We start from the raw sequence: 514692 nt of genomic DNA, 5'->3' as shown, positions 1-514692 counted from the left end.
GAAAACTCCTTTGCGTTTCCTAGGAGTGTTACTAGTCAAGATGTTTAAAAGATGGCAAGGACTCTTTGGGAATTGGGGTGGAGAGTGGTAGGATGGAAAGTTACACTCCAAGAAAGGTTCATGGATTGAGAAAGACTGCTTTTATGGATGAAAGTCTTGCATTCACTCTTCTTTCTGGGAAACGGAATTGTGAAGAATGGAAGTCAGGTTTGTTTTTTTTTTTTTTTTTCTGAATTTTAAAATCTGTTGATTTTAATAAGCACCTCCTATTAGTTACATGGTACTAATCTCAGAAGTATGACCTATCGCTTTCAGGTCTTTTTCTATGGCTGTTCCATCAATAAAGATAATCCTTTGTTTACTGTATACGCACCTGTGAATTTAACACTGCTGATGTAAACTTCACACTTGATGTTTTTCAGAGATTTGACAGTAGGGAATAACAGGTGTATTATATACTGAAACAGGTGTATTATGTATTGAGAACAGTGGTTCTCAAGCTTCAGTGTGTATTGGAATCACCTTGAGGGTTTGTTAAAATATAATTGTTCCTGCCAGTCTCTGTTCTGAGTGAAATTCCTCCCCTTCACAAACACAGCTTTTCAGTATAACCCTCCCTTCTTTATGGTTCCCTTTATCCTTTACCCATGCCTATCGAGTTTCTTACAGAGTACATTTATTTCCATCTCCTCTTAGCTGTGAATTCAGATAATGACCATTTTTCCACATTTCTGAGTGTTTTCTATTTGTATTAGATCATCTTTAGTGGTAGGAATAGAACCCAAAGCATACTAACAGAAAAAGCAGTCCAGGACGACAATTGAGATCAGGGATTCAAGTTTGTGTAAGCAGGGACTCAGTATCATTAGAATTCTGTCTCTACCTTTTCTTCTCTCTGGTTTGCCTCGTTAGGCTTGACTTGATTCTTCAGGTAAGATTGTCAGGGCATATTGTGCTCTATGGCTTTGATATGGCTTTTTTGATTGAAAAAAAAAAAAATCAATCAGTAGTTCAACAACTGTAGTAAAAAAAAAAAAAAGGTGGGGAGGGGGCGGGGTGGGGGGGAGCTGTGTTGGCAACTAGTGCCCTGAGTTTCTTGGGTTTATGTAGTAGCTCAGAAAATTAAGGAAGGGCTGCTTCAGCTCTTTGATCTACACTGATGACTGCCTACTTCAGGTGCTGGTGTGCCCAAGTTCCAGAGGTTGATTCAAAGGTGAACAGCTCTGTAGGTCAAACCCAAGCCACTGACACCTTGACTAGGCCCTCCAGCTTTGCAGCCAAATGCTCAATATCCACTCCATTCCTTGCTTTCCACCCTACTCCCCACCTTCCACCCTCCACTTCCCAGCTTTTTCCACTCCTCTCCCCACCTTCCACCCTCTCCCCACATTCCATCCCCCTACCCCCACGTTTCCACACCCCCTCTACCTTCACCCCCATCCCTGACTTCCATCCACTCCCCACCTTCTACCCTAGCCCAGCAGTCCCACAGCCATCCCAGCCTCAAACTTTCTGTTCACAGGGTATTTGGCAGAGGATTCCTGATTCTCTAGTCTGCAACAACTCCATTTGCACACCCCTCTTTTCGTTACTCCTTAGGCTAGTATCTCTCCAGAACTCCCACCCCAGTCCCTGCCCATTCCAGGGGGCAAAAATCCCCCAACCCAGAACAAGAACAAGTCTTTCTTTCCCTTCCCCTTTTCCTGACAATGGGTCCTCGTGGCTTGTGGGAAAATGCAGAAAAGCTGTTTTAATAGGCTCCACATCACAGAAGAGTCTGCTTTTCCTATAATATCAAGAAATATAGCCATTTAGAAATGCATTTAGAATGGCAAAACAGAGTACTATACTTTTTCTAATTGAAAGCAGTTTGGTTGATTTTTCCAACTATGTTGCACTCAATTCTCAGCAGATCACTCTGTTACCCTTGAACCATGCCCAGACAATGGTAAGCCCCCCAAAGTTTTAAAAAGTGTAACACAGAATTAACTTCTCTAGAAGACATCCATTACCTTTGGGCTACAGTAGGGGAGCCAGAGGGCACTGGTGGTATCAGTATCAGATGGAAGGTCGTTAAAATAGTTCTAAAGAGAGATGTCAGGGATGAAGGAGGATTGAATCAAGTTGAGTAGCAGAAAGAATTAAAAGGAGAGTTTAGATTCAGAAATCATATCGAGAAAGAATTAAAGGCAATAGGATTGTAATGAGGTTAGGTGGAGAGACTAGGGGATGAGATGATGAAGACATCAAGGTTTCTGGCTTGGGCCATGGGTGGATCTGAAATTGAAACAGGAAGCTGAGCAAGTTTGGGGAAGGGTATGCATGTGGCAGGAGAATAAAGGGGTTGTTTAGAACATGAGTTAAAGATAAGATTCAGGATCTGGAACCCAACATGACAATTAGCTATTGATCCACTGAAATAATTTACCAAAAATATCACTGAGATTAGAATCTTCTTTAGAAGCAATATGTAAATTATGTTGATTTTATTTCACAGTTATAGTTTGCTTAGGTTTTCTATTTCTTGCTGTGTCAATTTTAATAATCCTTCATTAAATGTTAATTCCTATGTATTGAAATTTATTAGCAATTTGAGCATGATTTTATAATTTCAAACTCTATTCACTTCATATATTCCTCTCCTTATCACATTTTTTCTCATTTCTTGATTGGATTTGTTTCTGATCCTTAACTTGGACTTACTTATCACCTTCATTAATTTTCACAGGTGTCATGGCTGAAGAAATAAAAAGAAAAACAATGCTCTCTACATTTAATTCTCCCCTTCCTAAACCACATGAAATATGAGGCTTTTTTTTTTCTCTTAATCCCAGAAAAGTACACTCTAAGATATAAATCCATGGAAATATTCATTAGTTTCCAAAAGGTATCACTATCTTGCAAATAGCAATATGGAGATAAAGGAAAAGTCACACTCCTATCTCCAACATGCTTAACTATTTCAAAACATCAAAGATACTCTTCTATTTCTAAAACCATGCCACAGAACTAGCTCTTTGGCAGAAAGCTGCACATTAGCTCAGGTTACACAGAGAGAGAGCTGACATGTTCTGTTGGATGAACTTGTAATACTGGAATAGCCGTTCAAGGAGCTATCTCTTGAACTTAAAAAAAAAAAAATTTAAGAAAGTCACCAGTATAGTACAGTGAAAGGAATATTATTTTCTGGTCACTACAGGAGGCCATATTTTTTTCAGGGAAGTTGAGTATAGATATACTGGAAGGTTGTCTGGTGAGAAGAAATCAAAATGTAAATGTGGCTTTCCAGGGAAACTGACCCTGGCCCCTGTTCCTGTCCTGACTGTTATTTACTGTGATCACAGCCCCTCTAAAGTCTTGCTCTTCAATTCTATTTGAGAATAATACTGTCCACTTCAGAGAGGGGTTATGAGATTTAAATAAATTATGTAAACAAGTGGCATATGGACAGTGTTCAGTTGATGTAAGCTCTTTCTCCCCCATTTCTCCTGAATTAGAAATAAAATGATACTCAGTTAATCACAGCACCATGAGTGACTATTTTCTTGCTCACCCCCTAGCACAATACGTCGCTTGATCTTATTGATGTTTTCCTTCTAAACAACTCAAATCCCTATCTCTGTTCTACCAATAGATTCGCTATGACTTCAGTTCTGATTTCCAACACTGGGAGCCGCACAACGTTAAGCCTGCTCTAACTCTAACATGATGAGAAGAAACCATTTGGGATTATAAAGCCAGGGCAGAGGAGTAATTCCCTCACCTGGTAGAGGTGGACTTCCTTGGGTATTGATGTGGACCAAGTTTTGGGGCTCCTCTCTACTGAAGGCTATCTTCCTCCATATCCTCTGAACGTGTTGGATACATTCCTGAGGAATTAAGGGACCACTTTAGAGCTGCATTCCTTGACTCTGTATCTTTTGCACTGTTTCCTATGCTAATTCTTCAGCAAACCCAAGCAAAGCCCACTTAAAACTAAGTCCAAATCTTTATTCTCTTCTTTCCTCTAACTTTGGAGATGGCAATGGCACCCCACTCCAGCACTCTTGCCTGGAGAATCCCGTGGACGAAGGGCCTGGTAGGCTGCAGTCCATGGGGTCGCGAAGAGTCGGACATGACTGAGCAACTTCTCTTTCACTTTTCATTTTTATGCATCAGAGAAGGAAATGGCAACCCACTCCAGTGTTCTTGCCTGGAGAATCCCAGAGATGGGGTCGCACACAGTCGGACACGACTGAAGTGACTTAGCAGTCCTCTAACTTAGACCCAAACTTTGTGGACTGACCAAAAAGACAATATAAAAAGATCATATAGTTCTCACTTGTCTCTTTGCCTCCCATATTAATTACATCATTCTGAAAATGAACCTCTCTTTAAGTTCATTTTCAGCTCCCACTGTCCTGTGGGAGCGATCTACTTCTGCCAGACTAACCATCTGCAGAGGGCTTTTGCTTCCTTGCAGTTGAACATTCCAGTTTAACTGCCTGGTCTGTCCTTGACCTTACTCAAGATGATGCTCAGAATCATATGCTATGGGAAGTTTTCTGTTTCCATAAGGCTACATTGGAGGTCCCTCCTCTGCTCTACCCCTCTATGCTAATCCACTTGCCCCTGCCATAGCCTCGTTGCCTGCACTGGAGTTGCTTTCTTTGCTCTGTTTTTCACACCAGTGTGGAAGCGCCCTGACCGCAGTGACTTTATGCAGGGCTTACAATTTAATGCGCACTTAGGCCTGGCGTGCTGCGATTCACAGGGTCACAAAGAGTTGGACACGACTGAGCAACTGAACTGAACTGAACTGAAGGTTGCTGAATGTCTGATTAAATGAAGTGAATGATAAGCAAAAGAACTGATTTGTTTTTTATCTTATGAACCCTATGGACCATGTAAATTGTTTTGCATTTAACCTTGACTGATAGGTACTATTAGGAATATATGGTGGACATTCTAAGTACCCACCTAAAATCTAAGGGATTTTCACATCCTTTCTCTTTCCCACTTTACTCCATTCTGACTTCTTCACTGATACTATGGTATCAGTACATTTTTGAACTAAATGAGAGTGCTGAGTTATTTTTAAAATTAACAAATTTCTTTGTTATTGTGAAACAGCATCTGCCATCAATGCCTTATCTTGTCAAGTATCTAAGGACCAAGTGTCTCCCAAATCCATGCTCTTATACAAACTTTATGAGTGAGAAAATGTTATGTAAACATTACAGATGGCTTTTCCCAACTGGCAAATTTTGCTCTTTATGACACAGCTTAAAAGACAGCTTCTTTGTGAAACTCCTCTGACATCCCATTGCCAAACCATTGCAGCCCTCCCATCTTTTTTCTTGGCCCATGGCATTGTTATATATTTGATTTCCCAATTAGATTGAGTAATTGATGTAATCAGTTTCTTATCTCCAGTGGCTTATCTTAGTCGTGAGCAGATAAAAGGTTTCAATACAGGATTTTTGAATGAGATAATTAATAAGTTATATAAAGGGGAAGTCTGCTGATGACAGGAGAATGGATGAAGTTATAGGCATGGAACTTTGTTAGGACCAGAGCTTCCTGACGGGTGATTTGGTTTACCACTAACAACTACAACTAATGGTAACAACTACACAGTAATGATATGAATAAGATGTTTCTTATATGTTTGAATTCTTTAGGCCAAACCTACAATAACTACCCTTTCGCATCAGTAATTTAGTCTCCTTCATACTAATCGCTAGGCTATAATTATTTGAAGAAGGGGTCATTTAATAAGTGGTTATTGGTTATTATATCTCTAATACTTTGGCTTCCATGCTGGCTCAGCAGTAAAGAATCCACCTGCAATGCAGCAGACACAGGTTCCATCCCTGGGTCAGGAACATCCCTTGGGGAAGGAAATGGGAACTCGCTCCAGTATTCTTGCCTGGGAAATCCCAAGGATAAAGAAGCCTGGAGGGCTACAGTCTATGGGGCACAAAAGAGTTTGACACAACTTAGCAACTAAACAACAACAAATATAAATAAGAAGACTCATGAACAAGGGGAGGAAGCAGAGAATAGCGAGGGAGGATGATTGTGGCTGGGGAGCTGGGCAAAGGCACCCTCCTTAAATATATTTTTAAAATGTCAACCCCAGCGATATAACACCCAAGCTCTGTGCCAGAAGCCATTTTGGGGGTGAGCGTGGAGGGGCAGCCCTGGAGCTCCAGCCCACTCTGATTGAGGGTGACAGAGTTAGGGTGAAAAGCTCAAATCCAAAAGCAAAAGGAGCCAGTGTTTAGTTAGGTGCCAAAGTATTTGCTTAAGAAATTAGTCACCCCCTTGGCCAAGCCCAGGCACCGGCTGTTATCTTAACCGCGCTTTAAATGCTTCTCGGTGGCTTTTGTTCTTTGAGGATTATTGAACATTTCGGTCCCACAGGTGCCCTCTGTTTTGAGAAAACTGTGTCGAAAAATACACAAATGGAAGCAGATCCTCATTTGTTGTTAAACCTGCAGTCTTTCGAGAGGTTCTTTTCTAAGACGTAAGACAGAGGGCTGACATAATCCCAGGATCCTAAGTGAAGGGGAGTTTCCTGCTTAACCTGAGTCACACCAAATTCAGGTGCAGACCAACTAAAGAAATCTTGACTCCACCCGCCTGCCTTCCTCTCCTCGTTCCCTCTTTCCTCTCTTCGGGTCCCCTCTCGTCCAGTCAATATAACTGTCATTGTGACTTAGGTCTTACCTTTTGGAAGTTCTCCAATTTCACCATTATTTGGTGAGGAGTGTCTTGGGAAAAAAAAATAATGTAACCTGAACGTATTTTCTATTAATAGTTTAAAAAAGATCTTTCGTCCTTATTTTGACTTCAGTGTTATCAAACGCCAATCAGAGCGAACTGAAGACTGACTGGCTAGGATCTCGTCAGCTCTCTGCGGTTCAGGAGCGAAGCAAGGTGGATCTCCCCCTGGGCGCGAAGCAACCCCCTCCCACCAGGCAATGCGCTCCTCGCCCTCACGTGAGACCCAGCCCCAGAAGGCAACGCGCGCCTCGCCCTCACGTGGAGACCCCGCCCCACCGGGCAATTGGTTCCTAGCTCACCTCACGTGGAGACCCTGTCTCACAAGGCAGCGAGCACCTCTACCCCCCCGCGGAGGTTATATTTGAGCGGTGCGTGCCTTGCCCGCGAGAGGGTGTGTGAAACTGCAGGATGTGTGTTTTCTCTGACAGAGGCTCCCTCGTGTGGCTCCTGTCGACAATGACGTCTGTGACTTGAACGTTTACTTCATTCTCTTTAGAGAAGGGAAGAAGTCTTGGATCCTGCCCTCAGGAGCCGAGATGATGCTTTTTTTTTTTTCCTTAAGCACATTATCGTCTCCCTCAGAATAGAAAACTTTGTTTTTCTTAGACTAACGTGGGCTCTGGCGGAGTAATTGAACTGCCTGGGAAACAATTTGGGATAGAGTTATTGCAGGATACTCCAACTCTGCTCTTGTCACATAGATGAGAGAAAGGAGTCGCTGAGACCTCTGAATACCCACTAGATTTAAGGCTTTTTATGTCATTATTTAATCTTAGAGTATCTCAAGTAGGAATTGCCACTCCCACTTTTATAATTGAAGTATAGTTGATTTACAGTTTTAGTTTCAGGTGTGCAGCATTGTGATTCAGTATTTTTACAGATTATACTCCCATTAAAAGTTATTACAAGATAATGGCTACAATTCCCTGTGCTGTACAATATATCCTTGTTGCTTATCTATTTTCCAAATAGAAGAATATGTTTTCCTGACATCCTTGCACAGGGGCCTTGCTAATCTCTGTATTGGTCCAGTTTCAGTGTATGTGCTACCAAAGTGAGCACTGTCATCCCCTTTTTATAGAAGAGGAAACTGAAGTTCTCAGAGGTCCAGGGTCTCAAAATGGTGTAATGGGGGTGCGGGGCGGTTCAAGAACTTTGTCCAGAGCTAAGTCCAGAGCTTTGCACTAATGAGACCACCTACAAAAAGGTAAAATTTTATACTCAATTTCCTCTCCCTAGAGATGTTAACATTCCAGAGAAATTTCCTTATGTTTCAAATCCAATAACCTCACATCTGAATATGTCACTTTTGGCTTTTGTAAAGTGTGCTACATTTGCACATTTAGTCTCAAGAATAGTTATGAGATTTTTTTTAAATTTCAGTTTTACTGATGTATAATTGACAACTAAAATTGCAAGATATTTCAAATGTACTAGATTGTGATGATGTAATCAACATTGTGAAGGAATTCTCCCTAACTAGTTAATTGTGCTGTGCAATTCTGTGCTTATCCGCTCAGTCAAGTCCCACTCTTTGCAACCCCATGGACTGTAGCCCACGAGGCTCCTCTGTCCATGAGGAGTCTCCAGGCAAGAATACTGGAATGGGTTGCCATGCCCTCCTCCAGGGCATATTCCCAACTCAGGCATCAAACCCAGGTCTCCTGCTTGCAGGTGTATTCTTTATCATCTGAGCCAACAAGAAAGCCCGTAGTTAACTAATACATCTGTTATTAGTAGTATTAGTATTGTTGAGACTTAACTTATAAAATGAGAACGAGGGAGATGAAGTGGTATGCTTAAAGTTATTACAATTAGCAAATAAATTTCTTTCTCAAGTCTAGTGATGTGAAAGCCATTTTGATTCTCATAGCAGGCTGTCTTACATCTTCTTTTAGAGTAGATCTTTTTTTTTTTTTTTTAGTTTGTCAAGTAAGAAGATCACTAAATTCCTTCCTAGCCCTCCAGTTCTGAGGCTTCTGATCATTAAGGGCTTTCACGTCTTGTCTCCCCTTGTCTTCAGTGCTTTGGTCTGGTGATGTTAAGGCCACAGAGAGGTTTAATGATTTACCCTTGATTACAGAAGTGGTCTCTGAACCACCCAAGCCTGGCATGCAGGCTCCCTGGCTTGTAGCCTTGCACTGTGGAGTAGGCATTAGCATTTGGCCTCACTCTGCCCCTTTTATTTGATGAGAGTTTATAGTTTCTTTCCTGTCTTATCTTGTTTTGGTGGGACTAACCCGCCTGAGGCTTTTGAGTTGGACACCTGACTCTGGCCTACCTAGTCAAAGTGTTAGTTACAAAAACAAGCTTATGGTCGAAATTGGGCCAAGGATAGGCAGTCATAGGGTTTGCTAACCCCTTGGGGGAAAAGTGTGCTTTTCACCTAGACTTGAAAAAGGAGTTTTTATGGACTGGATGCCTATGCCTCCCCCAAAATTCGTACGATGAAGTGCTAACTTCTAATGTATTTGAAGATTGGGCCTTTTGGAACGTAACTAAGGTTAAATAAGATGGACCTCAAATCCTGTAGGATTAGAGTCCTTATGAGAAGAGGAAGAGACATCAGAATGTGTTCTTCTCCAAACCCCCAACATATTCGCACACCAGAGAGTCCTTACTTGGAACTGAATCCTGTTGAAACTTTTCTCTTTGACTTCCCAACTTCTAGAACCATGAGAAATAAATTTTTGTGTTTAAGCCACCCAGTCCATCATGTTTTGTTATGGCAGCCTGAACTGGGAAAGGAAGTGGTAAAAGCCCAGCTGGGAGCCACTAGTCGTCATCTCTGCTGCCAAGTAAAGAAGCCGACAGATGGAGGAAGAGCTGTGAATGGCTGAGAGTGGGCCTGGACACTCGACTGATCAGTACATAAGCTACTATTTTTGTTTAAACAGCTATAGTGAGGCATAATTCAGATACCTTACAATTCACCCATTTAGAGTGTATAATTCAGTGTACACTGAGAGATATGTACAACCATCACCACAGTCAATTTTAGGATATTTTCATCACCTCAAAAAGAAACCCTATCCCCTTTAGTTATCACTCCCCTTTCTCCCCTTCTCTCCAGTCCTAAGCAACCATGCTTAGCAACCATCTTTCTGTCTCTACAGAGCTGCCTATTCTGGTTATTTCATATATATGGAATCATATAATTAATATATGGTATTCTGTGTCTTCTCACTCAGCCTAATGTTTTCAAGGTTAATTCATAATATGACATGTATAATTTCTTTCTATGGTGAAATAATATTCCATTGTACACAAAAACCACATTTTATTGACCCACTCGTCAACTGATAGATATTTGAGTTGTTCTCACTTTTGCTTATTGTTAGTTACACTTCTATAAAATTCATATACATGCTTGGGGTAGATTTGTGCTTTTATTTATTTTGTGTATATAAATATATAACGGGGTGGAACTTCTGGATCATGTGATAATTCTGTTTAATTGAATAACTGCCAAACTGTTTTCCAAAGTGGCCACACTGTTTTACATTCTCACCAGCAGCAAGTGTTCTCATTTCTTTGCCAGCACTTACTATTATTTGACATTGAAATTCTAGCCATGCTAGTGGGTGTGAAGTAATGTCTTATTGTGGTTTTGATTTGCATTTCTCCGGTGAATAATGATGTCAAGCATCTTTCCTTGTGCTTATTGGCTGCTTTCTTGGAGATATATCTACTTAGATCCTTTGCCCATTTTTAAATTGAGATGTTTGTCATTTTATTATTGAGTTGTAAGAGTGTTTATAGCGTCACTAACTCAATGAACATGAATTTGAACAAACTCCGGGAGACAGTGGAGGACAGAGGAGTCTGACATGCTGCAGTCCATGGGGTCGCAGAGTTGGGCACAACTTAGTGACTGAACAACAAAAAAGAGGGTTTATGTATCTCAGATACAAGTCCCTTATCCGATATAATAATAATGAAGTTTGAAATATTCAGTTCAGTTTAGTTCAGTCACTCAGTCGTGTCCAACTCTTTGCAACCCCATGAATCGCAGCATGCCAGGCCTCCCTGTCCATCACCAACTCCCGGGGTTTACTCAAACTCATGTCCATCGAGTCGGTGATGCCATCCAGCCATCTCATCCTCTGTCGTCCTCCCCTTCTCCTGCCCCCAATCCCTCCAAGCATCAGGGTGTTTTCCAATGAGTCAACTCTTCGCATGAGGTGGCCAAAGTATTGGAGTTTCAGTTACCAAATTATAGCACAGAGTCCCAAAGTGAGCAAATGCTGTTAGAAAAATGGCACTAATAGACTTGCTCAATTCAGTGTTGCCACAAACCTTCAATTTGTAAAAAGTCCAGAATCTACGAAGTACAATGAGGTGAAGCAGAATAAGACAAAGTATGCCTGTATTTGAAATTCAGTTCATTTTTGCCTGTTGAGCCAATATATTTTTGTTAGTCTTAATCCTGTTTATACTTTAAGTACTTGGAACTGAAAGAGCGCTAACCAATATTTTTCTCTAGACTACAACATAACTGGCTTCCCCAAAGATTGAGATTTAGAAATATATTTTAGTGTTTACAAAGCTATCACATGGTCTTATTTGATCCTTGCTCACCTTGGGAGGTGTGAAGTGGATATTTTCATCTGCATCTTAAAGGTGAAGAAACTTGAGGCTTGAGAGGCTACATGACCCAGGCTTTGACTTCGTAAGGGGCATATCTGGAACAGAACCCAGGTCTTCTGATCCCTAGTTCAAAGCCCTTCATATAGTGTTGTCCTGAGAAGCTCACTGGGCTTCACAGATGTACCATCCTGATGTGCCTGCGAGAAGCATGTGCAGGATAAAGAAATATTGCCCCAAACGATGACATAGAAGCAGGGTCTCAGAGAATGAGTCATGACTGAGTTAAAAACCAAGAAACTAAATTCTGGTGCCCACTCTAAGGGAAAACCACAGAAACTTTTTTTTAAGTCATAATTCTAAACCGTATGAAAAGTAAAACCTCATACGCCTGTCCCCCTCCAAATGGTTTGGGATATTTGTGGTAGATAATTTACACTATCTTAGGAACTATACAAACTCTTTAAACTGCAAGGCCAACATCTAAGGAAGCCAATTTGGCATTGATTTTTAAGATAAACATAATTATAATGAGAGTTGAAGCAAAGGAAATTAAGTAGAGTGTGTGCTGTACTTGGCATGTATCTAAAGGCTCAGTTAGGGCCAGTGAGGAAGGTCCATTACTTGGCTTGAGTGCTGAAAAATTTTTTTGTAATTGCTCTCCGCTGTAGGTCATTATGTTTTTATTTAAAAACTGTTTCAACCACATTTTCACATTTCAGTAGGGCGCTGACAAACATAATTGTGCACATTAATAGTGTCAACTTAAAAGGAAGAATGGTTACAAAATTCTCCATCTTTCTCCAAACTGAGTCAAATTCAAATTGCTCCACTTAAAAGATAAATGCATTTCTTTTTCATTTCTTATTCATCTGTGCATGATAGACAGTGATGGAGAATGAATAGTCAGTGCCAGCAGCACTCTGTTTCAGTCATCAAATCGCCTGTTAAGGGCACGGTTCACAACTGGAATGCAAGTTTCCTTGTGACTCAGCTGAAGGAGGAGTGGTAGTGATGAAGGTGGAGGGCTGTAATCTGTTTTATAGTAATTTGTAGTAGGGAGGGGTTAGGAAATTTCTCATTCATTAACGTCCTCCCCTGTTACAACTAAAAGCATTTTCTAATGACTCCATGTCTATTTGAGAACCAAAAATCCTATTTAGATTATGAATTATTGCATATGAAGATTATAAAAAAGAAAGCTTTTTGTATTATTTAGAAACATGTGCACATAGACATTAATCTATGAACCATTTATAATGACAGCAGAGATAAAAGTGTTAAACCCAAGTTGAAAGCCAAGCTGGTGTTCAGAGGGGCTATCTGCTAAGTGAAGAGGTCCAGAGATCAAAGCAGAAAGTTGAGGTAGGAAAAATAGCCCACACTTAGTCCACGAGCTGGCAAATACGGTAAATACTCCTTACCATCACCAATCTATGTCACACAGACACTCAACCAAGTGGGTGCAAAGCTTCTAGGAAGGCCCCCAGACTGAAGTGCTTTCTTACAGCTTGCTGCCATCTGAAACTTCGGTGGAGGACAGCTCTACTGCTGGGTGTGGGTCAGAACAGCTCAGACCCAAGTTACCAGCACTGCGGAATTCCCTTCTTCACTGGTTGTTAGGAGAGGCATCTAGCCCCCTCAGAGCAATAGTCGGTCTCCCTTTTACATTTCTATTGTCCTTCTGTCTTACGGGGCTGGGCAAAGAACCAGAAAGCAGTGTCTGTCTTTATTTTCCTTAGGCCATCCTCCTTTTTCTCCAGCCATACACTGAAGACTAAGCTCCTTATCTCCTCCTTGCCTCAGGACAGATGGTTCCTGCCCAAAATTGATTCTCAATGGATTTTGTTAAATTGAATTAAACCTGCAATCTGTTTTATTTCATTTGTGGCTCTGTTTACTTTACCTCAACAGTAATGACAATGCAGGGTGGTTTTGTAGTAGTTCTTTCTACTGAAGGGTCCCCCTCTGTTTTTTGCTTTTGAAGGTCGAGAAGTTATTTCTTGCTGCTTCTAGCTGAAGCCCTAAGTGTCTATTTGGCCATTGAGAAATAGTCAATTCAAGTAGAAGTGGCTGTTTTCTAGAAAGAGCACAAAAGGCTGAGCCAATATAAAGATCTCTTAAGAAATTTTAAATATCTGTTTATAACAAGAAAGGAAATGCAAATATTTATCCAGGAAAAATGTTCCTTCCAGTGCAAATTCCCAGTGCAAATTCAAAGAAATACAAATTAAAGCAAGTTTGAAGTGCCATTTAAAACTACTTAAATTAGAAAATATCTGAACATGATAATCAAATATGCTAATGTGTTTGTAGTGAGTCAGATTTATTTTTACAACTGTCTTAGAAAGCTATATGACAATATTAATCAAAATCTACCAAAAGGATCTTAGTGAACACAATTCTACAATGGAAATGGTGGCCCTGAACATAAAAATGTTTATCTTGTAAACTTTGCTCCTGGGTTTTTTTTTCCTCTGAAAGCATAATGGAAAAGAAATTAAAAACTGTATATGAAGATGCTGAGAACTTTTATTGCTAGTAGTATTACAGATTTGGTTACCTGAAAATCTTCTCACTATAGACATCTTGAAATGATAGGTAAAATATAAATCTAAGTTAAAATAAATGAATTAGAGTTACATGTATCAACATGACTAAATTTCAAAACTACAATATTATCAGAAAAGCTCACATACAGTATGATGACATTTAGGAAAAAATTTAAAAGCTAAATAACGTTGCATACTGCTTTTTGATGCATGCATCTATTTTTTAAAGTGTACATTCAGGAATAATATCAAATTCACATTACTGATCATCTTTTGGAGGGAGCTGGGAGTATTTTATCAAGAATGGGTCTGTTACCACATCTTTAAATTTTCTTTTTCTTAAAAGCAAAAGATCTGAAACAATGTCAAAAACTGTTAAGATTTGACAGAGGAACATTCATGTTAGAAATGAATGTTATAATAAAAAAATAGATGTTCACTCCAATATTTTAACAATTACAAACATTCTAAATGTTCAGTAAATTTTGGAATTATTAGATAAATTATGCTATTTGAATTTTATATATTATTTTGTCATTAAAAATGAACACTTGTCAGGCACATGACATAATCAGAGTAAACCCAGGTAGTTTTGTAAAACAGATTAAATGGAGAGAGTCATTTGAAGGAATATCACTCTGAAATCTAATTAATTTTTGGAGAAACAATCTAATTCTCTTCTAAGAGCTCTCAAGACTTTATTAGGAGCTCCTTCATTCTGAAAACACAGTAAAAGCTTTTAAGATTATCTTTCTGTATATCTTTTTACTATCTCAGAGGCTAGTTAGCTACCTGGGAAGCCTTTATTCCCCCTTTCTCTGTATGTTTAACTTGACTCCAAGACCAATCCCAGAAACTATATTTTCATCCCTTCTTTCTCAGATTCTGAATTTTTTTCTATTGCTAGTAACTCTGAGCCCTTTCCAATGTAAACCACTCAAACATGTTTCAAAGCCTTTCATTCTTCCTTATTCATTGTCTCAATTTTGCAAATTTAAAGGTCCTAGAACTGAATTGGCAAAGAAGAAATTCTTAGCCAGTGGAGGAAAGGGAGTGGCTTTACATACACTGCATTAATAATTTATTTTTCCTGCTAGTTAAAGCAAGTGAAACATTTGTATCTATTGTTGAGCAAAGAAACTTACCCTATAAAATTCATATTTACTATAACAACTATTGATTCGAACTGAAATGGTCCCTATTTCAATGAATAAGGTGAGCTAGGTATTTAAATCCACCTTTCCAGTGGAAAAAAAGTAAAGATACACGATGAAATATTAAAAAGTATTTATGAATGCAGCAAGATGCTGAATAGTAAGGAATTACTGGGCCAATATCTAAAAGAAGGTGGAGAATAAAAATGTTGAAACCACAGTGCCCAGAAGGCATTTTTAGTATATTTTCAATATGCATTTCAGTTGTAGGACCTCTAAAGTCACATGGGACAGCAGACAAAGTTCATGGCACACTCAAGGTGTGAGCAGAAACTCTTAGAAAATGTTGACAATCTTAGAGAGCTTCCCACTGTGAAGGAGATCTGGAAGTTGATCTGTCCAAACTCCTGACTCCAGGTGAATATACTGACATAATGAATAAAGGAAAACAAACAAAAAACAACCTATAACCAGAATTTGCAACTGGAATTGCTTTGGAGTCTAAAAAACTCTATCTATGAGCCTAATTTATAATTACCCCAGGATAGTAATACATAGAGTCTAAAGAAAACAAACCAAAACAAGACAAAAAACCCAAAAAAACAAACAACAACAAAAAAAAAAACCAACAAACTCATAGATACAGAGATCATTTATTAGCGGTTGCCCAAGGTGGAGGGTGGGCTAAGTGTGTTAGTCGCTCAGTTGTGTCCAACTCTTTGAGATCCCATGGACTGTAGCCCATCAGGCTCCTCTGTCCATGAAATTCTCCAGGCAAGAATACTGGAGTGGGTTGCCATTTCCTTCTCCAGGAGGGTGGGTTAAGGGGTGGGATAAATGAGATAAGGGAGTCAAAACATAAGAAAAAATCTATGTTGTGTTTTTAATTCCATTTGAACCAGAATCAGAGACGCTGAGGTGAGGCTTCTGTGGCTTCGTGTGTTGAGGGACTATAGAAGTGGAGGTTACCTAGGCTGTTTGGGCTCCAAAATCACTGCAGATGGTGACTGCAGCCATGAAATTAAAAGACGCTTACTTCTTGAAAGGAAAGTTATGACCAACCTAGATAGCATATTAAAAAGCAGAGACATTACATTGCCAACAAAGGTCCGTCTAGTCAAGGCTATGATTTTTCCAGTGGTCATATATGGATGTGAGAGTTGGACTGTGAAGAAAGCTGAGCGCCAAAGAATTGATGCTTCTGAACTGTGGTGTTGGAGAAGACTCTTGAGAATCCCTTGGACTGCAAGGAGATCCAACCAGTCCATCCTAAAGGAGATCAGTCCTGGGTGTTCATTAGAAGGACTGATGCTGAAACTGAGACTCCAGTACTTTGGCCACCTCATGCGTAGAGTCGACTCATTGGAAAAGACCCTGATGCTGGGAGGGATTGAGGGCAGGAGGAGAAGGGGACGACAGAGAATGAGATGGCTGGATGGCATCACCGACTTGATGGACATGAATCTGAGTAAACTCCGGGAGTTGGTGATGGACAGGGAGGCCTGGTGTGCTGCGATTCATGGTGTCGCAAAGAGTTGGACACGACTGAGCGACTGAAATGACTGACTAACTGAGGCTGTTCCTAAACATCTGTGAGTAACTGTGAGCAGCAGGGGAGGAGCTGGGGGAGAAGTGCACATCAGGTGTTAACAGCATTTTTTCTGAATGCTCTCCCTCCTGCTTTTCCCAGTAACTTTAGTTTTGGAAAACCCCTTGCCTGCTCTAAAGTAAACCCAGCCACCTCCCCCAGGGGTGTACCCTGGCCAGGCCATGAGTTGTGTCTACTTTGATCCCAATTCCAGGAGGGAAACGACCCCAAAAAGAGCTGAAATCTGAGGGCTGGAATCCAGGCTGGCGGTGAAGATGAACATACTTCCAAAGATGAGAAAAACCTCACTTGTTCTAAATCATCTTGCTTCCTGCCCAGCATGCAAACTGGGGTCCTTGTTTTTTGTGAGGGGTGTGCAGTTTATCCTGGTAGGAGGTAAAGGCACTTTATGTTTTATTGTTTGTGGAAAATTAACTGTCCCTTCCCACATTATTACACAGGAATCTTGCAGTCTTGGTGTCTGAGGAACACACCCAGGGGCAGAAACAGTTCACCAGAAACTGAACTAACACCAAAGTGTGGAAGAGAGCCATTCCAAGACAAAAGATGTTTCCCAGGGCCAAGTGAGGTGATGGAAAAATAAAATGCTAGACCAGTACATACATAAATGTAGAAAGGGTACCTCTTTTCCAGCTTCACGCAGTACTTAGGGCTTGATTTTGCAACGTGCCTTTCATACAAACTGTTTCCAAAACCACTTTACAGTTAATAAAAAGCTCTGTATTAGCCATTTGTTGGTATGCAGTAATAAATCATGGTAGAAGCACAGGAAAAAATGACATCCAGGAGATGACAGGGCTGTCGGCTGTCTGTGGGGTGGGACAGGTTGAGGGTCTGGGGTTGGGATACCACAGAGCTGATCTACATAGCTGACTCCACTTTTCCCAGGTCTTAAGTAGCTCTGTCAAGCAAGGATAACTATTTTTTGAGCAGTAACCACAGGATTGGCTTCTCAAAATTTCTCCGGCTTCTCCCACCTCCCAGTCCAATTTTCAAGGCAGAGGTATCAAACCACACATGATTTGCCACTTATTAGTCAGTTTTAAGTATAACTAAGTTGAGGGTGAAGGCTTGAAGACAGAGACACGTGGTACAAAATTCGAGAGAAGAAATTTAAATTTTTAGCCAAGATCCGCTGTCAACATCGAGCCACCGTTAGGCCCCAACAAAAGATTTTCAAACAGTGAATCTCGGGGAAATGGAGTTTATTCTGGAAATTGAAATAGAAACTGCTTTATTATTTTTATAAGGTAGAGAAGTTTTCCCAGCTTTACATTGTGGAGAGCAATTTCTCTTCAGTGATTGTGAAATGGAAACAGTAGATGGCGATGTTGCCCTTATTTTGGGGGAAGAAACGGCATTAGGGACTCAATGGACAGGAGTTTGAGCAAACTCTGGGCGACGGTGAAGGACAGGGAAGCCTGGTGTACTCCAGTCCGTGGGGTCGCAAAGAGTTGGGGTACGACTGAGCGACTGAATGACGACAACAAAGAGGGGCTTGTTAGAAGCTGGTGAAATGTGAGGTGCTGTGTGCTACGTCGCTTCAGACCTGTCGTTCTCTTTGCGGCCCCATGGACTGCAGTCCACTAGGCACCTCTGTCCATGGGATTCTCCAGGCAAGAATACTGGAGTGGGTTTCCATTTCCTTCCCTAGAGGATCTTCACAACCCAGGGACTGAACCCAGGGCTCCCTCACCTCCTGCATTGCAGGCAGATTCTTTACTGCTGAGCCACTAGGGAAAGCATTTAAAATCTGGAGTTAAAATGTTTCAGTTGTGTTAGAAATGCACACATTGTCCCACTAGAAGTTGAGAGCTTCTCTCAACTTCATATGAGCCTTTTATAGCTCTCTGTTGTTTTGAGGGTGTGCTTTTATATTCTAAGTTGTAGCCAGAAGAATAGGTATAGGCAAGGAACTTACACTAACCCTGGGCCATTTGTTCTGACCTCATCAGAGGAAGCAGTCAGAAGCTGACAAAAATCTATCAAATTACCAGTTTTGAAATAAAGTACTCCAGATACTCATTTGGAAGAAACTGGTAGACAATTTGCAGAATTGATATACTTCTATAAAAGTGAATTTCAGGAACTAATTAAAAAAAGCAATGGTAATAATTATATTACAAATACATCCATCATTTATTGAGTGTTTGCTATGAGTCAGGTAGTAGGTCAAGTATTCTATGTGTCTGCTGTTATGTAGTTCTCAGAATAATCTATAAGGTAGTAATAATCATTACTCCCATTTTACAGATGAGGTTTTCAGCAAATTGAAGGATTTTTCCTGAGGCTTTATAGTTAGTCACTGGATTGGTCAGAATTCAGTTTTAAGCTTGTCTGACATTTTACCAGTTTCTCTGAACTATAAAATGAATATGTCTCACTGTGTCTAAAGCTGGTCAAGATTAAGGCAAGTTTCCTGTTTTCAGGATGAACCTTCAAAGCATATATATAATATATATAAATATGTACATTTCATGAATGGGAAATAAAGAAGCCTGTGGGGTTGGAGAAAACACTTTTTTCTTAATTGTTAGATCTTTGAGTATCCTACCCAAAACACTCAGATCAAATCTGTGCATGGGTATAGGTGTGAATAAGTACTTTATATATATGACATTTAAGGAGAAGGAAATAGTAACCTACTCTAGTATTCTTGCCTGGGAAATCCCATGGACAGAGGAGCCTGGTGGGCTACAGTCCATAGGGTTGCACAGAGTTGGCCACAACTGAAGCAACTTAGCATGCGTGTGGACTGAAAAGTCAGCCTGCTTATTTTTTAATGGCACTGTTGCCAACTTAAAAAAGCTATGTGGTGCAAAGTTTTTACAAACCGCCATCTCATAAATCAATAAAAATATTTCTTAACCATTCTACTCAAGTATAAATTCGTGTCAAGGAAACACTTTTCCCACAGTGACACTGGACAGTAACCTTTTCATATTATCAAACTGCTCTTTATTGTGAGTCCATCATGACGACTTAGCATTAGAGCTTAGCAAGTTCCACTTCCAGTATGGGGTTAAAGGCAACAGTGGATAAGCTCACAACCAGTACAGGGAAGTTCATTCAGAGTCTCCACAGTACAGAATATATGTACCTCCTTTGTGAAGTCAAGGAATTCGTCAGAACCAATCAAATCTTCCTGAAATACCGACATGATAGTAAAGAATTCCTTAAGCGCGTCCTTGTGAAGTTAGTAGCACTTCAGATAAGCACAGTGAGCAAAATATTAAAAAGCCCTTTAAAATCTGCCTTTGGAATATCTTGACTTTGAGGGCTCAGGTTGGAAGAATTGAAGAGGCAGAAAAAAAAAAGGTGCCAATCTAATTCCAAGCTGGGATTTGCTCATGCCTCTTACTGTGTCATCGAGGCCAACCTAACCACTCCGCATATCTTTCACTTACTTCAAGGCAGTTTATGAGTCTTCATAGGAAAGGAGATAAATCTGAGTGAATACAAACCCCACACATGATACTAGAGTCCAGGCCCACCCCCTCATATTTACAAGGTTGGGGGCAAGAGAACAAATAGATTTGTTCCATATTATCTTATTTTAGTTTTATACATCAAGCTAAAAGCTGTTGAATAAAATATGTTCTATCATCCTAAGTTGATAAGTATACCTTCCTAATGTCTTGGAAGGAGTCTGGATTCTCAGAGTCCCCGAGATCCTGCCCTAGAACACAAATACACAGGGAGAGCCAACTCCTGGCTGCTTAAGAGACCCTCTGGGCAAGTGTGTGAACACCTCAGTCCACATGTCCATGTTCTGTCCATTCTTCTCACAAACACCTTCCCCTTGCCCTCTACCCCCAGGGCCTCATGAAGTTTGGAGGAAAGACACAGGGAAGCAGCTAGTGTGGGTTCTAGAAGCTGTCTGCCGCTAATGGAGTGGAAAATCCAGGGACCATGTTTGCGGTTGGCGGTTTGAGGGCTCTGGGTCATCATGCTCTCTTGACCCAGCAGACTGCCCGCTGCATGGAGAAAAGCACAGCAGAGGATGGCCAGGGCAGGACCCTCAAAATGCAGGGCCTGACTGGGGCTCTCTGCTGTGGATCAAAATGCACCAAGTGCTAAGATGCTCCATAATTAAGTATGTGTAAAGGTGGGCATGCCAGGTGGCTCCGTGGGTAAAGAACCTGCCTGCAATGAGACAAGTGCTCGAACCTGGTGCACTGGGAAGACCCAGAGGAATCAGGTGGAGAGGGAGGTGGGAGGGGGGATCGGGATTGGGAATACATGTAAATCTATTGCTGATTCATGTCAATGTATGACAAAACCCACTGAAAAAATAAATAAATAAATTAAAAAAAAAAAAAAAAGAACCTGCCTGCAATGCAGGAGTCGCGAGAGATAAGGGTTCGATTCCTGAGTCAGGAAAATCCCCTGGAGGAGGGCATGGCAACCCACTCTAGTATTCTTGCCTGGATAATCCCATGGACAGAGGAGCCTGGTGAACTGCAGTCCACTGGTTGCAAAGAGTCAGACATGATTCAAGCAACTGAACACACACAGCACATTTGTGAAGGTGGGCTTCCCAGGCGGCGCTAGTGGTGAAGGACCCTCCTGCCAATGCAGGAGATGAACGAGACGCAGGTTCGATCCCTGGGTTGGGAAGATCCCCTGGAGAAGGACATGGCAACCTGTTCCAGTATTCTGGCCTGAAAAATCCCATGGACAGAGGAGCCTGGCAGGCTACGGTCCATAGGGTCACAGAGTCGGACACAACTGAAGTGACTTAGCATGCATATGTAAAGGTAAGCTTCCTCTGTAGAAAAAAAGGTCACGAGAGAGGACAGAAGACAAAGAGTAGGAAAACAGGCAGGAAGCAGAGGCAGGAGACTGGCAAGGTGATGAGTGTGCATGCTCAAGCAGAGGAGAGCAGAGATGAGCCAAGTGAAGTGGTTTGAGGAATAGTGTCATTTTAGAATTTGTCCCAGCGGCCTCCTTTGGGGGTGCACATTTCTGTGACTTGATTTCACACCCTGGCTTCAGGTTTGCCCCGTGGAGGTGAACACTGCGCACTCGCTGATGCTGCCGTAGCACTGTTCCCATGCGGTAACAGCCTGCTCCGCTTTCATAACCCCCTTGGAGCGAGGCGTCACCTCCCTGTCCTCTTTCCTCTAAGAACTCAGTTGTTTGCCAGACCTCAGGAGGTCATTTTCAAAATCCACATCTCAGGAAAAACACAGTCCTTTGGTGACCACAGTGTTGAGGGAGCCCGGCAGAGGCTTTGCCAGGAGGCAGGCTGTTGATCCTGGCAGGGTTTCCGCCCTGATGTGGACAGGGCACGGGAGACCAGCCTCCCCTTACTCTTGCTCCCCCTTCCTGCTCCCCTGCTGTGCCGTAGGCTTGGGTTTCTGAGACTCCCAGTGGGTGCCAAACAGCTTGTCTCAGGCCCGGGGTTTGTGGTCTGTGCCCGTGGCCTTAATGTGCTCAGATGAACTTGACCACAGACCCACAGCTGGAAGATGACTCAGGGCCAGCTGCCATGGGACACTGAGCCATTCAGGTCTTAATGAAAACTGGAATATTGCAGATCACACCTAAGGTGTACGTCATATAAAATGAATGTGGTAAGAGGACGTGAAGTATTAACTGGGGTTTCCCACCTCTTTCCACCCTGATGCTTTTGCCAGCTGGCCTCAGGCCAGAGCCTGGCATTGTCCCTCAGACCCGGGAGAAACGTCAGGAGGGATCTGGAGAACAAAGACTGCAAAGTCTCAGCTCTTACTTTCAAAAGCCTTGGGTTCAGTTCTTTAAGGAGCTTGAGAAAACCAACCACAGCTAGTACCAACTCATCTCTGACTATGGTTGAGAAGATTCTGAACCCAAGCCTATCCTTGCATTTTCTGGGTCAGACCTGGAGAGGAAATACCAATATCTCCAGTGGGTTTGGTGATCCCAGAGAAAAGAGACTCTGTGAGTTGATTCCCAGAGTTCAGACTTGGAAAGAACCTCCATGTCCAGGGTGTGCTCTGTGAGGCCAACAGACCTGGGGAAATTCATGGGGCCTCCAGCAGACCCAGCCTCATCCCTCAAAATACTATGAGAGAGCACCCCAAAGTTTCAGGGGCTCTCTGATTAGGGTGTGGAAGAGAGCGGACAGACAGCCTACGGTCCCTGGGGACCATGGCTGTCAGGTTAGACAGCCACAGAGTAACTCCCATGGACCTGACAGATGGAGGCCAGGGGTCCCTGGAGATGTAGGTATCAGTGGGACAGCCAATCAGGCGGACTATTTTCCTCTGCATGCCATGGCCTTAGGTACCTTCCCCAGCTCTTCCCTCTCTTAGTGCCAGGGTTTTAGTGGTGAGTTTGTGTGGGTAGTCTTGTACTTATATGTGGATAATCTTGTACTTCGTTTGCTTTATAACTTTTTGAAAATTATACTTTATTATCCCTCTCCCAGACCTAATAACTCACTTGGCATAAACAAATAGGCAAACTTGTCTGCATCTGTCTAGCCTCTCTTATTAGACCGTGTTTGTTGGGGAGGGGGGTACTTGCTGCCACCTCTCCTTGGTTGCAGTTCCAAGAGAAAAACATCCCATTTTAATATCCTGTTTCAAGTAGGTGTTATTACTACCATAATACACACGAAGAAAGTGAGATTCAGAGAAGTAAGTTACCTTGCCCGAGGCCACTCAACCAGTGGTAGTAGAGAAGTAATTCACACTTCATGCTTTCATGTTTCCCATCTTTGCTTTTCCATCACACCACACAAAGTTCTCTACTGCTAGCCTGACTCAAACATCAATTTTTATAGAAAGAAATAGTCCAACATAAAGTAAACATTCACTGTACCCATGTATGCATGCTCGCTCACACACACACACATACACAAAGAAAAGAGAATAGAAAGAAAAATCTCCACCCAATCCAAACCAAAACAAAACAAACTCAAACCTTGTAAAATAATAACTGCTTCTTTCCATGCTTTTATCCAAAGGCATAATCCGCATTGAGCTCTTGCCCTTTCTTCCACCCCTGTCTGCTCTTCCTCTTGTGTTTCTGAACTTGGTTCATGGCAATACCACTGCGCAAACAAAAGCCCCCTCAACTTAGAAACCAGGTTGTCATTTTATTTTTTACTTCTTTCTTTCTAACTCTCCTCTGCTAGTGTCAAACTGTGAACTTTCAGAGTTGGAGTATTCCTCAGTAAAACCTTCCCTCTCTTTATTTCTTCTGCTGATACTTAAGAGAGGTCTTCAGAACTTTTTTTTCTTCTTCAATATTCTCTAAAATAATTTTGGAAAACTATGTAACCTCCACATATTATCACTCTTCCCTCTAAAATGTTTTTCATGATCTCAAATATTTGAGAAAAATCTAATCCAACATATTATGAATACTGACACGTGAAAAGAAAAGCATTTAATTCTTCATTATTACTCTTTAAATGTATCCAATAAAATCTAAATGCTAATGATTGATACTTGCCATCATTTATATTAAATAATATATATTTCAACAAATGGTGTTGCTACACTTGAATGTCCATATTAAAAAATCCAAAACTCAACCCATACCTCCTCATGTTTACATAAGAATTAACTCAAAATTATCATAGGCCTAAATTTAAAACCTAAGACCACAAAACTTTTAGGAGAAAACATAGGACCATTGTAACACTAAAGCTGGGTTAGTAAAGTGATTTCAGATGTCACAACAAAGCATAATGCATACAAGAAAAAAATTGATAAAGTAGACCTTACCAAATTAAAATTTTTTGCTCTGTGAAAGACACTCCAAAGAGGATGAAGAGACAAGTCGCTGACTGGGAAAAAAATATTTGCAAATCACATGTCTGGCAAAGGACTTGTACCTCTCCAAATAATAATAAAACAATCAATCCAATAACATTATGACAAACTATTTGGATACCATTAAATATATATATGTATATATATATTTGATAATATATTTGATATACATAAATTTGATATAAATATATTTGATATAAATAAATATATATATATGACAAGTACATGAAAAAATGCTCAATGTCTTTAAAAATGCAAACTAAAACTCTAATGTGATACCACTGAACACCTATTAAAATGGCTGAAACTAAAAAGCAAAACGCAGAAAACAATACCAAGCACTGGTGAGGATGCATTGTTGGTAGGAATAGAAAATGGTACATTTTTCCATTGTGTTGGCTGGCCGCAATGGGAAATGGACAGCCAAAAGTGTGACAGTTTCTTTAAAGTTAATTACATACTTGCTGCTTGATCCAACAACCCACTTCTAAGTATTTACCCAAGTGAGATGAAAACCTATGCTCACACAAATGTTTATAGCACCTTTATTCTAGTGACCAGAAACTGGAAAAAACTCAAATGTCTTTCAACTGGTGATGTATAAGCTATGATATATCCACATGATGGAATACTACTGAGCAATGAAAAGGAATGAACTATTGGTGAGCATAGTAAAATAGTTGAAGTCAGACCTCCAAAGGTTGCATTATTTCATTTATATGATATTTTGGAAATGATTCTAATACTGTGTCAACAATTACTGATCAGTAGTTACTGATGCTTGAAACTGGGGGAAGGATAGACTACAAAGGGTCAGTGTATGAGAATCTCGGTGGGGGGGCAGCTGTTCTGCATTTTGGTTGTGATAGTGAATACATTTGCCAAAAATCAGTAGAACAGTAAACTCCAGAGAGGAAATTTTATTGTATGTGAATTTCTAAAATTTATATATACATATACATGTATGAACTATATCTTCTTTAATAATTACAGATTTCTACACCATTTCTTTTTATTTTTAAATTTACATTTCCATATTACCTCCTCAAGAATTTTATCCTAATGCAGTATATCTTTATACTTGAAAGTCTGTTATTGATAACCCCATTATACTTCTCTTCTGCAAAGTATATATAAGTTGAAAATTAAGACATCAAAAGATTCCTTTTGATCATAAGTCTATAAGAAATTCTAAAATGCTGATTAGATAGAGTTATTTCTGTCATTTATAGCAGTTCAAAATGTACCAAAACAACAAAAATATATCTTAAATTTTGGTAATTAATGTATATAAATTTATATTAAATGACTTACATAAAAAGTAAAATTTAGGGGAACATGTATTTGTTAATCAGATGGATATTTATATTTTGAATTGTCCCTTTGTTTTCAACTTCTCTGTCCCCACCCCAAGTCTTTTTACTCTGGGACATTACACCATAGTAAGATTCCTGGTGGTGAGAGAGGCCTTTCTTTCATTAAGCAAGAGAAGGGTGTGTTCTTGAAGAAGCAGCAGCCCAGACACCGCAGGCCTGCTTTCAGAATGACCAGTTTGAAGAAAGAAAATCTATGAGGGTGGAAGGTCTCCCTGGGTAGAACTTAGACTTGGAAACCTGCTGCCTTTGAGCTCAGACTTCCCCATCTCTGCCTTGGCCATTTCAGTAGCTTTAATCCCCCACCTCCCTTCTGTGCTGTTCCCCATTCAGTCATCAAGCTTATCTCTCAGAAGGACAAACTGGACCACTTTCCTCATTGGATTAGAAAGTTCACTGCCCAAATCTTCCCTCTCCCTTCCCACCCTCCAGAAACAGTACCCTCTTTATCTGTCTACCATATCCAAACTCTTGAGCTGCTCCCTCCATGATCTGGGTCATGAACACCCCCGTTGTATCCTTGTCTGGCCCCACCTTCTCTTATCCCCCTCTTTTCCGTCCAGTCTGAGTGTTTTGAGAGCACGTTCCCTGCAACTCGCAGCTCTGAGCTCCTGAGCCTTGCAGAGAGCCTGACATGTAACAGGCTCTGCAGGAGTAGCAGATCATTGAAATTCAGAGAAAGGCAAAGAAGCCTTCTGGTATTTCTTTCCAAACCACCATAAGATGTTGCAGTGTGGAATAGAAAGAGACAGAGAGAGCTTACACCTATCAGACATTAAGGTTTATAGGCCCATTTAAAAATGATTTGTTCATGCCTGTGTGGCATTTTAATATTTCTGTGAAAAGGACATGCCAGATGTGAGCCTTGCCTTTTTAGGCTGTAATATCTGATTGGGAAGGGCCACGTGTGTGTTCTCCCCATTTCTTCACTCAGGGTGGGCTCTAAATATATATTAAATGACAATGAATTGCCAGAGGGTTAGGCTGGTTTGTTAATCTTGGCACTGGGGTTAACCATGGTGATGTTAATAATGAAATTCCTGTTTTTGAACCCAGCCCCCTTTTATCCACAATATGACATAATGTGGCTTTGAAGTCATTTTATGAAGAGGAGAATGAAAAAAATGTTAGTGTTATAAAGTCCTAGTACTGTGTTTCTCCTGAATCCATCTTTTAGCTGGATTTCCATTAAAAATCGCTTGCTTTTGTAGCAGATGGGGGCCTCTTCTTTTCTTTCAAGAAGGAAACTTGAAAGTGGAGGGGGAAATTGAGTAGAAGGGAAAACTTATAGAGTGGAGATTCCACAGCAGATTAAGCCTGCATGGAAAGACAGGACTCTGAATGAAATTTGTGCCACCAGAAAGGGCCAGATGAGTCTCGGAGGTAGGGCAATGTCATAGAGTCAAGCGTCAGCATCAGTCATGACCCTTCACAGTGGGGCCAAGGTCCAACCGCAGAATGCCTGTGGGCTCCCATGAGAGGCTGACTGGCATCCTTACACTATTTCAATTCTACTTGTTGTAAAAATCCGTAAGTATTTATTCAGTTTGGCATCTCCATGGCCTTTCCAGATATGTGTAGTGGGCACATTTGATCCTTTTGGAAGCCCTGGGGCTTCCTGGCAAGGTGAGTAAAGAAAGCCATTAGCAGAAGCAGTGATAGGTCTGTGAGTTACTTACCATCCATTGTCAGCCTACTTTTTCCTATGGTTCCAGGCCAATAATTGCTCTACGACACACAGCTTTGTCAGATCGTCCCAATTACTAAGATTCCCAATAGCCTTAAAGAGTTCAATGAATAAAAGTATAAATTCTGTTGATGGAAAGGCTCTGAAAATTCAACACCCCCCATTGTGTGACTTCATTAAGATTCATTTCCTGAATGAGCAGGTGCAATCCATCAAAGAATTGGGTGATCTCAACCATCTTGTGCAAGAAGGTAGCCCCTGATTCTGGCATGGCAAGTATCTCTCTGACAAACGCACCAGGGAGATGGTGATAATCAGAGCTAAGTCTGAGGCTGGCTTCCATAGCCATGGGGTGAGTTCCCTGGTTACCAGAGCACACATGTTGGGGTTAACTTTACCTTTTTTAAGTTGTGTCAAAGCATCTACTTAGATACTTTCTTTTGTACCATTCTTTCAAATAATGTAATTTGGTCATCCTCCTAACCCCTCCAAAGTAGATCAACATGCTAAATTTTTAACTGAAAGAAGACAGTTCTATACACAGATGGGTAGAACCAGGAGAGATGGTAGGAGGGTCACAAAGAAATAGATGTGTTCAGCAATAGAAAAAAAATGGCCGCTTCCTTCTTTCCTGTAGCGAACTGGATATGGTGAAATCCTTAATTATTAAATGCCCTGAGAAGAAAGTGAAGGAAACTTGGAGACTTTCTAGTGTCCTACTTTGACCTGGTGGCAGCTGGGAAGAAAGAGGTGGATTTAAAGAATGGGGGGTGGGGTGAAGAAAGTGAGAAGGAATTCCCAAGGGTAGAATTGCTGATGTTTTAGCTATTTGGGGCCCGGGTTCCTGGAAGTAGGGAGGACACTGCTTTTCTGGGAGAGGAAGTGTGCTGAAAAGGGCAGACGGGCCTAAATGTATGCCTAGTGGCCCATTGCCATGGAGAGGAGAGTGTGGAGTGTTTATTCTGAGGAGCTGGGACAGGAAGAGAACTATGGCCCAGATCATATCTATGTCTTCTCTACAATTTCCATCTCTGACCACCAAGGTTTCCTTGACTAAAAATCGTGGCCCCTTGAAGAACCACAGCACTCTATGTATTGTATGTATTTCTTTAAGCTTCTTCCCTTATTCATTCTGAATATCATAATAAGAGCTGGCGTGGTGAAGGAAGCTCCAAGAAGTTGTAAGCTTCTGAGTTAAAGAGTAGAAGACAAAACATGAATTGGGATAAGAAATAAACTCAGGTCAAATTGGGAGGGACCACAGGAATGATCTGGATGCATCACTTTCACTGTAAGGAAAACAAAGCAACGGCAAAAAAGTTTCTTGCCTGGGTCACACAGCTAAAGTAGTAGGAAAATCAGAACAAGAATCCATGCTTAGCAACTGCTAATTCAGTACAATTTCTCCTCCACCAGGCTGTTTTAGCAATGGGTCCATACTAACCTCTGTGTGTGTGTGTCTGTGTGTGTGTGAGAGGGAGAGAGAGAAGGAAAGAGAAGTAGAGATCAGTACCCATGGGCCCACAGCATACTAACACATACTTTTATGCTGATCTATACTAATCCTCAGCAATGACACTCTTGGCCATTGGTGGGTTCTCTGATCTCATAGCATACACACACCCCTTTCCTGGCTCTGGTGATGGACACATACAGTGATGCCTGCTCTTTTGGCTTCTTTGGTGAGGCTGACTCACTGACTTCATAAGTTGATGGACTGGTAATACATTTTATGGCCACTGGACTGTTGATAGGAGAGACCCTCCCCAATCTGTGGCTAGGTGTTACATGGTCTTAGGGATGGGCAGCAATGCAAATTCCCCCTCTGAATAGGAGTGCATCTTTCTGAAGCCCTGTTAACCATCTTATTGCTCTGGCCCTACCAAATTTGTTGCAGCAACAGATCTCATTTAGCACCATTTTTAGGGTCTCATTATCCTCCATAGACAGACACCATAAAGAAAGATGTGAAATTAGCTTATTAGACACCAATTACCTATTTAAAAAGACAATTTTTAAAAATCTCCTATGAGCAGTTATTAGAGATATTAATGCCAAACCAGGTACAATTAGCATGTGCAGGATCTCACCACACTGCATCTTCATTTGTGCCAAGGGACTGAGTTTGATTCTTTCTAAACTCCGCTATTGGCTGACCTTGCTGGGATTAGGTCATTAAACACCAGTAATTTTTACCCAGATTCTCTGCAGATGCTACATATCAGACCAATCATTTATTTTACTGTCCCTCTTTGCTAAAGCATCTGTTGTAGATGGCATTGTTCCAATCCCACTAATCAACAATTAAGCTTTCCCAGGAACACAGAGTAGTCCTTAAAATTTCTTGAACTTCCTTGGCTTCCTCTGGGTGCACTATACTGGGAAACACAGCCTAGTAAAATCTGAAGGGTGTCTAATGCTACCAAAAATGGGTGTGCTGAATCTTGCATGGTGGTCTCCCTGGTTTGCACTGAGGGCAGCATCCCACATACCACAAACAATGTGATATACAGATGGGGAAGCGAGCATGTCATGAGAAGGGCCAATTTGTGGGTACAGTTTGATAATGCAAGAAATGCTAGGAAAGCGTAACTATTTAAACCTCACATTGTCCCACTGTTAATTGCTGGAATCCCATAGCAAGAACTTCTACTCCCTGCCAAAAAATCATTGTAGTTTCAATATTAACGAGTTAGCCATGATGTCTTTATAAAATATGCTTTTAAAATTAATCTCCCTTAGGCAATTTCTCTCCCTACTCTTTTTTTTTTTCTTTTTAACCTAGAGTGTTTTCTGACTCCAGTTCATTAATAAAGTTCATATGACTGGCTTCATTCAATGACACCTCACTTTCCAAGCTGATTATACTGCTCAGGTATTGTATAATACTTGGGCTTTTTATTGCATGTGCCTATTTCCCCCCACTGTATTAAGAGTGACAGGAAGAAAAATAACTCACAATTCTGAAAAGTTACCCAAAATGAACTTTTGGAGAAGAAAGCCCAGACAATTCCTGGATCAGGGTAAAGCCCACAGGCTCCCAAGACTTATACTTTGCTTTCCTTTGATCAAGGTATACTCTGGGTGTGTTCCTAAGAACTTTACTTTTCTAGAAGGTTTATGGAGGGAGGGGCTGGTATGGCTAGAAAAAAGAGCTGACATTTCTGGGTTGGCAGGGATTAAGTGCTCTTTGGCAGCTATCTGATGACTGAGGTGTACCAAAAAATCAGCCAAATCATTGAATAAATTAACTTTGACATGTAACACTACAGATAGTTTGAGGTCACACTGAAAGCATTTGTTCCACCTCTTCTAACCTAGACTTTCTCCATATGGAAAGAAGAGGAGAGACAAGCAGGCATTTGAGGTGGAGTGTTCATGGGGGAGTGTTACCTGCAGGAAAGCCAGCACCAAGCAGGGAATGGAGCTAGACAGATGCTAAGCACCTCCCCTGTGCTGACTCTGTGCTCAGAGTTCTAAACGTCTTACTTCCTTTAAGCCCTGTGGCACTTTGGGGTAGGTCAAGAGTAATCCCTACTTAGTCACTGAAGTGAGGCGGTTTGCAGAACCATGGAGATAGCACACATCAGAGCAGGACATCAAACTCTAGTCTTTTTCAAACTCCCTTCATCTTTGTTCTTACGCTGCCTGGGGAGAGCTCAGATAGGAAACAAGAAAGGTCTTTTCATGTTAGTTGATAGCAACTTTTTACTCAGGGATGAAGAACATTTGAAACTCTTTTTTTTTCCCCCTAGAATGTCCAGAATTCACTCACATGAAAACCACAAATCCAAATCAATCCCCCTCTCCATGAAACTGAAATAAACACTCGAAACAATCTCAAAAGCAGTTTTTATACTTAGAGATGATGATGAAATATTTCCTCAAGGGCACTACTGTAGACTGAATTTTTGTGTCTACCTAATCCCTCTATCTGATGGCATTTGGGAGTGGGGCCTTTGGGAGATGAGTAATAACCTTATAAAAAAGACCCCAGTGAGTTCCCTTGCCTCTCTGACCAAGTGAGGACAGAGCAACAAAACAGCCGTCAATGAACCAGAAAGTGGAATCTCTGCTTGTGCCTTGAACTTGACCTTCTCAGCCTTCAGAATTGTGAGAAGTAGATTCCTGCTGTTGATCAGCCACCCAGTCTGTGGTATTTTTCGTTTGTTGGTTTTTTTGGTTGTTGTGGGGGCTTTGGTTTTTTAAGTTTTTATTGGAGTATGGCTGACTTACAATGCTGTGTTAATTTCAGGTGTATAGCATAGGGTCGCACAGCGTCGGACACGACTGAGTGACTTAGCACACATGTACAGCAAAGTGAATCAGTTACACATACATATATATTCAGTCTTTTTTAGATTCTGTTCCCATGTAGCGCATTACAGAGTACTGAACAGAGTTCCCTGTGCTATATAATAGGTCCTTATTAGTTATCTGTTAGATATAGTTGTGTATACATGTCAGTCCCAGTCTTCCAATTTATCCCTGCCACCCCCCATCCTTACCTCTGGTAACTGTAAATTTGTTTCCTTACATCTGGAACTCTATTTCTGCTTTGTAGATAAGTTCATTCATATACTTTTTAAAGATTCTACATATAAGTGGTATCACATGATATTTGTCTCTCTCTGTCTGACTGACTTCACCCCCTATGACAATCTCTAGGTACATCCATGTTGAGGGTATTTTTGCTGTAGCTACTCCAACAAACTAAGACAGGCCACATCAAATAAATTTTACCTCCCTCTGCCAATCAGGAGATAACATTCTTTTAGACCTTGTGATGGCTAAAGGAGAGCTATTAATATATCTTATTTCAGTCTCACGGTGACTTCTCCCGAGTTGCTAGGGAATTGTGCATCATTTTAAAACTGTTAACTCTGGAGGAAGAAAGAAAACCATAAAACCATCTAGGAGTCTTATGGCAGGTGTTCCACCACCTTACTTAGGGATTACAATTTGCAAAGCTGACCTCTAACCAAGTCTTAACAGAAGGTCTTCCCCCTGACTGTCCCCCAAAGTGTCTTCCCATGCCTTTGGGGGAATCCTTCATCAATGAGTTTAGAATGCAGTCAAATTGCTATATTAGTACATCAATCAATTGTTTCTCTCAGAGTTTGATGGATGTTTTCTACTGTTTTACACAGATAGACTGCACAAAGAAGTGTGCAGAGCCCCATGTAAAATTCTTCCAGAACACAAAAACTCAAACCTTAAAAAAAAAAAAAGGCAATGCTACAACAGAAAATAACATTGTCATCTGTTTCTTGTTATTTTCTTATCTGTGTCTCATCCTTCATTTTGATAGGTGCGGTTTTGCTTTTAAACTCTTGTCTTTTGACTCGAGCACTTCTGCTGTGCTTTTCCATACCTTTTCACCACCATTTCCATCAGTAAGCTTTTAGCGGGGGATTGTTTGGATTATTCACCTGGCTGCTCGAGTCTAAGTGCCCCTGGCATTCACAGTGCTGAGTCTGTGCTTGAAGTACACGTGTGGAGAGTTCTGGGTTTGTAAGCAGAGTTTGGGGATTTGCTTGTTTCACTTAGCATTTCCCATGGGGAATGTTATTTGAATATTGTTAGTTTTTGAACCATCCTGTGGCAGGTCTGATTCATGACTATCAGAACCAGATTGAATTTTTCAACACCTCTTTTTGGAAGAGGTTACCTTTTTATTTGGGAGCAGGTTGGAGGAGGGGTTCATTGTGCTGCTGGTTTCAGACCAGGATTGGAGAAGAGACACAGAGGCTGTTAGGATGTCTATTAATTGCTTGCCAATGCATGTCCTTTCTCCTGAAGTTACCAGTATTGTTTCCCATAACTCATTCTGAATATTGTCAGATCTTTCTATTAGCTCTTTTCCTTTTCTTTTGTGAAAAGAAAACCACATGGTGGTGATGTTTTACTGATCCAGATTTCTTTTGAATCCAGATTTCTTTTTCCAGATTTCTTTTTTGAATGTCATTTTTTTTCCTCCTTGTACATATTTATAGGAGGATATGGGGAACCAGATGAGTTGTGGCACTGTTTCCAAGAGACTGGTTCATGCTCTGCATGTGGAATGGACGTGTAGAGCAGAGGAGGACTCAGAAAACAGAGTGATTCAGAAAAATCTTGTGTTTGGGTTAGCTTTTCTTTGCTCGACAAAGACCGCGTGACTTCTAAGTATTATGCATTTTCACTGGAGATGGAAATTAGGAGAAAATATATTTTTTTGGTCACTTTTTCAGATACTTTTGATGCCAAAGCAAGCCATACTCTGGGGCAATACTTTCTGAAGGGCAAATACATCCTAATGGGAGGACTTACATCAACCCGAGGAAAAGACAATGTAAACCTCTAGCTTGGAAGAAACACATGGTGGTTTAAAGAAATTCATTCCAACAAACTCTGTCTTTTATGGGGCTCCTACCAGAGCAATTAAAAAGGGATACACTGCAATTGTCTGGTATTTTCATGATGTCATTGGTTAAATGACAGCAAAGGCTATTCACCACCATGGAACCCGCCTGTCCTGGCACAGGACAGCAGTCTTTGTTAGGCTCACTCATCATTCAGGGATGTTCCTATTTCAACATGATCATTAACTCCTATATTTTCCCTTTAATTCCATACCTATCTTGTCAATAAACTGTGTGGGCAGTACCTCAGACATACCGAGAAGCACCTCTTTCCTACTCCCTCCACCACATCTTCCCTGGATTATGGCTGTGACCTACGTCCTCCAAAAGGCTGTCCATCATAACTGGTATTTTCCAAATATTCTATAGTGGATGTTTAAAATGATTGTTTATTTAGAAATTTTAAAATGCTATTTAAAAAATAAAAGATTCTCGGACTGAGCTTGAAAAATGAGCCATAAAAACCTCTTCCCATGAAACATGTAATATTAATAAGCACCAACCATGAAATTACTGTTTCTTTGTTGACTGATTAATGTATATGAACATTAATTTTAATTACAGTGTTTTGGTTTACTTATTCATGCACAGAAATGTTAAGGTTATGAGAGCTGGTTACTATATTTGGCCAGGCATGTATTGCAAGATGTTTACTCATGCTAATTTTATAAATTTTCTTTATTTTATGTGGTGTACATCCAATAACTTCATTATAAGTAAAATACAGGTTTGGAGAAGTTATATTATCTTGAAATGACTTCAATCAGTGATAACTTTGGTTTTTATAAAGGTCACCTAATAAATCTGTAGGTTTTTTTTAAGGAAAATAAATTTAACAGATTAATTATTCCTGCAGTATGATATCATAAATGGAAATTTCTCACAATCTTTTAAAGATGCTTTTTAAGAACCATTACAAAGGCAATATAATGAGTGATTTCTCTGTGAAGATCATGAATACACATCTATAGGATAGATGGAAATAATCAGGGGTCCTAACACCATGCAAATGAACACTTTTAGCTTGGGAAAAAATTTGCAGTAAAGTCTCACTTGAAAAGTGCCATATCCCAAAACAGTTTATGTGACCTATATGAGAAAAGAATCTAAAAAAGAATGATTATATGTATATGTATAACTGAATCACCCTGCCATACACCTGGAACTAACACAACATTGTAAATCAGCTATATGCCAATAAAATTTAAATAAAAAAGAAAACAAAGCAAAAACAGTTTAGGTGACATTGGAGATAGCACGTTTTGGAAATCTGTGTGGAATGATTTAAAAAGTGCAGAACATACACAGGTCAAAAATGCACGAAAGGAATGTAAATAAAAATGGTTTATAAAATGTGAATGTAGAGAAATAAAATGGACTAAATCAATATACTTAGTTATGATATAATTTTTAAATAGAGTGACTAAATTGGAAAAATAGAAGTAAATATTATTGTTTTATACAGTTCCTAACATTTATAAATTCAACTTGGCCCCACACTCACACTCTCATTTTAATAGTCTCAGTTTAGAAAATGGGAGCTCACACTTGGGGTTGCCTCTCATTCAGGCTCACAGGTCACACAGGAGACATGATTTGTTTGAGGATTTGTCAGGTGAAGCTGTTGGATAGAATCAGGGCCAGGGCTTGGAAACACAACTCCTCATCCCGGCTTTTTCTGATTCCAACACAATTTGTTTCCTCTTTTGCAAAAGATCAAGTAACTGGGCAACTAGATTCCTTGAAGCAGAATTGACTGCTAGTATTAGGAGCACCTTGGAGAGACGCTTGCATGTCACTGGCTTTCCCTTCATTCATTAGCCCTCAAAAGAGACTTGAAGAAGTGAGGAAAGTGGATGTTTATAGTTTATGGACAAAATCTATGCTATAAAACAGAATTGCTTTTATGATTAACAGGAAAAGGGAACTTACAGATATAGAAACCTTTGGGGACATGGTTGATATCTTTCCTCTATTTAGTTTTTGCTGTAAAACAAATACAAGGACAAAGTTAGAAACATAAAGTAGATCAAAACAAATTTAGAACAGACACCAGAAAGCATTTTTTTTTTCCTATTCTGAAAACCATTTGCATGTAGGATGGCCAAGCAGACCCAGGGTGAAGAATTAAATTGCTAGGTTGCTGGAGGAATAGTTAGCTGACATAACTGGTATATGGAGAAGATGGTCTTTTAAGATGTGAATTAGTTTTGTTAGGCCAAGTGCATTTACTCCTTCAAAAACATCTTGTGTAATTATTTATCCTACACAAAGCTTCACGTGCATGCACTCCTGCAGTTTAGCAGAATATTACAGGAAAAGCAAAGGATGACAGCTTGGAAAGAAACAATTAGAGTGGCTGACATAAAACTATGGCATTTGGTTTATCTCTTTTACTTAGCTGGGCTATTTTCACCCTTCTTGGGGCTGTTGGACATAATCCTTAGGGATGGTTAATGGTTCTTATTGCAGTTTTCCTTGGTCCTTTCTGAAATGTAAAAATCTACCTCCTGGGCAGAGGAGACCTCACCTTTCTCCAACATATGCTTCGGAAATAAAAAGGCCTGGCTGTGGTTTACCTCTCCTGGGACAGAGTCCAGTGCGCCCAACCCAACTTCACCCTGACCAAACTAAAGGAATGGAGAGGAAGCAAGATATAATGAATAAAAGTGGCAAAGCTCTGGTGAATGGCAGATCCGAGTTGACTTAGATATTCATGATCAGAGAGGGCACCAGGGGTGAGACTGAGGAAAAGGGTTCCTTCTTCTTGACATCATTGAAGCAGTTGTTGGTAAATTGTATGCCGTACATTCTAGGTCCTGTGCTTGGAGAGTCCCACACTTTATTTTAATCCTTATAATAACCCCAAAGTGAAAGTCGCTCAGTTATGTCTGACTTTTTGTGACCCCCTGGATGATACAGTCCATGGAATTCTCCAGGCCAGAATACTGGACTGGGTAGCCTTTCCCTTCTCCAGGGGATCTTCCCAACCCAGGGATTGAACCTGGGTCTTCTGCATTGGAGGCAGATTCTTTACCAGCTGAGCCACCAGGGAAGCCCAAGAATACTGGAGTGGGTAGCCTAAACATTCTCCAGCAGATTTTCCTGACCCAGGAATTGAACCAGGGTCTCCTGCATTGCAGGTAGATTCTTTACCTGCTGAGCTACTGGGGAAGCTCATAATAATCCTAACAGTAGTGTAAATATTAGCATTCTTAAAGTGCAAGCAACAACTTACTCTGACAATTAAACTAACTGGTTGAAAGGAGAGCTCAGAGAACTTTGGGAAAACTGAAGAATTTGGCTTAGAAAGAAGATAGAAAGTAATAGCTCCCAGGATCTAGATTGCAGGTCTTTTCCAATGAGTCAGTTCTTCACATCAGGTGGCCAAAGTATTGGAGTTTCAGCTTCAACATCAGTCCTTCCAATGAACACCCTGGACTGATCGCCTTTAGGATGGACAGGTTGGATCTCCTTGCAGGCCAAGGGACTCTCAAGAGTCTTCTCCAACACCACAGTTCAAAGGCATCAATTCTTTGATGCTCAGCTTTCTTTATAGTCCAACTCTCAAATCCATACATGACTACTGCAAAAACGATAGCCTTGACTAGACGGACTTTGTTGGCAAAGTAATGTCTCTGCTTTTTAATATGCGATCTAGGTTGGTCTGGAGAAGGAAATGGCAGCCCACTCCAGTAATCTTGCCTGGAGAATTCCATGAACAGAGGAGCCTGGCAGGCTATAGTCCATGGGGTTGCAAAGAGTCAGGCATGACTGAGTAACTATCACTCACTAGGTTGGTCATAACTTTCCTTCCAAGGAGCAAGTGTCTTTTAATTTTGTGGCTGCAGTCACCATCTGCAGTGATTTTGGAGCCCCCCAAAATAAAATCTGCCACTGTTTCCACTGTTTCCCTGTCTATTTCACTTCACTGCCATGAAGTGACGGGACTGGATGCCATGATCTTAGTTTTCTAAATGTTGAGCTTTAAGCCAACTTTTTCACTCTCCTCTTTCACTTCCATCAAGAGGCTCTTTAATTCTTCTCTGCTCTGCCATAAAGGTGGTATCATCTGCATATCTGAGGTTATTGATATTTCTCCCGGCAATCTTGATTCCAGCTTTTGCTTCATCCAGCCCAGCATTTCTCATGATGTACTCTGCATATAAGTTAAATAAGCAGGGTGACAATATACAGCCTTGACAGACTCCTTTTCCTATTTGGAACCAGTCTGTTGTTCCAGTTCTAACTGTTCTAACTGTTGCTTCCTGACCTGCATACAGATTTCTCAAGAGGCAGGTCAGGTGGTCTGGTATTCCCATCTCTTTCAGAATTTTCCATAGTTTGTTGTGATCCACACAGTCAAAGGCTTTGGCATAGTCAATAAAGCAGAAATAGATGTTTTTCTGGAACTCTCTTGCTTTTTCAATGATCCAGCAGATGTTGGCAATTTGATCTCTGGTTCCTCTGCCTTTTCTAAATCAGCTTGAACATCTGGAAGTTCATGGTTTACGTATTGTTGAAGCCTGGCTTGGAGAATTTTGAACATTACTAGCATGTGAGATGAATGCAATTGTGCGATAGTTTGAACATTCTTTGGCATTGCCTTTCTTTGGGATTGGAATGAAAACTGACCTTTTCCAGTCTTGTGGCCACTGCTGAGTTTTCCAAATTTACTGGCATCAGTTTGTTTCAAAAATAAGAACTGTGTAATCTCCCTCTAAGAGGAGAAGTTACTGGGCCTCTCCTCCTACCCACAGCACTAGAGAAGAAACAGCAAGTTCAGTTCAGGTTTGGATGGGTGGCATCAGTGTGACAAATCCAAATTATAGTCAGTCCTCCCAAGAGCCTTCAATATATATATATGCTCTTATCTTGGGTAAGACCTATGAGGCACCCTACAAAGGTGCAAAAAAGCAGCATGAGAAGAGAGATGAGAAGATACTGCCAGAGTGACCCACAGAAATCTGTTCAGAGGATTTCCAGTGATCGTTACTGTGAAACAACCCACTCCTTAGATGAGGCCCAGCTCCTCCTGGGAGGTCCATGGTGTTTGTTGGTAGCCCACCGCTACCCAAGGTGGCAGATCCTATGGGGAGGCTCAGAATCCTCTCACTCCTTTCACTTACTCACTGAATATTTTCTGCTCCTGACATGTGAGTTACTAGAACTATTAAGATACAGATTCATCTAGGTTGAGTTCCCAGGTGCTGATACATGACCATGGGTCTTAGGAGCCAGCCTCAGGCCTATTATCCATGAATGCACAGGCCTGAGGGGGTTTCCCAGTGGTGCTACTGGTAAAGAACCCACCTGCCAATGCAGGAGACCCAAGAGATCCATGGTCGGGAAGATCCCCTGGAAGAGGGCCTGGCAACCCACTCCAGTATTCTTGTCTGGAGAATCCCATGGACAGAGGAGCCTGGCGGGCTACAGTCCATAGGATCGCAAGTTGTTGAGCACAGCTGAAGTGACTTACACATGCATGCATAGGCCTGAGGCTCTAATTTCACCACAGCATGAATGCGTTCCCTCAGTACAGGGGTCCTGGGGTCCAATAGGTGAAAGGAAGGTGGTAAATGCAAGAGCAGAAACCTAGGCAGCTTGCACAGGCCAAGGGGCTGCTTTTTTGACACATTTTCCAGGAATTAGCCATTCACAGCCTCCACTGCTATTTCATTAAAGGAACTCACACATGTAGCAGTAGTTGTCTGGGGAAGGCTACTAACGCTAACTCTCCCTATGGTTTGCTCTAAAAAGTCATGTAAAGCATTTTCCTGTTTTCCTTTGGAAAATGTCTACACTACATCCTGACATTTAATCTGCAGCCCTAACGGGGGTGACTAATGTGAGCTGTTGGTTCTTGGCTCCTTCAAATGTAAGCCAGCTTAACCTAGTAATATCTTTTTTAGTCTCACAGGAAAAGGGAAAAAAATGACAATTAAGCAATACAAGCAACTAGCGTGCTTTCCCTAAGCGTTCTTCGTAAAACAAATGTGTATTTATTTTCTTTTTTGAAGTTTTGAAGGTCTGGTTTAAATAAAACATTTAACCCTTTGAAAGTCAGAGCTCTAGTATGCCTTTAAAGCAGTGTATGATTTAGGTGGGGTTTGTTCTGTGGCAGCCGGTATCTTGGCATTCCAGTACGTATCCAAACCTCTGGTCTACAGGAGGTTGGGAGCAGTTGCACAGAGGGTGGGGTAGACAAAACAAAAAGCAGTGCTTGAGTCGTGCTTGGAAAACACTTTTGGATTCAATGGGAGCCAAAACCATGGGAACTGGCCTACATCCTCAGGGTTTAAAAGAGATCCAAGTAGGCTTACCATGGAGTGGAAATATGAATAGCACCAGACTCCAACTGTGCACTCAGGGTTCTGGTCTCACTTCGGTGGAAACTAGCAGTGAATTAGCTCAGTTACGACTCTGGACCTGAGTTTCCTCACACATGCACATGAGTGGGTTTCCAAAGGCCTTTCCAGCTCTGACTTTCCATGACACTATATCATTCCAGAAAGGATTATCAGTGTCTGTCTGTGTTCTCCTTCACATTTGGTTTCCTAGGCATCTGTAGGTAAGAGGGCTCTAGCTGTTGGTGGCTTGAACTTCAAGGGCTGTAGCCAATGACTCCGATAAGTGAAGGGCAGGGTGGAGATTATAAACGCTCATGACCACGCCAGGACTTCTAAGGATACCCAAGGGGTACAGATCACTTATCCCATACAATTCAGGGGGAAGGTTGCAACTTCAGGGCCACACTTAGGAAGGAGATTTGTGTGAATATGGGGGTGCATTGTAGGAACAGTGGGAGGAGGAAGAGGAAGAGCAGGTGATAGCTACCAAGTGCTTGCTGTGTGCTGAGCTCTCCACCGGCAGCACTGCCTTGTACTATCTCACTCCATCCTCTCAGATACTCTGCAGGGGAATATCATTTCAGGAAAGAAACCAAAGCTCAGGGATGTGATGTTGCTGGTTGGAGTGAGTCTTTTCTTTTATCTTTTGTTTACAACGAATTGGACATTCATGACCGAACAAAAATGCCTTGCATGTCACACCAGGACACCCAGGAGACTTCTACCCTTCCGTCCATCCAAAAGTGGGGTGGACAGGATCTCAGAGGGGACATATCCAAGAGAGTCAGTGAGCTTGTCCCATTTCCCACTTGATAAACTCAGGTCTGCCTGATCTGAAGATCTTTTTACCTGCAAAGTGATACTGCCTTAGTGGCTGAAATGCTGAATTTAGTACGCTGTTCATTATGCTTCAGAACTCCTGCTCTGTACATCAAATAGATTTTCAAAGAGAACTAAGGTCAGAAACACATACTTCTTATTAAGCAAGAAAACCATGACTTTGTATTTATTTGAGAAAGCAATCATACTAAAAAAAATAAAATAGAACCATAAGCTAGATATCAAAGGCAGGCTGGCTGAGATTGCAGAACAGATGTCACCTTCACTTCCTGTGTGGTGTTAATGAATCACCATCTTTCCAGTCTCTTTAGAAGTAGGGATTTCTAAAGTTTCCCTCTTTTTTTAAAAAAGAAAAAACATTGGGCTATATTTAACTTTTCCCAATGGATTTGTCTCTGTCTTTAAACAGACTCCAGTAATGCCCTCAGGGTCCCAAAGACGTGTGATTCTTTCCAAAGTCTTTGGAGCATGGAAGAAAGTGGGTGTTTGAATAAATTATGTACATTCTCTTGTGGACTATTGTAAATTAGGAGCAGCATGGAAAGGAGTGAACAGACCTGATTCTTTCAAAGAGAAAGGAAGTTTTCAGATTTCCAGCCTATTCTTGAGAAACATGAGTACTTCTAAACTATTTATCAAACCATATGAAATTACCATTTTGTAGGTCAAACATGGCCCAATATTGGCAATTCCTCATGGTTCGGTTTAACATATAAATTAACTCATTTCTCTTGAAGCATCAAGGATATGAATCAAAAGTCTGTAGGTCTCAAATAGACGGATGCTCTGTAAACTTTGTGTTCCCCACCTTCCACCCTCAGCATTTACTCTTGAACCAAGAAGGCAAAAATAAAACCTCAGATGACACAGATTGTATGAATTATCCTGTTTGATGTCCCAAGATAATGAAAAAGGGCAGATGTTAGAATATAGAGTAAATCCTCATATATTACTCTAAGTTATTTTCAAAGTTCATGTGCAAATGTAACCAAATTTCATCTACTACAAGTAAGGAACAAAGTCAAAAAGTACTAATGTGGACTAAGGTTTTAAAAGCTCCAAATCTAAATGCTAGTGGAAAAGGAATTTATGTCAAGTGAAGACCAAATTATTGCTTATTGTATTACTATTACATGTACTTGCTGGATTTGGTTTAATATGTTTGGGCTTACATTATTGGTCTTGTGTGAAGTTTTCTGTAACTTAGCCAAGGTAATTTCTGAGGAGACAGTTAATGAGAAAGACAAAATGGTACAGGATATATCATTAGGATTTAGTTACCAGAGAGGCACAAACTAATCATAGCTAGAATCAGTGCTCAGAATCAGAGAGCTGCAATAAAGCTATCAGAGGTGCCCCAAAAGGTTCTTCCCAGAAGGATCATCTTTAGGTAATCATTTCCTTCTAGTACAATCCTCTGTGTAAAGCATCCAATGGTCTTTTTTTTTTTTTTTTTTTTTTTACCCCCTCTTTTGTGAGAAGCTCCCATTGGTGTGCATCTTGGAACTTCCTCAAGAGCAAGTTAAAGCTAAATTAAGAGTGCCGTTGTTGCTCAACATCCAGAGTCAAACTTGGTTCCAGGTAATTTCATATTACAGCGTTCACGCTGTACTAGTAACAGATGCCAGATAAAACTGAAGATGCATGTTAAGTTTTAAAGGATGCCCCAAGGCAAATACTTCCCTTATTCCATGCAGCTTAATTTCTGGTTGGCTAAGAACAGCATTAAAATCAGTCATAGTATTTCCTTGTTTTCTTATTCCTCAGATGAAGAATTTCAGCACACACATTCTCAAACTTTGTATTGAATTAACTTCGGGGAACTATCTGTGCTCATTTCAGCTGTGCTATCGGACGAGAGCCAAATGACTTCTCCTATCTAGACACTTGTCCACTGAGGACAGTATGCAAGACTGCAAGACAGAGAAAGCTCTGGGTTATTTGGGGTGAAGGTACCATTTGGCCTGAGGTATGCCTGCTGTATACTTTTGCTTAAAAACTCAAGTTCAGAAAAACCCTAAGAAGGGAGACTCTTCTGATGTTTCACTTCATCTTGGGTGCTTTAACACGATGGCAGTCAAAAGCACAGGTGAGGATGAAGTCAAGAGAGTCTGGGGTCTCTAGGATGATGAGTCCTGGGCAGCTTAGTGTCCACACAGAGGTGAACAATTAACTGCCGTGACTGTGTCCTTCTGTTTGAATATCGCCTCAACTCGTGAACTGTCAGCTGAACACTCCCGCTTGTTTTGTGTCACAGACTTGACAGCAGTCCCTTGTTCTCTTGTAAAACATGTGCCTGGCTCTCCTTCTGATACTTTCATACAGGTCCCTCTAAGCAGAGCCCCCAGCCCCTCCCACAAACACAACAGGGGTCGTGGTCTCACAGAACTCTCAGCCACAAAGCTACCCCAAAATAAGCTTTATTGCAAGAAAAGTGTCATATTTGATACACAGACCTACGAAAAACAAACAAAACCAAAAGCCGTAAGTTTTTCCTCACAAACACTTGATTACAAATTTACACTGTTTGTTTTGTCTTAGTTATCAGGAAACAAAACAAAGTCCCGAACTGGGTATGACCGGTGACTAATCTTTGGTCAGCTCAGGTGTGAGAGGAACAACCCAGAGCCTGCAGGTGCTTTGGCCGTTTCACAGATGAGGTTTGCTCACTGCTCCAGGGACAGGTTCCCGGGTTGAGAAGAATACGGGGACGTACGCTTACTAGCACGTCCTAGTACAATATCTCTTTAAATGACTAAAAGCAAACTAAACATCAATTCATTGTACAAACATCTTTCATACACAATAGGCTATGATAAAACGAGACATATGGTGTATAACTACAGTATTAATGAAAATTCTAAAAAAAAAAAAAATGGATTAAAAAAAAAAAAACAACATATATTCCTTGGCTGTACTGCATGGTTTGTTTGCACATATGGCAATCCTGAAATAGCTTGAATGTAATAAATGCACCATTAATCTAAGACAGCACCAAACACTACAGAATGCCAGGTGTTCCTTGCCGAAGGAACGGCAGTTCTTCAGCTGCCTACAGTACCACAAGTATGCAGCATGCCCTGGGTAAGAATGAGGTGTTGTGGGTAGCACATGTGCTTCCTTGAGGTTATGAGAAGGAAATACAGTACAGTCTGGCCTGCAACGCTACTGGTCTCACAAGCAGTCAAGGTATTTTGCTACAGTGGTTGTGCTTCATCCTCTGTTGCCTGGTGTGTCTGCTGATGTGGAGTATCATCACAGTGAGCTGCTCTGGCTTTGATCTCCTTTATAAAGGATCTAATGACACATTGATTACTGCCTATTCAGCTCTGTGAGGCTTCCTTTAAAATAATCAGATGTGTACCAGTTGGACGACTGGCAGAAAACCAAAGGAAACATCTCTTGGATCTACTGAATTTTTTTTTTTTTTTTTTAAAAAAAAGCACCTCTAAAAGAAATAGCTCAAATTTATAAATCTAAAGAAAAACAAGTGAGTTTCCCTTTTTGTTTACATAGTTTGTTCATTTCTCCATATATTACTGCATTAAAAATAAATAAACATCTATATTTTTTTAATTAGCAACTATAGCAAAATACCCAAAGTGTTACAGACTGCTAACAGGAAAAAAAAAAAAAGCTCACATTATTTTTGTGCATTTAGTGCCATATGCTGATCTCTTGAATATTTAGTTTTTTAATATACTTTAAAGTGAAGTTATATAAAAATACAGTAACCACGGTTGCCTTTGTACTCAAATCTTTGGCCACACCAGAGTCTACATTATCCCTCCCTGTGAGGGTCAACATTCTGAAGTCTGAGACAGGGAGGAAAGAAACAAAAGTCTTTTTTTCCTTTCCTCTTTAAAACTAGTCATTGATTTCTCAGAGGCTTCTAAAGGCTGGCTGTGCAGGGATTTGAGCCTGGAACCAAGTCTGCAAGGGGTTAATAGAGTTGAATCTGCAGCCTCATTTTGAGAGCCTCCCCCAGCTCCCCTAGGAGGTAGTCATCCTCATTGCTGTCTTCCAGTTTCTTAAGCTCCTTTTTCTTGTAGAGAGGGACGCTAGTGATTTCCAGTGTGTACATGCCAGGCACGAGCTTCCTCTTGGCTGTGTGCAAGTAGCTGAGCCCATTCCTTTGGTGAATGCGGAAGACACCATCGTCATTCCCCTGCGAGATGACATAGCGGATGTGGTTGTTGAGCGGCTCGATGGCGGGCATGAATTCTACAATGTGCTCCTTCGCACCAAGGCCAGAGACGTTAAACTTCATCATCACCGGGCTGTCCATGTCGACGCTCTCCAGGCTGATCTGTTTAACCTGGAAGAAGAGCAGGAAACCATGTGGGAAGAGCTTTGACAGCACAAACCGAGGATTTGCAGGAGCCGGCCATCAGGGGGTGCAGCCACAGTGACATACTGTCTCTGCCTGTAACTTACCCTCGGCTGGGAGAAAAGGTCACTTCCACCAAGTGTGCCCTGTAAATCTTTACGACTGTTCCCGCACCTTATCCAGGTAAAGTTACAGGGCTGAGCTGAAGGGGAGCACTCATATTTCAAGTTTTTTGGGGGGTTTATGAAATATCATGCTTATTAATAATAAACAAGAGACAACTTAGGAATAGATGGTCATTTTTTTGTTGTCAGAGTTGAACGAGAAGTGCAGTTGTTTTAACTGTGCTTAGAGGGATCTTCACTCTGAAAGCCCAGGTAGATTTTCTGGCCACAAACCACGTGTGAGTGTGTTTGCGGGGAGCTGTCAGTGCGGGGGGGGGGGGGGGGAACTCCAGAGTCATCAGGGTTCAGGTTTGAACCAGCTTTGGTTAAAAGCCAATGGGGCAGGGCCCAGATAAACGAAGTCTCCCTCGGTCAGACGTATGGGAGGTTTAAGAACGCTTATTTCAGTAAGACAGGGGCAAAAAAAAAATCAATGCTTTGAGTGGGTGCCTGCCAAGAACTTGGGGACTGTGGTACCAAGGTGCCCCCTTCAGCATGCAGCCCCCTAGAACCACAACAGGAGGGTTTTACAAGCAGAATTTCTGGATCTGTAGTTTGGCTTACTTAATGAATAGCTCAGCTGCCATATTTAAACATCAGCTAGGTACCTTAATCTATTTAAGGTAAATGTAATGCTGGCCTATGTACTATTATAAAACAGAACCAGAGATTTTGTGGCTAGAGAAGTCTCATCTTATACACTTCTGAGGCCCAGAAAACTGAAGCAAGTTGCCCAATGCACACAGCCAGTTAGTTGCTGACAAGGTGTTTTGATGGGGAATTCTGCAGTGACACTAAATGACGAGGATGGTCTCCCTGATCTCTGGGGGAAAGCACCTTCAGATACTGGGTATTATTTGGGGAACATGCGTCAATATTTATGCCAGGCACCGTTTCAGAAGCTTCACAGTAATCGCTCCATTAATCTTCTTGCCAGCCTTTGGAGGTAAATATTTTTATTTCCATTTTAACAGGTGAAGAAATTGAGGTAGAGAGAGGCTAAGAAAATATGCTCTGTGTAACATGGGTAGTAAGTACAGAGGGTCAGGGAATAAATTCAAAACCAAGAATCTGTGGCCCACCCATTTAACCACTCTGCTAAATACCACGAACAGAAAGAAATAGCAGCAGCAGGCAATTCAGATTTTCAGCTCCTTACAAAATACAAGTTATTTGGAGATAAAACTTTTATGGAAGGAACATCTGTCTTATAAATGTCACAAAATGTGACACATGGTTGGCTTACCTACAGAAAATTAAGATCAGCCCAGTATACTACATATGTATATAACAGAACTGCACAGATTCACAATAAATTCATTTTTTGAATCATTTCAAAGTAGTTATTTCCTAGAAGGACATCTTATTACCTCCTGGCACAAGTCAAAAATGCCAACATGTGATCTGAAACCATGAATCTTAAAGTCCCCCGGTCCTTTCTGTTAACTACTAAGTCGCTTCAGTTGTGTCCGACTCTGTGCGACCCCATAGACGGCAGCCCACCAGGCTCCCCCGTCCCTGGGATTCTCCAGGCAAGAACACTGGAGTGGGTTGCCATTGCCTTCTCCAATGCATGAAAGTGAAAAGTGAAAGGGAAGTCTCTTAGTCATGTCTGACCCTCAGTGACCCCATGGACCAGCCTTCTAGGCTCCTCCGTCCATGGGATTTTCCAGGCAAGAGTACTGGAGTCGGGTGTCATTGCCTTCTCCAGTTCTGAGTTAAAAACACCACTAATTTTAACTTACTTGTCTCTGCCATAGTTTGTCCATTAACTAAACTGATGAATTTCACGAGGTGGAGGTTTAGCTCCACTGAGGCTGAAATCTACATAAAAGTTTACTGCAATAGTATACATGACTCCATATGGAAAAAATCTGGTGACAAAATAAAGTGAAGTTACTCACAGCAATGTGTTTGGATTCATGAACACTTCTCTTCTGTCTGTTGTCCTTCTTAGAGTAGCCGTTGATTTTGCACTCATAGCACGCTTCCGGGGACAGAGCATTCTCTTCATCGACCTCTGTATCCATCGATAGGTACTGCCCTTTGTTAAATCCCATTCCTGAGACGCAGTGGCTATTTGCAACGAGATGCAAATTGATGTCAGACTTCATCATAACTCGATTGTTTTCCAGAGGTAGAGCAGAGGTTTTTCCCAAATAAGAAACCCACAAAGCAAACCATAAGATCATAAACATAAAAACCTAATAGCCTTGGTAACTTTTCTTCAGCACTTAATGCATGAGAGTCTCCTTTATTTTAAACAGCAAAATTCTTCCAAGAGTGAGCCCCAGGTTTCCTCAATTTTCAATCCTGATTAGACTGAAGCACTCTGTGTAGTTAAATCGAGATGGTAAAAGTCAAGTATGAATTTTCAGAGAGTGTTAGAAGTTCTGTTGATTCCAAAGCCTGAAGCCTACATTTGCTGCTTACCAACTGACACTGCTGAACTCCTATTTTGATTAGTGAAAGAGTCAGCGAGCTGACGCTAAATGACCCTTGTCTACACCAAGATTTCTGCTTCAAGCATTATTATGTACCCACTGTGGACATATTAGTCCACAACCCTCAGTGTCTGACTCACACACTGTTCCCTCTGAGGAAGATGACTCCTGAATTCCCATCTTCTATGCTGTGGAGCACTGGCTTCCTTGAAGGAAGGAGGCAGGTGGCCAGCACCTCAGCTGACAGGACTTGAGACGGCTGCACGTGGGAAAGTGGGACTAACTGAGGGGACCCAGCCTTGAAGAGACAGTGTCACTCCAACCTGGCAAGTCCTCTCTGTGCAGCAAAAGGCCAGATGAGCGAAGAGAGGGACAGCTCCTTCCTCATGGAGCACGGGGCTGTGCTTCGTCACTCGGTCGTGTTCCACTCTTTGCGACCCCATGGACTGCACCCCGCCAGGCTCCTCTGTCCGTGGGATTCTCCAGGCAAGAACACTGGAGTGGGCTGCCATTTCCTTCTCCAATGCGTGAAAGTGAAGTCGCTCAGTCATGTCCGACTCTTAGCGACCCCATGGACTGCAGCCCACCAGGCTCCTCCGTCCACGGGATTCTCCAGGCAAGAACACTGGAGTGGGTTGCCATTTCCTTCTCCAATGCATGAAAGTGAAAAGTGAAAAGCGAAGTCGCTCAGTCGTGTCTGACTCTTAGTGACATCATGGACTGCAGCCCACCAGGCTCCTCCGTCCATGGGATTTTCCAGGCAAGAGTATTGGAGTGGGGTGCCATTGCCTTCTCTGAGCACAGGGCTAGTACCTGCCAAAATTCATGTAAGAATCTGGGCGAAGCCATTTCCATTTGTATCTCTTAGCCCAGGTGTCTGTGATTAACACAGGAGCCACAGTATTTTTAAACATCTGTTGTCTCTGGCCTTAAGGGATTTATTCAGGCCATTTTTTTTTTTTAATTTCTTTTTTTTTCCATTTATTTTTATTAGTTGGAGGCTAATTACTTTACAATATTGTAGTGGTTTCTGTCATGCATTAACATGAATCAGCCATGGATTTACATGTATTCCCCATCCCGATCCCCCCTCCCACCTCCCTCTCCACCCAATTCCTCTGAGTCTTCCCAGTGCACCAGGCCCGAGCACTTGTCTCATGCATCCAGCCTGGGCTGGTGATCTATTTCACCCTAGATAATATACATGTTTCGATACTGTTCTCTCGAAACATCCCACCCTCGCCGTCTCCCACAGAGTCCAAAAGTCTGTTCTGTACATCTGTGTCTCTTTTTCTGTTTTGCATATAGGGTTATCGTTACCATCTTTCTAAATTCCATGTATATGCGTTAGTATACTGTATTGGTCTTTATCTTCCTGGCTTACTTCACTCTGTCTAATGGGCTCCAGTTTCATCCATCTCATTAGAACTGATTCAAATGAATTCTTTTTAATGGCTGAGTAATATTCCATGGTGTATATGTACCACAGCTTCCTTATCCATTCGTCTACTGATGGGCATCTAGGTTGCTTCCATGTCCTGGTTATTATAAACAGTGCTATTCAGGCCATTTTAAAAGGCCAGAGAATGATACCCGTATACAAGTTCGAGTTCTATGCTCACCACAAAGCAGGGAATCCACACGCCTTCCTGGAGCTTCTTCCTTCCACACCTAAATGCTCTGATCAATGCTTTTCCCTAGTCAACTTTTAATCACCATTTACCTTCCCCAAGTGCCAGGCGGCCAGGCACTGGACCCCGCTCACTTTCCCGTGTGTGGGGAGGTGGAGGGCCTTACCCCTGTCCCACTCTGTAGTACCCAGGTGGGCAGCCGCAGAGGTAGCCCCCTTCTGTGTTGGAGCAGCCGTAATTGCACGGGTTCTTGGAAGATGAGCACTCATTCACATCGTGGCAGGCACTGGAGAACTGGTCGAAGGAGAACCCAGAGGGGCAGGCGCACTTGTAGCTCCCCAGGGTGTTGTAGCAGGAAGCGGAGCCACAGGCATTGGGATTGGAGCATTCATTCTCATCTAAGAACATAAAGCAAGAGACTTTTACAAGTGGAGGGGAGGGAAGTTGGGCAAAGAAGAGCTCCAGTATCAGATATCTATGATTTTACAGGGGAAGTCGCTTTAGACCCATATTTTTAAATGTTTACATTGATGTTTGATTTGCAAAGCGTATGAAATTAAAAAAAAACAAAAACAAGACCCGACAAATTCCCCTAAAATTATGGCTTAAACAAAAGCTCCCCCACGCTTTTATACTCTATTTGTACTAGGTTTTTCTGAATACCCTGGCAGCCTTTGGGCACAGATATTTGCAGTCTGACTCCTGAGTAACTCTTCTATTCACTTTTCAGAAGGTTACCTCAAAAGTCTCTGCCTCAGACAGACTCACAAGGGCAGAAAGTAGATGACTAGTTGCCAGGGGCTGTGGGGGGGGAGAAACAGAGCATGACTTCCAAGGGGTACTGAGCTTCTTTTCAGGGTGAAGATGTTGTGTTGCTGATGCTTGTACACTGCTCTAAGAATATACTTAAAAACCACTGAACTGGACATTTTAAAAGGTGAACTTTATGGTATGTGAATTATATTTCAATGTTTAAAAAGCCTCAATTTATATCTGCACTTTTTATCCATTCTCCTAGCAATGTACCAAGCATTCATTATATACGTGGAGAGAAAAGTATATAAAAAAAAATCTAAATATTCTAAACGAAAATAACTGAAGTAAACATTAGTTGAACCTATTGAGCCAATAGCCTCATACACTTTTAAGCACTTGAGAACCTATGGTGTACATACTTTGCCTTCTGATGTGGGTTTGTGCCAAGCCATCAGCTGACGTGGGTTTTACTAGTTTAATGACGGACGCTACACCACAAATGCCTGACAGCAAGAGCATTTCAGGTTAATACTTTCAGCTACTCTTACCATTTTTACAAAATCAAAGTTTGACTGTGCTTTTAACTTTGGAGATGACAATTTTGCTCTTAACTGTCTGGTTGATACCTAGTCTGTGGCTTGACCCCTGTGGGCTTCATCATCATCCAGATTTCACCCTGGGCACCGGTCATGTCTGGTCCATGGAATTCTTTCAGATTCTTGTGACTGTACTAGAGCATGATGTGTTTGTTTACCAAATACATGACAAGTCCGTGTTTGGCTCACGTGGGGAAACAGGCCCATTTGCAATTAGGTGCCCTTGGGACACAGCAGCTAGAGCGAAGTGCTTATCTGCAGTAGCTCAGGGAGGTTACGGAGGATGCAGATGGAGTCCCGCTGGAAAGGCCTCTCACACAGGAAACTATGCTTCATTAACTACGATACAGAGGTTGTTGAAAAGGCCAATATTATTAGGCACATTTCTGTCTCATGAGTATAGTTTCGGAATTAAACCAAACTGCCAAATACAGCATTCTTAATCACTGGATATGAAACATACCACGATTACCTAATTTGCACAAATTCTCGGCCTTCATTTCACAGGGAGAAAGCATATGAATAAATTCTTAAGTAGTAAGCTCGCTGTTGTTGCTCAGTTGCTAAGTTGTGTCTGACTCTTTGCGACCCCGTGGATTGCAGCCTGCCAGGTTCCTCTGTCCATGGGGTTCTCCCAGCAAGAATACTGGAGTGGGTTGCCATTTCCTTCTTCAGGGGATCTTCCCAGACCAGGGATCAAACCTGCTATTTATGACATAGATATAACTACTATTTTATTTCTATATATCAAAGACTTGGAATTCTGCTTCAAAGGTTCATCTGCTTTTATAATTAAATCTGACATAATTTTTATATGTGCTGTTTCTCTCCTGATAGAGAATGTGAGTTAGATTATAGTTTAACAAAATGATCCTGATATGAACATAGTACTCAGTTCAGTTCAGTTCAGTCGCTCAGACATGTCCAACTCATTGCGACCCCATGAATCGCAGCACTCCAGGCCTCCCTGTCTATCACCAACTCCCAGAGTGCACCCAAACCCACATCCATTGAGTCGGTGATGCCATCCAACCATCTCATCCTCTGTCATCCCCTTCTCCTCCTGCCCACAATCTTTCCCAGCATCAGGGTCTTTTCAAATGAGTCAGCTCTTCACATGAGGTGGCCAAAGTACTGGAGTCTCAGCTTCAACATCAGTCCTTCCAATGAACACCCAGGACTGATCTCCTTTAGGATGGACAGGTTGGATCTCCTTGCAGTCCAAGGGACTCTCAAGAGTCTTCTCCAACACCACAGTTCAAAAGCATCTATTCTTTGGTGCTCAGCTTTCTTTATAGTCAACTGTCACATCCATACATGACCATTGGATAAACCATAGCCTTGACTAGACAGACCTTTGTTGACAAAGTAATGTCTCTGCTTTTTAGTATGCTGTCTAGGTTGGTCATAACTTTCCTTCCAAGGAGTAAGCGTCTTTTAATTTCATGGCTGCAATAACCATCTGCAGTGATTTTGGAGCCCCCCAAAATAAAGTCTGACACTGTTTCCCCATCTATTTCCCATGAAGTTATGGGACCGGATGCCATGATCTTAGTTTTCCGAATGTTGAGCTTTAAGCCAACTTTTTCACTTTCCTCTTTCACTTTCATCAAGAGGCTCTTTAGTTCCTCTTCACTTTCTGCCATAAGGGTGGTGTCATCTGCATATCTGAGGTTATTGATATTTCTCCCAGAAATCTTGATTCCAGCTTGTGCTTCTTCCAGCCCAGCGTTTCTCATGATGTACTCTGCATATAAGTTAAATAAGCAGGGTGACAATATACAGGCTTGACGTACTCCTTTTCCTATTTGGAACCAGTCTGTTGTTCCATGTCCAGTTCTAACTGTTGCTTCCTGACCTGCATACAGGTTTCTCAAGAGGCAGGTCAGGTGGTCTGGTATTCCCATCTCTTTCAGAATTTTCCACAGTTTATTGTGATCCACACAGTCGAAGGCTTTAGCATAGTCAATAAAGCAGAAATAGATGTTTTTCTGGAACTCTCTTGCTTTTCCGATGATCCAGCAGATATTGGCAATTAGATCTCTGGTTCCTCTGCCTTTTCTAAAACCAGCTTGAACATCTGGAAGTTCACGGTTCATGTATTGCTGAAGCCTGGCTTGGAGAATTTTAAGCATCACTTTACTAGCGTGTGAGATGAGTGCAGTTGTGTGGTAGTTTAAGCATTCTTTGGCATTGCCTTTCTTTGGGAATGGAATGAAAACTGACCTTTTCCAGTCCTGTGGCCACTGCTGAGTTTTCCAAATTTGCTGGCATATTGAGTGCAGCACTTTCACAGCGTCATCTTTCAGGATTTGAAATAGCTCAACTGGAATTCCATCACCTCCACTAGCTTTGTTCGTAGTGATGCTTCCTAAGGCCCACTTGGCTTCACATTCCAGGATGTCTGGCTCTAGGTGAGTGATCACACCATCGTGATTATCTGGGTCATGAAGATCTTTTTTTGTACAGTTCTTCTGTGTATTCTTGCCACCTCTTCTCAATATCTTCTGCTTCTGTTAGGTCCCTACCATTTCTGTCCTTTATTGTGCCCATCTTTGCATGAAATATTCCCCTGGTATCTCTAATTTTGTTGAAGAGATCTCTAGTCTTTCCCATTCTATTGTTTTCCTCTATTTCTTTGCACTGATCGCTGAGGAAGGCTTTCTTATCTCTCCTTGCCATTCTTTGGAACTCTGCATTCAAATGGGGATAGCTTTCCTTTTCTCCTTTGCTTTTCGCTTCTCCTCTTTTCACAGCTATTTGTAAGGCCTCCTCAGACAGCCATTTTGTTTTTTTGCATTTCTTTTTCTTGGGGATGGTCTTGATTCCTGTCTCCTGTACAATAAAACGAACTTCCATCCATAGTTCTTAGATATATGTATTAGATTCTTAGAAAATTGTATTAGATATTGTGCTAATGTGGAAAAATTACCAAGAAAGGCAACTAATTGAATAAACTGCATTTAAACATACCACTGACAAGAACATTTTCATACAGTTAAAACTTTTGGAGGCACCATGACAGACGTCATTTTTATATCCTATAAATGTACACCATAGCATAATTTTATAGGCATAGGTAATCTGAATGTGAAAATATGTTCCGGTTTGAAACCTACTTTGAGCTGACTCAAGTCTCACTAAGCTATGTTCAAATTATTTTGAAACGGACATAGAAGGAACTAGAAGTTGCTAACACCAAGTAAACCAAAGCTTCACATATTAAGATGTAATCATATGCAAATGTTAGTAATATTACCTTATTTTCAATTTAGAATATTTATAATGCTTGCATATTATTTAGGAACACATGGGAATGTTCCTAAATCTGTAAAATCTATGTATCAGAATGTTGTAAGTGTTCTGTGGTAACTGGCTGAACACTTCTTAAAGTATTCACTTGACTTTAAAATGTTTTTCAATCCTAACACTTCAAATGCTGTCATTTTTCTCACACTGGCAGCAGTATTAACATCACTGAAGGTTTACAACTTACTATTACTTAAGTTATCTGATGTACTGTTTGTGTCCATTTACAAGGGGACCCCAGTTACATGTGTCTGAGATACTTCATGGGATATTCCTTCTTCAATCATATGAATAACTGAAGATATTCATTCTCATAGTGACAGATAAAAATGATTTGTGGCCTTTCGATTTGCATTTTGTTATAATATTGCTATTTTGCTAACTTGTTGCTTTTATTAGTTCCTGATGGTTGTTTGATTCTATTGCTGAAATATATTTGAGTTATAATTATAATGTTCTGTGGGTTCAAAATTGCAAGAGAGTTAGAATTTATTAGTGATGAGCTGGATTGCTCAATCCTGCACAGAAGAATCTCTAATATTTCAAAATAAATCCCTGCTTCATCTTACTTACCCAGAGGCTTGCGGCTTAGAGGTGCCCATTTTAGCAGAGCAAGCTAACATTTATTCTTACAGTTGGGGTATCTGCTTATGTATCCTCAGCTTTTAATTCATCTCTGAAACCACTATCCCTATGTCGATGGGGGTCTCTGCTGATTAGAAGGCCCACTGGCTTCTGGCTGAATCCCAGCATGAGTTGCTCTGGGGTGACTGCCTTGCTTAAGTACCTACTCCAAGGATCCCACCAAGAACAACTTGGGTACACCACACAGCCCTCACTTTAAGTCAGACCGTATTCAGTGAAAACCTGTGTGTCTTATTTTCACACTAAATCCTTACAGGCAGAAATTCCAGGAAACTTAAAAACTCAGAAATTGAGTTGATCCTCCATGCACATTCCAATTTCTACTTATGATTACTTTAAAAACAAGGATTTTATTTAAAACTGATACATGTGAAATATTACAGATCATTCTTCTGCTTTAAGTCCTGTAGAAGTAACCAAGAAGTCCATGGTATTAACTGAATAGGGGGGTGAGCCTCTCATTTTATAAACAACACAATAAAAATCACTTTGCACGCTTAAATTAGTTACCTAAAAAAGGACCATTTCCTATGTTCTGAAGAGTGTCCCTATACTTTATCTGTTTATGAATCAATAAATTGGGGCATAATAACTTCTGCAACCTCTTTTTTCTATGAAGAGAAAAGAAGGAAACTGAACTTATAAAGTCATTTTGATCGACAGCCTAAGTCATCATTTTGATAATCCTTTCAAACTCAATATCCTTAACTTCCAGATCATCACTGGCTTTTGCATTTCCCCCATGAGAGTGTGTTGCTGGTATGGCCAAGCATCTGTCTTTGGCCTGGCACAAAGCCACAGCAGAGCTGCACCAACTTTCAGAGTTGCTTTCCCACCTCTGAAATTTGTCTTGATTTTCTCAATTTACTAAACTGTCGTTAAAAGTTTCTTTTGAGAAGATCATCAGGGATAAAATCAAATTAATTTACTTAGTGGCTCCCGTAGAGTAAAATACTTGAAATACACGTGGGGTAATTTCAATCACTACAGAGAGACAGGAGGCAACCTGCTGCTTCTCAGCAGGCCCACTGTTCCCCCTTCTGCTCAAGCTGTGCCCGTATCTACTGTCACACTGTTGGAATCTGCATCTAGGAAGGGCATTCAAATGGAGCCAAGAAATTGGGCGCATGCTAAGTCAGCTGGCCATTCAAGTAGAGCGTAATGTCCTCTTTGATCAAACTCTCCTTAAAAGAATTTCCATGACTCTATCAGTGCAAGAAAGAGAGTTGAGTGTCTACAGATTTTATTTTACAAACACTTTTTTTGTCTGGAGTTTTCAACAGTATTTGCTATAACTAGTTCCTTTTCCTACCTTAAAATCCTCTATATCCCCTTCATTAAATATGTGACTGGAGAGCACAGATGAATGATGCTCATTAATTTGATCTGATTCCTTTTAGATTTACATGAGCAGATGGATGGGCAACCCTTCAACCCCAAATCTAAAGATACTAAATTACTGATTAAAAAAAAAGCCTTTGACCTTAGCAAATGAAGATGATATAAATGAGTCCTGACATCATCTTCAGAAACTTAAAATTATCAGCTAGCAGAAAATTAAAATTATCAAAGCTCTAACTGAGTTACCTTTTAGGTACTTAACATTTTAAAGTATATTATGTATATTTTCAAATAGACACAAGTATACAAAGTAGTTTAATGAATTCCCATGCATCAGTCCTAAGTACTGGTTTTTTAAGTTCTAGGGTTTAAAGGCTACACTGAAAACGACAATCTTTATTGCTCATTTGTTTTAGTAAAAGATAGTTTAAGGCAAGAAAAGCAGATGCCAGGTAACAAGCGAGTGCTCACCAACACACTGATTCCACTGGTAATGCTGAATATATCCTTGCGGGCAGCCACACCTGTAGCCTCCCAGGATGTTCTGGCAGCCATGTTGGCACCTATGGTTTCCATCACATTCATCAACATCTGTAAAAACAATCCGGGCAAGATTTGTATGTCACCTTTCTTCTACTATTCTTAAATGTACTCCAAACACAACACGGGGTAATGATCACCAGAGGGACAAACAAATAAGACACCCCGAGGGGCTGTGATTTTTCCCAAGTCACATGGTTATTAAGTCAGTGGTCGTACAGAGAACGGCTCTGAGATAAGAAACCACATCATTCTTATGCTATCCACCAGCCATGCCACGTCAGTGCTTCAAATAATATCTTAATTTCAGCAAATCAACCATAGCAACCACAAATGTTGTGCATTTTGGATGGATTAACTACATATGGTATGATTTACTTGGTAAATGATATAAATATATTTGCATCACATATTCCAGTAAGTTCAAAGTGATTGACATGTTAATTCTCATTTTCGGGAAGATACAAGCATTACAGAAATACCTAAAGAAGTATAATGGTTGGGAATGCCAAAATATTTATTACTTTTTGAGATTAATTAGATGCAAATTTAAAGTATTTAAAAACATTATTTTTAGACATGATATAGTATTGTGACACATATGGAATAATTTCTTTGTTCATACACGCAAACTCTTCTGGAATGACAACTGAGGCTTTGAAATTTACCCATAAAAAGAGAAATGAAATTGGCATGTCTGATATATGTGTAACAAATTTATAGGGATAATTAATAAATTGTATCTTATGTAGATAGTCACAAGCTGAACTCACACATGGCAAGCAGCTGTATGGTCAGAATACATTCAAAGTCTCAATGACTTCAAATACAAAATATTAAAATAGAAATTTTTAAGTTGAATTTTTTTGTGGTTGAAGATTAGATACATGTAAAAGTCCTGTAGTTCTCAGACTATATTAAAACCTCTAAATCTATTTCTAGAGCTCAAAATCATGTATTTCTAAGAATAATTGATTCAAGGGTGACTAAAATCAATAAGGATGTAAACTGCACTAGTATATAAAAATATAAAGGGGAAGTACATGCTCTCAGAACCTCTGTCCTGAGTATTTTGTAAAAGCTACAAATCGTAGTATATTTATCTCATACGCTAGAACTTGCAATGAAAATACTGAAGAACATTTTATTGGCCACAGGCAAATTCCTATTTTATTCCCACTTAAATTTTCCCTCGGATTTAACAGGAAATATCTATTGTGATGAAGACTTTATAGGAAATGCCCTTTATAGAAAAGACACTGAATCGGGACTCTCAGACAAATAAAACCACCATCAGTTTTCCCCAGCGCTTTCTGTTCATCTGCCCAGTTCTCTATAACTGTTCTTCATCTTATACTTAACATTTATATATTTTACATTCAAGTATCATGGAACAGACATCCGATTTTTTTCTGGTTTACTGCAACTAAATTAGGTACAGAATTTGTTTTCAGTTCAATTCTTTTTTTAGATCAGTAACTAGGTAAACAGTTATTTCAGAAGCCCATGTGTACTCACAGAATTTTTGTTTCATCACATTAAGGTTTTCCTCTGTCCCCAAAATGATATGTGAAAATTTATAAGCAAAAAAAAAAATCAACTTCTGGATTTTACTTTGTTAATCTTTGTTGTTTGAGATGATCTCAATTTCTCATTGAAATTAACAGAAATTAGAAATTTAACAGAAATTTCTAATTAGAAATTTTCTAATTAACAGAAATTTCTCATTAGAAATTAACAGAAAACAGTTTGCTATGTTAGAATAAGAATATTTAAATAAATAAACTCACCTTCACAGTTCAGTCCAGTAGCATCAAGGGAGAACCCTCTTTGGCATTCGCAGCTAAAACTCCCAGGGGTGTTTTGACAGATTCCCTTTGCTCCACAAAGTGAAGGCTGCGACCCACATTCGTTGTTGTCTAGCAAAGGACAAAAGGGAAAGAGCATCAGGCTTTCCTATTATTACAGGATTTAAATCTTACTACATGAAGGAAAAAGTAAAGTATGAAAGCCTAAGTTTCACGATGTGAAAACAGAGTTTACAGAAAAGTATGCTACTATTCATGGCCATATTAAAGACAAAAATGGTCAGAAAGAAGTGTATTTCAAGAGGCTGGAAATCAGAGCATATTTTGGCTCAATTGAGGACATGGTTTCCGATAGCACAGACTGAAAGTTAAGGTTAAGACCTGTGTGTCTTCTGACATAAAAAAAATACCAGCATGTTCATTAGCATGTTCTAAATTATAATGAGTCTTTTACTCATATTTTATCCGAACACACACTATATTTAGAATGAAATGTAAAGGCACTGCTTGGAATACACCTACTGTGCACGTGCTTGGACTACACAGGACTACTATGCTTGGATATTGTTTTTATGAAAAAATAAATTATTAACAACATTTTTAAACGACTAATTATGAGGGACTGATTTTAATATTAAGTACTGGGCCATTATTCTATCATTTTTAACTACAGTTTTAGGCTTCTACCAGTAGTGTGCAGAACTTCCCTTTTGGAGTTTTGTCTTACCAATACAAGCAGTGTGATGCTGTGTGAAACCAGGTGGACATTTACAGGTAAAACCTCCCAGAGTGTTGACACACAGGAACTGGCAATTGTGCTGTTTGGTTTGACATTCATCAAGGTCTGCAACGAAAGAGAGGCCAATGAAAATCAGAGCAGAGTTATCTGGCTATGCTTCCCTTCCCATGAAGCCACGGAGAGGTGTGCATGTTCTACCAGGAGTATTCTGTCTAGATTTTTGTTGGAAGCTTTATAGATTTCCATATGCATAAGGCAAGGAGTTTCTTTTCACATACTTAAGCAGTGTAGATACTATGAACTACTAAGACAGGATGGCTAAGGTAATATATAACAAAAATTTTTTAAAAATAAAAAGCTGAAAGGATAAATTATAGTGATGTTCATGAACTGTTTTCAAAGCTAATATTCAAAGGTTATAATATTTGTATTTAATGCACAGTTGAGTACATGGCTGGTTACTTAATCCTATTAAGTGAAAATAAAAATTGCTCAGTTGTGTCTGACGCTTTGCAACCCCATGGACTATACAGTCCATGGAATTCTCCAGGTCAGAACACTGGAGTGGGTAGCCTTTCCCTTCTCCAAGGGATTTTCCTATCCCAGGGATCAAACCTGGGTATTCTGTATTGCAGGCAGATTCTTCACCATCTGAGTCACAAGGGAAGCCCCAGTAAAAGTGAGGCATGTGGTAAGATCCCCGATAAACTGATTTTCAATCTGAAAAAAAGGAGAGGGTCCCACATATAGACTCTTCATCACCTTTGCAGGTCTTCCCGTCCTCCTGCAGGACATAGCCCCGGGGACACGAGCACTGGTAACTCCCCTCCGCGTTCTTGCAGATGAAGTTGCAGGGTTTTGGGGACTGCGAACATTCATCGAGATCTGAGTAAAAGTGATGTGAGGATTAAATTACTGGTTAGAAGGAACGACCAGGCTCTTTCCTCCCTCCATATTCTCACTCATTGTTTTCCTCTTCAACTTAAAATGGAAAACAGCCAGAGAGAAATGAGGCACAGAACAATTTTCTCTAAGGTAATTTACTGGTTTAACTTTGTCAGGCGATTCTTGGGCAAATATTGAAAATATCCAGATAACTAGGTTCAAAAAAAGACACCAGATTTTTTAGATTGGTGTACTTCGGTTTACAGTTTGAGAATCATAAGCCTGAAGGTTAGACTTTCTTCTCTTTGACATGTGGATGTGGTGAATGTTCTCAGAGTCTCTGAGCTGACACTTCCCACAGATTGTGCTGGAGACCGTTACTTCCCCTTCCAGCTGCAGTCCTCACCTTGGTCCACCCTGTTCTTGGGCCCGGGAGGCTGAATTGCACACAGATTCCATTAGCAGGCCCTCCTGCCCTCTTTCTTCAGTCTGGTTCTCAGTTCCTCGATTCCCTTCTCGCAAGATGGGCTGAGGCTGACTGAGTCATGGGGTCAGAGGTCATGGATGCTCTAAAGGCAGGCCTCTGGGAACAACTTTCTCCATCTTCCAGATTTCAGTAATCCTTCCCTCTTATCTTTGGCCCAGAGGTGGAATAGCCCCAGAACTCAGCACTATTCCTAGTGTTTCCTGCACACTCTGCTCACACCTTTATACACTGTCCTTTTGTTAAAAAAACAAGTCTCCTTAAACTGTCCTCATTTCAATATGCCACCTCTTTTCTGCTAGGACTCTGACAGCGAACAATCTACATTTCCCCTCTAAAAGACATTGATTGATGCCCAAAGAATGTTAAAAGCTCATGACTGATAGCCTAGTTTCTATTATTATCTTGCCCAAACAAGTGAGTTGAATGCTTACTAAGATTTAGGTTGGTTCTTCTTACCCTTTTCATGCCAGATGTGCTTGTTATTAAAACAAGTTGATATTAAGCTGATGAACTATGAAGGAGAAAAGATTTTTTTCTTTAATGAAAACTAAATGTTTTGGAAAGACTCAATAAAGGCAAGCTACCACCGGCTCCATGGATGAGACAGTAAAATAAATTAGAAAAAGAGATATTAAAAACGTAGAAGGCTTTCTGTATTGAGACTGCTTTGCAACTGGAAATTTTAGATGATGCTTAATTGGTATATTTTATGCAAAAATAACTGCAACGAGAAATAAGCAAAAAGCATTCTCTCCATATGCAAAAACATACTTTCACAATCAAAAGTCCTGGTCTTTCATTAAAAAATGACAAAACAAACATGCCTCTATACATCTTAAACTAAATGTAAAATGTTGAAAGTATATTTTTTTATAATTTTAATGTTTCCCTAACTTTACAGACTTTTTGATAAATCTAATACTTCTGTGTCTCACATTACTAGACAAGGCCTTGGACAACTCCTATGATATTAAGGACCATACTAATGAAAGGAATGGCATCACTTTAGCAAAATGTACAATCCAAACACCGTAACAAAAGATATTCTACTGAGAGTAAAGGACTTGTAGAAAACAGCAGTTAACAACCACTCAGATGCAGAGATGCCTCATCTTTCCTTACCTACACACGAGGTTCCGCTGATGTCTGTGGTGTAGCCAACCTTACAGAAACACCGGAAGGAGCCCATGGTATTGATGCACTGACCGTTGGTGCAGAGATTTGGCATAACTTTACATTCGTCAATATCTGTGCACCAAAAACCCCAAGGCAAAAACAAACAGAAGTTAATACAGATGCAAGAATAAAACTGGTTAGAAGCTAAAAGAAATTAAGCAATTGAGAGATAACTAAAAACCAACGTTCATAACTGTGCTGGTGTACCTTTTCATCATTCAACAGAGTGGCAACAGAGAAGGAAGAGATAAAAAAAAAAAATCTGAAGTGATAGGAAGAGACAAACATAAGGAAGGCTATGTTGAAAGCCCCACTGGAGTCTACTTGTTCTGCAATCTAAGCATGAATTTTTGGGGGGACGCTATCAATAGAAAGCTACCCTTCTGAAGTTCCACTAATTTGGAATTTGTGATGGTATTCCATGGATTTGCTTTAAATTCAGTTGCATTAGACCCTAAGAAAGGGTTTCATTAACAATGTAATCAAGGGTAAGATCTAAAATCTTTATAGGAATAGAGGAAAATGTTATTTTTATGACATTAGCATATTGGTTGTACCAAAAAACCTGGAAACTATTAATCATTTGTGAGACTTGCTGGTTTGTAAATACGCTGCAAACAGAATGAGTTCCTGTGCACAAACAAATAAGCAACCTTAACTTAAATGAAGCACGTATAGCTTGTGGGTTGCAGACGGCCTCTGGGGTCAGACAGATACATTCCATTCCTTGTTCCATTCCAACCTTTAAAAAGGCTGTGATCTTGGGTACACTTATTTATTGTTACTTAAGCTTTGTGCTTCAGTTTCTATCTGCTAAAATAGGAATAATAAGAGATTCTACCTCTTAGATTTGATACGAAGATTATGCCTCTTAAAGCTACTGAAGCATTAGTGAAAAGCATATACGACCACACACATATATACATATATTTTAGCTATTATCCTATTTCCTTCAAATTAATGTGAATTAATGTGCACTGTGTTGATAACATGCATGGATTTCCTCAACTCCTTACCTCTTCCATCAGTGGTATAGCCTGGGCCATGAGGACATATCTTCTTGTACTGGGCAGTTCCAGGGAGTGGGCAGAGCTCACACTGATGACCCCAGCCTCGCCCCCCATCGCAGCAGCATTCTGACTTTGTGACAAGGTTACGGCTGCTGGATGCCATCTGACACATGGTCTGCAACACCTCTGCAAAGCAGAGGCCCTGTCGATTGTCTGAAATGACAATGCAGTTAAAAAGCACCAGTGTCAAGGGACTGACACTTCGTTATCTGGGTCTTCACATTACAAAGGACAATCAGTGTTTTCCTTCATAACAATACTTTTAAAATCTCAATTTATTCTGGTGGTGCGGGGTCTTAGTTGTAGCATACAGAATCTTTAGCTGCCACAGGCGGACTCTCGGTTGTGGCGTGTGGGATCTAGTTCCCCAGCCAGGGATTGAACCTGGGCCCCCTGCAATTGGGAGGGGGGAGTCTTAGCCACTGGACCACCAGGAAGTCCCATGGCAATACCTTTTTAAAAGTTAAATATTCTTTTATGTGAGGAGTCATATTGCTTAAGACAATGATTAGAATGTTCTGCTGGAGGTTCCTTTCACAGTGCTCTTTCGCAACAGTTTATTAAATTTAATAACTGATACTAAAGAAAGACAGGTGAGTTTTTTCTTCTTTTCCTCAGCAGCTAAGTGACAGTAAACTACCATTCCTATAGAATCCAACTGAAAGAAAAAATCAAAGAAAAATACTTCCCTTTAAATAAGCAAATGAGAACAGGATTTGTTTTTGAAAAGCATATTGGTACATATTCAATCTAATCTCCTGTATTTTAGACATCTAAAGGACTGTTTAAACATTGGATTAAGTAGTTTTTAAAATTATTATAAATAAAGGGATTTTACTGATATAAGTTGGCAAAGAGATCTTAAATGGGGTTTTAAGAACCATCCTAATGAACTGTTAGTAATATGGACAGAAAAGTACACTTTCTATGTAGGTCATCTTTTCTATTTCCAAAAAGACTGATGGTTAATGAAGATCCAGATTGAAGATAATAATAAACAAAATATGTTTTCATGACTAATAATTTCCAAGGATTTGAAGCAGATGACATCATTCTGAGAACAATCTGATGTAGCTGAAATGGGCTGTTTTTGCATCAAAACCCATGATGAGTGCTATTTCTTGGTTTGCATTAAATTTGACTACTTCATACTTTTACACCTGCTCATAATTAACTAAATGGTTTATGATATATGCATTTTATCATTAAAATGCCTGAGACTTATATTTTCCACAAGAAAATATTTTGTAAAACGCTTCTCTGTATCATAAAACAAAAATTAACTCTCACTGCATTTCTGAAATGTGGCATTTTCTTTAATATTATTAATACAGCAAAACTTACCTCACATAGCAAATATTTTCCTTTGGAATTAAATCATTCCCTGATGTAAGTTTTACTAGAGTCACATTTTCCACAGAGCTTAATTAATCTTAATTTTGGAAAGACTACTTAAGATGGTTATTTACATTAAGCATGGATGTATGTACTACACACACGTGTACAAATACATCATTTTAATAGATGTCTATCTTCAGGAAGAGGTACATGGATTACTCAGATTGGGGGATCTATTTTGCAGACAAGGATATATATATATAGAACTCTCTTGTGATTACATCACAAAACACATGCTTTATTCACCAAGTAAAATATACTCTGTTTATCAACTTACCAAGGCACTCAGTGCCAGAAGAGCTGGACTGAAAGCCTTCATTACACTCACATCTATAGCTCCCAATAGTGTTAACACAACGCCCGTTTTCACAGATTCCTGGTTTGGTCCTGCATTCATTTTCATCTTGAGAAAAGCAAATAATATGAGTCATGAATAGACTGTAAAGTTTATAATTTACAAACGTATCTTCTAATGGTTTATATCTTGCTTAAAACTTCTTCATCAAAATACTAATATGATAGAATATAAATTATATGAATTATATTTAAATTTATAGTATTATATTAAAAATATAACATTACCTTTAAATTTATCATGTTTAAATTTACCTCATCCTTCCAAGATGGGTTCTAGGTTAACAAAGTGTTCCCCCCCAACCTCTGTCGCTTTTCTTTCTCCCTTCCTCTTTTCAGGAAAGAGGTGATGCTTGATGGAAAATTGGAAAAGTGGCTCCAAAAAGGATTACCGACCAGGAGAAAGAACTTTGGGAAAGAAGATACCAATTCATGTGACAGGAGAGAAAGGCTGAGGGCAGAGCGGTGGCAGGTGTTAGGGAGAGGCGGAGAGCACTCAGGCCAGGGATAAAGGACAAGCTCCTCCACTGACTTGAGTAAAAATCACAGGAGCCATGCAGAGTGTTAGGGCAGCTAGAGGCAGAAGGAATTTAGATAGCACTGCTCTTTTAGTTTCTGACAAATAAATATATCAGAACAAAACTGTTACATTAAAATTCCTACATCTTTACTTACTGTGTTTATTTGACATTTTGTACATTTTGTTTGAGGTATGTTTCAAATCAATGTTGTCAGAGGCATGAGAGCTCATGACAAATCCCTTTGATGAATTTCTCCTTTCATCTTTATGCTTTTTAATCTTTAATTTATTAATATTTATTTTGCATGCGCTTGCTTTTTATCAACATTTGCCGTGGATATCTTGTTCCACCCCTTTATCTTCCATCTATCTCACATTTTGATTTGGTACATTTCTTGTAAAAAGTATGAAGCTGCACTTTTAAAAGAATATTTTAAAGTACATTTGCCTTTTAACCAGAAATTTAAACTATTTCTATCTATGGTGATTACTGATATGTTTGGAGTCTTGTCATTTTATGCTGTTTAATAGTTACCAGGCTACTTGTCCCCTTCTCTCAATATTTCTTAGATCAGTCTAATTTTTTCTCTGCCCTACTGTCATCCCCAACTCATGTCTAGAAGTTGTAATCTTCTATTCTTCCAGTGGTAGCGATGAGACAACTTCAACACACACTGCTAATAAACATTTTTCTATTAACATCAAGAAGTGTCTGTTTCAATAGCTTCTGGCCATAGCAAGTACCCTTGGTATGAGTTTACCCCTTTCTTCTCTCTCCTTGTGCTAACTGCCATGCTGACACAGTCTAGAAATTCTGATTTGTTATATTTCTTTTATGGAACACCAGCATTTATTTAAACCATATAACGAGGGTTACTGGTTTCTCGGCTTATTATTGCTTCCTCTCGAATTAACTTTAAAAAATATATTGGAGGATACAGTTTGGATATAAGATACAGAGGGTATGTGGGTGATAAGTGTTTAAAACACATTTCTGACAAGGTGATATTTTTGTTTTATCACTAGGTTGAATATAAAGTTTTAGTTCAAAATTGTTTTCTCTTAGAATGCCTTGAAAATATTGCTGCTCCATTGTTTTCTTCTACCCACTGTTAACTGTCACTTGTAGGAAATCTGGTTTTGCTCCCTGGGAAGCTTTAAGAATTCTCACTTTGCTCCTAGTGTTCTGACACATGGTTTTTCTTGTTAAAGGTATTTTTTTTTCTTTTAGGAAACTTTTTGCATAAATTTTAAAGTATATACAAAAGTATTAAACTAAGTTATGGATTTAAAAAATTGTATAGTGTTTCTTGTTTCTAGAATATGAAGGTTTAAGTCCGCCTTCTTGATCCAATCCTATCCTAACGCTGTTACCTTTGATTAGTTTTTCAGCTAACTGCTTTGACTTCAAAGTGCATAACAGAAACGTATCTAAAAAGATCTGATTGCTATAAATCTTACATTTATCTTCTTTCTTTTTTTAAAAACTTTTCCTGACAATGAAAACAAATGTTGGAAAATTTCTCTTGAGTGCAAGATTTTCCAAGTTGCTACAGAAACCAATTAACAATAGAAAAGATTAATAATATTTTACCTTTCGCATTATTGTGTTAGGAACTTAACAGATTCTTGTAGTTTTTTATTTCTTTGGCTATTTGCACAGAAAACAATACACAGTGTTTTCCACTGTGATAACTAAAATTCCTATGTTTCTGACTGGGAGTAGGAGTGTTAAGCAGGCAGCCATCATCCCGTACAGCCTTACCTACACAGCCTTCTCCGTCAGGCCTGCGGGCCATCCCAGGCGGGCAGATGCACATGAAGGTGCCAATCAGATTCTTGCACATCATGCCCCTAGATTCACAGTCATGCAGCCCTTCAGCACATTCATCCAGGTCTAGAAAATATTTTCAATAGGAAAAACAGGAAAATAAGACAAATTCATGAACAGGCTATCATTGAGTATTTCGAAGTCATACGTTTGGTCTTCTGGCTCTCAAAATGTGATCTTCTTATGTGACAGAGAAAGGAGGAGCCCAGTCTCAACCGTTGGCTATATTCTAGAGTTATAAAAATTTCAGCACTGGTCCTCAAGATAAGAAGTTTAGGAAAGGGCTATCTTTGCTTTAGTAAGAGCTCAAGAATGTGACATCTTTATTCTTTACTTGACTGGACAGACTATCAAGTATCTTGTTATTTAGAATGGAAATCTACCAGCAGTGCTGTAAAGAATACATTTCTGCACAGCTCTACAAGAAGACAGCTGAGAGCTACAAAATGATTAAAATATATTTCCAGCATTACGAATAATGAGCCTACTCCTCCCTGGTCTGGGGCCTTACCTTTGCACATCTTCTGGTCTTCCCTGAGAGCATAGCCAATCGGGCACGTGCATTCATAGGAGCCGAAGGTGTTCATGCAGCGGAAAGCACACAGCAGTGGGTTCTGGGCACACTCGTTGATATCTGATCAAGGAAACAGGCAGGTATGCACTCAGCCTGGAGTTCTAACTACTCGCTTAAATAAACACTGATGTATTTATTTGGCAGTCACACAGAAAGTAATAGGATAACAGAACTTCCACTTCTGGTAAGGAGAACTGGGCACCTAACTCATCCGCCAACAAATAACAACTATAAACTCTGAAATAAATACAAAAACAACACCTGAAGTGGTTTCTAGCGGTGAGTTAAAACTCAGTAAATACACGGCAAAGTAGAGGTGCTCAGTTTTGTTTTTTTTTCCCTGTGGATCGCATCAGTCCTGGCACAGTAGCACCTGGCAGCTAAATCTCCAATAGGAACTCTCCAAGCTTCTGTCCCGAGAAATCACGGGAGGGAGCCTTGGGGCGACCAAGGCTGCTGAGAAGTGTGGAGGAATCCCAGAAATGAGAGGGCCAGAGCGGGATAGATACCTTTTTCCTTTTTTTGCATAAACTCAGCACAAGTTGTTGACTTAACCATGCCATGTGTGGGCCAAAATCAAAGAAGCTAGCCACTAAGGTTTAAAGAGAATAATTTAAATGTGAACCACTGTCTTCCACAGACTTGACAGTCCACTTTATGTAAATTAACTGCCTGCTAAGACAAAGACATCAATATTCTCTGAAATAATATAACTGATTCCAGAAGATATCAGTCACAATACCCAGCACATAATCCAAAATTAACCAACAGACTGAGGAACCAGGAAAATGTGACCTAATCTCAAGGGAAAAAATAAGCAATAGATGCCAATTCTGGGAAGGCGGAGATGCTGAATTATCAGACAAGGGCTACAGAGTAGCTTTTGTAACTGTGCTCATTGTGGTAAAGGAAAATATGTTTGTGATGAATATAATCACCAGTAGAACATAAGAACAATATAAACAAAAGCTGAGGCATTAAAAACTCTTTCTATATCAAGAAGAAATGATACTAAAGTATCACTTGCCTTCACAATTCATCATGGGCCCTGGCTCAAAGCCCTCATTGCAGTTGCATTCAAAGCTCCCAATAACGTTGGTGCACGTCCCATTCCCACATGGGTTGCCAATTGAACATTCATCAGTATCTGAAAAAGAATAAGAAAGTGACACAAAATGTGGCAGTTTTAGTTTAATAAAAGTATGCCCAGGAATGGCCATCTGGCCCTCACATGTGTCCCAGATCTGTGCAGGACACACATGACTCTTGCACCCCCGCCCTTGGTCTTGGCTGGCCAGCCTTTATGCAGGGCAGAGAACCCTGAGGGTCAAGTGTGAAATTCTCTGAACTTTCAGACAGCTGTGCTTGCCCTAAAAAAAAAAAAAAAAAAATCACAAACCCAGGGAGGGACGTGATCTTCTGCTACAAGAGCAGAAGTGGAAAGTCATAAAGTAAAATAGACCTCTTTCCCAGTTAGTGGTTTTGGCAAGCTATAAAGCTCTAGACACATCAGAGTTTGTGTATCTGGTTGAAGGCAGAGATTGGGCAACTCACTCCATCTTCAAATAAACCCATGTTGCTGGAAAATGTAGAATGGGAGAAGAAAACGCAGTTATGGCTACTTATCTTGGCTTTGTAAATCCCACTGCCACCCAGAGTGCCTGAGAGACCTTTTGCTGAATATAAGAAAGAAAACAACCTTAAAAGTATGAAATGTGGCACTAACTCGGCACTTACCCACACAGCGCACTCCAGTGTAATCAAGGTTGTAACCCATTGGACATTCACAGCGAAAAGACCCATCTGTGTTGATACACTGACCATTTGAACAAATGCCTGGGCTCTCAAGACATTCATTAACATCTAAAATACAGAATCATCCATTAACTTTCTTATATAAAAAGATATGCCAAAACTGCATGTATCTATTCAAAAGAGGCTTAAAAGTGTTAAAACATATGAGCATTTCTTTTATCAGAGAAACATGTATTTCATATGCTGCAACATAGTCTTATGATATAGTGCGTATGATATACAATAAATATCATATATGTGCATTAAATGCAATACAAGATATGTTATACAGTGAAAACAGCATGATTATAAAACAAACGTACAATATTGTATTTATGTAAGACTATAAAAATAAAATATATCAAACCACACCTTCACGGGTATCATGAAGACTAGGAACAGTTCCATGGCCATAGGGACACAAATCCTGGAATGCCACTACAGAGAAAAAGACAAATTCCTGATTATCAGAGAGTCTCAACCACCAGAGAACTTAAGAACTGATTAATGATATACATAAAATTAGACTTATTTTTCCTCTACAAAGCTACTTTTAGTAAGAGTCTTTATTTTGTAATTTATTGCAAAAGCAACACTGAGCATATTTAGAGGTCACCTGAGCTTGGGGTGGCCACCGATGGGTACCACTCAGGGTGTCTGACCCTGTCTGCTTGCTCATTTAATTCTGGGCAGCCAAAGAGCCTTATTCACTCCAGTATTGTTGCCTGGACAATTCCACGGTCAGAAGAGCCTGGTGGAATACAGTCTACAGAGTCGCAAAGAGTTGGACATGACTGAACAACTAACAGAGCACTCTGCCCATCACACGCAGAAGCCACCTCTGACCTAGAGACCAGGCCAGTTCCGAGCCTGCTGGGAACAATCGTGCTGTTCGGCTATGCAAATAAAATCTGTGAGGCTCGTGGTCTTTTCTTGCAAATGGCTACTGTGTTGACTCAGCTTCCAAGAATTTGATATAAGATTCTGGGAGCCCCAGCCTGTGATACAATACCCACGTGGGACTCCTGCAGCCAGCTGGAATGTAATTTTCACCCCCTCCTTGGATCTACTGCCCTTCACCCTTCAAATTCATTCCTTTCAAAGCAAGTAATGCTAACCTTGGGGGAAGCAATGAAATAATGGGGTAACATTCTGCATTTACACATTCTGAATATGAAAGCTGAAAGAAGTTCCTGATGCTATGGAGCTCACTGAACCATGAAGGTCTGTAAGTGAGGGGATGCTTTCATCTTCAAAACATTCATAATTACTTGAGTTCTGCTAGACAGTCCAAAACTAGGACAAAGTGGCTTTTGTTTCACCACTCTTACCTTCATCATCCTTGGGACACAGCTCACAGGGGTCCCCCCAGCCCTCTCCTGGCATCTTACTGCAGCAGCATTTTGCCTTCGTGGTGTTGAAAGCTTTGGGTACAGAACACTTTCCATTTTCAAAGTTTGTGAAACAGAAGCTCTGGCGGGTATCTAATCAAGAAAGCAAACATCACAGACCTCCTTACTGGTCATTTAAAAAGATGGAATAATTTACGCATAATTCTGTTACTGATAGAACATTTCTCATGGGTTGAACATGTGGCGCAGATTATATTCGCAGTTAAAAGACAGGCCTGGAAATTCTTAATTGCTGATGTCATTTGCCAGTTTAAGTTGACCACTCTATAAAACTGCATTTAATTATATATCTTAATAATGTGCTTCAGAAATTTGAGAGATTGCGCTCAATATTAAAATGATTTCCATGTCTTCTTAACTCACCGTTACATTATAGGCTAACAAAATAAACCTAGGTAGCTTTCAGTAAGTTACGTCATATCAGAAGCAACTCATCATCAATGTACAGAAAATTTATGCCAACAACAAAATGAAAATGATGAAATAAGACAACCATTTTTCTTTTGGTGTGGACTTTTTTTTAAAAAATGTAGAAACAGAGCAGATAATTCAAAGCACCTTAAAAACTGTCCAGTGCCTATACACTCGGGACCTTATGTTTTAAACTTACAGATGATGTATCTGCCAGAGGCATATTTTTAGTGACAAGCACTACACATCATGGCTTCCTGCCTAGCTCTGAAGTTTGAGGGCTGATGATGACAGAGAAATCATTTCAAAACTTACCGAAGCACCTCCGTCCATTATCAGATAATACAAACCCAGGGGGACAGATGCACTGGAAGCCCCCAGGAGTATTGGTGCAGGAACCAAAAAGACAGATGTTGGGATCTTCATCACACTCATTTATATCTGCAGATCAGCAAGATAATTTACTGATTTAATAAAATCAATACACTGCTCAATATCTGAAAATAATTTGTCCATATTTTAACAGTTCACTAGCCATTGGATATTCAATGTGAAACAATATATTACACTGTCTATATGATTAGCTTATCTTTACAATAAACTGTTATTGCTTCAAATGTCAAAGGTTATATCCAGTTTCAATGATCCATGTGACCCAGACTTCTAAGTCAGTCTCCAGTTCTCTGGACTTAACTCCTAGGAGGTGTCTGTATGTCCTGCAGGCCTGAGTGGACCACTTCCATGTCTCAGGGGCATCACATCCTCAGCCCTGGTCCTCTTCTCTGATGCCCCTCGCCCTCAGCAACCCACAGTGGGGAGCTGGAGTCACAGTCTTTCCTCTCCTTAATCATTCAACTTTCACAATCAAGCAATATGTGGCCTTCTCATTACGTTCAAACTCAGCATCTGGATTATCTGCCACCTGGATTATCACGTCTCCCAACTGGACTGCTACACTTCCTTCTCCCCCCTCCACACCGCAACCAGGGTTTGCTTTCTAAAACACGATTTTCTAAAACACGATCTTTCTAAAACAGATTTGAGAATCTGTGCCTACAGAACCAGGGAGCTTAGACGTTGGGATGAGAATTTTATCACTTCCACATCACCCCCAGAATGATTCCTTGAAACAGACAAAGATTCCTTACCAGTGATATCTGGCCCCTTATTTAATGGGTGATTTTTAACTAAATGAATAAACACTGCACGATCCCAGGCACACGAGAACGTAAGTTCCACGAGGACATTATGCGTCTGTCTAGATCACTGCTGTACCCTCAGCATGGTCTAGCTCAGGGTCTGGCACATACCACGTTCTCAGTCTATACTGGCAGAATTTTAGTGAGTGAGTCACATCACTTCCTCTCTAATAGAGCCTGCACTGAGCTGTGCCATCTGCAGGACTAACGGCCATCTCCTGAGCTGGCCACCGACGCCCCTTACCACGTCTGTTCTGCCTCTGTTTGCAGGCTGCCTCCCTGTTCCATTTCCCTGTTTGATTAGTAAATTTATCAAATTCAGGGACACCTCAAATGTCGCCAATCCTTATGCTAGGCTTGCTGACCTGCTATCCTATCACCACCACCACCATTATTCACAGCCTCCTGCTGTGACCCACATCCTGAACAGAGCCCGCTGCAGGGTCTGTCACATTGGATTGTAAGGGCGGTTTTACAACATGGAGTCATTTACAAAATCTATCTTTTCTCTTAGGCAGTAAGTTACCTTACTTACTGACAAAAGCTGCATTTTTATATTTCCAGCATCTAAAAGATGCTGCATGTCCATAGTAATGTCCGTGGAATGTCAGAATGGATGTGTGTGTGTGTGTGTGTGTGTGTGTGCATAGAATTCGTGGTAGGAAGCATTTCATCTAGAAAAACTGGTAGAAGAGAGATTCTAGGCTGAAAGAAATAGTCTTACAGTGAAGTAAGTTAATTGAAAACACATTTTTAAGACATGAGAAATAGTGGTGGTGTTTATCAATGGATAAAGAAAATAAAATACTCCCGAGGTTAAAAAACATCTAATTGAATCACAGATTGTTTTTCACTAAGATAAAAGGTAGCCAAGTCTTTCTGATACAAAGAGGCACAAGTATTTTTCTCTCCTAATGGCTCACACACTGCTATTATGCTTATTCCATAAAGAGATGGATCACAGAGGTGATGAAGATTAAGTATAAACAAAGAAGATGAAAGAAAAGATCTTAAACTCTTCAAGAAAGTTTTTGTTAGGATGCTTCTAGTGTTATTATTATTTGTAAACATTAAACACTAGAAAATCTTACAATGAACTATACAAATCAGACAAAAATGGGGAAAGGATATAAACACCAAATTAGAATGACTAAGGAGACCCATTATTTGTAATTATATGATCTGAAAAATAATTAAATTTACTATGTAAACTGTTTCCTTAGGTTCTGTCTAAATAAGTCCTTTAAATGTGAACAGAAGAGCTATACAGAATTTAAGAAACAGTAATTCAAAGGCAAAAAACTCTCAGCAATCATTTCATGTTAGAAGAACCACACTAGGATGCTGGTGCTTCTGAATTTCAACAAGACTGTTAAAAATAATTTGTACAAAAGTGAAATAAAGTAACTGTAAAAAGGTCAGTCTTCATCATGCCCACCAGGCAAATCTGGGACTCACTTTTGATGTGGTTACAAGATTTCTTGTATGCTGGGAGGGTTTCCACAGAGAAACATCTGTTATGACAAATGGATTAATATTTTCTGTTTTGACATGCGGCTTTCCCAAGGAAAAAAATGTCTCAGCAGCATTGTCAAGATTTTCTGCTTCACATTTCTAGGACTCTAGACACCTTTAATAGCTGTTTTAAAATTGGTTGCCAAAGATTACAACTTTTGTAGACACTCTTTAAATTCAGTAGAAGGTCTCTATTGACATTTGGAAAAAAGATTAGCGTGCACTGAAAATTCTTTGACTAGTATAAGATTTCTGTTAATGAAAAAATCCCTCATCCTCAAATTCTTTATTCCTACCATTCCACCTTCAAATCATTTCTGATGGTTCAATAAAACAGATGTAGGCAGCTAGGCGTTTAACTCCCTGGGTCAGTATGCTTACAGTGGTCTAGGTTTAACATATACCCACAGAGTCTGTACCAGATCTCATCATACTCAACGGTTCATGGGCTCAAACATCAGCCTTACCGATGCAGTTCTCGCTTTTCACTTCATAACCTGGGGGACAGATACATCTGAAAGACCCCTCCAAATTCTGACAGGTGCCAGGAGAACAAGAGCCGGGCAGGGCAACACACTCATTCGTATCTTTAAAGAGAAACAAGAAAAAAAGATGACTTACAGATGACATCACTGTTGCCAAATGATAGTAACATGAATTCAACTCAAGCCCTCTGATCTGCCAGGTTACTATGGGGAAATACACCCTCAGAGATTTTTGACACCCTGAGTATTACTCATTTGGCAAGAGGTTAATTTTCCTTTGTCTACTTTAATTGAGACACAGATAGCCTCGAGCTCTGTCCCAGTCAAAACACTGCATACAATTCCAAATCTTTGGTTTATACCTTTTACCAAAATTTCCCAAGAAACTTATCTTGGCCCATGTACTCAGATGACCAAATGAAATGCAAATGAGTCCCAAAGTTGGCTGTGCTGGGGGTGGGGGGGAGTCACATCATTATTTTACAAAACAAAACAACACAAAGACTTTATTTTATTGTTTGTTGTTTAGATACTTACCTATACAGTTCTTGCCATCTGGAGTAAGTTCATAACCTTCATTACATAAACACTTGAAGGAGCCAACTTCATTAAAACACCGTCCATTTCTACACACCTGACCAAAAAAGGAACTGCACTCATCTATGTCTGTAAGTAAATAAGAGTTAGCTTTTCAGAGAGAGCTCTTACATATATTTTGTATCACAAGTTGCAACTTAAAAACATATTAATTGGTAGACATTTACAAAAACCCGACATTACAATCCCTCATCAACAGAGAAAAATGTCTTGTATCGTAAGGATCAGGTGACTAATAATGTCACATAGACCTCTCCTGCTGGTTTAAGCTTTCCATTCTTTCCAACCAAAAAATAGCTCTTTTCCTGGATTTAAGAGGACACATGGATTTAACTGGATTGTCCAGTTTGTAGAGAACTGTATCTGGAGATAAGCTGACTGTATTCAAAGGACAAATAAAAAAGCATATAAAATATAGAAAAATCAATTATATGAAAAACACTCTAGAATTGCTGACACGTTTTGCTTACACAAAACAGAATCTGAAAAAAAAATGTTCTTAACTGTTAGGTTTGCAGTTAAGCTCAGGGATGAGTAATTTTTTGTTTGTTTACAGATCATACTTCAATCAGAGCCATATCTGTATCTTTCCTTCTCCTCAGCTGTATAAAGGGTCTGAAAAACTATAGACAACAAGGTGGTAGTTGAATAAAATGTTCAATCAGGTCTGAATTTTTCACAGTTGAAGAATTTTGAAAAACAAGGAAAATTAAGGAATACGTATTGGAATAAATTGGGAGGTGGGTTTGACGGGTGATACTTTTCCATAAAAGCAGGAAGCCTGAGTTACTTTCACATTAACTCATGGGATTATGTGAATTAAGAGACTGTGAGAGAGATTAAGAGATTGTGAACTAAGAGATTAAGAGATATTGTGTTGGAAAGCACCCCTATAAAGTCTGTGTGCTATGCTTAGTCGCTCAGTAGTGTCTGACTCTTTGTGTCCCCATGGACTGTAGCCCACCAGGTTCCTCTGTCCATGGGATTCTCCAGGCAAGAATACAGGAGTGGGTCGCCATGCCCTCCTCCAGGGACTCTTTCCAACCCAGAGATCTAACCAAGGTCTTCTGCATTGCAGGTGGATTCTTTACCATCTGAGCCACCAGGAAAGCACTATAGAGTCTGGCATGTGGTAAATGAAATATCATTAATGCTTTTTGTCATGTCTATTACTAACTTCTCCACCAATGATAGGATCCTCTTCCTTCTCCTCCAGTCACTTTCAATTTTTATTTCAATCACTGCCTGTTAGAGGCAAAGACTAAAATTCTGTGCCATGGAGAGAAGACAGTTTTATCTTCCACTGAGAATTTACAGTCCTTCACAGAGATTAAATAGGCTTCTCAGGCTGGTTCAGAAACCTAGTCACCATGCTTTCTTCCTGTGGGAAAAGGCAGCCCTGGATTCAAGAACTGGCTGAAAATAGTTTCAAGACACAATATGTTTTCTAAGCTGGAGACTGTCAGTGTTTGAATATAAATCAAGAATGGATTATATGAAATACTTGTAATAAACCTGAAACCATAAGAGGTCTGCCTTTGATACCATCTAAGTGGTAAAAATAACCCCAAACCATAAATCAGTCCCAATAGTTTAAAGGCCATCTGCATGGCCTTTACCCTTGAATCGATTTGACTGACATAAGTACTAAACCCAGCAGACTGTCTCATGATTACTGGAGGCAATACTGTGACTTCAGTTAAGCAGAAGTTAGTCAATGATATTACATCTCTTATGGCACATGCTTGCAATTTGAATAATAAAAATTTATTCATTCTTCGCCTTTACTCTGTGTTTAGGATGTTCTGTAGACAAGAAACAGAAGCAATGAAGGACTGAGTACTTACCCATGCAATCATTATTATGAGTGAGTGCAAAGCCTGGGTAGCAGAGACAGTTATAGGATCCAACGGTGTTTTTACAGGTTCCATTTCCACATGGATGCCGCTCACACTCATCAACATCTAGGAAGAAAACATTGGCTCAAAGGAATTCAGTTTTTAAACCAGAAAAATGTAGCCTATCAAACTTTCAGATATATTTTTTTAAACTACTGGCTTACTTAGATTTTTCTCATTCAATACTAAGAACCCACATTTATTTGAGAAAAGTAAGTATGAGGTAGAGAAAACTCTAAAGTAGAAAATTATTAAGAAAAATTGGCACTTGATAACTTACAGGAACATATAAGACTCAGAAAAGAACTGGACTAATAAGCAAGTGAGATTAGTCTACATTTCCTTAGTGAGTTTTTTAAATGAATAAGTTTGCTTGTCAATTATGGGGAAATAAATCTTTTGAAACACTGAAACAATTTGTTCTATTAAGCATTATAAATGCTTCCACAGAAATTTTCATATCTTAATTTATCAGCACAACAAAGGTAAACTTTAACTTTCTAAATTTTATGAATCAGTGGACTCTAAATTGAAGAAGTCTACTAGAGTTCAATGTTATTAGCCTTCAAAAACATGGAATTAATATTTAGAAAGGTCACAGTCATATAAAGGAGGAGACTCCCTAGACTATGAATTTCAGGCTGCTAAAACTCTTCCATTGTGAAAAAAAGGGGGTATTATTGTTCCTTCAGAAAGCAGTTTTGTTTAAGAGAGATATTACCAAGGAATCTAGCTGATTTTCATCATGGGCGAATTGTTAAAACTGAGGACAGATTTTCTCTATATGAATCATAAATATCACAAATATATATATATATATTTAGCAAATCATATCTTCTTTCTCAGAGAGAACAGCCAGGAGAAACATATAAGCAAGCCATCTCAGACAGTTTATGCAAATAGGGCCACATCCTCCATGTGTCCTTTGCACAAGCATTCCCTAGAGAATTTTTCCTGCAACCACGGAAGATGTCTGCAGGGGATCTCTTAGGAGGCACTGGAAGAACGGAGACATTCTTCAGGGGGTGCTCCTGTACAGATATGCCATAAAGGAAACTAATTCTGCTGTTCTGCTGTACTGAAGTCCGTACAATTCAAAAAGATAGTGTATCCTGAATACCAAAAGAGTAGATGCACAACTTCAGCCTGTTCTACACTGAGAACATGCTAATTATAAATTGTCAACTTTTAAATTTAATTTTCCTCCTGCAAGTGCAGAGTGCTTCAGTGGAGATGAGCCAGTGGCTGACATCAGTTTAAGGAGTTAAGCTGAGTTCCAAGGTGAGTTCCGAAGTTAAGCTGAGTTCCAAAAGCCCATCTGCTTTGGAAATCTTATTAATCATCTGCTCAGCAAGTACTTACTGAATACAATTATTGCTTAACTAGCCATCACATTAGCTACTGTACTGGGGCTTTTCAAAGTTTCACCATCTTTGCTTCTAAAAACTGTTTTTAAGAGTTGAAACAGCCAAGCAAGCAGATATATCTCATATGTTCAGTGATCTGGGGGAAAGAAGCATATGTACATATGTGTGTGTGTATGTGTTCATTTCAACACTGTCACCGTTACTCTTCCCTTGCATGCTAGCATTCCCAAAGGCTTTTCTGAGTGGAACTGTGCCTGTGTGCTAAGTCACTTGAGTCACGCCCAACTCTTTGTGACCCTATGGACTGTGGCCTGCCAGGCTCCTCTGTCCATGGGGATTCTCCAGGCAAGAACACTGGAGTTGGTTGCCATACCCTCCTTCCAGGGAATCTTCCTGACCCAGGGATCAAACCTATGTCTCTTATATCTCCTGCATTGAGAGGTGGGTTCTTTACCACTAGCACCACCTGGGAAGCCCCTGGAGTTGGAACAAAGAGGGGTAAATGGAGACCTGGTACCACGGCGATTTCCATGTAACACCAAGTGTCTGAAAGCTCAGGTTAATAAGCATGTAAAAGCCATCTGGGGAAGAAAGCTGTGACCATTGAACCCAAGAACATATTGTGGTGCGTCCTGCTTACACATTTTACATTGACTAAAACCATAAACAGTTTCACATAGCTCATTTTTTGTTAAGACTCTTTCGGACAGAGACAGGGTAGTTACTTGTGGCGGGTGACCGAATGGTAATCTCTTCTGGAGTCTCAGCTCCATGACACCCCCTGGAAATAATGTTCCCCTTCTTACCCATGCACATCGTCTGGTCCTGAGAAGCCTTAAAGCCATTGTGGCAGATGCACTGGTAACTTCCTTGTAAATCCACACATAGGCCATGACTGCAAACATTAGGAATTTCTAAACACTCATTGCGATCTAACACAAAAAAAATAAAACACATGTTACACATATCTGATCTTTATTAAGATTCCTTCATTTTTTTCCCACAGGCATTGTTTCTATAGCCTGCTAGTAATTATTACAGATAGGCTGAAAATGAACCATAACAAGAGTTGAATAAAAATAAGGCAAGGCTTTAAAGTATACAGGCCTCTTTTTAAATCATGCAATCTTTTTACGTGTTGATTGGTATATCTCAAGGACATTATTTTATTTCAGTTCCAATTCTAGGAAAAATCCATTGAGAGTCTTCTTTTCCTAACAAAAGAATCTAAAAGATATGGTGAAATAGATTCAATATGAATGAGTAGTTTTTCTTGGAAAAATCTCCTCAAAATTATATTTGAAAATATCTTTTTTTTTTTTAATAGGAGAGCATAGGTAGTTCTTTAGTGCAGGAAGTAAGTATACAGAATGTGGTGAAAGTAGTGAAAGTGTTGGTCACTCAGTTGTGTCCAATTCTTTGCAATTTCATGGACTGTAGCCCGCCAGGCTTTGCTGGCCATGGAAGTCTCCAGGCAAGGATACTGGAGTGGGTTGCCATTCCCTCCTCCAAGAGATCCTCCCTACCTAGAGATTGAACCCAGGTCTCCTGCATTGCAGGCAGATTCTTTACCCATCTGAGCCACCACAGAGGCCTACAATGGTGCTCAGTATCAAAGAATGAGTCTTTCTCTTCTTACCCACACAGGCTCCGTTGGGCGAAAGTTTGAAGCCTGCAGCGCACTCGCACCGGTAGCTGCCCGGACTGTTGATGCAGTCTGCATTTCGCTGGCACAGGTTATCGCCATTGCTGCACTCATCGATATCTGAAAGAGCAACAATTCCATTTTTTACTTCATTATGGCATCAGTATTACATTCACCTAATCAATCTGGTGATCAACTCCTAAATGTTGTAGTAGAAACAGTAAGTCAGAAAACTAAAAACCAGCTATGTCTGCCGAACTCTCCTGATAAGGTCACTCATGGCTCGGATTACCTTCGCAGACCAGCAGCAGGTCATTGTAGCTGAACCCCGTAGGGCATTCACAGCGGAAACTGCCAATCTGGTTAATGCACACACCATTTGCACAAATGCCTGGAATCTCTTTACATTCATCAATGTCTGCAATTGAACAGATTTGATCAAATATATGGTTCTGCTTAATGTATTTATCATAAAACATTGAATAATGCTAAACACACACTCAGTCTCAAAAATCAATCCTATACTGGTATGAGTGATTTTGTGGTTTACGAAAGCAAATAGACTACAAAATATTATTTCCTTTGGACAGTAATGAAAGAATGGAAGCAGTTGATCAAATATACCAAGTGATCTAGTGTCAACAGAGCAAATGAACTTCCTAGGGAATCAAGCTTCCTCTTAAGTTACATGTCAGGCTTACCTAATTGCTATTACTCATTTGATAAAGCCAACTGTATTTTCCTAATTTTATGTCCTTTGCTATCTGTGCATTGATAATGGACATTTAAAATTATATTGTTCATTTAATCTTTGAGGAAGAAAAGAAGACTGTGCAAGGAAAGCACATTCAGAAGAAAGAAATTTATATAATTAATAATTCTGCAAATTCATAAGTAGATAGGGAGAAAAATACTGTAAAAATATATACAAAACTTAAACATATACTCATGAAAACAGACAATAAAGGTTAATAAAATAAAGTGGATTACTTAGAATCATGTATTGATAATACAATATTCATAATGAGAAAAACTAAAGCTTTAGCTTGATATGTATGAAATCTTGAGGTAGTCACACAACTATTGTATCATAACTCAACCACAAGGCTGGCAACCCACTCCAGGCTGATGGACTAATCCCACTATTAACACTTGGTAATCTGTAAACACGCTGCTTCTTTCTTGTCTAACTATATCAGATCCAAATCCAGAGTTTTATCTTTTATGATACTTTAAACTTAAAAAACACTGAACAAATTTTTACAAAATGCTATATATATGTATTAAAAGAAACATAATCTAGAAAAACTCACCAACAGCTTTTCCAGTGTGAATGTCAAAGGTGAATCCAGGGATATTTCCACATATGGTTTTAAAGTCAGCTTTAAAATATAAACAAAGCAGATACACTCTTAAAATTCTCATACTCCTTCAAAAAACCCTTTACATAGTATTACTTTAACTGACAAATATATTTTATATTATTCACAAGACACTTTAATTCAATCATATTTATTTGACCACAATATCAGTTTTTGCATGGAGTGAATGAGTCTAGGCATACTTTTATCATTATTATTATTGCTGTTATCATCATTAACATTTTACTGCTCAGATACTAGAAAATAAGTAAATCATTATGAGTTCAAAATATCTACTTAAGGCATTTAAACTCTTTTTATTTTGATATGCAAGGCCTTAAAAATGGTCCAACGTATGTAAATTGAAAAATTAGGTTAGTGTACAATTTAAAAAGGAATTAGAATTGCACAAAGGCATAGGCATGCAAAGATAATTTTGTAGTGGTGAAACATGTTCACAATGAGTAATGAATGAACCATAACTTTTTTTAACATAAACGTCTGTTTGTTGGAACGTGAAATTTGAGGCATCAAAAACAACGTCTCATGGAGTAAAACAGAGACTATGAGAGTCACTCGGAGAAGGCAATGGCACCCCACTCCAGTACTCTTGCCTGGAGAATCCTGTGGACGGAGGAGCCTGGTGGGCTGCAGTCCATGGGGTCGCTAAGAGTTGAACACGACTGAGCGACTTCACTTTCACTTTTCACTTTCATGCATTGGAGAAGGAAATGGCAACCCACTCCAGTGTTCTTGCCTGGAGAATCCCAGGGACGGGGGAGCCTGGTGGGCTGCCGTCTATGGGGTCTCACAGAGTCGGACACGACTGAAGCGACTTAGCAGCAGCAGCATGAGCGTCACTACTACACATAATTCACCAAACTAACAGGACCTTAAAAGAATTCTAATTTTTAAGTAGCATAATTCTTCGAATGCCCACTTCTACAAACAGGAATAAAACTCTGGAAAACAGTATCAGATAACATACAGAAGACTATAATCTAAGTGCCATCTGAGAGCCCAGACTGTTAAGTGGGGAAAACACAATCCCTTCAATAAATAGCGCTGGGAAAACTGAGAGCCACTTGCCTAAGGCTGCAACTGGCCACTTTCTTACACCATATAAAAAATAAAACTCTGAACAGATATAAGACTGAAAACCATAAAACTCCTAGTAGAAAACATAGGCAGGATGTTCTCCAACATTGGTCTTAGCAGTATTTTTTTGAATCTTTCTCCTCAGGCAAGGGGGGAAAAAGCAAAAATAAACAAACAGGACCATATCAAACTAGAAAGCTTTTGCACAGTGAAGGAAACCATCTACAAAAGGAAAAGGCAATCTATTGAATAGAATGAGACGTCTGCAAATGAATATCCAATAGGGATTAATGTCAAAATATAAAGAATACTCACAACTCAATGTAAAAAATACAAATAATCCAGTTAAAAATGGGCAGACCACTTGAATAGACATCTTCCTAAGGAAGAGATACAGATGGCCAACAGACACATGGAAACATGCTCAACATCACTGATTATCAGTGAAATGCAAATGAGGCATCACCTCATAGCTGTCAGAATGGCTGTTATCAAAAAGATCACACATAACAAGTGCTGGTGAAGGTGACAAGAAATGGCAACTCTTGTATACTACTGGTGGGAACGTAAATTGGTACAGTCACTATGGAAAACAGCATGGCGGTTTCTCAAAAATCAAAAATAAAGCTGTCATAGTTCGGCAATTCCATCTCTGAGCATTTATCTGAAGAAAACAAAACACTAATTCAAAAAGACATATACATTCCTATGTTCTCTGTAGCATTATTTACAAGGGCCAAGCTACGGAAGCAACCTAAGTGCCCATTGATATGCAAACAGATAAACAAGATGGTATACTGTATGTGTGCGTGTATATATATATATACACACACATATTATTATTCAGTCATGTTGTTGAAATCTTGCCACTTTCAACAACATGGATGAATCTAGAGGGCATTTTGCTAAGTGAAGTAAGTCAGACCGAGAAAGACGAGTGATGTATGATTTCACTTATATGTGGAATCTAAAAAGCAAAACGAATGAACAAACAAAACAGAAATAAGAATCTTTGTTATAAAGAAAAACCTGGTGGCTGCCAGAGGGGAGGGGAGTAGGGGGTAGGGCAAAATAGATGTGAGGGATTGAGAGGTACATATTTCCAGCTATAATATAAATAAATCACAGCAAAGTAATGTACAGCATAAGGAATACAGTCAATAAAATTGCAATAAAATTGTGCAAGGACATATGGTTACTAGACTTATCGTGGAGATAAATCCGTAACATATATAAATGTCAAACCACTATGCTGTAATCCTGAAAGTAATATGATATTATTTATCAATTATACTTCAATACAAAAGAGAAAATCCATTTGCCCATTGAATTTGAGCCACTGAAAAAGGCTCTGTATGTCACTTTTCACCATCTCTCCTTAATTTCATCTCATCATGTTAAATGAAATATTTTAATAACTTTACCCTAAATAATACTATATTTGGTAACAAATGCATAATCATTATTTCTTATTTGTCCTATTGGTTCAACTCTTAGTATCTACAGCTATTAAGAGTGACTACTTTTCAGGTCATAAAAGAACCTGAGTGGGCAACAATTTTAAGATGATTCTGTTGTCCTGGTCTCTATAACCTTTTAGTTTTTCTTTCAAGAGAATCTGTGTTTGGAAAAAAATTTTACTGTGTAAAGACCAGTTCTCTTTTCTGTCTAAAAATTTCATGTAAGTTTGAGGGAATGGATGCATAAGGAAAACTCTGATACTAAGTTGCTTTTACGTAAAGTTTACTCATCAAATCCATTTTTTTTTTTTTGCATGTTTTCCAAGACCAAACTTAATAAGCATGTTGGAATTTAAATAATCACAATTTATCAAAATGACACCTTCTAAGTATAACACAATGACACAAATAGATTCTCAATAAATACTTCTCTTATGAAGAGAAGAGTAATTGAAGCAGCATGTTTAAATGGACTGGTGTTATAAAATTCTAACTCTTCGGCAATGGGGCTTATTTTCAGGATCCAGACTTTACTCAAGGGACATCTCAGAAATTAGTGTTTGGGCCTTAAAGAGGACTGGCTGCCTGAGAAACAAACCAAGCACATGAGCTCTTGGATGCTTGCAGAACTGTGTCTGCTGTTAGTAGCCCTTGCGTTCACCCTAGTGTAGCGTACCCCCCTGCATCACCAGCTTGGCCGCCCGCGGAAGCGGGAGCTGTGTGCTTACCTGTCCCCGGCGTTGGGCATGGTTCACAAGGTTTGTTCCAGGCTTTGCCCACGTTGTATGTGCAGCAGCACATCCTCTTTGTCACATTAAAAGGCAACTCATTCTCACAAGTGGTTCCATTATAGCTCCGGTAGCAGAAGCTTTTTCTCATGTCTACATAGAGAAAAACAAAAATGCCAACCCATCCTGCCAGCAAGCAACTAATAATAAACCCCATACACCTGGAGACACTAAAATTCCTCGACTAACTCTGAAAAGTTTCATGGTCATGTGTAAGTATCTTAAAATAATTCTATAAGTTGAACACAAATCATTTTTAGTTAAGCGTCTTTCCTGTTTTTAAGTAAGGGATTTCACTTTCAGTTTTCTTGGGGGACAAAGTTAATAGACATTTCTCTATTCAAATGCATTTATTTAATTTAAAAAGCATTACATATTAGATTTTAATTGTTCTCTTATTTGTAAAACAATGTTCAATTTACATGAATGAAAATAAAAGTATTTAAGAATATATAATTATAATATTCGTTAAAATTTTCTATCTCGGACTCATGCTTTATAACATGTAACTATGTAGCCAAAATATATTAAAATATGATACACAGCCATAAGTTTATAAGACTTTGAAATACTTTACAATTCATAGAGATTTAACTTCCAAACTTTCTGAATAATTATGACGCGTTTGCCTCTGAGAGATAACTGATGACCAGGAAGCCAGCAACAGTGACCTCCTCAACTTCAGAGCTTTACCTACCCATGCAGTTGTGGCCTCCATTGACCTGCATGTATTCAGGTGGGCAAATGCAGGTGTAATTTCCCAGAGTGTTGTAGCAGGTCCCAGGTCCACACACACCAGGATGTGCAAAACACTCATCAATATCTACGGGATGCAAGAGTATCCATTAATTAGTAAATATTTTCCCCATGAATTTAAGTGACTTAAACAACTGAACAAAGCATATGGCTGAGCCCCCCAATTTTTATTTTTATAGAATTCATCCTACTTTTTATAAAATTTAGAATTTAAACCAATTACATACGAAACACCCCAAAAATACATTTATGTCACATACCAAGATGCCCTTCCTCAGAAAAATCAAAATCTAACATTTAAAAATAATGGTGATCAAAATAAATTATTCCAAAGTGGCAAAAAAATAACATCAATGGTGCCTATATTTTTAAACTGAAATTTCATACTCTTCAGATGGAACTGCTTTAAAGCTACTTTCCTCTTACGTCACTGAAATCAAATTTTAGTGCCAACTTTAAACTGAAGGCACTTAGAAAAGCCCTTTTCTTTATAGCTCCTTTCAAATTAACACCCATTCCGAGATTCTCGAAGTAGCACAGTTTCTGGTTATTCTCCTTATTAAAGCATATTTCTTCCAGATGCGCTTATCTAAAATGTTCCAATAGAAAAGTTATAATGGAAATAATTACACTACATGTTTAATGTTTATTTTTAGAAACATTCATTCATTCATTCCATAAACAAATACTGAGATTCTACTGTAAGTTAGAACTTATAGCTATAAAGATGAATTAGATGTGGCCCTTGTTTCAAGAAGCTTGCAGTCTAGTGGGAAGACCAGGCCCCTAAAGGATGATTACACTTTCACATGAGAAATGGGGGATGGAACCAAGAAAGGCATCTGCATAACCTTTGAACTGTTTCATGTGATGTTGTTCAACATTAAAAAGTTACTGAAAGTATTAACCTAACAGTCCCACTTCAAACATACGTATTTTTCTATATAAAATATAAAGTTAAAATATGAGTTAATTTGAGTTAAACTTATATTGACTGCTTTCATACTATTTCAGCTTTCTCCCTTTATCATCAACCCATTTACTCAGAGAAAAATAATGGTAAGTTACTGCAAATAATCTGTAAATTAATTTAGCTATCATCATACAGGGCTTCCCTGGTGGCTCAGATGGTAAAGAATCTGCCTGCAAGGCAGAAGACCCGGGTTCGATTCCTTGGTCAAGAAGAACCCTTGGAGGAGGGCATGGCAACCCACTCCAGTTTTCTTGTCTGGTGAATCCCCGTGGACAGAGGAGCCTGGCGGGCTACAGTCCATGGAGTCACAAAGAGTTGGGCACAACTGAAGTGATCTGGCATGCATGCATCATTATACAACTTAGAAGCACTGATGGAAAAGAAAAAAACTATGAACCAGTCTCATCATATCCCTTGATAAAACTTGAAGATGGACTCTTTTCTCCAGACTTGACCAGTAATTTTGTTTTAAATAGCACTAATAATTTTTAGGTATGAATTCATCTTACCTTCACAGATGCGGGTTTCCTCACTGAGGTAGTAGCCTTGAGGGCACTCACACTGGAAGCTACCGAAAGTGTTAATACAGTTTCCACCCTGGCAGAGTCCTGGTAACTCCTGGCATTCATCAATATCTGCAAAAGGGGAAACAGCTCAGATACTGTCATGAAAGACAAGAGTTACTATGACAGCTTTCAAATGCATGGTATTGTAAGACCTGCAGACTTCCATGCATCCAAGTGAATGCACACTTAAGACAGGAGGTTTATTGTGATCATGAATTCCCCTGGCTTAGTCATGGAACTCTGCTATAATCTGAAAAGAGGAATAACTAACAATGATGAAAGTTGGGGATAATTATAAAAAGAGTTTCCCTGCAGAACAATCACACACCACTGCAATGGATCAAGTCTTTCTGACTTACAAATGATTTGTCAGCAAACTGGCAACTGTCTACCTGTAATTTTGCAAAATCATCTTGTCTGGACTGTTGCACACTAACTTTTCTACCAGCTTTTCTCTAAAAGTAAGCTCTTGTTTAAATCTGGTGACCATCAGAGGTATACTCACCTTCTAAGATGATTGTAATGGGGTTAGGTCTGAAGCCTTCACCTCCAGGACACAAAGTGTAATATTCAGCTACAAAACGAGGGAAAGAAAAAGAAATTTGATAACCTGTGTGCAAGAGGCTGAGACAATGAATTAGTACTTAACAACTGCCAAGCTCAAAGCACATATCCTAAAGGATGTATCTATATTTTCCTAGGTGCCTTTTCAGACACTGTATCTTTAAAAGAATATTAACATCCTACTTGAAATAAGATCATTACTTCATAGATTACAAAGCGGAATAACAAAACCCACTTGTTTTTAATTAAAGAAAAAACTACTTTCAGACAATTTGTATCAACAACTTATTTTGGCTAGTAAATGAAAACTCAAAGATTCAACAATGTTAAGTTTCACCTATGCTCATATCAGGACACACATTTCAATTTAAGATATAACCTGGTTGGACTTGAGGAATACAATGCATCTATGATCCTGAACTAAAACAACTCTGGAAAAGAAGCAGGAAAGGCCTTTATCTGTGATACCAGGGGGAACTGATATTATCATCCTTCATAGTGGATTGTGGTTAAAAATTGTTTTCTCTTCTCATCATATCAAGAAAAAACAGTAAGAAGAGAGGAATTCAGATTCCTTTTCTATGAAGCCTTCTTGGCCGGTTTCAGCACAATCACTGAAAGCAGTCCGGATTCAAAGTTCGGACTCTCACTCCTCCCTCGTCCCCAGCACCAGAAGAATTCTGCAGCTAGTCTTCAGCTACCAGAGGGTCCCTGTCCTCTTCCTCGGCTTCATACTCACTGCTATTGACAGGGGGGCAGGTCTCGCAGGGGTTCCCCCAGGCCTTCCCCAGAGAGCAGCAGCAGGAGGAGCGGCTGACGCCCACCCCAATCTCAGTGTTGCAGGACAGGCTCCCGTCGCCCCGAGGACCGAACTTCAGGTAGCAGTTGCCCACGCGGTTGTCTGCAGGGCAACACAGGCGTTTACAATGGTCCTTACAGTAGTAAGAATGTCATTCTGGAGAAAGGTTACTCAAATGATGAAATTCAAATTCTGTACCTTAACTCCCTGCACGAGATCATCACGTGCTTTATAAAAGTTTTTCCAAGTTGTAGGAATTAAATCAACTACAACACTTTCCCATGTTTAGACAGCCATATAGATCATGGGCTAAAGAGAGCAAGCAATTACTCACCTGGGACATTCTATACCTTTAATAAAATGAATGCAAAAAATGTTTCCTAATAATCAATCAGTCTATACCATGAGGTTATCAACAAAGGAAATGAAATCCAGTATAAGTTAAAACAATGTATCCTATTACAGAAAATAGTGATAATGCAACCTCCTTCCTCTCCTTCCCATAATCTTTATTCTCCCAAAGTTTTGCTTCAATATGCACAACAAGTTTTGCAAGTTTTGGAAGAGTCAGTCTGTTACAAGTTTAGAAAGGATATTTAAGAGAATAAGTGACTCTCAAATTTTTTCTTGTCTCTGAGTATCATCTAGATCACCTCATTAGTTCCATCACTCTAAACATGATCAAATTTGTGGTTCCATCTTTCACCTCTCCCTTGATCTCCAGATCTTTCTGCCAAGTGCCTAGTATTTTATTTCTCCTCTTAGATATCTAAGAGCTATTTTAAAGTTACCGTGTCTAAAATCAAACACTTGATACTCTTGCTTCCACATAAAAAACCTGCTCCAATCCTCTCGCAGGCTTTTTTGCATTTTCAATAAACAGAAAACTCATTTTTTAAAAACTGCTCAGGCTCTAAACTTTGGAGTCAAACTTTGACTCCTTATTCAATCCAGTTAATAAGATTTGTCAACACTACCTTCAAAACATACCTGGAATCTGATGACTTACCACTGCTTTCAACATCACTGCAACCTGAGTTCAACCCACCATCACCCTCACCTGGACTACTGCAACCGTTTCCTAACTCATCCCCTGACCCACCTACAGTCTGTTTTTCCTTCCATAGCTTCCTTCAGAAGCATTACCTTGGGTCAGGCCACTTTCAAAGGCGTCCCATCTCACATCAGAGTACAAGCCAAAGTTCTTTACAGTCTACCAAGTAGTTTTCATCTCCAGCTGCACATTATAATCACTTGGGCAGCTTTTTATTCTTTTACTTTCTTTTCTCAATTCTTTTAAGTTTTATTTTTGTTGCCAAATCTCAGGTGCTAACACAAGTGTTAACTCGTGGTTCTGCTCTTACTAGGCTTGTATTCATTCATCCTTCCTTCTTTCCTCCCTACCACTCTTTCCCTTTTATCCCTGCTCTCCATTCTCCTTCCTCTCCCCCTACTCAAACATTGGAAAGTGCTTAATATTACTTTTTATGGTCTGTGCTGTAGCAAAATTAGTATTTTAGGGGGGTTTTTTGGTGCACATTTTAAATTTCTATGAATGGTATTTTGCCTCATTCTAGCTTTATAACATGCTGTCAACTCCACAGTGCCCAACTGCCATTCTTTTTAAATCAACCCACTCTCCAAAAATGGTTTCTAAATTCTTGCCACCACAAATAACAAGGCACTGAACATGTTTCCTTGTGTTTCTGGAAGGGTCTGTGATGATATTATTTTCTTTGATATAGAGAGCCTCAAGAGGAACTGCTGGTTCTCCTCTTAGGAAAAACAGTCACTGTTATCCGCCATCTGTATCCAACAAAGCTTTTTACTTTTCATATTTGTAAGTAATTTTGAAAATAATTTGCATAAGAAAAAGGCACAAGCAACATTAAAAACTTTAATGGGAATTTAATCATAGCTAACAAATTTTATTCCATATTTTCCTGGTTTTGAAGAAATATATACCTATATAAATAAAGGTTTTTCTTATACCTATAGAAAGACAGGTTTTTCTTATACCTATAGAAATACAGGTTTTTTCCCTTGGTTTTGAAGAATTATATAACTAATGGTATAAATACCATTAATTGCTTGCCTTGTCAACTGTCATGCATGAACCTGAAATATATTCATTTTGTAAAACTGAGTCCACATTTCAAAGGCATCTGTCCTGGTCAATGCACTGGACAGGGAGCCAGGCAGCCTGGGGACACTGCTTCAGCTCTGCCATTTGCAAGCTCTGCGACCTTAAAACAAGTGACTGCACCTCTAGGGCTCCGGTTCCCAAGTCTGTGAGAGGAGGATGTGGGAGCAGATGTCTCAAAAATTCCTGTTTCAAAATATGACTTGGAAGATTAGCAGGATAAAGTGACCATGTATTTTGGCAATCTAGTTCACTTAAGGTAAAGGAGTACTATTTTAAGTTAATTGTAGCAAATGCTCATATCACAGTTCATTACCAAGAGAGTGTGAGTATTTAACTCTATGTGCTTCTATGTGTTGGTTTCATATTGCTTTTACTTACCAACACACCCCACACCGGTGGGGTTCAGCTGGAAATCGGGTGGACAGTTACACTCATAGCGACCAGGAGTGTTGACACACAGGCCGTTCACACAGTTTATTGGATCTGCACACTCATCAATATCTAGGAAAAACATTTAGAATGCCCACATCAACTTTCCTTGTGCGTACTGCTGTTCCAAAGGATTTGGTGGAAATTCTGAAAGTCAGCAGACTAAAAATCTTTAGGAGGGACTCAGCACAATGAAATACTTGTACACACCTAAAGCCATTTCCATATATCAATCAGACAGTATTCATGATGGTATCATTTAATATCTTTAATAAATAAATAAATAAGTAAATTATATTGAAAAGTTGCAATTTTGAAGAAAATCATGGTATCATTTCTTGCTTGAATTAAACTTAAATATATGTATAACTGTACACATATGTGGACATCATAAATATATACAGAGATATTTTACTAATTTCATGTTGGATATTTAAAATTAAGCTGTTTATGTTACAATAAATCAATCTCACAGTTAGAAATAAATGTATCAGAATGTAATTTCCTTTTTCAATAACCTGAGGCATAGCAGTCTAGGCAGAAATTTGGGGAACTTTTATGTCTAGCACAAAAAGGTTCATTTCAATTAATAACAATACAATTAAGCCCTTAACTGGCATACCTGTACAGTTCCCTCCTGTTCTGTCCAATTCATAACCATCATCACAGATACAATGAAACATTCCAGGCAAATTATTACATGTTCCAAAGACACAAATATTTTGGAAGGAGCATTCATCAATATCTGGAGATTAAAAAAAAATAGTAATCTCTTGATTATAAAGATTTCAATTTACTGGATGACATTAATAAATTATTCCATCTCCTCAGATGTTTTTATGGAGCAAAAAATTTTCTTTTACTTTGACCAGAGATGTCACATAAACAGCAACCAACTAACATTCAGATGGAGCAGAGACATAAAAGGATATTATTTCATTTTATTGATGTATTTTAACTGTCTTGGGTTGCAAAAAAGTTACTTAAGAAAAAATGGGCCTGGGGCTTAAACATTTTTTTTTTAATTAAGTACAAACATGTGAAGGGAATAAGATTACAAAAAAATGAAAAATAAAAACAAATTCAAAGATTCCTATAAGGAAAACATCAGAGGTTTTAGAAATATCTACAAAATGAAAAATATATAACATTTTAAATATTAAATGTATCTTTTAAATTATTTAAGTTTAACTTATTTAAACTTTTTTATCCTGTAATCTGACCTGTTTTAATAAGGTCAGTTATAAACAGAAAAAGAATTTTTTCCCCAGTAGTATGTAATAAGATCATCATTGCCCCACATTCCTTCAATTTCATTAAAACATCTCTGTTGGCCTGAAGTCATAAATTCAGGTTATAAAAGTCTTCCATGAAGCTTTAACTCAAAATAAATGAGAAGTTATTACTCTTCATTCATATGAAAATGAAGGCATATGTATGCCTGTCCAGCTGTAGAAATAATCTGTATTTTTACTCATAGGAAGAGGATGGACATTTTTGTACACAAATAACCTCATATTCTGAGAATGCAGACCAGGCATGCCATTTCAGGCAAGACTAGACAAGTCATTCTAAAATGCTGTCTCAAGACAGCTATATCTTAAGTATAAAAGGGTCTTTCATGATAGTCAAAATAAAGCATTCAAATTATCTTATATTTAAAGTATGGTTCAAACTGTGTTTAGAAGTTCAACTGAAGTGTAAAGTTGTCTTTACTTGTGTTGGGGCAATAAAGTTATTCTTTTTATATAAATGAGTAAAGACTCATTAAGTTAGTTTATAACTGAGTTGCATCAAGCTGTAAATGTAAATGTATTATAAGCCCTATGTGTATCCATTTTACTTTTAAATGAATTTTATTACAAATAACTTCCATTGGAATAATGAAAAAGCTGTGTGAAATAAGGTTTTTTAAAAGAATATTGTCTTGTTTTTATAAAGTTGATGTATATTCACAAATTTGAACAATATAGAAAAGTATTGAACAAACAGAAAAGATAGGAAACAATACAGAAAATAAGACAGCAAAAACAAAAATCACTCAAAAATACTTCTATCCAGGCTTATCATAATTGGATGAACAATATTTCAAATACTGATTATTTCTCAATGCATATTCAGAGAGAGTGAACCATATTCAAGCATCAAATCAATTTTTCACTATGTCAGTAGCTTCTGAAATACTAACATAAAGAATTGATGAAAAATACTAAAAACTTATCACCTTTTGGATTTATGTTAAATTCAAATGATTTTAAGACAGTTTTAGTGGATTCTACACAATGATGATTAAAATTAGCATGAATATATATATGCTTCCAACTCATTTTTATTATTCATATTATTTTCACTTTTTAAATGTTCATGCCATTTACCATAATCTCTAAAGAATTTAGTACTAATTCTTTAAAATCAATAATGTTTTTATTGTCACTTCTCCAATTACTGCTTCCTCCCTACCCATTTATATTCCTTGATTTGGCCATTTCATTGCTGATAAGTTGTGTTGTTTTTTTCCCCCAAGACAAAAAAAGGAGAGCCCATAGGTGCTTTCTTTCTGAATTATTTCACATGTGAGGATATGTCTATTGTCTATATAATTAACTCTGAGGTATAATATTCTTGTCACATGTGTTCTTATAACTGGGAGGGCAGCATTCTAATGTGTATTGGGTTGTCTTGTTCAAGGCTTGTCTTTTCTATCTGGAGTTTGAAGCATCTCTACGACTTAAGCTGACAAATACAATAAAGCTAAAAATTTGTCTTATGATTTACCCCTTCCTGTATATTCAGTTCTCTCTTCTATTTTAGGAAAATGTTTAGTTGTTCAATATGTTTTTCTATTCAACTTTTAGGAACTCCTCACTTCAGAAACACCCATTATACTTAAGCTGACGGCCTTTGTCTTTTCTTATTTCCCCCTTTTTTTTCACTGTGATTATCTCACTGGTAATTACATTTTCATCTCCTCTATTCTTTGCTGGGTCTATTTAATAGTTCTCTTATTTTCCTCGATTGGCCCGTGTTTTTTGTTTCCGCTGATTCTGCAATGTCTTTTCTGTTCTTATAATTACTTTGAACTTGCGCAATCATATGCTTTTATTAAGGTTATCTATGGTACAACATACCTACATGGAGTCTGCTCTTGTTCCTTGACTAATTTTCTTCTACTCTGAATTGATTATGTTTTTTGTATGTTCTTCTGTTGTTATTTCTATAGCCATAACAGCATAGTAGCTGTTGTTTCAGCTTACATATACTTTACTTGGTCAGCTCTTATAAGAGTTTTTATATACAGTTGGTGCTTGAACAACAGAGGTTTGAACTGCATGTGTCTACTTAAACATGGCTTTTTTTCCCCCAGTAGTAAATATTGCAGTGTATGTAGTACAGCTACACTATCTGCGGTTGGTTAAATATGCGGATCCATGAAAACAGAGGAACGGGGAACACTGAGGACCAACTATAAATTGAACACAGATTGCCTACCACGCTGAGGGTAGGCATCACCAGCCCCCGCATTATTCAAGTGTCAACTGTACTCTGATACAGTTTCAATGGAACTTCTTGACATCTTCCCTTCTTTTTAAACCTTGGGATTTCTTTGGAAGATAGCCTGGGGTATGGGTTCACTAAAGCTTCTATTCTGTGGCCCAGAGCTTCACAAGGTGGGGGAAGGTGAGAAACACGGACGGGAAGACCTCTGCTGGGCTCTGTGTGGTCTTTGTTGATGAACCTGGCCCCTGATCTCTCCTCAGGCATCATGAGAAATGCTCTGTCTGGGTTCACTCCACCTGACGGGAGTCCTAACCTGTCCCTGAGGAGGTTCCTGCAGGTTTTGCACGCTTCCATTTCGGTGAAGAATACTGAGAAATGGCCAACTCTAGCAACATTTTCAACTCTATAGAAATTAGATGTAAATGCTGAGTGCACAATGTTGACCAGAGGATTAATTCATAGGGATATAAATTTATAGTAAGGTGGAAAAATGTCAAGAAACTAAAGTAGTAACTCAGGATAAACTGTCTAGATGTGCCAGGCCTCATAGAAAAAGACAAAACAAAGGAGAAACAGGCAGAATCACAGAATTACATTTTGGGGATCTCAAAAGTTGACATCTATCTAAATGGAGCAGAGGGTGAGCTATGTGTGTGCTACTCTCAGATGCCCTGGCAATTGGGATTTCTCTACATGGAAGTGACATATTTTGGGAAAGTCAACACAGGAAAGAAGTACAGTAAATAGAAACTATTTAGTATCACCTTGGGGGAGGTTCTGGGGAAAATTTTAGAAGGGCCTAGGCCACAGATACTGGAATAGAACTACGAAGGGCAAATGTTGTCTTAAGTATAAAGGATTAATTTTGAAATTTTATGTTGGCAAAAGTGTCTGGATACTGCTAACTTGTTCCTTTTCCCACCAATTCTTGTCTAGCTGACGTGCATAATAAATCTTGTAATTCCATGACCATACTGACTCACAGTTTCTACTAACTGGCTTCAATGCTTAGAAAGAAGCAAGACTAAGAGAAAAAAAAAATTCATTCTACAGCTGCTCTGTATAAAATGGTTTAGATTCTGCTCCACCTAGCAGGTCAAAGTAGAAGCACAAAGACTTTCAGTTTCTAGTATTTTCCCAGAGCCTACTACTTATTCTCTTGTTCTGATTCGATCCAAATTTGTAGATATTCATGGAAAATTCCATGATCTTTTAGGCACACTTTCTCTCTTGAGTGATACTTCTGGTGGTGGGGCCGAGTCAGGCTCTAGTTCAAGCTGCCCCAGATTGTATAATTTTCATTTGGTTGGTGAAGTGTATGCCTGTGTGTGTGTGTAAGCTGGCATTTACTATTTCTGTTCATTTGACTAGGGACTCACGTAGGGAAAGCCTATAATCTGGTTTCATTTAAAAAAATCTTTGCCTAGCAGCCAGCCTGAGTTATTTTTTTAAGGCTTTTTATGAATCACTAATTTCGTTAAAAACTTTATGGCATATGAATCGTTTTCAGTCCTCTCCTTTCTTTATTTACATTTTAATGTACTCTTGAGAACACAGTGATGACCCAAACTCGATGCAATGTGAATTGAGTCTCTAATGTAAAAGAAAATTCAACTTCTTTTACTTGGAAAGATATCACACTAGTTACAAAGTCCCATTTCCAGGAAAGGGGGTGAGGTCATAACTTAAGAGGAAGGCGACATGACTATTCAGCAAAAGGTGTAGTTCTTGATGAGTTCCTGAAGAGGACCTCCAGTCCCAGACATGCAGATAGTCGACTCAGGTTAAGAAGGTAACGCCAAAAATGAGCTACCTAGATTCTGACAAACACATTTACATAGCAGTGATTGAGGTACATAATATATCATATTTTAAAAGCTGAACAGTTTATCCACATGTCATTCATTTAGTGATTAAAAACAAAAGAAAAAGTAAAAAAAAAAAAGAAATAGTTAAAAAAAATTGAATAAGCCAAAGTTCCAACTATTGGCTCTTGGCCAGGAAAACTTCATAAGAGATGAAAGCCGCCTTCATCATTATTCATTCGGCAAAATAATCCATGCTTAAACAAATGACTTTTATATGTGCAGCATGTGCTATGTATTCTGCTTCCAGGTGGAGCCCGTTCCAGCCCTTTTTGTGGTTTCATTTGTTGCAGTTGATCCAACTTGGAAATGAGTTGGAATCCTGGTGACCCACCTTGGCAGGACCTGCTGTCTGAGGCTGGCGTGAAGCCCATCTCACACTCGCAGCGATATGCGCCTGGGACATTGAGGCATTGTCCGTTCTCACAGAGATTTATGTTTTCTGCACATTCATCAACATCTGTTGAAGGAGCAAATTACATCTCTATTAAAGTTCCAAATCTCCTGACACATTTTTTTTCTCTGTTCCATAACTAAACCAATCTCACTGGCCTGAGTTAGTGTTCATTAACATCAAACAATTATCCAGACACACCTAAATAAAGGTATGCCATTTGACAGAAAAGCTATTTAATCTATAACATGCAATTCTATCACGATAAACAGGAGGAATGAGATATGAGATGTTTCTCCCATCTGTCTCAGTTCTCTTTAAGGCTAATTTGATGCATCAGTGCTATAGCAACATCATCTAGAGATAGCCAAGAATGTTGGACTTAATCTTAAAATGGCATTAATTCATTTGAAAACATTAGAGTTAAAATGAACAACTCTTTCTTTCATTAATTCAAGCATTTTTAAGCAAAGCAGGGACACTCTATGGGAATGAGGAAAGTTTCTTTCATGCCATTACGATCTCATTAAATTTTAATTACACAAAGAAGAATCTCATTCTTATTTTAATTACACAAATGAGCATTATTCATAGATCTTAAAGACAATTCATTTGACTCTATCACATGGAAAAAGGGGTTAAGGGCAGAAACCAATGTTTATTGAGGGCCTAACACTTGCCAGGGAGTGTGCTAGTTCCCTGATATGCATGTTTTCATTTAGTTCACCAACCCTGTGAGGTTTAGAAGAGGAAGGACCCGAGGCTAAGAGTAGCCGACTGAGCCGTGGGAGTCACAGTGAGCTAATGTGCGGTTGAGCCAGGGTCTGAGTGCAGCTGTGTCTGACTCCAAGGCCAGGCCCTTGCCTTCACACCACAGTGCAGACATGCTGAGAAAGACGCAGCATCCAAGGCTTAAAAGGAAGAAAGCTTTACAACTGAATACACATCTTTTCTTAAAAGAGGCATTAGAGAATTTTAAGTCTGAGTTCTTTATGTCAATAACCATAGCAAAAAATTATCTTTTAATTTGGGGTTAAATGCATGTACATTAAACTGAGAAACACCTATCTTTCAAGCTGAGAAGTATTGTTCTTTATGTCCAGCAAGATGATTCTAGCCTTTTACATGAATATAATGAAAGGATGTTTTATCCTCAAAGAATGTAGTATGAATTTAGTCACATTTCTAAGCTCTTTACTTATATCATTCCATTGAATCCTTTCAAAACCATATGATAAACTGAGATTTTTATAAACACAATAAATAACCGTGATTGGGTAGGTCATAGATTTTAGGAAGCTGAATAGTTTTCCCACATGTTGTTCATTCGGTGATATAAAAAAAAAGGGGGGGAAATAGTATCATTATCGTTACTGCCACCGTGTCCACTCCAAAATGGAGAAACTAAGGACACACAGGTAAAGGAGCTTGCTTAAGGCTCACAGCCAGTAAGCAGCACAGGCAAGGTCTGAGTCCAAGTGGTCTGAATCAGAACCTGTGTTTCTGGCCATCGTGTTAACTAATGAATAAAAGGAAATGACAGTCATTAAGACCACATAGTAGTCATAAATGCCATTATTTTAAAAAATTTCCCGGTTTTTGTGTTTAATGTAAGCAAAAATACACATGCACCTATAAGTCAAGTGTAAAGACAGAGGTAGTGATTTCAACCTCCTTTAACTACAGTTTTCTTCCAATAAAAAAAACATATACAGTGCTCTGTGAAAATCAGGACCTCACCCACCTGAGCAGGTAAATCCATCTCCAGTGAACCCTTCGGAGCAGGCACATCGGTAGGAGCCTGGGGTATTAACACATTGAGCATTTATGCTGCACTGGTGGGTTCCATTAGAACATTCGTCCAGATCTGCATGTCAAGAGAACACAGCAGTGAAATTCAGAAATGAAGATGGAATATTTAAACACCCAGAAAGATTTTCATCTGTCTTAATTTAAATGTAAAGTGGCCAAATGGAATATGTTTTAGTTGATTGGTAAAGTCACAGTTCTAATTTTCTAAGACCTCTGATCTATGATCCAAAATGTTCATGCTACAAACATGGGCCAAAATAATTAGTTTAAGTGTCTTTTGAGCTATCTAATCAACTAGAATTATAATGTTTAAAAGAAAACCAGGGCTAGATTTCCTTCTGATTTCTACTTAGGGGGAATTTTATCATTGGCTACTTTGTCACTAAAAATGTGGGTAATTTTCAAGATAATATTGAACTTCAGAGCAGGACAACTACCATAGAGTTTTCAAGTTCATTTTATAGATGAGGAAACCAAGATAGGATTCTTGACCTCACAGAGCCCCTGGTTTAGTCACTAAGTTGTATCCGACTTCTTTGTGACCCCATGGACTGTAGCCTGCCAGGCTCCTCTCTCTATGGAATTTTCCTGGCAAGGTTACTGGGGTGGGTTGCCATTTCCTCCTCCAGGGGATCTTCCAGACCCAGGGAGGATGGAACCCACATCTCTTGGGTCTCCTGAATTGGCAGGCGGATTCTTTACAGACTGAGCTGCCAGGGAAGCTCATGGAGGCCCTAGTCTAATGGAAAAGACGCATGCTAAACACAGAAAATTAAATTAAACACTGTTATACACATACCATGAAGAAATATGAGGAAATAAGAAAAGGAGTCTAATTTGGAATGCAGGAATTAGGAAAGTCCCACTGACAAATTATTTTTAGTTAACTTTGCACCTGAAGGATGAGCAAGAGTTGACCTGCTAAAGAGAAGTAGGGATGGGTCTTCCCTGCAGAGGGAACAGCACATATAAAGACACTGAGAAGAAACAGCACTTGGTGTGACAATTAAAGGAGGTCAGAGTGATGAAGCACAATGTAGGAGACTCAGGAAAATGGAGGGTGAAGCAGGAGAGACGGCAGCAAGATGCCACAAGGTCTTCTAAACCACGTGAAGGAAGCTGAATTTTATCCGGAACTCAATGGGCTAAAATGACAATTATGAAGAAATCAGACCCATGGTTTAAAAAATTGGTCTGGCTGCTATGTGGAGAATGGATTGCAAGAGGACCAGAGAGGGAGCCAGCAAACATATGAGGAGGTCTTTTAGCAACTAACAGAGAGGAAGCGGCTGGGGAGACAGACAGAACAGCTGCAACCAGAGCAGGGGGATGGAGTTGGAAAGAAGTAGGTGGATCTGGTGCCTGCACGTGGTTAAATCTCTTGTACTGAAGGCAGGCTATTTTCCAATAGTTGGCCAAAGTGACAGATGGACAAGCAGCACCAAAAAAGGAGGCTAGAAAAGGAGAAAAACAGTGAACAAATGGTACTAGAATAACGGGAATGGGGATATGGCTGAAAAATCATTGGATTAATGATAGAAAGATGTCCGGACTAGGATAGGGAGCTAGTGGACTTAATGATGCCACGATAGAATGTTCCTTAGCAAAGTTATTTAGAAACTATGGTAATTCAAATTCTAGTCAGCTACAAACATATGACAAGTGTAAAACAATTGAGTGGATAAGAAAGTACATTCAAATAAACTAATATGTTTTTAATAAGAGATCTTAAAACTATCACCGAATCCTTACCTCAGGCTTATCAGGTTTTAATGAGGAATTGTGGGGAGGCCAGTTTCATCTGCTTTAACTGGTATTTTGAATTGAGCTGGATAATTTTTATATGTTGGAACACACTTTATTGTTAAGCAGCACTACGAATGACACCAACCAAAAGGAAAATCCAGTTCCCTGCCTCCCAGCTATAAAGGACTTAATAGCCTCTGGTCAAGAACCATAACACCTGGAGAATGGCAACTGTCTTCCCTAATCTGGCCTCTTGGAATCCAAACATTTAGGTTTCCCTGGAAGAAGAATCCTATTTTCTATTAAGAAGTTTGCTATCAATCAGTTATTACAGACTTAGGTTATCTGAAAAAAACAAAAAACCAAAAAACCCTTTACATTCCCTTCATTTATTTCACTGGGTTTTATATCTTATGATTACTCTAGAAAAAGACTGAAAAAATATATGAGTCATTTTTCATCCTACAGCTGTTTGGATTTCTGGCTGCACATCAAATAACTTAGTGAACAACAACACATTAAAATGCAGATGCCAAGGCATATTGTTGTAATTTGATCACTTATACAAAGGTTAAAGCAAACTCTTGGACAGGAATTATCTTACAATGAAATACAGCCTTTGATTTTCAAGAGACTAAATGAAAATAAGAGGCATGTTCCTATTCAAGTATGTGGGTTAACAACTGTGCAAAGAACAGCCTCTAGGAATTCTGTGTCTTGGCAAAGCTTATTTACATTTGCAAACTACTCACCAATACATTTGATGCCATTTCCAACCCAGCCTTCTCTGCAGCTACACTTGAAGCTTCCTGGGACGTTTAGACATGAGGCATGCATGTCACAGTTGTGGGCACCAATTTCACACTCATCCACATCTGAGAAACCACAGTCAATGTGGAGAAGATAAGAGACAACCTAATTAATTCTACTTTCAAGATATGTCTGTACAGGCAAAGTTTTAAAGCAAACACAGAGAAAATAACCTGACTTTTAATTTTTAATATGTTTAGACTCCAACAGAATCTGGAAGTGCATGATCCAAGTCAAACAAGGCCTTCCCTGAAAGAAATTGCCAGCCACAATATACAAAAATATTCCCTGGAAATGTTATCTGGAAAACAACCAGATGCTTATCAGTATATGTATACAGTGCCTTGTGTGTGTTGTGTGTGTACACATATACATTTATGAACATGCAGAGTTCTTTCCTTATTTGCTCTTTTCTGGAGGTGTAGGCTTAAGGAAGGTCTGGGCTACAGTCTAAGTCACTTACCACCTGGCTTGAGCAAAATACCCCTACAAGAACCTTGAGCAGTGATGGACATCTGGCCCAAAGAACTGACCCTGGGACTTCAAGCCCCATCCCCTCTTTTAGAAGACTGAAATTATTTAGTAGAGAGAGAGTAAGGGATAAAATGGGTGGGATGAACCAAGAACAAAGGCAAAAAGAGCAAATTTGGGTAGGGAGAAAAGAAGGCAAAAGCAAATGGAAAGAGAGAGAAAAGAAGAAAGGAAAAGATGAGCGAAAGAAAGGAAGAAAAAGAGTCTAAATACAACATTTAGATTAATTTCTGTTAGTTTAAACCGAGCTTCCTCCAGGTCCTTTGGTGCTCCTTCTTTACGGATATCTCCTGTTGGGGCAGCAGGTTAATTAGGAAAGTGAACGCTGCCCCGAGAGCACGTGAGAACCATGTGGGTCACACTCCACACCCACCCTCCCACTCTGCGTCCAAGCCCGTTCACAGTGAGGTCTGTGGCTCGGCGGCTCAGATCACGCCCATCTACCACAGAGCAGGACCAAACACATCACACGGGCTCTGGGCGTTTCTCACCACATTACTGCTACAACCCGACGTGGGTGAAAGCACAAGACATCCCAGGGAACAAGCGGTTTTGCAGGTTAACCTCTGAAATGCAACAAGCTGGAACCCAGGGGATACAAGCTTGACCCCTACCTGTGCATCCCGTGGTCCCTTTCTTCACCGAATACCCCAGCTGACAGTGGCAAATGAAGGAGCCCTTGGTGTTCTCACATTCCCCGAACATGCAGATGTTGGAATTTAAGTCACACTCATTCACGTCTAGAAAATTTTCAATACCATGGTTAATACGTATTCATTCCATAGATTAAAAAGCTATTTTAAAAAATGAATAGAATAATACAAACAAAATTTCAAATATAATGTCTAATATCTGCAGGACCCAGTACTGCAGATAAGTATTCTGTCTTTAAGGCTTTTCTTTCAAACAGTTCTTCCTTTTCCGCTTTTACACCTTCTAATACAATGGTTTGAATTTTAAAAATAACCAAAAAAGCCTCTTCTTCTTATGTGTATATATGTGTGTGTGCATACTGCACATAAATATTTATCCCGCTCGCATGATACCCACCAATGCACGTTTTCATGTCCATGGAAGCCATGAAGCCATCATAGCACAGACAACGGTACTCTCCGGGAATGTTGGTGCACTGCCCACCATCACAGATATCAGGATTATTTTCACATTCATCAATATCTGATGACACAAATTCAACATCAAATGAAAACAAGAACGGCTTTTATTAAGCTCACGTATCTTTTTTTCCATCCAGTTTCACTCAAAATATCTGGAGCCAGATTCGTAAGATAAAATTAACCAGACACACACACGCACACACAGTCTGAGTATTTTCCTTTCTGTACCTGCGCATGACCTCCCATCTGGCATCAGGGCATACCCTTCGCTGCAGCTACATTCGTAGCTTCCTTCCGCATTAGTGCACTGCGTGTCGCAGCCTCCATTCATTATCATGCACTCATCAATATCTGTGAAAACATTACCACCACGTTACTTGTCAGAGGTACTTCCCCTTTTTTTTTAAGGAGAGTTTTTCTTTTTAAACAGATAAAAGTTTAAATAGTTTTGGATTTTCTCTCCACACCCACCCCCCCATTCATTCATGCTGATGTATCACTGTACCATTAGTCTTTCTTAGTTCCTTTCATTTCCTTTTAGGCAGTGTTTCATTTGACATTTATTTAGCTCTACTAACCTATGATTAAAGAACTCAGAAACACAATGTAAGATGAAATATACATAGACAGAAATATAGGACGTTTTCTAGGCTAAAAGCAGAGGTTCCTCTGCAAGACCACCAAACCATGGCATCTTAGAGATCTGCCCCCATACTTAGATTCACTTTCAGGACAAAAGACTCCCATCGACTTCATTATATATTCAGTACCAGAAGCACTCCTAGGCTGACTTGAGGAATCCAAGCTCCAGACCCGCTTGGCCTCCTTACCTGTACAGCCCTGCCGGTCCGGCGTGGCCTGGTACCCAGGATTGCAGGAGCACTGGTAAGTTCCAATCATGTTTACACATTTCCCATTTCTACACAAATTGTCACTCAGAGAGCATTCATTAATATCTATAAAAAGATACACAGAATTAACGTTTATGAAATCACAACGTCATTTTAAACTATCAAGAATATGCTGCATTGGAGCAATGGGCTTTATCATTATCCAAAGGGTTTTATTTATTAATACTTCAGGGGGAAGTGAGATGATCTCCTGGGGAAATTTAAAGAAAATGCTGCAATAATCTATATTTCTCTTAGTTCTATCTACAACAGCGCTGTCTGCTGGAAGTTTCTATGTTAACAGAACGGTTTCAAATCCATGCTGCCCCATGTGTAGCTGTTACTGAGGGCTTGAAACGTGGAGAGCATGACTAAGGAACTGAATTTTTAATGTTATTCAATTTTAATAAAATTTAAATAGCCACATGTGGCTAGTGAGTACTGCATTAGACCCCCTTCACTTAGCACATGCCAGAAATAAAGCCGGATGATACTTAATGTATGAATTCGCATGCTCAGCTGGTCCTAACAGGATGGTCACTTGTCTAAATAACATGACGGCTCCGCAAAGACGGCTGGTTCCACAGAACAGAGGGGCTGGAAACAGGGCCCTCATTTTTCAAGTTTTCATGGCATTGTGTTTAGTGAGCCTGGACAGGTGGATTACAGATTATATTGACTGCTTTTAAATAAGCTAACTATTATAAGATGGGCAGATATCTTGAAAAAAAAAAAAAAACTCCTGAAAAGATCTGTGGAAGAAACTAGTAGTAATAATGCAAAAATAGAAGAGCAACAAAATGGTAGAGAGACATTCTTTACACAAGTTACCTGTCAAACACGATCTAGGAAAAAAATCAGATATAACAAGAAATTCACTTTGAATTCTCAAGATCACAAGGATGATGTGATAGATTTATGTTCATGGTCATGAAATATTTTATTGAACATGCAAAAATACATATCTTATAATGTACACTATAACACTGAGGGAAACTTTTTCAGCTATAAAATCCAGTCATAAAAAATTCATTAAAAATATGAAAATTAATTAGCAAAATAAATTTCTGAACTAAGAAACAGATCTGAGTCACTAGTATCACAAATATGAATAAATATTCTGCAATTATCTATGTGAAATACCTTTTTGTACTATTATTAATGTGGAATTTAAAATATTTAAAAGCTTTAAATTCACCTTTTTATAATGACTTTGAAAAATGAAGCAGACTCATAGATACAGAGAACAAACTAGTGGTTAGCAGTGGGGAGAAGAAAGATGGGAGGGGCAAAATAGGGGTGGGGTAAAAAAAAGAATTATTATGGGATTATATGAAAGCGCATATGCAAAACTTTTAAAAATTGTAAAGCTCTATAAAATTTAAAGACTCTTTCCTTCAGTAAAAACATTAAAAGTTTAAAAAGTAAATAAAATGCCTGGTCTGTGATTTAAGATTCACCTAATCATTAGCCCAGTGATATAAATATGGGTTATAAATAGACAGGTGTAGACAGGGATGTGTTCAAAAGCTTTTATTTGGGAGGGTGGGATCTGTTTTATTTTAAACTGTTTTATTTGCTTACACCTTCAAGAAAGATTTCCTGTGAAGAAAATGTTTCCTGGCTAAGGCAACGTTTTAAAGCCTGTGGACTGCTTCAGGACCAGCGGTGGTCTTCTCTTATCGCACCCCCTTCCCTGCTGAGCTCAGGGCCAGGGAAGCCTCAGGGCTTCTGTGAGGAGCGGGCAGGAGGGAGCGCACGTGCTCACACGCAGGTGAGCAGACCCTGGGATGAGAGACACAGGGCATGGGGTGGATTCTGTGCACAGGTGTGCTCCCAGGGGAACTGTCAGGGAGCTGCCGTCCCGTCCCAGCCGACCCGGAGGAGGGAACTACAAGGCCTGACGCAGGGCAGGGTCCCTTCCAGAAAGCTGGTAACAAAAAAGAGGGGAGCAGGGGTAATGCCGCTCATTTGAGTGCGTCACCAAAGCATTCTCTAAAGACACACAGCCTGACTCCAGAGGTGTGGACTCTGAACTCCCAAATTGTAATCAGCTAGATTTCATATGCCCCAAACAAGTTCACTAGAAAAAACCTCTGGTCTTTATGATCTTTCCAGGTTGAACTGGGAGGGTTTATGTGCCGAGGAGACAAGCTCACCCACACAGTCCTCACGTGACGGTGACAGCTCGTGTCCCAGTGGGCAGTCACACTGAAAGCTGCCCTCAGTGTTCACGCAGGTGCCACCCCTACAAAGGAGAGGGTTACGTTCACATTCGTCAATGTCTGAAAGGTAAAAACGTTGAGAGCCATTAAAGAACTCTGAGGAGACACTGCTCACGGACACAGACTGGGACAAAGATTCGTTATCTCAGTCACGGTGATTCCAATGGAGTTAACGCCAAATGGGGTCAGCTTCGCCTCACTTTCTCTATGTTTAGTAGATTTAAGTATCACGTTCTCCTTTGAAAGACAGTGAGCTCTCAAGGCATTTACTTGTATGGAATGACCAGGCTCACAAGAGGTAAAAAATAAACAGTGCTTGCATTTCATCAGTCTAAACTCCAGACATCATATGTCTCTATCTCTAATCAAAGTGATAGAAAAATCTTAAGACTGATCACTTTGTATATCCCATGAAATGAGTCCTAAAAGTTGCTAATAAATGCAACAACAGTGGGCTAAAAGGTGGGCAGTGCCAAGAGCTTGTGTAATAACACATAAGTCAGGAAAAGAAGATGGGATTCTCATAACAATACATAAATTTGGGGTCAACATCCAACGTCATACATTTAAAGTGAATCCCTGCTCAGTAGTTAGTCTGTGGTGATTTCAGATTCTATAAATAAACAGAACTCAGTCTCAATATCTTACTGCCATTAAGGTGCCAAGAGGCTGGGGCTCCCTAAGAGTTAGACAGGAGCAGATTTCCTGTCTGACATTTAGATCTGTGCTCTCTCGCCACAGCTCCTTGCCAAACACACTGTTACCAGCTCGGAGACAAGCCAAGGTCGCGCTAACGAGTCTGTGCTAGACCTGTTTCCAAAACGGAGCGGCTTACCCATGCAGTTCTTCATCATCATGAACCCGCTCTCATAGCCTTCGAAGCACTCACACTCAAAGCCGCCCGGCGTGTTGACACAGATCCCGCTCCCACAGAGGTCGGGAGAAATCCTGCACTCGTCAATGTCTAATCCACAGGGTTTAAAAGAAATTAAAAAAAACCAGAGTGAGATGAGAAGGTGTTAAGGAACAGAGAGATTTGGCCTTCTGAGTGAAGGTGCTAGAGGAATCGGGTGAGCAGGAGGAGGATGTGTTTTCAGGAGATCCCCTAGACGGGGACAGGGCTGCAGGCACATTCCTTTCCCCAACTGCCAAAACTGTCACAGCCAACGGGCAGGTGCTGTCTTTTTGCCTTTAAGAACTCTGAAATTGTGGACTTCTCTTTATGGTTTAGAAATGGTAACAGAAGGATGAAACAAGCAACTGTGGTATGAGAGGACCAAGGCAGGTGGCAAATGAGGAAGCAGTGGCCACATAGATGGAGTCCCATGCACAACCCAAAGGCCATGCTACTTCTGATGCACTAGCCATGTCCACTCCTGGTGGGGGCCTGTGGGGGCTGCTGCCTCTGAGCAGGGGTGGCTGGACTGGCCCCAGGGACAGCTTCAGAGGTGGATGCAACTACTGAGCCCTGAGCCAGAGAACACACATATATGGCAGGGTCATGGAACATGCTCTGTGCTTTTGTGTAATATTCAGGTGGAAGAGCCTACTGATCTGATTTTAAAATAGAAAACAAAGGACAATGATGGGCTGTTCTGTTTATCACATTTTATACAGCACAGTGAATAAGAATCTTTAATAGTAGCACATGTATTCTCAAAAATGGGATTCTCTGAGAAATCTCCCATTCCTAAAATCAATATTTTCAACAGAGTAGTCCTATCTGTAAAATATGATTAAGAAAATATGACTTGTTTAACCATTTTTGTCACAGTGGCGCAAAAATGTGACTGCCAGCATGTTTATTTTGGTGAATTTTAAAGTTTTTCTCTCACAGGATTTTATAAATGGCTAATTTGCACATGTTTCCTTGGGCAGAGGGTGGTCTCAGTCCCAGCTTTCTCCCGGCATTTGGTGTTTCTCTGTTGATTTTCCCAATTGCAGGACATATATCCTGAAAATCCAGGTATCTTCTTTTGAACAGAAGTCTTAACAAAATCAATTGATTCAATTAAGCAGGTAACTAATGTGCATGCTAATTACCTTATTTTTTATCTATCAGTATCTAGGAACTGGTAATGAGAACCATATGAAAACACAGAACAAGTTCAATGGCAGAGGAGGGACAAATTCTGGCTGCTGTGATGTGGTGGGAGCTGCACTGTGCAGATTTTGAGCTCTGGAACCAGAGAGCTGGACACAGATCCCACTACTATCATTTTCTGGGTGCAGGGTCTTGGGAAAATCATTTAATTTCTCTGGGCCTTAGTTTGTTTATCTGTAAAATGGGGCGCGTGTTAGAACCTGTCTCATAGGAGTAAGTGAATCGACATTTCTTTGTCTTATAAAGAGTGCTGTACATATAATAAGCTCTTCTCTGTTAATAATTAGTATTCTGAAGGGGGTGGTTTTTTAATTGATCCTGGAAGATCTGCACAGAAATTCTAACTTTAAAGATGTAGAACAAATAGAAAGTCAAGAGATAAAATGCCTAGGTAAAGAAAATTAATGCACTTCAGAGAACAGAGTTCTCTGAAGAGAGAACAGGGTTACAGAGAGGTTGATGATGAATGCAAGTATAGGCAAGACAGGTATGGATACTATGGTGACAATGTGGGGAGCAGTAGATGGGCCTTCTGTGCTATGAAGAAGGGCAGCCACCCATGTCCCACTGTCCTTTCACACTATAGCCCACAGCCCTGAAGTGATGTTAATAAACTTCTCTCTTGAACAATTTCAACAAGGCTAGTTTCAGAGTCATTAAATGATGTGGCTGATTTCACACCAAAAACAGAGCAGTCAGAACTGGAGAAGCTTCTTTATCCAGGTCTAGGGTGGTTTGAGTCAATGGAAGTTGCTCTGTGGGAAGTTACAAAGTCTAAGCCCTACTTTTTAGCATGAAAAACCTGGTGGCTGTGAAACTGAAGGATCCGACTGGGGGAAATTACGGGGTGGGGGGTGAAAGATGCTGGAGGAATCCGCAGTGTAGGAGAGACTATGATGTGCTGCCCAGATCCTGCTTCAGGAAGGAAGTATTCACACATCCTTGCCCTCTGCTTGTGGGACTGTGGCTGCCAGAAAGTCCCGAGGTGGGGGCTACCTTCAGGAGAAACCTCAGCTAATGGGACAGCTCCCCATTCACAATCACAGCCTCCTCTGGGTAGATGTACCCAAATATTCATCATGCAGCTACGTCAACGCCAAGCCCCTATGTCCTAATTCAAGACAATTCTGATGTGAAAGATCTTCCAGAAAGATGCAGAGCTTTGCCACTGGGGGTGCTGAGAACCACACTGGGACTGCATCACAGCCTAACTTTTCCTTCAGGCCCCTTCTGCTTCCTTTCCCTTCCTCCCCAGGTCGTTGACCCCAAAACCAATTCCTAATAAGATTCCAGCATGCTCATCTCTGCTCAGAGTCTGTGCCCTGAAAAGCTGAACCTGCATCAGGAATAGTGTAGAAGAAACACTTGCAACAGTCATTTTGATGGAAGAATATACAAAACCTTGTCACTTATCTGTTGGGAGAGGGAGGGGTCAAAATTAAGTCTTAGGCTGCAATCCTGAGTGAAATGGTAATATTAATACATGTAAAGAAGACAGAAGAAGCGGGGTGGGAGAAAGGGAGATGAAAAAAGAAACTGTCTAGATCAAAGTCAGAAATTTGAGAGTGGAACTCAGGAGGAACAGAGGGCTAGAGACAGCACCTCGGAGTCAGCTCGACAGAGGCCATCCAAAAAGACGTGGTGGCAGACGCAACTCTGAGAGGCAGAATGTGGAGAGAGCAGACGACTCTGGAAAATGCCAAAGGCAAGAGGAATCTGTGAAGATTAGAAAAGGAACATCACAATCATGATAGGACAATTGAGAGAGGAACACAGCATGAAAAGAAAGAGGGACGAAAATCACGGAGAAGGTTTGGCCGGAGATCAAGGAGAACAGGCACCAGGAGAAATAATTTTTTAACCTAGCAAAGGTGTCTTGCAAGAGTATATATATATATAAAACACACACACACACACACACACACACACTCAAGAAATTCTGATGTGCCTTCCAGATGCAGAGTGGTGAGGGGCACTGAGAACCACACTGGGACTGTGTGATACGTGTGTGTGTGTGTGTGTGATATGTGTGTGTGTGTGATATGTGTATGTGTGTGTATACATGTATATGCGGCAGAAGAAGGGAGAACAGCATTCAAAAGTGCACGAGGCTACAAAGCAAATGGGAAAGGAGAGAGTGGGATGAGTTCAGAGGGCAGCACTGGCATCTATACACTATCACGTGTGGAATAAATAGCTCGTGGGAAGTTGCTATATGGCACAGGAGCTCAGCTCGGGGCTCCGCGATGAACTAGAGAGGTGGGATGGGGCGGTGGGTGGGAGGGAGGCTTCAGAGGGAGGGGATGTACGTACGCATGTAGCGGTACTTTCAAAACAGCAAAAGAAAGAGAGCCAGGGTTTACCTAATACAACAGAAGAACAGGCTTACCTGTGCAGTTCCTTTCCTCCATGTCTAGAGCAAAGCCACTGTTGCAACGGCACTTGAAGCTGCCGATCGTATTCCTGCACTTCCCATAGGTGCACATCCCTGGAAATGCTTTGCACTCATTGATATCTACAAGCAGAACAGAGTGGGAATGAAGAGCTGGTCGAAACCAAAGAGGAGGTCCATCATTTTAAGTTAAGAACCTACCTTGATGGAAATTAATGTACTCAAGTGAAAATGGGGTGGTGGTGGTAAATTTTTAACTGATTACACGGATGCCACACAGAAAGTTTCAGTTGTGAAAAAGAGTCTGTATTTGTAATGAAGTGTTCTGATCCCTTTACTTCTGACCATTTCTTTTGTAAAGTTTAGGGGGGACAGAGAACTTTCGGCAACATCAGGGCTGCATCTCGTCAGGCTGTGCTGAGAAAAGCAGTGGTACAATAGAAGGATGTAAGAAAAGTGTTATCAGCTGTCCCAGTGTCTTCATTTCAGTACCAACTTGTACAGGGGATTTATGCTCCTGGGCCATAGGCTGGTTGTATGTTCTAACAGAGGAAATAAAGTGGGGAACCAAACGTTTAAAGCAAAATCAAGCCTCAGAGAACGTGGAAGGTGAGCTTTAGTGGAGGGACCCATGCGCTGCGGACGGTTACCTTTGTAAAATGGCCTCCCGGTCAGGACATCCCCTCTGTTGGCAAAGCCGGGCCCCCGCGGGCACAGGGTCTTGTACTCTTTGGTGCCAGGTCTGGGGCACTCCTCACACTCTGTGCCCCAAGCTGCCCCGACCGCACAGCAGCAGGCGTCCATGCGGAACTTCCCAGGCACAGGATGGATGCATTCGTCCTCATCCCACTTCAGGTAACACTGCTCCATGCGGATATCTATGGGGAGGGGGAACCATAGACTGAGGTTAAGCTGTGAAGAGTCACTGAACATTCACATACAGATCCCCTGCTTAGTCCCTCCCTGGCAGGACTGGTATCAGTTCTATCAGAGCAGTTTATCTCTTTTGTTAGCAGAACATTTCCCATTTGCCTATGCAAGTCTTTCCTTGAAACTATCTCACGTCCACAGCCACAGTGAATTGCTGTAGCAAAATTGAAGTAGTGACAAAATGTATTTAACCAAGGTATAAGGATGAAGAAAATCCAATACATCCTCTTAGAATGTTACAAAGGTATCATTTGCAGTGATATTACTACTAAGAATTTATTTTAGTAACTGAAAATCAATGATATAAATTCATACAGAGCATCATTTAGTTACGGAAGGCAATTTGATTTCATTAGTTATTTGATCATACGGTTGCTGTTGTTCAGTAGCTCGGTTGTATCAGACTATGCAACCCCATGGACTGCAGCACACCAGGCCTGCCTATCTCTCACCATCTCCCAGAGCTTGCTCAAACTCATGTCCATTGAGTCAGTGATGCCATCCAACCATCTTGTCCTCTGTCGTCCCCTTCCCCTCCTGCCCTCAATAGTTCCCGGCATCAGGGCCTTTTCTAATGAGTCAGCACCTTGCATCAGGAGGCCAAAGTACTGGAGCTTCAGCTTCAGCATCAGTCCTTCCAATTAATATTCAGGACAGATTCTCTTTAGGATTGACCCATTGGATCTCCCTGCAGTCCAAGGGACTCTCAAGAGTCTTCTCCAACACCACAGCTCAAAAGCATCGATTCTTTGGTGCTCAGCTTTCTTTATGGTCCAACTCTCACATCCATACATGACTACTGGAAAAACCAAAGCTTTGACTAAATGGATGCTTGTTGGCAAAGCGATGTCTCTGCTTTTAAATATGCTATCTAAGTTTGTCACAGCTTCTCTTTCAAGGAGTAAGTGTCTGTCTTTTAATTTCATGGCTGCAGTTACCAACTGCAGTGATTTTGCAGCCCAAGAAAATAGCCTGTCACTGTTTCCATTGTTTCCCTATCTATATGTCATGAAGTGATAGGACCGGATGCCACGATCTCAGTTTTTGAATGTTGAGTTTTAAGCCATACTGGTACTACTATATTGTCATCTTCAAAAGGTACTTTACTTTTTTCTAAACTTTGGAGATAATTTAAAATTTCAAAAATAACTTTTCTTTATTATTGGACTTTGAATATTTTTAAACAATTCCATATGATTTTACAGTCATACTTTGTATCAAATTTAAACATGCTGTCAAAAATTAACTTAAAATAAAATTTGTATTATTATAATAACTAAACTGTATGATATTGCAAACTTTTTACTTACTGCTAATTTTATTTTATTTTACTTTTTTTTACTGCCAATTTTAAAAACAACATATTAAAAAACAGAGACATTACTTTACCAACAAAAGTCTGTCTAGTCAAGGCTATGGTTTTTCCAGTGGTCATGTATGGATATGAGAGCTGGACTATAAAGAAAGCTGAGCACCAAAGAATTGATGCTTTTGAACTGTGGTGTTGGAGAAGACTCTTGAGAGTCCCTTGGACTGCAAGGAGATCCAACCAGTCCATCCTAAAGGAGATCAGTCATGGGTGTTCATTGGAAGGACTGATGTTGAAGCTGAAACTCCAATACTTTGGCCACCTCATGCGAAGAGCTGACTCGTTGGAAAAGACCCTGATGCTGGGAAAGATCAAGGGCAGGAGAAGAAGGTGACAACGGAGGATGAGACGGTTGGATGGCATCATCGATTTGATGGACATGGGTTTGGGTGGACTCCGGGAGTAGGTGATGGACAGGGAGGCCTGGCATGCTGCGGTTCATGGGGTCGCAAAGAGTTGGACACAACTGAGTGACTGAAGTGAACTGAATTTTAAAAATCTTCTTTTAAAATACTTTAAAGATCTTTGAATATAATAATTTAAAAATATTTACTATATAGCTTTTTGAATATTTTTAAATATATAATTATTTGAACACTTATTTAATTTTTAATTTTAAAATACCTACTTAAAGACCTTGAAGATCTTGGACTATAATATTACCATTGATCACAATTTGTCTACAAACTCAATCTCAATTATGAGCCTATGTAAAGCTATTTTACCAACTAAAAAGTTATTGTTTCATAACACGTTGGGAAAAAATTCCTTAGGTAAATAAAAAATTGTTCAGAGACAACATAGAATTATTAGAAGTTTCTTTTTCAATCATGAAGCTTAACTTTAGTCAAGGATGACATGGATAAAGTCAAGTAGGCATTACTATAATACAATGTTGATAGAAAGAGCTGCTTTATTTACAATCTTTTAAAAAATGGAGCATTAAGAAAATTTTAAACTCTGAAGATGGTAAAGGAAGGGACAGGATCAGTCAGTGTTTGCACACAGAAGCCACATAACTTTGCCACGACTTTCCCCACTGTCTTGTCTAGAAGCATAGCTGCAAGGGACTGGTGAATGTTAACTTCAAACATGAGTCTCCAATTTTTCTTCTATGTTTAACATATAAGTTCTCTTATTACGTTGACTCAGTATAAAAGATTAAACAGAACTAAAACATCTGATTAAAAAACTTAAAATTTTTTTTGTGTGCGTGTAAGTTTTTTTTTTAAATACACCAGGCTCACAGAAGTCACTCAGGAGTGAGCAGCTCACTGGATGTGTGCTGCATGTGCGCTCAGTCACTCAGTCGGGTCTGACTCTCTGTGACCCCAGGGACTGTATCCCACCAGGCTCCTCTGTCCATGGAATTTTCTAGGCAAGAATACTGGAGCGGGTCGCCATTGCCTCCTCAGCGGATTTTCCTGACCCAAGAATTGAACCCACATCTCCTTTATCCCCTGCACTGGCAGGTGGATTCTTTACCACTTGAGCCATCTGGCAAGGCCAGGTGTGTGAAAGTAGAAACTTGTAAATATATTGGTATTTGTACACCCATGCTCATAGATGCCTTATTCACAACAGCCAAAAGGTAGATGCCACCCAAGTATCCATCGATAGGTAAGTAGACAAAAAAAGTGTGGTACATACATAAAATGGAACACCACTCAGTCTGAGAAAGTAGAGAAATACTGATACATGCTACAACATGGATGGACTCTGGAGACACCTCACTAAGTCAAAGAAGCTAGTCACAGAAGGACAAACATCACATGATTCCTTTCATATGAGGCACTTAGAGCTGCCAAGCCCACAGAGACAGAAAGCAGAAGTACAGATACCAGGGGCTGGGAGAGGGGATAAATGGAAGTTAGTATTTAATAGGTTCAGAGTTCTCAGTTGGGAAAGAGGAATTTTTGAGACTAATTTCTGAGCAGTACCAATTTTCTGTATTACACAGAAACCATTTCATTGAAAAGTGAAAGTCACTCAGTCATGTCAGACTCTTTGTGACCCCATGGACTGTAGTCCATGGAATTCTCGAGGCCAGAATACCGGAGTGGGTAGCCCTTCCCTTCTGCAGGTTATCTTCCCAACCCAGGAATCGAATTGGGGTCTCCTGCATTGCAGGCAGATTCTTAACCAACTGAGCTATTGAGGAAGCCCATTTCATTTAAATTCATCTATTTGAAAAATATTCTCTACTGAGTTCCTCCAAAATATTTCATTTAAAGCAAGTTTTCCAGCTACCAACCTAATAGATTTGGTCAGGCCACTCCAAAATAAGAAAATGTATGCTTGGTTCATGAATCTTACCCAAACACACACGGCCAGTTCCATCCAATGTAAGGCCTTCAGGGCACTCACAATGAAAAGATCCTTTGCTGTTGACGCAGCGTCCATTTGGGCAAACGCCAGGAAACACCTCACACTCATTAACGTCTGCAGGGAAATGAAGCAAGCAGAGGAATAAAGATGTCACTGATAGAAAAAGCAGGTGTAATCTTACTTCCTGTATAGCATATTCATTCTGCAATAATGTGGATTATTACCTCAGTTAAGCAGATACGTTTGACAACGAAGCTACCGGGTCTCCTGGGTACCAGCTGTGAAAACTACCACAGCCTTGCTCGTCCATAAAACACAGCCAAGACAAGCTCTTTGCCAGCTGCTCTATGCCTTAAAGGCGAGGATTGAAAATTTACCCCAGTGCATAAAGAGGAGAAGTGGGAAACTCAAAGCTGTTTCCTAAGAGTATTATTCTAAAACATTTGTTGACAATATAAGAGTATTTTTATTGAAATTCCAAGGTTTTTGAGAATGATAACTATCTCCAAAGTATGGGAGAGAATGTCAATTTTAAATACTTTCCTAAAGATTCACGATGTTTTCAAAAACCTACTCACCTTCACAAGTAACACCTTTTATCCTGGCAAACCCTCTTGGGCAAGCTGTATCTGTGAGAACGAAGGACACATTTTTTTCCACATTACAAAAGAAAATACAACTGTCCTAAGCGCAACAAACAGAATAACGGAATCAAAATTGAACTAAATAAAAACCACAATCCAGGTTTCAGAGGCAAAGGACTCCAGCTGCCTTTGTTCAATTCAGTGGAGCTGTGGTAACTCTTATCAGTTTTGACCCATATTGAGATTCTCATAATTTTCCCTACAATTCCTTTTTTTTTTATTTTCATGCTGTCAACTGAATCATAAGTAAACAAAAGATTTAAAGGAACAAGATATCATTTTCTACTGGGACACACGCAAACAAGAATACTGGAGGATACGGATAGTCATCCAGCAGCTAAATTCTAGTTGACTTCCTTCTTTGTCTAAAATATTCAGAAGGTCTGCTTACAGGAAGAGGATAAACCCAGCACATATTTCAAGAGGTGAATACATTTTACCAGAAAAGATACCATATTAGGGAGGGTAATGATCTTATGGTCTTCCTCATCAGGTAAATATATAGAGAAAGAGGTGCTCATGAGGAGGAAGCTTTCCGACGCGAAGCCCAGAACCCTCCTGGGCAGGCTCCTACCTAGCTCACAGCGTTCGCAGGGGCTGCCCCAGGCGGCCCCGAGCGTGGCGCAGCATTCGGACTTCAGAGTAGCTCCATTGATGTTCACCTCACAGCGGTTGTCCTGGATGTTGAGCCAACAGGTCCCTTTCAGGCTGTCTGAAAAGGAATAACAAACAATGGGGAGTTCTCATCTCTGAAGAAAATATAACCCAGTTCTATACACCAAAAACATTATCTGATAGTATTAAACACCAAAACAGTTATCTTCCAAACTTTTATATATCCTAGACACATTTACATGTACATGCATTTAAATGCATATTACATACATGTAAAGTTCACATGATATGGGAATTAATGCAATTATATATCTGGGTATTCTAGGAGCAGCTGCTACTGCCCAAGACTTCATACTGGGATTTGCAAATAACAGCCCATGACTGTTATAAGATAATTACTCGTACAAAAAATACTCGTAAGATTTATTCTTTATGGCAAATACTCTGATATTTAAGGTTTTATCCAATGGCACTCTGCAAATAATCTCCTTCTCTCCCAATTCCCTACCAAATAAACCACACACAATGGTTCTTCTATTACAGAGAAGCCAGTTTTTCTCTGACTGAAGATAATCATTTGATGAATAATTTAAAAAAAAATAAATCTTAAAAAAGAAAATAAAACCTCTAAAACCACCATTAAGACACACCATGGATATATTTGATGTATTTTCTTTCAGGATTTTTTCTATGGTATATATGTAGTTTTATCTCTAGTTCGAAATGTAATACATATTTATGATAAACTACTTGAAGAAATAGCAGAGAAAATAAAAAAACTACCTGTAATGCTACCATCCAGATGCAACTACTCCTAACTTTTTAGACTATGTTTCCACACCAAATTTAAGTTCCTCCTTAAATGATGGTTAAAAAAAAAAAAAGATTTTGAAGCAGAGAAAAGGAATCCCAAGTTAACATAGCAAGTATTAACTGGGTAAAATAAGTCCTGTGATGATTTCCTTGCAGTACTGTGGATCTCAGTTTCTAGCGTGTAACATTACCAAGTTTCTTACTAAAATGCAGATTCATAAGCCTCCAGGTATGTGGCCTAGGAGTCAGCATGTGAAAAGCTCTGAGATGGTCTCTCTGCAGGTGATAAGTAAAATGATTGAACAAAATGCTTAATAGCATATTATAGTCATAGACTTGGAAAACAATAAAGTAAAAACATATTCCTACAGCATTTACTTTATTTAAAACTCATTTAATAATAAGGACAAATAAGGTTCTACAATAAAAACAATATAACCAGAAACACAGGAGGATTCTTTACCACAAGAGCCAGAGAAGCCCAATACTGGAGTGGGTAGCCGATTCCTTCTCTAGGGGATCCTCCCAACCAAGTAATCAACTTTCAAGGGTAAAACAAAGGAAACACCTCTGTCCTTGACTGAATACAAAAGCTATGGGGCAAGGATGCGAGAAGGGATGGGTAGTCTGTTTGCTTTTTTCTATTTTGAGATTTAATTTGGATAAAAACTGTGCACAAATGAAAGAGATTTGCTCATATGCATTTGTATCAGCTATCAAATTATAAGTTTTTATAGGTTTAAACCAGCAAATTCCACAGCATAGAGGAAACAGATGGTAGTTTAAGGCTATTGTGTATTTAAATGGTCTTTTAAGAACTGGGTTAATTACTGATTTATCACCTTGACTGTAGTCACCTTAAGATATACTGTGATTAAATATTTACTAATATTTACTGAGGCAGCAACAAGCACTATTAAAAGGCTTTCCATATGTTAGTTTATTTACCCGTTAAAACAACCCTATAAGATATAGACAACTTGCAGATGAGAAAAGTGAGGCACAGGGGTCAACTAATTTACCAGAAGAAGGTCACCCAGCCAGGAGAGGGTCAGCATCAAGATTCAGACTTGCACTGTATGATTTTAGAGGTCTCCTTCCACCACACAGTGCTTCTTTAGACTGGCATTGTATCAACACTGAAAACTCACAAAATCAATAGACATTCATACACACACAATCCATCTCTCCTTATTGCTTTTTCTTGTGTGTATGGGTATATATGTAACTACACACACATGCAGTCACAATATAGATGTAGTTATACAGTCAGAGGTTGGTTAAGCTCTCCAAAAAAATAAAGCAGGGTAAGCAGATAAGCTAGAGGCTATAGGAATAGTCAAAAAGAAAAATAATGGTGGCTTGGCTTGGGGGTTGTTGAAATTGATGGTGAGAAGGGGTTGAAACATGGAAAAACTTTGAGTACAATCAACAGGATTTAGATGGATTCAACCTGCCACTTGAGAGAAAGGCATCAAGAATGACTCTAATTATAAAAATAGAGTTACAATTTGTCAAGACAGAACTGCTTCTAGGAGACCCAGATTTAAGCTTAAAGATAGAAATTTGGTCTCAGACATGCTGTTTGATATGCCAATTAGACACCCCAGTGGAGATACCATGCAGATAATCAGAAAGACAAGTCTGAAACTGGTGGAGAGATTAAGGCTAGAGAGAGAACTGTGAGAGTTAATGTAGAGGCCATCTAAGCACGCATGTAAAACAGAGAAGCAAAAATATCCCAGGACCCCAGGACTGACCTGTGAGACATTTCCAATTGGATAGCAGGAGAAAATGAAAGATTTAACAAAGGAAACTGAGGAAAGAGGCCAGGAAAGTGAAAGGAGAAAAAGAGAATGCCAAAAGGAAAAACTTGAGAGGGGATGAGTGGTGAACTGTGTTAAATACTGTTAATAGACTAAGATGAGGGACAAGAATTGACCATTGGATTTTACAACAGAGAGGTCACTGCCCCTGTTGTGCCCATGAAATGTGAGGACGGAACTCAGATCCAAGCCAAAGATGAGGGAAATGGTATGGATTATGCAGAGCCATCAGATGGAAGCAGTGTAATGCAGGAAAAATTAATCAAATATATTGTTCTATTATATTTCATCACTTCAATCAGAAAATAACAGTCTCTTCAAGCAGTCTATAGAACAGTTGAAGAATGGTTTATATTTACAAAGCTTGCAGAATATGTTCTAAATCCTGAAATTCTTTGTATCTACAGACTTAATTTTTGGGGGCTCCAAAATCACTGCAGATGGCGATTATAGACATGAAATTAAAAGACGCTTACTCCTTGGAAGGAAAATTATGACCAACATAGATAACATATTAAAAAGCAGAGACCTTTGCCAACAAAGGTCCGTCTAGTCAAGGCTATGGTTTTTCCAGTGGTCATGTATGGATATGAGAGCTGGACGGTGAAGAAAGGTGAGTGCCGAAGAATTGATGCTTTTGAACTGTGGTGTTGGAGGAGGCTCTTGAGAGTCTCTTGGACTGCAAGGAGATCCAACCAGTCCATCCTGAAGGAGATCAGTCCTGGGTGTTCACTGGAAGGACTGATGCTGAAGCTGAAACTCCAATAGTTTGGCCACCTCATGCGAAGAGTTGACTCATTGGAAAAGACCCTGATGCTGGGAGTGATTGGGGGCAGGAGGAGAAGGGGATGACAGGGGATGAGATGGCTGGATGGCATCACCGACTCGATGGACATGAGTTTGAGTAAACCCCGGGAGTTGGTGATGGACAGGGAGACCTGGCGTGCTGCGATTCATGGGGTCGCAAAGAATTGGACACGACTGAGCGACTGAACTGAACTGAACTGAATTCATTTATGTTCTGATTAATTTTAAATTTGTAATCACATCAGGGGATTTTTATTCAGTTCTAAATTTAGAGATTTAGTTCCTACCAAGGGGCAATTTGCAGGCTAAACACTGATTAAAGCCATTTGACAGTCTTATTTAAAAAGTACATTCATAATATTTTTTATGTATATTTTACTATTTAGTTTATTTTTAAAACTTGAATTTTGAATGAAAAAAGCAGGTAAAATGAAGTCTAAAATGTAAACATATTAAGTAAATTTCTTTCAGAGCAGTTTTTGGCTGAGATGCTCAAATCTTATCACAACGAATGAACACACATAATACATTGGCTTAGAAAAATATTGTGGGGTTTAGGTGTCCAACATAATAACTTGGAAATAAAATGTCTTTTTTTTTTATTCATTAATAATTAACTATAAGAGTAAGAGGCCAAAATCCTAGAAGTGTTTATGTTGAAGCAAAAACTCTAAGGTATCTTTGACGCCCAAGTGGCATACAGATTTAGTTTTCTGAGACATTAATTGACTAATGCTGAGTTTATTTCCTTTGCATAATAAAATGATTCTATCTCAGTTGGAAACTGTGGCTTAGCAAAAATATTTCTGCCTTACCAGATCCAATCCATATGCCCTCCCCCCCACCCCCAACCAGGAATTCTGTGAGAAAAAAAGTAATGCCCTAGGCAGATGGCAGTCTATTTCCTAGTATGGAGAGCGGAGCAAGGCTCAAATTTCACCAGCTGTACCTCATTGGGAGATTGAGTGCTCGCATTTCCAAAGGGAAGGTTTTCATTGAAACTTTGGACTTCATCATTTCTCCTTCCTGTGACAAACAGGTACTCTAAGTATCCAGCTAAATACTGTTAGCATCAGATATAATATGGAAAATACTACTGTCTTTGGCAAATACTAAACTGAAAATTCATATTGAATAGATAACAAACAAAAACTGCCAATTTATTTGACACTATGTAAAACTGTAACACCTCCCTAACTATTTGGAAATATATATTTAGTTCACTTTGAGATCCCACGGACAGAGGAGCCTGGAAGCTTATAGTCCATAGGGTCTCAAGAGTTGGACATGACCTAGCAACTAAACCACCACCAAAAGTGGATACTAGGGAAAAATGTGAAGTATGTATATCTAGTCAGTGTAGCCGCAGACACTAGAAGCAGGAAAGAACTACTGAGATCGTTTTTTTCTCTTACATAAGCTGAAGAGTTGCTTATAGTAACATTATAATAGATCTGACTATTTCATTTTATTTATGTCCTACTGCCTTTATCAATGGAGAAGGAAATGGCAACCCACTCCAGTACTCTTGCCTGGAGAATCCCATGGATGGAGGAGCCTGGTAGGCTACATACAGTCCATGGGGCTGCAGAGAGTTGGACACAACAGAAGTGAGTGAGCACGCACGCCCGCCTTTAACAAGAACTGACCTATGTTTTGAGATACATTGAAACATGTTAGTCCTGGGGTTTTCAAATCTTTCTCTCTCAGAGATTTTCCAAAGCAAGAATTCTTTGGCATTCATAAAGTTATGATTGATAGAAGAAATTTAAAAAAAACCCAACAAATTCTATTTGTTTAAAGTTTCAACTCTTCAAGTTCTTGTCCTGTTAACTGAGTCCAAATGTGATCACATTTTTGTTTACCATTGAAGGTTGTTTATAAAAAGTATGCAGCAAGGATTTGATTGTATTGCTGCCTAAGGCATTCCTGGGGAATGAATATAAATATGTGTGTGGTATGGAAACGCTTATAACTTATGGTGTAATATATATATATATATATATATATATATATATATATACGTACACAAAAGGGATGCTTCCTAGAATCTAACAAAATTTAAGAGTCTGTCTAGTTTATACTATCATGTCTTACTCCTACCTGGATAACAAGAGAAAACAACTGAAGTAACTCCTAAATTATTAGCTTCCTGTGATCATGTACTGTTTACCCACAGTAAGTCCTGGAGTCTCTGCTTATCTTTGGAGTGAAACGCAAACATGAGCACCACGCACAGATCTTACCAATACAGATCAATCCTGTTGAGCTGAGTTTGCTGCCAGGAGAACATTCACAATTGAAAGATCCAAGGTTGTTCCTGCAGGCCCCATTGACACATGGGTTGCTTTCACATTCATTTATATCTACAATCCAGAAGGAAAAGATTCTGTTAGAGCTGCCATGTGTTTCTGGAAAATATTATTCCAACAAGCCATGCTATGCCAGAACGTCTGGTAAACTTGGCTCTTGTAATTTTAATATGGACCTATGAGGCATAAAGTGAATGGGGAATGGAGACGTGCATTTTACAGTGTGGATACACATGTGCACAGCTGGGGGACTCAGCAGGACTACAGGAATCAGCCTGTTTTGAAAGGGTTCAGTATCTTTACTGTTTCACTACAACTTTACATAAATTGGATTAATTTTCTCTGGTAATGAGATATAATTTTCCTGTGGGAAATTCGATCTGATTCCATGAAAGCAACATATTCCCAGGTGCAATGTGTGCTGTGCACGAAGGTGACTGTTTCCTTCATTGCTGATTCCATGAGGTTTTGGAAGAATTTAAAAAGCCTATAGTAGAGACAACACATCGCAATCCTGGTTTTAATTCCAAACTCCTGGATACAAATCAGGAAATAAGGGATGAAACCACTGGACCACCAGGAAGTCCTGGGGTGAGACATTTTAAAGCACAACTGATTGTGCTAAAATAAAAAAAGAGGAAAAATAAACTTTTAATTGTATTAAATAGATTTTTACTATCATTGATTTGAGTCTGAAGTCAAATTGCATATCATAATCTAAACAATTCCTGTCGATGGTCAGAAGTATGACAGAATTAGAGCAAGACTATGTTCTCAAGTAGTGACTAAACAGGATGTTAAACCAATAAAATTAAATAGTTTAACACAAGTTAATTAAAAATAAATATAAGATTTAGCTAAACTACTAAAAACAACATCAAAGACTGACTTTCAGTATAAATTAAACAACTCAATTTAAGGAAAAGATACTCAGATTTCTTTCTATAACTGGTTAATTATCTGAAACAGGTCAACATACTTTAAGACCCTTTTGTTGAACACTACAGTTTCTGAATTCACCACAGTATTTTTTTTTTTCTAAACACTTCTTTAAACAGGAATATTATATTGAGGAAAACATGCAAATAACTAGAAGATCATAACATTTACTCTTGAACACTTCAAGTCAAATATAAACTAAATTGGTTCTGAAAAGGAAGAGCTCATTGCTGATTTTCAAGTCTGTAGACTTGAAATGCAAACTTAAAAATCCATGTGGAAAACAGTTATGTTTCCTCTTTGCTATTTCAAAACTACTAAATAAATACACAGGTATTTAATGGATTCTTGAAATACAAATTGTTTTTAAGAAATATAAACGCATTTTTCTTTCAGGTCCTTTGTAGCAAGAAAGCCTCTTAAAAATACAAGAACAGGTTTTGTAAATACAGCACAGATTTGGAATAAAAACATCTACTCCAGAGTACTAAATTAAAAAAAAAAAAAAAAAACCACAAAGTAAAAAACAAATCAGATAGCCAAAAAAGAAGCAGATACCTAATCTGAAGACAGACTATATATCACCTATTAATTTCATCTGTTAAGAACCTCCCCCCAAAGAAAAATGTCAATATCATCAATGTGCAAAATCCCTACTTTATATTAAGCAATTATGAACTCAAAAGCTATAAACACATGCAATGACAGCTACAGATATCAACCGTTTGATTTTTCTTTAAATACATTGTTTTTATGTTATAAATGTCATGGAACCAGGAACTGAAACAGTTCACTGTACATTCCTGGAAATAAACTTCAAAGCACATCTGGTTTACATTTAACTAGTTATGTCACTGGAAACACAATCTAAACCACAGTGCTTGCTGTAAAAATTTTAACTTAGACTCTCAGGGCTCAAACAAAAAAAGTAAAATAAATTTTTGTAACTTTGGTTTGAAATATCAGAGAAATTTGATTACTGCTTTTTAATATATACTTAAAAATGACTGTTGACAATACGAATGACAAGTAAAATTAGTGCATATAGCAAATATATATACAGAAAGCTAGAATTGACAATGAATTGGCTAATAACTCCCTGCCTAGTCTTTGAAAATTAGTTTAGAAAGAATAGCATGCAGAGAACTGCTTCAGGCACACAAATTTATTGTGTGAATGCAAGGCTGGAAATAAGGAGGACACCCAAGGGAAAAAGATTTCCATGGCCTTCAGGTCTATTTCTTTTTTGCAAAACACTTAATAAAATGCAAATAACTTAATAGTGGGAAGAAAGTACAGAAATAACACTTACCTGGTTGAGTTTTTCACAATAAATAATTTTTATTTCCACCAATGTCATAGGGCTAGAACCCAAATATTTCTCTATCATTTCTCTTTTATTTACATAATATGAACTTCTTATGAATGACAGATATAAAATATCTTTCATATTAAAGAAAAGGCTAGCTTATCAGGAACAATTATTCTTTGGCAAAATAAGTAAAGACCACACTTTTAAACCATCACTGCTGCTTGATTTGGTATTACTATGCATTAATATTTATGTAATCATCTAACGTCACACTGGGGCTACGCTGGTAGCTCAGCTGGTAAAGAATCCACCTGCAATGCAGGAGACCCCAGTTTGATTCCTGGGTTGGGAAAATCCCCTGGAGAAGGGATAGGCTACTCACTCCAGTATTCTTGGGCTTCCCTGGTGGCTCAGATGGTAAAGAATCTGCCTGCAGAGTGGGAGACCTGGGTTTGATCCCTGGTTTAGGAAGATTCCCCTGAAGGAGGGCATGGCAACCCACTCCAGTATTCTTACTTGGAAAATCCCCATGGATAGAGGAGCCTGCAGGGCTACAGTCCATGGGGTCACAAAGAGTCAGACACAACTGAGCGATTAAACACAGTAATATCATACTATTAAACACCACGCTTCACTTTTTCACCTAAGTAGGTGAATCCCTTTTATTTATGCGTTGATATTTCACCTCTTAGTATGCTTCAACTTCATCTTACTTGTCAAAATGGAAGCAATATGCTATAAATATTGACAACCTGGTATTCAAACCAAACTGACCAAACTGAGTCAGACACTATCCATGTAGCTCCCTGTTGTGTCTTCCTCACAATGGCACAAAAGGGTACTGTCACGGTGGACAGGGAAACCAGTTCTAATAATCATCAGCTTCTCAGTTAAATGAAGATGATATCCTAAGTTATTATTGCTTTCAGAGCTTCCTGACATTTAACAATAGATAACTCCAATAGGCAATAGATAAAACTGAAAAAGGGCAGGGGGAAGGAGGTGTAGAAAGTCAGGAATAAAAACAAAAGGAAACACAATTGTTGAAATCCTTTCTCCTACCCTCCCAAAAAACTCACGGAGTAAACTCATGGCTTGGAATTTTTTTTCTTTTACAAAATGCATTTCTCATGGCAATTTTGAAGGATAAAAGGTGTTAGGGGAGGGGGCTCATGTTCAGTCACATTCTACTCTTTGCAACCCTTTGGATTGCAGCCCACTAGGCCCCTCTATTCATAGGATTTCTTAGGCTAAAGTACTGGAGTGGTTTGCCATTTCCTACTCCAGGGGATCTTCCTGACCCAGGAATAGAACCCGTATCTCCTGTGTCTCTTGTATTACAGGCAGATTCTTTACCACTAAGCCATTGGAGAAGCCCAAGGAGAATGGGTATGGGTGCTAAAAGATAAAAACTCTGGATGCATACACTTGGGAAACTTGGACTAATGAAAAATGATACTAAGAGAAAAAAAATACTAACAGATGTCTCTGTTCATCTATGGATAAGATGAATGAATCTTTAAGTACTTTAGTTAGGAATGGAAAGTATGCTTCTCTTTGAGGAGCTCCTGAAAAAGGTGTGGACAGGAGGGGAACTCAACAGTTATGAGAACTAAGTTTAGAAAAACTGCATTTTATACTGAGGCTTTCATTTTTCTTTCCTTTTTGTTTTTCTCTCTTCAGGCTAATTACCGTTTTTCACTGGTCCCTCAAATTCAATCCAAACTTAGACTTGCACTTTGTAATTGTATTTCATTGACTTCAGCTGAGTCGTTTGTATTTTGGCATCATGTTTGAGTCCTAACTTGTTTCTGTTCATAAGAATGCTTTGAAGTTAAACCATAAGAAGAGAATGTTAACATCTTTTTGCATAATATTACTATTGCAGTTTTCTTGGCTATGAAGTTACCAGGAAACAAATACTTTAATAGATAAAAAAGGGTTATTCCAAATAACTAAAGATGAAATTTTTTATTTTTAAGTTACTTTTCAGAAGTAGTTACTGGATTTGAGAATGTCAGGGGATACTTCTGTAGGCCCACATAGTGCAACTGAAAAGGAACAATGACCAGTAGCCATACACCAAATTATCCTGAAATACACAGTACTCTGGTCAAGGAACAAAAATATAATTGAAGATACTCATAGCTTAGCTAGTATCTCACTGAAAATGGGGCCTTTCTGAAGCATTTAACTTATTCATATAACTTCCACTGCAGAAAAATGAGCTTAAAAGAAAAGGAAGGTTTTTAAACAGCAATTCACGAGCCTTAAAATTCAAGCTGTCACTTAAAGTTTCAAAGGGAAAGGAGAATTTTCTTGGACTATAAATTTAATTTAGGTGACCATTTCTACTCAGGCCTCAAATATAGGTTGGCCTATTTTCTGGGCCAACCTCTGAGGTCTATCAGTCATTTCATAAATAAAATGCCTAAGAGCTGACTTTGTCGTGAGTTCAGGTTCTCCTAGGCTAATGCGTTACATTGGTTTTAAAAAGGGAAAACCAAACAAACAAAAATCTGATATTTTATCAGCAAGTGAAACAAACTGGCTTCTTTCACTTATTTTCTTTTTTTTTTTTTAATTTTTTTTTTTAATTATTATTTTTTTTTTCCAGTGGGTTTTGTCATACATTGATATGAATCAGCCATGGATTTACATGTATTCCCAATCCCGATCCCCCCTCCCACCTCCCTCTCCACCCGATTCCTCTGGGTCTCATTAACTTCAAAATGTGTGTTGATATTTCTCCTGAATGGAACAAAGCTGATGGTATTTATAAGCTGGGCTAGATGCATGCTACTTCTAAAACTGGCAGATTAGCTGAGATTGTAAAATTTAGAACATATTCAAACAACATTCTTTTTGCTCTGTTGCTTCATAATGTATTTAAGGTTCATGCATATTAAGATGCTTACTACTCACAGTGAAGAAAAGTGGCTCTTACCTTCACACGTCTCCGTCTCCGTCCTGAACACATAGCCAGGCGGGCAGGTGCAGCTGTAGCTCCCAGGTGTGTTCCGGCACAGACCATTGTCACACAGCAGTCTGTTTACCAGGCACTCGTCGATGTCTGGAAGCCACCGTTAGGAGACAGGAGACACACAGGGTGAAACGAACAGTACAGTGTTCAAAATGTTTTAATTTTGTTATTTGTTTTTCTTCCTCATCCCATACCTTACTCTGTCTCTTTGTACCCAAAGCACATTCTTTGACCCTAAGCAAAACACATTTTACTCAAATGGAACAATCTTGTGCTTACTTTTTTTTTTTTTTCATTTATTTTTATTAGTTGGAGGCTAATTACTTTACAATATTGTAGTGGTTTTTGTCATACATTGACATGAATCAGCCATGGATTTACATGTATTCCCCATCCTGATCCCCCCTCCCACCTCCCTCCCTACCCGATTCCTCTGGGTCTTCCCAGTGCACCAGGCCCGAGCACTTGTCTCATGCATCCAACCTGGGCTGGTGATCTGTTTCACCATAGATAATATACATGTTTCGATGCTCTTCTCTCAAAACATCCCACCCTCGCCTTCTCCCACAGGGTCCAAAAGTCTGTTCTGTACATCTGTGTCTCTTTTTCTGTTTTGCATATAGGGTTATCATTACCATCTTTCTAAATTCCATATATATGTGTTAGTATGCTGTAATGTTCTTTATCTTTCTGGCTTACTTCACTCTGTATAATAGGCTCCAGTTTCATCCATCTCATTAGAACTGATTCAAATGAATTCTTTTTAATGGCTGAGTAATATTCCATGGTGTATATGTACCACAGCTTCCTTATCCATTCGTCTGCTAATGGGCATCTAGGTTGCTTCATCGCAGCACTGTTTATAATAGCCAGGACATGGAAGCAACCTAGATGTGCTTACTTTTAAGATGTTCTAAAGTCCCTGGGACATGTGTTAATGCTTTGGAAAAGGCACATGACTACGTTGTTCTTCCATTTACTTGTTGACCTGCAGTAGTATTACATTTTAAGCATCACTGTAGTCTCCCCCAAGATTATACACTTAAACAAGAGGCCAAATCACAATTTATTTATGCATCAGTCCATGCTGTGGGTTGAAATGTGTCTCTCAAAAAAATATTTTGAAACCCTAACCCCCAGTACCTCAGAATGTGACCTAATTTAGAAACAGGATTCTTAAATAGAGTAATCGAGTTAAAATAAGATCCTTTGGGTAGGCTGTATTCCAGTATAGGTGTGGACACCAACGACTGCAATCAAGGGGAAATTATGACACAGGGACAGACACACACAGAGGGAAGCGGATGTGGAGATGCATGGGGGGAGACAGACGTGTGGCTCGAGTGACACACCGAAAAACTGAGCAATGCTCAAGACTGCCTGCAAACACCTGAGGCTGGAAGAGGAAGAGAAGGATTCTCCCACCGAGCCCTTCTCCCCTAGAAGAGGAAAGGAAGGATTCCCCCCGAGAGAGAGCATGGCCCCACTGACACCTCGACTTTGGACTTTCGACTCCCAAACTGTAACATCAATTCCCACTGTTTTAAGCAACCCCGTTTTGAGTACTTTGTTAGGGCAGACCTAAGTAAAGTTGAAATTTGGCTTTTTATTTTCAAAATCTAAGTTTTAATTTTATTAAAATTATGCATGTACCTACTTTAAAGAGTTGAGCATTGCCATGAACCATGTTCAGTGTGTGAATGTTCATTGAATTTCCTTGTTTTCAGTAGGGTACCCATGTGCTCAGCTGTACTTAGATGCTATACTGGAAATGACTTTGCTTTTAGGGAATAAAAGCTAGGTGGTTTGCATATTTTTATAAGTGTTCAACAATCTCTGGCTGGGGCCCTTGCCAGTAGGTATCAATATCTATTTTAAGTACATGGTATTTAATATAGTTTTATACATCCATTATATGTGTATCTTCAACCCAAGGTGAGATGGATATATAGTAACACATATCAATAATAAAACCCAAAACCATAGACATGGAAAAATATACTTTTTCTAATCATAATCATCAAGACTTGTATTTGAGTCATTAGTGGTAGATGTAAAAATTATAATATATAATGAAGGATCAATTAACATTCATTTTTATAAAAGTGGACTCAAGTGCTCAGCCGGAAAATCTAGATTTTTCACAAATTCTTGAATATATGAACTATGTACTTGAGGTTTTTCAAACATTTCCCTTATAAATTACAAAAGGAAGCACCCATCTCATTTATCATATTTGGATATGTTGCAGCAATTGATTGTTTCTTTCCAAGTCAACCTGTAATATTTAATTTTCTTAATGTAGTATTTTTCATACATACCACCTTGTTAATTTTTGAATCCCACTTCCTAGTAAAATATTATAGGATTAAGATATATGCAGATAAAGCAGGCCAATAATTGACTATATGTCCATTCATCTGGGGAAAAAACCTAATTTAAATATTAATACTAAATTGTGCCCCTAAAAAGTCTGTTACTGTGTAACAGTATTTGATTCCAACATTTTCATATCTCTATACTAAAAAGGAAACAAGAGAAACTGTAAGACCTCTAGTTTTACTCACTTACTTATAGTTTGACTCCTCCTATAATCCATGGGACTAAACTATACAAAAGTCTCCTGTATAATAAAACAAATAACTTACCAATACAATTTCTTCCAGAGGCATCTGGTTCATAGCCACTGTTGCAATTACACCGGTAACTACCACGTAGATTTTCACAAATTCCATTGGCACATATATCCGGATCCAGAGCACACTCATTGATATCTGCATTAAATATTAAAGTTTAATGCTCACAGTTGATACATGTATGACCAGTAAAGATCATTCAAAATACATAGTGTTTAACCCTGCAGCCCTCCAATTTGCTGTTGTTCAGAAAGAGAAAGGAAATAAAAAAAAGGAGTGAGAATAAAATCAAGAGATATGGGACACTTCTCTGGTAAAAATGAAAAGTGAAGGGAACTGGCAGAAATTCAAAGAATTAAGCCATGTAATGTGCTGGCATTTATGATAAAATTAATAAAGAAATTTATAGGCTGTTGGCTCAAAACCCAAAGGAAAACTCAACTTGATAGGTACTCTAACCATCTAATTAAAAGGCAAAGATTTATTAGGATTTCTATATAGTTTTATGGTTCCAAAGGCATGGAATATTTCTATTTTATTATCATTTTTTATAGTCAACTAAGTAATATGATACTTAGTAAATGTTTCTCCTTGTTGATAAGTTGAAATTGATGGGAGAGGTCAGTTCAAATGTGGATATTTGAGAACACAATGTTTTACAATAAGCCATGAACAGGACTACTCTCTGTCATGATAGGAAGTGGGACTTGAGGAATGATGTGATTGTATGAGAAGCTGCTAAGTTCCAACGGGGCAGCTGGCTCTTCTGGGGAGGGAATGATGAAAGAGAATAAAAAAAAATAATAAAAAAAAATAAAACAAAATTTTGGTCACTATGCTCAAATTTTAATAGTAACTATTATTTTCTAGAATTTAGGAAGCCTTAAATACTGCAGAAATGTCAGTCTTTTGGTTTTTGAGAGAAGTATCTTGGTAAAAGTTTGCTTTTTTACTCTGATTTCTGATGTTCTTTGCAAAGATGTGATATTTACTGTCAATTAATCTATAATTTTTCTAAAGTCTCATCAAATATGAATTTATGTAAACTAAAGGTGACTAGCACCCTACAGTTTATTTAAAAAAACAAAGGACACTATATTAACATATAAAAGAACTTTAAAATTATAAACACATATGTACTTAATATTCAAGTTCTATATTGGAATTTTGTTAATCATAGTACTAAATTTAAAAGAAAAAAACTTCATTGAAACTTTGTACTTCTGTAGATGGTTAGAAACATTTTAGCAAATTCCTAGCCATAAATAGTCAATTTCTTTTTAGGGCAGTATATCTCAAATATTTCTTAAAGATCCATATCAAATAACAGATTATTTTTGTTTTAACTATGTCAGTGCCATTATTTTACATTTTTCTTCAAACTGACTCCCTCTTTTTTTGACCAACTGCAGCTTCTTCTTAAGCAAGGTATCCATAAAATCATGGCAGTAGTTTGTTAGTGACATTTTTAACAACACATATTTAACAGATAATTATTTATCTACTAAGCATAAAAATGAACATCTACATACTACTTAATATCATCTAGCTTTTAACCACTCTTCTAGGAGAAAATTTATCTCACTACATTACACAGATATATTTTATAATATAAATATATCACATCTATAATATTATAATAGTTAAGATATGCAATTATATAATTATTATAAGATTGAGAATTGAATAGTTACCTCTTCCATCCACTGTGATACCTACTCCACTACTACAAAGGCCATGGAATTCAGCTGTAAGATAAAAACAAATAGAGAAATCAAAAACTCTAAATTACATCAGTTTCATACACAAGTCACTTTCATAACTTCAAAACTATCATTAAAAAGAATTACCTGAAATAACTTAAAATTGAAAACAAATCACAATTTTCTACCACATAATTATTTTAAGAGTTCCAAAATCAGAGAAAAGCATAAAAAAGTTAAAAAAAAAACCAAACAAAAAAAACTGTGATTATCACCTTAAATATCATTAATATATTGATAAACATTACAAATATTTTCTACTTATGGAAACTTCAAAAAAATCTAAATTGTATTACAGAGGTTGATTTTAAGCTTTTTTTTTCTTCTCTCAATAATAACAGGAAACATATGTAATAAGTAGCATTTACTATGTGATACGCCTGATACTGTTCTAGCATTTTGAATCTAATAATTTATTTAATCCTCCCAATACCACTAACTAGATACTGTTATTTTCCCTCTTTTATAGCCAAGAAAGCTGGAATAGAGATGGGAAGTAATATGCTCAGGTCACAGAGGTTATAAGTAGGGGAGTAGGCTTAGACCCTTTATATTCTAAAACAGACATTTCACATAATAGCCCATGTAATAGATTAATACTTTTTCTCAGTTATGTGGATGTACTACACTCATTCAATCTCTTATTGATGAGATTAGGTTTGTCCAACTTTTGGCTATTACTGATATCATAAATAATAAAAATTTCAAGATATCACTAGGTTAATCTCTTAGAAGTAAAACTGCTCAAAGTTTGTTTCTTTTAAGGTTTTTGATAGTCTTCCTCTCCCAAAACATCCCAGGTTACACTTTCAGCAGCAGTGTAAGAGAATACCCATATTGGTATAACCTTCCCAACACTGGGGAGAATCAATCATTTTTACCAATCTATAAACAAAATGACACTTTAAAAAATTTTCTTTTAATTTTAAACAGATTAGGCATCTTTTTATGTGGCACTCTTATCATTTGTACTTCTGCTTTGTGAAGTTTTGTGTACACTGTACTTTTTTCTATAGAGGATTTCAACTTTGCCTATTGATTAATGTAAATTCCTTGTAAATTAAGGAAAATATTTTTCTAATTCATACACGTATTTTAGTCTTTGGAGCCTGTTTTGAGAGTCCTTTATCATTACAAGATAACAAAAAGTTTGCATCTTCTACAAAAAAGTTATTTTGCAACATTTAATGTAGGGAGTTACCTTCATATTTTTTCCAATATTTGTCAACAATATTCATTACTTTTAGTTCAATTTGTTCTTACTGATCTAAATGTCACCTTTATTGTATTCTATAATCTCATTTATATTTACAATTGTTCCCAGACTCATTTTATTAGTTCACTGATCCTTTTATCTAGTCTAGCTATCAATTTTTATACTTCTTTCATAATATGCATAATTCACTTAGATACATTAAGATACTTCATTAACTCTTTTTTTTAAAAAAAGTCATACTCAGTAATTCTTCCAGAGGGATACTAACCAATTTTCTAAGGTTTGAACAGTCCATTTAGTATTTTTTAACAGAATTACTAGCCATTTCCTTTGCTAGAATGCATTTCTTCCATTTTCTACCTGGGAAATTCTAACTTTTTTTTTTGAGACCAAAGTAAGTATGCATTCTTCTTTGCAGTCTTTCCCAGTCTCCCCAGGAACTAACTGCTCCTTCCTTTGTGCTCTCCTGGCTCCTCAGGTTTCTTTTCAAGGCAGCAATCATACTAAATTGTAATTTATATATTTGCCTACCTATATTTTCAACTCTTCTTGACTTTAAAATGGGAAAAAAAAAAAAAAGATTGTGTTTGAGTCCCTGTTGTAGTTACATCTGTTCAATACAGTTTTCATGAAAGTATGAATAACAAGTCACAGAATAGTCAAATTAAACTGTTTAATGTGCCTGTAACATATGGTAACATTCAGAAAGAAATTTATTACTTTCTGGAACTACTGATAGATTCCTCATAGACCAAACTTCTGATAGAGTGCATTCTAATACCATTCTGCATAAAAATTAAAAATAAATAAATAAAATCAGGTTCTCATGAACTTATCATAACCTTGGAAATGGTAAGTAAATTTTATGCTATTTATCTTCAGAATGATGAGAGACGAAAGACTTTGACGCTAGCATATTCATGTAAAGAATATGGTTTAACGGTCATAATTGGACCATAAGATAAATTTTCCTATTCACTATGTGTTCTCTTTCCCTAGAGATCATAAGTAAATATAAGCCAGATCTTACTGTATGCCTCACATAACAAGACAGATTTGGATTTCTTTCCTTTCAATAAAGATAGACAAAACACTTCAGAGGCGAGGTACTCTTAGACCAGCTATCTGATGTTAGGTTAGATAGATTCCTTTTCAGGTACGGAACTGGCAAAGGTGTCTACCTGAATTTTTAGCAGGGCATGGCTGGCAGGGTTCTCCAAAACCATAGTCTGGATTGGCACAGCAGCATTCAGACTTGGTCACCGCACCGGGGAAGGGCCGGACACACACTCCCTTCTTGATCCCACCGTAGCATGTACTGCGCATGTGAGTATCTGGAGTGAGAACAATGACTTGAGATAGTGATACAGAGACAAAGAGATTTCAGAACAGCAGGCTTCTTGAAACTTAAGTGGCCACTTTTAGGGAAGCTTCTGGGTAGCATCTGCCACTTGTCTTTTTCTTTGTATCTTCAGCATCTCATAGCATTAGGAGATCAACAAACGTTTATTGTGAGAGGAAAAGAATAAATGCATACGAACAATTTTTTTCTCCAATAATTTTTATGTGTTACACAAGCATCAGTTATCCCACTTATCTTCACAGGCCCCTCATTGACCCAGGTATATTTCCACAGGTATAAACAAGACTTAGACCTCTAATCACTGACTATACTTATATTATTTCTATTCTAATATTATTCTAATACTATTTCTATTGTAATATTATTTCTGAAAGTTCTTATGAGCAATGAAATGCTGTGCAGTTAAACTATCTTGAGATGACACTGTTGGTTATGAAATTTCTCTCTTCAAATTTCTGAGATAGGAAGCCTATCTTTTCAACCCCCAGTTGACTGCTGCAGCTATGATTTATTTTCTTTTTTTGGCTATGCTAGGTCTTCCCTGCTGTGTGGGTTTTTCTCTAGTTATGGAGAGTGAGGGCTTCACGTTTGTAGAGGCTTCTCTTGTTGCGGAGCTCGGATTCCAGGGCACTCAGGCTTCAGGAGCTGCAACACAGAGGCTCAACAGCTGAGGCTCCTGGGCTTCAGAGAACAGACTCAGTAGCTGCGGTGTGTGCTTCGCTGTTCCAGGGCATGTGGGATCTTCACGGACCAGGGATCGAACCCGTGTCTCCTGCATTGGCAGGCGGCTTCTTTACCACTAAGCCACCAGGGAAGCCCTGTTATGACTATGTTTTAATCTCTGCCTCTCAACAAACCCAGTTCTATAAATAATTACTATGTGTCTGTGGTATTGTGCCTGTTGCTTTATAGACATTATGTCATTGAACATTCAACAACTCCATAGGGTAATGATCATTATCCACTTTTCATAGATGAGGAAGGTGAGGTTCAGAGGCATTACGTAAGTACCTCCAAGTCCTAGACTATCCACTGCCTGAGCTGAAATTCAGACACAGGCTTGCATGACCTCCAAAGCAATTCTTCTTTCTACTATGTCAGATTATACCCTGAAGACACATAACCTGCTTACTGTGCTCATCTAAATTCTCATAAAATACAACAGAACTTTATGAGATGGTAAATGGTGAACTATTAAAAAAAAACCCAACTCAGATCATCATACAGGCCAGAGAAGCAGTAGAGATTTTAAGCAGTCTGTTATATAGTAATTCCATCAAAGAGATAATCATTATTATAAATATTCATAATTATTCACTTGTTGTAAATAATTTATTTTATCTGCTTGCTATGCTAAGTACTTATGTCCTGTGATCTGGTGTTTTTTTCTGGTTAAAACAATGAGATGGATGTGTGGCTGCATGAAGCAGAGATGTGTGTATGCTCAAATGGAAGAGGTTTTACCACAATGACCCTGGGGAGTAGAGTTGCTGTTCCTTTCTGCTTTTGCTATGACCTAGTTTGGGAGGGTCAGCTCTGAGTTACAGACAAGTATAGGACTCAATACCATGGTGAATACATGCAAATACAACATAATTCATAACTTGCAGTAAAATTTTTGTGAGTTCTTAGGATGGTACCACTTATCTCAAAAGGCATCACAAGAATGGTCAAAGTTATTTCTGTTTTCATGCTGAGAAGGTAAGCCGGGGCCATTTTTAGAAGCAAGTCTATAAAAAGCCTATGTATTCACTTCTACCTTTGATAAAAACAGTTGAGTTTTCCCTTTTCAAAGACCCCAGATTGGATCCCTAGTTCATTTTATTCTCTTCCCTGTAACCAAGCCGCCGTTCACAGGAGATAAGATCAGAGACACCGATCGCAGCAGTACCATCAGCACGAGCTCACATGAATGTTTTGGTTGGTGATTGGACTTAAATCCTACACTATGCCTTTTCCACATGTTATCAAATTTCTCCATGCCTTTTCTTTCTTAAAGACTGGAATTGCTGAAGGATTTTCTCAGATAATTAGCATACTTTATATTTACCAAAGGTAAAGTATGTATGGACACAAATGCTAATTTTACTTTATTCTTCATTTCTCAGTATCAATTTTTCTTTATAGCTCAAAGCAGCAACTCTTAAGACTATGTTTAATGTAACACTACTATTCTGATTTAACAAAACAGTAATAATTGTAACAGTTTACTTATTGGGTATGTGTTATGTGCCAGACAGCATTCAAGATTTATACCAATAAATCTAATATTAACCTATTTAATCCTCAAAAACAACCAGTGAGGAAAGGATGCACAAAGAGATAATGTAATGTATCTTGCCTAAGGCCACACAGCTAATATAAAGGGCAGAACTAGGGTAAAGAAAAAAAATTAACCTTTTAGCTGACAGAACTGTCAAAGAGTGTTCATGAAGATGCTGAAATACTCTTAAGCTAACATAACAGGATGTTAGAAATGAAATTTAAGCTGAAATCTCATGGTGCTAAATAACATTTAACGAGGAGAATTTTGAGACTCCATCCTGAAGGAAGTAGAAATGGAAAATTCGTTGCCAGGTTCTTAAACCCCTCCCAATATCCAGGATACAATTTAGAGAGAGGCAATTAATGAGTTTTTGAGGAGGATTTTTTGGGGGGCAAGAGCCAGATTACAAATTGGGCATGCTTCCATCTTCACCCCTAGGCAAGAGAAAAGAGCTCCACAGGGAACAGCTTGAAGAATTGGTACCAAACTCTATCAGGGGCCCCTAGCGCACAGAGGAGAGTGGCTGCTATTCCCACCGCAGAATCAAAGGACACAGGCAAGAGCAATCTCTATTCACTCGGTTCACAGGGCAAAGGGTGGCATGTCGTGTGGAATAGATGACGGCCACACCAACTGGAGTCTCTAAAATGAACGTGCAGAGAGGAGATGAGACACCACGAGAGACAGTCTGTCTAAAGCGGACTGCAGAAAGACCTGGGGTTGGGCCAGGAACAGCCACCAGGAGAAAAATGCAGTGTCTGCATCTCGTCACGGGCAGGCCAAGGCTGTTGACACCCTCATGAAATCACTCACAAGGATGAAGTTGGCTTAAACTTGTGTCAAGCCCAGAAATCTTGAAGTAACCCTAGGAGAGTGTCAGTGCTTCTGGCTTCTTTCCTGTCCCCTTGTGCTTAGACGGCTCTGGTGGAGTCAGAAACATCCTGCTCATGAAGGTGTAAGCTTGGGAAGGGAAGTCATAACTTCAAATCAAGTTCAGAATATTGGCTATTATATATCACTGGACATTCTAACTGCTAAATCCAGATTATTTTCATTAGCTCAAGGAGTCTTATAAATTTCTGCCATCTAAAAACTGTAAAGTTGGGGGTGCCTAAGTTTTCTTCCTTATTAGATAAACTGCTCCCACTGAATAATTAAAAATATGTTTTGAAAGGATTGAGAAAAACAAAATACAGTTGCCTTTTGTTCATATCCTGTCTGTGAATCATGCTTCTTCAATATCCTGGTTACAACAGTAGTTTAATTTTCTGAAAATAAAAAACCCCATCTCAGTATATAGGTAAACAAAAATGAACAAACAAATGAAATCTAAAATTAAAGTGCTAACTCTAATAATAATTCACAGTAATGATTCATCTCTAACCTCAATAATCAATGCATCTAAAAGCATCTCAAAAGGCAGAAGACATGAAGAAAACATGTTAAAGGAATAGCTATATAATTTTACACACAGAACAAATGGTGTTTTTATTTTAAAAAGTTTAAGTAATTACAACTGTGAAAAACTGGAGAGGGTTTCCCAAAAAATTCTAATGCTTTTTCTGTATGTGGACAAGAGAATGAATATTTGTGTTTGAACACTGAATTCCTAACAACTATTCATATGTCAGTTACTTAAAAGAAAAATCATTTCTCCCTCCAAAACTGGTTTTGAACTAATCATAGATTTCAACAAAACCATTTAGATAAAGGAAAAAAGCAATGAAAATATTTTAGCTCTTTAAGCAGAAAGGAGCTACATTCTTCTAGTTACTGTATTTGAAATAGTCCTGAACGAAGTGCTGACAATCGTGTAAGCTGAAATAAATCCTAGCCTGGATAGAGTGGATGAAACTTTAAGTGGACAGATTATTTCCATCTGCTGTTGCTTCTTCCTTTTTTTTTTAACATAACCTTCAGAATCCAAATGTTTTGATTCCCATAGGTTAAGAATAAAGTATAACCAGCTATGTCTGAGAAAGAATTTCATTTCTCTCAAATAATACTTTTAAACCACTGAGTATGTCTGTCTCTTACTCTATGACCTGAGAAATAGATGGTGCACAATGGCTAATTCACTTTCATGGAAGTGCTTTGGAGAGAATATGGCATTCGATGTATTTTCACTACTCCCTCTGCTCTTGATATCATTAGGACATAGTGGTTGGGTTGTTGAATGCCAAAGATATTTTCGTTTTGCCTGCCTCTTTAAAGCTGATGCCTGCTAACTCAAAAGTAGGAATTATTCCCAAGAGGAATGATGAATGGTTTCAAATAAAACATACATTCTCTCTCATATTCTTTCCTTGTTTCTATCATTACACAGCACTGAATAACTATTTAGAAACATTTCCAACTTTTGATATAAGTTGAAGTTCTAACATATAAATTATTTACATTTAAAATTTTGTTTGGGAAAAGCAGCAGACTCACAGATATAGAGAACAACCTGGTGCTTACCAGTGGGGATGGGAGGAGGGGCAACATAGGGATGGGGGAGTGGGAGATACAAACTACCGGGTGTAAGACAGGCTTAAGGACGTGCTGTACAACATGAGGAATATAGCCAATATTCTGCAGTAACTGTAAATGAAAATCAACCTTTAAGATTGTATAAAAATAAAATTTAAAAGGCTTCCCTGGTGGCTCCAACAGTAAAGAACCTGCCTGCAATGCAGAAGACCCGGGTTCCATCCCTGGGTCGGGAAGATCCCCTGGAGAAGGGAATGGCAACCCACCCCAGTATTCTTGCCTGGAGAATTCCATGGACAGAGGACCCTGGTGGGTTACAGTCCATGGGGTCGCAAAGAGTCGACACGGCTAAGCAACTAACACACTAACATTTTTAAAAAATGTTAAAGCTCAGATGATAAAAATTAATATTGTTTGGGTAAAAATAAGAGTTTATTTAAATACAACTGCTGTCCCTGTTTCATGTCTCATTAATTATAAAATATACATCCATTGTATGTAGTGTGTTAGTCTCTCGGTTGTGTCCAACTCTTTGCGACCCTAGCAATTATAGCCTCCCAGGCTCCTCTATCCACGGAATTCTCCAAGCAAGAATACTGGAGTGGGCTGCCATTTCCTTCTCCAGGGGATCTTCCTGACCCAGGGATCGAACCCGGGTCTCCTGCATTACAGGCAGATTCTTTACTGTCAGAGCCATCAGAGAAACATGGTTATCTAACAATACGAAGGACACTGGTAAAGGACAATTTTTTTTTCCTTCTCTAGCATTTCTGTCTCATCAGAGGCTACTGAAGGGAGCTAGCTGGGCTCTTTGTCCCCTTTTTAAAACTGCCTTATTGAGATATAATTCACAAACAAAGAATGCACCCATTTAAAGTAAATAAATTCAATAGCTTTTAGCATATTCATAGAGTTGGACAATCGTTATTCTAGCTGATGTTAGAACATTTCATCATCTCATAAACACCTTTAACAATCACCTTCTTCTCCCACCACCCTCAAATTCTCTGCTCTAAGTAACCATTAATCTGTTCAGTCTCTACAAATTTGACCTTTACAGACATTTCATTTGGAATCATACACTATGTGGTCCTGTGTGGCTTCTTTCACTTAGCATGATGTTTTCAAGCTTATCCATGCTTTCACATATATTAGTATTTTGTCCCATTTTATGGCTGAATATTATTCTATTGTATAGATATACCTGTATCCCGTTTTCAAAGATCATTTGGTCACTAGGGCCATTACAGAATGTTTCACTTACCAACACACACGCGTCCGTCCACACCCACAGCCAGACCTGGGGGACAGTCACAGCGGAAGGACCCTTCATTGTTGATGCAATGCCCATTCATGCAGATTCCCGGGGTCTGGCACTCATCAACATCTGCCCAGAGAGGGGAACACAAGCCGGGCCATTACTCTGACTTCATTACAGAGTTGACCTACTGCCACCACTGTACATTATCAACATTTGGTTTTCAATTTTATAACTTGTGCAAGAATACACAGATGTGACAACAAATCTTTTACACAAATGCAACTCTTTCAAACACATTTTCAGAAAGATTGAGTGAAAGTAGATCATTTTACCCATTAGTATGATAAATTCATTTTTCATTATTTATTTGGCAATTCTGTTTAATATTACTCAACTCAAATTAGTTAAGTGAAACTAATTCTTGCAACCAAGGTAAATGTTTGTAATTAACTTTCATTTACACATACATAAAATTCTAAGATGCTGTTTTAATTCAGTCAGTTCACAGTAACAAAATAATTTGAAGTCTCTTGTAATTTTCAAAGTGCTTAAATTTATGAAATGTAACCCACCATTAAATGGCTTCCCCTTAAAGGGGAACAGCCTTCAAAACACAGAGCTGCCAAATCATGAGCATTTCAAAATTTATGGATTACAGCATTTGTAATAAAAAATTAATAAAAGTTTCAATAAAGCAGGAACTGGTGAGATTTAGGTCATCTTTTAATGTATATTTAAGTTTCTTAAGAAATGCTGAAAAAGTTACAGGCTGTAATGTAATGCTACACACTGGAACAGAATGCTAATCTCATATCCTGTGATTAATCCAAGTTAGCTAACCTTGAGATGACATTCCAGTCATGAGTTCAATCAGCAAAGCCACAATACTTCTATTTAATACTGAACTTCCTTTTCATGAATAGTCAAGAAACTACTTTCATTCAGAAATACAAGAATCAGGCTTGATTTTTCTCTGTCCACTGACCCTGGAATTTCACTGACATTATAGGGTTTGGGTATGAGTACTATTTGCTATTCAGATCAATTTGTGTGATCGAAGGCAGGAAGTATTCATGGAGTTAATTTTGTCCAAAAGGAGGAAACTGGAATAAAGCTTGTTTTTTTTAGTAGAACTACAAAATTTGTTCCATCTTATTAAATTCCAACTGTGAATATAAACATAATGTAGTCTTATTTATTTCCAAGAGTTATCTTTTGCTTAGTAAAACTACCACTAGAGCTTGGGCTTCAAAATGGTTTTATAAACAAAACAGTTGCTAGAAATATTCAAATTACTTCTTCCCAAAATCAGTGTAAGGCTTTTAGATATGGATATGGTAACAAATGATATATGAATTAGCTTATGGAAAAGATATAATGCAAAACCAGCAGTGAATGACAGTGGAAAATCTAGTTTTGAGAATACAATATTTTTCTTCCTCTTTTTTTATGTAAAAAGTTGAGAGAACTTATTTCTTCATTGTCTTTTCCACATTTGCTAGAACCAATCTGTCATTCCCTTAATTCTTCCTATGCCATTATTATTTTTGTAAAGACACTGGTGTTCCACAGACCACAAAGTATGTTTTTCTAGGAAGCTTTAGACACCTGCCGTACTGAATTAGTGAGAGATGTGAATAATACAAAATCCACATGAAGAAACTGAAGTAATTCTTGCATGATTCATTCAGATAAAAAAGATGGTTTCAATCATGGTTACTTTCCTATCTCAGAGCCATACATACCAGTGCAGTAACGCCCATTTGGAGCCAAGATAAATCCTGGTTTGCAGATGCACTTGAAGCTGCCATCTTCATTAATGCACATCCCATTCAAACACATGTTGGTAGTTGTACATTCATCATGGTCTACAGAAGGAGAGAGAGTGACTTACACAACTGGCCTTGAGGAAACCAGTTCCCCCTCTTCCTACAAACAACTGCCAGGCATATTCTATTGCATAAATCAGCCAAGTGGTCACAGACATTTTTTTTTTCTTACAAATGCCAACCAAGTGAGAGCAAATAGTGCGGAAAATGTGAAGGACCTTTAGTGTAAGGGACATAGAGGAAAAGCATTAAGGAAATTTTATGTGTAGTTTCTATTAAAATCACATGAATAGTGTTTTATTTTGATTACCAAAACGTTACTATTTATTTCATCAGATGTTTATATTGTATGAGAGAATAAAGCAATGACAAAGCTCACTGCACATGAAATGATCTGGACTTTGATTAGTGGGTGAAATATGTGTTTCTGTACAAATAGAATATTTCTGTGGCATATTGGTGTTTACTACACTGCTAGACATCACCAGGACCACAAATTTGGAGATCTGATTATCACATACATCAAATGTTTTTGTGCTTCCCTAGACTGGAGGTGGGCCTTTTCTGTATTATCAGTGTTGTAACCCCAACAGCCAAAATACAGTAGGTGCTAAAAATTACAAAGAATAATCATTGCTTTAATTAAACATACGCCACACAAGAAATTCCCAGAAGCAATGAACTATTCATTTATTATTATATTTCCAAGAATTCTGTCCCTTCATTTCAATAGTCTTTTGTTACATGTATTTATATTTTACCTAAGTCATCTGAATGATTCTCATATATGTACTGTATGAGCTTTCATGGTAGCAGTCTATATGGGTCTAAATAAAAGTGTATATATTCCTTAAAAAATCTTTTGCAAGGGAGCAGGCACTTTCCATACCAACACAGTTTTTTCCATCTGTAGTTAATTCAAAGCCAGCATTGCAAATGCACTGGAAACTTCCATCTGTGTTCACACATCGACCATTCTTACAAAGAACCCCATTCTGGATGCATTCATCAATATCTGGGGAAATTAACAATATTAGTCTTTTAAAATAATCACAAAAGCAATAAGACAATCCATGTAATATCCAGATCATGGTGCTTCTTTAGAAAAATGTTCATCTCTCACCAGGTTTTTTCCCTTGGATAGGTAGGTGTAAGCAGTTCTACAACCCTGACTTATAACAGCTGAAGGAGGGAGGAAAAAGAAAAATGAAATGGGGTGTACAGTGAATGTAGAAGAGGGTGGACACTGCAGCTAGAATGTAGCTGCTTCTGACACAGTGGTTGAGACCTTAAAAGTCAGAGCAAGTGAAACTGCTTATATGTGGAATCCAAAAACAAAAAAGGCACAAAAGAACTTATTTACAAAACAGATACAGAAAACAAACCTATGGTGACCAATGCGGTGAGGGGGGGAGGTATAAATTGGGGATTGGAATCGACACATACACACTACTACATATAAAACAACAAACTCACAAGGACCTATTGTGGGCTTCTCTGGTGGCTCAGCTGGCAAAGAATCTGCCTGCAACGCAGGAGACCCTGGTTCGATTCCTGGGTCGAGGCGATTCCCCTGGAGAAGGGAACAGCTACCCACTCCAGTATTCTTGCCCAGAGAATTCCTTGCACAGAGGAGCCTGGCAGGTTACAGTCCATGGGGTCGCAAAGAGCCGGACACAACTGAGCGACCTTCACTTCACTTCACTTCAAGGACATATGTATAGTATAGCATAGGGAACTCTACTCAATACTCTGTAATGACCTATATGAGAACAGAATCTAAAAAGAGTGGATAAACGTATGGTGGTGCTGGTTTAGTCACTAAGTGGTGTACAGCTCTTGTGACCCCACAGACTGTAGTCCGCCAGGTTCCTCTGTCCATGGGATTTCCCAGGCAAGAACGTTAGAGCGGGTTGCCATTTCCTTCCCCAGGGGATCTTCCTGACCCAGGAATCACACCTGTGTCTCCTGCACTGCAGGTGGACTCTTTACCACTGAGCCACCAGGGAAATCTGGATAGATGTAAAAGTGTAACTAAATCACTTTGCTGTACACTGAAATTAACACAACACTGAAAATCAACTATAGTCCATCAAAAATTAATTTTAAAAAAGACAAAGCAAGGAGCTGAATAAGAATGAAATAACTAAGGAATATCTGGATTAAGAGCAACATGACAAAAATTGCTGGAATAAAGTGATTCAAGCAACTGCCAGTGGATGAATAGGAAATGAAAAAAGGAAAAGAAGGATTATCTTCTAAAAGAATTCTGGGACGAATCAGCAGTGAGGTAGAGCATTTGGACGAGGATGGTGGGTGTAGCAATGGAACTGCATTAAGAGCAGTCATGATGTGGTATTGGACTACGTGTGAGGTTCAAAGAAAACAGTAGCTGAGAACAACAATAAATCTTAAACTCCGTTAACCAGAGAGCAGTAATGCTACTAATGTTACTTGGAGAAAGGAAGCTGTGATCTAGGGAAGGAAGATAAACCAGATTTTTTTGTGAGGCCAGATACCACACTGCCTGTGTTACATATGCAAAAAAGTATTTATGTTTGAAGAGAGCACTTTGAGGGTGACATACAGTAAATCTGTAATAATGTAACAGCACTTATTTCATTCCATGTCTCTCTTGAATAAATTCACTTTTAACCTCAACAGCCTGGGTCACTATATTTCATGGAACATTTTCATATGTGAAAGCAAGCTGCCTTACCAATGCATGCTTGCTTGGTAGGAGTCCGCTGGAATCCGGCGTGACATTTACAATAATAGGATCCAGGTGTGTTAACACAATCTCCATTAGTGCAGGGATTTGATGTGCATTCATCAACATCTGTGAGCAGCAAAAGAAACCATTACAGACTTCACTCCATTTCTAGAAATGTTTGTTTAAAATATATTTAGGCCTCCCAAATTTGAGAGAAGGCCAGTCAGTGCTAATAGTCTAAATAGCAGAGTATTTATAAATGAATAAAAATTCCTTTCTTCAACTACAGAGGCCCGTCTGGAGAGTTACAAAAATATCACCTATTGGAGAATACAAGAGAATTTGCTTTAACCAAGAAATAATGATTTTTCAATTTGAATAATGTACAATGATCAAAAGCATGAGCTTGGGGAAGACGCAGCCATGAGTCCCCAGAGGCTAGAAAATGTTTATTATCTAAGTAATCTGGGCAAGTTAATAGCCTCTTTAAGGCTTACTACAGAGTTAGAAGATTAACTAAAAGATTTTTAAAAGATATATATTTATATTATATGCTGTCACTTCTATTAGTTTTTAAAAAGACAGACAAATTATGGAATTTTTTGTTAACTATTTTTTGTGAACTCAACTATATATGTAACTATATATCAAGGCTTGGATAATTGAAGCAAAAAACATGGGAAGGGGTAAAAATGGAAATTAAGTGGGAAAACAGTCTATTATATTTTTCTGGTTTCTCTAGGATCTTAAAATCGGCACAGGGATTTTTTTTTTTATAAAACCAAGTTTTATGGAAATACTGATTCTGATCCTAAGGGTGAGAAACCTCACTGCTCTCTCTTTAAATTCTCCAAGTCTTGATCAAATACAAATTTATCACAGAATTCAAGGACTGTGCAACCAAATGACAAAGTGGACAGCAAGAATTAGTTAAATCCTAGAGAAATCATGTTTGTATTAGAAAAAGCAATGCCCACTAAGTATTATTTTGAATGCCGGTGAATTAAAAGCCTGGCTGACTGGTTAGGGCGAAATGATTTGCCCTTTCATAGACATAAAGAAGCCATTAACATATACAATTTCAGCTAAATTGGTGAACACAGCAATAAAATCAATTCACAGTTTAACCATTTTTGTAAACAGATTGCTTCTTTCACAGATATTCTTAAAAGAGTAACTGTACTCTACCGAACTCACCAACTTCATTAATATAAACACCTAGGCTGAAAGCAATTAAACTTTCTCTGGTAACAGAGTGGGGAAAAAACACTCATGGCAAATAAAATTAAAAACAACAAAGAAAAACAGGAGTAAATACTTTTTCAATTCATCCAAAGATGCGTGGCATCCAAAGATGCCTCCATTGAGACTCACATTTAAGCTTTTAGTTGGTAATAGCGATTCACTGAGCCAAAGGAATGAAGCAAAAAGAGAAAAGACAAGAGTTCAGAGTGTTAGTAAGCATATCAGGCATGACTAACGGTCTGTGCAACAGGCTGTATCACCTTCAGTAGACAGTGCTGCAGGTCGTGTCTGACTCTTTGCCTGACTATACAGTCCATGGAATTCTCCAGGCCAAAATATTGGAGTGGGTAGCCTTTCTCTTCTCCAGGGGATCTTCCCAACCCAGGGATCCAACCCAGGTCTCTGGCATTGCAGGCAGATTTTTTACCAGCTGAGTCACAAGGGAAGCCCCATGGTCCTAAATCTATCCTTAAAAGATCATCAAAACTCTCTTCATTGCCAAATACAGCAATGTTGTTCTCCTCTTTGTATTTCATTTTTTGGCTGTACTTAACACTCCTTTTCTCTTGAAGGCATAACTTTTCAAGGCTTCAGTGATACGTATTTTCTAGATTATTTTGCCATCTCACCAACATTATTACTAATGTTGCTAGTCCCTACGGTTCTAGCTGTACTACTCCAGCTATCTTTTAACTCTTCCTGTTGTTCAGCCTGGCTGCAATAATCACCTATATGTTGCTGACTCCTAAATTTTTAACTCAAGTCCTGAACACTCCTCTTAGCTTTAGACCTCTACAGGTCAATACCCAAGACACCTAAAACTCAACATGCCCCAGAGAGATTCATCAACCACTTCTTCCCAATCTCTGCCTCACAGCTCATGTTAATGATGCCACCGTATGTCCAGTGTGACTCAGCGAAGAAGGAAGAAAAGGGAGAGGCAGAGACAGAAATAACATTTAGAACCAGAAAGGACAGGGGATTCTTTTTTTTTCTTTTCCTTTCTGGCCATGTCACGCAGTATGTAGGGTCTTAGACCAGGGGACAGAACCTGCACCCCCTGCAGTGGAAGTGTATAGTCTTAACCACTGGACAGCCAGGGAAGTCCCGGGCAGGGATTCTTGAACTAGTCCAGCTCAGCAGTAGGTTAAGGAAGCACATGGACGCGTAAGCACACAGGGAAGATAACTTGGAAATTAGCTTTACTTCAAAATCATATTCAGCCCTACTTGTTCCTCTAATCTAAAAGCTATTTAAAAAATTAAGAATAATGAAAGACTCATGAACTTACCTATGCAATCCCCGTTTGCATCCTGCTTATAACCCATGTTGCATTCACATCGGTAGCTAGAAACAGTAGGTATGCAGCGTCCATTTAAACAGAGATTAGCATGGTGCTTACAGATATCTATTGTCTGGTTCAGAATAGCTATGAAAAATTAGAGCACAAATGATATTCCATCACTCCAACATGGATTACTTTCTTTAAAGTTGATTGTTAAAAGGATATTTAAGTACATTATTTAGGTGTACATATCAAAAGCCCACATTATTCTGTAGTTTACTAAAACTTTAATGTTGAAATTTAAAAACTATTCTTGAGACACATGGTTATAACTTGCATTTGTTAAGTTATATATCTGGAAACTTTGCCCATAATGTCGTCTTTTTAAAATGTCAGGAATGTTCTACTGTACATTTGAATGCTTCCCACTTTTTTTTTTTTGTAACCATGCTGAATATCCAGATATAGTAAACAGGCAATATGCCAAAAAGAACAAACATAACACTGTAAGACATCATTAAATATTATTAGCAAGAGCAGTTATTTTAAAAAAGAATGAACTTAAATGTCAAACACGCCAATGCCAATTCTGGCTAGAAGCCCACAGTTCTCAATTTCTTAAGTTATTCAACAAAAGAGGGCAAGGAAAAGAAAAGCTATTTCATTATAATATTTGTTTAGGCACAAGCAAGACATATTCAATTTATCTCAGTTGAGAAATGGTTCTGGAAAATAATTCAAGGAGTGTATGATTGAGACAGCTACAAGTAGCCAAATGAAATACTGGAACCAAAAAGAATGCTCTTTAATGGCATCATCTGGTCTTGGAATATTACCCCACTCTCACCTCTATTTTCAAAGAGAACCTGGGTCACTCAGTCTTTTCTCCAACTTAGAAAGTTTATGGAACATAAAAATAACACTTTACTAAGACTGTTTTACTATATTATGTTTTAGACCTCAAAGTAGGTTTCTGCACATACATACACATACCTTTTTGGGAAAAATGATTAGATATTATAATATTTTTTAAGGGGGAAAACTAGAGAGTCTACACACAAAGTGAACACTCACTTAGTCCAGTGATGATGGGCCCCTGCCCCCCGGCCCCTACGCCAGCTCCCCCAACACCAGGAGAAAAGCCGTTGCCTCCAGGAATGGGGATGAAGCCTGCTCCTCCGGGGCCATAGCCATTGCCATTGCCACTTGGGGCAAAGCCATTCCCCCCAGCGCCTCCAGGCCTGGAACCAGCACTCCCTGGAATCCCTCCTATTGGAAGTCCATCCAAGCAAAGTCTGCGATATTCCTCTAAAAGAGAAGAAAGTTCAGTTAAACACAAATGGATATATTTCTGTATAATAAAGGTAATTTGTGTACTGTAATAATCATTTTAGGTTATCTATGCTTCATGATATGAATGAGTCAGTTATTAGCTTGATAAATGTTTTCAATGCTAGCAGTAGCAGGAAAAATACAGGTGCTTCAGGAAAAAATTGAAATCTATAAGCCATATTTTAACTGAGTAGCATACCCAAAGAATTGTCTATACATACACTTTGATTTTATGTCTCTTAAGTGCAACTCATAAAATTCCAGATATAACTGTAAATGCAAGAAATTCACTTGAATGGATGGATATTAAACCTTTAAGTAATTCATTCTATATTTGTTTTTACTTAAATCTCCAGCAGTATCATACCTACACATTTTCCCTCTTTTCTTTTTTTAAGGGATTAATATGATTAGAATATTTTTTTTTCTAACGTGGACTCTTAACAGAATACAGCATTTAGTAAGCTTTTAAATCTGCTAATTGTTTGTCGAAGTATCAAAGTTGAGGGAAAAAAGTATAATTGCCTTATTTTCTTAACTGTTATCAGAATTAGGGCACTGTATAAAAAGAAATGAAAACTGTTTAACTCAAGTAATTGTTTGAGTATTAATATGACTAGGATGATGAGTTTTCAAAATTATACACTATGCATTATCTATGGTTTTAAAAAAATTTTACTACTCAATTTTGGAATTACAAGGATTAGAAACTTAGGAAGAAAGGCCCTTATTTTTTTTCCTCCATAAAAGAACATACAGATGCATATCTTTATAAGCATATTTCAAAAAGCTGAATTATTTTTCATACTTAGAACATGGAGGCAATATAATAACATATTATTGATATACTTTTATGTGATGAACACTACACTTTACTATGCATGTTATATTAACAAGAGGAACTACTTCTCGTTCATCTTAGAGTAATTTTCTGGTATAGCCTCAACTACACGGCAGTTAATATAGCAAAGTGAATGACAGTGAATTCTGAATACAAAATTCAGTGTATTCTGAATTTTCAAGGTCATTAGAAAAGGGAGGAAATATCTCTTAAGGACTGAAACACAATAAGCTGAGGGTATTCCTAAAATAAAATAAATGAAGGCCAAACTTTGTTATTACTCAAGCTTCAAATGGAAGATTAGGTTTTAAAACTGAACTTAAATACCGACATTCAAAATAATCATTAAAATTCTTGCTTAAAGTTAATACATGATCGGTGGTTAGGGTTTTTTCTAATATTAACAAAAAGAATATAATGAAGACTGATCCCAATAAACAATGTCATCCTAACCCCCTGTTAGTGAAGACACTAACAGGAATGCAAAGATGATCTGTCTTTAAGGAAAACACCAAAGCACATTATTGTTACTAATCTCCCTGACTCGGCGTGTCCTAAGCACATGAGCAGCCAACAGCTCACCGGAGCCCCTGACGGGACAGGCTTCAGGAATAGTCCCAAGGCCCCAGCAGCGGCCAGGCTCACAGCAGCACTGCATTCTGGTCATCCTGCCCGGAAGCTCTTGCGCACAGCGACCGTTCACCAGGCCTGAGAAACACGTGCCGGTTCTCTGATCTAAACACGGGAAAAGAAAATAGAAGACACGACAGAATCACCCTGAGTCCTCACATCATTTACGGCACACGTTAAGAGATGCTAAGTTAAGGGGATTATCTTACTTAATTTCTAGTACATCTCATTCTTTCAAGTTCTATCACATTTATTCATGCTTTTGTCTATTTAGAAGCAGATACTCACTGAGCACCGATGCCGTGCCATACCCCTGGTGTACAAAAACGAGAGGCATGAAGAGCTATGAGCCCACCATGCAGTAAGAAGTCATGCCGAGACAGACGCAGAGCTCAAACGAGGGAAAGCGACAAACCCATCTCAGCCTAGACTAGTCAGTCACCCAGCAGACCTGCAGATCTATACTGTTGTTCACTACAAAAATTTTATGGTTATTTATTACACAGCAACACAAAACTGACACAGGTACTATTTTAGAAAGACTGATCAGAACAGCTCCATTGAGGCAGTGACACCTGAGCAGACGTTAATAAGGTGACAGCATGAGCCACACAAGTAACCTGAAAGAAGGGAAGTCCAAAGAGAAAGAAGAAGATGTGCTTCACGTGCATGAAAAACAAGGCGTCAATGTGGCTGGAGAGGAGAAGGCAGGAGGGGGGTGGAAGATTCTGAGCTCAGAGGCGTACAGAGGGCAAGAGCACGAACAGCCCCCAAAACCACGAGGGAAGTACTTTCTGCTTTTATTTGGAGCACCAGAAAGAGCGAGTCCAGTTTCACTACATATTATTTAACTTTTAACAAGATGCTTCCAAGAAGTTCTCTCTGTGACCACAAGAAACACATACCACAACCATCAGGAGCTACATGTCACTGATGCAGATGAAACTATTAACTATAAATAATGCTATTGATAGGGAAGGCCTAATTTTTTACACTAGATACTGAGTTTATAAATAAATGTTAGTTCCTTGAATGGTCCAAAGCTTACCTCAGGTTGCTTCCACGCTATTGTTAAATAAAAGAATTGGCTTTAGTTAGGTATTATTCCATGCAAGAATCAGACTGCCTATCAGTCCCCAAAAGAAACCCAGTATGACCAAGAGAAAGTACAGAATTCAACACATGTAGGTTTACTTAAAGGCACTGCAGACACTTTATAAATGTCACTTTTTAAAAAATTTATTTAATTGGAGGCGAATTACTTTACAATATTGTAGTGGTTTTTGCCATACATTGACATGAATCAGCCATGGGTGTACATGTGTTCCCCATCCTGAACCCCCCTCCCACCTCCCTCCCCATCCCATCCCTCTGGGTCATCCCAGTGCAGCAGCCCTGAGCACCCTGTCTCATGCATCCAACCTGGACTGGTGATCAGTTTCACATATGATAATAGACATGTTTCAATGCTATTCTCTCAAGTCATCCCACCCTCGCCTTCTCCCACAGAGTCCAAAAGACTGTTCTATACATCTGTGTCTCTTTTGCTGTCTCACATATAAGGTCATCATTACCATCTTTCTAAATTCCATATATATGCGTTAGTGTACTGTATTGGTATTTTTCTTTCTGACTTACTTCACTCTGTATAATAGGCTCCAGTTTCATCCACCTCATTAGAACTGATTCAAATGTATTCTTTTTAATGGCTGAGTAATATTCCATTGTGTATATGTACCACAGCTTTTTTATTCATGCATCTGCCGATGGACATCTAGGTTGCTTCCATGTCCTAGCTATTATAAACAGTGCTATGATGAACACTGGGGTACACATGTCTCTTTCAATTCTGGTTTCCTTGGTGTGCATACCCAGCAGTGGGATTGCTGGGTCACCAGTTGAGTGTGGACAGGCTGCCTGTCGTTGGGAATAATTTCACAGGCAGATTTCAACTCCCAAAAATGATCCAGGAAAATCGTTTTTAGAATATTCATTTTAGAAACCTAAAGTATTATATTCTTAAATTTACTTGATTTACTCATCACAAATAGGATGAAAATTAAGATATGGAACTTCTAAACTCTTCACAGTAACCACTGTTACAAAATACATTCAGTGCTACATAGTATGCTGATCGTATTTGTCTCTTCAAGGATCTCTGAGGAGGAGCTTGAACCATAAGATTTGGGAAGAAAAAGAAAAGAGTCATGGCCTTGAGTCAGGATACCTAGGTTTACATCAAAATATTATTAATTGTTTTATTCTGTAACCATATCTACCTACTTCTTATTCATGAAATAGGGTTAATGGGAGGATTAAACAAAACAACATATGTTCTGTTTCTAGCAGAACGATGTATTAGATACCCTGAGTATCCCTCCCAATGGAAACATTCTTGATAAAACATGAAAAACGACTTTAAAAAATCATCTCACTGACATGAAAAAGGGGAAAAACTGAGTCTCAAAATGAAGTGAAAACAGGAATCTTTGGAGGTTAAGTGCACACACGTTTCAGCTTTTGCGCTTCTGTAAACTCTGAAGACTCTGGTTTTCAACTCTGATAGTTTTACAGGGGCCAGAACCTAAGAGATAAAAGCCCAGATTCACCTCTCTAATACAAAACATAACAGGACACTCCCTCATAAAGTAGGGGTCCCAAGCAACTATATCCTTGTTATATGACTAATGCAGAGAAAAGCAGCTAAGAGACTTGCCTGTTTCTACCTTCGTGCTGGATGGAGGAAAAAAAAAAAAAGACTCTTCCTAAGAATGTGAAACCACAAGCTCTTTCTCACATAGATGGCTTTGTTGTCAAAATATTAGGTTTGTGTTCTGAAAACTTCAAAGGAGGAATATTGCATAAAGAGGTCTCCAGGCAGGGATATTCAAAGTACCTTACAAAAACCAACACAACTAAGGACTTAATACTGACACAGGTTTCAAAGAATTTCCACATATAAAGTTCCAGGAAAAAAGGAGTAGATAACAATAAAGTAACTAAACAAGTAGGTAAATAAATAATAAACAGGGAAACAAAGCTCAATGAATGTTAGCTGAATAAATAGCAGGTTTCAGATACTGGAATGGTCAGATCAATTTTGAAAAATCATTAATAGTTTTTAATTAATGATAATTCATTATATATTAATAACTAGCCTTTAATCTATTTAAGCAATTAAAAAACTAAAAATGTGAACAGAGAAAACAAGTCCACAAACAATGAAAGAACAGACTTCAAAACATTCAATGATGTGTCTATAAATAAAACAATCATAACTGAAATAAATACTTAGTGACTATATTAAGCAGTGTACTACACATAGTACAGTTAATGGACATGAGTTTGAGTAAGCTCCAGGAGTTAGTGATGAAAAGCGAAGCCTGGTGTGCTGCAGTCCATGGGTCACAAAGAGCTGGACATGACTGAGCGACTAAACTAAATTAACTAACTAACTGCATGTAGATGAAGAGAGAATTCCTGAGCTGGAAGATATAGCTGAATATATCATGGTAGTGTAGTTCAGAGTCAAAGAGATGGAAACTCTTGGAAAGAGGTTAAGAACTATGGGGGTGAGTGTGAAAAGGTAATTTACATCTAATAAGGCTAATAAGAGTATTAGAAAGTGTCAAAAGCAGACAGTAGGGCAAGAGGCCATAGTGAACAGGCATTAGTTTACAACCTTCTAATGATGTTGCAAGATAAGTTCAGATCTAGGCAGTCCAATAAATCCAATAAATAGCTAAAGTAAGTAATAATACTTACTTTAAATAATAGTAAGAGTTAATAAATAAGTCCAGTAAATAGTTAAATAAATAAAAGTGGGAAAACTAAAAAGAAATCCAGAGTTTGCACCACATCACTCTGAAACTGCAGAACAACAAAGAAAAGGTGAAGATCTTAAAAATAGCTAGAAAAAAAAGATAGATTACCTGATAAGGAATTATATTTAAATCAATCACTGACTTCTTAATAGCACCAGTGGATGCTAGCACACAACAGAATATTTTCTTCATATGCTGTGATAAAATAACTGTCAACCTAAAATTCTGTACCCCAAGAAACCATCTTCCAGAGGGAAATAAATTGAGGCCATTTTCAGGAAAACATAAATTGAATTTTCTACAAAAAGGTTCTTGCCAAAGTAAATTTTAGAAGAGGTGTTTTAGGTAAAAGGGAAAACAATTCCAGGGGAAGGTTTAAAATATATAATAAATAAAGAGGGAAAACACTGTTAAGATACATGGACAAGTAATAAAATATCAAACAACAATAATAATAATGATTAATTTGTTGCAAATGGGGAGTGGAAATTGGTTGGACTTTTTTACCTTGGAAGGGAGAGATCAAAGTGTAACCATTCTAATATTCTTTTACTGTTTATATGTGGGTAAAAATACAGACAATTTTAGGCTTTAAGTTATTATATATGTATCCTCAAACAGCCAGGATAATCACTAAAGCCACAGAAATAAAGTACGTATTTCTAAACAACAGATGAAAAAGAATGGGCTGTGGAAGAATGAAAGGAGGGAATGAAAGGATGAAAGCCAGAATAAATCAAAAAAATAAAGTGATAAACAGAAAATAACAAAAAAGAGAAAGTACAGGAAAAGCACAATAAATGAGAAGCAAAAAATGATTATAACAAATAAAACAAATGCATCAGTTACTGTAACAAACACAAATGAATTTAAATATCAATTTAATAGATAAAGATTTTGAGACCATGTCCCCCAAAATTTAGAGTCAGGCTCTTTGAAGAAACATATTTAAAGTAAAAGGAAGCAGAAAGATTGAGAGAAAAAATATCCAAATAGCATATATTTAAATCTTCCTCTCCAATTCACAAAATGCGATGCAAAAAGACATTAGATAAAACATATCAAAAGAAAATATTTAGAAACATATCAAGAGGAAAAGAAAGAAAACTTTAGAGAGTCAATACATATCAAAAAAGGTGCAATTCACTATGAAAATATAACACTTTTAAGCAGTCATTACCTTATAACGTAGCATCAAAACATTAAAGCAAAAGCTTAAAAGGCCACATGGAGAAATTGAGAAATCTCCTACAAGGGTGGAACATTTATACACCTCTGTCGGTAACTGATAGACACAGCAGATAAAATCTAGTAGTTCTAGAGAACATTTGAACAGTACAGTTAACAAGTTTGATCTAACAGATATAGCTATCCAACAGGAAAACACAAAACTTTTTCAAGCCCACATAGAAGATTTTCAAATCAGGGGAACCCCTGACACTTCTAAACCACTCATGTGTCAAATATACCAACACACAGGAAATAAGGTAATATGTTTTAAAAAAAAAAGAGTAGGAGTGGAACAGGAATCTGTACTAGTCTCAGAATCTGGAAGTCTTCAATGATATTGTGAGAGGTCCACAAATGTGTACTTACACTGAATACTGCAATGCAAATAAAAATGCCTCGTAATATACAGGCACTATTACAATTCCCACTAATGGATATTCCACTGTGACTAGTAAAGTACAAATTCATTTAAAATTATTACTAAATATCCAGTAGTTTGTTTCATTATGTATTTTTCTCAAAGATATTGGGTTATCATCATGCATGGATCTGAAAACATTTTTGATGTTAAGGAGGAGGTCTTCAAATTCAGTAAACATAATTAACTACTATCCTATAGTTTGAAAACCTCTCATCAGCCCTGTAAGATATGCTGGAGGAAACCATGTCACTGTTGAAAGGACTGAGGGACAGAAAGAGAGGACTGGCAAGTAAATCATAACTAATTTTCATAAATTCTATAATTAGTCTCTTTGAGGAAGTCAAACCAGTCCATCCTAAAGGAAATCAACCCTGAATAGTCATTGGAAGGATGGTGCTGAATTTGAAGCTCAACACTCTGGCCACATGATGCAAAGAACTGACTTTCTGGAAAAGACCCTGATGCTGGGAAAGACTGAGGGCAAGAGGAGAAGGGGGCGATAGAGGATGAGACGATTGGATGGCATCACTGACTTAATGGACAAGAGCTTGAGCAAATTCAGGGAGACAGTGAAGGACAGGGAAGCCTTGCATGCTGCAGCTCATGGTGTCACAAAGTCGGACATGACTTAACAACTGAACAATAGCAATAACATCGGAGAGGTAAACAATCTACTTTCAATCTTTTGCATCAAAAACATGAAAATGTGATACAGACACAGTGTAGTGTGATGTCTCATAGTCAAGATCTTTCCAAAAATACAATACAAAAGGAAAACAGTGCCTGGGAGCTGGGTTATTTCCTTTGTCTCTCTGAACTGCAAGATCCTTAGAAAGTACTGTGTTGAAAATGTGCCATATGGAAGAATAAAAAGGAACATCCCTTACAACTAAAAGTTGTCAAGACAGGCCATCCCTTCAAATATGGAATTATTAGGGGCAAAGAAAGATGAAGGCTGTTTATAACACCATTAGAACAAATTCATCTAGTGCTTGTTATGTGTTTAACTGCAGAACTGATATGTTGTAAGTAATGAAAACATGTCTATTCCTCTAATAATCTCCTATCACCCTCGCTATACTCCCAGAAGGTTTACATCAAGTCTTATTTAAAGCCACACTGAGAAAGAGGAAGCAATCCATCTCCTTTGATTAAAACATAAATCTACCTTGAAACAAAATATGGTACTCTTATCAGAGTTTGTTTCATGGCTTGACATTTAGTCTAAACTTGATTTAAAAGAACTAATAGTTAATTACACAATGTGATGAAAACTTGGTAAAAGATGGGGGAGGTTGTACCTTGAAAAAACACATCTCTTGTTGAATGAGCTTTGCTCATTAAAAATGAAGGGGTCAACCAGAAAGCCATGATGAGGTGAGCTCAAGTCAGAAGACTAGTGATAGTATGTGTTCAGTAGATAAAAATCATGGCCTCAGACTTCATCCACTGATTCTGCAGGCCTGCACTTGCCCTCTGAGGGTCTGGCATCAACCTGAGTTCCATTTGACTAATTCTGCAAATTCTTGCTATTTCTAAAATACTTGCATGTTGCTTTTGTGTTTCCATCATACACGAAAAACTAGAACTAGGAAGAACGATTAAGAGAACCACTGTGGCTCCGTGGTTTACTTCTTCCTTTAAAGCAGAGAAGTTTTTCTTCCTCATTACCTAACTTTCTCTCTCAAGGACATTCTTTATTAATTAAAACTATGCCCCCTGACTCACCAGTCACTTTTATATGATTATTCTGATTAAAATTAAAATGCTATACAGTGTTTGGTTTCAGCCCTGTCTCCTCTACATCCTTTCAGTTCAGTTCAGTCACTCAGTCGTGTCAGACTCTTTGTGACCCCATGGACCACAGCACACCAGGCCTCCCTGTCCATCACCAACTCCTGGAGTTTACTCAAACTCATGTCCATTAAGTCAGCAATGTCATCCAACCATCTCATCCTCTGTTGATCCCTTCTCCTCCTTTGATCTTTCCCAACATCAGGGTCTTCAAATGAGTCAGTTCTTCGCATCAGGTAGCCAAAGTGTTGGAGTTGCAGCTTCAGCATCAGTCCTTCCAATGAATATTCAGGACTGATTTCCTTTAGGATGGACTGGTTGGCTCTCCTTGATGTCCAAGGGACTCGCAAGAATCTTCTCCAACTCCACAGTTCAAAAGCATTTATTCTTTGGCACTCAGCTTTCTTTATAGAGTCCAACTCTCACATCCATACATGACTACTGGAAAAACCACAGCTTTGACCAGTTGGACCTTTGTTGGCAAAGTAATGTCTCTGCTTTTTAATAAGCTGTCTAGGTTGGTCATAGCTCTTCTTCCAAGGAGCAAGCATCTTTTAATTTCATGACTGCAGTCACCATCTGCACTGATTTTGGAACCCCAAAAAATAAAGTTTCTCATTGTTTCCCCATCTATTTGCCATGAAGTGATGGGACCCAGATGCCATGATCTTAGTTTTCTGAATGTTGAGTTTTAAGCCAACTTTTTCACTCTCTTCTTTCACTTTCATCAAGAGGCTCTTTAGTTCTTCTTCGCTTTCTGCCATAAGGATGGTGTCATCTGCGTATCTGAGATTATTGATAATTCTCCTGGCAATCTTGATTCCAGCCTGTGCTTCATCCAGTCCAGCATTTCTCATTATGTATTCTGCATATAGGAGAAGGCAATGGCAACCCACTCCAGTACTCTTGCCTGGGAAATCCCATGGATGGAGGAGCCTGGTAGGCTGCAGTCTGTGGGGTCATGAAGAGTCAGACATGACTGAGCAACTTCTCTTTCACTTTTCTCTTTCCTGCATTGGAGAAGGAAATGGCAATCTACTCCAGTGTTCTTGCCTGGAGAATCCCAGGGATGACGAAGCCCAGTGGGTTGCCGTCTATGGGTTTGCACAGAGTTGGACACGACTGAAGCGACTTAGCAGCAGCAACAGCATTCTGCATATAAGTTAAATAAGCAGGGTGACAATATACAGCCTTGACGTACTTCCTTCCTGATTTGGAACCAGTCTGTCGTTCCATGCCCAGTTCTAACTGTTGCTTCTTGACCTGCATACAGATTTCTCAGGAGGCAGGTAAGGTGGTCTGGTATTCCCATCTCTTGAAGAATTTTCCACAGTTTGTTGTGATCCACACAGTCAAAGGCTTTGGCATAGTCAATAAAGCAGAAGTAGATATTTTTCTGGAACTCTCCAGCTTTTTCAATGACCCAGCGGATGTTGGCAATTTGATCTCTGGTCCCTCTGCTTTTTCCTAAAACCAGCTTGAACATCTGGAAGTTCATGGTTCATGTACTGTTGAAGCCTGGCTTGGAGAATTTTAAGCATTACTTTGCTAGCATGTGAAATGAGTGCAATTGTGTGGTAGTTTGAGCATTATTTGGCATTGTCTTTTTTGGGATTGGAATGAAAACTGACCTTTTCCAGTCCTGTGGCCACTGCCGAGTTTTCCAAATTGTTGGCATATTGAGTGCAGCACTTCTATAGCATCATCTTTTAGGATTTGAAATAGCTTAACTGGATCCATCACCTTCACTAGCTTTGTTCATAGTGATGCTTCCTAAGACCCACTTGACTTCGCATTCCAGAATGTCTGGCTGTAAGTGAGTGATCACACCATCATGATTATCTGTGTTGTGAGTAATTTTTTTGTACAGTTCTTCTGTGTATTCTTATCACCTCTTCTTAATATCTTCTACTTCTGTCAGGTCCATACCATTTCTGTTCTTTATTGTCCCATCTTTGCATGAAAAGTTCCCTTGGTATCTCTAATTTTCTTGAAGAGAGCTCTAGTCTTTCCAATTCTATTGTTTTCCTCTATTTTTTTTTGCTTTGATCACTGGGGAGGGCTTTTTATCTCTCCTTGCTATTTGGAACTCTGCATTCAAATGGTGTATCTTTCCTTTTCTCTTTTGTCTTTCGCTTCTCGTCTTTTCAGAGTTGTTTGTAAGGCCTCCTCAGACCATTTTGCCTTTTTGCATTTCTTTTTCTTGGGGATGGTCTTGATCACTGCCTCCTGTACAATGTCACGAACCTGCATCCATAGTTCTTCAGGCACTCTGTCTATTGGATCTAGTCCTGTAAATCTCTTTCTCACTTCCACTGTATAATTGTACTGAAGCTTCTGTAAAGCTCAAGGAAACGCACTAGGATATTGTGGCAACATCACATTACCTTAAGGACTTTTAAATGCTTACTCTCCATTTTCTGAACTTTGCTTGTTGCTGACTGGCAATTCTGCGTTACCCACGTTCCCTGCTAGTTCTGTGTGCCCAGCAGTAGCTGGCACATTAACTTGGATACAGAATCTGTTCACTGCTGCCTGTCAATCAGGCTTCCCTCGTGGCTCTGATGGTACAAAATCTGCCTGCAATGCATGAGACACAGATGTGGATTAGATAACTGGGTCGGGAAGATCTCCTGGAGAAGGGAATGGTACTCCAGTATTCTTGCCTGGAGAATTCCATAGACAGAGGAGCCTGGCAGGCTCCATGGGGTTGAAAAGAGTTGCAAAGAGCCTGTCAATCACTACTGACTCATTGTTGACTGCCAGTCACTCTTCTTGCCTCCAACGTGGAAATGAAGTATTAATAATGTCATGAACATTAAAATGATATAAGGGTAATTAAGTTGTGCTATGAAAAATGCTTCACTGTCTTCTTCCATCACATTTTAACATTATAAGTAATTTCAATTTCATTGACTAATAAATAGACAGCATGAAATTTTCAAAAAAAAAAAGAAAAAAATTATGTATGGGTCTACTTTTTTTAGAAATGATATCTCTTAGTAATCTTTGTTGAAAAAGAGGGCTGTTTCCCAGACATTTTTAAAAACTTGATGGAAAACATAAAATAAAAACAAATTAAGAATTTCATTTTTATACTTAGCATAAAACAAAATGAGAAAACTATCCCATTATAAATGACCATTAAACTCTCCTGCCATATGAAGCTATTTCTTATACATAAGAGAAAAAGGAAGCTTATTGTTGCCTTATAATGTTGTAAATATTCAGGGTGTTTTGAATAACTAAGGAATCAGGGCAGCATTCAGTATGTGCCACCCTTAGAATAAAGCTGCAGATAACATGCAGTTTCCTGCTCAAGAAAAGAATTTTGAGAGAATCCAGCTCATTATTGTTAGCATATATGTGGTTACAAAACAAATAGCATGGAAATACTTATGACATATATAATTCAATCATAAATAAATTCCATCTAACAAAATACAGACTCAGATTAAAAAAAAATCAAAATCAAAGATCTCTTACCTATTAAAATTCTAGGCTTATTTTTTTCTTATGTGGAAAACATATACTTATTCCAAATGAAACAGTTAAATTCAAAAAATTTTCAGCTGCTTACTTAATTTTAACATTGGTTTTGCAATTTTGGAATGTCATTCTCCCCTCCTTAGGGGCTTTCCTCTGTTTCTGGGTCAGGATATTGATACTGAAATGAGCAGAAACTCCTGGTTAGCATGGGACTCATGTGCCACAGCTCCTGGGGCTCAAGCAGGCTCTCCCACATTCAAAGCATTGGAGACCATAACTGAGTGCCATCCCATCATCTCCAGCAGTCAAAGGATGCAAAGCAGCTATTAATTAATATTAATGAAATTCTTATGTTCAATCCCATCTCATTCATTCATTTGCTGGTTTGCTTCTTCATTCAGAAAAAGATTTACTGAGCCCAAACTTCTGTGGAAAGGATGGTATCAGGTACCGAGGACAGAAAGCTGCGTAAGGCAGGACCTAATAGTGCTTACAGTCTGGCCAATGAGTAAAGCAAAAATACTTGCAACACTGTGATAAACCCAGAAATGAAAGAAAGTAAAAAATATTATGGGAAGGGCTGACTGACTTTGTCCAGGAAGTAAATGTGGGTTAAGCAGGGATGGGTGTAAAAACAGTGATGTCTAAGTGGGGATTTAAAGGATGAGCTGGGTTTTAATGAGCATAGTAGGGGGAAGTCAAGATGCTTCAGGCAGGGGAAATACCGTGAGCAGTGTACTTGTGTACCACAATAAGAGAAATGTGTGAGGTGGTAAGTGGTTAGAAATGAGTCCTGAATACAGGCTGGGTCAGGCTCTAAAGGGCTTTGAAAGTTCAGGTAATACAGGTTTAGAACTTTATATAAGAAACAAGAGATAAAGAAAGTTTATCATGATTTAATGGTAAACCAAATATCTGACACTGAAGAAAACAACCTCAGTAAATTGTTGGGGATCTTCATCATGATTATTTCAATATGATGAAGTTTATGACTAAAAAAATGACTTAGAAACTTAAGAAATAAGGGAGAAAGAAGTAACTTAGAAATCTGATCTAAAACACTAACACTTGTTACGGCAAATTCTGCCTTCTCACTAGTTGGTCTAGTTGTACAACTCATTCTCAAAGGCCCTCAATTACTCCACACTGTCTACCAAATAAATCACATGCATCTTATTTGGCATTTTCAGAACTTCACAGTAATAACCTCACTTATGTCTCCAGGCAAATTTCTTCTTGTCATTTCAAGAATATAGGTTTCCTAAAGTCAGAGTCTATGGCATCCAGCCAAGGATGTTCATTGATGACTCCTAAACTGACATTTTCCCTGTAGGGTTGAGTTCATGCCTGTTTCAAGTGGAAGACTGCATATGTGTGTGTGTGTGTGTGTGTGTGTGTGTGTGTGTGTGTTTGTGTGTGCGCGCGCGCGCACGCGTGCACATTCTTTTGCTATATAGTTTAAGAAAATTAAGCCAAGTGTAGGTGGTTCTGCTAATTTTCAATTCTGTTAAATTATGTTAAATGAATCAGACTTAGTATGCAGTGAGCCAACTGACAGCACTGACCCTAAAAACAGATAATTTGCTCAGTTTTACAGACTTAACATCTATAATGTATTACCAAGTGTAAGAAAGAACTCTGACTCATTCGTAAAGAACAAATAATCATCATTCAAATCTTTTCAAAGCCAACTGTCCATGTGTTGGGAGAGAAACTACTCATGCTGGAGGCCCTGAGATTTAGGCAGAGGGTCTCTGTTAACTTAAAGTATCTAAGGAGACAGTATAGAACCAGAGTAACACAGATGCACGGAGACCCGGATTTAAACCCTGGCTCCATGGATCAGCCCTGATACATCATATAAGTCACTTAACCTCTCTAAACCTCAATGTCTTCATCTACAAATCAGAATACTTATGCCTATCACACAGGGCTATTAGAAGCATGACATCCTCATTCTCCTATACCTCTTCCTCCCACTAATGATAATAAGTAGAAGGAATGAGGATTATTTTATTACGTATTTACTAAAGGAACTGAAGTACAGAGGTCAGTAGCTTACCCAAGGCCCCACCACTATGTGATGGTAAGGTGTAGATGGCCAGTGCCTTACACGTGGTGCGTGTTTGATAACTGGCAGCTGGCAATTTTAACACTGCCACCCCAGTCTCTTCTTTGACTGCTACTTTTGGACCACTGTCTATGATGACAACATAGTATTCTGAAGGCCGGATCTTCTCTCTCATCTCTTTGCTGTTGGATGCCACAGCATGGTGTTTGGTGTCTCAACAAGTCAACTCAAGCCTTTTTATTGGTAGCCTGTGACCTCTAGCTTACATCTTAAACTCTCTGTACCCTCCATCCCATCAACCCAGTTCATGCGTGCATCATTTGGATATACAAAGTCCCTGGTGCTTAGGGACTCACACACCCTCCCAATGGGGATGGGAGATGGTCACTGCCCAGGCAGTCATCCTCTAGTGAACCAAGCAACTACAGTCTTGGGGTGCTGGTTTGATTTCCCTAATTCAATTCCTGTGCTACATGAGTCTTTAGTGATCTTAAAGTCTAAAGCTTATTCAAAAACAGATGACCTACACATGACTGAGAGCACTGTTTTATCTTTCAAAATCAAAGAGAACATGCAAATATATCTGGCTTTAGTTAAAATATGCTTAAAACACACAATTAAAGGTACTGATTTCTTTTTTGTAATAATTATCTTCACCAGAATAAACACATGCTAAGTAAATAAGACACTGACTACATTCATGATTCCTAACAATGAAAGAACTGTTAATTACTACACTTTGTCTCCCAAAGCAGATTTTTAAAAATCTTTCTCGTGCCTTTGTGTCTGCAACACTCAGCAATGTTTTGAGGAACTCTTTCTTCATTTCAAAAATGACTCTGACAACATAAAGCAACTCAAATGACTTCTGATACTGAAGTTTGTGACATGAGCACCTGGCTGATCAATCCCTTGACAGCGGTACCATAAACAACTCTTTTTTTTTTTTTTTCATTTATTTTTATTAGTTGGAGGCTAATTACTTTACAATATTGTAGTGGTTTTTGTCATACACTGACATGAATCAGCCATGGATTTACATGTATTCCCCATCCCTCTTTCAGTCACTTTCCCAAAGGTTTTATAATTGTTGCCATCTCCATACCTGTTTGGGCTGTTCTGTCATTAGAAAGAAGCAGTGCATTGTGCTTCTCAAAACCAAGAGGCTTACCGATACACCGAGAGCCATCTGTTGAGGTTACATATCCCCGTGGACAAACGCAAAAATAGCTTCCCACGGTGTTGGAACATTCGCCAGTTTCACATATCCCAGGAATGATGCTGCACTCGTCAATGTCTAATCGGGAAGAAGGAGAAGATGACTGAGAAAAGCCTTCACTAAATAGCTTTTAAAAAGGATCTTTTAAAAAAAAAGTGTATGAGAGCACTTATGGGTGATTAGGTCGGATCGTATAACCTTGAAGATACTCTTGTTTCAGGCCCTAAAGAATTTCTCACACTATCTATGGGAACTGAGATGAAAGTAAACTCCCATGGCAGTAAAACAAGGCCAACGAAAGCAAAACTCCATATCCTCTTTTTCCTCCTCAAATGCAATTTAAATTGGAAATAAGTAAAGATGTAAATGTTTTAGTTTCCATTCTACATCATTTAGGGACTTATCCTACTAGAGACTTTAAAAACACACACACACACACACATGCAAGGGTTACATTTTTAAATATGAAATAAGTACATTTAAAATTTTATAGCTAATTTTCACATTAATTATCTGAACCAATGGAGGGTGGCAAACACCTTTTTTTTTCCTATTTGGCTTCAGGATATGTTTTTGTACTTACATCTGAATATGGGTATATCTGGCATTCTGGGAATTAACTTCAAACCTAAAATAATACAGTAAAATGGCAAAGGGCAAACGTGGGTGGCTTTGGGAGTTATCCAGTTTTCCCATTGTGCCTCCCTAAATTTATCCATTCAGCTTACTCAGAGCTGGGACTAGTCTACTCCCTTTCACATTAATGAAAGGTCTGCTTTCTTTTAAATTTTCCCAAAACCAGAAAACCTGGCCATCTATATAAGCTTTAATGTACTTTTCTTTTCAATAAGCACAGAGAGGTGGAAAGTCAAACAAAGCTACAATTAGGTACACTGGGAGCGACTTGCTAATATACTGAAAAGGAAATGAGCCAGTGTTAAGAGAATCCAGTCAGAGATGCCTGGGAATTAGCTGTCCTCTCTAAGCAACACAGTTAGCAAAGACCAAGTGAATACAGGGAACAATTATAAAAGCTATAAGCCTAGATGATTACTGAAAAGTAAACCTGAGCTTTCGGTTTTTTAAAAGATGTGTGTATAGATATATATTTATGTATATAAACATATATATGTATGTATATTCAGTCACTTCAGTTGAGTCTGATTCTTTGTGACCCCATGGACTGTAGCCCACCAGGCTCTTCCATACATGGGATTCTCTAGGCAAGAACACTGGAGTGGGTTGCCATGCCCTCCTCCAGGAGATCTTCCCCATCCAGGGATCGAACCCACGTTATCTCCTGCATCTCCTGCATTGCAGGCACGTTCTTTTACTGCTGAGCCAACAGGGAAGTCCCATATACATATGTGTATGTGTATACACACATATATACATACATGTACATATGTATATAAAAACACATACATTAAAGACATATATATGCTTAAATGCATTGATAAAAAGCACAGAAAAATTATATTCTAATTATAAATACAACGAAATAAATTTTAAAGCCCACAATTTAAAAATGGTTGACAATGCCTTAAATTTTTTTCCTCTATTGCTCTATGTGATCCAACCAGTCCATCCTAAAGGAAATCAGTCTTGAATATTCATTGGAACGACTGATGTTGAAGCTGAAACTCCAATACTTTGGCCACTTGATGCAAAGAGCTGACTCATTTGAAAAGGCCCTGATGCTGGGAAAGATTGAAGGTGGGAGGAGAAGGGGATGATAGAGGATGAGATGGTTGGATGGCATCACTGACTCAATGGACATGAGTTTGAGTAAACTCTGGGACTTGGTGATGGACAGGGAGGCCTGGTGTGCTTTAGTCCATGGGGTTGCAAAGAGTCGGACATGACTGAGTGACTGAACTGAACTGAACTGAATTGCTCTATTCATTCTTTTTTTCACCACCATTTATTCTAACAAGTCATTCATGCCTATAAACGGTATCATGAAATAACTACATGCCTATGTCTTCTTGGAATGTTCTAATTCAAAAATATTACCAGATTCAGACAGTCTCTAAAATAGTCTCTTCATTAGAGGCTTAACAGTTAGCCACTGAAGACACAGTGGTACAAATCATAATCTATCAATTCCCCTAGAGAATCCAGAATTCTAACATGAATTGGTATTAAGAGGACCAAACATACAATGTGGTGAAAGAGTTACCATCAGATTTAATCCAACAAAGTAAAACCACATGTGGAAAATTAGGGTCTGTTGCATCTTGTGTTGCATCTTAATAAAACTGAACGTAGATTCAGAAGAGAAAGGAAACTAGAAAGCTATACTGTGATAACCAGATAAATTGGTAATCACTTCTAGATAAGGAAGACAGAAAAAGCAAACCGCACACAGTAAAGCAGGAAGCACTACAGAAGTGAAGGACCAAAACTTTCTGATTCTCCTTCGTCTAAAGCTACGCCAACAGCCAAGGCACTTATGGAGCCTAGGACTGAGCCAAATTCTTAAAAATCAGGAAACTTAAAGTCTTCCATTTAAGCATTTACTCTTATTTTCAGGCATTTCCTTTCATAATAAAGTACTTCTTTGTGCAGTACTTCCAAATAGCCTTTTTGACAACAGAAAGAGTAGAAATTGAAAGATGTTTGACTTTTCTTTCAAGCAGAGAGAAAAAACCCTGGAACACAGAAGAACACATGGAATAAGATTAAATCTGTGAGTTTTGTGTTAAATATTTTATTTTACAGAAACATGTTTCTTCCTTAGAATTAAGTAAGAACCTTAAAAGGTCAGCTTCAAAATAATTATATGTAAAAAGGCTCTCAGTAAAGTAGTTAAGAGTTCTACGTGAAAAATAGATCTGCTCACCTACGCCCTCCTCTGGCTTTGACCACATCCTTAAGGCTGTCTTCCCTGATGGGAGCAAAACGGTTATAGCAGTTCTAGGCTAGATCTTTAACTAGGACATCTAGAGTAAGAGAAGTTATCTCTTCCAGTGGCTCACTCCCAAGAGGAAGCGAATTTTTCCCCAGGAGCCCTCAGCAAATCTTTCCTTTTCTCCTAATGTCCTGAATTGAGTCACATACTAACACTTTTTTTCATTTTTTATTTTTATTTTTTTCATTTATTTTTATTAGCTGGAGGCTAATTACGATACTAACACTTTTGAATTACTCCTATAGCCAGGAAAATGGGCTCACAAGGCCCAGAGTCCTGAACTAATTACTAGAGCAAGTGGAATATAGTTTTGGGTGTGTGTGGCTGCTCAGTTGCTCAATCATGTCCGACTCTTTGCAATCCCATGGACTGTAGCCTGCCAGGCTCCTCTGTCCATGGAATTCTCCAGGCAAGAATACTGGAGTGGGTTGCCATTTCCTACTCCAGGGGATCTTCCCAGCCCAGGGATTGAACCTGAGTCTCATGCACTGCAGGTGGATTCTTTACCACTGTGCCACCTGGGAAGCCCGGAATACACTTAGCCTTAGACTAATAAAAAGTAACAAAAATTTGAAAGTGCAGCACAGTCAAAGAATGGGAAGTGTACCAGTGTGATTGGGAAAATGACAAATACAAACTTTGCTAGTTAGCCATATGCTGAGCCCTGGAGAGCCTTCCCAAAAACTTAGGCTTTTTTTTCTGAAATAATTTATGATATTTATGAAGAGGTTTAAATTAAATAAGAACATTACATAAGCAAATTGATATATCAGAAAGACAATCCTCATGTTTAATGTATACAGATAATAAATAACCCAGTGATAAATGGTGAGAGCCTTAAGTAAGCTTTATGATGAGTGAGAGAACACATATTCAAGAGATTCTAGGAGAATTCAGCAGGACTTTGCCCCTGGATAAGTTTCTCAGACTTATAGCCTGATTGAGAACGGAGCTAATGGTAGTGCTATTAACAGAAAACAGGACACATTTTGAGGTTCAGTTGAGTTTGGGACACCCTGAATATGAAATGTTTGAGAGAAACAAGCAGAAATTCCAGCTATGCAGCTAAAAATTTGAAACTCGGTAAAAAAGGGGTCAATATGTATACTTGTGGTTTATCACCAAGTCTGAACATTGCTTTTGAAGTTGCAGCAATAAATGAGATTTCCAAAGAAGACACATATATGAAAAGAATTGCGTTTGAGGAGGGAACTCGGAGAGCCACCACCATCCAAGCGAAAGTCAAAAGAAGAGAAGCCAGCACAGGAGACCGGGAGCAAGGATCAGGGAGGTCACAGTGAGAGTATGATGATGGGAGGAGGGTAAGGAAGAACTCTGTCAAAAAGGAGAGGACTTGAAGTGTGTCATGGGAGGATAAATAAAAAGAAAGATTGGAAAGTGTTTGGTAATTTAAATGGAACACAGACTTCTTCTTCTTCTTCTTTTTTTTTTTTTTTAAGAAAATTAGATCTAAGCAAAACCATCTGACAGATTTCTGACTGCCAAGCCACATAACCTCGTATTTGTCAACCAACATTTACAACATTTACTGTAAATCTTACTCTGAGCAGAATATAATGAATAATTTGGTAAGTAGTGCTAAGTGTGATCTCAGATATCACTGAATTCTAAGAACACTGCCCTAGAGATTCTGTCAGTTCCAATATGTACATGTCACACATAAAAGCTGAATCCATGTAACAATTATGTTACAGAGAACTTAGAACAAATAAAACAATAAATTGTTTTTTAAAAGTGCTTAAACAATATTTTCTTTCCATCCATGCCAAGGAACCACATGTATTTGGCTTAACTCCATATAATTTTTGTTTTAGTATAGAAAAAAGGTAAATATTATTTCTCTTATGCATGCACTGAATTTTTATTTAACATACTATTTGAAACTAGGAAAGTGAAGTGAAAAGAGTCTCATCATGTACAGCTCTTTGTGACCCCATGGACTATACAGTCCATGGAATTCTCCAGGTCAGAATACTGAACTGGGTAGCCTTTCCCTTCTCTAGGGGATCTTCCCAATTCAGGGATCAAACCCAGGCCTCCCACATTGCAGGCAGATTCTTTACCATCTGATCCACCAGGGAAGCCCAAGAATACTGGAGTTGGTAGCCTATCCCCCTTCTCCGGCAGATCTTCCTGACCCAAGAATCAAACGGAGGTTTGATTGCAGGCAGATTCTTTACCAAATTTTACATAGAATAAATTGCTATTTCAAGTTTTTACAGGGACAAAGGGTGTTTTCAAAATGATAAAATATTTCTCCATCTGTTTGTGTCCTCTTTGATTTCTTTCATCAGTGTTTTATAGTTTTCTATGTATAGGTCTTTTGTTTCTTTAGGTAGATATACTCCTAAGTATTTTATTCTTTTTGTTGCAATGGTGAATGGTATTGTTTCCTTAATTTCTCTTTCTGTTTTTTCATTGTTAGTATATAGGAATGCAAGGGATTTCTGTATGTTAATTTTATATCCTGCAACTTTACTATATTCATTGATTAGCTCTAGTAATTTTCTGGTAGAGTCTTTAGGGTTTTCTATATAGAGGATCATGTCATCTGCAAACAGTGAGAGTTTTACTTCTTCTTTTCCTATCTGGATTCCTTTTACTTCTTTTTCTGCTCTGATTGCTGTGGCCAGAACTTCCAACACTATGTTGAATAGCAGTGGTGAGAGTGGGCACCCTTGTCTTGTTCCTGATTTTAGGGGAAATGCTTTCAATTTTTCACCATTGAGGGTGATGCTTGCTGTGGGGAGAAACATACCATGTTCATGGATTGGAAGAATCAATATTGTCAAAATGGCTATTCTACCCAAAGCAGTCTATAGATTCAATGCAATCCCTATCAAGCTACCAACGGTATTTTTCACAGAACTAGAACAAATAATTTCACAATTTGTATGGAAATACAAAAAACCTCGAATAGCCAAAGAAATCTTGAGAAAGAAGAATGGAACTGGAGGAATCAACCTGCCTGACTTCAGACTCTACTACAAAGCCACAGTCATCAAGACAGTATGGTACTGGCACAAAGACAGAAATATAGATCAATGGAACAGAATAGAAAGCCCAGAGATAAATCCACGAACCTATGGACACCTTATCTTTGACAAAGGAGGCAAGGATATACAATGGAAAAAAGACAACCTCTTTAACAAGTGGTGCTGGGAAAACTGGTCAACCACCTGTAAAAGAATGAAACTTGAACACTTTCTAACACCATACACAAAAATAAACTCAAAATGGATTAAAGATCTAAATGTAAGACCAGAAACTACAAAACTACTAGAGGAGAACATAGGCAAAACACTCTCCGACATAAATCACAGCAAGATCCTCTATGACCCACCTCCCAGAATATTGGAAATAAAAGCAAAAATAAACAAATGGGACCTAATGAAACTTAAAAGCTTTTGCACTACAAAGGAAACTATAAGTAAGGTGAAAAGACAGCCCTCAGATTGGGAGAAAATAATAGCAAATGAAGAAACAGACAAAGGATTAATCTCAAAAATATACAAGCAACTCCTGAAGCTCAATTCCAGAAAAATAAATGACCCAATCAAAAAATGGGCCAAAGAACTAAACAGACATTTCTCCAAAGAAGACATACAGATGGCTAACAAACACATGAAAAGATGCTCAACATCACTCATTATTAGAGAAATGCAAATCAAAACCACAATGAGGTACCATTACACGCCAGTCAGGATGGCTGCTATCCAAAAGTCTACAAGCAATAAATGCTGGAGAGGGTGTGGAGAAAAGGGAACCCTCTTACACTGTTGGTGGGAATGCAAACTAGTACAGCCGCTATGGAAAACAGTGTGGAGATTTCTTAAAAAACTGGAAATAGAACTGCCATATGACCCAGCAATCCCACTTCTGGGCATACACACTGAGGAAACCAGATCTGAAAGAGACACGTGCACCCCAATGTTCATCGCAGCACTGTTTATAATAGCCAGGACATGGAAGCAACCTAGATGCCCATCAGCAGATGAATGGATAAGGAAGCTGTGGTACATATACACCATGGAATATTACTCAGCCATTAAAAAGAATTCATTTGAACCAGTCCTAATGAGATGGATGAAGCTGGAGCCCATTATACAGAGTGAAGTAAGCCAGAAAGATAAAGAACATTACAGCATACTAACACATATATATGGAATTTAGAAAGGTGATAACGATAACCCTATATGCAAAACAGAAAAAGAGACACAGAAATACAGAACAGACTTTTGAACTCTGTGGGAGAAGGTGAGGGTGGGATATTTCAAAAGAACAGCATGTATACTATCTATGGTGAAACAGATCACCAGCCCAGGTGGGATGCATGAGACAAGTGCTCCGGCCTGGTGCACTGGGAAGACCCAGAGGAATCGGGTGGAGAGGGAGGTGGGAGGGGGGATCGGGATTGGGAATACATGTAAATCCATGGCTGATTCAAAGAATTAAAAAAAAATAAAATTAAATTAAAAAAAAAATTAAAAAAAATGATAAAATAAAAATTAATTGGGTACTGAAAGGATGATACATATCAATTCTCAAAATTTCATTGTATATTTATAAACAGCTTTAGTGAAATTTAATAATTGGATGGTAACTCATCCAGTTAAAGTACAAAATTCAACAGTTTTTGGTATTTACACGATTGTACAACCATCACTACAATTTAATTTTAGAGTAATTCATTCTTACCAAAGTAATTTTACCCCTTGAGTAGTCACTCTCCCTATCTCACTCCAAGACCTAGGCAATAGCTAATCTATAACTATCAGATCTATAACAATTAATTAATAAGCTATTTCTATATACTTGCCTATTCTGGGCATTTCATATAAAAGAACCATAAAATAAAGGGTCTTTCATGACTGGCTTTCACTTATGTTGTGGGATACACCAGAACTTCATTCTTTTTAATTGCAAATAATATTCTACTGTATGGATATACCACATTTTATGTATTCATCCATCAGTTGATGGATATTTTAATTAATTTCATTTTTTGACTATTACAAGCAAAGCTACTATGAACATTTCAGTATTACTTCTCTGTGGACATAGGATTTAATCTCACGTGGTATTGCTGAGTCATATGATAATTCTATGTTTAACTTATTAAGGAACTGTCAAATTGCTTTCCAAAGCAGCTGGAATATTTTACACTCTCACTTGCAATGTATGAGGATTCCCATTTCTCCACATCCTTGCCAACACTCATTATTACCTTTACTATTTTAAGGATGTGAGATGGTATCACATCATACTTTTGGTTTGCATTTCCTTAATGACTAATAATGTCGAACACACTTTAACGTGCTTATTGCTTTTATGTACCTACTTTGGAGAAATATCTATTCTATTACTTTGCCCAGTTTTAAGTGAAGTTATTTGTTTTTTAATAGTTGAGTTGTATGAGTTCTTTATATATATATCCCATATCTGATACATGATTTGCATATAAATTTCCATATTAACCTGAGGATTAGACTGTGTATTTAAAAAAAGTTGGAATTTAGACAAGTATTGTGTTACATCTATATATCAATTTTAGGAATATTGTCATCTTAATATTTAGTCTTCCAATCTACAAACATGGAATATCTTTCCTTTTATTTAGATTTTAACATCTTTCAACAAGGTTTTGTAGTTTTAAGTGTACAAGTCTTCCACTTAATTATATTTATTCCTGAGCATTTAGTCTTTTGATCCTATAATAAGTGAATTTTTGGTTTCATTTTCATAGTGTTCACTGCTAATGTATGGAAGTACAATTCATTTTTATATGTTGATATTCTATAACAACAACCTTGCAGACCATTGTGTTTAAAGAGTTTTTAGAGGATATCTTCTCCACTTTAGTGTATACTTCACTCATTTTAGTTGATCCTTTATCCACTAAACACATGTCAGCTGCAAATATATAGTTCTACTTCTTCCTTTCCAACCTGGATACTTTTTATTTCCTTTTCTTTCCTAACTGCCCTGGTTAGAACCTCCATCACAAAGTAGAACAGAAGTTGTGAGAATAAACATCTGCTTTATTTCTGGTCTTCAGGGAAATACTGGCTCTTTTGCCAGTTAGTATGATGTTAGCTGCAGTTTTTTTATATATGCCTTTTATCAGGTTAAGAATGTTCCCTTTTATTCCAAATTTGTTGATCATTTTTATCACAAAAGGGTGTCAGATTTTTTTCAAATACTTTTTCTTGCACGTATTGAGATAATCATATGGCTTTTGTCCTTTATTCTACTTACATTTTATTACTTGATTTTCAGATGCTGAACCAACTTGCATTCCTGGGATAAATCCTAACTGATAATAATGTATAATCATTTTTATATGTGACTAGATTTAGTGTGCTGACAGTGTCTGGAAGATATCTGCATCTATATTCATAGGAGATTCTAATGAAAATGGTATTCATTCTTTGAAACCCTCAATTTTCTCTCTTTAAACCAAATAAATAGATTTTGAGCATCTACCATTCATTTGTGAACTTATCAAGTAATTGCTGATTAAAGGCCTTTGATTTGTCACATGTATGTTATACATAATCTCTAACCATCATGAATTAATGATTTATTAAGCAGATAAATTTAAAACAAGGCACAATCCCACCAGAGAAGATTAACAACATACTCTCTCAATTTAATTATGAGAAACAAGTTACTGGAGGACATAGTAGTTGATAAAGGATCCTAAAGAACGGGACAAAGTTGAAACACGAAGAGGAGATGGGAAAAACTGTTAGCCAAAAACCACGAATGAGTTTCCCAAGGGTAGAGGGAATTTATAAGGAGTAGAAGATACAATTAGAAGATTCTACTACATACCAGGCTACAGTCAATGGGGTCGCAAAGAGCTGGACACAACTGAGCACAAATGAACAGTGAAAAAACTCAGAATAAAAATGGCATAGTGAGTGGTGACCAAAGAGATGGAAGAGAGAGGTTTGTGTTAATGATGTATGTAGGATGGACTTCATCATAGGTAAGAGGAAGAATTGGGAAAAAGAAGAGATAAAAGCTAGAAAAATGAACCTACATATTAATAGTAGAGTTAGAAAGGTGACAGAATTAGGTGTGGAGCAAGAACATTTTACTCTGGAAAAGAAGGGAAGACACTTCAACAAATGCAGGGAAAATGGAAAATGAGGATGTAGTAATAGAGGGAATCTGAGGTTGAGTAAATTCATGACAAGCAGCTTCAGTCTTCTTGATAGGATAAAATAGCGAGTGCAGATGTTACAAAACTTAAATGTGCAGAAAAATCACCTGGACAGCTTATTAAACATGCAGATTTTGACCTCTAGTCAGGATGTTTTGGTACGCTCCTTCTGTTCCAAACAGGGAACAGTGACAGATCACATTTTAAAAGAAAAAAAAAGAAAAGAAAACCAGAAAGAGCCAGCTGGTTTCAAAATACAAGATGAACATTTCCTTGGACCAGAAATAGAATCGCTAAGCTGTGAGTACAGCTGAAACCAAGTGTTTGCTGGACTCCTTCCCCAAAGGCTGGCTGTGATGGCCAGGAGATCACAATTACCCCTGATGAAGATATGGTGTGATAAATACTAGGGCAGGCACTAGATAACATGGAATGCGCAGGAAAAAAATGGGTCAGAAGAGTTACACAGGAAAGTGACAGACTGAAACGTAACAGACAAATAGGTCTAAACCAGGCTATGAAAATGAAAGGGAGTACTGTTGTCCAAGCAGAGGGAGATGACACAAGGAAAAGGCAACAAAGAGCACGATTTATTTGGGAAACAAGTAAATGTTAATGCGTCTGCATCACAGTGTAGAGATGCAAGCAGAGGGTGATATGAGAAACTATGTCCCGAGAACAGGACACTCGGGAGGAACATGACCAAATCTGTGTTCTAGAAAGATCCCTGTGGTTGCAACATAAAAGATGGAGTAGAACAAGTGTCTTGAGTAGAACAAGACATCAAAGAAAGATGTCTCAGTAACCCAGAAAAGAAACCAAGATAAAGAAAAGTGGACAGATTCAAAATACATTTAAGATGTAGTATCCATCCAAATTCTTGGTGATAAAATGGCTGTGTCAGGAAACGGCGGTATTAAAAATGCTATCCAGATTTACACTTTGGGCTAGAAAATGGATAGTGGGGCCAATCACTGAGATAAGCTATTTGAGAAAATGCCGGTAAAGTACACATCGAGTAAGCATACAGGAACTAGAGACTCAGTCTGTGCGTGCTGAGCTTAAGCCAACTGTGGGGCGTCCAAAGCATACATGCCTGGTACGCAGCTCCACAGGAGCCTCCCAGGTGGAGCGAGTGGTAAAGAACCCGCCCGCCAATACAGGAGATGTGAGAGACACAAGTTCGATCCCTGGGTGGGGAAGATCCCCTGGAGGAGGGCACAGCAACCCACTCCAGTATTCTTGCCTGGAGAACCCCATGGACAGAGGAGCCCGGCGGGCTACAGTCCACAGGCTCGCAGAGTCAGACATGCATGAAGTGACTTAGCATGCAGACATGCAGCTGCATACAAAGGTGGTCTAGGTTCATTTCTGGAAGCCAAGTGCATACAGGCACTGTTGTTCTTTTCTCTTTTTTTGGCAGGAATGGCAGGTTATGTAAGGAAAGAGAAAAGTCCACCTACTGAGCTGGTTGAAATACAGTTTCAGTTGACTAGGTTACAATGGGTTCCAGAGTAAGTCAGAAGAAAGAAAGGACAGAATGACTGTAGATAATTCCAAAGTGTGAGGTGAAAGGAAGGAAAAGAGCACAGTGGCTTAAGGGAAAGATGGAGAGGAAAGGATATTTTTTAGGATAGTGGAAAACACCACGATCCACTGTATATCCAATGTACAGAGGATGGAAGCCTGTTATCTACTATATAATATCAATATTTTTATTTTAATTCAGTGTTTTACCATAGTATGATTATATATACTTTCTTTGTATCTTTTCCTCTAGTTACTTACATAGAGAAGTATATTGAAAATACTCTGTGTGATAACATTAAAAGGCAGCAAAGGAACCTTTTATATATTAAAAGAGCTTTTTTGTCCACTTAGGTAAAATAATAGCATTGTCTTCTACTACTGTAGCAATGTAATCCATGGTGCCTTTTTGGCCTGAAACCAATACTGCATCTTTCTAAATATTAATACTAATTTGGAGTAACTCAGGCCTGAAGTAATAGTGGCAAGAGGCAATTCCATCATAGTGTTTTTAAAACTGACACAACAATTGGAAAGCTATTTCTATTTCAAAATATATAAAAACTTCTGATAACAGAGTCAAACAACATGAGTCTAAATTTTTGATCTGCATCCCCAAATTTCTTGGGAAATTTAACAATTTACCAGCAGCACTTTTACCTTTTCTTTCTCTTTCTTTTTTTTTTTTTAATTTACTCAGGGTGTAAATATTTTGTTACCTTTTGTTAGTCCAAGACAAAGAAGACCAAATTATTTACAAGTTGCTAAATACTGAAGGCTTAAAGGATGACACTGAGCTTCTATTAAAAAAAATATATATATATATATCTAACAATTGAAGGACGAACTGTTTAAACCATGTCTTCTAGAATCTTTCTTCCAATTCTCTCTGCCCTCCACAACTACCTTAAAGATTTTTTAATATAGGAAAATTAAATTGAAAGACTCCTTTAATGTTGAGTAAAACCTATAATTTTAACAACATAAAAGTCAGGAAATTCCAAAGTTAACTTTACTATAATAACCATTTGGACTTGGCAAAGATGCAAGCATTAATATTTTCTGTGACCATTTTTCTTTTTAAACATCAGTATGTTAAGATGTAATCATAAAACCCTTAGGATTTTTAAATGTACTTTGGCATAATGCAGTAGGAACTTTAAGAAATCTTGATTTCACCAATAATTTAATGATGCATCAAGGTACTCATTCCATATTTCTAAATAAATGGCATTAAGTGAAAATATGTCTTACTTTCCATTACAGAATTAGCATATAAATATTCATTACTCTGTGCTTTTCATACTTATTACCATAAAAGGAAATAAATTAAACAAAAATGGTACTCCCAGTTACTAAGACATACACTATATGCAATTCTTCTAAAGAAAGTTAATCTTTGAATTGTTACAGTTGTATTTTCCTGAGTTTGGTTGACTTCCTTATTGACCTGACAGATAACATTCATATATTAATATATCCAGTTTAAATTCAATATGTATCTGTATGTACACTGAATTGCACAGACATATCTGTGTACATGCACAAATGGGGTTGTGTAGATGAGTACCCAGGGTTCATTCCCGAGAGTCATTTAGCCTGTGAAGCACACAGTTTGATTTGCTTAAGGAGGTGATGGAGTTGCATAAATGCAACAACTCATCCGCTAGCATCCTCTGTGCAAAGTGCCAAATTTAAGACGGCTAACTGGGAAAACTCACCAAGACTGAGTGGACCTCACTGGGCTCACACCCTGTAGGGGCTGACAGAGCATAGACACATGGACACAATGTATCTGAATGCTACAGGGCAGAGCCTTGCTTATCCACAGGGAGCAACCTGGAGAATTCTCAAGGACACTAAAGCACCTCAGGGGTCTTTGCTGAGACTTGGAAAGATCTTCACGTTTGAAACTCCCTTTTCTGTAAATTATAGCGTCTGTCTGATGATTTATGCAAAAGTTGAACTTCTGCATGTAGACTTAGGCCTATAAATCATGAAGTTGGAAATGTTTTCAAATAAACTGAGAATATGTGGTAATGAGATTTGAAACCACAAGGGTGCAAGCAGAAAGCAACTTTATTATTTCTCCTACTGCCATTTTACATATTTTCTTTTGACCAGTTCTTTCTTGACCCTAGAAAATTTCAGGCAGGGCCCTCAGGCTTTCCTATCTCTTTCAGATGAATAAAGAATCCACTCAAATCCAATAACCCTGTAGTTCTAATCTCTCATCCAGTCAAAGCTACTCCTCCCCCTTAGTTTGAGTCTGATGAGGCTGAGAACTTTCAGCAGTGGAGGAGATGTGGTTGTCTTTTTTCCTTCTTCAATTCCTTCCTCCCTAGACAGCACCTACCACGAGCTCTTTCAATGCCACGATGGGGAGGAGAGCAGGGGTATTGGTAACAAAGATTTTACCTGGTTGGTGGAGATGTGACCTTACAGATTTTTCCTTCTCAGTCTCCTCTACTGGTTCTCTCTCATCTCCTGGAACTCTAAGTGGTGAAGTGTTCCAGAGGTCAGCTGTTGGGTTCTTTTCTATCAGAATGATCCCTTCATGATCTCATTTATTCTCATGGCTTCAAATATCAGCTATAAGCCAAAGACTCTCAAATTGACATTGTCAGCTTCAACCTTGCCCTGGAACTTAACCCATACAAGCAACTCCAAATGGCTACCTGAGTGTCTAATAGGGGTCTCAAATTAAACATCTGAAGCTGAGCTCCTGGTATCTACCCCTCAACTCAACTATGTTCCACTCACAGATGTTCTCCATCTCAGTTAATGGCAACTGCAATCTGCATTCCAAAAACCTTGGAACTACTAGATTCTTTTCTTATCCTGCCTCACAAGTGACTGTCAACAAATTCTGCTGGTTCAGCCTTCAAAATACATGGAATTCAGCCACTTCTTCAATCAGATTTACCAATAAACTGCTCTAAGCTATCATCAAACCTCAATGACACTATCGCAGGAGCATTTTACTTGGTCTCTCTGCTTTCATATTTGTTCCCTTCTCATCTTTTTACCACCCAGCAGCCAGAGCAAATCTTTTTTAAATGAAGGGCAGAGTATGTCACTCCTCTGCTCAAAATTCTCCATTGTCTCCCTTTTTGAGAACTCTAAAGTCCAAAGATAATCAGAATGGTGTGATCACTCACCTAGAGCCAGACATCCTGGAATGCAAAGTCAACTGGGCCTGAGGAAGCATCACTACGAACAAAACTAGTGGAAGTGATGGAATTCCACTTGAGCTATTTCAAATCCTAGAAGATGATTCTGTGAAAGTGCTACAATCAGTATGCCAGCAAATTTGGAAAACTCAGCAGTGGCCACAGGACTAGAAAAGGTCAATTTTCATTCCAATCACAAAGGAAGGCAATGCCAAAGAAAGTTCAAACTACTGCACAACTGCACTCATCTCACACACTAGCAAATTAATGCTCAAAATTCTCCAAGCCAGACTGCAACAGTACGTGAACCAGAACTTCCAGATGTTCAAGCTGGATTTAGAAAAGGCAGAGGAACCAGGGATCAAATTGCCAACGTACATTGGATCATCAAAAAAGCAAGAAGAGTTCCAGAAAAACACCTACTTCTGCTTTATGACTATACCAAAACCTTTGACTAAGTGGATCACAACAAACTGGAAAATTTATAAAGAGATGGGAATATCAGACCACCTGACCTGCCTCCTGAGAATCTGTATGCAGGTCAAGAAGCAACAGTTAGAACTGGACATGGAATAACAGACCGATTCCAAATCGGGAAAGGAGTACATCAAGGCTGTATGTTGTCACCCTGCTTATTTAACTTGTATGCAGAATACATCATGAGAAACGCTGGGCTGGATGAAGCACATGCTGGAATCAAGATTGCCAGGAGAAATATCAATAACCTCAGATATGCAGATGACACCACCCTTATGACAGAAAGAAAAGAAGAACTAAAGAGCCTCTTGATGAAAGTGAAGGAGGAGAGTGAAAAGGTTGGCTTAAAGCTCAACATTCAGAAACCTAAGATCATGGCATCTGGTCCAAGCACTTCATGGTAAATAGATGGGGAAACAGTGGAAACAGTGACAGACTTTATTTTTTGGGCTCCAAAATCACTGCAGATGGTGATTGCAGCCATGAAATTAAAAGATGCTTACTCCTTAGAAGGAAAGTTATGACCAACCTAGATAGCATATTAAAAAGCAGAGACATTACTTTGCCAACAAAGGTCCATCTGGTCAAGGCTATGGTTTTTCCAGTGGTCATGTATGGATGTGAGAGTTGGACTGTGAAGAAAGCTGAGCGCTGAAGAATTGATGCTTTTGAACTGTGATGTTGGAGAAGACTCTTGAGAGTCCCTTGGACTGCAAGGAGATCCAACCAGTCCATCCTAAAGGAAGTCAGTCCTGAATATTCATTGGAAGGACTGATGCTTCAATTCTTCAGTGCTCAGCTTTCTTCACAGTCCAACTCTCACATCCATACATGACCACTGGAAAAACCATAGCCTTGACCAGATGGACCTTTGTTGACAAAGTAATGTCTCTGCTTTTTAATATGCTATCTAGGTTGGTCATAACTTTCTTTCCAAGGAGTCTTTCAATTTCATGGCTGCAGTCACCATCTGCAGTGATTTTGGAGCCCCCAAAAAATAAAGTCTCTCACTGTTTCCACTGTCTCCCCATCTGTTTCCCATGAGGTGATGGGACCAGATGCCATGATCTTAGTTTTCTGAATGTTAAGCTTTAACTCAACTTTTTCACTCCTCCTTCACTTTCATCAAAAGACTTTTTAGTTCCTCTTCACTTTCTGCCATCAGGGTGGTGTCATCTGCATATCTGAGGTTCTTGATATTTCTCCTGGCAATCTTGATTCCAGCTTGTGCTTCTTCCAGCTGGGAACCCAATAAATACTTTTCTGAATGAATGATTCTGGCATCAGGGCCCTCCGGGCATGGCGGCTCTAAAGCCTAATTCTTCTGCTGATATTTTGGGAAACCTCTCAGTGCTGAGGCTCTCTCATTTTTCACCCTTGATCCCAGAGATACCTCCTCTATTTGACCAGTTGTAACTCTCTCATCAGCCCCAGCTTTCTGACAGTGCATCCCCAGGCTAGGATCACCTACCCTACAGAAATCTGTGTGGCAGGAGCCCTTTTCAAGACCACTCAACACTTCTCCTTTATGTGGGGTCCTCACCTAGGAGGTAGGAAACCCATGTATCCTTTGCCCTTCAAACTCTGGAAATGCAATTTTTCAGACAAATCAGGTTCACCATCCCATCTCCCTTTTTACACAGCCTGGTGGTGAGGGATGAAGACTGAAGGCAGAACAGCTTTCCTCTTTCCTTTCTTCCTCATCTCATCCCTACTGCTCACAAGTTATGCAAATGATAAAGACAATTGTGAGGCATAATACAGCAATAGTCCCAAAAGGAAAACACAATGAATTTTAATTAACTTCTTAAAGAGGAACATATTCTAGAACACATTTTACTCATGAAATCCACATACTTTCTTGATTCCAGAGAGAAATATTAACAATTAAATAGCCATTACAAATAAAGTGCCATAGTAGTATACAGGATTTATATGTAAAATGCAACATTATATTCATTTGGAAAAAAACCCAATTTATCAAAAAATCCCATCTTCCATCTTGAAGCTACAGGAAATATTTTAAAATGTAAAATCAAGTTGCAAACAAAGGCCAGAATGCTATACTTCCTGCTTTTCTTTGTTAGTTGATTATAAAAAATATTTTTTTCTATCATGGTAAATTAAGGAAAAATATTCCATGTGGGAGAAAAAAAATTATGATAATCTAATTTGTGAATATTTGTATTCTGAGTTTGTTAAGCAGAATTAATTTTCTAAGTCTACTACTAAATATTCACAACATCATTTTACTAAAGTATTAGATGAGAAATTTTTAGCAAACTTCAAATGTTTTCTATTAAAAAAGATCTTCAATGGTTTCAAATCTGTTCTGCTTAGAACCTGACAAAACAAGAAAGCAAACTTTGACATTTTTTTCCAGCATCATTGAAAGCATTTTCTTATACGTCTTCATGTTAAAATAGAACTAATTTATGTATAAGCATATAGCAGCAGTTTTAGAAAAAGTTTGATTACATTTTCGTTTAAATAATTTTATTTTAAAAATAAAATACTGACTGCCACAGCACACACAACGCTTCTTTTTAAAGTGCTGCATTGATTCATAGACCATCTACAGACAGATGTATAAGAACAGAATGACCTGGGATGATATTAATGATGTCAACAATGATTTTCTTCCTTCTATTTTCAGGAATGACAGGTTATAGTCTAGGTGAAAACAGAGGGGAATAGAAAATAAGAAAGGGTGGAAGAACAGGAGATGATAAATGGAGATAAGATAGACCTAGAATAAAAGATAATAGAGCTAAATTTATTATGATCTTATTAGCAGCCCATTCCTTTTCCTTTGGAACTCTTTGGCAAACATCATAGTGGCCCTGAGTTCCAGTTTGGCAAACACTCATCTTTGGAAGTAAAATAGCTCTGTAACTATAGTAATATTAAAAAAAATATGATGCTAATAATAATAAATCTTACAATATCATTTCTAAGAAGTCAAAGTCACTCAGTTGTGTCTGACTCTTTATGATCCTGGAATTCTCCAGGCCAGAATACTGGAGGGGGTAGCCATTTCCTTCTCCAGGGGATCTTCCCAACCCAGGGATTGAACCCAGGTCTTCCACATTGCAGGCGGATTCTTTAGCAGCTGAGCTACAAGGGGGAAGTCCAAGAATACTGGAATTGGTAGCCTATCCCTTCTCCAGGGGATCTTTCTGACCCAGGAATCGAACCGGCGTCTCCTTCATTGCAGGCAGATTCTTTCCCAACTGGGCTATCAGGGAAGCCCATCATTTCTAAAGTTCTAGTCATTAAAATCACATCTCCATACTCTGCTATATCCTTGAGTCACTTATATTACTTTTTACTTAATATATTTCTAATATACATACTCATTTAAAAAATTTAAATGAGAAGATTTTTAGGGAACTGAAAATAGTCTTTACGCTAAATGATGGATATATGTTAATTTTCACTTGTCCAAATAGATGGAATGTGAAACAACAAGAGTGAACCCTAAGGTAAACTACAGACTTCGGGTGTCTATGATGCACCAATACAGGTTCATCAATGGAACAAACGTACCACTGTGGTGGGAGGTGTTGATATAGGGGGAGGCTCTGCGTGTGCAGGGTCAGGTAGTATAGGGAAACCTCTGTACCTGCCTCCCAATTCTGCTATGAACTTTAAACTGCTCCAAAAAATAAAGTCTTTATAAAAATTTAATATGAACTTTGTATAGATGAGAAACATATACACTGAAATAGGATAAAATTACATTGAAAGAAAAAGAGTGATTCCTAACTTGGGACTAAGAAAAAAGACAGCTCAAGCATTATCACATCTTTCTTTATTTATATCTTAATTAAAATGGGAGCATCTAAAATAAATGAGGAGCCCTCTATACATTTTCCCATACCTAGATGGTGAATGAAGTATATACACAGTCAGTAACTGACAACACTTGTAAGAAATGCAGTCAGGGATCAAGATATTATATTTCAAATTTTGTTGCATTTTTACCTAATTCCAGCATGATATTTCCTTAGAGTAGACTAATTTTCTTCAGGCAATGAGCCATGGTAATTTGTGAGACAGCTTTTCTTTCCTTCTCTCTCACTTAGTTGAAGCTACAGATAAATCAACAATATCATAAAACCAGCATTTTTGTTTATTTTGGTCTGTAATATTGCTTTTACATTTCACTATCAAACAGCAATGATTTTATAAGTAAAATGAAGAAATAAGGGAGTATATTTGAGTTTATATCTTCTTCTTATGTCAAAGTTCAAAACATTCATCTGGTTCTTTCATTCCAGGGTAGAATAGATTTTTCTATCACTAACACACATATAATTTTTAGTCTCTGAGAAAGATGTTTTGGAGGCTCTCAATTTTTCCAGTGATCTTCAGCAGAAACTGAACTACAAGAATTATGTGAATTACTTCACCATGGTTTTTTTTTTTTTTTTAGTATTTTTTAAAGGGGTTTAAATATTCAATGGCACTGGGGAAACAACACTGGTTCTCAGCATTTGGGAAAATGTCCCTGAATCCACTAAAATGCAATTTCCTGACCACTATGTTATGCTAAATAAATCAAATCCTCTTGGTCTCAAACATCCACTTCTATAATTTGGGTGAAGCTGGGGCTGGAGGAGTAAAAACAGGCTGAGACTCATCAGGAATTAACAGATAATCTTAAATCCCCAGTTCCATGTTTCTTCATCAAGATGATGAATTCGGGTCCCTTTCTTCGCTTGCTAATACTTTGGTTGGAGTAGGCAGATACATGCTCCAGTAGGTCAATTTTGTTAGTTTAAGATTAAAAGAGTTTATTTATAGGAAACTGTACTACAAGTCATAATTGAAATGTTATATTAGAACTCTTTTATAATTATTTTTTTAAGATCTCAAATCACATGGTTTGTTGAATATTTCATAATTAAATTGTCTGTGATATATATCCCTGCCTTCTTTAATGAAGATCTAGAAGGGCCAAATGTTTTATCTTATATAATACTCATAAAACCTTTATATAGAAAAGACCATTCTTATCTCTACTGTTAAAAACATAGGCATTCATTTATTTGCTTGAGATCATGCAATCCCCACACGTACCTACAGCACAGACCCTGACATGTGGGTCCCAAATCTGGGACTACTGGCCACAATGTGCTCTTCTTGTTCCACATTTATTCTCTGAATTGTACTTGAAACTTAAATTGTCATTTCTCTCTACAATTTTCCTCTTATTCTCAGAATGAAAACTAAAAACTAAATTTCTTTTAAATGAAAGATAAGACAAGATCTGAATATTCCTAATTTTGATCCAAAACCCAGATCACAAACTACAGAATCTCTTTTTATTAAATAATTTTCTTTTGGAATACGTATTTTTCACAGACTTCATGTTTATGATGATGATGTTACCCACCATGCCTCAAATAAAGAACTCTTTTTCCTCCCAGCTCTCATAGAAAACTCCATGTGCAACTTTCCATGAAAACCATTTTGTTTAGGTTGAAATTAAGGGAGAGATGTCACTTCAGTAACTCATATGAAATACTGCTGGGAGTTGACTAAGATTGCCAAGGTAGTGCCCAAGCTACTGAATGTGTGCATTTTAACAGTGGAAGTCATTTGCGGGAAGAAACTAAAAGTTTAGACTGGCAACTTCTGATAAATACACTAGAAAGTGATATGTGCTAATTTTGCCTCAGATGTCAGCTCCCGGTTGCTGTTTGGTTGATCCTCTAGACGTGCTTCCCAGCTGGCCTCATTTTCCTGGATGTCACCTGGGCAGCTTCTAAAAGTCAAACTTGAAAAACCCCACTGCTAACCTGGGTCCATGTGCCCTTCCCAAATGGCTTATTTTAGATTTCCATTTTAGATTTTAACTCTTTAACACATATGCAACAAATTTCTAAGCTACTCAATGCTCTGCTTCCCAAGAAAAATGCATCATGAAAATCATGTTCCTTAGAGCAAAATAAATTTTACAATCAATTCGTTTGATTACAAGTCAGTGTCTATCTTATATGGGGAGCGAGAGAGGAGAGAAAGAGATAAAAACATATTGACCCGGCTGGATGTCATTTTTGCTCAGCACACACAGGAACCCATGGCAAGTTGAGTCAGGTTTTGATTCTCAAAGCTAGTAGTACTATTTAAGTTTCCATTATTGTCTCTGTGTTTTAAAATTCAAATTTTCCTTCCAGGGAGAGGGTTTGGGGAACTGGGAAGAAGGAGGTTTGGAACTAAGAGCAGATTAATTGAGGAAGATGAGCTTTAGCAATCTTTGCAAGGATGATGGCCTCGCCCAGAATTAATCCTGTTCTCAGAAGGAGGAGTTTCAACTGTTATAGGCTCATCTCTTTTATTAATGTGCCTTAAAAATGAGACTGAACATTGAAGGCTGTTACCAGGAAAATACTGTGCTTAAAGATGAGGTAATGCCAAGATATGGAAGCAACCGAAGTGTCCATCAACATACTGTGGACAAAGAAGATGTGATGTGTGTGTGTGTGTGTGTGTGTGTGTGTGTGTGTGTGTATGAATAATACCCAGACATAAAAAATAAGCTTTTACCATTTGCAACAACACGAATGGACCTAGAGAGTATTATGCTTAATGAAATTAGTCAGAGAAAGACAAACATTGTATGTTATCATTTAAATGTGGAATCTAAAAAATCTCCTGCATTGCAAGCAGATTCTATACAGTCTGAGCCACCAGGGAATCCCAAAATTAAATGAATGTATATGCAAAACAGACTCACAGATATAGAAAACAAATGAGTGGATAGCGATGGGGAGAGGGAAGATGGCAGAGGCAATATAAAGGAATGGAACTAAGATATACAAACTGAGATGGCTGGGTGGCATCACCGACTCGATGGGCATGAGTTTGAGTAAACTCCAGGAGGTGGTGATGGACAGGGAGGCCTGGTGTGCTGCGATGCACAGGGTCGCAAAGAGTCGGACACGACTGAACAACTGAACTGAACTGAACTGATGTATAAAAATACATAAGAAACACGGATATATTGTACATCACAGGGAAATACAGTCATTATTTTGTAATAACTTTAAGTGGAATATAAATGATAAAAATACAGAATCACTATGCTGTACACCTAAAACTAATATAATACTGTAAGCCAACTGTATGTAGCTTAATTAAAGAGTAGGTAATTCTTAATGCTTTCAGGAAATGTATATAAACTGCAATCGTTGAAAACAAAAACAAGCAAAAAAGATATGGAAATGTTTGCAATATCTCTGTTTCTCCTGTATGATTTCTGAATCTGTATCATGAGCCCAAAGCTCCATGGAGAAGACAAAGGGTACTCTAGAAGATGGAGTCTAGACCTGCGAGCCAAGACGGCTCACTGATCCCTCAGCAGATGCTTCCCCGCCAATCTGGAGGAGGGCAGGGCAGCTCACGGGCCTGGAATGAGGGAGAGGCACCCTAACGACAGTGTCAGCCTCTTTGCTCCCCAATTAGGCATCAAGCCACAGCAGGTGGAAATACGGTTCAGCCTGCTAACGTCAGCGTGACCCAAGCTGCCTAGACAGACATCAATCCTAATGGAAATGTGAATGCATCACACTTTGGGAAATAAAGGGATCAAAAAGAGGATAAATGTCCCTCCAGGAAATCAGAGTTTGTGTGTCTGTAAGTATGTAACCAGTACTCATAACAGGAAGAACCAGGAAATGATGCCCATCAGTGAGAAAGTTGATAAGCACATGAAGGTAAATCCACATACTGGAATATTATATCTCATTCGAAAGAATGAACTAGCACAACATGCAAACATTAATATTTATAGATAAATTATTTCATTAAAATGAAAGGTTCACACATATCAAATTGTTTTTGTACAACTTAAAAGACTGCAATAATCAATAATAATAATAAAAATGAAATATCTATAGGTGCAATAAAACTATCTAAAAAAAAGCAAGAAAATGCAGCATACCGAATACAAAGTGGTTGAGGGGGCACCATGATACATACAGATTATGTATGTATAGATTATGTATGTATAGATTATGTATGTATGTATGTATCAGATTATGTATGGTGTTTGTTTCTGGTAGTTTCATGAGTACTTATTACATTGTTTAAAGCAACTAAATAAAAGCAGGCTATGGTACCCAAATACAGGGTGGCGGTGGCACCTGTTGGTGGCATCCTGGTCCCACATTAGTATGAGGATGCAGAAGAGCCAGGCAATAAATGGAGCTCAGGACCAGGGTCAGGTCACCCAGTGTTTATTTCCCAAGATCCCAAATGTATAATTAGCCTGAACATCCCTATAAGTTGACACAACTGACAGATAGCACTTGGCCTGTAGGGCAAGAACTGCCATAGCTGGGAAGAACAAGTGGAAGCCTCGGACACTGCTCCAAGCTTTAAGCTAAGATAATGAAACAAAGAGAAAAAAAGAAAGCAGGATATGGGTGGAGTAATAATGAGATTATGCCATGAAACAAATACGGTGATGAATACAATTCTATGCACCTGAGAGAGGCAGCACAGACATACAGATAGATGTGTGTATATGTGTGTAGAGAGGGAGAAGAAATCCTGAAACAAATGCAATCACCAAGAAATATAGATAGATTGACCTGTTTCCTACTTTAAAAGTCCTATATTTGCAAAGGACCAGGCAATGGCAACCCACTCCAGTACTCTTGCCTGGGAAATCCCATGGACGGAGGAGCCTGGTGGGTTGCAGTCCATGGGGTCGCTAAGAGTCGGACACGACTGAGTGACTTCACTTTCACTTTTCACTTTCATGCATTGGAGAAGGAAATGGCAACCCACTCCAGTGTTCTTGCCTGGAGAATCCCAGGGACGTGGGAGCCTGGTGGGCTGCAGTCCATGGGATCGCGAAGAGTCGGACATGACTGAGCGACTTCACTTTCACTTTTCACGCACTGGAGAAGGAAATGGCAACCCACTCGTGTTCTTGCCTGGAGAATCCCAGGGACGGGGGAGCCTGGTGGGCTGCCGTCTATGGGGTCACACAGCATCGGACATGACTGAAGCGACTTAGCAGCAGCAGCAGCAGTAGCAGCCTGTGTTTTGACATCTACATCAGTTGTGATTTCACCAGGCCATGCAGTTTATTTGCAGTTGATGACCAGGATTCTCCCAGCTTTTTGTTTAAAGATGATTTAAGAACATCTTTCTTCACATTAATTACTGATAGCTCACAGTAAAGACTCTGCCTGCAAGGCAGAAGACCTGGGTTTGATCCCTGGGTTGGGAAGATCCTTTGGAGTAGTGAATGGCTACCCACTCCTGTATCTTTGCCTGGAGAATTCCATGGACAGAGGAGCCCGGTGGGCTACAGTCCATGAGGTTGTACTGAGTCAGACATGATTGAGGGATTAACACTTTCATCACAATACAATACCACATACACTCTTTTAAATACTATCTATGTTTTTGCCAAAAGCAAATTACAATCCACTTCACCATAATTATCACCCTGACCTCTTCCTCTTTTACTTTAGACCTCTGCTGCTGACTCCCTTCTATGAATGAAGACAAAATTAGTTCAGTTCCATCTTTCACCACTCCCATTCTCCTTCACCTGCAATTTCAATTCTCAAGTCATAGAGGGTGGATTATTTTTAGCACAGTGGTACAGAATAAACTTTCATTTTAATAAGTAGAAAACACAGCAAAAACTCTACAGGTGGTGCCAGGATCACCGATATGGATCTAACTCTGGCCTTTCTGGATCACAGGGCACAGAACGGTACTCCTGTCGCTGCTGCTATAAATACATTTCCCTATAAATGCAATGCGTGGGTTGGAATGTGTGCTACGTGGTCACCCACCCTTGCTTGCTCAACAGCGCTTGTTGAGAGTGAAAGCTCTGGAATAAATCTAACAGGTTGGAATCCTGGCCCCATGGTTTCATATCCATTAAAACTTGCAAAGATTACTTAAGACTCTCTGTGTCTCAGCCTCTTCTGTAAGGCGAGTTAATAATAGTAACCAGGGCTTCTTTGATGGTTTTGTGATAAAGAATACACCTGCTAATACAGGAGACATAGGTTCAATCCCTGATTTGCAAAGATCTCATATGCCACAGAGCACCTAAGCCCGTTCTCTAGAGCCCAAGAGCTGCAACAACTGAAGCTCACACGCCCTAGAGCCCACTCTCCACAACAAGAAAAGCCCCTGCAATAAGAAGCCCACCCACAAACCACAAAAGGAGAGCAGCCCCCGCTCACCGCCAACTAGAGAAAAGCCCGGGCAGCAAGGAAGACCCAGTACAGCCAAAAATAAATAAATAAAAAGCTTAAAAAACAGTAACCAAACTCACAGCACTGTATTATGACTTAATAAGAAAACCTATGCAAAGTGGTTTAAGTGTAGCTGAGAGCACATTAAGTGCTCCATATAAATATTAGTTTTTATTAATGCTATTTTGGTGAATCACTTACAGGCAGATGAAAGCAAAAAATTACTTATAAAGCAAAATAAAACGTGCTTACTTGTTATGAGAGCAGAAAGTAAGCTTGGGTTTAGGGGCCTGGTCTTTCTTATTTAAGGGAGTGAAATGAAAATGAAACTGGCACAGTTGCGTCCGACTCTTTGCAACTCCATGGACTATACAGTCCATGGAATTCTCCAGGCCAGAACACTGGAGTGGGTAGCTTATCCCTTCTCCAGAGGATCTTCCTGACCCAGGAATAGAACCGGGATCTCCTGCATTGCAGGCAGATTCTGTAAGAGGGAGTTCGTTTATATTCTAATTACAGTGCTCCAAATTTCATTTTAAGAAGATTCAAAAGATTATAGCTTTGTGTTTTTAAATTAATGACCTAAAACATTTCCCAAAATTTATAGTTCTCTTACTTGAATCTCAATTTTTAATATGTAGTGTTCTTTTTGGGAAATAGTCAATGAGCTTATTTATTATTTATTTTAAAGTTAATATACTTTTGGAAATATGAGTAAAAGCAAGCGCTTTTCAGTTTCGCACAGACGTTTATTTTCCATGGTTTATCAAAGCAGAGTTGGAACAGCTACTAAGGACACTGAGCCAGCAACTTTCATGAGTTTCCTGAGTATAAATAAACATATTTGTTGTCAGAAATCCCAAACAACTAAATGCTGTGGTAATGGAACAAGGCTGAAGACTCTTCAGAATAAATTGCAAACAACTATTTGACATGTGAAGGGCCATTGAAGGGAAACTTTCCAATATAATGATGCTATTTTCCTGCCTTCCATTTAAGCCAGGAAAGAATAACTCAAGGAATGTCAGAGAAGGTATAGTCTAGAAGAGGGGATCATGTAAGGACATCTGGTACCTAGCTGTGCTTTATCCAAGTGGAATGAAGTTCAAATGAACATTTTTTGTTATATAAAAAAATTGTGGACAGTCTTCTGATATACCCTTTCATATTATATTGATGTGTTCTGCGTTTCTTAATTTAAATTAGATAGATTTAGATGAATAAATCTTTGAAAAGAGTAAATAACTGAAACAACCTTCTTTTTGGATGTGAATAGTTTACTACACCAAAGAATCACTTTGGCCATTTTATGACAGACTTAGGAAAAGATATCGTAGCCAAAATGGCCCAGGAGAAATAAAACATGACTTTAGTGAACATAAGAGGTTTTACTGAATCTGGGGTAGTAAGTTACTGATGGGGAAAGATAAGGGATTCTTTTAGACAAACACGCACATACACACACAGACAAATATATATTTATATTCCTCTCTGCTTGGACAGGAGCCTACATCTAAACACGAAAAAATAATCCCACAAGAGAATCCTCCTAATGATATGAAACAAAACAAACCTTAATGATAGATATTGACTGACAGGTTTCAAACGTTAAATCAGGAGATGAATGCTCCCTCATCATTTTTTTCATGTTAGTATAAACTATATACATTCAAATGCAAAAATTCAGTAGAACGAGCTTTGTGGAGAAGATTTTAGTTAAGAAGATATCCCAAAGCAGAAGACAGTTCTTTCTTTTAAATAGAGAGTGAAGGTCCCTGACCTCTGTTTATTGTCACCCTGTTTATTTAACTTATATGCAGAGTACATCATGAGAAATGCTGGGCTGGATAAAGCACAAGCTGGAATCAAGATTGGCAGAAGAAATATCAATAACCTCAGATATGCAGATGACATCACCTTTATGGCAGAAAGCAAAGAATTAAAGAGCCTCTTGATGAAAGTGAAAGAAGGGAGTGAAAAAGTTGGCTTAAAACTCAACATTCAGAAACCCAAGATCATGGCATCTGGTCCCATCACCTGATGGCAAACAGATGGGGAAACAGTGGAAATAGTGACAGACTTTATATTTTGGGGCTCCAAAATCACTGCAGATGGTGGCTGCAGTCATGAAATTAAAAGACACTTGCTTCTTGGAAGAAATGTTATGACCCAACCTAGACAGCATATTAAAAAGCAGAGACATTACTTTGCCAACAAAGGTCCATCTATTCAAAGCTATGGTTTTTCCACTAGTTACGTAAGAATGTGAGAGTTGGACTATAAAAGCTGAGCACTGAAGAACTGATGCTTTTGAACTGTGGTGTTGGAGAAGACTCTTTTAGAGTTCCTTGGACTGCAAGGAGATCCAACCAGTCCATCCTAAAGGAAATCAGTCCTGAATATTCATTGGAAGTACTGATGCTGAAGCTGAAGCTCCAATACTTTGGCCATCTGATGTGAAGAACTGACTCATTGGAAAAGACCCTGATGCTGGGAAAGATTGAAGGTGGGAGGGGAAAGGGACGACAGAAGATGAGATCGTTGGATGGCATCACCGACTCAATGGACATGAGCTCTGGGAGTTGGTGATGGATAGGGTAGCCTGGCATGCTGTGGGGTCGCAAAGAGCTGGACATGGCTGAGTGACTGAACTGAACTGAAAGAGGGACAATGACACAAAAATCCAAAAATGCTGAACTGCACTTAATGTTTATGCTCTTAGCCTTTGAATTACAACCAAAGTGAAATAAGATTATTAAGGAAGTGAAAAAAGTCGGATAAAGCATGATGAAGATCACTGGCCTCTTTCCAAACACAATCTCAACTCTGGCCCCATATTTTCTTTTCATTTGGACATTCAACCCAAGTAAACGAACTTAACTTACTATACACCCTGTTCCCAATGAATCAATGTAGCTTACACTATATCAAGAACTGTTTCAGGCTCTGTAATAAATGAAATTTCTCAACATGAAATAAGACAGAGTTTTTGTCCTCAATGACCTTACTCAAATGTTGAAGTGAGATGGTCAATAAACAAGTAACACACAAAACCAATAAGACAATTTCTCAAAGTTATTAAGTTGACTTTGCAATTTCTTTTAATGCTATCACCATATTCCTAATCACAGGAAAATGTGATGGAGTCACCTTTCTTATTTCTGAAAGATCTAGTAACTTACAGATTAAAAAAGATTTCTTTGGAGAATTTCACTGCCATGTGAACAGAAATATAAAATGTGCTACAACAGAAATAGGAAGGGCATCATTTAAAACCATATCTTTTAGTTCTACTATATTTTAACATTCATTGTAATTCATAAAAAAAAATCTTACCTTCAACAGTTGGTTAAAAGTAATTGATATCATTGTATTTTTATTTAGAATAAACACTAACTTTAAATGTATGGCAACAGTTTTTACATTGATACTATATAAACTGACTATAATTTAAAACCTGTAACTGAGTGTAACAACAGTTTGCAGTCTTTCCAGATACATTATGCCACCAATTACATTAAATAAATTTATGTAAGGAAATACCACTTGTTCTTTTACATAAAGAAACAGTATAACCCAAAGAAAATTGATAATAGTCACTTTTAAGACCTATCCAAATAAATATGACTTAAGACACAAAGTCAAGGCTTCATAAAACCTTCAGTTTTCAAGTTCTAATCACCACTTCTTCTAATTCTGCTATTCCCCACCAATCCCAAACATTAAATCATATAATTTTTTCTGGGCATTGGTTAAAGAGATTTGGCTGCCTGGGCAGGAAATAAGGAAAGAGACGACTGGATGCAGGGCTCTGGGTGGTGCCTACATTACATCAATAGCTCCCTTTCCTAAAGAACATAGACAACTGTGAATAAAGAGTCGCACTGTCTTTAGCCAAACTCTGCCTTGGCTCTACATGTTGTTTTGATGAAATGTGATGTAGAAAACGCTCATTCCGTTTTCAACTAAGAAGTAATACATTGTTGGATGATTAATGGAACTGTCACAACCACTCTCATCAGTTGGTGGCTGTACCTTCTCACCTATAATCAAACTCTCTTTGTTCCTAAGTCCACCACCCTTGGATCTAGTTTGTGTGTGACTCCAGAAGTAAAAAAGTAAAGGGGGAGGGGTGATAAAAGGTTGAGCAACAGAATCAACCTCAAAAGAGGGGGAAAGAAAAACAGAGAACATAGCAAGGAAATAGCGGTCCAATCCAGACTTCCTGCAGATCCCTAACTCTCTAGTCCAATTGCTTGTATACGCATACTCTACTTCTCATCTAGGAAATAGTTCCTCTTCCTATTTGTCCTCCATCATTATACTCTAGATTTTACTTTTCCTACTTTTTTGTTGACAGAGAGGGACACAATTTTTATAACCAAGTAACAGAAACAGAGACATTACTTTTTCAACAAAGGTCCGTCTAGCCAAGGCTATGGTTTTTCCAGTGGTCATGTATGGATGTGAGAGTAGGAATATAACGAAAGCAGAGCGTCAAAGAATTGATGCTTTTGAACTGTGGTGCTGAAGAAGACTCTTGAGAGTCCCTTGGACTGCAAGGAGATCCAACCAGTCCATCCTAAAGGAAATCAGTCCTGGGTGTTCATTGGAAGGACTGATGCTGAAGCTGAAACTCCAATACTTTGGCTACCTGATGCGAAGAACTGACTCATTTAAAGACCCTGATGCTGGGAAAGATTGAGGGCAGGAGAAGAAGGGGACAACAGAGGATGAGATGGTTGGATGACATCATCGACTCAATGGACATGGGTTTGGGTGGACTCTGGGAGCTGGTGATGGGCAGGGAGGCCTGGCGTGCTGCAGTTCATGGGGTCACAAGGAGTCAGACACGACTGAGCAACTGAACTGAACTGAACAGAAACAATCCCAAATACTGCCTTTTGGAAAGGGGAAAAAAACAAACGACTTAATTATATATACCAGGTATTGAAGGTAAAAGGTCTAAATGAACTTGTGATAAATCTTTTCACCAGAAGTAATTATGATATATGTTTGGCACTACTGAATCAAAAAAAAAAAAAATGGCTCTTAGTTAATATCCTAGTAAGCATAAGGAATAAGTTCAGATTACTGAATTTTCCATATATATTTTTCCACCTCAGAAAAGTTAGATGGGCAAAAACTCCAAAATAATTTTTTTGAACTCTGAATAGATAAAAACACTTATGTAATAAAATGAGAAAAGATATACTCTATTAAAGCTTTTAGAAAATGAGTTGTTAACAATTAATTGATTTAAGTATTTCAATAACTGAAAAGACAAACATTATACTTTAATAGTACCAGAAGCATCGTAATTTCCTAAACCTCTATATTAATTAAAACTAGACACACATAGAAGCTTCCTGAATTTCATAATTTTGATAAAGTTTTCTAAGATACATATAACAAGTGAATTTATTCTATCTGAGGAATGCTGATGAAATTTACATTTCAATATTATAGTCCCAAACTCATATTACAGAAAAGTATTAGTTTTTTTTTAAGATCTTTACTTGACTAAGCTATTTTCTAGGAGATTACCTGCTGTGATAATTTCCAAACCCTCCTTGTGTCAATTATGCTTATCTTTTACTAGATGGTCAGTTACATACAATATCCAATACAAAACTTAAGTCTTTATTTTATAACATATGACAGAGTACCTCTAGTGCATTGCTTTAGTATATTCCACTTGAACTTATCTTTACCTAATTTTAATGTTTGATATAATTTCCTAAGTGAAACAGAAAACCATTAACGAAAAATAAAAATTGTTGGATTGCTACCATTCTCACTACAATATAGAAACTGGGATAAACCAAATGTAAAATGATACTGGTTCTTTTCTCCAAATGAAACCCATTAAATATACAAACCAACACAAAACTACTCTAAGGTTATTCTTTCACTTTCATATTAAAATAAATCATCATAATTGTGATTAAATTCTCCAAAACTCAAAACGAAGTCATAGTTTTCTCAGATTCAGAGTCAGACATGTCCCTTGAAAGGGAGATACTCACCTTCACATTTCTGAGTAGTTTCACTCTGCTTGTGACCAGCAGGACATTTGCATTCAAAAGAGCCCACTGTATTGATACAGTTTCCTCCCTGGCATATCCCAGGAATAGCCTGGCATTCATCAACATCTGTAAGAAGAAAGTATTTTCGATATAGACCTCACTAATTTTCAGAATATTTATCTACACATGCATATTTTTTTAATGTATAGCAGAAATCCACTATTCTCAAAGGAACAGTGTGAGGGGAGTCAGGATCCCTTGGTATGAATGTATTTTAATTTAGATAAATGCTATATGTTAAAGACCTCATTTTCTCTCTTGGTTTTGACTTTTAGAATTTTGTTTCTAAAATCCATCCACATTGTTTTGTGGACAACCAATCCCTTGCTTTGATTTGCTGTAGAAGACTTCCTTTTATTTTTAATCAGAATATAACTGCTTTCCAATGTTGTTTTAGCATCCCCTGGAGCCTCCCTCCCCACTCGCCTCCCCCGCCTCACCCATCCCTCTAGGTCGTTTCCCAGCACCAAGCTGAGCTCCCTGCGTTACACAGTAGTTTGCCACTAGCTGTTTTACACATGATCATGTATATATGTCAAGGCTGCTTTCTCAATTTGTCCACTCTCCTGGTGATGAATATTCAGCATCCTCTAACTTTTCATCACCTCAGGAGAACAGACATATAATCTGAAAAGACTGATATCTATTCAAGTAACTTAAGTCTTAGTTTAAAATCTTTGCCAGAAGAAAATTTCAGGTCTAGGTGGCTTTGCTGTTAAATTCTTTCAAACATTTAAGAAAGAAACATACACAATGTCACACAGAAAAGGGAAGAGAGGACACCACCCAACCCATTTCACTGAGTTGGCATCACCCTGAAGCCAAAGCAAGACGAAGAATAGGTACAAGAAGGAATTGATACAAGGAGGAAAACAAGATGAATAACATCTTCTGGGGATGAGCATACAAAAAATTATTAGCAAGTCAACTTTAGCAATATATAAAATATAGAAATCTTTAGCAATATGTAAAAAGTTAATATATCATGACTTAGTAAAGCATTTATTCCAGGAATTTAAGGTTTCCACATTCAGACATAAATCAATTCATCAAACAGATTAAGGAAGAGACAACATATGAGTATCTCTTGGATGTGAAAAAAGCAATGGCAGAGTTCAACACTCATTCATGATCACTAATAGATTTTTAAAAATCTCAGTAAGCCAGAAATACAAGGGAATGTCCTCCACCTGATAAAGACCCTGTATAAAAAAACTACAGCTAACACATTATAGGAGATTGGGAAATTTTTCTTTATTTAGAGTTTCTGAGTCTTTCATTTTATATCTAAACTCACCTTAATTTCTCTGTGTAAAAGATAATTCAGCATATTGTTATCAAGAACACGGTATATAAAAGGACATACAATATATAAGCTTATGCAGATTTACATTAGCTATCCAAATCAGCAGGCCAACATGACAGATTTATTAATATTATATCTTTATATAACAATTGATATACTCATTGTAAGAAACATTAAAGATGCAGAAAAACAGAAAATTAAAAGAGATAACCACTGATACATTAGAGTCTGTTCTTTTAGAATTATTCATACACAAATTCAGAGTGGTGGTCCATTAATTTAATCAGAATAAGATCACACTATATGTGTTGTTTTGCCTCTTATCTTTTTCCATTAAAATATTTTATTGATACATTTCTATGTCAGTGTGTATAGATTTATCTTGTTATTTTTTGGTAAACCCACAAGTTTGGTATATCTTACTGTGTAAACCAGGGCTTCCCCAGTGGCTTAGCAGTAAAGAATCCATCTGCAATGCAGGAGAGTCAGGAGACAAGGGTTTGATCTCTGGGTTGGGACGATCCCCTAGAAAAGGAAATGGCAACCCACTCCAGTATTCGTGCCTGGAAAATCCCATGGACAGAGGAACCTGGCAGGCTACAGTCCACAAGGTCACAAAACAGTCAGACACGACTGGGCACAGCACACAAAATATTTTGATCCTGAGATGAAAATAGGTATCACTGTCTTATTAAAGGATATCTGATCCAAACAAAAAGCAACTAAAATGAATTATATGACAAGAAGTTTATATACTGAACAGTTTAATTTACAACATTTCAAACTGCATTATTTTAAAAGTGTACTACATTTCTACCCTCATTACAGTGTGGTAAAAAACATCCGTAGAAACCGCTTTTTTCCTGGTAGATAAATCACAGAAAGAATATTTTGGTATAAAATGCAAAATGAGGCCAAACCTATAAATCCCTTAATACTGTTCATAAAAACTTTGACTACATATTTAGTAGATTCAGTAATTTTTCAAAGGAAAAAGCATTCTGACTTTACAGGGTTTATTTTGCAATTGCCTGAAAAGTACTTTTCCTAGAAAAAATAAATAGAACTCTTATTTTTGAAATATCCTACGCGCTATACAGAATTAATTTCTTTTAGGCAGATCATTAATCACTAAAATAAAAAAGAAAGTTTTAAAGAAATCTTATTGGAATAATCAACAGGAACCTAGAAGCACACACAAGTGCTCCCTATAAAAACAAAAGCAGCAAGCCTCAGACCTTCAAATTATGCAAGAGTTTCTGCATCTTCCAAGCTAGCATAAGGAACCACTAATGTCTGATGGGTTTTCCACTGTACAAATTACACAGATGTGTTTCTGTTCTTCCCTTCAATTCAGGCAGAGGCTTATTATTTCTTTAAATGTTGGATAACTTCAAATCACATATAAGAATTTTACAGAATAAAATTAAATCTTTTGAAACTTAAACCTTATACAATCACTTCAGTCTATGTCTACTAAGGTTATAAATAATGTGACAAAGCAATAGTAGTTTTAGTTTATGAACTTGGTTATTCTCCAACTTCTCCAAATAAACTTGCCTTAAGAGATAATAAACTGATTTTATTATATAAATTAGTGTTAGATGGTATATTATTTTTAGTTGACGTTAAAATGTGAAAAACATGTGCCAGCGCTACAGGCATAAAAAAAAATGGTTCATTTAATTTATATCTGTGGGAACTAAGGACTAATTCCCATTACTGTACTAATAGTGCATGATTTTTTAACTTGGTCTGCCCCCAAATAAGATTCACTTTTAAAATGTAAGTTATTTCTACACCCCACAGATATTCATACACAGTACTTATATTTCTACAAAAACAAATACCAGTCTTTAAGTACAGCAATATAGTCCTGTCTCTATCTGGGGCCTAAGACATACAGGCTGTCTTGGCAACTGTTCAGTGTGGTTTGATTCGGCCAGAATATCTGTTGATGCATTCACAAAATTCCAATGCTGAATAAATGATCATCCCAATAAGTAAATATTGGTAACTTACTACCTGTAGGACTTCAAACTTGAAATAAAAAAAAAAGAGCATGGTTCTGTCTCAATCCTCTTTGTCTCAACAAATGTCATCATTGTTTATCCCAAGGTCAAAATCAGAAACCTAAGAGAGAAACTGGGCATCCTCTTACTTGTCTCACTTCTTCCCATCAGTAACAAGTGCTTGCTTCCCAAATATATCTCAAAGCTTGGCTCTCTGCCTCTCCTCTGGTCTCAAGCTTCATCATACATCACCTGTACTGTCACAGGAAACTTCTGAGGTTTTTTTCTTCCACTCTGGTCCCCCCTAGAGTTGATTCTTTGCAGAGCAACTAAAATACTTCTATTTACAAAAGTATGTATCAAAGCCAGAAGTCTGTAGACTCTACCACACTGTTTTCTGGTCTATGAGTTGCTTGAGAGACGTTTGAGACCCCTTAGGGTATTCCCTTTAAAAAAGATACTTGCTTATTCTGTCTTATTATGCCCACAAGATTCTCCCTTATCTTCTCTTTCTTAGTGAACTGCTATACTTTCCAAACTGCAAACTGAAACTTCTATTTTAGAAAGCTTTTCTGTTGTTTTCAGTTCATTGCTTCAGCTTTCTTTACTACCTTTCTGCTTCTTTACAATCATTATTTATTGTCCTCTGACATTTCACTTTGTGATTTCCTCAAGCTTATCGACCTTTGTCATGATTTTTTTCAGTTTTATGTTAAGTCTGTATGTGTATATGTAATATTTGCCTTTCATTAGGTAAAGTTTTTATTCCTTCAGTTTCTTTCTTGAGTGTGATCAGTATGCACTACGCATCTCTGACTGTCTTTACTGAACTCTTAGAATGCTTCTTCGAGCACCTGTTAAGAGTAGAAACACATTATTTTTCATTCCCATGAGATAAAAGAGTACATGAAATTTGTGTTCATTTAGATAATTCTTCCATGAAGCATGTTCTTCTGTCTTTTCCTCATGTTCTTTCTCTCTTTTTTCAGTTTTTACATGTAAGCCTTTACTCTTTAGTACTCATCTTTATATGGAGCCATTTTCTCCTAAAGCAAGAGTAGAGAGTGCTAAGAAGAATCAGGTTGATTTGAAAACTTCTATAAGGAATATTGCCTGCAGCAGCTTCATATCAAACTCTCTGCACTTTCTTTAAAATTTTAAGTTTACACTATCTGAAAATCTCAAAGACCCAAAGTCAAGTATTAATCTTAAATAAAATCTCCTTCTAATTAGTGAACTTGTAAGTCAGTAAAGATTTAAAAAGAACTTAATTGTAAAAAAATAATAATACAATATATGCAAGTGACAGTTCATGACATATTTATTTGAAGTTTACAAATATTCTTGAAAAACAGCTTAATGCCATTTTATTATACCTCTAATTCACTCATTTTATGCTAGCTTAAATTTTAAGGCCTATGTGAGGCAACTTTGGTTCCTTTGTGTTTAATAAAATGAAGAATATACAAGCCTAAATGTAGATTAGACTTAGGCTTATGGACTAGAACTGAAACACTCTAAACATGGAAGGAGTCAAGAATCATTATGACTGACCTCACAGCACCCTAGGAAGGGGTTTCTTCTGACACCGCTTATTTAAGTCCAGAAAGTCATGACAGCAACAGTGAAAAGTGAAAAAAAAAAAAAAATTACTAGTTTCCTCACAGCTTAATGTTTTTTTAAGTATCATTTTAATTTCATATTGGATCTCATTTTTGACAGTTACCTTTTTTGATTATAAGATCCCCTTTCATTCCCTCCTAGGCTACAGATAAAGTAATTCACTAATTGCATCAGTTACCGGATAGTATTATACTTAGAACTTCAGCAATGTCCTCCCTTGGCTAATATAAACCATATTTTAAAACCAATATTAAGCTATTTACTGTTATCATCTACGCAGCTAAATGTTTTCAACTCTACAAAAATTTTCAAATACCCCTTAAAAAAGAACACTATTATAAAAAAGTATGACATGTATCATGTTTTATTGTCTTATTGTTTCCCATTCTATTACCTTCCAAATTAATTTGGCAGAGTATCTGGGAAACAGTCTAGGAATTTAAAGGGGAAAATGAAATCACAGTTAAGATGCAGTCTTAAAATAGCCTGAACTGAAGATTAGTGTTTAATTGAGAGCCTTCTGACGATGCCATGATTTTGAAACAAAGCAGAACTTGTTTTTCCAGACATTTTAACCATGTGGCAAATTTCATTTTGCTCCTGTAGCTGTATTAATCCATTATATTTTTAGGCAAATGGAGTCCAAAACTTATCTTTGCTGCATAAACAAAATCAAACAAATAAGCTTTCAGACATTACTCAATCCTGAAGGACATTCAGGAAGTTTGAGATCAGATGACACATTTTCCATAATTGTGTTCAGAAAAACTAGGCCTCTTTGACAAAATATCAATGTAAAAAAGTCTAACTACAAATACAAAAGATGAGGAGAGTTGGTAATTTGTGTTTTTTTTTTTTTGGCAGAAATTAAGGGTTTTTTTCAACCAGAACTATTTCTATGAAACAGTGGTTTTTGAAAGTATTTTAATATCAATTCCATTTATTAATTCAGAAGTTATTTACTGAGTATCTACTGCTTGTGAGACACTATTCTAAATGTGTCAGAAACATTAATGAGCAAAACAGATTTTTGCCCAAATGGAGCTTACATTCTAATTGGGGGAGAGTAAAAGCAAAAGGGGGCTTAACCTGGTGGCTCAGAAGGTAAAGATTCCGCCTGCCAATGTAGAAGACACAGGTTTGGTCCCTGGACGGGAAGATGCCCTGGAGAAGGGAATAGCAACCACTCCAGTACTCTTGCCTGGAGAATTCCCTGGACAGAGAAGCCTGGTGGGCTACAGTCCATGGGGTCGCAAAGAGTCAGACACGACTGAGCAACTAACACCTTCCCTTTCAAAACCAATAAAGACAATAAACAGGCAAGTGCATTAGAAGGTGAAAAATGCCAGAGAATAAACAAACGCTTTTACTCTAGTAAATCCAGTCAGTGTTAATCTAGTAGATCTATGCAGTATTTTATCTTTAATAGTAATCTATTAAATTATATAAATTATACAGTAGTCTATATCTAATCTAGGAATTCTATGTAGTACAGTAAATAAATACTATATACTATATATTAATAGCATAGTATATATTCTGTAGAAAAAATGTTGCTTTATTAGGAACTCTATAATCATACCATTAGTCACATCAATGATTTAGAATTTTATTATCCACAGTAAATAACAGATTAAAAATGATATTTAACTTGATTTTCATATTTGTTGTGGTTGGTACTAATTCAAGAGACAAAACATTCACAAAACCATTCTAAGGCCACAGCTGACAAGGCTTTAACATGCCATTAAATATAAAGCTGATAATTTGTTGGGTTGTACAGTCACCCTTGGGGCTTCCTAGGTGGCAGAGTGGTAAAGAATCCGCCTGTCAATACAGGAGACCCAAGAGATGCAGGTTTAATTCCTGGGTTGGGAAGGTTCCCTGGAGAAGGAAATGGCAACCACTTCAATATTCTTGTCAGGAAAATCTCATGGACAGAGAAGCTCGGCGCGCTACAGTCCAGGGTGTCACAAAAGAGTGGGAGAGGATTTAGCGGCTAAACAACAGGGTCATCCCTTGGGTACCCCTGTAGTTCTGACTTGAAAAGAGTTTAGATGCAAACCATTTTTAACACTACCTTTTGTAAACCTACAAAACTAAGAAAAATCTTTGGAAGCCACTGTCAGAAATATACTTACTAAATTATGCAGAGCACTCAGATTTTATAATTTGATGGATTGAGGTTATGTACAGGCTCGTCAATCTACCAATTCTCGTTTGGGGTTTGGACGGACACTGGCCTGGCTTTCCGCAATATACCATTTACATGGGCTGGATAAACAACATCTCTACTTCCGACACTGGTTCAGTTCAGTTCAGTCACTCAGGCATGTCCAACTCTTTGCAACCCCATGAACTGCAGCACGCCAGGCCTCCCTGTCCATCACCAACTCCCGGAGTCCACCCAAACCCAAATCCATTGTGTCGGTGAGGCCATCCAAGCATCTCATCCTCTGTCGTCTCCTCCTCCTGCCCTCACTCTTTCCCAGCATCAGGGTCTTTTCCAATGAGTCAGCTCTTCACATCAGGTGGCCAAAGTATTGAAGCTTCAGCTACAACATCAGTCCTTCCAATGAACACCCAGGACTGATCTCCTTTAGGATGGACTGGTTGGATCTCCTTCCAGTCCAAGGGACTCTCAACAGTCTTCTCCAACACCACAGTTCAAAAGCATCGATTCTTTGGCACTCAGCTTTCTTTCTGGTCCAACTCTCATATCCATACATGACTACTGGAAAAACTATAGCCTTGACTGTATAGACCTTTGTTGACAAAGTAATGTCTCTGCTTTTTAATATGCTATCTAGGTTGGTCGGTCATAACTTTCCTTCCAGGGAGTAAGCATCTTTTAATTTCATGGATGCAATCACCATCTGCAGTGATTTCGAACCCAGAAAAATATAGTCAGCCACTCTTTCCACTGTTTCCCCATCCATTTCCCATGAAGTGATGGGACCAGATGCCATGATCTTAGGTTTCTGAATGTTGAGCTTTAAGCAAACTTTTTCACTCTCCTCTTTCACTTTCATCAAGAGGCTCTTTAGTTCTTCACTTTCTGCCATAAGGGTGGTGTCATCTGAATATCTGAGATTATTGATATTTTTCCCAGCAATCTTGATTCCAGCTTGTGCTTCCTCCAGCCTAGCATTTCTCATGATGTACTCTGCGTATAAGTTAAATAAGCAGGGTGACAATATACAGCCTTGATGTACTCTTTTTCCTATTTGGAACCAGTCTGTTGTTACACGTCCAGTTCTAACTGTTGCTTCCTGACCTGCATACAGGTTTCTCAAGAGGCAGGTCAGGTGGCCTGGTATCCCCATCTCTTTCAGAATTTTCCAGAGTTTATTGTGATCCACACAGTCAAAGGCTTTGGCATAGTCAATAAAGCAGAAATAGATGTTTTTCTGGAACTCTCTTGCTTTTTCGATGATCCAGCGGATGTTGGGAATTTGATCTCTGGTTCCTCTGCCTTTTCTAAAACCAGCTTGAGCATCTGGAAGTTCACGGTTCACGTATTGTTGAAGCCTGGCTTAGAGAATTTTGAGCATCACTTTACTAGTGTGTGAGATGAGTGCAATTGTGCGGTAGTTTGAGCATTTTTAGCATTGCCTTTCTTTGGGATTGGAATGAAAACTGACCTTTTCCAGTCCTGTGGCCACTGCTGAGTCTTCCAAATTTGCTGGCATATTGAGTGCAGCACTTTCACAGCATCATCTTTCAGGATTTGAAATAGCTCAACTGGAATTCCATCACCTCCACTAGCTTTGTTCATAGTGATGCTTCCTAAGGCCCACCTGACTTCGCATTCCAGGATGTCTGGCTCTAGGTGAGTGATCACACCATCGTGGTTATCTGGGTCATGAAGTTCTCTTTTGTACAGTACTTTTGTGTAGAATACAGAAGTATTCTGTATAGAATGCCACCTCTTCTTAATATCTTCTGCTTCTGTTAGGTCCATACCATTTCTGTCCTTTATTGAGCCTATCTTTGCATGAAATGTTCCCTTGGTATCTCTAATTTTCTTGAAGAGATCTCTAGTCTTCCCATTCTATTGTTTTCCTCTAGTTCTTTGCACTGATCACTGAGGAAGGCTTTCCTATCTTTCTTTGCTATTCTTTGGAACTCTGCGTTCAAATGGGTATATCTTTCCTTTTCTCCTTTGCTTTTCACTTCTCTTCTTTTCACAGCTATTTGTAAGGCCTCCTCAGACAGCCATTTTGCTTTTTTGCATTTCTTTTTCTTGGGGATGGTCTTGATTCCTGTCTCCTGTGCAATGTCATGAACCTCTGTCCATAGTTCATTAGGCACTCTGTCAGATTAGTCCCTTAAATCTATTTCTCACTTCCACTGTATAGTCATAAGGGATTTTATTTAGGTCATACCTTAATGGTCTAGTGGTTTTCTCCACTTTCTTCAATTTCAGTCTGAGTCTGGCAATAAGGAGTTCATGCTCTGAGCCACGGTCAGCTCCCGGTCTTGTTTTTGCTGACTGTATAGAGCTTCTCCATCTTTGGCTGCTGACACTGGTTACTAACATCAATTTGAAAGAGTTCACATCTAACTTTGTATATGATTTAATTGTAACAAAGTCTAACTAACTCCCATGTCTTATAATGAATAACATAATTTCTGTCAATAATACAAAAGTACTTCCACTTTCCTTTCACCCTATTACCACTTGAAAGCTCATTACAGCACCCTGTTCCAAGCTTTAAATATTCACTTAATCCATATATCAGAGAAGTTGTTAAGAAGACTAAGAATCATGGTGGCTGAAAATTAATAAATTATTCAGTAAGTATATGACAATTTCCACTATTTGGGTTAAAGTTGATGGTTGTAGCATCCTCAGGGCTGAGGATCTAGCCCTGAATCCTATACATCGGGATGTGGTTGGGAAGATTGCCTGGAGACAAGATTGTAACCGACTGATTAATAAGCTCAGAAGTAACTGCAGTCACGGTCTGGGTTACTGCTTTTTCTCTGAAGACACTGTTGATAATCTCAGATGGCTCACTTTTCCCCTGTCACCTGAGTAACAAGATTGGAAAGACAGAAAAAATGTGTCCCCCGGGTATTTACATATGCATAGTTTGACAGGCTGTAGTAGGGAACATATAATGCCATCTGGATGAAGACATGGAATGACTCATCTTCGGATTGTATTAAATATTTTTTAAATTTCCCCCAATTTTTCATATCTCTTTTCTCCCTCTCTGTCAGTTAACAATAATTTGCTAAGTGGACAGAAAAGAAGCCATCTGTAGCCAGGCCCCTCATCATCAGAGACAATAAGGCCCCTCTTGGAAACAGCCTTAGGTTAAAGGCTCCCATCCACCGAGGCAGATGCCCCCAGTGCAGTGAGCGGAGCCCAGACAACGTGGGTGATTCGGCGCACACGGGCTGAAGGCTCACTCACCTTGGCAAGCTCCAGTGCGTATGTTGGGGATGAAGCCCCGTCGGCAGGGCTGAGGCTGGGCTGGACACATCTCGCAGGGGTGGCCCCAGGCCCGTCCAATGGTGGCACAGCACAGCGTCTTCGTACACACAATGCCTGTGAGCTGCCCCTGGCACATCTGGTTGTTGACCTGAGTGAAACACGGACCTGTCCTGTAATCTGGAATGTGAAAGGCAGAGAGACAGCTTTTATAGCCACTCACCAATCTCAACACCAGCACCTCCAAATACAAAAAACAAGAGTTTCTTCCGACCAAAATGCTGAATGACAAAAGGCCAGAGAATTTCATCGTGAAAACTCAGAATGTGTCGATAATGAGAAGTGCATTACAAGACTTCAATGTATTCTACCCTAGACGTTGTAAATAGGTGGCTCAAGGGCTGTGTCTGGGACACAGATGTGTTTTCTTGGCCCGTCTAATGTTTTAAATGAGTAGCCAACAATGTAAATTGGGAAATTGCACACGAAATTTCTATTTCTGGCCTTTCTTAAAAAGTTGGATGTTCTGGCCACACTAGGCCTGTCTCGTTGCATGGCAGTGGTGAAGAGTCCCCTCGACGACACCACGGCCCAGCCACCCGGCCCTCCCCACTCATGGGTTTCCCCACCTGCGCCCTTGTGGCACCTGCTCTAATGACTCCCCTGCACCTGTCAGTGTTCTGAAGTCCCGTTTTGCATACAGGGTTTTCAGAATATTGACAGGTGCAGAGGAGTCATTAGGGAAGGTGCCACAAGGGCGCAGGTGGCCGAAAAAAGTTCAGAAAATCAGGACAGAACCAATGAAGACACACCCTTCCATACTGCCTATATGTATACATTTAGGCGGTCTAGGTTGATTATAATCATTTAGTACCAACAGTTTGGTTTCTGATTCCATGTCAGTCTGTTTAGTTCTCTGTGGAGCTCACCTAGAAAGATGGTACTAATGAGGCCTATGATCATGGACTCTTTCCAAGTTAATATTATATGATCTCTGATTTCTAGAAGATGCTTGTACCATTGTCCAGCTCTGTTACATGACAATAAAAACTTTAGCAAATGTATGTCACATATGATCTATAGGCAGGCTCTTCTATGAATATTAAGGACAGTCTACTATGACCCTAGCATCTCAAAGTGGTTCATGGGCCAGCAACACATGCATCACTTGAGAACTGGTTAGAGATAAACTCGGCTGTCATCCCAGACTCACTGAACTAGGATATGCATTTCCCAAGATATTTAGGAGATCCACTGTTGCTATTGTTTTAATCGTTCAGCTGTGTCTGACTCTTTGCCACCCCATGGACTGATAACCCGCCAGGCTCCTCTGTCCGTGGGGATTCTCCAGGCAAGAATACCGGAGTGGGTTGCCATTTCCTCCTTTGGGGAATCTTCATGGCCCAGGGATTTAACCCATGTCTCCCGCATTGGCAGGTAAATTCTTTACCACTGAGTCACCTAGGAGATTCACAGGCACCTTAGAGTTTAAGAAGGACAGATCTAGACTATAAGCAACTTGAAAGCTGGGCATTTCTATCTTTACATTACAGTTTACTCAAATGACCTTATAAGATGATCAGTACATATATACACACACATACATAAATATGTATTATTTTAAGCAGATGTGAACCATTAATAAGTCCTTAATTTTATTGCTTGTACTTTGAAAGACATAAGAAATCAGGGAAACATCAGTCTCCTAAAGACTGACAAGTTAAATGACTAACATTTACAGAACTACAACAAAATACGCGAAAAAGTTTCCCCCCCTTTAAACAGAGGTTGTACGCATACAGTTTATTAACTCTTGGGAATGTAAGCTGATATTCAGGATTTCCTGATAAACCTTTATGCAAACAACTAATTCTATGTGAAGGGGAAAGCCAGAACAAGTTTATTTCAGATTTTTGTAAAAACAAAACAATGTTACATTCAATGGAAAAACAGTCAATAATGTTGGTAACATTTTTATGAAAAACTGTTCCTGGGGGGGAAAAATAAAATTGGGGTCTAATTTAACATTCAAAATGCTAAACTAGAACAACTTAGATGTCATCTGAATCCTGTAACATGACAAAAATACAACTTAAAGTCGCAAAAAATTTCTGTTTTTTAATGAAGAATGAGGCTTTGTCAGATAGAGAAAAAAAAACATTTTAAAAGTTCAATACAAAGGAAACAAAATCCAAAATAGGTAACCTTTGTAGCAAGTTGGTTTAACATTCTGTTACTCTGCAGCTAAACTTCAACAAAAATAGCTCATTTTAATCCCTTACATAAGAACAACAGATGTGCTGGCTACAAATCACATTTTTTGAAGAAGACAACCTTTGTACTATACTTGTAGATATGTCAACCTTGTACATGCTCCCTCCCCACATCACACATTGCCAGGTTGTAAATTTTTTAAACCTACTCTATTGTCCTTCAGACAACACATTATTTTCCCCTTTTAAATAAATATCAGGCTTATGATAAACTATATCCAGTCCTGAACATGTAGGGAAAAGTCCATTCTTCACCAAAAATCTAACACACTTTTTGATAGATTCGTTCATATATACCTATGTTCACATTCTGTACACTTTCAGGATTCCCACAGAGGAGCCTGAATAGAGCCATAATTTCATTCTTAAGTAAACCAATTTGTCAAAAATTCTTTTCTTCTAACTACAACACCTTCTTAAAATTATCTCCTCTTCGCTCTTTTTGGAGACGAGGACTATCTAGATAAGAACACCCTCTGCAACGAAACTTTCCAGGTGAAGGCCCTCATTAATCAACCCCAGACCCCCCGCCTTCCCAGGAACAGAGTTAACCATTCTTTATTTCTTTTGCCTGTATTTCCCTTTGTTAAGACTGCACTGAATCTACTTTCTTCTCTGGTTACATTTTGCTTTCAAACTTACAACGTAACCTACTTCTTCCAGAAATACTAACAAGGAAAATGTGAACAAATATTAGATATCGAAAAGAGATTTAAATTTCCTGATCAGATTAAAAACATTCTGTCCCAGACTTTACTAGCATTTTAACTATGGTCAAAGAATACTGAGAGGCCTTAATTAAATGTTACGGCTTGCTATACGTTCATCACAGTTTCCCTGTGGGTAAAATGTTTCTGTAGACCATGCTAACCATTCACAGTGAAGGTCATACGTGCAGTGAAGTAACGAAGGGCAGAACAGGGCAAGCTGCTTAACAACTGGTATGCCGGATTCAGTGAGCTGTAAACAGATATCTTCCTCATTACCATACGACGAAGAGAATTTTGTTAAAAACTATCCTGTGAAACATAAATATTGCTATTTTGATTTTCTAATATAACTCCACTTTTATTCACATTAACCAATGGGCACAATTAGCAATCTCATCAAAAAATTAAATTCCTTTAAGTTTAACTTACACAGCACATATTCACCCATCTTACATGTAAGATTCAATAATTTTCCATAAATGCTATTGAATTGTGCAACCATCACCACAACCCAATTTTAGAACACTTGCATAATCCCAAGAAGATTCCTTGTGCTCATCCTCAGCCCCTGTCAACTACTGGTCTTTCTGTCACTATAAAGTTGCCTTTTCTGGAAAATTTCATAGAAATGAAGTCAAATAGTATGTGATTTTTTTTTTTCTGTCCAACTTCTTTTAGTTAGCATAATATACTTGAGGACTATCCATGCTTGCTATGTGGCATGAGTCAGCACTTCTTTTTACTGCTGAATAATATTCCACTATATGGATATTATATCAGTTGCTCAGTCACGTCCAACTCTTTGCAACCCCATGGACTGTAGCCTGCCAGGCTCCTCTGTCCATGGGATTCAAGGGGCAGTAATACTGGAGTGTGTAGCCATTTTCTTCTCCAACTGTATGGATGTATCACATTTGATAACCAAGTACTGGTCTTTTGCTGGGCTGTATGGAGAATATATGTTTCATTGTTAAATAAAGTGTCAAACTGTTTATCAAAATAACTTCATGATTTTACATTCCTACCAGTAATGAATGAGATTCTAATTCCTCCACATCCTTGCTAATAGTTTCTGCTTTCTATCATTATTATAGCCTATGTTACCATTTTATTTCAAATGAATACAATTCAATATATTTGAGAATTCTGCTGTATTTCTCAAGTCCTCTTAGTATAATTAGAGATGCTAAACAGTGCTAGGTAGCAATAGGTGAGCATTATCATCATGTGGACAACCAGACAACCTTTGGAAAGGTTTCTGGGAGGTAAAGACAAAAATAGATCTGCAGGGGATTTGGGATTGAGAGAAAAAATTTTCTTGTTTTCGTTTTTTGCTTATTTATTCTTTTGTTTGTTTTCTTTTGCGGAAGAGACAAGGATTTCTAAAAGACAATAATTTCTAGTGCGAGACCCCTAAGGAATCAGGCTGAGAGTGAAACCAGAATTTGTGTAGAGGAGCTATCCTTAGACAGAAGAACAAAAACCCTGTTCTTGTAACCCAAGGGAAGAAGGGCAAATTACACAGAGAGGTCGGTATGTTTATACAGCAGAGTAGACGGAGTCATGACCTCTTGGATACCTTTTCTTTTCCTTGTGAAACAGGAGGTGGACACTAGGTCTCTGGCAGAGGTTGTTGGAGCATCAGATCATGGAGGCTAATTGAGATGGACACCGAAGATACCTCTCAGGAGAGGAAGCTGTCCTAAGAATCCACAGAGGATTCCCAGGGAACATCCAACACGTCTCTGTGGTGGATGAAGATAATCAAATTTAGAGTGGGCTCTACCTGTCTGTGTTGTGACTTTTTCCAATAGCTCTAGGAAGCAGAGAAGCTCTCTGAGAGATAAGGGTGCATCCAGGACTAGAGTTTTGTCTGTCAGAGAAGAAAAAGATTCAGAACAGCAAATGTGTTAGGACACATTTATAGACTGTGGGATCTACACTGGATGAGATGGGGAGTGAGAAAAGGAACAGATGGACAGATAAGAAGTGAGAGAAAGCAGTAAGGTCAACAGATGAGGTGTCCCCAAGAAGCCCCACAAGAGAAGGGAAATGAGTCATAGAGATAGCCGTACATCAGCTGTCCATGTGGTTACAGTATTATTTATTTAACTGTCAGTAGAATGCAATTATGGTCCACAGCTGCACAGATGGACACTGCATAATTCAGGAAAGCTACCCACAACTACTCTAATGTAAATGACATCCCCTGGAGTTGTGCAGTCAAATAATGCCCTAAAGATACTCAAAACTCCATTCATCCCCACTTTAGTATACAAAGAATACCCTGATCCCAGACAGTGTATCAAAATATGTAAGATTTCCCATCAAGTTCCACAGTCTTTGAACTTAAGCAAGAAGGCAGCATTTCCATTCTCAGGAACCAAAGAAACGTGACATGCAATCCAGCAATCGCCCTGTGTGGGAGCTGCAGACAGGAGTGAGTACAATGCAGATCTCTGGAATGTGTGAAACCTAAGTCAAATGATCCTGGCAACATGATCGCCTCCTTTGAGTAATGGCGTTGTTGACAGAGCAATGACAATAAAGTTGACTGCATCCCATTATGGTTCTAATTGAGAATCTATCTAGTCAGTCTGCCAGCTGAAATCTCTGATCACAGATATAACTGGAGCATGCAGGGAAGGGAACACCTCAAATTATATAGTTTCCTTAGTCTCAATAAAATTTACCTGAATGTCTGCAAGTCCAGAATTCATGGTGGGTCTAAATATTTAACTCAGATAAATGAGACAGCAATTATCTTCCATGATGGACAAACAACTGCCAACATCAGGAAATTTTAGAATTAAGTACAGAAATGTTGAAGAGAATCAAAGCCATTAAATTAAGAACCTGTGCAAAATTTATGCACCTGTAATGTTTCCTCGGGCTTCCCTGGTGACTCAGTGCTAAAGAATCCATCTGCAATGCAGGAGACTTGGGTTCGATCCCTGGCTTGGGAAGATCCCCTGGTGAAGGAAATGGCAATCCACTCCAGTATTCTGGCCTGGAGAATTCCATGGACAGAGGAACCTGGCAGGTTATAGTCCATGGGGTCACAAAGAGTCAGACACCACTGAGAGACTAACACTTTCACTTTCAATATTCCTGGTGGCTCAGTGGTAAAGAATCTGCCACCAAGCAGGAGACACGGGTTCAATCCCTGGCTCAGGAAATGGAAACCAATACCAAAATGTTCTTGTCTAGAAAATTCCACGGACAGAGGAACCTGGCAGGTTACAGTCCAGGGGGTTGCAAAAGAGTTAGACACAACTTAGCAACTAAACGATGTTTAATGGCATGTGGTTCACTCTATTAGATTGCCCTGTAAGCACAATTCAAAATAAATAATTAGGTAACTTATTTAGAGTTGTGATTTTTCATGTTAAAATGTGACTATGCTTACATACAGAACTGGATCATTTATGCGAACTTCAGATTTTTATAAATTTGTTTGAGTATTTAGACATTCAAATTTTAATTAGGTTTATGAGAGCTATTTGAGTACTTAAAAAGGTTTTTAAGTTGTGTAATTTAAGTACTTAAGGGAGATATTAAGTGAAGTGAAGTCGCTCAGTCGTGTCCGACTCTTTGCGACCCCATGGAGAGTAGCCTAACAGAATCCTCAGTCCATGGGATTTTCCAGGCAAGAATACTTAGGTGTATTCAATATATTATAGCAGTTTAAAAGGTAGGGAGGTGTTCCATTAACAACATATGAAAATGGAACCAAATACTATTTAAAGGCCTCTTAGAGTGACTATTAAAATCTGCCAGACTTATTAATAGATGAGTGATATTTACAAGCTAAATTTAAAAGTTCAAGGAATATACCCTAAAGAACTGAAAGCAGGAATCTGAAGAGATATTTGGACAACCATGTATACAACAGCATTATTCACAACAGCTAAGAAGTGGACACAACTTACATGTCCATTGACTGATGAATGAATAAACAAAATACATGCAATGGAATATTATTCAGCCTTTAAACAGAAAGACATTCTGACACATGCTACAACATGGATGAACCTTAAGGAAGTTATTCTGAGTAAAATAAGCCAGTTACAAAAAGAAAAAATACTGAACGATTCCACCTATATAAAATGTCTATGTCTATGAATGTAACCACATTCATAGATACAGAAAGTAGAACAGGGCTTGTCAGGGGTTGGGGGATAGGTGGGGAATTAGTGTTTAATGGGTTCAGAGTTTCAGTTTGTGGATGAATGGTGATGATAGCTGCACAAAACTGTGAATGAATTTAATGCCATTGGAACTGTACATTTAAAAATGGTCATGATGATAAATTTCACATTATTTGTTCTACAAAATTAAACAATATTTTTTTTAAAATTCCTAAAATAATCAGGACTTTGAAATCACTTTTAAATAAAACAAATGAGTTTTTAACACCAAAATAAAAAACCTTGAGTCTTTTTTTATATAGAGAGTCACACTGAGGACTCTGAAACATCCCCTTTTCCACACTGCCCACCCTCTTTGGGATGGATATTTATGTTGTTCACAACTGCCCACAAAGGGACAGAATGCTGCATGGGTCTTTCCTACATAGCTTGGCAGGTTTTCTATAAGGTGAATTCCTAGCACTGGAATTGTTGGCTCAACTAGCCAGTTTTAAAAATATTACAGAATTGTTCTCTGAATAAGTGGTAACCATATATACTCTCAACAGTAGTCCATTCCTTCCAGCACTGAGTAGAAGCAAATGGTTTGTGTTCATTCAATGAGTGAAAAACGGCATCTCTGACAGGGCAACTCATTGTCCCTACGTACTAACAAGCAAAAGAAGAAAATTAAGTCTTTAAGGTAGGCACTTTATAATGACTCTTTCTATAAACTATCTCAATTTATTTTGAAGTGCTAAAAAAAAAGTGTATGTCATTTTTACACATGAAAAAACTAAAAATCATACACTAAGTAATATGTGGAGAATCAAAGAGCTGATAAAAAGTGAAGTGGCACTGGACTTGGCCATCTACCTCACACCTGCTGCATCTGCTATGCCCCAAGACACAGAATATTCAGTCTCAACTTTTGGTAACTTTGCTATCTCCTAACAGAACAAACCCCTTTATCATTTAAGTGAATACTGTCACAGTTCAACAAATGCCTCCTCCCAGCCCAAGTACAATGTCCTAATTCCCAATGAGCAAGTCCAGTCTTGCTTTGTTTCTGATTTTTCCCAAAGATGAGTCTCCATCTAGCCAGATTACGTTAGGGAGAAATTCTCTAACAGAGAAACATTAAAGACCCTGCTTCTGTAAATAGATGAGTAATTACTTTAATGACCACAGTTGTATTGCATTTTGTTTCTAACATAATACTGTTACTTAATATTTCAGCAGAACGTGGACTCAGCAAATAAGAACCTCTTTCACCATTCTCTGGTCTTTCAAAGCACAAGGCTACTGCTGACATCAAAGGGCACTTGAAGAATGAAGAGGGAGGAAAGATAATTAGGTGCTGGCCAATGATGCAAACAAAATTGCTATCTTTGATGTCACATTTCATAAGGAGGAGGGCCATCAGAGATGTAGTCCTAAAACTCACTGCCTATGAACTTAAAGTGCACTCTCCCAAGAGCAAAACCAATTAACTTACTTTAAGGATGACAGAAATTGCATAAGATTATAAACTTATTTAAGCAGATTATTTAAGCAGACAGATACTGTCACTTCTGAAGCAAAAAGTTAAAATGATGAAAATACCAGGGACTCACAGACATAAATGATTCACACACAAGATGGATAATATGCAAGTCAAATCAATAAAGTACCAATTTTATGGTACCTAAGAAAAACAAAGGTCCATCTAGTCAAGGCTATGGTTTTTCCAGTCGTCATGTACGGATGTGAGAGTTGGACTGTGAAGAAAGCCGAGTGCCGAAGAATTGATGCTTTTGAACTGTGGGGTTGGAGAAGACTCTTGAGAGTCCCTTGGACTACAAGGCAATCCAACCAGTCCATCCTAAAGGAGATCAGTCCTTGGGTGTTCACTGGAAGGACTGATGCTGAAGCTGAAACTCCAATACTTGGGCCACATCATGCGAAGAGTTGACTCATTGGAAAAGACCCTGACGCTGGGAGGGATTGGGATAGGAGGAGAAGGGGACGACAGAGGATGAGATGGCTGGATGGCATCACCAACTTGATGGGCATGAGTTTGAATAAACTCTGGGAGTTGGTGATGGACAGGGAGGCCTGGCATGCTGCGATTCATGGGGTCACAAAGAGTCAGACACAACTGAGTGACTGAACTGAAGTGAACTGAAGAAAAACCTATTATATAATTAAGTAAGCCTGAATAATTTCAGGGAAAAGTAATACAGGATCACAAAACATTTACCCATTATCAACAAAGTCACAAACAGTCAATGGAAACCAATATCTGAATGGACCTTATGCATTCCTTGAATCAAATACAATGAGATCACAAGACTGGATTAAAGCAGCAGTGAATAAAATATTAGGCACAATTTAATGACAGACACTTTATATAATAATATGGATGCAATAATATGCATGCAATTGCTTTCTTTCTGAAATTTCTGCCTAAATCATCTCCTCCTGAGTCACGCAGACAGCTACATATATATATTGAGTCAACCAAACCTCGTAAACCATAGCTTTCCCTGGAAATGTGATACACTATACGGCTGGAAAACAAAAGCCCTTCTCTGTGATTCTGTCCTGACATAGAACTTCCAATATAACATCTAACTAGCAGGGTGGGGCTGAGATTTCTCCTGAGAAGACAGTAAATGCCATGTGATCCTTTAACTGGGGTTTTAGCTTTTTGGGAGTGTTAAGCAAATGCAGAAGAGCAAAAAATACCAAGGTCATTAGGACTTCTAAAAAGACACAGGGAGCATCCATCATCGGCTCTACTTGACTTGCAAAGGGTAGACTTGCCTCTGTGACTTGCCACATGAAGACCAGCAGGTGGTCACCAGGTCCTCCTGGCAGGGGTGGCCTGGCAGGGGTGGTGGTCTACACTAGTGAAATGACTCATTTCTGGCTCTCTGGTTGGAGCCGTATACCTGTTCCTCACACATAAGCACCAGGAGAGGCTCGACAGCAAAAGATGCCCCTGTGACCACTCGGCAGGAAAGTTACAGTACTGCCATACCAGCTCAGTAGAATAAAAAAGACTATATCTTACAAAGATGGCAAGTTTGTAACTGCTAGAGAAACCCAGGGAGCCTGACTAGCTTAGGTACTAAGGGGATTCGCTTCATGAATAGACAAACACATATTAAAAGACTAAAGCCATTTTTTTTTTTTTTGGCTTAAGAAAGTAAACCCTTTCAATATTCAAACTCAACAGAAAAACAAATGGTCACTGCTTCAATTTAAATTAGCTGTCTGGAAGATCAGATGGAAGAAACAGCTTGCAGCACAGAGCAAAATTCCTGAGAAATTAATAAGTAAAAGGTGAGACTTGTTAGAGACTGAAGACAAGAACATCCTAGACAAGAATAATGGGGAAAAGATATATTTTTTAAAAAAGAGCCCCATGAAATCTCTAGATATTTGAACCTTAAGACCAGAAAGAGAAGAATCTTTCCATTTCCAGAAAGAAAGAACAGGCTATCTACAATGAAGACAGAATAGCCTAGCATTAGTTTTCTCATTCGTAGTGTCAAGATTTAAAATACAGTGAAAAAATATTTATAGGTTATTATAATTTTTGAGAAAGGATTCTTGCAACAAAAGAGCCTACATGGTAAGACAGTAGCCTAAAATGATAATGCCAGGAACTGAAGAACAGGGGAGATACTTGCCATAATGAGGACTCGGAAAAAATTTATTTCTAAGATCTCAACTTCGGACTGGGAGATGTGAAAAAGTAAAATGTCTAGGAATGAGAGGAATAGGCATTATTTAATTTCTACACTGCTGAACAGGTGCAAGAGAAGAAAACAGGTTTCAATACAATGGTAATCATTAGTTTAACGAAGAATACAGAATTTCTTAGGGCTACCTTGGTGACTCAAATGGTAAAGAATCTGCCTGCAATGCAGGAGACCTGGGTTTGAAGCCTGGGTTGGGTTGGGAAGATTCCCTGGGGAAGGGAATGGCTCCTCACTCCAGTATTCTGGCCTGGAGAATTCCATGGACAGAAGAGCCTGTCGGGCTACAGTCCATGGAGTCGCAAAGAGTCAGACATGACTGAGCGACTAACATTTCACTTCACAGAACTGCTTAATTAGGGAAGAATAGCGGTGGAGGCAGAGGCGTGAAATGTAAGTGATTAAGCCAAAATGACAGGCAGAGGAGGAAAGGAAAACTACAAAATATAGTGATCTTTATAAATAAAGCAAAATAATGAGAATAAAGCAAACATACTGAAATCACAATAAACACAAACATAAGCAGTTTTTAATCAAAGAAAAAAACATTTGTCGATCTGATTAGAGTAACAAAACTTAGCTCTGTTCTGTCTATAAGAAAACCATCAAAATAAAATGACAAGAGCAGAAAACAAGACAGAGAAAAATCAGGGAAAATATAAATGATATAAAAGAGAAGTAGTAATAGTATCAAATAGAATGGAATTCAAGTACAGAAAGCAATCACTGAGTCCAAAAAAGTATTACAAAAGGTTAAAAATTACAATTCATTAAGATATAAGATCTGTACAGTAAAACTACAATGAAATATTAAGAGCAAAGTTTCAGAAAAGAAAGAAAAGCTTAGAGTTATGAGAGGGATCTTCTCACATTTGACAGAGCAAGTAGACAAAAAAATCTACTCCAAGTCATTCAAGAATGCTTTTTAGAAATTAACAATTTCTGCAGCAATTAACAAAAATCTACCTAAGAATGCCTTTGGTCAGCAGCTCTCAAACTTCTTTGGTTTTCAGGATCCTTAAATTATTGAGTTTCCCCGAAAGCCTTTACTCACGTGGGTTATATCTATCAACATCTACTGCATTATAAGTTAAAATTGAGAAACTTTAAAAATTTGTATTCATTTAAAAATAAGTTATAAAGCCCACTGCATATTAACATAAATAGTACATTTTAATGAAAAATATCTCTATGCTCCAAAACAAAACCAAATATAAATAAATAAATAGGGATACAATCAAAAAGCTTGCCTCCACAGATGGATTCACAATTTTGTACCATATAAACAAAGACTGTGGTATTGTTTTATTACAGGATCCTGATTAAGATAATCAAATACCCGATCATAAGCACATCATTATTTCAGTGAGATTCAAAAGATCCCATGGCATTTCTACTGAATATTTTTTCTTCCACAGTGTGGAGGCTTCTTTGCATAGAAAAATTCTAATATGACTGATGACATTCACCAGGAAAGAATACCTTGCTGTTTTTTTTAAGGGACCACAACCAACTTTGTAAACTGTAGAATTTGTCTGTGACATGAAATAGTATTTTAAGAGAAAGAAACTTCACCAGTTACAAATTTCACACCAATGTGGTTTGTTATAATCTGCAACCATGCTGTCCAAAACAGTAGCCACTAGCCACATGTGGCTTTCTAAATTTAAACTTTAAATTTAAATTAAATATAGCAAACATTCAGTTCCTCAGTCACACTAGCCACAGGTCAAGTGCTTAAGACCCACATGCGGTTAGCGGCTACCACACTGGCAGCACAGAGAACGTTTCCATCATCCCAGAAAGTTGCACTGATGTTCACAGGAGTAGCCGTCTTCCAGCACCACGAGGAAACAGAGAAGGAGACAGCCTTTCCTGTTAGGGCAAGAGTTCTTTAAGAGGTTATGTTTGACGCGATAAAGCATCCCTATCCTTTCTCAGTGCCTAAAACGAAGTCTGTGCAGTGCAACATTTAAAGTTATCTATACAACAACTTTATTTGGATGGCATGAATAGCTTTTCTATACAGATGATGGTAGGCCTGCGTGCTCAGTCACTTCCGTGTCCGACTCTTTGCAACCCCATGGACTACAGCCTGCCAGACTCCGTGGGATTTCCCAGGCAAGAATACTGGAATGGGTTACCATGCCCTCCTCTAGGGGATCCCAACCCTGGGATCAAACCTGCATTGCAAGCGGATTCTTTATCCACTGAGCAACCTGGGACGCCCCAGGAGTAGGCTTAGGTAAATTAAATAAAATAAAAATCAAATTGCCCAGAATCCCAAAATGGCGCATAATAACAAAGCCAGAATTTAAATGACAAATGTATACAACTCCCAAACTTGTGTTCTTAACCATCACAATCTGCTATCTCACAGTGGCATGATCACTGGGGGGCAGTGTCCTGTGTCTGTTTAACGTTTCTTACTCTGCATTAAATACTCTTTACTGAATACATTTATTCTTTCCCTGGTTTCAAGAGTGTAACCCCTTTATTCAGCTAATAAATGAAGTCCAGTTTATCAAAATCAATGGCCACTTAGATATGCCTCCAAAGGGAGCCACCATGTCTCAGATGGCTGCGTGTCCAACTGGATTTAGAATTTCCACTACTCCCAGTGAGCAAGTACTCCTCAGCTATGGGAATTCTCTTTCTGCAGGCACTCTGAGGCATGATGATCCAGCTGACTTCAAGTCATACCAGCAGCTTAGCTTCCACTCTCTGAGTAGGTGAACTATGAAGAGTCTTTACTTCAATACTGAGAGGGGCTGCAGTGCTGGAACTGTAGACAATGCTGGCCAAGTGCTGAAGAAGCCAGAAACGCTATCTACAGAAGGCAAAACTTAATGCTCTGTCAACTTCCAAACTAATCTGCACTGCTAGGTAGGTGGTGCGCTTAGCCGCCAGGTTCCCAAAAGGTTTCCAGGCCATTCTAGAGGAGGCATTGCAAAGCATGTTGAGAACTGCATAGCATTATTTAAATTTCAACTATTTTCAGTAACAGCTTTTAAAGATGGAACACCCTTAGAGATTATCTGACCATGTGATGAAGAGATCAGGAAATAAAGTCCAGAGAGTTTCAGCAACTGGCCCTAAGTCAAAAGGATTTGATGGAACAGCTTGGCCTCCTGAGTCATTCTCCCGTAGTAATCAAGATCAAATCAGAGGCTTACAGCTGATGGAGTCTGGGGTGTCAAGGGCTTTTCACGGCAAAATACACCCACTGAGTTGAGATCCAGAAATATGTTCTAACTCAGCAATTCCCAAGATGTGGTCAATGGAACACCAGTTTCACAGAGTATTGAGTATTATGTCAAAAAAAGGATTCTGTGATCAAATACATTTGAGTTTAAAAAAAAAAAGGAAGAGTGTGCATGTGTGCATGTGATGGTGAAAACTCCATGACTTTCAGGAGCTCTCAGTGTACCTGTGTGCATTATTAACTGCCAAGGGGAGACTATCATAGGCAGTGTTCAAAACTTACTTGCTCATAAAATATTTTCATTCAATAGCATTCCTCAAGATTAGTGTGGGATGAAATGCACTTTGGCAAACACTCATCTAACTTTATCAGCAGATGAGTTCCTCGTATCCTCAAACATGGCTGCCTGGAATAGATTTAATAAAATGGTATCTTTTGTGTAATTGGCCTTCCTCCAGATTACATCACTACTATCATAAATATCATGAAGAACTTCAGAAACTTATGACATGCTTGCAGCATTCAAGTTTTCTTAGCAGCTGCCAAACTATTGCCTAAGTTGCTAATAATATTGAAAATATTTGTAAGTGATCATAATTCAGAGATTCTTCTGTGTTTTCTTGTGTTGTTCTTCTATATATTGAAGATCACATCTATTCTTTTAAAGCCTAAAATCTGATGTTCCATAATTAGTGACAGAAAGCATATAGTACCATATTCTTGAAGAAGGAAATGGCAACCCACTCCAGTATTCTCGCCTGGAGAATTCCACGGACAGAGGAGCCTGGAGGGGTGCAATCCATGGGGTCGCAAAGAGTCAGACATGACTGAACAACTAACACACACACACACATCATAGTCCTGTGTAGGATTTTGTCGGCAATGCAAGGAAACAGACATGTAAATTGTGGCATGTATAGAGGTAGAGATAGAGTAATATACCACTACTGTAAATACATTACATAATTTTTTTCACTTTTTTGACCATCAAAATAAAACCATGACTTAAGCACTATTATGCCCATTTGAGGGATGAGAAAACTGAGGCACAGTGAAGTTAGGTAACTTGCCCAAGATCACAAAGATGGTTGAACCAGGGGAAAAAAAGAGGTGATAGTCACAGGATTAGCTTTCTCAAGATTTCTTCTTAAAGTGACTCATGATAACGAGATATATACAATTAGATGTGCATACAAAAAGGAATATATAATTATTCCACACAGTACTGAGATTTTTCAAGGAGTTTATCTTCTACCTTGAAATCTTCACAGGTAAACTGTCATTGTTTGGGGCTCTAGTATTATATGCAGATAGAGGAACTTTGCATGATAATGAAGAGCACAGGATTGTAGTCAGACAATTCTGGACTCACAACCATTCATCTGTGCTTCACAAATTACTCAACCATGGCCTTGAGTGAGGCTCTGTAACTCAGTTTCCTTATTGGTAAAATAAGTATAAAACAAGAACTTTACTTAGAGCTTGGGCTTTCCTTGTAGCTCGGTTGGTAAAGAATCTGTCTGCAGTGTAAGAGACCCGGGTTAACATAGCGTCTGGCTGTTAATGAACGCTCAGCTGCTGGTGGCACGGCTGAAGCTATTGTGGCTATTAATAATCAATTTTAGAGCATTCTCTATTTCATAGCATACTTTCCTATGCTTTTATTTCATCACAGCCATTACAGTCAGATTGCAAGGTGAAGGATGAGGGAGGGAGAAAAGCCTCCATCTACTTCACCATAGCTTTGTTCCTCATAATTATATATGGAGACAATTTTCCTGGATGTGAAAGCTGGAAGAAACCACTTGAATGGATAGCAGAATCCTTCCAAGAAATAATATACTTCCTTACAGAGTTATTTTCTCTATTATTCAAGCTCCCTCTTTCCCAAAGATCTGTTTCGAATCAAAGCCAGGTTTCACAGCCTGAAAATTAATACTGTGCAGCCAGAAATAAATTATTTTGCAAAGAGAAATACCAGACCCACATAATTTTTACTTGGTGGAAAAAAAAAAAAACAAAAAACCTCCCTTTTTACCTCGCCAGAAAGTACAATGGACAGATATAAAAGTACAATGTTTATCCATTAATGTGGACTGTAAAAGGAAGCGCCCCTCCTGATTCATGACTCCTAGCCTTTATTCCAGCACTACTTCTCCAGCCTGGCAACAAAAGCACCATCATCAATTTGTGATTAGCCATGACATTATCTGGTTTTCAGATTATCTATTTCTACCTTCAGACTCCTGGACAGGAGCCTATGCCTCGTGCCACCGAGGGCAGGCCCTCAGCAGAGAGGGCTCATGGCACGGAAGACAAAGGGAATGTCAGCATCTGAGCTTATGGGAGAGGCTCCAACTGCCTCACCATGAACATCAAAGAAAACCCCAGTTCAACGTCCACATGTTTAAAAACTTCACTAACATTCCAGATATAGAAAAACATCCTGACGCTGAAGTTAAATTTTTAAATTTTCAAGCAGATGTTTCCCTAGGTTAAGTATGTTGTCTCTGACTGACTTCAAAAATTAGAGGATTGTGATTCTTATTTTATATTGTCTATTTATATCTTCTGTCACTAATTAGTAAAATAAATCAAACTTGAAATTTCCTACAGAGAAAACATCTTCCTCCAGTACATATAAATATACTCATATTTTTCATGCTATCTTTTTTTTGGTATATAATATAAGCACTGTGCTTATCAGATTTCTACTCAGTAAGCAAGTTTTCCTAATTCCTTGGTCATTACAGAATGCTGGTCATGATACAGAGACGAAGTAATAAACCCCACAGGGTTTCCTTAATCAATGATACATTTTAAGGGCAACTAAACTGTTTAACACAAACGCCTCTATTTTAATTCCTCATGTTTGAATAGTTGAGATCCACAGGACTGCTATAACACCACGTTCAATATTGTTTTATTCTGAAGCTGGACTCTCAACAAAAACGGATTTATATAGTTCATGAAAGTCATGGCCAAAAAATATGATGAGCTATGTAGAAAAAATGTGAACATATTTGCCTTGTTCTCCATCCAAACCCATTTCCCATTTAAGAGAAAGCTCCATTGTGTGAGTTTTGGTGGAAGAAATGATGCAAAGGCATATATTCAAAAATCTGTCTCAATAGCAAGAGGACAGAGAAATGATGCAAAGGCATATATTCAGAAATCCGTCTCAATAGCAAGAGGACGGAAGAAGACACCTAGTTAGTACCTAGTTAGACTAATTAGGTGCTAACCAGTGAAGCCTTCAGCTGATTTTTCTGCTATCAGCTTCCCTTGGCTCTTACCTCTTCTCCAAGTTTGCCTCTCCAGACTGCTTATAGATTCTAGATCTACCCTTTCCATGACATACAATTTATTATTTTTAAATCAATGAGTCAAATTTGGTTTTCATGTTTTACAATTAAGACCTCTGTTTTAGGTATTGTGAAAATATTAAAATATTGTGAAAATATTAAAGTTAAAACTGTTTTAAAGTTTAAGACTCCACATAATTTTTTCCACATAATTTGGACTCTTGTAGGTCAGATGTGAAGTTCATAGGTAGCTATCATTCTTTGCAAGAATATCTATGTTCTGATTAGAATTTTAGAACATTGATATGTTTAGATGTGTTTACAACATTGATAATTATATGCCCTGGAGTTTCAATTTTTAATCTTTCCCATGCCACCTGCAAATGTTAAGATATTTAAATGATGCTTAACTCTTAAGAGGCACCCATAGTTGTTTTAGTAAAGATTCTTCGTAATCATTAGAATGTGAAAACCTGCTCTTGCCTAATTTACACAAACTTGCCCAAGATGTGGGACCACCTAAGAGGTTTTTAAAAGATATGAACAAGAAATTAGACGGTCTGAACTGATTTAGGGTTGACATGAATAAAAAGCACTTCATGAAAATAACATCTAACAAGTCATAGAGAGAAAGAATATGAAAAAAAAAAAGTTGAAGAGGAGATCCAGCCTTTTGGAAAAAACTACCTGAGACCAGCTGACGCTTCACCTTATCTTGGAAGAGACTCACAACAGTCTCCAAGCAAACTGTTACCTTTAGGGCTGCAGCCTTAGGAAAGCTTCAAGTCCACCCGTTCCTAAGTTCTGGATTTTCACTAACTCTGTTAACATTTTAATGAACAACCCTCAACAGGCAAGCCGGTGGGATACAGAAAATACAGTGACTCTGAATCCATAAATGTATCCCAAGCATTGAAAAATAAGTTGCCTGGGGGAAAAAACATCAGGAATCTTTATAATATTTCGAACAAATCGATGGTTTTTAAACCATTCTGTCTTAATTGATAATAGCTGGAAAAATTTTCAAGTATATAGTAATTCTCTTCAATAATATAATTCTTTTCATAGAGCAGATGAATCTGGCTGCCAGTAGAGGCTACTTAACAGCATTTTCTGCCGGGTATGGTTTGGCTGCTATGAGGTAACATTTTCCACCACATATGTGATGGAAGCCTGTGAGTGATTGGGCTGTCTAATATACTCCCAGAAACTGAACTGCATATGGAATGGGCAAGGTAGAGGCATGTGAGAAAAACTAATTGTTAATGTAAAATTTCACTCAATTTTTAAAATATTTTCATAAACAGGTTTTTTTCCACGCCATTATATTATCTAAACTTGAGCACGTTCATTCTTGTTCATATTCTCCCTATGCATGTATTCTAGATCCTTTAAAGTTACTATTACTCAAGCATGAAACAGATGCAGAATATTAAATATTTTAATATGGCTACATATTAGATGGTAGCTCAGATGGTAAAGAATTTGCCTGCAATGCAGGAGACCCAGTTTCAATCCCTAGATTGAGGATTCTCTGGAGAAGGGAATGGCAACCCATTCCAGTATTTTTGCCTGGATAATTCCATAGACAGAGTCTAGTGGGCTACAGTCCATGGCGCTGCAAAGTTTCAGACATGATGGAGCGACTAACATATTAGATACTTTGAAGCAAAAATTGTAAGAGAAGAAATTAGTAAAAGATAATTAGTTAAAACTAAAAGCTTGCTTAATCAAGAGAAACTGTTGTATATATGCACAAGGAAACACTTTAATAGAAGTTCATCATAGCATTTTTTATTAAGGAAAAATGAGAAAGAATCTAAATGCTTATCAGTGAAAGAATAACTAAATTGCTTTATAGTTATGCAGTGGAATATTGCAAAGTAGTTTAAATGAATAAGCTAGTTCTGTATGTATTAATGGAAAGACCTCAAAAACAACGCTGAATAAAAATAAGATAGAAAATACATAGAGGCTGATAGCATTTACGTTCATGAAAAATATAAAACAATTATATATATATATAGTTTATGGAAACACTAAATGTAGTAAATATATAAAATGAATGAGGTAAATGTATTATAACTTCATGATAGTGATTATCTCTGGAAAAGCAGGAGAAAAAGAAATAAAAGAACAAAGGGGATTTCAATTTACCTGTAAAGTCGTATTCTTTTTTTAACAAAAGAAAGAGCAAGAAGTGATCTGACACAATTTTTTAAAAGTTAGTTTTCTTTTCATTTGGTGGTATGCACATGAAAGACTTCCTGAAAAGTCTTTTGTTACATTCCAGACTTTAAAAATTATCCATAGTATTACACTTAAAAAGACCACTTAATTAAGAACAGAGCATTCCTAACTAGCTGAGTGATCAGACAGAATTTTGTCCCATTTTCCAGGACTAAATCAAACATCATTTAAGTAGAGAATTTACTTAGAGGTATTTCTCAGGGTTTATTTAACTGTAAGAGATCAGACATATCCCACTATATGAAAATATATATGAAAATAACTTTAGGGTGAGAATGTTATGTTATCTGCCCTATATTCTTTTACCCTACAATTTTAATCCTTAAGACTTCTCTTCTGAGGAGTATTTGAGACAAGTTAAATAAGAAAAATACAGTTGTTCTTATAAACCAAGAAGACTTAACATTAAATTCAAGTCTTCTAAAGGAAAATCAGCATATCATGACTTTTTATTCCAACAACTGTACACCTACAATAAATGGAATACAGTAGGAAAACCTTTCATGATCCTAAGAAAACCCTACAGAAACTGAATGAAAAAGTTAATGATAAATAATTAGGAAAAATGTTTCCTAGTTGGAAAAATAATTGGCCACTATTAACACATTAGTATTTTTTAATAGAAGACAGATGATTAGTCAAAACAATAGCTCTCCTAATCAATATTTAATCATATAAAAATTACTGTTCACAAAACTACAGGTTCCACTGTTCTTTTGTCTTCAAAACACTTGCCTCTTTCTCATCTCGGGGCTTTTTCCAAGGCAATCTCCTTTTCCAAGAACTTTATTCCTTCAGTTCTTAAATGGCTAGTTCCTGTTCATCCTTGAGGTCTGTGCAAGTCATTAGCTCTGATCATCAAAATCCATTTTTTCTCTTTTCTGGCACACAGAAAACTATATAAACCTGTATTTTTAAAAATTAGGTACAGCCATGTCATGTGTCCTGTTCCGGCCAATCATATGAAAACATATTTCACTTCCAGGCAAAAGCCTTTAACAGCCAGTGTGCAAGTCATCTTCCCCTTCATTGCTTTGGTGACCACGAAGGCATATGTTGCAAGAGTCACTTTGATTATGACTCCCTGAGAAAACATGATGAACAAAGTTCCCTGACACCTTATGCTAGACACTTGGTTATATAGTATGAAGAGAAATTAAGCTTTGTTTATTAAGTAAACAGGGTTTCCCTGTGGCTCAGTTGTTAAAGAATCCATCTGCAATGAGGAGACCTGGGTTTGATGTCTGGGTTGAAAAGATCCCCTGGAGAAGGGAAAGGCTACCCACTCCAGTATTCTGGCCTAGAGAATTCCATGGACTGTATAGTCTATAGGGTTGCAAAGAGTCAGACATGACTGAGCGACTTTCATTCTCTTGACATTAAGTAAACAAACCAGAGACTTCCTAGTTGTTCCGGTAGCATAACCCAGACCATCCTGACTAATCCAAGGTCTCAGATTAAATGGTTTCTCTTCAGCATGTAATTTCTTACACAATTATTGAAATTTCTGTAATCCAGAAAACACTCTTTCAGAGCATTTATCACAGTATATTTTTTTAGTGTATTAGTTTGTGTTTTACATTTCCCCCCCAAAAATTGTAAGCAACATACAAAAGGGATTTCAAATATCTTGATTATAGAGGTTTCCCTAATATATAGCACAATAACCAGTAGATGCTATCTTCTTAGTAAATATTTGTTAAATGAATGACTGTTCCACTTTATTTTATTAAAAATAATATGTTAGGTACTTTAGAAATTTTGATATACAGTTAACATGCTTGGGCAAGAAATTCCAATGACAACAAAGAGATAAAATGCACCATAAATTTTCATGACACCTAATTCAGAAAGTTCTGAATTTGAATATCCTATGACTTAGAAACTATTTTACATTTGGGACACCACTGCTCCAATTTAGACAACATCAATTAGAGAAGATTTCTTGATTTATCATAAAAAAATAATTCCAGTTAAACTCAGATGCAGTGCATGTAAACAGAGTACAGACTTAAACTTTCCCAACATATAAAAAGTCATAAAAGTTACAAAAATGATATTTCATTGACGCTGTAAAGAACACATATACTGAGCTGGAGTCCTTATTCTCCTGCTAGCAATTTAATAAACGTTTCAGTCATATTTATGACCATTTCATTTTCCACATATCTTTTGTTGCCAGGATAAAACCTTAGGAGTTCATGCTTCAATAAACTCAGACTCAAGAATCTATTACAAAAAATGAATTTCAGGCTGGCATCCACCAAAGTCCTAAATCTTCTCCTTCAACTGCCAGGATGTAAGGTAAAAACGGTTGCTGTTCTGACAGTCGTTGTCAGCTGCCGTACTTTTGCCAATGACTATATATCAAGCACGGATTGTTGGTGAGCTACAATCCATCACGTATTTTGTGGGAGACTTTTGAGCATGCCTGGCGATCTCAGCTCAATAACATTTCAAGATCTAGCTTCAGACAAGGCAAGATGCCACTGCTAGGAAGCAAACTGAGATGAAATATGGTAAAAATTAGTACTTCTATACAGTCATGCTAGATCAGAGTCAACAATGGCAATTACACCTGTGGCAATTTAACTGGATTTCTACTCATTATTATCTAACTTACCAAGGTAGCTCACAAAACACCCATCCAAATTTTAGTTTGAATATTTGTTCTTATAGAAATTAATTAGCAATACTTTCCTCTGTTTGGATTTGCTTTCCTCTTTTATGTGCTTTTATACTGATGCATTTTTGCATTTTTGCATTTAAAATATTTCTTTCTATTCTCCACAAGAAATGCACTCAGGCAATGTATCTAATACCATAATGAAGTTAAAAACCCTGGCTTTCTCCTAAATGTGTTTGTATCTCTGCCTTGTAATCATGATTCATAAATAACAGATGAATTCATTTTTAACAGGAAAATAATTATGATTCTTCATAATATTAAAAATAGTAGCAAATTTACTCATTAGAGTGAGGTAGATATGATTTCTATACTCAACAGACACTTGAGGAAACAGGTTCTAAGAGGTGAGGTACTATATCCAAAGCAATATAGCCACATAAAAAACAGTAAGTGTGTGTATGTTATTAGTTATAATGCATGAACTGGAGAACAATACAGTATATGTTGAGTTGGCCAATAAGTTCGTTCAGGGTTTGCCATAAGATGTAATGGAAAAACTTGAACAAACTTTTTGGCCAACACAATAGAATAGTAGAATGGCAGAATATGTATTAGAGTCAGACAGATGTGGATTTCAATCTCAATGCCATTATTTACAGGCTTCCTGACAACAGTTTAGTGAAAAAAAATAATGGAAAGAGTATTACCACAAGTAGGTGCTCATTAGAAAATAGCTATTTACCATATTATTATTTAGACATGACTTCAATAATTTTCTTTTAATGGTCAGCACTGCCCTAGCTTTGTATGATAAGCATGTATTATTATTTCTATAAACAGAAAAAATAAATCATATAAAAAGTAATTTTTAATGTTGACAATTTGAGATTAGAGTGGTATCAGATCAAGTATTAAAAAGAAAGCTGATCAATTTTGTATCAACTTTATCTCAACATATGTTAGCTATACGGACAGTGAGAAAAGTTTGTAAAAAAGCATCAAGTATCAGTTATAAGAACTTTCACTGGCATTTCCACTGAAGACAAAACCCGCAAAAAGGGTGAGATGAATCATGGAAACCACAGCAAATGCAAAAAGAGACAAATAAGACAATAACAAAAATTTCCAACCCATTCCTTAAGGTTCCACAACTTATTCTCTTAAACAAACTGAAAAACTAGAGTTTACTCCTCAGACTTGCAGCTGTTGTATGTACGGTGAAGTGGCGATACCAATGCTGGTGCCCACATGGAGACATGAAGGACAGACAGTAACACACACGCAGTCCCGCGGTTTATGTACGCAGGGAACATGGGTCACTTCGAAGTTCAACCATTTATACCCAGATATGCAAGTTTATATTAATAGTAACAAGCACATAAACAATAAATTGCAATTTTTCTACTTCACCGATTACTGGCTTCTATGAAAAGCAAACAGGTTACTCATCAATTCCTTAACCACTAATGATGCAGAAATTTTGGAATGCATTTTTTCCTTCCAAGTACAGAGTGCTCCTGAGTTTTTGCTGATCTATTTCCATAATTGTGATTTGATCCAATACTCAGAAGAATGTTTATCGTATGTAATTTCTTCTAATGTTTAACTGCTGAGGTAGGTAACACCCTACATTCAAAGAAAATGGTAACATGAGAGAAACAGAGATAAACTCATGTTATAAATTTTGAGTCAAGTAAAGGAGAAAAAATTACTTTCAAAAACCAGAGAGGCCTCCTTTTCATGAGATAATTTAAAAGGATACATACAGAATGTACTCGTTTTAAAACTGGCTTTTATCAGCCCGAATAACCTTTCAAAAGGACACTTACTAAAATATAATCAGAATTTTCTTAATAAAACACTTAATTTTTCTGCAATGCAATCAAATGGTTCTTAGGACACTGAAAACTATGCTCCAGGCAGGGACAGACCTTGAGATTCTGGGATTTACTGAGAACAAATTCAGTTTACTGGCAAAAGCACTGCTGGCAGGCTTCCCTGCACGATCGGGTAGTAATGGAGCTCAGGAAATAATCCCATTCTGTCCACACAAGAACTGGGGCAACCGAAGGGCTGCCATGTCACAATGCCCTCAGAGCCCAGTACAAGCCACAAGTCTAATGACTTTGGCACAATACTGGCATTGATTTCATAGACAGCCTTCTTACTCTTTAATAATGCTGAAGTTGTTTCTTTCAAAATCATTCCAACATCTGAAGGGGGTAATCTTCTAATGTGAAACACAGAGGGGAAAATCCAACAACAATAACAAATCAAGAAAAAGTCCATCTTGATGAATAAAGAAATTTTGCCACCACTTTGAAAGGTAAAAAAATCTAATCTCTGAATGAAGACCATTTTTTTTAACCCAATTCTAATTAAATGATAATTAAATTCTATTGTTGGAAACAACGCCAACTTTTTAGAAATTCTTTGATCCATTCTCTGTTACAACCACTTCTAACAACAACATCATCATTTTTAATTTTGATCCATGACCTACAAATTCTCTGCAATTATTTCATAATTTGAATGAAGTTTCTCCTCTCCTAACATCCGTTAAAGGTACTGAGACTTATTCATAAATAACAGTCAATGTTTTCCCTCCATCTCATTTTGTCTAACTCAGAATGCTCAGAGACTTCAAATGGTTGCTTTTGAAAATATTTTTGAGCAGTTCTGGTTGTTATAAAATAATGCTGAGGACCAGATTAAAGAGCTCTTTGGCCTGTCATTAGAAAAATGTGTCTTATTAACATTTTATTTTCTAGTTTATCAGCTTTCTTCCTTTCTGGCCACTTTTTAAAGAAAGCTTATTTATCCATTAGACATCATTATTCCCTCTCTGATTCTTTTCTTGGGCTAATTTCTTCCACTCAGCAATGTTACTCCGTTCCTAGGCTTTACTTTTCACCTATTCTTCTGAAATTAGACCACATTTGCTAGTGTTTACTGGACACGGTTTCCTGACTGTCCCATGGGTGCCTGTGCTATGACATGTCTTACCCTGAATCCATCATTTCCGAGAACTCTGGCTTTCTCTCTTGTGATCATCACATCAGATTACAGGCATCGGCATTCACACAGTCATCCAAGCTAAAACCCTTACAGTAATTCTTGACACTCCTCACTCCAGCCTCCCAGATATGTCACTAAGTCTTATCCATTCTGCCTTTGAAATGCCACTAGAATGCATAACTTCCCCTAAGTATAATTCCAATGCCTTAGCTCAGTTCCTCTCTCTTTACTAGACTATTTCAGCAGCATCCTTATTTCAGTGTTACAGTCTTCAGGGGTTACTTTCTTCCACATCTCTCTAAGTTAATATTTTCAAAGTGTTTAGTTGCTAAGTTGTGTCCAATCCTTTGCAATCCTTTGGACTGTAGCGCACCAGACTTCTCTGTCCATGGGATTTCCCAGACAAGAATACTAGAGTGGTTGCCATATCCTTCTCCAGGGGATCTTCCCAACCCAGGGACTGAACTCACATCTCCTGTGTCTCCTGCAGGCAGATTCTTTACCCACTGAGCCATCAGGGAATCCCAACACCCACCTAACAAAATATTTTTGCTGGCTTCCTATTAGTATATGATAAAGTCCACCTTTTTTAACTTGACAGAGAAGGTCCTTTATATATATCTGCAAACGATTAATGTTTCTGAACCTGAGATCATGAGAGGATACTACTCATTAGAGGATCTGTGAAGTTTCAACGACAAATTGAATGTCAAGTGTTTACCCAGTGTCTGCTGAGTGCTCAAAAATTGTTAGCTGTTATTTTCATCATTATTATTACCCTTTTCCCTTCATAAGGAGAAACTCATCAACCTCCTATTACCAAATTATATCTACTCTAGTGATGGTAGACCAGTTTTCTCTTCTCTTCCCAAAGATGCTCTTCATTTTCACCGTGTGTCTTGGTACTTGATACTCTCTCTGCCTGAATTTCCCACTGTAGAGCTTCATGACTAGAATTTAGGGTTGACACCCAGTTCCCGCTTTCTTATTCTCCCATTGCATTTACTACGTACTATATACATTGGAAATACTGTCAGCTACCCTTCTGGGGAGAGAGCACAGCTACTGACTCAGAACTGAGGGGAGGAGCGAGCCCCACTTCACAGACCATACACTGTGCTGAGGGGGGAGGATGGAGGAAGTGACATAGGCCCTTGCTTATCTAGATTTAACAGGTCTTCTTGGATAAGTGTGTCTTTGCACTGTGTTCACAAGAACTTCAAAATCAGGAACAAAGCTTTGTGATCAAAGGGAACCTGCTGCAGGCCATCGACAAAAAACCACTGCTACATCATACTTAACGGGGAAAACTGGTTCCTTTCTTTCTCCTTAATGTGAGGAGTGAGATCAAAGTGTCTGTTCTTTTCATTTCTGTTCAGCATCATAGTGGAGGTTCTAGGCAGAGCAATCAGGCAACAGAAGAAAATAAAAGGCATGTGTATTAGAAAGAAAGAAAGGAGGGCTTCCCTGGAGGTACAGTGGATGGGGATCAGCCTGCCCGTGCTGGAGACAGGGGTTCCAACCCTGGTCCAGGAAGATTCCACCCCCCGTGGAGCAACGAAGCCTGTGTGCTGCAACTACTGAAGCCTATGCGCTCCCGAGTCTGTGCTCTGCAACAAGAGAAGCCCACACACCGCAATGAGAGTAGCCCTCGCTTTCTGCAACTAGAGAGTAGCCCACATGCGGCAACAAAGACCCAGTGCAACCAAAAATAAAATGAATTTTAAAAAAGAATACATACAACATCAGTCAGTCGTGTCCGACTCTTTGCGACCCGAGGGACTAAACAGTCCATGGAATTCTCTAGGCCAGAATACTGGAGTGGGTAGCCTTTCCCTTCTCCAGAAGATCTTCTCAACCCAGGGAGTGAACCCAGGTCTCCTGCATTTCAGGCAGATTCTTCACCAGCTGAGCCAAAAGGGAAGCCCTATCCACTAAAAAAGGAGGAACTAATTAACAAGTCCTTTAAGGTCGCAGAACACAAGATCAATACACAAAAGTTAGTTGTATTTCTACAGGCCAGCAGTGAACAATGAAAAAGTGAAATGAAAACCAATTCAATTACATAGTGTCAGAGAAAAAAATACTTAGGAACAATTTTAACAAAATTTGACTCAGGAAACATAAAAACCATATTCTCAAAATACAAAGCATTGTTAAAGAAGGTATAAAATAAAAAGGTGTTCTATAAAAGGAAGAAGAAAAAAAACAAATTAAACAATTATCTTAACATTTTGGGATACCGTTTCCTAAATGTAGCCCACCAATGAGCATATGGTAGGGAAGGAGAATCCTTGCTTTGATTTATGCTGATTAGCAGCTTGATGGGCAGGATTTCCTGGGCCGTCTGATGTCAGCACCTACAACGCCGAACGCCAGGCATGAAAACTTAACATATGACACGTGTGCGTGTGTTACAGATGAGCACACTCGAGAAATTCCAGATTCTCAGAGATTTGTGAGCCAGATTTCCCTGGACTGCTATGAATTGTGAGTGGAATTTCCTAGATTTGCTTTGGCAGTCACCATAAATCTAACCCAAAATGAATGAGGAATAAAGGGTCAGAGAGTTCACTCCAAACTTCTCAGAAATGCCCTGAATCAGGAACTACTGTGCTTATGAGTTAAGTAACTACCTTATTCAAGGTTTTGCTTGTGTCATCCTAGCAGGCAGTAAGAGAGCTGTTATATCCAGAGCTACTCTACACCAGACAAGGAAACCGTAGTACCCAGGCAGGGTAATTCACAGTGCAGTAATCTAGAATTCTACATTTATCATTACAAATTTTTTTCCAGAAAGAGATATGTTTTCTAGTTCATTACTGTGTCTTTGGGCTAGCAAATAGGATTAGAGCTATATTTCAAGATCCTTTGTAATGTGATATTTAATAAAATAAGTAACACAGAATCTCCTAATAGCTTTTAACTGAAGGATTAGATGGATTTCTTTCATAAGTCTAGTAATTAAATAACAGAAAATATTTTTAAACATTTGTACCAAGCAATGTGCTTCCCTGGTGGCTCAGAGGTAAAGAACCTGCCTGCTAATGCTGGAGATACAGGTTCGATTCCTGGGCCGGGACGATTCCCTGGAGCAGGGAATGGCACCCCGCTCCAGTATTCTTGCCTGGGAAATCTCAGGGGCAGAGGTGCCTGATGGGCTACAGTCCATGGGGTAGCAGAAGAGTTCAACACGACTTACTGGCTAAAACAAACAAACCCAACAATGTACCAAGTTCTTTATGTATCAGGGTATATTTTGTGAACTAATCCACAATTCAGAGCCCCTTTACTCCTAGATCAACCTCTCCCTTCCCAGCATTCATCGGCACCAAATTGGCCACGCAGCTATCATTCAAGGGAGAGGATAAGACTTGACAAAGTCCTGTGAGGAAGAAAAAGCCAAAGGAAGGGATGACTCCTCTGTGCTGAGGCGTTCTCTCAGAGTGAGGCTGGAGAAGCAAAGCGTGAGAATCCCGGAGCCGGGACGGGGTATCAGATACAGCGATGGGAAGGCCAAGGACACAGCACATCTGCCTCCTCTGGGGACTCCGGGAGGAAGCCACCTCAGAAACCCACCCCAACTGGAAGAGAACCAAAATGGTTCCTGCGTGTCCCCACAAGGACTACGAGACTGCTAGAGGGTTTGGCCAGGACGTTTGCAAAATACTACACTACTGTTCGTACCTAACAGATAAGCAAAAACCCTTTAAAAACATCACGCCACAGAGTTGTGAGTTTAACTGGGATTCCCCAAAGTCCTTTCCTCACCCCCTCAGCTCCTTAGCCATCATCTGCTCAGTGGCTCTTTGATCCTGTCTGATTCCAGTGCCAGGTTTTCCCCTCAAACGCCCCGTGCCTGAAAAATGCTGCTTGGTATTCTCTGGCCTCCATCAAGCCCTCACAACTGTCTGATCATCAAACAGCTTTTCAGATACCACCTCCTCCACAAATCATTCCTGTAACAATTACATGAAAGAGGTCAAGTTCCTTGGCTCCCATACAAATACAAAGGCATAAACTATACTTTTTAGTTTTGCAGAGTCATAAGCAAAAGAAGGTACATAATTCTGCAGTCAGAAATACTTGTAAACGTCAGCAATTATTTTTAAAAAGTATCACAAAGTAATACAAAAATTACATGATGTTGTGTCTCTGTATATCTTATTATAATCTAAACTGCTAAGATCTCACTATGATCTCCAAAACTATAAAATGTTATCGTTGAATAAGCTACAGAGTTTAAGCAAGATATTTTAAAAGATATTTTCCTTTTAAAAAGGCCTAGATAATGCTTTCCATTTTCTACTTATGATTTCTAAGGTATAGTGGGTTTATTTCTTAGTTTACCACATAGGTAACCAAGCCACGATTTGAAACCATTATAAACATTGTTGACTCAATCTTGCCCCCTACAGGGAATGTTAACGTTTTACTGAAGTCACTGGGATTTAAAAATTTGTAATATGGAGACAACGTTAAGATAAAATTGACTCTTTTTAAATCCAATTTTGCCACCTCAGAGAGAGGCAAAGTCTATTCTAATAATGTTAAAACATCATAAATCTGTTCAAAATGACCCAACAGTAAATTTTATTTAGAATGGCTTCATCTGGGGCTCTAAATGTCAAAATTAAATCACTGATAAAATCCTGAGATACTTTAATAAATGATTTCTCAGACTTGTCCAATTATAAGAATATCCTGGGATATTTTGTAACAATCTCATGCAAGACTGGCATTTCACAAACTTTGTTTTACAGTGGAATAACTTTGGGGGCTTTAAGAATTAAATGCCAGTGCTCAGGTGTGGGCCCCACTGCTCAAGATTCTTGTTTAATCGATCTGGATGAAGCTTCCTGGAAATGATAATATACAACCATGGCTGAAATTCATTGTATTTGGAACACTCAATTTGGGCATCTAGGTTACAGGAATAAGAATCAGTATTTTGGACCAAAAAAACCCAGGTGATTCTTATGACCAAAGACAGGTAAAGAGTGATCTAGCCCAGTGACCTTATTTTTCAAACAAGAGATTAGTTATGAACTGACCTGCTCTGGTGGCTCAGTCGGTAAAGAATCTGAATGTAATGCAGGAGACGAAGGTTCGATCCCTGAGTCAGGAAGATCCCCTGGAGAAGGAAATGGCAGCCCACTCCAGTATTCTTGCCTGGGAAATCCCATGGACAGAGGAAGCTGGTGGGCTACAGCCCATGGGGTTGCAACAATTGGACACGACTTAGCGACTAATCTACCACCACCACCTAAAGCGTACTTGATCTGTCAAATTCTAATTAAAATTTCTCTGTGACATTGAGAACTTAATTTTTCTTAAGACAAAAACAATGTTCAAAATTTGGAATGTGCCTTGTATGCTATTTCTAAATCAGAGGAAGATACTCACAAACATTCAGCTTTGCCCATATGGAAGAATTTTGCATGCATTAAACCATGACATTAAGTATGGTCATGGGAAACATAGTTTTTAATCCACAGAAGATGAGGCACCCATAGAACCAGTGTTTCTTGGTACCATAATAAGCCACCACAATCTTACTTGTAAATGTCAACTGCAGTATCACAAATCATAGCATCTTCCATGAGGAACGCCTATACCTGGCTTTCTGTGTGACTTTAGATTGATTTCAGGTCAAAATGTGGTATCAACTTCCTGGAAAACACAGGAGATTGAAACCATATCACAGAAACTCCCTTTCCCACAACAAACATGAACAGCAACAAAGAAGGTAAATGCTAACAACAAAAAAATTCACTCTTAGCACCTAAAGTAGTAAACAGTTGCAAACTCCTGCCGCAGTATTTGAAAATGGCAGCAAGGAATGAAATATTGAATAGAAGACTGCTCCCCAAATAATACACAAAATAAGAACAATTCATCAGTATCCTGGGAAGTCTCACCAATTCTCCCTGGGGAGCTAATGTGAGCTCAGCTTATGGGGAAATCAGGGAAAATTTGAAAGAATGAAAGTCCCTCCTTACCAACATAATATCTCATCAGAAAGCAGAAAAACAGAGGAATAGCCACTGTGATCTCTACCAGATGGGAGGAAACCAGACAGTGAAGACAGGATGCTCCTTGCCACACAGGGTAATTATCCCAAGTACTCAACAGGAGAAGAGGAGACCCAGGGACGATTAGGAAAAAAGATTCTCAGGGAGCAGGAGGCTGAACTGAAGCCCCTTATGATGACAGTGGGGAAGAGAAACTACCGCTGGAGGATAATCGGGGCATAGCGGAGAAATCAGAACCAAGCATGACTCTCTGAAGTCAAAGGTACACCAGGGACTGTAGCTGAAATGGGTAGAATCACCCAACTTCCAAGGATTTCCTCTTTGGAAAGAGAATAATCCTCAGACCACACAGAGTGATCCAGGCACACACCATGCGAAGAATATCCAGAGAAAGTACAGAGCACTGATCCTTTCCTCCAAGCTGCCCAACCCCCAGCTGAGATCTTCCGCTCCTCTTCTGGGCTCAGAACACTAAGTACTTAAATCCCTGGCTCTCAAACAGGAGCAAATACAGGAAGACAACTCAGGTAATTTGAAGTGAAGTTGCTCAGTCGCGTCCGACTCTTTGCGACCCCGTGAACTGTAACCCACCAGGCTCCTCCGTCCATGGGATTCTCCAGGCAAGAATACTGGAGTGGGTTGCCATTTCCTTCTCCAGGGGATCTTTCGAACCCAGGGAACGAACCTGGGTCTCCCGCATTGCAGGCAGACGCTTTATCCTCTGAGCCACCAGGGAAGCAAGGGAGAAAAGGAAAATTCACTTTTACCAAATTAGTGCAAATAGAAGCTCTGGACAGAGCTGCCCATTTTAAGCAAACATAAGAAAAAAAAAAACTGGACAGGAACTACCTAATATATTATCATTTTTTTTTAAGGCACAGAGCAGATTAAGAAAACAAGAATGCTCCATTATAGGAAGAAAGAATAATCAAGGAAATGGAAAATAATTATACATCATTAGCATAATGTTTTTAGGGCCTTTTAGGAAATGCCCCTTTATCACATTGAGGAAGATCTCTTTTATTCTCCAGTTTGTTGACAGTTTCAGGGATGGATTCTGTCAAATGTTTTTCCTGCATCTATCTGGATAATCATGTGATCTTTAAAATTTGCTGATATGGTGAGTTACACTGATTTTTTTATTCTGGGATTAATATGGGGGCTTCCCTGATGGCTCGGCAGGTAAAGAATCCAACTGCAATGCAGGACACACAGGAGATGCAAGTTCGATTCCTGGGTCTGGAAGATTCCCTGGAGTAAGAAGTGGCAACCACTGCAGGATTCTTGCCTGGAGAACTCCATGGACAGAGGAGTCTGGCGGGCTACAGGGCATGGAGTTGCAAAGAGTCGGACATGACTGGGCAACTGAGCACAAACATGCTGGGATAACATACACTCTTTCAATATACTGTTGGTGTGCTTTGCTAAAATTGGGACATTTTGCCTCAAGAAAAATATTTGTATGCCATTTTCTTTTTCTTGAAATGCCATTTTCCAGCTTTGGTCTCAAGGTAATTTGGCTTCCTAAAATGAATTGATAAGTTTTAACTCCTGTTCCTTTTCTAGAAAAATCTGCCTTTGGGATTGACATTATTTCCTTCTTAAATGTTCAGTAGAATTGACCAATGAAGTTGAGTCAGGATTTTTCTTTATAAGAAGGTTTTTAACTACATATTCAATTTCTTTAATTGGTAGAGGAATATCTGTGCTATTTTTTCTCAAGTGAACTTTGTTGATTTACACCTTTCAAGAAATTGTCCACTTCATTTTTATTAGCCAGAAGTTGTTCATGGTATTGCCTCATTGTTCACTTATTAGCAAAATCTGTATTGATGTTACCTCTCCAATTCTTGATAGTGATAATTTGTGTCTTTGCTTTTTCCTTGTTAGTGTAGATAGTGGCCTCTCAACTTTATTGATTTTTCAATGAACCAGCTTTTGGTTTCAATGATTTTCTCACTTTTTTCTTTTTCCTACTTCATTTGCTTTTACTCTGACCTTTATTATTTCTTTTCCTCTGCTTACCTTTGGTTTAATTTGTTATTCTTTTTCTAATTTTTTAATGAAAAAGTTGACACCACTGATTTAAGACCTCTCCTTCTTCTAATATAGACCTTTAGAACTGTACAATTCCCTATAAATATTTCTCCAATGGCATCTCATAAAATTTGATATTGTTTTCATTTTTATTCAATTCAAAATGCTTTCTAATTTTCCCTTTGATTTCTTCTTCAATCCATGGATACTAGAAATGGGTTTACACAGCTTCTGAATGTTTGGGTATTTCCAGAGATCTTTCTGTTATTGCTTTCTGATTCAATTCTGCTGTGAACTGAGAAGACACTTTGAATACACTTAAAGAATCTGTCAGGCTATGCCTGGGTTCTTTCTGCCTGCAGCACAGCCTGGAAAAAACTCTTGAGCAGCAAGCTGGGGAAGTCTAGCAGAGTCCTTCTTTCAAGGATCACTTTCTGTTGTTACCTGAGATCCAGTATCTTGAAACCCATTGTTTCATATATTTTACTCTATTTTTCAATTCTTCTCAGGCAGGAGGGTGAATCTGAATCCTGTCAGTCCATCTTGGCTGGAAACAGAAGTCTCAAATTTGTTTGAAGTATTACGAGTTTTGAATGAACATTTTAGCAGATCACACACATGAAGACATTCTGGGTATAAACATTCAGAGGTATAATAAAAAATGTACATATCAAAAAGATTTCCCTAGGCCAAAAGAATATAAAATAACAAGCCATCTCTTTCATTCAATTGGAATTGTGTACCTAACATTCTTATGAACTGATACAATATATTTCTAAAGAGCAGAATCACATTACTTCTGTAATTTTGTGTTTCCCTTGAAATAAAGTTGTGATTAAGTGTGTGAGTTGTGTTGGTATACCATTGTGTTCAAATCCGACTTTCTTCAATTGATTTTCTGAGTGAATTTCAGCAAGTTGTTTTACCTCCTTGTGCCTCAGTTTTCTCTTGCAATATGATGTTTAAAAATATCTTTGCGCTGGTGTATTAATTCTTCTAAAGAACTTATCATAATCCCCAATATTACATAATTTTCCATTTCAAACTAATACTAATTTAACTTATGCAGATATAAATCATAATCTGACTGAAAGACTATGCAAAGGTAATAGATTCATAGCTATTATCTAACTGACATGCAAGCAATGAGTTCTACTGAATGATGTCTCTGCCTTCAGCTTCTCAAACTTCCATTTCTTTTAGTTTGCCACTTCAGGTTGACCTTTACAGAGCACTTCTTTTAAATTTAGAAGTCCTTTACAATCCCTCTCCCCTGAATAGAGGGCAGCCTCTTGACTTTGGCATTCCAGACTTCATACATTAAGGTTCAAGCCTATTTTTCCAGCCTCATCTTCTCCTCACCCCTTTCACCATGGTCTTAGAGCCATACTGAAAAATAAGCATCCATGAACATTCAAAGACCTCTACTACGTCTGTACTTTTTTTCATCCTATTTCTTCTACTTGGAACCGCTGTGTTTATGTAGTCACACATAGAGTCTGCCTTTTATATACTGCGCTATGTGGAGTAGACGGAACACAAAGCCAACTTAAGATAAAAAGCTTTGCTCTCAAAAAAGCTCACAGCTAAGAAAGCAAGCAGGCACAACGCAAAGATGAAGAGAGCTAGTCTAAAGGAATGGGACATACAACAGGTCTAGTCAAAAAAAGAGCAAGCCTAATTATTCCAGGAAAAGTAAGGTAAGGCAGGGAGGCAAGTGGTGGTCAAAGAAAGCTTCACAGAAAAATTGTTTCTGGACTGTCTGAAGACCCTTCTGACCTATTCCTATTAGATTTAGCAACGTACAAGCCCACTGATTACAAGTACCTTGAGTGAAATAAACTCTACTAAGTATTAGTTAACACTGTGAAATGCTTGGAACAAGACCTTGTGCATAGGGAAGGCCGAAACGAAGACTAAAGAGACCAATACGACAGTAAATACTAATGGTAACGTGGATATTTACAGTAGAAATACTTCAAAACAAGATGAGCAGGGTCTACAAATTCAACTGCCTAGCATGCAAGACCTGGAGGAGGGCATGGCAAGCCACTCCAGTATTCTTGCCTGGAGAATCCCCATGGACAGAGGAGCCTGGCGGGCTACAGTCCATGGGGTTGCAAAGAGTCGGGACATGACTGATTGACTAAGCACAGCACAGCATGCAAGGCAGTGATGACGATATATGATACTTTTCATTTGATATGTATTATTAGAAAAAAATCCACTCAAAAATTCAAACAGTGAAACTTAACGCTATTCACAACTGACGTACTCTGATCTGAGACACTCCTAGAAATGCTGGAACAATCTCCCTCATCCATAAAGGCTATTTTGTCTAGGAGAGCATATCATATCTTGGCTTTATTTCTCATAATTTTAGCTTGTTATTTATTAAGCCCTTACTCTATGCCAGACACTGGCTAGGCACTTTATCTTTCACTTAATTCTCATCCCGGGAACGTGAGCCACTCTTAAAATATGCTGTTTATTCTGAGTCCTTACTCTTTCAATAAAAACAGCATTAAACTTTATTTGTATGACTTAAATTCCTTTATTCCATATTTGCAATCCCATGTTTAATACTGAATTGTTATCTTTTTGATAACTAGGGAGTTCATTTAAAAGAGATTAGCATCAATAATTATCATTTATTGGGTACCGGGTATTATATTATTAAGTCTTAAAAATATTTCAAGGTTGAAAGAGGAGACATCTATTACATATGCAGAAACACAGATCAGAGAGGGCAATCACATTTCCAAGGTCACACAGGGCTTAATATGAAGGTTCTATTTTGGCTATACACTGTGTTCCTAAAACACAGGAAATGTCACTCAATAGATATCTACCACGTGTCACACACCCTGCCTGTTAGGTATTAGGAGCTTAACACAGTATTGCTTTTAATCTTCCCAACAACTCTATGAGGTAACTGCAGGTTCACAATCCTTTATCTGAAACCCTTGGAAACAGGTGTTATTCAAGAACTTTTAGAATTTGGAATTTTTAAAAAATATACGATGATATAACATAAACCCCTCTCCCCACACATGCACATTTTATTTATTGCTTTTGGCTAACTCCCATGTATTTAACCTTTCATTATATTTCACTCATGTGTGTGTGTGTGTGTGTCTGTGTGTGTGGCAGCTTCACCTAGTTTTCACACTAGAACTCTAATGTCTCTGGTCCTGATGGTGAAATAGGAAAATATTTATGAAGTTACACAAAGATAAAATATTTGAATATTTTTACTTTGTATTGCAGGTTCCTCTGCCTCTAGATAGATAAAGCGATAAATACATAAAGGGCACTTAGAGATGGAATAAATGAAAATACTCACTGATTTAACTCAAAGGAATTTTATAAATAAAGCAACAAGGTCTAACAGGCTGCCAGCACAGTCAATCTAGCTGCATAGATCGAAAGAGCGCAGGCTTAAACTGGACAGTGAGAAGTGGAAGGCCTGGCCTCTCCCAGATCAGATCAGTCAATGAGCTGATCTTCTCCCAAACTTAGAGCCAATCTTTACACAGCCTGGCATCTCCACTCTGAGTTTCAGCTTCCCATCTCCCTGTGCTATCATTCTGCATTCTTCTTTTCTTTTCCTTCCACTTCCCACTGCCTGCTCTTTTTTCCTTCCTCATTTTCCTTCCCTTGCGTTCTTAGCGGCATTCAAGATAAGGATGTCATCTGAGCTACTGCCAAAAAGTTAAGTTCCCACAGATCTTCTGGTATTTCTCGGATGCCCATTTAAGGCTACGTTTAGCTTAGTGAGTGCAAGGTTATAAAATGTTCAGGAGTGCATAACTCTGTGTGTGTGTGTGTTTGTGTGTGAGTGCGGGAGCATGTGAGTTTGACATCTACAGTTGGTAATGTTCTCCCTCTGCTCCTTGCGATTTCATTCTCACGAAATCCTCTGAGCCTTAGGAAAAGGGAGACCTCTTACTTCTATCAAACAACATCAGTTCAGTAACTGTGATAACTGGTATTCATTATGGAGTTTAAATAACGTTATTCAGCATGCGATTCCACCATGCGCTATGGTATAATATCAACATAAGCGTTAGTCTGATACTGCTTTTTCCCATTATAATGGGTTGGGTTTTTTTTCATTCAGATTAACTGCAAGAAGACTTCTGTAATTCTTCTTTAATCAGAAACCATTTCTGAGCTCTCTCACATAAATTTGTTCTTACTCCTATTATAGTATTTACTATGTCACATTTTACTTTAATATTTAAATAAATGATTAGGCTTATTCTTTAAATAGATAATTTGCTCCTCATTAACAGGGAGTATGTGTTATTTGTATTTGTAACTTGAGCTTCAAGTACTTTGCCTAAAACTTAATAAATACTCAATAAATACTCAATATGTGACAAATATTTATAAATAAATTTAGTCCCCCTCCTGTACATTCTAACTTGTAGTTAAAAAAGGGAAAAATTCCAAAAGCACTAGGAAAAAACTATAGATATCTGTAAGATTTGGAAATGGGAAGACTTTTTAAACATAAGGAATAAATCATAAACAGTCTTTTTAGAAGGAAATGAACAGAACATATGAAAAGGTTTAAGTTTTCACATATTCAATGACCCATCAATTACATTTCTAGGATATATTCTAAGACTAAAATCAAAGGTAAATACTTACCTACACAGATTTTTATCACAGCTTTGCTAACATACAAACCAACCAACTAACAAACTGAAAAGAAAACCTGAAAATGACCTTAAATGCTAAGCATTAACTAATAAGAAACATAACTACAGTAGGCAGCTATATCACTATAACTGAGTTTAAGGTCTGACATCAAATTGTTTGAGGTCCTCCTTCCATTCTAATATCCCCAACGCTACCAGAAATTTGAAGTGGGCAAAATATCCTCATCTGAGATAGAGAAAATAACTTTACAAATATCATGTGGTTGTTTAGCATGAAGAAACCGAGCCCTCATTATTACAACATGCAGTGCAACTATTACAATTCATATCTAATGTAACGCAGTTCATAACCTGAAAGGAGAAGCAAGATATAAGTATGGTTCATGTTATAGATCATGGAATATTCTTACAGTCGATTCCAGTGAGAATGGAAAGATCCCACTCTTGGTAAGCAATAGATGTGAAGTAGAATAAAGGACTCAAAGTATAACCCGAATCTTAAAAGTAACTAATTCTGAGAGAAATCATAAATAACTGCAGTTCTTATTTCTCCTTGCCTTATTTTTTAAATTATCTTACAATGAACACACATCACCTTTAGATAAGAATGAGACCATGGGAGGAATTTTTTCTAAAAATACCGCCTATACATTTCTTTAAAGCATCAAGTCCACTGCATATTTAATTCCAAAGAGAATTCCACCTCTTTCACTATACTTAAATTCCAAGATCATGGAATAAGCATTGATAAATTATTTCTGAACAAATTTAAGTCTGGTCTACAGAATCCCCAGAATTCTGGAAAACCCTAATTTGTCCATTTCCACTGCTGTTCTTAGAGAATCTGGATAAGGTCTGAGTGGGTTTAATAACAGTCACAATTACTTTACCAACTGAAATATGGGTGGATGACCAAAAATGTACAGAATTATTCAAGAGGTTATAATTAGACCTCAAGGTGTCAACACACAATACTGGGCAGTAAGTTTTAATTGATGCCTTTAGGGAAGTCACCATCATCACATTCCTCCTGAATGAGACAGTAAGAGATGCACTGTATGTCTATCAAATATCCACTTAAACAAGAGCGTAATAATGAACAACCAGGACCCTGACAATTAAATACTGTTTCATGATGGAGGGAGGGAGTGAGCACCCTTGACTGGAAATATTAGAGAAGAAGCTGAGTTGACTCCTCCTGGACATGTTTTTAGACACTGAATTCAGGCATTAACTGCATCATTTTATGAAAGTTACCCTGAAGGTAAAATCCATCCATTTTACACAAGGACATGAAAGTTTAGACTTTGTAAACAATTGCAACTTGATCTAACTTTTTCTTCCAATGCAGATTAAGATTAACAAAAGGAATTTTTCTTTAAAATGTCAAAAGGTTAAAAAGTAAATTTCCAATCTTTCTCTTTAAGGCATCATTTACTGAAAGACGTATATTTTAAAGGAAATGTCACTAAGCATAAGGATATTTGAAATGTTACCAAATTTACACACTTTTCAAAAGGAGTTCATGTTTACATGCTAAAAAAACAATTTGTAGCAGTAATTTATAATATATCAGAGACCCATAATTTAAAAGGGTCTCTGATATATTTCTAACAGATGGTCCTTATATAAGCTTAAAGGAAAATTCAATTACAAAACATGATTTCAACAATCATTCAAGGTAAAGAAGCTGAAACAGGGACCTTGAGCAGGCCACATTTATTATCAAGTAATCATTGTTTTTAGTCTAGAAATCCTTCAGGTATATTTGTTTCTTGCCTGCCTGCCCCCTCCAAGTTTCTACCGACAAATAATAAAATACACTTTAAGTGTTAAGAGAAAAAAAACGCCGAGTCTTGATATATAATAATGATTTCATTTCTATGTATTCTCAGGTGTACATTAAGTACAATATTTATCTTTTTCAAATGCCATCTGTTTGAAGAGAGAAGCAAAAAGAATTAAGTATCTTCATGTGCCTTGGACACAGCTAAGCCGTCTGCATTTTATAATCAGCATGAGACCACAGGAACTTTTTCTTTAAGGCTAAGTATAAAAGGTCATTGTATGTATCAGCAAGAGTGAGGAAAAAACTCCAAAGAGGTTCAGCTTACAGAGCACCAAGATTCAGGTTAAACACTACAATCATGCCAGTCATTAACTACCACCCAGTCTCTATCTCCAGGCAGGAAACCAGTCTGCCAGAAGCCCAGATAACTGGAAAAACTGCCAGGTTTATCATACGACTGGATCCCAAGAGACCAATTTAAAGGGAAATTATGTGTTCTACACTAAGAAGAAAAGTATGTCTAATTTTACAAAAGTCTTTTTTTTTTAGGAGAACAAAGAACGTATGTTTTTAAATTTAGTAATTGAAAAACAGGGCTTCCCAGGTGGCGCTAGTGGTAAAGAAGCACCTACCAATGCAGGAGACATTAGAGACGCTGGTTTGATCCCTGGGCCGGGAAGATCCCCTGAAGGAGGGCATGGCAACCCACTCCAGTATTCTTGCCTGGAGAATCTCATGGACAGAGAAGCCTGGCAGGCTGCAGTCCATAGGGTCACAAAGAGTCAGACACGACTGAAGCAACTTCGCACCCACGCAAATTGAAAAAGACAATATGAATCTTAAATGTGAACTGGGCACACAGGGCTATTCCCTAACCTCAACATAAGTAAGTTCTCCTTTTTGTAGCAAATTCAGACAATTTTCTTGAGAAAAATTATGAACTCCACTCTCAGTGGGATTAGCTATCACACATTAAAAATTCAATTAGAAATATATTTTAAGGACATTAAAGTTCACAGTTGCAATCTAAGATTGGAAATTGTTAATTCCTCCTTTGGAAGAAATGGAGTTTTAGAATTTTCATCTGAAGGTGAATACTTAAAAAGATTTTTAAGCAAACCCACATTAAAAAAGAAATACTTCAGGCCAATTCGTTACTTAGTTTTGTAGTGCTTCTGAAAACCACGCTACTGTACATGTAAAATATATTTTAATGTCTTTATTAAGTTTCCATAAATTTAGTAAGGACTAACAAACCCAATGAATGAATAACTGTTGCAGACAGAATAATGATGTAATGCCTGGAAGCCTCTTTGTTAAAAAACTACCCAATTCCTCTGCCAATTAGGAACTGAATTTGAAGTCTGCTTTAGGATGAAAGTACTGAAAAGTTTACATGATCTCCAGAAAAATGAACATCATCTCCACCAATTATAACTATGTTTGAAATTTTAAATTTTACTATTTTTCCATTCTATGGTGTTTAAATAAACATCATCTCAGAAATTTGTTTTATTCCATTCTCAACAACTTATCACTTTATGCTAACATTTCATAATTAATTTTTCTTCCCCAAATAAAAGCATCTGGTGAAGACATTTAAATTTCTCCTAAGTATAACTATAAACTCTGTCATCTGTGGAATGTACTTCGGTCCCAAGAAATCTCAATTACCCCAGAAATAATATAAATATCTTAATGTACATATACATACAAGTGTATGTTAAAAGGCTGCATACATCTTACTTTTCAAACTTTACCATATAATTCTAATTTCTCAGCTTCTTCTTGAGCTTTAACCTGAATGCCAGGATTAAGTTTTGTCAGTGTAATGGATATAATTTGAAAAACATAAGGTTTCTTTGCAATTCAAAGCCTCTGTACATACATAAACCATCACCACTATTTATCTCTAACATTTCAATGACATAACTTCATATACTTAAAGTTTCACAACAGAGAAATCACTATACAACTTTAGATGCTATGACAAGTCCTGGAAAAGTAAATTGAGCATGTATGTAATTATGAACGATTATGTAATACTGATTTTAGTTTAAGCTTATTTTACTTTTATGGTTCAGTGGTAAATAGTTGTTTATCACATTTTATAAAATTGATCTTTGATATGCCCTTTTGCAATACATGAGCATTACTAATAGTTCACGTATTGCATCAACATTGGGGATTTTCAGTACTTTACAGGTCACAAGCTTTCCTGCTACTTAAATTATGATAAACCGGTTTCAAATGGGCTTGACCAACAGTTTACACAAATAAGGTGGACAAAGATGGAAACCTAGCCAGCACCCATTCTCTGTCCCTTTTCTCCTGCCCACCACAACTTCCACTGGGTTGAGACCAAACTCCCCCTTTCAGGTGACTCTGGGAAGCTTTCATCATCTCCTGCTCCAAACATAGGTCCTGATAAGTTTACATGGAACATATTAATACCATTCCTCTTATCAGGGATTGGTTCAAAAACTCAAGATTAAGCCAATCAGCATAGGAAATAACTCTGAAGGCTATTACTGGCCCACAGTTAGAGGAGAGGTTTTCTCTCTCTAGATGTCAACAAGAAAGCACGTTGCATTAGTTATAGCTGACAGTCATTTTACAACCATACAGAACTGGCGGGTAGGGCAAAACCAACACACAAAGGAAGGCAGGGCCAAAGAGAAGTAGAACAGCTGAATGAGTCTTGATCATGTCCTACCTGAAGCCCACTGACTCTGGACATTTTGTTATGCAATGTAATACATTTCCTTGTTGGTTAGGTTCATTTATTTCAGGTTTTTGCCGGTCTTGCAACCAAGAACATATTACATCTTTACATCTTTTTTTAACAGAGGCAATGCTCCCAACAGTGATTCCTAATTTGAATTAACTCCAAATTATTAGAATTTGCCATCCAGTCACTCACTCAAAATTACCCCACAGCCATAGTGCCAGAGCTGGCCTTCTAAACTGAGGTTGCTCTGGTGGAAAAAACTGAGATACTTCAGCTGGTATTAGCTACATCACAAAATCTGACCATGCAAGTTACAGACATAATCAAAGAATGAAAATATTGTTTCATTAGAAGAATTTTCATTGGGTAATAAAAATATTACACATATTTACAATAAGACAGACTTCTCCAAAGGGGCGTTCTCTTTTCTCTTCTTACCTCTTTCACACTGTGGACCAGTGAATCCATAAACACAAGCACAGCGGTTAGGTCCGATACAACGTCCACCATTCTGACATCCATTTTCACAGACAGCTGCACGCAAACACAGCAAGAAGCTCATTACACAGCGAAAGTCCAAGAATAATGTAGGAGTGTAGATATGTAGCCAGTAATGGATCTTACCTCTAAAACATGTCACATCATGCATTTAAATAAATATTGAGACTGAAACCTCCACAATTCACATAAATCACATTGTTATGTAATCATTCAGTAAGGTTTTTTTTTTTTCTATAAATCAGAATCACAAGAATTGGCTGACTCTGATCATACAGTCAGAATACAATGATTTAATCCTCTATGTCAGTTCTATGAACCCTACAATCTACTTTCATAGGTTAAAGGTGATTAAAATATGAAAGAAGATTGCAGACTCTAGACAACAGACAGAGGGAGAAAACTCTCCACAGGGTATAATTTCACAGAAACAGCTGTGTAAGTATTCGAATATTTTGATTTCTAAAGATATACTGCAAATGAATAACACTCAACTAATGTAATTAATCAAAAGGAAAGGAATTTTCTTTAAATACTATGAAGGTGTAAGAGATGTAAATGAAAGTCACTGTCCCAGACATGGTCCCTCATTAAACATATGCTAGCCCTTAAACCATGAATGGGAAAACGCATCCATGACTGACCCTCAGGATCTATCCCTGGGGAGGCGGAAGGAGGACGTCTCTCAGGGTTTTCTAAGACAGAGCTTCCAAATGCTTCTCCAGGGGGAAGAAGAGGGCTGGATAAGCCTGGAGCATGTCCTGAGAGAGCTCGTTCAGTAGAGATGAATACTAGGCTCACCTACTCAGGTCAGATTAACAATGCCTCTCTTCTCACGAATTTTTTATATTGGTATGGAAAACATAGTTATTATTCATAAAAATTATGTTAACAGGTAACATGGCTTTCTATTACTTGAAAGGAAATAATTTTTTTTTAATTTCTCAATTTTAATTTTTAATACAGCAAATATCAGCAGGTATAACCCATTTAAACAAAAGGTCCTTGGCATCTTCAGTAATTGAAGAAAGTATCAAGAGCTTCTCTGAACAAGAATGAGGCAGGCCAACACAGCCACTGCTTCTATTCCTGCTCTCTCATGAGAGAGCATGCTTCCGGGAGAGTGACCGCAGGGAGGGTGTCTTCGTATCCCTTCATTTGCTATAGTATTTGATATACTGAAGATTCTCAAAATCTCCTGCAATATGTCAAAATCTTGCAGCCTTCTTCCCACTTTTTGGGGAGGTGGAACAACACAGTGAACAGATAAAGGAGTTCTGCTGTGTTCAGCACATCTCAATCACATCCTCTTTCAATTCTCAGCTTCCCTGCCTGTAAAGTAGAGCTAATAGTTTGAAGATAAAATGGTGTAAAAAACAAAATGCACAGTGGCTACACATTAAGGTGTTCTACAATCTCAATTCCCCTTCCTTTTTATACTGAAAAGGCTCTGTGTGGAAAACATGACTTGCTCTGTAGCAACCAAAGTTTACACTGAAGAGCAGCAGCCAAGAAGGGAAGCAGACAGTACAGATAAAAGTGGACCAAAGGGGATAAAAGAAGCAATTCCCTTCTTTTGAATGAATTATGATGGAAGTTACTTTAAAAAGTAATTTTTTGGTAACAAAACAAGACAGAAACAAATGTACCTCTCAACTGGAGTTGAAAAGAAACTTGTATAAGCCTAAATTTCCACCACGGAAAGAATGCTGACCACACAGGAAGAGGAAAAAGTACTTACACCTAGTGTGGGACAAAGCAAAACGCAGGGGAGAAAAAGAAGACTATGGAAAGGAGTATGAACTGCCTACCATGATCTGGGGAAAAGCGAGAAGCAAGCCCTATTTCAAGATGGTCAGACTGTGAAACAGAACCCTGATCATGACTGCTGAAGTCTGAATATTTTTATTCAGTAAATATTTACTGAGCACCTACTCTACTCAGAAATATGACAAGTGTCTGTTTTTATCAGACAGACTCTTGGACCACTCAACATAGGTACAAACAGTCTGACCTAAGTCAAATCTGAAATTATCATTACTTCAGTTCAGTTCAGTTCAGTCGCTCAGTCGTGTCCAACTCTTTGCGACCCCATGAATCACAGCACGCCAGGCCTCCCTGTCCATCACCAACTCCGGAGTTTACTCAAACTCATGTCCATCGAGTCGGCGACGCCATCCAACCGTCTCATCCTCTGTCGTCCCCTTCTCCTCCTGCCCCCAATCCCTCCCAGCATCAGGGTCTTTTCCAATGAGTCAACTCTTCGCATCACTTACTACTACACAAACATATCGGATATAAAAAAAGATGCTGCACCAGATTTGCTGTTCAGTCTGTCAGTCATGTTCAACTCTTCGCGACCCCATGAACTGTAGCACACCAGGCTTCCCTATCCTTCATTATCTCCTGGAGTTTGCTCAAGTTCACGTCCACTGAGTCAGTAATGCCATCCAACTATCTATTCCTGTCGCCCCCTTCTCCTGCTCTCAATCTTTCTCAGCATCTGGGTCAAAATGTTAAAAAAAGAAAGAAAAGTTGTTGTTTCTACACAAGACAATATAAATCTCTACTCCTGGTGCTACCTTTTTCCTTTGTCTTCCAGGTTATCATGCTCTCCCAGTTTTCCTCCTGTCTTGCTATCTACTCATTCTCACTCTTTGCTGGCTCCTCCTTCCTCATCTCCACCTCAAAATGCTAGGCAACAATCAGGGTTCTGGTTTCAGCCCACTTCTCTTCTCTACCTGCACCAACTTCCTAGCGATCTTTGTCCAGGCCCACGATGAAAATGTTAAGACATATCAAAATTCAATCTATATGCTCCCAAACTCATATGTCTATCCCTGACCTCTCTCCTAAGGGCTGAGCTCATAGATCTTTTCACTTAGAAGTCTAACAGACTTCATCAAATCCAAAACAAAAACTCTTGACATCCCCACGCTCTGAGCCCCACCCAGCCCCCATCCCACCTAATCCCCACTCAGTCTTTTGCGTATCAGAAAATGGCATCACTATTCAGCCCAGAGCTCAACTCAAGTCTTCTAGTCGTCACTATGGATCTCGGCTTTTCCTTTTGGTCTCATGCATCACACCCATTCCATCAGTACACACCTTCTTCCATATATTCCACCTACAATGACAGCTCAATCTAAGCAAAAATCACATCCTGAGTTACTGCAGCATCAGCTACCATAATCACTGGTCTAGCCTCCTAACTGGCCCTTCTATTTTTTTTCTTGCTCTTTCTACAATCCAGTTTCAACACAGCAGCCAAAGTGGTTCTTTTTAAATGTTAATCAGGTCGTCTCACTCTACTGCTTAAACTGTACCAATAGCTTCACATAATATTTAGAGTACTGTCCAAATTTTTTCCCTTGGTTTATAAGGCCTGACACCTCTGTCTCTGAACTCCCCTATTTATTGAAAAATCATTTCATAGCCCTTTACTGTGGTATTACAATAGATTTGAGTAATAAAATATATCTGAGCAAAAGATAATTTATAAGCTTGGCTCTTCAGGGTTAAATTTGGGATATCCTAAAGAGAGAGAAAGATCACAGCAAACATTACCATTTTTTCAGAAAGGCATCCACGTTTTATGGAACTAGATAAATGAAAATCAAGTAAATATTTAATTGTAATATATGTCAAATTTGATAAAGCCCTAGCGATATTCAACAACATCAATACTGTAAAACAAAAATTTTTTAAGAGCTGGAAAAAATCATCTATTCAGCTGTAAGGTATGTCTTTTCTACATAAAAATATTTTTTGAAGGATCACAGGCTTTACAAGACCTTAATTATGACTTGGTATGAAATATCCATTCAATCAAATTATTCAAATAAATCGAGCTGATTCTCATGTCGCTTACGTTGTCCACAGTAAGTTCCAATATACCCCTTCTGGCACTGGCAATGGTCGTCTGCACAGGTCCCGCCATTCATGCACCTAACGCTGCACTGCTGAACTGCAAAGAACAAAACACATAAAGTTATCAATCACCAAAACTATAGCGTCTGTGAGAGTTACAAAACATAATAAATGCCCAATTAACGAAGTAAATGTTATGACCCAAGCATACATCTATTTATTTGTAAGTACACAGATGAGCGTATCTGTGACAACATGTTATTTAGTATGTATTTAAAATCTATTACACTCTTAATGTTAAAGGAAGGACATCTAAGGTGACTAGAAGTGCAAGTTCTAGGTTGCAGGAGGCACTCAAGTATCCATTCAGAATGCCGTGGCTGAGTGCCAGGCACTGCCATTCATCCAATGCTTAAGCAGCTGCTTCTCTTTCTCTCAAATCAAGTCTTTTAACAAGGTCTGTAGGTTCCACTGGAAAATACGTGTCAAATCCTTCTCCTTTCTGTCACCACTGATATTTATTGTGTGGTTCAGCTACCCTCAACTCTTACCTGGATTGCTGCAGTCACCTCCTGATGAGTTCCCTAGCTTCTACTCTTGCCCTTTTCAAATTCCTTCTCTGCAGAGCAACTACAGTCTTCTTGTAATAATACAAATAGCACTGCTTCCCTGTCTTATTTAAACCTTTTTAAAGTTGCATTTGGGATATAACGCAAATCCCTCCATGACCGAGGCGGCCATGTATAATCTATCAGGATTTGCCCGCTTCTCTATGCTCTTCTCTTCCCAACCTGCCTCTTTGTCATCACATGAATCTTTTAGTTTCTCAAGTGGAAGAAAGATGTTTTGATTTGCTACTTCCTCTCCCTGTGAGGATCCCTCCCTGGTTCATCCTAGTCTTTCTGAACTCAGCTTCAGTGTCACGTTGCACGGATCAGCCCGATTTTGCCTAGCTCTCGTGTCTATGTTCTTCCTTGGTTCCAGCCTCTTCACAGCCAGGTTTCCTTCCAAGAACTAATCACAATCTATAATGACACTGTGGTGTTTGTTTACTTGTGTTTTGTCTGTCTCTCTACAGGAATGTAAGCTCTGTGACAGTGGATACCAAGCCCATCGTGATAGCAAGGCATTGAGTTCAGTGCTATTTGCTGGGACGATGGCAACTGTGGAAGAAACAGACCGTTGTCAGCCACAGACCAAGAGTCTCATGCCACAGTTTTGGATGCCTACTACTCATTCAAGTGGAGATGTCCAGTAGGAAATGGGACACGTGAATATGAAGCCCAGTGGATGGATCTGCTCTAGAGATAATCATTATAAGTTAGCAACATACTGGTTAGTGCTTGCCCAGTCACTCAGTCGTGTACGACTCTTTGTGACCTCATGGACAGAGGACCTGCCAGGCTCCTCTGTCTATGAGGATTCTCCAGGCAAGAATACTGGAGTAGGTTGCCATTTCCTTCTCCAGGTATCTTCCTCACCCAAGGATCAAACCCAAGTCTCTTGCATCTCCTGCATTGGCAGGTGGATTACCACTGCATCACCTGGGAAGGCCCATATTAGCAGGAGTTGAAGACATATATGCAAATGAGTTCACCTAGGGAGGACAGAACTTTGGGAATACTTAACTGTGAATGTAAGGCTAATAAAGGGGATACAGAAAGGATACTAAGAAAAAATGATCAAGAAAAGGAGTGTTGGGAGCCATTACTTTCATATAAGCGAAGGGAAAAGAGAGCTTTTCAAGAAATAGTGTTTAACGGTGGTAAATGCTTTGTGAAGTTGGAGCACCATGAGGACTAGAGAGGAGAAAAAAGTTCCTGATGGAAAAGCAGCCAGTATAACTCAAGGCCAAATGACTCAGGGATTCTCCTATTAAATTATATACCACAAACTGAAGGTCAGCCAATGATTCTTCAGCTGTCCCAATAGAGGAATAAAACAACTGAATTATAAAATGTTTCTCCAGGATTGGGTGTTTTGCTGAGGGTATATTTGAGAAAACTAAGAGAAGAGAATAACGAAGATATGGGGAATGGTATCTTCTAGGCAGTCAGAGGGAAGGATCGGACAGTAGTGGAGGAAAACGGTATTCAGGGTAGTCAAGAAAGTCTTGAGAAATTCTACATAATGGGTTTTGGAAGGTTTAAACAATTACATGATATTTTAAAAGAAAATGAAACTAGAGCACTAATCAAAGTTTCATCATGAGACAATGACATTTGTCGTATGAATCTTGAATCTTATATTCCTCAATCAGACAGATTATCTATTACTTTTACTTAGGAAAAATTTATAGAAAGAAATGTTAAAAGTATAACAACTTCATATTAGTTTGAGGTAGATAAGTATTAATTATTGAGCAATTACATAAATAATAACTGCTTCTACTTGGCTATAAAACATTTCCTTAAATACTGTGCTAAAAGATTGATCTTGGACCTTAAAGACCCAACAATTCCTCCTTAGGTCATGTAAAGCACAATTTTAGTCCACGGTTACAGTGATCTTACAGAGCTGTTGGGAGTTAGTATGTGTAAAGCAAAATAAGTTAATATATGTAAAACATCTGATCAGTACACAATAAATATTTGTTATCATCTCAGTGCTCTTCTCCTTCCCCTTTAGTTAACCCACAAAACAGTATACGAGACATAGGAGTTAAGCAAAGGCAATAAATAAAGCTGAGGATTTGAGTCTACGGACTTGGGCATCAGAAGCCCTGGATTCAAATCTATCTTACTTTGGGTGAGTTAAAACTTATGTGGGCCTCAATCTCCTTCTCTGACAATAGGGTAATAATAGTATCTCATTGTAGTCATGTGAGGCTTAATTAAATACAATGATATAGTCAAACACTTAGTACCTGTAATAAGTACCGGTAAAACACAGTAAATTCCAGCTATTACAAAGAATTACTTCTCACTAAATCCAGGCTCTTTCACTCAGTAGACGCGCATCTTCTGGACCAGTACGAAATCGTTTTTCTTCATCACCACCCCATTAGCCCCTAGTTGTTGTTGGCAACAGCTAAGCCACCAAAGATTTTTACTCTAAAGATTAGTACTGACCTAGTTAGTGCAGAAAATAATCATGGGTCCACAGCCTCATTGAAAAGGACATTTACCATTTATTCAAAAGATGACTCACAGATAACGCAGTAAATAAGGTCACATATGAAAAACGTACTTGATTTTGATCCACAGGTTGGTGATATTTGGCCGCTGGAACAAGTACACATGTTAGGACGTGAACAAAATCCATCTCCGCAACTATTTCTACATATTGCTGTGGAAAGCACAACAGGGAAACGTGTGAACAAACAGGTAATAAGCCACTGACTACAAACCAAAGAAGCTATAGCTAAAAACAATAAAGCTGAAAAACTAAGATATAAAAATATGTGCTATATATGATGCCTAATTGCAGATATGCAACAAAAGTACCCACTGTAGACAAGTGAATGAGTCTCTTAAGTATCCTTATGATAAAAATGCACACAAATGAAGCTACTTTAATTTCCATAATCTTAACTGTTCAACTCTTTATCAGTATGGGTCATCTTTTCCGTTCAAGGCAGAGGGCTTATATTCAGAATTCACCATGAGAAGACAGACTTGATCCTAGGAAGCAAGGAGAGTTGAGGAAACCCAGACGTCTTGTGTACCCTCAGAAAACACAGCCCAGTCTGTAAAGGACCTTCACAGGAGACAGAGAAAGTGAAATTGGCTGAGCTGGAGACTCCACGCTCTAACGACTTGGCAAAACCCCAGGGGTTCCATACACATTCCTTCCCGGCTGGTATCTGACCTGCCCCATCATCAATCTTTGTTCCCCTTAATAATTCTCTTTCTCCTCCCTCCAGCCGTTCTTCTCCTGTATTACCTCCACAACCTAGCCTATTCCTGCTGCTCAGAAAAGCTGCTGCGACATTTTGATGAAGGGAGAGTCAAAGCCTCCTGCAGCTGTGACCTCGAAGGTATGAGGGTCATCAGAGCAAAGAATGTTAGGCTCACTGACACAGCACATACCACAGATCTTCAAAATCAGTAGCCTTCAAATGGGAAGTCTCTCCCGTACAGAGTCAGTTTCACTTAGGAGCTGATTTATCTCTATAACCACAACTGAATTCTCTCTCTGCAAAGCATTAGGCAAGTGTTTTAATGCTCCATTAATGCTCCATGAATGGATGGATGAAGACAGGAAGAGGAGAGTAACGGGAATGTCCTGAAACTAGCTGTACATATGTATGTAAATGTGTGTACCTATCTTCTGCTAGTGAGGAGTCTCACAATTTTCAAAGAGATATGAGGCCCCCTCAGTACATATTGTAAAGGGTGTGTTTTATAGAAGTAAACTAACTCAATAATTGTTTTGCTTCTCCAAATTGCCTTTGACACCCACATAATACAGCCTGCATCTCCATTAGTACAATGAGGATGTCATAGATCCCAGAGTAAAAGTAAAAAACGATTTTAGGCACAAACAAGGCTCCTGCCATGGAGTTGACTATTCTTAAAATGTACTGGACTTAGTGATCACCAATAACTTTCCAATGACAGAAGTTTATTAAAATACTGTTTTATCTCAAAGCCCCCTCATTAGCAGCAAGGAGACATTTAGTTTTGTTGTTCAGTCGCTAAGTTGTGTCTGACTCTGCGATGCCATGGACTACAGCACACCAGTCTTACCTATCCTTCACTATCTCTCAGAGTTTGCTCCAAAGACATTTAGTTTAGGCTTAGGTTATATACCAAGTGCCCCTTCCCAGGTCCTAAACCCAAAGAAGATCTGATGGACTGGAGACTGGTCAGCTTCAGACAGATCCCTATCTTGGCCGCAGGTCTACCCTCTACATCTGTGAACCCATGAAAAGCAGAATGCTTAGGCTCTTTCTCTTCACACTCATATAAAACTATAGTATATCTCATCTAAGTATTTGTCCCTACCACAATTGGGGGGGAAAAAATGAGGCCCAGAAATACCAGAGAGGGATGTAGAGAGGACCCGGGTGTTGGGATTTCAGTGATGCTGGGAGAAGACTCAAGTCAACAGTGGAGAGTAAATGAATGGTACTAAGCAAGAGGTCTGAGGTTGAGCTCCGGCTCTGCCATTGACCCACTGCAAGCTTGGAGAAAACCCACAGCTTCTCTGGGTTCAGTGCTCTCATTGGTAAAATAAAACAAAGGGATTATACTGGAATGTTCTGATGTCTCTTCAGGTCTCAAACAGTATGGTTCTGGGCCAACCCCTTCCCACTGTTTTTCCACTGATCAACATGCTCTTCATAGCACAATTTCACAACAACAACAAAAAATTAATAAGCAAACTTTTCCATTGCTTCATGTCCTAACAAGAATTTAAAGAAAGAAACAAATGGAAACTAAGTCAATTTCATCATTTTGGAAACAAATATTTGGAAGTTTGGAAATACTTCAGTGATTTTCGCAGGCCATAATTAAGAACAATAACAACAAAACACAGATTCAACTCAAAATGCATTAGGTTTCCAGTAGTTTGAGAAATATATTTTTATTTTAATATCTTCTCATGAAGCCTGGTCAAGGCCAACCAGATTAAAATTCTAGGAGTTGATCATTATAATAATTTTCTATAAAGAAAAAATGTTGATGTACAAATATATGAGGAAATTAATCTTTGGTCCTCCTTTTCTATTAGTGTTTTACTTATTCTCTTTTTCTAAGTCCCCTCAGAGCTTTTCTTCTGCTATATGGTGGGAAGCCAATAAATGTAATAAATAATTTGTTATCGTAAGAAAGTCATGGGATGAAAATTCTTTTTTTTACTGAAGTCTAATTGATTACCGATATTATACTAGTTTCAGGCGTATAGTGCAGTGGTTCAGTATTTTTGCAGATTACACTCCATTATCCATTATGTTATTACAAGATAATGACTAAAATTCCCTTTGCTGTATAACATACCCTTGTTTCTTACTTCCCACATAACAGTTTGTATGTGCTAATCCCATGCACTTAATTGCCCCTTTCCTTCTTCTCCCCTTTGTAACCACTGTGCGGTGTGTGCCTGCATGCTCAGGGCCCAACTCTTTGCGACCCCATGGACTGTAGCCCGCCAGGCTCTTCTGTCCATGGGAGAATACTTGTACAGGCAAGAATACTGGAGTGGGTTGCCATTTCCTACTTCAGGCGATCTTCCCTATCCAGGGATCAAACCTGCAGCGCCTGCAATGTAGGCAGATTTTTTTACTGCTGAGTTACCAGGGTTAGCCAAACACGTTTTCTGTATCTGTGAGTCTGGTTTTTATTTTGCACATACATTTATTTGTATTATTTTTTCTATTCCACATATAAGTGATATCATACAGTATTTGTCTTTTTATGTCTGACATTTCACAAAGCATAATATTCCGTAGGCCCATTCACATTGCTCCAAATGGCAGAATTTCATGGAATGAAAATTCCTAATTTTGACTTTATGATGTTTTCAATTCAGTTATTATCTCTATATACTTTAGTTTTCAATATCAAAATAAGTGAGCTACTGAACTCAATGCAAAATATTATGCTAAAATTTAGATGAGACACACCCAAGAGAATATAAGTGCATTACATTCTCCCTCTCTTTTGCACACTATTTTAGTCTTGGGTATTTGAATTACCATTTAAATGTGTTAATAGATATTTTTGTAGATATCTCTTGACACAAGTATTATAAATATTTCTTAGAGATATAGAGATCATTTCAAAGTTATGTTTTTATAGAGTTATGGTACTTGTACATTCCAATGTATTTCATAAGCATCCAAATAGCATAAGTTGTAGAAATGAAGGCTACAATATTCACTGTTACTTTGAGATTTCCAAAGCTGATCTTCTAAACAGTTAGAGGGCACAATGTTACTCAAAGACCAAAAGTATTTAAGGCTGACACTCGGAGGATTATATATATATACACACACACACACACACACACACACACACACACACACACATATATACACATTTTTTTTCCTACTGCAAATATTCTAGAAGGCTCTGTTCTCTGGAATTCCCATTCCACACTGATCCAATAAAATCTGACTTTACAGATTTTCAACACGTACCATAAACCAATCCTTTCTCCTCGGCTGCTCTCCAGCTCAATAATGGCAGCCACATTCATTACATTCAGTGAGTCAGACTTTCCGCAGTGTCTAAGTCACTCCCGGCTAGTATGGCAGGTGTGTGGTGAGTGACGTTAGCTGTTTCAGGATTCTAGGAGCCACGTAAGTTTAAAGCAGGCACGGTAACGCCCTGCTGATCTGAAAAAGTAAATGCACCCTCCACAAATGCCTCCCATATATGACTTCTGTGCTGGAGGGAAAGGAATCCAATACCCTCCCGTTCCTTTTAATAAAAGGAAAAGCTTATAATCAGAGGGTTTATTTAATATGTTTATGAATCATCCTAAAGAACACAGTTGTTGCTTCCTATTTTTGCCTCATTACCAGGTATTGTGAGACTTTTAGGGTAGAAAAAATAAGAAGCTAACATTCACAACACTTAAGATGTCATGCCTTTTAAAAAACTGCACAAAAATAACATTTAGGGTCTATCTGAACCCACAAAACCAATAACTATAGAGTCAGAGATGCCACTACATCCTTATTATCCCTTGGGTAGTGTGGCTTGCCCTTTTTCTCTGTTCATATGGCATCATTATCTTCTCCCTGGAAAACATCGAGGTCAATCTAAAGTCAAGATTGGCTCTAAATAAACGTGCTGTCTACCATACCTGGCTCTCCTCCCAACAAGACAAATGTGGCTATGCTATATAAATACACAAGAAAAGGCCAGTCACACTTTAACTCACAATTTCACAGGCATGTGAAATAAGACATCCCATAGTCCACCACAGTGAAGCTGGTAACTAATGACTTCTCCAATTAAAACGTGGAGAACTGGCTACACACTTTGGAAACGGAATAAAATAATCAAAACAGCAAAGGTCAGACACGCAAAACTTCTGAAGTTCTAAGGCTCACACTTTGGAAATCTGTACTTTATGAGATCTGGGGTCTGGAAATCCTAAATGTAAATGTCTTAAAAGTCAAGCCATGTGGAAGAGTTCTCTCTTTTAAAACTTCTGTTAACCTGGGTCAACGCCAAATCTCTGAGAGGGCTCCTTTCTTATCTATGTTATGTGGCTGCTAAGATGAAACCAGAAATAAGACCTAAGAAAGCCTGATCTTCAGAAGGTCTACACCTCCTGCGGAGTCAAAAGGCAGATCATTTACATAAACACCTTGTGGTCTTATCTGAGAACTTTCAGGAAAAAGTGGTTTGGGGTTATCTGGGGAATTGCTGCGCTCTCCCTTGAGTTTGTATTAATAGACATAGAAAGATAAAACTTTCAAGTTATCTCTGAAACCTTTATCATTATTGCCCTTCAACAGTCTAGAAGTGAAGTCTAAACTGATGCAAATCGGCTGCTTCTTCCCCACCATTCAAATGGGGTCACCCCTAATCATTACTAGTGGCCACCGGATTATAAACGCAACTCTGTGTCCAAACCACTGAATGCAAAAGGTCCGCCCTGGGATGGGGCCGAGCGGGCCGCCCCAAGCTGCGATCCCAGCCTAGCACTCACGGACAATGCACTGGTTTCCTCCTGGGAGCGTCTTCCATCCGGGGCAGCAGTACGAGTGGAACCTGGATCCGCATACGTTGGGCCTGCGAGACACAAGTGAAATCACACACACTGAGACAGGGATGTGGTAATACATTAGAGGTTTTCCTAAGCTTTACGGAGGACCAAAACTACACGTCAAACTGCTGTGGCTTGGGTCTCAGACTTGGAAGTGAATGGGCTAGACACTGAAATGGGGAAGGATCAGAAACGTCTAAACACTGCCTTTCATCTCCCCTCTGTTGCTGCTCTTTAAAAAGAGCGAAAAGAAACAGGGAAACATATAATTTGCTACCATTCTAGCCTCCGGATGTAGAGAACAAAGGGAACACTCCGTTTCAAAAATCCTTGCCCCCGTCCCCAAATCCATCCCTCCTTGATCGACTGTTACTTTGGCCCCGACGTGTCAAGGGTGGAGCGCTGGGCCTGATGATTAGACGGAGCTGAAAGCCCCGCACACGTCCTCAAACAAAAGGCTCGGAGCTGCGCCCCCGACGGTGGGGAGCAGGCAGGCTCCACCGGCCCCCGCGCGGCGCGGGGCGCACCGAGGCGCGCCTTCCGCCAGACATTCGGCTTGTTCCCGCAGAGCTGGCTCCGCAGGCGCTCAGCGATCCTCACCCAGAGGCCTCCAACTCACCCGCCGACAAACCCCCGAGGGAGGGTTTTTCTTTTCTTTTCTTTTTTTTTTTGCCGGCAGGAGGAAGAGGAGGAGGCGCTTCGTGGACTCTTCGGGGTCTACTGGTGGAAGGGGGCCCCGGCTCTAGCCACAGAACTAGGTTCTGGGAGGGATGGAAACTAGGTTCTGGGATGGAAAGCTGCCAAGCCGAGGTCCCCCCCTCCCGCCCCCGCGTCGCCTGTCCACCTACCCTCGGAGCACGTCCTGCTGTCCTCGCCTGCGGACGCGGCTAGCCGCCGCGACGCCCTCCTCCCGGTACTCGGGCACCGCGAACCCGCCTTCAGAGCCCGCCGCTGCGGGCCGGACCTGTTGCGGTGGCGGCTGGGGCCGGGGCGCCTTGGGCGGCGGGGGCTGGGGCTGGCCGGCCGTGCACTGCGCCCAAAGCGCCACGCAGCCCAGCCACACGAAGTAGGGCTGGGGACACAGCCGCCGCCGTCTCCCCATCGCGCGCGCTACGGGCGCGCGGACCTTGGTCCGCTGAGAGGGAGCGCTCAAAGACAAAATCTGCGCGGCCCGAAAAAAGTCAGGTCTAACAAGCCCTTCGTCGGCCCCGGAGACTCGCGGGCGTTCGGGCTCCCTGCTCTAGCGGGAGCCCGGGACCCAGCGCCGGCCCCCTGGCTGCCAGCGGGGTGCGGGTTCTAGCGCAGCGGGCGGCGAGGCGCGGCGGCAGAGCGGCCGGCAGCCCCGCGCGGTCCACGTTGCATCCCCCGGGCCGCTGCCCCGAGCGACTCCAGGACCGCCAGCGGGTGGGGGCGGGAAATTACAATAGTAACCCGAGCAGCCGCGGCGTAAAGTTACAAAGAAAGCGGACCTCAAAAGGAAAAAAAAAAAAAAAGGCCTGAACGGAGCGACTCTGCGGATTCCCGTGCGCTCCGGGCACAGACCTTGGAAAGCTGCAAAAGTCACCAGAAAGAAGCCGAAAGCAAACAAAAGTCGCCCCCCCCAAACAAGTGGGGGGTCCTTTCGGGGCTCTCCCGCAGTCCCCCGGGACAGCGACGCGCCGGCGGCGGCTAAAGAGCCGGGCGGAGGTGCGCGGGGCCGGGGCGAGCCGCCGGTGAGAGGGAGGGCGGGAGACTGGACGCCGGGGAAGATGCGGCGGGCCAGGGCGCGGCGCGGGGGTTTTGAGGCCCGGCGGGGCGCTGGGCGGGCCGGCGGGCGGCGGCTGTCAGTGGGGGCTGGAGCGCCGCCGTCCACACGTGGGGCGCAGCCCTGACCGAGGGGCTGGCGCAGAGTGGGCGGAGACAGAGTAAGGGGGCGACCGGGTGGGGAGGAACAAGGGGAGCCAGAGGCTGGGGGAGGGGAAGAGGAAGGAAGGGGGAAGGGAGGGGAGAGGACTGGGACTGGGGAGAGGGAGTCGGGGGCGAGCCGGAGAGGCAGGTCAGGGTTTGGAAAGGGGGCTTGGAAAGAGAGATTGGCGAGCTTGGGTGCGAGAGGAAATGAGCGGGGGATGGGGGCGAGGTTAGGGCGAGCCGAGAAGTGGGAAAGGGGAGGGAGGGCCGGGGGGCCCGGGAGGAGGGGGCGAGGCGCTAGTCGGCTTTGCTTCCCGTCCCCCTCAATTGGCCGCTAGCTCTGTTTTGACTGCCTGTACAAAGCGAGCAGACGACGGGGGAGGGGGCGGTTAGGGACCGGATTTGGGAAAGAAGGCAGCAGCCCCTTCCCTACTCCTCCGCCCTCGCCGGGCCACGGACCAGGGACGGGGGTCTCTAAATGCGCCGGGCTTGGCTAGACCCGCAGCTGAACTTCCCCGCCGGGCAGAGGCCACAAGGTTGAGGATGAGAACGGGTCCTGCTTTAGGGACCCGGACCCAGGCCCGAGGTGGAAGGAGTCTCAGTCAAGCAGGACTAGACTCGCGCGGGAGTTGGCTGCAACCTCAGTCCGAGCAGGAGGCCGAGCTCTCCCCATCGCCCTCCTACCCCCACCTCCCCACCGGGAGCGGCGTCAGTCTGCGGAACCCGCAGAGGGGCTGGGCGTTTCCGGATTGAAAGGCGCCCTCCGCCTCCAAGAGGGAGCTCGAGCTGCCGCGGGGGACCTCGGCAGCTTGCAGGCGCCGCGGTCCTGGGGAGTCCGTGCCGGGGGTGTGCTTCGGGTTGAGCCCTGCCAGGACTCTGCGTGAGTTTGCAGCCAGAGACAAGTTAGAGCCCCTGAAATGTGTTTAGGGGGAACAGGCATGGTGGGTAAATGAGTCTTGGGGCATATCCCCGGTTCCCGGTTTGGACTCTTGTTTAATGATTAAACTCTAACAATTGATGCATCCACACTGGCTGGCCACTTGCCCTCTGGACCTGTAGACGTGCCTCTAAGCTCACCCGATTTGGGGGTCTTCCTTTGTGGCTCTGCTTTTATGGTATTTATGTGACGCCCCAGTCGTCTGTCATCATTTCATAATTAAAAATCAAACATCCCTGAAAACTGGGACTGGCCATCCAAGTATGGTTTAGGAAACAGTACGAGAGAGCAACGTCTGGATTATTCAGGCCTAGAGAAACTAAAGATTTTTGTACCTAAACAATTTTTTTCCTGGCCCAAACTGCCCAGATGTACTATTTGGCGGCCAAAATTCTCTGAGAATTGGTATAACCGCCTCCTTTTTCCCCCCACTGTAGTCAGGCAAAGAGTTTTAACGTAGTATCGCTTCTTACCAGTGTTCTCATAAGGCATAAGAAAAAGTAGAGGCAACACCAATCTATTCAAATCCAAAGAACTTAAAGACAGAAATAGAGGATTCATCATGCGCTGTCCTTCAAACAAATTCATTTTAACTAAAAGAACTAAATAAAGTATCTCTTGGGTTATAGCAGTTTTAATCATACTTTCTAAACATTTAACCCCATTAAATGGGTTTCTAATTAATACTTAAATAGTTCTGTGGTTTATTTGTGTCTATCATATCAAATCCAAATGTTCTAAAATTGCATATGCATTTATCCTTAGACTTGCCAATTCCACATTTAGAAATTATTTAAAAGATAAACATGAAAAAATTAAATGGCGAATGCTGTAGTCTGCTCATTGAAACACTATTTATAATGGCAAAAGATTAGAAATACAAAGTTCCCATCCATAAGGACCTGGTTGAATATAGTTTATTTAGTAGAATACTATACAGCTTTAAAAAATGAATGAGGGTGACTCTAAACACCTATGAGTGAGCCCTAGATATACAATCCAACAAAAAACAAACAAAAGTGCAGATTGATAAGGATATCAGTTGAGACAGAAAGGATAATAAAGGTTACCAAGGACTGAGGTGGGAGAAGGGAATAAGGAATCATTATTTAATAGGTACGCAGTTCAGTTCAGTCGCTCAGTCGTGTCCAACTCTTTGCGACCCCATGAACCGCAGCACACCAGGACTCCCTGTCCATCGCCAACTCCTGGAGTTCACCCAAACCCACGTCCATTGAGTCGGTGATGCCATCCAACCATCTCATCCTCTGTCATCCCCTTCTCCTCCTGCCTTCAATCTTTCCCAGTATCAGGGTCTTTTCCAATGAGTCAACTCTTCACATCAGGTGGCCAAAGTATTGGAGTTTCAGCTTCAACATCACTCCTTCCAATGAACACCTAGGACTGATCTCCTTTAGGATGGACTGGTTGGATCTCCTTGCAGTCCAAGGGACTCTCAAGAGTCTTCTCCAACACCACAGTTCAAAAGCATCAATTCTTCGGCGCTCAGCTTTCTTTATAGTCCAACTCTCACATCCATACATGACCACTGGAAAAACCATAGCCTTGACTAGACGGACCTTTGTTGGCAAAGTAATGTCTCTGCTTTTTAATATGCTATCTAGGTTGGTCATAACTTTCCTTCCAGGGAGTAACCGTCTTTTAATTTCATGGCTGCAATCACCATCTGCAGTGATTTTGGAGCCCCAAAAAATAAAGTCTGACACTGTTTCCACTGTTTCCCCATCCATTTCCCAGGAAGTGATGGGACCAGATGCCATGATCTTAGTTTTCTGAATGTTGAGTTTTAAGCAAACTTTTTCACTCCCCTCTTTGACTTTCATCAAGAAGCTCTTTCGTTCTTCACTTTCTGCCATAAGGGTGGTGTTATCTGCATATCTGAGGTTATTGATATTTCTCCCGACAGTCTTGATTCCAGCTTGTGCTCCTTCCAGCCAGGTGTTTCTCATGATGTACTCTGCATATAAGTTAAATAAGCAGGGTGACAATATACAGGCTTGACGTACTCCTTTTCCTATTTGGAACCAGTCTGTTGTTCCATATCCAGTTCTAACTGTTGCTTCCTGACCTGCATACAGGTTTCTCAAGAGGCAGGTCAGGTGGTCTGGTATTCTCATCTCTTTCAGAATTTTCCACAGTTTATTGTGATCCACACAGTCAAAGGCTTTGGCATAGTCAATAAAGCAGAAATAGATGTTTTTCTGGAACTCTCTTGCTTTTTCGATGATCCAGCGGATGTTGGCAATTTAATCTCTGGTTCCTCTGCCTTTTCTAAAACCAGCTTGAGCATCTGGAATGTTACGGTTGACATACTACTGAAGCCTTGCTTAGAGAAAGAATTTTAAGCATCACTTTACTATCGTGTGAGATGAGTGCAATTGTGTGGTAGTTTGAGCATTCTTTGACTTTGCCTTTCTTTGGGGTTGGAATGAAAACTGACCTTTTCCAGTCAGTTGGCCACTGCTGAGTTTTCCAAATTTGTTGGCATATTGAGCGCAGCACTTTCACAGCATCATCTTTTAGGATTTGAAATAGCTCAACTGGAATTCCATCACCTCCACTAGCTTTGTTCGCAGTGATGCTTCCTAAGGCCCACTTAACTTCATAGAATTTTCATATAAGATGATGACAATGTTCTGAAAATTAATAGTGTGATAATGATTGTACAACATTGTGAATGCACTTAATGCCACTGAATTGTATACTTAAATATGGCTAAAATAAGTTTCATATGTATATTTTACTACAATAAAAAATTTTAATGTCAGGTGCAGGGTATTGCATACTGTGTGCTACCTTTCTGGGGTACACATGTGCATATATGTATGTGTGTACTTTTTATAAACTAGAAGTAAACACCAAATCTAATAAAATTAGTTATGTTAGAGAAGGAAGAGGATATGAAGGATTAAATAATGGTGGAACCTAGATCTTTCCAACATGCCTTGTTTTATAGTTCTAAGTTTGGAGCCATGTATATATTTTATTAGTGGCATAATGTGATTATCCACAAAAATGGGGAGAATACTTATTTAAAGTTACATTTAAACACAATGTTTGAACTGTACATCTTCAGTAAGATATAACCTAAGGATGAAATGAGCACAAAGAAGTTTGAAATTCTATTTCATAATGGTAATGTGAGCGAGAGAGAGAGAGATTGAAAGGGGGAAAAGAGAAAGAGGGAGAAAGTTATTAGAAAGCATGATTTCAGCAAAAGAGAAAAGAGATTAAATATAAAAGTAAAAACACTAGGTTAAATTTAGTTAACATGCCAATATATATAATCAGAACTTACTTTATCATTCTAAAATACACATTTCCTAGTCCCATGCATTGAAAGACCTGTAGTGACAACCCGATAACAATAAACACCTATTGTGCCCAGATCGTGGTCCCTATGTACCATTTCCCATTAAAAAGAATGAGGGTTTCTTGAGTAGGTAGCTGATTTCAGGTCTGGGGCAAGAGCCATGTAAAATTAATCTGGACTATCTATTTTGTCATATTGGAAAGCAAGGAAATTACAAACAATTTAGGGTCATATTGAAAGGAAACTGGACCTAATTTTTTTGAAAAAGATTCCACTGACCAAAGGTGGGAAAACCTGAACGTCAAAAAGGAAAATGACTGCAAGGGACTTAAACATTATGAGATGTATAAATGTTCAAGAATTACAAATGATACTCCAAACAAAAGTTAATTGGTCACTTTGGAGATTGTTAGAGAACAGCTTACTCTAGAAACATCAATCAATAAAATAATCAAGCACTTATTCTGCCTTTGCTGGATAGTCTAAGAGTTTCTCTTAAAAAAAATTATAGATGTAAACACAGGCATGATGGAATTTTTAAAAAATCACAACTTTGCAAACTTTAATGAAGTAATAATCCAGGCAGCAGTTATTAATGTTTGCTAAAACTGTTAAGTCAAGGTTCTCAACTGGGGGCCATTTTCTCTTTGGGATACATTTAGCAATATCTGGAGACATTTTTTATTGTCTCATATACCAATAAGATGGTGTGTATGGGGCAAGAGTGTTGAGAGTACCAGGGATCCCACTAAATATCCTATAGTTTATAGGACAGTCCCCCATAACAAAGTATTCTCTGGTCCAAAATAGCAATTTATTTGAAAACCCTTCCATTAGGTGAACAGTCAGTGGGGAACTTTTTAATGAATAATTCAAGCTATTACCCCCAGAACCTACTGATTATTGCCAACTTCTGAAAATTATGATAATCAGATATTATGTGTCTGCTTAAGTGGCACAACTGAAGGCACACAGAACTGCCTATGGGATATCTTTGTAAAAAACAATTGACCCTAAGTGTAATCATAACTTTAGATTTAACTACCAGTTTCTAGGCTTCCATTGTGCCTCAGCCGGTGAAGAATCTGCCTGCAATGCGGGAGACCTGAGTTCGATCTCTGTGTTTGAAAGAGCCTCTGGAGAAAGAAAAGGCTTGCCACTCCAGTGTTCTGGCCTAGAGAATTCCATGAACTGTATATAGGCCATGGGATCTAGGCAGAGTTGGACACGATTAAGCGACTTTTATATGCAGGTCAAGAAGCAACAGTTAAACTGGACATGGAACAACAGACTGGTTCCAAATAGGAAAAGGAGTATATCAAGGCTGTATATTGTCACCCTGCTTATTTGACTTATATGCAGAGTACATCATGAGAAATGCTGGGCTGGAAGAAGCACAAGCTGGAATCAAGATTGCCAGGAGAAATATCAATAACCTCAGATATCCAGATGACACCACCATTATGGAAGAAAGTGAAGAGGAACTAAAATGTCTCTTCATGACAGTGAAAGAGGAGAGTGAAAAAGTTGGCTTAAAACTCAACATTTAGAAAATTAAGATCATGGCATCTGGTCCCATCACTTCATGGGAAATGGATGGGGAAACAGTGGAAACAGTGCCAGACTTTATTTTGTGGGGGCTCCAAAATCACTGCAGAAGGTGATTGCAGCCATGAAATTAAAAGATGCCTACTCCTTGGAAGGAAAGTTATGACCAACCTAGACAGCATATTAAAAAGCAGAGTCATCAGGATGGGGAACACATGTAAATCCGTGGCTGATTCATGTCAATGTATGGCAAAAACCACTACAATATTGTAAAGTAATTAGCCCCCAACTAATAAAAATAAATGGAAAAAATAAAGTAAAATTGGACTAGTAAACAAAAAAAAATAAAATAAAAAGCAGAGACATTACTTTTCCAACAAAGGTCCATCTAGTCAGGCTATGGTTTTTCCAGTGGTCATGTATGGATGTGAGAGTTGGACTATAAAGAAAGGTGAGCGCCGAAGAATTGATGCTTTTGAACTGTGGTGTTGGAGAAGACTCTTGAGAGTCCCTTGGACTGCAAGGAGATCCAACCAGTCCATCCTAAAGGAGATCAGTCCTAGGTGTTCATTGGAAGGAGTGATGTTGAAGCTGAAACTCCAATACTTTGGCCACCTGATGTGAAGAGTTGACTCATTGGAAAAGACCCTGATGCTGGGAGTGATTGGGGGCAGGAGGAGATGGGGATGACAGAGGATGAGATGGTTGGATGGCATCACTGACTCGATGGACATGAGTTTGAGTAAACTCCAGGAGTTTGTGATGGACAGGGAGTCCTGGCGTGCTGCGATTCATGGGGTCACAAAGAGTCGGACACGATTGAGCGACTGAACTGAACTGAACTGAAGCGACTTTTACTTTCACTTTCACCAGTTTCTAAGAACTATGGAGGATATAGTAGAACACATTAAATGATACCTCAGGAATGTATTCAACCAGATCTAGAATGTAGGGAATACCACAGGACCAATTTTTTTTTTTTTCAAATAAGTGACATGAGTAGAGAAAAGGGAGGGGAACTCTTTTGATCCAACAGTTGCACCGTATCTGGGTTAGTTATTTGAACACAGGTGTAAAATGAGATTTCGAGGCAATCTGCAGAGGTCTGGGTGTAAGTTGATTATTAGCTAGTATATTTTCAATTGTTTTTAATTTTAGGAAGTGTGAAAATGATATCATGGCTATATTTTTAAATAATGTTCTCCAATACTGACTAAATTCTTTATGGGTGAAATGATATGATTCCTGGGATTTGTCTTAAATACTACAGGAAAACAATGAAGTAGATCAACTTTCTTTTATTTCTTTTGCTAAGTATACTTAGCTGAACATACTAGACATTATATATAGAAACAAGAATAAGGGGACTCTGAATAGTGTAGAGAAAATTGCAAACTGGCCAGGGACCTGAGTCACAACATAGAAATGAGTCCCTTGAGGTTTTTGTTTGTTACTTATTTATTTTTTTGCTTTATACATTGTGGACTGAGTGCAGGAATAGGTGGCAGAGAAGTGTCAGAGAAGAAGGAAGAGTGTCAGACAAGGCCAGGTAAGGGACTGCTGCCTCCCCCATGGGGCCACCCCCAGAGTGCCAGGGGAGAACCTGGACTTCCACTTCCACCTCACAGTAATGAAGTGCCCCTTCTGCTGGGGTGGTATGAGCGGAGTTCTATAGGGAGTTAGGACTCCTATCATTGCCGATCCCCGTGGGAAGCTAAGGGAAGCTACATGGGGAGCAATAATGAAGCATGTCTCTCCCTCCCAGCCAGGGTGGTATAGCAGAAATTTAGTGGGAAGCTAGTGCTCTGCCCCTGCTCAACAGGAACAAAATGCTCCTCACACCTCCATGGTGTAAAGAGAGACAGAGCGTGAACTTTTACTGTCATCTAGTAGTAACGAGGCAACACCCTTCTCTCTTCACCCCCAAACCCACGCAGCATCAGAAGAAACTGCTAAGACATGACTTACATAGGATCCAAAGTCTCATAACACCCAAAATGCCCAGGATTTGTGAGAAAATTATTCCTCATACCAAGAACCAGGAAAATCTCAATGAGAAAAGAAAAGTAATACTCACCAACACTGAGATGATGCAGGTGTTAGAACTATTGGGCCATGCCTTTAAAGCAGACATGATAAAAGTATTTCAAAGAGTATCTGTGAACATACTTGAAACGAAAGAAAAAGAAAAGAAAGCAAGCCTCAACAAAGTAATAGAAGATATAATCAAGAACTAACTGGAAATTTTAGAAGTAAAAAATACAGTAATTAAAATTTAAAAGCTTGGTACATGGGTTTGACAGAAAAATAGGACAGAAGGAACTTGAAGATGGAATAATAGAAATCACCCAAACTGAACAAAAAGAGAAACTAGATTGAAAAAACAAACAACCAGAGTTGCAGGGACCTGTGAGACTATAACAAAATTATTTAACATTTACTTATCAGAATCTCAAAGAGAAGGAGTGCTGCTAAAAAAAAAACTACTTGAAGAAACAATGATTGAATATTTACCAAATTTAGCAGAAGACATAAACATACAGATTCAAGAGACTGAGTGAACCTCAAACACTATAAACCCAAAGGAATTCACATTGAAATTCCTCATAGACAAACTTACGAAAATTAAAGACAAAGCAGCAAGAGAAATGACACCATACTCAGAGAAGAAAACAATTGAAATGACTGCAAATTACTCATTAGAAACCATGGAGGCAAGACAGGAAGTGGCATGCTTTTCTCAAGTGCTGCAAAAAAGTTGTCAGCGCAGAATTCTATCCCCAGTGAAAGTATTTTTCAGAAAGGAAAGGGGAATCAAGATATCAGATGAAGGAAACAAAAAGGAGTTATCTCCAGCAGAGAGAGGATGTCCCCTCTTACCACTCCTGTTCAGTATTGTACTGGAATAAGATAAGAGAAGGAAATGAAAGCTATACAAATAGGGAAGGGAGAAATAGAACTGTCCTTAGTTGCAGATGATATAATTGTCTATCTAGAAGATTCCAAAAAACCAACACAAAATTCCTGGAACTAACACGTAATTATAGTTTGCGGGATACAAGTTTGCAGGATACAAGGTCAATATAGACAAATTGATTTGCTTTCCTATATATCAATTAACTATTGGCAAAAAATTAGGTATACATATAACAAAATATGTACAAGATCTATACATGTAAGGGAAACTACACAATTCTGAAGAAAGAAAATAAGGTCTAAATAAATGGAGAGATGTTTGTTCATGGGTAAAAAGGCTCAATATTGTTACGATGTCAGTTCTTCTCGACTTGATTTACAGATTTAACACAATGCCAATTAAAATACCAGCAAGTTATTTCGTAGATACTGACAAACTGATTTGAAAGATTATACTAAGAAGGAAAGGACCCAGAATATCCTAAATAATATTGAAGAATAGGGGATTCACACTATCCGACTTCAAGAATTAACTACTGTAATCAAGACAGTGTGATTATAGGATACATGAGAGTTTATTATATTTCTCTCTCTAATTTTCTGTATATTTGAAGGTTTTCATAATGAAAAGATATTTTAAAATACTACAGACTTGCTCCTTAGAACCTTTTTCATCTGCCCTTATCTCCAGGTTTTCTCCCTTCCCCTAATAAACAAAACTTTATCCACACTCTAGGTTTTATAATTTTTCCTCATTTTCTGTTTCTTAAATACAGAAATTTCCGCTTTAATCATTATTATCTTATTCCTTATGTTTTCCTTCAAAAAAAATACATGATTTAATTCTGTAATCCTTACTCAGATTTTTTCAGTCCAATGCTTAATTTGCTTACTTAGACTCCTTTTTAATAGCATAAATGTGTAAAACCACGCGTTCTCAACTTCAGGTAATCCCTAATTTTTTTGCATTCTTTATTGGTATTTTATAAATTTTCCTCTTTGAAGTGTTTAAAATAAAGGCATACAGTTTCCTGTTTTTCTATTTGTGATGACTAATTTCTAGTTTTATTTTAGTATATGTATATTCATGGCGCATGGTCTCTTCTTCATGTATTTGTGTATGTATTTGGAAATCATCTGTGTTCTTTATACAGTTCTGATTTTGAAACTTTTCCTTGAAAAGAAATGTTAAATTTTCCATGAAAAGAAAATATATCGTCTTGCATGTTGTGGAGTTTGAGGCATATCAGTTAGCTGGAGCATAATTATGTCATTAAAATTCTCTGTATGCTTATTTTGATGAGTGGTCAGTCAGTCACAAGCCTACAGAAGCAAGTCAAAATCTACTGCTAATACGGTGTTCCTATCCATTTCTTTTTCTGCAGCTTGTGTCTTCATCTCTTATTATAAATGTATTTAATTATGGCAGTTCTATTTTCCTTGTAATTATATACCTTGTATTTATAAAATGAAACTCTGACATTTGTTTGGGTTTAGTCTTTGTAATATATTTTCACTTGAGATTTCTTTTTATTACTACAACATATTTGTCTATTATGTCTTCTTTTTCCATATAATCTGTATCTTATAGCTCTGGATGCTTCTTGTGTATTTAACATATTGTTTGGTATGACTAAAAATCAAATCGGATCATCTTTGTGTGAATATATCCCTTTTATATTTGATGTCAAAACAATACATTTTGTTTTAATTTTTATCTAGTTTTATGTTTTATTTTTGTGTCGAATGCTTCCTTTGTCTTTTGCCTTCTTGTACATGGATTTTCTTACTGTTACTTGGGTTAAATGTATACATTATATACTTCCTTGTTATCATTTGAAAGGCTTATATCCTCTTTTTAGATATTGTCCCTGAAACATCTGTAAATTTATATATTTTGTAAAATCTAACCACTGTGTGCTGTGCTTAAGTCTCTCAGGCATGTCCGACGCTGTGACCCATGGACTATAGCCATGGGGATGCAATACTGGAGTGAGTGGCAATGCCCTCCTCCAAAGGATTGTCCCAACCCAGGGATCGAACCCACGTCTCCCACACTGCAGGAAGGTTCTTTAACATCTGAGCCACCAGGGAAGCCCATCTAACTACTACTACTTGATATAGCAAATTTAAACAGTATTTGTTGATGTTCTCTGAGATTTTAGATAATTAGCACACTGCACTTTCTCCTTGTTGTTCAGCCTCCCAGTCATGACTGACTCTTCACGACCCCACGGACTGCAGCACGCCAGGCCTCCCTGTCCCTCACCATCTCTGAGTTTGCCCAAGTTCATGTTCATTGCATCGGCGATGCCATCCAGCCATCTCATCCTCTAACACTCTCTTCTCCTTCTCTTTCTCCTACCCTTTCTCTTTCTCACTTTCTGCTTTGTCAATTATACTGTTACTTTAATTCTGGCGATTCCTGTTATATAAATAATATACTTACACTATTACTTGTCAGTTTGCTGACTTTGATAAGTTTATTGATTTATCATCATGAAAGATGAGAAGTGAATACATTTTCTTTCCCCCAGTTTTTTTATTTTTACAACTTATGCCAATTTAACATTTCTGTCCCCTAATTATGCATCCTATAATAAGTTCTTTTTTTTTTTTTTTGGCCTGCACCACATATTTTATGGGAGCTCAGTTCCCTGACCAAGGATCTAACTTGGGCCAGAAAAGTGAATGCGCCAAGTTCTAACCACTGAACCACCAGGGAACTCCCAAGTCATTGTTATATATTTGAAATAACCAGTATTTGCTATGATTTCTCCTATTATTTCTAACGGGTAAAGTATTTCAATGTTGTCATTTTTTAAAGATTTAAAAATATATATTCTATGATTTGTTTATTTTTAAATCTGCCTACTGTCTGAGAATGTCTTTATATTTTATATTTGGATAATTACTCAGCTTGGCACAAGGCGTAACATTTTGGAGTCATGTATCCCTTTCATTAGCTCTTTGTAGATTATTGATGCATTTTTTAATGACATCGAATGCGGTTGTGGATCAGTTTGTGGTCAACCTGATTCTCCCCTCCTACTTCCACTTCACATTCAGCCTGATTTTTCTCCCTGGAAAATACTTCCATTACTTTTGAAGTTTTATGAACTTATTTAAGACATACTTCAGAATATATCATCATTTATGATTTTTTTCTTGGAACACGTTATAATATGTTTCTACAGACTCATACTATTTTCTGTAAATTTTCTGTTGTTTTATCTTTGACCATCTTTTCCATTCTGAATGTTGAATCCCTGAATTCAGTGACAGATGTTATTTTTGTTTTTGTCTATTGTCCACATAATTTTTTATTATTATTAAAACACATTTGGTGGACAGTATTATGTTAGTTTCAGTTGTACTACATAGTGAGTTGACATTTGCATACATAGTGAAATGTTTACTATAAGTCTAGTAACCATCCATCCCAATACAAAGTTATTACTATAGTATTGACCATATTCCTTATGCTGTATATTACATCCCCATGGATGGAGGTTTGCAGCTTTTAGTCCCCTCCACCTATACGGCCCACACCCCTACCCCAACCTCTCTGGCAACTACCCATTTGTTCTAAGTATCTATGAGCCTCTTCCTGTTTTATTTTGCTTGTTTTTAGCTTCCACTGTAAGTGAAATCATAATGGAGCTGGTCTTTCTGTGTCTCACTATTTCACTTAGCATAATACCCTTTAGGTCCATCCATATTATCACAAATGGCGAAAATTTATTTTTTAGTGGCTGAGTTGGAGAAGACTCTTGAGAGTCCCTTGGACTGCAAGGAGATCCAACCAGTCCATCCTAAAGGAGATCGGTCCTGGGTGTTCATTGGAAGGACTGATGCTGAAGCTGAAACTCCAATACCTTGGCCACCTCATGCGAAGAGTTGACTCATTGGAAAAGACCCTGATGCTGGGAGGGATTGGGGGCAGGAGGAGAAGGGGACGACAGAGGATGAGATGGCTGGATGGCATCATCGACTCAATGGACATGAGTTTGAGTAAACTCTGGGAGTTGGTGATGGACAGGGAGGCCTGGCGTGCTGCGATTCATGGGGTTGCAGAGAGTCGGACACAACTGAGCGACTGAACTGAACTGAACTGAAGAATCCATTATGTACGTATGTATGTGTGTGTGTGTGTGTGCCTGTGTGTATGTATACCACATCTTTATCCATTCTTCCACTGATGTACACTTAGATTGCTTCCGTATCTTGGCTATTGTAAAAGAAAAAAACAAATGCCGCCTTGAACATTGAGTGCATATATCTTTTTGAATTAATATTTTTGTTTTCTTTGAGTAAATACCTAGAAGTAAAATTGCTGGATCTTATGAAAGTTCTAGTTTTAATTTTCTGAGGAACCTCCATACTGTTTCCTATAGTGGCTGTATTAGTTTATAATCCCACCAACAATGTACAATTGTTCCCTTTTTCCACATCCTCGATGACACTTGTTTGATATCTTTTTGACAGGTGTGAGGTGTGAGTGGCATCTCACTCTGGTTTTGACCTGCATTTCCCTAATGATTAGTGATATTGAGCATCTTTTCATGTGTCTGTTGGCCATCTGTATGTCTTTGGAAAAATGTCTATCCCAGTCCTCTGCCCTACTATCCACCTACTTCAATCTCTTTCTTTTTCTCTATATTCTTCATGATTCTTCTTTTTTTTTTAAGTTGCTTAGTTGTGTCCGATTCTTTGTGACCCCATGGACTATATAGTCCATGGAATTCTCCAGGCCAGAATACTGGAGTGGGTAGCCCTTCGAAATGGCAACCCACTCCAGTATTCTGGACTAGAGAATGCTGTGGACAGAGGAACCTGGTGGGCTGCTGTCTACGGGGTCGCATAGAGTCAGACACTATTGAAGCGACTTAGCAGTAGCAGCAGCCTTTCCCTTCTCTAGGGGATCTTCCCAACCCAGGGTTTGAACCCAGGTCTCCTGCATTGCTGGCAGATTCTTTACCAGCTGAGCCACAAGAAAAGCTCAAGAATACTGGAGTGGGTAGCCTATCCCTTCTCCAGGGGATCTTCCTGACTGAGGAATCGAACTGGGCTCTCTGCATTGCAGGTAGATTCTTTACCAACTGAGCTATCAGGGAAGCCCATATTCTTCATGATTATCTCAACATTTCTTCTTTGCTGGTTCTTTGGTTAAAAACCAAGTCTGTATTTGCTAAATACAGTCATTTTTTTGTTTGGTTTGGTTTTTTTGCTTCTGTATTTATTTCTTGTGTGTGTTACTCACTCGGTTGTGTCCAACTCTTCACATTCCCATGGACTGTGAAGCCCACCAGGCTCCTCTGTCCATGGAATTCTCTGGGCAAGAATACTGGAGTGGGTTGCCATTTCCTTCTCCAGGGGATTTATTTCTCAGGTCTTCAGTTTTCCTTTTCATTCAGCTCTTATTTGTCATATGTATGGTTCTCTGCTTCTATCGGGTTCATATTTTCGTTATTTTCTTCCTCAACACAAAACCTTTCTAGGGAAATTTCTATATAATTTTGCTTATTTTTAGATAAGATTGTCATCAATGGCCTGTATTAGTAGGGTCCTACTCAATATCCATCCTTCCCTATTTTCTTATTTACAGACCACTCATTTTATTAAAGGCAGTAATGTACTCAGCTAAAAGGCAACATTTCCAAGACTCATAGCTAGTGGTGGTTGATGCATTTATCCTTGAGTTCAGTCGCTCAGTCGTGTCCAACTCTTTGCGACCCCATGAATCGCAGCATGCCAGGCCTCCCTGTCCATCACCAACTCCCGGAGTTTACCCAAACTCATGTCCATCGAGTCGCTGATGCCATTCACTCATCTCATCCTCTGTCATCCCCTTCTACTCCTGCCCCCAATCCCTCCCCAAATCAGGGTCTTTTCCAATGAGTCAACTCTTCACATCAGGTGGCCAAGGTATTGGAGTTTCAGCTTCAGCATCACTCCTTCCAATGAACACCCAGGACTGATCTCCTTTAGGATAGACTGGTTGGATCTCTTGCAGTCCAAGGGACTCTCAAGAGTCTTCTCCAACACCACAGTTCAAAAGCATCAATTCTTCAGCGCTCACCTTTCTTTATAGTCCAACTCTCACATCCATACATGACCACTGGAAAAACCACAGCCTTGACTAGAGGGACCTTTATTGGCAAACTAATGTCTCTGCTTTTTAATATGCTGTCTAGGTTGGTCATACTTTCCTTCCAAGGAGTAAGCGTCTTTTAATTTCATGGCTGCAATCACCATCTGCAGTGATTTTGGAGCCCCCCAAAATAAAGTCTGACACTGTTTCCACTGTTTCCCCATCTATTTCCCATGAAGTGATGGGACCAGATGCCATGATGTTAGTTTTCTGAATGTTGAGCTTTAAGCCAACTTTTTACTTTTACTTTTCACTCTCCTCTTCACTTTCTGCCATAAGGGTGGTGTCATCTGCATATCTGAGGTTACTGATATTTCTCCCGGCAATCTTGATTCCAGCTTGTGCTTCTTCCAGCCCAGCATTTCTCATGACGTACTGTGCATAGAAGTTAAATAAGCAGGGTGACAATATACAGCCTTGACGTACTCCTTTTCCTATTTGGAACCAGTCTGTTGTTCCATGTCCAGTTCTAACTGTTGCTTCCTGATCTGCATATAGGTTTCTCAAGAGGCAGGTCAGGTGGTCTGGTATTCCCATCTTTTCCAGAATTTTCCAGAGTTTATTGTGATCCACACAGTCAAAGGCTTTGGCATAGTCAATAAAGCAGAAATAGATGTTCTTCTGGAACTCTCTTGCTTTTTTGATGATCCAGCAGATGTTGGCAATTTGATCTCTGGTTCCTCTGCCTTTCCTAAAACCAGCTTGAACATCTGGAAGTTCATGGTTCACGTATTGCTGAAGACTGGCTTGGAGAATTTTGAGCATTACTTTACTAGCATGTGAGATCCTTAGTTTCCTACAACAAGGCCATAAATTAAATCTTCCCATACTTTAGTTTGTACAAGTATATCTTTTGTATTTTGAGTCATCTCTCTCTGTGTGTGAGGATCTTGGTATAATTTTTTAAAAATCACCTTTTCATTAACATTTCTTACCTCCTAAGTGTGTTAATGAGTGTATTGGGCAGTTCAGACTGGTTAATTTGTTTTACTGCAATGAACCAAATGGATTCAAGCAAACGGCTTTCTTTTTTCTGTTCCTCTCTTTCCCTCCTGTCCCAAAATTTTGGGTTGCTCAGTTTGAATTGTATGGCATGAAACTCAGTCCTTTCCTTTGATTGATTTTGAGGTATTTGGGCTGGCTTGCTTCTATTTGTTATTCTATCACTAGGTTTGGGGGGAAAGGAGAGTTTTGGATGTTTTCATCCTAGCATCTTAACTTGGAAGTCTGTACAGGTACTTTAAATTTTAATCAAAGTAATACAAATAGTCCCCAATCAAATCATGGAAAACTCTTGTGATAAGAAACAACTTAGCTCAACTTCACTGCAGCTTTGCACAAACCTTAGTCTCCAGAGCATTTTTTTTTTTCTCTGTAAATGGAGGAAAAATTTACATACTGTGAAATGCACACATTTTAAGTGTAAAGTCTGATGAGTTGTGACAATTGCACATACCCTGTGACCCCCTCTATTAAACATGAAACATTTTAATCACCCAAGAAAGATCCTTTATGCAACTTTGCAATTAATCCCCTCTTATTCCTCCATCCCAGAAGCAATCTTGTATGGGTTTTGTTGCACCATAGGTTAGTCTGCCTGCTGTAGAACTTCATATATATTGATTCATACAGTAGGTATCATTTACATCTGGCTTCTTTCACTCAGCATAAAATTTTTGAAGTTTTTCCACATTGTAACATGTTTCAGTGGTTTGTTCCTTTTTATTACTGAAGAGTATTCTGTTGTCTGTTTATATTTCAGTTTGTTTATCCATTCTGCTGAAGATGGACATTTAAGTTGTTTCCAGTTTGGAGCTACTGTGAAGAAAACTACTATTACATTATTGTGCACATCTTTGTATGTACACATGTTTTCATTTCTCTTGAGTAAAAGACTAAAGTGGAGTTTATGGGTTTTAGAGTAGGTGTACTTTCAACTTTATGAAAAACTACCAGAACAGTTTCTAAACTGGTTTTACCATTCTACACTGCCTCTAGCAGTGTGTGAAAGTTTTGACTGCTCCAACAGGACAGCATTTGGTCCTGTTGACCTTTTCACCTTTGCCATTTTAATGAATTTATGGTATGCACCTCTGTGATTTTATTATACTTTGCATTTCCCAGGTAACTAAGAATTGATGTTAAGCACCTTTCCATGCACTTATTAACCATTTTTATTTCTTCCTCCATGAAATGCCCATTCAAGTTTTTTTTGCAGATTTTTTATTGGTTCTTTTTAATACTGAGCATAAAAATTGTTTATATATTCTGGATACAAATACTTTATCAGATATAGTTACTGCAAATATGTTCCCCCAGACTAAGACTCAGATATGTTTTATTAGTGGTGTCAATGAGCATTCAATGAGGGGAATATTTAGATTTTCATGAAATACATCTACCTTTTCTTTTCACCTCCTGGAGAATAATTACTAGTCAAGAAACATTACCTAACCTAAGCTAAATCATTTTGTCAAATTCTATAGAAAGGTCTACTTGGATTTTGATTGAGATTGTATTGAATTTGTGGATCAAGTTTAGGAGAATGGAATTTCATCAATATTAAGTTTTTACTGAATCAAACAGTACATGGAACAGCTTTTTATTTCAGTCTTTATTAATTTATCATAGTAATATAATTTTCCAGTTTTATGTGTCAGTTTGGCTAGGCTATGGTACTCAGTTATTCAAACATTGATCCAGATATGACTGTGAATGTATTTTGTAGAGTTAATTAACATCTACCATCAGTTTACTTTAAGTAGAGATTATCCTTGATAATCTGGATCTGCCTGATGCAATCAATTGAAAGGCTGAGGAGCAGAATTGAATTTCCGTGAGGAAGGAGAAATTCCACCTATGGGGTTGCATCTTCAGCTTCTGCCCAAGAATTTCCAGCTTATCCTTCCTAACAGTTTGCCCTGAGAGCTTCAGACTTCACCCGCCAGCCCCTACAATCACATAAGCCAATTCCTTACAATAAATGTCTATCCTCCTGATTCTATTTCTGTGGTGAAACCCTGACTCTGAGACACTGAACATATAGCAATAAAGATGATTTCTGGATACTGACTCAAATATTTACCATTTCTGTATTCCTTAGGTGGTGGTGTTCTTGTCACCAGTACACAAACCTTTGGTAAAGGGTGTACTTCCTGGAATCTTTCAGGGAACATAGTGTGGGGTAGGCAGGACACATTAGCTCTCCTACATCTTGAAGTCTGAATTCTTTCCTCTCTATTATACCAAGGAATTTCTGGCATCTCAATTCTATTTACCAAGGACCACAGTTGAGAGTCTATAAATTTGTTTACAAGCACAACAAACAATTAGGACCATATCCATCCCCTCAACATTGAAGACTGAATTCAATGTCTGTAAAACATCTTTTTCAAAACCTTTATCTTTACCAAGACATAGCTAGGTGATGAATTTAATTGACATTGTGTATCAGCAGTCTTAACTGACATTGTGTATCAGCAATCTTCATGGTCAGATCTCAAATCTGGTCATTGGCTTTGATAGTTCTTTGGCTTTAAGAAATAAGAGATTAAAAAAAAAAAAGAAAGAAAGAAGAGATTATTTTAGCCAATTACAGACACTTCTTAGGTTTCACTTTTGGTTTTGATTGAGAACTGAGGGATACGTTTGAGGCCTTCAGAAGTAGCCACACCATTTACTAATCTTTGAATTCATTATGCTCTTTATACTATCCGTTTTCAGTGGTAATGAGTTTCACCACAGCCTTGACTTCAATTGGTAATAGATAAAAAATAAGCAATATGATGAATAGCTATTTCTTTTCCACTTTACTGGGCAAAAGTTCCCTACTGATTCTAAATGATCTGTAAACTGGAAACCGGTATTTAATTATGAAATTAGCTAAACTTCTTAGTTGCAAGCTGAAGAAACTTACTATCTTAAAGAGGAAAGAAATCTATTAGAAGGAACTTGAACAGCTCACAAATTGGATAAGAGTTATTCAGTGAGGCTCAAGATAAAAGCAGACTCAAGAAGGAAGAGGAAGTATAACCTCTAATATTTTAGCAGGAATAGGCCTTTGGTCACCACTAGATATTATTGCAGCTATGCTTAAGGATTTATATCTGCCATATTTCATCTTAGTATCTTTCACTTCTGCTTCAGAGTCCTGGAAATGAGTGTTCAGTGCTGAGTTTAAGCACTGGCCCACATGGCCTCCAGGGGAACATGTACCTATTTGTCTGTCGTAGTTGAAGGCATGTAACTACACCCCACCAATATTGCACACAATAGGGGATACTCCCCCAAGTGTCACAGATTGAATAATATTCAGCCAAAAGAAAACAACCACACACAAATTTAAATAACAACGCGTTGCCCTGAAGTCCTAAAAATATACTTATTGTGATATGTAATTTGTTGTTGTTTTTTTTATCCTGGGCGAGATAGCGCATTTGTTTGTTGCCCCCTACATCTCTCCCTGTCTTTTTACCGCTCTGGTGTTTTCTATCAGTCAGGGTGCTGATAAGGATTAAGGCCAGTTGAATTCTCCTGCCTTTGCAAGTGAATTGAATTTTTGTTGTTCCTTTCTTTCTAGAAAATGTGGTAGTCTTTATTTTTATTTGAGGTTCAAAAATTTTATAGGAGGGGTTTCTTTTTCATTCAATATTGAATATTTCATGGACCCCATTGACTTCAAGAATGATGATATTCTACAGTTATTTATTTCCCTCATCTCTTCTGTTCTGCTTTTCTGAAATACCTAGTAGTCAAAGATTGTACCTTCTAAAGAGTCTCTATTTAAATTTATTGAAGCTTCCCCTCTATGGGTAAGCCTCTCTTCCTGTCCTTTTCATTGTTGTGAGTTTATTCCTTTTTGCACTTTTTTTTTTTTTTGATCAAGTCAGCAGAGGGATGAGAGTAACTTCTTATTTTTGATCTTCCTGTAAAGAAGGTCTCTATGCATTAATAATCCCTTCCCTTGTTCAGTATTTATTGAAAACATTTTCCCTGTTTGACTATCTTTTACTTTATAATTGTTTTCTTTTTATTTACAACAGTTTTTAAATGTGTCAATTAAAATTTTTTCTGCCATGCATTTCTTCAAAACTTAGAAAGCACTTCCATAAATAGAAATTTGAATAAAAGAAAAAAAGAAATTTGATTATTGTTTTGCTTTTCTTGTATTTTCTAATACTTGGTGAGCTGAGTGCCCAGCTCTAATTATTAAATACAACACCTCTTCTTAATGATTTGTGTTTTTTCAAATATATGTTATATGTATTTGAGCCTACTTCCTTTTATGGATCTGTCTCATTCCTCTGTCTCCTTTTGTAACAGTACTGAGTAAGTGAAAAGTCATCAGTCATATCTGACTCTTTGTAACCCCATGGACTATAGTATCCATGGAATTCTCTAGGCCAGAATACTGGAGTGGGTAGCCATTCCCTTCTCCAGGGGATTTTCCTGACCCAGGAATCGAACCGGGGTCTCTTGCATTTGCAGCAGATTCTTTACCAACTGAGCTATCAGGGAAGCCTGTAACAGTACTACACTGCTTTAATTCCTTTAGTTTTATCAGAATCCAGGGGACTTTCATGAACACCAGTTCTCTTGCAACCTTCTTTAGAGGAAGATTTTCTTTTCCAACCTCATGAGAAAAAAAGGCAGTGTGCAAGTAAATGTACTCCTTGTTCCTCAAGGAGGTTTTTAATTTTGTAGTTCTTGTTCCTCATTGCTGCTATCAGAATATCTTCTTCCATCTTCAGTATCCTCAGCTCCTTTGATGCTGGTACCATTTGACTTTATCTTTCTCTGCTCTTCCTCAGTGTCCTCTTCCAATTCCTTATCATTCATCATCATTTATTGAAGTCTTGAACTCCTACATTAATCTTTTCCTGTCCTATTCCACTACTGTCATAATTCTCATGGATCAACATGCATGTTAATAATATTTTCAGCACTCCAGTTTCCCAGGCTCTGGATTTCCTTATTTTCAATCAACATTAGATCTGACCCCAGATACTCACTTCCATGGTCACACATTAAAGCTTATTACCAGTAACTCTGTCATCTTTGAAATAATTGTTTCAGACTTCCTATTATTCTCTGATCTTCACTTGCTATGCCAGCTTACTCTTAATACCCCACTGCAACAAGTCAACATTATTGAAAGTACTGATTCATTATCCACCCTTTATATTTTTCTCTGTACTCTTTTACTTCACTTCTTTTCTTAAGCAGTTTATATTCTACGTATCTTCCATGCAAATACCCGCAAATCCTTTGCCTCTCATCTAGCAAAAACTTATTCTTGATTAAACTCTACATCTTGCACCTGCTTCAAAAAATGGAATATTTCTCTGAAACAGTGTAAATAGTGCAATGATGAAAATGTTCTCTATGTAAGTTTATTTTTCTACTTTTAACACAAACATTTAATGCTTTCTGCATTCTCTTAAACCATCTGCAGCTCTCCATATTTCTCCATCTATCAGTTGATGATTTCATTTATGCTTCATTGAGATGCTAAAACAAATAAGATGGAACCCCTTCATTTTCTCACTACCAAATCTACTCAGCTAACTTCATCTAAACTTGTTTGCCTCACTTCTCTCTATACTGGAAAACAGTGTCCATTTTCTACCCAGAGGTAATTCTTCCACTTAAAGCATTGCAACTCTTCTCCAGGCTCAAGAAATACTTCACTCTTCCAGCTCCTCCCTCTGTTCAGCATCAGCATTTTAGCATTCTTGTTACCACTTCTTAAAAAATATCTCCTTTGTCTCTGCACCTCATGCTAGATGTTGTATTTTTCTATGCTTCACTGCTGTCCCTGCTTCCTTATCTCTATTTGTTTATTTAGCAACTGATAACCAATTTTTTCGGCTTCCCAGGTGGTTCAGTGGTAAAGAATCTGCCTGCCAATTCAGGAGATGCAGGAGATTCGGCTTCCATCCCCAGATCAGGAAGATCCCCTGGAGAGGAAATGGCAACCCACTACAGTATTCTTGTCTGGAAAATTCCATGGACAGAGGACCCTGGCTGACTGCAGACATGACTGGGGTCCATGGGGTCATAACAAGTTGGACACAACTGAGCATGCATGTACACACAACCAATTTATTGAAACAGTTGATTCAAGCATCTGCAGTGGTGACTGCAATCTCTACTCTTGACTCAATACTGACAGAAGTAATCTCCTTAATCTCTGAAGGACTGCTCAAGTCAATGAGTCATATGAGAATTATGATCTGGAAAAGAATCCCAACTCTTAGAATGTTTCAACACAAGGAATTTTTCTTGTAGTGATCCTGAGTATTGTAGGCTTAGGAGTTTGAGGTTCTTAATTTTGAGGCTGCTTTCTTTTGCATGTCTAAATAAAGCCAGCACAGAGCTCCTCCAGGGATTTTATGTTGCTGTTGGTTAGGGTAATTTCAATTTGTTTCCCCAAGTGTTGTTCCTTAGAGATTACAGTTCAGTGCAGCTTCCTAATCCACTTGTTCTTCCAAAGAGGGAGTGGTGAGTGGGAAGGAGGGGTGGAACTGGAGATTTGTTGAAACTGCAACTACATTGGGGCACCCTAATAATTCTTAAACAAAGGCCACTTAATGATTTTTCTTGATCACACTTACATAAATGGCTCCTTTTTTGAAATGTTGCCAAATGAATACTAGGTTACTAATTCCATTGGATATGATTCCATGTTCATTTGACTTGCACTCATTTAATAATTTTACTTTATTCAATCCCGATCTTTGAGCTCAAACTCATGTCCATTGAGTTGGTGATGCCATTTAACCATCTATCCTCTGTCACCCCTTCTTATCCTGCCTTCAATCTTTCCCAGCATCAGAGTCCTTTCCAATGAATCACTTCTTTGCATCAGGTGGCCAAAGTATTGGAGCTTCTGCTTCAGCATCAGTCCTTCCAATGAATATTCAGGATTGATTTCCTTTAGGATTGACGGGTTTGACCTCTTTGCAGTGCAAGGAACTCTCAAGAGTCTTCTCTAACACTACAGTTCAAAAGCATCAATTCTTCAGCACTCAGCCTTCTTTTTATGGTTCAACTCTCACATCCATACTACTGGAAAAACCATAGCTTTGACTATACGGACCTTTGTTGGCAAAGTAATGTCTCTGCTTTTTAATACACTGTCTAAGTTTGTCATTGCTTTTCTTCCAAGGAACTTTTCTTCTAGTAGCTTCACTAGAAGGGCTCTAATTAGTAAGTTAACCTTTTGAAAGTCAGGTTGGTGTCAGGCAGTATTCTAGGGTATGGCCTCTGCCTAATAGGAAGTTAGATGCGAGTGTCTCAAGTAACTTCTAATTAGGAGGAAGGGTTTTTTGTTTGTTTGTTTCGGTTTCTCTGAAGCTTTCAGTAAAATATGCATCCTTCTACACTAAATCGTAGAGCTTTTCTTGGTACACTGTCTGATTAGCAATTGGGAGTAGCTGATTGGTTTAAGCCAGTCTTAGGCCATCACTGGCCTGCGTGAGCTAAGTTTACCTTGAGGCACATAGGCCATTTGTGGAAGGAGTGAACACAGGAAAACAATAAAGAAGAAATGAATGCTGGCTGACTCCACAGGGCAAACATCCATTTGCACTCACTCTATCTAATGATAATTCTAGGTGAGCTTGAGAACTGCATTGACTTCTATAGAAATTGTATGAATCCAGTTAATAATTTTAGAAGGATGATCATCTTTATAAAATTTATTCTTCTCATTCAAGGATGAGGGATCTATCTTTACTCAAGTTGTTATTGTTTATTGCTCATAAAAGCTTATACTATCCTTCACATGTACTTCCTAGCAAGACTTTTGCCAGGTACAGTAGCCCTCCTTATCTGTGGTTTCAATTTCAGTTACCTGCAGTCAATGTCAGTCCAAAAGAGTAGATGAAAAATTCCAGAAATAAACAACTTGTAAATTTTAAATTGCATGCTGCTCTTAATGGCATGATGAAATCTCGTGCCATCTTGCTCCGTTCCTCCCCTGATGTGGGCCATCCCTTCCTCCAGCATATCCCACTCATTAGTCACTTCCTGTCCATTTGGTCATCAGATCTACCTTTGCAGTAGTGCTACGCTTGTGTTCAAGTGATGCTTATTTCACCTAATAATAGCTCCAAAGTGCAACAGTAGTGATGCCAGCAATTCAGCTATGCCAAGGGGAAATTGTAAAGTGCTTCCTTGAAGTGAAAAGGTGAAAGTTCTCGACTTAATAAGAGAAGAAAAATCATTGGCTGAGGTTGCCATATGTCTGGCAAGGAGTTTTCTATTCGTGCAATTCTGAAGAAGGAAAAAGAAGTTGCCAGAAGCAGATAATCCTTCTTCAACAATAGAAGATAAGAGCCCCACGCTGTCACAACGCTTATGTAACTCACCTCACTACATCCCATCATGTAGGCATTTTATCATCTCACATCAACAGGAGAAGGGTGAGTTACAGTACAGTAAAATATTTTGACAGAGATCAAATAAGCTTTATTATAGTGTATTGTTATAATTGTTTGATTTTACTGTTTTTAATCACTAACTGTGCCTAGACTTTTATCATCGGTATGCATATGTAGGAAAAAGCAGTAGTATATATAGGATTTGATACTATCTGTGGTTTCAGGAATCCATGTATCCCCTGTAAGTGGGAACTACAGTAGTTTTTATTTTGCTGTTATTGTGAAGCCAACTTCTAAAAATACTTTCTTTTTATATGTATGAATATTATCAATTTATGTTTATTAAATGAAGTAATTCTAAATTATATATAAGTAATTTTATAAATCTTATTTATCAGAAATTCTGGCATTGTGGAATAAAATTTACATTTAATTTCTATTGATATTGCAAAACAACCATACTGTGCTTTTATTTCTAAAATATAAAATTTTTTTCTTTCATATAGTTAAGATGGTACTAATCATGAGAATGATATACATCAGCTATCAAAGTTTTGTCATGTATTTAATTACACTGATGCAAAATTAAATTAATAAGATCACTTCTACTTTTTCACCATTACAAAAATATTAAAATTGGCTGACACTCTTTTTTATATAAAAGATGTATTCTTATTTTTTTATTGAGTACTTTAAAATAAGCTGCTATCAGTGAATTAAAAAAGATAATATTTTAAATGTTATCTATTTGATAAATCTTAGAGGAAGAGTCACTTTCTATTCTAATATGGGATAACCTTCCAACAAGAATTTAAGTCATTACATCACATCTAGTCATTATTATTACTCTTTAAATATTTACCCATTGAATTCTTATTTTTAAAACTTTAAAAGAGAACATATGAAATATCTATTTGAGACTCTTCCTGATGTAGAAACAAGGTTAGGGACACATTAATATTCTATAATATTGGCATATGTTACAGTTTTAATTTTTGTATTACTAAAATATTCATCTTGAAAATGCATATTTTCCAAGTCACTTAATTTATTGAAGAAATCAAACCTTTTATTTTAAAAAGAACTTTAAAATATTACATTTACTTTCATGTTATATTTACTTTTGTTTGCCTTTTCCAAAATAGTTTTTGGCTAGTTTGTTGGCACAATTGCAGGAAATTGATTTAATTTTTTCTGAAACTTTTAAAATATAGTCAATAAAAAATCTATCTACTTTAAAAGAAAGAATAATCAAGTTTTTGCTTTTTCCTCCCCCATCAACCAAAGGAATTTCTCAGTTAATTTAATTAAGAGTATTTCCTTAGGAAAACTTAAAATAGATGCAAGTGATAGACTTGCTAATAGACTTATATGTTTAATTTTTAAATTTTTTGAATTTCTTATGGATTTTTCTGAATTTCTTTTACACACTCCTATCCCTTTTACTTCTGTCCCCCTTCCCTTCATCTCTCTGGAATTATGAAAGTTTCTTATTAAAGTGGAGTCTTACAGTTTCAAATTTCCCATCTTTAAACTATATTAGGCAATTCATGGAGTGGATTTTTCAAGCCAATTGAAATAGCACATTTAAGATTCTTGGATGAGGAAACCCTTTATAAATAAGATTTTCCTGTTCAAATATAGAATGGCTCCTTGCTCATATGAAGAGAAATTTAAGCTGGTGTGTTAAAGGATGTTCATTCTTAAGATACTTATCCTAAGTCTACTTTAAATATCTTTCTCAATATATAAATCAAGTAAAATTACTTTTCTATAATTTTTCTTTCATTTGTATCAATACATCTTTAGTGACTTCATCATTAAGTTGATATTTGAAAAGTTTTACTGAAGAATTTTTAAAGTTTAATTCTCTTAGTGTTTCAAAAGAATAACACAGACTTGGCTACCTTTAATGTTAGACTAGATTTGTTTTTTTTCATTCAAAAAAATTATACTGAAACATTTTTACCTTCTTTAATATAATGGTTTTTTTAAGATGATCTTGGAATTGACATAAAAACAGACCATTATTGGTTCTCCTAGGGTCACCACCTTAGTGCTTCTCTATTTTTTTTCTCTCCAGCCTGAATTTTGCTTTGCAGAGTTTCCAGTTTCTTAACACTCCATTTTTATGACCTTATTTCAAACTCACTTTCGCCCCAAACTAGATGCTAGTTAGCCTTCTTAGCAACTCTCACGTCACAGTAAACCCCTGTTTATATAGACACATTTTTACATAGAAGTAGACTGAACAAGTCATCTTCCTCACTCCCACCTCAAACACACTATCCCCCCTATTTACAGCTTCTAAAATAAAATCCTGATTTAGAATGTATTCCAAGATATCAACTACCATATCTCATGCTTGGTAATACCCTTGGCCTGGATTTTCATTTATATATATGTAATTTTATTTATTTTTGGCTGTTATGAGCCTTCATTGTGGTGCAGACTTTTTCTCTAGTTGTGGTACCTGGGCTTCTCCTGTGGAGCACCAGTGCTAGGGAATGTAGGCTTCAGTAGCTGTAGCATGTGGCCTAGTAGCTGAGATTCCCAGGTTCTAGAACATAGGGTCAATAGCTATGGTGCATGGGCTGAGCTGCTCTGGGGCACGTGGGATCTTCCTGGACCAGGGATTGAACCTGTGTCTCCTGCATCAGCAGCTGGATTCTTTACTACCGAACCACCAGGAAAGTCCTGGATTTTCTACTTCTGTGAAACAAGTGAGATTTGTCTCTTGTCCCACATGTTATTACCCAATCATAGTTATTTTTATCACTATATTGATGTGATCATATTGATCACTGAGGTGGATCTTTACAGTCATGTTATTGTTTCCAAACTTCCGCATGTGTTACTTTACATAGAATATAGCTTTTATTTTTTAGCAAACTGTATTTTTAAAATGTATCCACTCCACACTATCTTTACTAATTCCTCTAGTGCATATTTTCTCACTATGCTAAAGACTTAGACATAAAATTCTTCCATAGAACTGTAATTAGTTTGTACTTGCTTGTAGCATGCGTCTCATGTGTGTGTTTATATAATCATTTTTTAACTGATGAAAGAGCAATCACCTGTCATTTTGGACCAAGGGCCTGGTATTTAAAATTTTAAAAAAGCAAGTATTCTTTATTAAGATGTCTGATATACATACTATATTCTGTTACTGTTTTCTAAGTTGTATGTCTTTTCAATGGCTTATGCAGACAAATAAGTTGCTCTAATAAGTTGGAACTCTATTTTTTAAAAAAGTAAAAAATTGAAGTAAACAAGCTCTTAGGAGTCAAATATATCAACACCATGAGTGAGTTCCTAATGCAGTCACATAAAAAAGACCTTCAGTTTAGGATTGAATGTCTGATATCATGATTAATGAAGCAAGCATAATCTGTCTTAAATATATTTATACTTTTGTGAAATGTAATCTTGGATCACATAGAGTCCATAAATTAAATCACAAAAGAAGATTCCAAGATGAAATCACATTATTACATAGGAACGCTCAATTTGTCAACTTTGAAATCCCATAATGCTGTCCTTTTATTTTTTGATATCCATTTGCTTGTTTTGGTGTTTAGCCCAATGAAAGATATCTCAGGAGATCATATGTTACAAGTGAATGCAAACATATAAAGCAACTTGATGGTTTGGAGTTTATATTTAAACTAGTTTGTATTATCCTAGGTTAATTATGTTACCCATAATGTAGACAAGTCATATTTTTATTATAGTGAAAAAAGGCTGATCTCAGAAGCACATAAACTGGAACTGGTGGGTCACATGAATGTATAGAATCAGCTCTGCTAATTCCATACAGATGTGCTAGTACATTCCTGTAAATTTTCAGACTGAAAAGGAAATGTTAGTTACACCCTTCCCCTTTACAGCCTTGGGTAAAATATTTCACATATTGTACATATGTTTTACTAACAGAAAAGATAAAAAGGCCAAAATTAAGAAGTAGTTACTTTGGGCTTAGTATTTTACAGTAAACATAAAAGAACAAGTGTGTTTAAAACCTATATACAATTCTTTTGCAGATATCAGTCCCTGTATTTCAATGTATAAAGTGTGGTTTGTATTTCTTTTTAGTGATTCAGTTATACATATATATATATATCTATTCTTTTTCAGATTCTTTTCCATTAATGGTTATTACAAGATATTGAATGTAGTTGCCTGTGCTATATAGTAGGTCTTTGTCCTTTATTTATTTTATATATAGTAATGTGTATCTGTTAATCTCCAAACTCCTGATTTTCCCCCCACCTGCTTTCCCCTGTTTGTTTTCTATATCTGTGAGTCTGTTTCTGTTGTCTAAATAAGTTCATTTGTATCTATTTTTTAAGATTCCATACATAAGTTACATCATGTGATATTTGTCTTTGACTTCCTTCACTGAATTTGATGATCTCTAGGCTCACCCATGTCATGGCACATGGAATTATTCTGTTCTTTTTATGGCTGAGTAATATTCCATTATATATGTATGTATACCATACATTATATATATGGCTGAGTAATATTCCATTGTGTATATGTGAATGTGTATATATACATACAGGCTTATATGTATATGTGTGTGTGTGCGTGTGTGTGTGTATGAGATATCATTTCACACCAGTCAGAATGGCCATCATCAAAAGGCCTACATATAATAAATTCTGGAGAGGCTGTGGAGAAAAGGGAACCCTTCTACACTATTGATGGGAATGTAAATTGATATAGCCATTATGGGGAACGGTGTGAAGGTCCCTTAAAAAACTAAAAATAGAGCTACCATATGATCCAGCAATCCCACTCCTGGACATATATCCACAGAAAACTCTTAACTCAAAAAGGTACATGCACCCTCAATGTTCACAGCAGCGCTATTTACAATAGCTAAGTCATGGAGACCACCTAAATGTCCATGGACAGATGAATGGATAAAGAAGATGTGTTTTATGTGTGTGTGTGTGTGTATATATATACACACATATAAACCTGTATATGTATATATACATTCATATATATACACAATGGAACAATGGAATATTACTCAGCCATACGTATGTATGTGTGTATGTATATATATATATAAGTATATATATATATATATAGGCTTCCCTGGTGGCTCAGTGGTAAAGAATCTTCCTGCAATGCAGGAGATGCAGGAGACTCAGGTTTGATCCCTGGGTCAGGAAAATCCCCTGGAGGAGGGCATGGCAACCCACTCCAGTTTTCTTGCCTGGAGAACCCCATGGCCTGGGGAGCCTGGAAGGCCACAGTCCACTGGGTCACAAAGCGTCAGACACGAGTGAAGTGGCTGAGCACACATATATATATGTATGTGTGCTCTTCTCCACAGCTCCTCCAAAATTATTTGTAGACTTTTTGATGATGACCATTCTGACTGGTGTGAGGTGCTATCTCTTTGTGGTTTTGATTTACATTTCTTTAATAATTAGCAATGCTGAGCATCTTTTCATGTGCCTGTTGGCCACCTGTATGTTTTCTTTGGAGAAATATCTATTTAGATCTTCGGTCCATGTTTTCTTGGGTTGTTTTGTTTTGGATATTGAGGTATATGAGATGTTTATATATTTTGGGAATTAATTTTAATTAAAACCTATGCACAACTCTTTTCCAGATATCAGCTTCCATATTTCAGCATGTAGAAATGTAAACTGTATTTTTAAAGAGTGATTGAGGGAAACAGTTGATTGAGAAAACTGATATCCATTTCTATTATTCCATGATAAATAATATAGTTATCATGTGGGCATGTTCGCCTTTGGAGAACTGATATAATTATACTCCACAGATATTAACAGGGGTATTGACCTCCCTGAAGGAAATATACAGTGACTAAGATGGCACTCACCTGGAATCCTTGACTGGTATTTCTGTGTTCTCTAGACCAATACATCCAAAATGGCTCTTTAGATAATAGGCCTATTTAGAGATCAATGGACCAATGGTCAGACACAGAAGAAAACTTTAATGTCTGCCATGATTTTGCTTCAAATGGGAAATTAGAAATCATCTAGTCCAGGAGGGGCAAATATGTAGTATGAGTACTGACCCTTCTCCTCTCATGATCTCCTTCCCCAAAGAGTCTGAACTTGACTATAGAATCTTTTTCAATACAGCACTGTGGTTAGTCATTGCTATTCAAACAGAAACGGCACACGAATTGTCATCCCTGATTTAGTCCAGTGCTCTCAAATGGCAACCCACTCCAGTATTCTTGCCTGGAAAACACCATGGACGGAGGAGCCTGGTAGGCTACATGGGTCGCAAAGAGTTGGACATGACTGAGCGACTTCACTCTCACTTTCTCCTTTTTTGAAGAGTAAAATGGAGGCTGGGAACGGCTAAGAAACTGGTTAGAAATACTTGGCAAGTAAGTGGCAGGAATAGAACCTGAGTCTCTGAATTTAGTCTTGAAGATTTGTATTCCAATAGTTCTCTGGTGGATATGGAGATTTCTTAATAATCATTAATTAATCAACCAATATCTAAAGACAGCTAAGATCAGGCATTCTTTGTTAAAGTACTTTGCTATAGGGAAAACCATCTGCACCTAAAATAGTGCATGGCACAGAACAGGGACCCATTTTCTTTTTACTGAAATAAACAAATGCATGAATGAATAAATAGATTGAGAGCTTGATTCAAGCTAGTGCCTGCTTCTGACACAGGAAGCCAGTGGGAAGTAAATGGTGATTTGCCCTTTCCAGAAGCAAATCACCCCCTTTCTTTTCATTTTTCCTTCTTAAGTTTCCTGCTTCATCATGTGGAGACAGGAGAGTTGGGCAGGCATGGAGGCCTGTGGTAGTCAGCCACCATAACTCCAGCCAGAAACAGACAGAGAGGAGAGGGGTAGCCCTGCTGGAACTGTGTAAGTCCAAGAAAACGTGTCTCATTCTTGTGTGGCTTTCCTTCTGAGCTGCACTAAGAATCTAGCCGCCTACCACCCTACTGTGGACAAACAGCACCCTTGCAAACTCACTATGTACTTTAAAGGAAGGGGCCATTTCAATGTGTGCCAGAGAGGACTGCCAAGGAGGAAGCTTTGTAAGGACTTTGTTGTGGAGTCTGATTTTACTGCCCATGTCATCATTACACTACACTCTGAAAATTCTGTTACATAGGTATTATATCTGAGTAGATTGACAGTTTATCTTTATTTACAACTGTTTTCAATGATGTTACACTTTCTCAACAAGTCAGTCCTTGCTTATGAAACACAGTGTCTGTGAACATCCAACGGCAACAGCTTTTCCACTACTCCTGTGTTCCTTCCTGCCATTGCCTTTTCATCATCAATACAGATGTCTCTATATCTTTGCCAATTTATTTGATGGTGTTCTAAAAACTGATCTAAACACTGAAGAATTCATTCTCCTGTTGTATATGTGTCAAATGCTTTATGAAGCAATAAATCAACTTAGGCGAACATGGACAATCTATAAACGTCCTTCCTCTTTTCTTCATGAACCATAGAAATTTCATATGTCTTTGTCTAAGGACTAATTTTTCAAGCATGTCCAGAGTTCATTGTTCCTGAGACTAACTTACCAGATGATGTTATTAATTGTGTTTTTGTGGTATCACTTATACTTACTGCCTTAATAATACCTGTTAGTGTTCATAAGCTCATCTCTAGAAGCATCTATGCTTTTTTATGTGCAATGTTGTAACATTTTCAGAGAACTTTTTAATGAATTCTTAATGTTGGGGAAGTGGATAAGTCAAAATTTCATTTGTACATACTTTTCAATTTCATTAATCTGATCCATTTACATCAAAGGAAACTTGAGACCCTCACTGTTATGTTTTATTTCAGAATGATGTAACTTAGTAGAGACTATAAAACATTGTGTTTCCACAAACATAAGATGGTCAAATCTAAACATTTAAACATTTGTAATGCCATTAAAAATGTAGAATTTTTATTCTTTTCCAATAGATATGTATGATTAATGTGGTAAGGGTCCTAGGGTTTCTCTCCCCCAATAAAGGCTGTTTTTAAATTGGTTGTTACATTTTAGACTCAAGAAAATGTGTTATTCTGTGTGTTTTAATTGCATAAAACATATTGCACTATGTACCTGGGTATCCTAATTTTTGAGTGATGATCTAAATATTTGCAGTGCTTTTCCTCCCGTCTCATTCCTCCTGTCAGTATAATCAACAATAGTTGAGGTTTAGTAGATCCGGTATGGTATTATTTGCTGTTTTTGCAGTGAGAATAACTGACACTTACCCATCTGGTTCTGGTTTTGCAGGTGCCTCACATGAGTCCTGGGAGAGCGTTTCTTTTTGATACTTCCCCTAGTCTTTCCTTCTATGAGAAGGTGTGAGTTTAAAAAACCCACCCTCTCTGTATCTATAAACTAAGAATTTGCAGGAGGAACTGTGGGGGCGGGGAGGCACAGACAGCACAGTTTGGGTGCTGGTTTAAGGCATGGGGCAAGATACAGAACATGTTCCCAACAGAGTCTAGCTCCTTTTCATGTGTCTTTCCAGGTGGTAAGTTTCCAAACCAGAAAGTTCACAGGGAAATCCTCTAAGGGTGCCTAGGATTTCTCTACTTCCCTTTTTTTATTGTGAGGGTCAAGGAGAAGCAGAAGATAGGACATTAAGAAGGGGTACTCAGGAGATGAGAGGGCCCATTTAATCTGTTTTAGAAGGTGTTGGTTTCCTTTAGGAGATTCCATAGAACAGGAAGAGTTTTGGTCACTTGTTCATTTCTTCAAGGGCAACAAAGTATATTTCTTGAGAAATCATAGTCTCTGGAGGATAACAATCATGACTTCATAAACGTGCTAATTTTATTCAGATCTCATCAGACCTTCGATGGAGTATCTCCTTGGATCCACCCGTGAGGGCTCTCATCCCTAAAACATCATCCCATATTTTCATCTTTATCAGTTTTTCCTAAGCAACCAGCTTAAAAAACCAGTAACTCCATCAGGGCCTCCTGACTGAGGGACTCAAAGCCTCAGGTTTACCCCATCATTTACACACGTCCATTGTACCCAGAGAAAATAGAACATAGTCCTCATAATCTGACCAAGTTACAGTCAGATTACTTCACCTCCAAATAATTGATTTGGGTTTTAAAAATACATAGAGGCAATGCATTTCAGCTTTGACATGCAAAGAGCTTGGAAGGGGGTGTTTCTGCTCTCAAAGAAGAAAAATACTGAACAAATAGAAAACCAATGACTTAGATGCATCAGAAAACTGGGGTCGCAGGGAAGACTAATACTGTGAAATACGGAGAGTCAAGGTGAACACAGAAATTCACAGTCACAATAACTTACTATTTGGAGCAGAGGCCACTAGAGCCATAAACTGGTAGGAAGACTTTGGGGGTAATGCATCTTCCTGGATATATCACCCAACAACAATTTCCATTTTTCTCAAACTAGCAAGGAACATTTTGAGGAATTGGTGGGGGCCAACTATGAACTAGCTTGAGAAAGAGAGAGAAACTCATGTGGACCCAGTCTTGGTGGGGATCCAATACTTTTGTGGTTCTTACCCTGTTCTCAAGGTGAAGATCTAAGAAAAATCCTCTCATGTTTCTGGCAGAAAGAGGAGAAAAGCAGCCATTTGGAATTATGCCCACAATGCTCTCTGTAGCAAAGGCCTACTAACCACAGGAAAGGACTTAATCAGATCTTTTCTGACCCAGGGAAGGGCATTTAGCCAAATCAGTTCCCTCTAGTTCTCCTGTTATAGCTTTTTTGGGGGTGGGGGGCAGGGAAGGCTACAAAACATTTTTGAAGGTCACAGTCCAAGGACTTAGGCCCATTCAAAGAATGAGATATTATTTTAAATTATTGAACCTTTCAAGTTCCCACATCTTACCATCATGTTTCCAGGGTCACAGAGTATCAAAATAGGCAAAAGCTGATAGAACTGCAAGAAGATACAGATAAATCCACATTCTAATTGGAGATTTCAACCCTCTTCCTTTCCAACAACTAGAAAATCAGGAAGGATACAGTCAAACTGAAAAGTATCATTTATTGACTAGATCTGACTGACATTTATAGAACACAACACCCAATAACAAAATACTGGACACTTTTTTTCTCAGTCTTACATGGACAATTCATCAAGGTAGTCCATATTCTTTAAAAGGATATACATTATTCCAAGTTTTTTTCTCAGATTGCAATAGAAATTTATTAGAATTCAGTAACAAAAAATTAGCTGGAAAATCCCAAATGTTTGGAGACTAGATAGCATGGAGATAGACAATTAATGGGTACCCAATAGCAAGTTCACAAGTCACAATTCAAAGATCCATTGGGTTGGCCAAAAGGTTAAGTTTCTTACTTTTTTTTTTTTTTTTTTTTTAATTTTTTGCCTGCCATCTGAAAGGAAGGAATAATGTGAAGTTTTGCCTTCCTCTTTTGACCAGGCACCACAGAGAGAGATCTGGGAGACCTGTCCTTGAGAATTCTCACCTTTCAACCTCCATTAGTTTTCCCAGGAGACCATCTGCAGGCTGTGGAGTGAGCAGTGTCCCAGTGGGTCTCATCCTGGCCACCAGAAACTGAAGAGGAGAAAAAAATAATTATCCCTCCACACTCTATGGTTGGGGTTTCCCTCATAGCTTAGTGGGTAAAGAATCTGCCTGCAATGCAGGAGACCCCGGTTCGATTCCTGGGTAGAGAAGATCCCTTGGAGAAGGGAAAGGCTAACCACTCCAATATTTTGGCCTGGAGAATCCCATGGACTGTATAGTCATTGGGGTCGCAAAAAATCAGACACGACTGAGTGACTTTCACTTCACTCACACTTTATGGTGAGTGCTTGGCTGAGACTCCTTTTTCTCTAAGATGCCGCATAAATGGTTAAGAATTCTCTACTGTGACCACTATAATTCAAGATTCTTTTTGGTAAGGTTAGCCTGCTTATTCAGCTTAAAAACAACAGTTGGATCACAGCTCAGCCTAAGTCGGACCCAGCTCATCTCCCCACCCGGTCCGATTTTCAGTCAGGACCCAGTCCGTCCCCAGATGCAGTCGGGTTCCTAAGTCAGACCCAGTCGATTCACGCTAGTTTCTTGAGCTCCTGTGGAAAAAGACATACTCAAAGTCTGAAAGCTCATAAATAACACAAGCAGCGAAGCCAGAGTCCGCGAAGAACTTCCGCCCGACCTCCTGGGGCATCGAGAGAGCAAGAAGCTCAAGGCGCTCAACAGGTACCTCCGTCTTTGCGGTGCTCCTGAGGGCCAGGCCGCCTTCAGTTTCCTCTTCTGACGCCAAAACTCCCAAAAAAGAAATCGAGATACCTGAACATTTCTAAGAGTTTATCTCAATAAAAATTAATTTGAATCTGGCAGCATCCAATCTAACAGATATAAAAGGTGCTCTGAAGAGGTGTACACACTGAGGCTTTTATAGATAGAGGGGAGAAGGAAGGTGGACCTTATTATATTGAGGCAAAAACCCCAAAAAAGCAGGTTGGTAATATAATTACGTAGTTACTTTCCTTAGGGGATGGCAGGGGTGTTTCGGGGAGATTACCTTCCTAATGCTGATGGATTGGTTTAAGATTCTGTTTCTGAGAGAGCTGCAACTAATTAAAGTCTTGGTTTGGTTGTGTGGGGCTTAGATTAAGTGACCTCACTTGGGGCTTGTCTTTTTTTTTAAACGGAACCAAAGCTGCCGCAATTATGATTATGGCTAAAATTTGAGTCTTTATTATTCTAAGAGTTATACAAATGTTTAATACGTTTTTATCCTCACAACAATCCCCAAGAGGTGGGTATTTTTATTATTTCTATTTTTGAAATAAGGAAACCTAGGCACAGAAAGGTTAAGTAATTATCCATGATGTGTAACTGAAGGCAACAAATGAGAGATTTGAACCCAAAAGTCTTGATTCCCCAACATGTACCTTTAACTGCCTTGGAAAAATCTCTGTGCACATGTGCAAGGTGTTCTAGAATTAAAATGCAGAAATGAAATTGTTGGATTACACCTGTGAGCAGGGCCTTCCCAGGTGGTGCTATCTTAAAGAACCTACCTGCCAATGTAGGAGATGTAAGAGACAGGCAGGCGGATCCCTGGGAGATGTGAGAAGCATGCAGGCGGATCCCTGGGTGGGGAAGATTACCTGTAAGAGGGCCTGGCAACACACTCCAGTATTCTTGCCTGGAGCCAGTCCATAGTGTCACACAGAGTCGGACATGACTGAAGTAACTTATAACCCAGAACACATGTGAGCATTTTACTGCTTTTAGAGTTACAGTACCAGTTTGTAGTCACACCATCGCTAAATGAGTTTTTTATGCCTCAGTCTCTCTCCTCATGCGGAGAGGAGATATTCTGTGTGATCCAAACTGATCATATGTACTTGCTGATAACTTGAAACCTGGAAGTTGTGTGCCTTCAGCTACACTTGCCACATCAAATTTTGTTTTGTTTTGGTTCTGTTACATTTTTTGAACATGGTTGTCTTTAAATTTTTTTCTCTTTTATTTTAATCTTAATTGTTACAAGTTTGAATAGAGAGCATCCTCAAAACATGAACTTTGGAACTACTTGTATCATCAATTCATTTTTCACTATAACCACCAAATATTTCTTTTAAAAAATATTTGATTGAAGTATAGTTGATTTACAGTGTTGTGTTAATTTGCTGTATAGTAATGTGATTCAATTATATATGTTCTTTTTCATATTCTTTCTTTTATGGTTTATCACAAGATATTGAATATGATTCAATATAGGATATTGAATATACTGGATAGTGCTATGCAGTAGGACTCTGTTGTTTGTCTATATATAACCGTTTGCATTTGCTAACGTCAAACCCTCAATCCATCCCTCTCCCCTCTTTCCTGCTCTTTGGCAACCATAAGTCTGTTCTCTAAGTCTGTGAGTTTGTTTCTGTTTCACAGGTAAGTTCATTCGTGTCATATTTTAGATTCTACATATAAGTGATATCATGTGGTATTTGTCTTTCTCACTTCATTTAGTATGATAATCTCTAGCTGTATCCTTGTTGCTACAAATGACATTGTTTCTTTTTATGACTGAATATTATTCCATTGTATATATGTTCCACGTCCACTCATCTGTCAATGGACGTTTATTAGGTTGCTCCCATGTTTTTGTTACAGTAAATAGTGCTGCTGTATTGTAGAACATAGGGGTACGTGTATCTTTTCAACTTAGTTTTCTCTGGATATATGCTGAGGAGTGGGATTTCTGGACATACAGTGACTCTATTTTTAGTTTTTTGAGGAACTTGCATGTTGTTTTCCAGAGTGGCTGAACCAATTTTATATTCCCACCAACAGTGTAAGAGGTTTCCCTTTTCTCCACATCCTCTCCAGCATTTGTTATTTTCAGACTTTTTCATGATGGCCATTCTGACTGGTGTGAAGTTATACCTTATAGTAATTTTGATTTGCATGACCCTAATTATTAGTAATATTAAGCCTTTTCATGTGTCTTTTGGATGTCTGTATGTCTTCTTTGGAGAAATGTCTATTTAGTTCTTCTGCCCATTTTTTGATCAGGTATAACCACCAACTATTTCTTAAAACTCTTATCCCCTTATTGTATTTACCAAGGCTCAACATATCTTTGTTGATCATCTTTCTGATGAATAAGATACTGCTAAATTCAAGGGAAACCAAAAGAAATTAGGCAGAATTCCTTGCTCTGAAGAACTTATTAAGGAATTAGCTGCATAATCAACTAATTAAAATGAAATTTAATAAATACTGGAATGGAAGTATAATCATATCCTATGAGAATATTCATAATAAAGTATTTCTTTTTGCTTTAGGTGGGGCTTAAGGATGGTGATGTGTATGCTGGGAATTCAAAAATAAGTAGTTTTTTTTTTAAACTTTGAGAAGAAAGTGAAGTAATTTACTGAAAGGGAGGAACATAAACAATTTCTTGAAGGCCTGAAAATTCATAGCATGTTCATGAATCAGCAAGTAGTGTCGATCAAATGGTGGATGATGGGAACTGGGAAAAGAACTTATAGCTTATATAACTGAGAAGGTAAATCGGTCAAAGCTTTGCAAGTGACTGCCTGGGTGGCAACTGAGAGGAGAGAAAGGATTATAGTTCACTTTACCTTCCCAGTTTGGTTTTTATTGGTTCTCTTTGCATTTTAACTTCACATATCACTTTTTTCCTTAAAGAATTTTTTACCTTAACAGCTCTTGAAAACTTATACCACTTTTAGACAATGACTCCTTGTTTTCCAATATAATGGGTTTTCCCCCTGAAATCCACTAAATAGAAATTGGATGAAAAGTTATATTTCAACATTACTGTTTCAAACAAAGGCACACTCACACATTTATTTTATACAACAGTTTCTAATCAAAGAATATTACTTGGAGCAAATTTGAAATACATGCTACATTTGGATGAACCGTAATGTTGTGTTTTGCCTATGGATGCCAAGCAAGAGAAATTAATATATATCCTCTTTGCTACTCGTCATTCTTGTGCATGTATATGATTTCCTCATGTCTGAAAGTGCATACTTTTCTACCCAAAGATTCCAGTCTTTTCTGTTTATGTCAAAGCCTTCCATTTCAGGTAGTTATTTTAAAGTTTTAAGAGGAAGAGAATTCTCAAGTTCATACGATACTTATATTAAATGTTTGCCCAATATTCAAACAAGTGACTTTCCTTTAGCTTTTTAAGAATGATGTTTTACCACTCTTCTTCCAGCCATAGTAAATCATCCTCCTTGGGGAATATTATAAAACTTCATTACATCAATTTATATGTACAAACAGCATTTATTCACTGTTACATTGATTATTTTTATAAGCATTTTTGAAAGGTTTATTTGTTTCTTTTCTCTTTTTTGGCTGCTCTGGGTCTTTGCTGCTGTGCACCAGCTCTCTCTATTTGCAGTGAGTGGGAGCTACCCTTCGTTGTAGTGTGCAGGCTTCTCATTGTGGTATTTTCTCTTGTTGTGGAGCACAGGCTTTAGGCACATGGGCTTCGGTAGTTGCGGCACATGGGCTTCAGTAGTTGTGGCTCATGGGCTCTAGAGCACTGGCTCAGTAGCTGTACTGGGATAAATTGCTTCACAGCATATGGAATCTTCCCTGATCAGGGATTGAAACTGTGCCCCCTGCATTGGCAGGTGTATTCTTAATCAATGGACCACCAGGGAAGCCCTGTAAACATGTTTTTATTATTCAGTTGATGTACTATCTATCTGAGAAAAGGTTGGGTATATTAGACTGGTATGGACACATCCCATATTTTTATACTTACCAACTTTTCACTTAGTGGCATTATTTTGGAGAATAAGTTAAGGCCATTACAGGAGGAATAGGTGCATTTGGATTTCACATAAGATCTCATTTGTGAGAGCACAACTAATAAAAAAAATTGTAATCTACTTCTGTAGATTGACAAGATTATGCCTATTACGTTTGATTTCAAGAAAATAATTAAGTTCTAATCACTTAAGCCAAAACTGATAATTTATTGGGAAAAAAAAAAAAACCAAACACCTGTATATCAGTTATTTCATAAAAGAATGGCCTAAACAACCAGTCTGAGGGTGACAGTGAGGGCTGCTGAGGTTCCTGGTAGTGAGCAGTCCAGGACCATCTTTTCATATGTGCTGTGGTTCTCGTTGGCTTAATTCTTGTCTACCTCTGCATCAGTTTCAGATTCCAAGGAGAGATATCTAATTGGCATGAACTGGTTTACTCCTACACTTCAGTGATGACTTTAAACAGGATACAGTTTCCCAAAGTAGGTTTTTTATTGACTATAAAAATGAGAAAGGTTCTTGCTTTCTCAAGGAAAAACAGCAGACGCCCACCAAATTTTATCAATGCCTTCCCTTGTGGCTCAGATGGTAAAGAATCTGCCTGCAATGCAGGAGTCCTGGGTTTGATTCCTGGGTTGGGAAGATCCCCTGGAGAAGGAAATGGCAAACTGCGCCAGTATTCTTGCCTGGAGAATTTCATGGACAGAGGAGCCTGGTGGGCTACAATCCATTGGATCATAAAGAGTCAGACACAACTGAGTGACTAATACATACTACATACATACCAGTTCATACACACACACCCAGGGATATATTTTCCTCCACATGTTGTTGTTGTTCGGTAGCTAAATTGTGTTGGACTCTTTGTGACTCCATGTACTGCGACACATCAGGCTCCCCTGTCCTTCACTATCTCCTCAGATTCATGTCCACTGAGTCAATAATGCTATCTAACCATCTCATCCTCTGCTACCCTCTTCTCCTTTTGCCTTCAATCTTTCCTAACATCAGGGTCTTTTCCAATGAGGTGGCTCTTCGCATCAGGTGGCCAAAGTATTGAAGTTTCAGCTTCAGCATCAGTCCTTCCAGTGGGTATTAAGGGTTGATTTCCTTTAGGGTGAACTGGTTTGATCTCCTTGTTGTCCAAGGGACTCTCAAGAATCTTCTCCAGCACCGCAGTTTGAAAGCATCAGTTATTTGGCACTCAGTCTTATGGTCCAACTCTCACATCCATAGCTTGGTGATATGGACTTTTGTTGGCAAAGTGATGTCTCTGTGTTTTAATACGCTATCTAGGTTTGTCATAGCTTTTCTTCCAAGGAACAAGCATCTTTTAATTTCATGGCTGCAGTCACCATCTGTAGTGCTTTTGGAGCCCAAGAAAGTAAAATCTGTCTCTGCTTCCACTTTTTCCCCTTCTATTTGCCATGTAAACTTTTAAAAATCCCTTTAGCTGACATAATGAATCTATCTCAAATAGAAAGTGCTCTCAGAACTGTAGAGCAGACTAACTAAATGATAACCATTTAGTGTATTCAGCTTTGTCCAGAATCTCTGGATTATACACCATCCTTGTTTCTGCAGCTAGTCATAAAGCCTTACCCCAGCCTTTTATGTCTTTCATTCACAATGCTTTGTTTGTATTGTTGTTGTCATTGTATTGTTTTCTAAACACCTTTTAGACAGTGATGACCTTCTGGTGAACAGTCACATAGTGCATAAATATTTTTAGTCCTGGTCTATTCTGAGAGTTCCACTGGGGAAAACTATTGGTCAATGTCCATACATCAATATAGAGACTCTTCTTATGTTATCTTTCTTTTAAAAATAGCAGATAAGAAGAGGTGCAGTTCCAAAGACTGCCCATTGGAAAGATTGTCTTTCTCCACTGTCTTTCAGGGCCACAAATAAGTAGGACTGTAAATCAATAGAAGATTATACTAGCTGTTGGTGAAGACTGTTGGAGAACCATTTGAAAATCAAACCAGTTTTCATCCTCATTCATTCAATCAAAAGGAACTGCTAATAAATCTATTGATATAGGTTTAGGGAGAAGTACATCTTTGAAATGTTTGACATAATACAAATCTTTGAAATTCTCCCATGTGGCAGACTACTGGCTATTCACCAAAATCATTGTTCTTTTATTCTTCCCAGAATTATTTCTAGGTTATGTCTAGCAGCTCCGTTTGTAGTTAGTGAGGTGTGATTATGTGACTGTGTTCTGGCCAATTAAATGTAAGCTACCATTTTCAGGGGAAGGCATTTAAGAAGTCTTGTGCTTCTTTTGCAGTCTTACAGACCCCATGTGATCAAGTAGATGTGGAGGATAACAATGTTCTTCTTAGAACACTGGCTGGAACATTTGGTTATGACAGAGACTTAAGAGGCAAAGATGCTGAATCTCTGAATGAATGCCACCGTCCAAGAACACTCATACTGGAGTTTCACATGACAAAGAAATTTACTGCTTTTGAGTTAAATGCCTGAAATTTGTATGTATTATGAAAGTTAATATATTAGGCTCTGGATTGAGGAACACTAATATCTTGCATTTGGCCCTTCTTACCATAAACTTTTACTCTAGGTCAGTGAGCTAGTATAGGGATTCAACCAGTGGCTAAAGATAGCCATTCAAATATACATCATTAAGCTAAGAAAATAATCATTAAATAGGTTTGTTGTTCCACTGGCCTTGGGCAAGTACTCCAGTTTGGAACTTATCCTATTAGCCTTACTCTGACTGTCAGACCACAATGATTTAATGGGTTTCTGGAACTAAGGTTAGCTCATAACCCAATACCACCTAAAATGTTTTGGTGGTAAACACATAAAATACCACCTTTAATTTTCACAGTGCAAAGCATCGTAAGTTTCTTTGGGGAAGACTGCGAGAAAGGGCTAGAGAACCTATGTATGGTGTTACAGTAAATCCTTCTTCAAGGTGTGATTTTTGTCTTTACTCAAGGACCTCTAAGTTTGAAAAACTGGCCCAGAGGCCGTGACTGTAGTGGATAGCTCAAGTTGGTCTCTAGAAAGTTTTTGGTTTTACAGAGCTAGTAAAATCTTACTACCTATCATTGCTACTTCTGTGGTTCCACGATTAACACACTTCAGCTAGAGGTCTCTGTGGGTCTGGCATTCTTGGAACTAGCATGGTCATATTGACTCTATTTTTGACGTGAAAACCAGGGATGACATTCCACTAGTACACACTGGAACCTTGTAGTGGCCAGTGTCCATTCTGATTCCTGGTACCTGTACTCTACTGTTCATTCATTAACTATGTTGAATTTACCCCTGGTGATAAAGATGTATACTGTACTTCAGCCTTGGCAACCCAGAGGTATTTTCATTCCTATATTTATTAAAGCCCAATTATGGTGGTTGGGGGCTAGTTGAGATGATATGTTTATCTCAGAGGATATATATTTTAGAAAAGTTGTTACATTTCTCAAATGATTTTACAGTGTAAAAAAATCTTCATCAATTATAGTAATTTAAATATTATAAACCAGATTATTCAATTACATACTACTAATGAAAACTTTCTACTCTTCAGGTACACAGAAAGAAATATAAGATTGGCCACCATGGAAAAGCCACAGTTTGCTAATATTATTTCCATGTGTTTGTGCAACTTTTATAAATTCAATAATTAACATCTTTTCATTTCCACACATTTTAGTATAAACTAATATTCCAGGAAGCTGTGAACCCATTACTCCACCACTTACCTCCATATACACATATAATGTACTATGAGATACGTAGGGAAAAGTTACAGGCACAATTGGAAGTCTACTAAAAATCTTTTAAGGTCATTCCAGTGCATCTATTTTTTTATTCAGTAATTAAGGATTTTGTAATGCATTGAGAGTCAAAGAGTGGTAGAAGAATGATAAGCTTGAGGATACTGATAAATGGTTAAAACTTTATACTTAGCTTTGGGAGATTGGAAACACAATGGATTGGTAAAATGACTACCAATCAATTAGTAATAACCCTCCTTTTTCACACAGCTGAAAATTGAAGCCAAAGTACCATGAGGTCTTTGCTCCTTCTGCTTTACCTTTCTGCCTGCCATGGGTCCTTTGTCCACCTCATTACATCAGTCTAGATCTATGTAGTTAATAAAATGATGTTTGCTTCAGGTATTAAGATGGATTTACGATGGTGGACTTGGAATAAATATTCTCTTTCATTAATATTCCAGTGCTGAGTAATAAGGGAAATGGTGAGATGGAAGCTAATGCCCAGGGGCTGTACTACTGAAAGTAAAATGTAGTAGAAGCTTTCCTTAGATCTCAGAGTGAGCAGCATGTACCAATACAACATGATCCTGTGTGTTTCTCTTTAGTGCTACACAAGAGTGAAAGAAATGGCCTAACTTATCAGACATGAGTTGAGTAAGCTCCGGGAGTCAGTGATGGACACAGAAGCCTGGCAGGCTGCAGTCCATGGGGTCGCAAAGAGTTGGACTTGATTGAGTAACTGAACTGAACTGAACTGAACTGATCAGATACTTGGAAGGTAAAAGGATTTGTTTTTCTGGTATTGAAATTTTTCTATGGTTAAAGCACTAGTTTTATAGTGTTGTAGAATAAACACCGTGAAGATTCTGTGTCTTATCATTGGCACGAATATTTTGTCTCTGTGTGTGAGAATGTCAAACTGTTATACAATATTACTTCACACAAGATTAACAACCCTCACTTCATTGTTGAGACAATACCTGAAATAGAGTATCAACTATTTTTTTTCCAGTTAGGCTGAACAGAACAATGAAATCTGAATGATTACCTTTGTCTTCTCTTTTAAAAAGGGTTTGTCAAGGGACCAAATATGGCAGTAGTCTTTGAAAAGTCTCTTTAGGTTCAACTCCAGGAAGCTCAGATCTTTTATAAAAACTTCAGCACTTACTGAGTCCCCTAAGGGTGATCAATTGAAGATGTGTAATATGAAACTTCTGTATGAATTGTTAACTTCCCTCAGATGGGGGGGAAGTGTCTTTTAATGCACTAATGGTATCAAGATTCATAAGCATCAGATGCAACTGCATTCTCACATTTGATACCAATCTGGCATTTTAATAATGAATTATAATGCAGGGCATGAGGGAAATAATAGCATATCCTCACATTCAGCTTACTATGGCTTGACAATTTCATAAAGGCTTCTTTCAATCAAACCCCCTTCCCAGGTTTGAATAATAGGATCATAACAAAGAGATAAAGCAGAAATTGAAATTTAGGACTCCTTTTTGTTAACGAGTAATGGATTTCCCATATTCCATTGAACACTTTAACCATTGCTCATTGGCTCATGGGGAGTATTACTTTCCCTCTAGTCTCAAATGAAATATAAATAATAAAAATACTTTAGGAAACTTTTTTTCAGGATCTGCTCTTAACTCATATTAACACTTATGGAAAGTTATGCAACTACTGGACTTTGAAAACAAATGGAACCTTTAAACACCTTTTTTTTCAAAATTCAAAGTTCCAACTATGAGATTTGGCCATAATCACATTATTGTGGTTCAAATGTTCTCATTCATGATTTCCCAACTTTCATCAGTTCATGTGCTCAGTTGCTCAGTCATGTCCATCAGTATTTTATATTAAAATGGAAAAATTAACACCCTATGCTTTTCCTAGGAACATATCTTAGTTGCTAAAAATTTTACAAAATTAAAATGTCAGAAGGGTCATACGGACACCTAGTCTTACAGGTACTCAAAGTTTTCACTTATTTCTGCATAGTTCACAAAATGCAAAAGAGAGAAAATTATTAAAATATATACATAGTAGTAGAATTCTTTTGCTATAATGTTTTATAACAATCCTAAAAGAGAATTTCAGGCCCTTCATAACTCATCTTTTTAATAAATGATATGAATCCAAAATTACAAGTCTTATTGCATCTCTAACTTCTGCAATATCTGTTTTAGGAATGAATTAACCCAGCATCATTAATATCCGTTCTCTTCCATATCTTTTAAGGTAAAGCATATGGAAGAATTGACAATTCTCAATGTAGTTTCCCAAATTAGGTATATTGATGATATACTTGACTGTAAGAAATGTGATCAGGATTGTCAGTGAAAGTGGCTGTGTTGTAAAGTGGAATTTCGTCACATATTTGCAAATGTTTCATGTTTGTCAATTGTACAGTAATTTTCCTACTCGGGCTTCAGAAAAAACATACAACAGCCACTAAAACTTTTATTTTTACTTGAATTTCAGAAGAATTTTTAGAGAAGACAAGTTTGGAGGTCTTTGCATTTTCAGTACAAGTGTACATTTCTCTTTTACAATAGTGTATGATTTCAGGCCTCAATTTTAAACAACAACAAAAAAAGAGTAGAATAAAAAGATGAAATGTATGGTCAGCCAGGGGCCAACATGAATTTCAGGTTTCCAGAAAGCAAGGAATTTTCCTACAAAAAATAGGCTGAATGTTTTTTTATAAAGTTCACGAGTTGTAACCCCTGGGTGTGACAATGTGTTAACTCTCACTAGGTCAAGCAAGTGCCATTCTTTTCAAAGTGGTAGGTTCTTATTTCTTTAATATCAAATGACAAAGTGCAGTTTCAAAATGTAATAATGCTGTCTTCTGTATTCAGCAATGTTTTATCTTCATCATTCTGCTTGGCTACTTCTGGCTTACATAATAAATAAAGGATTGCTTTAGTATAGACGTAGAACTTAAAGGTCATAGGGACAGGGGTGAGACTCTAGAAAACAAAACTGAAGAATATCTTATTGCCTACAAAGTATGGAAATTGCCTATGGAGTGGAAATGAATGACAGAAAGCACCCAAGTTTATGAATCATTGATTTATTCAGAGACTTTTTATTGCTTACTGGGTAGTAGATAGACTGCCATTGAAGAGCACACAGTTGGCTGCCCTAGGGATGCTGACAAATAGGCAATGACAACTTGGCGATAGCCTTTCCACAGCTTCAGACACAATGTTAAGGTTTGAGCAATCAGCGAGGCTTCTGGCCGAGGCAATAGCTGAACTGCAGTTAGAAGGAGGAGCAAATTTAGCTAGGGAAATAAGTGTGTGGAGAAAAAGACATTCAAAGCTCCCCAGGCAAAGCCTAAGGACAAGAAAACATGATATATTTAGGGAAATGCAAGTAAAACTACAAGGCAAGAAGTGTTAAAAATTACACTCCATTGGCAATGGAGGCTACTTAGCATACTGAAGATATGCTAAGGGGCTTAGGCTTCTTCCTAAGGCAGTGAGTGGCCATTGAATAATTTTAAGCAGAGAAAGGATTTGTTTTAACAAAGTCATTTTGGTGTGCTGTGTAGTCAACAGGCATACTATTGCAGGTGGAGCAGAGGAGGTTAAAGTTCTAGAGGCCTTGAGGGGCTACTGCTTGTAATTCATGTGTGATATCAGAAGGGTCTGCCCAAGGGAGTGGTAGAGATGTGGACAGCTTTGAGAAGACTGGTGAGGAGGGGAGAGGTAGGCCTCTAAGTCAATTCCATTTATTTGCTTTGAGGAATCTGGATGATTGTGTTGAGAGAGGGAGTGCATGGGAAGTCTGGGGCTCACCAGGAACGTCTGAAATAGAGATTGCATTTGGGCATTGCTATACCTTCAAATAAATTCAGCTGTATCTGGCTGAAAGGGGATAGCTGGCCAGGACCAAATCTTTATTTCCGGTGCTAGATTTAGATTAACAGAGGAAACTTGAATTATTGGCCTCTATGAAAGCCCCTGACTGCAGAGGAGAAATTCTCCCTTCAGCAGTGTTGGGCTGAAGTCCATTTGGAACAAAAAACCTGGAAGAGGAAAAGACAAAAACTTCATTTGGATATTGTAAAAGGAAAGAAGATATTTCAAAATTGACTAAGTAAAGAGGAGTTAATACCAGTATTACACTCTGTAGCAAAACTCTGTTTTATGTATAGTCATTAAATTGTAAAGAAAAGTTATTTATGTGGAAAGTTTATATAGTTTTTGAGTTTCTGCCTTGACTTACAGAAGTTCACTTTGTAGACTTTTTTCCCCTCCGTTGTCTTGCTGAATATAATTCTCAATTCTGTGCTGATTCCAAAAATTAATCAGTAGTTTAGTTAGGCATACCTAATTTGGAGGTTCCATTATGGCAGCATCTTTGCACTTAATTACTTCTTATCTGCTGAATTACTCTGTTTTTGGACATCTAGGACAGGGAAAGTTTTTTGGGACCCTGAATTTCTGAAATTGTATACAAAGTGTATGCATAGGTAGTTGACACCTTTGTCAAGTAAATAGTGTATTAGAGTTGGTGCTTGGACAAGCATAGGGTCAGGCTTTTCCAGGTCTCAGGTGTGAATCCTGTGATGTTTCCTCCTTTCTTCTTTCTCTCATTTATATTAGCTCAAGGCAGAGATTTTGGCTCAGTATTATCTGACTTTCTGACGTATTTGGTTTCTGGCTGTAGGCAGAAAGTGTCTCTTAACAAAGCCATATATTCTCCCCTTCCTGCTTTCAGATGGATTAGCCCTGATGAAGTGGCCGCCTCTTCTAAAGTAGTGAAGCAGTTTTGTCTCACTTGGCTCTTCCAAGTAATGGAAAACAACTCTGTCTGATTTAAGGAGCAGGAATTTATTAGAAGGATAAGAGGTAGGAGATGAGAAGAGGCCCGAAAATGAGAGCCCAGGCAGGGTCTTGCCTCTGAAATGCTCTGGTTAGAGTGCTGCCTCTGCTATTGACAGTGTCCTATCACTGTCAGTTTACTATTTGCTGTTGAGAGTAAAGCTGTTATCACGCCCCATCCCTGCTACCGACAGAGCATCATGAAGTTTCATCTCTGCGTCACTCTCTGAAGGTACGGGAACGGGAGGAGAGCTCCACGTGTGAGACTAGGCACACGCACCTGTTGCTGGCGCTGAGGCAAGAGGAGGAGGGCACACTTGGCCTCCTGTGTATTAGGACGTGAGCCATGTCTCTGTCCCAGACTCACGCAATCAGGGTTCCTCCCAGCTAGAAGGGGTTCATGTAGCCAACAAATGACAAATACCCACCCTAATTTATTCTTTTGTCTACCTCTATTTGTTCTGCACACATTTACGTTAAAAATACCTTCACCCAAGATAATGTAACTACTCCACATACAACTTAAAATGTGTTTCTTCCTTCTGCAAAGGCAGAGAGCCCAAAGTGAGTCAGGGTCCAAGTCCAGAATGTCTGGGTGATGTCTATTTTCTCTAGTTTTGGTGCAATCCCACTTCAGAATTCTGCCATTCGTGGCATGCATTACATCGATAGTTACTACCAGCAAACCTCCTCCAGAAAAGGAAACTTTATTAAAATGTGTAGATAAAGCCATGACTCAACAAGGAAGGAAAAATAGCGGCATTCGTCTTTGTTTCTGCAACTGGCCGCAAGGCAGTAGCTGGTATTTATAACTTTCTTCCTCCACCAAGTGTTTCTGTTTGCTTTGCTCTCTGCTAGCACCTCAGCTGGCCGGAATTCATTACCCAGTGGGGTCACTCAAACCTTCACTCCTGAGGGATCTAAGCTTTTGGTGGTTCTGCCTGAATAGATTGCCAGAGTCTTTGATTAACTTTTAGCGCTGGGCTTGGTAATATGAGAAGGTGTTCTGTTTATTCTCCTCCCTGCTTCCATTGTATAACAGCAATCCTATTTTTCCTAGAACTAGAATCAAACAAGGAAGGCTAAAATACTCTCTCTTTTTTTTTTTGTCTTTCTTCATAATGCCATGAGGAGTGTAAAATGGCCCAGTGGAAGTCTCACTTCCATTAAATGTTGAAAGCATTCCTCTATTTTCTATTATTTCCACACCAGTAGTAGAGCCTGAAGATGATGGAATGGAAAGAGAAATTTTGTGAAGTGTAATTAGTAATGGCAACCTACCCCAGTATTCTTTCGTGGAGAATTCTATGGATACAGGAGCCTGGTGGGCTACAGTCCATGGGGTCGCAGAGTCGTACACAACTGAGTGACTAACACTTTCACTTCCACACTAACTGTTAATAGCACCCTCTTTCCAGTCCTTGATTCCTGGATTAATGCAACTTGGCTTTGAGAAAAACAGAATCCACTTACTTCTTGCTGGTTCAAAATAGGTACCCCATCTGAGGAACCATGCCATTAATTTTCAAGGTATTTCTCCTACATGATGACTTAAATCAATCTCCACTAGCCTATTCTACCTATTTTGACTCTAGATGTTATGTACATGATAAAACCAATGTATCCACTGTTCTTGTTTAATGTAAAGCAAAAACCTTGGCCAGAAGCAATGTTGTGTGGAGGCCAAGACCCAGTTTACCTTGATGTGGACAAATGCCCATTAGTTTTCATTTTGTGGATAGAGGTGGATAGCACCAGAATCCTAGGTTCTTAGGAATCAGTGTTGGCTCTCAGTGTGCATGCGTGCTAAGTCACTTCAGTTGCGTCTAAGTCTTTGTGACCCTGTGGACTGTAGCCCGCCAGGCTCCCCTGTCCATGGGATGCTCCAGTCAGGAATACTGGAGTGGGTTGTCATGCCCTCCTCCAGGGGATCTTCTTGACCCACGGATTAAACCCACATTGTCTGTCTCTTACATTGGCAGGTGGGTTCTTTACCACTAGCACCACCTGGGAAGCCTTTTGGCTCTCAGACAATGTCTTATATTTCTCTAAATATTTAACTTTTTCTTTCTCTGTAACACAGTTAACATGGTAAATATCCAAAATCCCACAGTTGGTAAGAGATGGAGCCAGAATTTGAATTCAGGTAGATTGACTCTCAAATACAGGCTCTTATCTCTATGCAGTGCATCTCTTCGCTGAAATTTGTTACTTGCAGTTTTATTATCTTTCAAGATCACTAGGCTCTTCTTTATTGATAGAGGCTTGGGTCTGTGAAATAACTTTGTTGTAGGAACTGAGAGAGACGTCAAAAATTTAATATCTATTTTGGTAGTTTTTTTTTTTTCACCAGACCCCAAAGTTTTTTAATTATGTAAGTCAAGTAAGACTTTAGTGGGTTGTCCTTCTGTTTCAACTCCAGAAACTCCAGAGTTGATTTATCATTGCCAGACTATCTAAGCTGGAACATTCTGATTGCTATAGTAACTATGCTTTCTTTCCCTCAGAGGATTAAATGCCACATAATGGACATCTTACTAAAACCAAGGAATCTGATTCATTGGACATTTCTCCCAGTAACATCCCCAAGAGAACTATTATGAAAATACCTTTCTAAAATGTTGGTGCTATTTTCACTAATATATATCTCCTTGGTGAAAAAACTGAGTTCTGGGCCCTCTCAGGGAATGTAGAGAGTGAATTAGACAGCTCACACATGGTAAATCCACTATGGTCTCCCTATTTTCTGAAGTATTTGCATTCCTTCCTTTTTGACGTACCAAGGAATGTCTGGTATTTCAACGGATAGGATATGGAAAAATAAACCCTCACTATACCTGTAATTGCAATAGATAGAAACACTTTTTAATTAAATTATAAATTTTATAAAAGCAAGTGAATGTACACACTTTTAAACCTGAAGGAAGAAAATAAGGCCTATGACAATAGACAGCAGCCCCTCTCGCATACCCCTTCCCCCCATTTCTGCTTTCAGGGACGAGGATTATCAGCTATTAGTTCTTTCTTCTGCTGTATTTCTACATAGTCTGCTTATTTAAGTTATTTGGAATTTTCCTGACTTTCAGTTATAGATACTATCCATCACTTCCAATGTAGTTATAGCATAATTTTTGGTTATATCAATATTGAAGGTCTACATTCCTTTGACTATATTAATGTTATTATCAACTAAGCTTATAGTGTAGAGATATTTTACTGTTTGGTAAAACTCTTTGTTTCTCTTGGAGTTGGTAATGAATTCTTTTAACATTTTTGTTTATTTTGTATTCACTCATTGCTAGCAATCTTCAGATATGTGGAACTCCTCACAATAAAATCATAAATCAAGTACAACAGTTAAGCCATCAATCTCACTTTTTTTTTTTTTTTTTATGAGTGACATCCCTTTTTGAACTGTCTGTTCTGCAGTGTTTATTATCTAGACCAAGTGCACATTTGGTGTCCTGAGGCTTCTTGTTACAATTAAGCTGAGACTTCTTACATTGCCCTTATACTGAATTTCATTTCCTGGATGCCATGTCTTCCTTTTTCTCAATTTACTCTTTTGTATTTGTAGAGCATAGCCTACTGAGAAAAGATTTTTATAAGCAAGTTTTCTGAGATCATTAACCCCAAATTACCTTTATTCTACCCTTACATTATCTTCTAGATTCTAGTCTGATGCCATTATTTTTTTTTCATATTTTTTTGTGTCTAGCTTCTTGAAGTCAATAGGATTTTTAAAAAATCAGCAGTGTCTGGGATTTTTTATGAAAATTTTTAACTGTATAGTAAAGTTGAAAGAATTTTACAGTAAATGTTTGTATATTATCACTTGGATCTACCATAAGCATTTTTCACATACTGTCTCTATAACATATCTTGTCTATCTAGTCATGCTTCTGTGTGTATGTTAACTCATTTCAGTTGTGTCTGACTCTTCAACTGTGGACGGTGGCCCACCAGGCTTCTCTGTCCATGGGACTCTCCAGCCAAGAACACTGGAGTGGGTTGCCTTGCTTTCCTCCAAGGGATCTTCCTGACCCTGGGATTGATGAACCTGCATCTCTTATGTCTCCTGAATTGGCAGGCAGGTTCTTTACCGCTAGTGCCATCTAGGAAGTCCAGTCATGCTTCTGTCCACTCATTAAACCATCTTGCTTTTTTGGTGAATCTAAGGAAGTTAAAGAAATTAGTATACTTCTCTTTAAGTATTTCAGCATACATATCAACTAAAGTTCAATATTTGTTTACAGTTTTTATTTTGTGGTAAAATTTTCATGTGATAAAGTACTCAAATCTTAAGTCTACCATTAGATGAGTCTTGTGCAATCCAAACCACTATCAAAGTATAGAACATTATCAACAACTTAGAAAGTTCTGTTATATCTCTTCCCAGTCAATGCCTATCCCTATTCCTTGAGGTGACCTTTTTTTTTTTTCTCATCATAGATTACCTTTATCTGCTCTAGTTCTTCATGTAAGTGAAATCATGTAGTATTTATTCTTTTGAGCTGGATTGAGTTTTTCTCTTTTTTTTTTTATTAGTTGGAGGCTAATTACTTCACAACATTTCAGTGGGTTTTATCATACATTGATATGAATCAGCCATAGAGTTACACGTATTCCCCATCCCGATCCCCCCTCCCACCTCCCTCTCCACCCGATTCCTCTGGGTCTTCCCAGTGCACCAGGCCCAAGCACTTGTCTCATGCATCCCACCTGGGCTGGTGATCTGTTTCACTACAGATAATATACATGCTGTTCTTTCGAAACATCCCACCCTCACCTTCTCCCACAGAGTTCAAAAGTCTGTTCTGTACTTCTGTATCTCTTTTTCTGTTTTGCATATAGGGTTATCGTTACCATCTTTCTAAATTCCATATATATGTGTTAGTATGCTGTAATGTTCTTTATCTTTCTGGCTTACTTCACTCTGTATAATGGGCTCCAGTTTCATCCATCTCATTAGAACTGATTCAAATGAATTCTTTTTAACGGCTGAGTAATATTCCATGGTGTATATGTACCACAGCTTCCTTATCCATTCATCTGCTGATGGGCATCTAGGTTGCTTCCATGTCCTGGCTATTATAAACAGTGCTGCGATGAACATTGGGGTGCACGTGTCTCTTTCAGATCTGGTTTCCTCAGTGTGTATGCCCAGAAGTGGGATTGCTGGGTCATATGGCAGTTCTATTTCCAGTTTTTTAAGAAATCTCCACACTGTTCTCCATAGTGGCTGTACTAGTTTGCATTCCCACCAACAGTGTAAGAGGGTTCCCTTTTCTCCACACCCTCTCCAGCATTTATTGCTTGTAGACTTTTGGATAGCAGCCATCCTGACTGGCGTGTAATGGTACCTCATTGTGGTTTTGATTTGCATTTCTCTAATAATGAGTGATGTTCTTTTTTTTTTTTGATTTGCATGTTTTTGTGTCTCATCCATGGTATTCTGCATTGCTTTTTATCATGAAGTAATTATGTTAGTTTTGGTCCTCTGAAAGACGGGATTAGATATGCAAAAGAGTTGTTGTGGGAAATACTTGTAAAGGATAAAGGGAAGGGATTCAGAATAGGTAGGGAGAGCCTTCAGATTGTCACTTGGGATGGAGAGGAGGATAGAAGGAGCAATGGGTAGGAAGGCTGCAGAGTATCTCTGAGAGTTTCAGGCAGACCAGGCCAAATGGGGAGTTCTCAAGCCAGAGTCGCTTATTAAAGGAGTCCCACATTCTCCATTATTATACCTACCATGTCTCGGCATCTGCTGAGAGCAGCCATGAGAAACATAGGAGTCAATCTAGAGTTGGATTAGTTGAATTATGCCTACCCCAGCAGATCTGAGTGGTATCTATTCACGACCACCATGATATTATTCCATTGTATGAATATAACACAATTTGTTTATTTATCATTCTAGTGACAGAAACTGACTATTTCAAAGTTTTGGCTATGGGAATAAAGTTTCTGTCAATACTCTTAAACAGTTCTTCCTGTAGGCATACATCTTAATTTCTCTATTATAAATTACTACCTTAGTATGGAATTATTAGATTACAGCCTGAGGTGTATGTTTATTTTTATAAGATTGTCAGAGTTTTCCCCAAAGTGGCTGTATAATTTTTCACTCTTATCAATAATGTATGAGAATTCTAGTTGCTCCATATATTGATTAACATTTAGTGTTTTTAACTTTAGCCATATCGTAGATGTGTAACTGATCTCATTATTTTAATTTGCATTTTCCAGATGTCTAATGAACACATTTTCATGTGCTTTTTGGTCATTAATTTATTTCCTTTTTGAAGAAGAGCATTCAATTTTTACTTTACTGAATTGAATTGTCCATGCATTATACTGTCTTAACATGCATCCCCTAATTCTCCTTCAAACTCTATATCACAAAATTAAGTGGGCAGAAAATTTTTGTCCCACATAATCACGTTTTTAATGATGTGAACTCTAATCTTTCTGTAGGAAATGGTGTAACTTTAATTTTTCAAAAATAGCACATTATTTTTTTCCATTGAAAAATATATCAAACACTCATATGGGTCTCAATTTCTATCTGTTCAATATCTCAGTTATGAATTAGGGGTTGCCACCCAAAGGATACTGCTTATTTGGAGGATAAGTTAGGCCTTCTCGGAGTTGTGTACAGACCTCTGAGATGGGATCCAGGTAGGGTGTCTAGCACCAGGCATAAGATAAAAGCATCTGTGTGTACTCTTACTTACTATATGATCTTTCCTGTTGAGGAAAGAATAAGACTTCTTATTTTCCCTATATTTAAATATTAACAGTGAGCAACATGGGGCCAAGAAGTGGGCTCTAAGTCATAGAGACCTTGTTTTGAACCCTGATCCAAAATTTACCTATTGTGACCTTGGAGAATTTATTTAAATTCCCTAAGCTTCATTCTTTTTAAAAAGCTGTCTATTGCTTATGAAATAAACTGTCCCAAAACATAATGACTTAATACAATAAGAACTTATTATTTCTCATAAATCTGTGGTGTGAGTGGGAAATTTCTTCTGCTTAATATAGGATTGGTTGGGGCACTGGATAGGTTAGAAAGTCCAAAATAGTCTCATTCACATGAATAGCAACTGATACTGGCCCCCTTGCTGGAAGCCTAGCTGGGGCCACAGTTGTTCTATACTTGGGCCTCCCTGCACGGCTTCTTGGACATTCCCAGAATTGATTTCCAAGATGGAGCATTTCAAGAGAGTAAGTCCTACAGTACAAGCACACAAGCTTTTGCTTACATCACGGGTGCTAGTGACCCATTTACCAAGGCTAGTCACATGCAAGACCAGAGTTAGACAAGGGAGAGACTCTTGGGATGTGTGCTTCACTGAGGGCATTTGAAGTTTACTACAACCTCCCTTAAGTGTTCCTTGCTCTCATTCTCTGTTTGTGTAGCTGTTTCTTTTTTCCTTGATGGCTCATTTGTGATTCCTTCTACAATGCTAATTTTATAATCTTCTAAAAGTTTGTTTCTTATTTTTTGGTCTCTGTGCAATGTTTGGGCTATCAGGGAAGCCCTGTATGCAAGTCAAGAAGCAACAGAACTGGAAATGGGACAACAGACTGGTTCCAAATCAGGAAAGGAATACGTCAAGGCTGTATATTGTCACCCTGCTTATTTAACTTATGTGCAGAGTACATTCTGTGAAATGCTGGGCTGGATGAAGCACAAGCTGGAATCAAGATTGCTGAGAGAAATATCAATAACCTCAGATACGCAGATGATACCACCTTTATGGCAGAAAGCGAAGAAGAACTAAAGAGCCTCCTGATGAAAGTGAAAGAGGAGAGTAAGAAAGCTGGCTTAAAACTCAACATTCAAAAAACTATGATCATGGCATCTGAACCCATCACTTCATGGCAAATAAGGGGGAAAACAATGGAAATAGTGAGAAACTTTATTTTTTGGGGCTCCAAAATCACTGCTGATGGTGACTGCAGCCATGAAATTAAAAGACACTTGCTCCTTAGAAGAAAAGTTATGACCAACCTAGACAGCATATTAAAAAGCAGAGACATTACTTTGCCAACAAAGGTCCGTCTAGTCAAAGCTATGGTTTTTCCAGTGGTTATGTATGGATGTGACAGTTGGAATATAAAGAAAGCTGAGTGCCAAAGAATTGATGCTTTTGAACTATTGGACTGCAAGGAAATCCAACCAGTCTATCCTAAAGGAAATCAGTCCTGAATATTCATCGGAAAGACTGATGCTGAAGCGGAAATTCCAATACTTTAGCCACCTGATGGGAAGAACTGACTCATTGGAAAAGACCCTGATGCTGGAAAAGATTGAGGCAGGAGGAGAAGGGGACGATAGAGGGTGAGATGGTTAGATGGCATCACCAACTCGATGTACATGAGTTTGAGCAAGCTCTGGGAGTCGGTGATGGACAGGGAAGTCTGGTGTGCTGCAGTCCATGGGGTGGCAAAGAGTTGGACACGACTGAGCGATTGGACTGAACTGATGCAATGTTTGAATGAAAGTTAAAAAAAACAAACCTGTTTTAAAACAAATATAATTTAAAAGCAAAACAAAACAAAACAAAACCCATGAAGTTAATATAAGAGATAAGGAAGAGGTCCTAATTTTTCCCTTTTTCCTTTTACTGACATCTTAAATTATATCAGCATTCAATTATATATATATATTTAAGAAAATATAACATCTTGGTTTTTCATTTTGGTGTTTTTACTTTTTACCTTGAAAACGTTAAGGATGTTTGGAAGGAGTTTACTTGACAGTGGTTGACTTGACTCCACTGTTTAAGTTAACTTTAAAGCTTGAAATTATAGAGTGGTGTGAATCAAAGTTCTTTCTTAAAGCCTTTTACTTTTAAAAAAGCCATACTTTTCCTATACAATGATAAAGGACCTTAGTAATTGTAGATATCACTGTTTAAGCACATTATGTTTTACGGTGGTGATGGTTAATGGTAGATATAGTGAATGCTGAGTACATCTTCTTTACCAATAGGGTGTGAGTGATTTATATTGAAATGCATCCCATGGACAGAGAAGCCTGACAGGCACAGGGCTGCACAGAATTGGACACGACTGAAGTGCCTGAGTACATGTACCATATATAATTTCACGTATAACTTCATGGATAATACTAACCTCCCCTTTTCCCCACCAAAACTAACACTGTGGATTCAAATATATTGTCACCACAGCCTTTAAAAAACTAAATTGGTGGTATTGAATTTAAATTAATAGTAAATTATAGTTAAAAACCAAGGGTAGAAGCAAGTGATTACGCTGACCAGCTCACTATCAAGGATACACTAGTAACAAGCCATCCTGAAAAATGTGTGAGAATTCTAATTATTGTCTCACTGCTAATCTTATGTATGGAAGCCAGTAGATTCAACACTTTTCTTAGGAACACAAAATAATCACTTAAGAAACTTATTTTTCTATTCTTCTAGAAAAACCACTAGAATATGGAAAATTCCAGCATTTTAGAAATTTTACTCCTCTTCTGGAAAAACTATTTGTACCTTCAAATATATTAGAAATACCCTAACTTCAGGGGTGGTCTGTTTTCCTCTTCTGTAAAAATACACACACATACACACACTCAAAACTGTCTAACCTTCAGCATCAGGAGGGATAATCTACTTTGGAAAATTGCTTATAAAACCCCAATTGTGCTGGGGTTGAGTAGCTGTGAGATAAATTTTAATCTCACTAGTCAAACCGTGGCTTGTGCTTGATATCATTGGGAGTGATATAAAATGTACTAGGTCTGCCACAATAAAATGTTCATTGTTTCTGAATTCTACCAATTTTTTGAATTACGAAGAAAAGTTTTTCTCTAAGAAAATGACTGAGGTGAGATAGGACAAATTGAAGTGGTCCATTTTTTTATATTAACAGGGACCCAATGGATGCAACTTTCATTTTCCCACTTCTCTGTTAGTGGGTGGTCATTTCCTCCTCTTTTCCCCCAGAAACTGAACAGTATTTTTATTTTTTTCTAAAGTTTTTTTTTTAAGTTAAAATAGAACCTATGTGTGCAGTCACTATTGACTAAAAATCACATACCATATATACTACAGAGATATATTTGCCTGATTTCAAATTATAAAATCTTCTTGACATTCTTAAATAAAGGAAGCATTTAACTTTTGAATTAGTTAACAACAAACCCAGGTGCACACTTTTAAATGAAAAATCAACATTTGAAAAAATCATAAATACTCATTCATTATAAAAAACCTGAAAAATATGACTGAAAGAAATAAAAAGCAACTTAAAACTCAGAAACCCATGAAACACACTATTAATATTTTAGACTATATCTATTATGACTGTTTTAAGGAAAGATATATAACGTGTTAGATAATTTATTGAAATAACAACTTTTCTTTTGTCCTTTGCTGTAGGCAATTTCTTTTTTTTAAAATTTTTGAAATATTTAATGTAACCTTCTTTTCTTCTTTCATTTTCTAAGATAGTGGCCAAGTCTTTGTTCCTTTACCTTAGGAAGTTAATAATGACTTCTGTGTGGCAGAGCCAGAAGTAAAAGTTGCCAGACCAAAAAAAACAATATACCTGTTGAGAGTTTTTGTTAAGGGTGGATTCATGGAGCAGTGAAGTCAGATTGTCTAAGTGGAGAAGGACCTCCAGGAACTGGGTGGAGCTGGGGAGGAGCTTTTCCTAGGACTGGATGTGGAGAAAGCTGTCTGAGGCCTTCTGCACCCTGTGGTTTCCCAGGACTCCAGGGACTGTTGGGGCTTCTAGAGGACTAGATGGGTGGCTTCCTCTGAGGCTGGGTACCAAGTTCTGTGGTACTCCATCTTGATACTGATATGAAGAGTGGACTCATTGGAAAAGACCCTGATGCTGGAAAAGATTGAAGGCCAAAGGAGAAGAGGGTGGCAGAGGATGCCATGGTTAGATAGCATCACTGACTCAACGGACATGAATTTGAACAAACTCCAGGAAATAATGGAGGATGGAGGAGCCTGGTGCGGTATGGTCCATGGGGTCGCAAAGAGTCCAACACAACTTTGCAACTGAACAACAACAACTAATGTGACATTTTAAGGTAAAATTCTGGTCTACTGTACATAACAGTCCATCTGGGACTGCACTCAAGATGAGTCACAACCCATGGAACTGCAAACATTTGATTAGGTACTCTAGTATGACTAAGATGACATTTCCTTCCATCTGAGGATCCAGAAAGTGATAAAAGTTTATTTGAAGAAAATTTTAATACTGTGCTGGTTCTTAAAACTGAGCTCAGTGGTTCACAGTGGAAACTCTAAATTGCTTCATAGGTTCAAGATGTACCTCTGCCATTTAGGTTCAGTGTGACCTTGGACAAGTGACTTAGCCTTTTTATTACTTGGTTGTTTTATCTATACAATGAGATCAACAATAGTACCCGTGTCATAGGGTTGTTTTCAGGAATAAAGGAGTTAGAACAGTAGAGCGATGTTGGGCACATAGTTGTTGACATGCCTGACACAGCTGCTAAGTTGTGTCCGACTCTTTGTGATCTCATGGACTGAACATTAACTGTTGGTATTAACCTTTATGGTTGCCTAGACTTGTTCCCACTACTTGTGGGTCCACATCCAGGATTGCTGAGCATGTTCTGTAGCACACATTGTTCCAGCAACTCATTAGAACCCTCAGAGAAGATTTTTTTGAATCAGTATTTTTCCCCTTGTTGGTAAACTGTTGGTCTGAGATGAAACCAACTATCAGAAGGCATTGTGGCTTCTGGGTTCATTAGGAGACAGTAATGAGAGTGAGTTAGAAAGGATCATAAAGAATGCCTAAAAACCTCTTTGTGATTAGAAGATGATAAAGGAAAGAAGAGAAAGCAAATGCAGCCTTTTTACTATTTGCTTATGACATGACTTTCTCTAGGATTTTTAGATTACAGAAGAGATGTAGAAGGTAAACTCTAAGAACTCTATTTGCACTTTGAATTTCCACAAAAACAAAAGCTGTTCTTGGAGAGTGGGAAGCTGTTGGTCTGAGTCTTAGGGTAAAAACACACAGAGGTGCTGCTGAGAGCATGGGCTAAGATTCTGGGCCAGGAAATGAGGGAGAGTGTTCTGCTGTGAGGATAATAATAAATTATGGAAAACTGAGGGTGGTTTCTTAAAGGAAAAAGTCATTAACCACCCTCTACAATACTACACATGCCCATTTGAAACTTGCCTTGGACATTTAACTAGGAGGTAGCAGCGAGAGTGGTGTCATGGACTGAGAAATGGTGACTGATGGAAGAATTTAGGTAGAGTGGTGGCAAAATTCCTTCTGCTGTTTCGCTCTTAGGTGTCTTATTTGGTGTAGGTTTTTGGTATATAAGCATTAACAAGTTAAGGAAATTCTCTTTCATTTCTACTTCAAGGGTTTTGTTTTTTGAATGGTTTGATATTTTATCAAGAGCTCTTTCTGTTTTGGGGGCTTCCATGGTTGCTCAGTAGTAAAGAATCCACCTGCCAAGGCAGGAGACGTGGGTTTAATCCCTGGGTTGGCTAGATCCCCTGCTATAGGAAACGGTGCCAGTATTCTTGCTTGGGCATTCCCATGGACAGAGGAGCCTGGCGAACTACAGTCCATGGAGTCCAAAAAGGTCACACACAATTTAGCAACTAAACAATATCAACCATTTCTGTATTTGCTGGGATAATCATATATTTCTCATTTAATCTATTATACTGGTGAACTACAGTAGTAGGTTTTATATTAAATCAGGCTTGCATTTCAGTGATGAAGCTTACTTGGTTGTGGTATATTGCATTGTATATATGGTTGGAATCAATTTGCTAATGTTATATTAGGGTTTTTAAAATCTATGTTCCTAAGTAAGATTGGCCTATAATTTTCTGTTTTTGTAGTACCCTTGTAGGATTATGATATTTGAGGCTATATTCATCTCATTAAATGATTTTAGGATCTTTCTACTATTTTAATTCTCAGAAACTTTAAGAGAAGAGTGATCTTTCTCTTGAATATAAGAGTGTTCCTGTTTGTCTGGTCCTGGTAGGATCTAGGTGATTCCTCCAAATAGGGCTGTTTTTGCTTCAGCTGAGCTTGGGCGCCTTATACTTCTTAGATCATTCTGAGTTACATTTATGAATTGAGTAATTTTGGTCTGCCTGGGTAGTATAGGTTTAGGTTGAAAAAGGCTACTTTCTAGACCCAGATTTTCAATAATAACTACTCCTCCCTTTTCAGTGTCTATATAGAGGAGAGTTTATTTCTACTCATGTTTGAGCAGTTGATAACTTGAGAGTCAAGTTTTATAAGCAGAGGAAATTTTCTCTCCTTAGAGTCTCCCTTTTTATTAGGCTTTGAAACTTATCCTTATCTCTTACTCTTGCCTACATAAGATTGTGAAAATCTAAGTTTGGGGCGGCATCAGGGAACTGTTTACTAACAGCTCATCTTTGCTTTTATGAGGATTATTTGAGTTTTAATCTAAGACTTTCAGTTGTTTTCAAAGAAAGGGTATTCCAGAGCTTACTATGTTAACAGAAACTCAACAGTGTTATATATTTATCTTAACATGTATAAGAAGTCATTTAACTAGCATGTCAAATCTGTGGTTTTGCTGATTTTTTAATATAGTATAATATTAATTCCCTGGTGGCTCAGATGGTAAAGAATATGCCTGCAATGTGGGAGACTCGGGATCAATCCCTGGTTTGGGAAGATCCCCTGGAAAAAGGAATGACAACACACTCCAGTATTCTTCCCTGGAGAATTCCATGGACAGAGGAGCTTGGCGGGCTACAGTCCGTGGGGTCATGAAGAGTTGGACATGACTGAGTGACTAACACTTTTCACTTTCAGGATTCATTAAAATAAAGAGTGAATTTAAGATTGATTGAAAAGTATGCCCATCAGGTGTAAATCATGAAGACAGTAAGCCACATGACTATTGTGTTGACAAATGTAAAGAGTAGGTTTGCATTGATTGTGAAAGCAAATGCAGAGATATCCGAATATGTTATATAAAGCTGATATAGTCCAAGAGTGGAGAATGAAGCCAGAGAAGCCACAATTAAGAACAGAAAGAAAAGCAACATTTCTTAGGTATATATGCACGCTCTTAGACCTCAGAATCTTATCAGGGTGTCAGACAGTTTCAAGTGGTAACATGAATCACATCAGAGCTTCTGAAGCTAATCTGTCTCCTCTAGGTCTACCTTAAATATGGAAGGCTGGAGTTATTTATAGGTGGGCTGCTTGGCTATGTGCTGGACATTCCCTCGTCATGAGGTGCTAGGTACAGCTCATCAGTCTCTCAAGACTGTACATGAATAATATGACTGCAGAGCACATTTTGGTACAAAGCACTCAGGGCAGGAACACAACCCCCATCTACTACCTTCTCCCTAGCTTAGGCTGCTCAAATCTGGTTCAAGGACGTTTCTGAACTCAGTGCTATGGCACAAGAAAAAAGATAAGTTTCTTAGACTTATCTGACTACAGAGTCCTTACATGAACAGTGAAAGTTTTAGAAATGCAGGTCTAGTAGAAATAGCTTGTCAGGAATTATGTGTATTAGGCAGGACCTCAAAGGAAAAAGCTATCATACTCAAATTAGAATAATTTGAAAAGAATTTATTTATAAAAGAGACTGATTACCAAGGTGTGTGCGTGTGGTACTGGTGGGTAAACAAGAGAGAAAGAAAGGCAGAAACCTGGAGCTAACAGAAGCAAGCTTTCAACATCTCCAGAGCTGAATGGACAATGGGAAGGAGATATTACCAGAATCTAGGAGAGAATATCTCATAGAGCAGCCACCTAGAGTGGAAAAGTGACCTTCTGTCAAGGGACATAGGATGTGCAAGGTGAAATAAGTGAAGTTGCTCAGTCGTGTCAGACTCTTTGCAACCCCATGGACTGTAGCCTACCAGGCTCCTCCATCCATGGAATTTTCCAGGCAAGAGTACTGGAGTGGGTTGCCATTATAACAGAGTAGCAGTTAGGAAAACAAATACTCTGGCTTCGGTTTCCTCCCATTCTCTGTATCCTTCTGGCCCAACCAAACTGGAGGTCATAGGATTTAGGAGCCTATTGGTATAATCCATGCAATTCAGTTTCCCTAGATAGTGAGCAAGGTGGAGCAGGATAGGGAGTCAATTTGGAGGAGGAATGAAGTCAGAGATTTCTGGAATATCAGAACTGAGCTGTAGTTCAAGATTAGTCAATAACTGCATCAATTTGTAAATCAACTGAAATGTCTAATGCTTCACATGTGTTGAAAGTTGAAAGTGTTAGTCACTCAGTCATGTCCGATTCTTTGCGACCCCATGGTCTATCCATGGAATTCTCCAGGCAAGGATACTGGAGTGGGTTGCCATTGCCTTCTCCAGGGGATCTTCCCAACCCAGGGACCAAACCCATGTCTCCCGCATTACAGGAAGATTCCTTAGCATCTGAGACACCAGGGAAGCCCATGTGTAATTATCAGCAAAATTTTTACACTCTTATTTCACCAAGAATTTATTCATTGTGTCAGTCATACCAATTTTCTTCACATTTTGTAGTTCAGTCTTTCTAATTTCACCTATTTTATTCTCTTTGGATGTTATTCTGATTATAGGTCTTTCAGAACTTTCCCAAAATATCCTAGTTTTCCAGGAACTCTGCCACTGGCCTATTTTTCAGTCCTCCAGATTTTTGAACTGTCTTGGATAAAATCCATGCAGACAGAGTATTTATTGATATTGGGTCATGCTAACTCATTTATCACTTCTGTCTTACTGACTTTGAACTCAGTGCAGTGGGGTATGGAGCCAGTTCAGAAGAATGTTCACTAGGGCTTTACCCTTTTCAGGAATCATGTTGATAATGATTGTATGGTGACTTTTATTGATGATTATAATACACTTGAGTGCATAGATGAATAATATATGACTTTGATGTACTTTGAAAATTTTATTTGATAATAGAATTCGTAAAAACTTAAAACATTTGAATATTGGACTATATTGTATTTCTGAGAGGAAATCATGGTTTAAATGAAGTAATACCAATATACCATGGTATATAGAAGATCATATAAAGAGGAAGTGCAAGGAGTTATTATTTTTTGATCACTTACACAGGTCAGTTGATGTATTTGATATTTTACAAATGGTATTTAATTGAGTCACAATAATGTTACTAGTCAGATTATCTGAACTGAGAGAAACATGTCTTGTGCTTCCAGAAAAATATTATTGGATAGCATTTTAAGGTCTTTATAACCAAAGTAAAGTAAATATTTAATGTAGAAATCTCTCTGCCCAGTGGAAGCCAAGTAATCCAGTAGAAAGGCTAAATTTCCAGGGACACTTGAGGATGGCGAGTGCCCTGGATGACTGTAGTGGCCTCCCTGTTGTTCTCTCTGCTTTCCTGGGTGGTTCCTCCATTCTCTCACTACACTATTACTACTGTGAAAGTGCTGTACTCAATATGCCAGCAAATTTGGAAAACTCAGCAGTGGCCACAGGACTAGAAAAGGTCAGTTTTCATTCCAATCCCAAAGAAAGGCAATGCCAAAGAATGCTCAAACTACTGCACAATTGCACTCATCTCACACGCTAGCAAAGTAATGCTCAAAATTCTCTAAGCCAGGCTTCAACAGGACATGAACTATGAACTTCCAGATGTTCAAGCTGGATTTAGAAAAGGCAGAGAAACCAGAGATCAAATTGCCAACATCTGTTGGATCATCGAAAAAGCAAGAGAGTTCCAGAAAAACATCTACTTCTGCTTTATTGACTATGCCAAAGCCTTTGACTATGTGGATCACAGTAAACTGGAAAATTCTGAAAGAGATGAGAATACCAGACCACCTGACCTGCCTCCTGAGAAATCTATATGCAGGTAAAGAAGCAACAGTTAGAACTGGACATGGAACAACAGACTGGTTCCTGATTGGGAAAGGAATACGTCAAGGCTGTATATTGTCACCCTGCTTATTTAATTTCTATGCAGAGTACATCATGAGAAACGCTGGGCTGGAGGAAACACAAGCTGGAATCAAGATTGCTGGGAGAAATATCAATAACCTCAGATATGCAGATGATACCACCCTTATGGCAGAAAGTGAAGAGGAACTAAAGAGCCTCTTGAGGAAGTAAAAGAGGAGAGTGAACAAGTTGGCTTAAAACTAAACATTCAGAAAACTAAGATCATGGCATCTGGTCCCATCACTTTATGGCAAGTAGATGGGGAAACAGTGAGAGACTTTATTTTGGGGGGCTTCAAAATCACTGCTGATGGTGACTGCAGCCATGAAATTAAAAGACGTTTGCTCTTTGGAAGAAAAGTTATGACCAACCTAGACAGCATATTAAAAAGCAAAGATATTACTTTGCTGACAAAGTTCTGTCTAGTCAAAGCTATGGTTTTTCCAGTAGTCATGTATAGATGTGAGAATTGGACTATAAAGAAAGGTGAGCACCGAAGAATTGATGCTTTTGAACTGTGGTACTGGGGAAAACTCTTGAGAGTCCCTTGGACTGCCAGGAGATTCAACCAGTCCATCCTAAAGGAAATCAGTCCTGAATATTCATTGGAAGGACTGATGCTGAAGGTGAAACTCCAGTACTTTGGCCACCTGACGGGAAGAACTGACTCATTGGAAAAGACCCTGATGCTGGGAAAGGTTGAAGGTGGGAGGAGAAGGGGACGACAGAGGGTGAGATGGTTGGATGGCATCACCAACTCAATGGACATGAGTTTGAGTAAACTGCAGGAGTTGGTGATGGACAGGGAAGCCTGACGTCCTGCAGTCCGTGGGGTCGCAGAGTCGGACACAACTAAGTGACTGAACTGACTGACTGACACTATTATCTGTATTGTTTTGGACAATTCAGTCTAGCCATATTGCTTTTTTTTACCTAAAACTTTAATAGTAGTAATGGCACTGAAGCTAAAATCAAAATCCTCAGTATGCCCCTGAGTGACCTGACTCTCTACTTCCCTAGCTTCATTTCACCCACTTCCTCTACTTATATTGCCTGGATCATCCTTACCAATTTTTATTTCTGAAAAATTCCTGTCCTTCTTTCAGGTTTCAGATTAAATGGTACTTCTTCAAGGAGGCCACCACTTGCCCTTCCACCTTGGTAAGGTCCCCTGATGTTCTTCCTAATAGCATCTTTCCCCCCCTTTTTTTTTTTTCAGATTTCTTACTTTACTTCGTAAGTATACATGTGTTTCTGTCATTGGCTGCCTTTCCCATCAGACTGTATGTTCCATGAGGTCTATTTTGTTCATCGTGGTATCTCTATGAATGGTCTAAGGCCTGGCACTAGCTAGGAGGCACTTAATAACCTGTGCCTAATGAAGGAATAAATGACTGAAGTGCTGTCCCTGTCCTCAAGGGATTTCATGTTAGAGGTAGCAATGTAAAGAAACATGGTCCTTTCAGTGTGGTAAGTCCTAGGAAAGCTGGTGACAGTAACACACACAGAGCACATCAGAAGGGTCCTACTTGTGGGCTCAAGCCATTGGTTCCTTGGAGAAAAAAATAAGCTCTTTCTTTTTAATACATATCATATTAAACATGTGATAACTCAGCTAGTGACACGGGGCTGAATGGTAGAGACACTCAAAGGTGATGAGAACACAGTCACAGCCTTCCTGGCATTTGTATCAATTTACACCATCAAGGACTAAACAAAAAGCAAAAGAAAATTAAATGTAAAATGTAATTTGTGTGCTCAGTTGCTTCAGTTGTGTTTGACGCTTTGCAACCATGTGGACTATAGCCTACCTCTATTCATGGGTTTTTCCCCAAAAGAATACTGGAGTGGAATGCCATGTCCTCCTCCAGGGGAATCTTCTCAACCCAGGGATTGAACTTGCTTCTCCTGCATCTCCTGCATCGCAGGCAGTTTCCTTACTACTGAGCCACCCGGGAAAGCCTGACCAGCCAAACCAGTCCTGAGAAAAAAGAACAAAGCTGGAGGTATCATGTTCCCTGAATTCAGACTATGGGACAAACCTACAGTCATCAAAACAGCATGATGCTGGCACAAAAATAGATACATATATCATTAGAAGAGACTGGAGAGCCCAGAAATAAACCCCACACATATGGCCAATTTATCTATGGCAGAGGAGGCAAAAGTGTACAATGGGTAAAAGACTGTATATTCAATAAGTGGTGCTGGGAATGCTGGACAGCTACATATAAAGAATGAAAGTAGAACATTTTCTCATATTACATACAAAAATAAACTCAAAGTGTATTAAAGACCTAAATGTAAGACTGGAAACCTGATAGATCTTAGAAGAAAACATAGGTAGAACACTCTTTGATGTAAATCACAGCAATATTTTTTGGGTCAGTCTCCTCAGGAAATGGAACCAAAAACAAAAATGAACAAATGTGACCTATGTAAATTTAAAAGCTTTTGCACAGCCAAAGAAACCACTGATAAAAATGAAAAGGCAGTCTACTGAATGGGAGAAAATATTTGCAAATGGTATGATCAAAAAGGGGTTAATATCAAAGTATATAAATAGCTCATACAACTCAATATAAAAACAGTAAACCCAATTTTAAAATGAGCAGAAGACCTCAATAGACATTTTTCCAAAGAAGACATACAAATCACCAATGGATACATGAAAAGATGCTCAACATTGCTAATCATCAGAGAAATGCAAACCAAAGCCACAATGAGATATTGTTTCACATATGTCAGAATGGCTATCATCAGAAAGGCCAAAAATAACAAATATTGGCAAGGATATGGAGAAAAGGGAACCCTCCTACACTGTTAGTGGGAATGTATATTGGTGTGGCTACTATGGAAAACAGTGGAGAATCCCAGGGATGGGGTCACACAGAGTCGGACACGACTGAAGTGACTTAGCAGTAGCAGCAGCAGCATGGAGGTTCCTCACAAGCTAAAAGTAGGACTATCATATGATCCAGCAATTTCACTCCTGAATGTGTATCCAAAGAAAACAAAGACACTAATTCAACAAGATACATACTCCCTCATGTTCACAGCAGCATTATTTATAGTAATAATGGTCAAGATGTGGAGGCAACCTAAGTGTCAGTAGATGAATGGATAAAGAAGATGTGATGACTATATATGTTGTTGTTGTTCAGTCACTAAGTTGTATCTGACTCTTTGCAACCCTGTTAACTGCAGTACGCCAGGCTTCTCTGTCTTCTACTATCTCCTGGAGGTTGCTCAAACTCATGTCCATTGAGTTGGTGATGCTATCGAGCCATCTCATCCTCTGCTGCCCCCTTCTCCTTTTGCCTTTTATCTTTCCCAGCATCAAGGTCTTTTCCAGTGAGTCAGCTCTTCACATCAGGTGGTGAAAGTATTGGAGCTTCAGCATCAGTCTTTCCAATAAATATGCAGGGTTGATTTCCTTTAGGATTGATTTCCTAAAGGAAACCCTAAAGGTATATATTTATGATATATTAAGGTTTATATTTATGATATATGATGTATATATTTAAGTATATTAAGTGAAGTGAAGGTCACTCAGTCATGTCCAACTGTTTGCGAGTCCATGGACTATACAGTCCATGCAGTTCTCCAGGCCAGAATACTGGAGTGGGTAGCCTTTCGCTTCTCCAGGGGATCTTCCCAACCCAGGGATCAAACCCAGGTCTCCTGTATTGCAAGCGGATTTTTTCCAGCTGAGCTATCAATTATAAAAAAGAATGAAAATTTGCCATTTGCAAAAACATGGATAGGCCTGAAGCATGTTATACCTAGTGAAATAGCTCAGACAGAGGAGGTAAGTACTATATATTATCACTTACATGTGGAAACTAAGAAGTAAAACAAATGAATGTAACAAAACAGAAACAGACTCGTAGATATAGAGAACAAACCAGTGGTTACTAGTGAGGAGACGGAAGGAGGGAAGGCCAAGACAGGAGTAGGAGATTAAGAGATGCAAACTACTATGTATAAAATAAATGAGCAACAAGGATATATTGTACAGCCCAAGAAATATAGTGAATATTTAATAATAACTTTAAATGGAGAATAATTTGTAAAAATATAAAATCCTTATGGTGTACACCTTTAAAAAGTTATAGCATTATAAATCAACTATACTTTAATTAAAAATGTAGTGGTAGCCATGCCTTACAGGGCTCCCCTAAACAGACCCTCTGTGGGTTATCTTCCATATTCTCTGTCTACCTTTCTGCTAGGTGATTAGCGAGGACCCACAAACACGTGAGGGTTGAACCTGAAGTTCTGAGAGACCTTGTAGAATGTCTCTCCCCACCGGGAAAACTCATGCTGGACTTTAGTATAAACGAATAAATATAAATTGTGTTTAGCTAGTGAGAAAAATTGTAATTAGGGTCAAAAGAGAGGTATACCTTAAGCTGTGTGGGTAGTAAAAGAAGGAACTGGGTCACCCTTAGAGGGATTCCTGATGCAATACCCCTTTGACGATGACCTTGAAGCATTAGCAAGATCTAGGTAGGTGAGATTGGACAGTGGAGTGGAAAGGAAAAGATTTATTACAGGCAGAAAAAATTAGGTATGAAAAGGTACATAGTCAGGATACTATGGGGGTGGTTTGCAGTAAGGACTTGGCTTGATTCAGCTGGGAATATTGGTTAGGGCCTTAGGTAAGCAGAATTCTAAAATACCAAAGATTTCATTTTCTAACCCTTGGAACCTATGAATATGATGAAATTGCACAATTATGAATATATTACTTTACATAAAAAAAGGGGCTTTGCTACCTTTCAACTTTTACTTTACCTTTTCTGTGGCCTTCAGTCACAGCTGTGGTCTCCAAGCTAGATTTCCAGGGGACTGGTCTTCTCTACCTTTCTTCTCAAATATGGACAGAAGCTCCTTGTCTTTCCAAGTGCAGTTTACACAGGCTGGAGTTTCAAAATGTCTTAGGGAAAAATGAAAAATATATAGATAGTATAAGCAACATCACCATTTTGCTGTGCAAAGCACACAGTTCTGAGTTGTTCACTACAGAGCACTCCACTTTGCATCCTGTCTGGAGTCAAGTGCAGGCACCCATGGTTTTCAGGAAAGTCTCTACGTCCTGGCCCTCACATCCCTGTGGTCACCATTATCCTGATGCCTTGCCATTTGGGCCTGACCCTATAGAGATAAACATTTGTCATGTAAACATATTGATCTTAATGAATCAATCAGTGTTTTAGGATTTAAAAAACAGTATTTTTTATTGTATAAAACTTGAAAATAGGTTAAATTATAAGGAAGAAAATTAAAAATCTCATAATCTCACCATCTGTTTACTTTATACATGGATATATTTTTAAAATATAGAGTATTTGGATATTAGCTCTCTTCTCTTAATTACAGATTAGATAGCTTGATCTTTCTTCCATTGTTAAGATCAAGAGAGATAGAGTACCTTCTGCTTCCCTTGGGATCTCAATTTTATAACCTTAAATTGAGAGTCTAAAACATCACCGCATCCACCTGTTAAGCCTCCTATTTCTTACCACAGAAGTGTGACTTTGTTGTTACAAGCCTTTAAACAGACAGTGTAAGCATGTTTCATTTAGTCAGCTTGTTTAAGACAGTTGAATTTAAGTACTTCTAAGTAGGAGTGTGTACTGCAAGAATCACACATTCACTTCACCTGTCTAGCTTTTGTGGACATTTGAGATTGTGACCATCACCTTAAGCAGATCATCTAATGTAATGAGTAATGTAAAATAACAAAATAACCAGTCTTCTTATGACGTGAATTACATAAATATGTAACAGGAGATTGTTCCCTTCATACAAACCCACTATCCCATTATACATTAAGGAGGAAATAAAAATAATGGCCCCTTATGGAAGAAGAAAGCCACAACTGTGGTACAGATATGGTTCACATTTGAAGGCTATAGAGTTGTCATCCTATACATAATGCCTTCAGAATTCTCTATCAGCTGCTAGCAGAGAAATGAAAGTTTTCATATCCTATAGGTCTGTGTTAAAATACTAATAGTTGTGAATGGAGTGACACACCAAGGCACTGATGTACACTAATATATTACCACATATTAATTTATTATATCAATACATGTCATCTAGGGTAACAAGGAGGGCTGGAGGAAATGGAACTCAAGATGAAAGAACAAAGGAAGAAAAGGTCCAGATTGTGGTGCACAGTCTGAAGTAATATGCAAGCTGAGCCTCACAGTGAGGGACTCACACTGAGGTTAAATAATGAAAGGGAAACAATCAGGAATGCTAGAAATAAATCTCACTACACTGTTTTGGTTGAATTCAGTTCTGATTCCCAGGCCTCAACAGTTTGTTCTCCAACCTTTCTGGTCAAAAGAATCATTATTCCTCCAGTGATGCTAACAGTTCCAAAGAACAATCAGATACTCCCCATCCAACCCTCTAGTTCTGAAATATGCCAGAATATTCTTGGTTTGTGCTGGGATGAATAAATGGATGAGGGGAATTAAGAACTACTGACTGGAAAATGATTTTTAAATGCAGCCAAGGAGGCATAATTTTCTTTTTTTTCTCAAGAGGTCATTCTAAGCAGACAGAAAGACAAACAGATTATCTTTCTTCTAAAGAGACTGCAGCAGGGGTGTTCCATAAAGAGAGTCCTTTAAAGCTGTTTGATGTAAAATGTTCTCTTACTGTATATTAGTTACAAATATTAGAAATATACAATTGAGGTATTTTGTTTCATAGTTTAAAGTTTTTCAGGATTATGGTTTAAAACATCATGTTCTCTTAGGACACTTAAAGAATTTTCAGTGAAACATCTTAAATTAATTATTTTGAATATTTTCATCAAATTGGATTTGGTTATTTCACTCCAGATTATAAATTAAAAAGAATGTTTTTAGAGCTCTAATTTATGTAATTCTATCTTAGTTTCCCTTGGGATGAACCTCTATGAAGTATATTCTTCATATTTTTAATTATTATTCTATTATTTTCATATCACATTTGGTTTTCATACAGCCTTCTAGAGTCTAAAACATTGTGTTTCTATAGTTTGTAATTATCTTTGTGTAATAAAAGCCTTTTTATTTTTCATTCATTTAAAAATATCAAATAAGTCAATCAAACAACTTACTTTTCTTCAATTGAAAATCAGTAATAACAATGAAATTTGCTTTGAAAATCATCTTTACTCAGGGCTTACTTTCCTAAGAGGTCATATTTTCTATGTATTAAAAAAAAACTACTATATAAGTAACATCTATATTCCTATATCTAAATGTATAATACTATGGAAGGCAAGTATCAATGCATATCATAGCAATGAAATAGCTTGCTTATGGATAGCAATAATCTAGAATATATTATAGTACATTACAGGAAAAATTCAGCTTAATTCTTTATGTTAAAGAGGGCAACATAGTTTGGAAGGGAGAAAATTTTCCTCTTACCTTTTCATGTGCGTGCCAATTTGTTTCAGTTGTGTCCGACTTTTTGCGACCCTGTGGACCGTAGCCCGCCAGGATCCTCTGTCCATGGAATTCTCCAGGCAAGAATACTGGAGTGGGTTGCTATGCCCTCCTCTGGGGGATCTTCCTGACCCAGGTATTGAACCCACATCTCTTATATCTCCTGCGTTGGCAGGTGGGTTCTTTACTACTAGCACCACCTGGGAAGCCCTTACCTCCTCATGTTTACTTCTAAATATCATGACACAGGACAAGTTTGTCATTATGTGTTGGGGACATTATCTGCAGTAGAGGACTTCTGTTGTGGAGGCTGCCATATACTCACTCATACTTGCTTCTTCCTCCAGGACACACAGATGTCCTATATATTTTAGTGTTCTTTGCAGTTTGATGTCTCCAGGCAACTGAAATCTCTCTAATGCCACATGGGTAGAATTGATGTGCCTTTTAGGCCTGGTTCACTGAAAACTTTTGCACTGTTTCCAATTGTTATTCTTTGCATCAGTTTCCTAGGTGTATTCAGAAAAGTGAGCAAGGGATTCCCAGGCCTTAAGGAAAGATTGAACCAAGTAATAGGAAAAACTTTGGTTCCTGAATGATGCCGAGCAAGAACTCAGAATTAGACTTTGTAAGAGTGACAGTCGAACTTATATTGTGTACGCCACTGAGATTTGAGGATTTATTTGCTAGTTGATTTACTTACCTTAGCTGATGCAGCTTAGAACCAAGGATTAGAATCTCTGATATGAAGTTCTGAAATCTCAAATTTTATTTTTTCAGTAAACTTACATTGAAGTTAAGGAAATTGGGTTTTATATGGCTGTGGGCAGTTTGGTTTTCTCCTTCCAAGTGAAAGCTGGTAAACTTAGACATGTAAAAATGTTTTTCATCTTTCCAAGTCAGTAAAAATTTTAAAATATAGAAAACATATACTAGATCTAAACCAATACCAAAAATTATTTAAGAAAATGAGAAACTCAGTTAAATAAGTTAAATTGATAGTAAAAAAAAAAAAATAAAGTCTTATTTTTTTTTACTAAGTTGTGTGCAGAGGAATATTAGCCTAAATCCACTGTCTGCTTGTGGTTCAGAGAAGATGAAACAGTGCTTTTAGAATGCCATTTGATTCTCAGAGCAACCAGAGCAGAGCAAGAAAAGTGAACATTTTCTAGGTATTCCTTAAATAATCAGGATATTTTGCCCCCTAGCATATTAAGTTCCAGGTTTAGTTTCTTTAAAGAGGGGCAAGAACTTAAAGAGGGTTGCAATGAAATCAGAGTGCAGAATCTTTCTACATTTTTGTTCCAGTCGTATTCCATTTTATCACTTATGCTTAAATTAACAATGTCTTTTTATAGTGACTTGCCATTATCAAAAATTACTTAACTATCAGAAAAAAATGATTTTTTGCATTCATTTTTCATTGGTTCACATAACATTTGACAAAAACTTGTTTTCACAGTCACAAGGATATTAAGTTTTATAGCAGAATGATTGAGTCTTGGTAACTACCCATGTGGTGGTAGCCAAATTGGGTGGCCATGGCAGAGATTGACTTTGTAGCAGTGAGTATTCAGCAGACCACTGTTGGAGAGAGTCTGCTACTTCTTAATGTTATGCTTGGGAAAATGGTCTTTAAGGAGAAGATACCAGGAGAAAATTTCATAAGAGAGAATATAGAGTGCTGTGAATAACAATCTCTCCTCTCAAAGGTGTAGGGATGGGGTTGCATTACCTCGTAAGTCTCACATGTAGAGAGGAGGTTTTAATGAGATCGCTCTAAGAGTGAGGTCTTACTCTTACCTGTGAAATCTCTAGAATGAGTGATACCATGCATCATGCTGGCAGTTAGCAAAGGAGAATGACTTCATTTAAGGGCTCACTTTCAGATTTTCTCAGGGCTAGGAAATATTATCCATGAATCAGGTGTGGAGATGAAAGTCAACACGAAGAAGGTCCTATGAGGGCAGGCAGCCTAGACTGAGGGATAAAGATTTTTGCAGGAGGAAGCTGAAGTTACTGTTATATTTCTTTGAGCTCAGAAAGGGCTACAGAAAGGATAGAAGATGGCTTAACTGTAAAATAACCTCAGAGTTTTAATTATTAAAAGGTTCTGGACATTTTAACATTTCTTTTGGGACTATTACATCCAAGGACAGGGAAAATCTAGCCCCATCAAATAAAATTAAGAGATAGTTGGAGACAAAACAGTGTTTTAATATTATATCCCCAGAATAAGTTGTGTTTCAACTTATGGAATATAACTTTACACAATATAGCATTAATGCTGGTTTTCAATAATCAAATACATTAAACTGCTCATAAAAATGATATATACTTAGAAGTGTATCACAGGAATAAACCTATGTTATCTATTTATATTTTCAAAGTTTAATTGTCATGTTACTTTCTTAAAAGTTCAAATATTAACTCATTAGATGTTATGTACAGAATAACCTGAATACTAGCCAAATAGCCTAAATGAATAAGATAAAACTGTCAACCACTAATATCTAAAATAACTGGTTTGTTTTTCATTTCTAATCCAAGTTTTTTTAATCTCTTCATAAAACCTGCCCTCTTCACCTCTAGTAGTATCATATTTCTTTGAGTCCCATTTTTAGTATGATTATATCTGCTGAGCATGTATCATCTCCTGTATTTCAGTTAGACACTGAGGCAGAACTTTACTACCATAAAAATCTCATAATGATAACCTTTTTTTCCATTAGTGTCTTAGGATAATCTGTCACTGTGTACACTTATTATATTTAAGTACAATCACAACAACATTAAGACAGTGTTTTATTTTATGAAACATCTGCATCTTCTCATTCACAGTTACTTGCTGGCTCTTTATTTATTATTTTTTAATTTCCCAGAGGCTATTCATGGTAATTGCCTCTCTATTTTACTAGTAATAAATCCCAATACTTAAACAACCTCATCTTTAAGCCCATTAATTACATCTTCATTAAAAATTTTCTTATCACAGTATGTTTCTTATGTTTGTTCAGATGGCAATTTCTTTTATTTCCTTAATAACAGAATAAATTGCTGTTATTCTTCTTGATAAAATAATTCCCTATTATTTTATCACTGACTTCAAAGTTCCATTTTCTTTTTATTACCAGGTGAAGGATCTAAAGTACACTGTTTTCTCTAAGTAGGTTGGACTCAGAATTTGTACAGAGAAGGTGAAGTACGTAAGTCTAGAAAAGTAACATAAAAGGTAGATAGAGTAATCTTAAATACATATTACTAAATGAAGGAAACCTTTCTTAAAACCAACATACACTATGATTTCAAATATGTGACATTCTAGAAAAGGAATAATTGTGGAAACAGTAGAAGTATCAGTGGTTTCCAGGGGTTAGAGGTGTGGAATGAGTGACTAGGTGGAGCTCAGAGGATTTAGGGGGCAGTGAAAGTATTTTGTATGACTCTGTAATGGTGGATACACATCACTGTGCTTTTCGCAAAACCCATAGAACTATAACACCAGAACTGAACCCTAATTTAAACTATGGACTTTCCTGACTGTGGTATCAAGGTTGGTTTATCTATTGTAATAAATGTACCACTCAGGTGAGGAGATATTAATAGTCAGGAGGGCTATAAATGTGGAAATGGGCATATAAGAATTATCTGTTCTTTTCTCTCAGCTTTGCTATGAACCTAAAATTGCTCTAAAAATAAATTATATTTAAAATGACTTCTCATTTTAGTAAGTGGAAATTCCATTTCCATTCTTGTCATTGCTCAAGAAATCACAACCAAAAAACCCTAGCTCCAGATTGATTTTGATGTCTATTCTATTCATATACCATATCTTATTCATCAGCAAATTCCATTGACTCCATATTTAAGATTTACTGAAAATCCATGTACTTCTCACCACCTGCACTGTTACCATCACAGTCCAACCCACCACAATCTGTTGTGTGGATTATTATAAAAATATTTTCTAAAAGGTCTTGCTGTTTTACTTTGCCCAGTTCAGTTCAGTTCCGTTCAGTTGCTCAGTCATGTCCGACTCTTTGTGACCCCACTGACTGCAGCATGCCAGGCCTTCCTGTCCTATCTTTTTGCCTTTTCATACTGTTCATGGGGGTCTCAAGGCAAGAATACTGAAATAGTTTGCCATTCCCTTCTCCAGTGGACCACATTTCATCAGAACTCTCCACCATGACCCATCCATCTCGGGTGGCCCTACACGGCATGGCTCATAGTTTCATTGAGTTAGACAAGGCTGTGGTCCATTTACTTTGCCCACCCTTCCCTAAAAGCCATAAAAGTAGACCTCTTAAAATAGATTCTAGTTGACAAAAAATTTGATAGATGTAAAGAAAACATTTGACAAAGCAAATCATCATTCTTAATAAAAACTTTCAACAAACAGAAGAGAACTTCCTTAAGCAGAAAAAATACATTTATAAAAAAACCTACTTCATACTTAATGGTGAAATACTGAATGCTTTCCCTCTGAGATTGGGAATATACAGAGATGTTCCCAGTCACCACTTCATTTCAACATTATATTGGAGATTCTAGCTGGTGCAGTTAAGCAAGAAAAACAACTAAGTCATTCAGATTGAAAAGGAAGAAATAAAGCTCTATTCACAAATACCATAATCTTATACCTCAAAAATTCTGTTTTAAAAACTACTAGAATGAATAAATGAGTTCAGTAAGCTTGCAGAATACAAGATCAGTACACAAAAAATCAATTGTATTTCTACATACTGGCAATAAAGAATCCTAAAATTAAATTAAGAAAACAATTCCAGTACTTAGGAATAAATTTACCTAAAGAAACAGAAGACCTATATATAGAAAACTATAAAACACTGATGACAGAAATCAAAGATGATACAAATGGAAAAACATACCATGTTCATGGATTGTAAGAATCAATGTAGTGAAAATGAGTATACTATCCAAAGCAATCTATAGATTAAACACAATCCCTATCAAGCTACCAATGGTATTTTTTGGAGAACTAGAACAAATAATTTCACAATTTGTATGGAAGTGTAAAGAACTTCTAATAGCCAAAGTAATCTTGAGAAAGAAGAATGGAACTGGAGGAATCAACCTGCCTGGCTTCAGACTATACTACAAAACCACAGTCATTGAGACAGTATGGTACTGGCACAAAGACAGACATATAGATCAATGTAACAAAATAGAAAGGCCATAGATAAATCCAGGCACCTATGGACACCTTATCTTTGACAAAGGAGGCAAAAATATGCAGTGGTGAGAAGACAATCTCTTTTGCAAGTGGTGCTGGGAAAGCTGGTCAAACACTTGTAAAAGAATGAAACTAGAACACTTTCTAACACCATATACAAAAATAAACTAAAAATGAATTAAAATCGAAATGTAAGACAAGAAATTATAAAACTCTTAAAGGAAAACATAGGCAGTACACTCTATGACATAAATCACAGGAAGATACTCTTATGATCCACCTCCCAGAGTAATGGAAATGAAAACAAAAATAAACAAATGGGACCTAATTAAACTTAAAAGCTTTTGCACGACAAAGGAAACTATAAGCAAGGTGAAAAGGCAGCCTTCAGAATGGGAGAAAATGATAGCAAATGAAACAACTGACAAAGAATTAATCTCCAAAATATACAAGCAGCTTATGCAACTCAATACCAGAAAAATAAATGACCCAATCAGAAACTGGGCCAAAGAACTAAACAGACATTTCTCCAAAGAAGACTTACAGATGGCTAACAAGCACATGAAAATATGCTCAATATCACTCATTATCAGAGAAATGCAAATTAAAACCACAATGAGGTACCATCTCACATTGGTCAGAATGGCTGCCATCAAAAAGTCTACAAACAGTAAATGCTGGAGAGGGTATGGAGAAAGGGAACCTTCTTACACTGTTGGTGGGAATGCAAACTAGTATGGCCATTATGGAGAACAGTGTTGAGATTCCTTAAAAAGCTGGAAATAGAACTGCCATATGACCCAGCAATCCCACTGCTGGGCAAACACACCAGGGAAACCAGAACAGAAAGAGACATATGTACCCCAATGTTCATTGCAGCACTGTTTACAAGAGCTAGGACATGGAAGCAACCTAGATGCCCATCACCAGATGAATGGACAAGGAAGTTGTGGTACATACACACAATGGACTATTACTCAGCTATAAAAAGAATGCATTTGAGTCAGTTCTAACAAGGTGGATGAAACTGGAGCCTATTATACAAAGTGAAGTAAGTCAGAAAGAGAAACACCAGTACAGTATATTAACACATAATATGGAATTTAGAAAGATGGTAATGATGACCGTATATGCCAGACAGCAATAGAGACTCAGATGTAAAGAACAGACTTTTGAACTCTGTGGGAGAAGGTGAGGGTGGGATGATTTGAGAGAATAAAATTGAAACATGTCCATTACCATATGTAAAATAAATGACAAGTGCAAGTTCGATGCATGAAGCAGGGCACTCAAAGCCGGTGCTCTGTGACAACCCAGAGAGATGGGGTGGGGAGGGAGGGGGCAGGGGGTCCAGGATGGAGGAACACATGTACACCATGGCTGATTCATGTTGATGCATGGCAAAACCCACCACAATATTGTAAAGGAATTAGCCTCCAATTAAAATAAATAAATAAATTTTAAAAAAGAAAACAATCCCATTTGTAGTAGAATCAAAATATGAGCGTGTCATATTTCAGTTCAGAAACCTTTATCAGTTTCTTTCCATTCATAGAGTAAAATTCCAGTGTGCTCATCATGCTTTGTAAAGCTCAGCAGTGATCTTATTTCCAGCTACTTCTCTGATGGCATCTATCTCATTCACTCTGCTTCAATCCTATTGACATCTTTTCTGTTCCTCAAGTATGGCAGGTATGCTGCATGGAACTCCTGCTTCTCAGATAGCTGCATGGTCTGCTTCTTCACTTCTTCCTGCCACCTCATCTTTGCTCAAATATTAACGTATTAGGATCTCTCTCATCACAGACATAAAACAATACGCTTACCTCCATTCTCATTACTCTTTATTCCTTTATTTTTCTGTACACACACACACATACACACATACACTCTTATTATGCTACAGTATTTCACTTTGAAAACCTTGAAGATTATAGAAAAGCTGCAAGAAGAGTCATTCAATACCTTATACTGTGTGCATTTCCCAGGATCACAGTCATTCTCTTAATCGTGCAGGTTTAATCTCTGCCTAGGGAAGATACCCTGGAGAAGGAAATAGCTACCAACTCCAATATTCTTGCCAGGAAAATCCCCTGGACAGAGGAACCTGGCAGGCTATAGTCCATGGGGTCATAAAAGTGTCAGACATGACTTAGCAACCGAACAAGAAAAATTATATCGGTCCATTGCTATTATCTAATCACTAGTCTATATTTAAATTACTCAGTTGTCCCATAGCTTTATTTATATCTGTTTTTTCTTCGATCTATGGTCCTGGCAAGAATCACACATTACATTTTATTATATCCTTTATTCATCTTTAATCTAGAACAGTTCCCCAGCTTCTTTTTGTCTTTCATTTTATTAAGAATTTTGAAAATATCCTTTAATTTTAATGTATTTAATTATTTTCTCACAATTAGGATCCAGTTCAAGAGTTTTGGCACAAATATCACATTGGTGGGGCTTCCCGGGTGACTCAACGTTAAAGAATCCACCTGCCAATGCAGGAGATCCAGGTTTAATCCCTGGGTGGGGAAGATCCCCTGGAGAAAGAAATGGTTCCTGATTCCAGTATTCTTGCCTGGGGAATCCTATGAATAGAGGAGCCTGGCAGGCTACAGTCCATGAGGTCACAAAAGAGTTGGACATGACTTAGTGACTAAACAACAACAGTAACAAGGAATCACACCAATAAATACCTCTGTCTCAACCACAGAGGATGTGATGCTGCCTGGTTTTCCACACTTTCTTGCTTGTTTATCTTTCTCTCTATTAGACTATAAACTCTATAAAAGCTAAAAGTGTGCATTCTTTGTTCACTCTTTCATCCCTAGATCTCATGGATGTTTGGTAAATATTTGTTGAATGAATGAGTACATCCACAACCCCCCAGATTTTTCTTCAGCAGAACAGCTGACTGCCCTAGCTTGCCATTTGGGAGTGGCAGGCAGTAGGTCCACTGACTCAGTATCCCACATACAGAGATGGCTGAGAGGTCCCAGAATAGGGGGCTGCCTCAGAATTTGGGATATCCATTTAAACAAACATTATTAATCACGTTTCCAAACATATGTATTATCTATTCATTTACACATTACATCCATATGCTACTCTTCTATTCTAGGTGCATACTAAATGTATACATAAAAAGGATTTTTAATGAGTTAAAAAGTAAATGTAAGTAGAAGTTGTGTTGTTTTCTTTCCAGACCCTAGTGGCTTGTTTCCCCACTCCTGGTCTGGGGGAAGGTGGTGGGGTTAGTCCACAAACTTCCCTTTTGAAGAACACTATTTTTATCTTTCTTTGAGCAGAGAAGTTTTAGTGCTCTGAGTGACCTTAGGAGTCTCTGCACTGTTTAGAATCTTGAAAAGGGTCCCACAATTCTTAGCTGATTTTTGGACAGACCATCGTATGTTGCCTTGTCCTATTAAATTCCAGTTGTGTCTTTTGAGGCCTACCTGAGAGACTCCTGAAAGTTGCTCAAGCTTGATAATATTTAAGATAAAGATGCTCAAAATCCCAATTTTTGACTTCTAGACATTCAGCCAGGAAATTTCTTTAGTTCTTGGAAAATGGTAAATTCTCAGAGGATAGCCCTTCCAGACCAGGCTTTAAATGATGCAGCTCAAAATGTTACTAGGAATCTGAATCATCTAGCATGCCTTTGAAAATCAGTCCCATAATTATCTGAAGGGATCCTTTAATTAAATCCATGTTTCAGGATGCTTAATCCAAACTGAAACATTCCAGAAGTGTACTTACCGAAAATAATATATTGTGACTGTTTAAACCCCTGGTGCTTTAAATCAGCTACACTAAAGTTGGTCCTCTAGTATCAGGGTCTTTGTTCCCAATTCAAAGTCTTATTTAAGAAGGATAACTTCCCAAAGTATAATATCAATTCATGTTACTGTTTCTTTACAATTTTTTTTTGGCCTGATATGTCCCTATGTACCCTCCTTTCCTTATGAAATTACGTTAAATTGATTTGTCTTCAAGGCCTTAGATGTTTACATTGTCAATGTTTTAAAGTTACTCTTCACCATAGTCCTGTGATTTAGGGCACTACTGCTTAATGAATAATCAGATCACCTTTGAAGGTGCAAAGACCAAGTCTTCCAGAACAATTAAGTGTCTTTTGTGAAACACAGATTTTCTGGGAAAGTAGAATTTTGCTTCATCTCCTAAATCATGTATCCTTCAGTGGTCTCAGTTATTTACAGTGGGTTGGCTGTCCAGTGAAGGCATCACGCCATTTGTTTAAATTAAGGAAATTGTTTCTTAGTGTTTTTCCTTGTTAACATTTTTACAATAAAGGCAGCTTTACATTTTGGAACTTCAAAAAGCTTTGATGATATACATTTACTTCAAATGAGTGTACAACTCCTAAGAGGACAAAAAGTCCAGTCAGTGTTATAAATTATGCTTGGCAAATGTTATTGGAGAACATTTAAGATATTTTAGCAATAATTCCACTCAATCTTTTATTTGGGACACGTTGTCATTTTCCTTGTGAGCCTGTGAGTGATTAAAGGTCTTTTGGCCCATCTCATTAGGCAGAAATTGTTGACCCTATAAACAAGACATCTTAAAAGACTAATGTCCAGAGAGTCATAAGCAGAAAATAAAAAAGTAAGAAGCCATGAATTTAAAAGCATAACAGATACACTCATATTTTTTTAATGTATAATCAGTAGCTGTGGTCATTGGCATCTGCTCTGGGTGTGCAGTATTAAACTTTACAATTTTCTAAGCATCTCAGGTACCATTTTATACCATTCAGTTGTATCCAGCTTTCCATTATTGCTGGCAGTACATCCTTTGGAATGTCTGCTCTACTCAGGGAATGATCTGGTGCCAGCCTCTCATGGAGAAAGAGACAAAAAAAATCTGTAATTTAAATAAAAAATTGTGGTATAATAATGTTGGCAAGGAGGCAGATGTCTTTAAAATCTTCATATCCTGAACAAAACTCCATTTCAGAAGGGTGGAGTTTTCCCAAAACATTTAAAATGATAAGGATTCTTGAGAAAGATACCTTGTCTTAGCCTCAGTGAGAAGTTACTTGGATGCTAAGTCAGTAAAACATCTTAGAGACATCTAAGCATGTACTTTTAAAATTAAAAGCTGGACTTGCTCAAAGTAAACTGAGACAGAAATGATCTTGGATATATTTTCCATAGAAGCACCTGCTTTGGGTACAACCACACATAGAAGGATTTTGGCACAATAAACTGTCTAACCTATTCAAGGGATGATATTTTGGATACTGTTCATGGCACCTTTTAAAGGCAATTTTTAGTGTTCTGTCTAGACTTATGTTCCAAGGTCAGCACACAGTGTTAGAAAACTTTTGTTGGTTGAAATCAGAGAAGAGACGAGGAAATTAAAATTAAAGCCTCACCCTCTTTAAGGAGGCTGTGCCTCAGCCTACAGGGTTTTTGGGAAGAACACCCCTGTAAGAGGCCAAATACATCTATATAAGCCAAAATGGATTGCCTTTGTGACCAGGATTACCTTCCTAATATTACCTTGTAATACATTTAAAAATCTAATATATATATATTTAGCTTTTATGATTAAAACATAGGAGGATGACTCAGGTCACTTGACAAAATTATATTACAGTTATTCTATGTGTGCATGTATGCTAAATCACTTCGGTGGTATCCGACTCTTTGTGACCCCATGGACTGTATATAGTCTACCAGGCTCCTCTGTCCATGGGATTCTCTAGGCAAGAATACTGAAGTGGCTTGCTATGCCCTTCTCCAGGGGATCTTCTTGACCCAGGGATTGAACCGTGTCTCTTTAATGTTTCCTACATTGGCAAGCAGGTTCTTTACCACCAGTGCTACCTGGGAAGTTGTTCTATATTGTTCGTGTGTGTGTGTATCTTTTTTCTGGTTATATAAACATCTTTTCAGCTTATTACTTTTTAATTCACTAATACTGGAATCAACCTTGTAAAACACATCACTCTATGGGATACTTGAGATACTAAAGATGTTAATCGTATCCCTTGACATTAATTGTGTCCTGTCACTTGGTGACCATGAGTAATCCCTAGAAGGCCCTCCCCACCCCCCAGAGTGGAGTTCTTCATGAGCAGTGTGTATCTGACACAGTGAAGCTCTAACCTTTCAACTCTGCAATTAGAAAGTTGGAGCCAGAAATAAACTTTCTGTTTCTGGTTCTTAATACAAGCCTAACAGATACAAACATGAAAAGCAAAATCTAAATGAAAAACTTTTATGCCATTAAGAAACATTACATTTAAGTTGTTTCCCTGATATTTAAAACAATACTGGTTATCCATAATCACTCAAAGTACTGGTCATGTACTTTACCTGTTGCCTGATTTAGCCATTACTCCAACCCCATTTTACCTATGAGTGTCCTTAAGCTAAGAGTTGTTAAGTACCTTTGCAGAGAACATCCAGCTAATTCAGTTCAGTCACTCAGTCATGTCCAACGCTTTGCGACCCCATGGACAGCAGCGCGCTGGGTTTCCCTGTCCATCACCAACTCCCGGAGCTTGCTCAAACTCGTGTTCATCGAGTCGGTGATGCCATCCAACCATCTCATCCTCTGTCGTCCCCTTCTTCTCCTGCCTTCAATCTTTCCCACCATCAGGGTCTTTTCCAGTGAGTCAATTCTTTGCATCAGGTGGCCAAAGTACTGGAGCTTCAGCTTCAATATCAGTCCTTCCAATGAATATACAGGATTGATTTCCTTTAGGATTGACTGGTTTGATCTCCTTGCTGTCCAAGGGACTCTCAAGAGTCTTCTCCAAACACAGTTCAAAAGCATCCAGCTAATTAGTGCCCACTAAATCCTAAGTATCATACTTGAATCCAAATTTAATTAGCTCTGAAACTAAAACTTGTACTTCTGAATTATGGTGCTATGTTACCTATACTGTGTTTTTTATATTTCCTTTGACATTATGGGGAAAAGTTTATATTCCTCTATATCAGGTGCTTTTTTTAACTCTAAAAGCAAATGCAAAATTATACTTATATATAGGTATATGCATTTCTTCTAGGATCAGGGAACATAATTTCTATCAGGTTTTCCAGCTTTTCTGTCACTTAAAAATGAAAAACACTAATACAGAAGCATTTTAATAACTAGCAAAGAATCACCCCTTAAACAAAAAATCAAGTACATCACTAGACTGTTTAAAGAATGTGTAATGTGAATGCAAATTACACGTTGACGTGTATAAGAAAAATGCGTGGTTTGTTTCTACTCTTATTTATACCAATAATGTTTTGTAATTTGTTACAGTTATGGTTCTCTTCAAATTTTAGATTTAGATTATGTCAACCAAAAAGAAACTTTGTTCCAAATTAGAAGTGATGGAAAATATGTAATTTATGTGCAGCATGTTACTGGGAGACATATTTTCTTCATGTTGTATACATTAGCTTAAGGGGAAAACTTGTTTAGAGAGGCATAGCATTGCACAGAGAAAACTGATGAAACCAAAGGAAAATAATTGATAAATCACAAGTGTTTCTGTTATAAGCCGGATGTATCCAAAGTGGTTAGTACTTCTCTAGTGATGACAATTGGGGAGAAAATAAAGTTAGGTTATATACAGATTATTGTAACATGTTAGGGGTGATAATGTGCTATTTTTATTATTTATGTAAATTAACACTGGCATTATGTTATATTTTTTGTTCCAATCAACTTATACCTACAAGACTTAATCGCTTCTCACTGTAATCATGATCTCCACTTTCTTCTGTACCTTCAGATTCTTTTTATGTCAGTATATAAGCATGATTTAATCTTTCCCATCATATGACACTCCCCTTAAGAAGTCTTCAAGCTCTTTCCCCTTCCTTTCATATCCATTATGAATCTGACTCATTATTGCAGTGCTCTTGGCTAGGGTTATTCATTACCTCCTCAAAGCTGTCTTCTATTGTCACTTTTTAGACTGAATCTTAAATAGTGGCTTAGAAGAATTTGATACTATTAAACATACTTTCCTTATAATTCTCTATCTTTTTTTTTCTGTACCAATACTTTTTCTTTGATCTTTGTTCCATTTTAGTCTCTTATCATGGGCTCCTTTTCTTTGGCCACCTCCTTAAATGCTGGTATTCTGCAGACTTCTATTGCTAACCTTTGTCTTTTTTCATTCTATATTTGCCTCTTCTGCCCTCATGCATTATTCTAAACCACCTAAATTATGAAGACTTTTTTTTTAAATAAAGAAGATCATTTTGTAGTAATAAGGGAGTAAATTCATCAAGAGGATGTAAAAATCCCCAATATTTATGCATCTAAAAGAGTTTCAATATTTGATATGCAAAAATGGATAGAACTGTAAGCAGAAATAGATAAATACATTATTTTAGTTGGAAATTTTAAGTCTTTCTTATTGATTAATATAATAGATGAAAAATTAGTGTGTAGAAGACTTCACCCAACTTGACTTAGACACTGATATTTATAAAACAACTCACTGAATGACAGTAGACTACACGTTATTTTCAAGTACACACTGACCATTCATCAAGATAGTCAATGTGATGCATTATGAAACAAGTCTCAACAGATTTAGAACTGAAACCATAAAGAGAATATTCTCTGATCAAAGCAGAATTGTTAGAAATCAATAACAAAAGAATTTGGAAAATTCTCAAATATTTGAAAAATAAACAACACACCTTTAAATAAGCTTTTGAGCAAAGAAGAAGTTACAAAGGAAATTAAAAAGTATTTTGAACTGAATGAAAATAAAAATGCAACATGAAAATTTATGGATTACATTAAAGTAGTTAGAAAAAATATAGTTTTAAACGCTTAGCAAAGGAGATATAGCTAAAATCTGTCATCTAAACTTCCACCTTAAAAAGCACAAGAAGAGGGAAAATTAAATCAAAAGTAAATTTAAAAGTAATGAAAAATCAATGAAGTAGAAATCGAGAAAAGTAGAGAAAGTAAATGAAACCCAAAGCTGGTTCTTTGATAAAATCAGTGAAGGTGATAAACTGCTAGACCAAACAAGAAAGAGAAAAGACACAAATACCAGTAGCATACATGAAAAAGGAGACATCAAGATGTATCTTACATTCACTAAAAAAAAAAAAAAAATGCAGCAGTACCATACACAACTTTATACAACAAATGGAACAACTTAAATGAAATGGAAAAAAATTCTTATATTAATCCAGTTACAAAAACTAATATAAGAGAAATAGGAAATCTAAACATTTTGGTATTTATCTAAAATATAGAATTCATAACTCAAAATTTTCCACCATGCATACACGTAACTCTAGGAAAGATTTCACTAGTTAATTCTACCAAATATTTAAAAAGAAACTGTACCAATCCTATTAGGGCTGTGTGAAGCAATAAAGAAGTTGGGAGTACTTCCCAACTCATTTTACGAGTTCAGCATTACTCTGTGTCCAAAACTAGATATTATTAAAAGAACAGAAAACATTAGACAAATATCTCTCCTGAACTTAGGTATAAATATGCTTAATGAAAGCAAAGTATACCAGATATAAAGAACAATATATTAATATAATGGTCATGTAGAGTGTATTCCAGGAACCCCAGATTAATTTAGCTTTCAATCAATATAATTCATCATATTAAGAACATTAAGGAAAAAGTCATGATCATGTCAATAAATTCTACTTGGAAATGTATTTGACAAAATTCAGTACTTATTCACATTAAAAACTCTGAGCAGACTGAGGATAGAAAGGAGGTTCCTTTAAGTACGTGAGATGATATGTTAATTAGCTTGACCATAGTAATGATTTTACTGTATATGTATATCAAATCATAATGTACTCCTTAAATATATGCAGATTTTCTTAATGTATATCTGTATCTATATATTTAAATCTATCAGGCTAATAGGTAGAAGGTGTATCTCATTTTAATTTTTAAAATTTATGATAGTGAACACAGCTTTTTATATATATTGGCCATTTGCGTTTCTTTCTGTGAAATGTCTCCTCAGATGTTTTGTTTCTATTGAGTTATTCATATTTGTCATTTGGATTTATAAAAGCTGTTTATATTAAAAGCTTATATCCTTTTCTATCATAAAAGGAACTACCTCATCTATCTTACCTAAGAAAAACTTAAAGCTAACATCACATTTTTTAGTAAAAAACTGAAAGTTTTTCCGTAAGATCAGGAAATGGCAAGTAGGTTTGTTCATAAGACATCAGCTCATGTTTTACTGTCGATTCTAGCCAATGTAACTAAAGTAGGACAAATAAGTAACAGGCATACAGATTGGAAGGGAAGATTACATAGATAACCCAGAGGAATCTACCAAGAAAAAAAAAAAAAGAGCTACTATATATCCAGTGCATTTGGCAGAGTTGCGGAATATAAACTCAAATTATAAAAAATCAGCATATTCCCAGATACTAGCAATGAAAAAACGGAAATGAAAATTTAAAAATAAAAGAATTTAAGCTATAAAATATTTAAGGAAAAACATAAGAGCATATGTGCAAACCTGCACAATGGAGAATATGCAAAAAAAAAACCTTAGAGAACCTTTTGAACACCTAAATACATGTGGGCCTTAGGAAGCATCACTACGAACAAAGCTAGTGAAGGTGATAGAATTCCAGTTGAGCTATTTCAAATCCTAAGAGATGATGCTGTGAAAGTGCTGCACTCAATATGCCAGCAAATTTGGAAAACTCAGCAGTGGCCACAGGACTGGAAAAGGTCAGTTTTCATTCCATCCCAAAGAAAGGCAATGCCAAAGAAAGCTCAGACTACTGCACAATTGCACTCATCTCACATGCTAGTAAAGTAATGCTCAAAATTCTCCAAGCCAAGCTTCAGCAATATGTGAACCATGAACTTCCAGATGTTCAAGCTGGTTTTAGAAAAGGCAGAGGAACCAGAGATCAAATTGCCAACATTTGCTGGATCATCAAAAGAGCAAGAGAGTTCCAGAAAAACATCTATTTCTGCTTTATTGACTATGCCAAAGCCTTTGACTGTGTGGACCACAATAAACTGTGGAAAATTCTGAAAGAGATGAGAACACCAGACCATCTGACCTGCCTCTTGAGAAACCTGTATGCAGGTCAGGAAGCAACAGTTAGAACTGGACATGGAACAACAGATTGGTTCCAAATAGGAAAAGGAGTATGTCAAGGCTGTATATTGTCACCCTGCTTATTTAACTTATATGCAGAGTTCATCTTGCAAAATGCTGGGCTGGATGGAGCACAAGCTGGGATCAAGATTGCCAGGAGAAATATCAATAACCTCAGATATGCAGATGACATCACCCTGATGGCAGAAAACAAAGAAGAACTAAAGAGCCTCTTGATGAAAGTGAAAGAGGAGAGTGAAAAAATTGGCTTTAAGCTCAACATTCACAAAACTAAGATCATGGTATCCCATCACTTCATGGCAAATAGATGGGGAAACAGTGGAAACAGTGGCTGACTTTATTTTTTGGGGCTCCAGAATCACTGCAGAAGGTGATTGCAGCCATGAAATTAAAAGATGCTTACTCTTTGGAAGGAAAGTGATGACCAACCTAGACAGCATATTAAAAAGCAGAGACATTACTTTGCCAACAAAGGTCCGTCTAGTCAAGGCTATGGTTTTTCCAGTGGTCATGTATGGATGTGAGAGTTGGACAATAAAGAAAGCTGAGCACTGAAGAATTGATACTTTTGAACTGTGGTGTTGGAGAAGACTCTTGAGAGTCCGTTGGGCTACAAGGAGATCCAACCAGTCCATCCTAAAGGAGATCAGTCCTGGGTGTTCATCGGAAGGACTGATGTTGAAGCTGAAAGTCCAATACTTTGGCCACCTGATGCGAAGAGCTGACTTATTGGAAAAGATCCTGATGCTGGGAAAGATTGAGGGTAGGAGGAGAAGGGGACAACAGAGGATAAGATGGTTGGATAGCATCATCGACTCGATGGACATGGGTTTGGGTAGACTCCGGGAGTTGGTGATAGACAGGGAGGCCTGGTGTGCTGCAGTTCATGGGGTCACAAAGAGTCAGACACGACTGAGCGACTGAACTGAACTGAACTGAAATGTTCATGATTTGGAAGATTCAGTTGATAAAATGTTAGTTTTCTTTAAATTGATCTATAGATTTTATGTGTTGCTGTTCAATCGCTAAGTCTCATCTGACTCTTTGCCACCCAGAGGACTGCAGCACAACAGGCTCCTCTGTCCTCCATTATTTCTCGGAGTTTGCTCAGTTTCATGTGCATAGAGTCAGTGATGCTCTCTGACCATCTCATCCTCTGCTGCCCTCTTCTCTTTTGCCTTCTATCTTTCCCAGCATCAGGTTCTTTTCTAATGAGTTTGCTCTCCGGGTCAGGTGGCCAAAGTATTGGAGCTTCAGCTTCAGCAGAAGTCCTTCCAATGAATATTCAGATTTAATTTCCTTTAGGATGGACTGGTATGATCTCCTTGCTGTGCAGAGATTCTCAAGAGTTTTCTTCAGCACCACAATTTGAGAGCATCAGTTCTTTAGTGCTCAGCCTTCTTTATGGCCCAAGCTCTCACGTCTGTACATGACTACTGGCAAAACCATAGCTTTCCCTGGTGGCTCAGAGGTTAAAGCATCTGCTCTCATTGTGGGAGACCCGGGTTTAATCCCTGGTTCAGGAAGATCCCCTGGAGAAGGAAATGGCAACCCACTCCAGTATTCTTGCCTGGAGAATCTCATGGATGAAGGAGCCTGGTAGGCTACAGTCCGCGGGGTAGCAAAGAGTTGGACACAACTGAGTGGACTTCTCTTCACTTCACTTCACTTGACTATAGAAACCTTTGTCAGCAAAGTGATGTCTCTGCTTTTTAATATGCTGTCTAGGTTTGTCATAGCTTTCCTTCTAAAGACTAAGCATCATTTGATTTCATGGCTGCAGTTATTGTCTGCAGTGATTTTGGAACCCAAAGAAAATAAAATCTGTCACTGCTTCCACTTTCCCCCTTCCATTTGCACTGAAATGATGGGACTAGATACCATGATTTTAGTTTTGTTTTGTTTTGTTTCATTTATTTTTATTAGTTGGAGGCTAATTACTTTACAATATTGTAGTGGGTTTTGTCATACATTGACATAAATCAGCCATGGATTTACATGTATTCCCCATCCCGATCCCCCCTCCCACCTCCCTCTCTATCCAGTCCCTCTGGGTCTTCCCAGTGCACCAGGCCCGAGCACTTGTCTCAGGCATCCAACCTTTTTTAATATTGAGTTTCAAGCCAGCTTTTTTACTCTCTTTCACCCTCAAGGGGCTCTTTAGTTCCTCTTCACTTTTGGCCATTAGAATGGTATCATCTGCATATCTAAGGTTGTTGCTATTTCTCCTAGCAATCTTGATTGTAGCTTGTGATTCATCCAGCCCAGCATTTCGCATGATACACTTTGCATAGAAGTTAGATAAGCAGAGTAACAATATACAGCTTTGATGTACTCCTTTCCAAATTTTGTGACAGTCTATTGTTTCATGTCTGTTTATACCTGTTGCTTCTTGACCTGCATACAGGTTTCTCAGGAGATGGTCTGGTATTCCCATCTCCTTAAGAATTTTCCACAGTTTGTTGTGATCCACACAATCAAAGGCTTTAGCATAGTCAATGAAGCAGAAGTAGATATTTTTTCTGGCATTCCCTTGCTTTCTCTGTGATCTAATGGATTTTGGCAATTTGATCTCTGGTCCCTCTGCATTTTCTAAACCCAGCTTGTACATCTGAAAGTTCTCAGTTTATGTGCTGCTGAATCCTAGCTTTGAGCTGGGACTTTGAGGACTTTGAGCATAACCTTGCTAGCATGTGAAATGAGTACAGTTGTACGGTAGTTTGAAGAGTCTTTGGCTTTGCCTTTCTTTGAGATTGGAATGAAAACTGACCTTTTCTAGGCCTGTGGCCACTGCAAAGTTTTCCAAATTTGCTGATAGATCAAAATTCCAGTAGAATGTTTTTGTTAGAAATTGACAATCTCATTCTATCATTTATGTGAAAATGTAAAAGGACTAGATTAACCAAAACAATTTTGAAAATTAAGGACAAAATTGGAGGACTGATTTCAAGACATTATAAAACTGAAGTTATCAAGGAAAAGTGGTATTGGTATTAGAATAGTCATATAGATCAGTAGAATAGATGAGTAATTTCAGAAAGGGATCTTCCCATATGTGCTTATTTTATTTTTGTGTAAGATTCCAATGTAATTCAAAGGGGGTGAAAAGGTCCTCTCAATTAATGATGATCTGAATTTCCATTTTGGAGGAATAATTAACTGTAAGCCTTAACTTGATGTTTTTGAATTTTGGTGCTGGAGAAGACTCTTGAGGGTACCTTGGACAGCAAGGAGATCAAACCAGTCAATCCTAAAGGAAATCAGTCCTGAATATTCTTTGGAAGGACTGATGCTTGAAGTGAAGCTCCAATACTTTGGCCACCTGATGCGAGGTGCTGACTCACTGAAAAAGACTCTGATGCTGGGAAAATTAAGGACAGAAGGAGAAGAAGGATACAGAGGGTGAGATGGTCAGATACCATACCAACTCAATGGAACTTGAATTTGGGAAAACTCTAGGAGATAGTGGAGCACAGAGGATCCTGGAATACTGCAGTCCATGGAGTGGCAAAGAGTTGGACGTGACTTAGCTATTGAACAACAACAACAATGCCTTCCTTCATTCCAAACTCAAAAATAACGCAGAACGGATCTATTCTTAAAAGTATATAGTGGTTTTAAACACATCTGTGAAGTTAACCTCCCTTCAAAATGCTAAGTCTTCTTAAATATAGGCCAGCTTTGAATATGACAAGCCTTAGCAACTTCCTTTAAGAAGAGAATGTAGGTGACTACCTGACTTTGGAGTCAAGGTCATAAGAAGTGTGACATCCTTCTGGATGTTGTTGTTCTGATGTTGTTCATGATGCTGTTTGAACTCAGCCACCATATTGTGAGGAAGTCCAGGCCACATGTAGCTGTTTTGGGCAATAACCTCAGCTGTGATCCCAACTGACAGACAATATAAACCACCAGGTATTTGAGTGAACAAGCCTTCAGACGATTTTCAGTCCTGGCCTTTATGCTGCCCCAAGTGACACTGAGGAGAACAGATATCAGCACTTCTCACCAGGCTTGGCTCATATTGTAGTTTCGTGAACTAAATGAATATTGTTGTTCAAAGCCACTAAATTGTGGTATGTTTTGTTATGCAGTAATAGACAACTAGAATGATGTAAAAGCTATAGAACTTTAAAAAGGAAAACATAGGAAAATATTCATGGCTAGGGTTATGCAAAGTTTTCTTAAAGTGAAACCAGAACATAAACCACACAAGAATAATATTGATAAATTGTTCATCAACAAAATTAAAGAACTTCAGCTCTTCTAAAGATACTATAAAGAAAATAAAAGGGAAAAATTTGTAGTGAACAATTATTTATGTTTTCTAGATATTAAAGTTAGTAGATTTTTTTTTTAATGTATAGGGGCTTCCATTAAACCTTAATTTTTATCAGATATATAATTCCACATAAGGATATTCCTGGATATTTATAAATAAAAATTTCTCCAGAATATAGAAAAAATGTACCAATAGAATCAAGACTTTTATGTTATTTTTATTTATTTATTCTTGGCTGCACTGGGTCTTCATTGCTGCATGTGGGCTTTCTTTGGTTGCAGTGAGTGGAGGCTGCTCTCTAGTTGTAGGGCATGGGCTTTTCACTGCAGTGGCTTCTCTTGTTGCAGAGCACAGGCCCTAGGGTGGGTAGGCTTCAGTAATCGTGGCATGTGGACTTCCCGGCTCTAGAGCAGAGGCTCAGTAGTTATGGCGCGTGGGCTTAGCTGCTCCACAGCACGTGAGATCTTCCCGGATTCTTTATCACTGAAACATCAAGGAAGTCCACAATCAACTCTTTTAAACTCAGCTTTCTCAAATACAGATAGAGCAGTCTCTTTATTGTCTACAGGGAACTGATAAGCATGAATGAAAGAAGTATTTTATTTTCTCTGGGGAACATATACATATTAATAAAAAAATTTATGTGCTTTTTCAGTAAATAGTCTGGAATAGAATTTCTATCCTTGAGGACAACCCTGTCTCCAGTGTATATTCCTCTACTGTAAACCTCAGTTGAAGGACTAATTTACATAGCTCATGGATCAGAATTTTTATAGAGAATTGTGAGAGCCTCCTATAAGAGCTGGGCAAAAAATTCAAATCAATTCCAAATGTTTTATGCTTCACTTAGTGTTTATCTTGAATTTTTATTCATTACTGAGAAGAATTGGCTGTGTATACATAAAAAATAATATCTTGAGTGTCTAAATTTTGAAATATATGTGCTTTGTGGCTGTTGACAGACTAGTCCAATGGCATTTTGAATTATGTTTTTATTATATACTTTTATTAAGAACTGTTTAAGTTTACATTTCATTATTAGTTAAGCGTTTCATGTTGTTCATGGTTAATATATGTTTATGTTAATATAATGTTTACTTTTCTAGGGGTAGAGAGGAATCATTTCTATCCAGATGAAAACTATAAATGACTATTTACATGAACATGGAAGTAAAGGGAAAGTGAAAATTTTTACTTGGTTCTTGAAATTTTGGGGAAAAGAGCATCTGTGTTTAGCTAAAAAGTCTTTTAAGTGGAATGATTTGTGGAATGAATCCCTACAAACCAGTAACTTCAAAAACAGAGGTCAGATGAGAAGAAATGATACATAGTGTTTTTAGGTTGATGGCACACAAAAACCTCACATTCCATTATCTGAAATGTATTTCTCCAAATTAGTTCTTCTTATGGTATTCTAGACCCACAATATATACTAGTACATATGCCATAAATTTAGAATTTATACTAATCCTGTCCTTTTACTCACCTGCCAAATTTAATTGGTTGCTGTCTTGTAATTTTACCTTCGAAATTAGTCTTGAACGTAACTTTTCCTCTTTGTCAAGCTCCTCTCTTTCCTTCTGAGTTATAATAAGACTTTCTGAATAAATTCCCTAACAGTAACCCTAAATCTATCAGGCCAGGCTGCTAACATAAATAATGAGCAATTTGAAGGCTGTGGCAACAAGAGAGTTTAAGCCCTATTTAAACACAGCAGTTGCTAATCAACCTCACTGATTGTTACCATGAGGGACTATGGCAAACTCTCGAGTTTAGCAAATCCATTCATTTTCCCAAGAACTGCATACTCCTAAACACACACACACATACACACACTCACCAGCTGGCAACGTGTAGGGGGCAAGGAGGGGAAAGAGAGAGTGAGGGAGTGGGGAAAAAGAGAGAGAGAGAAACACCCACGGTGTAAGAAAGCTCATTAGTACAGAATTGGCAGCTGTGCTTCCCTGGAAGCACTGTTCATTCTCCATCATGTCCTGTGCCTCAAAATGTTGACCTTTATATACTATATCCTTGAGATCCCTTAGGTTTGTCTAATGAAAGGTATAAATAGACAATCAGAGTGAGAAGAAGAAACTGAGATCAAAGTATTTATTTCCTTGGAACCTCCCTGCATATGTGTCTATGTCCCTATTCTATTTTGGCGGCGTCTCTATTCTAACGCCCTCAGCTTCTGTCCAGTATCTCTCACCATACATCTTTCTGAGCTCCAGTGACTACTACTTTAGCTGTTCTGAAGGCTTTTGCCAGTCTCAGTAGCTGAGAGTCAGGGTGGGTGTACAGTCAGTAGTTATGCTCAGAAGTTCCTTGGAGTTTGATGCTCTGTAGTTGCCCTCTTGAAATTCTTGGTAATTTTATCTTAGAATTTGTGGTTTATAGGTGAAGTTTGATGGGACAATAGAACAAGTAGCAGGGCCCCAGAGTCTTAACTCAAGCATTGTCCTGCCTCTCACCACCTGCCTGAACACCTGGACAGGTTCTCTGCTGCCCAGTCCCCCACTTCTAGGACCCTGACCTCACTTGGCATCCCCCTTTCAACCCCCACTCAGTGACTGCCTGCTGCAATGAACTGCAAGGCACTGTGGGCCTCATACAGCCTCCCTTTCCTATCCACTTCAGCAGCCATCATTGCCTTCTGTGCACAGTGGGGCCTGGGTGTGGACATGAGGGAAGACTGTGACTTGCGGGGACATGGCCCTGGCTGTCGATACCCTGAACTGGCAGTGGGATTTCAGTGAATGACTCAGTAGGAGTGAACCACTCACCCATCCTTCATCCTTGTGTGTTCTAGCACAGAGCTTGCATTCCCACAGATGGTGCTCATCTCTTATGGGTTGGTGAGGTGTAAGGTGGGAAGTGGGCACTGACCCTCCCAGCCCTGGCCGGCAGGAGGAGAAACCCAGCAGTGTGTAAGCTGTATGTGCCAAACCACAGGGCAGACTCTGAGATGCCTGTGAGCATCTGCATTCACCCAGTGAGTATTCCCGTGCTTGATACTAAATAGCAAATGAATAGCAAATGTGTGATACTAAATAGCAAACAAAAATCACAATGATCTGACAAAAGAGAGATTCTGAAAGAAAGGGAAATATTTTATATTTTAGTAATTTAATGGTAACTTTTATTCTACTTTTGGAACAAGAATCCCCATATTTTCACTTTGTGAAGGGCTTCACAAATTATGTAGCTGATCCTGCTGAGATTCCTGGGTTCTGTTAATCACAGGAGATATTGCCTTGAGTTATGTAAAGTAAGAAGTTTGAATTTTATGCTCCTATGTAAGTCAAGACCACTGGAAGGCCACACTCTTTGTGAAAAGGAAGACTAGGGGAAAATATCCATGGTAGCAAAGGGAGACAGTGAAAACAATCTTTCATCTCAGCCTGGACTCTGGGTAGAAAATAATAAAAATTTTCCTGTGCTACTTTTAAAACATAGATATGCTCTCATGTAGATCTTAGGTTCAAGATATTTCTACTTAGTAGTTAAGTGAAACTACAAATCAAGAAATTTAGTCTGTTACCCCAGAGTAATAAGGTAGTGCCTAAGGGCATCTCACAGAAGAAAGAAAACTCTTTAACTCAGACCTACCATGATTTCCAAATGAAAGACCTAGACATTTGAACATGAGTTCACAATCCACAATTATAAAGCACAAAAAGAAGAGTAACTAAAAACAGAATAGAATAAAACAAAGCAGAACATTCACACAAGAACTCCTAACATTGAAATTATCTCATGTACAATGTAGAATAGCTGTATTTGAATTGTGTAAATAAATGATTACTCTGCACCTCTTTCAATCAGTTGAAGGGTTTAAGAGCAAACCTGAAGTCTCTGGAAGAAAAGCAATTCTCAAGACTACAATATAGAAACTTTAAGTGGGTTTCTAGCCTACTTCCCTGTGAAATTTGGGCTCAAAGACACAACATCAACTCTTGAATTTCTTTCCTGCCCTACAGAGTTTGGACTTACTCTCCCCACAGTTGCATGTGAATCAATTTCTTAAACCTCAATTGCTCTCTTTCTCTCATCAGAATGGGATATATTAATAATACACTTGTCTCTCAGTATTTCAAGTATCAAGCAGACAAAATCAGATCGGTTGTGGATAATTTTAGCAATATAATCAACAATGGGACCCTGCGTCTGATAATTTGAATGTATGCATTCTTCTTAAATACACATGGAATGTTTACAAAAATCAACTGTTGATTAGGTTCATAAAGCAAATCTTAAGATATTAAGAAAGTGGTATTGCAAAGGCCACATTTGACCACAGCACAATTTTAGAAATCCACAAATTTACCTAAATACATTTGATTAATTCAAAACATAGTTTTGAATAGCTTATAAATTGAGGAATCAAAAATAAAAAGTATTTGGAACTAATATTTGGACCTAAGTGATAATGGAAATCCTCTATCACAATTAATGGAATATTGCCAAAATTCTTGTAGTTTATAAATCATGTATATAATAGAAAAAGAACAGAAAAAATAATGAACTACACATTAAAACTTTAAAAGTTAGAAGTACAATAGAATAAATGAAAAGAATAAGAAAAACAATGAAGAAATCTGGAAATGACATAGAAAACAAAAATTGCTTTGGATTTATATGGAATTAACATATTTGCTGGTCAAGAATAGTTGAATCCTAGCAATTATGGTTTAACCTAAATACAGTTGAGATAGTAAACTGTAAACTATAAAGCCTAAAGTTGATCCTGTGGAAATATGAGTAAAATAGAAAGAGAATGGCTGTGAGTATGAATGAACAAAGCTGGAAAATTCTCTTGTCACTTGTCATTTGTGTGAAATTCAACAACTGACTTTTTGACCCTCAATTTTCTTATAGATAAACATGAGCAATAATAATTACCTTCTATTATGTATGAATTTAATAAGATGTAATATGCTTATAACATTTCTTGTAGTTTATTTTATATATGTGTGTGTGTGTATATATAGTTACCTTCCCTTTTCCTTAAAATACAAGATAGCATTCATTCTTTCATCCATATTTTCTTTCAAAAAGCAGAAATATCTGCTAGGTTTTACTTCTTAAATTAAAAAGCAGAATCTTTAAGCTCATTTTTCTATAGAGAAACCTCAAAGAAAATGTCATATGAATACAAATGATTTGTCCAGTGCAGAACACATTATAATTAATATCATTATGTTCAACCAAATTATGTTGCTAAGAAGCTGTCGTTCCCAACTAGCAATGATATACCCTCTTGTAACATTTTACTATGAATTAAGAAGAACTAAAGAGGAGAACACAGCAGAAGAAAAGATCCTCAAATAGGACTTTAATCAGGAGTTAGATTCTAATTCTGTGCCAATTGGATAGGCTTCCTCCTGTCTTCACTGTGTAGCTCTCCATATGTCTCCAATTTTAAACAAAACCACTCCCAACAGGAGCTCTACCTCAAAGAGGCCTGAGAAATGGCTGAGTGTCAGAGTCTTCAGGGTACTTAAAATACATTTGCTCTGACAGGATCTTGAACACCTGCAGTTATTTCAAAGGAATTTTGATCCAACAATAATTCACATAATTTATCATCTGGAGATGCCAAAAATTCTTTGAAAAACTGTGCCGTGGTTAGCAAAAGGAAAAAAAAAAATGATGGTGGGTGGTAGTATTTTCACATAGGATGTTTTCACAGGAATCATTAAATTCTTATGTTTTTTCTTTCTGGTCTTTGTTTTCTTGTGGTTGAACCATTGACTGTTGATTTATTTTGGAACTTTATTGCATGTTTACAATTAACACAATAGAACTATTCTTTTATTTCAAAGGATTTGGGTTTGCAGTTTTGTTTTTATCTCAAATGAGAGAATATCTGGGAGTCTTGCCTTAATAACATTGATCACTTTTAGAAATTCCATGATTTCCCTTTGAGCAAAATCACACCAAGATTGAAAATATTTAGCAAATAAGTGAAGAAACACATTTAATCAGAAAGAATAGAGATTTGGATTCTTTACAACCACAGTCATAAAATAAATGTCTTTCATCCAAATTGAGGGAACTTAACAAGCTACAACAGCCAGGACACTGTGTTGTGATTCCCTTTGTGAAAACAATCAGAGTGCTCATGAAAAATATCTGTGGGGAGATAGGGACAGTCTGAACATTGTGGTTTATAGAGAACCAGCTTTGACTGAGAGAAATTAGGGAACTATTGGATCCATTCAACATTCAGAATGAGTAAGAGAATTAATACTTTCATAAGCAGATGAATGCAAAGTAGAGTTCATTGAAACAAATCTGTAAAAAGGCTCCAGGTCATCATGATGGAAAAGTTATTTAGAAAATATGCTTATAAAAGTTAATTTCTTCTTAAGTCATTTAATGAGTATCTTTGTATTAAATAGATATACTAATATCAGATAGAAAGAGGGGAGCCGGTGCTATCATCTAGCTGCTTTAAAAACAAAAATTATTGATTCTATTGAATCAATAGATTCAATAGATGCTCTCCTGCTCCTCTCATAGCAGCTGAGTCTGATTTTGGAGAGAACTCTTAATTTCTCCTTTGGGCTGGCCCTCTGTGGAAACCAGTGTGCAGTGTTGTAGCTTTTAAAGTGAAGGCTGAGTTTCTTGGAGAAAAAGGGAGACTTCTACATTTTCTCAGTCTCAGGTGGTTCCTGTTTAATAGAAGAGATTCTTCAGAAGAACAGAATTATAAAAAATCAGTGTCATTTCAATCAGCTTAAACACTTGAGTAGTATTTCTGATGCTTCATCCTGAAAAACCTGGATTTCACTGGTTTCCATGAATTAATCAGAATTCAGAAAGGGTGGTTAAAGGATGTAGTGTATGCAAAAATAAAGTGCCCATTTTCAGATTGGATCAATTTGCCATAGAAATTATTGCCAACGTCATTTTCACTTAGCCTTTCCAAACCTCAAGATTTGGCTTTCCTGCTTGGAAAAAATATAATTGCATGATGCTCCTGAAAGATTTTGTTTTGCACCTCAGAAAACCAAGTTATACCCATAGAGGTGAATGAAAAAGCATGGATGGCCTAAATGAATCTCTCTTCGAAATGGGTAAGGGGGATTAGGCAGGGGAACTTGAAAGCAACATATTTAAACAAGCATTTCTTCTTCATCGTTTTCTTAAATGTCCAGATTGATTGACCTACCAGAGAGCAGAAGTGAAGAATGTTGTGGTTTTACTTGGGAGGTGGGTTCAAAAGCTTTTTGCTGCTAAATAGTATGGGTAATTTTTATTTTATATTATGATGGAAAAATGGGCTTAACCTAAGTAACCCTGTTAGCAAAAACCCAGTCCAGTTTTTCAAATGGATACTATTGAATCAAGTGTGCTAAGTTAATCTTCAGTTTGCTGGCTTCAGAGAAAAAACATACCATGTCCATTCTGAAATGGAACGAACGTTAAACACAGCTTTCTCTTGTGCTCCTGGGTGGTTTGACACAATTCTAAACTAAAGACTTGTGCACTCACAGCATGACCAAGACTGCCTCCCCCTCCCTCTCCTGCTGTTTCTTTATGGTGGCCCTTGATTGCAAACCTGCTATTACAGCCTTCTGGAATTCTTAACCCTTTCAAAGTAGTTTTTCCTTTCCTCTCTTTCTTAGTTTGCTCTGTATTTCAGTGATGGGTCTCAGAACCTGTGATTTTTTGTAGACCTATCAAGTGATCAAAATGTTCATAGGTTTCTATGGTGCAACAGTGGTGTTTATTAAACTTTAGTTGTTAGATTATACTCTTATTAAAGGACTGCTTACGGGCTTATGAACAAGAGTCTTGGTTCAGAGAGTGAGGTTTAGAGCCAGACAACACTTCTTGATTGTAAAATGGAGCGTTTCTTATTGACTTTGTAACTTTTGAAATATTTTGGCTGCTCATTAGTTGTCTTATCTAGTAAAGAGTTGAGAATGAAAGCTGCTTCAGAAGGTTATGCAGATTAAAAAAGCCAGTGTATATAAAGACTCTAACTGTGCTTGTCACATGTGAGCTCAGTAAATATTCACTCTCACTGACTAAAGGCAGAATGTAACTCTTAAGATGTGGTATAGAGAAAATTTTTCAAAATTTAAATGATTCTCAGAATCTAACACTGGTGATTGATTTAAACTATTTAGCCATACTATGGATGCCATTAAAAACTAAGATATAAGATATGTAAAAATTTAATCTGTATGATAGAAAAAGATTTCTAAAATTTTATACAGCTTTAAGAAGAAAGTAGGCTTATTATAAAAGAATTAAATATGAAAGCATTTTAAAAAGAATTATAAATAGGTATCAAATGAAAATGTTCCATCCTAGGCTTGTGAAATCCAGTGATGCTCTTGAGTTTATAGAGGAAGTAGCTTCTTGCTGCCCCATAGTGGCAGTTAATGTCAGTGCAGTTCCTGCTTGCAAAAGGACAATGGGACTCTGAAAATACAACTATTCAAGTAAAACTGCTACAAAGGTGAACAACCTACTCTAGTCTTATTAGTGAAGACCACTGGGGAAATTAGGTGATAAGAAAAAGAACAGGATTCTATCTACATATGGAAAGAAACAGACAGGAATTACCTGGTGGTCCAGTGGTTAGGACTTCGTGCTTTCACTGCTGAGGGCCTGAGGGCCCAGGTGTTCGATCTTTGGTCAGGTAGCTGAGATTCTCAAGCCATACAGCCAAAGCAAACAAACAAAGAAAAAGACATGTCAGAAAAGAGCCATGCTGGGATCCTGAGAAGTATGTTGTCTAGGAAGATGTCATTAATCTCTCTATATTTTTCACATAATACTACCTTTGTGGTAGGACCTGACATAGGTAACTTGGGAGCCTGGTAACTTGGGTGATGCTTCAAGCCATTAAATATTTTTTAAAGTATCTTTTATTTAAAAGGGAGGCTGAGCTTATAGGCCAAATGCATGCCACTGAACATTGCAGCTACCTTATCTTCTCTACCATCTTGAGCAATTCAGCTCTGCCTCAAAACTTGCATTTCCTACTCAGCAAGCAGAAGTTATAGGATTAACTAGACTACCCATTCTTAGAAGGCAATTTGTGATCACTAGTTTTTATAGAGAATGCCCCTTATCAATGCCAAGCAGCTTATCCAAATGTTCATTCCCCACATATAGATCTCTCCCTATTAGGAGTCTTGATAGATAGTTTCTTCATCTCACTGTAATTTTGATCAGATATTGGCAACTGCTAGATATTGATGTCTCAGATATTACCTGGTTCTGCTCTTTCCAGGCTCTTAAACTTGAATTTCACCATCTTCATTGTTCCCACACCCAGTATGTTGTCTGATTTGGATCATTTTGACCTTGTGGTAGTATCTCTCCCCACCATCCTTTTTTCTCCATTCTCCTGATGCTGCCAAGCTCAAGCTCCAGTGACATCTAAATTTTGCCATAACTTTCAAACTTACTTGTCTCCCACCCTCCATCAAGAAAAGTATGGTAGAGATAGCATATGCTTTAGAGTCAGAAAATTTTTGGTTTGAATTCAAGTTTCATGACTTTGCTGAGTAATCTTTGGCAATTGATCTTAATAGTCTTCATCTTAATATGACAAAAAAGTTTACTCAAAGGCTTATTCCTACATAATAATACAACATACTGTTGGGTACAATGTTGATACTTAGTGAAATGCCAGTTTCCATTTCCTTCTCTTCCCTGTGGAGGATTTAAGACCAGGGCAGTGGAAGCTGTTGCCTTGGTTACAGGTAATGAAGGAGTGCATTTTAAATAGTAGATAATTTAAAGCACTAGTAGTGTCAAGACCAAAAGATCATTTACTTGTTATTACATCAAACTTGTAACTCTAAACAATGTCAGTGATAGAATATTTTTCCTTTAAAAATCATTTTTGGTTTGTATGCTAAAGAATTGATGCTGTTGCTATTGAATTTCAACAGTAAATTCAAGTTATGGTAGCTTCAAGTCAGCATGTTTGTATTAATTACCTTTTAATAAACGTTGAATTGTATGGAGCCATTAATGAAGAGAACTTCCTGTTTTACATGACACATGCAAACTAAGCTATATACCTTTGTTCCCTTAGTACATTCATAGCCAGTTGTAAGAGCTTAAAGATGCTACAGATATGATTTGGATCTCCCAACCTTGTGGTATTAAATGTTCTTGCATTTAAACAGTAGATCTGAAGTATACAATGGTAGATCAAAATCTGTAAAGATAAAAAATGGAATTTGAGTTTGTTCCACTCAGTCAAATACTCCATTTGGAGTATTTATTTGTGTTTAACTTTTCTAAAATTATTGTGATATAGAATTTTTATTAATTGCCAAACATCTTTATGTTTAAGGCTGTAACTACCAATAGAATATTGATTGCTTCAGGCTATAGTCCGTGGGGTCTCAAAGAGTCGGACATGACTGAGCATGCATGCACATGTGAAAGAACATTTTCAAACTTAAAATTTATAAAATATGTTCTTCAGTCAACTCAGTGAAAAGAGACTGACAAATCTGGCTAAATTTGCTATTGACTAGGAATATGCAGAAATCTCAATTTTGATAAAGTTGCAAAAATAAGACTCTTAACAGAAACTTGAAGGTTAATATTCATGATTGTGATATATATATATACATATATACATATATATATGATATTCCCTTTTTCTAAAAATACATTTAAAGACATTAACAAGTTTGTATATGATTGATACAATATTGATTTTGTTTTAAATTTTTTAATGCCATAATTATATCACAAGGCTAAGGAAAAATCTTAATTGTGGCTTTTCTTTCCTGTATATTATAATTACTTACTTGATTTTATGGTTATTAATAAAAATAATTTTGTGATTAAAAGGGAAGTGCTGCTAAAAAAAGTGATTAAATTTGCATGTGAAGTGTGCCATTGACCCACCTTAACTCCAATCTTTATCTCTTCAGTTATTTTACGCATTAATGTAGTTATATTTCTTGAAGCACAGATTTGACCATGCCATTTACTTGTCAAATATTTTCTAGGGTTTATTCTTTCACATAGAATAAAATCGTATTAAACTCCATTAGTGTATGGCATTCACAGCTTGCTGCCTCCTAGAGAACATTCTCTCCCCATCCTCTTTTCAGGTGTCTTCTGCTCCAGCTACTTGCAAGTCTTCACATAGGTCCTGTCAGGTCTGGTCACCTCCCCTATGCCCTCTCTCTTCATATTCTAATCCCACACTGGACTAAGGTCAACTCTATGCTCTCCAGTCATATAGCCTTTCCTGATGTTCTCAGGGAAAAAATCATGCTCTTTTATTCTGTGTTCCTATTGAGTATAAGATCCCAGAAAGCAAACTATCGTGTCTTATTTAATTCAGAGAACCATTGTGGCTGCTTGGATAAGCATGCTGCCTCTTTTGCTTCCTGTTTCCCGTCAGTGTTTGTGCTGAGAACGTCTCATTTGGGGATCTTTACTCAGCCTGGGATCTGAGAAAGCTCTGAAGTTGAACATAAAATTGTATGTTTACATGTGTAACTGTTAGATTAAATGAACTGAATTCAAAGGGATTTAATAAGCCACGATTCTTTCAAATATGTCCAGTGGGCTAGTTTTTCTTGATCTTGGATAAAATTTTTGAAACTTTCATAGATTTTTCAGGTCCTTTCCTCGCTACTACAGTTTTATTGCAGAAATTCAAAAGTCCTGACTATGCTAAATTTTACTTGAACCGTTTGCTACTGGAAAGCAGTGATGTCTAAGAAATTCCCTCAACTCCTTTGTATTCTGGGAAACAGCCTATTGCAAATTACCACCCATCCCTATGTGACACAGAGAAGACAAATGGGTGCCCCCTTGTTTACCTATGACAACGCCAGACACAGATCCTGCAAATTCTCTTTCTTTGCCTCACAAATGATTGACTGAACTGCTTGTCCCCACTGATCAATAGAAACAAAATCCTTTATTAACCAAACTTTGGTTAAGTTTCTGTTCTTCCTCCAAGTCCGTGAATTTTGATCCATCCTCAGCTTGAGCCTTATACAGTCTCTCCTGAGAGTAGGCTGACTTCAAAGTAAAACATTCTCTGATCTGTTCTCCAGTCATACCACCCTTTTATCCCACTTTCCAACACCTGGTTCTTTCCAGTCTTGTTTAATCCTCCCCATAACAGGAAAGCTCTGCCTAAACCTTGAGATGCTTGCAGATCTTATGGTCAGAGTGTTCTCCCTATTTCAGTAGTCCTTTCTTTACTTTCCTATAATCATTTTGAATAAAGTCTTTCCTTACAAAATCTGTATTTTTAAAAATTTGATGTTCTAATGCAGTGTAACAATCAAAACTGCAAATTCTTCTCTAATTTAGAACTTCCTTCTGCTCAGCTTAGTACTACTTTAGATCTGGATGATCTCTTGGCATCTTTTCTCCTTACTTTGTCAGCTCTTCACCTCTTACTAGCTAAGTAATCAAACCGTGACCTGCCCATGGGAGACAGAATTTGTAGAAGGGGATTCGAGCAGATATCATTAGGATTTGTTATTGACGGTATCTAGGCCTTTTTTTCCCTTTGTATATTTTTGTGAGGTTCTTGGGAAGTTCCACCACTGAAAATAACCCATGCCATTTTCCCTCCTCTAGTCAGCAACCTCAGTCTCTAAGCCTCAGAAATCCATCTGGAACTTTTGCTTACCAACTTCTTTTCCCCAAAACGATACCTTTGGGTGGAGTCCTGTTCGAAAGGAACCTTAGGCCAATTCTCTCCTGCGGTGCCATTTCTTTGGAGAAATATCACTCGCTCCGAGTGTATCCCAAGTTTGTTTTCTCTCTCTGCCTCAAGTCACTCAGTGTTTTTATATTTCTCAGTCATGAGATACAGCCCAGCTCCTGTGTGTCCCACGTATCTCAAGTGGATCCCTTGTAGTCTTGACTCTACCCCTCCCTCTGCTCTCTCTGTCCAAACATGAAGCAATGAAGGAAATACCACGGCCTCACTCAATTTTCCCCCTTGTGATAACATCCTCCTCCTCCTCCCTCAAAACTCTTATATGACCTCAAGCCACATGGTGAGTGAAAGATTTCAAAACTAGTTTTTGCAATCCCTGCATAGGTGCTATATAGGACCTTAATCTAGAATATGGGGATCTGTGACACCTACTTTGGGGCCTTTGCTAAAACTATGCAGAAAAACACCCTATGACACATATTGCAGTGATTTTTGCACATATTACAGTGTTTTTGTTTTTTCCCTGGGGCAATTTGATCACAGTGATCATCAGATTCTCAAAATAGTCTCCACCACAAAGAATAATAAGACTAATTGGTCATAACAAAAGGCCCACCACATGCTTTTACATCTTTCATGTTGTTTGCTCAGCCTCACTGCTCTTATCTCTTTCTCAGCTTAATTTCTGTTTATCATTCAAGATTTAGTAGTGACTCTTGCTTGTTTGAAGTCACCCCTTTCACTGCTCCCTCACTTGGAACAAATTCCTACCTTTCATGTGCTTTACCACCAGCACATCCCTTTTAATTAAATCTGAAATTTAACAAATACAGACTGCCCCCAACGTGTCAGGACTTGTGTCCAGTCATGAGGGTACAGCGCGGAGCGAGGTCACTGTTGTCCCTGGCCTCATGTTGCATTGTTTCTCTTGCCACCTCAGGAGCTCAGAACAAGGGCTTTCTGTTTATTAATATTTCATCTTCAGTGTGTACCTTATGGGAAGTGTTCAATATATATATTAAATAAAGGAATTAATGAACATACAAGACCTTTAATGTGTAAGACTTCATGGTAAACCTCATCAGCTGAATGCAAACTATTATGTAAAGAAGGGATAAACAACAAGGTCCTAATGTATAGCACAGGGAATTATATTCAGTATCTTGTAATAGACCATCATGGAAAAGAAAATGAAAAAGAATATATGTATATGTACACATATATGCCAGAGAAGGCAATGGCAACCCACTCCAGCACTCTTGGCTGGAAAATCCCATGGACGGAGGAGCCTGGTGGGCTGCAGTCCATGTAGTTGGAAAGAGTCAGACAGGACTGAGCGACTTCACTTTGAATTTTCACTTTCAGGCATTAGAGAAGAAAATGGCAACCCACTCCAGTGTTCTTGCCTGGAGAATCCCAGGGACGGGGGAGCCTGGTGGGCTGCTGTCTATGGGGTCACACAGAGTCGGACATGACTGAAGCGACTTGGCAGCAGCAGCAGCAGCAGCATACATATATGCTGTGCCGTGCTTAGTCACTCAGTCGTGTCTGACTCTTTGCAACCCCATGGACTGTAGCCTGCCAGGCTCCTCTGTCATGGGCATTCTCCAGGCAAGAATACTGGAGTGGGTTGCCATTCCCTCCTCCAGGGGATCTTCCCAACCTAGGGATCGAACCGAGGTCTCCCACATTGCAGGTGGATTCATTACCGTCTGAGCCACCAGAAAAGCCCAAGAATACTGGAGTGGGTAGCCTATTCCTTCTCCAGGGCAACTTCCCAACCCAGGAATCAAACCATGGCCTCCTGCATTGCAGGTGGATTCTTTACCAGTGGAGCTACTAGGAAAGCTACTGAATTGCTTTGCTGTTTAACAGGAACTAATGCAACATTGTACACCAAGTATACTTCAGTTTTAAAAAACTCATCAGCTTAAAGAAATAAAGAGAATAATCTCATGAGGCCTAAAAAAAGCTTGTGAAACCAACTATACTGAAGACTCAGAATTTGCTAGCCTAGTAGCTTCTGTGGTCTTGGTGTGTTGCCTCTGGAGCTAGTGCCTTCCAGAGAGATACAACAGAAGGGAGGCCTGCTCATACGTTTTTGTCTAAAACTATAGGACATCTAAAACTATAGGACACCACTAATAAATTGTTACCAGTATTGCATTTACTTAATATATACGACATGGGAAATATGTGCTTGGCAGCAGTGAAGATCAAAATATAGTAAACCAAATTGTCTGTCCTAGAGGAGTTTACAACTTGATGAGGAAAAGAAAGGCAAAAAGCTAACCGTATGATGTAAAGCAAAATATATGGTAAATTTATACTTGAGAAAGTACAGATGATGGTATGGAGGCTCCAGAGGTAGAAAGAAATCACTTGGATTATGGTTCTGGAGAAAATCTTTATAAAGTTGATGCCATTGTAGCTAAAACTTGAAAACTAGAAATTGTGAAAAGCAAAACCCTTCAGGCGGAGAAAAGCAGGAACAAAAGCAGAAAGATGGGAAAGTACAGTTTATATTATAGATATGTGAGTATTTACATGTGTGGATTTCTCAACACTGAACATTTCCAATGTAGAGTCTGTCATTTGTCCCTAAGCGCTTCCTTTAATCTTTAAAGAACAAAGTGACGTCTTTAGAGCTTGTGATACCCCCCGATGACCTATAGACGCTATAGGATGTGTTCAAAGGCTTTGGGAGCCCAGGGGCTTGCCTCTTTCTTTGGTGTCTGCTTTTGGTGGGAAGCAAAACAAGTGGACAAATTTCTTATTTTAAACCAACAAACTATTTGCAACAGTTTTCTTGTTATAGCTAAAAGTCTCCTCATATTTTAAAGTTACCATTAACTTTACATACAGATGCACTAAGAAGCCAGAATCTAGGTCAGTATGTTCTTGGGATCACATTTAAACTTGGAGACCACCATCTGCCCTGCCTGGGAAGGGTCACAGCTTTATCGGTCAAATATTTGACTCAGAATCAAAATAGTTTTCCTCTTAACTTAGCCTTTTTCTCCCACATTTATCTGTATTCTCATGTCGATTTTTCGTGTTTTTGTCAACCACCTCTCCCTAGATTTTTTTTTTTTTGGTGTACTTCCACTTTGTAGGCTGCCTGCACAAAGCCAGGAAAACACTCCCTTGCTTGGTCTATTTCTCTCAGTCTTTAAATCTGCATGGATTGCTGCTTAAATGATAAGACTGATTTCAATTACTCATTAACCCACTGGGTGTAGCCAGCACTGGGCTATCTGATTTACACTGTTTATATTTTTAATACTCATCATAATCCTTAAAACAGATAATCCAAGACCACAGTTGAGGAAACTGATGCTCAGAGAGATTAAGTAAATCCCTTAGCAAGGGTCAGGGCAAGACATTCAAAAGCTCTGCCTGCCTTTGAAACCTCTTCTTTCATTGCACAATCTTTAGGCTTTGAGTTGTGCAGTTAAAATTGGGTATATGAAAACAATTTGCCATAAATTAAAAAAATTGGTGAATACTTAGGAAAATGTATTTAAAAAACTATTTGTATATAATAGTCATTTTGTTTAGGCTACAGCCATCAATGTTAATACTATAGATCATCTCCCCTTTTCACATGTTCCATCTGTCGCTATTCTCAAATAATAGAAGTTGTAAAATACAGCTCAGAAATTGCTTAGACTTACAGGCTGAGCTTAGAGATGCTTCTAGCCCCACCTGCTCCTCTACAGACCAAGAAACTGAGGACTGGGAAGGCTGAATTCTCTTCTGAAATTATCTCTTCTCTTTGCTACCGTCTGAAACATAGATGGTGGCAAAGCATGACTAGAAGATGATTCCTGACCTCTACTACAGGACTTTTTGTGACTAAAGCATATGGAAATTCTTATTTTAACAGTAGTAAGTCTTCCAATTCATGAACACAGAATGTCTTTCCAATTTATTTGGGTGTTCTTTAATTTCCTTCACTGATGTATTGCAGTTTTAATTACACAATCTTTTACCTCCTTGGTAAAGTTTATTTCTAAGTATCTTATTCTTTTTGATGCTCTTATAGAGGGGATTGTTTCCATATTTCTTTTTTTCATATAATTCATTGTTAGTGTATAGAAATGCAACTGATTTTTGTGTGTAGATTTTTTTTATCCTTCAACTTCACTTAAATCATTTATTAGTTCTAACAGTGGTTTTCTCAGGAGGCAGGTAAGGTGGTCTGGTGTTTCCATCTCTTTAAGAATTTTCCACAGTTTGTTGTGATCCACACAGTCGAAGGCTTTGGCATAGTCAATAAAGCAGAAGTAGATGCTTTTCTGGAACTCTCTCTTGCCTTTTTGATGGTCGAATAAATGTTGGCCATTTGGTCTCTGGTTCCTCTGCCCTTTCTACATCCAGCTTGCACATCTGGAAGTTCGTAGTTCATGTACTGTTGAAACCTGGCTTGAGAGTTTTGAGCATTACTTTACTAGCATGTGAGATGAGTGCAATTGTACGGTAGTTTGAGCATTCTTTGGCATTACCTTTCTTTGGGATTGGAATGAAAACTGACCTTTTCCAGTCCTGTGGCCACTACTGAGTTTTCCAAATTTGCTGGCATATTTTGTGCAGCACTTTCACAGCGTCATCTTTCAGGATTTGAAATAGCTCAACTGGAATTCCATCACATCCACTAGCTTTGTTCACAGTGATGCTTTCCAGGCCCACTTGACTTAAAATTCCAGGATGTCTGGCTCTAGGTGAGTGATCACACCATCATGATTTTCTGGGTTGTGAAGATCTTTTTTGTACAGTTCTTCTGTGTATTCTTGCCACCTCTTCTTAATATCTTCTGCTTCTGTTAGGTCCATACCATTTCTGTGCTTTATTGTGCCCATCTTTGCATGGTATGTTCCCTTGGTATCTCTAATTTTTTTGAAGAGGTCTCTAGTCTTTCCCATTCTATTGTTTTCCTCTATTTCTTTGCATTGATCACTGAGGAAGGCTTTCTTATCTCTCCTTGCTATTCTTTGGAACTCTTCATTCAAATGGGTATTTCTTTCCTTTTCTCCTTTGGTTTTAGCTTCTCTTCTTTTCTCAGCTATTAATTATTATTTTAATATTAGCAACCTTTTTAGAATTTTCCTTAACATTGAATTTTTCACCTATCCTTTTGAATCTTTCTTTGTTACCTCCTGTGTATTTAATATTAGCTGTCTTTTTGTCCTTTTTATGTAATCTATCAAAGCTAGCTTTCATTTCCATAGAGGAAGCACTGTTGGTATATTTCATCTTTCCTAAGTATTAACAATATAGGCGCTAATTGTGGCTAAAAAGTCTGCTGTGGTTTCTAGTTCTGTAAAAAATAGCATGGGTATTTTGATAGGGATTGAATTAAATCTATAGATTGCTTTGGATAATATGGTTATTTTAACAGTATTAATTCTTCTAATATAAGAACACACATGGTAGCTTTCCTTTTTTCTTTTTTTGTATCACTTTCAAATTCCTACATTTTTGTTTTATAGTTTTCAGAGTATAGATGTCTCACCTCCTTGGTTGAGTTTATTACCAGATTTTTTTAGGCATTTCTTTTGCTTTGTCTTGCTGATAGTTCATTATTGGGGTAGAGCAACAAAGGTGTGTATACTAGTCTTATATCCTGCAACTTTACAGAATTCATTTATTAGTTCTTATACTTTTTTTTCTTTAGTAGAAACTTTAGAGTTTTCTATATATAGTATCATGTCATCTGCAAATGGGGACAGTTTTACTTCTTCCCTTCCATTTGAGTGCCCTTTATTTCTTTTTCTTATCTGATTTCTATAGCTGGGGCATTTGAAATTATATTAAATAGAAGTGGCAAGAGTTGAACATCCTTATTTTGATTCTGAATTCAAAAGAAAAACTTTCAGCTTTTTACCACTACGTATGATGTTAGCTATAATCACAGAAAACTAGCCAGTCTGATCACAGGACTGCCCACAGTGGTGTCTAACTCAATGAAACTAAGCCATGCCATGTGGGGCCACCCAAGACGGTCAGGTCATGGTGGAGAGGTCTAACAGAATGTGGTCTACTGGAGAAGGGAATGGCAAACCACTTCAGTATTCTTGCCTTGAGAACCCCATGAACAGTATGAAAAGGCAAAATGATAGGATACTGAAAGAGAAACTCCCCAGGTCGGTAGGTGCCCAATATGCTACTGGGGATCAGTGGAGAAATAACTCCAGAAAGAATGAAGGGATGGAGACAAAGCAAAAACAATACCCAGTTATGGATGTGACTAGTGATAGAAGCAAGGTCCCATGCTGTAAAGAGCAATATTGCATAGGAATCTGGAATGTTAGGTCCATGAATCAAGGCAAATTGGAAGTGGTCAAACAGGAGATGGCAAGAGTGAATGTCGTGGAGAAGGAAATGGCAACCCACTCCACTGTTCTTGCCTGGAGAATCCCAGGGACGAGGGAGCTGGTGGGCTGCCACCTATGGGGTCGCACAGAGTCAGACATGACTGAAGTGACTTAGCAGCTTTACATTATGTCCAGGATACATATCCTATTATAAACATGACTTGATCACCTGGCTGAGGTGGTGTTTGTTTCAGGTTTCTCCACCGTACTGTTACTCTGCCCTGCTTTTCTATATTGTACTGTCATTATCTGAAGCCCACACTTAAGGAGTGGGGAATGATACTCCATTCTCTTGGGGGTGGAATATCTACATAAATTATTTGGAATTCTTCTGCACAAAATGTTTTGACTTTTTAGTCATGTATTACCAAATTTTGAAAGACTTAAAAATAAACCTTCTCCTGTGTCCATCAAAAGATGAATGAATAAAGATATGTTGTGCATATATACATACACACACAATGGAACACCACTGTAAAAAAAGAATAAAATTTTGCCATTTGCAACAACAACAACAAAAAAAAGAGTGAATGTCGACATTCAGGGAATCAGCGAACTAAAATGGACTGGAATGGGTGAATTTAACTCAGATGATCATTATATCTACTACTGTGGGCAGGAATCCCTTAGAAGAAATGGAGTAGCCATCATGGTCAACAAAAGAATCCAAAATGCAGTACTTTGGATGCAATCTCAAAAACGACAGAATGATCTCTGTTCGTTTCCAAGGCAAACCATTCAATATCACGGTAATCCAAGCCTATGCCCCAACCAGTAATGCCGAAGAAGCTGAAGTTGAACGGTTCTATGAAGACCTACAAGACCTTTTAGAACTAACACCCAAAAAAGATGTCCTTTTCATTGTAGGGGACTGGAATGCAAAAATAGGAAGTCAAGAAACACCTGGAGTAACAGGCAAATTTGGCCTTGGAGTATGGAATGAAGCAGGGCAAAGGCTAATAGAGTTTTGCCAAGAGAACACATTGGTCATAGCAAACACCCTCTTCCAACAACACAAGAGAAGACTCTACACATGGACATCACCAGATGGTCAACACGGAAATCAAATTGATTATATTCTTTGCAGCTAAAGATGGAGAAGCTCTGTACAATCAGCAAAAACAAGACCGGGAGCTGACTGTGGCTCAGATCATAAACTCCTTATTGCCAAATTCAGACTTAAGAAAGTAGGGAAAACCACTAGACCATTCAGGTATGACTTAAATAAAATCCATTATGACTATACAGTGGAAGTGAGAAATAGATTCAAGGGACTAGATCTGATAGACAGAGAGCCTGATGAACTATGGACGGAGGTTCGTGACATTGTACAGGAGACAGGAATCAAGACCATCCCCATGGAAAAGAAATGCAAAAAGGCAAAATGGTTGTCTAAGGAGGGCTTACAAATAGCTGTGAAAAAAAGAGAAGCGAAAAGCAAAGGAGAAAAGGAAAAATGTTCGCATTTGAATGCAGAGTTCCAAAGAATAGCAAGGAGAGATAAGAAAGCCTTCCTCAGCGATCAGTGCAAAGAAATAGAGGAAAACAACAGAATGGGAAAGACTAGAGAGCTCTTCAAGAAAATTAAAGATATCAAAGGAACATTTCAGGCAAAGACTGGTTCGATAGAGGACAGAAATGGTGTGGACCTAACAGAAGCAGAAGATATTAAGAAGAGGTGGCAAGAATACACAGAAGAACTGTACAAAAAAGATCTTCATGACCGAGATAATCACGATGGTGTGATCACTGACCTAGAGCCAGACATCCTAGAATGTGAAGTCAAGTAGGCCTTAGAAAGCATCACTATGAACAAAGCTAGTGGATGTGATGGAATTCCAGTTGAGCTATTTCAAATCCTGAAAGATGACGCTGTGAAAGTGCTGCACAAAATATGCCAGCAAATTTGGAAAACTCAGCAGTGGCCACAGGACTGGAAAAGGTCAGTTTTCATTCCAGTCCCAAAGAAAGGTAATGCCAAAGAATGCTCGAACTACCGCACAATTACACTCATCTCACATGCTAGTAAAGTGATGCTTAAAATTCTCCAAGCCAGGCTTCAGCAATACGTGAACCGAGAACTTCAAGATGCTCAAGCTGGTTTTAGAAAAGGCAGAGGAATCAGAGATCAAATTGCCAATATCTGCTGGATCATTGAAAAAGCAAGAGAGTTCCAAAAAAACATCTATTTCTGCTTTATTGACTATGCCAAAGCCTTCGACTGTGTGGACCACAATAAACTGTGGTAAATTCTGAAGGAGATGGGAATACCAGAGCACCTGACCTGCCTCTTGAGAAACCTGTATGCAGATCAGGAAGCAACAGTTAGAACTGGACATGGAACAACAGACTGGTTCCAAATAGGAAAAGGAGTCCGTCAACGCTGTATATTGTCACCCTGCTTATTTAACTTATATGCAGAGTACATCATGAGGAACGCTGGGCTGGAGGAAGCACAAGCTGGAATCAAGATTGCTGGGAGAAATATCAATAACCTCAGATATGCAGATGACACCATCCTGATGGCAGAAAGTGAAGAGGAACTAAAGAGCCTCTTGATGAAAGTGAAAGAGGAGAGTGAAAAAGTTGGCTTAAAGCTCAACATTCAGAAAACTAAGATCATAGCATCTGGTCCCATCACCTCATGGCAAATAGATGGGGAGACAGTGGAAACAGTGTCAGACTTTATTTTGGGGGACTCCAAAATCACTGCAGATGGTGACTGCAGCCATGAAATTAAAAAGCGCTTACTCCTTGGAAGGAAATTTATGACCAACCTAGACAGCATATTAAATAGCAGAGACATTACTTTGCCATCAAAGGTCTGTCTGGTCAAGGTTATGGTTTTTCCAGTGGTCATGTATGGATGTGAGAGTTGGACTATGAAGAAAGCTGAGCGCCGAAGAATTGATGCTTTTGAACTGTGGTGTTGGAGAAGACTACTGAGAGTCCCTTGGACTGCAAGGCAATCCAACCAGTCCATCCTAAAGGAGATCAGTCCTGGGTGTTCATTGGAAGGACTGATGCTGAAGCTGAAATTCCAATACTTTGGCCACCTCATGCGGAGAGTTGACTCATTGGAAAAGACCCTGATGCTGGGAGGGATTGGGGGCAGGAGGAGAAGGGGATGACAGAGGATAAAATGGCTAGATGGCTTCACCAACTCGATGGGCATGAGTTTGAGTAAACTCTGGGAGTTGGTGATGGACAGGGAGGCCTGGCGTGCTGCGATTCATTGGGTCGCAAAGAGTCCAACACGACTGAGCGACTGAAATGAACTGAACTGACTCATGATGCTTGCTGTAGGTTTGTCATAAATGGCCTTTATTATGTTGGGATATTTTTATGCTATACAAACTTAGATGAGATATTTTATCATGAATGGAAGTGGAGTTTTATCAAATGCTTTCTCTGCATCTCTTGAGATGGTTATGTAAACTTTATCTTTACTTTTGTTAATGTGGTATATCACATTGATTGATTTGTGACTATTGAACCATCCTTGTGACCCTGAATTAACTCTCACTTGAACATGGCAAATGATCCTTTATATTGCTGGAGGTTTCTAAAAAAACTATCACTAGAAATACTATATGATTCAGCAATTCCACTCCTGAGTATGTATCCAAAGAAGACAAAAACATTAATTAAAAAATTACATGCACGTATGTGTCCATAGCAGCATTATTTACAACAGCCAAGATGTGGAAGCAATGTAAGTGTCCTCCAACAGATGAGTGGATAAAGACGATGTGGTATGTATGTGTATATACATAGAATGGAATTAAATATTAGTCATACAATGGAATATTAGTCATAAAAAGAATGAAATTTTACCATTTGAAGCAACATAGATGTACTTGGAGCATATTATGCTTAGTGAAATAAATCAGAGAAGGATGAATATTGTATGTTATCACTTGTATGTGGAATCTAAAAAATAAAATAAGCAAGTAAATATAACAAAACAGAAACTGACTCACAGATATAGAACACAAATTAGTGGTTACCTGTGAGGAGAGGGAAAGAGAGAGGGGATAGAAGGAGTATGGGATTAAGAGATATAAACTACTATGTACAAAATAGATGAACAACAAGGTTATATTGCAGAGCAGGGAGAAATATAGCCAGAATTTTGTAATAATTTTAAATGAATTATAGTCTATGAAAATATTGATTCACTATATCTATATCTCTTTCATTGTTTTATCTTTAAATACAAAGGGTTGTAGCAAATTTAGAATTTTATAACTTTGCCTTTATAACTCTTGCTATATATTCCAATAAATTACAGCAAAATTCTAATATTGTCAACTTTATTATTGTTTTTTTAACCTAGAAGAAATTGTGTCAGAGTTTTTACAGTAACTCACAACTGGCATAGATGATAATTATTCAAATCTGATTTCTTATTTTCCAAGGGTGTATTCAGGTATCATTAGTACTTTGTGTAATTCCTCACAGGGTTTTCTGATTTCTAAAGTATCTGTTGGAACAAAAGATAAAAGATTTACAGTAAACTAAATTTCTGGAATTGCAAATCAATTCAGCAAAATATAAGAAGTGAATTTTGGATCCATGCAGAACCCTATCTTTTTTGTTCCATGATTCTTTCAGAATATCTCATTGCTTAGTGCTTTGGGTAATTCTCTTGGGTAGATTTTTGTTTTTGTTTTCCTTATCCACTTTGGATTTAAAACACAAGTGGCACTGAATTAGCAGTTAATAAAATATACCACATACCACATTTATTGGTAAAATAAGTTTAAGTAAAATCTTTTCATCTAAAAATATGTGTAAAGATTGAGTTAGGAAAGGTCACTACAGGCTATTAAACACATTGGAATTCTAGGAGATATAATACATGAACAGTTATTTGAAAGACTAAAAGTCAATTTTAGTTAGGAATATAGTGATCATTATATTTATTACTTGATATGAATTATGTTAAAAGTGTACCTGAAAATTTTTGGTAAGCTTCCAAACTGACACCATTCAGGTTAATCATTTTGGGAAGGAGAGGATACAGAGAACGAAGCTCAGTCTCTGAAATGTTCTTTGAGCCAAACTTGTGGTGACTTTCAGCTTTCATTTCCAAGATCTGTCTTGCAACCTTTTAGCAATGAGTGCTGAATTGTTGACAGAAATTTAACATTCATGTTTCTGAAGATAAACACAGGCTTATATTTTCAAACTCATATTTCAGATGCAAAAGGGTCAGAACTTGGTTGACACATAGGACAGATCTGATTTTTCTTGAATTGTTGGTATTTTTTTTGTCTAGGCGGTTTTCAATTACAAGCCCAAGGACAAGGTAACATTCAAGTGATGTGATCTCAGGATAACTAGGAGCCTTTCTCCCCCTGCCAGCTTACCCAGATTTCCTCCATCTGCTCTCTGGTGCTTGAAATTCCCTTAATAAAGAACCTAGATTTAAATTCCACACTTGAAGATAAGAGAAGTGGGGATTAAAACACAAATACTCCCTTTGAAAGAGAACACATTGACTTAAAGTCACACTAAAATATCTGGTTATATCAGATCCTTGACTCAAAGCAGGTTTTGTTGTCTAGGTAAGAGGAGAAGAAGTGAACTTAATAGAAGGAAATATGTGTTAGCAGCAGAGTTTTATAATGAACACTGTTTCCACTTTTTCACCTTTCTTAGGCAAATTCATTTCAGCTACATTCAAGCATAGGTCCCTTTCTTTCATTTGTTAAATACAGTAAGTACTTCTCTTTTTTTTCCCCCTGGAACAGTTTGCTCTGAAATATTAAGTGCTCCAAGTGCATCTCACTCTCCTAGTTTCAAAAAAATTACAAACTAGAATTTTGTAAGTTTGTAATTTGTGTGGTTGGCATTTTTGAGCCTCTGCTTGACAACCTGTAAAGTGTTATGAGAAACTTATAGATATTTGAAGATTAGATTGTTCTTTTTTTTTCTGAAATTCACAAGAAAGTAAATTCTTCAAACTTTTTACTGGTCTTGAGAAACATTCCAGAACAAATTATAAGATTGGCTATGTGAGTTTAAAAAAATGATAATCACTGAATTTATAAAAAAGGTATAACCAGTTTTGGATTTCTTTTCTTTTTAGACTATGGGCCAGGGCCCTGGTATAGCCATAGTTCTTCCTAATTTTGGTAAAGCATTTGATAGATTCTCAAGGTACTAGATGGAGAAATTTGAGCTGGAAAATAGTACAGTTAGATGGATTTGTAACTTGTTGGGGAACTATGTGCAAAGATTACTGATTAAAATTAATTTATGTTATCCTTGGCCCTGTTCTGTTCAATATTTTTAAGTGTGACCTTGATAAAGTTGTAGATGATGTGAGAGCAGAATAGTATATCAGATGATAGAATCAGTGTCCAAACTTGATTGGCTGGCATTATATACTGTCAAGCTTATAGTGAATAGGAGTAATGTAGCACTCCAATCTCACTGCACAAATTTAAGATGAATTACATATGGGTTAAAAGCAACATGTGTGAGAAAAATTTATGGGTAAAAGTATTATATGAAAGCAAGCATGATGGCAGACCTGTTCCCCTTTACATAGGTCAAATCATACAATGTGATATGTATAAGACATGATGTCACATTTTTAATTGGAACACAGATCAACTATAGTGTCCAAGGAGAGAGACTAAAGTAGTGAAAAACCTTGTTTATACTATGAAAGTTTTCTGTATATAAAATCTATATAAAATTTTTTTTGTATATAAAATCACTGTCTTCTTAATTCTCTGTCATGTGGGAGCTGTCATTTGTTGAAGAACCATGAAATATTTCTTAAATTTTTGTCAGTGTTGGGGACAGTGATCATTTCTAGTATCATCTCTCTCTCCATCATGGACTATGGGAAGTCATGTAATATAGCTCCAATGAATTAGAGAAAACATTCCTTGCTTTCCCAAAATTGATGACAGAAGAAAAGAGAGAGAATGCATGGATCCATTGTATATCAAAAAGCAGTGAAGTAATCCAAATTTTTTATTTCATGTTAAATTGCTAAGAACGCTTATTAAAGGGTCAGAACCAGTGATTTCTGCCTTTTTTCCTTCCACCTTAATGATAATTTTCAGTTGAACTTTTTTGCTGTATTATTCCATTGGTAATCTGAGCATTCAGAAAACTAAGATCAAGGCATCTGGTTCCATCACTTCATGGCAAATAGATGGGGAAACAGTGGAAACAGTGACAGATTTTATTTTGGGGGGCTCCAAAATCACTGCAGATGGTGACTCCAGCCATGAAATTAAAAGACGCTTGCTCCTTGGAAAAAAAGTTATGACCGACCTAGATAGCATATTAAAAAGCAGAGACATTACTTTGCCAACAAAGGTCTGTCTAGTCAAAGCCATGGTTTTTCCAGTAATCATGTATGGTTGTGAGAGTTGGACTATAAAGAAAGCTGAGCACCAAAGAATTGATGCTTTTGAACTGTGGTGCTGGAGAAGACTCTTGAGAGTCCCTTGGACTGCAAGGAGATCCATCCAGTCCATCCTAAAGGAAATCAGTCCTGAATATTCACTGGAAGGACTGATGCTGAAGTGGAAACTCCAATACTTTGGCCACCTGATGTGAAGAACTGACTCATTGGAAAAAACCATGATGCTGGGGAAGATTGAAGGCAGGAAGAGAAGGGGATGACAGAGGATGAGATGTTTGCATGGCATCACCGACTCAATGGACATGAGTTGAAGTAAACTCTGGGAGTTGGTGATGGACAGGGAGGCCTGGTGTGCTGCTGTCCATGGGGTCACAAAGAGTCGGACATGACTGAGCAACTGAACTGAACTGACTGAAACTGAAGTTTATCTGCCTTCAGTATATGTTAAATGAAATTGTTAATTGACCTCTTTTAAATTTACACATAAAACAATGATGACAAATATTTTCAAAGAACAAAAGAAGTATTTTTCATACAAAAACCATAGAGAAGAAAACCTGGAAATTTTGAAGTGACCTTTTATAGAGCTACAAAACCAAATTCTGTTTAAAAGTCCAGAGTCCAAAACATTTGGCTTGGGTATTTCTTTAACCTCTGTTAAATTTAAGGAACTTTATTTAAAATTTAATTTGGAAGCATGTACTAGCCACTTCATAGCACAAAGAGGAATGGAACCACGAAAAATAACAGCAATTATAGAATTTGTCATTCCAGAGTCTACAAGGTAAAGTATTAGCAACCAGAAGGGATAAAGTTACATTTCCTTTTGTTGCTGGCACCAATAAGAGAAGAAAGAGAAACTGGGAAAATAAAAGAATAAGGTATTTGCAATTTTGTGGCTTGGGTTACTAAGCACTTGCAATAAATAAAGCTTAAAACACAAGCACATCATCTAAGACAGCTATGTATTGAAAACCCAAAGACCTTCAGGAATAAAGGGCTTTTTTTCCAGAGACTGAACTAAATTATTTTGTAGGAACAAAGTACTCAGAATGACTGGCTAAGTTAAATCATTTAAAACAGTCATATTTGATTGTTTTAGCCATAACTTTTAAAGTGTGCAGTTGTTTGATAAGATAAAACCACAAATTGAGGAGGGGCTAGTTTAAAATATACAAATGAGTATAAAGATGATATTTATTTGTTCCTTTGCTATTTAAGGACTCGTCAGGGTCAGAAATTAAATGATTGATCTCAATAGTAAATTCTTCTGATAGCTACCCAATTTCCCCAAAGAAAATGTTTTGCAGTTCATCAGGAGATAATTAACCTGTGATTATAATATAGAGAAATGTTTAACTTTCAATGTGATCAAAATGATATGAAAGTTGGTAATTTAAGAGAAATTTTAGTTGATACTGCTGCTTTGCTAGTAACACTTAGGTAGTATCTCCAAAGCAAATGAAAATAAATGTAGGCAGAGCTTGCAACTTGTTTTTATGAACCTGAGTACTTTGCCATGCAGGAACGCAAAATCATTATTTGAGGAGGCTTTACAAATAGCTGAGGAAAGAAGAGAAGCGAAAAGCAAGGGGAAAAGGAAAAGATATACCCAACTCAGTCCAGAGATCCAGAGAAGAGCAAGGACAGATAAGAAGGCCTTCTTAAGTAAACAATGCAAAGAAGTAGAGGAAAACAATAGAATGGGATGGACTAGCAATCTCTTCAAGAAAATTGGAGATATCAATGGAACATTTCATGCAAGAACGGGCATGACAAAGGACAGAAATGGTAAGGACCTAATAGAAGCAGAAGAGATTGAGAAGAGGTGGCAGGAATACACAGAAGAGCTATACAAAAAAGGTCTTAATGACCTGGATAACTACGATTATGTGATCACTCACTTAGAGCCAGACAGCCTGGAGTGTGAGGTCAAGTGGACCATAGCAAGCCTTACTACGAACGAAGCTAGTGGAAGTGATGGGATTTCAGCTGAGCTTTTAAAATCCTAAATGATAATGCTCTCAAAGTGTTGCACTCACTATGTCAGCAAATTTGGAAAACTCAGCAGTGGCCACAGAACTGGAAAAGGTCAGTTTTCATTGCAGTCCTAAAGAAAGGCAATGCCAAAGAATGTTCAAACTACCAGACAATTGTGCTCATTTCTCATGCTAGTAAGATTATGCTCAAAATCCTTTAAGTTAGGCTTCAGCAGTATGGAACAAACAACTTCCAAATGTACAAATTGAGTTTAGAGAAGGCAGAGGAACCAGAGATCAAATTGCCAACATTTGTCAGGTCATACAGAAAGCAAGAGAATTCCAGAAAACATCTGTTTCATTGACTACTTGAAGATCTTTGATTATGTGGATCACAACAAACTGTAGAAAATTTTAAAAAGATGGGTAAATCAGACCACCTTACCTGCCTCCTGAGAAACCTGTATGCAGGTCAAGAAGCGACAGTTAGAACCTTACATGGAACAACTGACTGGTTCAAAATTGGGAAAGGAGTAAGACAGGCTGTATATTATCACCTATATTTAACTTCTATGCAGAGTAGAAGTTATTCACACACCCTGTGAAATGCCAGGTTGGATGAATCATGATTGCCAGGAGAAATGTCAACAACCTCAGATATGCAGATGACACCACTCTAATGGCAGAAAGTGAGGAGGAACTACAGAGCCTCTTGATGAAAGTGAAAGAGAAGAGTGAAAAAGCTGGCTTAGAGCTCAATGTTCAAAAAACTAAGATCATGGCATATGGTCCCATCACTTCATGGCAAATAGAAAGGGAAAAAGTGGAAGCAGTGACAAGACTTTATTTTCTTGGACTCCAAAATTGCTGTAGATGGTGACTGCAGCCATGAAATTAAAAGACGCTTCTCCTTGGAAGGAGAGCTATGACAAACCTAGACATTATATTAAAAAACAAAGCCATCACTATGCCAATAAAGGTCCATATAGTCAAAGTTATGGTTTTTCCAGTTGTCATGTATGGATATGAGATTTGGACCATGAAGAAGGCTGTGCACCGAAGAATTGATGTCTTTGAACTGTGGTGTTGGAGAAGACTCTTGAGAGTCCCTTGGACTCAAGGATCTCCTTGGGGAGATCCAACCAGCCTATCCTAAAGGAAATCGACACTGAATATTCAATGGAAGGACTGATGCTGAAGCTGAAACTCCAATACTTTGGCCACCTGATGCGAGGAGCTGACTCATTGGAAAAGACCCTGATGCTGGGATAGATTGAAGGCAAAAGAAGAAGAGGGAGACAGAGGATGAGATAGCATCACTGACTCAATGAACAGCAATTTGAGCAAACTAGGAAACAGTGAAAGAGAGGGAAGCCTGGTGTGCTCCGGTCCATGGAGTCCCAAAAAGTTGAACACCACTTAGCGACTGAACGGCAAAAGAGGTTGGATACTTTCCATGTATTTATTTTCTATTTAAACATTCTCTTTTAGATGTGTCTGTTCAAATGTTTTATCTGTTTGGGGAGGCGTCTTTTTCTTTTCCATTTTGATGTAGGGAAGTTCTTTTTGTATCTGTGAAATGAGTTGTTTGTCAGTTTTAGTACAGCAAAACAAAACAAATCAGTACCTTGTATTATTTTCACTCTCTTTATGGTGTACATTGATTTAAAAATCAATTTAAAAATCTTGATCTTAATATGGTCATATTTGTCAATGTTTTCTTTGAAAATAATGTTTCCTTGTTGCTTGAGATGCTTTCCCTGCCCTAAAATTATTGTTGTATTCTTCAATGTTATCTTCTTAAAGTTCCCATTTTCTAGTCTCTGAAAAGGTTTGTGTAAAAATTAAATTTGTTGCTTAGATTTTTGGTAAAATTTACTGAGAGTCATTTCCCATCTTTGTAGGAAAAGTATAAACTATTGATTCATTTTATTTAATGATTATAAGACTGTTCAGGCTTTCTGTTTCTCCTTGAATTAATTTTTTCAAGTTATATTTTCCTCAAGAATTTCCCACTTCAACTGTGTTTTCAAATTTATTACTAAGGTGTTCATAACATTCTTTTTATTACCTGTATGCAGCATGTATATCTTTCAGAATCTTGTTATTAAATATATTTATTTAATATATTTAATATATTAAATATATTTATTTATTCCTCTTTTTACTGGTCTTTAAATAATCTCACAATATTTTGTCAACAGTTGTTTTCAAAGAAAAAATTTTTGGCTTTTTGTTTATATATTTGCCTTTTCATTAATTTGGATTCTCTTTATCATATCCTTTTTTCTTTCTTTATGTTTATATTTTTTATATTTTTCATACATGACCTATATATTTAGCTTTATGCTTTGGTAATTAATTTTAATTATTCTTAATTTTGATATTGACATCTTAGGCCATATATTATCTCCAAAGGACTGCTTTAGATGTATCACAAAAGCTTTGATATATTGTATTTTCATAATTATTTGATAAAAATGTTTTATAAATCTGCTTTCTGGACTCCCTGAATACTAAGATTAGTCATCAATAAAATTCTTTTCCTATGTAAACCTTGTAAAGTGAAGATTTTCTTTTCCTTCAGATTATTGCCTAAACCTCTCTATTCTCTCTTTCACATCCCTTTATGACTGGGCCCAGTGTTGGTTAATTGTCTCCTTGCATCTTTACTGATATTTCATCATTCTTTTCACATTGCTTCTTAAAATCACTTTGCTTCTCATATCTTTAAACTATATCAGACATTATCCCTCTGTTGATTTCATCTACAGTTCCCTTGGTCACTCTTTCCGTGTTCAAAAAGTTTTGGTTCTTGACTCATTGCTACTTTTCCCAACACCACTCATCAAAATTTCTTGTGAAATAAATATCCTCATAGATATTCTTTCCAAAGTTCTGCACTGTTAAATTTCCTCATCTCTCTTCTCAATTCATCTTGTCATCAGCCATGCCTTGGCTCTTAATCCTTTGGTCATATCCTTGATCTTGTTATTAGTAATAAGTTTCATGGGCTTCGCAGGTGGTGGTAGTGGTAAAAACCCTCCTGCCAATGCAGGGGACACAGGAGACCTGGATTCAATCCCTGGGTCGGGAATATCCCCTGGAGGAGAGTATGACAACCCACTCTGGTATTCTTGCCTGGAGAATCCATGGACCGAGGAGACTGGCAGGCTACAGTCCATGGGGTTACAAACAGTTGGGCACGACTGAAGTGACTTAGTTTGCACGCATGTAATAAGTTTCATGATATCACTTTAAAGCATCTCATCCCCCACCCCCTTATTTTTCCTTTCTCCTTTATTTCCTCCAAGAACCTGAAGCAAAGGCTATTTATGTTCCATATGTCCCCTTGGTCCAACTGTGTTCACCCGAGTTCAGATTTCCCAGCATACTGACAGCACTCCATCTCAATCACCTGTGCCTATCTTCTTCTCTCTGTTCTCTTCTTTTCTGAAGGCTTTCTCCGAGAAGAACAATTGATGTCACAGGAAGTTCTCCCAGTATGTGCAGGCACACCCCAGAGGTAGGGAAGTGGCGCTTAACAGTCCCATGGAAAATCATTAGCCATTAGGGATAGAGTCAGTGGATAAGATCGCAGTCTCCCTGTCTGTGGTAGGACAATTCTGAGGCACATCCTACATGGTTTTCAGATAGTCCCCTCTAAGACCAAACTCTTGTTGCTCAGCTTTACTGAATTTACTTGCTTCCTTGTGTTACTTCCCCACTTTCTCATTTCTTTACTTGTGTCCTGGAATTGCCTGCACTCAAGTCCTTGCCTCAATGTCTCTATCGCTCAGTGCATTTTTTCATATTCTCATTTTTCTTCTTAGTCATTTTAGATTCCATGGTGCAAGATTATATTCACTTCCTTGACTATGTCCTCATAGTTCTCTTGCCCTTCCCAATCTTTGTCATATTGGACTGGATAAACCCTGACCTTTGTTCAACTTGAATCTTAGACTACTATTTATCCCTTTCTCTGATTCACTGTGGCAAATCTGGAAGAATATGTAATCTACTAATTTGTTTATCTGTCTGTTGCTCCCTGCTGGAATCTAAGTGCCATGAAATCAGAAAATTTTGCCTGTTTTATTTCTGTTTTCAGACTGCCTGGAAATGTACACAGTACAGGCTTAATACATATCTGTTGAACTTCTGAATAAGGCTAGAATGAATGTTTTAGGCAGTGTGGGTCTCAGAGTTATCCTCAGATGGTTTCTGAGTAAGACAGCATCATTCCATATATTTCCCTTTAACTCTCACCTTTCTATATCCATGTCTTCTTAAAACAGGTGATAGATATCATGACTGAAAAAATGTGTAAAAAAGATGTGTTGGTACAAAAACTGGTATTTTGGAAATTATTTTCAAATATTTAGCATCTGCCACACTGATTTTCCTCCCTTTAGGATGGATCAAAACATATAACTAGCTTAGAATAGTTTAGTACATCTTTCCCACTTGCATAAATGAGGAACAGTGCAGAGTTGTACTAATGTTCTTCTCATGTAAAATATTTAAAATTGTAATAATAATTTTTTGAACACTTACTATGTAAAAGGCACTGCTATGAATGCTTTACTTATGTTGATTCCTTTAGTATATGATCAATTCTAGGAGAAAGATGCTATTTTAGTTTTGTGTGAGGAGGAAGGGTTGCAGAGAGATTACTGAATGATTTTCTCAAAGTCTCATAACAAAAGAGTAAGGGAGTTGGTGTCTCTGTGCTGAACATCAAAGCCAGCTTTTTTTGATTTCAGACTCTAGGTTCTTAATTGCTGTTCTGTTAAACTATTCTCTTTTATTTCACATAAAAATAAAATAAGACAGACAATATGCTAGTGGACATTTACAATGTGCCAGGCATTATTTTATGCATTATATGAGAAAGCCACTGAACAGAAACATGTAGTTATAAGAACATTGGATTGCAAACTGGGAGACTAGATCTGTCTTTGTCATCCCTGGAACCACAGACAACACGTTTTAGTTCTGTGGTCTTAATTATTTTCATCCACCCAACCATATGTTAAACACCTCTTAAATGCCTGAAACAGTGTCAGATCTTGATCAAAAACAATAATGAAGGAGAGCGTGTCCAAAATACTGAGGCGATTATGGTCTAGTGGAAGAGACAGTCAATAGTGGCCAGTTAATACACAGTGCAAAAGGTGCTATGACAGCGAAGAGTATGGGATGTTTTTGGAAACATCAAGGACATGAACTGGGGAGGATGTTTCCTCTTTAAAATGAATGCAGAGGCCCCTACCAGTAGCCCATTATACCCTAGTTAATTAGGGAGAAGTCTCAGAGAAAACAGTCATACCTCTTTGCCTTGAGTTACTATCGGCAGAAAGTTAAGGACTCATTTTAACATTATCACTCTATATCTTTAGCCTTTTTTTTTTTTTTAACCCAAGGGTAAACCATCCCTTTAGCCCTATCTTGACACTGTCTTTTTCACATGTAGAACCCCTGTGTCATTTCTATCTTCAGTTCAGTTCAATTCAGTCTCTCAGTCGTGTCCGACTCTTTGCGACCCCATGAACCACAGCACTCCAGGCCTCCCAGTCCATCACCAACTCCCGGAGTCCACCCAAACCCATGTCCATCGAGTCGATGATACCATCCAACCATCTCATCCTGTCGTCCCCTTCTCCAACACCACAGTTCAAAAGCATCAATTCTTTGATGCTCAGCTTTCTTTATAGTCCAACTCTCACATCCTTACATGACCACTGGAAAAACCATAGCCTTGACTAGACGGACCTTTGTTGGCAAAGTAATGTCTCTGCTTTTTAATATGCTGTCTAGGTTGGTCATAACTTTTCTTCCAAGGAGTAAGTGTCTTTTAATTTCATGGCTGCAATCACCATCTGCAGTGATTTTGGAGCCCAGAAAAATAAAGTCAGCCACTGTTTCAACTGTTTCCCCATCTATTTGCCATGAAGAGATGGGACCAGATGCCATGATCTTCGTTTTCTGAATGTTAAGCTTTAAGCCAACTTTTTCACTCTCCTCGTTCACTTTCATCAAGAGGCTCTTTAGTTCTTCACTTTCTGCCATCAGGATGGTGTCACCTGCATATCTGAGGTTATTGATATTTCTCCTGGCAAACTTGATTCCAGTATATGCTTCCTCCAGCCCAGCGTTTCTCATGATGTACTCTGCATATAAGTTAAATAAGCAGGGTGACAATATACAGCGTTGACGGACTCCTTTTCCTATTTGGAACCAATCTGTTGTTCCATGTCCAGTTCTAACTGTTGCTTCCTGACCTGCATACAGGTTTCTCAAGAGGCAGGTCAGGTGGTCCAGTATTCCCATCTCTTTCAGAATTTTCCAGAGTTTATTGTGATCCACACAGTCAAAGCCTTTGGCATAGTCAATAAAGCAGAAACAGATGTTTTTCTGGAACTCTCTTGCTTTTTCGATGATCCAGCAGATGTCGGCAATTTGATCTCTGATTCCTCTGCCTCCTGTAAAACTAACTTGAACATCTTGAAGTTCACGGTTCACATATTGCTGAAGCCTGGCTTGGAGAATTTTAAGCATCACTTTACTAGCATGTGAGATGAGTGCAATTGTGCGGTAGTTTGAGCATTCTTTGGCCTTGCCTTTCTTAGGGATTGGAATGAAAATGGACCTTTTCCAGTCCTGTGACCACTGCTGAGTTTTCCAAATTTGCTGGCATATTGAGTGCAGCACTTTCACAGTGTCATCTTTCAGGATTTGAAATAGCTCAACTGGAATTCCATCACATCCACTAGCTTTGTTCATACTGATGCTTCCTAAGGCCCACCTGACTTCGCATTCCAGGATGTCTGGCTCTAGGTGAGTGATCACACTATCATGATTATCTGGGTCATGAAGATCTTTTTTGTACAGTTCTTCTGTGTATTCTTGCCACCTCATCTTAATATCTTCTGCTTCTGTTAGGTCCCTACCATTTCTGTCCTTTATTGAGCCCATCTTTTCATGAAATGTTCCCTTGGTATCTCTGATTTTCTTGAAGAGATCTCTAGTCTTTCCCATTCTATTGTTTTCCTCTATTTCTTTGCAGTAATAGCTGAGGAGGCTTTCTTATCTCTCCTTGCTATTCTTTGGAACTCTGTATTCGAATGGGTATATCTTTCCTTTTCTCCTTTGCTTTTTGCTTCCCTTCTTTTCACAGCTGTTTGTAAGGCCTCCTCAGACAGCCATTTTGCTTTTTTGCATTTCTTTTTCTTGGGGATGGTCTTGATTCCTGTCTCCTGTACAATGTCACGAACCTCCACCCATAGTTCTTCAGGTACTCTTTTCTGTCTATCAGATCTAGTCCTTTGAATCTATTTCTCACTTCCACTGTATAATCATAAGGGATTTGATTTAGGTCATACCTGAATGGTCTAGTGGTTTTCTCCTTTCTTCAATATCAGTCTGTATTTGGCAATAAGGAGTTCATGATCCGAGCCACAGTCAGTTCCTGGTCTTGTTTTTGCTGACTGTATAGAGCTTCTCCATCTTTGGCTGCAGAGAATATAATCAATCTGATTTCAGTGTCTTACATTACATTTCTACCTTACATTCCGGTAAAAAATTCCCATTGCCTGTGTTCGTCCCTGACCCACTGATTCTGACTCTCAAGAATACAGGTTGTAATGATAACTCTTTAACTCGCTTCCTAGGTGATACCCCAGAATGTACATTGTGCTTAGAAAAGAAACTACCTCATCGTAGAAACCTTCATAAAATAAGGCTCTTTGGATAGTCAGAAATTAAACCCTCTACAACATGATCTAAGCCATTAATAAAAATCAACTTCAAGAGTAATGTTATATGGTGTGCCATTATTTTTACTTAATAATGATCATCTGTAGTATCTGTATTGTTACAGTGTTTCAACTTTAAACCAGCTTCTCTGTCAAAAGGGAATCAACTAACTGATTTAATGTCTCTGCTAGCAAATGACCTGAGCTTGGGCCTAAGTCTTTGCAACATTAACCTTGGAAAGTGTTGTCCATGTGGAGAGATACATTAGGCTTCTCTAGAGGAAAGCTGAAATGTAGTTACTTCCCATCATGTAACTTTCATTTGGGGTGGTAACTTTAGAGGAGCAAAGGTTATGTCTGCAGATTTTGTCAGTGGACTCTGAGAGGCTTTCTTTAATTGTTAGCAAAATATTAGAAGATCTGGAGCCCTTGATGACAAATCTGTAGTTACCCCAAGATTCATCCTATTTCAGATTTAGGAAATTATGAGTCTCAGAGTTATGCTCAAATGGCTTCTGAGGAGGACAGCATCTTTCCGTATATTTCTCTTTTTTTACTCTCACCTTTCTCTATTCATGTCTTCTCAAAACAGGTGATAGATATCATGACTGAAAAATATGTGTAAAAAAATGTTTTGTACATTACATCCTGTTTGCAGGATTACGCCATCAAGATTTATTTTTATCTCAGTGCCACCAGCAAATAAGATTACACTTTGCAAAACATGAGTTCATTATTGTCAATACCTTCTATATAGATGGTCATATGATCCTTATAAGGAAGAAGTAGATATATTACATTTACTAAAAAATGAGGTAAAAGGCATAGAAAAGTTAAATAATTTGCTTAAAGCAAATAGCTCATAATAGAGCCGAAAATATCTCTTTGGTTCCTTGGTGTCAGTTCCATCTCATGGTGCTTTTTCCTTGAATAAATCACACAACTCTGAGAGTAAGTGAAGGTTTGTTGCCTGGTTAAAAGAAATGAGGCATTAAAAACTTATGTTGGTGTGGGAGATTAAAGATGGTCATCAGTTGTTTGCTATTCCTCCTGTAAGGAGGTAGAATATATTCCTTCACGATCTTTGTTTCTGGGCTGGCCTTCACGACTTACTTAACCAATCGGTGGGGTAGAAATCACATTCCAATGCCAGGTTACAGCTTCTGCCTGACTTCTGCAACAAGCATTCTCAGCACTTTGAATCACCATGAAAGAAGTTAGACCATTCTGAAAAAGACCATGTGGCGAGATCCTAAGAAGGAATAAAGAGGGAGAAATGCCAAGCCCAGCCTTCCAGCTTCCTCATTTCTGTCAGTTGATGCTTAATGGTAACAAAGAATCAGCAGTCGAGTTCTGCTTAGAATTCTGTCACAAAAAATAATGAAATATGGTAAAATTGTTGTTATAGCCACTAAGTTTTGGGATAGTGTTATGCAGCAAAAGTCCCATTACTTCATGGCAAATAGATGGGGAAAAAATGGAAGCAGTGACAGATTTTATTTTCTTGGGCTCCAAAATCACTGCAGATGGTGACTACAGCCATGAAATTAAAAGACACTTGCTCCTGGGAAGAAAAGCTATGACAAACCTAGACAGCATATTAAAAAGGGGAGACATCACTTGGCCAACAAAGGTCTGTATAGTCAAAGTTATTGTTTTTCCAGTAGTCATGTATGGATATGAGAGTTGGACCATAAAGAAGGTTGAGTGCTGAAGAATTGATGCTTTTGAACTTTGATGCTGGAGAAGACTCCGGAGAGTCCCTTGGACAGCAAGAGATAAAACCAGTCAATCCTAAAGGAAATCAACCCTGGATATTCACTGGAAGGACTGGTGCTGAAGCTCCCATACTTTGGCAACCTGATGTGAAGAGCTGACTCATTGGAAAAGACCCTAAGGCTGGGAAAGATTGAGGGCAGGAGGAGAAGGGGACGACAGAAGATGAGATGGTTGGATGGCATCATGGACTCAATGGACATGAATTTGAGCAAACTCTGGGAGATAGTAAAGGACAGAGAAGCCTGGTGTGCTGCAGTCCATGAGGTCATGGAGTAGGACACGGCTGAGTGACTGAACAACAATGAGATAACCAAAACACTATTAAAAACCGATAAAGAACAAACACTAAAAGAAGTACTATTGAACTAAGTATTAACCCCTCAGTAAAATCTCCAGTTGCAGCATTCATCTAAATATCCATTATTTCAGTTCCCAAATGATCTCTACTCTTTAGACTTGAGTCACAATGAACTATGGGCTCTTTCAAACTACTGGTCAGTTAATCTTACATATTAGGGGTGAACTGTATACCCCTTGATCCTTCCCATCACAGATTGTTCATCATTTCATGACTTCAGTATCCAGATTCTTGACCTCTCTGGCACTCTGCCTCATGACTATCCAACAGCCTTGATTTTGTTTTGGCGTGTCCAACTCTTCGTGACCCCATGAAGTATAGCCCACCAGGTTCCTCTGTCCATGGGATTCTGCAGGCAAGAATACTGGTGTGAGTTTCTATTTCCTTCTCCAGGGTATCTTCCCCATCCAGGGTCTGAAACCGCATCCCTTGCATCTCCTGCATTGGCAGGGGGATTTCTTTACCAGTATCATCACCTGGGAAGCCCATCCAACCCCTCTTAATTCTGTTTAATTTATCTCCAGTTTTCTTTAGCCTTTGGCTGGTAATATTTGTCTTTGACCTAGTTATTCTTGAGAAATGTTCAGTCTTATGTCTTACTCCTTACTCTGATCACAACATCCTTTCTCACATACCTAAAATTCTCTCCAAAGTTTGATGGTAGTTTCTCTCTTCTCTTTACATTATTATTGCATTATTCTTGTGGCTTCTTCATTGCCATGAAGATAAGGATCCAGATCAAGATTTCTCGTATCAAGTTTAAAGTCACATGCTCCTGCAGCCAAACCCCTTGTAGTCAATATGCCATGAATCTTACTTCTCTTTTCTTAGCATCCCTATTTCTGTAAATTTCACTATCAATTTTCTGAACTCTGGATTCCACTCCCCAGACCACCTAAACTCTTTCTTTCTTGAATCTAATCTCATTAGACTCATCTGATTTCCCTTTCCCTGTTCTTTTCACCAGTCCAGCCACACTCTACTTCCCTCAGTTTCTTGAATAAATCTCAGTCCCTCCCAGTTTGAGTCCCTCCCACATACAACTCATTTTCCTTCCTAGAATGTTCTTCTCCCTTCCCTCATCTAGCTGTTTCCTACTAATCTTCCGTGTCTGCCACTGTTACTCGTCTCCCTGACAGCTCTTTCCCTCTTCCTCTTTACTGATAGAAATCTCCTCCACAAAATTTATTCAGATACTGTTTCACACATACTTCATGAGTCTTTCCCTATGTGCAAAGTTGAATTTTTATTAACAGTAAAAATTTTTATTATTTATTATAAATTTATTAATAATAATAAACATTATGATAATTCTGTTTTTCTCACCAGTGGTTGCTTTTGGCATTAGCACAGGAATAATAGGTATCAGTAAGGGTATATTTAGGAGGCAGAAACTATATCTGTTATTACAACAGAGAGATTTAACATACTGACTAACCAGGATTGGAGAACTAAAGAGGCAAAAGTAGAATACTCAAGTATTATATAAGAAATAACTGCAGGAAGAAGCAAAGAGAAAAAGTTGAATTATTAAATTTAGATGTGCAAAGATGGGGCTCCATGGAGTGAGGCCCCAGATATCTATATTAGGATTATAATAAAGTTGGGGCTTTCCAGGTGGCTTAGTGGTAAAGAACCCGCCTGCCAATGCAGGAGACACCTGTGATGTGGGTTCAGTCCCTGAGTCAGGAAGATCCCCTGGAGGAGGGCATGGCTACCCACTCCAGTATTCTGCCTGGAGAGTCCCATGGACAGAGGAGCCTGGCGGGCTACAGTCTGTAGGATTGCACAGAGTCGGACACCACCGTGTAACTGAGCACATACACACCTAATGAAGCTGGTTCCGGTACTGTGGCAGACAACAAGCTGCTCCTCCAGAAACAAACAGCTGCCTCCGGACTGAGGAAGCATTCTTGGGGTTATCCTAACAAGAAGAGAAAGCAATCAGGAACGAAAAATGCCTTCCCTCATGCAGCCTCACAGTCTCTCTCTCTCTCTCTCTAGCACCCACTATTGGGAAAGCAGGACAGTTAGCAAGAATTCTTTGTTCCCAAGCATCACCCATGTTCATTTTTCTTTTATGCATTTTTAAATGCCATTGCTTTGGATTACTGTAGACACAGACTCCTCTCATAAGTTCATAATCCTCTCCATCCTACATGGTCCAGTTCATGACCTACTATGTCCATTATACTTTCCAATTTAATATGACCTTTTCCTTTGCTGATTTGCATGCCTCTCTTATGATGTTTACTTTTCTGTCTCCTGTTATAGTTAGTTATGTGAATGCCTTGACTCAGACATTAAAGGCATGGATTTGGAGTCAGATAGAACAGGGTTCAGATTCTGGGTCCATTACTTAGTGGCTCTGTGACCTTAAGTAAATTATTTAAACTCTCTAAATCTCAAATTCCACTTGTGTTAATTTAGAGGCACAAGGTTCTTAAACAGTCTCTACTTAATGAAATTCTTTTACTAAATAGAATTTAAGAGATCTTGGTATATTTTAGTGATCCCTGTATGGTATTACATTATATTTAAATGTTAATTGTTTTACATACTGCTCTTTTGTCTTACTAATCAAGGTATACACATCACCAGAAAGATTTCTCTGTAAATTTAGTGAATTAAAATGGAAATGAATACAATGCATTCTTTTCTTTCTTGATGAATTAATACTGATGGATTCATTTAGATTCTTTCACAGAAAGACAGGCTGAAACAAATGGCTCATTTCAAGGATGATAGACTATTAAGGTTCTAGCCACTGAAAGTTTCTACATAACAATTGTGGGTGTATTTTCATCAGTAAAAGTCAAAGTCCTATTATCTATAGCTTTATAAATTATAAATAAGTCATGAAAGATTTAACAAAGGTTAAAAGAGAACATAATTTATTGTTATGTTTTGTTTATAACACATATACTTAGAAGACTATTAGGAGAAAATACAGAATTCTGATAATGTTGAATTTGAGGGATCCAAAGAAATCCTAGGGATTTGTTGGCTAATCTTTTGTCCTTTTTGAAATTTGCTATTAATCATTAGACACAGAATTTTCTGAACATTTCTCCAGCTGTTTCAGATTGAAAGTGGTGCTGTCCCGCCAAAGTCTGGCTCTGTAAGAGCCCAGTGTATTTAACAACAGTGAAAAGGACGGGAGGAAAATATCACCAACCTGGATCTGGGCCAAAATGAAAGGGAGTTAAATTCCTGCTGTTCCATTCTTGTTATGGACAGTACAATAATGAAAGTTTTTTTTAATCTAAAGGAAATTTAATTTGCCTAAAAGTCTAAGCTGTTTCTAAAATATGGTGAAGGGAGATGAGGGGTTAGGGTAAAGGAGAGTTTTAGAGATAGATTGGAAAGAGAAGGATGTCAAATATGTAAACCTAAATTGTATATGCATAGTTTAATGGGGCTTTGAAAGCAAAGCTTAAATTTCCCTGCTATGCTTTAGAGTTTTTCAAGAGTGAATTGCATTTTTCCTAAAAGCAGGTTTAACCTCTAGTAAGGAGGATATAATCTAATCTCCTGCAAGGACTATATTAGGAAAATAAAGGTTGTATTATTCCACATGATTTGAAAGTGAATGGAAACTCTAACCCCCAGCTCCATCAAGATTGGCTTAACCACCAATGTAAATTACTCTTATTTGGTTATTGATGTCATATGCTAATGATTTTTGAAGCAAGAACAGGCAAACAGTTCAGCTTTGTAATGAAGTAGGCACAGCCCTCAGTGCTGGTACAAGTTTGGTGATGGAAAAATTCCTTCATTCCTCAGCCTCAGTGTCCTATTCTGTAAAGAGTCAGTAATGCACAGGTTGCAGTTCTGAGAGTCCTGTAAAGTGCCTGATACAATTTTTGCAACACCGAGGCCATACTCATAAGTGATAACTATTATGGCTATTACATTTTTTAGTGTTCAGGTCTGAATTATAGGTCCTAAAGAGTTTTGATAAAAAAGTAATAACATATTTCTATTATACCTAAAATGGCATATGCTTAATGCATACTCTTCTGTAGAAGAGAGTCATACTAATACAAAAGTTTCATCCACTTCCACTCTGATTCATCATAATCCTGAGTTACCATCCCCAAAGTTATTCCTGTTGTCTCTGTCACATCAGTGGCAGGGAAGGCAAAGCTGATCTTCTTTAGGCCTCAGATAGTCTCAATATTGTTATGGAGAAAACAGCAAAATATGACCAGTACCAGCTTGGCAGTTTCAGGAGGAGGCAAAACTATTAGAAAGCTTTTCTGAATGTGATCTTTATTTTGAAACTGTACTGGAAATTACAGAGCTTGCCTCTTCTATTCCGTTATCCCCCTGAAGTTAATTGAGGCTAAATTACATACTGCAAGCTTAGACGAGGAGACTCCTAGGAAATGTTTCCCGCTCTCTATAGTGTATTATTCTACATGTCAACTTTGAGAATTGCAGAACTGAATAATTAAAGTTCACCAGGTCACAAATAAAGTAATATGATACAATTAATTCTTTCCAGTTTAAAACAAGTTGTCTTTTCTTAGAGTTCTTGTTTCAGGTCCAGTGAGGAGTAGCTGGGTCCAGATGGAGAGCATCAGTTCTTTGTAAATAAAAAGATTCTTGTATTCTGTTCAGATTCATGTATGTGTCTAAACAAATAAAGGCCAAGAGGCGACTTTGGTGTATGACTGAAGGAGCAGAGCTTGTTAACTGTTTTCTATAACTTTCTGACATTGCTTCCTCGTTTTATCTTTATTTTCACTTGGTCATAATTATTCATTCTTATCATAAAGAAGTCTTGTTTATTTGTTTTTGCTGTTTATTTTTTAATTTTTGACTGTGCTGGGTCTTTGTTGCTACACGCGGGCTTTGCTCTAGTTTCCCTAGCGGCCAGGAGGGACTTCTCATTGTGGTGCTTCTCTCGTCGCGGAGACTGGGCTCTAGGGCGCGTGGGTTCAGTGGCTGTGGCTACGGGCTCCAGAGCACAGGCTCGTTAGTCATGGCGCACAGGCTGGTTGCCCCGCGGCCTGTGGGGTCTTCCCAGACCAGGGATCGAGCCAGTGCCCCCTGTGTTGCAAGATGGATTCTTAGCCACTAGACCACCAAGGAAGTCCTAGAGAGAAGTTTTAGTCATGTCAAAGTTCTTTTTCTCACCCCTTATTCACCTCCCTTTCTTTAATCTCATGGTTGACTGGGAAAATGAATAAATAAGTTCCTAAGAGGCCAAACCCTGGGTCTTTTCATGATACAGAGGGAATCCAGATGTTCACCCTGCCACTTACCTCACATAAAGTTTTTCACGGAATATCTTGATGGCCATAATGTGCCTCCTAAAAGAGAGGAAACTTTTTTACATCTAAGGTAATATTAAATTAACTTTCAACATCTTCTTTGAAGTAGCACAGGAAAATCTTCTCTTTCAAGGCTGACTTCTTACCTTCTCTGACTAGATTCTGTGTGTTCTCATAGGTGCACCATGTCCAATATGATGTCATTTAAGAATTAGTTATATTTGAGATGATTCGTTTCAAGTCTGTCCTTCTGTGCCTCTAATTAGTCACACAGACACACTACTCTGTTATGCTGCTCTTTGAGAGGAAGGTAGACACCAGGATGATCACCAAAACTTTAGGCGGTAGGATGCAGTTTTATTCAATGTGATTTAATTTAACTATGTGGAAATTGTTTTTTTCTTGACTAATTTCAGACAATTATGTCTCAGAGTTATAACAGGCTACTTTCTCCTAGAATTTTTTTTCCAACTCCAAAGCACATATTTAAGAAATTTATTTATGAAACATGCTTCTGGCAAGAAAGAAGAGTGTTCATAAAACCCACATACATTTAGTAATTCTCTGGCACCATAAACTGTTTTCCCTTATGATCTTATCCCCACTTGAATACAACTGAGTGAGCAAGTGGATCTTGCCCTATACCTGAAAAGTTAAAATAAAACACATATATAGTTTAACAAATAAAATTCTTGTCACTGTTTCCAAGGTAAAACACCCAGACTACCCTGTAGAAATTCAAGCCTAATAAGTTAAAAGAAAGATGACTGAATAAACTAAGAACCCCCAGAAAATAAAGAGGGTAGGATAGAGAGTTACATCCCAAAGCAGAATGCTTCTAATTTAGAAGAGAAATTTAAAAAGGAAAGTCAATAAAGTATATTAGTGTAGTAGCTGATTTCAGGGCACAAGTAAGTCTGAACCAGTATTTTATGGCTGAATGAAATTCTGAAATTTGAGATAGGTCATCATGAATTTCAGGGCACCAAATAGCAAATGAAATCACAGCTGGGACCCTTGCTTTGAAAAAGTCTGGATTTTTTAGTGGGTTAATAATGGTAGCAATTCTTAAGATAAAAATCTTTTAGAAATGTACAGTTGGTTTAGATTTTATATGTTTGCCTAACAGACTATGGAAACTTAATATATAGTATTCTATTTGCAAAAAAAAAGAAGAAAAAAATTAGAAGAATGTATAAACTATCCAAGGTAAAACAAAATCTCTGTCCAAGTTTTTCTGAAAATATAGGTTATGTTTGAAGAATAAAAGGTTTCAATTATTACACTCTTACTCTGCCAAGAGAGCAAACACAAGCAGACAGTTGAATTTATGAGACTGTCAGTGTCGTTTTACTTAAAACAGAACTTTCCTCCCATATCTATTCTCACCCTCTGAGATATGGGATTAAGATCCTATTCTCACATTCTGGGATAAGGGATTAATAGTTCTCCACTGTTGTTTCTCATTCTTTATAGCTCTATTACTATGCTCCATTGAGAATATAGCGTTACATGTAAAACTACAGCAGAAATTGCATCAAAGAATTAATGAACAAAAAGATGTAAGAAAGGAAAACTCTATGAACCTCAGAATATATTTATAAAGTCTTCATGTCATTTACTAAATACTTTATATGATTAGAAATAATACAAGGAGACTTTGTAAAAAGGAATTTTTGTACCAGACATGTCAATCACATGGAATGTGCCCACTCTCATGAAATGAAAGTGCAGCCATGGCAAGCTGCATTCTGGAGCCTGGGGCCCTTCTCAATGACAACAACCAATTGGACCAGGAATAGGCACCAGACATAAGGGTTACTAATCCAAAGATGGGGAAGAAATCCTTTCCTTTGTCAAGCATAAATAGCTTAGTCCAAATAAGGACAGCAGTAATTACCTAGACCTATCAAATGTTCTTTCTTTCAAGGGTTTGACCAGGGAGTATGAAAAGAATCAACTAGAAAGCAACAGGAGTAAAAGTAGATTGCTATAGAGGGAGACACACACATTCAAAATAGCTATGAAATGGTAATGCAGCTGATAGAGCTAGCAAGATCATCAGATTCAGTATCCCTGAAACTGGGTTTAGATTCCTGCCAAACTTCCTTTTCTCCTGCTGTCACACGTATTTTAATCAACTCCCATTGCAAAAGCTAGCCTAGTCATGAATTCTTGCAGTCAAAATAACCTAAACCAAGCAGAGAGGGAGGTGACTGTCAACAAACCAACCTTTACAGAGCTCGTGATCGTGCAGAGCGCTGCTGTGGACAGGGGATGCCAAGGGGAGCTTATTCTATATGTGCTCTGATTGGAGGGATGGAAAATAATGAACAGTATGAAATACACTAAGTTCCAAATATATAATGCTCACCAAAAACCCAATTGGAAAGGATCATTTTAGCACTAGAGTACTAGGTAAGAATGCAGGCTTTGGTTGTATCTGAATACAAATCCTACCTGACTCTGCCATTTGTTGACTCAGTAGATTTGGACAGTTATTTAGCTTGTATGTGCATGCTAAGTAAATTCAGTCATGTAAGACTCTTTGTGACCCTATGGACTGTAGCCTGCCAGGCTCCTCTGTCCATGGTATTCTCCAGGGAACAATGCCAGGCTTTTCTGTCCATGGGATTCTCTGGGCAAGAATATTGGAGTGGGTTGGCATGCCCTCCTCCAGGGAATCTTCCCTACCTAGGGATTGAACCCACATCACAGGTTTCTCCTGCGCTGTCAGGCGGGTTTTTTCTTTACCACTAGTGCCTCCTGGGTGATTTAGCTTAGTGGTTCTCAGAGTCTCCACACCAGTAGCATCAGCTTGCATACAGCTTAGAGATGCAAGTTCGCAGGCCCTACTCTGTATCTATTGAGTTAGAAACTCTGAGGGTAGGGACAGTTTTTATCTTAACACACCGTTCAAGGGATGCTGACGCACAATGAAGTTTGAGAACCACAACTTAAACCCTTTCTCAGGATCCCTGTTGTGTGTTGTTGTGAAGACTGACTGTTCAGGATGTTTAATAACGGGGTCTGGAAATTGCAGCTAATGTGTTATTATTGTCAAAGTGCAGAGGAGAAGGTTGTACCTAAACTAAGCTTAGAAGATGAATAGGATTAGGTAAGTATGGAGGAAGAGGAGGTGGTACTAGGGAATGAAAATGTATAGTGTTTTCAAGGGTAAATGACTAGAGATTTCATCAGATATTCGAATCACATATTCTGGCCAATGTTTGCAGGTAGACAGATAAAGGCTCAAATCTCTCCTGCTCCCACCACTTATGTCTTCTGTGATCTTGGATAGTTTACTTAATTGAAACAAATTTATGTAAAATTAGAATGATAATAATTCTCTTAGAGAATTATTGAGAAGGTTAAATGAGATAGTATAAGTGATGTCCATATCAGAATGTGTAATATTTACTAATACTAGGTATTGCTATTATCATTATTATCTGTTCATTGCTAAATTATTTCTTATCTCTTCTTTTGGTTTTCTGTTTTTCTGCTTATTTTGGTTTTTGTTGTTAAATAGTTAATTCCTCCTCAGGAATTAGCTTAAATATCTTCTTCTCAGTGAGTCTTTCATGGTGAAATAGAGTAAATAAAAGGCCCCTCCCCTTTCTCTATCTTGGGCCCTGCTTGTTTTCATCTTTATTTATTTATCTAAAGGATTCTCCCCTGTTAGCAATACTTTTGAGTATGGTATTTGCTCTCAGAGTAGTGCCTAGTCTTAGTAGAACTCAATAAATTTATTTTAATAGTTGAATGAATTCTTATGATTGACAAAAATGTTCATAGAAATCATGCCTACCTATGGCATCTTTGAGCAGGTATCCAATTTGCATCAAGCCATTCTCCAAAACGTATCTCTGTTCTACCTGTGGCCAAAGGTAGATGATAAAAGGGGCCATCTAGAAAGGAGAAAAACGGGAAAATGCCATTTTTTTCTTTTGGGGATGAATTGATGATAGTGATAAAAACAAAGCCATTCTGTTACATATCTACCCAGGATGACAACTTGCAGGTTACCTTTTACACGTCTTTCTGGCTCTCCTTACCTGTTTGGTAAATTCCTCAAACACACATTTATAAGTTTCCCTGGAAAGGTGTACCTTTCTTTTAGCAGGTAGCAATGGTTTAAGTTTTGTTATTTCCTACCGAAATTTCTGAAAATGCAAAATCAATAGATCTCCAGCAAGGTCCTTTTTGAAAAGCATGTATTTAGGGGAGATATTTATATCCTGCTGTAGCTGAGAATATTTGTCTTAGTTTTATGTTTCCCTTCTCTTTGTAAATTCTTTCAAGATTATTTTAATTAATTCAGACCATTAGTATGTTAATACTGTCATGCATTCGTGGCTAGTGCAGAAGTACATGTTTAATTTCCTGAAAGATTAGCATAGAAAAGAGTATACAGTGTTACATTATTCTGAAAAACAGGATTAAGCTATGTACTTTAAAAAAACTTTACTTATTTATCTTTCCTGTGCTGGGTCTTCCATGCTGTGTGGGCTTTTCTTTAGTTGCTGTGAGTGTGGACTTCTCATTGGTGTGGCTTGCTTTGTTGCTGTGTACGGGCTCTGGGGCACCTGGGCTTCAGAAGTTGTGGTGCGTGGGCTCACTGGTTGTTGCAGAGTCAGTTCAGTTCAAGGTCAACCTCTGGACAAAGGCAGGAGTGGAGGAAAACTGGACTACTGATTGGGGTAAGACTGTGGAACTTTCAAATAATCTTGAGGCAAAAGCAAATGAAATTTAGGAAACAGGCTGATGTGTAGCAGTCAACACTGGCATCCAAACACTGTCTAGGAAAGAGTTGGGGGGGAGGGTGAAAGAAGGATGGCCTTCAGCTGATGTGCGTGTCTTTACAGTCTGGGGAAAACGTGGCCTGCGAAGAGCTGTGACATAGGGGCTCTTTGGTGGCTCCGCTGAAGAGAGCTCTCAGCATCTCTCCATGTTTTAAAACAGCTGTGCCCTGAATTCCAGACCAGACACTGGACTGTCGTTCCTCTTGGGATTATGTCTTTGCCATCATGAGTCATGTATCAAGCTTTTCCTAGCAAAGCACCACTACAACATGGCTAGGCATGTCATGACTTCTAGGAATGGCTAGTAGGAAGGCAAAAGGAGGAGAGAAGGATAATTTTAGATCTTGGCATAATTATGATGGAAGATTGTAGGGACAATTGACCAACATACGGTTTTGATTTTCTGTTTCTTTTATTTGTGATGGGCTGCCTTCCCTATTATTACAAATAATGAAGCATAATCCCCAAATAAATATCTTTTCTGTTAATATAATGTAACAGGTATTTGGTAACTGTAGGACATAAAAAGTACATTTCAGTAAATAATTTCAAGATTCAAATGATGGGTTCTACAATGACTATCTCAGATGTGTTTCTTTGTGATTATTCTTAAAACTCAGAAAATGTATCCAGTAATCCATCCATCACAAATCAAGATACTTCTTTTTATTTTTAAGTATGAATCATGTTTTAAAAACATTTTTGGTTTTTAACTAATAGGGATCTTAGATTCTCCAACAGGGAAATACACATGGCATAGATAAAAGGAAAAAAAGAGGAAAATTAGAATACTTTTCACCCATGTTGTACCTTTCAAGTGGTCTGGAAAGGAGTTCAGTGATAGAAATTGGAAAGACTTTGTCCATGTTTTTGATAGTACCCACAACTTAAATTCCCATCATGGGTTGCAAATATAATATTTATATTTTTGATATTTCTTTCACTAAGAAAATGATTACAGAATACAAGTTCTTAATTACACTTTAATTTCTTCAATGAGCCCTTGGCAAACAAAGATAATAGTGTCATTTTGGATGCGATTCAGCTATCTGATGAATGCTAGATTGAAATTTGTTTGATCTAATCCCTCTCATTGGCTCAGCTGATAAGTTAATTCCGAGTGATGCCATAAAAGCAGGCATCACAAGCCTTATCCTGTTGTTGGAAGGCATGTTCTTGGCAAGAAAAGACACCCACATCTGTGAGGTCTATAAGCATGGCCCTTTATTTTCTTTCATTCTGAGATCAATTTTTTTCTGTTTCATTAAACCTAGGTACATATCCAGTTGGAATTCAATCCCTATGGCTTCACATGCTTGCATTTGGATTGATGGATGTTAAACATGGGTTTGAAACTGTTATCTGAGTTCCTTTTTGGTGCTAAGACTCCTTCAATCAGGTTCTTCAAACCAGTCCTTGTTCAAGCCCATGTTTCACTGTAAACAAATAACCCTTGATCAAGAAGAGAACTTTTTATTTTCTATAAAGTGAGCAAATGTTTCCCTCAAATTCTAGCCTGTCCATGTTTGGCTGAATTGCTTGTATATATGAAAAAAGTCTTTGCTGCAGAATTTCAGTGCAACTTCTGAAAAGTCACTTAATGAGAGTGTTTTCATTCATAAAACAAAGGGGATAGAATAGGGCTAGATCATTAAATAGTTTCAAATTCTGAAAACTTTTAAATTGAGAGCTTATAAATGTAGCATGTGATTTGAGAACTTATTCCAACAGTATTATCCTTATTCTAGATAATGGTTTTTTAATGTCATGTTCTCACTGTGAATAATTTTTTTCAAGTAATGATCTCATTGCAGCTACAGTTACTAAACTTGCCCTAACCACCTCATGTGTTCCATACTTTTTCAGATTTGCTTTGTTTAATTTTAATCTTATTGTAAACCGTGTCATCAGAAAGTATACCTTTTGCTTAGATTGCTTTTGGAATTCAAGGAATGTTTAATGATACTTTAAAAAAAAGTACCTCTTGTACTTTATATCTGTTCTTTATTCAAATCTATAGAATTCTTTATATATTTTATATAGAATTATTTTTCAGCCTGTGAAATATTTTGCATATTTCCTTCCACTTCTAAGCTTCCAAAATAATCTGAAAAGCAGCAGAATCACCACAAAGCAGGACCAAAAGAGGGATAAAAACCCCTTAGATTTGTTCTTGCAATGAATTAACTACACTTTTTAAAAACCCTGTCATATATTTAGCTACTTGTTAAAATATTGTTATATATTTAGAATAATTTGGGAAAAGGCAAAAAAGAAATGGAGACATCCTGGATGTTTGAGAGTCCTTTGATAGAATTATATAAACTGAGTTCAAACATCAGTGGTGGGAAACCCCTGGTGCCCGACACACAAATTTCTCCTTTAGAAGGCAGACATCTGGTAATGCCAACTTCTGGCCTGAAGCAGTTGCCAGGGGAGTTTCAACTACAATTCCACAGGATTCCTTTACAGGCTCTTTATGGTCTTGCTTTTTTCCTTGCTGGCACTAAACAGGTGAGATACATTCTCCTTTGATAATTAGTGTCATCTTCCTTGGGGCCTCTGCATTTCTTCCTAGTTTCCAGTGTTGTTTTTGTTTATTGCATCCCCTCCCATTTTACATTTGTCACATTGAACCAGCTCAGATAATTCTAAAAAATAAAACACTCTGAATTTCTCTTCCTTTTGATGCCTCCCTTTCCCCTTGAGTGCAACATTTTTTCTTTTAAAGGTGTGTATTAGGCCCTTCCCTGGAGGAGGGCATGGCAACCCACTCCAGGATTCTTGCCTCGAGAATCCCATGGACAGAGGAGCCTGGCAGGCAGTCCATTGGGTTGCAGAGTAACATGACTAAAGCAACTTAGCACACGTGCATTAGGATATCTTAGAGGCCATTCTAGTCTCACCGGTATTTTCTGGATTCACAATTTGCATTTGGTTCCAGTTAGCTCCTTGGGTATTTGCATGTACATATTTACTGAGTATAAAGGCCTTTAGCTCAGTGACATGATACAACTATTTAAAGTCAGTCAAAATACAAGCGTCATAAAACTCACCACACTGATCATAGTGTGATTTAATTACTTTTTGTCGTTTTTATTGAAGTATAGTTGATTTATAATGTGTCAATTATTTCAGTAAAGCAAAGTGATTCAGTCATATGTGTATATACATTCTTTTTTTAGTATGTTCTTTTCCATAAGATTTATCATAGGACATTGAATATAGATAGGTCTCTTTGCTATACAGTGGGACCTTGTTGTTTATCCATTCTATTTGTGAAAGCTTAGATCTCCTAACCCCAACCTCTCACTCCATCCCTCCCTCAGCAGCGCCCCCCCCCCCCCCCCCCCCCCGCCGCCCTGGCAACCACCAGTCTATTCTCTATATCCATGATTCTGCTTCCATTTCATAGAAAGGTTCATTTCTGTCATATTTTAGATTGCACATGTAAGTGATATCATGATATTTGTCTTTCTGACTTACTTCACTTAGTATGATAATTTCTAGTTGCATCCAGATTGCTGAAAATGGCATTATTTTGTTGTTTTTTTTTATGTCTGAGTAGTGTATTCCATTAAATATATGTACCGGATCTTCTTTAGCCATTCATCTGTCAATAGACATTTAGGTTGCTTCCTAGTCTTGGCTATTGTGAATAGTGCTGCTATGAACATAGGGGTGCATATATCTTTTTAATTTATAGTTTTGTCCAGATATGTGCCCAGGAGAGGGATTGCTGAATCATATGATAATTCTATTTTTAGGTTTCCGAGTAACCTCCATACTATTTTCTATAGTGACTGCACCAACTAACTTTCCCACCAACAGTTAATTACTTTTTCTAATGCTCTTTTTTTCCCTAGCAATACTGTAAGCTCCATGAGGTCACAGTACTTTTGTTTTGTTTTCGTTTAGTTTGGTTTCCTTCTGTATCTCCCAGTATCCAGCACAGTGCCTAATACACAGTAAGAACTCATAGAATTCTTGCTGTTACTGATGTTGGTGATGCTGAAATTCAAGTCACATCAAACAATGATAAACATTTATTGAGATTACTATGCATAATTCATTTGATACTATTGCATAATACATAGATTATTAAAGAAAATCTTCAATGCATGATTCACATGGAAAAAAATTAAGGAAGTTTAGAAGATCCCTTTTTCTCCTCAAATGACATGCCCATTTTCTAAAGCCTAGAATGTGAGTTATAATGGGCCAAATGTGAAAGCTGGACATAGACAAAGGCTGAGGTCAAACAGACTGGAGATTAAGTAAAAGATTTCCATGTAAGAACAGTCCTCTGAAAGATAACATCTTCACTGATCACTGAGACGTTCCTCATGGTAAATGAAAGACCCCAAGAAACAATGAAACAAAACCCACACCCATGGAGGTGGAAAGTGACAATATATACCTTAGTTCTGCTTATGGCAGAATATGGAAAACAACCCCCAGAGAATTTGTCATCCCTATTCTGCACCCATTCAGGTTGGAAGTCAGAATTCATACTTGCCTGGTGTGACACTTAAAAAAAAAACACTTGAAAACATTATTTAAAGTAGCTCTAGACTGATAGTCCTCCTAGGCATCTGCCAGAAGCAAATGTTCACTCTTCGGAGAGAGAATAAATTTCAAACCCACACTTCAAAGAGTTCTCCCAGACTGCGGTTCACAATTACATTATCTCACCATTAAAAAAACACTCATTCACAAGAAACAAATTTTACGAGTGAGAGTCATGGAAACAGTAAAGCACAGAGTCCAATTTGCAAGAACCATGATACTTGAGATCAAAACTATGATATAATGTATGTTCTGCTGCTGCTGCTGCTAAGTCGCTTCAGTTGTGTCCGACTCTGTGCGACCCCATAGATGGCAGCCCACCAGGCTCCCCCGTCCCTGGGATTCTCCAGGCAAGAACACTGGAGTGGGTTGCCATTTCCTTCTCCAATGCAGGAAAGTGAAAACTGAAAGTGAAGTCACTCAGTCGTGTCCGACTCTTCGCGACCCCATGGACTGCAGCCTACCCGGCTTCTCCGTCCATGGGATTTTCCTGGCAAGAGTACTGGAGTGGGGTGCCATTGCCTTCTCTGAATGTATGCTCACTATGTTTACATTAATGAAGACATTTAAAATGTAATTTAAAAACAAGAGATTAAAATTAATTAGATAAAATTTCTAAAAATGAAATAGTTTAAATTATAAAAACCCTTTGGAATAACTAAACAACAGATTAGACACAGCTCAATAATCAACTGAAAGACCTATATGAAGTATAAAAAATATAGTCCAGACAGGAAAAAGACAGAAAAGGTATCAAAGAATCATTAAAAGACATGATGGACAGAGAAAGAAAATTCAATGTACATATAATCAAATGAAGGAACAACTAGAAAGAATGAATGAGTGGCAACTGTCTTTAAAAGTAGCTGAAAAAATATCCAGAATTAATGAAAGATACCAACCAATACATGGATTCGGGAAGCCCGAGTCTTAAATAAAAGTGACTAAAGACAGAAACAATGTGTACGAGCTCTCGTTAAAATGCAGAATACCACAGGCAAAGGAATTTTTAAAGCAGACAAAAAGGAAAGGAAGAAAGGCATTTCTGAGTAGCACCTAAAGAACAACAACTCTGGAATCAAGAAGCCTTTGTTCACATGTTGCCTCAGACCCTCACTAACTGGGTAACGTTAGGCAAAAGGGTGAACTCTGTGCTTAAAAAATAACAAAAGAAAATAGGAATAACAATTAGAGTATCTGCATCAAACTCACAGAGTTGTTGTGAGGAATAAATAAGTTAGTTCTTGTTAAGTACTTAGAATCTAGCATGTGGCAAATGCTAGATGACTATTTTATGAATAAAATTTAAAAATAAAAGAGAGTAACAGATACTGACTTCTCAACAGCATTAGTGGAATAAAACAGAATAATTATTCAAAGTTATAAAAGCAAATAACGATTCATCTGAAATCGTGCAAAAGAGGTGTTTCTAGAAATGTGCCAAGCAAAGATATCTTTAATCAAACAAAGAATAAACAAACAAACTCTGATAGTCCAATGACTCTTTGTTAAAAATCCTTCTAAAAATTGTGCTTAAGGGAAAATAAGTGATCCCAGAAGAAAGGTCTGAAATCCAGAAAGGAAAGATGAACAACAACAACAAAAATGGTACACAAGAGTGTAGATTTAAACAAATGTTGACTACTTAAGAATATAAAAATAACTTCTTAAGTAGCATGGAATAAAACACTGGATATCAACAGCATATAATTACAAATGAGGAGATAGGGGTTGGTTAAAGCATTTTTTGAGATCCATTTTACTCATTGAGAAGAAGGTAAAACATTACCTAACTTTATAATATGCAAGGATAAACATTAATATACAACTTTAATACGGATCCTAGAGATGGGAACGGTGACCCACTCCAGTATTCTTGCCTGGAAAATCCCATGGACAGAGGATCCTGGAGGGCGGACTACAGTCCATGGGGTCACAAAGAGTCAGACATGACTGACTGACTAAGACTTTTAATATGGAAGATGAAATTTCTAGGGAAGCCTAGAGAACACTCAAAGAATAGATTTAGAGTTTATCCTAGGAAGAGACGAGAGTGACTGGAGTAAAATCAAGCCTCTATAAGACCTGAAGTGAGACCTCCCCTCTTTAGGCTATCACTGCATCACTTTTAAGTAAGACTACACTTGATTTGACGCCAGATCTCCATCAGCAGGAGTCATTGGGAAGAACTGACCTGCTGCTCCCTCTCAACACTAGCAGTTTCTAGAGCAACCACAGCCTCTCTGCCTTGGGATCTTCAGTTGCAGATCCTCCAGTTTCTTCTGTTCAGTTCAGTTGCTCAGTCATGTCCGACTCTTTGCAGCCCCATGGACTGCAACATGCCAGGCCTCCCTGTCCATCACCAGCTCCCAGAGTTTACTCAAACTCATGTCCATTGAGTCGGAGATGCCATTCAACCATCTCATCCTCTGTCATCCCCTTTTCCTCCCACTTTCAATCTTTCCCAGCATCAGGGTCTTTTCAAATGAGCCAGTTCTTTGTATCAGGTGGCCAAAGTATTGGAGTTTCCACTTCAGCATCAGTCCTTACAATGAATATTCAGGATTGATTTCCTTTAGGATTGACCAGTTGGATCTCCTTGTAGTCCAAGGGACTCTCAAGAGTCTTCTCCAACACCACAGTTCAAAGGCGTCAAGTCTTTGGTGCTCAGCTTTCTTTATAATCCAACTCTCACATCCATACATGACTACTGGAAAAGCCACAGCTTTGACTAGATGGACCGTTGTTGGCAAAATAATGTCTCTGCTTTTTAATACGCTGTCTAGGTGGGTCATAACTTTTTTTCCAAGGAGCAAGCGTCTTTTAGTTTTATGACTGCAGTCACCATCTGCAGTGATTTTGGAGCCCCCCAAAATAAAGTCTCTCATTGTTTCCACTATTTCCCATCTATTTGCCATGAAGTGATGGGACCAGATGCCATTATCTTAGTTGAATTTTAAGCCAACTTTTTCACTCTCCTCTTTCATTTTCATCAGGAGCCTCTTTAGTTCTTCACTTTCTGCCATAAGTTATCTGCATATCTGAGGTTATTGATATTTCTCCCAGCAATCTTGATTCCAACGTGTGCTTCCTCCAGCCCAGCGTTTCTCATGATGTACTCTGCATATAAGTTAAATAAGCAGGGTGACAATATACAGCCTTGACAGACTCCTTTCCCGATTAGGAACCAGTCTGTTGTCCCATGTCCAGTTCTAACTGTTGCTTCTTGACCTGCATACAGATTTCTCAGGAGGCAGGTCAGGTGGTCTGGTATTCCCATCTCTTTAAGAATGTTCCACGTTTTGTTGTGATCCACACAGTCAGAGGCTTTGGCATAGTCAATAAAGAAAAAGTAGATGTTTCTCTGAAACTCTCTTGCTTTTTTGATGATCCAGTGGATGTTGGCAATTTAATCTCTGGTTCCTCTGCCTTTTCTAAATCCAGCTTGAGCATCTGGAAGTTCATGGTTTACGTACTGTTGAAGCATGGCTTGGAGAAATTTGAGCTAGCTTTGCTAGCTCAAACTTTGGTAGCAGTGAGATGAGTGCAATTGTGCGGTAGTTTGAGCATTCTTTGGCATTGCCTTTCTTTGGGATTGGAATGAAAACTGACCTTTTCCAGTCCTGTGGCCACTGCTGAGTTTTCCAGATTTGCTGGCATATTGAGTGCAGCACTTTCACAGTGTCATCTTTCAGGATTTGAAATAGCTCAACTGGAATTCCATCACATCCACTAGCTTTGTTCATACTGATGCTTCCTAAGGCCCACCTGACTTCGCATTCCAGGATGTCTGGCTCTAGGTGAGTGATCACACTATCTTGTTTATCTGGGTCATGAAGATCTTTTTTCTATGGTTTTTCTGTGTATTCTTGCCACCTCTTCTTAATATCTTCTGCTTCTGTTAGGTCCCTACCATTTCTGTCCTTTATTGTGCCCCTCTTTGCATGAAATGTTCCCTTGGTATCTCTAATTTTCTTAAAGAGATCTCTAGTCTTTCCCATTTTATTGTTTTCCTCTATTTCTTTGCACTGGTCACTGAGGAAGGCTTCCTTATATCTCCTTGCTATTCTTTGGAACTCTGTATTCGAATGGGTATATCTTTCCTTTTCTCCTTTGCCTTTTTCTTCTCTTCTTTTCACAGCTGTTTGTAAGGCCTCCTCAGACAGCCATTTTGCCTTTTTGCATTCCTTTTTCTTTGGGGAGATGGTCTTGATCCCTGCCTCCTGTACAGTGTCAGGAACCTGCATCCATACTTCTTCAGGCACTCTGTCATTCAGATCTAATCCCTTGAATCTATTTGCCACTTCCACCGTGTAATCGTAAGGGATTTGATTTAGGTCATACCTGAATGGTCTAGTGGTTTTCCCTACTTTCTTCAATTTAAGTCTGAATATGGCACTAAGGAGTTCATGTTCTAAGTAAGTCAGCTCCCAGTCTTGTTTTTGTTGACTGTATAGAGCTTCTCCATCTTTGGCTGCAAAGAATATAATCAATTTGATTTTGGTATTGACCATCTGGTGATGTCCATGTGTAGAGTCTTCTCTTGTGTTATTGGAAGAGGGTGTTTGCTATGACCAGTGCATTCTCTGGAAATTCTGTGTTAGCCTTTGCCCTGTTTCATTCTGTATTCCAAGCTCAAATTTGCCTGTTATTCCAGGTATCTGTTGACTTCTTATTTTTGCATTCCAGTCCCCTGTGATGAAAAGGACATCTTTTTTTGGGTGTTAGTTCTAGAAGGTCTTGTAGGTCTTCATAGAACCGTTCAACGTCAGCTTCTTCAGCATTACTCGTTGGGGCATAGACTTGGATTACTGTGATACTGAATAGTTTGCCTTGGAAACAAACAGAGATCATCCTGTCATTTTTGAGATTGCATCCAAGTACTGCATTTCAGACTCCTTTTGTTGACTCTGAGGGCTATTCTGTTTCTTCTAAAGGATTCTTGCCCACAGTAGTAGATATAATGGTCATCTGAGTTAAATTCACCCATTTCAGTCCATTTTAGTTGGCTGATTCCTAAAATGTCTATTTTAACTCTTGCCGTCTCCTGTTTGACCACTTCCAATTTGCCTTGATTCATGGACATAACATTCCAGGTTCCTGTGCAGTATTGCTCTTTGCAGCATTGGACTTTACTGCCATCACCAGTCACATCCACAACTGGGTGCTGTTTTTGCTTTGGCTCTGTCTCTTCATTCTTTCTGAAGTTATTTCTCCACTCTTCAGTAGCATATTGGGTACCTACCAACTTGGAGAGTTCATCTTTCAGTGTCCTATCTTTTTGCCTTTCCATAATGTTCATGGGATTCTCAAGGCAAGAATACTGAAGTGGTTTGCCATTTCCTTCTCCAGTGGACCAGGTTTTGTCAGAACTCTCAACTATGACCCATCTATCTTGGGTAACCCTACACAGTATGGCTCATAGTTTCATTGAATTAGACAAAACTGTGGTCCATGTTTGAGCATTCTTTGGGATTGCCTTTCTTAGGGATTGGAATGAAAACTGACCTTTTCCAGTCCTGTGGCCACTGCTGAGTTTTCCAAATTTGCTGGCATATTGAGTGCAGCACTTTCACAGCATCATCTTTCAGGTTTTGAAATAGCTCAACTGGAATTCCATCACATCCACTAGCTTTGTTCATACTGATGCTTTCTAAGGCCCACTTGACTTCACATTCCCGGATGTCTGGCTCTAAGTGAGTGACCACACCATTGTGATTATCTGGTTCATGAAGATCTTTTTTGTACAGTTCTTCTGTGTATTCTTGCCACCTCTTCTTAATATCTTCTGCTTCTGTTAGGTCCACACCATTTCTGTCCTCTATCGAACCAGTCTTTGCCTGAAATGTTCCTTTGATATCTTTAATTTTCTTGAAGAGCTCTCTAGTCTTTCCCATTCTGTTGTTTTCCTCTATTTCTTTGCATTGATCGCTGACGAAGGCTTTCTTATCTCTCCTTGCTATTCTTTGGAACTCTGCATTCAAATGTGAACATTTTTCCTTTTCTCATTTGCTTTTCACTTCTCTTCTTTTCACAGCTATTTGTAAGGACTCCTCAGATAACCATTTTGCCTTTTTGCATTTCTTTTCCATGGGGATGGTCTTGATTCCTGTCTCCTGTACAATGTCACGAACCTCCGTCCGTAGTTCATCAGGCTCTCTGTCTATCAGATCTAGTCCCTTGAATCTATTTCTCACTTCCACTGTATAGTCATAATGGATTTGATTTAGGTCATACCTGAATGGTCTAGTGGTTTTCCCTACTTTCTTAAGTTTAAGTCTGAATTTGGCAATAAGGAGTTCATGATCTGAGCCACAGTCAGCTCCCGGTCTTGTTTTTGCTGTCTGTATAGAGCTTCTCCTTCTTTGGCTGCAAAGAATATAATCAATCTGATTTCGGTGTTGACCATCTGGTGATGTTCATGTGTAGTCTTCTCTTGTGTTGTTGGAAGAGGGTGTTTGCTATGACCAGTGCGTTCTCTTGGCAAAACTCTATTAGCCTTTGCCCTGTTTCATTCCATACTCCAAGGCCAAATTTGCCTGTTACTCCAGGTGTTTCTTGACTTCCTATTTTTGCATTCCAGTCCCCTACAATGAAAAGAACATCTTTTTTGGGTGTTAGTTCTAAAAGGTCTTGTAGGTCTTCATAGAACCGTTCAACTTTGGCTTCTTCAGCATTACTGGTTGGGGCATAGGCTTGGATTACTGTGATATTGAGTTGTTTGCCTTGGAAATGAACAGAGATCATTCTGTCGTTTTTGAGATTGCATCCAAGTACTGCATTTTGGATTCTTTTGTTGACCATGATGGCTACTCCATTTCTTCTAAGGGATTCCTGTCCACAGTAGTAGATATAATGGTCATCTGAGTTAAACTCACCCATTCCAGTCCATTTTAGTTCGCTGATTCCTAGAATGTTGACATTCACTCTTGCCATCTCCTGTTTGACCACTTCCAATTTGCCTTGATTCATGGACCTAACATTCCAGGTTCCTATGCAATATTGCTCTTTACAGCATGGGACTTGCTTCTATCACCAGTCACATCCATAACTGGGTATTGTTTTTGCCTTGGCTCCGTCCTTTCATTCTTTCTGGAGTTATTTTTCCATTGACCTCCATTAGCATATTGGGCACCTACCGACCTAGGGAGTTCCTCTTTCAGTATCCTATCATTTTGCCTTTTCATACTGTTCATGGGGTTCTCCAGGCAAGAATACTGAAGTGGTTTGCCATTCCCTTCTCCAGTGGGCCACATTCTGTCAGAACTATCCACCATGACCCGCCCGTCTTGGGTGGCCCCACACTCATGGCTTAGTTTCTTTGAGTTAGACAGACTGTGGTCGTGTGATCAGATTGGCTAGTTTTCTGTGATTATGGTTTTAGTGTGTCTGCCCTCTGATGCCCTCTGGCAACACCCACCGTTTTACCTGGGTTTCTCTTATCTCGGACGTGGGGTATCTCTTCATGGCTGCTCCAGCAAAGCGCAGCTGCTGCTCCTTGCCTTGGACGAGGGGTATTCAGCAATACGTGAACCGAGAACTTCCAGATGTTCAAGCTGGTTTTAGAAAAGGCAAAGGAACCAGAGATCAAATTGCCAATATCCGCTGGATCATCGGAAAAGCAAGAGAGTTCCAGAAAAACATCTATTTCTGCTTTATTGACTATGCCAAAGCCTTCAACTGTGTGGATCACAATAAACTGTGGAAAATTCTGAAGGAGATGGGAATACCAGACCACCTGACCTGCCTCTTGAGAAACCTGTATGCAGGTCAGGAAGCAACAGTTAGAACTGGACATGGAACAACAGATTGGTTCCAAATAGGAAAAGGAGTCCGTCAAGGCTTATTGTCACCCTGCTTATTTAACTTATATGCAGAGTACATCATGAGAAACGCTGGGCTGGAGGAAGCACAAGCTGGAATCAAGATTGCTGGGAGAAATATCAATAACCTCAGATATGCAGATGACACCACCCTGATGGCAGAAAGTGAAGAGGAACTAAAGATCCTCTTGATGAATGTGAAAGAGGAGAGTGAAGAAGTTGGCTTAAAGCTTAACATTCAGAAAACGAAGATCATGGCATCTGGTCCCATCACCTCATGGGAAATAGATGGGGAGACAGTGTAAACAATGTCAGACTTTATTTTTTTGGGCTCCAAAATCACTGCAGATGGTTATTGCAGCCATGAAATTAAAAGACCCTTACTCCTTGGAAGGAAATTTATGACCAACCTAGATAGCACATTAAAAAGCAGAGACATTACTTTGCCAACAAAGATCCGTCTGGTAAAGGCTATGGTTTTTCCAGTGGCCATGTATGGATGTGAGAGTTGGACTGTGAAGAAAGCTGAGCACCGAAAAATTGATGCTTTTGAACTGTGGTGTTGGAAAAGACTCTTGAGAGTCCCTTGGACTGCAAGGAGGTCCAACCAGTCCATCCTAAAGGAGATCAGTCCTGGGTGTTCATTGGAAGGACTGATGCTGAAGCTGAAACTCCAGTACTTTGGCCACCACATGCAAAGAGTTGACCAATTGGAAAAGACCCTGATGCTTGGAGGGATTGGGGGCAGGAGGAGGAGGGGACAACAGAGGATGAGATGGTTGGATGGCATCACTGACTCAGTGGACATGAGTTTGGGTAAACTCTGGGAGTTGGTGATGGACAGGGAGGCCTGGCGTGCTGCAATTCATGGGGTCGCAAAGAGTTGGACACGACTGAGCAAGTGAACTGAACTGAACTGAACTGTGGTCCATGTGATTAGTTTGATTAGTTTTTTGTCATTGTGATTTTCAGTCTGATGGAGAAGGATAAGAGGCTTATGGAAGCTTCCTGATGGGAGAGACTGACTGAGGGAGAAACTGGGTCTTGTTGTGATGGGCGGAGCCATTCTCAGTAAATCTTTAATCAATTTTCTGTCGATGGGCAGGGCTGTGTTCCCTCCCTGTTATTTGACCTGAGGCCCAACTATGGTGGAGGTAATGAAGATAATGTTGACCTCCTTCAAAAGGACCCATGCATACACTGCTACGCTCAGTTCCTCCAACCCTGCAGCAGGCCACCGCTGGCCCACACTTCTGCCGGAGACTCCTGGACTCTCACAGGCAAGTCTCAGTCAGTCTCTTGTGGGGTCACTGCTCCTTTCTCCTGGGTTCTGTTTGTGCCCTCCAAAAGTGGGATCTCTTCAAGGATGGACATTTTCTTTTCATGAATCTCACATCATTAGGCCTGCAGGTTGCATGGGTTTTTTCCTAGATTTCTTTTTCACAGACCCCTCTATCTTTGAATCACAAGTCATCAGATTATACCATTTATTACTTGAACTGAGTTCAGTTATCTGTTTCCCCTTTATCAGGGACATATCCTTTCCTTCCTTAAAAATTTTAGCTCCTGGATTTTTCTCTACAAGTTCCTATAAATTTAAAGTGCAAATCTCAGTGGATTATTTTTATTCAGAGTTAATTTGGAGATGGTGGTGAAGAGGGAGACTCTGCTCTGTGTGGTCATTCACAGATTCAGGGCAATGTATGCTCTGCTGTCTTCACCATATGATTTCTAAGGACACTGTTGAGGTCACTGTCCTAGTGGCAGACAGCAAGGAGAGAATAGGATCATGAAAAATGTTTTTCTGAGGTGGGAAGGGAGACTAAGACTAAGTCTGGTGGAGAGTACCCAGGAAGAAGGTAATTAGTTAGTGAATAGCTAACTAGTCTCTGTTTTAGTCTTTGCTTCTGGCACCAACTTGCTCTCTTTTTTTGTTTTCCCCATACACTCATCCTCACCAGGAGGGAATAACCCAAAGTCCCATTCATTTACTGCATCCATTGCAAAGGTCTGGATCTGTAGGTGCTGCATAGTACTATTCATTAGGTCTAAACATAGCTCTAGAGGCCTATAGGCTAAAGACAGATTTATGGCCCCTACCCTTCCAATTCATCCTCTGGCACAAACACACACACACACACACAACACAATGTCTAAGCAGGGACAAGATAATTACAATTCAAATTTGTGCTTTGAAAAGAGAGATTCACAACCATGATGAAAGCCTGAGGGCTGCGCATTGTCAGTGCTGTGACCCCTGGTGAATGGAGTTCCTCTCTTAGACCTAGTTTGCTGTCTGGTAGGAATGCTTTTGTTCATTGTTCTTTGTGAACTCTGGTTCCACTTTCTGGGTGGTTTGTCCTTGCCTATTATCCTCCATGGCCACAACTGAAGTGGATTTAAGGGACTGTCAATTCTGGGGCTGTAAAACTTTTGTAGCCCACTCCATCCTGGCACACAGTTGGAACCCCAAGAATTGTTTTTTGGCCCTAAAACTCAAAGTGCTTTTCAGTTGAGGTTTGTTTTATTTTGTCATTACAATTCTCTTGAAAACTTAGAAGGCGTTGGGTTGATTTGTTATCATTAGTTTACCCACAAACTTCCCTAGACATATTGGTCAAGCCCAGTGTCTACTTCCTTGCTTCTAGGCCACTCTCTCCACAGAATGTCACCAGATCTGAAGCCATTAGTTTAAGAGAGAAGACCATTCCCTTAATCTGATCATTGCCACAGAGTTGAGTCTTAATGGGGCTGTGTTGTTTAAGGACTTTTTATTTGTATTTCCTCTGTTTTGAGTTGGTAGCTATGAGCTTTGCTAGCATTCTGAGGCCTCAAACCTCTATTTCCTTTTATTGCTGCTTCTAAACAGCCAGTTCTTGCCCGAGCTTATTCTTTCTTCTGAGATATTGCTACCTGCATCTAGTAAAAATCAACCACACTTTTAACATTTTTCTAACTTTCTCACCTTTGAACCAAAGATTCAAAGGTAGTTGATTGGCTTTCCAAGTAATAGACGTGTCAGTTCTGAGATGCTTGGCCGCAGACTAGCAAGCGCCTCGGTCTTTCCAGTGTCCAGCAGGCATCACTGTCAGTTGGCCGTTAAGCCAGTGCTGTATGCACCCCCTGTGACCTGGACTGACTGCTGCTCCTGATGCCATCTTTCCCCAGCCCTCCCCATGGCTCCTTGTACTCCAGCCACACTGGCTTTCCAAGATTCCATTTACCTGCCTAGCTTAGAGCCCTGGATGTTGTCTCTCTGGGTTTAGAGTATTCTTCTCTCAGATATTAATATACAAGTTTCCTCTTATAGATCTTCGCTCAAAAGTCAGCTTTTTTTTGTGAAGCCTTCCATAGCTACCCTGCTACCAATCCATTAAATCACTGTTTTGTTTTACTTATTTGTTTTACCCACAGTTTTGGCTGGTGTGACACTTTCAGACTAGCTCCTCTGTAGCTTCACTCAGTGTGACCTCCCCCATAACCCCCGATTTTGGAAAGCTTCTTTATTTCTGACACAAAAAAAATGTGTTCCAGGCTCATATAAGGCCTTCTTTATTCTTTATCCCAATTTTAAAATTAAAATTTTCCCAAAAAATCTGATCTTTCCGAGGATGAAAAAAAAGTTTAAAATCTGGATGCTATGGGTACTCATTCAGCTGACATTGCTTTTAGACTATCAGTAGACAATTAATTTCAGTTTTAGGGAGTTGTTTTATAATTAGTTTAAAATTTTTCAAGTAATAATGCATTTTCATGATTCAAAAGTTAAAATTGTATAGACATATATATACACAGTGATTTGCTTTCATCCCTGCTCCTTGCATTTTTATTCCCTTGCCCTCTACAATTGACTTTTGAACCACACTGGTTGAAATTACATAGGTTCACTTATGTACAGATTTTTTTCAGTAGTGAACTCTACAGTAGTATACTGCATGATCACTGTTGGGTGAATCTGCAAATACCACAGAACCAAGGATATAAGAAACGATGATACCAAACGTGCTAAGTCACTTCAGTCGTGTCCAACTCTTTGTGACCCAATGGACTATAGCCTGCCAGACTCCTCTGCCCTTGGAATTTTCCAGGCAAGAATAGTGGAGTGGGTTGCCATGCCGTTCTCCAGGGAGTCTTTCTAACCCAGGGATGGAATCCACATCTCTTTCATCTTGTGTATTGGCAGGCAGATTCTTTACCACTAGTGCCACCTGGAAAGCCCTGTGCATCAGGAGGGCCAACTGTAAGTTATATGTGGATTTTTGACTGCATAGAGGGTGGCACCCCTGATGCCGACTTTGCTAAATACTCAACTATATGTTGATTAATTTCTTTCTTTTACTTATTTAACCCTTTCCATCTTACTCTGTGACCTTTTCCCTACAGATATACAATTTTATTCATTTCTTGTTTACCTTTTCATTGTTTTATTTTGCAAATACTCATTGCATTTTTCTTCCTTCTTATACAAAATATAGCATAAGATAGATACTCCTCTGTACTTGCATATATTTGCTTAAGGATATATGAAGGCAATCTCTCCACATCAGTGCATGCAGATCTTTCTTTTTAAAAACTGCTTGGTATTGCACTGAGTGGCTGTATCAGAGTTTATTCAACTAATTTTTTTTATTGCTAGAGACTCGGGGTTTTTTCCCCAATCTTCTGCTCTTACTAACAATGTTGCAGTGAATACCCTCGTGTATATGTGATTTCACACTTGTGAAGACATATCAGTAGAATAAATTATTGGAAGTGGGTTTTCCCCAACTAAAGGTAATATCTGGAATTTTGTTAGAGGTGGTGAAACTCTTCTGCATAGGAGTAGCATCATTCTATTTCCCACCAATGATATGACCTTTTTTCTGCCAAGTTGGTAAATAAGAAATGGTACCTTGCTATAGTTTTACTTTACATTTCTTAATATGAGTGAGGTTGAGCATCATTTAGTGTGTTTAAGGGGCATTTTTTTCCTCCTATGTACTCTTTGTTCAAATCTTTCCCTCATAGTTCGGTCAGGAATTTTTGGTCTTTTTTCACTTTCTAGTCGCTCTTCACATATCAGGAAAATTTACTTTTGTCTTTGATAGTTGTTGCAAGTTTTTTTTTTTTAATGTGTTATTTGTCTTGCAATTTTCTTATACTATTTTTCCCCAATTCTTGACATGTATAAGTTTTTAATATTATGTGTTTTCCTTGGTCAGTCTTCTCTCTTATGGCTTTTGGAATTTATATACTTAGTAAAGTCTTCCCTAGTTGAAAGTAATAAGACAATTCACTCATGTTTTCATTTCATATTTTATATGGTTTTCTTTTAAAATATATATATATATATGTATTCTTTTTTGGAGTTTTTCTTGGAGTATATAGTGAGGGATCAGTCCAGCTTTATCTTTCTCCAAGTGGCTATTCAGTTGTTCCAAAATCAATTATTTAAAAGTGCATCAGAAGCTTATTGATATGAAAAGCCTGGTTTATCATATTTTTATTTCCCATATGTATTTGAGTCTAGTTCTGGAATTTCTATTCTTTTCTTTTGGTCTACCTGGTTATTCATATTGAGTACAATACCATTTTTCTTTCTGATATTTTGTGGTATATCTTAGTACCTAGTTCTGTCAATCCTCTATTGTTCTTTGTCTAAGTTTCCCTGGATACTATTGTTTATTATTTATTCTTCTGTAAAAGCTTTAGAATAAAATTTTCAAGTTGCAGAGAAAAAATTTCTTTTAGCACTTTTATTGGGATCTTGTGCCTCTTTTTATTATAAGATACTTAAACTAAGATGGTCAGACTGAGTATTCATATCTCAGTTCTTGAAGTTCCTAACTACTAAAAAGCAGAGGCTTTTCTGATTCAAATTCAAAAATAATAATCATATAAAACTGATCTTTACTTAAGCCACTGCATATTTCTGGTACCTATGATTCCAGATTTTTCCATTTATAGACTTAAAAGCTTTCTGGAAGCTTTGCCCGTGGTGGTCACTTGCAGGCGAAAAGTTCACTTTGCAAGGTCACTTTGTCAGTCTTTTTTCCCAACACTCTGTACAGTTCCAAGTTTTAAGCTTTTTAAAATAAAGCTATTTTCTCTTAGAATGATTAAAAGTGCTCTAGGGAAGAACCACTGGTTTGGAGGTCTGTATACAATTGTGTCATTTCTGGCTCAAATAACTTCTAGTTTGCTTGGAATTTTAACAATAGTTCTGAGGTTTTGCACATTAAACAAACTAAGCTTTTCAGTCGAGGAGTCCTGGTTGACTGATTTGAATATTCTTGAGAGATCTACACCTGTGAATAGCAGTGGAAAGACTCTATCCTGAAATTTAAATTGCACTTTTTTAGAGAAATTACTTGAAAATATGTATTCTACTAAAATGGAGAAATAGTACTATCTGAAAAGAAGAAAAGATTCCAGTCATATATGAGGGAAAGCTATCATAATAACTATATTTCTCCAACACTGCACATATATAATTTTTGTGATTACTAGTTACAGTATTCATGGGGTACCTTAGTAGATATTAGGGGCTTCCCTGATTACTCAATGGGTAAAGAATCTGCTTGCAATACAAGAGCCACAAGAGATGTAGGTTTGATCCCTGGGTCAGGAAGATCTCCTGGAGAAAGAAATGGCAAACCCCTCCAGTATTCCTGCCTGGAGAATTCCATAGACAGAGGAGCCTGATGAACTACAGTCCATGGGGTCACAAAGAGTTAGAAATGACTGAACGACTAATATACACAGACACACACACACATATACACATAGACAAACTAAAAAACAAAGTGTTGGTAGTACTTAGGCATATAAGAAATACCGTAAGTAACTGTAAGACAAAGTGAGAAGAACTTTTCAAGCACTCTCATTTAAAACAACCCAATGGCTTAAAGGGAAGCCCAGGTAACTCAGAAGTAAAGAATCCGCCTGCCAGTGAGGAGCTACAGGAGACATGGGTTCAGTCCCTGGGTTGGGAAGATCCCCTAGAGGAGGAAATGGCAACCCACTCCAGTATTCTTACCAGGATAATCTCATGAACAAAGAGTCAGACATGACTGAAGCATCTGAGCACACATGCACAACGGCTTAAATCCTATTATAACCTCCATTTTATAGACAAGGACTCTGATGGACTTAGCAATGTCAGTTATAATATGGAGGCATACTCATAGCATTAGGAGAGTGCCAAGTAGTATGGAGCTTGGAGAAGTAGGGTATGATGGTCATCTGTGTCTTTGTGAGAAGCAAAAAAAAAAAAAGGGGGGGGGGGCTCTATTCTAGATAACATGATGTAGAGAAGGTGATCAGTAAAGAAATATGTAGTATGTAGACTAAATATCACATATTGATAGACTGGATGTAATAGAGTCAAGGATAATTAAGATATGTCTTCCATTGTTTCTTGCTTGGATGATTGGTACAATGAAGTGACTAATTGAGACTATAATTATGGAAGGTGAAATCAGCTATGGAGAGATGATAGCTTGCTTAAATATAATTTTAGATTTTTCTGATTTATGATTTACTATTCTATAAATATTTTACTTTTATGTTGTGTATTTTCTTTGCTTATAAGAAAAGACAGGTATAATGTTTTAAAATACTTTCATTTCTTTGAACTGAACTATAAAAAAAAAATCCATAAAGAATTATCTAGGATCAAGGCAAAGGCAGTTACAAAAGGCAGAGTTGGAGAGGCCTTTAAAGAGGTTACTTTTCCTCTGTAGCACAGTTTTTGGACACACCTTCTTATTTAACTTTTCTGATTTAAAGTCATTGTTGAATTCTCTCACCAAACCCTCTCCTGCAGAGTGTAAGATCTCCTTCCTTCGTCCCTGCTGTTGCTGATGCCCACACAGGCCTTATCCTCAGTCAAGCAGCTTGGGTGGGCAGGCAGTGATCGGGCTGGGTGGAGGAGTCTTAGGTCTAAAAGGGCTCCGCTGTAGCTGTTAGACGGTCATCTAGGAGGCACATGCTGCAGTGATTTCTAACTGACTTGGAGGTTAGCAGGAAAACTTGATGGGTTTTACATAAACAGTATTATGTAAAAATACCATAATGATTCATTCATTCCACAAGGCTTGTCTAGTGGTTCACACAGTCAAGAATCTGCCTGCAATACAGGAAACCTAGGTTCTATCCCTGGTTTGGGGAGATCCCCTGGAGAAGGAATGGCGATCCACTCCAATATTCTTACCTGGAGAATTCCATGGACAGAGGAGTCTGCTGGGCTACAGTACATGAGGTCACAAAGAATTGGACATGACTGAGCAACTTTCACTTCCTTTTTTTTTTTTCCGGGATGACTCCATGGTACAGAGTTACACATAGATCTTAGTGGATATTTAATAAAGCTTAGGTCCCTGAGACTCAGATAGGGAGCTACTTCTTGGAGCTTCCCAGCCCTGTTTCTTCTTCTTCCTGGGCTGTATTCCCAATCTTCCTTCTAAGTAGGGTGTAGCCATGTAAGAGGTTCTCACCAATGGAGATATAGGCAGAAGTGTGTGTCATTTAAAAAGCAAGAATAGCTTCTCCCGGCTCTCTTTGCCTATTGACTGGTTGCATTTAAATGACCATGAGGTCACCATGATGATGAATACTCAAGGTGGAAGGATTCTTTGTTCCTGAATTTTATGTGAAGTCACCTGCCCACAAGAAATATCAATTTTGGTTTTACAAGAGAAGGATACTTGTTTTAGCTGAAGGACCCAGACAGTTTCTCTAGAGGAACTAATATTTAAATTAAGACTTTAAGTTGAAAAAAAGACCAAGTGGTCTAAATAAATTTTCAATCATGTTTGAATTTATCTATCCCAAATCAAATATTTCATGAAGGATATTTTTAACTCACTCTAGCACAAGCTGGAATCAAGATTGCTGGGAGGAATATCAGTAACCTCATATGTGCAGATGACACTACCCTTGTGGCACAAAGGAAGAGGAAATAAAGAGCCTCTTGACGAAAGTGAAAGAAGAGAGTGAAAAAGTTGACTTAAAACTCAACATTCAGAAAACAAAGATCATGGCATCTGGTCCCATCACTTCATGGCAAATAGATGGGGAAACAATGCAAACAGTAAGAGACTATTTTGGGGGGCTCCAAAATCACTGCAGATGGTGACTGTAGTCATGAAATTAAAAGATACTTGCTCCTTGGAAGAAAAGCTGTGACCAACCTCTGCAGCATATTAAAAAGCAGAGACATTCATTACTTTGCCAACAAAGGTCTGTCTAGTCAAAGCTATGGTTTCTCCAGTAGTTGTGTACAGATGTGAGAGTTGGACTATAAAGAAAGTGGAGCATCGAAGAATTGATGCTTTTGAACTGTGGTGTTGGAGAAGACTCTTGAGAGTCCCTTGGACTGCAAGGAGATCCAACCAGTCCATCCTAAAGGAGATCAGTTCTGGGTATTCATTGGAAGGACTGATGCTGAAGCTGAAACTCCAATACATTGGCTACCTGATGCAAAGAACTGACTCATTTGAAAAGACCCTGATGCTGGGAAAAATTGAAGGTGAGAGGAGAAGGGGATGACAGAGGATGAGATGGTTGGGTGGCATCACTGACTCAGTGGACATGAGTTTGAGTAAGCTCTGGGAGTTGGTGATGGACAGGGAAGCCTGGGGTATTGCAGTCCATGGGGTTGCAAAGAGTCAGACATAACTGAGCGACTGAACTGAAACTGAAAGAGGGGATGTGCTTTGAAATCAATAAAGTTGACCAAAAAATACCCTTCATGGAATTTCTAAATGATATTCAGTATTAACCAAAAAGTAGTCATTGAATGGAAAGAGGGTATTTTAAAAATTTATACAGTAGTGAGATTCACTTCACAGTCATAAATTATTCTATTTTCTTCATTTATTCAACTTATTAAAGATCAAATATCAGATGTGTTATATCTTGGGGATATAAATTGTGAATAAGACATTCTCTCCCCTTATGGATAGTCTATTGAAAAGGAAAGCAGTTACACAAAGGATCACATGAAGCGAAATATAAAGACAAACTGAAATTAATATGAAGAAAAAAAAAAACAAAAACTGAGATATGAAATACTCCAAGGGTTTCTGGTCTAGTCTGAGAGGTAGTTAGGAAGTACTCTCTGAGGCAAAGTATTTTTGAAGTGAGATCTAACAAGTGAGCAAAAGTTAACATGATGAGAAGAGACAGGGGTGAAAAGTGTTCCTCTGACTGCTGGGGAGGTCTGAGCAAGGAGGAAGGATGAGAAAGTCTGTAGGCCAGAGTGATTACAGTGTGATAATGCAGGAGGTTTTAAAGCTGCAGCAACCGAGGTCAGAAAGGGATGATGTGAGGCCAATGAAGAATTTTGCTGTAAGATTAGTAGGATATGGTTGTTATTAGTAACATTTTTGTTATTGTTTTGAAAATTCACTCTGGTTTAAATGTGGACGAGAATTAGAAGAAGTCAGAGTGGATGCTGGTAGAACAGTAAGGAACCTATGGAAGTCCTTGCAGGAGCCAAGATGGTGGCTAAGCCCAGGGTAGGCTGTGGAGCTGGAGGAAAAACAGATGGATTAAGAAGATATTTTTAAAGACTGAATAAACAAAGCAACCAGTAGTGGCATGGAAACAATATTCAAGAGAGTTCATTTTAAAATTTCTGATTTACTGCCTAAAATCCATGGAATAACATTAATAGAACTGAAAATGTCTTTCATGATCTTGACATTCCATCCAATCAATTTGTTCACTTTCCTCTCAGTGTTCATACATTTTTCCTGCATACGTGTATCTAAGATATTTTCTAGACTTTCTGCTTGTCTGTCTTCAATAAAAAATAATTTCTCCAAGTAACCTAAAACTACAGTTCTTTAAAATTAATTGAAAACTTTACAGTAGTTTTCTTAGTAGAAAGCAGATAGGGTTTAAAGCTCTGAAAGGGGATTCTGGATTTAGTGTGGAAGGATCTTGCAATAATGTATTCCAGATGAAAACACAGAAAGATTGGAAAGCCCCAGTCCCCGAGGACTCTTACTTCTCAGTTCCCTTTCTGTCCCCACAGCCTCAACTCTCCACTGTACAAATGGAGAATTCTTCCAAATTTCCAGAATTTCTAATGTTTTTCCTGTATTTCTTCAGAATTCCCAAATGATGAAGTATCCTACTCTCATTGCCTTCTTTTTTCCCTTACTAAAACTGTATATATACATCTTTTGAACAACCATATTTTAAAACTTATTAAAGAAGGAAATGGCAACCCACTCCAGTACTCTTGCCTGGAAAATCCAATGGACAGTGGAGTCTGGTGGGCTGCCGTCTATGAGGTCACACAGAGTCGGACACAACTGAAGCAACAGCAGCGTTTTTAAAATTTACTTTCCCAAACCCTGGGTTCATATCCTATGCCTCACATTGTTCTTTCTCTTCCTATGTGTGAACCTTCTCTTCTGCTTATTTGTACTTAACCAATTTTATTGTTTCTCATTTTTAAAGATTGTTTATTTACTATCATGACTATATAAGTCATGTATAGAGAAATTTTTTTAAACTAATTGAGAAATGTCTCTTAACAGATAGTAGAACAACTATGAGGTTGGAATGATGTAGGTTTGACCACTAATAGCATCAGAAAAATAAATGTGAGTCACAAAGTCTCAGTAGAAATTCCTGGAGGTGGACATAAAATTAAAAAAATAATAGTATTAAAGTTAGAATATGAATTAAGCCAGTATTCTCCACAACAGATTTTTACTTTTATGGTTTCATCAGATCAAAATTCTCCTTCATAGAAAGCAGAATAGGTGTGTATCAGCATTACTTTTAGGAAAATGAAAAATTTAACATTAGTTTTTAATTTTCTTGATAGCAGAAAATTGAAAGTAGATAGATGGCATGTACATATGTGGGTGATTATTAAACTTTCATTTATGCATAACCACTTTGGCCAATCCACTTCTGATCAACACAAAATTGGAAGACTTTGCACTTAACTGTGGAAGATGGTCCTAGAGAAGTAGATTGAAAGAGAAGGAAAAGTATAAAGTGGTTACATGTGGTCCCCCCGCATCCCTCCCTTCTTAGAGGGGTGAGGTGCAAGCTGAGTTTGGGGAAGCAGGGCAAGCAATTGCCCTCAGTATGCCTCAGCCGGAAGATGTATTCTTGACTACAGATGTGGCTTTGAAAGAGAAGAGCAAACTATAAGACACTGCAGCTGTCATCTTACTTGACTATAATGGGATCATAAGCAACCTAACACAGGCTCTTTGTTGAGTGAAGAAAAGCATTTCCATGGGTATTATTTTGAACTGTGTTCCAAAAATTCCATTGTGAATTAGCTGTTTGTTATTTAGAAAGCCTCTTACCACAAACCGTATTACAATTTAATGTACATAATTATAGTTCCAGCTGAACTATATACTAGCTGAAGTTTCAGCTTCAATCAACCACCCAGTGTAACATTCCTTTCATGGCAAGGCATTCTAATTTGGAAGAAGAAAAATATCTTTCCATTTCTGGCAGATTGCTTACGAGCAAAGAGACAAATGCTTGGTGTAGAGAAGGTGACAGACGATAATATTCTAGGGATCATCCCACTGCTCATTCTTTCTTCTTCCCAGTCCTCATTGGCGTTAGTCCTTGAGCTAGAATCTGTGGGTCTTTAGAGAACTCAACTGGCCCATTAAGGGGGTGAGAGTCCAGAGCCAGTAGACATCCCAGACAAGAGTAGTTTATTTTTAAATTTTATTGAACTTCAGTTAATTTGCAATGTTGTATTAATTTCTGCTGTATGCAAAGTGACTCAGTTATACATATTCTTTTTGGTATTCTTTTCCATTATGGTTTATCACAGGATATTGGATGTAGTTCCTATACTATAAACTAGGACCTTGTTCTTTATCCATCCTATATATAATAGTTTGTATCTGCTAACCCCAAACTTTCAATCCTTTTTTCCCTACCCCCTTGGCAAATACAAGTATGTTCTCTATATCTGTGAGTCTGTTTTGGGTTTTGGAGAAAAGTTCATTTGTGTCATATTTTATATTCCACATATAAGTGATAGCATATAGTATTTGTCTTCCTCTTCTGACTTATTTCACTTAGCATGACACTCTCTAAGTCCATCCCTGTTGCTACAAATGGCATTATTTCGTTCTGTTTTATGGCTGAGTACTATTCCATTGTGTGTGTGCATGTGTGTGTATATATATACCGTACATACAGTCCATGTGATCACAGAGTCAGACACGACTGAGCAACTGAGTTCATAGCACAGTATTCCATTGTGTGTGTGTGTGTATGCATACATACATGATATATTTACATTCCTACCAACAGTATATTCCTACCAACAGCTTCCTAGGTGGCGCTAGTGGTAAAGAACCCACTTGCAATGCAGGAGACATTAGAGAGGTGGGTTTGACCCTTGGGTTGGGAAGATCCCCCGCAGAGGAAATGACAACCCACTCCAGTATTCTTGCCTGGAGAATTTAATGGACTGAGGAGTGTAACGGGCTACAGTCCATGGGGTCGCAAAGAGTCAGACACGACTGAAGTGACTTGGCACCCATGCGCGTGCAATGTCTTCTTTGGAGAAATATCTATTTAGATGTTCATTATTTGATTGGGTTGTTTTTTATTGTTGAATTGCATGGCTGTTTGTGTATTTAGAAATTAAGCCCTTGTTGATCACATTATTTGCAAATATTTTCCCCCGGTGTGTAGGTTGTCTTTTCATTTGTTTATGGTTTCTTTTGCTGTGCAAAAGCTTATTAGTTTAATTAGGTTCCATTTGTTTATTTTTGCTTTTATTTCTGTTGCCTTGGGAGACTGACCTAAGAAAACATTGCGACGATTTATGTCAGAGAGTGTTTTGCCTGTGTTCTCTTCTAGGAGTTTTATGGTGTTGTGTCTTATGTTTAAGTCTTCAAGCCATTTTGAGTTTATTTTTGTATATAGTGAGGTGTGCTCCAGCTTCTTTGATTTATATGCAGGTATCCAGCTTCCCCAGCACCAGTTTCTGACAGACAACCGTAATGTGTTAATTTGCAGTAAAGAAAATAATTTTCTAGCTTTTTTTTTTAAATAAGGAAAGATTATTTTTTTCTGTATTTACATAAAAGTAAATAAATTCCTGTTTAAGTTGTTCTCAACTTAGATGCTGTAAAGTGAGAAATAGTGTGACGATAAGAGGCAGTCTGTAGAGTGGATTCCCTTCCAACCATTTGTTTGCAGAGGGGGAAACGCAGGGTGTAAAGCAATGACTTTCTCTGAGATTCATGAAGGGTAGGAGCCCTTTACAGAATCAGCAACAGTGTGAAGGATACATCCGTAACTAATAATTTTATATGCACTATACATGTATCTTAGTTGGATAAACCTTGAAAAGCCATTTACACCATAGCCTTGCTTACACTGGCCTTCAGCCCGTGGGCCCTGCCTTCACTGTGGTAAAATTCCTGATGGCTTTCTGTATAGAGGAGATAACATTTGGGATAGACTTTGTTCTAAAGCTGTCTTCCAGATGTCTCATATCTAAACCTGTACTAACAGGTTTTCAGTGTTTAAAAATATATTAAAATGGCTATAATTTATGTTCTTATATTTTGAAGGAAAATGTTTATAAAATTTTAGTCCTATCCCAATCCGAAAAATGTGAGACAACTCGCAATACAAAAACAAAGATTCTATAACAGTGTCAGGAAATATAGTTTTTAATGCACATCAATACAGTTATGTGTAATTCTGATAATTTTCTAAAACTAATAAGGGGATCATTTGATGTGGATGATAATGATAATATTCCACAAGTAATATACTAGGTACACTACAGTGTTTAGATTTACTTAATTTATTATATTTTGTTAAATCATTCGTATTTGTATTTTCTTCCCTACCATTGTTAGGGGAAGCACACTGACTGAAACCACCCAGCCTGACCAGGCACCGTAGTAACCATTTGCATGAGTTGTTTTATGACAGGAGGTCCTGGTAAGGAACACAGAACTAATAAACCACCACCAACTGGAAGAGTTTGGGAAAGATCAAAAGGAGACATGACATGTCAGACACCTCCCAGAATCCTCTCTGGCATTCATCTTGGCTGAATAAGGCCAAGGAAGGACCTGAGTCAGAATGATTGGCTAAAGACAACCCGGAAACTAATCCCTTCATCATAAAACCTGAGACTGCAGCCGGGTGGCAGAGCAGTTCTCCTGGGTTCCCTTATCATACTGCTCTCCACCCAAGCACCCTTTCCAGTAAAATATCTTGCTTTGTCAGCACACGTGTCTCCTTGGACAATTCATTTCCGAGTGTTAGACAAGAGCCCACTTTCAGACCCTGGAAGGGGTCCCCTTTCCTGCAATACTATGACTAACTTTTTAAAGACATGTCTAATTTACTTTTATACCTTTCTGATGTTAAATATAGTAAATCATCAAATATATTAGTTGAAGAAATAAGTATATTCTTACATTGATACCTGTTTCCATTTTTTCTATTTGTGTTATGGCTAACAGAGACATTCTATGGACCTTTGACTATCCTAGAGGAAATGACAAACTAGCCAATTCTTAAGAAATTTTCGTCAACATTTTCTCCTTAAAATTTTGCACTCCAGTGGATTTTACAGAACTTTTTACTTTCTTTTACAACCATAAAATTATGTTCACTACAAATCCCCATTTGTCAACTAGATTTAATTTGATAAATAATTTTTAAGATTTTACCAGTTTTCAACTTTATATATTACAAAAATACATTAAAATCTATTCATATTTGGGTTGATAATGTATCTTCTTCATCTCTATCCTAAAGAAAATATAACCAGTCAAATGTGTGATTTACTTTCATAATTATGTCCTCAATCCAGTTCTTCATTAGTATGTGTATTTGCCAGACCCTACGATAAATTTCCAGAAAATATTAATTTAAAAAATTAGTCCTTTCTTCTTTGGGCTTATTAAAAAAAACTTGATTTCTGGACATTGTTGCAAAGCTGATGATCTTCTATCAATTTTTGAAAATGTTTGAGGATTTATTTTGCCATCAGATCAATACCATAATCTAGGTATCATCCTTATTCCAGACAGCATGTTGTAATGAACAGAGATGCCCTTATATATGTTGTATAGGTTCTAATTACAAGATGACATGTCAGGGATGGGCTAACTTTATAGAGCTTTGTTTAGTCACCTTCTGGACAAAAAACAGATGAGTTTTCCCTTTATCTTAAAACTTAGTTAGTTAGTTAAGTCGCTCAGTTGTGTCCGACTCTTTGCGACCCTGTGGATGATAGCCCACCAGGCTCCTCCATCCATGGGATTCTCCAGGCAAGAATACTGGAGTGGGAAAACTTGGCTCCCTATAAAAAGGCAAATACTCCTGTAAGGGTCATGCTTGAAATTCTCAGCCATTTTTATTTTGGTGTAATAAAGGAAAACAACTCTCCATATATTTATAAAAAGCAGAGATCACAAAGATTATTGACTAAGAAAGATAAGATGTAGCACAGAAAGCCAAAAAGGGCCTAATGAGAGAACCCTGTGGCCAAGGATAAATGTCAAAGACCATCTCTTATCTCAGTGATAGTTTTCAAGATTGAACACCGTGCTTATTCTAGTGACCACACACTATAGTCAGTTAACACGTTAAGCACTAAGCTTTTCTAGGAGTAACATAGGACATGCTTGTTACTTCAAATGCCAGATTTCAGTGACTTGAAACCAAGAAGAATAAATGAAAGTCATGGTTAAGAACAACGGTGCTGAAGTTGGGAGCAGAATCCTGGTGTACACTAATTGTGTGGCACATAAAATGGTTCTAAGGAACAGCTGTAGGGTAATGGAAAGGGCTATGATGAATATACTTCTGTTGGGATGAAGCTCAGGTATTGCAGGAACAAATGCCAATATTTTTCCAATGGGGGATTAATTACATGGTCAACAGCTGGAATTTACAAGGAGGTGTATTAAATAAAATAGCAGGCAAGCTTGAACTGCATTCCCACAAAAGCCATAAAATGGGAATACCAAGAGAACTGGCAAATGTAATCTTTCACCTATTTTTTAAGGCACAGCTGTCCATATATAAGTTGGGGAGATGGAAATTTGTGAGTAGCCAACCGTGTGCCACATTAGAAAGATTCAGTGTGAAAAATTTTATGCAGCAATGAAAAACAAGCAAGCAAACAACAAAATCTTGTTCCTTTACAATGGAAATTATCTCAGATGCACTTGAATTTGAGTTTGCACTATTGTTATTTCCATTCCCAAAGGGAATTCTTCCATTTATTCATTGGCTGCATGAGCTTACTTTGTACTTGCTGCCTCCAAAATCATTTGAAAGTCAGTCAGTTTTCTTGGAACTTGGTAAGATTTTGAAAATGTGATATGGAATCTTCAACAATCAAGGTCGAAGAATGATTTACAATAACTTTAGTTGCATAACCTGATTTATCACAATTCAAAAATTACTCAACCCCGCTATACTTAGAATTAAATACAAACTCTTCACTATTGCCTACAATCCCTTGCGTGCTTTGCCCCTGCCTCTCTTTCCAACTTCATTTCCTAAGCCCTTCTCCTCTCTCACTAGAGGGAGATGCACTGGCCTCCTGCCAGTTCTTCAAAAGGCTCCTTCCAGCCTAGTGGAATGTGGTTGCCTCTCCCAGGAATGCTCTTCCCCCTGCCCTTGGTGTGTTTGTCTCTTTTTCATCTTTTGGGTCTCAGCTTAACTTACTACTGCTTCAAAGAAGTCTTCTTTGACCACTCTTTACAAATTAGGTCTCCTAATTTTATCAGAATTCCATCCTGGTTACCTTCATAGAATATACTACAAATTATAATTATTTGCTTACTTCTCGAGTATCTCCCATGCTTAACTGCAGCCACAGTGAAGGTTGAAAGTGCCCTCTGAATGCCTAATACATGGTCCAAACATTCTACACTGCTTTTAAAAACTAGGTCATAGAATCTGGTTGTGAGAGATGATGAAAGTTTAAAAAATTCAATAGAATAGATAATATCAGAACACATTGTACAGTATAAGTAGTTTTTAATGAAAATGGTGTTTCTGAAGTTGGCATCTGTGTGTGTGCATGTGGATCATGGTATGAAATGTGGGCCTCAGGGAAGAGAAAGTAAAAGCCACAGAAAAAAAGGTCCAGTAAATATTCACTGAATCAATGAATTTTTTCAAATGAAAATGCTTGTCTACAAGCCTTCCTATACTTAAGACTGTTCAGAGTAGGAAGTTGCTGATGTGCATTTTCAAAGGTACTAGAAAGTTGTCTTTGCTCAAGAAAAGAAAGCTTGTGCTGGGTGCCATCTGAAATTGCTTAAAGCTTCATTCCTTTGCTTTTTACTGTGTTTCCATTTTCATTGCAGAAGGTGTTGTGACATGTAACACTTAGATACTTACTGATTATGTATACTTTAGTATTCTTAAGACCTTTTCCCAAAAGGGGGTTTTGATGGAAGGAAAGACTGAAGGAGGAGTATGAGTCCTTCAGGGAAAACAGTAACTTTTGGAATGGGAATATACTGTCAGTGGAGTTGAAGAAGGTGAAAAGTAGCACGTCAAGTTAGCTTACTCCAAATATTTGTCTACTTTACAATTGGCAAAAGCAGGGTCCTAATGCTTCCTGTGGTCAGCCAAAAAAGTGTAGTCGTGGAAAGGAAACCAAAGCGTGTGTTTTAATTTACTTTGGTTATTTGAACCGATCTGCTGTGGTCCCATTGAGCTGTATCCGGTTAGGTCACTGGCTTCTAGTTCCCGTGTAAAAAATACATTCCACATATTATAGTGATATTAAAACACATTTGAACATTGCAGTTGAGCATTCACATTTGAAATGAAGGATAATGAAGAATAATTTGCTTCCATTCAGCAGTGTAACTCACTTCAGAGACTTAAGAATTCTTTCCAACATGGTTAAAATTTAAAAGACTTCCAAAATTTCTTACAGATCAGAAAGAAAAAAACAAAATAAAGAAAAAATAATTAAAATTAAAGCATGGTTGTCAAATTGGGAGCTAGATATAATTGGATTTTTTCTTTGGAGTTCAGTTTGCTGCGGGAAAGTCTTTACTCACATTCCACCTGAACGACCATCATCCACACCCACTTTCTTTTTAAAGGAAACATTTACTTTTGTGACTTGGTTATAATGAAATACAAAGGACCTCTTTGTGTGTGAAAATGAAACTGGGTGTGAGCCTTTTAAGGAAAAATTAAAGAAGGATGTGTATGTGGGGGGTGAAATTCCCAAGTCTTGCTCAGCTGTTCCTGCCTACCTCCTACTTAGAAACCAGGCTGCCCTGCACAGCACGGCCCAGATGTTGCGTGTCAGGAAGCAAAACAGCACCTCCAATGGCTCACAGATGAGGTGCTCAAGCAGCGCTGGGCAAAGGCTGTGAACAGTGCTGTTACAGTGTCCTGTCCAGAGAGAATCTCAACCAGGCAGCATCTAACCAATGTTTTCTACAGGAATGACTTGTATCTCTTCCTGAAAGTTTTGAGTCCTATTTAGATTTTCAAGAAGAACAACAGCTTGCAGTTAAGAGTAAAGCAAATGGGGATAACCTAGTTGACGTGACTTATTAGTCACCTGGGACAATTCGGGGTAGGATTGGTACACTTGTGAATACAGTACTGTAGGAAGACAAGTCAAACACTGCAAAAATATGAAAAGGAACAGCACCTTTAAGGACATTTCTGGAATTGGCTAAGAGATTCTTGGAAACTTGTTCCCTAGCAGTTCCCCCATTCTCCATTTCCTCCAGCATTTTTCTAACCTTCAACTTTCTCTCTGTCATCGTAAGTTGCTTCCAGTACATCGAACATTTCTTCTCAGCCTGTAGACCTTTGTGGTCTAGCCTATCCTGAAACCAACCTTTGTTTTCCCCTCACTGTCCTCTGACTTCTCACTGGCAAATTTCTTAAGCAAGTGGTTTGTCCCATATCTCTATCTGTTGAAAACCCAGTATGCTCCCACCATGGTACCAAGACTGTGCTATAGAAATTTACCAATTTCTCTATGCTTAAAGTTTATGCTTAAAATTCAGTGGTCTTCTCCTAGCCTTGGTGCTTCTTATTCTTTCTCTAAAGCTGTTGACACTATCTCATTATGTGTTTTGATAATCCTCTTTTAGTTTCTTTTTTTTTTTTTAATATTGTAATCAGTTTATCTCACTGTTTATCTCCTGTTTATCTGTGTGTTTTGTTGCCTTTTTTCCCCCAACATTCCCTCTAGAGTCTCTCTGTGCTGTGTCCTGCGACTCTAGATTAACCTTTGATCAGGTTACACTTCTCACTTTCCCTTTGCCCTCTCTACTGTCTTGGACTTCTGTTCTCACTGCCTCAGCCCACAGTAATTCTTTGAAAACATTTAATCATACAATATCAACTCTGAACTCAAAACCCTTCAATAGCAGTCAGGCAATCAAAGCCAAATTCCTCACAATTGTTGTAAGGTCCTGAAATCTGGCCCAGGCTGTATTCCTGAGCCTGACTCTGTCCTCTGCCGCTCTCACTTCAAGACCGTCCTCAGAGTAGCTTCACACATCCTCTCCCCAGGATGGCATGCAGGTGGTTTGCTATACAGGCCACAACATTTAAACCATCACAAAATAGTTTATCCCTGTCACTCCTTATCTTCCTTTCCTGCTTTTACTTTCCCCAAAGGACTTATCACTGTTGTACATAGTATTTATTTTTCTTATTTATTGTGTTTATTTTTTCCTTCCCCAAATGGAGTATAAACTACTGGAGGATAAAAATATTTGAATGCTTTTTAAATAGTCCTATTCTCAGTGCTTATTATAGTGCTTGGTGTGTAAAAGATACCCAATAATTATTTGTTGAATAAATAAAGGAATATTCAAATATCTTTAATGTTGAAGATCAATAACCATAAACATGTGGGTTTGTTTCCTGGCGCTCTAGTCTGTCTGTATTAATCTGTGTCTATCCTTTTATGCCAACACCACACTGTCTTGTAGTGAATCTATACGTAAGTATTGAAATCAGATACCAAAAGTCCTGCAACTTTGTCCTTCTTTTTTGATATTGTTTTAGCTTTTCTAGTTTCTTTGCCTTTTCACATACATTTTATAGTCAAATTATTATTAATAGTTTCTTTTAAAAGTCATCTAGAATTTTGATTGGGATTGCATTTGTATAGATACATATTTGTAGTTATATAGATCCCATTGCACACCCACTGGAGTGTAAAGTTTAAAAAAAGGAACACTAAGTGTTGGTGAAGATATGGAACAACTGGAGCTCTTTCACATTGCTTGAGCAATGCAAAATTGTGCAGCCACTTTTGAAACCAGTAAAGCAGTGTATTATGAATTATATATATATACTCACCAAATGGCCCAGCAATCTCACTCCTAGATAATTACCCCAAAGAAATGAAAACATATTTCTCACATCTCTGTGAAAATATTCATGAAAGCATTATTCATAATAGCTCCAAACTGGGAAAACCCAAGTGTCAATCAAAAGATGAATGGATAAGCAAGTTAAGTAAATGCTGTACATTTTGATAAAATAAGTGAAAACTGAGTAATAAAAAGGAGCAAAGTATTAATATACTCAAAAGTATGGATGAATCTTAAAAAAGAGTATGCTTAATGAATGGAGCAAGAGACGAGAAACTGAATATTATACAATTCAATTAATACTAAATGTCCACAAAAGACCAATCTATAGAGATATAAAGGGGATTAGTGGTTGTGTGGGACAGAAGGTGGGCTTGGGATGAACAGACAGTGGGCATGACAGATCTTACTGAGGTGAGGAGAATATTCTACAACTAATTTATGGTGATGTTATACAACTTGGTAAATTTATTAAAAATAGTTAAATTGCACACTTGAAATTAGTGAATTTTATAGCATGTAAGATAAGTTACAACAAATTTATGCTAAAGCAATAGTCAGGAAGATCCCCTGGAGGAGGAAATGGCAACTCACTCCAGCATTCTTTTTTTTTTTTTTTTTTGTTTTGTTTTTTCTTTTTTTTTTTAAATCATCTGGTTACATGCTTTATTTTTTTATTTTTTTTAATTTTTTTATTAGTTGGAGGCTAATTACTTCACAACATTTCAGTGGGTTTTGTCATACATTGATATGAATCAGCCATAGATTTACACTTATTCCCCATCCCGATCCCCCCTCCCACCTCCCTCTTCACCCGACTCCTCTGGGTCTTCCCAGTGCACCAGGCCCGAGCACTTGTCTCATGCATCCCACCTGGGCTGGTGATCTGTTTCACCATAGATAGTATACATGCTGTTCTTTTGAAACATCCCACCCTCACATTCTCCCACAGAGTTCAAAAGTCTGTTCTGTATTTCTGTGTCTCTTTTTCTGTTTTGCATATAGGGTTATCATTACCATCTTTCTAAATTCCATATATATGTGTTAGTATGCTGTAATGTTCTTTATCTTTCTGGCTTACTTCACTCTGTATAAGGGGCTCCAGTTTCATCCATCTCATTAGGACTGATTCAAATGAATTCTTTTTGACAGCTGAGTAATATTCCATGGTGTATATGTACCACAGCTTCCTTATCCATTCATCTGCTGATGGGCATCTAGGTTGCTTCCATGTCCTGGCTATTATAAACAGTGCTGCGATGAACATTGGGGTGCACGTGTCTCTTTCAGATCTGGTTTCCTCAGTGTGTATGCCCAGAAGTGGGATTGCTGGGTCATATGGCAGTTCTATTTCCAGTTTTTTAAGGAATCTCCACACTGTTTTCCATAGTGGCTGTACTAGTTTGCATTCCCACCAACAGTGTAAGAGGGTTCCCTTTTCTCCACAGCCTCTCCAGCATTTATTGCTTGTAGTCTTTTGGATAGCAGCCATCCTGACTGGCGTGTAATGGTACCTCATTGTGGTTTTGATTTGCATTTCTCTAATAATGTCACTCCAGCATTCTTGCCTGAAAAAAATCTCATGGACGGAGGAGCCTGGTGGACTATAGTCCATGGGCTTGCAAAGAATTGGACATGAATGAGCAACTGTTCTCACAAGTGCAATGATAACAAACTCAATATATCTACTTACTACATTATTCCATTTATATGAAAAAGCTGAACTATACTTACACAAAGCATGTAAGTTGAGGTCATAGAATGAGGTTGACTTCAAATGACAAAAGGAGACTTTTTAGGATGTGGGATCTATTTTCTATCTTGATCTGGGCAGTAGTTATATATATGTATAAAGCTACCAAAATCTACTAAACTGTGCCTTCAAATCAGTGCCTTTTATTGAATCTAAATTATATCTCAGTAAAATTACAAAATACCTCAAATAATACCTGTATGTAGTTAATTTGCAATTTTGTTTCAATTATTCTTAACTGACAATTTTTACTGCATTTAAAATTTTTAAGTTCTAAAGCTCTTAGTGCTTACTTAAGATATATTTGTTTAATATGGCATTAATTGTTCAGATAAAATGACAGAGTAAGGAAAATCTCTAGATACTATCACTTTTTAAAATTAAATATTTATGAAATTATCAAAAGAAGAAAACAGGAAAACCTGTAGATGTTTTATAAACAAATGGAAAGATTAAAAAGTATTCCAAAATTTAGTACACAGTTCTATATACCTTCCCCCATCTCAAAGTATTGGAAAGATGTTACAAAGAGCAATGAAATCTAATTTAAACTCCAAAGAAACCCATGTGTCCATCAATAGGAAACTGGAAAGACAAATCATGATATATTTGCATGCTTTAGTACTACCCAGCAACAAAAAGAAATGAACTACTGATAAGCAAATTAATATCAGTTGCTCTCAAAGACGTTTTGCATTAAAGAAGCCAAGTACATACAGTATGATTTTATATCAAGCTCAAGAGCATGCAAAGATGAAGCTACTGAGAAATCAGAATAGTGGTTGCTTCTGGTAAGAAAAAGATTGACTTGAAAATGGAACAGGAACTTTCTAGAGACATGAAAATCTTCTGTATCTCAGTTGGGGTGTTAGGTTATATGAATATATGCATGAATGTATATTGTCAAAACTATGAATTTTACAATGTATATGTTTATCACAATTTGAAAGAAAAAACAGTGGTTCTCATGAGACAAGGTCTCTAGTGTTTAGTAAATTCCAAGGAAACATAAGAAAGTGTGAGGAAAACTATGCACAACTAAATTGTATCAGTCTATTGATAAAGAAAACTGATCACAGAAGAACTGATGCTTTAGAACTGTGGTGTTGGAGAAGACTCTTGAGAGTCCCTTGGACTGCCAGGAAATTCAACCACTCCATCCTAAAGGAGATCAGTCCTGGGTGTTCATTGGAAGGACTGATGTTGAAGCTGAAACTCCAATACTTTGGCCACCTGATGCAAAGAGCTGACTCATTTGAAAAGACCCTGATGCTGGGAAAGACTGAGGGTGGGAGGAGAAGGGGACGACAGAGGATGAGATGGTTGGATGGCATCACCAATTCAATGGACATGAGTTTGGGTAAACTCCGGGAGTTGGTGATGGACAGGGGGGCCTGGCGTGCTGCGGTTCATGGTGTTGCAAAGAGTCAGACACGACTGAGCGACAGAACTGAACTGATGGAGAAAGTTGTAGAATATAAAGAAAAATTCAGAAAGTTACTTAACCAGTCTTTAAGATAGACTGCAGATGTTGAGTTTTTAGTTAAGAATTATTGGCCATTTAGAAAGGGAGAATAAAAATAGCTATTAAAATGGACAGAAGAGATTTTATTCTGCTAAGGAAAACTCCAAATTAGGTACTAGAATGTGGGATAAGTAATACAGATGAGAAGACTTTGTGTGTGTGTGTATGTTTGTGTGTGTTAGTCACTTAATTGCGTCCTACTCTTTGTGACCCCCCCATGGACTATAGGCCATCAGGCTCCTCTGTCTGTGGAATTCTCCAGGCAAGAATACTGGAGTAGGTTGCCATTTCCTTCTCCAGGGGAATCTTCCTGATCCAGGGACCTCCCACATTGCAAGCAGATTCTTTAACATCTAAGCCACCATGGAAGCCTAAGAAGACTTTGGAGGTCAGATGTTAAAGACAATTTTTAAAGTTGAAGAACACAAGATAAAACAGAATAAATATTCAATAGCAGAGTTGAAATATTCTTAGTTATTTAAAAATCAGTGATACTGTGAAATGAAAGTACATGCCTGTCTTAAATAAGTATTAACTGACTCCGAATACTGTTCAAATTCAAAGAATAGGAGAACACCTCAAATGTACAAAGGAAAAGTGAGGAAAAGATTTATTTCAAAGAGGATGAAACATATACAATGAGGTGGGAAAAAGCACATTTCTGTAAGCAGGTGATATGACAATTTCATTCTTATGACAACTTCTTTTTCAGGAACTATTTGATAGGAGTAGGGTTCTAAGAGAGACAGAGCAGTGGGTTCATGAGGCTGTGAAGAGTTGGGGAGGAACTGGCTCTCCTCAGAGAAGACATGGGGAAGTGAGGAGGAAGAGAAGCAACAGTTAGACTTGTTTAGTCAGCTAGACTGACTTTGAAACAGAAATGAGAAGAGCCAAAACACAGCAAAAGGGCATTTGTAACAGAGCTGTTATTTAAATACCCAGCAGAAATATCTTTTGAAAATGAAGATGAACAAAGATATTTTCAGGAAAAAAAAGATGGTTTGTTTCTATAAGATCAAAATTATAGGGAGTTTTTCAAGCAGAAAGAACATAATCACAAAGGGAAATTAAAAATAAAGAGCAATGGAAAGAATAAATAAATGTATAAGACAAATGAGTGCCTCTTGATCATACAAAACAATGGTAATGATAAAATTTTATGAGGTTTAAAATATATAGAATGAAAATGCTGTCACAATAATGCAAAGGGAAGAATAGAATTAAGATATTTTAAGTTTCTAGAATAATAGGAAAGTTACAAAAGTAAATAAAATTATTTTAGGCTACAGTATAAATAAAAAACTTCTATAAATAATAGGAGACAAAAGAAAAGCAACCAATAAACGAATGGTAACTGATTTTATCTGGCACTTCACTAAAGAGGATATCCAAGTTGCTAATAAACATGAAAAGATGCTCAAATTGCTTAGTCATCAGAGAAATGCAAATTAACTTAACAGAATAAGTTAAAAGGCAGAAAATTTAAGGAGTTGGTAAGAATTGCTAGATGGAATTTTGCCATATGGCAGGAGGGATTGTAAATTGGTACAACTGCATTAAGAATAGTTTGGTTGTACCTGCTAGAGCCAATATATGCCTCCTCAGTCAGAGAGGACTGAGCCCCTAACACACCCTTGACCTAGCAGTTCTACTCTGAGACAGGCAGTCATTTTCTTCAGATATATTGTAAGGTGTGAGGGCCTGCTACATAATTTGCAGTGTTAAATGCAAAATGGAAGTGAAGGACACCTCGTTCAAAGGGAGGTTATTATTATTGTACACTGAAACCTGGAAAATTTAATATAGATCTCTCAGCAGACTAGGAAAACAGAAATAATTAAGGATAGCTCAGGAACTGAATGGGTTTCCCAGGTGGCACTAGTGGTAAAGAACACCCCTGCCAGTGCAGGAGACATAAGGGACGTGAGTTCGATCCCTGGGTCAGAAAGATCCCCTGGAGGAGGGCATGCCATCCTACTCCAGTCTTCGCACCTAGAGAATCCTATGGACAGAGGAGCCTAGTGAGTTACAGTCCACAGGGTCACAAAGAGTCAGACACAACAGAAGTGACTTAGCACACGCATATGCAGGAACTGAATAATTAACATGGTAAACCTCTTGCTCTTTTTCAGATATACGTATGTGCACACACATGCATGCACACATGTGGGCACACACACACAAACACATACCTTATATAACAGTACCCATAAAATATTTGTAAATGTCATATTAGATTTCAAAGGATAAGTAATATATTCTAGAAGAGTAGAAGTTATATATAATTTACGCAAAAAGTTCTCTCCCCTTGTGGAATAAAACCAGAAAGAAAAAAAAAATCAAAAGTCTCACGACTTGTAAAAATTTTTCTTTAGCCATTTTGAATTTCATTAAATCAAGGACAAAATTTCACAATATTTTTAAAACAGCAAAAAGAAGATATTGCATAATATAATATCCAAAGGAAAATTCATAGAGTTAGAAAAGATTGTAACTTTTTAATTCTAGGAATTCGTAAAGAAAAGATTTGCAAACATTAATAAAACATTAAATATCTGAAAGCTGACAAAAGAACAAAATAGTCAAAATTAGAGATAAAACAGAATTAGTACATATGACAGATAATAGTTAATCAGCAAGAAAAGGAAGAAAACACACATAAAATTAGAAGATAAAATTGAGAAAGAATAGAGAAAATAGTGTTAAACTTTAGAAAATACTCTATTTAAATCTAAATACATACAGAATTGAAAACCGGTAAGAAATGTTTGATTTTCTAAGAAACCAAGACCAACCCCCATAAAAGGTAGAAGTATTTAATGAAATGAAGAAAGTTTTTAGTCGCAGTCCTTTCTTCCACAGCATAAGAATGAAATGTTAACAGGTGAGTACATTATGAAATGGACAACTCCAATCTTGTTTAAGCTATTCTGAAACACAGAGAGCCCTTAATTCTTTTTATGAAGAAAGTCAGCATTGCAATGATACTGAAACCTGACCAAGGGGGTATTAAAAGGAATTAAAAATTAAAGTCTTGGTTCTTTTGTGACTATTTGTGCAAACATCCCAAATGAAACATTAGCAAACAATATCCAGGAACAATCAATTATCAACAAATAGGATACAATTAATATAATTGATCAAAATCATGATAAAGGAAAAAAGATCATTTCTCCAGATGTTGAGGGAAATAAAAGCTTATAAAATCTAGTATGCATTTCTGATACAAATTGTATTAAATAGGAAGAGAAGTCTACCTTTTTTGTAGTACCTTATAGTCTTTTTCAACTTAAAAAATTGTAATATTTATGTAATCAGATCCATCTCAGAAAGGCACTTCTAACTTTAATATTGAAAATTTAAAATTGAAAATATTAAAATTGCATGTACCCTTTAAACTACTGACATTGCTTATTAGACCTGTTTTATAAAGAAACATTCATATTTGAAAAAGGATGTGTATAAATAAGGAAAGTAATTGAGGCCCTTTTGTTCACAGATTAAAAAATGGAAGAAAAAAAAATGGAAGAAACTAACTATTCATCAGTAGGGAAATAATTAAATAAATACAATTTATCTGTACTTCAGAATTTCTAATGAGGTGGATGAAACTGGAGCCCATTATACAGAGTGAAGTAAGCCAGAAAGATAAAGAACATTACAACATACTAACACATATATATGGAATTTAGAAAGATGGTAATGATAACCCCTATATGCAAAACAGAAAAAGAGACACAGATGTACAGAACAGACTTTTGGACTCTGTGGGAGAAGGCGAGGGTGGGATGTTTCGAGAGAACAGCATCAAAACATGTATATTATCTATGGTGAAACAGATCACCAGCCCAGGTTGGATGCATGAGACAAGTGCTCGGGCCTGGTGCACTGGGAAGACCCAGAGAGATCGGGCAGAGAGGGAGGTGGGAAGGGGGATCGGGATGGGGAATACATGTAAATCCATGGCTGATTCATGTCAATGTATGACAAAAACCACTACAATATTGTAAAGTAATTAGCCTCCAACTAATAAAAATAAATGAAAAAAAATAAATAAAAAGTCATTTTAAAGTATGAGATAAAAGATTGGGGGCTTCGTTGGTGGTGTAGTGAAGATTCCACATTTGCACTGCAGGGGGCGCAGGTTCAATCCCTGATCAGGGAACTAAGATCCCGCATGCTGTGTGTTGCAGCCAAATAGAAAAAATAATAAAAAAACTAAAAAACTAAAAAAAAAAGTATGAGATAAAGATGTCCAAAACATACTGTCATGCATTACTTATTTAAATACAAATTTTAAAAAGGATATTAACATATCTTAAGGGACTCATAGGGCCTCTCAATTTTGTTTTTTTTGTTTTTTTAATTTTAGGAGGTTTAATTTAATTTAATTTTTTTTATATTTTTGTTTTTGTGTACAGATTTGCTTAACAATCACTCAATTTACATGTGTTCCCCATCCTGAACCCCCCTCCCACCTCCCTCCCCATCCCATCCCTCTGGGTCATCCCAGTGCACCAGCCCCGAGCACTTGTCTCATGCATCCAGCCTGGACTGGCGATCTATTTCACACTTGATAATATACATGTTTCGATGCTATTCTCTCAGATCATCCCACCCTCACCTTCTCCCATAGAGTCCAAAAGTCTGTTCTATACATCTGTGTCTCTTTTTCTGTCTTGCATATAGGGTTATCGTTACCATCTTTCTCAATTCCATATATATGCGTTAGTGTACTGTATTGGTCTTTATCTTTCTGGCTTACTTCACTCTGTATAATGGGCTTCAGTTTCATCCACCTCATTAGAACTGATTCACTGAATTCTTTTTAATGGCTGAGTAATATTCCATTGTGTATATGTACCACAGCTTTCCTATCCATTCGTCTGCTGATGGGCACCTAGGTTGCTTCCATGTCCTGGCTATTATAAACAGTGCTGCGATGAACATTGGGGTACACGTGTCTCTTTCAGATCTGGTTTCCTCAGTGTGTATGCCCAGCAGTGGGACTGCTGCGTCATATGGCAGTTCTATTTCCAGTTTTTTAAGAAATCTCCACACTGTTCTCCATAGTGGCTGTACTAGTTTGCATTCCTATCAACAGTGTAAGAGGGTTCCCTTTTCTCCACACCCTCTCCAGTATTTATTGCTCGTAGACTTTTGGATAGCAGCTATCCTGACTGGTATGTAATGGTACCTCACTGAGGTTTTTGATTTGCATTTCTCTGATAATGAGTGATGTTGAGCATCTTTTCATGTGTTTGTTAGCCATCTGTATGTCTTCTTTGGAGAAATGTCTGTTTAGTTCTTTGGCCCATTTTTTGATTGGGTCATTTATTTTTCTGGAATTGAGCTGCAGGAGTTGCTTGTATATTTTTGAGATTAATCCTTTGTCTGTTTCTTCATTTGCTATTATTTTCTCCCATTCTGAAGGCTGTCTTTTCACCTTGCTTATAGTTTCCTTTGCTGTGCAAAAGCTTTTAAGTTTAATTAGGTATCATTTGTTTATTTTTGCTTTTATTTCCAATATTCTGGGAGGTGGGTCATAGAGGATCTTGCTGTGATTTATGTCGGAGAGTGTTTTGCCTATGTTCTCCTCTAGGAGTTTTATAGTTTCTGTTCTTACATTTAGATCTTTAATCCATTTTGAGCTTATTTTTGTGTATGGTGTTAGAAAGTGTTCTAGTTTCATCCTTTTACAAGTGGTTGGCCAGTTTTCCCAGCACCACTTGTTAAAGAGGTTGTCTTTTTTCCATTGTATATTCTTGCCTCCTTTGTCAAAGATAAGGTGTCCATAGGTCCGTGGATTTATCTCTGGGCTTTCTATTCTGTTCCATTGATCTATATTTCTGTCTTTGTGCCAGTACCATACTGTCTTGATGACTGTGACTTTGTAGTAGAGCCTGAAGTCTGGCAGGTTGATTCCTCCAGTTCCATTCTTCTTTCTCAAGATTGCTTTGGCTATTTGAGGTTTTTTGTATTTCCATACAAATTGTGAAATTATTTGTTGTAGTTCTGCGAAGAATACCATTGGTAGCTTGATAGGGATTGCATTGAGTCTATAGATTGCTTTGGGTAGTATACTCATTTTCACAATGTTGATTCTTCCAATCCATGAACACAGTATATTTCTCCATCTATTTGTGTCCTCTTTGATTTCTTTCATCAGGGTTTTATAGTTTTCTATGTATAGGTCTTTTGTTTCTTTAGGTAGATATACTCCTAAGTATTTTATTCTTTTTGTTGCAATGGTGAATGGTATTGTTTCCTTAATTTCTCTTTCTTTTTTCTCATTGTTAGTGTATAGGAATGCAAGGGATTTCTCTGTGTTAATTTTATATCCTGCAACTTTACTATATTCATTGATTAGTTCTAATAATTTTCTGGTAGAGTCTTTAGGGTTTTCTATGTAGAGGATCATGTCATCTGCAAACAGTGAGCGTTTCACTTCTTCTTTTCCTATCTGGATTCCTTCTTTTTCTCTTTCTGCTCTGATGGCTGTGGCCAAAACTTCCAAAACTATGTTGAATAGTAGTGGTGAGAGTCAGCACCCTTGTCTTGTTCCTGATTTTAGGGGAAATGCTTTCAATTTTTCACCATTGAGGATAATGTTTGCTGTGGGTTTGTCATATATAGCTTTTATTATGTTGAGGTATGTTCCTTCTATTCCTGCTTTCTGGAGAGTTTTAATCATAAATGGATGTTGAATTTTGTCAAAGGCTTTCTCTGCATCTATTGAGATAATCATATGGTTTTTATCTTTCAATTTGTTAATGTGGTGTATTACATTGATTGATTTGCGGATATTAAAGAATCCTTGCATTCCTGGGATAAAGCCCACTTGGTCATGATGTATGATCTTTTTAACATATTGTTGGATTCTGTTTGCTAGAATTTTGTTAAAGATTTTTGCATCTATGTTCATCAGTGATATTGGCCTGTAGTTTTCTTTTTTTGTGGCATCTTTGTCTGGTTTTGGAATTAGGGTGATGGTGGCCTCATAGAATGAGTTTGGAAGTTTAGCTTCTTCTGCAATTTTCTGGAAGAGTTTGAGTAAGATAGGTGTTAGCTCTTCTCTAAATTTTTGGTAGAATTCAGCTGTGAAGCCATCTGGTCCTGGGCTTTTGTTTGCTGGAAGATGTCTGATTACAGTTTCGATTTCCTTGCTTGTGATGGGTCTGTTGAGATCTTCTCTTTCTTCCTGGTTCAGTTTTGGAAAGTTATACTTTTCTAAGAATTTGTCCATTTCTTACAAGTTGTCCATTTTATTGGCATAGAACTGCTGGTAGTAGTCTCTTAAGATCCTTTGTATTTCAGTGTTTTCTGTTGTGATCTCTCCATTTTCATTTCTAAGTTTGTTGATTTGGTTCTTCTCCCTTTGTTTCTTGATGAGTCTGGCTAACGGTTTGTCAATTTTGTTTACCTTTTCAAAAAACCAGCTTTTAGCTTCGTTGATTTTTGCTATGGTCTCTTTTGTTTCTTTTGCATTTTTTTCTGCCCTAATTTTTAAGATTTCTTTCCTTCTGCTAACCCTGGGGTTCTTCATTTCTTCCTTTTCTAGTTGCTTTAGGTGTAGAGTTAGGTTATTTATTTGACTTTTTTCTTGTTTCTTGAGGTAAGCCTGTAATGCTGTGAACCTTCCCCTTAGCACTGCTTTTACAGTGTCCCATAGGTTTTGGGTTGTTGTGTTTTCATTTTCATTCATTTCTATGCATATTTTGATTTCTTTTTTTATTTCTTCTATGATTTGTTGGTTATTCAGAAGCGAGTTATTTAGCCTCCATATGTTTGAATTTTTAATAGTTTTTTTCCTGTAATTGAGATCTAATCTTACTGCATTGTGGTCAGAAAAGATGACTGGAATGATTTCAATTTTTTTGAATTTACCAAGGCTAGATTTATGGCCCAGAATGTGATCTATTCTGGAGAAGGTTCCGTGTGCACTTGAGAAAAAGGTGAAATTGATTGTTTTGGGGTGAAATGTCCTATAGATATCAATTAGGTCTAGCTGGTCCATTGTGTCATTTAAAGTTTGTGTTTCCTTGTTAATTTTCTGTTTAGTTGATCTATCCATAGTTGTGAGTGGGGTAATAAAGTTTCCCACTATTATTGTGTTATTGTTAATTTCCTCTGTCATACTCGTTAGCATTTGCCTTACATATTGTGGTGCTCCTATGTTGGGTGCATATATATTTATAATTGTTATATCTTCTTCTTGGATTGATCCTTTGATCATTATGTAGTGTCCTTCTTTGTCTCTTTTCACATCCTTTATTTTAAAGTCTATTTTATCTGATATGAGTATTGTGACTCCTGCTTTCTTTTGGTCTCCGTTTGCGTGAAATATTTTTTCCAGCCCTTCACTTTCAGTCTGTATGTGTCCCTTGTTTTGAGGTGGGTCTATTGTAGACAGCATATATAGGGGTCTTGTTTTTGTATCCATTCAGCCAGTCTTTGTCTTTTGGTGGGGGCATTCAACCCATTTACATTTAAGGTAATTATTGATAGGTATGGTCCCGCTGCCATTTACTTTGTTGTTTTGGGTTTGTGTTTATACAACCCATCTGTGTTTCCTGTCTAGAGAAGATCCTTTAGCATTTGTTGAAGAGCTGGTTTGGTGGTTCTGAATTCTCTCAGCTTTTGCTTGTCTGTAAAGCTTTTGAATTCTCCTTCATATCTGAATGAGATCCTTGCTGGGTACAGTAATCTGGGTTGTAGGTTATTCTCTTTCATTACTTTCAGTATGTCCTGCCATTCCCTTCTGGCCTGAAGAATTTCTATTAATAGATCAGCTGTTATCCTTATGGGAATCCCTTTGTGTGTTATTTGTTCTTTCTCCCTTGCTGCTTTTAATATTTATTCTTTGTGTTTGATCTTTGTTAATTTGATTAATATGTGTCTTGGGGTGTTTCTCCTTGGATTTATCCTATTTCGGACTCTCTGGGTTTCTTGGACTTGTGTAACTATTTCCTGGGCCTCTCAGTTTTAAAGAAAAAGATAATTGCTGATTTCCTGTTAGTAAAAATTCAACTTTAGTTTAAAAAACTAAATTATCTAAATCAGAGTTATTGGATTTTTTAGGTAAAAGTGTCCCATTAAGAAATACATTTTCATTCAACTTGTTTAAGAAATAATATAAAATTATTGTTTTATACAATGATTGTTCAGAAGAAGAAAGTAAAAAGTGACCAAGATGACATTAAAGTCAGAAAGTAATGAATGAACAGGTAATAGTAAAGAAAATGATTGGGAAAAATGAAGTAACATAGAATGAAAGAAGGAAAGAGGCACAGTCACAGAGCCGTTTAATACCAAGAGTTATGTAAAACTTGAGGAAATCACCAAGAACCAAAACTAAATTCATTTGAGGGAATAATACAGAAATAGAAACCCAGTCAAATAGAAAAAGAAGCACAGTCAAGAAACACAGTCCACCTTTTTAGAATTTTACCCTAAAAACCAAAAGCTGTGCTTCATATGCAAAACCCTATATATGTGTGTGAATATTCTTAGTAGAGTAAGTTAGTTTGTGCCATGACAACTAAGAAAATGACCTCTAGCAATGCCTGATTTATGAACTGAGCCTGTTGATGTTTAGAAAAAATTCTAGAAAATGCTGAGGAATGTGGGGAGGAGTTTGCAAGTGCTGTTGGAACCAGTACTTGTGAACTGACTAGAGGCTATTTATCTTCTCTCACTGGGACAAGCTTCTCATATATTTATTGACTATCTGTCTAATTAAAATAAATTCACGATTAACTATTTCAGTTGTTGAAGTAAGAGTGTTCACATATCTATTAATATCTTAGCATGATATCTGTGTGTATATGTGTGCGTGTACATGTGAGAGAGAGAGAGAGAGAGAGAGAGGGAGACACAGAAAGAATTGAACACTGTAAAATATAGATCCTGCAAGAAATTTTGGTGTTATATTTTCACCTAGACCATCCTTAGTCACCTCACTGAATAAATTGCTGATGTTTTACAAAGACAGATGTTATTCAGTGATGATCTCTGTTTCATTATTGTACTGTGGCAATGATGGCAGCTTCACTTGATTGTTACCATATTCATTTCCAAATCATCACAAAACACTGGGGCAGTGGCCCTTTGACTGTTGGCCTATATGATAGTAAGGCTAGAATTTCTAGATAGTAACAATGTTGAGATTATTGATAAGTTAATTCTTACAAACAAGAAAGATTTTGTACAAAAGGAAGTATCAGAAGAAAGACAAAGTAAATCCTATCATTCAGTGAATAGTTACTGTGGACCATGAAATTGTTAAGGGGCTTACAACTACTGTTTTCTTCTTACAAATGAGGTAGCTGTAACACAAAGACTTTCTTAGGGACACACAGCTAGTGACAGAACCCAGTCTGGTTCTAGAATTTGTGTGTTTGACCATAGTGCTATACTATCTCTCAAATGGGAGCAATATTTGTAATGAGACCAAACTGGGGTAAGAATAATTCTTAAAGAAAAGTAAAAAGTGGTGGAGAAGGCAGTGGGCCAGAGAGTCATTCATGCTTTACACTCATAACCATTCTCTAAAAGAAACGTGCAGATGTTCTGGCTTGGATAGAGCCAACTTACTACAAAGCAGATTTAACTTATAAATAGTATAAGCAAATCATTTTTATGTTTTCCTCTTATTTCTCTATTCTAGGACATGTATTGGGAACTCTTATTCAGGGTTGTGGAATTTCTTTCCGATATATAATTCCATGTAGCTGTCTGAAGTATAGTTAGAGAAGATGCTCAGAAAAAGGGTTAAAAATAACTTAAACACCAAAGATCTATAAAACTCTTAATCTCATGTGGGTATAAAAAAGCTAAAGGAAAATTTATGTAGCTTATAAACTTTTAAAAGTGTAAAAATGTGATAAACACAAACCTATGTATATGTACATATAGATTTATATTTTAAAATATTAAATATTTACTAAATTCCTAAGCCCCTGACATGTTTTTTATTATTGATGAGAAGTTGGCTTAAATAATGATGCAGGGTAAATAATTATTGGCTTTTGAGTGAAAGACCAAAACTTTATAAAAACAGATTTATGCAGAAAAATAAGGTAAATACAAAATATCTTCACCCTGTATTTGTAGTCATTGTTATTGTTGTTTGTTGTTGTTTATTCGCTAAGTCATGTCTGTCTCTCTTTTATTACCCCATGAACTGTAGCCCACCAGCCTCCTCTGTCCGTGGCATTCTCCAGGCAAGAATACTGACGTGGGTTGCCATTTCCTCTTCCAGGGGATCTTCCCAACCCAAGAATCAAACCTGCATCTCCTGCATTGGCAGGCGGATTCTTTACCACTGAGCCACCAGGGAAGGCTAGTATTTGTAATGGGAGCCATTAAAGGCACCTCCTAATCAAGAGTTACATTTTATATAGGAGGCTGGTTAGTTGGATTAAATGTTAATGATGTCAGTAAGGCAAGTAATCAGGGAAAGAAATGCTCGCTGAGCAGGCAGCATGGTGGTCATCAAAACTTGAATGGATTGCTCAAGAAAAGTTGCCTTACAGAAGAAACACTTTGCAGGAGGGTGGACAAGATGGCCCAGGAAATCTTTTGTGGCTCCAAGAACTCTGCATTTGGGATTTTGCCTTTGCCCTCCATGTTATTTGTCTGCTCTTCTGGGCTGTGTTATTTCAGGCTCCCCACAGAGTGAGGCCCATCATGTTAACTGTGGATGTAGATTGTTCCCATGCTAAGACGGTTTCTCAATTCCGGTCTAGACCTGTTAAAAACATGTAAAAGAGGTGCATTCAACTCACTTTCTTCTGTGTTTCTAAAATAAAGTCTGGAAAAAGTCCAGGGTCATCTTTTAGGCATAGTAAACCACACCCCAACCACAGATTGATTATGGATTTCATGACTTTTAAATGCATCATGAATTAAAGGAACTAAAGTGGTTCCTTGCTTTCTGGAATATGGCAATTGGAAACGACTTTAGTTCAGTGTAACACAAAAATTACTTTGTGTGAGAACACAACATTCTCTGTAGTGCGTTTTGTTCCTGGCAAAGGAATATATCATGTAGCTGGCTTTATCCTCTCGCCCATCTGGAGGGAGTGGTAACTGAAATGAATGTGCTGGAGTCTGCCTCTCCAATGTTGCATGTTTTCTTTTCAAACATCCTTTTTCTTTAAGGGGAACAAATGTTTTCTCCACAAAGGCCGCCTCTGCCTCCCTCCCGGCTGCTCGGGTTTCTGCCTGCCTTTTGGTTACCGTGTGGCTGGCGATTTTTCAGGGTCCCAGAGGAGAGCTCATGCTAGCTGTTAGGACTGAACAAACAATCCCAGCCGAAACCAGAACAGAATCTCAGCACACGGCTTTCACCATCCCAAGCTTCAGCTCTGTTTCAGTTTCCTGGCCAAATGAGATATAATATCAAACACTGAGATGCTGCCAAGCTCAGCAGCAACACACACTCAGAGTAATCGCTGCCTCCAGATGCCAGGCCTCGTACCAGGCAGTTTACGTAACCACACTGCATTTAATTCTCACAACAACACTCTGAGGTAAGCATCTCCACGGCTGCTTTACATTCAAGAAAATGGAGGCTTAAAGACCCAGAGAGGTTAGGGAAATTGCTCATGTCGCAGGTCATAAGTGGCTCTGTCCTAATGTTTCAGAAACGTGTTACTCAACTTTGCCTTTGTTTGGTCCTTTAAAAAATTAAAATTTGATTTACTTCTTGATCTAGCCCCTGGCTATCTTTCATTCCCAGTGAACTAACGTTTATGGAGCCTCTGCTACCTGACAGGCTTTGTGCCAGGCGCCAGGGTGGGAGGTGGACAGAGTAGACACATCCTGACTGAATGGAGCTAATCTTTCCAGCCTTGTCTGTTAACACTCTGCCCATGCAGCAAATCTCCCAGGCACACCACATTGCTTGAAGTTGCTGACTGCCCCAGTCCTCTCTCACCTGTTTCTGAACTGCTGCCCCTCGTGGAATGCCCTCCCCTATGGTTCTCTGCTTTTCTAGCTCCTGCTCTTCCTGCCAGACTCACTGCACGTGCTCTGCTCCACTCGGCCTTCCTTGAACTCCTGAAGTAGAGTCAAGGATCTTTCCTCTGTGTCTGGACTCCACAAGGTCAAATACCACTGAGCCTAGCTATTTGTGTGTTATTTATGATTGCTTTCGTGCTACAATGACAGAGTTAAGCCATTACAAAAGAAGTTGGCAAACTTTTTTTGAAAATGGCCAGATAGTAAGTGTCTTAGGCTTTGTGAGGCAGATGGTCTCTATCATGAAAATCCTGGGAGGTGAGGAAAGTCCTGTCTCTATCTATGAACAGTAGAATGGCCTCTAAACCAGGCTTAGTGTATCGTGTTGCTTAATAGTTATTTTAAAAATCAGAAGTTAAAGTATGCATGGTTGGGAATATAAGTAGATTGTATTGGAGAATCTCTTTTCACCATGAGAAGAGACCATATGATATTTTTGTCGTTATCTTCAAGAGGTTTATCCACTCATCTGTGAAATCTCTCTCATACACAAAGTTTTAAAGAAACTTGGAACTCAAAATAATGAACACTTATAGTTATTTATTTTATCTACCCATTTATCCAACCACATAAGAAGTGTTTAATGAGGGACTTCCCTGGTGGTCCCGTGGTTAAGACTCCACACTGCTATTGCAGGAGGCATGAGTTCAATCCTTGGTCAGGGAATTAATATCCCGCATGCCGCATGATGTGGCCAAAAAGGTGTTTAATGGGCATCTAGCTTCCATGGTGGGAAATGAGTACATAGCCAAGAATAAGGCCTGCTACTGGTAGTTACAGGTTTTAACATCTGATGACCAAAGCCTCCCATGATTTCTCCTGTTGTCTCACTTCTTGACTCAGCACCTGTCTCACAGATAACATGCTAAGGTTGTTGTATTTAAATCTGTTTATAAAAATTGTTTAAATGAATTTTAGATGTATTTATTATATTAATTTATTCAACAAATATCTACTATATACCAGACCCTAGACCATGTTCTAGATGCTTAGGATATAGTGTTGAATTATTCATCAGATTCCTTGTTCTATGGAACTCATATCTCAGTGTATTGTTTTATATGAGAGTAGTATTTTCTGTGCAAAGGTAGAGGATCCATCTCACCATATTTAATTTCTCATGTGTTACTTTGTGACACATAGTAAATTCATGTCTGAAAAATGCCAATGATAGTTTGGCTCCCACTGTGGTTTTTGCCGACTTTAGCCATTCCACATTCTTCTAATATCACCATCCCATATTTTTCTTGGGAAATGCAAAGAAGCCTAATGATACAGAGGTGAAGTATTAGTCTCTAGAATCAGACTGCCTTTGCTGACACCCTGATATGACTATTTACCATCTCTTTTATCTGGATCAAGGAACTTCACTTCTCAAGAACTCAGCTTCCTTCTCAGTAAGAGGGTGTCAGTAACAACAGAAAGAACCAGCCTCACAGGGTCGCTGAGCTCCCTCTGGGACCCACATTTTGAGGATTATCAGTCAGTCTTCCTTCTCCACCTTTCTTAGGGCCAGACGTAGGACTCTTCCCCAAGAATTCAAATCTTACTGCTTTTCCAACTCAAGAGAAGTGCACTAATGAGTCTGTTAGTTCCTGATATTTAAGTCTCCAGAGCTTCTCTGGATGCTGACCTTTCCAAGCCTTGATCTTCAGCTCCTCATGGATTTCAGGAGCTACTTCATACCTTTACAGTAAATTCTCTGCTTTCTTAAGTTAACTAGCATCTCTGTCAGTTGCTTCTAACCAGAGAACCTGGAAGCTGATATAATACGGTGGTTCACTGTGGTCCTCATCTGTGCAGTAGACTAGGATTCTCCTCACAGGATGAGTGTTCATTTTGCCTCATCTTTTTAAATTTAAAGAATGGATTACATAGCCAAACTGTTGGAATTGACATACTCCAGTTGTAGCCCTCGTATTGCTAATTCCTTTTACTCTTTCAAATGTTTGAATCTTTGACTTTTACTTTACCCTATCAAAAAAACATGTGTGAAACCCAGCACTGAAAAGTTTTTAATCTGTACCAAGGTTTTAAAGAGAACTATAATGTCAAATGTAGTCTTTTTTCCTACAGCCCTTGGGGGAAGGTGGGAGTCAAGCAGATCGGAGGTCCCACTGATCTCACCCATATGAGTACGGCTGGGATGCTACATCTGTCTGGGCTAATCTGGTCACTTCATCTGACATTGTTCAGAAGCTGGTGCTCTGTTTCTTCCTCACAGACCTCTTAGAGAGAGCATCTTCTCAAAATCAAGATTAGTCTCATGGTATGTAGAACTCCAAGAGCATTTGTGAGGAAGAATTTCAGGTTCATGATCGAATTCTTTACTCCAGAGCAAGAGTCCCCAGAACTAGTGATAATGGTTTCACTGAATCTCTTAGGAAAGTATTAACAGGGGAAATTGGATATTGGCTCTGTATTAGTTTGCTATTTCTCCTGCAGCAAATACCAGAAAATGAGTGACTTAAAACAACACAAATTTATAATCCTGTAGTTCTGGGAGTCTTAAGTCTTAAAAGCAAGGTATCAGCAGAATGTTATTTTTTCTGGAATTTCTAAAGGAGAATATATTTCCTTGCCTTTTTCAGCTTCTGCCTCCATTTCTTGGTGCATGGTCCCTTCTTCTACCTTCAAAGCCAGGAAGGCAGCATCTCCAAATCTCTCTGTCTCTCTCTCTCAGCTGTGCACCTGTCATTACATCTTCTTCGCGTTACATCTTCCATTTCATCTCCCTCCCCCTGTGCCCTACAAGCAATTTTGTAATTACACTTGTACCCACAAATAACCTAGCATGTGAGATGGGGATCTCTCTAGAGGGCATCTCAATGTTCTTGCTTTAATCATGTCTGCAAAGTCCCTTTTGCCATATTTACAGGTCTGGAGTTTAGGACACGGACATCTCTGTGGGGCTATGATTCTTTCCACTGGCTCCATTTCAGTGGAAAACCAGGTAAGCAAGTGTGCAGCTTTGGAATACAAAGGGATTACAGAAAAAAAAAGGAAGCCCAAAATGATTCACCAAGCAGCAGTCCTACCCTGTACAACATCCTGGATGGCTACTTGGAAGAGTCCCAAATAATCCAGATTCCCTTCAGTGATTAAACACACACACAAATAAGAAGTTCTATGCAGTCATTTGTCAGGTGGCTGTAGATCTTGATTTACCAGCAGACAAGAAGCATGCAGGTGACCAATCATCTTGTTCTGCATGCTCCCAAATAAGTAAACTTATTATAAATCATGTGTGCATTTATGCAGAGAGAGAGAGATGTCTAAATGTTCATCACTATGCGAAACCTTAATATATCCTTAGTAGTGTGATTTTGGCTTATTTCTGAAGTTCTGTTTTGTACATTATCAGTTATTTTAATGTTTTAATAATATCTTCTGTAAACAGCATAACTTTTTAAGAAGGCAGAAAATTTATGAAACGAGAGTAGAAGTATCTTTTGAATCCCTGAAGAGTATAAAGATATTGAACTGCTGTGGATTGAAGTCCTGGCATTGGGTTAAAGAGGTGAAGAAGGGTCAGAAGAGAGAGACAACATGGGCATGGTGGGTGAAGGAGCAGCAGGTGGGCATCAGGGAAGCAGGGCAGCCTTTGGCGAGGGGCAGCAGCTGCCCCTTGTTAGATTTGGCAGCTGCAGCTAGAAATCATGCCAAAAAAGGTAGACTGAGTGGAGGGAATTGGGACTGGCTAGGAGTCAAACCAGACATTAAATGGAGAAAGAACAAAGAGGTTTGAGTTAGAGACAATGCAACAGGAGTTGTGGTGGCAGATACAACTTTTTGCTCCTGATATGAATTACTGCAAATCCTTAGAAATGAGAGCTGAAAAAGTACTTGGTGTTCTTGCATTCTTGTCCTTCTATGGATTGATGGGCAGTTATGAACCATATGATGGGGGCAGAGAGGAGACCACAGGAAAGTTAGTGTGTGAAGTCCAGGTAAAATAATTCGTATGGGACTATGAACCCAATAAAAATTTTGTGAAACTCAAGGAACCAATTTTTAGTGTTATTCATGATCCAATGGTAATGTCCCTAGGCATGTCCACAGCTGATCGAGAGGCAAGCAGATTGATGATTTAATATACTTTGGCTTCTGCATTTTGGATCAATGGCTATTTGTTGTATTTCTCATGGGTTATTGATAAAGAGGAAAAACCATAGTCTTTTATAAAAATTACCAGTTTTGCAATCCTCAGACTGTATGAAACAACAACAACAAAAGAGCCAGCAATGAGATTCTAAATAAAAGATAATTCTAGAAAGGGCAATGCCATTTTTCATATGTCCTTCACACCACAAATCACACAGAGAAGCAGGGCAAATAGCAACTAACCTCGGTGTTCTCAGATTACAATTGGTTCTAGGCTGTTAGAGCTTCCGTTCTACCTAGTGTCATATCAGGCACAACATTTTGTGGTTAGGTGATGCTACTTGGCCTGTGATGGCATGCTAACTAGACCCTACATCACACCTCACTATTCATGAACATGCATTCAGTAGTTCCTGTGGTGCTATAATTTAGATTCTGTGCCTCTGCACACCCATCAAGGGTGGCACAGCATCACCTGTGGCTTGATTGCCTAGGCTCTTCTTGAGCCACAGCAAACTCTTTTCTCCCAGGGAACCCTCTTACACTGTTGGTGGGAATGCAAACTAGTACAGCTACTATGGAGAACAGTGTGGAGATTCCTTAAAAAACTGGAAATAGAACTGCCATATGACCCAGCAATCCCACTGCTGGGCATACACACCGAGGAAACCAGGATTGAGAGAGACATGTGTACCCCAATGTTCATCGCAGCACTTTTTACAGTAGCCAGGACATGGAAGCAACTTAGATGTCCATCAGCAGATGAATGGATAAGAAAGCTGTGGTACGTATACACCATGGAATATTACTCAGTTATTAAAAAGAATGCATTTGAATCAGTTCTAATGAGGTGGATGAAACTGGAGCTTATTATACAGAGTGAAGTAAGTTAGAAAGAAAAATACCAATACAGAATACTAATGCATATATATGGAATTTAGAAAGATGGTAACAATGACCCTATATGCAAGACAGCAGAAGAGACACAGGTGTAAAGAACAGACTTTTGGACTCTGGGAGAAGGTGAGGGTGAGATGATTTGAGAGAATAGCATTGAAACGTGTATATTATCATATATGAAACAGATCGCCAGTCCAGGTTTGATGAGTGAGACAGGGTGCTCAGGGGTGGTGCACTGGGATGACCCAGAGGGATGGGATGGGAAGGGAGTTTGGAGGGGAGTTCAGAATGGGAAACACATGTACACCCATGGCTGATTCATGTCAATGTATGGCAAAAACCACTACAATATTGTAAAGTAATTAACCTCCAATTAAAATAATTAATTAAAAAAAGATCTTTAGACAAAATTACCATTATCAATTCCATCATGGAATCATTTGGACTCTAGAATAATGCATCTAATGAGATCACAAAGATAGTGTTTAAGCATGTTTATTCTTAAAACAAATATTTTTTCAAGTTATTAAAAAAAAAAAACAAAACTCTTTTCTCCCATTCTTTTCTCTTTCTTCCATTCCTTTCCAGCTCAGCCAGCCCCACTATCACAGTTGGCCTGAGTATACATGAGGCAGGAGGGTACCCGAACTCTAATTTGCATCATGTTTCCCTTCTTTCTTGTATTTATCAAAACTGTAACAATACCTTTATTTGTATGGATGTTTTTTTAAATATATGGTTCCCACACTAGATTATAGGTTTCACAAGGCAAGTAAATATATCTGTGCTTGATCACCAGTGTATAACCTGGTACTTAGCACAATGCCAGCCACATTAGGAACAGTAAATACTTGTTGAATAAAAACAAGTTATATCATTATACCTTCACTATACTGTGGCTGGGACAAGAGGGTTTAACTCACAGGTTTATTCCTTCCCTGCCAGGAAGGGATGTTCTGTGAGGAGATTATATAGCTTCAAGATAACACAAGAAATCCCTTCATTTTAGAGATAAGGAGTTGCAAGTCAGAGTAGTTTAATGACTTATTCACAGATCTAAGGCACTCACTGGCTGAGCCCATTTCATCAAGAACAGCAGTTGAGTCAGTCAGAGGTGAACTTGGCAGAAGAAGCAGATCAGTTTGGCTTTCAGGCCAGGACTCCATTCATTAGATCCTGATGTTTCTGGCACAACATTAACCAAGAATCACATCACAAGACTTCTTTTCTGATTGCATAGGCTATGAAATTAATCTTAACAGTTTGAACAGATAATGATTAGATGAACCCCAGTTGGAGAAGTTTATTAGGAAAGAGTTGGCAGTGGAACAAATAACCTCCTCCTTAATCCCTGAAACCAGGCGACCATCAAACTATATGTCCTCAGTGATTAAGCTATTCAGGCAGTAACATATAAACCTCTGCCTTATGCTTCCGCTCTCTAGAGTGATTCATGTCCGTAAAGATGCTGCTGCTTCGAGGAAAATGTGAGCCTCTTTGATGACAGTTGTTGCAACAAGACAAAAGCATTTTTAGAATTATTGCTATTATCTCATGTGAGAGATGCTGACAGTCTCTCTCCATCTTGCCCCCATAATCCCATTAGATTTCACAAACTTTGCAAGAGCGGCCTTGAGGCCATGGCTGAGATAAAGTACTTTCAGGAATGTTTCTTTTCTGCAACTAGAATAGTGATTCATATTTCAAGGGATTTGTAAAAACAGATCCTGTCCACAAAAGATAGAAAAGCCTAGAGCTGCAGCAGGGTAGTGAGGGACTTTGGAAATCATCAGTTTTTTCCCCTTCCATGTAAATTGCATACAAAGAAAAAGTTTTGTGAATATAGATAGATACCACCAGACCATTCAGGTATGACCTAAATCAAATCCCTTACAATTATACAGTGGAAGTGACAAATAGATTCAAAGGATTAGATCTGATAGACAGAATGCCTGAAGAACTATGGATGGAGGTTCATGACATTGTACAGAAGGCAGTGATCAAGACCATCCCCAAGAAAAAGAAATACAAAAAGGCAAAATCATTGTCAGAGAAGGCCTTACCAATAGCTGAAAAAAGGAGAGAAGCTAAAGGCAAAGGAGAAAAGGAAAGATATATCCATTTGAATGCAGGGTTCCAAAGAATAGCAAGGAGAGATAAGAAAGCCTTCCTCAGTGATCAATGCAAAGAAATAGAGGAAAACAATAGAATGGGAAAGACTAGAGATCTCTTCAAGAAAATTAGAGATACAAAGGGAAATTTTCATGTAAAGATGGGCACAGTAAAGGACAGAAATGGTATGGACCTAACAGAAACAGAAGATGTTAAGAAGAGGTGGCAAGAATACACAGAAGTACTGTACAAAAAAGATCTTCATGACCCAGGTAACCACAATGGTGTGATCACTCACCTAGAGCCAGACATCCTGGAACGTGAAGTCAAGTGGGCCTTAGGAAGCATCACTACGAGCAAAGCTAGTGGAAGTGATGGAATTCCAGTTGAGCTATTTCAGATCCTAAAAGATAATGCTGTGAAAGTGCTACACTCAATATGCCAGCAAATTTGGAAAACTCAGCAGTGGCCACAGGACTAGAAAAGGTCAGTTTTCATTCCAATTCCAAAGAAAGGCAATGCCAAACTACTGCACAATTACACTCATCTCACACGCTAGGAAAGTAATGCTCAAAATTCTCCAAGCCAGGCTTCATTCAATAGCACATAAACTGTGAACTTCCAGATGTTCAAGCTAGATTTAGAAAAGGCAAAGGAACCAGAGATCAAATGGCCAACATCCGTTGGATCATTGAAAAAGCAAGAGAGTTCCAGAAAAACATCTACTTCTGCTTTATTGATTATGCCAAAGCCTTTGTGTGGATCACAACAAACTGTGGAAAATTCTTCAAGCAATGGGAATACCAGACCACCTCACCTGCCTTCTTAGAAATCTGTATGCAGTTCATGAAGTAACAGTTAGAACTGGACATGGAAAAACAGACTAGTTCCAAATCAGGAAAGGATTTTGTCAAGGCTGCATACTGTCACTCTACTTATTTAACTTATATGCAGAGTACATCATGCAAAAGCCAGGCTGGCTGAAGCGCAAGTTGGAATCAAGATTGCTGGGAGAAATATCAATAACTTCAGATATGCAGATGACACCACTTTTATGGCAGAAAGTGAAGAAGAACTAAAGAGCCTCTTGATGAAAGTGAAAGAGGAGAGTGAAAAGGCTGGCTTAAAACTCAACATTCAGAAAACTAAGATCATGGCATCTGGTCCCATTACTTCATGGCAAATAGATGGGGAAACAATGGAAACAGTGACAGACTTTATTTTCTTGGGCTCCAAAATCCCTGCAGATGGTGACTGCAACCATGAAATTAAAAGACACTTCCTCCTTGGAAGAAAAGCTACGATCAGCATATTAAAAAGCAGAGATTTTACTTTGCCAACAAAGGTCCATCTAGTCAAAGTTATGGTTTTTCCAGTAGTCATGTATGGATGTGAGAGTTGGACTGTAAAGAAAGCTAAGGGCCGAAGAATTGATGCTTTTGAACTGTAGTGTTGGAGAAGACTCTTGAGAGTCCCTTGGACCTCAAGGAGATCCAACCAGTCTATCCTAAAGGAAATCAGTCCTGAATATTCACTGGAAGGACTGATGCTGAAGCTGAAACTCCCAATACTTTGGCCACCTGATGTGAAGAACTGACACACTAGAAAAGACCCCGGTGCTGGGAAAGATTGAAGGGGACAACAGAGGATGAGATGGTTTGATGTCATCACTGACTGGATGGACATGAGTTTGAGCAAGCTCCAGCAGTTGATGATGGACAAGGAAACCTGACATCCTGCAGTCCATGGGGTCACAAAGAGTCAGACACAACTGAGTGACTGAACTGAACTGAATTGAATAAAGCCAGAGGTTCCCTGGGAAATATAACTCTGTAACTTTCCTTATAACCTTCTAATTTGTCCCAGAGTCTTTTGGTACATGTTGTATGAGTAAACATGAGCTGTTATAATTCTATTTTTGTCCTTTCCTTGAGGAAGTCTCTGCTAGGGTGAGTGGGTGAAGCCTGAGCAAGAATTCTTCGCTATCAGTTTGCAATACTTCCACTGTCCCATCTATTAGCAGTGCTTTTTTCAGTTGAAGATTGTATGTCATTATTTCAGATTCTTTTCCACTAAAGAGCCTCAGAACTTAATAATGGGTGAAAGAGCCAGAAATTATATAAATAAATAGAACCCAGTCTTGGTTATTTGATTTCTAAGGTTCTAATAGTTGTATAATCATAGCCTTATAAGTTGATGCTTTTGAACTGTGGTGTTGGAGAAGACTCTTGAGAGTCCCTTGGACTGCAAGGAGACCCAACCAGTCCATCCTGAAGGAGATCAGTCCTGGGTGTTCATTGGAAGGACTGATGCTGAAGCTGAAACTCCAATACTTTGGCCACCTCATGCGAAGAGCTGACTCATTGGAAAAGACCCTGATGCTGGGAGGGATTGGGGGCAGGAGGAGAAGGGGACGACAGAGGATGAGATGGCTGTATGGCATCACCGACTCAATGGGCATGAGTTTGAGTAAACTCCGGGAGTTGGTGATGGACAGGGAGGCCTGGCGTGCTGCAGTTCATGGGGTCACAAAGAGTCAGACACAACTGAGTGACTGAACTGAACTGAGCCTTATTTTCCTTCCCATTGCTCAGTGTCTCACCATGTGATTGCTTTGAGGTTTTCTAGTAGGAGGAAGAGAATGGGAAGGCTTCCCTGGTGGCTTGGACAATCAAGAACCCATCTACAATACAGGAGACCTGGGTTTGGTCCTTGGGTCGGGAAGGTCCCCTGAAGAAGGGAATGTCTACCCACTTCAGTATTCTTGCCTGGACAATACCATGGACAAAGGAGTTTGGCGGGCTGCAGCCCATGTGGTCAAAAAGAGTCAGACACGACTGAGCTACTAACACATCCACACACACACACACAATAGAAGAGAAACACAGGGTGTTTTTTTTCTATTCTCATTTCATTTTTATTGCTTTCTGTTGGTTAAGGAAGTCATTACACTCTGAAGGAATAGAGAGAAGAAAATATGTGAAGAAAAAATATCCAGTAGTTTATACTACTATGACATTAACACAAAGCAGCTAAGGGTAATACAGGTAGTCATAGTCATTTCTGGCTGGTTTAGATTGTTACAGAAAATACAATTGGACCTGAACATTAGAAGTGCCTGCAAAATAAAGTGAAAAGAAAGGGGGAAAGTCCTGGAAGCTGTTGGTGGTGATGGTGGCAGGAAGAGGGAGCTGCGGTGGTGCTGGTGGTGGTGAGGGTGGCGAGGGAGGTGGAGACAGATTGGAGTATGGGCGCTGCCGGTCGTGACGGTGGCTTCCTCACCACGAGGGTAGTGGAGAGGTGCTGAGGGGAATCCTCTGCTTCAGGGACGCTTCCTGTCATCTGTGGAGATTTTCCACCACACGGCGGAGAGACCTGATGTGGTGGCAAATGAGGACATGGCAAGAGACCCCGCCACCCCTACGGGAGATTCACTGCTTTCTCTGCTGCCCCTGTAGCTATTTCACAGTATAGTCCTTCTTTGAGACCAGTCTCTTTGTGTTATGAGTTAGACACATCATCTTTCTTCAGTAGATGTTCTAAAATGCTAGTTTGTATTTCTAAGTATCAGAAAATGATTTAAAAAATGAATATACCTTAAAACAGAGAGTAGAGTAAACCTTAATACAAAGGTGTTCTTTCCAGCTGCACATAATGTTGATTTTTTTTGTGATTACTAGGAAAGGGAGCGTTTGAAGTGCGATTAGCTTCATTGCCAGTATATTTGTAAAGTTCTTGCAAGAAAGACATTACCTAAGTTCTGTGTCAGTTCAGGAGAACAGTGTTTAATCCAAAATCTGTGGGCTGATGCCAAGGAAAATGTTCCCAATAGAGACTGGCTCTGTCCCGTTTTTGAACTCAAATATGGAACACGATGTATTTCATTCTAGGAGTGAACACAAAGCATGTTCCTTGCATAGTGAATGTTGGTCTCTTTCTGCCTCAGTCTCTTTCTCATTTTATCAAGAATTTAACATCTCTTTACTTATAATCTCCCCTGCCTAATGCAGATTCGCCAAGAAGGAAGAAAAAGCACCACATGACCATATTTTCTAGATTGTCATTTGAATGACTGTAATAAAAGGATAAAAGTTATTTGCCATCTTGTCTCTCCTCTGTAGCCCCATGGCTGTGTGCACGAGGTGTTGCTGATGTAGTTCCAACAGCAACATCTGGCTCTCTGGCAGTGTGCTCTGCTAACTGTGCTGACCCACTGATGGCTCTAGAACTGTTCAGAAATGCTCTACAGGTTGGCCAGAATATGTGGAGGCCATAGGGGTTTTTGGTTCATTCTCCTGGGGACTATTTGTCTGTCAGTCACATTTCATTCTAAGGAATTTACTGTACTTGTCTGTGTCTATTTGAAATGAATAAGGAAACTCCTCATTAAAGATTGGGATTTATATGGCCCAAATGGGAGTATTCCCAATGCTGTATTTAGGAAAGTAGAGGAGCTATGCTATTGGTTGAATTGTCCTTAAAATGTCAATTTTCCCCAAGATAGTTTTGGAGTGTTATACAACCAATAGAAGCCAAGATGAAGGCTTTTTTTTTTTTTCAGGGGCTTATGGGATGGGGGGATGTATATAATGATCACTAATAGAAATTAAAGTTTTAGAGATTTATGTCAAAGTTCTCAAGGGGAAAAGTTGCTGGTAGAAAAACAAAGTATGACTGAAATCCAGTGGAAAGGAGCCAGATGATATGAAGAGGGAAAGGGGAAAGGAAAGGAAGTAAGATTGTGAAGCCAGAAATAGGAATTCAAGTTTAAAAAGGAGACAGATTACTGAATATGAGGTTGTGATGAATCAAGAGAAAATGTATGTTGATGGTAATATAAAGTGGTGAGCTTTGAGAAGAGAAGCAAAGAAAAAAACTGCTTTAAAACAAACTATTAAAACAAAGGGAAGAGATGTCTGGAAAATTGAAAGTATGTTAAAATGAAAAGGATATATGGGAAAAGAGATTTATCAAGCTAAGAAAGAAGTAAATAAATGAATATTAATAAGCTTATTTAAATTGGACATTAAACTATGATGAATCACAGCATCTTCTCCAGAAGGCAAACTCACATCCTGCTTTTGAAAAGATAATCTATACAAATAACAGAAGAGTGTGTATTTTTCACTGGGATAAGTGATTTTTCTCCCTGGTTCAATTGTAAATGAGAATGTCCACATGGAAATAAAATGCTTTCTTGGAATCATGTGGGAAAGGAATGAATAGTACTGAAGCTACAGTATGGTTTACTTCATATACAGATTTATGACATTAAAATTATTATTATAATAGTAGCCAACACTTACATAGAACTTGCTGTGTGCCAGTTAGTGTTCTTAGCAATTTTGATACATTAATTCAGTTGATCCTCACCAACAAATCTATGAAGTAGGAACTGTTTTAGTACATCCTGTTTATGGATGGGGAAACTGAGACATAGAGAGGTTGAGTAACTGGTCCAATATGCTAGGATGGTAAAAGATAGAGTTGAGATGTAAATCCAAGCAGTTCAACTTCAAGGTCTGTTTCCTAACACTCTGGCAAATATCAAGCTTTCATGTAGAGATCCCTGACCCATGTGCACCTAAAGTGAGGCTAATATATTAATTTTTGTTCAAACCTAATAAGAGGTTGTAGGTATTAGGCTACAGCTATTGCTGTCTTCCCTGTTCCCAGCACAAGTTATTTAATCATCATGAAAAGTAGATAGAGTTTTGCACAGTAGCACATAAAAGTGGCAGATTTTGACATGGTAAACAAAGCAATTGCTTTGTTAAAGGTTGTATGATGTCTAGCAAATAAATGGTTCTGCCATCATCCCCCTTGGTGAAGGCTATCAATGCTTCATAATTAATAAAGCGATTGTGAAAACTCTCAGACAGGTGACTAAATCTGCATTGCTAATTACTTATTCCCAAAATGATTTAAATATCAATACCTCTACTAGGAGGAGATGGTGGTTTGTTGACAGAATTAGGGAAGTCTTTAAAACTTGTTATCTAAAAGGCCTGGTAGAAGTGCAAAGTAGTATTCTCATTTACAGTCCAGCCAGATTTAACAAAAGGCCGAGCATCATAAACCTGCAGACAGAAGGAGTTCCAGGGGGAAAGTAGAGGCTTGCTCATAAGCCAGCTGTGTGGAAGGCTGGCCTCCAGCTTCCCATCACGGGTGTGCAGCCCAAAGAATGTTGGCTGCCTCTGGGGCCAGCTGGCTCACACAGGGACCATGCTCCTGGAAATCCTGAGATGTCTGAGCAGAACTCCAGCAAATAGAATTTTGGTTAACAGAGGAGCAATCTGACCGGCCAGATTTGAGTCAAGCTGTTTTTCAAAAACGTGCTAACTTTAACACGTGACTGGTGAGACGGTCAAATGGGGCTCCTAATACCTGTGTTTAGGGTTCTTGTGAGACTTCAGTTAAATAATTGATACAGAGAGCTTAGCACAAAATTTGACCCAAGCTAAGAACTCAATAACTGGGTAGTCACAGTCATGGTTTTGAAGTTTCTCTTCTATAGTCCTATGCCCTTGGTGCCTCCTTCACCTTCCAATGCGTCTCTTCTTCATGGTTCATGACTGTGTATGACACACACGGACAGATTCCTGCCCAGGGAATTGATGGAATATTAGAACGTAATGGCAAGTACAGGCAGCCCTCCGCACGTGAGTAGCTCGCTTCACAGCAGCGATGGCAGATTCTTACCACAATTCCTACGAGACTAGAGCTAGGGTGGCCTCCAATTCTAGAAGGGCAGCGGGGCAAACGGCTTCCCCAGAAATGCCCTCTATTTCCATGGCGACCACCTTGGTCTGCCAGAAGAAATTCTCTCCCTTCCAAGAACTTTGTGAGTGATGTTTAGTCCCATGACTAGCCCCTCCACCGTGCCAAAGTAGGCTGGTGTGGCTTGTGGCCAGTGCTCCTGCTGGTCGCTGCCTAAAGGAGGCATCACCTGACATTCCTTAGATTTTGCTGGAACTCCTTTCGGCCACGCGAGGTCAGAGGGCAAACTGAGAGGAGTTAATGAGTTCAAAACTCAGCAGAGCTGGTCTGCCTGCTAGTGTTAGGTCCAGCAAGTTTTCATTGTCCCCAGATTCTCTTTACCCCAGTGACCTAGAGAGACAGCAATGTTTTTCTCTCTCTTTTTCCCCCCTGTTAATATTTTACTAACATTAAGCTAGTTCTGTAAAGAGAGTGACAAAGAGCTCCTGGCAAACATACAGTAGTTTGTATAATTTAAATAGTAACAGTCTCCCGTATAGCATGAAGTAAAATTTGTAGGCAAAACATGAAGTAAAGTTGATTCTTTGGCAGATGATGCTGGTCAAGAACTAGTGAAGAGTCCAGACTCTGCCTTATGAAAACAGTGGCTTAAACTCCACCTAATACCCCTTCAGTCAGTAATTCTGTCCTGGCAGGTTTCTTAATGGCCTTGTTTATTTCCTGTTCATAATATTGCTTGCAAAGCCTAAAATAAAGTATGTATTATTGTTTTATTGATAGTGTGCCGTGTTCTAAGATTACACCCAAAGATGATAAAAGGAATGATGATAAAAAGGAATTAGACTTACTGGTTTAAGTGAAGATCAGAACGAAACTGAGGTAATGAAGAATAACAGCTGTGCATTTTCAGCATTTCCAAAATGAAGTATCTGTCTATAACCCTATCTGGATGGGGACCAGCAGGTTCTGGGAAGAATATTAACCTGAATTTGTTGCAGTCTTGTTTCCCAAACTGCTTTATAAACACTTCCCCATATGTGCTGCCAAACTTTGCATTTAATGAATCATCCAAATCTTTTTGCCATATATCCTGTGTAGCAACTGATGATGGAATACATGTTCCTGATTTCTGAGGAGAAATGAGAGCAACACCTACATTGCCAACCAAAATTGCCTTATAAGATAAGCCTCTTATAATGTTCATTTTGATTTTTAAAAATACTGACTATTAAATTTTGAAGAGTTATTTCAGACCAAACTGCCTTGTAATTTCCTATGGACCATCTTATCTACTTCATACCTTGTCTTTATTCTGATTGAATAGAAAGGAAGTGTAAATTATTGTTTAGTGAACACTCCTTTTCCTGCTTTGTGATCTTTTGCGCTCTTCATTTTACCTTATTTTATGAAGAATTGAGCAATAAAGGACAGAAGTTCAGAGCACAGATTTTGGAGTCAAGCATGTTATAATTCATGTTCAAGTTCTGCCTCTGAGTAGTTACATGAACAGGGCAAATTACATAATATCTCTCACCCTCAGCTTCCCCATCTATACAATGGGAAGTGACAATACTTTCCAACTCTTTTGGCTACCGTTAAAAAAAAATGAGTTTTTAGCCTGTTTCATGATGCATGACTCTGGAGCAGAAACTGGCAACCCACTCCAGTATTCTCTCTTGGAGAATTTCATGCACAGAGGAGCCTGGCGGGCTACAGTCCCTGGGATCTCAAAGAGTCGGACATGACCGAATGACTAACACGCACACACACACACACACACACAGTGCCTGACACATCAACTATTATGTTTATGTTGTCTAATTAGTCAGTTTTGGATCTCCACTGTTGAAAAGGGCCACAGAATTAAAAATTCAGCATAATTGCTTCACAGCAGTGCGTTGATTTCTACCAAACATCAACATGAATCAGTCATAGCAAACTCAACTCTTAAGTCCAGGGTTTTCTCAATCATATCCTTTTGTTGTTCAGCCGCTCAGTCATTTCCGACTCTTTGTGACCCCATGGACTGTAGCACGCCAGGCTACCCTGTCCTTCACCATCTCCCGGAACTTGTGCAAGCTCATGTTCATCAAGTTGGTGATGCCATCCACCCATCTCATCCTCTTGTTGTCCCTTTCTCCTCCTGCCTTCAATCTTTCCCAGCATCAGGGTCTTTTCTAATGAGTCAGCTTTTCACATCATGTGGCCAAAGTATTGGGACTTCACTTTCAGCATCAGTCCTTCCAATTCAGGACTGATTTCCTTTAGGATTGATTTGTTTATTCTCCTTGCAGTCCAAGGGACTCTCAAGAGTCTTCTGCAACATCACAATTCAAAAGCATCAGTTCTTTGGCTCTTGTGCTTCTTTTTTTGGTGCTCAGCCTTCTTAATGGTTCAACTCTCATATCCATACATGACTACTCGAAACACCATATCCTAGGAGTTGCTATTATAAATAATAATACCCCATCCACAACTCAATTGTAAGCATTCTGTTCCTTGACAACCATGTCCTATATTTCCCAGTTAAAAACAAATCCAACAATACTTCGACTTCACTAGGATTTCCAGCCCACTGACCTTAATGCTTCACCATTACCACCTTTATCAGCTGTATTATTTGCAAATACTTCTCTTAGGGTTGCCTTTTTGTACCCTGTTGATAGTATCTTTTGATATACAAAATTTAAAAATTTTCATTAAGCCCAACTTATATATGTATATACATATATATTTTCTTTTGTTGCCTATGCCTCTGGTGTCATATACAAGAAATTATTTCCAAATTCAATGGTCATAAAGGTTTTGCATTATGTTTCCTTTTAAGAGTTTTATACCTTTAGGGTTTATATTTAGGTCTTTGATCTGCTTTGAGTTAATTTTTGTATGTGATATTAAGTAAGGGATAAACTTCATTTTTTTTTTTTCTTTTTGCGTGTAGATAGCCAGTGTTCCCAGCAGCATTTGTTGAAAACACTGTCTTTTTAGTGTTGAATGGGCTTGGTACCCTTATAAAAATTATTTGATCATAAATGTAAAGGTTTATTTCTGGGCTTTCTATCTTATTCTATTGGTCTATAGATCTGTCTTTATACCAGTACTATACTTTGATTGCTATAGCTTTGTAGTAAGTTTTGAAATAAGGAAATGTGAGTCCTCCAGTTTTGTTTTTCTTTTTCAAGACTGTTTTATCTATTTAGGCTCCCTTGAAATTCCATGTGAATTTTAGGGTGGGCTTTTCTATTTCTGAAAAAAATTCATTGGGATTTTGGTAGGGATTGCATTGAATCTGTAGATCACTTTGAGTGGTATTGACATCTTAACAATTTCAAGTCTTCCAATCCATGAATATGGGATGTGTTTCCCTTTATTTGTATTTCCTTTAATTTTGTTGAGCAATGTTCTATAGTTTTTATTACATAAATATTTTACCTCCTTGCCTAAGTATTTTATTCTTTTTGATGCTATTATAAATAGAATTAATTTCTTAATTTTCTTTTCAAATTGTTCATTGTTAGTGTACAGAAATGCAAGTGATTTTTGTGTATCAACCTTCAATCTGCTACTTTGGTGAATTCGTTGATTGTTTCAATGATTTCTTTAAGGAATCTTAAAAATTTTTTGTGTATAAGATCATGTCATCTGCAGGCAGATAATTTTACTTCTTCCTTCACAGTTTGGATGCCTCTTATTCCTCATTCTTATCTAATTACTCTGGCTAGAACTTCTGTGTTGAAAAAAAATGGCAAAAATGGTCAACCTTGCCTTGTTCCTGATATTAGAAGAAAAGCTTTCAGTTTTTCACCATTAAATACGATGCTTGTTTCGGGTTTTTCATGTATGGTTTTTATCATGTTGAGATAGTTTACTTCTAGTCATAATTTTTCGGTATTTTATCATAAGGAGTATTGAATTTTGCCAAATGTTTTTTCTGCATAGACTGAGATTATTGTGTGGCTTTTTTCTTTCATTCTATTGATGTGGTGTATTATATTAATCTATTTTTGTATGTTGAACTGTCCTTATATTCTTGGTTTAAATCTCACTTGATCATGATGAGTAATCCTTTTAATATGCTGTTGAGCTCGGTTTTTTGTTGAGGATTTTTGCATCAATGTTTATTAGGGATACCATTCTATAGCCTTCTTTTCTTGTAGTGTCTTTGTTTTTGGTATCAGAGAAACACTAGCTTCAAAGAATGAGTCAGGAAGTGTTTCCTCCTCTTCGTTTTTTGGGGGAAAATTTTTAAAAGATGGGTTCTTATTTAGATATTTGGTAGAATTCACCAGTGAAGCCATCTGTTCCAGGTTTGGTTTTATTTCTGTGGGTTTTTTGTCATTGTTAGGAGATTTTTATTGCGAATTCATTTGCCTTACTAGTTATAGATCTATGTAGATTTACTATTTCTTTGTGATTCAGTTTTAGTAGGTTTTGTATTTCTAGGATTTTGTCTATGTAATCTAAGTGGTCCAATTTGTTGGTTTACAATTTTTATAGCACTCTCTTATAACACATTTTATTTCCATAAAATCAATAGTAAATGTCCTCACTTTCATTTCTTATTTTAATATTTTGAATTTTTCTTATTCCATCCAACTAAAGTTTTGTCAATTTCATTGATTTCAAAGAATCAACTTTGGCTTTATTTCTTTTCACTATTGTTTTTCTATTCTTTGCTCTTTGCTTCATTTATCTCTATTCTAATCTTTATTTCCTTTCTTCTGCTAGTCTGAGGTTTCTTTTTTTTTTTTTCTCTCTCTTTCTTTTTCTAGTTCTGTAAGTTGTAAGTTTAGGTTTATGATTTAAGGTCTTCTTTGTTTTTTAATGTGAGTATTTACACCTATAAATTTCCCTTAGTATCAGTTTGACTGCTTCTCCTAACTCTTGGTGTGTTGTGGTATTGTTTATATTTAACTCACAGTATTTTCTAATTTTTTTTGTAATTTTTTTTCTTTGATCTTTTGGGTTTTTTTTTTTTTTTAAGTGTGTTGTTTAATTTCTACATTTTTGTGAATTTTCTAGTTTTCCTTTTGTTATTGACTACTAACCTCATCCTTTGTGGTTCTGAGAAAATTCTTTGTTATGTTATCTATATTTTCAAGTCTACTGAAACTTTATTTGTGGTCTAAATAGTTATCTTGGAAAATATCCCATGTGTACTTGAGAAGAATGTGTTTTCTCTTGTGTTGGATAAAGTGTCCTGTATGTGTCTGTCAGATTGTGTTGTTCAAATTTGTTTTTCCTTACCTATCTTTTGTCTGGTTGTTTTATTGTTGAGAGTGGGATATTGACATCTCCAACTCTTATTGCAGAACTGTCTATTTCTGCCTTCAATTATGTCAGATTTTCTTCATATATTTTGGTGGCTGTAACTGTGAAAGTGAAAGTGAAGTTGCTCAATCGTGTCTGACTCTTTGTGACCCCCTGGACTGTAGCCTACCAGGCACCTTCATCCATGGGATTTTCCAGGCAAAAATACTGGAGTGGGTCGCCATTTCCTTCTCCAGGAGATCTTCCCAACCTAGGGATTGAACCCAAGTCTCCCACATTGTAGGCACACGCTTTACCGTCTGAGCCACCATATCTTCTTGCTGTATTGAAACTTTTAAAATACATAATGCCCTCTATGTTTCTTTTTTGATTTAAAGTTTGTTTTGACTGATATTAGTTTAACCAACCCTGCTCTTCTTTGGTTATTATTTGCGTGCAATAACTTTTTCCATCCTTTCACTTTCAATCTGTTTGTATCTTTGAAACTAAGATGAGTCTCTTGAAGAGGGTATATAATTAGATCATGATTTTGTATGTATTTGCCATCCCTGTTTCTGATTAGAGTTTAATCCATTTACATTTAGAGTAATAACCAATAAGGATGAACTTATTTCTGTCATTTTGCTGTTAATATTTACTTTTCATATGCCTTGTAGTTTTTTTTTGGTCTTCCTTACTCCTGCATTGCTATCTTCTTATGTGTTTAGTTGATTTTATGTCTTGAAAACATTAAAATTCCTTCCTGATTTCCTTTTGAGTATATTCTATAGCTATTTTCTTTGTGGTTACTGTGGAGACTACATTTAACATTCTAAAGTTAAAGCACTATAATTTGAATCTACATAAGCTTAAATTCAATAACATATACAAACCCTGCTGCTTTATAGCTCCAGCCCACCTCTTAGTTGTTGATGTTGCAAAATTACATCTTTACACATTGTGTGCCACAAAATCTTTTTATAATGTAACTAATTTACATGTATAGAGACTTATTTAGATTTTTTTATTCCCCCTTCTTGCACCTATCTGGATTTTTTTAAATTACATAATTTATATCATGATCTAAATATTTCCTGTAGCTACTTGTTTTTACTTCATAATATTAATACATAAGATAACTTTTGATACCATTTTATATATGTGAACATATATATCTAAGTTGTACATATGTATGTATATGTGTATATATATATATGTGTATATACTTACCACATTATACTTTCTAGCCCCATATTATAGTATTTCATAGAATGGATATATAAAAATTTATTCTCCTACTGCTTATTTTTATTTTCTAGAAAAGTGAAAGTCCTTCAGTTGTATCCGACTCTTTGTGACCCCATGGAATATACAGCCCATGGAATTCTCCAGGCCAGAATACTAGAGTGGGTAGCTTTTGCCTTCTCCAGGGGATCTTCCCAACCCAGGGATCGAACTCAGGTCTCCGTCATTGCAAGCAGATACTTTACCAGCTGAGTCACCAGGGAAGCTCTTATTTCTAGAGGACCCTGACAAAATTTTCAGTTGAGATTCTGAAATACCCTATTTGCATTTCTGCTCTTACTCTAAGACTAATCAGTATAGAAACAAAGCAGCAGCAATAAAAAAGGAGAGTCCCTGGCTTTTCTCCCAGCAGACCTGGCCAACACATCTTCATCTGTGGTGTGGTTCATTTTTTAGGGAAGTTACATTCTCTTTCCTCAGGACAGGAAAGCCTGACGTGCTGCAGTCCATGGGGTCACACAGAGTTGGACACGACTGAGCAACTGAACTGAACTGACATTCTCTTAAGGACCAAGACATGTAAGTAAATAATATTAGTAAGAAATGATAAGGACTGTGCTGAAATTTTATTCAAAAGCCTAAAATTTATTCAGAAGCCTATTAGATCCCAGTAGAAGAATTTTTTTCTTCTTTGGTAGATTTGGGAAATTTTCAGGAGATGATATTTGGGTTATACTTTATGGATAAGTGAAGAGGAATGGGATAAGGGAAAAGTGCATTGGAAGTTTGGTTAGGATATGTGAAAAAGGAAACTATTTTTCTGATAGTCACAGTCTGAGCCCATATTTTAGAGTTAATAAGGTTGTTCTGATAGGACATTGAAGGCAATTAAATGAGGAGAAAAGGAAAGAGAGAGAAAAGTAGAGAGTAAACAGTAACAGAGATTGGGCAGAGAAAGTTGGAGGTAAAACCCAGAGAGAAAGTAAACTGTGCTGGGAACCAGATAACTGCGAACAGGGACTTCGAGTCAGGGTCCTTGCCCTTGGGGTGAAGAGAGTAGGCCAAGATGAAGGATAGGAACACCATTAAAATGTTCAGAATTAACATGGCTTGCAGTCAAGTCCTGCCCTGTCTTCATGTGAGTGCGATCCTTCTGGACCCATTTTACCACTCCTCTATCGACTGTTTCTTCTGGGAGTGGAGATCTACTCAGATCATCTCTCTGCCATTGTCCAGTTTCTATAAAATCATTTTCTAAAGGGTGTTCCTCAGCACAGCCCTCAGAGAGCTGATGAACCCTGGGAATTTACTGAGGTAACAGGAAGGAACTCTATACTGGCATGAACTGACCATGTGGTGGGACAGTGGAGACACAAAGAGCTCTGTACAGGCATAGAACATCTCTTTTAATTTATGTACAGTCTCATTACATCCTAGCAATAGACTTGTGCATTGAAAATTAGTATTCTCATTTGTGAGGTTACTACAGTCTCAGTAAAATTAAGGTCTTTGTCTGAAGTCAGGTTTTTTTCCTGAGACTGTGTTTTGCCTTTCCAAAAAATTTTACTCTTATAGAAGACACTGTGTTTTTTATTCATGTGTGTGTCTGATTCTATCTAGTACAGATGCTTTTAAATAGCAAGAAGGTATAATTTGCGGGTAAGGTTGTGATGATAGAGACAGTCAAGTTTGAGTTCAAAGTCAGATACTGCTAATTTCTATCGGTGAGATATGGGCAAATTACTTTTCCTATACCAGGTAAAATTCCCTCATTTGTCTGGAAAAGTTTCTAATACCTCTTCTAGTACCTTCTAATACCTCACTGTAATGAAATAACTCATAAAAAGCAGTTAGCCTAGTGTTCTACATGATCATTATATGATTATAATTGTTACTTTAATTACTTGATAAATATTTTTAAGTGAAAATGTCACATACCCATCAAGAGAGATAATTCTTTGTACAAGAACTATTTTTACTATCATCAACACATCAGTGTCTGACATGATGATAACGGAAGCAGAGTTGTTTAGTCATGAAAAAATGGCATTTGGCCATTTGCAAGAAGAAGTTCAATCTCTTTCTAGCTTTGTGAATTCTGTTCACAAGCCATCATGAGGCAACTAGCCATCATGGTTTATATTTTAGGCGACATCAAAAATGAATGTAGGTGAAGTGAGGGCCTTTTCAGCTGCTGATGGGTGATTGGAAAAACAGAAGCCAGGAAATCTTTCGTTTTGGTGAATACAGCAAAATGCATTCTTTATATTGTGTGTCCATATCTTTTCATGAAATTGCATTTTGAAGATGTCACAATCCTAACAAATGCTTCATAATGTAAAGTATAGTACTATGAAGCATTCATAGTATAGTAATATGGAACAAAACAAAAAGCAAAGTACCCTAATTTCCCTAAAGATCAGCCTTAGACAATGTTTTTCCCAGCACTTCATTTTCTCACTCCCATCTTCCATTCCAGAGTGACTAAAATCCTTCATCTTTTACTCCTATGACCACCCATAGAAGAAAGAAAATTATGAGATAGTTGCCCTGCACGTGACTGAGTAGCAGAGAATAATAGCCCCACCAGCATCTTGTTTTTGTTTCTGTCTGGAAGGGAATGTCTTAGCAACCACTTTGCTAACAATGAAAAAAAAAGGACAATTGTGAAAAATCTAATAAGTAGAGAAAAAGTATATCAGTCACTATCTGTTTCTTAAAGAGTAGTCTCCTTTGAAAAAAGACTGTGACTTCATGGAATTTTTAAGCCTACCCTGTGAATACTTTAGTTTCTGCTTCTTTCTAGCTAGGTGGTATTTATTAGTAATTACATTTCCAACTTCCTTTTTGCTAAGCAGTACAAAGACTACAAGTCATATAGTACTTTAATTGGAAGAAAACAAAAAGGCCCTTGACTTTTGTAGTAGCACGATTACTTCTGAGTTAGGGTGACCATCTCATCCTGGTTGCCCAGGACTCCCCAGATATAGCACTCTAAATTCAGTGCCCTAGAACCCTTTTACCCTCTAGTGAGCCAGGATGGCTGGTCATCCTAACTGAGATGATTTCTAACCCCACATAGCAGTAACTATTTATGAAAGTTTGAATAGCAACAATAACAACAATCACTTAAATATGACTGCGTACTGAAAACCAACTATTTAAGTGCTGTATCTCAGTATGTTCATAAGAACACTTTGAGGGAAGTATTGATTTTACTTTCATTGTGCAGAAAAGGAACCTCGCATTTAGACAGGTTAGATATTTTGCCCCAAATTACACGGGTGGTAACTGTTAAATGTAGAATCTTAACTGAGGCTGATTCCATTTACTCAGCTGCTACCCCAAGCTACTTCTGTGTTGCAATGTCCCCTCATATCTGTGGTCACCACGAAGAGTTACTTTTAACCTTGCCTTGCTGGTTAAAGCTAACTCATCCAGGGATGAGGACCTGAGCCAGAGGCCAGTGGTCTATAAGGAGATTTGGTGTGGGAGTCTCTGCTAATGATTTCCTGTTTCCTTGCTTCCCTCTGTCCTTTGCTTCCAAGGCAAACTGAGTATATCATTCTTTCTTGCACTCTACAAGAGTGTATTTATAAGATCAGAATAGAATTAGCATGGTTCGCTATAATAGGACCCAAGTCCTCATCACTGCCTCCCTAACAAGCCCAAACGAGCATTCCACACTAACTGTGGTTTTGATTATTTAATTTGTGCTCAGCCCCACTGACCCACATAGTGCTCTAGCAGTATCTGCATCATATGGTTCATTATGTAATTGAATTGTGTTCATGCTGTTTGGAGCCAGGAAAACAACATTCCATGTGGTGAGCCAAATGAAGCTATTCTTCTAGTATGAAGTGGGAAAGCTGAAGAGTCTGAAGACAGGACTTTTAGATTTTGATTAAGAGAGATTATTTGCTTCTTGGGGACATGGCTTTGGGCCAGGAATTATTGTTTTGAAACATTTGAAAGGATAAAGACACTGGATTCAGAATTTAACAGTGTTCCCAGTGTACCCCTACTGTTCAGAGAGTGCAATTGGCTCTAAGAAAGAATATATTTATGTATAACCCCAAGCTCCAGGGAGGAGCACTAGCATGTACAATCTCACAAGGGCTGGCACTTCTAGTTCTCTGCTCTTTACACCAAGGCATGTTGGGACCATTAGAGAGAGAATCATTAGTGGTCACATCAGGGGAAATGATACAGTGTATTTTTAGTTTGGATTGTGGGTCTCTAAGGGAACTAAGCAAGTAGTTTACATAAATGCTAAATAATAAGACCTTTTCTGTAAATAGAACATCAGTGTAATGGTATTTAGTTTGTTCAAGTTGTCGTGCTAGGGACTATGTTGAAATTATATTAAAGCAAGATATGTTCCCTCCACTTTGCTAAAAGTCGTAAATCTAAAGTAGAAGTCCCTACAGTGGAGACAGATTAATACATTGCAATAGAATGGGTTCTATTTTGGGAACCCAAAAGAACTTGGGTTCTTTTGAGGAGCGTGATGAACAAATGTACAACCAAAAATACTTTGAATTCTCAAAAAGTAGATAGAACCATTTTTAAAGTTCTGAATGAAATTGACAATTAAATTGCTCTTGGGCAGTATTCATGAAAGGAGCATCACCATAGATGATAGTGAGTTGATGGCTCAACTTAGTGGTAAAGAATCTGCCTGTAGTGTAAGAGACACTGGAGATGCAGGTTCTATCCACGCTTCAGGAAGATCCGCTGGAGAAGGAAACGGCAACCCACTCCAGTATTCTTGCCTGGAAAATTCCATGGGTGGAAGAACCTCATGGGCTACGGTCGATGGGGTTGCAAAGAGTCAGACACAACTAAGCCAGCACACGTGCACAAGGTGACTGTTTGAACGTTGTCTGCAGCGTTATAGAGTCACATGGGGCGCAGTGTGAGCACATGCTTTTCATAAGGGTAGTAAACTCACTGGTGGACAGAGGAAAACATGAAATAAATCCTCTCGTTAAACTCCTTTCAACTAATAAACAGGATGTGTGGTGCATGGTACTGTGAAAGCAGGCAAGTGTCCAGGGAAAACAAAAGAGAGGAAATACTACCCATATGAAATGAAATTCAAGGATTTGGCTTGTTAGAAGTAATGTGTTATTCCTATTTGAGCCTAAACCTATAATTGCCAGTATTGGACATTTTCTATCATTATACCAGTGACATTTGAAACAAGATAAATGACGTGCTTGCAAAACTTGGGCAGAATTAAAAACAAACAACAGCTATACACCTGAGAGGTCATTTCTTAATACGGGAGAAACTTATGTGATAGTCTGGATGCAAATAGGTACAATAACATACCAACCACAAAGCTTTTTACACTTTAATCACTTGTTCTTATTTAAAAGCATGTTTATTAAGCAGGTTTACTTTTTAAAAGCATCCTCATTTCCAGTGATTAAATGGGCACCTGGGAAAATCTCTAGATAGTAAAAACAAACCACTTTTATCTAAATATTTAAATATTTGACAAAAGGTTGTATATAAGTTAATATTCATTTTTAAATTAGTTATAGCTTCATTTTATGTTTTTTAGACCAATATTTAAATAAATCCTTTCAGCAGTTTTGGTTTTCTGATTTAAGAAGCAATGCACACTTCGTTTTAAACTCATAATGTCTTCAGCGTTAAGAAGACACTTGAGAAAAATTCTCAGGGGGGCTGCAGTTCAAGTCTGCAGAACATCAGAATAAGCAACAAGAATACAGGACAGTTTGGCAAGTGGCTTTGTCCATGCATTTGATTGTGGACTAACTGTTGGATCTGAAACCTCTTTATAATACAACTACCTAGATTAGTTTAAGGAAAATGCTTGGTGATATTTCTCCTGGTCAAACAGATGTTGTTTTAAAAAGAAAATCAGTGTCTTTGTTTTGAGGCATTGCTCTGTTCCTCCTCATATTTCTGACCATGGTGGAAATATGATCAAGAGCATGGGGTAGAACAAAAAAGTCAGACCCGCCAAGGCTCAGATTCTGGTTCCCCTAGTTATCAGCTAGATATTTGATAAGTTTCCCAGCTATGGGTCTTGTTTCTTCACATCTAAAATGAAGATGATGCTACTGAACTTTCAAATTTATAGTGGTGTATTGTGTTAGTTGATAAACTGGCCAACAAGGAGTGCTGTGAGATATAGCAGTCCTGACATTTAGTTATGACAGAAAACAACTGTGCATATCATTATTTGGGGGTGTTTATTACATCCCTGTGAACCTCTTTTACTTCATTGTGAGCTTCTTTTTGGCTTATCTAGCTCTCCTACTATCATTCAGCTACCTTTGACTCTGTCCCTGGATGCAGGCAGTGGGTGAGGCTACAGGAGATTTTAAGAAGCCAGATCTAGGTGTGTAGACCAGCCATGTTCCCATTCTCAGTGTAGTTCTGAGCACCATCCCCATCTATTCTATAATCAAAAGGAACATTGTCATTCCGAACTGGTAAATGTTTGAGGGAGAGCCTCAGGGAGGTCATCAGTACTTTTCAATCCGTGTCAACAGGTTAATTTATTCATCAAAGAAATATATATTGGGCCTAGAATATATATTTATTATTGCACACTAAGTGTTAGAGATTCAGAAATGGAAAAAAAACAAATATGGCTATTAACTTCACAGAACTTATAGGTTAGTAGATAAAAGAGACTCAAATAAAAGGAGCCATATACATATGCGGCTGCTGCTAAGTCGCTTCGGTCAAGTCTGACTCAGTGGGACCCGATAGACGGCAGCCAACCAGGCTCCTCCATCCCTGGGATTCTCCAGGAAAGAATGCTGGAGTAGGTTGCCATTTCCTTCTCCACCATATACGTATAGTGACACAAAAGATAACTGTTGATAGAAAGCTTGTTAGTTTTGGGGAGATAACTGATTTTATTTTAAGAAACTCTCTTGTTGACTTTTTCTGGGTGTCCACAGGACGTGGCTGAGATAAACTAGGTCAATCCAAAATTAGAAATAAATTGCTTAACGTATTGAAATTGGGAAAGTTTTTAATTTTCTGAGGCAAATTGGAATTAAACGATGCTTTTGTTTGCCTCTGAGAAAGCCGCCTGTCTTTCCTTAGTTACCGTCAAATTATTGTCCATCTCTAATGATCTTTTGGTCTGTCTCAAAATTCTTACTTAGGGTCTTGTTAATGAGGAAGTGAAATTTACCAATCATCAGGGTGGCATTTTTTATACATGTGTATATTTACTACATAAATACAATAAAAGAAAAATTAATATTAAATTTATGAAAATTTGAAATCCTCCTCCAATACCCTTTCTCCTTCTTGACCAATTCTTAACACATGATATTATGAAAAAAATTCAAAGTATTTAAATTTTAAAACTCTTAAAAATTTCACATACATTACTCATTATGAAAGAAAATACTATTAAGGTCCCTCAAGCCCCAGAAAGTCCATTTTTTAATTATATAGCTTATATTTTACATTCAACCATCTCAATCATATATGAGATCTAGATTATATCTAACAATTTTTACATAGTTTTAAAAGTCGGGAACTAAATTCTGTTTATAGATATTAAAGGAAGGGTGATCCTACAAGGCAAAATTATCTGGGATCTCAAATGACTGTGTAGTCAGAAATGTAGTAAGTGCTATGGATGAATAACATGGCTTGTTTTGAATTCATGAAACAGAAGAACATGATCTGTAATGCAATGTCAGGAAAACTTTCTTTGAAGAAGTGAATTTTAAGCAGGGACTTTAATGGACATTTAATTCCCAAATACATGGAGTTTTAAATGTATCTTAGATGTTAATTTCTCATTTAAATACATTCTTCTCTGCAATTACCCTCTGTGTTTTTTTCAGTTTTTTAACTTTATTGAGACTTTCAATGGCTAAGTCAAATATCTCTCTTGGTAAATGTTACATTGCACTTGAAAATATGTGGGTTATTTTCAGGTATCTTTTGATATTGATTTCTAACATAATTCCACAGTGATAAGAGAACAGATTCTGTATGATTTCAATACCTTTAGACCATGAATTTTTTGCACCTTGTCTTATGTCCCTGGATATGTTTCAGTGTCTCCTGGTTTATAGTCTATGGGAACTTGAATAGAATTTGTATCCTACTGATGTGTGAAAATGGTATAAACCTTAATTATGTTGAATTAGTTCATAGCACTTATTTTCAGGTTTACTATATCCTTCTACTTTTCTGTCCATTCTATTAATTTTTGAGAGTTTGATATTGAAACTTCAACTAAAAATCTTAATTTACCTACTTAAAAAATAATTGTAATAAAGAGTCAGATATGACTAAAGCAACTTAGCAGCAGCAGTGGAACTATATGTAACTTTGTTTTGTATTTTCCAAGTCTCCTGAAAATATATTATCATACTTTCCTAGTTAAAAAAAAACAAAACAAAACAAAAAACAGGGACTTTAAAATTGACAGTAGGATCAAGAATTAAGCCAGATGAGTGGGGTGGGCATGGAGATAGTGGGATGGGAGGGAATGTTTCAGCAAGGGATGGGCTGGGAAAAAAGACTTTGAGGTTGAAAAGAGAACAGTCTTATAACTGGGGAGGAGAAATAGGGCAGTTTGGAGTCAAAGACTGGAGAAGATGCACAGGGGCCAGATTATTATGACTGGAAGATTATGCTAAGTAAGGGATTTTGCTCTTAACCTAAAAGAAACAAGATGGCACCGAAGAGTTTTAAACTAATGATTGATTTGAATGTATTGGAAATAGAAAAAAAAAAAAGTTTCTGTAAGAAACATCATGGTGATCAGTTAGAAGGCAGTTTCCATGGGTGAGGTCAGCATTACTAATGTCAAGATAAAGAATTTCAGATATGGTAGGTTTTAAGATACTGAATATAATTTGCAGGTAGAATGGTCAAGTTTTAGTGACTGGAAAGTGAGAGGAAACGACTGTGAAGGACAATACTCAGATTCCTAGTAGAACAATTGAATGAGTCATCAAAAGTAAGAGGGAACACTGAAATTTTAGGTTCATGAATATATTGTTTTTTGCTGTCCTAGAGTTATGTGGACTAGATTCTTAGTCATCTACTTCACTTTACTTTAAATCTATAAAGGCTTACTGATTCAAATTACAGTATCTTTACTGACCCCTGGTGTTAGTCAGATAGTTTGGTTGCAAATAACAGAAACCACTCAAACTAATTCAAGTCAGGGAATAATCTGTAATACAAATTTTCAGGGAAAAAAAAAGAAAGATATGTCAGCCATGGTGGTTAGGCTTCACAGGCACAAGGTAAGCCTGCATATGCTTAGATAGGGGAGGCCTGGCCTCCAGAAAACGTTTTAACAAATGGTGGACCATTCAGGGATGCAGTGCTGCTTTTTCATCAAACAATAATAATGATTATTATTTACCTATTATTATGATTATTTGAGAGCCCTCTTTTAGCAGTTAACAAGAAGTAGCCATCTTTTCATCTCTATCTTTTCTGTATATCTTTTCTCTTCAGTTTCCTACCCAGCTCTGAGTTTCGGAACCCTGACTCTTTTTCTGAGTTCCGAATTCTAATTCCTGGGAGAGGTTCACTGTGGTAGCTATTGAGTGAAGCTCTAATGCTAGGCTACCTCACAAGTTGCTTGTCCACCCTGTAGATCAGTTTCCTCTCTTGTCATATACCATCCTTGGTCCAGCGATTCCTACCAGAGGGTCCCCATACATGGTTAGAACTTTCCCCTTTTGATTAAGGGGTTTATGAAATGCTTCCTTTGGCAGGAACTGGAGAGATTAACAGTTTCTCTCAAAAGAAATCTATGGACAAAGCAGGTACTGTGAGGATAAAACATTCTGTTCTAGCATATTTCATTAATAATTTTATAGATTTTAAGTTTTATTTGTTTTGTGTTTTTTTCCCCCCCTCTTCTGGGCAATGCATAAGTAGACCCAGGCTGACCATGAGGAACTCCATAACTTCAAAACACCAAAATAGAAAATAACGCTGAGATGAGATTAGACTTTAACATTTAAGATTTTGATTTAAGATTGATTTAAGATTAGGCTGAGATGAGAATGGGGATGCAAGCAAGTGGTGCCAAGAGTCCCTCCAAAGTGGGTGACACAGAAGCACCACTATGAAGAGTGTTACAAGAGATGATTTCTCACTGGGGACCCCTTTTGTACTTACAGTCACCTTAGTTTATCATCACATTTCAGGAAATTTTTTAAAAAACGGACTAGCAGTTATTTCCTGTCTCTCTCTTTCACTTTGAAAAGCATGAGGTGTCCTGGTGAGCTCAACATATTCTAGTGATGACGACAAAACTTCTAACAGCTAATAATTTCAATAAAATGACCTGTGTAAAGACTGCACTTATTGCAAATGGGTTAGAAGCACACATTTTAAAATGTTTCTCTCCCTCTTTTCTGCCCTCTTTCCTTCTTCCTCTCAGTTTTCAAAGTCCATGTTTTTTGGACATTCTGCACTCCTGCATGTAAATCTGTGTGGGTGGATGTGATGAGAAGCAGTTGAATAAACTTCCCTTAGAGCCTCTAAAACTCTTGTAGAGGCTAACAGAGGCCAGGGACTGAACAAATGGTCTGGAGTTAATGAGAGGACCCTGAGTGCTGATATCTAATTCACTGGTCTCCCCTTCCCCAAAACACAAAAGGAAATCTTTTCATTAAAAACAACAACAACAAAAAAGAAATCCTGATTAAAGTTTATTGAGGAATTACAATCTGTTACATGTCGTAATCTTTGTGTGTAATCATTAAACTGCAGATTTACCCTTTTGCTTATAAGATAAAAAACAAAAGCATTTAAGAGACTTTTTGTGCTTAGTTGCTCAGTCACATCCGACTCTTTGCAACCCATGGACTGCAGCCCACCAGGCTCCTCTGTTCATGGGGATTTTCCAAGCAAGAATACTGGAGTGTGTTGCCAGGCCCTCCTCCAGATCAAACCCAGATCTCCCTCCTTTCAGGCAGATTCTTTACCAACTGAGCGACAAGAGAAGCCCTTCAGTGTTCCCTAAGACACTTTAGGGAAAGTGTTCCATAAGACACACTGATTTTGGAGCCCAAAATAAAGTCTCTCACTGTTTCCATTGTTTCTCCACTTATTTGCCATGAAGCGATGGGATAGGATGCCATGATCTTAGTTTTCTGAATGGTGAGTCTTAAGCCAGCTTTTTCACTCTCCTCTTTCACTTTCATCAAGAGGCTCTTTAGTTCCTCTTCACTTTCTGCCATAAGGGTGGTATCATCTGTGTCTCTGAGGTTATTGATATTTCTCCCAGCAATCTTGATTCCTGCTTGTGCTTCATCCAGCTCAGCATTTCGCATGATGTACTCTGTATATAAGTTAAATAAGCAGGGTGACAATATACAGCCTTGAGGTACTTCTTTCCCAGTTTGGACCCAGTCTGTTGTTCCATGTCCAGTTCTAACTGTTGCTTCTTGACCTACATACAGATTTCTCAGGAGGCAGGTCAGGTGGTCTGGTATTTCCATCTCTTAAAGAATTTTCCAGTTTGTTGTGATCTACACAAAGACTTTGGCATAATCAATAAAGCAGAAGTAGATGTTTTTCTGGAACTCTCTTGTTTTTTTGATGATCCAACGGATGTTGGCAATTTGATCTCTGTTTCCTTTGCCTTTTCTAAATCCAGCTTGAACTTCTGGAAGTTCATGGTTTATGTACTGTTGAAGCCTGGCTTGAAGAATTTTGAGCATTACTTTGCTAACGTGTGAGATGAGTGTAATTGTGCGGTAGTTTGAGCATTCTTTGGCATTGCCTTTCTTTGGGATTGGAATGAAAACTGACCTCTTCTAGTCCTGTGGCCACTGTTGAGATTTCCAGATTTGCTGGCATACTGAGTACAGCACTTTCACAGCATCATCTTTTAGGATTTGAGATAGCTCAACTGGAATTCCGTCACCTCCACTAGCTTTGTTCATACTGATGCTTCCTAAAGCCCATTTGACTTTACCTTCCAGGATGTCTGGCTCTAGGTGAGTGATCACACCATCATGAAGGTCTTTTTTGTACAGTTCTTCTGTGTATTCTTGCCACCTCTTCTTAATATTGTCTGTTTCTGTAGGTCCATGCCATTTCTGTCCTTTATTGTGCCCATCTTTGCATGGTATGTTCCCTTGGTATCTCTAATTTTCTTAAAGAGATCTCTAGTCTTTCCCATTTTATTGTTTTCCTCTATTTCTTTGCATTGATCACTGAGGAAGGCTTTCTTATCTCTCCTTACTATCTTTGGAACTCTGCATTCAAATGGGTATATCTTTCCTTCTTTCCTTTGCCTTTAACTTCTCTTCTTTTCTCAGCTATTTGTAAGGCCTCCTCAGATAACCATTCTGCCTTTTTGCATTTCTTTTTCTTGGGGATGTTCTTGATCACTGCCTTCTGTACAATGTCACAAACCTCCATCCATAGTTCTTCAGGCACTCTGTCATTCAGATCTAATCCCTTGAATCTATTTGTCCCTTCCACTGTATAATTGTAATGGATTTGATTTAGGTCATACCTGAATGGTTTAGTGGTTTTCCCTACTTTCTTTAATTTAAGTCTGAATTTGGCTTAAGGAGTTCATGATCTGAGCCACAGTCAGCTCCCAGTCTTGTTTTTGCTGACTATGTAGAGCTTCTCTGTCTTTGGCTGCAAATAATATAATCAATTTGATTTCAGTATTGACCATCTGGTAATATCCACATGTAGAGTCTTCTCTTATGTTGTTGGAAGAGAGTGTTTGCTATGACCAGTGTGTTCTCTTGGCAAAACTTTGTCAACCTTTGCCCTGCTTCATTTTGTACTCCAGGGCCAAAGTTGCCTGTTACTCCAGGTATCTCTTGACTTCCTACTTTTGTATTCCAGTCCCCTATGATGAAAAGGACATCTTTTTTGGATGTTAGTTCTAGAAGGTCTTGTAAGTCTTCATAGAACCATTCAGTTTCATCTTCTTCAGCATTACTGGTTGAGTATAGACTTGGATTACTGTGATATTGAATGGTTTGCCTTCAAAATGAACAGAGATCATTCTGTCATTTTTGAGATTGCATCCAAGTACTGAATTTTGGAGTCTTTTGTTGACTATGACAGATACTCCATTTCTTCTAAGGGATCCTTGCCCACAGTAGTAGATATAATGATCATCTGAATTAAATTCACCCATTCCAGTCCTATTTTAGTTGGCTGATTCCTAAAATGTCATTTTTCACTCTTGCCATCTCCTGTTTGACCACTTCTAATTTGCCTTGATTCATGGACCTAATATTCCAGGTCTCTATGCAATGTTGCTCTTTACAGCATTGGAGTTTACTTCCATCACCAGTCACATCCACAACTGGGTGTTGTTTTCGCTTTGGCTCCATCTCTTCATCCTTTCTGGAATTATTTCTCCACTGATCTCCAGTAGCATATTGGGCACCTGCTGACCTGGGGGTTCATCTTTCAGGGTCCTATCTTTTTGTCTTTTCATGCTATTCATCGGGTTTTCTAGGCAAGAATTCTGAAGTGGCTTGCCATTCCCTTGTGCAGTGGACCATGTTTTGTCAGAACTCTCCACCATGACCCATCCATCTTGGGTGGACCTACACAGCATGGCTCATAGTTTCATTGAGTTAGACAAGTTGTGGTCTGTGTGATCAGTTTGACTAGTTTTCTGTGATTGTGGTTTTTGTTCTGTCTGCCCTCTGATGAATAAAGGTAAGAGGCTTATGGAAGTTTCCTGATGGGAGAGACTGACTCTTTGACTTTAAGGAATCTAAATGTATATTTAAAATCTCATCATTTATCTATGTTGCTTTGTATCTGTTTTTGAGTCAATGAATTTATGTGTGTGTTTGGGAATATATTTCATGTCCTTGGAAATGGAATATTCAATTTCTGCTTTCCAAGTACCAGTTTTCCTAACAGATAGGTAGATATACAGAATGAGACAGAAATGGATGGACAGGACTATGCTGCTGCTGCTGCTGCTGCTAAGTCACTTTAGTTGTGTCTGACTCTGTGCGACCCCATAGATGGCAGCCCACCAGGCTCCCCTGTCCCTGGGATTCTCCAGGCAAGAACACTGGAGTGAGTTGCCATTTCCTTCTCCAATGCATGAAAGTGAAAAGTGAATGTGAAGTCGCTCAGTCGTCTGACTCTGAACGAACCCATGGACTGCAGCCCACCACGTTCCTCTATCCATGGGATTTTCCAGGCAAGAGTACTGGAGTAGGTTGCCATTGCCTTCTGCGGGACAGGACTATAGGTTCAGGCTATAAATGCAATGCAGCAGATTGGTGTTATCTCATAAACTGGAGGCTTGACAGAATTAAGCCTGACTTGAAAGAAATACTAGACATTGGTAAAGAAACAATAGAGACTGAAAAAAATAATTTATTTTGTGTATTTATTTTCATTATGAAAATTTGTTTCTGTAGTTCTTTGTGCATAGTAGACATTCAAAACATGACAATTCTTTTCCTTTGGCTGCTTTCTCTCAATTCTCTCAGTTCTCTATATTTTATTCTGGGATGTATTTTCCAAACATTTGTTCATCACTCACATAAAAATCAGTTTCAGTAGCTTAAGATATGCTGGTTCCATCCACTTAAAATGTAGTGAAGTTTACGACATACATTTCTTACAATATGTGATGGTTGTTTACTTATTACTCTTCTTGCTAGATGGAGTATCTCTAAAAAGAACATTTAGGCCTTGAAGACTATGGTAAAAATACATACACACCAAACTAATTTTATTCTATAGTGTGAAGAAGGCAAGAATATGGGAAGACAAATTTCTGAAATCAGAAAATAAAAATGCAAAATATATTTACATGGGTTTTGCTGGTGCGTGAAATAATTCATATAGTTATTTATTTCTTTTTGCAATTTAAGAATTCTTAAAGGGAACAGTGATGCAGACAACTGAGTTCAGCAGTGGTAATGACGTTAAGCGGGGAAGCAGTTTATATCAGGTTACATTCCCTGGGAATTGGTATCATTTTTTGAGAGCACTAAATTTAAAATTTCTCTTTTTCCACTGATTTTAGGGAGTTCTTACCTAAACATTATAATGTTCCTTAGATAAAAGAAAAGAGAAGTAAGACATATTTGTAGAAAACTGAAAGTGAATTGCTTTCTGTTGTAAGAGCATAAAATTTGCTGAATTATGTAAACATTGTTCCTATGACTTTCATTTAACTTTATTAGACACTAAATTTTAAAATATCAATTCTCAGTATTTAAGTTGCCTTCAGTATAAAAACCTAAGGAGATCCTGGTGGCTCAAATAGCAGTTAGAACCTGGAATGGCTTCATGGATTTAACATCTGCTTCAGATTATGAAAGTATTTGATTTAGATTCTGATGTTATTAGAATTAGATTGCTGGTGTATTTTTAAAATTTCCATTACAGATTAATTCTTGCTAATTTTAAGATAAAGATATCTAAACAATATTATTTCAACTATAAGATTATGAAAATTAGTGAGTGGACAATTTATCATTTATGTGTAGAATTAGAGTGTCTCTCTCAATATGCCCTCTTGCAACTGAGTATTTATCTATAAAACATGTAATGTACAACTGTATGGACATTTTCTCTTCACTTATTATTTAGATTTTGAGGTCACTTAATAACATTCATTATGTAATGTGAAATCAGATAAAATTAGCATCTCCACCACAATACCTTCAACCAGAGTTTGTAGCCATACCATATGGATAATATATAATTGAACCAAATGCTGTAGTACCTTGACTAAGCCAAAACCATACTTAGAAGATTACACTCAGGTATAGCTAGAAGGCTCATCATGGTTACCCTGATTGGTTTTTATGAATAGCATGTCTTGTTTTGGCTTGTGCAGTATCCCTCCTCCTTATATCTGGCACGAGCAACCCTAATTCCATTTAGACATGGTAGTACATGTTCTCCTCCCTAAAATCCTGCTCCTTATCCCAGTCTATGTGCTAAGTGAGAACTCTTTAAAGAGGGATTAATTGTTACCAGTCAAGCAAGGGATGCCAGCCAGAAGTGTTTGGGAGGAGAACAGCAATTTAGTTTTCTCTCTTCTCCAGCCTCTTCCTACTGTATTTACCTCCTACTCTAGTTTCTGAGGGGCTTCCCTTGTGGCTCAGCTGGTAAAGAATCCGCCTGCAATGCAGGAGACCCCAGTTCAATTCCTGGGTTGGGAAGATCTTCTGGAGAACGGATGGGCTACCCACTCCAGTATTCTTGGGCTTCCGTTATAGTTCAGCTGGTAAACAATCTGCCCGCAATGCGGGAGACCTGGGTTCGATCCCTGGAATGGGAAGATCCCCTGGAGAAGGGAAAGGCTACCTACTCCAGTACTCTGGCCTGGAGAATTTCATGGACTGTGTGGCCCATGGGGTCACGGGGTTGGACATGGCTGAGCGACTTTAAATAAAAATTCCAGTTCCTGAGTCCCTGCCTTTGTTACACCAACTTTAACTTAGAACTAATAACTTTTGGACAAGCCTCTTTAGTTCTGCAAGAAAGAGATTATCTTTGGTCCAAATTGGCCTGTCTAAAATCAGAGCAATAAGAGCATATAATATTGCCAAAATAGGCCTTTCTCTTGGAAGTATTAATCCTCTTTGACTGAGTCAGGTCAACATATACTACATATATACTTCTCACCAAAGGGACAGGTAGGCAACACAGGCCAGATCACCAGATAATGGTCCATGTCCAAGGAGATTAATTTAAAGAGGACAGTGTGACTCAGAGCAGACATTAAGAATTCTCTCAAAGATTTGTTACATGGGTGTTGAAGACCAAAGAATGCCTATTTTTCTGTTGTACTGAAAGCTCTAAGAACAATATAAGCAGGAGATATATGTTGCCATTATTTCATTTTATTTTGCTTTGTTTTATTATTATTGTGGCTGAGCAGGGAATTGAGATAGGTACATTCTGACTATGGAGAGCTTGGCATACCAAAGTAACCAGCTTGGCCTTAATTCTAGTGGAGAGCTACTTGGTATCTTTAAATAGAGGAGAGATATGACCAGATTAGTATTTGATATTCATCACTTTATCCATTTTGTTGCAAAAATGTCTTTATCAACTAAGAGTGATTTTAATAATGCCAGAGATGGTTAAGTTAATAAACATAACTTATATCAGCAGCAGCATGCCATAAGAGCAACTTATGCCACAATTATAAGAAATGAGTTTTGAAATGTATTTTGAACAAATAATGTATACTTTTATAGAAAATATATTCTCATTCTACTGATTGAGTTTTGAGTTTTTGAGTGAAGTTGCTCAGTCGTGTCCGACTCTCTGAAACCCCATGCACTGTAGCCTACCACGCTCCTCCATCCATGGGATTTTCCAGGCAAGAATACTGGAGTGGGTTGCCATTTCCTTTTCCAGAGGATCTTCCCGACCCAGGGATTGAACCCTGGTCACCGGCATTGTAGACAGACGCTTTACAGTCTGAGCCACCAGGGTGGTTATCTATTCTACATATCAAGTATTTTCAATATTGGCATGTTAACATTTTTTAAGACAATTTTTTTTAGAGTGTGACCATCTTTTCAATTCATGAAAAGCTCTCTTCTGTGACAGGAAATAATCTACAAACAGAATCTGGATTGAGACATTGAATAGCTGGATCTACAGTGCTTACAGTTAGTATACCCTTGAACTTTTAGTTCATTGGCAAAAGAAATTCCTATTTCTGTGAAAACATAATTTGAAATGTCTATCATTTGTAGCAGAAAAACTTCTGTTTACCACATGTACAAAAATCAATTAAACCAAGTCTGCAGATTCATATTTGTATGTTTATTTTACTTACTGATTAAGCAATGATTGGAAAGATTCATGTATTCAGTTTAATGCCTTATGCAGTCAGTTTTATGCTTTTAGCATTGGAGATATCTAAACTTAATTGACTCAACTGCTAGGCAAGTCAAGATATTGTTTGGAGACCAGTTTTTTTTTTCCCCCTACAAAGAAGGTCAGCTGTTTTTTATTATTGTGTCTGGGGTAGAGATGCTCTTAATCTCTGTGGTTTACTACTTATAGAAGGATACTGTCCTTAAAACTGTAATCCCAAGATTCTTTGGGTAATCACATAGAAGATAGTACCAAGAATAGCATATATTGATGTTAATTGATAGGCTGGCTAATGGAAAGGCTCTTGAAAGTACAGACATGAATAAGAAGAAAAAAGTAAGCAGGTTTTTAAGGAAGTAGGTTTAATTGTTCTACTAATGACATCTGCCATCTATATTGTGTTGCCATGTCCATTTTATTCAGCTTTAATCTTTTTCCTTAAGCAAATGTTAATAACCACTACATACTTCTACAGGAAAAGTGACTTTGAAGGTTGTCTAACAGTGATTTCAGTTTTTAAGTATAACTTTCTCAGGAAGGGAGAAGGCCAACACATTTAAACCTAATCAGATATAAGCTGGTATTTCTCTTTCTTCCCTCTACGCTTATTCAGAGCCCACTCCATTTCTAATGCACCACTGGGGCAGGATGCATAATGACTAACAGCCTGGCAGAGACTCGAGACTTGTGAGCAGTGCAGCTTGGCCACAGCCAGGTAGCCTGGAGCAGACGCCGGCTTTATTGTCTTTGCGGTTTCCTGGCCTCCACCAGTAAGAGGTGTCATGACTCTCACCAGGCTTCTTAGCTAGACTATTCATGAATTGCGTATTTACAGGCATTTCATAGCAAGAGGTCTTATTGTATGTAAGTCCATGGCCGGAGAAGACTCACTCATAATGCAATTAGGAGACAGTCACATTATTTTATGGTTATGTTAGGCTGCAAAACAGAGTCCATGTGTCCCTCTGTTTGTCATTATACTCTTATATGTAAACAGGCATGAGAACAGGAAAAGGTATTCATAAACTTTGTTGTGTGTCCTGAAGTTACCGGCTCATAAATGAGAATGCTGGTTTAGCAGAGGCCTGGTGACAAGAACAGTCTCAACTTGGAGCCAGCCTTGATCAAGTCTCCTCGTTCAGCTGTTGAGATCATTTAACAAAGAATCATTCCTCATACAGGTGGAGAAAATTCTTATTTTGACCCATATTAGTTTTGTTTTCTTTAGCCATCACTGTCATGGAGAGGACCCTTGAGTTTTCATGGTCTTGACATTGGAGACCAAAAATGAGAAGCAACTCCTCTGGGGTCAGTTTGGAAGTTCTACCTACTCCTCCCTATTCTGGTCTTCCAGGATCCAAGTTTCCCCATTTTCATTAGGAGCACACCTAGGTCTAGACTTTTCAAAATTGTCCGGGTGCAACAGAGTGGAGACTAAGACAGTTCATTTGCATTCAGGGTTCACTTTTTAATGCATAAAATACCTTGTAATAAAATCTAGAAGTCTAGATTTGTCCCCCATAATTCTTTAGGAGATATTGTTTTGGGTTTTGAAAGACTTATTTGTAAAATGTACTACTTCACTTGAAATTGATTCAAATAGTTCATACTTTGTTATAGCATCAATAAAACCCAGCTTGAGATACTAGTAGATAGAAGAAACACTGCATATTCATTTTCTGCCAGTGGGAACTTTTACATCAATAATTGTCCCAAAGGGTCTAGAATCTTACCTTAAGCTCCCTAATTACTTCACTTAAAAGCCTGAAAGATATGTCTTTATGATTCCTTTGAATCAGCCTCTAAAATGATGACATTAATAGAGCAGATCGAAACACAAATTTCCTGCATGATATCACTAAGACTAACATCTCCAGTGTTTCTGGATTGCTAAGGGAACTGCTTCATTTACTGCAGCAGTAGCATATTACTAGGCTTCTGTTTTTGCTAGCAAGTTGATAGAGGTCTGGTTTATCTACATGTTGATATCCATCATTGGTCTTCTGTTTTTGTGTGTGTTTATCAACTTAAAAAAACAAATTTTTCCTGGAGATCCCTAAAGAATTTCCTGACCTTTAAACTACCACAGAGATGAGAGAGTAAACCTAGAAGTGTAGCCAGTTTAGGTGTACAGCCATAATAAGGTCCCCAAATGGAAACAGAGGGGGTCCCCAAATGGAAACAGAGGGTTTCACCCTACCCCTCAGCTAAGGACAATAATTCCTAGCCTAGGTTCTCTCTATTCATTCCATGGAAACCACTAGGTTCTGTGAAACTCATCAGTGACTTAGATGCAAGACTCGCATGAAAAGTAATCAATATTTCTTTGATTTCCAGCACCACAGAGTTTTTCCAGGATCATCTTCCCTTATTCTCAAAATGTGATGTTAGTCAATACCCAATTAAGTAGTTATAATGTAGCCCTAAGACAAATAAGATATTTCTTCCAGTTGTGAAATGAATAAGGCATAGGAATCTAATGTATAGCATACTAACGACTGTAAGTAATACTGTATTGGATATTTGGAAGTTGCCAAAAGTGTAGATCTCAAAAGTCCTTATCCAAAGAAAAAACATTTGTAACTATCTGTGGTGACAGATGTTGATTAGACTTATTGTGGTGATCATTTTGCAATATATACAAATATCAAGTCATTATGTTGTGTACCTGAAACTAACAATGTTATTATACCTCAGTGGAAAAAAGACTTTTCTAACATGCAGTCCTTCAAAATATAAAAATTTTATATTAGAAAATAAAAATATAGTAAAATGAACAAAGTATAAAGTTTAAAGAGCTGAGAAAAGAATAAAAATGCACAATGAAAACAAAAGGAGTGAATCAATAAAATTAAAAGTAGAGGTCAATCAAATATACAATATAAAAAATAGTGAACAAAAAAATAGTGAACAAAACCAATAAACTTTTTTCAAAAGTTTAATGAAATAGACCTCTGGGAAAAATAAGAAGGCCCACTATCAACATCACAATTTAATATAGTACTGGAACTCCTAAATGATCCAATGAGTCAAGAAAAATGCAAACTACATGTCATTAAAGAGTGTGTGTATATCAGATACTTGTGTGTTTCAGGTATCTGTATCTATATCTGTATCTTTCTCTGAATGAAAGAAAAACCAAAAATGATAGTTATTTGAAAGTAAGTAACTGAGAAACCACTGAAATAATAAGATAATTCAGAAGGGCGATTGAATAAAGACTAATTAATATATGAAAATCAGTAAGATTCCTATGCATCAATGATAATCAGTTAGAAAATTTTCTGCAAAAGTCCTATTCACAAAATCATAAACGACTTAGACATAGACATAGCAGGAACTGTATGTGATTACCTGAAAGAAACTGTAAGCTGTTGCAAAGAATTTCCTCCCCAGCTGCCATAAATACTTAGACAAACAGAAGAGGCAGATCATGGTTTATATAGACTCAAATCATGAAGGTGCTAATTTTTGAGAAAATTAATAATCAAATTCAATGTAACAATGAAAATCACAGTAATGTTTTTCATATACAGTGACAAGCTTATTCTTAAGATTATATGGACATGATGCATAAAATAAACAAGAAAATTTTGAAGATGAACAGTTACTCCAGATATTAATCATATTACAAATCTGTGCTTTATGTAGACTTGTGTTAGGACAGGCAAGTACAGAAGAAAAAGTGGAAAACAATGGACTCTAGAAAAATTCCTATATATTAGGTAATACAATTTATGATAAAGAGAAAAATTCCTATATATTAGGTAATACAATTTATGATAAAGAAGATTTTTAAAATCAATAAGGAAAGAATAGATACTTTATTTAATGTTCTGGGAAAATTGACCATCTTTTGCAAAAAATTAATTCCAATCCATAGTTTACAGTATACATAAAGATAGCATGAAGTACTATGTGTAAACTTTAACTAAATAAAACTATAATGTTATTATAGGAAGATCTAATAGATGTTAGTCACAAAAGGAACAAAAAATAATTGAATATTTTCTCAGCTTCACTGACAATCAAGGAAATATTAACATAATAGAGATTTTTTAATTCCTTCAGAATATTGTTTGTAAGATATTTTGAATCTTTTTTATAATCTAACTTTCAGAAGTCAATTGATTAGTATTTCTCAAAATTAAGAGTACATATATCCTTACATCCAACAATTCCAATTCTGGGGATGTAACTTACAGAAATAATTATTCATTTGTGCAGAAGTATAAGAGTACTTTTAATGGTAAAAGGAGGAAACGTGTAACTGTCCAACATAAAGAGGCAGTTAAGTAAATTATAGTAGTCATACAGTGTAGTACCACGCATTTGAAAGAAGTGAGATGAATACCTATAGACATTGACATAAAACATCCCCTAACATAATGGACAAGGAAGTTTCAGAACACTATATTTAATGTAATGTTATTTATGGAATATAAAAGATATTTGTTTACTTGAAAATATATATGTGAATGTGTAGCAAGAGGACAGGAAGGTGGAAGAATGCATGACATAGGTTAAAACTTTCACTTCTGGGAGGAAAATGGGGTTGAAGACAAGAAAATTGAGAATGTCATATATTTTTTTCTCTGAATATGTCTTTATTCTTTGAATCTTGTATAGCAAGTATTATTTATTTACTATTTGTATAATTTTAAAATGTTTCAAATAAATTTTTTAAAAAGTCCAAAGAAAGGCAGATGAAGGCTCAGAGTAAGAGAAAGATACTTAATCACAAGGAAAAAGATCATGGTTAGAAAATAAAAATCAAAGAAGGAGGGTGGAAAATTTGGTTTATTCGACAAGATAAAATTACCAGTTTGAAAGTCAATGTAATTATTGGGAGATTATGGAAACACAAATAAGGTATAATCTGATGAAATGAAAAGTGTTTTGGAAGGCTGGCTGTAGAGGGATACTGTGCAGAAATAGGAAGATGATTTAAAGGGAACCAGTTTAAGGCACACACCATTGAGCATATATATACGGAACATTACTTAAAATCGTTCCTAAAAAGTGAAGCAAGGTAACAACTGTGGGGATGGAGAAATTTTTAAAAAAGGAAAAGCATTAAATTTTTATGAAGTATAATTTTTAAAAATTCCTCTTATGGATTGTGCTCTTGGTGTCAATGAAAATTCCATATTTCCTCTATTGAATTGTCTTTGTACCTTGGTCAAAAAATCAGTTGAGCATGCTTGTGTGTATCTGGTTCTGGGCCCTCTATTTTGTTTCATTAATTTATATGTTTCTGTCTCTGCCAACTACCAGTGTTGATTATTACAACTATTTAATAAGTCTTGAAATTGAATAGACTGATTTCTACCACTTTATTCTTCTTTAAAAATTCTTTTAGCTCTTCTGTCCCTTTGCCTTTTCACATAACATTTAAGATGATCTTACCTATTTCTTCAAAAATCTTCCTGAGATATTGATAGACGTTACATTGAACGTGTCTATCAATTTGGGAAGAACTGACTCCTTTATGGTCTGGTGGGATGCAAGTCCCAGCTTCCTACTTAGCCTTCTCTCATATCTCCCTGTTACAAGTGGAAAGAGAGAATGGGGCTGAGATACCTAGTTACTGTTTGGTGAGGCTGAGATTCTAAGATCTCTGTTCAGCTTTGTGGGTGTGGGTTAAGATGGAACCACAGTTTTCTTCTGTTGTATTTGCCTGTCCTAGAGTGGTGTTGTATTGCTCTGTAGTCACTAAGTCGTGTCTGAATCTTTTGTGACGCCATGGTCTGTAGCCCGCTAGGCTCCTCTGTCCATGGGATTTCCCAGGCAAGAATACTGGAATGGGTTTCATTTCCTTCTCAAGGGATCTTCCCAACTCAGGGATCAAACCCATGTCTCCTGCATTGGCAGGTTGATTCTTTACCACTGAACCACCAGGGAAGCCCCATCATAGAGTAGTTGTTATCTGAAGTCTCCTGCCTTGCTAGCTACCCATTTCCTGGTACCTTGTCCAGAGATAGAAAGCTCTTCCTGGGGGTTTTTTTGGTCTGTACTCACTGAGGTTTCCAGGTTGCCGTCTCTTCCAGCTCCTAGTCTGGGATATGTGAGGCTCCTGTATTTTCCTTAGGTCCTGAGGTCTCTAGCTGGTCTGCCTTCCAATCTTCACCTTTCAGATTCTTCCTAGTATGTTATATATATAACATCTTGGATTTTTAGTTGTACTTGGTAGGAGGAATAGGGGAAAAGTCAAGTTTTTCAAAGGAGGCTGGCTTCTATTAATGATACCTTCAAAGAGAAGGGCTGACTATGACCTGGCATTTGATAAAACTCTCCACAAGTTTCATGCCACAGTTCCTGCACCCATATCTGACTTAAAACAACCTGCTTAATCCCAAGCATCTTCTAGGAAGATACCATCCATCATACCAGACTCTTTGGTGGTTTTGCGCTTTGGCCAAACACGCTGAGAACTAACGTTTAGAGTTAGACCACCCAAGATATTTTCACTTCTGTGGTTAACCATCTTTGAATTCAAGTTTCTTGGAGTTGTAAGGGTGCTCACATTCTGAACACATCAATGCTTCCAATTTTGTATATTCTTACCACCACACTGATACTACAGACATTGGGTTCTCCCTGTATGTACACTAGGGAATTTGGACTCCAACAATAGTTTTTTAGCTTTAAATTCATCAAAGTCACCTACTTTATTTTTCACCATAGTATTTATTATTTGTCCTGAATTTTATTTATTGGGGTATAAATATAAAAATGTTCTGGGTATCTGGCAGCCAGTCAGTTGACTACCATGCCTAGCAAAGTACAGCAAGGAAATGAACCAGAACTCTTGAGTAGAGCAAGGTGGAAATATTTTTTTCACTATAATTTATGTTGACATAGAGAATCTTCATATAGCTCTATCCTACTTGATTCCAGATGGATTATAGTTTTCTGTGAACCAGGACGCAGGCATAGTATAATTTATAGCCTGTTTTGGCTTGCATTGATAAAGAAAATGTTATCTTCCTTCTTAAAAAAATATAAGCTGCATAGATTATGCCATTGTTTATGGAGGTTATAAACTTGGTGTCAGTCCTTACCTTGCAGAATCTGCTTTTCCATGTATGTAAGCTGATGTTCTTTTATTAAAAATACCCTAAAATAGACAGTAGCAATGATATTGGAAAACAAAGCATCATGACTATTTGAAAGCAAAGCAAAAATTCATCTTTTGAAATTATTTTAGGTTTAAGGAAAAAAAGAAAATGCATCTTATTTTGGATTTAGCTGGGATATTTTTGTTTTAGTTCAGTTCATCTAAAAATGTACACTTATTATTTTTATTAAGTACTGTGATCACAATTTAAAGAGTTAAATCCTATTATACAGCTTGTAGTGATAAAAGTACTTCAAGTCTTACTCCCAGAATCTGTTATTACACTTACAATTTGGGTTTTTAGAATTAATAGAATTCTGAAACTCTTCTCAAAATAATTAAACACTATAGGTAACCAATGAGTTGTTTTTCCCACTCAAATATCTCTTTTTGAGTATCATCCATTTTTGTCCCAGATCATTCCTTCCAATAAATCACCCTGACATGCCTGTTTGTCATCTACATTCCTCATCCCCTGAATCCTGAATTCCTCTTTCTTGGTTTACAAACTTTATTTTGGTGGCCCACATGCTCCTGTAGCCTCTTGAGCAAGAGTTGATAAGAGGTACAGTTGTTGTTGTTTATATACTTTAGTCTGCTTGTGTAGAGTGTCTCACCTTAGGTAGATAATTATTTTCACTCAATTTCAAAGGCCTCTCTCTACTGTCAACACCTAACATAGAGGCTGGTACAGAGTAGGTATTAAATAAATCATTGTTGAATGTTTTCTAGCTTGCCGTATTCCTATCTTGGAAAATCCAACACCATATGCCATTCTAATGATTACTTGTTCATATAATACCTTGCCTTTCTGTTTGGAAACTTTCAGAATCTCCCCCTTTATCTCTAGAGATCTGACTTTTGTAAACTTTAAACTTTTTATTTTGCATTGGGGTATAGCTGATTAACAGTGTTATGAGAGTTTCAGGTGAACAGCAGAGGGGCACAGCCATACATCTACATGTATCCATTCTCCTCCAAACCCCACTTCCATCCATGCTGGCACATAATGTTGAGCAGAGTTCCATGTGCTATACAATAGGTCCTTGTTGGCTATCCATTTTAAATATAGCAGTGTGTACATCACTTTCCCAAAGTCCTTAACTGTCTCTTTCCTGTGGCAACCATAAGTTCATTTTCTAAGTCTGTGAATCTCTTTCTATTTTGGAAGTAAGTTCACTTGTATCATTTCTTTTTAGATTCCATGCAAAGTGTTTCTCTTACTCTCTCTGACTGACTTTATTCAATATGACTCTCTAGATCCATCCATGTTGCTGCAAATGGCATTATTTCATTCTTTTTAATGTCCAAGTAACATCCCTGTGTGTGTGTGTGTATATCACATCGTTATCCATTCCTCTGTCAGTGGACATTTTGGTAGAGATCTTATTCTTTACAATAAAGTGCATTGGTTTGGATTTTTGAAAAACTTATTCTCCTGTGAATCCATCAGTTCAGTTCAGTTCAGTTGCTCAGTCATGTCCAACTCTTTGCAACCACATGGGCTACAGCATGCCAGGCCTCCCTGTCCATCACCAGCTTCTGGAGCCTGCTCAAACTCATGTCCATTGTGTCACTGATGCCAGCCAACCACCTCATCCTCTGTTGTCCCCTTCACAGAGCATTCATTGGGCCTTTTTACAGAGAGATATATGCATTTGTTTTATTATGGAAGATTATTGATGGACAGGGAGGCCTGGCATGCTACAGTCCATGGGATCACAAAGAGTCGGACATGACTGAATGATTGAACTGAACCGACTATATCGTATTTGTTTTTAGTTTTGGTAATTTCCCATTTTCCATTCCTTTAGTCCCTTTTGGAGAAGGCAATGGCAACCCACTCCAGTACTCTTGCCTGGAAAATCCCATGGACGGAGGAGCCTGGTAGGCTACAGTCCATGGGGTCGCGAAGAGTCAGACACAACTGAGTGACTTCACTTTCACTTTTCACTTTCATGCACTGGAGAAGGAAATGGCAACCCACTCCAGTGTTCTTGCCTGGAGAATCCCAGGGACAGGAGCCTGGTGGGCTGCCGTCTATGGGGTTGCACAGAGTCGGACACGACTGAAGCGATTTAGCAGCAGCAGCAGCAGCAGCAGTGCCTTTTCCTATAACTTTTAGTAGTAGAATACTGAATTTCTTGAATAGATTGTCAGTTTTTTAAATCCTTCTCTCAAAATTTTTGTTATTTGGACATTTAATTCTTTCTAGGAAATATCTTCCATTTTATCTTTCAATCCTCTGTTGTACTTTTAAAATACTTTTATCAATTTTCAAACTACCAAGAACACTTTCATTTTAGGTGTCAACTCGAGCAACATCTCATCTGGGGCTATACATTTGTGAGTTGTCCACACAGATGGAGTTTAAAATCTTGAGACTAGCTGGGATCACCAAGGAAGTCAATGGAGATAGATAAGAGAAATCCAAGTACTAAGGCATTCCAAATTTTAGAGTTCCTTTTGCTGAAGAAGAACCAAGATAGGTAACAGGCCTGTGAGCAAGGGAGAAGGAACACAAGAGGGTGTGGTGTCTTGGAAATCAAGGGGAAGTGTTACATGGCCAAAAAGTGTTACATGTGACAAATGCCATTCATAAGCCAGGTGAAATGAGAATTGAGAATTGACTACTGGACTTAGCAATAAAGAAGTCATTGAGTCAGGGGTGTTCTCAAAATCATGCCATTTAAATACAGCAGTTGGTGGCAAAATCATGAATGCAGCAAGGTTAGGAATGAATAGGAAGATGCATATTATAGCAGAAATTATACTCAATTTCTCTGCCATGTAGGAGAGCAGAAACAGATCTGTGGAAGGTAAAAGGGTGGACATGGAGGTTTTCCTGGAAGAGTGGGGAAACGACTGCTTCCCTGAGAATGGCAAGCACCGCCAAAGCTGTGGAAACTCAATGACTTCCAGGCAGGATGAGTTTGAAAAGATGAGATAGAGCATAATATTGAAGTGACATGAAATTTTCACCAAAAAATACTATATTTATCAAAATAATTGTTCCTGTAGTCATGATTTTGCTGAGTACTATCAAGCTAATGCAAAATAGAGAGTGAATTTGGATGTCTTAGCTTGTGATATGTTTTTCATTAAACTCAACTACTATTAATCAGTATTTAATTATCCTGATTTTTTGCAAATTTCTGCTACAAAGTGCTTTCAGATGTTGAGAAGGAACTTTCTTATTTGATAAATCTTTGTCTTGACTATGCAAGGAGTCCGTTTCCTATATGGGTGTGAGCTATCTACTTTTATGGAATAATACTCTTTTATTATTCAACTCCACTTTCAGCTTCTTCAGTTTTTTTGCTAGATTGGCAACAGAGGATGCTAGTTTTCTTAGGGATATATTTATACTTAGGTTATGATGATTTCTTCCTTTTTATTTTTGAGGAAAGCCTTTCACTGTGCTTTGTAAATATGCCATTTTATTTTAACTGGGAGAATCTGCTTATTAAAAGAGCCAAATTTTCTTCTATGGAAAACTTTAAGGCTTAGAGTCAGCATAGTGGAACCATTCTGTTTGAAGTTTTGTTTTTTGTTTTTTTTTAATTGAGTGAAAGATTCTTTTAATTCTATAGTGCTTTACAGTTTCCAACAGTTTCAGAAACATGATTTCATATATTCCCATAAAAACCCTTTTTCCTCCTATACCCCTTTATTGCTCCTCCCCCTTCCCACTGGTAACTACTAGTATGCTCTTTATATCTGTAAGTCTGCTTTGTTGTTGTTTTTGCTGTTTTATTCACTAGTTTATTGGTTTTTTAATATTCTACATATTAGTGATAGCATATAATATTTGTCTTTCTCTAACTTATTTCAGTTTTAGCATAATGTCCACCATGTTCATCCGTGTTGCAAACCTCAAATTTTCATTCCTTTTTATGACTGAGTAGTATTCCATTGGATATATATACATCACATCTTCCTTATTCATTCATATATTGATGGACTCTTAGGTTGTTTACATAACTTGGCATTTATAAATAATGTCAGCAGAACCATTTTTAAACAGAGCCCTCCTTTCATAGCAAAGTCTTCAAGAGAATGTGGTGACAGGTGAGGAAAGAATACAGTATTGGGTAAATTACTGAAAGGCTCTGAGTGTCACTTTCTCCTAGTCCCAAGGCCTCTTGCCTTTTCTGTCTATGTACTTTGGCTGAGCCGTTTGTTTTAGTATGTGGCAATCCTCAAAGTCCTTTCCAATGAGCTGCCTCTTAGCAGCAGGTGGCCAGAGAGGATGAGGAAGAGATGGTTGGATAGCATCACCAACTCAATGGACATGAACTTGAGCAAACTCCAAGAGATAGTAAAAGACAGGGAAGCCTGGCGTGCTGCTGTCCATGGGGTCACAAAGAGTCAGACACCACTTGGTGACTGAACAACAACAATCCCCAATGTGTCTATAGGCTTGTATCTCTGCCAATTTTCCTCTGAGATCCAGTTCTCCCTAGCATACATTTAAAACACTTTAAAGTTTTCATTTAACATGATCTGCAAAGCCTTACCGGCGAAGGCAATGGCACCCCACTCCAGTACTCTTGCCTGGAAAATCCCATGGATGGAGGAGCCCGGTGGGTTGCAGTCATGGGGTCGCTGAGTCGGAAACGACTGAGCGACTTCACTTTCACTTTTCACTTTCATGCACTGGAGAAGGAAATGGCAACCCACTCCAGTGTTCTTGCCTAGAGAATCCCAGGGACGGGGGAGCCTGGTGGGCTGCCGTCTATGGGGTTGCACAGAGTCGGACATGACTGGAGTGACTTAGCAGCAGCAGCAGTAGCAAAGCCTTACATGTCCGTCTCTGTATCCTCTTTTACCCCATCCTGCACAGAATTTGGAAATTATACACTGGTCCCATACTCTCCTCGTGAGAGCCTTCCTAGGTGCACTGGCTTGCTGTTTTTGGCTATTGGTTGCCCAAGTGGGATTCTGGCACTCATTTTTATTTCAACTAGTAATTGAAAAGAAGTAACACCATATCAACTTGCTTTCTAGTTGTAACAATATTCCATGTGGTTACCCTTAAATATTACAAGGAAATAATATTACTTCACACAACTATTCTTTCCCATATGTAACAAACTTGTACTAATTCTTTGTCAGAAAGTATTTCAAATACCAGTTTGTGAAACATCAGTGATTGTATGCAAGTAAGAGAACACACACTCAGAACATTCCAAACTGCCTGACACATTCAACACTAGGGAGAACACTGCCAAAGGCATTTCCTCCTTCCTTTCCTATCTCAAGCCCTTGAGATAATCACCTATTCTGGAGATCCTTTCATTCTAAATGGATTATTTTATAGTCATTTCCTAGGGCTGTGGTAAGAAAGAACTGTAAATGAGATGGTTTAAAGTGGCAGAGATTTATTGTCTCACAATTCTGAAGATCAGAAGACTGAAGTCACAGTGTCCCCAGGGCCATCCTTCGTCTGAAACCTGTAGGAGAGATTTTTTCCCCTGCCTCTTTCTAATTCTGGTAACTTGCCAGGAATCCAAGGCAGCCCTTGGCTTGTGGTCGCAGTGCTTCAGTCTCTGCTTCCATCATCACACAGACGTGGGCAGGATGGTAGACTGCTTTACATATGGAATAAACCAACCAGGATAGTGAATGAACTTTAAAGAAAACCAATGCAACTTTTTTTCTGGTTCTAAAAACAAATAAACTTCTTGAAAAAGATATAAAATAGCTCTTAAGAGCATCAGTGGGTTGACCAGAGTGTAAGGAATTCTTAGTCTAGGGACTGAGAACTAAGTGGACCATGCCGGCTGGATTTTACTCAGATGCTATTTAAATTAACTTACACTAAATTACTATTTATGTTACTTTTTATGATATTACATGGATGAAAAAAGAGACAAGTTCGAAGTTCCACTCATGATGAAGATTCTGATAGACAGCCTCACCCTCTCCAGACATCTGAGATGCCAAATGGCAATACTCTCAATGTAAAATTACATTGGGGAAAATTAATCCCCAATCATGGACCTAAAAGGAAAGCCAACTCTTTCAAACAGAGGAGCTGAATGGGAGGGAAAACAATACTGTTGGGAGTTAAAGCCACAAACCAAGAGAATACCTAATTACACAAAAATACATGGGTGGTCAAAAATCTCAAACCAAGAATTTAATTTAGACAGATCCCAATCGTTGATGTCCCAAAGACCACCTGGCAGAAGCAAATGCAAATCTCTGCAAAAATCCATTGTCTTGCCAGTCCCCAGTGACTTCCCATAAGAAACCCTAAGGCAATTAAGAAGCCCACAAACAAAAATAACTAAACAAACACCATGAGGAAGAACCAGCAGGAACAGACTCGAATTTTAAGGACAATGAAATATAAGACACAATTTACAAAATACATTTGATCTCTTGTATTTCATTGCAAATGTGTGAAAATGTGTGTAGGGTATGTGGAACTATAGCAAATGACAAAGTACCTTTGAAAAATGACCAAGTAAAATTTCTAGAAATAAAATATATAACTGGAATAAAAATGTCAAAGGATATTTTTAATAGAAAATGCTCTGACAAAAGAAAGATTTGGTGTGTTGAAGATTAAATTTGAAAAAACAAAGAGGCAAAGAAATAAAAAAGTATGAAGGACAGATTAAGAGGCATTGTGAGAACATGTGAAAAATATAGCATTTGTCTAATTTGAATCTAAAAAGAAGAAGAGAGCATAGAGTAAGGGCAGTATAAGAATAAAAAAATGGCCAGGAATCTTCCAAAATTAAAGAAAGAGATCTCAGCATCAGATTCAAGAATCTAAACAAATCTCAGGCAGATTAAATGAGAAGAAATCCACACTTGACAAATATTGGTGAAACCAAAGATCACTGAAAACAAAGTATAGGTCTGTAAAAAGAGTATAAGAAAAAGAGTAAGTTAAAAGAGGGTAAGAAAAAAGCATAGATTATATCTGAATATTCATCAGCAATAATTATTAAGAAATGGAACAACCTGAACAAGAACAACATAAAATAGGAATCCCAAATGGCCAAAATGGCACATGAAAAGATGTTTAGTGTTGTGGGAAATACAAATTTAAAACGGATTAAGATACCATTATGTTTCTACCAGATTAAAGAAAAAACTAAAAGTCCAGCAATACCAGGGAATAGCAAGGGTGTAGAAAAATGAGAACATTCGTACATTGCTAGTGGGAAAGTAGTTTGGCATTACCTGTGAATATGAAAATATGTCTAATCTATCAGTTCAGATCAGTTCCATCACTCAGTCATTTCCGACTCTTTGCGACCCCATGGACTGCTGTATGCCAGGCTTCCCTGTCCTTCACCATCTCCCGGAGCTTGTGCAAGCTCATGTCCATTGAGCTGGTGATGCCATCCAACCATCTCATCCTCTGTTGTCCCCTTCTCCTCCTGCCTTCAATCTTTCCCAGCATCAGGGTCTTTTCAGATGAGTCAGTTCTTTGCATCAGGTGGCCAAAGTATTGGTTTCAGCTTCAACATCAGTCCTTCCAATGAATATTCAGGACTGATTTCCTTTAGGATGGACTGGTTGGATCTCCTTGCAGTCCAAGGGACTCTCAAGAGTCTTCTCCAACACCACAGTTCAAAAGCATCAATTCTCTGGCTCTCAGCTTTCTTTATAGTCCAACTCTCACCTCCATACATGACTACTGGAAAAACCATAGTTTTGACTAGACTGACCTTTGTTGGTAAAGTAATGTATCTACTTTTTAATATGCTGACTAGGTTGGTCATAGCTTTTCTTCCAAGGAGTAAGTGTCTTTTAATTTCATGGCTGCAGTCACCATCTGCAGTGATTTTGGAGCCTCCAAAAACCTAGCAATTTTACTAGTGGGCAAATACCCTAGTAGTTTATTTAGTAAATACACATATGCACTATTTATGTAGACCCGGGATTCTCATAGCAGCATTGTGCTGTAGTTGTTAAGAATTGGAAGAACTCTGATATCCATCAACATTCAAAGCAATAGTGTACAAGAGTTTTCCTTTCCGCTACATCTTTGCCGGAATTTGTTATTTGTCTTTTTGATGATTGTGTTCCTGTCAGGTGAGAGGTGATATCTCATTACAGTTTTGATTTCTATTTCCCTGATACTTAGTGATATTGAGCACCTTTTCATGTACTTGTGGGCCATCTGTATGTCTTCTTTGGAAAATACATGTTCAGATTCTTTGCCTGTTTCTTAATTGGATTATAATAAAGTAGTTAACCTTTTCAGGTTACTGCTCTGCTTCATATTTGGGAGACCTAAGGTCACTGTGAATTTTTCTTGCTCTGAGATGAGGGACTGAAGAGTATTGTAAATGCTCAAGGAATCAACCTTGCATTCTTTAAAATGGGATGTTAGTTACAATTGACATATTTTCACTTATTAAATATGCTATAAGAATTAAATTTTATCTGGGATCACCAAATGAAAACAGTGTGAAGTTGCAGCTTAGAGTATTTTGTTGCTATAGGAGTGTTTTCCTCATTTATTATAGAGTTAAGTTCCAAATTCAAGGTCTTAGAACTCAGGAAATTGCTAATTAAATTTCTCATAGTAGTAATGTCACTTGAATAAATTTGATAACTTTTTTTGTAGATAAAGAAAAGAACCTCAAGCTTCCTGGCCTTGGGGTAGATCTGAGATCACCCCCTTACATTTTATTTTACCCTTTTGGCTTTATTATTAAGTAAGGGGAGGAGGCCTCCTTTATATCTTGTCACTATTCTGCTCAGAATTCTCCAATAAAATGCAAGCTCCCTGCAGGGCCTGGAGAGCCAGCCCTACAAGACCTCCCCTCTGGACATCACACTGACATGCCATCCCCCCTCTTCCCCCTTCCTTCACTGTGTGTGTGTTCCTTCCTCGGGGCTTTGCCCTAACTTTCCCTAGGCTGGGAATACTTCTGCACTGCTGTATTATGTGGCTCCCTCCTGCCCCATTTTTTAGGTCTTTGTTCCTCTTAGGGAAGTCTTCTCTGACAATCCGACTATAAATCACAATACTCCTCTCCTAACACACATTCCTTTTACCCATTCCATAGCATTTTGAACATGGCATGTAAATATTTTACCTGTCAAGATAAACAGGCAACTGTCTCCATTAAAATCTGACCCTCATGAATGTGAGTACTTCAGCTTTTTTTTTTTTTTCTCATGGCTATGCTCAGTACCTAGAATGTTGCCCCAAGTGGTTGGTCAGTGATTTAGTCATTGGGTAAGTGAATGCCTAACAGTGTCCACAGTCTTCAGGATTATTTGCTGAGGTTGTTCATCCAGTTGGGACTTTGGCTATCAGCTTATGTCCTGAGGCATCCATAACTCAGTTGTGGAGTTTTTGTCATGGCCTCTGATTTCAAAGTCTCAGCAATCTGTGCCAGCCTTGTTATGACATAAGAACTTTTGATTCTATCAACTTCTTTGATGCTTCCTTTTTCAACTTCCCCCTAACTCTTCTAGAACTCACAGGAACGTCCTTCTGATATTCCTCTTGGTTGTGAATGAGGAGCTTGAGGTGAGTTTCGCAGGCCTATTCTCTGCCTGAATAGAAGCCAAAATGGCATTTGTGTTCTTCTCTAGCTGTCCCAGGATGGTGCAAGGCAATCGCTTTAAGCTGATTCTTCTCAGAGCTCAAGCAGGAATATGGTTATATGGGTCTCTGCTTTGTGATGTTTAAAACTATGCATTGGGTGTCTAGTCCCTCATTTCCTTATTGATGCTCCCATGTGTAACATTGTTCCTCATTATCATCCTTAGTGATATTAAGATATTAACCGGTAAATAGGTAATTCCTCCTGTTGTTTATAAGGAAAAAGGGAATTGTTTCTGTTGTTTTTATTTCAAAAGATTGGAAAAAGAAACCTCAAATATGATTGACAATGTAAGCTTTTTATCAGAGCCCAGTACAAGAGGTCATATTATCAAACACTTTAGTATTGCTTCCTTTTTAATGCACTTTCCACTGTAGTGTTTATATTTGTAGAGCAGTTGCATAAAAATAGGGCTGACAACCAAATAATTTACTGTGATGAGCTTAATTTTCAACACTGGCCTACTACTGGTCAATTTATATATGAAGTGAGGCTTCAGAATTTAATTAAAATTATTGACATTAAATAACTCATTTTATATTATGTATCTTACCTTTCAAAAATTGATTTTGGTATTTATTTTCAATGTGGTAACAAAATGCATAATTCTTTGGTATAATCTCCACACTGAACTAATTTCAGTACTTATCGCCGGATTGTTAATATCAAGATCTTAGTTTTACACCTGTTCCTAATTTTTTTTCAAGTATTTCTGTTATAAGAAACTTTGCCTGGGTGGATAAACAACAACAAAAAATTGAAATAACAGAACTTATCAGCTCTTTAGCCTTACAACTTCTGTTTCTGAAATTTAAAGAAGTTAGACTAGAATCTGACCAATGGTTATTGTCATTTACCTATAGATTAATCTTAGGAAACCTTAAAAAAACATAGCTAATTCCAGTGTATATATCATGAAACAGCAAAGTGTTCATTTATTTGTGCAAAAGAAAGAAACTTTTTCTAAGGTATATTTTAAATTTTCAGTGGAATTTTAAAGTTAACCTCCTTATGCATGCAACTTATTTTACAGTTGATACTTTTCAAAGTCCCATTCAGCTCCAAGAACTACTGCCATTAGCCATACCTCAAAACCTTCGGAGCAATCCATGGGATTGAATTTCAGTAACGCAGGAAGGTCTTGTGCAGGCAAAAGACTGTTTGGGGATCTGGCCTTGCCATAGCAGCTTCAGGTGTTCAGGTCTGCTGAGAGGCCGGTGGCTTCTTGATTAGTGATCATCCCATCCTGAGACAGGAAGAGTCAAGGGCAGCAGAGCTCCAGTTGGAGAGCATACCTCCTGAACCGGAAGCTGTGACTCCCTTGTTCCCTAGGGCAGAGTGAATGCTTTCCACATCGTATTGTACTGATTCACAGTTTTCTGAGAATGTCCTAGCAATTTCAAAATGACATTTTTATGTGGCTTATTGTTCCTAATTTGCTACAATTTACGTTACATCTCTACTTAACTAAACCAAGGACCAGATGGAATACATTCTGGTCAGGCATCCAGACAGTTACTATTTAGGGGATAACGTAGCCTTTTTAAATTTTTCAAAAGAGAGTAAGAGTCTGATTTTAGTACTCTCTATTCACAGGATAAATTTTATGCCAAGACAAATTTTAGCTCCCAATATTACCTTTTAGTCGGAAACATTTTATCTTGGTTTTAGGAACCATTTGGTTTTCTTATAGTTTTTGGTAACGGTTTGCTAACATTTAAAATGAGATATAAATATTTGGCAAAGCATATAAACACTTTCTTTTATCTGCTGTAAAAAATATTGAATTTCTGTTTCAGCATAGATAGAGTTAATGCAAATTATATTTATGAGATGTAAGAATGGTTGTATGTTGAGACTTAAAAGAATTATTTAATTAAGTACTTGAAAGCATTTCTCTCTAGTCAGTTCAGTAACAAATACAATTTAAAATAAGCAACTTTTGGGGAAAAATGTATTTCTGATAGACCAACTATTCTTCCAAAAGCCAAACTCGACATCCTATTTGTTGGACCAAGTAGCCTGTTCCCAGTCATCCTCTTATTTAATTACTCAGACCAATTGACACTGCTGTTTCTTCTCTCCTTCAGAGTTTCTTCCTACTTTGTTCCTGCAATATCATTCCTAGTCCTTTATCTCTGTGAATGTTCCCAGACAGCTTCTGGTATTAATTTCTTTCTGTATTTTTACTCCATAATTATAGGTATTCCTTGAGATTCTACCTTTTCTTTTTTTGATTCTGTCTCTTGTACTCCTCAAAAACCTAACCCAACTAAACCAGAACAAAACCCCTCATCATTTGCATAACTTCAAATAGGTACTGTTTCAATACAGATGTCCTAATTATTCTCTCCTGAATAGTAATTCTGAATTTCTGGCCAGCTGCTTATATTTTCATATTTGCAATCCATACAACCATCACATGTAACAATTAATAATTAAATTTATTATTTTTCCCTTAAAACTGATATCCATCCAAATTTCTCTCTGTATATGTAAGAGTAGTCTCCTTATCACTCAAGCTGAAAAACCCAGGGCTTTCTTTAATCCCTGTTTTCTACTACCATCTAACTTGCCACAATGTTCTGTTGAATTTGATGCTAAAGTGCCCTTGAGGAAGATTTCACCAAATTATAATTTACAGTCTCTACCACTAAGTATGAAAACTTTTCTCCACAGCAGTGTCAATATTGTGTACTAAAAATTGTTTTAATCTTTAGAAGTAACATTACTACCAATCTTTCAGAAATAAAAAGTACTATAAGGTAATACTGTGAACAATTGTATGCTGAAAAGTAAGATAACTTAGACAAAATGAACAAATGGCCAGAAAGACACAAATTATCAAACTCACTAAATAAGAAATTTAAAACCAAATAGATCAGTAATAGGTAAAGAAATTAAATTTTTAATTTTAAAACTCCTCTAAAGAAAAGCTGAAGTCCATTTGACTTTGCTCAAAATTTTATTAAACATTTGCAGAAGAACTGATAATTCTTTACAAATTATTCCTCAAATATAGCAGTAGAGAGAAAACTTTTCAATTCTGTCCATGATGTCAGTACCATCTGGATACCAGAACTCGAGAAAGACATCACAAGAAAAGAAAAAGATCAGTATCTCTCATAATTATAGATGCAAAAATTTTCAACAAAATAATGGCAAACCAAATCTGGCACTACTTTAAAAAATGATTATATACTACAAACAAGATTTATCTCAGGAATGCACAGTTGATTTAACATTTGAAAATTAACTAATGTAATTCACTACATCAGTAAAATAAAAGACAAAGACCAGGATCATCTCAATAGGCACAAATAAAACATTTGACAAATTCAACATATTTCATGATAAAACACTGAAAACTTGGAATAGAAGGGAAGTTCCTCAACCTGATGAAGGGCATGTATAAAAACCCAGTACTAATATCATACTTAATGGTAAATCTAAAAGTTTTCCCCTTAAGATCAAAAAGAAAACAAAAATGACCACTTTCACCCCTGGAGATTCTAGTCCATATCAATAAGGCATGAAAAAGAAATAAAGATCTTCCAGATTGGAAAGGAAGAAGTAAAACTGTTTTCACATAATGCATGATCTTTTATGTAGGAAGTCTGAAGAAATCCAATAAAAACTGTGAGAACTAAAAATGAGTTCAACAAGGAGGCAAGAGACGAAATCAACATACATTATTACTCAGTTGTATTTCTATACATCAGCAATAAAAATCCAAAACTGAAATTAAGAAAACGTTTCCACTTAAATAGCATAAAGAGTGAAATATTTAAATTTACTTAGCCAAAGAAGTGCATAATTTTAAGCTGAACACTACAAAACATTGCTGAAAGAAATTACAGAAATTAAATGAAAGAAACTAAATAAATGGAAAGATGTGTAAAGTTAATCGATTAAAAGACAATAATGTTATATGATAAGATGCTCCAAATTATCTAACACAATTCCCCTCAAAATCCCAACTGAATTCTTTCTAGAAATTAACAAAGTTATCCTAAAATGAATATAAAAATACAAGGGATCAAAAATAGTTAAAAGAATCCTGAAAAAGAGCAAAGCTGGAGAACTAACACTTCCTGTTTTTATTTTTTTTTAATTTTTTTTCACTTCCTGTTTTTAAAACTTAACTAAACTTACAAAACTTACTAAACTATAATGTGGTACTGGAATCATGACAGACATACAGTTCTGTGTAACTGATTTTAGAACCTACAAATAAACTCTAAAATTATAAATTCTTAGAAGAAAACATAGTAAATCTTTGTAATCTTGGTGTAGGCAGAGACTTCTTAGACATAAATGCAAATATTAAAGGAAAAAATAAGTAAATTTGATTTCATCATTATTCAAAACTTTTTGCTTCAAAGGGGACTATCAAGACAGTGGAAAGACAGTTCACAAAATAGAAGAAAATAGATAAATTTGCAAACCATTTATCTAATAAAAAACTTACAGCAAGAGTATATAAACAACTCTGAACTAAACAATAAAAAGACCTTCCAAAAACAGACATTTCTCAGAATAGCTATTAAAAAAGATAT

At 38.1% G+C, this 514692-nt stretch overlaps 1 protein-coding gene, 1 non-coding gene and 1 pseudogene across 2 annotated transcripts; all 3 read right to left on the bottom strand.

Moving 5' to 3' along the window:
* Nucleotides 1-7737: 7737 nt before the first annotated feature.
* On the bottom strand, nt 7738-7833 carry LOC122701136 (annotated as a pseudogene).
* A 29056-nt stretch (nt 7834-36889) lies between these two features.
* TRNAW-CCA lies at nt 36890-36961 on the bottom strand. Its single transcript has one exon. It is a non-coding gene; the product is annotated as a tRNA-Trp (tRNA).
* Nucleotides 36962-43500: 6539 nt separating this feature from the next.
* FBN2 (fibrillin 2) lies at nt 43501-262787 on the bottom strand. The gene is made up of 65 exons (XM_043912195.1): nt 262529-262787; nt 261624-261706; nt 256200-256298; nt 253012-253107; nt 249081-249176; nt 206094-206291; nt 195668-195793; nt 164070-164195; nt 150022-150174; nt 148341-148574; nt 147273-147410; nt 144743-144862; nt 142913-143038; nt 141940-142062; nt 140198-140320; nt 134014-134166; nt 131548-131601; nt 129866-129991; nt 127182-127307; nt 121918-122037; nt 116185-116322; nt 115545-115595; nt 114955-115080; nt 110990-111217; nt 110337-110462; nt 106679-106807; nt 105778-105903; nt 103559-103684; nt 102957-103079; nt 102664-102789; nt 102228-102353; nt 101025-101147; nt 98459-98581; nt 96655-96780; nt 91580-91702; nt 90907-91029; nt 88323-88484; nt 87525-87593; nt 86963-87088; nt 85422-85547; nt 84665-84817; nt 81331-81399; nt 80310-80435; nt 80012-80137; nt 79179-79304; nt 76955-77071; nt 75048-75176; nt 74493-74612; nt 71627-71752; nt 70820-70972; nt 69861-69926; nt 69432-69557; nt 68722-68841; nt 67632-67754; nt 67055-67186; nt 64693-64818; nt 62964-63170; nt 61894-62019; nt 60162-60284; nt 59388-59504; nt 58643-58771; nt 56784-56903; nt 49832-50063; nt 47495-47666; nt 43501-45414 (listed from the first exon to the last, which is right to left on the bottom strand). The coding sequence occupies exons 1-65, from the start codon at nt 262780-262782 to the stop codon at nt 45040-45042; spliced, it is 8739 nt and encodes a 2912-aa protein (XP_043768130.1). The 5' UTR covers nt 262783-262787; the 3' UTR covers nt 43501-45039.
* Nucleotides 262788-514692: the final 251905 nt, after the last annotated feature.

The sequence above is a fragment of the Cervus elaphus genome, chromosome 9 (assembly GCF_910594005.1).
Source record: "Cervus elaphus chromosome 9, mCerEla1.1, whole genome shotgun sequence".
Taxonomy (NCBI): domain Eukaryota; kingdom Metazoa; phylum Chordata; class Mammalia; order Artiodactyla; family Cervidae; genus Cervus; species Cervus elaphus.
Note: the sequence above shows the minus strand (reverse complement) of the source record. Positions and strands in the feature narration are given on the sequence as shown.

Coding starts and splice junctions, on each gene's coding strand:
- FBN2 (XM_043912195.1), bottom strand. CDS start 262,782: ATGGGGAGACGGCGGCGGCTGTGTCCCCAGCCCTACTTCGTGTGGCTG. Junction 77,072..79,178: donor GGACCAGACGATGTGCATGG/GTAAGAAGGGGA, acceptor TTTTCTTCCTAG/ATGTTGATGAGTGTGAGCGG. Junction 56,904..58,642: donor TACTGGACTGAACTGTGAAG/GTGAGTTTATTT, acceptor TTGTTTTTACAG/ATGTTGATGAATGTGATGGA.